Source organism: Ictidomys tridecemlineatus, chromosome 2 (assembly GCF_052094955.1).
Source record: "Ictidomys tridecemlineatus isolate mIctTri1 chromosome 2, mIctTri1.hap1, whole genome shotgun sequence".
NCBI lineage: Eukaryota > Metazoa > Chordata > Mammalia > Rodentia > Sciuridae > Ictidomys > Ictidomys tridecemlineatus.
In genome coordinates, this window is record NC_135478.1 from 217,608,673 (window position 1) to 218,064,968 (window position 456,296).

The window sequence follows — 456,296 nt, forward strand, 5'->3', positions numbered from 1 at the left end:
CTACAGGCATAGATGCCTGATAAAAACTGTCACTAAGCACTGCCGGAACCACAACCTTGCACCTGAAAAAGGTATTTCTGCAAGGATGCCTGTCCCAACAACTACTTGGTTCAGCCTTGGACTGTTGCCTGCCTTATTATTGAACGTGTAACCAAAGATTATTTCAAGAAAATTGTGTGATCCTTATTTTGTCTTTGAGTTTTCCGCTCGCATTAACCTCCTTGTATACACAAATAGTTTACAATGGCACATGCATTCCCATTGTAATGTCTATTCCAGAAAAAACATGCTAATCTTTGGAGAGTCTGTTATTTAGGTTGATAGATTACACTGTGTTATTGCTTAGTTCGTAGTAAACACAAATGCTATCTCCTGTTTCTCCTGTCAGCAGTGTAAAACTTAAGCCAGGTTTCCCCCACCTTGTCCTTTAAAGGAAAATTAATTGAATCACAGTGTGATCAGAATTGGGAAGGCAGCTAATTTCTTGGCCAAGTATTTCACCCTCTTTTTTTATGGTCATTATTTATAAAGATTTTTATAATATTATACTTTCAAGTAATCATTTTTTGGTGTTCTTTTTAGACATGACAGTTGACACATTATAAAGTCCCATTCTTGAGGTTGTACATGATATGCAGTTTTTTTTGTTTGTTTGTTTTTTAAGAGAGAGAGAATTTTTAATATTTAGACACAACATCTTTGTTGGCATGTGGTGCTGAGGATCGAACCGGGTGGCACGCATGCCAGGCGAGTGCACTACCGCTTGAGCCACATCCCCAGCCCCATGATATGCAGTTTCACTGGTCATTATTTCAACCTCTTTGGACCCGAGAGAATATTGTAATGGCTAAACAAAGCCTCTGCAGTTAGCTTATCTCCATCATCTCTAGGCTTCTCCCCTTCCTAGCTCTGTCTTTGGCAAATTATCTGATCTCTTGATCCTTCTTCTATCTCCTTCTGGAAAAGGAGTAGAAAAAGAAGAAAGAGGGCCTATCCAGAGGTGGTTGTGAAAATTAATGAGAATTCATGTAAAAATAACAACAACAAACAACAACAAAAAAAATACTGAACATAGTGTTCCACCCTACTGTTAATACTTCATAGATAATGAAAAGCTAAAGGTGTCAGGATATTCCAGCTTCCTTCCTTCTTTCCTTCTTTCTTTTTCTAAGTATATCTTAAAAAAAAAAAAAAAAAAGAGTATGCCCTTGCTGGGCCTATCCCATGCTAAGCAGGCCTCTAGCCCTGAGCTATACCACCAGTTTGTACCTGTCCCCCACTTTTTTTTTCCAGTGCTAGGATAAACCCAGGCCAAAACTGTATTTAAGGCTATGTCCCCATTAATGCCCCCTTATCCATTCAGATGCAGAACTGTGTCCCCATTAATGCCCACTATCCATTCAGATGCAGCATAGTAATCCTGAGCTTATCCACACATTTCTTCATAAAAGCTTAAAGTGTACTTTTTTACAGTCTGTGTACTTTGAAAAAAGAAAAATCAGCCTGTTGACAATGGGACCATGATGTACCTTGCAAGAAGAGTGGCAAAGCCAATGGAAAACAGTGTCTCTCCCCAAGGCCACACCAGAGCAGCAAAATGAATAGTTCTCTACTTTCGAATAACTACTGCCTTTTTTTTTTAATATTTATTTTTTAGTTATTGGTGGACAACATCTTTGTATGTGGTGCTGAGGATGGAATCCAGGCCACATGCATGTCAGGAAGCGCTCTGCCGTTCTGCTGCTTGAGCCACATCCCCAGCCCTTAAATCTTTAAATCTTTTTTTTTTTTTCTTTAATGTGGTGATGGGGGTTGAACCCAGGGCCACATGCATGCTAAGCAAGTGCTTTCCCACTGAGCTATCTCCCTAGTATTACTGCCTTTTTAATGAATGAATTCCCTCTGACATAGAGTACTGGTTGGGTAGTGTCTTTGTCTTGTGAATTCAAAGAAGGAACTCCATAGACAAGAAGGGTGAGAGCAAGGTAACAGGATTTATTAAAGTAATGGAAGGAAACAGAGAAAGGGGAAGGAAGGGGGGAGAGGAAAGGGAAAGGGGGAGGGAGGAAGAGAGAGTGAGCTACCCCAGGTCCCCAGGAAGAGTTGCCAATGGACTTCTGTTGCCTAGAGGTTTATGTGATAAAGTTATAGGGCAGTGGCAGTGGCCTAGAAGACCTAAAGCTGGAGTTTTTGAAAACAGTTTGTTCTCAACTGGGCATGTGGGGTTCACGTCCCCACCCCAACCCCTGCCCAAGCCCAATCAGGTTACCAAGCTGCAGTTTGTCCTTTTTTGGAGAGGGTCTAGACACTGAGTCACAGATGTTTCTATCAGTTGGGTTTTTAAGCTCTTGCTTGTATCTGTGGTCTCTTGGACCACAGGACTCTGACCTTGGTGGGGCCCAACTTTCCAATTCATCTAGTCTAGCTTTTTTTCCTACCACACCACTTCATTTGTCCTTCCAATATCCTGATGGAGATTTCCATACTGAGAACTGAACTCAGGGCCATTGTACATATTAGGCAAGCAATCTACCACTGAACTACAGCCCCAGCCCTTTCATTTCTCTTATTTTGCTCTTGGGTTTTATCATTCAAGTAGTAAATTGTTTTCTGAAAGGAAGAGGAGAAATACTGAAGCTTTGTATTAAAAAAGACATTCATCTGGCTGGGGATGTGGCTCAAGCGGTAGCACGCTCGCCTGGCATGCGTGCGGCCCGGGTTGGGTTCGATCCTCAGCACCACATACCAACAAAGATGTTGTGTCTGCCGAGAACTAAAAAAAAGTAAATAAATATTAAAAATTCTCTCTCTCTCTCTCCTCTCTCACTCTCTCTTTAAAAAAAAAAAAGAAGAAAAAATTTAAAAAAAAAAAGACATTCATAACCAGCAGCAGTGGTATTCCCAACATGCCTATAATCCCAACAATTTGGGGGGCTGAGGCAGGAGGACTGCAAGTTCAAAGCCAGCTTCAGCTACTTAGTGAGGCCCTGGTCAACATAGTGGGACCCTGTTTCTAAATTAAACATAAAAAGGTGGTAAAGTACCCCTGGATTCAATCCCAGTACAAAACAAAAAGGAAAGGATTCACTTAAACTTAAAAACATTTATTCAATTTGAGGCTAATGCTTTTGTAAATGATGGATTCTTGTCTGTTCAAGCTGGCCATAACTTAGACAATATTGAAACTGGAGTTTTGAGATAAAAGTAGATTCCCTACTTCTGTGGAAACTGGGTTTTTGTCTCACAAATTTTGTACCATTTGTCCACTTTATGCTTTGAATGTAGCCTTTCCTGCTCTGCCACAGTGACTTGGTTCCTCTCTCTGGCTCTTCCCTTATCTCTCCCACTCCCTAATCTCAGGGGAAACAGGTTCTTTCTTCCGCATCCCAAACCGAGTTATCTGTCCTTGAGTACACACCCAGCAAGGGAACCAAGTAATTGCTGATGAGCATCCAGAGACCTCAGGAATGACTACCTCCTAAATTAACAAGTGAATTACAACTCCAAGAAAGGGGGGGCGGAGGAATGTGGTATTTGAATCACCTCTTTAACCTCCCTGTTCCTGTGGGTGAACAAAATCACAGCCTCTGAGATAGGAATCCCCTGTGTTTCTCCTTTGCTAACAAAGCAATAAACCTTTTTCCTTTTTCTCAAAACCGTGTCCTAGTTATTGTATTGGCATTGGGGACAAGGACTGAGCTTTTGGTAACAAATTGAATAAAATCCATGGACAATGCCAGAAGGGAAGAGTAAATGGAGCAGAACTTATATAAGTGGAAAGAGAAAGTGAGGGGAACTGTTAGCAAGTTTTTCCTCTTAAATGTACCAGTCTAGGGACCTAGATAGCTTCTGGGAGGGGCATTGATCAAAATCTTTATGTTAAAAAGATATTGAAAAAGTATCAATGCTTTGAGTTTTTGCCTTTGAGTTTTAACCCTCCCTTCCTGTAACTCCTGAAGGGAAATCGAGGAATGAAAGACAGGTAAGCGAGAAATGAAAGCCAGAGACCAGGCAGAGATACTCGTCAGAGCTGACAGATAAAGGCCATCTCTCTATAGGAGAGAAGAAGTAAAACAGGCTTGCGTTCCGGGACTCTCAGGAATCAGAGCTGGGCGGGTCCTAATGGTGGTTAGGGGTTGGGTTGGTATGAGGGAGTGGTGAGTCTTTCTCAGAAAGGCCCTCGGGAGGAAAGCAAAACTTTTTCCTTAAAATGCCTGCTATCCCTCAAGATGGCTGTCCAGATGCTAAGTAAGGACCTTATAACTCCCACTGGGATTCATCTCCACATTCCATTCTCCCCACTGCTCAGGGACAAAGGAGTTGGCTGGAAGGTCTTCCACAGCTTAGCTAGGTGGAGTGAGTGGTCTTTACATTTGAAAAAGGCCTTGAAGGGCCCATCTGCATTTCTACTGGGTTGGTCTGAACAAGACCTGAACTGGGGCCCATTACCCTGATTGCCTGACCATTATCTATTCTTATTCAATGTCAGTGTGATCTTCTGAGATTATAAATATTTGAATCTCAATAACACATCCTGGAAGGCCCTGGGTCTGATCTTCAGAAATAATCCCAAACCCTCTAAAGGTAGAAGGGTGATAGAAGCCAAGAAACAGAGTTCCAAATTTCAGATGTTCCCCCTAAACCCAGCATCAGAGGAATTTCACAACTCACAGGTAATAGAACAGAGCTGGAGCTTGAGGAATTCTAGTTTCTGGTCTGGTGCTTGTGACTGAGTAGGTGCTGGGAGTCCGTCCCCTCCCTGAAAGAACTTTTAATTTGAAAGAAAAGACTACAGAGGAAATAGGCTTGCTCACCAAACTGTTCCAAAGTTAAAGTCTAAGACAAATGTCCAGCATCCTGCCCAATCACTGTGAAGTCCGTCATTACCAGCAGCCCTAGTTTATAGTGTTTGCCCAAGCTTTGAAAACTTTAACCTGTTTTCAGGTTAGACACATTGTTAATCTATGTGTTACAGTATTTTCTTAATTAAAGATGATTTAACTAATCACTTGGTCCCATTGACACTGTCAGTTACCAGTGCTGAGTTCTGCCTCCTCAAATGTTGAAGTTTGAAGCAGCCAAGGCAAGTTTGTAGAAAGTAAGTTTTATTTAAAAAATAGTTACACAGACTTCTCCCTGAAGGGAGAAAGGGGCCATAGCTGATGTCCTGGTATCCCCAGGAGTGGGAGGTCCTGCCCATTTTATACATTTTAGATTTTCTTTATTCTTCTGCCCTCTCCCCATCCTGCCTACAGGACTAGGCCTACGTGACTTGGAATCAAAAAGTGGGCCAAGGGCGGGAATGAAGCGGCCCGGGGGTCCAGGCAGGAAGGGAGCGGCCCTGCAGGCATTCACAATAACCCCTGGTTGGGAGGAAAAATTCCCTGGGATCAGGCCACCTAGACAACAGTTTGTAGCTGGGGGAAGGGCTCTGGAGGTTTTATCATTTCAATACCCCAGAGGCAGGAGACTTTGGCCTGGAGTGAGGGGGATGTGTCCTGAAGACATTAACATTCCATTCCCTTGGAATCAGCTGCCATCTTCCCAACCTGATCACCAGTCTATACTAACTGCCTGTCTTGAATTCTTGCTTCACTACCACAGAAGAGGTACCCTGGAGAGGCGTCCAAGGAATCCCTGGAAAAGAGGAGGAACTGGATTCAGTACCAGCGGAGTTATTTTCTTGGCTTACCTGATGGAAAAGAATTTGACCTTGCACTGGTCAGAGGCATAGACAAGTTTAGGAAAGTAGATATTCATGGGAGAGCCAAGGGCACATCAAGAGAGCCCTATGAGCTGAGCTTGGTGATACATGCATGTAACCCCAGCAGCTCCGGAGGCTCAGGCTGGAGGATGGTGGGTTCAGAGCCAGGCTCAGCAACTCAGCGAGACCCTGTCTCTTAATGGAATAGAAAAAAAAAGGGCTGGAGGTGTGGCTTGGTTAACGCCCTGGGGTTCAATCCTCAGTATCAAAAAAAAAAAAAAAAAAAAGAGGCCTATGAGGATAAAGCAAGGAATATGAATATGCATTCAAGGGAGAATGTGGGCCATCTCAGGAGTGCAAGATGCTGTGGGGGTTTCCAGCTCTTCTTTTAAATAAAACTTGTGGAGGTGTGGGTATGGAAAGGTACATAGGAATGACATCAGTCTGGTGATCTCTAGACAGGCTCTGGAAGATTCCATCCATTTCTAGATTTTAGACTAACATGGAAAGTCCCCTAAATTATAGGTTCCCCAAGATATTGTATCTCTATTTGCTTAATGTAATTACTGAAAGTTAAACAGTGCCCAGGTAGACCTGATACAGTCTTAGAGATCAGGAACAGGTCTTCCACCCCCGACTCTGTTCCCATGTTGAAGATTAAACACTGAGAAATGTGGAGGCAACCGGAGAAAGCGAGTTTTAAGCACAGAGGAAGGGAGATTTCTCCAGAGAGAAGGGGGCCCTGCAGGAGCAGATGGGTCTTGCTCTTTTACAGACCCTAGACCCCCCTACCTTGTCTTTCTTTTTTGTGTGCCTTTGAGAACACATGCGATGTAGCTTGGATCCACTTCCTTAAAAGTTCCCTGTTCCCCCTGATGCCCAGCCAATGTGGGTTAATGTAAAAAAGCTTTCCTAAAATTTCATTATTTAAAAAAAAAAATCAGTGGCACAGGCCTGTGATCCCTGCTATTCAGCAGACTGACAGGACGATCTTAAGTTCAAAGTCAGATTGGGTCATTCAGCAATAACCTGTCTAAAAATAAAAAGGGTTAGGGATGTAGGTCAGTTTTAAAGCACCCTGGGTTCAACCCACCAGTACCGTCGGAGGAAAATAAATTTGCCAGTTTTGAGAAAAAGGGAAAAGAATTTTGATTGCTAGCAAAGGAAAAACCCGAGGAACTCCAGTCCCAAGGTAACTGCGTTTTTTGAGGAGGTGACTCAAAGGCTCCATTCCATTGTTCTCTGTAGGAGTTGCAATTCACTTGTTAATTGGGAAGAAGCTCTTTTCTAAAATCTTCTGGTGCCATCCCCCAAATCTGGATTACTTCCTTCCTGTGCTGGGTGTGTGCTCCAGGACTCATAACTCTGCCTTGGATGGGGAAGAAAGGTGTCCCCTGAGGTTAGGGAAGGGGAGAGAGAGGAAGGACCCCGGAGAGGAAGAGAAAGAAACATGTCATTTTAATAATCAGTTGCAGTGGCAGAGCAGCAAGGGCTACATTCAAAGCATACAGTGGATCGTTGCTACAGTGCAGCAGCCTTGGGTTCACTTCCAGTGGGGTGAGAAGCAGAAGGAACTGGCTGGGGAGCCATGAATGGAAGGCAGGGAAAGGACAATAAAGGAGGCTTGATAAGCCCCTGGAGATGGGGTTTGATATGTTAAACCTCCCCCATCTTGATTCCATCCCTTTAAGAAAATCTATTGTTTCAAGATCTTGTCACACTATACCAGGTGGCCCGGACCTTCCCTTATCACTGAAACTATCACACCCAGCATCACTCTGGCCCCTAAAACATCTAGACCTTCACAAAGGAATCTTTCCGAGGGCTTTTCAAAGTTAATGAACCCATTAAAGGGGCAGGAAATTAAGGCCCAAACTGGAAGACTCACTTTCTTAAAAAACCTCTAAGCTTGTGAGCACCACACCATCTCTTTGAAACTCATATTTCTATGCTGTCAGTCAAAAGTCAAAAGAGGATGGGGGGATGGGGGTGGGGAGGTGGAATTCTGGAAATTTCCCTGAGAACCTCAATTAAAGTGGAGGGCAGGAGAGATGTGCTACCCTTTTCCTGAGGGGACCCACTCTGTCCCTTAGTGTCCCCTTCCCTTTTCCTATCTCATTAACTCATGCTTGCTTCTCTGAGCAACATGTCTGAAAACTTTCTGGTATAATTGCAAGAATTGGGGTGAAGGGGAGCCTTTGTGGTTGCCTCAGTTTTGTGACAGGTCTCATCCCTGGGGATTGAACCCAGAGGCACTTTGCCACTGAGCCACATCCCCAGCACCACCCCCCCTTTTTTTTTTTTAAAGAGAGAGTGAGAGAGGACAGAGAGATAGAGAATTTTTTTTTAATATTTATTTTTTAGTTCAGCCCCCATTTTTAAAAAATTTATTTATTTTTATGTGGTGCTGAGGATCGAACGCAGTGCCTCACCTATGCAAGGCAAGTGCTCCACCACTGAGCCACAGCCACAACCCTCCCCAGCCCTTTTTATATTGTAAAGGTAAAATTTCCAAGCTGATTCTAAGCCGCAGAGCCTGAGTTAAAGTGTAAAAGACCAGGCATCCTAAAGTTTCCAAAGTGCAGGGATTGGGTTAAAAAGTAAAAGACTAGTATTGTTAGAGTCCCTCTGCTACCCCCAAAACCTGTAATCCCTGTAGCTGTTAGGACAATACTGGAACTGCCCAGTAAATATTTCCACTGACTTTCTGGTTGTTTAATAGCTAAGGGTTCCGAGCTGCTTGGCACGTAGGCATTGCAGGACCTAAACCAATCAGTTTGAATGTGTACCCCACCTAGGAGCACCAATCACTCCTGCCCTGATTGTTCCCGCCAATGTATGCACTAATCCTGACTCAGGGTTGTTGTTCAATTTTCCCGCGCCTCATGATGATTTGTTCTGATGTATGCAAAGCCCCCCACCCTCTCCAAAAAGTGTACTTAAGCTCCGCTTGAACTCTGCTCTGGGCTCTGAGCCGCTCTCCCTTCTTGAGTGGGCACAGAGTCCCAGCGCGCTGGAACAGGATCCTCAATAAACTTCCCCCCTGCGATTGCATGAAGTGAGTCTCTTGTGTGGTTTCTCCCCTCCGACGCTCCGCTGCACCCCAACAATATTTTCTTAATTAATTATTTTATTCATATGTGATAGCAGAATGCATTACAATTCTTTTTTTAATATTTATTTTTTATTTCACTTATTTATTTTGATATGGTGCTGAGGATTGAACCCAGGGTCCCACACGTGTGAGGTGTCAGACAGGTGCTCTACCACTGAGCCACAACCCCAGCCCAACAATTTTTTTTTTTTGAAGAGAGAGAGAATTTTTAATATTTATTTATTTATTTTAGTTCTCGGCGGACACAACATCTTTGTTGGTATGTGGTACTGAGGATCGAACCCGGGCCGCACGCATGCCAGGCGAGCGCGCTACCGCTTGAGCCACATCCCCAGCCCAACAATTCTTATTACATATATAGAGCACAATTTTTCAAATCTCTGGTTGTATACACAGTACATTCAAACCAATTCGTGTCTTCATACATATAGTTTGGCTAATAATGATCATCACATTCCACCATCATTTACAACCCCATGCCCCTTCCCTTCCCCTCCAACCCCTCTGCCCTGTCTAGAGTTCATCTATTCCTCCCTTGCTCCCTCTCCCAATCCCACTGTGAATCAGCCTCCTTATATCAGAGAAAACATTCAGCATTTGGTTTGGGGGATTGACTAACTTCAGTTAGCATTATCTTCTCTAACTCCATCCATTTACCTGCAAATGCCATGATTTTATTCTCTTTTATTGCTGAATAATATTCCATTGTGTATATATGCCACATTTTTTTTTATCCATTTATCTATTGAAGGGCATCTTAATTGGTTCCACAGTTTAGCTATTATGACTACACTGCCATAAACATTGATAATGTAAGGGTTCGACGGAGCATGGGAGGGAGAGACCACACAAGAGACCAGCCTCATGCAATTGCAGGGGGAAGTTTTATTGAACCAGCATGCTGGGGCTCAAGGCTCACTCAGGAAGGGAGAGCAGCCCAGAGCCCAGAGCAGAGGTCAAGCAGAGCTTAAGTACACTTTTTGGAGAGGGTGGGGGGCTTTGCATACATCAGAACAAATCATCTTGAGGCATGGGAAAATTGAACAACAACCCTGAGCCATGATTAGTACATCTATTGGCGGGAACAGTCTGGGCAGGGGTGATTGTGTTACCGCTGTTGACCGGTGACGAGTTCTTGCTCCCCGATGTTGAAGAATAACACCAAAGAAGCACGCCGAGGCAAGGTCAGAGTAGAAATTAGAAATTTATTAAAGGACAGAAGAAAAGACTTCTCCCGGAGGAAGAAGGGGACCCAGAAGGTGGAATCCGTGGAAGTGCAGTTGTTTCCCCTTTTTATAGTTTTGGTGATGGAATGTAGGTTGGAAGGCCCAAGGGGTGGTACACAGGTGGGCCTAATTATCACCTTTTGGGATGGGATTATCACTTCTCTGGGATGGGCTATTTCCAAATCTGTTGGGGCTGTTGGTTAACACTTCTTTGAGGTGGACTTTGGCCTAGGGCCTTTTCAGGACTTCATAAACATTCCATGAGTTGTCCTGTTTTCCCTGAGTCATTCTCAGCATGGCCTCCATTTTAGATTTCACTCGGTATTAGACCTGATTTACCTAACTACACTGACTACCTAACTTTAAATCTGGCTTCAATTGGTCACCCCTGAGCGGGGTACACATTTAAACTGATTGGTTTTGTGGCCTGGATGCTTATGTCTGAGCTATTTGGAGCCCTTAGTTAATAAACAACCAGGGAATCAATAGAAATATTTACTGGGCAGTTCAGGTATTGTTCTAACAGCTACAGAGATTATAGGTTCTGCGGGTAGCAGAGGAATTTTAACAATACCTGGCCTATTATTATTATTTTTAGCCCAAGCCTTTCAATTTAGAAACCTTACAATCCCCAGTCTTTTACACTTTAACTCAGACTCTTGCAGCTTAGAGTCAGCTTAGAAATTTTACCTTTACAATAAGGCTGTGGCCCTGTAGTATGCTGTTTTTAGGTCCTTTGAGTATAGCCAAGGAGAGGGATAGCTGGATCAAACGGTGGTTCCATCCCCAATTTTCTAAGAAATCTCCATACTGCTTTCCATATTGGCTGCACCAATTTGCAGTCCCACCAGCAGTGGGACTTCCCCCCCCCCCACATCCTAATCAACACTTATTGTTGTTTGTATGCATAATAGCTGCCATTCTGACTGAAGTGAGATAAAATCTTAGAGTAGGGCTGGGGATGTGACTGGAAAACGCTGCACAACTTTTTTTTCCTCTTTGGTAATCTGTGACATGTAGTGCGGCGTTTTCCAGTCTTACACCATATACCAACAAAGATGATGTGTCCGCCGAGACACTAACTAACTAAATATAAATAAATATTAAAATTCTCTCTCTCTCTCTCTCTCTCTAAAATAAATAAATAAATAAATAAAATAACCTCAGGGTGGAGAACACTCTTGTGTCTGTACCATGAACTCAGACTCTTTTGCATGCAAATGTCCAGTGGGTGACTGAGAGCAGGCTACAGACTGGGCACCTCTGCCTTCACTGGCATCGTCTCCTTTGCCATGAGTCCTCTGGGATTCCAGGAACAACAAGTCTGACCTGATGAACACCTAGAGATGAATCAAAGCTATCCCACCTCCTCCAACAGCAGCAGCAGCTTTCTTATCACCTGCAAGGCCCCTGCAGGCCAATCCTGAGATCAGGATGGACAGACCACACCTGACCAAGGTCACCTGCTTGGCTCCTGGGCAATCCCTCCAGCTATGCAGATCTTCTACCCTTTCTAGAAAACCTAGAAGTTGCTGGGCACGGTGGAGCATGCCTGTAACCTCAGTGACTCCAAAGGGGAAACTGAGGCAAGAGGATGGCAAGTATGAAGTCAGCCTCCGCAAGTCAACAAAATAAAAATAAAAACGGGTAGGGATGTAGAGCATACCTGAGCTCAATCCCCAGTTGTAACAAAGTTTAAATGATGTCATTTGGGTTGGCCCTAATCCAACATGTCTGGTGTCCTTATAAAAAGGAGGTTAAGTCACAGACACACGAGGGTAGACCATGTGAGGACACAGGGGAATGACAACAAGCCAAGGAGGATTCATCCTCAGGAGAATCATTCCTGCTGACACATTGATCTTGGACTTCCAACCTGCAGAATCACCACAAAATTAATTTCTGGCTGGGTTTGGTAGTGCACACCTGTAATCCCAGCAACTCGGGGCTGTGACAGAAGAATCACAAATTTGAGGCCAGCCTCAGCAATTTAGCAAGACCTTAAGCAACTTACTGAGACCCTGTCTCAAAATAAAAAATAAAAAGGGTTCAGATTAGCTCAGTACAATTCCCAGTACCAAAAAAAAAAAGAAAAGAAAAGAAAGAAAAAGAAAATTTATGTCATCTAAGTTACCCAGTCTGTGGTATTACAGCAGCCATGGCAAATTAGCACAGCCCCCCTATTGGCCCCTCCAACTCCCTGTCTATACAAATCTCCCTTCTAGATATTTCTTCCTTTCATCCTTCCAGCCATGTGGCCACTCCAAGCCAGCAGAAGTCAAACGCTAGCTTTCCTTGCAGCAGGAAATGGCCATATGACCTGTTCTGGCCCAAGAAAGCTTCTGGGAAGAGGCTCCTACCTGGTCCCTACTTCTTGATTTTGAAAACCATCCTGATGTATGGAGCCGGGCTGAGAGAGGACAGATCTCTGGAAGGGAGGCAATGCTCACGATTGTATTCTCAACTTCTATGAGATAGGATTCTTTTGTGCCCAGGGTCTCACCAAGTTGCCAAGGCCTTGAACTTGGGATTGAAAAACCAGCATCTACCTCAGAGCAAAGCCTGTCCAAGGAAGGGACATCCCTTTGTCCTTGGAAAAACCCACAGAGCACTCCTAGGCACATTTCCACCCTGCTAAGTTGTTTATCTACAGGAGAGATCTGCTTCGCCAGGTGTCCCTGACTCAGTCAGGCTAGGTGGGGATCCATAGCAGCCCCCTAGCAGCCACCAATCAGCATGAGACAGGGAAATACTTGGGATGCCAGATGACCCTCCCAGTGGTTTATGGTGGTTGATAACAAGTTGGGAAAACATGTAGTTCAGCACGTACACCCCTCTTGGCTCAAACCAATCAGTTCAAATGAAGACTCCTTTTGTACTGACCAATCACCCCTACCCAACTTGTTCCCGCCAGTGAATGTGCTAATCATGTTTCAGAGTTGTTATTTGATTTTCCCTTGGTGTGTGATGATTTGCTATGATGTATGTGAAGTCCCTGCCTTCTCCAAAGAATGTATAAAACTGCTGCAAACCCTGGGCTCGGGGCCTCTCAGTGTCACCAGTTGCTGTGTGTGCGCGCGGAGGACCGAGCTAGCTCGCAATAAACACCTCTTTGCTGCTTACATAGATCTTGGGTCTCTGGTGGTCTTTGGGGGTCCCGAATTCGAGCATAACAGGATCATCTTGCCTCCATCTCCTGAGTCACTGGGATTGTAGACACCTGTCACCACACCTGGGGGTTTTGTTTGTTTGTTTTGTAGTTCTGAGGATTGGACTCAGGGACTCCACACTATCTCCAGAGGGCAACTTGTTTAGATTCCTTTAGATTCCACTTCTATTTATTTATTTATTTATTTTGGAGGGTACTGGGGATTGAACTCAGGGGGACTTGGCCACTGAGCTACATCCCCAGCCTTATTTAGTATTTTATTTAGAGACAGGGTCTCGTGAGTTGCTTAGCACCTCGCTTTTGCTGAAGCTGGATTCGAGTTCCAGATCTTCCTGCCTCAGCCTCCTGAGCCACTGCACTGGACTTAGATTGCACTTCTGAAATAATATGGGGTTTGTCTTCCTGTGTCCTGCTTTTTGCACTTAACATAATGTTCTCCAGTTTCAGCTATGCTGCTGAAAATTATACAATTTCATGGGTTTTTTTATGGCTGAATAGTATTCTATTAATACTTTTTTATTTTATTGATCTTGCTGTACTGGGAATTGAATTCAGGGCTTTGAACACACTAGACAAGCATGCTATCCTGGGCTACATGCCCAGTCCTTTTTATTTTATTTTGAGACAGGATCTCTCTAAATTGCGGAGGGAGGCTGGCCTTGAATTTATCACCCTTTCATCTTGGCCACTCAAATTGCTGAGATTATACCATGCCTTTCCTTATTTCTTCTTTTGTCTTCGGTACTGGGGATTGAACTCAGGGGCACTTAACCACTGAGCCACATCCCCAGCCCTTTTTTTTGTATTTTATTTAGAGACAGTGTCTCACTGAGTTACTTAGTGCCTCTCTAAGTTGCTGAGGCTGGCTTTGAACTCTCCATCCATCTTCCTCAGCCTCCAGAGCCTCTGGAATTACAGGTGTGCACCACCACGCCCAGCACTTCCTTACTTCTTGTCACATGAAAAAAATTAACCCCAATTTGTTTAAATCAATAACAGTCAGATTTTTACCTCCTTGGAGTCAAAAGCATCTCTAACCAATAAATGAGGCTATAAACAGGCTGTTCCCTTTTTCTGGAATGCGGTTCCTTCTCTTTTCATCAACCTTCAAGTTCACCAAGTGTCACTTTCCCCGGAAGCATTTGAGGTTGACATTTGGTCTCTTGTATTTCAGTCCCCACCCTTCCTAACACCTGTCAGCATCCCTACATGACACTGGCTTGTGTGTAATGAGTGTTTTTCTTTTTCTCCTAAATTATCTTTGTTTTTTGATGGTTTTATAGTACTGGGGATCTAACCCAGGACCTCACACATGTTAGGCAAAGGCATAATCAACTGCTAAGTGACATCCCCAGCCCCTCCCACAAACTATTGGAGATGGTGGGGACTTGGAAAGTAGCTCAGTGGTAGAGCACATGTTTAGCATGTGTGGGCCCTGGGTGTGTTCCCTGGTTCTAAAAAGAAAAGAGAAGAACTTCAGGTGCAGTGGAGCAGCTCGTAATCCCAGCGACTTGGGAGGCTGAGGCTGAATTGCAAGTTCAAAGCCAGCCTCAGCAACTTAGTGAGACCCTGTCTCAAAAGAAAAAAAAAAAAAATGTAAAGGGCTGGGGATGCGACTAAATGGTTAAGCACCCCTGGGTACAGTCCCCAGTACCAAAAAAGAAAATGAAAAAGGAAAAAAAACACACTAATTGGGCATCTAGTCCAGTAGTTTAGTGGTAGAGCTCTTGCCTAAGAAGTGGGAGGCCCTGGGTTCAATTCCCCAGCACCCAAAAATCCACACAACAAAAAACAGAGCTGGGGAGCAGCTGTCAGCCTTAGGGCACTTGCCCAGCCAGCCCTGTTGACTGAGAAGCTTAGAACCTAATAAGGGAACCTACCCTAAAAGCAGTGCCTTTTTATCAGGGAGTGTGTGGCACAGGGCTGTAACTGCAGCTACTCTAGAGGCTGAAGCAGGAAGATTGCAAGTTCAAGGCTAGCCTCAGCAACTTAGTGAAATGCTGTCTTGAAATAAAGAGGACTGGTGATGTAGCTCCATGTAATAGCACCCCTGGGTTCAATCTGAAGGAGGAGGAGGGGAGGGGGAGGAGGAGGAGGGGGGAGGAGGGGAGGGGGAGGGGGAGGAGAAAGAAGGGAGGAGGAGCAGCAGCAACATTAACCTGGTTGGGAGAGAGGGTGGCGGTGAAGGCACCATGGGGGTCAGTTTTAAGTGAGTTGGAGCTGGCGGTGTGCGCCCCTGCCACTGGCTGTAGGACAGGCAGAGCTGTTCGGCCGGATGGTGCGGGAGGGAAGCTAGAGACAGGTCTGCACATATCCCTGGAGCAGGAAGTCCTGGGCTAGAAGGAAAAGGTACAGCCAGCTGGGGACGGGACTGGGTTCTGCAGGCCTGGGGACCGGCTGGAGGGCTAGGGGCAGGGGATGGCTTGGTCAGAGTACAGTCCAGCTGTGCAAGAGGGAGCTGGAGCTGCTGCTCTGCCTGCGTACTCACCTCGCTCCTGGGATGTGCCCAAAGCTATGTAAAGTTCCTACCCACAAATGGCTCTGAAAACAAATTGAAGGGGCACCCCTTTCTCCACAGAGAAGCCCTCTTCACCATGGCTGATTTTAGGACTGTCAGCAAGAGTCCAATGTAGATAAACTTCCTATTTTCGTGTCACCCTGTTTACTTGGCCACTGGCCGGGAAGATACCAGCACTCCAGGTGCTGGACACCCCTTACTAGTTTTCACAAACCTACCCAGTATAGTACTTTGAAGAAATGTGCAAACAAGGCCTCTGGCCTTGAGCTGGGCTTCACAGAGACGTCTACATAATTAGACAAGATAAGTTACAATTGGGCCCATGGTAACAGCTGGCAGGGGGAGGAAAGAGAGGGGAGAAGAAGCTCTCCCCTTCTCAGGTGTTGTCCTTGAAGAGTTAACTTGCCCAGAACAGTGAAAGGAAAAGCTGCTTTTATGTGAACTTCTGAGCCCCTCCCCTTACACACTGGGTATAAAACTCTGAAACTCCCTGAACTCGGGTTCAGGGGATTGATTGATTACAGCAAAGCTGTGCCCTCTGAACCTGGCTGCAGCCAAATAAAACTATTTCCTGCTGTCTTCAGTGCCTTGCCTTGTTCATCCCTACAACAAAATCAGCCCTGTTGACTGAGTCTAGTAAATAGGCTCTGGCCATTATCAGCACCTTTGGCAATGGCCACCGTCTCCACACCAATCCATATCAGACATAGAGCTGGGTATCTTTAAAATCCACAGGTAGGGCCAGGCACAGTGGCACTCACCTGTAATCCCAGCCACTCAGGAGGCTGAGGCAGGAGAATCACAAGTTGGAGACCAGCTTCAGCAACTATCGAGGTCCTAAGCAACTTAATGAGCCTCTGTCTCAAAAATAAATAAATAAAAATAAATAAAATAAAAAAGACTGGGGATGTGGCCCAGGGGTTAAGCACCCTGTGGTTCAATCCCCAGTGCCAAAAAATAAAAAATAAAAATAAAAATAAAATGAAATGAACCCCTTGCCGCAGTCTAGCTGGGCACAAAATAACTGAGCCACCACAAAGCCTTGTAGATTCAAACAGCAGCTCTTTATTCCCGAACTCTCACGGACACTCTACACACACTACCTGGGAATACACTCCCTCCACCGGCTCTGCACACCAATTCTCTCAGACCCCCGCGAGAACTGAACGGGAACTCCAAAGGAGCGGGCGCCTGAGGCAGCAGCATATACCCTAATCCCAGCAGGATCCACCCTAATCCTGGAGCTGCCCTATTCCCAGCAGGATCCACCCTAAACCGGGAGGTTTAGGGTGCTAATCCCTAAGCAGGGTCACCTTTCAACCCAAAATGCCACGTCATTCCTACTTGGTGTGGCTCACATGGCCTCCAGTTTTTCCACGCCTCTTCTCAGTGATCTCTTCCTAGTTTTTGCCCTAGATGCCCTCTCTCATGTCTATCCCTAGGCCTTCACTTCCATCTACTGCTTTGTTTACCACTGAGCCACGTCCCCAGCCCTCTTTTGTATTTTATTTAGAGACTGGGTCTCACTGAGTTGCTTAGGGCCTCGCCTTGCTAAAGTTGGCTTTGAACTCCTGCCTCAGCCTCCCAGGCCACTGGGATTACAGGCATGTGCCACTGCTCCTGGCCCTAGCCCTTTTTGATATTTGATTTTGAGACAGTCTTGTTGAGCTGCTGAGGCTGGCTTTGAACCTAAGATCCTCTTGCCTCAGCCTCCTGAGTTGTTGGGATCACAGGTATGCACCACCTTGCCGGTTCTCAAGTTGTTCTTGTTGGGTATTTGATCACAGCAACCCCGGAAGGTGGAGCCTAGCCTGGGCAACAGGGTAACACCCATCTCAAAACAAATAAAAAAAGGCTGGGGATGTAACTTAGAGGTGGACCTCCCCTGGGTTCAAGACCCAGTCTCACACACACACACACACACACACACACACACACACACTGCCGTGTGTAGTAAAATGGTCCATTCACTGAGAGGCCTTGCTCTGGGTTTCAGGCTCCCTGTGGGCTCCAGCGCACTGTGGGTTATGACCACCTTCAAACACATCATATGGTGTTGACATCCTCTTCCCCACAGGACAGGACATTCTGTGAGGCCAGGAGGGACTCGTTTGTCATGTTGAGTGGAATTTCAGTGACTATTTGCCTTAGGAGTTGGGTGGTGGGATTCAGGTGTGTGAACTACATCCCCAGTCCTTTTCATTTTTTATTTTGAGACAGGGTCTAGCTAACTTGCCAAGCTGACCTCCAATTTGTTGTTGTTTGTTTGTTTTTTGTTTTATTTTGTGATGCTGGGGATTGAACCCAGGACCTTGTGCATGTGAGGCAAGCACTCTACCAACTGAGCTATACCCCAGCCCCTGACCTCCAATTTGTGATCTTCCTGCCTCAGCCTCCTGAGCCACTGGGATGACAGGTGTGTGCTGCCATGCTTGGCTAGCGCTGTGCCTTGATGGAGGGTGACTATTAGGCTAATTGCCTGATATGAATGCATGACTATCGTCCTGGACCTTTAATCATAGTTGACATGGTAAATGTAGTCATGCATATTTCAGTACCTTAAACATATACACATGTATGTACATACACATACGAAAATGGCTTTACAGAGTGTTTGCCACAGATAAGGTGCGCGTGGCGCAGGGCCTGGTCTGTGTTGAAGCCTGAATAAGCCAGAGTTGCAGGAGAAGCGCCGCTACGTATCAGCAAGACAGATCCAGCAGCTCACCACACTGTAGTCCGCTTCCAAATCAGGGGCCCAGAGGCTATAAACAGCCATTGAGGGCTGGGGATGTGGCTCCCTAGTAGAGTTACTTGCATGAGCCCCTGGTTTCAATCCCCCAAATTGAACACACCAAAAAAGACATTAAGCTGAGGTGCCCCTGACTTTAAGGTCTGCTGCTTTGGGATAAGGGGCAATAGCTACTTTGTTGTCCCCTCCCTCTTCTTACACCGCTCTTTTTTTTTTTTTTTTTTTTATACTTGGGATTGAACTTCGGGGAGAGTTACCCCTGAGCCACATCCCCAGCTCTTTTTATTTTTTATTTTGAGACAGGGTCTCAATAAATTGCAAAGTTGCTGAGGCTGGCTTTGACCTTGTGATTCTACTGTCTCAGTCTTCCGAGCTGCTGGGATTACAGGCATGTTTCTCCACGCCAGGCTCTTTATCCATTAAAGCAGGGCATGAATTTTTCCTTGTGAATGGTCCCCGACTCTCCTGCCAGAAAGAAGAGAGAACTCTTATCACCAGAGACAGAGTGGGCCTCAGGATGAGTCTGCATAAACAAAACTTATGAAAATAACTCAAATCTCCACTAGTTTTCCTCATGTTCTTAATCACTTCCTCACAATTAATCAAGTCTTTAAGTCCCAACTTCCTTTCTTTGGTTAAACTAGTGTATAAGACCCTAGGTCAACGGGCTGGGGTTGTGGCTCAGTGGTAGAGCACTTTCCTAGCATGTGTGAAGCACTGGGTTTGATTCTCAGCACCACATACAAATAAATAAAAATAAAGGTCCATTGACACCTAAGAAAAAAAAAATTTAAAAAAGACCCTATGTCAAAATGCTTTCTTGAATTTCACTTCTTTTCTGAGAAGTCTTATGTATATTGATAAAACTCTTACATTTTTTTTTTCTGGTTAATCTGTCTTTTTTTTTATTTTGGTACCAGGGATTGAACACAGAGGCACTTGATCATGAGCTACATCCCCAGCCCTCTTTTTTATTTTATTTAGAGACAGGGTCTCACTGAACTGAGTTGCTTAGCGCCCTGCCATTGCTGAGGCTGGCTTTGAACTTGCAATCCTCCTGTCTCAGGAGCCACTGGGACTACAGGTATGTGCCACTGAGCCGGCTTAATTTGTCTTTTGTTAAACTAATTTGGAGGCTCTCAGTCACTGAACTGAAGGCAGTAGAGGGAAAGGTTTTCCTTCCTGCAAAAACACACATCGGATAACTCCCACTAACATCAAGAGGAGAACATTACCACATCCCTGAAGCCTTGGCCTGTGTACCTTGAAAATACTCCTTCCCCTAAACCAGGTGCAGTGGCACATGACTGTAATCCCAGCAACTCAAGAGACTGAGGCAGGAGAATCACAAATTGGAGGCCAGCCTCAGGAATTTAGCAAGGCCCTAAGCAATTTAGCAAGATGGCACCAAAATAGACCTGAAGAGCAATGGAACAGAATAGAAGTCACAGAGACAAACTCACAGCCCTATAGCCAGCTGTCTGATATTTGACAAAGGTTCTAAAAATATATCTTAGAGGAAGGACAGCTTTTTAACAAATAGTGCTGGGATAATTGGATAGCTATATATAGAAAAATTAAATTAGACTCTTTTCACCCAGCACAAAACTCAAATTGAAATGGATCAAAAACTAAGGAATTAGACTAGAAACCTTATAATTGATGGAAGAAAACATAAGGTCAACACTCTATCATATAGGTGTTGGCACAGACTTCCTTAATAAGACCCCCAAAGTACAAGAAATGAAAGTATCAATCAATAAGTGGGACCCGGAGCTGGGGCTGTGGCTCAGTGATGGAGCACTTGCCTAGCAGGTGTGAGGCACTGGGTTCGATTCTCAGCACCACATAAAAATAAAACAAAGATATTGTGTCCACCTAGAACTAAAAGTAAATAAATAAATAAAATAAAATAAATGAATAAAATAAAGGCAGCTGGCCCATCCACAAGTACAAAAAACAATTTGGGAAAAAAAAAGTGGGATGGCATGAAACTAAAAAGCTTCTGAACAACTAGGGACACAAGAGCATGAAGAGAGAGCATACAGAATAGGAGAAAATTGGCCAGCTACTCTGCCAATAGGGGATTATTATCCAGCATATACAAAGGACTCAAAAAACTTAGTAACAAAAAATAAAAATTAAAAAAAAAAATCAATGAATGGGCAAAAGAACTAGACAGATGCCGAGTGCGGTGGCGCACGCCTGTAATCCCGGTGGCTCTGGAGGCTGAGACAGGAGGATTGCGTCTTCAAAGCCAGCCTCAGCAAAAGTGAGGTGCCAAACAACTCAGTAAGATCCTGTTTCTAAATTAAACACAAAATAGGGCTGGGGGTGTGTCTCAGTGGTCAAGTGCCCCTGAATTCAATCCTTGGTACGAAATAAATAAATAAATAAATAAATAAATAAATAAACAAACAAACAAACGACAATAAATGCTGGTGAGGTTGTGGGGAGAAAGGAACACTTAGACATTGTTGGTGGCACTGCAGGCTAGTTCAACTGCTCTGGGAAGCAGTATGAAGATTCCTCAAAAAACTAGGGATGGAACCTTCATATGACCCTGCTGTCCCCCTCCTGGGTATTTTCCAAAAAAAAAGCTAAAATCAGCATACTACAGCAACACAGCCATATCATTGTTTATAACAGCAAAATTCACAACAGCTAAATTATGGAACCAACCCAGATGCCTGTAAATTGATGAATGGATTAATAAATTGTGATATATATATATATCACATATATATCTCACATTTGTGATACACACATGCACAATGGAGTTCTACTCAGCCATTAGAAATAATGAAGTTATGGGTTGGGGTTGGGGCTCAGAGGTTGGCTAGCATGAAATCATACTTATATCTAGCCTCTGTTTCTAGCTTCTTTGACATAATATCCTGTTTCTAGATGAATCTGCATTGGTATGCGCAGCTAGTTTATTCTCGTGTTGGACAGCTTTCCGTTGTGGTCACACCACTTCTGTTTATAATTCTTTTACTTATATATTTCACTGTTGTTTATTCCATTACTCTTGGTTTGGGGCTATTGCAAATAATGCTGCTGTGACTATGCTTGTGAGAAATTTTTCAATTTTGAGCACATAAGTATGCACTTGCGTATATTCTTAGGAGTGGAATTTCTGGGTCACGGGGTGTGTGCTTGGTGACTGTCACTTGGATATGTCAGTTTTTCCCGATGGCTATTCTATTTCACTCCCATCATCTCCTGTGGCTCCCCATTCTCACATTTCAAACTGAGTGCCCATCCAGAAAGCACCCCATGTCCCCAAGCTCCTCTTCCTCCCTGCTATCAGCCATGCTATGGGTCACATCAGTGAAATCTTTTGGGAGTAATGAAATGGCCTGGAATTAAATAATGTCGACAGTTGTACAACTTTGTGATTGTAATAAAGCCCACCAAATTGTATATCTTTTTTTAAAAAATTGTTTGTAGTTATAGATGGACAGAATGCCTTTATTTTATTTATTTTTATGTGGTGCTGAGGATCGAACCCAGTGCCTCATGCATGCTAGGCCGGCACTCTGCCACTGAGCCCCAGGCCCAGCCCCAAATTGTATATCTTAAAAGAGTAAATTTGGGGGCTGGGCCTGGGGCTCAGCGGTAGTGCACTTGCTTGGTATGTGTGAGGCACTGGGTTCGATTCTCAGCATCACCTATAAATAAAGGTCTATCAACAACTAAAAAACTAAAAACTAAAAAAAAAGAGTAAATTTTATAGTATGTGAGGTAAATTATATCTCAATTAAAAATTGACCAATTTTTGATCATCTGATAGGTTTGAAATGGTGATACATTGTGTGTGCATGTGTGTGTGTGTGTGTGTTGTGGTACTCAGATTAAACCCAAGTCTCTGTACATGCTGCTAGGCAGGTGCCCTGCCACTGAGCCACATCCCCAATCCATTAAGGCTTTTAAATTTTTTCCTTATTTTTTAAAATTTTATTTTTAGACAGGTCTCACTAAATTGCTGAGGCTGGCCTTGAACCTGCAAATCCTCCTGCCTTGGCCCCTGAGTGGTTGGGACTGTAGGAATGCACCACTGTGAATGCTCTTTTCACTCTTATAACTTTTATTTATTTATTTTTTTGAGATGAGCGCTCACAAAACTGCCTTGACTAGCTTCTGACTTGCAATCCTCCTGCTCAGTCTCCCTAGTCACTGGGATTACAGTTGTGCATGATCATGCCCAGCTAATGCTGTGTGTGTGTGTGTGTGTGTGTGTGTGTGTGTCATCATGGTACTAGAGATTGAACCACACCAAGCCCAAGTGACATTTGCATCAGGGAAAATTTGAAAAATCTTCAGAACAAACCAGTTTTTTTAATATTTGAAAAGGAGTTGGTCATAGTGGTGCACACTTATAATCTCAGCAACTCTAGAGGCTGAGAAGGGAGGATCACAAGTTTGAGGCCAGCCTGGGCAATTTAGGGGAATCCTATCTCAAAATTAAAAAAAAAAAAAATTAAAGAGGGCTGGGGCTCTGACTCAGTGGGAGTGTGCTTGCCTAGCGTGTGTGTGAGGCACTGGGTTTGATTCTAAGTATCACATATGAATAAAGGTCCATTAACAACTAAAAAAAAAATTCTTTTTTTTTTTTTTTTTAATGTAATGGAGAAGCAGCCAGCTCTGTATATCTGGACAAAGAGGATTAATCAGGGAGATGCTGCTGGGATTTGAGTACAAAGCATGAAGAAACCCGGGGGAGGGAGTGCAGGGTCTTTTGGAAGGATGCAGCCAGTTGTCCTAGTAAAAATACACTTACATTGTCGCAATTCAGTTGCTAGCTGAGGCATGGGCCGTCCCCACCAGTTTCAGTGTGTTGGGGTGTGGGCACCACCCAAGTCTCCTGCAAAGGGTTTGATCCTGCAACTGGGCAGTTACCAGCCTAGCTTATCTCATACACCGAGGTTTATTTACTTCTCCTTGTTTATCCGTCCAAAGCTGCTGTCATTTTTTGCTTATTTATTTTGTGAAGGGGTGTTGCTATGTTGTCCAGGCTGGCCTCAAATTCCTAGACTCAAGAGGTCCTCAGCCTCCTGAGTAGCTGGGACTACAGGTGTGTGCCACCTGGACAATATGTGTATTTTATTTATTATTATTTTATTATTATTATTTTTTGTAGTTGTAGATGGAGAGCATGCTTTTATTTATTTTTGTATGCAGTGCTAAGCATCGAACACAGTGCCTCACCTAGGCTAGGGAAGTGCTCTGCTACTGACCCCAGCCCCAGTCCTGTCTTTTATTTTTAACCAAGATATAATTCACATGCCATAAAGCTCACTCATTTATATATTTTTGCAGTGCTGGGGATCAAATCCAGGGCTTCGTGCATGCCAATGAGGACTTTAGTGTTGAACTACATCACTAGCTGCGAAGTTCAAGTGTGTGTGTTTTGGTGGGAAAGGTGCTGGGGATGGAAACCAGGGCCTCATGCATCTAGGCAAATGCTCTATCACTGAGCTATACACCCCAGCGCATGACCCTTTTAAAGTGTAAAATTGGTTGATTTTTTTAAAATTTTATTGTTTAGTTTTTGGCAGACACAACATCTTTGTATGTGGTACTGAGGATCGAACCCGGGCCGTATACATGCCAGGCAAGCGCCCTACCGCTTGAGCCACATCCCCAGCCCAGTAAAATTGGTTGATTTTTAGCAGGGCCACAAAGTTGTTTTGCATCCATTACTGCTATCGAATTCTAAAACTTCTCATCACTCTAAAATGATTGCTTTCTCATCTCATCTGGGTGTGGCTCAGTGGTAGAGCATTTGCCTAGAATGTGTGAGGCTCTGGGTTTAATCCCCAGCACCAGGGGAAAAAAAAAAAAAAAAAAAAGGATCTCTTTGACTGGTATGAGTTCAAGCTGGGCAATGCCCTGGAGGTCAAGAGCAGGGACTTAATTAGGAATAATCAGTATTTTTCATATGCAGTATAAATTGAAAAGGGAGGTTCTAGTGTTTGGGGACCTACTTGGGGTTAGGAGGAGTCAGGAGAGGATGATAAATCAGAGGATAATATTCAGGATATACTCTATTATTGGGGAAAAACCTAAATACAATTTCACTTGATCAGCATGCACTCTGCCACTGGGCTAGAGCCCCAAACCCATTTCCTCTTAGTTGACTTAAAAGTCACAAAGCCCACTAGCTTTGTTGTAGATTACATCTCTGACCTGGGCGGTGTGACATTTATAGTTGCCTAGGTACTCTTCAGGGACATGAAGGCTGTTTTTGCCAAAACAGTGACTCTTCACTTGGGCCTGTGGATGTCCCCGTGGGTAACTGAAATGGGATGAAAATGCTTGGCATCTCTGCCTTCCTATTTATTGTGTCTGTGTCCTTTGATACCTTAACCCTGGGTCAGATCCTACTCTTTTGCATGTGGACCTGCTGGTCAGCTGAGACATGTCTTGTCCAGAACTGCAGTACAGGGTTAACTTGACCTAGACTTGCCCCACCTTCAAGGCTAAAGAGACCTACCAGCCACATGTCAGAACACCAGACCCCAAAATAGTGAAAACGGGTGGCCCTTGTGTTCTCCACCTATTCTGAGAAAAGATATGAACATTCCTCCCCTCTGTCAGCGCCCCTCCCTCCCTGATCGCACCTATGTACTCTATATCTGCAACCCCTTCATTTGTGAACAACGCTCCCTCTTCTCCATTCTCTGGCCGCTGAAGAAAGCCTTTCCGTCTCCCCAACACTCATCTCTCGGCTGTTGGTTGTTCCGTGAGATGAACTTCTTCAGGTCCTGGGTTTGGTAAGAGCTTCAACTCAGGGACCTCCCCATTACCACCGGTCTCAGCCTGCTTTGGGGGTTGCAGCTCAAGAGCAGGTGACAGGACCATGAATTGTTATCACCACAGCCAGTTTCTCTGCGGCAGCTTATCTGAGAGGCCTTGTGGGAAGGGAAGATGGAGTTCTGGGTCTGGGCAAGGGAGGGGCTGACCTGACCAGCTGACAGCAGGGAAAGGAGGGGACAGAGGCCAAGTTTTAGCAAAATTCAATGGAGCAGATGGCCTGGTAGGAAGCACATTGTCTTGAGGTTCTACTTATCATTCCCAAACCTCAGGGGAGGGGTTAAAGAATTCCTTCAGTTCCCTAGACCAGTCCTGGAATAGGAAGAAAATTAAAGTTTTTATTTTATTATTATTATTTTTTTTTGCATTGCTGGGGACTGAGCCCAGGGCCTCACACATGTAGAGAGGCAGGCACTCTACTACTGAGCTACATTCCCAGCCCCACAGAGCTAAGTTTTAAGAGAGAAACGTTTAAGTTTAGCATGTAGATTTATTAGGAGGTACTCTTATACTCTTAGGACAGATAGCGTGGAATGGAAGGAAAAGCCTGCACAGAGGAAGCAGCTGGCCTTTGTCCTATAGCACTGCGCAGGTGGGGTAACACATGCCCAAGGTTCACATAACTGCATTCATGGTAAGTTCATGCAACTCATTGCAATAGAAGGGCCTTTGCACTATTATTGTGGAGCGTGTGTGTGGGTGTGTGGTAACATATCCATGACATAAGGTTTAATGTTTTCACCTTTCTTTTTCTTTTGTACTGAGGATTGAACTCAGGGGTGCTCTACCACTGAAGTATATCCCCAGTCCTTTTTATTTTTTTAATTGTTGTTGGACCTCTATTTTGTTTATTTATTTATATATTTGTGATGCTGAGGATCAAACCCAGTGCCTCACACATGCCAGGCAAGTGCTCTACCACTAAGCCATGATCCTAGCCCCCTTTTAAAAATTTTTTGAGAAAGGGTCTTGCCAAGTTGCTTAGAGCCTCACTAAATTGCTGAGGGTGGCCTTAAACTTGCAATCCTCCTGTCTCAGTCTCCTGAGTGGCTATGTTTATAGGCATGCTCCATCATGCCTGGCTTAGTCTTATTTTTTTTTTAAATATTTTTGTAATACATGGACACAATATCTTTATTTATTTTTATGTGTTGCTAAGGATGGAACCCAGTACCTCACATATGCGAGGCAAGCGCGCTATCACTGAGCCACAGCCCCATCACTGAGCCACAGCCCCAGGCCTGTTTTAATTTTGCTGTGGCTTGCAAGAGCAGGATAGCCGGCTCTTACTTGGTGTGGCAGACCCTTCCTTCACTTTCTCCCTCAGAGGTAGCTAGAGATATGGGCCATCTTGAGGCTTCACCCCTAGAGCACAGTCTTTACCAGCCATAAGGGGTATGTGGCTGGCCAGAACCCAGGACATGGGCCAAGGGACTACATGCTGAAGGGAAGAGTAATCACCTCTCACAGTGTCACCCTGACACAGCTGATCCCAACTTGAGTACAGGGTGCTGGGCCTAGGGGTAGGGGTACTTCCACCCAGAGCTTTCCCTTAAGCCAAAGTGCAGCAGGGAGGGGAGAGCAGCCTTGCCCCAGAGGTCCAAGGGAAGCTTCAGGAGCCGGATGGGAAGCAGCTCCAGCCTGCTGCTCTGCTGGAGTCCTGAAGGGTGGCTTGTCCTGTCCTGCTCTCTAAAGCCCCATTACATAAGCCTTTTCCTATCTGTCCATAGGCTGGCCAGGGAGTGCGGGTGGGTCTCAGTGGCTCCAGAAAAACAACTCAGTCCACATTCCGCCCACAATGGAGGTGGGACACAGGGATTAGCTGAGCAGGGGAGGCTCAGCCCACTGAGAGGTTGGTTGCAGGGTTTAACTGTCAGCTCTCCTGGGATTATGCTGGGTGAAGGAAGAGGAGAGTAACACCCGGGCAGGCAGGGAGCCTGGGGCTGTCAAAGCTGAGACTGCCCTTTGGTCTGTTGCTGAGGAAGCTGGCACCAGGTCTTTGTTAATTGTAGCCAGAAAGAAGTTAGAAGTTGGCAGCTGAACCCCACTCAGCGGCTGGGTGAGGCCAAGGTGTGGTCACCAGGCAAGCCGCAGAGTATAGCTAATTGGCTTTGACAGGTGCCTGCAGTAATGGCCCTGCTCACCTGCCTTTTGCCTTTCTAATCTTTGCTCAGGCCAGAGTTCCTCCTCTGTGGATCAGCCCCTCCCGTCTACTCAAGTCTGCTGAGCTCTGAGCTCTGAGTAGGGTGAGTTCCATTTGGGGTAAAGAAAACATTCTGGGGGCTGGGGATGTGGCTCAAGCAGTAGCGCGCTCACCTGGCATGCGTGCGGCCCGGGTTCGATCCTCAGCACCACATACCAACAAAGATGTTGTGTCCGCCAAGAACTAAAAAATAAATATTAAAAAAATTCTCTCTCTCTCCCCTCTCTCACTCTCTGTTAAAAAAAAAAAAAGAAAAAAAAGAAAACATTCTGGAACATGAGAGAGGTTGTGACGGCCCACTGAGAATGCAGTAAATGCCACTGAACTGCTCACCTTAAAATGGTTAATTTTTATGTTATGTTACTTTCACCCCAATAAAATTTAAGGGATGGGGTGGAGAATGCTAAAGCTCAAGGACTTAGCAGGATTGTCCAGCACTGCCAGGGGGAACAGACAGAGACCTGGTGGACAGGAGAATGCACTGTCCAGTCACACAGGAAGGTTGGTCAGGCTTCCTGGAGGAGTGTCCCTCAGCTCTCCAACCCTCTTTGTTTTGACTTCATCCTCTCCAAGCAACCTTAGGTTTATTAGTGTGGTCTCCTAGGCAGCACTTGACATTAAAAAACAAGGTATCTGAGGTGGGGATGGGAATAGGAGACAGTAGAATGAGTCAGACATAACTTTCCACTGTTCATATATGAATTCAAGACCAGTGAAACTCCACGTCATGTACAACCTAATTAGAACGATTATCTCTGTGTATGTCAAAATACACTCTATTGTCATATATATCATATATATTAGATATACTGTCATATATCTAAAAAGAACAACAAAAATGCTCACCTGTAATGCCAGCAACTTGGGAGGCTGAGGCAGGAAGATGGAAAGTTTGAGGCCAGCCTGCACAACTTAGGTTTTTTTTTGTTTTTTAACTGAGGATTGAACTCAGTGGTGCTTTATCACCCAAGCTACATTCCCAGCCCTTTTTATTTTTTATTTTGATTCAGGGTTAAGTTGCTGATGCTGGCCTTAAACTTGACATCCTTCTGCCTCAGGCTCCAGAGTCCTTGGGATTACAGGCCTGTGCCACTGCTCCTGGCTAAGCCTGGGTAATTTAGTGAACGTTATCTCAGAATAAAAATTAAAAGGGCTCAAGATGTAGCTCTCTGGCTCAGTGGTAGAGTGCCCCTGCTTTCAATCCCCGGTATTGAAATAAAATAAAATTAATAAAATAAATAAAAAAGAGCTGGGGAAGTAGCTTAGTGGTAGAGCATTTGCCTAGCATATGCAAGGCCCTAGAATAATCCTCAGCACTGAAAAACAGAAGAAACAAACAAACAGCAACAACAACAACAACAAAACAGTAAAGGATTGGAGAGACTGCTTTTAGTATATCCATAAAATAGAGTATTACAAATCATTAGGAATGTTGATAAAGATGTATGTTTATTCACTGAAGGTCTTAGGTAAACAAATAATAGAAAATAAGTTAGAGAAGAAAGTATATTCCAAAATGTTAAGAGATAATTTCTGAGCAATATAAAAATACACAGAATTTTGCTATTAATAGTTAACAAATCTGAGGAGCTTGCTAGATACAAATTCCTACACTCAGATCTCATTCCAGCTTCCCCACCTACTTGGGTTAATTTTTATGTAGAGCCTGGTCCCTACCATTTTGGGGAAGTCTTTGGGAATCTGATGTAACCACAGGTCCTCTCCCTTGAAAACACAAATAGTGGCACCACCTGGGCTTCAAGTGTAGAGTGGTATGGCCCTGACTCCAGCTGAAGTAAGAACATCTAATGCAGAATGGGTGTCAACAACTCTTCCTCATTTTCCTGGCATCCAGAGGGGACCCAGCAATAGGGTATGCAGGGGTGGTGGCTGGCCCTGAGGACCACTCTGAGAATCTGTGTGTGCTGCACACGGGGCTACTTCCCTACTGCCCCCCCACAGGACAGCTCTCAGACTGTGGCTCCTCCTGGACCTTGCCTCTTCTGGTCCACAGGACACAAAAATCTCTGGCTGTGTAAGTCTAAGGAAGCCATCCCCACCACCTTGCTCCTGGCTCTTGTTTACAACATCAATGACAAAAGCCCCTCCCATTTGTCCTGCATGGTACTGTCATTTAGGCTGAGATGGGTCCTTGAAATGAGATGGGAGCTCTTCACACAGCTTAGTGGCCTGGGATTCACACAGAATCATAAACTTTACTTGGGGTCTTTTCTTCTTTTTTGGGACTGGGGATTGAATCCAGGGCTTCACATATGTGAGGCAAACACTATGCCACTGAGCTACCTCCCAACCCTATAGCATAAATTTTAGGACCCCAACAACATTTTATTAACAGTTTACAAGATTTCTTCTTTTTGTGTATCACTAAAAGTCACGGGCTAAATGAGTGTGGGTGGTTCTATGGCTTCTAAGAGAAAAAAGGCAGTTAAGAGTCAAGTCTCTTTGGGAAGACAGAGGTCTGTGGCCTCAGCCACCAGGTGGCATCACTGACCAGCTGGGAAGAGCCACTCCTTCTGCTTGGACTCCATTCCACCCAAGAAAGGGCCGATTCTGCACGGGGGCTTCTGTCTGCAGGGGTCACCAGTCCTCACTCTGTCCTCCCCTCGAAGCCCCCACCTGTTCCCAGGCACACCGGATCCTATTGATCCTATTCCTCAGTAGCTGCTCCTTCCCATCTCCTCCCCTCCTCTGGACCCAGGGGGAGATAAAGTAGGGCATAGTTTTCTTAGCCCTGGCATAATAAAAAGGAAACCTGAACACTTTTCTTTCTTTCTTTCGTTCTTTCTTTTTTTTTTTTTTTTTTTAATATTGAGATTAAAAAGCCCAAATCCAAAAACCAACCACCAAGTATGTTTGCATGTGGGTGGCTCCCTTGCAGGGCAGTTCTGAAGAAGTGCCTCGGACAGCTGGTGGCTGCACTTGCCCTGGATTCTGTGCTGGGACAACCTGGGGCCACCTTTCAGAAAGGCCACCAGGAACTGTGTTTAAAACTGGTGGTCATACTGGGAGGAAATTTCCCTTGAGGTTGAGTTGATTATTTCTTGTGGAGAAACTTCATTTTATTGCCTAAAAAAGAAAATGAGAACATTCATCATCAGGTGGACAAAGAAAGGTGAGTTACACGTTGCTCCCTCTTCACCCCAGGTATGGGCTAGGCGGCACACGGCTGAAATCCTAGAGACCTGGGAAGCTGAGACAGCAAAATCACAGGTTCAAGGCCAGCCAGGCAATTTAGTGAGATGGTTAGTAATTAAGTAAGACCTTGTCTCAAAAAATGAAAAGGAGTGGGGCGCTGAAGTTGTGGCTTTCCTAGCACGGGAGAGGCACTGAGTTGGATTCTCAGCACTACATAAAATAAATAAATAAAATAAAGATATTGTGTCCATCTCCAACTAAAAAGCAAAAACAAAAACAAACAAACAAAAAGGGTGGGCAGGTAAGTGATAAAGCACCAGGTTCAATTCCCTGTGCAGCAAAAAAGGAGGAAAATGATATCACCCCAGATATGGTGCTATCTGGAGCCCCCCCTTGCTCTGGAGAGGTGGGGGTTCCCCCTTTTCAGAGTTGCCCCTCTGGCTTCTCAGGTACCTGTTGCTGCTCTGATGGCAGGAGTCTAACACTTGGGAGTCTGAAAGGAAGACCCCCTGAGCTGTAGAGGGTGCTGGTGTCTGGTGTGGTTATGACGAAGCCGGGAGTGGCACACTTCCCAGGAGCCACCCAGGGACACTCCAGCAGCTGGAGGTACTGGGCCCCTCTTGGGGGCTGCCTCCTGGGACCTCCCTCTTCAACGCCTTTGCTCTCTTCCTCCTCATTCTCCGTTTCCCAGCAAGGGCCTCTGAGCCAGGGGAACTGCAGTCCTGCCGCTGCCTACCTGTCCACTTCAGGGGCATCTGGAGGCTACTCTGCTGCCTCCTACAGTGCTCTGTCCCCAGAAGACTAGGAGTGAAGGTGACAATAGTGAAAGAAGAGCAAGACGGGGGTGGGGGGGTGGGGTGGCAATAAAGGAGGGATTTTCTTCCTTGGTCTCCATTTTGGGGGCAGATTAGGATAGGAGGATAAAATGACCATTTTGCCCTCCAGGCGGGGGTGGTGGAGCTCTGGATTATTCAGGGACAGGCTCTGGCTCCAGGGATGAGACCCAGGCTTACCCAGTCCTTTCAGGAACTTATTGACACCGCTGTGCTCTCCGCTGGGGAGTGTCTCTAGATATTCTTGGGCTCGGACCTCAAACAGACCTGGCAACAAGAGATGGCCAGCCACTTTAGTTCCTCCACATTGCACTTCCACACCAGCCCATTTCTTCCCCACCATAGGAAAGAGCAATCTTGCTTCTGAGATGAAGCTGATCCTATAAACATGCTCTGAATCATGAGTTTTATAAGGGTTTTTTTTCCCCCCCTTACAATTGCCCAACCTTGCACAATAGCCGTTTTTTGGAAAGCTATAAAGCAAGCTCATAGGTGAAATCCCATTTTTACTCAACAGACACCTTCCAAGCATCTACCCTGTGCCAGGGTCTCGGGTTCAAAGAAGAACCAGGGATGGAGGAGCCCCTAAATTCTCCCATTTCTGCATACTTTCCCAATGGGGACCCTGGCCAAGTGGTGCAGTTCCCTGGAAATCGGGCCTGCCTGGGGCCTCAGGGAGGCTAGACATGCCTCTCTGGGCCCCCTGCGCTCTGACCCCACATGCTGTGCCTTTTTGAGGACTCTTTAGGGACAGGGCTTCCTACCACATTCCTGTTAAGCCTTTGTCTCTTACCACACAGTGAACTGTAAACACATTTCCATGTTCCCAGTAGTCTTCTATTTAAAAGAACTCTTTCTTGGGGTGTGTCCTGTGACTTCTACTTTCTGACCCATTTTCTTCTCCCTTCAGGTACCCCTTATCAGAACCACCTGAAGCCTGCCTGCTCTGCCTTTCCTGTTAAAGGGCTGTGGGGATGCAGGCCTTGGGTGCTTTACTCAGTTTCTGAGTTCACAGACCAGAGTACACCCTGCCTGGCTCCAGGTGCTTAGGTGAACCTTCCCTGCTGGCTGCACAGCGTCCCTCGGGAAGGCAACACCTTTCCCTGCCCAGGTTTAACTCCCATCTACCACTGCTCTGCAAGCATTTCTAGATTTTAGATTCCCCAGAGGGCTTAAGACAAGGTGCAAAACAGACTGGGATGGTTTCCCCTCCTCTCTCCCTGGAAGTCGAGTGGAACCCAGGCAGACAAAGGCAGGGACAAGCTGCCCAAGCCTGTGGGGCCCGTCTCCCTTTCCACTGTCCCCTTCCCATCTGTGGAGAGTAGGCAAAAAGAAGAGTGGAGGGGAGTGGAGGCCTGAAAATAGGGGAGGAGAGGGTGTTCCTGGGTTTCATCAGGAAGGACAAATAAAAAGGAAGGGGACCTTGCCAGATGCTGGAATGTGGCTCTGCAAGAGGCTGTGAGGGGCCAGGCATGGTGGCTCAAGCCTGTAATCCTAGCAACTGGGAAGGCTGAGGCAGGAGGATCTAGAGTTCAAAGCCAGCCTCAGCAAAAGTGAGGTGCTAAGCAACTCGGTGAGACCCATCTCTAAATAAAATACAGAATAGGGCTGGGGATGTGGTTCAGTGGTCGAGTGCCCCCAGTTCAATCCGGTTCCCAAAACAAAAACAAAAACAAACAAACAAAAAAGGCCAGGAGGGAGGCAAGAGAAGCGAGGGAGGGGCAGGGAGGGGCAGAGGGGTGATTTCACAAGCTCAGAGGCAGGTGAAGGAGCTCCCCTAGGAGGCCAGAGGGAGCCAGAAAACTGTTGGCCTCTGGGCCCAGGCCCGTGACCCTCCTCCCTGCTCTTCTGGAATCTCCAGCTCACTGGCCCCAACGCGGAAGAATCCCTAACCCTTGGCATCCTGCCGGCGCAGCTCCCGCTCCTGGATGAAGCCCCGAAACATCTGGGTCTCCATGAAGACCTCCAGGAAGCGGCGGAGGCTCTTGGAGGAGACAGCTTTACGGAAGGCCTCTCGCTGCAAGGTCCTCTCCTCGCGCTCCCCGGGCGTCAGGAACAAGGAGTAGTGGCCCACGATCTCCACGAAGAAGCGCACAAAGGCTTCGGACACCACCTGGTTCAGGGGGCTGGCATCAGGGCCTGGTAGGGAGGGGAAAGGCCAGAGGCAATGAAGGCAGACGGCCATGCTAGTGCCTGAGTGAAGCCAATTAGTGACCAAGTGATTGCTAGCTGTGGCAAACTGTCATCTAGGAAAAGTTACCTAACGTTAAGTCATTTCTTTCCCCCTTTACACAGATATTTTAGTGCCCAAATGGGGGAGATGGAAAAATTTCCCCAGGGGAATGCGGGCCATTGTGCAGCTGCTCTGAGGCCCTTGTGTCGTGGAGGGAGCTGCCTTTACCAGCTGTGCTGTCCAGGGGCCCTCCGTCCTGGTCACAGGCCAGCTCATTCCGCTGCTCCAGAAGGTGTTCCAGGGCCACCTGAAGCTTCCGGGGTAGGATGGAATCCTCGTCCTCCATCTGTAAAGCAGAAGCAGCTGGGCCACTGTGCTAGTGTTCCTGGGAGCCACCACACAATGGCCATAGGTCGGCAGGCTGGCTCACTTCCCAGGTTAGTGGAAGGAACAGGATTTGGAACCAGCACCTGAGGTCTGAGTTCCAATCCTACTTTTTATAAGCTGTGTGAGCCTCAATTTCTCCTCCATTTGTAAAATGGGCTACCAATCAATATGTGCCTCATCTCCAAGATTAAAAGCATACAATTCTCTTGTGCAAGCGCTTGGCACTTCGCGGACACTCAATAGGTATTTTCCACTGTCCACACCCTGTAGGGCAGCTTGTGTTCATGGGGGAATTCTGTCCAGTTCAAAAGACCAGTGTGATCCAAAGCTGGCCTTGTGATCTGGGCTCAGACAGGAGAGCCTCAGTGAGGGCCAACTCTGGGGCCTCTGGGAGTGAAAGCAGATGAACTAACGATGAAAGGCATTGACGCTACTCAGTTCTTCCTCAGGATGCTTACTCCAAGCTCACAGCAACCCATCAGAATGCCTAGGAAGACTTTCTGTCATCATTTTTTTTTTTTTTTTGCGGGCGGGTACTGGGGATTGAACTCACGGGCACTAGACCACTGAGCCACATCTCCAGCCCTATTTTATATTTTATTTAGAGACAGGGTCTCACTGAGTTGCTTAGCACCTTGCTTTTGGTGAGGCTGGCTTTGAACTCTTGATCCTACTACTTCAACCTCCTGAGCCACTGGGATTACAGGCATGAGGCATGGTGCCTGGCTCTGTCATTATTATTTATTATTGCTTTGCCATTTTAAATGGCACTGGGTATTGAACTTGGGGGTACTTACCACTGACCCACATCCCTAGCCCTTTAAATTTTTTTTTTTTAAATTTTGAGACAAGGCCTTATTAAATTACTGAAGCCCACCTCAAACTGGTGATCCTCTTGCCTCAGCCTCCTCACCATTCCCAGCCTTTCTTTGTTATTCTTTGCAAGATCTAATGGGAGTTAGACTTCTTGAGTAAATGATAAAAATAAAATAAATGTGCACTGCTTTCCTCTGATAATGAAAGTAATTTAAAATCGCTACAGAAAATATGTGAAGCTGGGTGTGGTGGTGCATGCCTGTAATCTCAGTGACTCAGAAAGCAGAGGAAGGAGGCCAGTCTGGTCAACTCAGGGAGACCCTGTCTCAAAAAAAAAAAAAAAAAAAAAAAAAAAAATGAGAAAGAAAAAGACCTGGGAGTGTAGCTCAGTGATAAATCAGTGGTAAAGTACCCCTGGAATCAATCCTTAGTACACACAAACAATAACAAAAAGAAAAATAAAGAAATATATGAAAGTTTATTAAAACAATTTAAAATCACTCATAACTTGTCTCTCGGTCTCTCTTCCTAATAAATCAGCATTAATGTGTCAGTAAGTTTTTCTTGAAATCATCTTTCTTTTTGCAGTGTTTGGAACTGAACCCAAGGCCTCGCACAGCAGTCTACCATTGAGCTTCACCCCAGACCCTCCTTTCAATTTTCAAAAAAAATTTTTATTTGTATTTTAATGTTTATAGGTTTCCTTTTAATCTTTTAAAAACACATATATAGGGCTGGGGATGTGGCTCAAGCGGTAGTGCGCTCGCCTGGCATGCGTGCGGCCCGGGGTTCGATCCTCAGCACCACATACCAACAACGATATTGTGTCCGCCGAGAACTAAAAAATAAATATTAAAAAAATTCTCTCTCTCTCTCTCTCTCTCTCTCTCTCTCTCTCTCAAAAAAACAAACAAAAAAAACCCCACATATATATCTTCCTTCTATAAAAATAATGCTTACAATTTGTGTCCTGATTTTTTTTTTTTTTTTGTACCAGGAATTGAACCCAGGGGCATTCATCTATTGAGCCACATGCCCGGCCCCTTTTTTATTTTTTTATTTTGACACAGGGTCTCATTAAATTGCTGAGGCTGGCTTTGAACTTGTGATGCTCCTGTCTCAGCCTCCTGAGTCACTGTAGACTAGACATATGCCACTGCACCTGATTCTGAATGTTGGAAAATCTTTTCGTGTCAGAGCACACAGAATCACCCTCCTTTTCGCCTCCTGGCCTGAGGCTGTCTAGTTGTCCAGCTCCACCAGCAACCCCAGGCCCACCACAGAGCCTGCCCAGAGCTAGGGAGCTGAACCCCAGGAAGAGACAGGTAAGAAAAAGGGAGCAGCAGGCGGGGCTGGCCCTCGCACTCACCTGTCTGAGGAACCGACTGTTGATGAGGTCGACCACCAGGACCTACGGGACAGAGGAAAAGGGACAAGTATTGTCACCGGGGCCTCTGGGATAAAGGTGGACTCAGCCTTCTTCCTCCTTGGCTAAGAGGCATCTGGGGTGAAGGGTGGGCCATGCTGGCCTCCTGGTGTTGCGACTGCCACCACAGATGGCGGACAGGGAGAAAGCAGCCACCAGGTCCCTCTGCTGCCTGACGGCTCCCGCCTGGTTCTGATGGGCCAAGACAGAAGTTCCTGGGTTCTTTTTTAAAGTGTGCTGGTTATTGAGGTGGGTAAAAGATGCTGAAGGTCCCCACTTGTTCCCGTCCCTCTCAGTTTTGCCACTCCCCACCTGGGGCTTCTCCCTCTTTCTTCCCAGTTGTCCACTGAATCTTGTCACTTCGCTCAAAGGAACAGGAGAGACAAGCAGAGGGATTCAACCAAGCTGCAGGCAGCAGCCTTTCATTAGCTAAGGCTTTCAGGACAAAGCACCTTCTCCCCCTCTCCTCAGGGTCAGGGTGGGGTGCAAGGGCCAGGGTGCGGGGAGTGAGGCCTAGTAGGCAAGTGCTGCCCCTGTGAGTAGGACCTTCGCTTGAGCCTAGTAGAGGCCCTGGCTATGATGGAAGAAGACAAGGGGTCTGGATGGTCTCCCAACCACAGCCAGATACAGGTGGGCTCAGAGAACTGCTGCAGATCAGAGGGCGGTCCCACACACCCCTCTTCTGGGGCCCAAATGAACCATGTGCTCACACTGCACCTGCACAAACCCTTTACCTTTAGGACCCTGGGCAATTAGAGGACCAGTATCTCGAGCCCTGGGGAAAAATAGAGAGACAGATGCTACTAGGTTTAGGACTGAATGGCACTGTTCAGTCCCCTAAAGTTTGGTCTCTGACTGCTGGAAGTCCCCAGGACACAAGGGTAGCCACTTTAGAGAAAGGGGTTGGGATTAAATAACTCCAGAAGTGCCAAGCAGCACTTTCCTCCTAAGACACTAATCTAAGAACCCAGAGTTTGACCATTAGCAATGTTCTGGAGGTTGTTTTTTTAACTGAAATGACAAAGGACCTTTCATAGGTGCAGTCATTGTCTGTTTTGTCATAAGATCAAAAATGCATTTGAAGTTGGGTATGGTGGCACATACCTGTAATCTCAGGGCCTTGGAGGCTGGGGCAGGAGGATCAGAAGTTTGAGGCCAGCTTTGGCAATTTAGTGAGGCCCTAAGCAAACTTTATTTGCCTCAAAATAAAAAATAAAAAGTGCTGGGAGTGTAGTGCAGTGGTGGAGTGCCACAGGTTCAATTCCTTGTACCACACAAAATAAAAAATACATTCCAGTTACTGCTAGTTCTTTGTGTTTGTTCCTCCCTTTGCACTGGGGGTGGGAGGGAAGAGGGGGACAGGACAAACGGCTGTGTCTGAAGGCAGAGCTGATGGCTTGCTAGGTTGTTCCCCGTTGTCCTTCTCAATGGCTGCTCCACCCTTCATTTTATTTATTTGTATTTTACTTTATTTTTTGCAGTTCTGGGGACTGAACCCAGGGCCTGCCTGGCAACACGCTAGGCAAGTGCTCTCCCACTGAACTACCCCCCCAACCTCAGTCATTTAATTTAGAAAGAAAAACACAGTGTTTGCAGCCACCCGAGGGTGCACTAAACCGGACCTGAGCCAGGACCTGTCACGGGCGGAGCAGTGGCTGGACAGCTTTCTGCCTGCTCCCGACACTCCTGGCTCTGAAGAGCCTTCACTTGCTGGCACAGCCCTCCCAGTACTGCCCCCCTCCCCCGGCTCTGTGCACCCCACTGGGGATGGGCTGGGGCTCACCTCTTCCAGTGGCAGCTCCCTGAGCAGTGGCAGCGAGCTGGACAGCAGCCCAATGAGGAAGGGGGTGGGTGAGCACGCTATGTCGATCATGGCAGGTGGCAGCACGGGGATGTAGGTGTGCTGCCAGCTGAAGGGGTAGATGAGCGCCACCATGGCATGACAGCACTTGGATAAGGTGCTGCAGAGGGAGAGATGGGAAGGAAAGCCCGGTTCAGCTAGGGTGAGGACAGGCAGCCTCATGGAAGACTGGAGAGGAGCGTCTGGACTTCTCCCCAAGGCATGCTGGTTAGAAGCATCACACAGGGATTACACATACCCAGTCACTCAGTCCCAGCACCGGGATCGGAGATGCTCTGAGCCTATGCACAAGGCCTTAGGATACAGCTGCAGGGGCTGATGCTCTGCCCAGATAACCAACCCAAGAGTGTCCTTCCCTGTGAAAGCCACATCCACCCTTGTACAATTTTGATGAAAATCATACAAACAAAACAAAACAATCCCCCCACCCAAACAAAATCCCAAATCACTGCTGTTTGGATGTGATCTGTCCCCCAAGGGTTCATGAGCTGGCAGCCTGGCCCCCGTGTGGCAGTGGTGAGGTGGTGGAAACTTTCAGAGGGGGGCCTGGGGCAAGGTCATCAGTGATGGGGTTCACCACCTCACGGAGTCAAGCTGTGCCCAGGAAGGGTTTTGGTGTGAGCTGTTATAAAAAGACAGAGGCCGGCCACTCCCTCCTCTCTTGCTTCTTGCCAACTCATTGCCCCTCATGTATTGGGCCAGTTTCCAATTTTCCATCACATTGATGGGGCCATGGAGACCCTTGCCGGGGAGCTGACACCATGTTGTCTGGACCTTTCAGCCACTGGAATTGTGAGTTGGATAAACCGCTGTATTTTATAAAGTACTAAGCCTCAAGAAAGCCTGGATGCAATCAGGGAAAATGAGGATTTATCCTTTGGTACTTACAGGACAACAATCACAATTGTTCCATTTTGTTTTCCTTTTTGAAGTTTTTAAAAAAATACCTTTATTTTTATTTATTTATTTTTATGTGATGCTGAGGATCAAACCCAGGGCAAGTGCTCAACCACTGAGCTACAACCCCAGCCCACAATTGATCCATTTTGTAAAAGTGAAACTCATATACAGTTACCCCTTACCTAGAATCCTGACCAAAGGACAATATGCTAAATAACTTAGAGGTAACCCTTTAAAGTACTAAAACAAAACATGGAGAAATATTGGGAATCTCTCTTTGATTCTCTTGCTTTTTTTTTGTTGCAATGCTAGGGATCAAACCCAGGGCCCCAAACATGTCATCTAAGTGCTCTACCACAAAGCCACATCCCCAGCCCTGGAAATCCCTCTTCCAAACAAATGATCATGGCTGGGCATAGTGGCACATGCCTGTAATCCCAGCGGCTTGGGAGACTGAGGCAGGAGGATGATGAGTTCAAAGCTAGCCTCAGCAAAAGTGAGGTGCTAAGCAACTCAGTGAGACCCTGTCTTTAAATAAAACACAGTGCCCTTGAGTTCAATCCCAGGTACCTTTAAAAAAAAAAAAAAAGTCAAAGCAGAACAAAATAAAACAACTCAAACTACTTAGTTTTCAATGTGTTCCTCTTGAATTCAGCACCCTCGTGAAACATGTTTAAAATATACATTAGCACATGGATAGGAGAAATTGTAGATCTATTGTACAATATGCAATATGATCACTATAGTTAATAACAATGTACCACATTCTCCCCACACCCCAGTACTGGGGATGGAACCCAGGGGCACCCACTGTACCACTGACTTATAAACCCTAGCCCTATCTGTCTATCTATTAGTACTGGGGATTGAACCCAGGGATGCTCTACTACCGAGTGACAATCCCAACCCTTTTTATTTCTTATTTTGAGACAGCCTCTTGTTAAGTTGCCCATGTTAGCCTTGAATTTGCCATCCTCCTGTCTCAGCCTCCTGAGTAGCTAGGATTACAAGTGTGCATCACCTCAGTGAGTGAGTGTGAACCAGGTGGAAGAGAAGATGGTTGGATTGAGGTTAGGAAACATGCTAAGCAATGCTGGCGCTAGATACATAGGATGTGTAAATAAAAGTCACAGATGAAATTCATTCAGTGAACTGGAAGGCATTGAGCTAAGGAGTAACTGCACTCCGTTCTGACAGGGACAACAGGTATACTGCTGGCTGTGTAGCTTAGGGGCTGTCAAATCTGCCCCTGCAGCTGGAGCCAAGTTTCCACACCTGGTTATCAGCACCACCTCAGTAGGTAGCTGGAGCACAAAGGGAGCACTGGGTGCACAGAACAGAGAAGCAGGCAGGCATCTATTCGAGGAGTGTCTCTTTCCTCTGGCTCTCTAGCCCATGTCATTATTCTAAAAAAAAAAATTGCCTTGTGCAATACAAGAAAGGAAAGGTCAAATCCTGCAAATAATACAGTTGGTGGTGGCAGCAGTTCCCGGAGAGGTAGAGAAGAGAAAACTGTAGTGAGGGTAGGGTATGTCTTCCTCAATCGGTGCTGCAAGTTCTAATGAAATTTTCCTCCCTGACTTGAAGCAGGAGGGTGAGCACTGCTGGGACCAGGGGTCTCTTAGGAATATGCAAAGGGAATGGTTCTGGGAGGCTGAGGGTGACTTTTCAAGCCAGCTGGGAGCAGTCTCACTGGGCATCAGCTGGTTGGAGGAGGGGCTGTCTTTGAAGGAAGGGTGAGGAAGAGCATCCTGGCAGCTGGCTTGCATTACAGTGTGGGTGGAGGAAAGAAACACCAGCTCCCACAGCTGTGACCAATTGTACAGAAGAGGGAGAGGGAAGTGAAGGCCCCAGTGGGAGGGTAGCAGGCCACGGGGCTCAATGGTGGGCATAGCAAGAAGGGTCAGGCCTCTGAGCGTTTTGCTATTGGGTGGTAGTTCCTGAGGGCTGAAGGCTGAAAAATATTATTCCAGAATATCAGGATGCACTTGTGAAACGCTAAAGTTTCCCTGGAGCAGATACTTCCATTCTGGTCCCTATTAAGCCTCCGTGCCATATTTAGGGATCCTGTACCCTGCAGGCTTCCAATTCATCTATGAACCAGTGACAGTCTAGCACAGAGCTTCCTTAAGACACTGTCAAAGAATCAGGAAGTTTTCCTAATTAACTAGTTAGGAACTGAGGGCTGATCTAGTCAGTGCCCTCTAGCCCCCCAGCTCCTGTGGGCATCACTCCCAGGAAGAGCAGTGAAAGGTAAACTGGGGTCTGACCTTGGGCCTGGTGAAGCCTTGCAGAAAGTGGGTGTCACCACGAATTGGCTGCCATGTTTCCATGACTGTACTTCGAAACCCTGAAGTAATGTGTCACTGAACTTAAAAGGACACAGGCTGGGCCTCAGGAAAGCCAATTCTGTCACCTCCTGTGTAATCTCAGGAGGAGCTCTTCATGTCTCCAGAGTCTCCTGTAAAAGGTAATCTCCAATGTCCTTCCAGCTTAACATCTATCTACAAACTCTCCTCATAAGACAGAAAACAAGCCAGGGACTTGAAGTGGGAGTTTTGTTTGAGACCACAAAAAGAACTAGGGTGTCACAGGAAGGTCACTGTAGAGTTTGTTAGCAGAGTTGGACAGAACGATGGTGACATCTCACTCTAAGAAACTGATAACTGAGTCTGAGTGGTTTTGAGGCACTGAAGTTAAGTCCCAAAGGGGAAGGGCTGACACAAAGCCAGTGTGGCTGGGTGGGAGCTGAATCCAACAGAAGAACCGGAAGATGCTTTCGGCCAAGGACATGTGAGTGATGGCTTTGGATTAGAAGATTATAGTATCTGTGGCTATTTATCCTTTAGGTCTTGCTTCAAATGGTATCTTCTTGGTGTTCGAGTATAAAAATAGATGGCTAATACTAAGTGTTAAGTCAGAGCTTGCCATTATGATATTAAAATTGGTTTCTTCATAGAAGTTTGCTGAATTAAATATATTTGTCTGCAAGACTTTATCAACTACTGAGGACCAACCTGACCTGTGAAGTAGTATTCTGGCTATCAAGCACCAACGTGGCAGCAAACTCATCTGCCTAGGGGACATATTCTCAAACCTTGTGTTCTGAGATGGCAAACATTGCCAAGGGCAGCTGATTCTAGAAGATCATTTAAGTTTATGAAAACTGATGCAGTTAACCATATGTCAAAACCAAGGCTTAAACGCCAATAGTTGCCAAGATCTGATCACCTAATCCTATTTGTCATTAGCCAGTAGGCTTTCACTCGGCTTATGGTTTACTGCACTACGAAAAGAAAATAACCTTGAACATTATAAGCTTTGTGCCATCTAAAATTCTTTATGTGAACTTGTTTAAGTTCTGATTTTATTCAGCCTGGTCTATAGGTTTAGTTTCTGGAACTAAAATTAGTAAACTAAAAAACAAAATGTTTATCATAGGGAAGATGAAGATAGGAGTAATATTTATCTGGGTTGTTATGGCAACAGAACAAGCCATCACAACAACATTCTTTCTTTTCCATCTGTCAAACTTTGGCTTGACAGACCTTTAAAAACACTCAATATCCACCCTAAAGATGAAACAGAGCAAAAATGTTATTCTAAATTTGATAGATTTTTGGCTTGACTTGAAACCCTTTTACAACTCATACAGTATTTGCCACAGCTCCCTGCAATTTCCTCTTGCAGTGGGCTGACTCCCCAGCAGTGACAAGGAAATACATTGTGTTTGTGTTTGTGGGGGACAGTGCTGGGGGCAGGCTAAGGCCCACTCTGGGATGTCACGGGGCCACTTACTGAGTTTGTGAGATGTCCTGTTCTCATGCTCTGTTCTGTGTCCTCAGTAAGACTGGGGCCACAGAAAGAAAAGAGAAAAATAAGGAGGCTTCCTCCCACTTTTAGCTGAATGGGGCTAAGGATCAGCATGTGTGCAGTGCACAGAGTCCTAAGGATAAGGGGAGCAGCTGTAACTTACCACTTTTTTCACAGAATTTGCCAGATCAGGAAACCTGCAGCCAGTCACTGTTCCCCTATAACCCTTGTTTGTCGAGGCCTGGCCAAGAACCTTTTAATTCCCTACAGCTACTCTTCCATAAATCCAACAGAATAGGGTGGATACAGATTTCTCTACATGGTCCTCAGAGTCAGAGACTTTTGGAAAATTTCATGGAGCATGGTGCCAGAAGGCCTGGAGCAGTCTGGCTCATGGAGTCTAAGAATTTCAGAGCTGAGTCTGTGGGGGCCACTCAGTCACACCTACCTTACTGTAGCCCCTGCTGGAAGGCCAAAGGCCACTGAGGGAAGGAAGCCTCTGAGGAAGAAAGCTTGGTCTTCCTAGTGTCAGCTTCAAAGTGACTGCTGAGTTTCTAATGGCTCCCAGTGGCCTGCTTTACAAAGCTTTTTCTTCTACATTTCTGTGGACAGATAGAGTTCCATACCCTGCAGGTCACCCACCCTCAGATCTTGGTGGCCTGGCCAGCTCCCTGGTCTTTTCTGGAGTCAGACACCTCTCTCACTACTGGCTTCCTTGTGCAAAGTGATTGAACCTCTGCGCCTTTCAGGGTTCTGACCAGAACATCCACCTGACAGGGCTGCGGGGAGCACTGAAGAAAGCGGCCGGCCCAGAGGCAGCACCCCAGGATGTGGCAGCTGTACCTGCTGTTCTTACTGTGATCAGGTTCACTCATGCTTGGTTTTCTTCTCTTCCTATCTTGGAACTCTTTGGGTCTTTTAATATCTATTTTCCTACCCCTTCAAATCTGCATGAGGCAGTATAAGATGGAAACGTAGTTTATTGGATAAGAAAGAGAACACATAGGGAAAGAGCAGCTGCCTGCAGGGAAAACAAGACACCAGAGTACCCAGAAAGAACCACTAGGGGCCTGGGCTCGGTAAACCCCTGTGTCACAAATGAGGAGACCCAGGGCTCAGAGCTAAGGAAGTTCAGGGTCTTTCCTCTGTGAGTGTGGTAAGAGAGGGACATGCATGCCTGGGAGCTGTAAAAGATATAAAAAATGCAATTCAGGGGGCTGAGGTTGTACCTCAATGGTAGAGTGCTTGCCTAGCATCTATTAAGCACTGGGTTAGATCCTCAGCAGCACATAAAAAAATATAAATAAAATAAAGATAAAAGCTGGGCATGGTGGTGCATGCCTGTAATCCCAGTGGCTCGGGAGGCTGAGGCAGGAGGATCGCAAGTTCAAAGCCAGCTTCAGAAAAAGTGAGACACTAAGCAACTCAGTGAGATCCTGTCTCTAAATAAAATACAGAATAGGGCTGGGATGTGGCTCAGTGGTTGAGTGCCCCTGGGTTCAATTCAAATGAAGATATTTAAAAATGAATTTAAAAAATGCAATTTTAAAGCATTTTACACACACGTGCACACACACTGTACCATGGCCTAGCTCTGCCCAGAGGAAGCACTGAAATTATCCATGTTCCAGCTGCTTCTTCCTCCCTTACAAAAATCCACTCCACAGCACCTAGGATTTGACAGTTGCTTCAAAAGAAGCACATGACGCGTGGCGTGTGGCATAGTGAGAACTGCCGGCAGCACAGCTGACAGCTTACCTGCCCCTCTCCTGGGCACGTGCTGTTTGAAAAGACTACATCTCTAAGGGTACAATCCCAGGCAAGGAGAACAGGTGGCAGGGCAAGGAGACAAACTCAAAGTCCCTTCTATGAAGCCCTGTGGGTGACCTGTCTCCTCCATAAGGCTGCCCCAGACAGGGTAGGGAGTGGGGCCAGGGAAGAGACTCTGGGCAGGGTCCATTCCTTGTTCCTCTGTCCTTCCTCACAGCAGCTTTGTGGAGGGGTTGGACCAGCATCCAGGTTGTCCACCCAGAAAATTTGTCCAAGGGTAAGGTAGAGGTGGTTGTGTCCTTCCCCAGACACCTTGTAGAAAGCACTGAGCCTTCTGAGATTACCTCCCATACTGCCCCTCAAGGAGATATGCATCTTTACATTTCTACCCCTTTCTGTTCCTATCTCTCCTTTCACTGCACTAGATGGTTTCCTGCTCTCATGAGGGTGGGGTACCCCCTGGTTGTTCCACTCCAGCAACACTCATCAACTCAGGCATTTTCTCAGTCTGGGCTCTCCCCAAGTCTAACATCTTCATCCCAGATACAAGCTCTCCGGGGACTGTGTCCCCAGCTCTATTCCGAGCAGACACCAGGTTTACTCAGCTGGACTTCCACTTCCTGCCTAGGTCTTTCTGAAATCTATCACTTTTCTCTCCCCCAAATCCAAGCCTGAGAATCCAACAGTTTGGGGAGAATGAGAGGCTGAGTGAGCTTTCCAGAGAATCAAGACGGTTACTATAGTGCTAATGAAACCCCATCCTGGTCACTGAAGGGTTACTCCTCATCCTTAGTATCCAGGGCCCAACCTTGAGAACTCTTTGGCTGAATTCCCCAGTGCCCAGGGAGCCTGGAGAGCTGCCAAGCACCCAGCACCAGCTGCAGGCTAAAGACAGGGCCTGTTTCCTGACACAAGTGCACAGGGAGTACAGTAACTGTGACATTTAAAAGTGAATTCAAACACAGGGTGGGGGCCATCAGGGAATAGCCAAATGGCTGCTGTCCAAAGAGGAGCATCATGAAGGTGACCAGATGGCTGCAATGGAGGGGAGGGCTGGATGCCATTTCCTCCCACACCCCCTGATGAATTCCATGTTGATACATTTTGTCCTTTCCATTCTTTCTTTTCTTCTTCTCTTTTGTTTTCTGCAGTTCAGTCCTATTTCCTCTTTAAGCCACTGTTACTTGGTTTCTCTTCTTCTGCCATATCTTCTTTCCAGATGCACCTCTCAGTGGCCCCCTCTGCCTGGCTGGCTGGAGGACTCCACATCTTGGCCCTTCCTGGAGCTGTAGCTCCCACCTGCATGCACACTTCTGGCTTCTGTGCCCTCATTCCAAAGCGAAGAAGGTAAGAAGGTTAAGAGCCCGTGTTTTGAAATGACGAAAAAGCAAGACCTTCTTTTGCTGGAAGTTCAGAGATCACCCAAACACCTCTCTGCATTTCTTCCAGATCTTCTTTGATCTACAAATCATGGATTATGACCACGGGGATTGGGTGGCATCCTGAGGGGCAGTGAGTGCTGTGTATGTTGTGTGATCTCCTTTAATATTTATTTTTTTTTTAGTTTTTGATGGACAGAACATCTTTGTGTTTGTATGTGGTGCTGAGGATCGAACCCAGGCCGCACGCATGCCAGGCAAGCGCGATACCGCTTGAGCCACATCCCCAGCCCCGTGTGATCTCCTTTAGTAATGAGGAGAGGGAAGCCTTTTGGGTGAGTCTGCACTCTTTCCTCTGCCCTGCAATCCTTCCACCTCTGCCTGCTTCACCTTCTCTGTTCTAGCCACAGAGTGCTCCTCTGCAGTCCTGAATGTGATGTGTGAGGCTTCCTGCCTCCTTGCCTTTGTACAGAGAGTTCCCCTGGGAACAAGGGCCCTCCATCCACTTCCACAACTAACCGCATCTAACGAGCCTTCCCAACATGGTGTGTCCAGTTACTTTCCTGTTCCCCTCATTGGACTGAGAACTATGGTCAGGTCTGTGCCTTTTACCCCACTGTTTTTTTCACACATAACAGAGTGCCTAGTGCACAACAGGACCCGTGGCAAGTAGGCAGGGAGCCTGCCTTGGCTTAGGTCACTAGTGTCTTCTAGGCCTTCAATATCAGCAGCCACTGCCTCCTACTCTTACCCACAGGAGCTCTCCCCTGAACCTTGCCTGTTCTACACACTTCAAATCTAAGGCCATTCACACACTCCAGCAGAAGGATCCAAAGTGGTACCTGAGCTTGTCTGCAAGGAATATGACCCTCCTTTCCAGAAGCAGGGAGGCAAAAACACAGACCAGGTGGCGGACACTGAGGCAGGAGAAGAGAGACTCAAAATCCACGTGTTCAAGCCGGGAGTCCAGTGGGCGGCACAGCTCGATCACCTGCCAGGGAACAGAGCAGCTATGAAGGCAGGCCACCTGTCAGCCAGACCTTTCCCAGGTGTACACAGTCCCTGGGGCTCTGAGGTCCCCAGCAGGGATGACCCACTGGCAGGGGAACAGGAAGAAAAGAGAGGAAAACAAAAGGGACTGGGGAAGGAGAAGGAGGTAGTTGGGGAGCGAAGCACATGCCTCACATTCAACTGAGGACAGTTTGGATGGAGGCCAGAAAAGTGGATGTCAGAATCAGTAGCCCTTTTCCCAAAATATCAGGAGGCTCCCCCTTGCTAAGAACACATCTAGACTCCCCATGGAGAATTCTCACTATTAGAAAATGGCCTAGACTTTAGTGTCCCCACTGAAAATGCCATTGTCTCACGGGGATTATTACCTGCTGAAACAGAATCACAGGCACAGGCCTGAGCAGCACTACTAAGATGCACTTCTTGAGAAGGCATTTCTTTCTTTTTTTCTGGCTCCAACTTGTGATCCTCCAGCCTCAGCCTCCCAAGTAGCTGGAATTACAGGTGTGGACCACCATACCCAGCCAGATATTTCTTAATTCTTCCTAGTCCCATTACAATCATGTTCTGATACATTTTCATCTATACTCAGTGTGTACATCATTCCATAGTTGCTGTTCCTGAATCTATCAAGTTGCTACTCATGTGTTTCTCTTTTTTGAAGAACTGCGGTTTGAACCCAGGGACTAATGCATGCTAGGCAAGCGCTCTGCCACTGAGTGACATTCTCACCCCATATTTTTCCCCTTTAAGGAGCTGACTCCTCCACGGTGAGCTGAACAGAGACTAGAATTTACTCTTAGCATTGTACATGCCCAGTGTTCTATCTACACGGGTCTCACTCACGGCAAACCTCCTGCTACACCTCATGGCTGAACCACCTGTAACTGGTATGGGACGGTTTCAGGCTCGCTAGCAACAGCTCTCTGTGCTGGGAAACTGGGTTGTTTAGAATGTCTCAGTCTCAACCTCATCCTTCCTTTGTCTCCAGAAGTGACCTACTTTTGCCAGGGCCTTTGGAAGTAGAGACTCCAGGCTAAATGGGATCAGTTTTCTGATGTCCATGGAGCCACATGAAGAAGATGGGAAGGGTAAAAATAAGCTCCTTCAGGGCTGGGGTTGTGGCTCAGGGGTAGAGCGCTCACCTGGTGCATGCGAGGCCCTGGGTTCAATCCTCAGTACCTCATAAAAATAAATAAATAAAATAAAGGTATTGGGGCTGGGGATGTGGCTCAAGTGGTAATGCGCTCGCCTGGCATGAATGGGGCGCTGGGTTCGATCCTCAGCACCACATAAAATAAAATAAAGATGTTGTGTCCGCAGAAAACTGAAAAATAAATATATATAAAAAAATAAAGGTATTGTGTCCAATTACAACTAAAAAATAAATATTAAAAAAACAAAAAATAAAACAACAACAACAACAAGAAACAAGCTCCTTCATCAAATCCCAGTCTGGTCAAGGAATGGACATGCTTCAAAGTCTAAGCTGAATAAACAATAGTCCCTGAGCTTAAAAAGAATCTGTTTTACATGAAAAGTTATAGAGGGGATGTAGATACAAAATGTAAATAGGTTCAAATAAGATTTATGAATGACTACGGGCAATTAAGAGAAAGTAAAGATGCTCAGTGACCAGTAAGGCCAATATCATGCAAAGTAATGCATGTGCCCCCCACAGCATGGTTCTTAGAGGTTGCCCTGGGGTGGAAGCCTGGGCTGAATGGATTGGACCGAGTGTGGAACTTCTGGGGAGTAATCTGGACCCATCCGAGGAGCAAGGTCGATAACTGAATTTGATTGTTTGCTGAAACCCAGCCCTTCTGACCACTGGACTTGGTTGACTGGACCATTTTCCTAGAGAGGAAAGGAACCCAACTACTCACCTCAGTCCCTGAACCAGGCAAGAAGTTCTTAACAATAATGGTTTTGCCCAGGGCTGGGAAAGGGGCCTCCATGACACTCCTCATGAGGGGCTGGACCAGGGCAGGAGAGATGCCACGTCGTTTTTCCACCTCATCCAAGATCTGCAAGGATCAGGAAAGCAGCTCAGCGATTCTGAAGTCAGAGCACCAAGGTGTAGCTCAATCCTAGAGGGAGTGGGCCTGCCATGGTGACTCGAGAATTATGGAGAGGACTTGCAGACCTCATCAGGCCACATTTAGATTACAAGTGCTCTGACTCAAGGCATTATCGGTGTCAATTCTTCTCCCTTCTGTATCTGCTGCTTTTGCAGTGTGACTTTGTAGTTCCTAGTACTAAAGGGTGAAGTATAGTTCCTTGCCTCTTCACTCTGGGTTTGGCATGTGACTTATTGGGCTGCTGTGTTCATTCTTAGTGGGACTGATACTGTCCCCAGTGGTGTAAAAACTGGTTCTTGGGAAGGTGGTAAAGAAACTTAGATGTTATAAAGGATTGTAGCCCTCTAAGGGGCCATAACACATAAACAGATACATGATTTATTTGTGGAACTAAAAATTCACTTGAAGTAGTCATCAGGGAAATATAAATCAAAATCACAATTAGTTATCACTTCACATTCATTAGAATGGCTTTAATCAAACAATAATAACAAGTGTCGAAAAGGAAATTGAGAAATTAGAATCCTCATATGCTTCTGGTAGGAATGTAAACTAGTCAAGCCAGTTTTAAAAACTGTGGCAGTTTCTCAAAAGGTTAAACAAAGTCACCATACAACCTAGCACATAGCCACTCCAAGGTTCCTACCCAAGAGAGATGAAAACATGTTCATATAAACATGTGTATGTGAGTACTGATCACAGCATTATTGCTGGTGGCCAAAGCTGGACTTGCTCATAGGAGCTGTTTCACCTCCAGCTCCACAGGCCTTCTCAGCACAAACACTATGACCTGCAGCCCAATTCCACACTTGAGCACACCCCTGTGAAAGGCTGACCTGGGCAGCAATACGCAACTGTGCAAGAGCTATAAGTGACCAACCTGAGTGGGAAGCAACTGCCCCCTGGTGCAGCAGAGATACTACATCTCAGATCACACTGATGGCATGAAGTCTAGCAGATCAAGTTCTACTATGGCAAGAGGTCCCTCTATATCCCTATAACTCAGGCTTCTACTGAACTCAGAAGGAGAGTGAGCAGGAAGTAGACTTTTGTTCAGAAATGCTTCTAGGAAGCATATATCCACCCACACAGATTTAGGGACTGAAAAAGAAGCTCAGACTGAAATAAATAAATAAATAAATAAATATACACATACATATATATACAGGCAGGATTTAAAATAAATTAATGGATTAGATATTCATGTCTGATTAATACAGGAAATGAAGGTTGGATTATATATAGTAAAAAAAATTTTATAGTGCTAGGGATTAAATGCAGGGTCTTGAGCATGCTAGGCAAGCATTCCCCCATTGAACTATATCCCCAGTCCCCTTTACCCAACTTTTGATATCAGCATCACATAGGATAAAAATTCTGTTCTACATCAATATAGAATATTGGGTGGATGAGCTAAATTAATATAGCATTTCTCATGTCATGATATAGTGGTTCATTTTCCAGAATAAACCAAATTATTAATATTTTGATAAACATAGAACACTTAAAAAATAATAAATCTCACACATATGCATACAACACTCAGATTCAGAAAGCTATACATACATACATGAATCTCTGTGATTATTTTTTTTTCCCCAGCAAAAACCAATATGACAAATAATGCTTAAAAGAAGGAAAGTAAAACACCTGGCAGGTTCTGGGCAGCTCCTCTGCCTGGCCCTCCCTGTACTCCATTACCTTACCCTCTCCCCTCTTCTACTTTCTGAGCCCATCCTCCAGAACCAAAGATGAGAGGACAGAGGTGACAATGAGGTGAGGCCGGGAATAAAGAAACAGGAAGGCAAACAGAGAAGACAGTCATGAGGAGCTGGGGAGGTCTGTCCCCAGGTCCTCTGGGCCCTGCCTCTCCTTCCCACTGCTTCCTCTCAGGGCCAAGTTCTCACCTTTGAAAAGAGACTGAAGCATCCCAGGCGGCTCACAATGCAGTACACTTCAGGAAGACGCTTCCCTTTGCCTCCAGGCTTTGAGTAGAGAAACAGAAGGACAAGAGGAGCATTAGCAACCTCCGGGAGGAAAGTCCCTGGAGCTGTCCATCATGTGCCAGAAGATCATGAGGTATCTTCTGAACAACAGTGAGGTGAGCAGTTATCAGCACCCCACATCAGTCAGGAAGCACTTCTAGCTACACATTATATATATTTTCATTCTCCTGAAGGGCCCAAATTAACGGTGCTATGCACACAGCAGGTACTCAATATGGCCTATAGAACTACAAAGGAAAGAAGCTTATTACCTTGTTTACCCATATCACTGTAGTTACTACTGAGGATTATTTTGAGAATATCTGTTATGATAATGATAATTCCAAGTGAAAAATAATTTCTGAAGATGTTTTTGGAAATAGACTTTTAAGCTAATTTTCAAAGCAAAAGAAAAATCAGTCTCAATACTTTAAAAGTAATTTGAACAATAGAAATTATTATCCCACTTAACTTTTTAAATTTTTTAAAAAACTTCTATTTTTGTTTTTATTTATTTTTTTATGGTGCTGAGGATTGAACCCGGGCCTCACACGTGCTAGAAGAGCATTCTACCGCTGAGACACAATCCCAGCCCCCAATGTTTTCAGTTGTTAGCCACATTTTTTACCCATTAATTAATTGAACAAATATGTATTGAATACCTACTATGTGCCATGCATTACTTGACTCAACGATTTTTAGCCAATTTCAAAGACTCAAATACGCTTGCAGTGGAAAAAGATTCATCACTTCTAATGATTTTAAAAGAATGGGCCTCAAAAAGACAAATTATAAAATGTTTTAGCATGATCACTTCCTTGGAACAAGTTTCTGACTTTTAAAGGTGATTGTTCCGTAGGGGCCACTCTTGAATTATTTGAGTTTTCTCTCCTTAGCAACCATTCTGAACGTTCTCACTAAGCACTCAGGTCTGTTTAGCACATTACATTAAAATGACATATGGCTAAAGGAGAGGAGGAGAGTCTTTAATTTGGTGGGAAAATAAAGTATTTTCCTTTTGATAGAAATGGAGATATTACTTCCACCTACGAAAAATACTCAGATGAGTCCTCAAATCTGTCTGTAACTGCCCTGGGGAACCTGCCACACCTCCTATTCCTTCTCCTGCAGCATATGCACATCTCAGACCTGGCTATCCACACAGGGCAGCTGATTGAGAGCAAACTACTAACCAGTAGTCTCCGGCAATAACCAAACCTTCTGCTCCCGTCTTCTCCAGTCAATACGAACGAGAAGGTTTCACTGTGGGGGGAAGCACACAAGCATCATGAAGCAGAACAAAGCAAGAGGCGCCACATGGAGGGCACCAGGGGATATGCTGGAGGGCTGTCAAGAAGAGTTGCTTTCTAACCTGCTGTCCTTCTCTGCTGAGACTGTGGTCACAGTTTTGGAGTAAATGTCAGGCAAGCAAAGATCTATAATGCCACATGTTGTGAGAGAAAATGAGTTTTTTTTTTTTCATGCTTAATTCTCATGTCACTCTATCACCTGAGCCATCCCATTGAATAAAATACAACTGTCATTTACTATTATGGCTGAGTAGAGGGAGAAGGGATAGGCACTGTCCTCTGCGAGCCTCAGGGTGAGGGATGTGACGCCGTGAGGGAGTAGCTGAGGATAGGACAGTTCTGGGCCTCTCAGCACTGGCCCTTGTGTAGCTCTCTCAGGGCACTGTTTGTATCAACTATCCTAAGGCTTGGACTGTTCTTGAAGACTGCTAGGCCACCTTCAAGGATACACAGGATAGGTGGCCTACTGAGCTTGGTAAACTGTGGAAGCAGCAGATAAGGGAAATACTGACATCTTAAAATGTGGGCTAAAGTAGAAATGTAAACTGATCGCAATCCAAGCAACAGGTAGAAGAAATGTTTCAGGAGCACTGGGTAAGGGTGGTGACAGGCAATGCCTGCTTCCTTCTTTGCCCAGACTAAGAATTCCCTTCATAAGGCACATGAAAAAACACATACACCCAGACTGCCTTTGAGGCCCTATAACTGCACATGTAGCAATGTGATCTCATTTCAGGGAAGTGTTAAAAATAGCACAGGGGAAATCTTAGGCCAGAGCCCATCAGGTTTGCTTAATGATATGACTGACCTAGGGGGTCTGCCATCCATGATCCCATCTCTCTCTCTCTCTCTTTTTTTTAGTATTTATTTTTTAGTTGTAGTTGGACACAATATCTTTATTTTATTTTTATGTGATGCTGAGGATTGAACCCAGGGCCTCGCATGTGCCAGACAAGCGCTCTACTGCTGAGCCACAATCTCAGCCCCATAATCCCATCTCTTAATTCCTGCCTAAAAGTCTTTGGGGGTGAGAAGAGGAGAGGCCAGCATGTACCTGGTAAACTGCTGGACAGGAGTCCAGTCCTTGGCATCAGGGAAACAGAACTGGGGAATAGCCTTCAGCTGGTCTTCAGCCTCTCTCATGAACTTGAAAGACCTTTCCAACTGTAGAGAGAAAGGTGCAAGAAGGTTCAAGAATAAACTCTGGCATTGGACAGTGACGAGGCTCCTGTCTCCCACCTTTCTGCAGCTGTGACTGCCCCTTACTTAACCTCCTCCCTTAGGAAGGGTTGTGCTCAGTCTGTGGGGCCTTTCCCCAGGGGCAGTTCCAACTGAAGTCCATTATGAAATGTGTTCCAATAAGTAAGGGAAAGCTCCATGGCAAGCCTTCCAGATGGTAGGTTCCAGGATCCAGAGCTTCGAGCTGGTTTCCCAATCTCTGGGCCCACCAAAGAATGGTACACTATTTACAGTCAATATAGACACTAAAATTATATTACACTGTAAAATTCGACTGGTTTCAAAGAGTGTCCAGCCCACCATTCTCACTTCAGAGATCAGAAAATACATCCTGAGAAGGTAAATGATCTGTTCAGATTGCACAGCTAGTGTTAGAGTAAGTAAGAAAAATGATTGTAATCTCTGGCCTTTCTTTATTCCTTTTTTTTTTTTTTTTTAAATCTCTCTCTGATAACCCAGCACTCAGGACAGTATCTGACACACCACAGACTGGGTGGATATCTTGTTAAGGAACAAGATGAATTAAAGTCTGATCTATAGACAAAGTCCGAGTTTGCTTCTTTTGTGTATGAACAGGAATCTGTTTGGGAGATAAAAAGGAATAATTTATAATTCTCTAATTATCATTTCTATCATTTATCTAATTATTACTCAAGCTTCATGTCAATTTATCAATTGGTACTTTCTTTTTTGGTGCTGGGGATCGAATACAGGGCTTTGAGCATGCTAAGCCTGAACTGTACCATTGAGCTAAGCCCTGAACCCCTCAATTTGTAATTTCTTGGGGAGGGGTACCAGAGATTGAACTCAGGGACACTCGATTACTGGGCCATCCCCAGCCCTATTTTGTATTTTATTTAGAGACAGGGGCTCACCAAGTTGCTCAGTGCCTCACTTTTGCTGAAGCTGGCTTTGAACTAGACTCCTCCTGAGCTGCTGGGGTTAAATGCATGTGTCACTGCATCTGGCCTTTTAATTTGTAATTTTAAGTGTTGAGAAATGTAAGGTTTTTTGTTTGTTTGTTTTTTATAGGTTTACACTTGTTAGACTTCCTTTATAAAAAGTAAAGGAAAACATTGTGCTAAAGTTACCTTCATTCATTTGCAATACCATATATCTGAATTTCTGAGGTTACGAATTTATAATGTCTAACAAATTCCTCCTGTAATAATTTCCTTCAATTTCTTATTTTGTTTCAATTGCTTGCCACAGTCTTGTAGGGGCTGGGGATATAGCTTAGTTGGTAGACTATTTGCCTCATGTGCACAAGGTCCTGGGTTCAATCCCCAGCACCACTAAAAAAATAACAAAACAAAACCCCCAAAACCAGCCTTGCAGCTAACTACAGCAGTGCATGTCTATAATCCCAGTGACTCAGAAGGCTGAGGCAGGAGGACTGCAAGTTTGAGGCTAACCTGGGCAATTTAGCAAGACCCTGTCTCGAAATAAAAATAAATATAAAAAGGCTGAGGTGGTGGGGAGCTCAGTGGTAGAGTGCCCCTAGATTCAATCCCTAATCCAAAAAAAAAAAAAAATCACACAATGTATGATCCCAAAAGAAAATTATACTATGGGAAAAGACTAGAAGAAAACATAACAAAAGCTAGCAAGCATGATCTCAGTGTAGTGGGATTATAGATGTTTTTTTTTTTTTTTTTCCTTTACACATTTCTGAATTAGTCTCTTTTCAACAGTGATTTTATAACTTTCTACTAAAAAAAGGTTTTCATGGGAATGTCTGGGAGTCTGGAGACTCCAGGATAGAAATGGTAAACAGTCAGCAGTTCTGGTGATTCACTAATTAATTCATGACTTCATGCTTTGTTCCTGGAACACTGATGTGTTGGGTCCCAAGGATGACAGGACAGTCCTTCATGCCTTGGTGTCAGTCCACCTGAGCTTCTCCATGGGGCAGCGCCCCAGCGGGCTAATGCATGGCAGTGGGGTTTCAGGGCTCATTCCTTAGAGGTGTGGCAGCTGCAGGAAGAGGAATAGATGACAGTCTAGAGGGCCTGTGCCTGTGTCCGTGGTTTGCTTCCATTTTCATCACTTCTCTCAAGGCCAAGGAGGGGTCTTGACTGATGTGCTGTCCGCAGTAGGCAGGAAGAAAGAAAGGCTGGCTTGTGGAAGGAGAGGCAAAAGGCTGGGACCCAGGCTCACAGGAGCTGGGATTAGGCTGGGGTAGTGAGACTCCGAAACAGCGGGATGCTCCCCGCCTGAGTGCGCATGATGTGATGACCATCACATTCTACCTTATGAAGTCCTGTCTGCCTTTTTTATTTATGCTTTTGGTATGCTTATCTTATGCCCTCTGTCAGAATGTAAACTCCTTGAGGACAGAAAACCCATTTCATTCATCTTTGTAATCTCTCAGGTGCAAGTAGAAAACAGCTTTTCTGTTTGTTTTCCTTGTGTTAGGGACTAAACCCAGGGCCTTGAGAATGCTAGGCGAGTATCCACAACTAAGCTACATTCCCAGCCCCTCAATGTCAGATGTTCTTCATAAATTCTGCTTGAACTGGATTAAAATATGGTAGAATCACTTTAATACTAATGTCAAAGTCAAGAATAATTTATATTTTATTTGCCATATCACTGTAGGTTTTATTAAGTAGCATCATTATTTTAGGTACCGTGATTTAATAGACGGTAAATCCAAACCCACATCCCCATGAATCATGAGATAATGGGAATTCTCCTGCATACACAAACAGGGAATTCTCCTGCATGCACATGCACATGTTCAGCACAAACACAAATGTCACACTACCTGTGGAGAGCTGTGTAGCTTGAGGGGAGAAGGCAGGATAGGTGGGAAAGAGTTGTACCTGGCTGGATAAGACTGGGGGAGGACAAAGAGAATGGGAGCCAGGCACTGTGGCACACACCTGTAATCCCAGAGACTTGGGAGGTTGAGGCAGGAGGGATCACTAGTTCAAAGCCAGTGTCAGCAATGCGGCAAGGCCCTAAGAGATCTTGTCTCTATATAAAAAATAAAAATGGCTGGGATGTGACCCAGTGTTTAATGCCCCTGAGTTCAATCCTTGATACCACAAAAAAAAAAAAAAAAAAAAAGGAGAACAGAGTGGTGGGATGGTCAGGGAGTGAGAAAGTATTTTTGCCTGTACTTGAGTCCTTGAATCTGTCCTCCAAGGAACTTTGGTCATTCTCTAGGAGCAGTTTGTTTTTTTTTTTTTTAAACTTGCTAGACTTAAGTAGGGTACATTTTTAAGGTTCTAGACCCAAGTTTTTCCTCAGACTTTCCCACTTCCCTGAATCTATGAGAATATGGCAGCCCTGGGCAGCCCACAGAGTCTCCCCATACCTTCAGAGGGAACTGCTGGGTCAGTTCCGGCACATATGCAGCCCCGGCCTGCTTCTTGTGCAAAGACACCACTACAAAGTACTCGAAGAGCTGCCTCTGCTGGTACTCAATGAGCTCCCGGTCAAGCAGTGGGTACCGAGGGGCCTGCTTCAGGCGAGACTTCACGTTGACCAGGCGCTGGCTGTGAGCTGGGGAGACAGAAACCAGGGCCCCGCAGTGACTCACTTGCTAATGTGGCCGCACAGTACACAGGTCATGTAACCCCCAACTCCGGTCCTTCTTCTAATCCCTAGAATGCTTCTACAACTAACAAATTAGTAGAAAACTCTTTTTTTGGACCCTTGCCAATCTCTGGGAGGCGCAGCTCTCATTTGATGGGCAGCACCAATCAGGGTGGGGAGTCTGAGACTGCGGGACTCGGCCGGGGATTTGCTGTCTGGCCTCAAGGTAGAGGCTGATGAAGACCTTGCCTCCATCTGTCTTTGGGATGGGGACCTAACTTCTCCCGTACCCCATCCCCCTCATCTTTCAGTTTATGTGATGTGATAAAAGCCAGGCCATCGTGCTCTTGGGGCTGTGAGCTTTGTAAACATCCTGTGTGGCTCAACTGGCAGAGGCTTGACTGATTTGGGACCTCACATCTCCCTCTTCTCCTGCCAATGGAAACACACTGCTCATTCCAGAGGTGGCCAGGGAGCAGCTATGGCAGAGGTGAATGAGGCAAGGCTGCCCAGTGGACAGGTCCAGGTCACTTTACTCAGCATCCCTGACTTGCTTTCTTTGGCTTCTCCCTGGAGCCTGAGAAATCTTGGAAAACTCAGTAGAGCCTGGACGTGGATCACCAAATGTCAGGCCCGCAGGGATGAGTTATTTCAACAACTTCACAAGCCGCATGAGGAGCAAGATGCCCCGAGCTGCAGGCTGGGTAACAGCACCGTCCCTGTGGTCCGGTGCATGGCTGGCTTGCCTCTGCACAACCTATGGGTCCCACTGTCCTCTCAGACACTCACACCTTGTACAGCAACCTGGGCAGCACACATCTTTCCCTTACACAAGGGAGGAGGGCCATCTTTGTGGCTTCCAAGTCACCTGTGTGTGCCCCGCATAGCAGCTGCTCTTCTTACCTTTCAGCTTCTCCTCGGTGTCACTGTCAGACTCACTGTTCTCGTCTGTCACTAGACCAAAAGGGCAAGGAAGGAAGATGCAAATGTGAATTCTTTTATTTTTTATTTTATTTTATTTTTATTTTATTTTTTAAATGCAGCTCCTGAAGAAATCTCAGGTAGCTTCCCTATTCTTTTTTTTTTTTTTTTAAAGAGAGAGTGAGAGAGAGGGAGAGAGAGAATTTTTAATATTTATTTATTTTTAGTATTTGGTGGACACAACATCTTTGTTTGTATGTGGTGTGAGGATCGAACCCGGGCCGCACGCATGACAGGCGAGCGCGCTACCGCTTGAGCCACATCCCCAGCCCGATGTGAATTCTTTTAATGCAGGAAATAGACCCCAAATTTCTAGTTTAGAGGAAATGTTTTGTCATCTGTTTAAATGTGACACAAACTCTGTCTAATTCAATATATCCCCAAATTAATACTAAGTAATTTCCAAATTAATATTCGGGTTAAGATGGCTCTTATATCAAATATTACAGCAAGCGACACTGGCCCTTCAGGCTTGCTGAGCCAGAAGACAGCTACCGTGGCAGGCCAGGGCATCCAGGCCTCTGATGACTGGAAGGAGGCCGCGGAGGAAGCCAGAGCATGTACCACCTTGCTGTTTGCCATCCTAAGGACAATGGCAGAAAGTTACCAAGCACCAACTTGTTCCCCTCCCTGGCGAGCAAACCAGAAACAAGAGGACACAACTTCTAGGAGAATGATTCCAGGGGCTTGCTGGGGGCCCACCTTTTCCTGAGTTGCTCTCCGTGGACTGGGACAACCTCTTCACCCGTTTCTTTCCTCTCCGGGCCTCGTAAGTGGCGTTGATTCGCAACACCAGCTGCCAGACACAGAAGAGGGAAAGCCACTGTTAGCAGCTCCTGGCCCCCTCCCAGGTGCGGTTGGCCTTCCTCTGCTGCCCATTCTCTCCTAGGATGATGGAGGGCCAGGGAGGGGGAGGGCACACTTCCCACTGCCTGACAGCTCTTCTAGGCATTCTTTTCTGCCACATGGGAATGTGACTGCCAAGAAAACCAGAGGAGGCTGCCCCTCACTGCCACATGGGCTGCTATTGTCTCACAAGCTAACTCATCCAGCTGGGACCATGAAGAGACAATTTCATTGGCTCATGGTGTGACTGCCTCACCCTGAGATGTCACTGTAGCTGGGGAAGGAATGTTTGCTCCCTAAATAAAATAAAAAAGGAAGAGACAGAAAAAAACATTTCCCAGGGAGGGTGCCTATGGTGGGAACCATTTCAAAAAATGTCTGTATAGCTCCGAGCAGGATGGGAACAGGGATTAGAGCGGCTCCTGGGTCCCCGCTTGGGCATGCATGGAGCTGTGTACTGGAATACACCATCCCGCCACATGGGAGCACTCCTCCTGACTCACAGGTCCTTCATGTACTCCCAGAGTAGCACATGTGTGGTGCAAAAGTACACTTGGAACATATGCCTATAGTCCCACTGACTCGGGCAGGAGGATTCCAAGTTCAAGGCCATCCTCAGCATCTTAGCAAGACCCTGTCTCAAAAAAAAAAAAAGGGTTGGGAGTTTGGAGTTGTGGTTCAGTGGTAGAGCACTTGCCTAGCATGTGTGAGGCACTGGGTTTGATTCTCAGCCCTACATATAAAGAAAGGAATAAAATAAAGGTCCACCAACATCTAAAAAAAAAAAAAAAAGGGTTAAGGATGTAGGTCAATCCTCAGTACTGGGGGAGAAGAAAGTGCACCTGTGACATATCCCAGGCCTCCTAGAAGGCTACCTGGCCCAGATGGCTTCCACCCTTTACTACCACCAGAGCCCCTGCTCTCTGGCCCCACCATTTTCCAGAGCAGATGAGCTGTCTGCTGCCTATGACAGCTGCCTGGGTGAATGCAGACCTGCTTCAAAGGCAAGTGCTCTTCTTGCTGGTGACCAAATAAGAGTTTGGTGTTACCTGTGCTTGCTCCCCTCCTCTCCTGAAAATCTGGAGAGTGTGGAAATCTGGTGAGTGTGGACTGACATATTTTGCTTTGCTGGGTCCCTAGGTTTTGCTGTTACACAGAACATGTTCATGACACAGGTGGTTCAGAACCTTGCACACAGAGGAACTCCAAAATCAGTTGTTTTGTGTGGTTTAGAAATTTTTTCTTTTTTTAAAAAAATTTATTTTTTAGTTATAGGTGAACACAATGTCTTAATTTTATTTTATTTGGTGCTGAGGTTTGAACCCAGTGCCTCACACATGCTAGGCTCTACCTCTGAGCCACAACCAGAAAATTATTCTTATTTCTTTTTTTTTTTTTTTTTTGTGGTGCTAGGTATTGAACCCAGGGCCTTGTACATGTAAAGCAAGCACTCTACCAACTGAGCTATATCCCTAGCTCCCTTATTACTTCTTACACAGAAAGCTATATAGCTTTATGTTCAACATTACATAGCCTTTTTTTTAAGTTATCAATAGGCCTTTATTTATTTTGTAAAATTTTTTATTTACTTGTATATGGTGCTGAGACTCGAACCCAGAGCCTCACACATGTGAGGCAAGTGCTCTACCAAGGAGCCCCAGCCCCAGCCCTCAATGTCATATAACTTTTTGTTGTTATTTTTAGAGATAGTGTCTCACTTTGTTGCTCAGGCTGGCCCTGAACCCCCTGAGCTCAAGCAATCCTCCTGCCTCAGCCTCCTAAGTAGATGGGACTACAGGTACATGCCATTATGTTTGGCTTAACATTTTTTTTTTTTGTCTGTATAAGTTAGTGAACAAAAATGTATAGTAGTAACTATTTTCTGTGTTCTATGATTATTTTAAATCTTATTTTTTAATCTGCTTTAAGTGTTCCGGACTCTGCTGCCTCTAGCTGGGTGTGTCTGTGGCCATCACTTGGCCTCCATTATTTAGTGTTCTCAGCTAAAAAATTGAGGAGGCTGAAGCATTTCAAAAGTCTCTTCTGGTACTAACTTCCTGGGCTTCTATGATAAAGGTTCTTAATTGTCCTTGGACTTGTGAAGTACTCTCTAAACCTCTCCCAGTGCTGCAAGGTGAGGCCCTCCACACACATCACTAAAGGCACATTCTCCAGGTTGCCTGCAGCAGAACCTCTCCTGATGGAACCCCTGGGGTGCCTTACCCCAGACTTTTCAGCATCACCTGCTCCTTTCAGCAAGTGGAAGCCTGTAGATAACCTAGCTGGGAGAGAAAGAGGTCTACCTATGCACAGTTGAAGCAAACCAACCAGCAATTTTAAAGGGAGCTGCATTATATGCTGACACATAAGTGTGGGGAATTCTTTGGTGTGCTGAGAAGAACAGGAGTGGGATGCGTAACTGGGGACAGGTCCCAAGAGAGAGCAGTGATCAGCTGTTGCCAGTCCCTATCTCTATTCTTCCCACCTTGGATCAGCTCCCCAGAATGGCTCACCAGCATCTCTCCATAGGTGGAGCACTGAGTCCCATTCCTGTTGTCTGCTGAACCCAATGCCTTGTCACATGCTTAGACACCTGAGCATTCTGACTTCTGATGGCCATTTAGACTTCACTTCCAACCAGTGCTTCCCTTGCCTATTGCCTTGAACCTGATTCAAATGAGCCTCCTCTATAACCTTCAAATTCTTGCCTGTGTGACAGTTACTTTGTATTTACCCTGACTATCCAGCCATCCCCTGGCATGCTCACATTCCTGAACTGGCCCTTTTTCTTCCTTTCCTTGTGTTCCAACTACATTTCCCACAAAAGCAGACATTGTATAAATGAACTGTTAGCATTACTCATGATAGCCAGAGTACGCACGACCCAAGTGTCCAGTGAGAGATGAATGGATAAACAAAATGTAGAATATGCCTTCAAAGGAATATCATTCAGCCTCAGAAAGGAAGGAGAGTCTGACATATGCTACCATATGGAATGACCCTAAGGACATCATGATAAGTGAAATGAGCCAGGCACAGAGGGCAAATGATTCCACTTATGTGAGGTACCTACAATAGTAAAATCAATAGAGACAGAGAGTAGGAAAGTGGATACCAGGGGCTGAGCAGGGGGACATGGAGACTTATTGTACAATGGGTAGTTTCTGTCTAGGAGACAAATAAGTTCTGGAGAAGGATGGGGGTTCTGGTTGCTGAACAATATGAGTGCAATGAATGTAATGAATGTTACACTTAAAAATGGTTAAAATGAGCTGGGCAGAGTGGTACTCACTTGCAACTTCTGTCAGAAGGCTGAGGCAGGAGGATTGCAAGTTCAAGGCTAGCCTCAGCAAATTAAGAAGACCCTGTCTCAAGATAAAAATAAAAGGGACTGGGGATGTAGCTTAGTGGTAGAGTACCTCTGGGTTCAATCCCCAGTGCCAAAAAAAAAAAAAAGATTAAAATGATAAATTTTATGTTATATATATTTTACCACAATCTAAAAAATAGAACCAAATGTCACTGGGTCAAATTTTGAGGGGTAGGGTTTTTAAACCCATTCAGAATCTCCCCCCAAAATATCCAAAACCAGTAAGAAAGAAGACAATTATAGTAAACATCCTTCCACTTATTTAATGAGAATGAACAGCCAGGAGTGTTGGCACATTCTTGTAAGCCTGGTGATTTGAGGACTAAGGCAAGAAGATGAAAAGTTCAAGGCCAGCCTCAGCAACTTAGTGATGTAATATATAGAAAAGGTCCTGTCCCCTCAGACCTCCAAACTTATCTGCACAAAGTTTTATGATGTTCATGACTTCCTAAAGCTCATGGCTCTGAGTTCGATGGACTTCCCACTCTAACAGTTGCCAAAGCAAGTTGGTACAGAAGGGGTCCTGAACACCCTGCCTACTCCAGAACAGGCTGCTTTGGTATACTGATTATTTTGGGTTCTGGGTGAGAGTGCCCATCTTAAAAATCACAGGTGTAAGGTGGGCACTCTTACCCTCCCTCTTCTTCCTGGAAGCTGGACACAAAGTTCCCATGTGAAAGATGCCCTCCCTATACTGGGAGAGACAAAACATTCTTATCACTAGAGACAGAAAGGTGAGGCCAAGATAAATCTGTACAAACCAGCTTTGCTAAACTAACCCTTACCTTTTAGTTACTTTCCCACAATTGCCACAATTTTTTCAACTCGGAATGTAAGTATTTTAGCCCAGTAACTTCTTTGGGTTTTCATTTTCTTGTGAAGGCTCCCCACATACATGTAATTAAAATTCACACGCAGGGGCTGGGGCTGTAGCTCAGTGGCAGAGCACTTGCCTAGCACATGTGATGCATTGGGTTCAATCCTCAGCCCAGCATAAAAAAAACAAATAAAACAAAGGCATTCTTTCCATCTACAACTACAAAAAAATTTTTTAAAAATTAACATGCATTGTTCTTGTTAACCTGCCTTAAGTTAGTTTAATTTTTAGGCAAATCTTCCCTGAGAAGATAGAGGAAATGCCTCCCCTACAGTACCAAACTGGTCAATGAAAAGACCAGCACTACAGGGCTTAAACTGAGTAAAAGACAACATAACCAACAGAACATAAGATGTACAACCAAGCCATGGGCATGTTTTACTTTTGGAAGGCAGGGACCAGAAGACATTTTGATTTTGTTTTCTTTGTGGTACTGCTAATTGAACTCAGGGACACTACTACTGAGCTAAGTCCCTAGTCCTTTTCAAATATTTATTTATTTTTTAAATATTTATTTTTTTAGTTGTAGCTGGACACAATATCTTTATTTATTTATTTTTATGTGGTGTTGGGGATCGAACCCAGGGCCTTGCCTGTGCTAGGTGAGTACTCTACTGCTGAGCCACAACCCAGCCCCCAAATATTTATTTTGAGATAAGATCTTGTTAAGTTGCCTAGGCTGGCTTTAATCTTGTGATCCTCCTGCCTCAGCCTCCCAAGTTACTGGGATTATAGTGTGAGCCACTATGCCTGGTCAGAACATGTATTTTGGCAAATGTTGCCTCAGGGCACATATTGGCACCAGCTCCTGACAAAGTCTCAGGTCTAGGCATGATGGATGGAGGTCTACTTTTTCAGGATAAGAAGGAGAAGGCTATGGCCTTTTGAGTACAGGCACTGAGAACACTGGGTCTGAAGAACAGTTAAGGCAGGGAGAGACATGGCTAAGAGGGAGTGTATATATAAGACCACAATAATTATTAGGACAGAGGCTGAGATATCCTAGCCTTCTGGTTTTACCATGTCACCTCCTGTGGGTGACAGAATGAACAGAGGGCCCAGTGACTGGGTCTCTGCCCAGCCTGCCCTGCAGCTTTCCTTTGCAGAGAAGGAGGACTGCATATTGGAACATGAAGTTGGTTGTGAGCATTACCTTGGGGATCTTTTTCTTCTTCCTGCCATTCTGTAGGTCTCCAAGGTTAAAGAAAGTGTCATCAGGACTGCTGGGTGTGGAGGGGGGGCTAATTCTGGAAGGGGACCCAGTTCCATCCCGACTCAACTTCCTAGCGTCCAGCAGTTTGAAGTTCCACCTCTCTGAATTTTGCCGGAAAAAAGCAGGTTTGGAGAATGATTGCTGTGTGAGGAAAGGAGAACAGATGAGTAAACCAATACACAGGGATTAACCAGGAGATAACTGGTGGTGCCAGTGACAGGGACCATGCAACTGAGAAGGGGAGCTTCCTTCCCAGAGTATGTGGGGTTTATGTAGGCTAACAAATGTCAGTTTAACTTATCCAATCGTGGAAAATTTGTGTGACAAAGGAGTAAATCTAAACTTTTCAGACAAGTGGATGTCACCTGGCTCAGTCCCCCGACTTTACAGATGAGGTTCTCTGACAATTCAAGACACGGGGACTAGAGGTCTGGCTGTGACCCTGTCGCTGGCAGCCCAAGAACCCACTGTGCAAGGAATTTCACTTCTTTGGATTTCAATATTTTTCCCTCTCTCTCTTTCTGTGCTGAAGATTAAGCTCAAGGCATCGTGCATTTAAGCAGATGCACTCCTACTGAGCCGCATTCTCAGCTCCAATTAGACTAAGACAAGTTTTTTTTTAAAGTCAAAAGACAAAAAAATTTGCTAAAAAATTTAGGGGCTGGCTGGGTGCAGTGGCACACACCTGTAATCCTGGCAGCTAGTGAGGCTGAGGCAGGAGGATTGTGAATTCAAAGCCAGCCTCAGCAACTTAGTGAGGCACTAAGCAACTCATTGAGAACTTGTCTCTAAATAAAATATTTTAAAAAGGGCTGGGGGTGCTGGGGTTGTGGCTCAGTGGTAGAGCGCTTGCTGGCAACTATGAGGCATTGGGTTTGATCCTCAGCACCACATAAAAATAAATAAATAAAACAAAGGTGTTCTGTCCAACTCCAACAACAACAAAAAAATATTTTAAAAAAAAGGGTTGGGGATGTGACCTAATGGTTAATCATCCCTTGGTTCAACCCCCTATACCCCCCCCAAAAGGGAGGGGAGGCTAGGTGTGTAGTTTAGTGGTGGATTGTTTGCCTAGCATGCATGAGGAAGGCCCTGGGTTTGAATCTCAGCTCTGCAAACAAACAAAAACATAACTCATCACACAGAAAAAACCCTCATTTTCCTGATAAATAATACAAATTAATGAGAAAAAGACCAATAATTTAAAAGAAAAACATGCAAAAGAAAGCTTATAGAAAAGAAAGTGCAACAATTTATTTAGTTATATAAAAAGATTCTTATTTTCACTCATAAAAGAAAATTATACTCCATTGAAGGAACATTTTTCATTTAAAGATTAGCAAAGGTAAAAAAAAAAAAAGGTCTGATATTCATTTTGTTGAAGGTGAAAGGAAAAAAAATCATTTCCATACACTGTTGATGGGAATATAAATTGGTACAATTCTCATCGAACAAAATGACATGTGACCTTTAATCAAGAAATTCTCCCTCTAGGAATTCCCCCTACTGACATACTTGTACTTATTCAAGGAAAGCTATGTTGTGCAAAGTATATTGTATACGGTGATGTGGTTTATAATCATAGAATGTTAGAAACAACCTAAATGCCCTCAATAGAAATTGCCAAATAATGGGCTCAGGTTGTGGCTCAGTAACAGAGCGCTTGCCTTGCATATGTGAGGCACTGGGTTCAATTCTCAGTACCACATAGAAATAAATAAACAAAATAAAGATATTGTGCCTATGTATAACTGAAAAGAAAAGAAAAGAAACAAACTGCTAAATAAATTATGGCATATCCATACAATAAAATACTATGCAATTGTAAAAAAAATTCTTGGGCTGGAGGTATGACATAGTGGTAGAGCACTTGCCTAGCATGCACAAGGGCCTGGGTTCTATCCTTAGCACTGCCCAACAAACAAAACAAAACAAAACTTGTGTCGTGTTCTTTATGCATAGAATAGTTCTGGAAGAATAGTTCTCCATGGATCAAGAAATTGATTCACAGTGGTTTTGGTGGAGGAGAGAAAAGGGGGATAAAGGTAAGCAGATTTTCATTGTATACTTTCATATTTCTTGAATTCAGAACCATATAAATGTACTAAAATAACACTTTAAAAATTTTTTATTGTTTTGGGTACTGAGGATTGAACCCCAAGATATAACCACTAAGTTATATCTCCAGTACTTATTCTATTTCAAATTTTTTGTTGTTATTTTTAGTTTTTTGTTTTTTTTTTAGTTCTGGGAATTGAACCCAGGGCCTTGTGCATGTAAGGCAAGCACTTTACCAACTGAGCTATATCCCCAGCCCCTATCCTTTTAAATTTTGAGACAAGGTCTCACTAAATTTCTAAGGCTGGCCTTAAACTTGGGATCCTCTTGTTTCAGCCTTCCAAGTCCTAGGATTATGGGTGTGCCCCATTAGTTGCCAGCTAAAATAATAAATACTAGTTAGACAAAACAAAAGAAACACTTTAAGTCTTTTCTTTTTTTTTTTTTTTTAAAGAGAGAGAGAGACAGAAAGAGAATTTTATTTATTTTTTTTTTAGTTTTTTCGGTGGATACAACATCTTTGTTTGTATGTGGTGCTGAGGATCGAACCCGGGGTGCACGCATGCCAGGCGAGCGCGCTACCGCTTGAGTCACATCTCCAGCCCCAACTTTAAGTCTTTTCGAACAGTACTTTCAGGTCTTACATTTTACAATACTGCATAGTTACTAAGTCTCATTTTAAAATTGATGGATGAGATAAAGGTATATAAGGCAGCTGGCAGAGTGCCTGATATAATTCAATAGATGTACAATATTATTTTGCTTCCTTTCCCTATGACACTAATATTTGTTCATACTTCAATGGGCTAACTACATTCTTCTTCTTTTTCTTTTTTTTTTTCCTGGTGTTGGGGATGGAACCCAGGACCCTCAGGCACACTAGGCAAGTGGCTATACCTCCAGCCCTAACTGCATTTTTCTTTCTTTCTTCTTTTTTATAATTTTTTTTTTTAGTTGTAGATGGACACAATATCTTTATTTTATTTATTTATTTTCATGTGGTGCTGAGGATAGAATCCAGTGCCTTATACCTGCAAGGCAAGTGCTCTGCCACTGAGCTACAATCCTAGCTCCTAATTGCATTTTTTCTTTAGTGTTAATTTGCCTATTTATCTTTTGGGATCCTAGGGTTTTTCTTATTATTGTGGATGAGCTCATATCAAACAGATATTAACTGTTTTTAAGTTTTGCTACAACTGTGCTTTTCCCATGTGGCTTATTTATATTTTGATTACATGCAATTCTCAGTTTTTTTTTTAATTGTTGTCGTTTTTTTTTTTTTGATGCCCAGGATCAAGTTCAGGGCTTCACAAATACTAAGCAAGTGCTCTACCACTGAGCTAAACCTCAAGTGCCCAGTGTCCACATAACTTTTTTCTTATATGAAAATCTGTTAATTTTTACCTTTGTAATTCACTTAATCTCTTCATTTATTCCATTTTTTTTCAGGATTTTCTTGGTTTGTTTTGAACATATTTTACTCATTAATCCATCAGTAATTTGTTTTATGGTATGTTAATCTAAATATTTTCCTGCAATCTAACTTATTCTATTTAATGAATGAGCTTTCCCACTCAAATTTTAAGGTCATATATATCATAGCTTTTTTTTGGTACCAGGAATTGAATCCAGGGGAACCTTACCACTGAGCCACATCCCCCAGCCCTTTTTATTTTATTTTTTTATTTTGAGACAGGGTCTCTCTAAGTTGCTAAGGGCCTCGCTAAGTTGGTAAGGCTGACCTCGAACTTGAGATCCTCTTGCTTCAGACTCTGGAGTTGCTAGGACTACGTGTCCACTACCATGCCTGGCTACATTGATCACATTTTAAACCCTCAAAGAATAGGTTTATTTTGTTCCACTAACTTCTCATTCTAAGCTAGAACAGTAGTGATAATGACTTCAGAACATTTTCAAGATTTCCAAGAATAAAGACCCCTAGTCTTCCCAATGGCTGGTTCTATTGTTTTATCATTGGTCTCCAAGTATCAATAAATTGCTCAGTACAGGAAGTATTGATCTTCTTAGGTCATTGTGGGTATCTTAATCATACTGGCACAAAAACAAATAGCTGGGAATGGTGGTGCTTTCCTGTGACCCAGCAACCCATGAGGCAGAAGGATCTCAATTCAAAGTCACCCTACCTTTAAAAAGAGAGAGGGGGGAAATTCTTTTTAATATTTATTTTTTAGTTTTCGGCGGACACGACATCTTTCTTTGTATGTGGTGCTGAGGATCGAACCCAGGCCGCAAGCATGCCAGGCGAGCACGCTACCACTTGAGCCACATCCCCAGGCCAAAATAATTTTTTTTAAAGGGTTAGAGATGTAGTTCAGTGGTAGAGCACTTGCCTACCATGCACAGTATTAAAGAAAAATGAAGGGCTGGGGATATACCTCAGTTGGTAGAGTGCTTGCCTTGCAGGCACAAGACCCTGGGTTCAATCCCCAGCACCAAAAAAAAAAAAAAAAAAAAGTAACAAGGACCTTAAAGGCCAAACTTCATTTGCAATGATATCCAAAGAAATAACCTAATTCTTTAACTAGATTGAAAACTCCTATCAAATTGTTGGCAGTATTTGTTTTCATTAGAGATTTAGATTGTGATATTGTTTAAAGGAGATTTGACCTATGGAAAGATTTAAGAAGAAATCAAAACAATCAAAACAATGCACACAACTTTCTAAAGAATGTCAAGAGGGGCTGAGTCGGTGGCACATGCCTGTAATCCCAGTGGCTCGGGAGGCTGAGGCAGGAGGATCAAAGTCAGCCTCAGCAAAAAAGTGAGGTGCTAAGCAACTCAATGAGACTCTGTCTCTAAAAGTAAAATACTAAATAGGACTGGGGATGTGGCTCAGTGGTTGAGTGCCCCTGAGTTTAATCCCTGGTACCATAAAGAGGCCTGGCAGAGGCTGTGTGTGGAGTGCATCACCAAGCAGTCACAATGCTGGAGAAAGGGTCTGGGTTGTCACACAGAATCCAAATAAGCACCGAAAGTCCAGGAGCTGCCATGAGGAGGTGGGATTCCAGTAGTTTCTTAGATAATACAAAGGGGAGACTCAGGGACTATTTGGGGGAGCATTATGAAGCATATAAAAGTCTGAGACCAGGCTTAGGGGTGAGGAGAACAAATTAGACCAAAGAGAGTCTTCATGGCTCCAAGTGCAGGCCACAAACAGAAGGGAGAGATAACACAAGGAAGATGTCTGTTTATTGAAGGCCTCTGAAAACAAAGTTATGAATCCTGGATTTAGCAGGGGTCAGCAAACTGGGGCCAGAGAATATTTAAGATTGTGGCCACATTCTTACCATTTCAACTCTCAACTATGCCACAGTACTTAACTGCTAATGCAGCCACAGTCAATGTGACACGGATGAGTATGGCTGTGTCCTAATAAAACTTCATTCATAAAAATCAGGCAGCCAGCAATGGTGTGCCAAATCCTAACTGTAGTATAAAGGGAAGTCACTACAGGATCCTAAGGGTGATTTTTTTAGACTTTGGTCCAGAGAAGATTCCAGTTTTTGATAAAAGCACCTCACACCAACATATACAGTGCCCAACTCTGTCATGCCTCTATTTAGTAGCTCTGTCACAGATGTACACCAAGTGTCTTTTAGAGATTGGGCACCACAAAAGATTTGTAGTGTCCAAAAGGAAAAGGCAGACAGGACCCTCTTGGCCTGATGTCTGACTTCATGTGAAGCCTCTTGCATTATTTCAGGAAGCTGTGTGGGGAAGATCAGGTGGTAAGGAAGCCCTGCACCTTCTCGAGGGAGCTGACCTGGACACAAGTGCTGGCTCATTAACCCATTTTTGGGGGGTGAGTACTGGGGATTGAACACTGGTTTACCACTGAGCTATATCCCCAGCCTTTTATTTTATTTTAAGACAGGGTTTTGCTAAGTTGCTTAATGCCTAAATTGCTTAGGGCCTTTGCTGAGGCTGGCCCCCAATTTGCAATCCTCCTGCCTTAACCTCTTGAGTTGCTGAGATTATAGGTGTGTGCTACTGCCCCCGGCTAGCTCAGTCTTATCTGTGAATGGTATCATATGTAGAAGAGAGTATCTCCAGCCAAGCACAGTGGGGTATGCCTGCAGTTCTAGCTACTCAGGAGACTGAGGTTGGACAACTGTTTGTGCCCAGGATTTGAAGGCAATGCAGTAAGACCCCACCTCAAGACAAAAGCAACAAAAAGAGTGTCTCATATTAGCCCAGGTTTCCTCTATTGTAAAAATTTGTTCCTGCTGTATTCTCTGTGCTTTACTAGGCATGGGAATGGTGGGTAACACCCAGCAAGAAAAGAAGGCACAGTAGAAGGCTGTCTTCTAAAAAGAGCTTGCATTCTGTGTTCATTAGGCCTCAGCATCTGCCCCAGCTGCACATCTGTTCTTTTCTGAGGACAGTTTGTCTGACAGACCCTCCCACTCTGCTGGGACCAAGCAGGAGCTAATGAAAGAAACATCCCAAAGATGGCTTACGACCTTTCTGTGGCTGGCAGAGGAGGTCAACATAGAAGGACTACTTCAGCTGAGACTGCTTCTAAGGTCCTAGATGCAGCCCAGATGCCACAGATGCTCAATGAATATTTGATGAACTCAATGGAGGAAGTGGCGAAGCCTGAAGCTTTCCCCCAGAATGGGGGCATAAACCAGACACCAGATGTGGGAGTGTAGAGTATCGAGTGTGGACATGGGGCCCTGCTGATGACTTGCAGAGGCCCAAACAGCCTGCAAGTATCAGTGGCAATCAGACACATGCACCAGTCAACCAGATTCTCTTTCCTTAGGACAGATGTATCTGGACTGCAAGCTCTGGCTGCCACCGCCACCAACCTAGTCTAGCTGTTTAGGTGACAAAAGCTCTGGGCTTTCTCTGTCTGGCAGGAGCAGGAAGAAAGGGCTGCTCAGCCTTTAGTTTCTGGTACCAGGGAGGTGTACCCTGCTCTGAATGCGTCTGCTCTGGGCAGATGTTCCTCACTGTTCTTAAGAGGAGGTACAGTGCACTCCCCTGTGGAGTGATGAGCCAGGAGGGTGGGATGGAGCTTTCTTCTCCCAAGCAAGCCTTGTCCACTATGGGGAAAGGATTTCCTAGATGTTGGATATGTCCATATTCCAATGAAAACACAAACACATTTCCAAGGGAAGTAGAAACCACTAGTTATTGGTTGTCATGAATTATTCACAACTACCCTCTTTTCCACATGATGGGGAAAATGGCAGTTGATTGATTTGGACAAGTATTATAGTAACTGACGTGGGTCCGTAAGCCATACCCTTCATGATGGCTTCTACCTCAACTTCTGGAAGATGGTGGCAGGAGCTTCCCGTTAGGACCACCAAGTGCAGAAGGCAAGCCTCATGTGGAACAGCCCCCAGCTAACAGCGAACACTGACCCTGTGGGGCTCAATAGGAAGATGGCTGCTTTTCTCAGGCTGAAAACAGATCCTTGCAATGGGGTATAATTGGGCACTTACAGCCTGAATTTGGTATTTCTTTATTTCTAAAAAACTGAATATTTGTAACAACTACTGGGGCCTTAGGAAAGACACAAAGAAACAGAATATAAACTGTGACCTTGAGTAGTTTGTCGTTACTTAGGGAGATGTTTTTAAGACACATTACATGATTTATTTATTTATTTATTTATTTTAATATTTATTTATTTATTAGTTATTGGCGGACACAACATCTTTTTTTTGTATGTGGTGCTGGAGGATCGAACCCGGGCCGCACGCATGCCAGGCGAGCGCGCTACCGCTTGAGCCACATCCCCAGCCCCACATTACATGATTTAAATCTAAACTCCAATCATAATGTAAGAAATGTCACAAGGCAATAGACAATTCATGTGAAATGAATGATATGGCTTCTGGGTGTACAGGCCGTCAGAGGTGAAAAACTCCTAGGTGCTGCAATGGCCTAACCAACTCCCCAAAGGAGGCACCAATGAGCTGCTCCTCAAAGGACAGGATGGAGGGAGCGGAGGGAGTGGTCAAAGACATAGACAGAAAGAGCTTAGCCGGGGATTAGCAAATTACAGCCCAGGGGCCACATCTGACCTGCCACAAGTAGAGAACAGGTTTTATATTGTTTATTTATTTATTTTTTTAAAGAGAGAGAGATTGGGGCATTTTTTTTGTTGTTGTTGAGAGAGAGAGACAGAGAATTAATTTTAATATTTTTTTTTTTTTTTAGTTTTTGGCGGACACAACATCTTTGTTTGTATGTGGTGCTGAGGACCGAACCCGGGCCGCACACATGCCAGGCAAGCACGCTACCGCTTGAGCCACATCCCCAGCCCAGGTTTTACATTTTTAAAAAAATTATTTATTTTTTAGTTAAAGGTGGACACAATGTTTTTTATTTTATTTTTAAGTGATACTGAAGATCGAACCCAGTGCCTCATGCATGCTAGGCAAGCACTCTACCACCGAGCCACAACCCCAGCCCCAGATTTTACATTTTTATATGGTTGAAAAATAAAATTCAAATTTCAGTGCTCCCAAATAGTTTCACTGAAACAGACACTCTCACTTGTTACATATCATTTTATGGCTGCTTCACACTATAATGCAGGTAGCTACAACAGAGACCACCTATCCCACAAACCCTAAAATATTTACTCTCTGGCTGCTTAGAAAAAGTTTGCTGATCCTTGGCTGATAATATCAAAGGGTAGCTGGTAAGCTCTGCTGGCAGGGAGTGTTTGCACATAAGAACTGTGGGAGATCATGCAATGAGGGGTGCCTGGGGATTAATTATGAAAGATACTTAAGGACACACTAAAGAATATCAACTCCAACTATTAGGCAAGAGGTTGAAATTATTAGCATGTACATGAATAGTTACATTATCTACGTGCACATGGTACAAAACTACAAAAGGTTCAAAAGTATACTCTGAAGTATACTCATACATTGTTGATGGGACTGCAAAATGGTGCAACCACTATGGAAAGCAATATGGAGATATCTCAGAAAACTTGGAATGGATCCACCATTTGTCCCAGCTATCCCACTCCTTCGTTTATACCCAAAGATCTTAAAATCAGCACACTACAATAACTCAGCCACATCAATGTTTATAGCAGCTCAATTCACAATAGCTCAACTATGAAACCAACCTAGATGCCCTTCAACAGATAAACGGATAAAGAAAATGTGGTACATATACACAAGAAGAATGAAACTGGCATTTGCAGGGAAATGGATGGAACTAGAGAATATCATGCTAAGTGAAATGAGCCAATCCCCCAAAACCAAAACCCGAATGTTTCCTCTGATAAGCAGATGCTGATCCATAGTGGGGTGGGGGGATAGGGAAGAATGAAGGAACTTTGGTTTATGTAGAGGGGAGTAAGGGGAGGGGTTGGGTTGTAGGGATGGGAAGGATGGTAGAAAGAGACAGACATTATTATCCTATATACATGTATGATTATACTACTGGAGTGACTCTGAACCAGTACAGCCAGAGGAATGAGAAGGTGTGCTCCATTTGTATACAATGTGTCAAAATACATTCTACTATAAAATGAATAAATTAATTAAAAAAAAAAAGCATACTCTGTAAAAAGAAAGCCAGTCTTGTGGCCTATAGGAAGTCAGGCACTGACAGTTCCACCAAGGTACCTGCTTAAGGTCTATCCATGCTAAGATCCTTCACAGAGAAATTCTTCTACATCCATGAACACAGGTGAGCTCCCATGCTTGTATATACTTTCATTTCAAAACCCCCACAAATGGTAGAATACTAAAAATATACTGTTCTTCACCCTGCATTTCAGTCTTGTGTGTCAGAGTTTGTTCAGTGCCTTCTTCTGAACAGCTGTAACACACGGATGGACCATTTTTTTTTTTAATATTTATTTTTTAGTTTTTGGCGGACACAACATCTTTGTTTGTATGTGGTGCTGAGGATCGAACCCGGGCCACACGCATGCCAGGCGAGCACGCTGCTGCTTGAGCCACATCCCCAGCCCAAATGGACGATTTTTTATGTAAAAAGTTTGAGGAGAGTTCTGAGCTAGAAGCTCAGCGGTATTTTCAGAGATTCTGTCAAGCAGTGGGGGTCCAGGAAAATGAGAGGCAGGAAGGCCAGTCAGACAGTGGATAGACAGATCCAGGTTGTGACAGACAGAACCAGATGCCTGGTTGTGAGGATGGCCTGAACTCCAGAGTGTTCAGGGACATGGTACCTGGGACCCCTCTCCTGCCACCACTCCCCCAGGGCTCATACCTTGGTGGGAGTATCAGGTATGGAAGAGGTGGGAGAACCAGGAAAGGTCAAGACACATTTCTTGCCCAGGCAGCGGCCATGTAATTCGATGTCTTCATAAGGGTTTTCCTTCATTGGTGGATCTGTGGTCAAAGGCAATGGGTCAGGAACCTGGGAAGTTTTCCTCCTCAGAACACTGAGGCTAACATCTTGGCCTCTCCTGCGCTAGCCCTGGTGGGATGTCTGTTGTTTTGCTGCCCATCACCCTTTCTCTCAGTGACAGACCCTGATTATCACTAGGGTAACAACCTGTCCCCTCCCTTATAGCCATGTAAGATTAATTCAACTCCCAGTTTCAGGACTTCAGCACTCTAGGGGCCTCAGACTGCTGCCTCAGTGATGAGTTCAGGTCAGGGTTCGCATCCCAGCCCAAGGCAAACACCACATGGCATTCCCAGACTCCAAAGTGAACAAGGGAGCAAAGCTGGTCTGGCCAGAGTGAACCTTGGGATTTTTGCAAAGACTTGCAAGACATAGGTACTCCTTCCCAGGGGAAGGTATGAACTCCAAGGAGCTGTTAGCCCTAATCCTGAGGATGATGGGAAGTCCGCTGAGAATGGAGCTTCTCTGGGAGGTAAGAAATGGAGGAGGAAAAACGCCAATTCTGGTCATGGGAGTCCATGACCTCCCTTTGTTGTTCAGTTGGTGTCCTTGTTCCCTATAACTGAAAGCAACCTCTCAGGCATCCGCTGCAGAAGTCCAGAGTTCATACCCTCCTTCGATTTGGGAAGCTTGCTGCTTTAGAAAACCCCGCCTACACAGCTCAGCTGACTGAGTGCATGCCCCGCCTCTCCTCACATGGTATTTTCTGATACTGGAGACTCCATGCATGCAAGTCTGTGGGCATCTGCCCCACCTGCCTCTCACATACACTCACCTATGGGTTTCTCCCTCTTCCCAGCTCGCTTCCTCTCCCACGGTAAGCAGATACCAGTCTGAGCTCACACCACACTGAAACTGTGATCTTATAGAAGATTACTGAACTCCCCAAACAAACTTTGAATATGAGCCTCACTTTGGAATCTAAGAGAAGTCTTTGGGGCTAGGCCAAAGTTACTCTCCAACAACACATTCATTTAGTCTGTACTCTGATGCCCTGTTAGTGCCATACTCCTGAGTGTCTGAAAAAGCATGCTGGTCTTCAGTGTTTTCTTTCATTCAGTCATCCTTACAATTTAGGGAGCATCTGTAAGGAGCCAGGTCTTTTACATTCTCTCCAGTCCTTAAATAACCTGCAAGGGAGCCATTATCACCCTCACTATTGAGACAAGGGAGCTCAAGTTCAGAGAAATTACGGTATGACCAGTTCAATATCACACAGCTAACAAGGGGCAGAGCCAAGATTTCATTCCAGACGGTGACTCCAGGCCTTCTGTTTTTTGGTCCACACCCTGCCTCCTGTGCGGTTCATGACCAGCCCTTCTTCTCCCTTCAAGCCTCCTGTTCTCACTTATCTCACTGAGGCCCACTCACCCCTCCTGTCTACCTGCTCTCTCATTCATTTGACTACAACTCTGTCTTTGTGTGTGCACGTGTGTGTTTCAAGCAGCATCCCCATTTCCTCTCCCTCTTTTTTACATTCAGACTCACAGACATTTGGTCTCTTACCTAGAATGTCTTCATAGACGTTCTCCTCTGATAAAGTGCGTGTGAGCCCCAACTTAGTCTGTGCATACCAGTCCACCCTGTTGTTCTCGCAGGAAGACTGCAGTAAGTCTTCGAACTCATAGGACTTTCTGAATTGTGCAAATGGGAGGGAAAAACCAAGAACTTGAATCAATATAGGCTTCTTCAGAGAATATACACCCCCTTTCTAAATTTGTTCTTAGAAAGCTTTCTATTATTGAAATCAACTGTTTTTACAAAAGTGAATATCCACAAATAAGAAAGGTGGCTTTTGCTTGCAAGAATATTTATGCTATTATGCTAAGTGAAAACAGAAAAAAATATATATACATGTATGCGTATATATACATATACATACACATATTATACACACATATATTTTCCCCAGGTTGCAAATAAACATATCCACATACAATAAAAAGAAAAGACAGAAGTGAAATACAGAGGTGCCACCTTAGGACTGAGGGATGGCTAGTGACCTCTCTGCTCTTTTACTTTCCCGGACTTGAATTTTCTAGTGTTTACGGACCATACATTACTTCAATTAACAGAGAAGCAGTGAGGGTGAGTTCAGAGTAGACCAGAGGCCTAGGCACTGGCTCTTTCTTCTAACCTAAGTGGCAATAGTCAGTATGAAACCCAAGGGCCCACTGAGGCATCCTGTCTTGCCCCTCAGAGAGCTGATCAAAGGGACTGGCTCTCATTTGTGACCTGGCACATACATAGCTTTCTACCATAAAGCACTGATGATTTTTATAACTTTGAATATTTAGGAAAGGTCATATTATGTAGCATGAAAAACTTCAGGCATCTTAGGATCCACAATACCTCCCACCTTTTTCTTCTCTCTCCCACTAGTCTCCAAAGTAACCATAATGTCCCCTCCCTGACAGAACCACCCCCAAGCGGAAATACTGAGAATTTCATTCAGGAAGGACCAGAACACACCTGGTCCTTTCTGCATGAAATTTTAGGTGAACATGCTGTCCACCCACTTTGAGCAGGGCACATCCCCCAAGCTAGCCTTGACTTGGTGGCTTTTGCTTGCAAGAATATTTATGCTATTATGCTAAGTGAAAAATAGTAAAAAAAAAAAATATATATATATATATATATATATTTATACACACACACACATATATATATACATAATACAAATATTTTTCCCATGTTGCAAATAAACATATCCACATAAAATAAAAAGATAGAAGTGAAATACAGAGGTGCCACCTCAGGACTGAGAGATAGCTAGTGACCTCTCTGCTCTTTTACTTTTCCAGACTTGAATTTTCCTCTTCTTCTTACATAGTCCATTTTGTCACAACCCTTCTGTGGCTCAGAAACCCAGCTCTTTTTATTTTATTCACAGTGTCCAGCAGAGTTCTGCACATGTTTCATGATAAATACTTGTAGCTGACTACCTAAATATTCATAGTGGCTTTGCTTGTTCATCTGCACTCTCAATTTTCTTCTAGCCCCTAGGGAAGATGTTTTTCTGGTGGCTTGGATTTATTTATTTATTTATTTATTTATTTATTTATTTATTTTAGTTTTTGGCGGACACAACATCTTTGTATGTGGTGTTGAGGATTGAACCCGGGCCGCACGCATGCCAGGCGAGCGCGCTACCGCTTAAGCCACATCCCCAGCCCCTGGCTTGGATTTTAAAATAAACCTGAACATGGCTTCCTCACAGGCCCTTTAATCCTAGGTGAACTACTTAAGTCAGATAAATTCAGTGTCCTCATTTGATAGTAATTATCTCATAGAACTATTGAGAGACAGAGAGAGAGAGATGTTTATAAAGTGTTCATCACTGTCCTTGGCACTTAATGAGCACTCAACAAACGTTAGCTATTAATTATGTAGCAACCGTTCTACCCTGACATGTACTGTGTGGAGGCACTGTGCTCAGGAGTCAATAAATAAGGGGTGAATAAAACAGTCACTGTCCCTGCCTCATACAGCTTACCTTCTAGGGAGAAAAACATTGAATCAGTGCATGCACAAATAAATACAGTGTAAACTGTGTTAAGTTCAATGACGGGAAAGCAAAGTCTGCTATAAATGAGAGCATTAGGAGGACTGGATTTAGGGATACATCAGAGAAGGCCTTGGGATAATGTCACTGAGACCTCAAGGATGATAGGCCTCAGTGGGGGAAGGCTGCAGGACTATGGTGGGTGGGAAGGCTCTGAGGCTACAGGAAGTTTGGTGCTTTCAAGGAAATAGTTGTCATAGAGCTGAACTGTGGGCAACAGGTGTGGCGAGTGATGTGCAACAAGACGACAGATCTGGGTGGAGATCATCAGCCTCCTTCCAACCTCTGGGGAGTGTGTGCATAATTAAAATTTTCCTTATCCACTACCCTTACCCTATACTGAGAATCTGTCATTTGATGCAGTAACCATTGCAGTTCTATAATTTCTAACCTTTCTCAACAAAATTTTTCAACTGGGCAGGTGAGGGTGGAGCTAAGTAGAGGGAAGAGTTGCTAAGACTTTGCATTCTAAATGACCCTTAGTTGCCTTCTTTCCTTTACCCTCCATCCATCCCTGTAGATATCCCATTTATGAAACTGCTCCCCAAGATAACCAGCAAGCTTCTAATAGAACCCAACTACTTTCTCAGTCTCTCTTTACATGACACTGCTTGCTGCCATATTCCCCTTGGGCCTCACACCTTTTCTAGAATGTGGGGTAGTGCTGCTCAAAGTGGCCATCATGGATGCGACTGTGTGTCACTGTTACTAAAGACATATATATGGAAACTGAGCAACCATTTAGAAACTGTGCGTGTATGTGCGTATGTATATGTGTATATGTGTATGTGTGTGTGTGTGTGTGTGTGTGGTACTAGGGATTGAACCTAGAGGCATGTACTTCTGAGGTACATTCTCAGTCTTTTCAATTTTTTTTTTAATTTTATTTTGAAACAGGGTCTCACTAAGTTGAGTAGGTTGGCCTTGAACTTGTGCTCCTTCTGTCTCAGTCCCTTAATAGCAGGATCATAGGTGTGTACCACTGTGCCTGGCTTACTTTAATGTTTTCTATGATCTTTCCACATTTCTAAGAACAAGATGCTAATATAAGAGTTCAGGCATATTTTGCATTTGATTCCTGACATATAAAAGACAAGAACAATCCAAATAGCATTAGAAAATCCACCTCGAACTGGGCATGGTGGCTCATGCCTGTAATCCTGTTATCATGATGTGTTGGTAACAACGTGTGCAAGCAAAGGCTTTGGGAAGTTAGTTCTTCTAAAGCATTATTTCTATAATCTACACAAATGCCTTCAAGGAATTCTATCTTCACCTTTTGAGGTCCAGGTAGGTGAGTAGCTCCCTGAAGAGGAGAAACATGTTTAAGCCAATCAATCATTCAACCACTTAGCTAATTCTCTAAAAATATTTTTAAATTAGAAAAAAGTTTTAGCATCTTTATTAACTTTGAGAGAAAGGAAATTTCCAAAGGCTAATGAATGATAACCACATTCAAATTGGCTTCTTTTTAGTTTGAACATTTTCGACATTCATTCCCCATGCCACCCACATTTTTAATAAGTTCCTTCTGCGGGTCACAGCATGCTCAAAGCTTATAAGGCAAAGGCAAGAAATCCCCGAGTGGGGATGCCTGCAGCCTGGGAGGGTGTAACTTCTCAGCCTGTTGGCCTCCCAGGCCCTCCTATGATCATTTGGTAGTTGATACTCCAGTTTTAGAGGAGCTAGAATGACCTATTTTTTTTTTTTTCTGTTTTCTTTTTTGAGATAGGAATTGCTTCATTGCCCAAGCCAGTCTCTAACTTATGATCTTCTTGCTTCAGCCTCCCAGGCAGTTGGGATTACAGGTGTGTACTACCACACCCACCTCCAATGAACTCTGCTAAAGGCAGTTATAACCTATGTAATATCCAAATTTTAACAATCAATGACAAATACTGTGATTTTGAGTAGTATTTTCAATGTTACTGATGACTTTTCCATAGTTTTGAAAATGAAATGCTGACTGAAGAATGGGCAAGAACCACAAAATTAAAAGTTCAAAATGGAACTCAGATGGGAATCTGCTTTTGCAGATGAGAACCTCCTCCTCTTCCAGAGCTGCATCTCAGGAAGGCCACCAAAATATTTAGGCCTCAACCTGGAAGGCATAGTCTAAACCTCCCTCTCTCTCACCACCCACATCTCACGCATTAACCAGAGTTCTACCTCCAAAGCATCCCTGGAACCCACCCACTTCTCTCAATCCTACTGCAGTGACATTACAAGGTGACCACAAGCTCTTCCCCTACCTCTGACTTGGCAGCCCCTCGAGTCTCCAAGCTGTAGCCAGGAAGATGTCTTAAAGATGTAAATCTAATTCTTTCTAATTCTCTTAAAACCCTTCAGTGATTCCCACTGCCCTTAGGTAACAGGTCCCAATCCTTCCCCTGTCTACAAGGCTCTTCCAAAGCTGGCTCCAGGAGATCTCCAGGCCTCATCTCACACCCTTTAGTTCCTCTAACACACCCAAGGCTTTGTGCTGCAGGGCTTCCAACTATTTGTTCACTCAAACTGCACATCCATCTGTCATAATTCCCGTGGCACCTCACCAGAGGCCTGAGGATGGTTATACATAACTAGTTGTATACTTCTAATTATTACTAGTCTATAAGTTCCACGAGAACAGGGTCTTTATCTATCTTGTTCATTACCATGTTTCCATGTCTAACACTAAACAGGTTCACAGAAAATATCTGTTAGCTGAATAAGTGAATGAATATTTTAAAAGCTGGCTTTAAGGGCACATTTATCACTTTTAATTTATCTCTACTTTGGGTTTAAAAAAAAAAAAAGCAGCTATGGTCTTGAGTTAGTCAAATTTTTGGAGCAAACTTCCCTCAGAATTCTTTTTAGTAATGGCTCAAGTAAGCTTGGATAGCCTACGGCCTAGCCACCACTTCAAACCATTCTGCTAGGGCAGAGCCCACTTAAGCTGCCAGAATCTCAAGCTCTTCCCCAGGGCCCAACTGACCTCCCAGAAGGCCATTCATCCCACCAGGTGGTTCCCAGTAGGAGGCTCTTAGTTTACATTCTGTTTCCAGTGTTTCCCTCTACTTATTCCCATGATCATTAAAGTTGAGTTTCTGCTTTTCTCTACCTTGGATCCAAAGTAGAAATGTTATAAGAAAAAACCATTTCTGTCCACCATTGTGTCCACCCTCCAACGAGAAGTACACATGACAACTATTCTTATAATACATAATGGCAATCATGGTCTGTGTTTTCCAATGCAACTACTATTTAAATAAATGATTTTACTAAATCAAGTTTCTCAGCTTTCAGAGTAACTTTTTATTTGAACCTCAAATAAACAATTTGCTCCTTTGAAGATTTTAAACGTTTGGATTTCAGCCATGGTAATTCAGTTATCTCATGGACTGACATCCATGTTGATAGAGACAGGCTCATAATGACAGAGAGAGACTGCAGTGAGGCTGGTAAGTTACCTTTAACTGTTAAACCAATGATAGCCGAGCACTGCTGCCCAGCCAGGGAGCTATGGGGAAAACTCGGTCCTACGGAAGGTGAATGATGGGATCAATACTGCAAAATATGACTTGCAGAACACATGACCCAAAAAACCCATATCCTCAAAAAGTTCTGAAGTCTTACATTAAAGCTCCAAGAAAAGGCTGAATCCATAGCCAAAGCAATCAGTTGATAAGTTGAAATCTTGGCCAACGTAGTTATTTGGTTTCATAAAAATCCAAACATTGTCATATGATCAAATTAAACTAAAATGCAACATTTTAAAATTTAATTTTGTGTGTGTGTTGCTGGGGATTGAACTCACAGCCTTGCGCATACTAGGTGGGTATTCTTCACTGAGCCACATCCTCAGATCTTAAGTTGAAATATTTTGAGTATGTAGATGCATGTGAATTCTGGATGTTGCTTATACTTAGAAATCTTTAAATAACTTTTCTTGTTAAATATTGGCCTAAGGCTTTTCTGCCAAAGTTATTAAAGGTATGCCATAAAGCATACATAACTAAGTTAATGTTGCTGTAGGAACCTTATCTTTGGAATTTCCTGACATTTGAGGATTTCTCATTTTCCATTTTAAGACTGAAAGCATGAATCCTTGCATTTAATTTCCTGAGGCTTTAGAGAAATGAAGAAAGAAGAGCAAAGAAAGGGAGAAAGAGGGAGGGAGAAAGGAAGAAGAGAGAAGAGTAGAAAGAAGAGGAAGAGAAAGAAAAGGCAAAGAAAAACACATTTTCTCAAACTGAGGATCTGAACCCACTAGTCTGGCTCTTGATGAGGTGTACTAATTGGCCAGTGAAAATAAGCTGGATACAATCTCTAAAGCTCACAGTTTAGCTGTGTAACTCTAAACCCTCAGAACCTCAAAATCCTTAATCATTTCTTTCTCCAGCCTTGGCTTGGCTTTCCTGCCACAGAGAAGGCAGCAAGTCTGCCAAGTGCATGGTCGAGGCTTTTTTTTTTTTTTTTTTTAAGAGATAGGACCACAAAAAAGAGCATTCTTTACCCTCCTTTTTTAAAGAATAGAAAATGAACATCTTGCCCTAACTACCTCCATTATACTATGTTAAACAAAATGAAAAACCTACAGCCAAAATTCTTAAAACACAGCTGATGCAACCATATTCAAACTGGCCAAGAAAAATTTCATCTTTGGACTGAAACTAAGTAACTTTAGCTGGTTATAAAGAAAATGCTGAAAGACTGAAAACAGCAGATGGTAGCTGAGGGAGAAAAGATAGTGGGAATAACTATTTACCAGGATGATTTGTCTGCCCAAATGAAAGTTTCCAATTTACCAGAACCAACCTGCCCCTGGGGAGTGAGGCCCCTTGGAGAAACAGCCCCAAAATGCCACAGAAGCACTACATGGGAAGTCACAGACCAGGAGCAAGAAAAGTCAGGACACTATCAAGGAAGCTGGGCTTTGGTGCTGGTTTGGGAAAGGATGTAGAACTGGGAGTTGGAGGGCTGGGGTGTAGCTCAGTCAAGCTTAACACACAGGAGTCCCTGGGTTCAATTTCTATCATCAAACCTAGTTCCCTTCCCGAAAAAAAGAACTGTAGAAGGATTCCAAACATAAAGAAGGAAGCCTCTAAATTCTACATGTCATCAGGGATAAACCTAAATAGACCCTCTAACTTTAGTTGCTCTTAGTTGATTTAAAAATCACCAATTTCAGAGGTCACAAGGTTGGGCAATAAATTATTAGTCTCCCAATAGCTTCCCCCCCCCCACTCTGACTGGGGTTATGATGATAATGGTTGCCAAGGTTACCCTTTAGGAATGAATGTGAAGGCCATTTGCTGAAAACAGTGACTCTTCACTTGGGTCCTCAGAGGTTTCACGGTGACTGGAACAGGATGAAAATGCTCGGCATCTGTCTTCATGTTGCACGCGTCTCCTTTGCTGCCCTAACCTTTGGGTCAGATTCTATTCAGTTCTGCATATGGACATGTGACCATCTGAGACATGTTTTATCCAGAGCTATAATGTAGGGTTAACTTGACCTAGACTTGTCCAGTCTCTCTCTTAACCTACTTCAAGGCTGACGACTCTTACCAGTCACCATGACTGGAAATGCCAGACCATGAAATGAGTAAAGAGATGACACCTGAGTTCCTGAAGATCTCCAGCTATTCTGAGAAAAGAAAAGAATTTTCCTCACCTTTATTAGCCTGTCCCTCTCCCTTATTTTTCCTATACTATAACCGCTCACCCCTTGAAGAGAAGAAACTGATTTGTGAGCAAAGTTCCCTCTTCATTCTTTGGCCACTGAATCAACCTTTCTTTTTCCCCAACACTCATCTCTTGGACATTGGATATTTCATGGGATGAGTTTCTAAGTACAGACCTAACATATACTGGTACCAAAGCCTGACAAAGGTAGTACAATAAAGGCCTTTATTGACCAGTCTCCAATATGGAATACTAGTATAAAAACCTTAGAATATCAGCAAATGGGCAGGGTGCAGTGGCACATTTCAAGGCCAACCTGGGAAACTTAGCAAGACTGTCTCAAAATCACTGGGATGTAGCTCAGAGACAGAGCAATTCCCTAGAATATGCAGGGCCTGGATTCCAACCTGGTACCAAAAAATAAAAAATAAAAACAAAAATAAATAAAAGGTATTTCTTAAAAGTGTCTTTTAAAAATATTAAAATATACATTATAAATAGGTCCCAGGCCCTCTAATGAGAAAAAAATTTCATTAATAATTGCAAGAAAAAGATAAAACATTTATGAATAAACTCAGCAAATGCACAGAACTGCAATTAAATACAAGCATATTTTTTGTGTGAAATTTGATATGATATAGGGAATATTTTGATAAATACATGCAAGAATTGTCAAGACATTTTTGAAAAATAATAAGGAAATAAATAGGAGATTTATAATATAATTATTAAAAAACCCTATGAAGTGGATACTATAATTATCACCATTTTACAGATGAGCAAAATGAGACCAATGCAAATTTAGTGGTTTGTACAATGCCACCCAGCTAATAAGTAGCACAACTAGTAAGTACTCTGGTTTTAGAGTCCTCTCTAATACTATATGCTGAATAATACAGTATTATATGCCACCTGGGAACAACCTAAGTGTCCATCATTAGGGGAATGGATAAATAAAATAAGTTTATCAACATGCTAGAAAGAATGTGGTAGTTAAAAAAGGAAGGTAGTGCTGGATGTGGTGGCACATGCCTGTAATCCCAGTAACTTAGGAGGCTAAGAAAGGGTCACAAGTTTGAGGCCAGCTTCAGCAAGACCCTGTCTCAAAATTATAAATAAAAAAGTCTGGGGATGTAGCTCAGTGGTAAAGCACCTCTGGGTTCAATCCCTGGTACACCTCCCACCCCCCAAAACAGAAAGGTGGTAACACTGAAAGAGCTCAATGATACACTAAATAAAAAAATGATATATAGGGGCTCTGGTTATGGCTCAGTGGTAGAGCGCTCGTCTAGCATGTGTGAGGCCCTGGGTTCGATCCTCAGCACCAATACCTTTAAAAAATAAAGGTATTGTTCCAACTACAACTAAAAAATAAATATAAATATTTTAAAAAATGGTATATGCAGCATGATTTCATTTTTAAAAGGAAATAATTTATGTAAATATATAAAATTTTAGAATATGAAACTTATTTTTCCTTGGAAGAGAACATAAGAAGTTATATTATTTGAAGGTAAGAGACTCCTACCTGACAGAGCACATTGAGTGGGGGAGTGACATGATCTATATATATTTTTTGGAAGACTTCTCTGACTACCGAGGGAGGAATATCCTGGGGGTGGGCAATGGATCCAAAGTTATTAAAGGGGTAGCAATGGAGGAGATGTAGTCAGATGCAAGTTAAAGTTCTAAAACCAGAACTGAAGGACTGTGTGAAAGAAAAGATCAAAGAAGACTCCTGGCTCTTTGGTCTAAGAATTAAATGAAAGGCAATGCCATTTAACAAGATGATGATTAGTTTGGGAGGTGGTCTGAATTCGAATATAGGATGGGACATGTTAAATCCCAACTATCACACAACCAAATGTAGACCCAAGCATAAGATGACTACACAAACCTGAAGCTGAGAGGAGTCAGGGCTTGAGATCTAAATTTGGGAATCTTAAGCATGTAATTGACATTAAAGTGATGGAATTGGATGAGATCACTTAAAGGGTGGAGGGAGATGAAGGAGAGAAGTCTGATCCTAGTGTGCTCCTGGTTTGGAGTGAGGGGGCTTAAGAGAAGGAGTGCTATCCTGACTTGTAGAAGGAGAGAAGCCAGAGAAGAGGACTTCCCGGTCAGCAGGGAAGTGGCTGACTCAGAAGCCAAGTGAAGACAGTGATTCAAGATGGCGCAAGTCCTCAAATACCAAGAGGGGTCAATTAAGAAAAGATCAGAGAATTCGCAAATTGGACTTACCAAGATGGAAGTTGCCAGTGGCCTTGGGCAAGAACAGCTTCAGGATGAAGGGCCAAAGCCCAAGAGGAGTGGGTGAGGAAAAGGCAGAAGGCAAAGAAGTAAGGACAGTAAGTACAGATAACTGTTTTGAGAAGTTCTGCTCTAAACCTGATTTCTAGGTTAGTGGGTATCAAATCAATTAGAAATGGACCCCAGATTATGTTTCAAAGCAGGAAAGAAATTGTTTCCAAAGAACAGATTTTACTTTTAAGCATTAACATACTTTATTATTTAATGTCATTTTCATATTATCATATGATGCATCTGTATATATAAATGAGGAAAATAAGGCTTCAAGAAGTAACTTGTTCAAGGTTACAAAGGTAAACAAGAGGCCAAAGTAGCCCCAGACAATGTGCTTCCCAAGCCCACTCCAAGAAAAAACATGAAAGAGAGTTGGAAGATCCAAGTAGATACCAGGTACTACCAGTTAGAAGACTGCAAATTTCAAACAAATTCTTCTCTTAACTCTTAGTCACTGACCAATTATAAGACTTTATCACATTTGAAAGGTAATTTTTAAAAGTAAATACTCTTTTTTAAAAAAGAGAGAAGAGAAGAAACAGAACATGCATGGTAACCACATTTCCAGGTAAATCACCAAACTACCTTATGCTATGAACAGTTTCCAATAACTCCAAGTGAGATCCCTCAACTTAATGTGACATAATTAGGCTGAGAACAGGCAGCTGGGATGGGATCTAAGCTACAGCACAGTCACAAAAAGGGGCACCAGCCAGACAGCACCTACCTGTGGTCAGCACTGGGTCTCTGCCTTCCGGTCCAGAGCCTTCTGTTCACAGAGGCAGGAGGCGGGGACGAGGGCAGCGGTGGGGGAGGCAGGGAAGGCAGGGGAGGCAGGTTTCTTTTCTCTTTCCTGAAGCCAGTGCCTGGATTCCCATCCTTGTCTTCCTCTCCGGCATGTTTGAACGTTCTCCGGGGTTTGGGCAGGGGGTTGATGAAGGGCTTTGTAGGGGACCCCTCTGTAGCCTCAGAGGTGGGCTCCCTGTCCTCTAGATCCAAGTGGTGGCCCCTGCGGTCAGCTTCTACGCCACCCCGGTGGTTCTCAGGAGGCTGGGGCTCCTCCTCTGCCTTGTGAGGCAGGCAGTGTGGGGAATAGCATGTTCCCGGCAACTGGGGATCCAAGCCCGCTGACCCGTCCTTCAATGCCTGCTCCAGTTTCTTGACCTGCTTCAGCACCGAGAGGTGGTCATTCTGGAAGTGTGGCTTCCAGAGCCTCGGCTCCCGGCCTCTGTTCCCACAGGCCTCTGGTTCCCCTTCGAGATGGCCAAGGTCTGGCCTCCTCTCTATGTCCGGACCCCCAACGTTCACTGCCCCTCTCCACCTCTCACTTTCCAGGCTCTCTGTTTCGGGCCTCATTCCATTCTTACCCTCTGCGACCCGAGTTCTCACGACCTCGCTGCTACCTCTCTCCAACATGCAGGACGGCCCGTAATCCTCTTGCTCATCCACTAGCCTGCTGGGTGCTGCAGTGGGCAACTCCTTTTTGCCTTCCCACTCAGATATCTTGTCCTTTATGCTAAAAGCCTTGTGCCGGGCTCCAGCTCGGGTGCAAGGGCGCAGGTTCTGGACACCACCTAGCTGCTTCCTCCCAGCCCTGCTGGCTTCGTTGGGGCCAAGGTCTACAGCTGGGCCACTGATGATCATGTTTGAGCTGAACATGTCCATTCTTGCCTCCAGCATGAGGTTATTTAGGCTTTCCAGGGGGTTCCTTCTGAAGGGCGACTCTCGATCAGTCTTGGGGGAAGGAATGTAGGATTGAAAGAGTTGCCTTAGAGGGGCTTCCCCAATCGTTGGACCTTCCACCTTGACCCTGAGTCAGAAAGACAAACACGGGGTGAGGGATTCTTAATTGTGCCTGGCTGATCATGGAGACTGACTAGAACTTAGTTACATGCTAGTTGTAAACCATAAACGTTGAGGTCATCATTTAAAAACAATTACTTTCATGTTCTCTTGGACAGACAGCATGGTGGAATAAAAGGCAGCAATTGGGTTCTGGAGTCGGACAGACTTGGATTTGAATCTTAATTCAACCACTAACCATGGGCAACTTAAATTTAAGTCGGCTAAACTTCAGTTTCCTCACCTGTAAAATGGAGACTATAATAACATGCACCTAATGAGGTGGCTATAAACATTTAATGAGCCAGTCCACATAAAATATCTAGTGTGTTATGAGTATACAATAAATGGTGGGGCTGTTATTTTTTTTCCCTGACAAATAACAAGTAACTCTTTCTTTCTCTTTCTCTCTCCCTCCTCAATTCCCTTCCTCCCTCCTTTTCTTCCTTCCTTCTTTCCTTTCTCTTTCATTTACTTATTTTGTGATGTTGACCACTGAATCCAGGGTCTCACACAAACCAGGCAAGTGCTCTACCATTGAGCCACTCCTAGCCCCTAGAACAATTTCATGAGGAAAAGATTATATAGTCCAAGTTTTCCTTGCTTTTTTTAAAATGTTTTTTTTAGTTGTTGATAGACATTTTTAAAATTTATTTATTTTTAATGTGGTGCTGAGGATCAAACCCAGTGCCTTGCACATGCTAGGCAAGCGCTCTACCACTGAGCCCCAGCCCATCCTCGCTTTCTTTCTTTACATTTTTTAAAAATATTTATTTATTTATTTATTTTTTAGTTTTCGGCGGACACAACATCTTTTTTTGTATGTGATACTGAGAATCGAACCCAGGCCGCACACATGCCAGGCAAGTCACATCCCCAGCCCCATCCTTGCTTTCTTATTCTTTACAATTACTATTTAAAAACTGAAAGAGGCCAGGTATAGTGGTGCACACCTTGTGATCACAGCACCACAGGAGTGTAAGGCAGGAGGATCACAAGTTCAAGGCCAGCCATAGCAACTTAGTAAGACCCTCAGTAACTTAGGGACCCACCTCTCCACCCTCCCATCTCAAAATAAAAAATAAAAGGACTGCCAGGCACGGTGGCACATGCCTGTAATACCAGTGGCTCGGGAGGCTGAGGCAGGAGGACAGCAAGTTGAAAGCCAGCCTCAGTAAAAGGCAAGGTACTAAGAAACTCAGTGACCCTGTCTCTAAATAAAATATAAAACAAGGCTAGGGATGTGGCTCATGAGCGCCCCTGAGTTCAATCGATACCCAAAAAAATAGAAATAAAAATAAAATGACTGGGGATATGGCTCAGTGGTTAAGTGCCCCTGTTCCATTCCCAAGTACCCAAAAATTGAATAATAAGTCACAAAGCTTTGCTAATTCCGGGCTTGATAACTATCCTGAGTTGAGTGGGTAAAGCCATGATGAGTTGGGTGTACTTGGAATGAGCCCCCTATAGACTGTGAGCACTACTGGGGTGAACTTTCACCAAGGGCAGTGAAAATGCTTTGTTGTTTAGGCCTGTTTTTGCTACTGCTGCTCCCCTGGTACCTAAAACAACACTGGTACAGCAGGTAGCCAATAAATATCTGCTACTTAAACGAATGTCTGCATAAATAGGCAGATCTGAATTTTACACATGGCCTAGAAATGCACTGTCCAGTATACTCGCCACTAGCCACATGTGGATATTTAAACTTAAAGCCAATTAAATTAAATTCTGTCCCTTAGTTGCATCAGCCACAAGTCAAGTACTCTCAGTAGCCCCGTGCAGCTAATGGCTCTGTAGTGGGCAGAGCAGAAGAATGAACATCTCCACAATGGCAGACATTGACTATCCCCTAGTCATACACATGGGGATATAAACCTCCAAGTGTGATTTGAGGAGATTAGATAGTGCCATGAAGATGCTAGAAAATATTTTGAAAGAAAAACATTTTTAAACTCATCTCAGAATATATGTGTTTTGAAATACAAAACATTCTTCCACCAGCAAAGGTTACAAAACCAAACACAGTGATCTTAGAAATGCTGAAATTAGTGAACATTCATGGACCAGCCTCATGGCACATTTTCTAAATATACATAAATCTGACTGTATAGGGATCCTGAGACTCCATGAAGTTTCACAGTAAGGGATGAATAGTCAGCAGTTTCATACAGGCTGTTACTATAACTGTTCATTCCAAAGACTAACAGTTGTTTATGTAAAAACTTGTCCCTCAATGGAGATACTGGCATATAAATTATGCTGGTGTTCTTGGTTACACAGCATAAATTAGAAACTTGTGAAAATGCAAACACATTTTCCATGGATATGAAAGCAGAATTCCTTATTTAAATAAACAATTAGTATTCATAACAGAGTGCTTACAAAAGAGAAAAACATTTTAAATTGTCCTGTCAACACTAATGACATTAACATGAATTCAGATTTTAGAATCACAATCAGACCATTGCTATTTTACTGAGAGCTCAAAAGGCAGAATCCCTGCTCTAATGATGCCAGAAGCAAGATGTAATGAGAGGACAGACACACAAAAACACAATTAGGGTTAGTGCATGCTTGGCGACAAGTGATGATAGAATATATAACCATCATGTGCTACTGAGCAATATTGAACAGTAGATAAATACATGGGTTTTATAGTCAGTAGAATTTAGGTTTCAGTTTTGCTCCATTTTTTTTTATTCTTAAAATAGAGTTCTGCAGGGCATAGTGGTACAAGCCTGTAATCCTAGCACCTTGGGAGGCAGGAGGTTTAAAAGTTCCAAGCCTTGGGCTGGGGTTGTAGCTCAGGGGTAATATGCTTGCCTAGCACATGTGAGCACTGGGTTCAATCCTCAGCACCACATAAAAATAAATAAATAAAGGAAAGGTAATGTGTACGTCTACAACTAGAAAACATTTTTTAAAAATATATTACAAAAAAAAGAAAAAGAAAGAAAGAAAAGTTCAAAGACTGCCCCAGCAACCTAACGAGACCCTAAGCAACTTAGTAAAACCCTGTCTCAAAATAAAATATAAAAAGGACCAGGAATGTGGCTCAGTGGTTAAGTGCCCCTGGGTTCAACCCCCAGAGTACCAAAAAAAAAAAAAAAAAAAAAAAAAAGAATCCTATCTCCTTTCTCTAGATTGGAACTTTCTGACTTCAGAGGCCAAACTGATCTTGTTTACTGTTCCTGGTACATAGCAGGCAATCAGTAAATATGTATTCAGTCAATGAATGAATAAATGAATGGCTAAGTTAATATACAATGTCCCCAGAGTACAGTAGACATTATAAATCTTGATATCAATAGTGGCAACTGTATCATTATAATCATTCTATTTGTTATATAAGATCCCAAACACCTGGAGTGACTTGTCAGTCACTGAGGCCCTTGCTGGACTCTGAGAAGGAACACAGCATGGTTTGTCAGAAGCGCTCTTTGAATTTATTAAGCTCAAGCAAAGCAGGCAAAGGTGATGAAACCATTTCAAGTGTCCCTAAAGACAGTGCCTTTTTCATGTGGTTGTTACACTCAAAAGAGTTTCTAGAGGGCTGGGTATGTGGCTCAAGCGGTAGCGCGCTCACCTGGCATGCATGCGGCCCGGGTTCGATCCTCAGCACCACATACAAAGAAAGATGTTGTGTCCGCCAAGAACTAAAAAATAAATATTAAAAAAAAATTCTCTTTCTCTCTCCTCTCTCACTCTATCTTAAAAAAAAAAAAAAAAAAAAAAAAAAAAGAGTTTCTAGAGTTCCTGTTTTCAGGATTCTGCTATCCCCAAATGGGCTTGGGTCTGTGGTGCAAGCTGTGACCAGCTCAGTGATTGCCAAATGCTTTGCAGAATGTGCCAGAGTATCAGAGAAAAAGCTCTGGGAGTAGGAAACCAATATGCTGATATAAGATGGGGAAGACACAGCTGCAAAGATTTAGGGTTCAAAGATAAGTGAAATACTTCCACATCCTAGTACTCAGAAAAATAACCCCTGGCCTGAAGTGTCATGTTCTGAAGTCACCACAACATACCGGGCACCAGTCAGACTTCTCTTGACCACTTGGCTTGGGTCTGAGTCTTATTTATTTATTTGTATGTGGTGCTGAGAATCGAACCCAGTGCCTCATGCATGCTAGGCAAGCGCTCTACCCTTGAGCCAGAATCCCAGCCCCTGGTCTGAGTCTTGAGTGCAGTGCAGGGAGATGATTTATGGGAGGCTCACCTGGAGTGACTTGTCAGTCACTGAGGCCCTAGCTGGACTCTGAGAAGGAACACAGCATGGTTTGTCAGAAGCGCTCTTTGGATTTAACTGAACCTACTCAGCTCAAGGAAGCGGGGTCAGTGAGGAGGAAAGGTGGTGGAAAAAGGAAGGAGACCAAGAGCAAGCTCTCAGTTGGGGGGGTGTGAGATGGTGGTTCTTACTTGTCAGCCAATCTGTAGCTCAGGTTTGCAGTCTGGCTCTGGCTGCCCTTGGCTGGCCTGCACACTGTCATCATGTCAGCAATGAGAGGAGCTCCAGGTGGCCTGGGGGAACAGGGATGCACACTCAGTGAGCCCTGCCAGCCAGGCCACCCTCCCAGGGAAGCAGATCTCTGGCCCACACTCCACACTATTTATCCCTGACAGATTCCACCCAGGAGTGGGGACAAGAGGCATGTGCCGTTCAAAATTCCCACCCCAGGAGAAACAATGTTGAGACTACCCAGTCTCAGATCCCCTACCAACCTCCTTATATGCATCTTTTAGCCAATGTCATCAACAAATTTAGGAAAACATAGTAGCCTCCCCATATCCAAGGGGGATATGTTCTAAAACCCCCAGTTGATGCCTAAAACTACAGTTACTAGAGAACTCTATGTAAACAGTTTTTTCTTTTACCTACATAAAGTTTAATTTAAAATTAGGCACAGTGAGATATTACAAACAATAACTAATAATAAAAGAGAACAATATGTTATAATAAAATTTATATGAATACCGTCTCTCTCTCAAAATATCTCACTGCACTTACTAGATTTTGGGACCATGGTTGACCGGGTGGGTGACTAAAACCATGGAAAGTGAAACCTGTGGGATGACTGGAACCTTAGAAAGCCAAATTTAAATATAACACAACTAGGTGCTAAGAACCACTGTGATGAGCTAACAGTCCCCAAAGAAGAGTATAAATAAAGCCCACACCAAAATGGAAATCTCTCCACTGGGCTACTCTACTCTTCTGGCCTGATGGTTCATGTAAACCCACACCCGCCTTGTCCATGGAGTCCCACCAGGAGAGTGTCTCCCAGCAGCTCTCAACCAAGAAGGAGAAACCCCTGGTCACTAGTCATCTGTCTTGTCCAAGGAAAACTAGGAGGTCATCTTAGCAATCCTAAAAATAAAAAAAAGACCAAGTGGAAGCCAAAGAAGAGGTGTCTTACACTAAATAAACTCAAGTAACTGACTTGCTGATTTCTACAGCAAGTCTCTTGACTCCAACACAGGTAGACATTACTCCGATAGAGGTGGCGAGAAAGATGACATCCACCAGAGAAAGGCAGTAAGATGAGTTATGAGTTTCTGGAAAGCACAAATACCTCAGAGCCAGTCTCTCCTGATGGACAGGAGCTACCTTCTTGACTACAGTCCAAGGAGCACTGAGAGACTGGGGACTCATGTTCCTTTTCCAGGAAACTTCCAGGGAATCCCTCTCCCAATTCCTTTTTCAAGTTTCCAAGACTTCTACCCTCTCCCATGCTGGCATACATATCAGGTGACAAAGTAGCTGCCCAATGTTCTGGCCTGGCCACCTCTGCCTCCAAGAAATCAAAGGGTGGAGCTTTAAGACCTGCACATAACTCTTGGGAAGGTCAGAGAGGAAAAGACAAAGAAATAAGTGAACATGGGCTGTACACTAGAAAACAGGAGGCAGGGAGCCCTGAGCTGAACAACTAGGACTGGGACAGTCAGCTTTACCAAATTGGATGGGTTTGGAGAGGGGATGAAGCTATGGCCTGCCCATGAGTTCAGATGTCCCCTTACTCAGAAACTCTGGAGCATCGTACATTCTGGAATAGATCTGTGTTGTAACTAAGCCCAGTTCTTGGAAGAAGCCAGGCTCTAGGGCTCACCCATCCTATGATGCAGGAGAGCCCTGAAAGGCCTTTCAGGGACAGGAAGGAACTCTCTGTCCCTCTCATAATGCTTGGCATAGATGAGACTTCTGGAGCCTCCCAATGTAGTGGGCCCACAGACAGTGCCCTTTTGTCCTCTTCTGGCAGAGGGCCACATGGGACAGCAAGGGAGCAGCCACTCTACACCCCTGCTCCTTGCTCTCCATGGGCTGCACTCTGGCTCCACACAGACCAAGCTCTGTTCCATGTGAGTGAGGACTTTCCACCTACCCTCTTCCTTCAAGCTGACACCCTCATCACCAGCATCATGACTAGGGCCAGGCTATGTGTACACAGTGCTCTGGGAACTCAAAGATGAGTAAGGCTGAGCCTCTGTTCTCTGGGAGAGTACCAGGACTGTGCTTGGGTCACCATCAGGCTATAACCAGGTTCTCATCTCCCTCCAAGGGAACAGTTTCTCTACTCATCTCAGGAAGCAGAGCTTTTCCAAAAGAAAGCTCACTGTCTAAATGCACAGAGAACCACATATGAACTTCAAGATTAAGACCACAAGAAGCACTTAACCTCCAAACACATGGTGCTGAATGAACTAGCTTCCCATCGGGTAGTAATAACTTCTAGTACTAAAACCACAGGCTCCTGACAAACAACTGATGCTATTTTCTGAGAGCAAGTTCAAGTGGATTTCAGAGGCTGGAAGTCAGGAGGGCACAGAAGCCCTTGCACACTCAGCAATCAGTATACCAACACCTGTGAATCCAGAGCTATGGAAGAAGCTGCTTCCATTAAAATTTGACTTTTCCTTTTTTGCCTCTGATGATTGACAACCATTAATTAGGTGACAAACCTAGCCTAATTTGCTCTGTGACTTAAACTACTGCTACAAACATTACGATCATTTATAGTCTAGATGATGGAGCCATTTCTCAAAGTAGAGTCCACTAGGGATCTGTTCCATTAACCTGGAAACCCTGGCAGACATGAAAATTCTTAGGCACTTCTTTTATGTACCAAAACAAACTGTCTGGAGGCTGGTCTGGAATATTAAATATGGTAAATCAAAAGTCTTAGCCAGGAGCAGTGACACAGGCCTGTAATCCCAGAGATTCAGAAGGCAGGAGGGTTACAAATTCAAGACCAGCCTCAGCAATTTAGGAAGACCCTGCCTCAAAATAGAAAAAGAAAAATAGTCGGGCATGGTGGCGCCCACCTGTAATTCCAGTGGCTCAGGAGGCTGAGGCAGGAAGATCGAGAGTTCAAAGCCAGCCTCAGCAATAGCAAGGCGCTAAGTAACTTGGTAAGACCCTGTCTCTAAATTAAAAAAAATACAAGGGGCTGGGGTTGTGGCTCAGTGGTAGAGCGCTTGCCTTGAATGTGTGAGACACTGGATTCGATTCTCAGTACCACAAATAAATAAAAAATAAAGGTCCATCAACAACTAAAATGAATAAAATAAGTAATTTTTTTAAAAATAATAGGGCTGGGGATGTGGCTTAGTGGCCCAGTGCCCTGAATTCAATCTCTGGCACCGCCCCCACCCAAAAATAAATAAATAAATAAAATTAAAAAGGGCTGGGGATATGTCTCAGTGGTAAAGCACCTTTGGGTTCAATCCCCAGTTCAAAAAAAAAAAATGTTTTAGAAGATGTTTGCACTACCCAGCATTCTTTATTTATTCCTAGACAATCTGGCTTTGTGATTCAGAATGCTTACCAAGGGGGAGAATGAATGAATGAATGAATGCTAATCACATATTTTCCCACTCAATCGATTTCCATAAAAACAGAACTTCCTATTAGCCAGATGGGCTTAATTATTACTAATAATTTTAATTAGACTTAAAATGTTACAAAAAACTTTGAAGTTAGAGGATGGGTATATAAGAGCTCATATATTTTTGTATGTTTGAACATTTCTTTAAAACTGTCTTAAAAACTGGAGAAAAATGTTAAATATCTTAAAAATTCTAACATTTATAGCCTATTTATTAGTCAAGTCCTAATCTAATCCTATATCTTCTTGCTAAAGTGAACCCTGTAAAATCTTTTCTTGACTCAAAGGTTCTTTTTGAGCCTTGACATCACATTTATTAGAGGGCTTAGGTGAGGTTAAGAAGGGGGAGAGCCTTCCCCTAATTACCTTTAACACTGATGGAGAAAAAGAGGGAGATGGAAATCTCATATGAAATGCTTCTGTCCCCGTTTCAAAAGCTCATGGAAAACTTAATTGCTACAGACTGCCACTGTTAGATTTAAAGAGGAAAAAAATTATTATTTTACAGTTCCTTAAAGTGTTACCCACTTGGCTTAAAGTTCCAGTCTGATCTCTCAATATGCAATTTTCTTTCTTTCCTTATTTATTTATTTTAGTATTTGGCGGACACAACATCTTTGTTTGTACGTGGTGCTGAGGATCGAACCCGGGCCACACGCATGCCAGGTGAGCGCGCTACCGCTTGAGCCACATCCCCAGCCCCTCTTTCCTTTTTTTTTTTAATATTTATTTTTTAGTTGTAGTTGGACACAATACCTTTATTTTTATAATGTGGTGCTGAGAGGATCGAACCCAGGGCCTCGCATATGCTAAGCGAGCATTCTACCTCTGAGCCATAACCCTAGCCCCTGCTATTTTTCTTTCTAAAAGTGACTTCAAGTCATAAAATGTCAAATACTTCTCTGAAATAGATGAAGTTTTGTTTTGAATTTTTATACCAGGGATTGAACTCAGGGCACTTAATCACTGGGCCACATCCCCAGACCTTTTTAAATTTTGAGACAGGGTCTCACTAAGTAGATTCAGGGCCTCACTAAATTGTTGAGGCTGGCCTCAAATTTGCAACTCTCCTGCCTCAGTCTCCTGAGTCGCCGGGATTACAGGTGTCCAATGATGAAGATTTTTGAACAGATATAAAGAGCTTCCCCACATATAGCAAGTGACTGATACCAGATCTTTTCCTGAGAGCAGTATTCACCAAGGGGCTGCAGACCCGCAGGTATCTGAAGGAAAGAAAATCAAGTAGCATCTGGGGAAGGGTGCTGCCCCAGCCAGTTTGCCTGCCTGCCACTTTCCTCCACTGCCATTGGGGGAATCCAGCATAGACACTGTGGAAACAGCAGGTTGTTGAAGCCAACGTGGCCTTCAGTGCAAGCAGACCAGAGAGGTGGCTACTCTAGGTCCAAAGCTCAGCCTCGCCCAGTGAGTCTACTTACAATACAGCATTGTTCATATTTATTCTGGCTTTAATTATTCATTATGAATTAAATAGGATGCCTCTAAGATCACACCAACAGTAAGAACATTCTCTGTTGGGGTTTAATGGTGACTACAATAAAGGAGTTCATGTATGCTGTACACGGTTTACAGAAGTTTTGCTGTTCAAGTCACCTACAAAAAGAAATTTGGACATCACTGGGCTAGAGACTAGAAAAAGTAAATCTGGACATGTTTAAGCCACAGGGGAAGAAAATAACGAGAAAAATTTTCCAAATCCTAAAACAAAAAGTGATTTAAATAAACAATGAAATGAGGAAATGTTGACCTATTGACCAATGGATAAACAATAGTGATCTATCCACACAATGGAATCAGCCCTGAAAACAGATAAAAGTACTATTTCACACAACAACACAGAGGAACCATACAAGCCAAGGTAGCAGACACAAAAGACCATGCTATGGTTCCACTCCTATGAAATGTCCAGAGGCAAACTCAGAGACAGAAGGTAGTGAGGTTTCCAGGGGAAAGGGAGGCAGAGAGACCTTGAATGCTAACAGGTAAGGGTTGCTTTGGAGGATACTCAAGTTAGATATTGACAGTTGCACAATACAGTAAATACACTACAAACTACTGGATTTCTACACTTTAAAATGGAGAATTTTAGCTGTAATCCCAGCGGCTCAGGAGGCTAAGGCAGGAGGATGGCGAGTTCAAAGCCAGCCTCAGCAAAAGTAAGGCGCTAAGCAACTCAGTGAGACCCTGTCTCTAAAAAAAAAATACAAAATATGGCTGGGGATATGGCTCAGTGATCCAGTCCCCCTGAATTCAATCCCTGGTACCAAAAAAAAAAAAAAAAGAAGAAGAAGAATTTTATGTGCATTATATCTCAATTAAAATTTTAACTTTATTCAATTAAAAAAAAAAGAAATCTGGGCAGGGGAGAGGTGGAGTGAGGAGTAAAATACATACAATTAAAAATTTCTAGTGCCCTTTCCTGCTGGAATCTTGATTTATTAGATCTGAAGCATAATGTATATTAAGGGTAATCTGATTAAAAAATATAGTTGCTGGGGATGTAGCTCAGTGGTAGAGCAACTGCCTAGCATGTGTGAAATCCCCAATACTCCCAAGACACACACACACACACACACACACACACACACACACTTATTTATTTTTTAGATCATAAAAGATTATACACCAATAAAATAAGTTTTAAATAGTTTTGGCATTACAAATAAAGCCACAGGGTGTTCAGCTTTAAACAGTCTAATATCTCTGTTTTCCCAGCTTATGAAAATAAGGCAAAAAATAGAGAAGACACTATAACAATTACAAAACACAATTGTCTTCTGAATTGAGCAGTTTTCTTAGCAAACATACCCAAAAGCTATTTGTATCCCCCAAAATAAATTGGGGCTGGGGTTGTGGCTCAGTGGTAGAGCATTCACCTAGCATGTGCGAGGCCCTGGGTTCAATCCTCAGCACCATATATAAATAGAGGTATTGTGTGCAACCACAACTAAAAAATAAATATTTAAAAAAAAATAAGTTGAGCCAGGTGCAGTGGTGCACACCTGTAATCCCAGTAGCTCAGGAGGCTGAGGCAGGAGGATGTCAAGTACAAAGCCAGGCAACTTGTTGAGGCCCTAAGCAACTTGATGAGACCCTGTCTCAAAAAAGGGCTGAGAATGTGGCTCAGTGGTGAAGTGCTGCTGGGTTCAATTCCCAGCACACACACACAAAATAAATAAATAAATAATCGAGAAAAGGAAGCCCAAAAACTTGTAGCCACATAGTAAGATTGCTTAGGGGCTGGAGATGTGGCTCAAGTGGTAGCGCTCTCGCCTGGTATGCATGCGACCCGGGTTCGATCCTCAGCACCACATACCAACAAAGATGTTGTGTCTGCCAAGAACTGAAAAATAAATATTAAAAAATTCTCTCTCTCTCCTCGCTCACTCTCTCTTTAAAAAAAAAAAAAAGATTGCTGCTACATCTAATTGCACAGTGAAGTTCACTGCTGAACCTATTGATGCTTTATTTTCTTTCCTTCCTCCCCCCTCCTTTTTTTCATACTAGGGATTAAATCCAGGAGTGCTTAATCATCAAGTCACATCCTCAGCCCTTTTTTATATTTCATTTAGAGACAGGGCCTCGCTGAGTTATTTAGAGCCTAGCTAAATTGCTGAGGCTGGGTTTGAACTCTTCATCCTCCTGCCTCACACCCCTGAGTAGCTAGGATTACAGGTATGCACCTCTGTGCCTGGTTTTTTTCATAATCCTCCTTCAACAAAAAGATTTGAAAAAAAAATTAGCATGGGTTGCAGTTTATTTATTTATTCATTCGTTTATTTGTATTTTCAAGAACAAACCAATATTTTCACATCTGGAATAAGACAGAGAACTCTAAAACAGGTGAGGAATCTGTGGTTGTGGGACGCCACATGACACCTGGTGGACATGCAGGCAGCTCTCTGTATCTGAAGTAAACACATCTCAGTTCTAACCAACCATAAATCAAAATATTTGGGGGAAAATTGCATTTGTACTGAACATGTACAGAATTTTTTCTTATTACTATTCTCTAAAAAATACAGCATAACACCTATTTACATGTTCCTTGTATTGTATTAGTTATTATGAGTAATCTAGAGATGACTTAAAGCTTATGGGTGTACATAGGTTATATCATGCACTATGCCATTTAGTAAGAGGATTTCAGCATCTTTGGTTTTGGTATCCCAGTAGGGTCCTGGAATCAATCCCCTTGGATACTAAGGATTGTATTTTAAGAAGGAAAAAAAAGAAAGACAGAAAAAGAAAAGTCCTAGGAGTGCATGCCTGTAATCCCAGCTACTCAGTGGTCTGAGTCAGGAGGATGGATAGTTCCAGGGCAGTCTGGAAACATACCAAGACTCTATCTCAAAAATAAAGTAAAATGGATTGTAACTCAGTGATAGAGCACTTGCCTAGTGTGCACCAGGCCCTGGGATCAATCACCAATTAAAAAAAAAATACGCAAACCAAACCAAAAACAAAATAACAACAACAAAAACTCAGCAGAGAGGGGCTGAGATTATAACTCAGCAGTAGAGTGCTTGTCTTGCACATGTGAGGCACTGGGTTTGATCCTCAGCACCACATAAAAATAAATAAATAAAGATATTGTGTCCATCTTATTTTATTTATTTATTTATTTTTTATTTTTCGGCAGACACAACATCTTTTGTTTGTATGTGGTGCTGAGGATTGAACCCGGGCCGCATGCATGCTAGGCGAGCGCGCTACTGCTTGAGCCACATCCCCAGCCCCTTGTGTCCATCTTAAACAAACAAACAAACAAACAAAAAACAAACTCAGCAGAGACAACTTCTGAAAGTGAGGAATCATGGCCCCATCCTAGACAAAATGAATCAAGTCACCAAAGTAGGACCCAGGAATCTGCATTCAGAAGTTCCCCAGGGAATTCAAAGGCATAGGAGTTGTTGGTATACAGCGGAACCACGAGGTTTATTTTCATGTCATTTAAAATATCAACCAGCATAGAAATACTGATTTTGCCCGCTCTTTTGTAAAGTTGTATTTCACTCTAGCATCAAATTCTTCCTATTTCAGAGTATCCCAGGAAGCTGATGCAGGTGTTATCAGAACAAAGCAAGTTGGTCTTCTTCCTTGAACCAGGATATAGATACTCCTAGATGCTATTCCACTGATTCTTTCTGCTATAGTTTGGATCTTCAGTGTCCCCAAAAGGCCAATGTGTTAAAAGTTTGATTCCCAGCTTGGTATTATCAAGAGGTGGTAGAACCTAGGGCTGGGATTGTAGCTCAATGGTAGAGCACTTGCCTAGCATGTGTGAGGCACTGGGTTTGATCCTCAGCACCAAATAAAAATAAATAAAGTCATTCATTGTGTCCATCTACAACTAAAGAAAAATATTTTTTAAAGGAGGTGGGGCCTAGTGGGAGGTCTTTAGGTCATTGGGGTTGTGCTTTTGAAGGGGATAATGGGACCCTGGCCCACTCCTTGCTCTCTTTGACTTCCAATGACCATGAGGTGAGTGATTTTCCTATACTATATGTTCCTATCATGATGTGCTACCTGACCAAAAACAACAGAACCAATCAATCATGGACTATAACCACTAAATTCTATTCTTGCTCCAAAGTAAACCTTTTTTCTTTATAAGATGATTATCACTTCCCTACACTGGCTTTAATATCAAGGCTCCTTTGCACTCTAAAAGAGGCCTCAAGATCAAGAACACAATCTGAGTAATGTCAAGACTTCCTTTGGTAGTGAATATTTGGTGACTGACAAAAAATATTTTCTTTTAACCACCTGGTCAGTATTTTCCTGACCTGCACCTGTCAGTCTGACAAATGAAGCCCCTGGGATCTGTAGCCAGAGCAGTATACAAACTGGACCACACTTGGTGATGTCCTGAGGCCAGAGGCAGCTCAAGAGGTCTTGTTCTCACTTTTGTAAACCCAGAAAGGATTTTCTCACATCTGTAGAACATCCTTATATATAGATGAATTTGGCCACCTTGGTAGCTAGAAACACATTTTCTACTTGACAACATTTGCAAATCATGTCTTCCCCCTTGATCATTGGCAATGTGGAAATACTTCCATATGTTGCCTTTGGGTTCACTATTCTATAGAGGGTAAAGACAGAGAATGTATAATATATGGTTTTCTTGCAAGTGTACACTACTACAGTGTGGAAGGCTTAGGGAGTTGGTCAGTCCTCCCCAGTTAATGCTGGTGTTATATCTCTGATAGAGGTTACAAAAGGCCAGGTGTGTGGTAGCCCACACCCGTAATCCCAGCAATTGGAGAGGCTAAGGCAGGAGGATCACAAATTTGAGGCCAGCTTCGGCCATTTTGTAAGAAACCTGTCTCAAAATAAAAAATAAAAAGGACTGTGGCTATAGCTCAGTAGTTAAGTGCCCTGGGTTCAATCCCCTGTACCAGAAAAAAAAAAAAAAAAAGGTTACAAAGTTATGAAATATGCTAATGCTGCTAAAATATGGCTAAACAGTCTGAATTCAGATAAATCATTTCTTTTTCTTTTTTTACACTGTGGATTGAACCCAGGGCCTCATGCACGCGAAGCATATGCTCTATCATTGAGCTAAACTCCCAGCCCCTACATATTTTATTTATTTATTTGTTTGTTTATTTATTTATTTATTTTTGGTACCAGGGATTGAATTTAGGTACACTTAATCACCAAGCCACATTCCTGTAATCCCAGTGAATTGAGAGATTGAGACATGAGGATTGCAAGTTCAAAGCCAACATCAGTAACTTAACAAGACCCTGAGCAATTTAGTGAGACTGTCTCAAAATAAAAAATAAAAAAGGGCTGAGGCACTGGGCACGATGGTGCATGCCTATAATCTCAGCAATTTGGGAAGCTAAGACTGGAGGATCACAAGTTCAAAGCCAACCTCAGCAACTTAGCGAGGTCCTCTCTCAAAATAAAAAATAATAATAAAAAAAGGGCTGGGGATGAAGCTCATTGGTTAAATGCTTCTTCAATTCCCAGTAACTTCGCCCCCCCCCCCAAAAAAAACAAAGTAGATTGGTGACTGCTGAGTTCAGGAATGGGGGTGGAAGAATGGGGAGTGCTTGCTCATGGGTATGGAGTTTCTTCCTGAGGTGATGAAAATGCCCTAAAATCTGTTGTGAGGGCTAGAGATACAGCACAATGGTAGGGCTCTTATCTAGCACATACAAGGACCTGGGTTCAGTCTCCAGCACTACCTAAAAAGAAAGAATTTTTAAAAATACAGTGGATTGAGGTGGTGGTTACACAACTCCATGAATATTATAAACCATTAAACTATACTTTGTGTGTGTGTATACGCGTGTGTGCATGTGGTGCTGAAGATTGAACCCAGAGCTTCATACATGCTCAGCAAGCCCTCTAACCTGTGGCACCCTCAGCAAGGCCCCCAGTTGCCACCACAGCTGCAAGGCACTCAGCTCTCTGAGTTCTTTGCTCCACAACTATTTTGCTTTGCCATAGTACTTCCTGAACAGAGGAACAGGTAAAGTTTATTCTCATGACCTCTTCTCCATTAGTGACCACCAACACTTAGATCCTGGTCCACAGTAATCATTTCCCAGTATTGATATATCAATGGGTCCAAAATTGAGATTATACAGGGATCGACAGCTAACAGGGAAAGAGTTATCTAATTCATACCTCCAACTAATAGTTGTGTCTACTTTGCACAGGGAAAGGAGCAAAGCCTAGGAGAAATGCAAAATAGATTTATTTATCTTTCCAAGAGTTTTCATTCTCAAACACAAGATGCACATGAATGTCTATAATACAAAACACAATATGATAAGTAGAACAGGTGAAGGTGAGGGCCCTTTGTGGAAGAGCAGCCCCTGAGCTGGGCTGGAGGATGGACCAAATCTCCTTTGGGCTGTATGGGTAAATAGCACAAATGTCTGCATAATCTCAAGATGGTCAGCACTTAAGGAAGCATGAAAAGCAACAATGATCCTGCCTAACCGCAGATTCTGTCTTCCTGATTTGTGGGCTTTCTTTATAGGGTCAATCAACATGTGAACCAAGGCAGGATCTATGAACATAACTTGTGTAGACTTTCTGAAAGCTTTTGTCAAGAATATCAGAAGCGGGGCTGGGGATGTGGCTCAAGCGGTAGCACGCTTGCCTGGCATGCGTGCGGCCTGGGTTCGATCCTCAGCACCACATACAAACAAAGATGTTGTGTCCGCCGATAACTAAAAAATAAATATTAAAATTCTCTCTCTCTCTCTTAAAAAAAAACATCAGAAGCATAATGACCTTAACCATTTTTATTCCGAAATAATTTCAAGCTTACAGAACAGTTGCAAGAAGAGTACAGAAAACTTTCATATGCCCTTTATCCAAATCTATTAAAGACTGTTTTGCTGGGTAGAGGTGCTCCCCTGTAATCCTAGCTTCTTAGGAGGCTGAGGCAAGAGGATTGCAAGTTTGATGAGCTGTCTCAAAATAAAAAATTAAAACAGGGTGTAGTTCAGTGGTAAGCACTGATTTTTATGTCTAGTACTGCCCAAACAAAAACAGTCTTACATGATTTTTTGGAGGCTCAGGAAAAATGAGAGCTATCCAGTCCCTAGAAGCTTCCAGTGAGCATGAATAAAAAAGAAAACAGAATGTAATGGGGGTGGAGACATGGGGAAAATGGAGGAACTGAGATTAGGCAAAGGGAGGGGAGCATGGGGGCAGGAAAGGTGGTGGCATGAGATAGACATCATTACCCTAGGTGCATGTATGACTGCACATAGGTGTGACACTACAATGTGAACAACCAGAGAAATGAAAAGTTGTGCTGCAATTGTGTACAATGAATCAAAATGCATTCTGCTGTCATATATACCTAATTAGAAATAATTAACTAACTAAAAATTTTAAAAAGAAAACAGAATGTAACAAAATCAGTTTACCAAACTCAAGCCCATCCAGGTGCAAGAGACAATTCAACCCTTATTCTACCCCTGCCATCCATCAGGCCCCTCCAGGTGGACACTGAATACCTTAGGACAAGATTACCAAACATGCAAAAAGAGCTAGAAAAACATTAAAACAAACAGAGATGGGAGGAAGTTATGGGGAAGACTTTCCAACCACATATGAAACACACTATAAAGCTTCTATAATTAAAACAGTGTGGGATAGCCACAAGAATAAACAGAGCAGTGGTATAGAACAAAAAGTCAAGACATACAGAACTTATTATGTATGACAAAGGTAACATCTTAAATCACTAGGGCAAAGATGGACCTTCCTTCTTCTTTTTTTTTTTTTTTTGGCAGTATGGGGGACTGAACCCAGGATCTCACACATGCTAGGAAAGCACTCTACCACTGAGTTCCACCTTCAGATATGGACTTTTTAATAAATGGTGCTGAAATTAACTGAAGAGCCCAAATGAATAGCACCCATTTACGATCACCCTTGAAAATCTGGAAGTGCCTGAAGACCTTGTGATCTTCTGAGATGGGCCTAGCTCTTCCTCAGAAGAAAAGAAAGAGCAAGAAAGCCAGCTGCAGGCAAGAACTAGATTCACAAATGGGCTATACAGTCTGAGGAGTTTACAGCCACCACTTCAATTTTCCCAATTTTCCCATTATCCTCACTTTGAAAATGAAAAGATCAAAGGTCAGACTTGCCTATTATCATAGTACTTAAATAGGAGAATTGGGAATCTAATCCTTATCTTTCTATTCCAAATTCTGTTTCACCCCTCAAAACTTGGTATTTGCTCTTTCAATACCTTTGATTAAACTCATCTGGGATCATCACCCTCTCATGTCTGATGCAAGAATCTTCTATTCAGTGATGCTGGGGACAGTAACCTCAGAATGTGACCCTAAGGGGTCAGGCTTTTGGGGGCAGCCTGACTTTCTTCTAAGGGCAGCAAGCAGGAAATAACTTTCATTCATAACCTTCTGGAAAGGTCAGGGTAAAGAAATTAACACTGTTAAAATCTGTCAGGCACTGTATTAAGCACATAGTTACTCATAGAAATAATGCAGCTCCCAAGAGAAAAACATGTGTTCACATATGTTCTATAGGAATGTTCACAGTAGCATTATACATAATGACCAGAAAGCAGAAATAACCCAGAAGGCTAAATAAATAAAGGGTGGTATATCCATACAAGGGATGTTATTCAGTCATAAAGAAATAAAGTATATATACATGCCACAACATGGATGAACCTTAAAAACATCATGCTAAACAAATAGAAACCAGTTTAAAAAATCCACATCACACATGCCTGTAATCCTAGTTCTCCTGAGATTAAAGAAGGAGGATCGCAAATTTCAAGCCAGCTTGGATAATTTGGCAAGATCCTTTCTCAAAATAAAAATAAAAAAGGGCTGGGTGTGTAGTACCGTAGTAGAATGCTCCTATGTATTCAATCGCCAGTACTGGAGTGGGGAAAAAATTATATCTATTATGTAATTCCATTATATGAAATGTTCCAAATAGGCCGATTCATAGATAAAATAGCTTGGTGGTTGCTTGGGATTTAAAGAAACTGGGGGGTGGGGTAGCTAAGGGGTATAAAGTGTTCCACAATTGTGATGATGATTGCTCAAACTTTATACATACAAAAAAATTAAATTGCACACCTGATGAATATTTTTATTTTATGTGAATTATAGCTCAAAATAAAATGGTCAGAAAGAGGAAGGAAGAAAAAGAAGGCACGTGGGCAAGCGGAGACTGAAGCACACAGCTGACAAATACCATCACTGAGCTTTAAAAGCTGGGTCTAGGGGCTGGGGTCGTGGCTCAGTGGCAGAGCGCTGCCCTGGCACTTATGAGGCTCTGGGTCCATTCTCAGCACCGCATATAAATAAATGAATAAAATAAAGGTCCATCAACAACTAAAATATTACTTAGAAAAATAAAAAAGCTGGGTCCAGGCCTGAAGCCCTTCCTGTACTGCACCATTATGTCCTTCGAGAGCAACTTCCAGTTTTGTTAAAGTACTTAGCGCGAACTTTAGGACTAGAGTTCCTGTGAAAACAGACATTAAGACACGAGAGCAAAATGGTCGAGGAAACAAAGCACAGGCAGTGAATACGGCAGGCATGAGGCCCAGCCGCCTACCGCACAAGGAGTCCTCCTTTCCGTCAAGCTTCCATTCCCTCCACCTCAGGACACAAGGCCGAGGGCAGCCATATTTGAGCAATGGACCCACCCCCTGGTCACAGATGATTGGCTGCAAAGGAGGCCTGAGTCGAATCCAGCCAATCAGAGTCCGCTTCTGGAGAGCCGCATCCATCTCTGCGTTCCTGGAACCGGAAGCGCTCTGCACCCTTGGCCCCGGTGGGAGCCGTGAGTGGGGCAGTGGAAACGGACCCACGCTGGTGGGAAGATGGCTTTGTACCGCCTCGATCCAGCCCACTCCTGACCGGGCCACCGCGGTTCCCACGGTTCCACAAGGTACCCTGTGCCCTCCTTTTTCTTAAACAACCCAAGGATGCTACACTAACCCATAGCATCAAATTCAATCTGCGTTCAGTTACTTTACCCAAGTGAGGAAAAAAGGAAAGAAAAAGCGACCGCTGTGTGTGTGTCCCTGTTTTAAAGATGAATCTGCTTCCAGATGGCTGAAGCTGAGCAAACTTCAGCTAAAGAAACTGAAGCCCCAGTTTTCCTCCAGCCTGCACAGAGGGTTGGGTGTAGGCCACCATTTTCTACACTACAGAGGTCACTAGAGCAGCCCTCAAGAGACTGACTCTTCATGACACTGGCGATGCTAGGGACATATCTGAAGTCAGTATGGCCCATGTCAAGAGACCTAACCTTTTGAGGACCTGGGATGTTATTACAAAACTTAGATGTACCGAACGTTCAAACCCTCGGATGAAATTAACTAGGCCACAGGATCAGAAGGTGTACACTTTCCTTCCTTTCTTCCCAATAAAACCCCACTGCTTAAACTCTGGTGTATTTGAAATGGCCTGATGAGAAGTTACTGTGGATAACAAATGCATGTATGCCTTCTTGCTTTGGATCTACAATGTTTGCTAAAGCAGATCTCACATCCCCATCCCCCACTGGCAGGGAACACATGTGAATGAAAAACATTTACAAGAGGCGGCCTAGTCTGGCGACCAGAAGGAAGAGCTGAGTTGACAGGAGGAAAAGGGATGACTGAATCCTTTTCCCATCCCTCTATTTATGGTAGTCATTTGGCTCCAGGAAATGCTGAGCCCCTTCTCCCAGGACCCTGTTGGGAGTGACGCCTGCACTGGCTGACCCAGCCTGCCACATCCTCCTCCTGGCCTCAACAGCTCTCTCCTCATGACCCAGTAGGTCACTGGGAATCCAGCCTGTAAATGACAGTGCTTCTTAGAGGTCCCAGTCCAGTAAGGAAATTCAAAAAGGGAATGCAAAAAGCGATATATAATGAAGCTAGAAAAGCCCTTGTCATGAAGATGCTCCCGAACAGGCACATAGGATGGTGACAGGCAAGAAATCAGGGCTGGAATGAACACACTGGCCCAGGGGGTTGTGGCTTGCCTAGCTTAGGCTGTATAGCCAACAAAGGCAGAAGCAGAATCCAAGGTTCTGTTGCCCTATCCAGGGCTCATTCACCTCTTCCACACTCCAACCCAGTAACTCACATTTCTGTAGAGAAGTTTCCTTAGGAGGACTGGGGTCCCTTGGTTCCATATTCTTGTTGTAGATATTTGCTATCGTTTCCATGTGAGATATCCCCCCAAAGCTCATGTGTGAGACAATGTATGCTTAGAAGTGAGATGATTGGGTTATGAGAGCTTTAACCTAATAAGTGCATTTATCCAGATAGGAATTATCTGGATGGTAACTGTAAACAGGTAGGGTATGGCTGGGAGAGGTGGGTCATTGGAAGTGTGCCTTTGGGGTATATATTTTGTCTCAATAGCAGAAGTGTCTCTGCTTCTTGGTGGCCATGTCCAGACCTGCTTTCCTCCACCAACTCTTCTGCCATGATGTTCTGCCTCATGTTGGGCCCAGAGCAATGGATTTGGCCATCTATAAACTTTTCCTCCTCTAAAATTGTTCTTGTCAGATCTTTTCATCACTGCAGTAAAAAATCTGGTCAAATCTATGTTTCTTTTTTATTTTCCTTTTCCTTTGTTCTTCCCACCCCCAAAGCTTCTCTTTGTCAGCTGAGAAGCCAGGCTCTTCACAACCCAGACAGATTTCTGGAGTTAGTGTGTTTTTGTTTTTTAACTGAGAAATGTTCTTTGTTACTAGGATGCTGAGGGGTTTTTTTTTGTTGTTGTTGTTGTTGTTTGTTTTGTTTTAAGCAAGAAAAACCCAAGGGCTGGTGAGTATAATTCAGTGGTAGAGTGCTTATTGTCTAAAATGTATTAGTCTCTAGGTTTGAGTCCCAGAAACATTTTAAAAAAAAAAAAAAAAAAGCCCAGTTATCGAGTTATCAGGTAATACTAACTATGAGCTCCTATTAAATGTTTTTCCACAAAGAAACAGAGAATAGACCAAAGCAGTCATAACAGAAATCCACCTATGCCAGACTGAGTAGAGGCCATATTATTTCACACTCAAAAAGTCCTCTCCATTTGACACAGCGACACAGCACCTGGTGATCAACGCTTTTGCAGCTGACATGTATATACAAAATACCATGACCAAATTCATTTCACGCAAAAGAGAATAGATAGAGTGTCCTATTGGCAAAGTTACTCCTGGGCTTTGGGGAGTTAAAATTTCCTCATTCCCACACTGTTTGTAATCTTGCTTGGGTACTTCCCCACCTTCTGTGTTATTACATTCCCCACCAAGTCTAGCTGAAATCCCAACTTTTTTCCATAAAAGCTATCCTGACTACCCCAAGCTAAAGTTCTTCCTCCCTCATCTGAATTTCTATTAACGTATCTACACTTGATTAAATATATGTGCCTTGTGTTCTCTTGTTGTTGGCTTCAAATAGTATTTAAATATTTTTTTAATATTTATTTTTTAGTTTTAGGTGGACACGATATCTTTATTTTATTTTTTTGTGGTGCTGAAAATCTAACCCAGTGCCTCACATATGCTAGGCAAGCGCTCTACTGCTCGAGCCACATCTCCAGCCCCCAAATATTATTTAAATATTTTTATTTAAGGTTTCACATGTTTATGTTTTGACATCTCAGATGAGACTGCAATCATGAATGAATGTCTAACATTATTGGTTGGACATAAGTTGTTTCATTTTTATTTTTTGCACCAGGGATTGAACCCTGAGGCGCTTAACCACTAAGCCACATTCCCAGCCCTTTTTTATTTTGAGACAGGGTCTCACTAAACTCCTTAGAATTTGCTAAGCTTCTGAGGCCGACTTTGAATTTGTGATCCTTCTGCCTCAGCCTCCTGAGCCAATGGGATTACAGGCTTGTGCCACCGCACCTAGCTCACTGCATCTTTATGCTAGCCCCACTATTTCCCCCTTTATAGAAACCAATGTCTGGAGGGATGAACTTTTCCTATGGCTACATGATTTGAATGAATACTATTGGATTGGAGTTCAGATGCCTAACTAAGAGGCAGGGTACAGTCTTCCATTCCTGGATCCAGAGGAGGGACTCTGTGAATTGTTAAGAGCTGATTTTATTCCAAGCAGCCAGCGGGCAGTCCCTCTCTAGCCCTCCTCTACCTCCCTGCCCACCGTGCATGCCCTGGCACCAAGACACAGCCTGGCCGGCTTGCTGCACTCCCAGAGGCAGCCTTCTCAGTTATCATCTTGTGACTTCTTTTCCCCCTGCAGGCTTTCCTGATGTTCATTTTAATTCCACCTCACCAAACAGTACTACTGAGAAGGGAAGAAGGGCCACTCTGCTTGACTGTCCTGGCCTCCGGGCACCCAGACAGCCCTAGGGCCTACTCCAGCCAGGGCTGAAGGCTCACATTGCATCACCAAACAGCCCCTTGAATGGAATGCACCTGAAGGTCACGTTCACTTGCTTCCTGGCAGCCACCTCTCTCCAGCTGTGCTGCCTGAACACTCCTTGCTTCCCTACCCCCTCTCTCCCTCTCTCCTTCCTGTCCTCCTCTTCCTTTCCTCCCCCTCAGACTCCTTCCCACCCTCTTTTGCTGGCTTCTGTTCTTTCTTTCCATGAGCAGAGAGTTTCCAGGCCTGGCCCTCGGCCAGCACATTTGGACAAAAGGCAGCAATCTTAGAGGGAGACGTCATCTCCCATCCCCATCCACGGGGCCAGCACAAGAGAGCTGAGCAGAGGCTGCTCCCCTAGCTGCTCCCAGGTTCTGGGAAAGGAGCAGGAGAGATGGAATGTCATAGGGACTAAAGCAAAGGATTTGGAACCAGACAGATCCAGGTTCCAACTCCAGTGAACTCTTTTTTTTTTTTTTTTTTTTTTTAAAGAGAGAGTGAGGGGGGGGAGAGAGAGAGAGAGAGAGAGAGAGAATTTTTAACATTTATTGTTTAGTTCTCGGCGGACACAACATCTTTGTTGGTATGTGGTGCTGAGGATCGAACCCGGGCCGCACGCACACCAGGCGAGCGCGTTACCGCTTGAGCCACATCCCCAGCCCTCCAGTGAACTCTGAGAGCTGCAGGACCTTGGGCAAGTTACTTTCCTAAGCCTCAGTCCTCTCAGTGCTGAGAGCAGGACCTGCTTTGAAAGGCTGGAAAAGATGAAGTGAGAGAGCTCCCACAAAGCCCCAGCACAGGGCATGTCCTGTGAAAAGCAACCACAAATGTACTCCTGGTTACAAAGTACACCGAACCCTGCAGAATAATACCAACATGAATGATGACACAGAACCATGTGTTAAAAAATAACAATAATACCATCTCTTCAACTCACTCAGAGGGCTGCTTACCCAGCCTTGTTTATCTGCAAGTGTGGCAAAACTCTAAAACACTCTTCAACAGGGCTGGGAATGTAGCTCCATGAATGTAGCTCAATGATGGAGCACTTGCCTAGCATATACAAGGCTATATGGGTTCGATCCCTGGCACTGCAAACAACTCTCAAATGTATGACACTGTAACAATGTAATCATGCAAAAACTGGTTTTGAAATTTTTAGAGGAATTCAGGAATGGTGGCACACGCCTGTAATCCCAGAGCTTCAGGAGGCTGAGCAGGAGATTCATGAATTCAAAACCAGCCAACCTCAGCAAATTAGTGAGGCCCTCAGCCAACTAAGGAGACCCTGTCTCTAAATAAAATATAAAAAAGGAGTTGGGGGCTGGGGATGTGGCTCAAGCGGTGGCGCGCTCACCTGGCACGTGTGCGGCCCAGGTTCGATCCTCAGCACCACCTACAAAGATGTTGTGTCTGCCGAAAACTAAAAAATAAATATTAAAAAAATTCTCTCTCTCTCTCTTTAAAAAAAAAAAAAAGAAAAGAAAAAAGAAAGCACTGTAACCTAGATCTTTGGGGAAAAAAATAGGAGTTGGGGGTGTTGCTCAGTGGTTAAGGCCCCTGGGTTCAGTCCTCCGTACCAAAAAACAATTATTAGGGGACCTGACCCCATTTCCTTTACATTTCCTTTATAGGAGAAGCATGCACCCAAAGCAGTGGCCAGCATTCAGCCTCACAGGTTACAAGGCCAGCCTGAGAGTGAGGAGGAGGCCACCCTGAAAACACAGCAGCCTGCTGTCCTCACCACCTCCTTCCCATGCTCTTTTCCAGCTCTCTAAGAGCTGAGGCCCCTATTTCTGTTTGTTTACTCTCTGTGCCTGGCATTTTATATTCAGAAGATGTGCAGTGCCTGGAAATGTGCTCATTTTGATTTAGCTGAATTTCAATATATGGAAAATTATCTTTTGCCTGTGATTTCATTTAGGTAATCTGAGCCAGCATGAATGGATCTGAAACTAATCAATAAGATTAATCAACATGCTGCCCACAGTATCTATAGGAGGTGCTGAAGGAATGGTCCTATCTCAATCAAGATAACACATAAACCCAGTCAACCAAATGGCAATAAGAGATTGTAATCATTCAAGACAAAAAGACAAGATGAGTCAAGGGAATGCCTAATAGCATATTTAATAAAAATCACAATGTGACATTGGTTAAAGATTAAATTTAAACTACAGTGGCTAGAGTTACGAAACAAATATAAACTGGAGGAATTTAGAGGACAATGAAAGAAGAGTCACAGACTGCTTCAAAAAAGGAGGTAGAATTTGGCCCTTCAATACTTAGGTGGGTGATACGGTTTGAGTGTGTTCTGTCCCCTCTGAAACTCATCTGGAAATTTAATCCCCCTAATGAGATATTAAGAAGTGAGATCAGGTAGGACCCTTAAAGGTGATTAGGGCTCTGTCCTCCTGAGTGGGGCAATCTATGTATACAGTTAGTGGGGTATCTAGAGAATGGGTCTGCTAGAAAAGCCAGTTTGGTTTGGTCTCAATTTCCCGTTTCTCATTATATAATGCCAAGCACCATCTCAGGACTTTGCCAACAAGAAGGGTCTCACCAGATGCAGCTCCTGGACCTTGGACCAGAACCATGAGCCAAAATAAACATCTTTTCATTATAACATACCCAGTCTCTAGTACTGTGCAACAGAAAACAGACCACAACAGCTGTGTTCCAATAGCTGGAAAAGGAAAAGAATTCAAGGCAAGGTGAGAGCATAAAGAAAAGGAGAAGGTGTACTCTGGCCACTGTGATGACTGACCTAGTTGTGCTGGAGCATAGGACGTGGGTGGGGGATGGGAGAAGATGGAACACTCAGGTAGGCAAGACGTCAAGACGCTCTGAAAGTAAGAAGGAAGGTAAGGCGTCCTCCCCTAGAAAATGAAAAGGGCCTGATGGAGATGTGTTCTCTTTTGCCCATGTTAGGGGGAGAGTGCCACACTCAGGAGACACGTGTAGAGCAGGCCGTTGGAGGGGATGAACTGGATATATGGTGGAAGAACAGTTCCGCAGGGGTGAAGCTGGGAGGGTTCTTGTGAGCATGAATGAGCTGTCTGGGGAAGGAAGTGCAGAAAAGGCAGAGTGAAGGACCGAGGCATGGGTGCTCCTTCCTATCACTTCACTCTTGACTGGCTTTTTCACCTGGACCTTCCAGCTAGAAGGTGCAATCTGATGGCATGTCCCATCCAACACATGCATTAGACTTTTTTTTCCTTTTCTTTTTTTTTAAAGACAGAACTTGCTGTGTTTTCCAGACTGGCCTGGTACTCTTGGGCTCAAGCAATCCTTCTGCCTCAGCCTCCAGACTACAGGCACATGCCACCACGCCCGGCTTCTGGACTTCTCTACTAATGCCTAGTCCAGATCATGGGCTACAGGGAGTGATGCATAAATGTTTGTTGAATGCAAAACAACTGGTGAAGATCTCTGTTTTGAAAGACAATTAGGACAACCAAAACATATGGTGTCTAAGGTGAGGAAGATTTAAAATATGCAATTAAAATCTGACATGGGCTGGGCAGAGGGGCACACACCTGTACTCCCAATTACTCAGGAGGCTGAGGCAGGAGGATTGCAAGTTTGAGTCTAGCCTCGGCAATTTAGCAAGGCCCTGTCTCAAAATAAAAAATGTAAAAAAAAGGCTGGGAGGGTGGTGGTGGTGCTGGGAATAAGGCTCAGTGGTAGAGCACTTGCCTAGCATTCACCAGGCCCTGGGTTCAATTCCCAGTGTTGGGAGGCAGAATATTTACCAACTAGTACAGCAGCATCTCAATATTTTGACAACTGGCCCAAATATATCAGGGCATAGCAGTTTTTTTATATTTATTTTTTAGTTTTTATTTTTACACAATATCTTTATTTTACATTTATATGGTGCTAAGGATCAAACTCAGTGCCTCAAGCATGCTAGGCGAGCATTCTACCACTGAGCCACAACCCCAGCCCCAGCATAGCAGTTTTATACTAATCTTATTGGGTTTCAAGAAAGGAAGATCAGGAACATACAGTACATTAGCAAAATCAAGAACCAAGAGAACAGTGAACTGGCCGTTGATTTCTCTATTAGTAACCTGGAATAAAATTTCAGCAGATGGTTAGGAACCGAAGCCAGATTTCAGGGGTGTGGGGAGGACTTGAAGACCTGCCCCAGGGGACTCCTCCAGTTCTTTGCTTCTCTCACTACCCTGCAAATAACATCCTCCTTCTTTCTTCCTCCAATAAATAAGCAGCCTGAATCCCAAGTTGCATGTATACCTAGAAGCAACCACTTTACCCGCTTTCCCCACTCTTTGCCCCTGTCCCAGGCATGGAATCTTGGCTGTCCTGAGTTCAGGGAGGAAAGCTGGGATAAGAGGCTCCCTTGGCCCTGACTCCACGGAGCTGGACTCTCCAAGTGTGGTTGTTTTGAGAGGCATTAAGCAGTGCTCTCCTCTGACATTTTGTTTTCCCACCCCATTAGTCACTGTAGTTCACTGGGGGGTAAACAGAGTTCATTGGTCTCCCTTTGATGTCCTGGGAGCTTGTGGATGTTTGCTGATTGACACAAATACAAATGATGAAATGGACCAGATACAAAGGATGTCAGTTGTCACAGATGCCCGGAAGTTATCTTTGGGGTTAGATGACCACTGCTTCATTCCAAGTTGGAATGAATCTCACCTGCAGCTCAGAGTGTCGGGTGGAGGACTCCTGAGTACCAGAGAGCCAGAGACAACGCCCTGGCAGGGAAGCCCAGAGCACAAGCCAGTGCTTCAAGAAGCTCCTTTCTGTCTTCCTACCAGCTACCTTGACCGAGTCTGTGGCTGAGAGACTAGCCTTACTACAACCACAGCGGGTGCAAGTCCTGTGTCTCAGCTGCCCTCTCACTCCTGTGCAGGAAACCAAACCAGGGCATCCAGCATCTTCTCCAGCTGACTTCTCTAAGTGCGTGCAGCTTTTGCATTGATTTGGGGCATAATCCCATAAAACACTTTTGCTGGATCTTCTGGGGAGGTCTAGCCTAAATTGCCCAGGACTTGAGAACCAGAAATAAAAAGGCTGTTATGTCCTGCTCTGGTGCTTCCAGTTTGCTGGGGCAAGGCAGTCAGTTATGACTTTTCCAAGGGAGAGGTAGGGCAGTAGTACCCATCTCCTCTAACTCATTCAAAAGGAACAAGAAAGTCACATGTAGCCTCAGCTGGGGCAGCCATCCACCTGTCCCCTCCCCTTCCCTGGACTTAGGCTCCAACTCTAGGGGGATAAGAAAGACCAGAGGACAGAGGGATGAGATCAAGTCATCTCTACCTGGGGACAGTACACCTACCCCAGCAAGGACCGTCCAACCCTCAGCCTTTGCCACGAGATGCAGTTATAGGACGGTCCAGGTTCAGCCTGTTGTACATCAATTGACAACTCATTTTTTATGCTAGGCACAGGGGCACGTGCCTATAGTCCCAGTTACTCAGGAGGCAGAGACAGGAAGATCATTTAGAAATTTGGGGCCACCCTGGGCAATGTAAACCCATCCCTTCTGTTAAAACTTTTTGTTTTTAGTGCACGTTTCTGTTTTTATTGTTTGTTATTATTTATTTGAACTCTGGGTTTTCATTTCCCAGAAGAAAAGAGTAGAAGAGAGGAGGAGAGAGAGAGAGAACTCCCTTTTTGCTTTAGAAACTGACCCAGTTTGTGATTTTTTTAAAATATTTTTTTTCTAATTGTCGATGGACCTTTATTTTATTTATTTATATGTTGTGCTGAGAATCAAACCCAGTGCCTCACACATGTTAGGCAAGTGCTCTACCACTGAGCACTTAGTTTTTCATTTTTTTCTTCTTTTTGGTAGACCAGGAATGGAACCCCAGGCTTTGGATAAGCTAGGCAAATGTGGTACCACTGAGCTATACCCCAGCCCTGAAACCTATTTTAATGTAGCAATTCCACTTCTAGGGTTGGATTGTTTTCAGATTTTTTTTTTTTTTTTTTTGTGTGTGTGTGTGTGTGTGTATGTGTTACTAGGGATTGAACCCAGGGCCTTGTGCATGCAAGGCAAGCACTCTACCAACTAGCTATATCCCCAGCCTAGGATTGTATCTTATGGAATACTGGGACAAGGGCTGGAGAGGGTTTGTGACAACATCACTTATAATAGCTAAAATTGAAAACAGCCAATTGCCCATAAACCAGTTTTGTTAAACAAATTAAATCAATCCATATAAAGGAAACCTGGGAAGCTGTTATAAAGAAGGCTGTGTAAGCACTACACAAAAATTGCCCTCACAAAATGTTTTTACATTATGATAACATGTTGCAGACCAGTAAGTAACACTTGCCTCTATTTCTGTAAATAAACAAACATATCATATGCCAAGAAAAAATGTCTAGGAGGATTCATGATATATACCAAACAGTGCCGGCCTTTCAGGCAGGGGATAGTATAGAATAAACTTTCATTTCTCATCTTATTCTTTTCATGTATTGCTTAAGTTTCACAGCAAATATGATTTTCAGATTTTACATATGTATACATAGAAAATTTATATATATAAGGAAAATTAAAACTGTAAAGTACACTTTTTTAAAGACCAAAATAACAGAAGGAAACACATTTAACACTCTACTTGAACTGCTCTGACAAGCTCTTGGGGTGAGACCTGCAGCCTATGGAAGGCCTAGTCATGATAGAGTACAGCTGTGGTCACGGTCAAGGTCACGTCCACAGCTCCCCATCCCAGCCCCTTCCCAGCTCAATCCGTACCACTGAGGGACTCAGTGTTTTCCCTAAACTTGCTACAGATTGATTCACCCCTGCCTTCCCTGAGGCCAGGAGAAAAACCCATAACTTGGATTTCCACAGTTCAGCCAGTTAGAAAGGGGTCTCAGGCTTACCTCTCTTTTAGCCCCACTGAACTACAGCCAAGGACCAAGCAACAGCTCTAGGCCCCAGCTGGTAAAGAGCCTAATATTTAGGCAAATATTAGGAGAGAGAGCTGACAGGATAGATTTTTGCCCAAATCAGGCACTGATTTTTAACACCGGCCATAAAAGACAATCTGACCATCGTTTTCCATGTGAAGAATTGAGTTAATCACTCACCTTCTGTTTTTAAAGGGGTCCAGTGGCCTGGCAGCTTTTCTGCTGGGTGAAGTACAGAGAGTTTTAAGAGAGCTGGGGTAACCTTGAATTATGAGGAGGTCAGCTGGTTCTAGTGAAGGAAAAGGGGTTCAGGCCCAGATACACAGGATGACAGGTGGGCCCAGGGCTGGGTCCCCAGAGCCACAGAAGACCAGGGGTGCATGCTAAGAAGTGCAGCTGAGGACAGCAAGCTGCCATAGCTTACAAGGGTCTACACAACCAACCCATGAGAAAGCAGTTTCAGTAGACTCTCTCCAAGAAACACCACTCAGGCACAGCACCAGGGAAGGAACTGCTGAACCCTAGCTTCAGCAAGAACACAGGAGGACCTGGCAAGACCTCAGGGTAAGGCAGAGAGACCAGCAGGACACAGGCCCAAGCAGGGTGGGCCTTGGCCACTTACTACCCATGCATCCCCCCAATCCCAGCCCACCCTGCTTCTTTTGCAATCTGAGGTTTCTATCACTCCCGTGATGTTAAAGCAACTGGCTGTACCTTAAAATCATCTGGAGACTTTAACAAATGCTCATACCCAAAGCCCACTCTCAGAGACTTTGCTTTAATTGATCTAGGATGGGGCCCAGGCATCAATTATTTTGAAAATCCTCCTTCCTGGGATTGGGAGTATAGCTCAGTGATAGAGCCCTTGCCCAGCCTGGGAGGCCCTGGGTTCAATTCCCAGTACCACAGAACAGAACAGAACAATCCCCCTCTCTTGCATTTCAATGTATAACCTCATGGTACTCCAAGTTAAAAGAAAAAATTAAGAAACTTGATGTGGGGACAGAATTCTAGACCTATTCACTGTTAATTTAAGACAACCAAAGTTGACTAGAAGAAATGGTGTAAAATTTAGAAGGCACCTGAGCAAGGCATGAATCTAGATTCTGCAGGTTTCCTGCCTTCTGTGGACACCAAAGGGAAGGGCTGGCCAGGAGATCTCCTCACTTTCCTCCTTTCTCCATAACTTCCTGGTGTTGCAGCCAACAAGATTCTCACACTCCCGTCCTCCCCTGGGAGGGGATCTTTGGTCTTCAGAATCCCGCTCCCTTAAATGCAGGCTAAATGTCAGGTCTGGGTGCAGAAAGACCTGGACCACCCTGGGAAGTGGATTTGCCAATCGAAATGGAGCCCTAAATGCTGCTCCCACCCCACTTGCCTGTTGCCCTGTTGGTCAGGATTCCTAGGGGTTAGTTTTGCCAACGCCAGAGGCCCTGCCTGGCCCCTTCTCCAGGAGACTCAGCCCACCCACCTACGGCCACGCAGGATGTGTCTTCTTCCCTTGTGGCTGGGCATCCTGGGGGGTTTTGCTTTCTATATTCACGGAAATAGATGTCACTTCTTCCCTTGAGTGACCACTGTCTGCTCTCTACTGGGTTCCCTGGCTCTAGCAGTTCTGTGTCATGACTGTCCACACCCAAAGCTGACAGCCCTAAGTACGCTCCCCTAAGTCCTAAGAGGCAGATGGCATCGGAAGCAAGTCATGTGCAGTTCCATCTTCCTATCTTTTGTAACACCAATAATGATTTTTTTCCTTTTTATTGTATTATCCATATTTTTGTTTTGTTTATATAATGAAGACTTTTTTTTCTATGTCACTCTCTTAATCTTTACATAAAGTTCCCTTGATAAACTCCCAGCTGAGTTCAATTCCAGGAAAAAAATCTTGTTCTGAAAATTAATTTGTATGCTTTCTGTTGTCCCAAATCCAAAACTATGCAATCCAGTTTATTTTTGTTTGTTCCTAAGTTGCCAGAAAACTTAGAGCCAAGTTCATTGTCCAAGTATTGTGATCTGCTCAATTTGGGCCATTCAAAATGTCCACTCCTTTTGCTTTGCTTCTTCTCCTGGGCATTTTTGTACTTGATTTTAGTCTAAGTTACCTCACTCTGTGCCCAAAACAGTCCACAGCAGTGCCTACCTCTTGACCTTGGGAATCCTTTTGTCCTTTCCTGCCCCACCACTGCTGTCACCCTGCTCAGTAAGAATCCGGGTCTGGATGTTGCAAAGATTTGGTCTCATCCTCCTCCAGGTCTCCACCCAACATGAGTGAGCTTTCTAAGACACAAATCTGACCCCTGGGAACTCCTCCTCCTGAAGAGCCTTCCTTGCCCCGCCTTCCCCTAAGCCCTCCCAACACACACACACACACACACACACACACACACACACACACACACTCCTCCACTCTGCAGGCTTGCCGAGTCTCAGTGACTTTACATACACTGTTCAACAGAGCTGAAACAACCTTGACTGCTTTGTTTTCTCTGTAGAGAAGTTTCCAGGGTTTGGCCCAAGCATCAGCTCTCTGTGGGCCTTCCCTGAGCTGGGGGTCCCTCCTCCGGTCTTTCTCACTCTGTGGCTGGATTACTCACAGCCAGGTCAGACCAAGTTTTAATTTTGCTTCACTACTCAGTCAGGATGATGAGTTCCTGGAAAGAAGAAAGAGGTATTCTTCATCCCTGTGTTGAAGACATGGCTCAGACAGGGTTCAATTATCCCAGAATAAAGGACAGGATACCAGCCCCTCTGCCAGCCTTTTCGTTGTCCTGCCTCAAAAAAAAACGGTCTCTAGCCAGCACACCTGAATCCCAGCGGCTCAGGAGGCTGAGGCAGGAGGATGGAGAAAGTTCAAGGCCACCATCAGCAACTTAGGGAGGCCCTGTCTCAAAATAAAAAATAAAAGGGGCTGTTTGCCCTGGACTTCCTCTCAGAATTCCATTCTATGCCTCCCACCCCAAAAACTTTCTACTCCACTCTGGATGTTTCATATTGCAAGGAGAAATGATTATTACCCAACCTCATCTGGGGTGTTTAAGTCATCCCTTGAAGCCCTCTAAGCACAAGCCAGAAGTCTGCCTGCACCTTCCCCAGCACCAGCGGGTGAAAGCTGGATCTCTGCTCTTCCCCTGCTCCAATCCACGGCCCTACTGTGCACTGCTCAGCTTCCTGTCCTGGCTGCTCACAACACAGGTCTTGGTTCTGCTTGGCGGTCAGAATCCAGATCCTGTGACCCTCGTAAACCTGATCATATCCTGTGTTGTTAAGAGACTTCCCCTAGACTTCATCTGTTCCCAACTCCATCCTTAGGGAAAAAGAGGGAGAAGTAAGATTCAATCATCTTTACCTTCCTGCTTCCCCAAGACTGCAAATTCCGACCACAGCGAGGGGGTGGGGGCTGGCTGCTCAGGCGCCCCGATCTTCCCCCCGCGAGCGCACCCGCGCGCACTCACACTCACGCGCACTCACACTCACGTCCTCTGTGGCCCAGCACCACGTAGTGCGGTGACCCCGCCCAGTTTCTGCAGGTCTCTGGGCGAGGGACCGCGGCTTCCCGACCCAGGAGGAGGTCTGGATCGCACTTTGCTAAAGTCCGCGGACGGGCTGAAGCGCCCCGCAGGACCGCGCCTCGGCGTCCCCACGGTCGGCCGCCAGAGCCCAGCGTCCGCGGTCTGCAGAGAGCCACTTCCCAACTCCGGGTTCGGGCAACTCGAGCCGTTTCCTGCCTCCAGCCTCCAGTGCCCGGCTAGGTCCCCCAGCTCACCCCGCTCCCCGGGCCCCGCCCTACCTCCCCGCGGGCGGCGGCTCCGCGGGCTTCGGGGTGCATCTCGGGGACGTCCGGGCGCGCCGAGGCTGCGGGTGGCTCGGCGCGGGGCCGGGCAGTGGCGGGAGCCCAGGGCGCCATGGCCCGCAGCCCTCCGCGCCTTTGTCCGCGCGGCCTCCCACGGCCGCCGGCGAGCCCCTGGGGTCCCTGCTGCGCGCTCTCGTCGGGTCCCCACCGCCCCAGGCCTCGGCGGCGCGCTCCTCTGGGCCGCCCGGCGCCCCTCCCGCCAGCCGAGAACTGACTCGTCGGGCTGCCCCTTCCTCTTCCTCTCGCGGCGCGGCGACGATCTGCCGTGACGCGCGCCCCCTCCTCCCGACCCATCCCGCCCCGGCTCCAGTGAGCTAATCCGCAGCTGGCGGGCGCCCGGCCGGTTGCCACGGCAACCCCTCTCCCAGGGCCCGCCGCCGAGGGGAGCCACGGTAAACAGGACCTTCTGCCGGACTCGCCCCCTCGCCTTTCGGGGGTGGGAGAGAGATGGTGGCTTAACCCCTTCTATGCTGAAGACCACCGCGTGGCAATCTCCATTCCACCTGGGCCAGAGAGCCATTGGCACGATGCGCCCAGCTGGGAACCAGACCTGGACTTAGATGCCACCGAAGGGTCACTCCCTGGTCCTCGCATTGCTCCGACCGGTTAACACAATTATGGGACTGGACTGGGCCTGGGACACCCCAGGCAGAGTCGGGCACCACACTTGCCCCAAGCTGCTTGCAATCAGGCGGAAGTAATGACTGTCTGTCATAAGACAGGCAAAGAGGGTTTGGATAGAAGGAGCAGGGCTTTTGTCTGGAAATGCTCCCAGAGGAGAAATGACTTTTAAGTGTCCACTGCCTTAACATAGGACACACATTCGAGGCACAGGGTTGCAGGCTTTGGGATCGCCAAATAAACGTGAACACACACGTGAAAATGCTGTGGGCTTCCAGAAGGGAGACCCGAATACAAACTGGGACATTTGAGGAAGTTCCCTGGGGCTTTGATTGGCAGAGGATCTTGAATGATGAATTGGGGTAAGTGGAGGGGAGATGGAGGAAAAGAAAGACAGTCTAGATGGAGAGAAGAGCATGAGCAGAGGCAAAGGGGAGGTTGGACACACGGAATTTATGTACAGATGAACGGTGTGAACCGTGTGAACGGTGAATAAGGTCAGATAGGTGGGCCTGGCCAGATTTCAAAAGGCCTGGATAGAATTTAGATTTTATGCTGCAAGCAATGGGGAGCCATGGGAAGTTTTTGAGCAGAGGAGCGCCCAGATGAAAGGGAGATTTTGAGCCTGGCAGTGGCTCTATACTGAAGGAAAACCATTCTTGCCTTTAGCTCAGGTACCTTCAGAAGGGTTTAGCTGCCAGAGGCCTAAAGTTTAGGCAAGGGGAAAAAAGAAGAGAGACTTAGCCTTACACATCCACAAAAGAGGTGCTCAGGAAAGAGAAAATAAAGGGCTTCGAATGACAAGCAATGTCTGGGAACCTGAGATTTGAGGTACTTGTTCAAAGTCACAGGAGAGTCTGGATGTGGTGGCACATGTCTGTAATCCCAGAGACTCCAAAGGCTAAAGGAGGAGGATACAAGTTAGAGGCCATCATGGGCAACTTAGGGAGACCATATCTCAAAAAAAAAAAAAAAAAAAAAAAGGCTGGTGCTGAGGATGTAGCTCAGTGGCAAAGCACCACTGGTTCAGTTCCTAACAACTCCCCCGCCCCAAGCCAAAAGTCATAGTCACAGCTAAAGGTTTTGATCATATTACGAGCTCTCTGAAACTTTTCTAGTCCTTCACACAATACTCATTTCAACTAAGCACAGTGAACTTTCAGAATACAAATTTGCAAAGTGGAAGCATTAGGAAAAAAAAAAGGAAGCATTTAAATTATTATTTTGTTTTCAGAAGCATCATTCCATATGTTTTCACTTTCTAAATAAAGATCAGAAGTGTGACTTTTTGACTGGTTAAAAAGCCCTCAGTGTATGGCAACAAGCTGCAAAGTCCAAGAACTACTGAGTGGAGAGTGCAGCTGGTCCCTCCCCTGCAAAAAGAACCCAGGGGCCTTTGAGTGTGTGGCTCCCCCAATTGCTATTTCAATGCATCTTAGGTGTGCATGACAAAGAGTAGACCAGAAGGCTAGGGAGCTTCTTAGTGACAGCTCCTAAGCCCTACTGTTACTCCTTCATCTTTGAGTTCTGGGCACTAATTTGTTTTTGAAAAATGTCTCTGCCTCTGTTCTCTGCGCATATTCTTTACTGCCCAGTTGTGCTATGACAGTGGGACAGTGCAAAGAGACCAAGGAAGACCCTGGAGATGGGATATGAGATGTAGTTTATTGAGAAATGCTCACGAGGAGAACACAGTTATGTTGGGCTGGACAGATGTACCTCTGCTCCAAGCAGTGCCTTTGGCACCTCACCAAAATCTCCAGTGGTGATGGGCTGGACAGGAATAGCTCTGCTGCATGCGGTACCCCGGGGTATCTCACTAGAAAGTAGCATCTCTTCCTGATCACAGTGCTTTGCCCAGGGGCAGCAGCCTGGATGAGCACTTCCCTCTCCACAGTGCCCTGGTCACCTGAGTTTCTGCAAGGAGGGAGGTTTATAGGTAGGTTACAAAGGAAGCATCAGTTTAGATTGTTTTGTCCCATTGTATGATCGGCACCTTAAGGGGCACTTGTCCTGGCATGCATACAAGAAAGCCGTTTTCTACAGATAACATTAACTTGCCCTAATTCTCAGAATACGTGAGAGAAAATCAGTGTCCTTCAAGATAATATGTATCCAGATATTCTAGCCCAGACCTGCTTTCATTGTTCCCTTTATTTGACTAGGTTTTAGGGAACAGAAGGGGGTATTCAGGGACATGGTATTTTATTTTCTCTGTTTTCTTTAAGGATAACACATTGGACCAGAGTCTGATGAGGGATGACAGGTGGAGTCTCTGCTTTTCTAGTTTCTATCTCTGACTGTATCTCTTAGTCTCAGACTCCCAGCTACTTCCATTGCACAGTCATCACATGACTCTGTCACCATGAAAGGGGTCCCACACCAGGTGCCATGGTGCAGGAGGAATACAAGTTCAAGGCCAACCTGGGCAGTTTTAGCAAGGTCCTCAGCAATTTCATAAGATGCTGTCTCAAAAATTAAATAAGGCTGGGGGTCCAGCTTGGTGATAAAGTATCCCTGGATTCAATCCATAGTACCAAAAGATAGATAAATAAATAAAAGGGATCTCACACATTGCTCACTGCTCTCATTTCCTATGTGGCCCTGCCCCTCATGGCTTCCAGGAGATATATATATATGCATGTGAACACTATACCTTTAATTTGTTTATTTTTATGTGGTGCTGAGGATGGAACCAGTGCCTGACATGTGCTAGGTGAGTGCTGTACCACTGAGCTAGAACCCTAGCCCCTTCAGGAATTTTTCCAGCTAATAATACCCTGGTCTCTCCCAAGCCCTGGTTTTCCAGCTCTGGAAGGCAGGGTAGCCTTTCAAGTTGGGTGCTGTGTGCCAGAGTCTATAAGACCTTGCAGGAGTCCCCTCTTCTCCCAACTCATGACCCCCATGACTCCCACAGTACATTCATGGTCCACCCTGCCTCTCCTTGGCTTCTCTTCACGTTGGAAAATGAGGCCTGGTGTGGGAGGTATGGTTATCCCTCTCTATTTACAGGGGATTGGTTCCAGGACCCCCTGAGGATACCTAAATCTTTGGATGTTCAAGCCCCTCCTATAAAATGGCACAGTGTTTGCATATAATCTACATACATCCTCCCATATACTACAAATCATCTCTAGATTACTCTGGATTACTTATATTAATTAAGTCAATTTAATTACTGTTTTGGGGGGAGTATTGGCGATTGAACTCAGGGGCACTCGACCACTGAGCTACATCCCCAGCCCTATTTTGTACTTTATTTAGAGACAGGATCTCACTAAGTTGCTTAGTGCCTTGCCTTTTGCTGAGACTGGCTTTGAACTCGTGATCCTCCTGCCTCCTGGGGTTACAGGTATAAATATTATTTTCAGTAGTTGTTAGGTTGTATTGTTTAGGGAATCATGACAAGGATGACAAATCATGATAAAAAGGCTGTCCATGTTCAATTGTATATGTATGTTCAACTATTTTCCACGTGTAACTGGTTGACTCTGTTGATGTGGAACCCACAGATATGGAGGGCTGAGGTGAGATGAAGAAGGCAGAATTGGTTTTTTTTTTTTTCTGAGCCTTTAATCCTACTTCCTGCATGCAGTGAGGCCTGGACACTGCAGAACATCTGTTACTTCCTCTCCTTCTTCTTCCTTCCAATGTCCCATTGAAGAGCACAGGCTTGGGACTGGATGGCCAAATCCATCTCTTGAGCAGGTTGCCTGGGCCTCTGAGTCCCAGCGTCATCACATACAAGATGGAAATAGCACAGTTGCATTCTGAGGCCCAAGTCAGATCATCAAGAAGAGATCTTCTGTCAGGTTTGTGACAAGTGTCAGGCAGCAGGGGCCTTACTTCATCTCAGGCATCAGGGAAGTGAAAGGGCCTGCAGGGGTCCATGAAGACCAGCCCAATCAAAATGGGACAGAGTTTCAGAAAGGGCCTATGGACATCTCCCTCAATTTGTTATGTTTCTGCTGGGCACGGTGGCGCACGCCTCCAATCTAAGGCTGGTGGATCTCGACTTCAAAGCCAGCCTCAGCAACGGCAAGGTGCTAAGCAACTCAGTGAGACTCTGTCTCTAAGTAATAGACGAAGTAAGGCCAGGCACAGTGGCACATGCCTGTAATCCCAGAGGTTCGGAGGCTGAGACAGGTGGATCACGAGATCAAAGCCAGCCTCAGCACTGAGGCGCTAAATAACTCAGTGTAGACTCTGTCTCTAAATAAAATACAAAAAATAGGGCTGGGGGTGTAGCTCAGTGGTCGAGTGCCCCTGAGTTCAATCCCGAGTACACCCTCCCACCCCTGCCGGAAAAAAAAAAAAAATGTCACATTTCCACTGAGATTCCTTCTGGAAGCTAAAGATTTTCTGAGCCTCTTTTTTGTCTCAGGCACTTTTACGTGTCATGTCACTAAGTCCTCCCCACAACCCTGAGCAATTAAAAATCAATCCCCACCATTTTGTGGATGGAAAAGCCAACTCCATAAGGTTATTTGAGGTCACACAACCCAGGCCCCATGTGGCTCAACCCATGTCCTTTGAGTTTTACCACTCGATGCCAGGGCACAGCTCTCCCCAGCACCACCCACTTTATTTGCGGGGGTACTGTGGATTGAACTCAGGGACATTCAACTTCTGAGCCACATCCCCGGCCCTATTTTGTATTTTATGTAAAGAGAGGGTCTCACTGAGTTACTTGTGCCTCACTGTTGCTGAGGCTGGCTTTGAACTCACGATCCTCCTGCTTCAGCCTCCTGAGCTGGTGGGATTACAGGCATGGGCTGTTGCACTTAGCAGCACCACTCACTTTGAAAGGAGATTGCTGGGACAGTGTCCAATTCATATCCTGCTATGTTTCTCAGGACATCCCTTGCTGGACTCATCCTTTTGAGACCTGGTTCTCCAGCTTGGGTCACTGGGACCCTCTGGTGCTCACATCTCTTGGGTGGCAGAATCCCTCTTCTATCTCATTACCTGCCTACCAGGCACAGTGGAAGGCACACACAAGGTAGTTGATTGGCAAGAGGTTTGGTTACTTATTTATTAGCTGGCACAGGAGGAAGAGCTCCTATCTATTCTTAGGTCCACAGCATTTGGATGAAGTGGAGCCAAACGGGAACTTACCTGGGAGCAGGGAAAAGCGTAGACTCACCTCCACACACCCTTGTGGAGCTCCAGAGGAGCCAGCTGGAGAGCAGCTGGACAGCAGTGCCAGCTCCCTTCAAGTCTTCCACAGGCAGCTACTACTTTCCTCCTCATCCCACCTCAGCCACCAGCCTGCCTCCCCCCTCCCCCAGGAATCAAAACCAAGTCAAGCATCCACCCAAACCTCCTCCCCAGGCTGGTGTGTTCTTGGTCCCTATCAGATGCAATCCAGGAGGGTGGGAGGGTGGGAAGGAGAGGCACAACAGAGGCCAAAGTGTGAAGAGCCCCAAGGCTCCTTTGTCCTCCTCTGGTGCTAGGGGCCCAGTCTTTGGTAGAGACAGCTTTGTCTTCTCTTCCAGGATGCACCTCTGTGAAGACTGGAAGACTGGCAGCTGTGGGGGGCTGAGGAGGGGGTGCTGTAGAGCAAATGGCCTTTGTTTATTACCCCAGGTCACCGACACTTGTCAGGAAATCTCAGAGAATTTCTGAATTGGCCAATGACACAGTAATACATAACTCTTGGCCAAGAACCATTACTATTTCATGTCCACCCCTGCCCCCTCCCAGCTTACTTTGGAGGATTTTTTAAGAAGAATTAAAGTGTTTGTTCAGGGGTGGGTAGCAGGGCTTTGCTCAGTGTCAGAGTGTGTGACCAGCACACATTAAGCCTGGGTTCTATCCCCAATGCCAAGGGGGAAAAAAAAGCGGGATGGCACACACCTGTAATCCCAGCAGCTGAGAAGGCTGAGGCAGGAGGATCACAAGTCTGAGGCCAGCCTCATCAACTTAGGGAGACCCTAAGCAATTTAGGGAGACCCTGTCTCAAAAAAATTGAAAGGGCTGGGGATGTAGCTCAGTGACAAAGTGCTTCTGGGTTCAATTTCCAGTACCTCTCCCGCCAAAAAAGAATTAAAGTATTCATAACATCAAAAGGATTAGCGTGTTGGGGTTGTGGCTCAGCGGTACAGCGCTCGCTAAGTGCCTGCAAGGCGCTGGGTTCGATCCTCAGCACCCCATAAAAATAATAATAATAAAAAATAAAGGTATTGTGGCCATCTACAACTAAAAAAAAATTTAAAAAAAGGATTAGTGTTTTTAGGATGAAAAAGAACTAAGTCATGCACTAGATTTGCCATGTCATTTACCATTAAGCAAAGTCTCAAATATCAAGCCTGCAATGCTTAAAAACTTTTATACTTACCTTTTTTTTTTGGCTTCCTTTGGGGATCCAGTTGAACATTGAGGAAAGGAACAAGAATGAGAACACCCGGATGCCCTTTTAAAGGCATGCACTTCTTTGGGGAAGCGGTTGTCATTCTTTGTGTCCACTGTGATTCTAGAAGACAATAGGTTGTCAGGACAGCCAAGTCCCGCTCTTCTGCATGCTGTCCATACTCAGGGCACAGAGATTCTACATCCTGCTTCTAGACATCTTCCTCATCTGGTCCAACCAGCCAATCTCCCCAGATTCAGGAGCAGGGAAGAATCCCCACAGAAGTGTTTAATCACACAAGGTCATGAGCTGGCACTGTACCGGCTGGCTCGAGCCCTGTCAGCTAACTTTTCCCCTATTAAAACCCTCCTGAGGCTGTGATCTCAGTCTTTAGACTACCAAATGGCTGTATATTACCACACTGCCCCTCAGAGGCCACACACCTTGCTTGGAGAACGTTTTTCCAGAAAGCCCTAATATCTGACCACTTCCTACAATTCAGATCAAATCAAATTAAATCAAAATAAAAAAATTTGCCAGTCAAATGTGGTATCCCATGCCTGTAATCCCAGCTACTCAGGAAGCTAAGGCAGGAGGATCACAAGTTTGAGGCCATCCTGGGCAATTTAGTGTGACCCTTAGAAACTTAGCAAGACCCTGTCTCAAAAAAAAAAAAAAAAAAAAAAAAGAAAAAGAAAGAAAGAAAGAAAGAAAAATAAAAAAGGGTTGGGGCTGGGGCTCAGGGCTTGCCTTTGGCCAATTTTTTTCCCCCTAGTCCTGGGGGGAAAAAAAAAATTGGCCAAAGGCAAGACAGGTGATGTCTGACTGCCCAAGCTGGCACGTGACCTCAGGAAAGTCATTTCCTTTCTCTATGGTGGCAGTTGCTAGGGAGATGAGGCTAGGCCGGCTTTCAGATCCCCCCAACTCCAGCTCTTCAGATAGGCAGAGGGCAAAAGCTGCTGCCTGTTCACATCTTTACTCTATTTTTTCTTTCTGAGTAGGCACCTGGTAGTATTAATGCTTCTCAGAGACTGCCTAAGAATAAATCCCAATACTAGCTTCTTTAATAGAGGAAGAAACAACCCACCCATGCTGGTACCTTGATCTTGGACTTGCCAGCTTCCAGACCTGTGAGAAGTATATGTTTCCTTTTTATAAACCAGCCAGTTGTTTGTGGTGTTTTGGTATAGCAACCTGAACAGAACAAGACAGGGGATGTTGCTGGTGTCAAGTGAGGAGAGGTCACAGATGCTGCTAAGCATCCTCCCCAGGAAAGCCCCCTTCCACACACAACAAAGAACAATCCTGCACGGAATGTCGGAAGTACAGAGGCTGAGAACTGGACCAGCCAATTCCCTGCTTTGCCAGGACTCAGTACTTGCTGCGTGTCACATCTGCCATATAACAACGTTATATGGGACATGCTGAAATCACAATCATTAGGTTTATATGAAAGGAGAATCAGGACAGACTGGCTTTTGCATGGCTTTCCTGGTCTTTTCCTTTCCCAGCCGGGTCTGGAAGCGGAGGAGCACGGCTGCACTTCATAGAGGAAGAGTGCCACCTAGTGGGACTAGACTGAACCGAGGCAGGGACCTTTCCAAGAACTAGAGACTAGTAATAATTGCCTGGCTTTCTACGGTTGAGAAGAGTCTGTAAAGCCAATGATTGTGATTTCAGCATGTTCCATATACCCAAATGAGGAAAAATAGGCCACTTACTGAGCGCTTCCTATGGCAAGGAAGTCAGCTGCCATCACATTTGACAAGAGACTCAAATACAAGTGGAGACTCAAATGCTAGTGGGAAAGGGTCCCAGAGACAAAAAGAGGTTCTAGTGCACTGGTGTGAGAAATTGTTGGCGTGGGAAAGCTGCAAGTGAGGGTATCTTACGATTGATTTGAAGAGGACATTTGGCTCTCCAGGGTTGGTTCTGAATTGGAAGTGGAGTTAAAATTATGGCAGGTGGCTGTCATTGACCAAGTAAGTCCTAATGTTCTGGGCATATGGTGGCAGAAGTCATGGGTCAGAGTTCTACTATCAGAGATGGTTTGGCTCTTGTCTCTTTGTATGGTCAATCTCTTAATTCATTAATCACTTTATTTATTTATTTTCATCTTTTTTAGTTTAGATGGAGAGCATGCCTTTATTTTATTTATTTATTTTTAGGTGGTGCTGAGATTGAACCCAGTGCCTCACACATGCTAGGCAAGTGCTCTACAACTGAGTGACAACTCCAGCCTCTCATGAATCACTTTAATATGTACACTCCTGCTGTTGCTAATCCTGAAACAGATCACATAAAGTTATCCACATGAGAAGTGGCTTCACTTCAAGCCAAAGCCTGTGATTTTTAAAGGCTGCCCTTACACATTTTGACTGAGGTTCATATTTGGTTTTTCTGGGCTGGGGTGTGGCTCAGTGCTCAGTGTGGCATGTTGTGAGGACCTGGGTTCCATCCACAGCATTGAATAACAACAACCACTCAACCAACCAACCAACCACCCAAAAAAAAACACCCTACATATTTGATATAACTGGTTGCTTTTGCTGTCCATGATGTCTTAAAATGTATGACATCATTCTCTGATGTAACATAGACCCCAGTAATCCTTCAATAATCCTCTTTATGGCACTACTCCTTCACCATCACGACCACCACCATCGCTACCACCACCATCTCACTCTTTAGAGATGGAGCCCAGGGGCCCTTAACCACTATCAAATTCACCACCATGACAAGATCAGAGATTTTCAAACTGTGTTCCCAGGACCAACAGCATCCGCCTTACATGGAAACTTGCTGGAGATGCAAATTCTCAGGTCTCATTCCGAACCTACAGAACCAGAAACTAGGGGTGGGGTCAGCCCTCCAGGTTGTTATGATAGATGTTAAAGTTTAAAAGCCTCTGTTCTAGGTGAATTTGTAGGATGCCACAAAGGCTTTATTTTAATGAGATCTTCCACAATGCATCCTCCAAATTTGTGAGAACATGTGTGTCATATGAAGAAGGAGAACAACTTTTACTTATCTAGATAACAAAAATGACCATATTTGATAGCATTAAGTGAAACATGGTGCTAAGCACACCATAGACATCTTCTGGTTTGCTCCTTGTGGGGCAGGTACTATTCTTAACCTGCACTTTGTAAATGAGGAGTGGAGACTCAGAGAGTTAAGTAATTTGCCCAAGGGACAAGGTAACCCAGACTCGGGACTGAAACCAGGTTTACTGAGCTCCAGAATTTTTATTTGTAACTACTGATAAAAATACCAACTTCTAGAATCATAAATGTATGTATAGAGGACTTGTAGAATTTTTAGTTGAGCTAATTGAACTTCCCCATTTTGCTTCATAAAAGCAAGGGTCCAGAGAGAATTGCTTGGAGTCACATTGTTAGAGGCCAGTGGTTTCAAATGAAGTCTTCAAGTAGGTATGGTGGCCCATGTGTATAATTCCAATGACTCAGGAGGCTAAGGCAGGAGGATCACAAGTTCAAGGCAGTCTTGGCAACTTAATGAGAGCCTATCTTTAAATAAAAAAAGGCTGGGAGTGTAGTTCAGTGGTAGAGCACTCTGGATTCAATTCTCAGTACCATAAAAATAACAAAAGTGAAGTTCTTTATAAACATTTTGGCAAATAAGACATACACGAGACTTCTGTGCACCTTTTTTTTGCTGGGTTTCTCGCAACTAAAACACTCAGGGGTAACTCCAGGGGAACTGGGCTAATTGGGCTGCATAGAATAACCACACAAGAGACAGATACCTTTTTCTTTGGGGTGGTGGCTCCACGTTTGAGAGAGCTGACCCCTTTTATTGAGGAGAAGCTATTCAAATAAGGCAAGGGGTCAAGTTTCAGGGGGCTGAGTCTTGATGTCCACTGTCAGCAGGTTGACTGACATCTACGTAGGCCACACCCAAAGGCACAGTAAGATAAGGGGACACACAAAAGGTGTTTCCATGGAACATTCTATCCCAAACAGGGCAAGGGGTAATATTACAAAGGAACAGGTGAGCATAGCTCCACCCATGGGGCTCTAGGAAGACACGCCCATGCACAAAATGGAGAAGGGCAGGGCAGTCTGGCATGGCTGCTGCAGGATGCCTCAATCACCCAGCTGGGGAGTCTCCCACATTTCTTCTTATTTTTTTGTGGTATTGTGGATTAAAGTCAAGGCCTTGCATATGCTAGGCAAGCACTCTACCACTGAACTACATTCCCAGCCCTCTGTGCACAGCGTTGGGATAAAGTAGGTAAATGATTCAGGAGAAAGAAGATATTAATGGCGAACTGTATTTCCTTTCTTCTTCTTTTTTTATTTCTAATTTTTCTGGTACTAGGGATTGAACCCAGGGGTACTTAACCACTGAGCAACATCCCCAGCACTTTTTTATATTTTATTTTGAGACAAAGTCTCACTAAGATGCTCAGGGCCTCAGTAAGTTGTTGAGGCTGGCTTTGAACTTGTGATTCTCCTGTCTCAGCCTCCCAAACCACTGGGATTAAGACAAGTGCCATGGTGCCTGGCTTGACTGGCCATATTTCAAACAGTGTTAGGTATGATGTCTGCCCTGGGAACAGCAAAGGGTGTGCAGCATCTTTCTGCCATAGGAAATAGATTGTTAGTTAACAACATAGGAGCCATTGGCCACTGCCCATTCCTGACTGTATCAGCTTCCCAGGTACACATTTATGGATACTCCTAAGGCTACTGAGTGGCCATATTACACTGCCAGCAGTGGACATGGGACATGGGTCATTTCCTGGAGGCCCTTCCACTTGTGATGCTCTCAACCCTTGACCACCCTTGACTAGACTTTTGAAAGTCTCTTACCATGTAGAGATAAAGGGTATTGATTAGAGACAGCTATGGTAGCACAAGGCAGGCAGACTCTTGAATGCCAAATGGCAGAGAAGATGGCTGTAGGCTTGAATTACCAGCCCCATCAGTGACCGACCGTAGGGCTGATTCCCAAGCTCCATTGCCCTCTCCCTTGGTCAACAGGGTCATCTGACCTCCCTTTGGTTCTTCAAGGTCACACACACACACACATACATACACACTTCAAAATCTTACAACAGAGATTGGGCATGCAGCTCAGTGGCAGAGTACCTGCTTAGTATTCAAAGGGCTCTAGGTTCAATTCCTACCACCTCAACAAAATAAAACCAAACCCATTCTAAATTCCTTTCTATTCTAGGGTGTTTTGTTTTTGTAGTACTGGAGATTGAACCTAGGCCCTTGCACACATTAGGTAAGCTCTCTATCATTGAGCTATGCCCCAGACCTTTGTATTTTTTAAATTTTATTTTGAGACCGGGAATTGCTAAATTGTCCAGGTGATCTCCAACTTGCTGGGATTGCAGCCCAAGCCACCTTGTCCTGCTAGGACTTTATTCTTCTGGCTCCTTCCAGGAAGCACCCCCAGCCAAAGCTGCTCCTTCCAATGTGTGTCTCCTAGTCTTCATTGCTCTGGTGGATCTTGTCACACTTTGAAATTGCACATTTAGGACCTTTCCTTAAATGATTAGCCTCTGAATGCTGGACCTAAGTATCCACTACCTCAAGCGGAGAGCAAGACCTAGCTCAATACATATTATTGAGATTCAACATGAATGTCCAAGAGGATTTGTTGAGCTCACAAAGTATTATTAGTTGCATGAATGAACATGGCCTTCTTGGAGCCACCTCTCCATATCCAAATGCCATCGCCAAATCACTGCAGTCTGGCATTCCCAACCATCCAAGACACCTCCCACCTTCCTACCCCGGACCCCACTCCCCATCCCCGGGGGTCTAGCAAGTTTGAAAAGCAGACCTGTGCTCAGAACCTGCCTTCAATTCGTGATGAAAGAGAAGAAGCTGTCAGAGGAGAGAGTCACAGGAGAAGTTGGGGAAGGTGCTTCTGTTTTGCATTAAATTTCTTTCTGGAAGCTGGGTGTGGTGGCGCAGTCCTGTAATCCCAGAGACTGGGGAAGCTGGTGTGGGAGGATCCCAAGTTCCTGGTCATTGGGTTTAATCCCCAGTACCGCAAAAATAAATAAATAAAATTTCATTAATAATAACAAGAGTTGCAGCAAAAGTAATAATTCTGTTTCTGAGACTCAGGAAACCTCCGCCCGTGTTCGCGCTGCGTCCACTTTAAGGGGCGGCTCCGGGGCGGGGCGGCAGGGCTGCGGGAGCTCCCGGAAGCCCAGGGCCGCGGCACCCTTCCCGCCCGGGGGCCCAGGCCCTGGTCCCCCTTCAGCTCGCTCCCCTGCTAGCCGGCTCCCCTGCCCACCGCCCTGCGCCGTTCCTCGCTCTCCTGAGCCGTCCTCTCCGCACACCCTCCCGGCCCGGCTCCCGGCGCCCGGCGCTCTGCACCCCGCCTGGCCCTCGGCGCCCTGCGGTCCCCCGCCTCCCGCGTCCTCGGCGCCCCGCCCCTGCTCCCCGCCCCTGCCCGGCCCTCGCGGGCCTCGCACCTCTGCGATCTCGCGGCCGGCCCCAGCCTGTGGTGACCCTGCGTCCGCCCCGCCCTGTCCGCGCCCGCGGTCCCCTCTGCAGGTCCCTTGCGGCCCCGGGCCTGACCGTCCGTCTGTCTGTCCCGGCTCCCGCCGCTCTACAGTCGTTTCATCTCGGGCATCCCCCACTGGGCGCCGGGGGTCGGACGTCGGCCGGTCTCGGGCCTTAGGCCTAGGCGAGGAGCCCGGTGTGGAGCGTGGCCGCTTGGGCAGCCCCTCGGGCGGCCTGGGGGTGGCGTGGGTGGCCCTGCGGAGGCAGGACGAGGAGCAGGGCTGAGCTTGGGCTGCTCCCCGGAGGCGGGGTCGCAGCATCGCCGCACCCAGGACTCCTCTCTGCCTTGCTCACAGCGTCCCCATAGATGCCTGCCCCTTGACCGACTAGGCTGTGGGCCTCGGGGAAGATGGTGACCCCCTGGCGCATCTCTGTTAGGTTCTGTTGGTCGCATCTAAGGTGTTTTGAGCTCCGAAAGGAATTTGGTCTTCTCCGACCCTTGGGGTGTTATCGCAATACCAAATTCTGTTGGCTTCTCCTGGGCACTTTGCCCAAACTCATCTCAGCCTATGGGGACGTTGGTGAGGGGCCCGCTGACAGCTTGTGTCAGCGAAGGGCTCACTGGAGTGACTTGGCTGAAAATGGGCCAGTGGAGAGGGTCTCCCAAGCTGGCCCGCTCAGCTCTGTCTTCCTGCATCTCCGTATCTGGCTTCGGGCTGGTGCTCTCTTGGCAAAATTCTTTCCCCTCCTCCTCCTCTACCCTCTCACTTACCTGGCTCCCAGCCTTTCCTCACTCTGGCTCCACCTACTTCTGAAAGCCACAGAGACCTCGGGCCCAACGTATATTAAACTGGGTCAGTGGGCCAGCACTCGGCGCGATCTCTTTTCCGAGGCTTTCTGTGCCCTGTTCTCCAAGCTGCATGTGCGAGTGACTCCTCACCCTTGGACCTATACGGAACAGTTCCTCCGGCAGGCGTTTGGGGAGGACTGGGGGAATGTCTTGTCTTTTGAGACCCAGGAACCTGTGGGTTCAGGCTGCGTGGCCCAGGTGTACAAGGCATTCGCCAGCACTGCCTTCCTGGAGAAGGATCAGAGACTTGGTCAGGCCGCCTGCCTGCAACTTTCCTCAGGAGCTAGGGCAGTTGGTGGCCTCAGGGAGCTCTTAGGACACTTTGAGAAGGAGCAGAAGTCTCCAGGAAATCTTGCTGACCAGTCATTTCTAGAAAGGCTGCTTCTGCCTAAAGCTGAACTGGTTGGATCAAATGCAGTCGTGTCTCAGGCCTCTGGCCACCAGGATCACCTCATCCCAGTGGCAGTGAAAGTAAGTGCTCTGAAAGTAAGTGCTTCAGCCAGGCCCTTTCCATCTCTGATAAACAGTTCATATCTTGCCTACCCACTGAGCTCTCCCAAATTAGAAACATGCCTTCATGCAAGTGCCCCCACATTTTATCCATTCACAGGTTAAGTATCCCTTACCCTAAATGCTTGGGACCAGAATTGCTTTGGATGTTTTTTTTAAATTTTTAAATATTTGCATATTCAAAATGTTTATAGCAGCAAAATTCACAATAGCCAAACTACGGAACTAGCCTAGGTATCCATCAGTGGATGAATGGATAGAGAAAATGTGCGCTATATACACAATGGAGTTTTATTTAGCCATAAGGAAAAATGAAATTATATAATTTGCAGGAAAATGGATGAAACTAAAGACAGATGTGTTAAGCAAAATAGTCAAACTCAGAAGGTCAAAGATGGTATGTTTTCTCTCATATGCAGAAGCTAGAGAGGAAAAAGGAAAAAGAAAAGTGTGGCAGGGGAAGCTCATGAAAATCAAAGGGGGATCAGTAGAGGAAAGAGAACAGAAGGTGGGAGACACAGAGGGAGGGGGGTGTGCTAGGGAGTGATTTGGCCAAATTATATAATATTGTGTACATGAATGAATATGTAACTACAAATCTCATTTTATTATGTATAACTATAATGTACCAATAAAAATGTGGGAAAAAACCCAAATCAGATATCTTGGGAATGGGACCTAAGTCTAAACATGAAATTCATTTATGTTTCATATTGTCTTATACATAGAGCCTGGAGGTAATTTTACATAGTATTTTTAGTGTACCAGGGTTATGATTTCCACTCATTACATGAGGTCAAGTGTGTAGTTTTCCACTTGTGGCATCATATCGCTGCTTAAAAAGTTTTGGATCTTAGAGCATTTTGGGTTTTGGGTTTTTGGATTGGGGATGCTCAACCTTTGTTTCTTTTAGCTTAACCAATATTTGAATACCTGTAATGTGCAAGCTATTTTATTTCTGGGCTTCAGAAGCAATGGTACAAATAGTCTGATGGAGGAAAATTAGGAGGATTTGGAGTTTGCTACCTTTGGGATGAAGGAACCAACATCCTGGGGCATAGTGGGGATTGGGGCCACTTCTTTGCTCTGTGAAGAAGCCATTTGGCTCTTTTTAAGGTGGGACCCTGCACTGGCTAGGTAAATGTGTCCTCCTGATTCCTCCTCCTGTCTCACTATTCCTCTTTCTGGCAGGTATTGCACCCTGGCCTGCTCGCTCAGGTGCATATGGACCTGCTGCTGATGAAGATTGGGAGCCGAGTCCTTGGACTTCTGCCAGGAATCAAGTGGCTTAGCTTGCCTGAGATTGTGGAGGAATTTGAGAAGCTTATGGTTCAACAGGTGAATTCTTCCCTCAATTGTAAATAACAGCTAACATTGTTCTTGCCATCAGCAGCTGCTTAGGGAATGCTGAATGAATAATTTCCCAGTATGTGGTGAGCATGATGTATTTAGTCAGTGTGGGTAACACTAGCTGACAAAACAAAGAACACCCAAATCTCAGAGGCTTCATGCAACAAGGCTATTTCTTGCTTTTATATAATTAAACTGAGGGAAGATAGGGTGCTGTTCCATAGTTATTCAGGGATCAAATTTCCTCCCAAGCTTTGCACTACCATCTTCAGCATGTTTCAGGGGAAATGGGAGGCCTTGCAGATCATGGAAGAGATTTTGTAACTAAGTCTGGAAGTGGGGAACATCACTTCTTCCCAGTATAGATCAGGGCTTTGATCTCATGGGCCTGATGGAATTGTGGGGAGCTTAGGAAATAATGTTCCTTTGTGACTGGGAGAAAATTGAAATGAATTTGAAGGAATATATAGCATTAGCTCTGTTACCATCAGAGACTGAACTCCAGAGTGAGAAGAGTAATTAGCCAAGTTGCACTTTTTTTTTTTTTTGACTTTGTTTCCAGGGATTGGTGAGAAGATAAGGATTTCTTCCCTGTTAAGGACTCTTGGGACATTTTTATAAACCAGACTTCATAAACACACCATGGGGCTAGTCTGAGTCCAGTAGACATCTGCACCCAATCTGATGGTGCAGGACTTGGTAGGTTTTCAGAAGAGTAATTAGCCAAGTTGCACTTTTGTCTTTTTTGACTCTGTTTCCAGGGATTGGTGAGAAGATAAGGATTTCTATAAGTATATATAGTATAATAAATATATACTAAGTCTTCCTTTGTATCGTCTGATTTAAGATTTTAAGTCCCAGGGATTCATGTTAGTCCATTTGGGCTGTTATGATATGGAGAGCTTAAAAGCAACAACAGTTTATTTCTCACAGTTCTGGAGGTCAAGTTCAAAATCAAGGTGCTGGCAGATTCAGTGTCTGGTGTCTTTTAGCTTTCTGGCTCATAGGTGGTACCTTTCTACTGTGTTTTTGCATGGTGGAAGGGGGTGAGGGTTTCTCTCAGGCCTCTTTTATAAGTAGACTAAACCATTCAGAAAGGCTTCATCTGCAAGACCTACTCACCTCTCAAAACCCCCTGATACCATCACCTTGGGGGTTGATGGCACTGGATCACCTTAGGTATGGAGGGAGGGGAGATGGTATGGTCTAGTGATTGATAGGTGACTGAGAACAAGAGGACTGGACAAAGTAAATTCAGTTTAGCCATAGTGTTCAAAGGTCTCTGGGCCTCCACAGAATGACGTCCAGATGTAGTTGAATTTGACAGTCTGGAGGCTGGTATTCTTGTCTGGCCCAGAGAACAGGATGCTGTCATCAGGGGAGCTGCTTGGGGCATGTCCAGGCAGCATGGTAGCCAGATGTCAGGAGACATGGGCACTGATCTGGCCAAGATGGACAGTTAGAAAGGCAAAGGGGGCCCACAGAGAGGGAAGAGCAGTGACTGGAAGAAGAGAAGTTTGGAAGGAATGGGCCTCAGTAGCACCACAGTGGAGCCCAGAGAGGATTATTAAGATAAAAATGGGAGCCAGCTGGGCATGGTGGCCCATATCTGTAATCCCAGCAGCTCTGGAGGCTGAGGCAGGAGAATTGCAAGTTTGAAGCCAGGCTCAGCAACTTAGTGAAAGCAACACAGTGAAATCCTATCTCAAAATAAAACATAATAAGTGTTGGGTGGGGCTGGGGATGTGGCTCAAGCGGTAGCGTGCTCGTCTGGCATGCGTGCGACCCGGGTTCCATCCTCAGCACCACATACAAACAAAGATGTTGTGTCCGCTGAAAAACTAAAAAATAAATATTAAAATTAAAAAAAAAAGTGTTGGGGAGCTGGGTGCCATGGTGCTCACCTGTAGTCTCAGTAGCTTGGGAGACAGAGGCAGGAGGATCGCAAGTTCAAAGCCAGTCTTGACAACTTAGCAAGGCACTCAGCAACTCAGCAAGACCCCGTCTCTAAAATATAAAAAAGGGCTGGGGATGTGGCTCAGTGGTTCAGCACCCCTGGGTGGTTCAATCCCTGATGCAAAAAACAGGGGGTGGGTGGGTATGGTTTGTGCATGCCTGTAATCCCAGCTACTTGGGAGGTTGAGGCCGAAGGATGGCAAATTTGAGGACAACCCCAGCAAATTAGTGAGGCCCTAAACAATATGGAAACCCTGTCTCAAAATTAAAAAGGGCTGAGATAAATAGCACCCTTGGGTTCAATCCCTAGTATCCTCCCCAAAAGAGATAAAAATGGGAGGCTGGTAATTCCAGTGACTCAGGAGGCTGAGACAGGAAGAGCCTAAGTTTAAGGCCAGCTTTGGCAACTTAGTGAAACCATGTCTCCACCTAAAAATTAAAAAGAACTGGGGGTATAGCTTAAAGGCAAAGCACCACTGGGTTCAGTCCCCAGTACTGTTAAAAAAAAAGTGGGGCTAGTCCTTTGAGTCTGGCAAACACAAGCCATTGGAGTTTAGTGGTGGCAGTGTTATTGCAGTGGGTAGGGGGCAGGGCTGACCTTCAGATGGAAGACTTGGGCTGCGTGGAGGTAGCCCCAGTAGAAGAAGAGGGCTGTAGGACTGGCCAGTTGAATGTCACTGGACTGCCCGAGAGGACAGTGAAGCCAAACTCTTGGGAGATGGGGCAGGGGATCCACTGGCTGGTGTAAAGGGGGTGGGTGGGCAGGAAGGTGATAGCACAGAAGCAGAGTGGCTCAAATCCTTCTAGGGTATCTGCTGTCTGCAGCAGCTTAGAGTTCATGTGGAGATTTGGGACTTCTGGGCAGCTGGGGAAAATTATTTTTTGAAGTGAAGCTAGGATCAAACCCAGGCCAGGGCCTTGTGAATGCCAGCCAAGCACTCTACCAACTGAGCTATATCTCCAGCTCTTCCTGGGGAGTTCTGCAAGAAAAGCTGGTAGAAAAGGCAGGGTGAGTCTAATGGCTTGCCCCTCTCTGGCATTTCACATGTGACTAGCCCTCATCTTTTCTCTTTATTTCTCTAGATTGACCTACGTTATGAAGCTAGGAATCTAGAACATTTCCAGCGTAACTTCCGGGATGTGACATCTGTCAAATTTCCCACCCCTCTGCGCCCCTTCGTCACCAGGGATGTGTTGGTGGAAACATATGAAGTGAGACTCTGTGGTGCCTTTCACTCCAGCAGCTGGCTGCCCCTGTGAAGGCTTTAGTTGGGAGAGAGGGTGTGATCCTTGCCTGTAAAATCAGGAGGAGCTGGGAGATTGACAGGAGGGGAGGCAGTGGCGAGTTGGCTAAGAACTTGCCCCCAGCCTCAGACTCCTTAGATTTAAAAACCTACCATATTATTTGCTGGTGACCTAGAAAGTAGAGCAAGAGTTCCTGCCCCACAAGGTCGTCTCTGGAGAGAGTGACACGTTGAGTGCAAACCATTCACCACGGAGAAGGTGCTCTGTGTCACCATTGCCTTAACTCTCCTCTGGTCCTGCTTCCTCTGTAGAGATGGTAATATGAGATCCAGGGTCTGAGAGGAACCATCCACTGTTCCTAGCTGTGTGACCTGAGCAAGGCACATGAACTCTGGACTTTTATTCTTTTATTTAATTAGGGATAACAAGATCTATCTCAATAGTTGCTTTGACCATGAATTAAACAAAGACATCTAAAATGCTTATTTATCAGTTCCCCATTCTTCTGGTTTCCCTTTCTTTCCCCTTTTCCCAGTTGAGGTCCCAGAGCTCCTTTGTGGCTCTATTGGCCGATCCTTGACTGGAAGCTAGCTTTCTCCACACTTGGTTCCGTCTTTTTCCAGGGCACCAAACATCTCTTCCCTAACAGTGGCACAGCTGATGGGTTTTCTTTCCAATAAACCTGAAACTTGTCCTTTGAAAAGTGTCAGAAGAGAAATGTAAGCAGGTTAAAATTAACGTGTGGATGACTGATTCCTAAGGGCTCTGAGAAAGATCAGACTGTTTGGGTCCATCCCTGTCAGTGGGAGGCAGCACTAATGTGGCATGGGGGTGTGGAGCAGCAGGAATGGGGTGAGCTGGCTAGGGTAAAAAACTATTTTCTCTCGGGGCTTTCTCCAAGGAGAGCGTGCCTGTGTCCAGTTACCAGCAGGCAGGAATTCCCATTGATTTGAAGAGGAAGATTGCGCAGCTGGGGATCAACATGCTCCTGAAGATGGTGAGCTCTTGGACTGGCTTGGGTGCTCAGGCCCAGCGCAGTGGTCAAATTGGTATCAGAGATGCTGGGTCTCTGCTCAGCATCTGGGAAGGAGGGTGGGTCAAGCAGGAAGCCACATGTTGAGGAAGTGTACTCTAGAAGTTAGCTGAGCCCACCAAATGCTCATAGGAACCACAGCTTCTGCTGAGCACTTTCTCTCTAGTGTGCATCTAGTGTGCAGATGTGGAAACTGTGGTGAGCAAGACCTGCCTAGGTTGCCTAGAGTTCAGACAAAGAGCCACGATAGTAAATTTTTTGGGAGGGTTCTGGAAACTGAACCCAGGGTTTCTTGCATGCTAGATAAGCTCTCCACCACTATTCTAAACCCCCAGTCCTTTTATCTTATTTTGAGACAGGACCAAGTTGTCTGGGCTGACCTTAAATTTGCAATTCTGCCTCAGCCTCATGAGTAGCTTGGATTATGGGTGTATTCCACCACATCTGGCTGTATAAAAAAAATTTTTTCCCCGTAATATTGGGGAGTGAACTTTGCTCTACCACTGAGCTACATCCTCACTCATTTTTCTTTTTTATTTTAAGAAAGAGTGTCCCTGAATTGCTGAGGCTGTCCTCAAATTTGTGATCCTCTTGCTTCAGCCTCCTAAATTGCTGGGATTACAAGTGTTTGCCACCCTGCCTGGCTTGTATGAACTTTTTTTTTTTGGTGGTGCTGGGGACTGAAGAACCCAGGGTCTCATTCATGATAGGCAAGCATGCTACCAGTGACTATATACCTAATTCCTCAGCCCCTTATTTATTTATCTATCTACCCATTTATTTATTTTTGGTACTGGGGATTAAACCCAGAGATGCTTTACCACTGAGCAACATCCCTAGCCCTTTTTATTTTTTTATTTTAGGGCAGGATCTCATTAAGTTGTTAGGACCTCATTTAGTTGTTAATACTGGCCTTGAACTTGCAATCCTCCTGCCTCAGTCTCCTGAGTTGCTGGGATTATAGGCATGTGCAATTGTGCCTGGCCCTCAACCATATTTATTTTATTTTGTAGTTGTCGGTGGACCTTTATTTTATTTATTTATATGCAGTGCTGAGAATTGAATCCAGTGCCTTACACATGCTAGGCAAGTGCTCTACCACTGAGCCACAACCCCAGTCCTCTCAGCCCCATTTTTAAAGAAATATAGTTCTATGAATTTTAGGAACATAGAGCTTTGAGAGAAACAATGAATTATTATTATTATTATTTATTTATTTTTTTAGTTGTAGTTGGACACAATATCTTTATTTATTTATTTTTATGTGGTGCTAAGGATCAAACCCAGAGCCTTGCACATGCTAGGTAATCGCTCTATCGCTAAGCCACAATCCCAGCCCAGAATAATTATTTTTTAATTAGAACATCAATGAATCAAGTCACAATGTAAAAATAAAAATAAGTCTTTTGAAAGGTAGTCTGGTCTGCTTTACTTTGAAAATAATTTTTCTCTTGAAAACTTTTACTTAGCTTGTCCCTGCACACATTCTGAACTGATGACATCCCCAGGCTTTGTGAAACAGGACACCTCTTTACCATGTCACCCTGAAGCCTTTTCTGCATGTAGCTTGGTGGTGCTGGGTAGTAAGGGTTGACTCAGCCTTGAATGGTGTCATCTCTTTCCAGATATTTGTGGATAACTTCGTGCATGCAGACCTTCATCCTGGGAACATCCTCGTCCAGGGTGCTGATGGACCTTCCTTGAGCCATGAGGCACAGCTGCAGCAGGTGGATGTCTGTGACACCCTGGTGGTGGCCATGGTGCCAGCCTTATGCCCCCTGCGCTTGGTGCTGCTGGATGCTGGCATTGTGGCTGAGCTGCAGGCTGCAGATCTGAGAAATTTCCGGGCAGTTTTCCTGGCTGTGGCCATGGGGCAGGTGAGATCCGCTGGGGTGGGATCTGGGATCTTTCATGCTCTGGGGAGCTGTGTCTGTCTTAATGCAGGGCTCCTCAATGTACTCATTCTTCTAAGTGCCCTTGTTTGCCAGGGTGCTGCCGCTAGACATAGTGGAGTGGAAAGGAGCAGATGACACTGAGCTTTGTTGTGGGTCTTCATTCCTGGCACCCAGGTCAGGCCAGTTCTGAGCAGTTTACGGTTGGTAACCATGGTGTTATGGCGAGATTGCAATAAATCACCAAGTCAATTTTGGAGCAGGAGGTGGAATTTATTCACCAGCTGTCTGGTCTAGAGGTTGGCTGCAAGTCTGTACTCTTTGACCCCCTTTAGGGATTATTGCAAGTCTTTCATAGTTCAAAACCACAAATAAAGCATAGCTGTTGCTATGATTTAAAACAGTAAAGATATGAGCTGGGGTTGTGGCTCAGTGGTAGAGCACTTGCCTCGAAAAATAAAGATGTGAAAAAAATAAAAAATAAATAAAACCACAAAGATCATGAGATCTAGAATCATAAGCAGAAGGGGAAGTGGGTCAAAACGACCTTAGTTGAGTACAATTAAAAAATGGTTACTAATGTCTAGACAAACATTCTATGACATTTTATATGGTTAGGGTACATTGCATAAGTACAGTATATAAAAATTGCCATTTATTTGTTGCCAAATATGTTATGCTAAGCAACTATTGGCAGGATTTTCCCAAGGGAGAAGCATTTCTTACATGACATGGAGTCTCAAAGTAAAATGGATTCTGCCCATATAGCCTGGCCCATAACATTTGGAAGGAATTTCTCCTTTTCAAACACTTTGTATTCTAGTAGTTTCTCTTCCTTCCTCAGCAAATGCACAGGTGGGCAGTAGGAACACCAGCCTCTTGACCAAATAATGGCTGTCCTGGTCTGTGCCTTCTGCTTCCGGGACAGCCAGTTGGGAGAAGCCACCTTATAGAGAACATACCCTCCATGTGGGTCAAAACACACTGGGATCTTTGGTGTGGGGAATGTGAGTTGTTTGTCAGCCTTTCCCTATGACTCGGAGGGGCTCCAAGGGTTGGGAATTATTACTAGAGAAGAGGCCTTCAGGAACTTACTGTTGAATCCACGTCAAGGGTGACTGTGAAGACATTCTCTGGCTGTCTGTTGAAGAATTCTCTTTTTCCCTGGGTGAAAGAGAACTGGTTTAAAAAGAATAAAATAAAAAAAGCAATTGGGCAAAATAGCTCACACCTGGAATCCCAGTGACTTGGGAGGCTGAGGCAGGAGGACTGCAAGTTCTGGGCCAGCCTCAGTAAGTTAGGGAGATCCTTCTCAAAATAAAAAATTAAAAGGCCCAAGGATGTGGTACAGTTCTTTTGGGTTCAATCCTTGGCATCCCCCCTCCTGTCAAAAAGATGCAAAATTAAGTTGAGTTGCTGCCTAGCAGGGTTCTGAGGAGAACAACCGAGAGTGGAGGCTGAAATCACTTTGAAAGTGTGACCTGAGGTGCAGTAAAGGTGGGGCCAGGGTAGTCCTCTGTACAGATTTGGGTGAAGGACAAATGTCTCAGCCCAAGGAGGAAGAGCAGCATTCCTGGAGCTGTGCTGTGGGACGTGATGGGCATTCTTCATGATCACTGGGGATGAGCTAAATGTCCCAAGAGACTGTGGGGGTTTTGATCAGTATGGTCCCAAGGGAGCAGGGAGAAGGCCCAGGAGCTGGGGCAGACAAGGGGAGGCAGCTCTATTTGGGCAGGAAGAACCCATTAGAGAGCCTGGCTACTCCAGTGCAGCAGGAAGGACCTTGTGGCTCAGTGCTGGGCCACATGATTGGCAGCAGAGAATAAGCAGCAATCTCAGTGGAACAAGTCTCGGATGCCCACCACTTGAAAGTCAATATTTGGCAGATGAGAGTCAATATTTGGTAGGAAGGGATCAGCTTTATTCAAGAACTGGCTCTGAAGGAGAAAGAGGGGCTATCATCCTCCAAGCTCCATCTTGGGAATGTGGTTCGGGGTGCAAAAGGTTTTTACATGGAGGAAAACAGAAGTCAGGCAGAAAGACTATGTGCTGAGCAGGGTCTTCCTCACCTAGGGTGTGCATCTCTTCTTTCTTATTCCCAGGGGAATGGATCCCAATCTCCTGGGCAAAAGGGTGGACTATAGGGATTTAGGAGAGGTAACAACCTTGCAGAAGGGCAGAGGGAGGGATTCTGCCCTCCCTTCTAAACCAGCTGCCCTATTACAGCAGGACTCAGATTCTGGCCCCATGTATGCCCTATGTGGCCCAGGAAGGCAAAGAAGAGTGTGTACACCTTTGCCTTGACTGTGCCAAGCAGGGCCCGCTGCCTAGAAGAGGCTTTGAAAGACTGTGGCCAGTTCCCAGGTCTAGGTTTGTATACTCTACCAGGTTGCTTTTCTTTTCTTTTGCATCTTTAGGGTCATAAAGTGGCTGAACTCATCCTTCATCATGCTCGGGCCAGTGAGTGCAGGGATGTGGAAGGGTTCAAGGCTGAGATGGCTGCACTGGTGACTCAGGCCAGGAAGAATACCATCACTCTGGAGAAGGTGGGCAGGTCCAGTGGGTGCTCATTGCTCTTATCTATGGACAGAACCAGTCCCAGGTCTAGGGAAGGCTTCTTTGTTGGCAGAACATATGTGAGTGTCTAGGCAGGAAAAGACAACAGAGCTTTTCCTCTCCCCATTCTTCTAGGAGGCCCACTGCAATCTCTGACTCCTTGGCTTGGGTACTCCAGGTGGCCACTGTGGCAGAGACCCCTCCTTTATGGGGTGTGGTTGATCCAGAGAATGCTGAGTTTGTAGGGAGGGAGTTTCCCAAGGATATGCCCAGTGCCTGCCCTGTATACTACACACATTCCTAAAAACCTGCCTGTGTAATCCCCAGGGTCATGACCCACAGGATTGTGCAGGAGCAGGTCAGCACAAGGAATGGCCAGTAGCACTTTGTTGATGACATTTCAGTTGTGATTTTTGTGTGTGCACTGAGGGATGGCTTGGCTGGCCTCCAAAGCTTGTCCTGAAGGCACCTGTGACGAGGTGGGGATCATGGGGTGGTGTCCTTCTTGGAGTCTGTTGGATAGTCCTATTCCTGCCCACTGGTGTGTGTGAGTGAGCATGGTGGGAAGAGGGGTGGGATGGGGTCCTGGAAGGGGGAGAAGTGGTTCTTGAGTTCTCTGTGTCTGTACTGGCTCCTTCTCTTTTTCAGCTTCACGTTTCCAGCCTTCTCTCCAGTGTCTTTAAGTTGCTGATGGCTCACAAGGTGAGGCCCAGTCTGAGGGGACATCACTGGGGAAGCCAGGGTGGGCAGGGCTCTTTGGAGAGCACTTTCACCACCATCCATTTGCATGTCTCCTCCCGTGGGCTCAGCAGGGCCTTTCCTTCAACACAGGGTTAGTCTGTATCTGTCAAGCCTGTGCCTCAGTCTAAGTATCTGTGATATTTAGATGTAGAAAAGCGAGTTTAACAATAACGGCCCAACTCAGGCATTCCTTGCTTCTCACTCCTTGTTACCATACTTCCCCCGAAGCTGGGTCATCCTCCCTCAGAATCTTGGACCTAACAGAGACCAAACTCCAATTGACCAGTGAAGGAGACTTTGTTTTTTGCCAAGAAAAGGAGAAGCTGGAGATAGACTCACAAATCAACTTCTCCACTTGTTGGGATGCTGGAGGTTACAGCTATTGGGTTAAAAAAAAAAAAAAAAAGAGAGGGAAGGATAGGCTAAAAAAGGGAAGGAATATTCACGTGTTTTCTTAGAACAGGGAGAGGTGTTTCTGGCAATTGGGGCACCATCTATTTTTCCTCCTTTCATGGTTCTCTCTGGTTGTAGTCATGGCAACTGTCCCTTAGATCCAGATAGTTTTCGCTAGTCTACCTAAAGAGGGACTCTGGCCTTCAGGCAGTCTGCCGTCAAAGGTAAACAAGATTAGAAAGGCTGGGGACATAGCCCTTTGGTAGATTGCTTTCCTCGCATGCTCAAAGTCCTGGGTTTAATCCCCAGAACTCCAAAAAACCCAAAACTAATAACAACAAACAAACACCCCCTGCCAAGATTAGGGTGGGTGACACCTTGGCTAACATTAATGAGGCTTGGAATTCATCTGAGTCACACTTAGCTCTTTCCTGAGTGGGGTAAAGCTCTACCCAGGAAGCAGGTGCTTCTTGTCCTGATGCCCTAGTGGACTGACCTGGACCCGTCCTGCTGCTCTGATTCCTGGGAGCAGGGAGGCAGGATTGAGGAGTGACGGGGTGTTGGGAAGAATGTTATATAGATGGTAAAAATCATGTGGGCCAGGTACAAGAGTGACTGAGGGGGGACAATAACATGATTATCCAGGATACCCATCTTTATCAGGCAGTTTCAGGAAGAACTGCTATTTTTCTGTTTCAGGTAAAGCTTGAGAGCAACTTTGCCTCAATTGTGTTTGCCATTATGGTGTTGGAGGGGCTTGGCCGCTCACTGGACCCCAAGCTGGACATCCTGGAGGCAGCAAAGCCCTTCCTTCTCAAAGGGCCAGCATCCTGTTCCTGACCATGGCAGTGGGCACGCAGTGAAGGCTGCTCCCAAGGGCCTCTCCTCTGGCAGCTGGAACTTTTAAAATTGGGGTGTGTGGAGGGCACACCACTGCTTTCCCTGTGACTTGGTTTTGGGGTCTATTTAGAAAGTTTTGGGTTATTTGGGGAGTCAAGGGAGGGAAGGGTCCATTCAGTTGTGGAAGTGGGGCCTTGTGCCAGGGATACTATTTTAGGAATAATGGTCACCAGAGAAGGACAAATATGTTCAATTATTTTGTTTTCCTGTTTTTTGTTTTTCCTTTTCTTTTCTTAACCTTCTATAGTCCCTGGTCAGGTGGGTCCTGCTGATATTTAGGTTAGAAAATGCCCTAAAAGCCCTGCCTGTGGTGCATGCCTATAATCCAGCAACTTAGGAGGCAAAGATAGGAGGATTCTAATTCAAGGCCAGCCTCAGCAACTTGGCAAGGCCTTAAGCAACTTAGGAGATCCTGTCTCAAAATAAAAAATAAAAAGGGCTGAGGATGTGGCTCGGTGTTAGAGCACCTCTGTGTTCAATCCTCAGTCCCCCCCCCCCAAAAAAAAAGTGATAAAAATCCTATAGCCTCAATAGTTTTTTTCTTTTTTTTGATCACATAATCTTTTTTTGTGTGTGGTTCTGGGGATTGAACCCAGTGCCTTATGCATGCAAGGCAAGCAGTCTACCAACTGAGCTATATCCCCAGCCCTGATTATATAATCTTATTGATAAAAATTTGAAAGTATGCCATGCATGCACACACACAAACACACACAAAAAATTATAAATTTTATATACACCTTAAGTTCTCTACCACTGAGCTACATCCCCAGTCTCCCAGTCCATTGCTAAACTTTTTTCTTTTTATAAGGTAAAACAAAACAGTGGGGCTGGAGACATAGCTAAGTAAGTGGTAGAGTGCTGGTCTAGCATCCAGTGCCCTGGGTTCCATCCCTAGCACCACACAAAAATTAATGTGGCTGACAACTAGGGACAGGAGCCAAAACATCTTGCCATTTTTCCTTCTCTTTTTTTGTGGTTCTGGGGATTGAACCTAGGGCTATATACATGTTCGGCTAGCATTCTACTATGGAGCACATCCCCAGCCAGTTTATTTTTAAATTTTGAGACAGGGTCTTGCTAAGTTGCTTAGAGCCTCACTAAGCTGCTGAGGCTGGCTTTGAATTTCGAATCCTCCTGCCTCAGCCTCCTAGCTGCTGGGATTACAGGCATGTGCCACGGTGCCCAGTCCTGCCATTTTCTTTCTTTCTCTAAAAAAAAAAAAAAACATTTATTTTTTTATTTGTAGTTGAACATAATACCTTTATTTTGTTTATTTATTTTTATGTGGTGCTGAGAATTGAACCCAAGGCCTCGCACATGCTAGGCAAGTGCACTACTGCTGAGCCACCACCCAGCCCTGCCATTTTCTTAATAGTTCCTGGCTTGGGCATTCTTGTTGAGTCTGAGGTTGATCTGCAGTGTTGTTTTGCCCCTCTCCATGTGTGAAAGTTACTTTTGGTTCATCTCCATATATAGTTACCATAACTAGTATGTCCTCTTCACCAAGGTTTTAAAGTCTGCAGTGGCACCCAATTTCACTCAAAGTGAACTAAGAGGTGGCAGTTACTGCATGCTCCTCTGCACTGTTTCCTCCCATGGGCTGTCCTCTCAGAGCCAGTATGACGTGGTCAGTTGACATGAATGATGAAGTCTGGGGTCAGCCTGTAGAGAGGATGTTAGTAAAGCTTATGTAATTCTTTAGGCTTTTTTCTTTTTTTTTTCTGGTACCAGGGATTGAACTCAGGGGCACTGGACCACGGAGCCACATCCCGAGCCCTATTTTGTATTTTATTTATAGACAGAGTCTAAGTTGCTTAGCACCTCATTTTTGCCAAAGCTGTCTTTTTTTTTTTTAAGAGAGAGAGAGAATTTTTTAGTATTTATTTTTTAGTTTTCTGTGGACACAACATCTTTGTTTATATGTGGTGCTGAGGATCGAATCTGGGCTGCATGCATGCCAGGCGAGTGTGCTACCGCTTGAGCCACATCCCCAGCCCCAAAAGCTGGCTTTTTAAAAATTTATTTAACTTATAGACAGGGTCTCACTGAGTTGCTTTGCACTTCGCTGTTGTTGAAGCTGGCTTTGGACTTGCAAAACTCCTGTCTCAGCCTCCTGAGCCACTGGAATTACGGCATGTGCTACTGTGCCCAGCTCTTTACACTTAAATAGCATTTAAGTGTATTTTATCCCTGTACCCCACTAGAGTATGTTGCTCACCTTGGAGACAGTGGGTAGAAAGTCTGCTTCTGCTCTAAGTTCTGCTCTGAATGCAGGACTGGATCCCTCCATGTTTTTCTTCACCAGGATACATTTCCTCATTTCTCTCTTGTAGGGAACAAATAGTTTATTAGGACAGAAATTCCCTTGGTGCCTTTTTCCCCAGAGGGGTACATGCTATTTGTTTCCCAAGTTTTGAGGTGGGCAGGCAGTGAGGAATCAGGGTGGTACCAAATGGCTGGGGAGGGGCACAGCCTGACACATGGCCCCTTGTGCCAAGTGCACATTCACTTACTCCTGTGGGTGAGAGGAGGTCACAAACAGAGCAGGCATCTCTCCGAGCCTCCTTTTCCTTAAGCCAGTGGATTTTTTTGTAGTTGTGGTCTTGGTACTAGGAACTGAACCCATGGTGCTTTACCACCTAGCTACATCCCTGGTTGTTTTCTTTTCTTTTCTTTTTTGAGACAGGATCTTATTAAAGATAAAGACAGGATCTTATTGCTAAAGGTGGCTTGAATTTGTGATCTTCCTGACTCACCCTCCTGAGTCAATAGTTATAGGTGTATGCCACCATGCCTGGCTACATCAGTGGATTTAATCAAGTCATTTGTGGGATGTTGTAGTTTCCTGTCACTGAGTATAAACCATCTTTAAACACTGTGACTAAAAACAACATTTATTGTCTCTGAATTTCTTTGGGTCAGAAATCTGGGCACAGTCTTACTGGGTCCTCTGGCTCAAGATATCCCCTGAGCAGTCTCACTGGGCCCATCTGTTACAGCAGCAAGAAAACATGGAATTGAGACTTCAAAGGGGAGAAAAATGGTAACAAATGTACCTTAACAGCAATTTTCCAATTTAAAAAATAAGAATATTAAGAGGAATATCTCCAAAGTTAGAGTAAGTATCTTAAGAACTATGTTTGATTTATAAAGTCATCTTTTAAGGAGAAAAGGCTACTTCCCTGGGTATGAGGTAGTAACACAGCAGCATGGCATCTTTTCCTGAAGAGACATCTCAACTGAATCCCACAGTGTTGCTAACACTACTGGAGGAAGGACTTCCTTTCTTCTTTCCAAGCCTCTCCTTACCCCCAGGGAGATTAGTAAGCCTTTAGAGAATTTGATAAGCATCAGTTAAAAAATTAATTTATTTGTTCTAATTTGTTATACATGACAGCAGAATGCATTTCAATTCATAGTACATAGACCTCAATTTTTCATTTCTTTGGTTGTACACATAGAGTCACACCATTAGTGTCTTCATACATGTACCAAGGGTAATGATGTCCATCTCATTCCACCATCTTTCCTACCCCCATACTGGCTCCCTTCCTCTCTCCTCCCCCTTTTTTTTTTTTTTTTAAAGAGAGAGTGAGAGAGGAGAGAGAATTTTTAATATTTATTTTTTAGTTCTCGGCGGACACAACATCTTTGTTGGTATGTGGTGCTGAGGATCGAACCCGGGCCGCACGCATGCCAGGCGAGCGCGCTACCGCTTCAGCCACATCCCCAGCCCCTCTCTCCTCCCCTTTGCCCTATCCAAAGGTCCTCCATTCCTCCCATGCTCTGCCCCTGCCCCCCCATTTTGGATCAGTATCCACTTATCAGAGAAAAGATTCTGCCTGTTTTTTGGGGATTGGCTTACTTCACTTAGCATGATATTCTTCAGCTCCATCCATTTACCTGCAAATGCCATGATTTTATTATCTTTTAATGCTGAGTAATAGTCCATTGTGTATATATGCCACAGTTTCTTTATCCATTCATATATTGAAGGACACCTAGGTTGGTCCCCAATTTAGCTATTGTGAATTGAGCTGCTATAAACATTGATGTGGCTGTGTTACTATAGTATACTGGTTTTAAGTGCTTTGTGTAGAAACTAAGGAGTGGGATAGCTGGGTCAAATGGTAGTTCCATTCTAAGTTTTCCTCCATACTGCTTTCCAGATTGGCTGCACCAATTTGCAGTCCCACCAGCTTTTCCCCCACATCCTCACCAACATTCATTGTTGTCTATATTCTTGATAGCTGCCATTCTTTTTTTTTTTTTTAAATTTAACTTTTTTAGTTGTACACAATACCTTTATTTTTATGTGGTGCTGAGGATTGAACCCAGGGCCTCAAATGTACTAGGCAAGCACTCTACCACTGAGCCACAACCCCAGCCCTGATAGCTGCCATTCTGACTGGAGTGAGATGGAATCTCAGGATAGTTTTTTGCTTTTGTTTTTATTTTTATTTTATTTATTTATTTTTATTGGTTGTTCAAAACATTACAAAGCTCATGACATATCATCTTTCATACATTTGATTCAAGTGAGTTATGAACTCCCATTTTTACCCCAAATACAAATTGCAGAATCACATCAGTTACACATTCACATTTTTACATAATGCCATATTGGTGACTGTTGTATTCTGCTGTCTTTCCTATCCCCTACTATCCCCCTTCCCCTCCCCTCCATCTTCCTCAGGATAGTTTTGACTTGCATTTCTCTAATTGCTAGAGATGTTGAACATTTTTTCATGTATTTGTTGATTGATTGTATATCATCTTCTGAGAAATGTTTGTTCAGCTCCTTAGCCCACTTATTGATTGGGTTATTTGATTTTTTTAGTGTTTTTTGAGTTCTTTATATATCCTGGAGATTAGTGCTCTGATGCGTGAGGTAAAAATTTGCTCCCATTCTGTAGGCTCTCTCTTCACCTCACCGATTGTTTCTCATGCTGAGAAGCAGTTTTTCAGTTTGAAATCATCCCATTAATTGATTCTTGATTTTATTTCTTGTGCTTTAGGGGTCTTGTTAAGGAAGTAGGGGCCTAATCCCATATGATGAAGATTGGGGCCTACTTTTTCTTCTATTAGGTGCAGGGTCTCTGCTCTAATTCCTAGGTCCTTTATTCACTTTGAGTTGAGTTTTGTACATGGTGAGACGGGTTTAATTTCATTTTGCTACATATGGATTTAACAGTTATCCCAGAACCATTTGTTGAAGGAGGTTATTTTTTCTCCAAAATGTTTTTGGCACCTTTGTCTAATGAGATAACTATACTTATGTGGGTTTGTCTCTGTGTCCTCTATTCTGTACCAGGGTTTACCAGTCTATTTTGGTGCCACTACCATGCCATTTTTGTTACTATTGCTCTGTACTATAGTTTAAGGTCTGGTATTGTGAAAGCATCAAGTTTTGTCAACATTTTTTTTCTTTCTTTTCATCCCTTCTCATCTCAGACCAAGGCTGGGGTTAGGTGCTGTATGGTTAGGTGTCTGTTCTCCTAGTGTGTTACACTGGAATTTGATCTGCATTTAGAAGGTGAAAGCTCTGTGCCGGGGTGTGACATCCCTTCTCTTAGCTGCTGAAATGTGGTTATCAAGTACTATGCTTACCTGACAACCAAAACAGGGGGTTCTCCTGTACCCTGTAAGGCAGGAAGGGATATTTGCCCTAGGAGTTTTTAAAGCATGTCTGGAAAACAAATATGCTTCACTGTTTCATGGTTAAGATAGTTTATTGACTGGGATCATAAACTTTTTCTTTTTTTTCCAGGACTAGGGATTAAACCAGGGCCTCATGTTTGCTTTACCCTTGAGCTACACCCCTAGCCCTTATTTATGATCCTTTCAACCTCAGCCTCCTGAGTTTCTGGGATTACAGTTGTTGACCACCACATCTGGCTAAGACCATAAAATCTTTATATTAAAAAAAACAGAAAGTGATGCAAAAAAGTATCCACCTATCTATAGACCATTGGTGGATCCTGAACTATATATTGCTTTAAGTACAGCAAGCATTAAAGTCTAAAGAGTTTTTTTTTTTTTTTAATTTAGTAAGAAAGATGAAGAGGGTGAATGAATTTGAGTTCTACTGAATTACTTTAGTACTCGGAAAGGAAGACATAACAAAGGAAGGAAAATTTTTGATGTGCTTGAGCCAGGTAGTAGCTTAAATAACTCACTTGCAGATGAGGGGCGTTGACACCCAGAGAGGAAAAGTGACATGTCCAAATTCATAGAATTAATTGGCAGAGCTGAGGTTTGCACTCCAGATCTTCGAGCTCTCAGTTGCTATATGTTTTAAAATTTAGCTGTGTTTGTTTTGTGGCCTTGGAAACACAGCATTGCTCTTTGCTGGGAGCCAAGCAGCCATGTAGCTTTCTCACAATTCATGGACTATTTCAGAGGTTTGCACATGTCATTAGAAAGAGTAACCGATGAATGTTGTAGCCCAGAGAAAGCCATTCTATTGCAATAAACCAGAAAACCAAGTTTCATCCAGCAAATAGTGGATGCCTTTCTCTAATTAATGCACCTGTAAAAGTAAGACGTGCAGTGTGGAGCGTGGTGGTGTGTACCTGCCATCCCAGTGATTTGGGAGGCTGAGGCAGGAGAACTGCAAGTTTAAGACTCTGTCTCAAAATAAACAAGTAAATAAAAATAAAAAAGGGGCAAAGAAGGATCAAACCAAAGTTGTTCACAAGGGCCTGAGGCAGTTCAGCAATCAGTTTTATGTGGCCTTACCTCCGGGAACACAGATTTTAAAGGCACACATGAGTCGCCTCTCTGGGCACAGAAGAAATGGTATCATATTCAATGCAGTCACATCCACAAATTCAAGTCCATACTTTGCTTCAAAGGCATCTTATTTCTCGTATTTGTGACTACATTAAGTTTTCAGTGTGAAATACTGTGGAACTTAGCAAGATCATTTCAAAATGAAATCTCTGAAGTGTGAGGTTGGCAGCTTTTTATAATTTAGGCAAGCCTGGAGGTTCCGAGAGAAATTACAACCCATCTGGGGAGACCTTAAGAATTTAGGGGTGGGGGGATCCAGAGAGGCTTGGGGTCCATCCACGATTGACTAGAAGATAATATGAAGAGACAGAAACACGCGCGGTGGGTGGGGCGGTGGGGGGTGCGGATTTTTAATCCCAGCGACTCTAGAGGCTCAAGCAGTTTGAGGCCAGAATAGATCCTGTCTCAAAAAATAAATAACAAAAAGGCCAGCTACAGCTCAGTGATAGAGCTCTCCAGGGTTCACTCCCCCCCCACCCCAATATATTAATGTCAATGGATTCATCCTAAGGACTAAGGAATTAGGAGCCTTCTTGATGTAGATTCCTTGGCCCTACTCAGACTTAATCCTGAGTATCTGGGACTGGGCGTCTCAGTGATTCTGATCCCACCAGTCTACGTACTCATACTTTGGAAGAACCACTGGATCCACAAGGATGCGGCACTAGACGTCCTATGGATAGGAGTCCGGAGAACAGTGCAGGGGGAGCAGGAGAGTGGCAAGGGCACGGAGACCTAGCTCAGAGTGAGCGTGGAGCTTCTCTGGCCAGGCAGAGCGGACCACGCTCCCCGCCCAGCGGGAGTCACAGGTCTCCAGGCTCTGCCCAGCCCACGCCCAGGCGGGCCGGAACCGCTCGCCTGCAGCCTCCCTACGCCGACGCCGATAGGAGCTCTTTGAACCGTACCTTGCTGACGCCTGGATCTGGCCTCCCCGCACTCCGTCTCCCTCGGCGGCCTAGGACGGCCCGTGACGCCACGGGGCGGGGATCCGGGGAAGTGACGCAAGCAGGGCGGGCGGCCTGGGACGGCTGTCGGGACGCTGGGAGCATGTCGGCTCTGGCCCGACTGGCGCCTTTCGCTCGCGGAGGAGGCCGCCTCTTCAGAGCTTGCTGCGCACGGACGGGTGGAGGCAGCGGAGTGCGCCAGTGAGTGTGGGGCGCTGGGCGAGCGCTCCGCCGGCACTGACGGCCTGTGCCGAGTCTGGACGCCCTCACCTTGAGGCGGGAGGTTGGGCGGTGCGCGCGCACGCGGCTCCGCGCGGGGCACGCTGGGTCTTGTGGTCCGCCCGGGTGGCCGAGTTCGTGGGCGGGGCGCGTGCGGTAAAGAACCGGGGCTGGGGTGGGACAGCCCGAGAGTCCGGCGGGAGGCGACGGAGCCCTGGAGGGAATCCTGGGCAGCCGCAGGTCTTAAGGCCGGAAAACAGTAGGGCTTGATGGATGGATGTCCCTAAATCGTGAATCTCATGACTACAGGGCGTTTTTGCTTTTTAAATTTGACGTTTAGAAATCCTAGGTTGGAACGATTCTGTTTTGCTGCTGCTTCTTTTTTTTTTTTTTTGTACTGGGGATTCAACGGAGGGGCGCTTCACACTGAGCCACATCCCCAGCCCTTTGTTTTTTAAATGTTTATTTTTTAGTTGTAGGTGAGCACAATATCTTTATTTCATTTTTATGTGGTGCCTCTGGGGTTTGAACCCAGTGCTTCACGTCTGCTAGGTGAGCTCTACTCCTGAGCCACAACAACCCCAGCTCCGGCCCTTTTTATTTTTTATTTTGAGACAGGGTCTAGCTAAGCGGATGAGGCTGGACTTGAACTTGCAGTTCTCCTGCTTCAGTCTCCGGAGTTGCTGGGATTACAGGCGTGAATCTTCAGCTCGATCTGTTATTTTTTGGGGTGGTATTTCTTCCCAATTTATTTCCTTCCTACAGGACTCACTCATAGTATCTTACTTTGATGTATTTTTTGGTTGTGAGCATGTTTTCCTTGAACATGCTCTTTTATTTGAATTCTTTGAGGTCTTGCTTCTGGTAGCCTCTTTTTTTTTTTAATATTTATTTTTCAGTTTTCAGCGGACACAACATCTTTGTTTGTATGTGGTGCTGAGGATCCAACCCGGGCCGCACGCATGCCAGGCGAGCGCACTACCGCTTGAGCCACATCCCCAGCCCCTCTGGTAGCCTCTTGAGGACACCGCCAATCCAAGATTACTTTACATTTTCAGCTTGGGTTATGGGACCACAGGCCAACCCTGGTAGTGTGAATTCGGATGCAAATCTACCTAAGGACTGGCTTCTCCATGGTTTATTTTTAATTCACCCTTTTGCCATGGGGCCTAATAATTAGACTGCTGGTCTTGGTGGTCTCACTCAGTCTGCCTCTTTTGTCCTGTAGCTGTTAGGGTGGAGGTTCTAGGACAGTTGGTAAATGACAGCTTCAGCACTTGACTAGTTTCCAGGCTTTGTTTTTACTTGGATTGCCCTTGAATTTTGTGCCTGGTCAGTGATATTGGTGGGGGGTGGGAATATATATGAATTTTATATATTATTTATACCTTATATATTTAATTTCATCTGTGATAGTTTTTTTTATTTGGAAGGTTGCTCAGAGTGTCTTATCTAGTTTGTTTCAGTGTAGTAGTTAATCTAATGTGGAACATAACAGTCATAGTGTGCTATGCACATTTAAAGCAAGCTAAATGAAAGGGATTACAAACCTTTATCATTTTGTCTGTACTTTGGTGGAGGGGATAAGAAATGTTAGCTTTAATTTCTAGGATGTAACTTAGGGTTTTGGACGGCTTACTTCTTTGAAAATATAGCCAGGTGCAGTGGTGCCCACCTGGAATCCCAGAGATTTAGGAGGCTGAGGCAGGAGAATTTGCAAGTTTGAGGCCATCCTTGCCAATTTAGCAAGACTGTCTCAAAATAAAAAGGGCTGGGATGTGGCTGAGTGGTAGAGTCCTGCTGGGGTCAATTTCCAGTAAGTATCAAGAAAACATAGCAAATCATTTCCCATTTGGTTTTGTCTGCTAGTGCTGGTGGTGGTGTGCATATTGAGCCTCGGTATAGGCAGTTTCCCCAGCTGACCAGATACCAGGTGATCCTGGGTGAGTTCTTCAGTGCGACCATGTGGTTCTGGATTCTCTGGCGCTTTTGGCATGACTCAGATGCTGTGCTGGTAAGTACAGAGACTGCAGTTTCTTGTCCTTTATTGAGTAGGGGAAGGGAAGGTAGGATAACAGTGTAGTTTGTTTTTCTGTTTCTAGACCATTATTTCCTGTGTGAATATATTCCCTTCACTACTGTGTTGTCCACATGTGTGCAGGAATCCCATTGGTAATGAAACTTGCACTGGGCTGCTGAAACACATCCACAGCCCTGTTTTGTATTTTATTTAGAGACAGGGTCTCACTGAGTTGCTTTAGCAACTTGCCATTGCTGAGGTTGGCTTTGAACTCATGGTCTTCCTGCCTCAGCCTCTTGAGCCGCTGGGATTATTGGTGTGTGACACTGTGCCCCCCTCTTTTTTAAAAATATTTTTTAGATGTCAGTGGACCTTTATTTTATTTATTTATATGTGGTGCTGAGAATTGAACCCACTGCCTGACACATGCTAGGCAAGTGCTTTTCCACTGAGCTACAGTCCCAGCCTGAAACTCATTACCTTTTGACCTCACCTGATCGTGTACATTTTGGTGGTCCACATCTTATGGTTTTTGTTAGGTTTTCATATTTGGAAGGGAGATGAGATTAATTCTCTTACCATCTAAACTGCAGATTCATTGGTAGATTAAATACTTAAATGATTATTAGTGTTCTCCAGTCTCTCCAGAGGCAAGGGCAGCCAAGTTAGAATGGCCTGGATATGAGTTAATTTTTCTGAAATCTGTGCTTGTGGATCCAGAGTACTTTGGCTTTTAGTACATTTGAGTTTGTTTTCAAGATAGGAAAAAACCTTAAATGGTATACAAATTTGGAAATATCAGGTTGCTTTATATTCCATTTCTCTTAAAAATAATTCTTTGAAAGAGCTGGTTAGGTGAACTGGCAGTACATTTCCTGTTTAAAACACCCGTTTCATTGTAGGTCAGTTGTCAGTAGTATACTTGGCTGCTATCATGAGATGATACAGACAGATTTGTTTCTGGGTGAGGATTGACGATGCTGACATCAACCTGAGGCTCCCAGATCTCATAGTAGGAATGATAGGAGTTGGAAACATTTATATTTAAGACATTGTCCAGATATGCAGTATCTTTGAAATATGTTGCCTCCACTTCCTCCTGTATTCTATCACAAATTGGTTTAGGCTGGTGCCTCCATAATGGGGAGACTTAAAAATTCAGGCCACTGTGCATGATGAACAGATTAAACAATAGTTGGGCCAACAGTTAATTAAGGGAGAATTTGTTCCTGTGGTACTTAAGGGCTGTATATATGGCAGTAAGCCTTACTCCTTTTTTTTTTTTTTCTTCCAAGATTTCTTTTGAAATTTAATTAGTTACATTTAGCTTAGATGCCTGACTTCTTTTTCTTTTGAATGGTGTCACTAGGGTCATTTTACATATCCAGATCCTTCCCAGTGGACAGATGAGGAATTAGGTATCCCTCCTGATGATGAAGACTGAAAGTGTACACTCAGCTCTTTCCAAGTAAGTATTCCCTAAGTTCCTATTTCTAAGTTATTCTTTACCTTTTTGTCATGAATATTTGTTTTTATTTTGTACCTTTGACGGTCTTGAAGGAACTGCATATTCTAGCAGCATGAAGCACAGTTAATCATGTCATGTATCTAATTTTTGCTTTAATTATTTTCACCTGTGCTCTTTCTCCTTTTGGTCTTATTTTCCTTTTTATTATATATTTTAAAAAATTAGTTTTCCTTAAGGTTACAGTTTTAGGGTCCCATTTATCTATCCATTTGATCAAAGGTATATTAATTCTGCTTGTGTGAGGCCTTGGATTCAATCCCCAACATAGAATCACAACAGAAAGACAGTTCTGTGCCAGGTCCAGGAATACAGTGGTGAGTAAACAAGACAGGGAATTTATGGTATGTAGTAACAAAAACAGTGTCCTCCCTTTTCTCACCATTTAAATGGAAAGATCCAGCATATGGGTCTGTAACTGTGGAATTTAAGTATATGGAAATTGTTTGAACTACAAAGGGTTATGGCCTTTCATTTTTTTTTGCGATGCTGGGGATTGAAGCTTGGCCCTCAATTCACAAGTGGTAGGCGAATGCTCTACCACAGAGCCACCCCCATCCTGAACCATTTTCCATTCTTTACTGAAAGAAGGGAAGTATTAGGAGAATCCCATTTCCCTTCCAAACCCTCAGGCATTGACATTCTCATTTACCTTTTTTTTTTTTGGTACTGGGGATTGAGCCCTGGGGCACTTAACCACTGAGCCACATCCCTAGCACTTTTTATTTTTAAATTTTTTAGTTGAGATGACACAATACCTTTTATTTATCTTTATGTGGTGCTGAGGATTGAATCCAGTGCCTTACACATGGTAGACAAGCGCTCTACCACTGAGCTACAACCTCAGCCCCTTTTTATTTTGAGACAGGATCTCCCTAAGTTGCTGAGGCTGGTTTTGAACTTAAGATCCTCTTGCCTCAGCCTCCAAGTCTCAGGGATTCAGTTGTGTAACCTATGTGCCTGTGCCCAGCTAACACTAATCTCCGTGTTCTCCCAAGTGTTCCAGTATTCCTCTACACACCTGCATTAACACTTTGTGTTGTTGACTGGATGTAAACCCTTTGAAAGACTGTGATTTTGCTTCTTCCTCTATAGGCTACTCACATGGTCAGAGCTTGTATAATGTGGATTTTGATTAGTAAGTATAAAAGTACTTAAAACTTTCCATTTTTGTTTTCCTGCAGGAGCAAGGTGAGAATTTCAAGAAATTATGGACTTCATAGAGTACATTAAAAGTTGTATATTAAAGTGATTTGTAAAAACAATAAACAAAAAAATAAAGTGATTTAGCCAAGAACGAAGAATTGAATTATCGTGTCTCTGGTAGTGACAACTACCTTTTATTTCCTGGGCCCCATCTGCTGTGCTAAGTGGTTCGCCTGTCCTTTCAGCTCATTCCCTTGGGTGTTCTGTGACGTAGGACATTAAGGAACAGGGAGATGAAGTTACTTGCTGAGCATCGCACCCTGGTAAAGGTGAGGTAAGGTCTGATTCTACAGCTCATGCATAACTGCAGGGCAGAACTGCCTCCTCCTTAGCTAACGTCTTCTTCACATGCATGTGGGCAGGTAATGTGACCACCATTTCTCTACTACAGGTGGATTCTTGTCCTGAGAGTAGAGGTTAGGGGTCAGTATAGACCATTTATTGCCTGTGTATCTCCTATGGGCTGGGCATTGTGTTGAGTGGCCTTTTGTAGGACTCTTAAATCTCTTCTTTTAATTCTTAGGACCAGAAGAGTGGGAGACAAGATGAAATAGGATTTGCTAAAATGTGTTTCAAAGTACTTTCCAACTTTCTATAGCATTGCAGCATTCTGAGAATAGATGGGACAGACTTTTCCTTCATCCACAGATAAAAAGTTTTCAATATAGGATAGCTTGTTGACTTGCCCAGAAGCACTACTATTCGTTTTTAAAAGTTTTTGACTATTTAGGCATTGGGTATTCAGTGCTATAAGACAACTAAGATTCCATTCTCAGAAAACTTAAATTTTAGGAAGGGAAGACAAGCAGTAAATCAGTAACTGCATGAGATTTACTAAGTGCTTTGAAGGAAATATCACTGGGTAAGCTAGAAGTGGGTGAGGTAGGTGTACTGCTCTTGTGGGTGGTCAGGGAAGATGTTTGAGCTGAACAAGTAGAGCCTGAAGGAAAGGTGTGTTAGGGTCAAGGAGCAGCAGAAGCAAGATCTAGGGTGAAATGGTGGCAGCTGTGTTTGAGACAAAGTCCAGTGTGGTTTGAGACAAGTTCTCACTGAGTTGCTTAGGGCCTTGTTAAATTGCTGAGGCTGGCTTTGAAGTCACGATCTTTCTGCCTCAGCCTCCTGAGTTGCTAGGATTACAGGCGTGTGCCACCATGCCTGGCGCTTTCTTTTTTTTTTTTTCACCTTGGGATTGAACCCAAGTTCAATTAGTCCTTTTTATTTTTTAATTTTTGTAAGCATCTGTTAAATTGCTGAGGTTGGCCTTAGATTTATAATCCTCCAGGGATTACACGCGTGCACCATCACTTTCAGCTTGATTTTATAGTACTTGGGTTTCCCCTTCTCCTTTGCTTCTCTACACTTGTTACAGAGAGGGCACATTAACAGCATGGGACAGTGACCCCTTCCCCATTGGCGGCTCCAACAGTCCTAGGCCTGTTGCAAGGGTGCTGCAGACAACTTGTGTAGGGGCGACTGTCTCAGCCCACAAAAGTGTTTAGGTCTTTACTTTTAAAAGTTCCTCTGTACTTTAAAAATCTATTTTTCAGTGGAACCCAGGGGCACTGAGCTACACCCCCAGCCCTTTATTTCTCAAGACAGGGTCTTGCTAAGTTGCCCAGTTGGCCTTGAACTTGGATCTTCCTGCCTCAGCTTTAGGAGTTGCTGAGATTACAGGTGTGCACCATCATGTCTGGACTTCGTACATTTTAGGTCTCACTATTGTCTTCCCCTTAATAAAGTTCTTTTGGAGAAAGAATATAATCTACAACAGTGAACTCAATAGATAATCTCATTAGTTCTTTTCCTTAGAAATCAGAATTGCTTGGGGCTGGGGTTGTGGCTCAGTGGTAGAGCACTCACCTAGCATGCACGAGGCACTGGGTTGGATCCTCAGCACCACATAAATGTAAAATAAAGATGTATCCACCTAAAACTTAAGAATAAATATTTTTTAAAAAATCATATTTGCTTGACTTGAACTAAAAGATAACTTTTAAAATATAATTCTTTTGTTGAAAAGAATACTGGAGATGGGCTGGGGTTGTGGCTCAGTGTTAAAGTGCTTGCCCAACATGTGTGAGGCACTAGGTTTGATTCTTAGCATATAAATATAATATATAATCTCAGCATATAAATATGCATATAAATAAATGAAGAAAATAAAGCCCACCAACAACTAAAATATACATATAAAAGAATTTTTAAAAAATGAATATTGGAGGGCTGGGGTTGTGGCTCAGTGGTAGAGCACTTGCCTAGCATGTGTGAGGCACTGGGTTTTGAGTCGCTGCGCTACATAAAAAAATAACAATATTATGTCCATCTACAGTTAAAATACTGAAAAAAAAATACTAGAAGTCTCATTTACCAGGCTTGGGCTATGAAATCAATTTGAGTTGATATTAAAAAATTGTTCCTGCCTTTTCAGAGGACTGTGCCTCTATCTTGCTGTATAGCATATGGGAAAATACTTAAATGTGTGCGGGTGCAAAAGAGATGTTAAGCACATTATTTTTTAAAAAATATTTTTATTTGTAGATGTTCATTATTTAGTTTTTTTATGTAGTGCTTGGGTTTGAACCCAGTGCCCCACACGTGCCAGGCAAGTGCTCTACCACTGAGCCCCGACCCCACCCTCAACCCTGAGTACATTATTTTGATGGCAGTATATAAAGGAAATAACTGAAGACTTACTGTGGGCCAGACACTCTTGCAAACACTTTATGTTAGTTTATTAAATCCTCACATTATTATTTCTATTTTACAAGATGAAGAAATTGAGCTATGGGGTGGATGGGTTAGGTAATTTGCCAAATCACACAGCAGTTAGAGGGAGAGCTGAGGTTCAAATCCTGGCTGGCTGGCTCTAGGTGGAGCTGGATTATCTGAGTCAGCACAACATGGTATAAAACTTTATTATATCTAACAGTTAATTTTATGTTACCTTATGTATTAATATGCTTATAATTTAAATTTCTCAAAGGTTTTATGAAACAATACTTACCTATGATGCACACTTAATTTTGCTTTATTCTCTTCTACCTACTTAAAAAGAATGGCTGGTTGAGACCTCCTAAACTGATTATACTACTCACTAGTGGGCCTCAACTTAGTTTGAAAAGCTGGCATAATGCTTTTGAGAACCCAGTCTTTGGAGTTAAACTTATTGGATCTGACTCCTAAGTCTACCATTTATTTGCTGTGAGTTTGGGCAAATTACTTACCTTGTCTGAATCTCCTTTGTAAAATGGGTTCAATGAGTATGTAAAAGCTCTTAGAACTACACCTGGCATGAAAGAAGTACTCTTAAATGGAAGTAATTATTTCTAGACCCCTGAGACTAAGCTAAATTTATGTGACAACCCAAAGAAATGTTTGATTTTTTTAGGAAACCCTCCATTATGAAAACAGACTTAAATAATAAATATTCAACAGATGTAATACCACTCCTCACTTGCCAAAAACAAACCAAAGCAAAACAAACAGAATTAAGAGTGGTTTCTGGGGGGGGGGGGAGCTGGAGATGTGGCTCAAGCGGTAGCGCGCTCGCCTGGAATGCGTGCGGCCCGGGTTCGATCCTCAGCACCACATACCAACAAAGATGTTGTGTCCGCCGAGAACTAAAAAATAAATATTAAAAAATTCTCTCTTTCTCTCTCTCTCTCTCCTCTCTCACTCTCTCTTTAAAAAAAAAAAAAAAGAGTGGTTTCTCTCTTCTTGATGAGTAGCTAAAAGTACACTGTAAGTTTCAGGGTGGACTTGGTAGATGGAGAGATGTGCATAAATTGAAAGTTTGCTGGTGAAAGCATTACTGATAGTAGCTGAGGATCAAGTGTCAAATTTTAGTAACTGTTTGCCTATGGAAACTTTATAAATAACACAGGCATCTGAGATGAGGTGCTGTATAAGGAACACCTGTCATGTGCATGTTATCAGAAGGTAACAGTGGTCATCTTGGTTCCGCTTGCCCTTAGCACTATTCTATAGAAAGGAGCAACTGTTGCCCCCACCACCTCATCAGGAGCACCATGGTCCACAGGCCAGCAGTGTCAAGGAAGCAGGAGCCACCCAAGCCACATGTGACCTGCCTCAGCATCAGTGGCTTTACCTTATTGAGGATGGCAGGGGCTAGTGAGTACATCTAGCACTTCCAGTTCATAACTTAGTTCCTGGAGTCAACACCCATTTCTATCCAAAGTTCCCATTGCCATCATGATCATAACAAAACGATATATGTTGATCTTGTGTCCTGGCTACACAAACTTGGGCAAGGCGTATCCTTCAGCACTTCATATGGTTCCTAATATGAGAGGACATGGGCCAGATTATCTTTAATAACTCTGCATTAACATTTTGAGTTGGGGAGACTACATAACCCAAATAATAGATGGAATAATCACAGCCCCTCACAAAATTTCAGAAGTGCTCATGTAGCAGTTCTTTGTAACGGCATCTAAAAAAATGTTTATTATTATTAATACATTTTTTTAAAATATGGTGCTGAGGATTGAATCCAGTGCCTCACATGTGCAAGGCAAGTGCTCTACCACTGAGCTACAGCCCTAGCTCCTGTAACAGCATTTTATAATAACTGAAGAATTTACTATTCTGGGACATTTTATGGAAATTTCTAATACATATTTATAAAAAAGGCCAAAATTACTGTCATAATCACGAATGAAGTTCTTTTAGAAAATTAGTTTCTCTAACATTTGGATTAAAGAATTGCATTTTTCATATGAGAAAACTAGTTCAGAGAAAATAATGTCTTGATAGCATTCTTAGGATTGGAGGGGCATGAAGGGTATGAAAATCTGAAACCAGATTCTTAGACCTGTGCCCCTTTGGGGAATTATCTGTCTTTCATACTGTTCTCAGGATTTCCAGGTGAAGTTTTAAAACTGTTGACTTTTCTTTTGGAAACCTTATCTGGTGATTTTATATATTTTTGTCTAAAGATATTTTAGGTGTTTTTCAAAATTCAGGTCATGAAATCAAATGCATAAAATCAACTTATTAAAATGATTTAAAAGAATGAAGTTGAAAACATGAGTGCATGTTTGTGTGCATATTCTGTTAATGTAGAAAGTGCAAGTTGTGTCAAAACATTTGGAAAAAAATATGAAGGTGAATTTCTACAGATTTATATATATTTTTTCTTTTTTTGGTTCTAGTGATTGAAAGCAGTGATGCTGTACCATTGAGCTACAGCCCCAGCCCTTGTTTTGAATTTTTTAAGTCAGGGCCTGACTTGCCAAATTGCTGAGGATGGCCTTGAACTTGCTGTTCTTCTGCCTCAGCCCTGGAATCACTGGGATTGTGTGCCATTGTGCCTGGCCACACACGCCTGGCCACACACTAATTTTTAAATTTACCAAATTAAAGCACACACTTGAACTGTGTGATTACACAGAGTGCTTATTTTAAACTAAAGAAACATAAGGTTACAAAACTGTCAAATTGAGGGTCATCACTAGCACCTGATAAAAGACTGGTTACCACTGTAAGACATGTAAGTTGGACAGCACGTAGAGTGTGGCATGCAGGAAGCTTGACAACTTTAGCTTCTATTCACGAAGCAGTATGACACTATGTATGAAACAAAGTCTGTATTTCTCAGTCTCCACTGCCTGCAAGAACTACGTGTCAAAACCATTGACTAATTTTGTTATTCAATGTAAGTGCTAGAAAAATAATCTTGAAAAAGACTTCTCCATGCAGTCAATCTTTATTATAGCAGTATTCGCATATTCACATCAAATACATAGAACTTTTTTTGCCTTTTATATAATACAGAGTTTTTTAAATAACTTTACACAGAAATAAATTTCTTCAATCTGATTTTCAGCTATCTTTTTAAAAATTCTCCATGCTTTCTATCCAAACTGAACAATATGTTCCATTATACAAATTTACATGAGAAAAACTCCAAAGTACAAATGAAGGGACCTGAGCAGGTAAGAGAACCAAAGTATCAGGAAGTGGGTATGGAAGAGAATTTAAAAAAAAAAAAGTTCAAGCAAACGTTGAGGGTTAAGGATAAGAGGGAAACATCATCCATTTGACTGAAAATAAATTTCTTTCTTATGAATTGAAAAATAAGCTTTAAAAATAGTTACTCCATTGTAATTTTTGCAAAGCAGGTATAGAGAAGTCTGAGGACAATGAAAAAGTCCCCACCTTTTTACTGGGCCACCCTAGACTCCATGAGAGCCTTTTTATAATGCTTAAGCAGAACTGAAGTGAACTAAACCGAAACCTCTGGCAATTACAGAAAGGAATGTGTGAGCCACCATAAGGTTTGGGGTGGTGAAATAGGAGTTGTTAATTCACTGCAGTTTAAACACAAAGCATTTCCCTTTCTTCTCCCTTACAGGAGACTTGTCCTCAAACCAAGAAGCACATGAAAAGGGGGGGGGGGATTTCCTTTTTCTTAGTCTAAACCAAAGAGTAATCACAACTACCAAAGAAAATGCATGATGAATGGTCAAATCAATCCCCTGATCAGCTGTATGATCCCATCTTAAGAAGCAGCAGCAACTGCTGAATGAGCAAAGGATCAGATGTATACCCAACAAATGGGGTTACCACAAATATCACTGTGATAAGTCTTTCAAATCAGGCAACATCAAGAAGGCCAAACAAGGCTATACCATATGGTATGGCCAAAGGAAACAGGACCCAATGAATTCATTTTCAAATGAAGAAAGAAAAAGGGTACAGTACACACATGCGTGCACAGGACACACAAATACATACATACATACACACACACACACACACACACACACACACACACACCCTGGCATGTAAACTAATATAAGATGAAGATAAATAAGACATAAAGGTTAGCCACTTATGTTGATAATTAACATGAATAAAAAGGCATTATATGTTTACATAGCCGGTTTTAATCAGCTATGGAACATATGCGAATGTATTAGGAATGATTTTTTTAAAAAACCGTTCACAGCTTAGAATAAAAAGCACACTTATTGCACTCTTACATTTTATTTCTGGCAATTATAGTTTATTTCTTACCCTCACATTATTTTTCCCTATTCCCCAGACTGAACTGCCACCCCACCCCATTTTGGTCCCTTTTCTCTCCATCTGTGCCTAGTCTGGTAACCCTGTTGCTTAGGCTACACTCTGCAGTTTCTTATGTAACTCACATCCCACCAAGACACATGGGATCAAAAGCTTAACATAAATGCAAGAGAGCGATTCTCAAAGCAAAACATGACGAAGCCCCTCAACTCATAACCCCATTCCAGCCTGTCAACAGACCCTTTCCTTATGCACCTCTTCATGCGTTTCTTGCCCGATTCCCCTGCATCTACACTATCAATGGGAACCAGTGGTTGTGGGTGCTGGATCATGTACTCAGCCTGCCAGGAGAAGGAAATGGTTTGCACAAAAAAATTTTTGATACTAACATGAATAAATATATTTTAGTTCTGTTTTCAAAGAGTACTTCAATCTATAGAATTCCTTACCAAAAAATGCACCACAAAAAATCATACACTGGCTTCGTCCTCATGCACAACTGGTTATATCATTACAATTAGTCAAAACGGCTAAATAAATGTTTTTTGAAAGTGATTTAGTAATTAATGAAACTAAATTAGTTGAAATTGTGGGTGCTGAAATAAAGGATCTACTTTGATCACTTTGTTGAGGTGGTGACTGAGTGTCCTCATGTATTTTTTTTTTTTTACCTGTTACCTTAAGATTTTAGGACTTCAGATGCTGTCCTTTTCTACTTCAAAAATACCCAATAGGAACTGTTAAATATCCTTCTCACAATGAACAACAATTAGGACTGAATTTTAATTTAAATATCTAAAGTTACTTTAAAAAAAAGCTTATGGTCAAGTGTACTGATATAACAAACATCTTACCAGTATTTACCTTTACCAGAGCTAGAAACATGTACCACAAATGCACTGGTCACTTTACTCTCCTCTGGTCAGTTACAAATCATTGCCTCTGCAGGCAGAGGTGCTACTGCCCTCCTTGGGCATTAGTAATTCATTTCAGTATTTCAGCCAAACAGCTAAAGGATGTGCTGGGGACAATACATTGGCTTTCTTGGGGGTGGTGAGGAATGAAACAAGATACAAGAACCACACCATGAAGTATGTCCAGTTTTACACCTACCTGCTAGGTCATTCACAATTCCAATGTCCAATGGCCCTTCACAAAGGAGGTCTCCAGAGATCGCCCTCCTTGGCCCCCCACCATGCACTACAGCAGGATTAGTAGCACAGTCCAGCTTCATTTTGCAGACAAGTCTGGGAGGTGAGTTACATTTCAAACTCTGAAAATTCAGTGTCTAAGTTGGCAGCAGTACTCTGGAAACTAATCAAATCAAATTCTTTACTCTATTTTAATTTCTCCTTTCTCATTAGGTTAATACATGATTGCTGCCCAGCATTACAGTACTTCAACACTAAACTACAGCAGTTTCTTAAAATGTCTGTCAAACATTTCTGTTGTATAAAAGTTCCATGCTTTGAAGAACTGATGGGAGTAGAAAAAAGTTTCTCTAGAAATGTCACTGAATTGTATTTTCAACCTAGTTGCTCTATGTGATAAATATATCTGACTATACTAGGGATTATGTGCTTTAAAAAAATAATTTTGTTCACTGAAAATTTACTTGTGTTTTCTCATTTTTTAAATGTGATTTTGGCTATAAACTCTTTAGTGCATTTATCTTTGCAGTCTAAATTGCACTCTAAAAAATATTAACACAGCTGAGTTAAACCAGAGTGGCTGCTCTCTTCACAAATCACTGATTTCTGCTAAAATTTTAGCTTTTTTTTTTATTGCATCATGAAGGCACAGTAAGATCATTTGGCAAATTGTCAAGGTATTTTTCTAGAGCCTCACCTACATCATTTCCCTGTATGACCTGTAAGCTACTTGCTATTCCTACTCACAGTAAACCTTCCGTCCTGGCTGTGGTTTATGGCCTAACAGTTGACATCTGATATTCTAGCATTAAAAACTCCAACTGGGACAAAAAGGAGAATCTTGCATAAAGGGCAGTCACTCTACCCTCTTGGCTGGGCAGTCTCTCATGAGTATCTGTGTAAATGACAAAGCTGTGGCTAACTCATTATGAAGATGTGCTACCTTGCTGAGCCTACTGAAAACTAAGATCATATCACTGGTAGTGAAGCGATACCCTAACTATTTAACTCCATGCAACTGACTTCAGATTAAGATTCTGAAACGTACCCCTAAACAGATTCTGGCACCACTTCCAACAACATTCAGATACTCGAACTACAATTTTTTTTTTTTTTTTTTTTTTACAGTATCACTGCTTAAATGTAGTAATGCCCTTTAGGACAAAATGAGAGTGCTCAAATAGAAGTACACACAAAAGTTAAAATCTTAAATCATCTTCATGTTCTAAAGCTCCTGACTTTTCATATTTTAAGATAAATAACTATTCATTACCTCATCCTGAGGAGGTAGTTTTTTTGAAGAGGTCACCTGAACCCTGCAATGTGTTTCAAACTACAGCTAGAAGAGATTTGCAAAAGCCTGGCGAGGTGGGTATGCAGGTGGGGACAGGTGAGTCTGAGGAGGGGTGTGCAGCAGCTCCAGCGGTGCCTGATGGATACAAGATAGCGCACTGTGATAAAGAGCTGTGACACACCACACAAGAATGAGGGTGTTTACAAAGTCTTGGGCTGACAGTGCTGAAGGCTGGAATTATTTCTTTTTAGTTCTTCCTCTCTAATACCAACATAAACATAACTTATATGAAATTTCAGCTTCTAGGATGCCTCAGTATGACCTACTAAACCTCAAATACAATCAGGGATGGGATGTTCAGGAACCAGAATTTGATAGCTTGACAAAGTCTTTTAAAGTGCATGAAAGTACAAATGATCACATTGGATTTTTTTTTATTCACAAACCCCTTCTATAAAACGTTTTTTTTTTTTTTTTTTTTGGAGGGTCAATAGTATTTCAGTGGCAATTTTCAGGGTCCTAGACCCTAGTTTAATAATAAAGGAAAAAAACCCATAAGAAATATTATATTATTTAAAAACAATCTTTTATAGTTGCTTTCAAATTTTTTAGAAGGCTTCATTCTTCCTACCAAAAATGAAACACCCGCAGAAGGCACTGCAACCACTTTATGGACAAGACTTGACAGCTACAGCCTTATAAGATGATGGGTGAAGCAGCCACACACTGTCTCCACAAATTACTCATAAAGTGCTTTGCACAAACAAGGGTTTCTTCCTTCTATTTTCTTAGGCGCTCAACAAGTCTTTCTGCAGTATAAACATAAAAAATTAAACAAAAAACCCCAAAAGAAACTCCTTTTTTCGCCATTTGTAAACTAAAGTGAAAAACTATGATTTGATGGGAATAAAGAAAAGGAAGGTTTAAACATTTTATTTATTTCTAAAGTTCTCTATAAAAAAATCTCTCAAAACCCTGAGCCTGGTTTCTGGGCACAGCTTCATTTATCAGCTTTTCAGATGAAACAGCAATCTACTTTAAAATGAAAGGAGGATAAAAAGTATTACCCTGTATTTCATTCAGAAAACTGGAATGCTAAGCTTCCTCCCTAAGTGTGCTGGAGTTGTCCCAGATGCTGAGGTGGCCCCGCTTGCAGGCCCAGCACACAGAGCAGGCTCTGCTCCTCAGCAGGACCCACATACACATCTATGATTCAAGCCCTGCTCTCTCCAGAGAGGATCTAAGCTCTGAGCCAATCTTTGTAAAGGGAACATAGCCATATTTACAACCATCTATAGAGATATATTTAAAAAGGACAAATAAACAATGCTTTTCAGAAAGAGGCAGCATCATATGCACAGAAGACACCTTTTGATTTCTAAATTTTCTCTGCTCATTTCACTGACTGGGGATGTGGCTCAGTGGTAGAGCATTTGCTTGGGTTCCATCCCCAGCACTGCAAAACAAAACAAAACAAAACAAACAAAAAAACCCAAAACCAATAAAAAAAAATAATAAATAAATAAAAACAACCAGTAAAAACACATCATTGTTAAAACTGTTAATAACTTAGGATATATTCCATTTTACTGGAACAACCTTTGTTAAATCCATGAAATTTTCAATAGGCCTTCTTCTGATTAATATATTTTAGCAAAATTTATCTAATGAAATATAGTATAGTGGGAGAGGAATTATAATCTGAAAAATTTAACTAACTTCTGGTTGGTTCCCTGATATAAGTCCTGTGGAATTTCCTTCAGGTCCTTGGCTATGACTCATCTGGGCTAAGTACATCTCATTTAATTTGGATTCCTCAATCCTGATAAGTGATTCTAAGGAGATTATTTGCTATTAATACATCTGGTCACTTTCTTTGCTACTTTGGTGATTTATAATCTGCCCTTTAATAAAGGTCAAGGGAAGCTATGACTAGGTTATATTTTCCATTTGTGAAAAGATAAGACAGATTTAGGTTCTCAATACCACAGCAGCTCTTTCTATAAAAACAACTGATGGTAGGCTTCACACACCCTACCTCAGTCTTGACATCCCTAAGATTTTCCTATTCTCTGTTTGGGGAACTCAGCTGCAAAATTATCCAACCTTTTGAAGACCAGGCTTGGGAAAAAAGGAAGGAGGAGAATGAATACAGATACCACCATTTTTATTTCAGGTTGCATATTCTAGGTAAAAGACTAGAAAGTGGATGTAGGATGTAGTGTTGGAATCAATTGGAAGAAACAATGAGATTATTAGCAAAGATGTTAGTGTGGATCCAGCAAGTACCATTAATTTAAAAATTATAAATATTTGTCATTATGCTAAGACTCCCCATATTTAGGTAGAGAAAAGGATAATGATCTTTCTTTAAAAGTTGTTTATGTAACAAAAATACAGTTTTCAGGCTATATAATTCTGGTGGGAACTATAATTTCACTCCAATTCAATTACAGCTGAAAATTATTTTCTTTTTAATAAAAATATAATAGAAGAAACTCAGAAATTAAAACCTGTACCTTACATTTAATTACATAAATTTCTCACATTCAAAACTGTTATTAAGCAGTTTTGCAGGCTTTTAATCAGATACTGTCCATGGCATTTTGGCCCTGGACAAAGTAGCCACATAAGTACTTAGTGACTGGAAGAGCTTAGAGGAAGATATAGACTGTATTTTCCTGAGAATTTGCTACATTGTGGAGGAAACAAGTCCCCAACTCTCATCTTCATTGCTGGACCCAATGAGAAAAGGCGGCGGTATGTGCCAGCACTGTCCAGCCTGCATGGTTAGGCAGAGCCCCAGGGAGCAAGGCAACCAGAGGCTAGAACCTGGGAGGTCCGGAAGAAGATGCAGCATTCCCTTTTCCTCTGCTCCCAGACTCCTCCTTACTGCTCAACCTCCAATCAAATAAACAGAGCTTCACTGTGATAGAATTTGTCAAGGACTGAACATATACCACACAGGAAGGGGATGCTGCATTTTTGTTCCATTCCTCAGAAATTAACTGATGGTAGCCAGGGGAAAGAGCTCCACAACAAAATCCCAGAACAGGAAAGAGAACGATGCTTGGTGATTGAAACTGCCCCATCAGATGATCAGCCACAAACTGATCTGGTGGTTAGAAGGGCAAAGTTGACTGGCAGACCTTCCATAGCAAATCTCCCAAGCTGTAGCAGCAGTTTCTTTCCATCATGCCTGACCATCAAAAGGTCAGAATTCAGGGTCTCTCCTCTTTCTTCCTGGGAGTGGGCAGACGTATGCACGTGGTATTTGTGGTGAAGAAGAAACACTGGCAGCAGAGAATTCTGGTTCCTAAAACATTCTTCCCTCTTTTGTTGGAAAGGAAACTCCATTCTGTTCCATACCAGCTTATGCATTGAAAATTTTATATCTTTAAAAAAAGGTTTGAGGAACAGAATTGTGTTTTGATGTTAACAAACTGTACGAACACAAGACTTAAATAAAGAGTAGATGCTGCCATGATGGTGTGACTACTTGAAGGCTGCAAATTCTCCTGTAAGGGAGGACAAGAGCTAATTTTAAAATAGTTATCTAAAAATAACTCAAGGTAGTAAAACTTCATTTAAATCTCATTGAAAGGTGACCAGTTATATACTACAAACCTAGTATCATCATCACTAGTTTAAAACCCCAAATGGCTGAAATATATGAAAGAATCCAAATATGTATATATGATAGAGAAGTATGGTTCAGCTATATCAATAAAATATCAAGTCTGCAGATAGTTTCACAGCTGGGTTTGATATGTTATGGTTCAGATCAAGCTAAAAATAGTTTCAAAACAAAATTTCAAAAGAAATTGGTTGCACAATTGCAATGTCAACTTGCATAATACTTCTCTAAATCATCAACTCATTTTCATCTATCATATTACATATATAATGAAAGTCACTATAATAAGGAAGGAGCAGAAATTATCCTTGTTTTTATAAAAATAATTTTTAGTTGTTGGGCTGAGCTGTGGCTCAGTGGCAGAGCCTAGCACATGTGAGGCACTGGGTTCAATCCTCAGCATTGCATACAAAAATAAGCAAATAAAATAAAGGTATGCTGTCCATCTACAACTACAAAAATTAAATTTTTAAAAAATTTGTTGATGGACCTTTATTTTATTTATTTATTTATATGTGGTGCTGAGAATCAAAACCAGTGCCTCACGCATGCTAGGCAAGCATGCTACCACTGAGCCACAATCCAGCCTTTATCTTCATTTTGTAAAACCAACTGAAAGGTCTAATGATCTGTCCACATCACACATTTGACAGGAGAGGAAGTCCAGACCTCCCATTTTCTAGTTAATTTTTCTTTTTCCAACTATAAAAAATTAAACCTAGGCACTTTTCACTGAACTTAATTCTCTGCAGAAAGAGTTCTTTAAATCATAAAGTCCCTTTGAGGTACTATATTTCTTCAAGCTTGACAAATTTGGAAGCTTCCTGGAATTATTAATATTTTTTGTACTGGGTATTGAATCAGGGCTCTTTACCACTAAACTAACATCACTAGTCTTTTTTTTTTTTTTTTAAAGATAGAGAGAGAGAGGAGAGAGAGAGAGAGAGAGGAGAGAGAGAGAGAGAGAGAGAGAGAGAGAGAGAGAGAGAGAGAGAGAGAATTTTTAATATTTATTTTTTAGTTCTCGGCGGACACAACATCTTTGTTGGTATGTGGTGCTGAGGATCGAACCCGGGTCGCACGCATGCCAGGCGAGCGCGCTACCGCTTGAGCCACATCCCCAGCCCCTCACTAGTCTTTTTAAAAGAAATTTCAGGTTCTTTAAAAAAAACTTTTCTTTTACTTGTAGATGGGCATGACAAATTTATTTATTTATTTATTTATATGTGATGCTTAGGATGAACCCAGAGCCTCACATATACTAGGCATGGGCTCTACCACTGAGGCACAATCACAGCCCTCCCTAGTCCTTTTTATTTTATTTTGGGTCTGAGTTGCCAAGACTGGCCTTGAGCTTGTGATCCTTCTGCTTCAGCCTCCTAAGTAGCTGGGATTACAGGTGTGTGCCACTGTGATAGTTTCATGGCATCATTTTTCATCTAACATTCTGTCTATATCTGATACTTGTAAACTCAAGGCCAGTTCTCGTTACTATGTAATACTAAAGTTAATTTCTGGGAGTTGGTTAATAATTGACAATTATTAGAATTTAGTCTGCTATAACATAATTTTTTGCACAACAGTATCTGAGGAGGATCTAAGCAATCACTTATATGAATACACTATTAATCTAGGAAGAACCTATCCATTTTTTCGTGGCTGTTAGATTCTACTTGGTTGCCAGAGAATGTCAGCATGTCCTAATGCAGAGCATATTACCTAGTACCCTGGTGACTGGTTGAACCCTGGGATTTGTATGCTGATGATATTAGCAACTGTTTTGAATGCCAGATATGCCAGATGCCTCAACTTAACATTTTATACACATTTACATCTGACACTCATAATAATCCTATGAGGTAGACCCTTATTATTGTCTTCATTTTATAGATGAGCAAGTTGAGGTTTAGAGTGGTCAAGCAACTTATCCACCAAGATCACTCTGTGGAACAAGAGCTAATTTTAAAATAGTTATCTAAAATAACCTCAAGACAGTAAAACTTCATTTAAATCTCATTGAAAGGTGACTAGTTATATACTTCAAAACTAGCAACATCATCACTAGTTTAAAACCCCAAATGGATGAAGTATATGAAAGAACCCAAATATGTATATATGATAGATAAATATGGTGGAATGCTTGTGGAATGCTAACCTAGGTGCTGCCTCCAAAGCCCAGGTTTTCAACAATTAACAAGCCCCTGAACAATTTTTAATAATTAAAATTTGTATTCCCACACTGATTTCAACTAGTTATTGAATAGCAGATAGTCCTTACTTCTATTCAGGGATTCCTTTTATTAAACAATTAACCATGGTGTTGCAAAAATGAAGATGGGGAAGGGTAAAAGAATTATTACCTTAAAGTTAAAAGGATTAAGGAATTTGGCACTGATTAAAATGAAGAGCTGAATTACTAAGACCTTGGAGAGTGAAGGATTTAGAGCACAATCACAGGAAGCTATTATATTAACAGAAACTTGAAATACACAAACATACTCACCATCATTGCTCACTTTTGGGTACATTATGGTTTTAAGGTTATTTTTAGTATTTTAATAAATTTCTTTAAAATGACTTGCAATATTCATATGAGTAGTAACCATCACGATTCAATGTGAAGATAAGATTTAGGTAATATTTTGTTGAGCACTGTCCTATTCCACAAACTTAAAATATTAGCCTTAAAAATAATGAACAAAACAACCCCCAAAGAATAACATCTTATCAACAAACTCCAAATTTCATGCGAGTAAAACAACACTAAAGATATCCTACCAAGTCTACTACTTCTAATCAAATGAAGTTTTTTCATAATCAGATTCTGGGTGAGTGGGTAGAGGGGACAAAAAGAACTTACAGTTTAGGAAGCAATAAAATAACTCTATGAATATCCATGCAATCACAAATAATTTTAAAGGAAAGATGGAAATAACAGGTGATGAAATCTGCTTTTGAAAAATAAATCTACTCTAATTCCTTTTTGCATATCTGGGAATCTCTAGATTCTATCTCCTACTCAATTACTTGAATTCAGGGGCAACTTTGCTTGTGTGAAGTAATTTGAAGTGAAACATCTGCTACTTTTTGAAAATCTTGTTATATCAACTGAACTTATCAAAAAAATTAAAGACAAACAACATTTTCTTTCTCCTTCTTTCTGGTTGAGGATAACCTAAGCTTAATTTTCTATTTGATGAAAATAGGAACAGGGCAGAGAATTACTTGGAAAGACTTTTAAGAAAACAAGACCTTGTGCTTTTAGATACCTCAAATAACATGATTTATTTGAAAGGTAAGGACTTTGTTAACTAATTTAAAAATATAAACAATTATTCTCTATTCTAGAATTGAATGTATTGCAATGGTCATTATACACACAATTTAACAAAGTTCCTTGAAGATAAAATATGCTATGAAAAATCTAAAAGGTTGTTCCTTATACAAATCAATCACTGCTTTAGATGTAGGAGACAACTGAAACCAGAGTAAACTTTTTGTGATGATCTTTCAGGCAGTTTCAAAAGGATAAGAAACATTCTGGCATAGATACCCTGCATTGCCTGAATTCATAAAGAAACTGCACAAGTGAGGTGATATACATGATATAATGAAAAGTGCTATAGAAATGCTTAATACTTCAGTAATTCTCAATCAAAAAAGGACTATAACTGGTAGTATTCATTTCATAGAATTTTAAAAAGGCAGACTATATTCTTGAGAATGACCCATTTGAGAGAAAGGACATTTAAGCTAGTATGTTAAATAGCTACATTTTAGGATGATTTTAACTGGTTTATAATTTAAATGGCTAATATTATAATACCTGAAAATAAACTAACCTGAATGAAGCATTTAATTAAATTCTGTGATTTTTTTTTTTTTTTTGGTGGTGTTGGGGGCTACTAGAGATAGAATTCAGGGGCACTTAACCACGGAGCCACATCCCCAGCCCTATTTTGTATTTTATTTAGAGACAGGGTCTCACTAAGTTGCTTAGAGCCTCACTAAGTTGCTGAGGCTGGCTTCAAACTCTTTATCCTCCTGCTTCAGCCTCCCAAACTGCCAGGATTATGAGTGTGAGCCACTGTGCCTGGCAAATTCTATGGTCTTTGAACTACTTACCTCAAAACAAATCTTATTTCTTATCACTGACTCTTAAAACTTTTAAAAGGTAAAGCAAATATTATAACAAGTTTGCCTTCTGAAGAAGGAAATCAATTTTACTGAAAAAATATCTGAGGGCAAGGCCTTAGCAAAGAAGTAATCAATCACAAGAAAACAAACATCCTGTTTCAATTACCTAATGAAAGAGTAGCTCTACATATGCTTAGAAAAAAATTATGTTTTTCCTTTTTTTAAAAAAATATTTATTATTTAGTATTAGTTGAACACAACACGTTTATTTTATATATTTACTTTTATGGGGTGCTGAGGATTGAACCCAGGGCCTCGCGTGTGTTAGGTGAGCGCTCTACTGCTGAGCCACAACCTCAACCCCTATGTTTTTCCTTTTTTGGAGACTGTATCTAAAACTCAGCATAAAACAAACAAATAACAACAAACAGAAAGAGAAGCTGATTTAATTCTAAAGATTCCTATTCTCTGATCTAAACATCTCACTTGTCATATTTCCGTGTTTTTCAGGTTCTTCTACTAATCTAGTGGGCCAAACTTGGAAGGGATATTAAATTACTATGCAACCTCTGGAGGGATGCTCCACTGTCTATGGGCATGAGTTCCGAAGCAGCTCAACAGGGCTTAGCAATGCTCACTGGCAAAAAAAAAAAAAAAAAAAAAAAAAAAGACAGAAATGAAAGAACAGAAATGCAGATGGCGGGGATTGGGGTGGTGGGAGTGTTTTCTGGGCTGGATAGTGTTGGGGAGAAAGAAAGAAATCAATTTAACTGAAAACATAAGTAAGGCAGGTATAATGGAAGATGATACAAAGAGTTCTATCAATAAAAAGATCCTTTAAATGCATAAGGGCCTGGGTCGATCTCCAGCACTGAAAAACAAAAAACAAAAACACAAAACCCTCCGATCTTTATTTCAAAATTCCCCAAACTCTTTTGAGCACTCCAAGACTAAGTCAATTTTGTGAAAATTTTGTTAGCCAGGTGCCTGCTATTCTTTTTGTGAATACATACAACTTTACTAACTACTACCCCTCCTATCTTTAGAGACACTGGAGGTTTTAGAAATCATTAACTTTGATGTTTTGCAACATGTTACATTCTTTTATCCCTTAATTTTTTTAAATATGAAAAAAAATGTTCTTTTTTACTATCTTGAAAGGCACTAATCAATATATAAAGTCATAATGTCAATGCCTTTCTTTAATTCTTTTTTCTTCTTGGTACCAGGGATTGAACCCAGGGGGTGCTTAACCACTAAGCCACATCCCTAGCCCTTATTTTTCATTTTGAGAAAGGGTCTCACTAAGTCGCTTAGGGCCTTGCTAAATTGCTGAGATTGGCTTTGAACTTATGATTCTCCTACCTGAGTCTCCTGAGCCACTGGTATTACAGGCTTGGCACAATGCCTATCTTAAGTTAAATGAGGGCCAAAAGGTATGCCACAGTTATTTTTCGTTGTTGATGGACATATATTTTATTTATTTATATGTGGTGCTGAGAATCAAACCCAGTGTCTTACACATGTGAGGCAAGCACTCTACTACTGAGCCACAACCCCAGCTGCCATAGTTATTAATGAGTGGTTTTCCTGAATGAAATCTGACTATGCAAGTAAAGTATTTCAGAAGTTTGTCTCTGGTATTTAAAAACTAAATTATAATTAAGTTACAATTTTCCTAGTTTTTTTCTTTATTGACTTTGAAGAAGGATATGCAGATGTCTGTCTGCTGAAATAACTTTCAGTTGCTGGCTGTATTTAAAAATTAGCACAAATCTAAAATGAGTAAGTAAAGATGTAGTTAAGAGTTTAGCTTTTGTTCAGAGGACTATAAGTAGAGTTGGCAGTATCTTTGATAAGAACAACACTGCCTCCCTACTTTTTGATTCCTTTTGAATCACAGTAGAAGAGTACTGTATGAATGCCACATTATAGTCATTTTCTACACAAGAATATTTAAGTATTAGAAGAATTTCATATTGTGGAATGCAAAAAAGAGAAGACCAAGCATTTATCAAGAGCAGAATCTTGCTGGACAAAGGATATAAAGGGGACAGAAATTTTATGAGACACAATGATAAGTGATTGCTATAATATATATCACAAGAGATAAGTATATTCTAAAGTAGCAACTTAAAGAAGAAATCATTACGTGATTATGTGGCAACCAGAATTACCTAAAGTTCTTAGAAAATTCTGTGAAGTTATTTTTGGGAAAAGGAGATGAGAAAAAGGGGGCAATGCATTTTTATTGTAAGGAAATTTGACTTCTATTCATGTAAGATATCCTTAATATATACAGAAAACTAATCTAAAAGGAATTCCAATTTATAACCCATTCCCACTAAAATTCCAAAATTAAACCATTTTATTCATGTCAAACATGCCACTCCTCAGTAATATTGTTGGTCATTTACACCCACAATTTATTAAAAGAAATTTAGTCATTTGCTTTAAGGAGATAAACATCCAAATTTTCTACAAAGTAGTAAAAAGAAATAGTTATATAAAAAATATTAAGTAGAATAAGAACAGGATTATTCAATTCTAGTGACTTCCTAAATTAGATCTGCTTTGGTTTGCCCTGTTTGACACAGGCTAACCTATTGTCAACTTCCCCTCTGTGAATATGCATCTCCTCTGGCATCCCTAATGATGATTGACAGTTAATAACAAAAGCTGCATAAGAAAACTGAAGTTTAATAATTAGAATGACCAACAAAATAAAACAAATTCACAACAGGAAATCAAGCCTCTGGAAGAGGCACTGCCAGTTTTTAGTAATGTTTGTGTGTTTTTTACACACAAACACATGGTTAAATCCAATATTAGGGTATGGATTTTAGATTGGGAAAAAATTTTACCTAGTGTTTAAACACTCAAGTGTTCTTTGGCTCATCTTAAAAAAGAAAAGAATATCCTGTTCAGTATAACATATAAGCAAACACATGTCCATTTATTTTCTTTTTGTTGCTACCCTCCTTTAATTTCTCACTCATTTAATCTGTTTCAGTGGACAGGAAACGCACCATATCCCCCTGCCTGGATGGGTGTTTTTGGAGAAGCACAAGCATAGAGACTAAAGTCCTCTGTTTGGAAACCAGCCCGATTCAAGGAGGGTTCTGATGCACTGCGGTGAATTTTTGGCAATGAGCGGGCCAGCAGCTCAATAGAGGCGAGAATCTATGGAAAAAGAAAACAAACAAATAAAAAGAAAACAGAATGAAAACCTGGGTGGCATAAATCTTTAAGAGTCTCATCATACAAGAAAGCACCTGAAATCTTACATTGTTTTTAGTATTATAAATGCCTAGAAAAACAGAAGCTGGTATTTTTCCCTAAAAGCAATTAACAAAAAACAAAACAAACCACCCGATACTACAACTTTTATTTCTGTAAACTGAATGGAGAAAAGTAACTCCATTAAGAGCTTTTCTTTATGTTTTAGATCATTTGCCAAACTTGGAACAGTAAATAATAAAAAAATTTAAAACCAATTATATTTGTTTGGCACAGACCACAAGTTCCTTTTGGAAAGAAGATAGAGTATAAGTAAATATAAGTAAGTACTACATGGCTAGCTCTAAACAGAACAGAGCAACTTATCCTTTAAAGAAACTCAGCAATGGGAAATGGTTCACACACATATAAATAAGACCCCACTGACCTAGACTGCTAGTGGTATGTCTCATAAATGAGAAGTGACAAATGAATGGTGAAGACAGGGAAAGTCTACAAATAAATAACAATATACAAAGCAGAGAAATTCACATATTTTAAGGTTCAAAAGAAACATGATATAAAAGTATACAGCATGATAATGCATGTTTATAATCATGAGATGTGTACAAAGGGCTTGGCACAATGCCAGGCATAAAGTAAGTACTCAAAGAAATTTTAGCAGAAATTATAATTAATACTATTATTACTGTTCTGAACTATCAATATTATTTTTTAAGTCAAACTATAATCTTTATAGTGACTAGTAAAAGGAGGAAAAGAAATAAGCAATGTTATAAAAATTTTTGAATTCTAAAGCAAGTAAATAAAATTTAAGCTGGGTACATTAGTGCACGTCTATAATTCCAGCTACTCAGGAGGATTTAAAGTTCAAGGCCAGACTCAGCAACTGTGAGACACAGTGACAAAATAAAAAAAATAAAAAAGGAGCTAGGGATATAGCTCAGTGGTAAATGTGCCTCTAGGCTCAATCACTAGTATCTAAGTGAATGAATTAATGTAAACAACCATAAAAAGTAAAAAGTATAAGGTTCTTTAAATCCCATTCTCCAGGGATAATCATACTTTCTTCTGGATCTTTCCTATACATAAATATATACATATAAAAACAGAGCCCATCTTCACCACCTTTTATACTACATTTTTTTCCCTCATTGTTTTCTTTTTACCCTCATTAATATCCATACCATCTATAAAGTTACTTTCATTTTTATGTCTTCAAATTTAATCTATTATAGTAAACTTTTTTTATATATACCCAAGTACTTATGGAAGTCGGTTTGATAGCACAGGATTTTAAGAGTATTTTAAATTTATGGATTCTACACCAAATACTTCCCACAAGCTGAACAATTTACTTTCTCACTACACAGTACCCACCCCCCCAAAAAAAATTCTTAAAAGAATAATTCCTACCTCCCAACATTGTTCTCAGTGTTGGATATTCTTTGCCCTCTTTCTACTGACTTGTGTGTGTGTGTGTGTGTGTGTGTGTGTGTGTGTGTGTGTGTTACTAGGGATGAAACTCAGGGGCACTCTACTATTTGTGATCCTCCTGCCTCAGCCTCTTGAGTTGCTGGGATTACATGTGTGTCCCACCATGGCCAGATCTTTTGACTGTCTTACTTACTGATTTTGTAAAATGTTCACCTTTGTTATATATGCTACAATTAGCCAGGTGCAGTGGCATATACCTGTAATCCCAGTGGCTTGGAGGATTGCCTCAAGGCTAGCCTCAGCAACTTAGTGAGGCCATATCTCAAAGTGAAAAACAAAAACAAAAAAGGGTTGGGCATGTAGCTCCTGGGTTAAATCTATCAAAAAATATATTTTTCTCTTTAAATTTTAATATTATTTTTTACTATTGTAGAAATTAAAAATATTTAATGCAGGCATATATACTATATTAAACTTTATAATTTCCGAACTTTGCCTCTTGTTTAGGAAATCCTTTCCTTCTTCAACACTGTAGAAATGATTTCATATTTTATAGTTGTTTTACATATAGATCTTTAGCCATTTAGGATTTATGTGGCGAAAAATTGTATGGTGTAGAAAGATAACCTCTGGGGCTGGGGATATAGCTCAGTTGGTAGAGTGCTGGCCTTGCATGCGCAAGGCCGTGGGTTCAATCCCCCGGCACCACAAAAAAAAGAAAAGAAAAGAAAAGAACCTCTAACAAGCTGTGTGTGGCAGCACATGCCTGTAATCCCAGCTACTTGGGAAGCTGAGGCAGGAGTATCACCAAGTTCATGGCCAGCCTCTGCAATCTGGGGAAACCCTGACTCAAAAAACAAACAAAAGAAATAACAGGGTTGAGGATGTTGATCAGTTATCTGTCAGCACTTATGATAACGGATTGACAGAATGCCCCGAGTTGATTCCCAGTAAAACATACACACGCACACACACATACAAACACACAGAAAAACAACAAACTAAACAAAAACAAACCTGTAATGAAAATTTAAATGTACTTAAAGGAGTAGCCTCCACTAATCTAGAAAATTCATATTCACATGCACATTTCAATTTTTGATACCACTAAATGAATGAAACGATATATTTAGAAGTATGAACAATTCTGTCCCTTTAAGTAAGAAATGTTAGCACCTGGGATGTGAAAAAAGATCATGGTACTGACCCAGCTGCTGATGTTCAAAAACACTGTCTTTCATCCAGATGTTTTCTGAGTTAAAAGCCAAGCCAAGCCAAGCCAAGCCAAGCCAAGCCATGCCAAGCCAAAGCAAAGCAAAGCAAAATATCTCAAAACTCTTTCTTAAAGTAACAGCAACGTAGGGTCATAGAACATAAAAACATTTATCTATCCATTTAACCATTTAGCCTCCCCTTTCTTTTCTGGGGCAGCCCTTGACACTTGCTATAACCATCAATTCTACCTTCTTTAATTTTTTTTCTCTTTTAAACATTTATTTTTTAGTTGTAGTTGGATACAATACCTTTATTTTTATGTGGTGCTGAGGATCGAACCCAGGGCCTCACACATGCTAAGCAAGCGCTCTACCGCTGAACCACAACCCCAGCCCCTTCTTTAATTCTTTAGAAAAGAAAAAATTTTGGGATAAAAAATGAAGGATGAGTGAATCTCATTTCTGTAATGGTGACTTATCTAAGTACTCTAGTTAGGACTGACATTCAAAGGCATAAGAACCACAAAGGAATGTCCCAGCAATTATGATAACAGATTAACTATGGAAGTCTATACTTCCCACTTTTATAAGTTGTTCAAAACATTACATAGCTCTTTACAAGTACTTCCCACTAAACAACTGATTTGTCATGGGGTATATTTAGACAGCGTTATCAGGAAATTCCCAAACATAAGAAAATGCTGCATTTATATTATAATATCTGTTATAGTTAAATGCTTTAAGCTTGTTACCTTAGTTTCAGTTCTTTGTGATGTTTATTTCTTTTTTCCTTTCTTTTTTTTTAAAAAAATATTTATTTTTTAGTTATAGTTTGACACAATACCTTTATTTCACTTATTTATTTTTATGTGGTACTGAGGATCGAACCCAGGGCCTTGTGCGTGCAAGGCAAGCGCTCTACCGCTGAGCCACAACCCCAGCCCCTGTTTTTCTTTCTTAATTTTTTGTGAGGTGGAGTCTAGACATGTTGCCCAGGCTGGCCTCAGACTCTAGGCTAAAGTGATCTCTTCTACCTCAGCCTCCCAAGTAAGCGACACCAAATTGGCTCTTTGTGTGGTTTATTAAAGATTATTAACATGAAAAGATTAAAAAAAAGCAATGAAGAGTTATAAAGAATCATGAAAAGAAGACTGCATTCATTGCCTTTTCTTTGTGCGCCTGGTGGGCATGTCCCTTAAAAAGACCTCGTATGAAAGGGAAACTTGGAACCTCTTTACCATCAAGAAGAATAAGCATCAGTTCACAAAGTATGAGGTGTAGGCCTCTAAAAGGTCCTTTGGTCAAAACTATTTTCATAACAATATTAAGATATTATTTGCCTTTTTACTGTCATTTTACAAGTCAAGTTTTCAGAGGCAACAATATAATGTAAGATACTGCAACATAATGCAAAAGCAAAAAATCCAGTTATTTTCTTTTTTTAAAGACATTTGAAAAAGAATGTAAAATGTAAATACCATTATTCTTTCAATAATGATTTTGGTTTGGAGTAATTATTACTTACATAAGCAAAAGTTCTTTGGGGTCTTTCATAATTTCTAAATGTATAAAAGAATCTGTGACCAAAAAGTTTGAGAAATGCTGGATAAATGCAAAGACCTTCTGAAAGTTTGTGTTGGGAGCCCAAACTTATGTTCAATTTTCACAAACTCATCTTTGTGTTTTTACCTGTCTGGAGGCTGCACATAATCACATGGAATCTAAACCTATGAAACAAACAGTGTGCTCCATGGAGTGCTTGAAAATCTGCCTCTGAATGTTAGGCTATTCTTTTAGTTAGCACAAAGTTTTTTCTTACTTGGGGAAAGAGTGGTCTTTCATCTCTTTTCTTTTTGAGGCACTCTGCCATTAATCTCTTCATGGCTTTTGGACAGTTACTCCGTACCTTACTGAGATCTGGGGATAGGTATCCTCGTCCCACCATGAAAATTATCTGGAGAAAAATAAAGGTAAATCACATATCTTTTATATAAGTTAAAATATATAAACAATGAAAAATCAATAAGCTCTACACTTAAGACATTTGTACTTTTCTAAATACATCTTATGCTTTGATGAAACCAACAATGCTAGTATATGGGTTCCTATATATCAGAGATTGTGGAATACCCATCCCCAAAGGGCTGCAATCTGAAATTTTCATGACCTGGGGCTGTTCAAAGGGCTCTTAACTCCTGTGCTGCTAGTTTCTCCTTATGTAGTATGTTCCCGCTGACAGTAACTATTATGAAACACACAGATCCGATAGTGTTTCTTCTTTCCTTAAAAAAAATGGTTACTGAGCCAGGTGCAGCTGTGCACGCCTGTAATCCTAGTGGCTCGGGAGGCTGAGACAGAAGGGATTGTGAGTTCAAAGCCAGCTTCAGCAACTGCAAAGTGCTAAGCAATTCAGTGAGACCCTGTCTCTAAATAAAATACAAAATAGGGCTGGGGAATGTGGCTCAGTGGTCAGGTGCCCCTGAGTTCAATCCCCAGTACTAAAACAACAATAAAAACAACAACAAAAGCAAAACAAAAAACAAAACAAAACAAAACAAAACAGGGTTATTGAGTACTTTTAATTGTTGGGTATTAGGCTAATTCCTTTGCATATGTGTAGCAAGAACCAAAAAGCTAACCTTTTTAGCAATCATTTGCCCTAGTGCTATGGAATCTCTAATGGGGCATTTGGTTATAGGACCTCAGAATCACAGCCTCTTCCATCCCAATAGAAATCTTTTAACCATGTTTATATGGCCTCAGCTCCTTCTCATGAGAAGAGAAGGTAAAGCCTTTCAGCTCTTTTGAGGGTAGATGAAAACAGATGTTAGGAGTCTTGGGAATCTGGGAAGAGAGGATCTGAAGAGAGGGAGTTTTGATCTTAGAAGGAACAGGTCCCAGAGGGCTGGAATAGATGCTAGAGTGGAGGAAACTAGTAAGAAAGCCCCCATTCTGGGCAGAGCTGATGGAATTTTAGATATATTCAAGGTTAATGTTTGGTGTCAAATGACCCTTGTTTATGAGTCTAAAGTAAAGTTCTAATTGCAATGTGATCTCTATGGTACAATTAAAAGGATGAAGCTTGGGAAGACATATTGAGGGGACACAGATTTCTTCCATCTTGCCCTCTTCTGAATCCAGGATGTATAATCACTTTAATGGAGGAAAGAGACTCAGAATCCTAGCAGGAACTTGGAATAATATCTTGAAGCAACAGGTGACTACAAGCAACAACCAGGAAAAAGTAAAGCACTTAACAAGGGGGTCTTCAAAGTTGAGAAACAGTCTGGACTGCCTACATTCACAGAGGACAGCAGTTCAGATATGCTGACTTGGCTATCAATGGAAAAGGTAGCCCTGAAAGGCCAAAAAAACTTTGGTACACTTGAATTATAGATGTCATCGAATTTAACACTCAAAATAATTCTAACAAGGTAGGTATTAACCCTATTTTACAAATTAGGAACCCAAAGCTCAAACAAATCTAAGAACTTGTCCAAGATAATGCAGTTATATAAGAATTTGGAGCTGGGCATGGCCACAAACTCAAGATCAGTCTGGGCAATTTAGCAAGACCTTGTCTCAAAAATAAAAAAGGTTGGGGATGCAGCTCAATATAAAGTGCCCTTGGGTTCAATCTCCAGCACCAAACAAACAAACAAACTGGATAAGACCATCCCAATAGAAATCTTTTAACCATGTTTTATATGGCCTCAGCTCCTTCCCAGGTTCCTGTAAAATTCCGGTGAATTGAAGGCCTAACTAAAATTGAATCTTGCTCATCATACCTTTCCTTTCACACCAAGAAATGATAATGCCCTCCTTTCTACCAATAACTGTTATGACTATTTACTGCATCAGATGGTTATTAATCTTGTGAAAATGTAAATTCCCCAATGAAACTATAGGTCCTTATAGGCAGGGATTGTGTCTCATATATATGCATATCTTCTTCTGTATTTGTATTTATTTATTTATTTATTTGGCAATGAGTATTGAACGCTGGGGTGCTTTATCACTAAGCTACATCCCTAGTCTTATTTATTTTTTATTTTTGAGACAGGTCTTGTGAAGTTGTTGAGGGTCTAGCTAAATTGCTGAGGCTGTCCTCAAGCTAGTGATCCTGCTGCCTAAGCCTGAGCTGCTCCTGAGCTGCTGGGGTTACAGGCATGTGCCACTATGCCCCACTCTCTTCTTTTTAAAAATCTATACTACCTCAGCCTCTAACATTTAACATAATCCTCTGGACACAACAGGTTTTGAATGTGTAAGTTAACAACTCCTTAAGGTGAATGACAAATTTGTGCTAACTGATTAGCCATGTCATAATTTGTAGTCTTCAAACTAGGGTAAAGATCTCTGGGGCTACATGAAGATTCTACCAGAATTAAACACACATGGTAGTTTTAAGGGAATTAATTTCTACCTCATCAACTTACTTATGTCCCTTTCAAATAACTGACTTGCCCAAGAACTATTCATTCAGGTAAAAGTGTAAATCTTATCCTCTTTCCCCTTTCTCGTCTGTCATAACTGTCCTTCTACTTTTAAAAAAGGCTTACTTTTTACCCATATGGAATCTAACTATATATATAGTATGCATTATTCCAGATTGTGAAAACTATCGAGGAATGAAAGGGATATTCCCAAAAATTATTATCTAACTTAGCTCTAATGAGTAAATAATAATCCCCTTTTGCATCAAAGTTGGTTTCCAATTCTTTGTTTCCAACAAAACTGTCAAGTGATCATTAAAATAATTTTTAAGAAGTTACTATATAATATCTGGGTGTGGTGGTGTAATCCCAGGGGCTCAGGAGACTGAGGTAGGAGGATTGCAAGTTCAAAGCCAGCCTTAGCAATTTGGCAAGGCACTAAACAATTCAGTGAGACTCTGTGTCTCTAATAAAAACATGAAAAAGGGCTGGGGATGTGGCTCAGTGGTTAAGCACCACTGGGTTCAATCCCCAGTACTCTCCCATCCCCCAAAAATTACTATATAATTTTTGGCATAATCTAGGAATGAATTCAAGTAATTGAGTGATATGGTGTACTCAGAGAGAGAGAGGACTGGTCTTTGTGCTTTGCTCTTGGGAAGTAATCACTAAGCCCAGGGGGATGTTTTGTCCTGTTTTTCTGGGGACTCTGGGCCATGTCAGATGTCTATGCTAACAATATGACTTACAGAGGGGTCTTTGGATCATTTAGTATCAGCATGACCCTTGAAGGAGCTGGAAACTGAGGTCAACTACACAAGAGTCAGCTACACACCTATAAAACCAAGTCCTAATAAAACCTCTAGACTCCAAGGCCCAGGAAGTTTCCCTGGTTGGCAATATACAATGTGTACTGTCATATACCACTACCAGGAAATTTAGTACTGTCCACAACTCCATGGGAAGAAGATAACTGGAAGTTTCACTTGAGACATGTTTTTCGACTCTGTTCCATTTATCTTTTCCCTTCTGATTTTAATCTGCATTCCTTCACTGGAATAAATTGTAACCGTGAGTACAACAGACTTCAGAGAATTTTCAGTGAGTCCTTTTGGTCTTGGGGACTATGAAACTCTGCATATGGCTATATAAAACTGCTACCTTTCCTATCTTAATAAGATTTCTCAATATTTACCTTTTTAAAAATACAATAAGGAAAAAAGATTAATATTAAGCCTTGGCTCATCTACCAAAAAATCATATTTACCTACAGATATATAAATCAACTGAAGGATAAACAAAAGCCCAGTGTTATTTATTAAGATAGACATTTCAATAAAATTTTATATTGTCTCTCTATTAATCAAAACTTACATTATTTTTATCAGTTATATATTAAAAATTGAAACAATGGCATAATTCAGAATTTTTAAGAAATCAACAACCCAAAACAGAAAAAATTTTAAACATTCTAAGTTTAAACTTATAGCCATATTTTTTATTGTAAATATGTAACTTGAATAATCACTAAAAAGCTTTAAAGCATAGAAATGTGTTACATTAGGGGCTGGGGATGTGGCTCAAGAGGTAGCGCGCTTGCCTGGCATGCGTGCGGCCCGGGTTCGATCCTCAGCACCACATACCAACAAAGATGTTGTGTCCACCAAGAACTAAAAAATAAATATTGAAAATTCTCTCTCTCTCTCTCTCTCACTCTCTCTTTAAAAAAAAAAAAAGAAATGTGTTACATTAGGACAGAATTATGTGGAGAGTGAAACAGAATACTACAAATAGTTTTGGGGAAAAAAAAGGAATCATGTCCTACCTCAAAAATTAACATAGAGCTATCATATTTTTTAAAATAAGTGATAGTATATCAAATTATTATGGTTTTTAGATTTTACTAGATATTTTTATTTTTTGGGGGTGCTGGGGATCAAATCCAGGGCCTTAGCATGCTGGGCAAGTGTTATACCACTGATACATTCTACCCTAGATACATTTTTAAAAGCATTGTAGATAGGTATGGTGGCTCATGCTTGTAATCCTAGCAACTCAGGATGTTGAGATAGAAGAATCACAAGTTTGAGGCCAGCTTCAGCAATTTGGTGAGGTCCTAAGCAACTTAGTGAGACCCTGTCAAAAATTAAAAAAGAAAAAAGGGCTGGGGATGTAGCTCAGTGGTAAAGTGTCCCTGGGTTTAATCCCCAGTACAACAACAAAACAAAAAACTTTAAAAAGAGGGAGTTAGTTATACCAGCCTTATTTTAAATGTTAACTGAATAGAAAATTATATTCTTAGCAATTACTCAAGCTTAAGGTAAAATTTCTTAGATGCTAATTTATTTATTTTTTATTTTTTTGGTGCTGAGGATTGAACCCAGGGCCTTGGGCTTGAGAGACAAGCATTCTTCCAACTGAGCTATACCCCCAGCCCTTTAGATGCTAATTTAAAAGCATTCACAGAGATGCAAAATTTTTCAAAAACCTGATTTTCAGAAAGAATGTGAGAAAGAAATCAAAGACAACTCTTACATTTTTACATGCCTCACTGTTGTAGTTTCTGTGGAGTACAGGGCAGGTGACCTTTGCTACTGGGGTTGGGGAGCTCAGTGATGATGAAACAGCAGGAAAGCGAAAGGACAAGTCTTTTCCGGGATATAATTTGAGAAAATTCGTTGGGTACATATGCACAAAATCTATACATTAGCTTGAAATCTGGGACTGGTTCTTATTTGGAATACACATTCAGTACTCTGACACCCTCCCCTTCATCCCCTCATTTTCAACATCACCCCATATATTGCCTCAATAGAACTCTACATTCCATTGGTAGCTCAGACTGTGCTTTATTCATCTTTGAATGTCTCTATATTCCACAGTGCTTTATATGTAGTAGATGTTAAAAAACCTTTTCTGTTAAAATAATTTGTGTATTAATTAAGATACTGGAACTTATCATTTCCTGTTTCTTGAGAGCCTATGCTTAGAACCTAGGCAATTTGCTGTGAGAAAGAACAAGCAGCCTGAAGAAGTCCTATGGAAAGGACTATGGAAAGTCCTATGTGAAGAATTGGGTTCCCTAGTCCATGGCCTTGACTGAGTTCCCAGCTGACAGCTACTGCCAACTTGTCAGGTATGTGAATGAGCCAATTTGGAAGCAGATCTTCTTAACATCCAGTCACATTGTTCTAGCCGATACCATGTTAAACAGATAAATCTTCCTTACTGGGAGCAGCCTGATTGTAGATTCATTTGAGACACTACATTCTGGATGGTTTGTTATACACCAATAACTGGAATATACTTAAAATAACTGACATATGTTATCTATTATTTTCTTCTAAAAATACACAATATTTCTGTTCCAAGAAAAGAAAGCCATGAGGATATAGTCAATATTCTTAGCTTAGATAAGCCCATTATTATTAATCCCCATTTAGTAGAGGATTAAAGAGGGAAAAAGAGGGAGATTAGAGAGGAAAATGAAATGATAGAATAAAACAAATGAGAGAAAAAGTGATTTCTCAGAATCAGCACTGAGAAAAGTAAAGGAGAAATGATATACTACTTTGCAAAGTAACAGAAATGGTCATCTCTCAGAGAGCTAAAAGATTTACTTTCATAAATAATCTGATTTTTAGATCTGATTTTCATAACTGGGAAAAAAAAAAAGGACACATAGAGAGGTAAGATGACCAGGTAACACAGGTCTTGAGGCCATGCCTGCCAATGTATCACACTGCTTTACCCCAGCTCTGCTCTCAGTTTAAAGAAACAACCTGCCACCTCAGACTATGGGGTGAAAGTGTAGAGGAATGGTACCTACACTGCATAGTAAAGAAACAGTTGTTCCATCTCCTATGAAAAAGAAAGAATATTATTCCTGGATTCTCAAACAGAAGTCTAATCTGAGAGCCATGGAACTCAAGAGAAAGTGAAAGAAAATTCAAATCAAGAAGATGAATGGAGCAATCTGGGGTTACTTCACTGAGAATGACCAGAATTATTCTTTCAAAATGGGGAGTTCCATGGAAAGTACCATGTGAAGAAAGTAGGCTACAGGATAATGAAGTAGAATGGGGGTAGTGGGAAGAGTATGTCATTCTTTTACCTCTACCTCCTTTAGCAAATACTTAACTTGGTTTCTGGCTGGCAAATTCCAGGGGCTCTAACTATAGTACTAGAAAGAATTAACTAGTAAAGGCCTTACCCTTCTGCTGGTCACTCACTCACTTCTCTCATGGAGAGTAAGCCCTTGCCACATCATTTATTATACTCCCATGGAGGACAAAGCACCTAAAATGCCAAGAAGTGGATGAGTGCAGAACTCTGGGATGCTTTTATCCATATTTTGGAGATAGTAATATTTGTTTCCATATTATAATTATATTAAAATAAACTGACAGATTTTAAGTTCACAAATTTTTATTAATTTGTAGTCTATATGATCAATCAGCTAAAACTAAACTAAAAATCCTTAGTAACTCCTTTGGAATAATAATACCCATAGGAAAAGTGAACATGGCACAGAGTGTTATGCTGTTGTATGCTTGAATTACATTTGTAAAAGACAGAGCACATGATGCTTTCAAATTTTGCTAATCAGACTGCCATCATCCAATCAATCATCTCAATGATCTATATCTGTCATAAGTACAGTTAAGTATAGTGTTTCAATTGTGTTCTTTAGCTAGTATTTTGCACACACCCCCAATTTAAGTTTCATGCAGGCTTGACATAAGATCATCAAAACAGAAGTTCTGTACTGTTTAACTCTCAAAACTAAGACTCAACATTCTAAAGCTAATGAAATGATTAGAAAGACAAAACAGCAATTACAAATTCAGCTTTATGATGAACTGGATAGAAATGCAATCATTTTTTTAAATGCTCAAAGCAAGAATCAAGACCCCCACTGGCTATAGAAGATACAGTGATTCAATAGGAAGCCCTAAAGTTCAGGGTAAGTTGGATTACTTCTATGTTACCACATGATAGTTAAATGAAAAAGCTACCATCAAAAAGAGAGTTGAGCTACTGACCAAAATAAATATATCACTTTCATATATAAAATCTATCATTTCATTAGGTTGGGAAGTCATGATAAAATATGTAAAAAGTTTATACTTTTTTGTTTTCATTCTCTGGTTGGGGATTCTCAACATTGGTATAAGTCAGAATCACCTGGGAAGCATAAAAACGGGTACTTGAACCATCCACCAAGCACTCAGAATCTGCTCTGGTGTCTCCACTTATAAGCAATTTCTCAGGTAATTCTGATGCAAACCATAGCAAAAAGTCTAAATATTTTCAAATTACAGTTTACATTGTCAACTCTTATTTTCTAATATATTAACAGTGAATGCTGGAATCTCTGTCTCCTTACACATACTATTTAAATGCTAAGGTATCCAAGACAGTTTCAGTAAAGACAATTCACTTTTCTTGCTTAGTTTTAAAAGCCTACATGAATTTATTGTGAAAAGACAGAAAATGCAAAGAGCTACATGAACCTGTATTGGTACTTTTCAGAAGGTAAGGGATAGAGAACAGTAACTTAGGAAGAAAAGTTAAAAAAAAAAAAATCCCCTCTTACTAGACTTCTCATTATAGAAAACTCAAAGCATGATTTAACATTGCTTCCATGATTTTAAAAATTAAAAAAAATCTTAATTAAAAAAAAATTCAATACAAAGACATTCATGGTCAAGTACCCACTCCGATGGCACAATCCTCAAAGAGTAAAAGGCTTAACACCTAAGTATTAATGCTGCAGAGCTCATTCTTCTACTTGAGCTCTGGTTAAGAAACATTCAGTATTATCTACTGTTGTGTCTCTAGTTTTCAGTTACAAAATCAGGAACTTCACTCCACTGTACCAGCATTTCAGAGAAAAAGTCTTAGTACATGCTGCTATTATGCCAAAAGTGCACAGAAGATTTCTAAAACTGGTCACCAAGATCAAGAGAGCTATCCTTCAGGCTTACCCAGAACTCAATACTTCCTTTCTATAGCTAACCTGAGCTTTTACACAAAAACTAAAATAAATCCCCAAGAGATGGTAAATATTTACCTGGTCCCTGTTGTTGATGTTTGAATAAGGTAACTGTCCAGTCATCAATTCATACAGAACAATCCCAAATGCATATACATCTGACTGAAAGCTGTACGGATTTTTATCTTGCATTCTGATTACTTCTGGTGCCTGTTAGAACATAAGAAGAAAAATATTGTAGTTTATTCTTCACTTTAAGTGAATAAAGACTGAAATAAAAACTGTAATTGCCAGAGCAGTGTTTTATCATAAAAAAAACTCATCTCTTATTAATAGTCAAACAACTGAAACCAATTAAGAAAGAGGAAAAAAAAAAAAAAACTCCTGCTCTATTGATTCTGAAAGAAGCAGTTCTAGGTAAGATTCTATAATGCATTACTAAGACTAATTTTATCAGCTAATTTTCTTTCTGAACAAAATACCATCACTGCCATTTGACTTCTTCCTAAGACTTACCCTATCAGAATCAGTTTCCACTTCTCATTTCCTGATTGAGCAAAAAAACAATAACAACAACAACAACAAACTAGATCTGTAGCTATAAGATGCTACAGTAATTGTCTCAGAACTTAAGTTTTTCCATTGGTACAAAAAAGGTTTTCCTCATCTCAGGGCACCTTAGAAAAATAATGGTAGAATTTAAGGCCGATAAACTTGAACTCCCTGTTAAGCCATGGAATAAACACGTAGTATAAACATGTCACAGAAACATTATTAACAAAAGCTATAGACAGCAGGTAGATTTAGGGAAAAAATGGTATAAAAAATCTTTTGGCTGCTGGTCCTTGGCAAAGTAATAGACCAAATTACTATCTGCCACATTTTTACATATTTCAGTCATTGTATTGCACAACTATATTTCTAATTTACATGAAATACAATGATTGACTGGTTAACAAAAATTAGCTTAAAAGATTTCTTCCTTTGCAAAGTATCTCCTGTTTTGTTTCATTTGGAAAGAATTAAGAAGTTGCAAGAATATTAATGAAAACATTAATTTGATAGTAAAAGCTGTACTAACTGCAAAAATGGCTAGAAAAGGTTCCTGATGTGGGAAGGCAGGTATCTCACAAGGAGAGGCAGTGGTTCTTAACTACAGATTTTAAACCTCACAATGGCCAGACTACACTCAATCTCAGTAATTTAACATCTGAACCTGGGGTGGGTCCCAAATGTTATTGATCATTAAAGCTCTTCAGGTGATTCTAACGTCTAACCCAAATTGAGAACACTGATGAAAGATCTGTGGAAGAACCTAAAGGGAGTCAAAAGATGGGGTTGGAAGAGAAGTTTGCTACTACTTGCTTTTGTTATACATTCTGATGATAGTTGCTTTTAAGTAATATAGTACAAAATAAACCACTTACAACTTTGATGAAATGAACAAATCAGAATACCAAGAAGCCGGTTATGATAAAAGACATAATATTCAAAGCCTAAACTAATTTTTGCGAGGGACAGAGTAAAAACCAGTTGAAGAACTATCTTTTCATACGTGTGTGTGTGTGTGTGTGTGTGTGTGTGTTGCTGGGCATTAAATCCAGGGCTTTGTGCATTCGAGGCAAGCACTCTACCAACTGAGCTATATCCTCAGCCCAGAAGACGTCTTTTCAAAAATTAGTTTTATTTCACTGTTGTTGGTGGATGGCTTGATGAAAAGTTGTATGTGAGCTATTTACAAGAAATGCAGGGCTGGGGATGTGGCTCAAGCAGTAGTGTGCTCGCCTGGCATGCGTGCAGCCCGGGTTCGATCCTCCGCACCACATACAAAGATGTTGTGTCTGCTGAAAACTAAAAAAAAAAAAAAAAAAAAAAAAAAAAAAATTAAAATTAAAAAAAAGAAGAAGAAAAAAAGAAATGCATAACTGATCTTCAATTTAGTAGTTTAACTTGTAAAATTTTTCACAAAGGTTTCTCTTTCAAGATATACATAGAAGAAAGTTAAGACAAATATAATTAATTCAGAGGACCACATAACGTTAGTTCTGATCAAACTCTGTGGTTATTCTGTATTTGCTTCTGAAGGCAGTATCAACCCAGAAAGATTTATTTAACAAAGAAGTACATTATTGGCTATTCTCTTACCTTAAAATTTAGCATAAAGGATGAATTTATCTATCCAGGTATCAACAAAAGTAATTAGAAGAAAATATAAACTTTCTGTGTAATAATACACTAACTGAAAAATCTTAAAATTTTTCTGAGTAAGAACAAACCTGGAGACTTGATTGGGCTCAATTCTCCCACACTAGTTAAAATAAACATACCTTTAAAAATTGTGCATGGTTTGTTTTTTAGGTTCTGCAATTTCAGCACTTAAAAATCCGTTTCTGCCTATCATCTTAGGATATACTGCCATTTTTGTTATAGGCATATACTTTAAAGGGTCCTGAAATCCAATTATAATCATAATCCAAATATAATTATTAATTAGCCTCATATTTCTAATTATTAATTAAAACCATTAAACATATATTAAATAATTTTTTAAAAACAGCTAACTACAATTACTGAATTTTAGAAAGGGCCTCAGAAATTCACTAGTCCAACTCAACACTGTAGATGGAGAGAGTAAGAGGAGGTTAAAAAAACCTGAAAGTTAATGGCCAGAGTACTACTAGAATACAGATCTTCTGACTCTAATATTAAAGTCCAATGTCTTCTCTTCCACCTTGCCACTTGCCCTAATTCCATGTACTGTCATAAGAAATCATAGCTCAATTTAACCCTATGCCTATCTTGATAAACTTGGAATCTTACCCTGGAATTCCCTTCTTGGGCACTGCTACATATAGTTTGAGGAATTTTGGCAAATACAGCTTCAGAAGCCCTCAAAACTTTTCTGTTTCTGGCAGAGTGTCCCGGAAGTTTTAATGCATATTAAATTATTTAAAGCTTAAAATTACACTGAGACTTCTGGGATACCTGTATTTAGCTTAGAGCTGCAGTTTTCAAACTTGCTGGTCCTAGGACTTGTTTTCATTCTTAAAAATTATTAAAGACCCTAAAGAGTTTTTGTTTATGTGGATTGTATCTGTGGCTTATTTATCATATTAAAACTTAACAAAGAAACTTAAAATATTGACTAATTCATTTAAATACTAAAAATAATAACCACTAATGACAACACAGAACACCCATTTTTAATAAAAAATATTTAAAAAAATAAAGGTTAGTGAGAATAGTACTGTGATTCTTTGATATCAGGCTTAATAGCAACCAGGTGGATTCTATTTGCTTCTTTTTTCAATCATTCTCTCCTTTTGTTCTTGCAGCTCTGGGGATCCAAACCAGCATATACTGGGTGGCACTCTACAATCAAATGACACCCCTTGCCCTTGCTTCTCATTTCAATATGTTGCTATGTGTTATTTTGATCGGAGGATAAGAAGAAAATCTGGTCTCACAAAGGGATTATTGTGGTTCCTCCCAATGAAAGGTCTTAGGGATCCTTTTGAGAACTGCTGATTTATATAGTATGATTCCTATACATTTTGGGGGGCACTGGGGATTGAACCCACTCTGGGCTACATTCACAGCCCTTTATAATTTTTCAATCTTGAGACAGTTTCCCTAAGTTGCTTGGAGCCTTGCTAAATTGCTGAGGCTTGCCTTGAACTTTCAATCCTCCTGTCTCAGTCTCCTGAGTTGCTGAGATTAACTATCTGCTGCAGTAACTGCACAGAAGTTTTGTTCCCTTCTTTTAGAACTTCTCTTTCTTCTTTTCAACAAAGCAAAAATAAGAATAAAGAAAGAGAAAATAAGTTATGCAAAGAAGCATAAGGCTAATACTTAAAAATTCCCCAATTTTTTTCTCTTGCCTTTCCTCTCCCAGCTGCCCCATAATCATACTGTTCTTTCCAGTCTGAAGGAAGTAACTTTCCAGTTTAAGCTCAAGTAAGATTGTAAAATAGCCTCTTTGTTAAAAGGAAGAGTTTTCTTAGCAAAACCACAATTATGGCTGTAGAACACACCTGCCTTAAATTGCAACCTATTTTTTTTTTGAACAGTGCACATAGGACATTTTGAACACAAAATATTTTTAAACGGACAATTCTGAATAAACTTTAAACATTGTTTATAAAATATATTTTTGTTTAAAATATAGTGAAACTGACTTTGTATATTCTTTTTAAAGATAAAATAGTTAAAATTATTTACATAAAACATTGATTTTTTTCCAAACACTGGGAACTATGAAAATACGATAGTTGAAACCTGCAATGACTTTCTAGTTACTCAGCAGCAAATCAGGTTCCAAAAATGTAATCCATGGAGAAATAGCCTCAATTCTTACCATCCACAAAATGGATCCAGACAACTGTTCAAACTGATGGGACCCACTCCATCGAGATTTCACTGTGGCTAGACCAAAATCACCTATTTTTACCGTGAGGTCTTCATGAAGAAATATATCTGAGGTGTAGTAAGTAAAGGAAAACAATAGATCTCAATTCTCCTTTTACAGCAAACATTATGAAAATTTTAGGTAAGAGATCTAGTTTCTATAATTCTGTAATATGATAGTCTTTAATAAAGTATAGTACTTCATATTTCCTAAAGTTGATTAAAAAGGTTTTAAACAATAATTAGTTGTATTTAACCTAAGTAACCTATTTTTAAAATTTTTGGGGTTTAAAATGTACAAGGATGAGGTGATGCTTTCTTAAAGCCTTCGGGAGCTCTAAAAACTTTCCCATTTGATTTTGATCATGTAGGCCCAGATAAACTTTAGCACTTCTGGTGAATCTATAAAGGCTCTTCACTGGAATAAAGATGCCAGCAGGCAGGGTGTGAGACTGGGCTTACGGAAAAAGAATTTTTTTTCTCATCTCACTGCTTTGTAATTTAGAGCCTTCCATTAGATCTCAACTACTCCTGAACAAGGGCAGAGGGGTAAAAGAAACTAGTACATAGCTATAAACTGATCTGTTTTATAGTGTGGATAGAATGTAAGCAAGCAATAAAAAAAGTCCTTCTATTATGAAGACTTTAGATAGATTTTCTTATAGTGCTCAATCATTCAGAAACCAAAAGCAGGCTATTATGTCCTTCTCTACTATACTCTCATGCAAGCTGATTTATTAATATTCTTTACAGTATACTGAATTTAGCATGAAAACTGTTTTTACATAATGTGAAGACAAAATGCAGAAGTCAGGATGTTTTCAAACTTCGCGGACAAATTTCAGGAAGGATACTATTACTCTTGAGGTCTCTGTGGATGATTGACTTGGCGTGTAAGTAACTGAAAAACAAAACATCATTTAAACCTGAGTAAGGCTAAAGGACTCTGGCCTCAGAATCTACAGAACATACTTAGGGGTATAAATATTTATTTAGAATCACGATACAATTAAAATCTGTACATTGTGATAACTTCTTTATGCATAAATTAGTTGACTATAAATGAATTTAGGATTTTTGAAACATATCACTATTATTTACAGCCCAAATCTTGTTTATATTTAAAGACTTCACTTTATCTTTTACTAGTTACAAATACAAACCTTTCAACCCTGTGAAGCCTATTTATTAATTTCCTATAAATACGCTTTGACATTCAATGCTTCCCACCTGTACCCATCTCTCCGAATCAGCTTTCATTTATCACATATTTAAACTTGTCCTTTAAGATGGAACACAAATTCTAACTCCAAAGTGAAGCTTTCCTATGATTAATCCAACTGAAAGTGATCTTTCATTGTTCAATTTATTTAGTAATTATTTTAATAGCTGGATTTATTTATTTTTTTAATGTGTCTATGTTTGCTTTCTATTTAGAATGCAAACTCCACCATAATGTAAAAGTTTGGTAAATTACAACTATTTTTAAAGGTGGTATGATATATTCTTAAAGGACCTTACTGAAACTATACGAAAGTTGGGTGTTGTGGTTCATGCCTGTATTCCAGTGAATGGACCTTACTGAAACTAGTGAGGAGCAGACTTCCTCTATAATGACCACAGTGGATCTATTTTAAAACTAACTTAAAGTTGATCATCTACGGTACCGCCACAAATTGCTTTAGTTGTGTTCATTGAGGGAAAGCGTTTTGATTAATTTATTTCCATTTATCTACACTGCCTAATATAAGACCTGGCATGTATGTTAAATATTCAATATATCTGTTGAATCAACTGTAAATAGGATATATATATAAACTCCACTCAAATTTAATTCTGGAAAAAACAGATGAGACTTCTGAAATCTAACAATGACCATTAAGAAATGAGTTCTGCTTTAAAATAAAAAATTAAAATCCAAATAATATGATCAAAATCATGTAATGGACACCTAAAAATAGAAGACTTCCAAATAATTGAGACTCTTCATGTTTTCAGGTCTTTATTTAAAACTTCCTCATTCTCCCAGTCATCAGGATTTTAAAACTAAGTTTTTGAACAAAATTTTCATTTTAAATTACTATTTATTCAAAGTAATTCTTTCTCCTCCAATTACTTCTAATCTCACACTATTTCTATCATTTACAGCATACACCACAATATAAAACTTTTCTTGTTTTGTAGGGTGAGTGTTGTTCTGCTAAACCATACTGTCACTTTTCCATTGAAAGAAAATCTGATGTCAATTATTGGTACCATCTGCTTGAAAAGTTCTGTAGTAACATGGAAAGCTAAAAACAGATGGAAATAAATGTGTTCTAATCAAAAGCTTTTTCAAGATGGGGAGAACCTGACTCCATGAGAAAGAAAGGGGGTAAATGATGATGTTGTTGTCGGTGGAGCTAGGTCAAAGAGCCCTAGGGTCTAGTGTGCTGCAAAGGTGTTCGTCTTTGAAAATGGTTCCTTCTCCTGGGAGATGAAACAAACAAAACCAATGGGAGATACACACAAAAATGGAGGCATGATGAAGTTAAAAGGAGTGCAGATAAAGATGCTTTTTATTTTGGGGGGCAGTAGAAGGAATTGAACCCAGAACCTTGTGCATGCTAGGCAGGTACTCTACCACTCTGCTACACCCCCAGCCTGATAAAGGTGTCCCTTTCAATGCAAAACAATAGAACTAGAATAAAAGAGAAATGTAAGTGAAGAGCTGAGGAGGAAAAATTTCTGTCCAGGAATTTAATAGATAATTAATAAAATATAAATGTGATTGTTGAACTAGTGGTTATTGCCAGTAGAAGCTGGACAGCATAAAGTATTAAAGACCAAAGTTGCAAATGGCTGCAATTTGAAATAGCATCACCTTATACCCCATCACCTTATACCCCCTGCTTTCCTAATTTTTATCTCATGTAATAATTTTCTTTCTATAATATTTCTGCAACTAAAGCGACAATAAAGTCCAGGTCTGTATAATGGAAGGCTGGAAGGAAAAGAAGCTATTTCCCCAACTAGAAAAAAAGGGATGCACACCATACCCCAACCCTATAAAATAAAAAGTTTCACATTAATTGTATCATAAATAATTCTATATAGGTTGACACTAAAATAATTTCCTAGGCAATGACCCATTATAATGGAAGATGCCAAAAACAAATAAATAAACAACCACATAGTCAGTTGGAGGACAGGTAGGAAAGGGAACAAGAATAAACTGACTTTGGCTACAGAAATCTATGCATTATTTAGGATAATTCCACTAGCCCTCTCTTTGAACTTTTTAAGACATTAAGGAGAACGTTACAGGTTTACAAATGTTATGGGTTTTCTAAAATACTAGGAAAGACAAACATGGTATCAACTAAATATCACATTCTCTTGACAGAATTCTCTTAGGAAATCTCTTATCTGGAAGAAAAAATGTCTACCAATAGAATCATTATTCTTAGATCTGCAAAATTATCTAGTAAAATTTGTTTTCTGTATATTCCTTTTAAGTTCTTACATAAAATTAAGTTTTTCAACATTCTTTTCAGAGCACAAGATGATGCCTCAAATTAAGTAAGCATTTCAGATTTGATCTAACACAAACTAGAGTGAGATTCCCATCTTCATCTGTCCCTTGTGGTGAGCATAAAAAATTTAAGTGAGCCATTGTCACTCAATGGACTCTCAGGTTTAATTACAACACTAGAATTATCTTTTTAAACTGCTCCTATAAAATGCTTCCTCCTTGGGCTGGGGTTGTGACTCAGTGGCAGAGCACTTACCTCACACATGTGAGGCGCTCACTGGGTTTGATCCTCAGCACCAAATAAAAATAAACAAAAACAGAGATGTTGTGTCCATGTATAACTAAAAAATATTAATAATTAAAAAATGCTTCCTCCTCCTACTTTTGCATACTTCTGTTCTTTACACCTGGATGAAATTTTATATTTTGTAGATATGGCCTAAAACCCCACATTAAAATTTTAGTTTTCACTAAAATAGGTTTTAAAAGATTGGCATTCTAATGATGTCCTCATCTAGGTACTGCTAAATATACTCATCACATTCACAAGAGAGGAATAAAGACAGAAATCTTCCAACTTGCTACTTTCAGGTATGATTGTTTATCCAGTTATGAATCTAGTTAAGTCCTGCCATTTGTGTTATATCTCTTGGTTTTATCTTTAAGTAGAAAATGAAAGTTGGGTGTGGTGGATCATGCTTGTATTCCGGTGAATGGAGGGGGCTAAGGCAGGAGGATCACAAGTCTGAGGCCAGCCTTGGCAACTTAGTGAATCTTTGTTTCAAAATAAAAAATGAAAAGGGAAGGGGATGTAGCTAGCTCAGTGGTGGAGCATTTCTGGGTTCAACACTTAGTACCAAAGGAAAATCAACAAAACCAAAGTCAAACCAAACCAAAACAACAACCAAAACCAAAACCAAAAATCAAACAACTCCCCTCCCCAGAAAAAAACCAGGAGCAATATTATTCAAATACTTTGCTGAAATTCAAATACTGCAGTACACCATCTGGCTGATTTATCAGTCTCATCTATTTGTGAAAGCTTCTAGGCTCATGTTAATTTGCTACTATTTTCTACTATTTTTAAAACTTCAGACCTGGACTAAGCAGACACTTGCATTTTGGCCTTTTTTCACCAAATTCTACAAAAACACACAAAGGTTCATCAAGCTTCAGGACAGCAAGCTGACTCCCTCTAACACCCTAGCTGCCCTTGGAAAATTTAGAAGCTGTCTCAATTGGTAGATGTGACAGTGATAACAGTGTCATATAGTCTTTCTTCTACTTTGATGTTTTTTGGTTCCCCTGAAAATCATGATGTAGAAAGCGAGCAAGATGGAAGGGAATGACATTCTGCTACTTCTCCATAGTCAGCAATCATTTATCACTTTAAAAATAATTAAAATCGGGCTGGGGATGTGGCTCAGGCAGTGGAGCGCTCGCCTGGCATGCGTGCGGCCCGGGTTCGATCCTCAGCACCACATACAAACAAAGATGTTGTGTCTGCCGATAACTAAAAAATAAAATATTAAAAATTCTCTCTTTAAAAAAAAATAATAATTAAAATCTCCAATAGGTAGTTTCCAGATTTTTCAGCTATGGTTTATAGTAGAACTTAAATTCTATCTCACTTTATTTTTACCTTCACTTAAAAAAATAAAACTTATTGAGGTATAATTATATAAGACAGTGATTCAATTTTAAATGTCTAATTAAACGAGTTCCAACTAATTTATACCATTGTGTAATGACCTGTCATAATCAATATAAAGAATATCTACCACCCCCAAAAGTTTCTTCATCTATTTTTGCAATTAATAATACCCCCAGATGTCCATTGTTAATTCTTTTTGTCACTATGGATTATTTTCATCTTTATGAATTTTGTATAAAAAGAATTATATGGTTTATTTTGCTTAGCATAATGATTTTGAGATCAACCTGATGGTTGTCTGAAGTATTAAGGGGTATGAATATACCACATTTAACTGTTGGATAGGTACCATTTGGACATTTTGTTTTTTAGTAATTATGAATAAAATACTGTAAACATACATGTATAAATCTTTGTTGTTGATGTTTTTTTATTTCTTTTTGGTTAGGTAAGATTAGAATTGCCCATTTGTTAAGTTTAAAAGAAACTTATCAATTTGTTTCCCCAAATGGTTGTCTCATTTGAAATCCTTATATGAAAGCTCCAAGTTGCTCTTCATCCTTGCCAACACCTAGTGTTCTGATTCCAGGTGTTCTGAATGGTGTAGTTCTATAGCACTGTAGTTTTAATTTGCTTTTTCCTAATGTCTAACTATGTTAAAATTTTAGGGGGGCTGGGATTGTAACTTAGTGGTAGAGTGCTTGCCTAGCATGTGTGACGCACTGGGTTCGATCCTCAGCACCACATTAAAATAATAATAAAAAAATGTATTCAGATCAACTAAAAAAAATTAAAAAAATCTTTGTGCTTATTTTCCATTTACATACATTGTATAATAAAGATTTCAAATCTTTTTTTTTTTTTTGAGACAGTCTTGAGCTGTTGGCTGGCCTCAAACTTTCTAGTAACTGGGATTATAGACACATGGCACAACCAGATTCTTACATCCATTTTTTTCAGTGAGTGATAATGTTTTATTGTAAGAATACCTTATATGCTCCAGTCTTTTATCAGATGATGTGTTTTACAGACATTCCCTCTAAGTCCATGGCTTGTTTTTTCAATTTAAGAATAGAGTCTTAAGACAGTTTTAAATTTGATGAAATTCAATTTATTAGTTTTTAAAAAAATATTTATTTTTTAGTTGTAATTGGACACAATACCTTTATTTATTTTTACGTGGTGCTGAGGATCAAACCCAGGGCCTTGCACATACTAGGAAAGTGCTCTACTGCTGAGTCATAACCCCAGCCCCAATTTATTAGTTTTTTAATTAATAAGTTTTAAATTAATAAGTTCTTGCTTTTTGTGACTCAAGAAATCTTTGCTACATGGTGAATGCCTGTAATCTTAGTGACTAGGGAGGCTGAGGCAGGAGGATTGCCAGCCCCAGCAATTTAGTGAGGACCTAAACAACTTAGTGAGACCCTGCTGATAAAAATAGGCCGGGGATGTAGCTCAGTAGTAAAGTGCCTCTAGGTTTAATTCCCTACCCCAAAGAACTCCTTGCTTAAGACTACAATAATTTTCTTCTTTGTTTCTTATAGAAGATTTAAATTTTTATATTGTAGTCTCAGGTTTTTGATTCAAGTAAATGTTTGTCATGTGTCTGGTAAGGGTTACTGGTTTATGTTTTTCAAATGGATATCTAGTTGTTCTAGCAACATTTTTTTCAGAAGATCAACCCCAAGAATTGCCTTGGCACCTTGGTAAAGAAAAGGAAAATAAAATCACTATAGATCTATGGATTTATTTCCAAACTTTTTATTTTGCTTCATTGATTTTTTGTCTGTCCTTAAGCTAGTACCACACTGTCATAAATACTGTGGTTTTACTTTAAATTTTGATATCCCACAATACAAATCCTTCAAAGAACTGTGTTCTTTTTTCAAGTGTCTTCACTATAAATTTCTAGTTACTGCATTGCCATATGAAAAGTTTGGAGGTTTTTTAATTTTTTGTAATAGGGAGTGAAGCAAAGGTGTAGTCAAGGTCTGTCTGGCTCTTTTATACTTACTAAAGTACACACTAAAAAAAATCTCAGCAGATATTTTTTGGAAATCAATGACATAATCATAAAACTTATATCGAATGGAGTGCAGTGGCACATGCCTAGAATCCCAGAGAGAGACTTGGGAAGCTGAGGCAGGATGTTCACAAGTTTGAGGTTAACCTCGGCAATCTTTTGAGACACTAAGCAACTTAGTGAGACACTGCTCAAAATAAAAAAATTTAAAAAGCTGGGGATATAGCTCAGTGGAAAGCACCCGTGTCCAATCCCCAGTATCACAAACAAAAGAAAACAAAACATCAAATAGCTGGATGTGGTGGTGCACACTTGTAATCTCAGCCATAGAAGGACAGCAAGTTTGAGGCCAGCCAGGGCAACTTAGAGATACCCTGTTTCAAAGTAAATAAAAAGGTCTGGTGATGTTGCTCAGTGGAAAAGCACCTCTGGTTTTGAACCCCAGTACCACATACACAAGAAACAAAACACCAACAAAAAAGAAAACAGAACAAAACATCCCCCACCCAAAACAAAAACAAAAACATAAAGCTGTGAAATTACAGAAAAGTGAGAGAGTAGCCTGCTGATCTTCAAAGCTTCTAATATATTGGGTATAGGATTGTCTCTTCTGTTGGGAAACTTTATTTATGTAGTATGTGACTTGACTACCTGAGATTTTCACTGCCCCTGTTTGAAGTAAGTGCTTTGCTTAGGAGATCAGAAGCTACTTGTTTGAGCCAAACCTTATCTTTACCCACAGAAAACTTTAAACCTTCTTGATTTTATTCTTTTTTTCATGGTGGTACACATACATTTTACTCACTGTCATTAAAACAAGGCATAGTTTGTATATGAAATCTTCAAATCATGACTATAAGGTAATTTCTTGACTTCAAATACTATACCATTCATCTTCTAAATGGAATTATGAGGACAAAGGCTCTGTTTTTCTGTAGAGTGACACTGCCTGCCTATCTCTATTTTTCAGCACATCCTATTTTTGTCTAGAATAGCAAAAACCATGCTATTCTTTCTTTTATATAAGTTTATTTCAAACATTCCCAAGTCCAAATATAAAATCAGAGGCATGACATTTGTTTATTTACAAAAGCAAGGTATCTCAGTGGAGGAAACAACACTCTTTATAACAAATATTGCTGCAACAACTGGATATTCATGTAGGAAAAAAAAAAAACCTTGACAGATATGTCATAACACATACAAAAATTAATTTGAAGTGAACTGATAACTTTAAAACAAAAGCAAAAACTAAAGCACTTCTGTAAGAAAACACCACCCTTTTTGTATTCATATAGCATTTTAAAGTTTTCAGAATATTTTTATGTTATTTGATTTTCTAACCCTCACTTCTTTATTTGTGAGGCATGCAAAAAGCCAATAATTCCAAATTATGAAGATGGGAATTTAAGAACCCAGAGTACTTAAGTGACATGACCAGACAGGCATGGCAGAAAGAACATGGGTTTTGAGCACAAAGATTTGAGTTTGAAATCCAACTATGTCCCTTAATAGCCATATAACCTTGGGTACATTTATAATTTACAGATTAGGGGTTTGAATTCCTAATCTATAATATGGAGGTGATAATGTTTATCTTGCTGGGTTGTTTTTCTTCTTATTTTTTTAACCACATTTAATAAAAGCCCACTATTTGCTAAGTAACAACTGTTCTCTGTCTTGGAGATAAAAGCAGAAGATCCCAATGAGAGTTGATGACTGTGTGCTGTGAAAAAAAGAACAATTCATGGATCATTGTAATATTTGATCTATGTAAACAGCTCAAAGAACAACTGCAAGTTGCTGAGAGAAATAGAATATAGGAAGAATGGACTCAAAGAAAAAGACAAGCAGCTTAGTTTTATATGTATTAAATTTGAGGGGCCCATTAGACAGTCAAATAGATAACGTTAAGCAGATATTAAGTATGAATCTTGAGTACAAACAAAATGAACTGACCGGAGAATGGCAGATAAATGTTATTTATTTATTTTATTTATTTTTAATTAATTTTTTTTTTTTTTTTTGGTTCTGGGTTATTTAACTCAGGGGTACTTAACCACTCAGCCACATCCTCAGCCCTTTTTTATATTTAGAGACAGTGTCTTACTGAGTTGCAGGTACTTCACTAAGTTGCCGAGTCTGGCTTTGAACTCGAGATCCTCCTATCTTAGCTTCCTGAGTCACTGGAATTACAGGTATGCAGGCTCAATAAATGTTATTTAGTTGATTCTTCAAACCATTAAACTAGATGAGATCTCCAGGGGGTTGAGAAACCAACTGATGAACAGATAGTAGTAGGACAACAAGGAGAATATACTTTAATGTATTGTTCTTCAAGACTTCAATATCCATGTAAATCATTTGGGGATCTTGTTAAAATGTAGACTTCAATTCAGTGGATTTGGGGTGGTAACTAAGATTTAGCATTTCGAAAAAGTTGCCAGGTGGTACAGATACTATCCAGATTTTGAATACCAAGACATTAAGAACAGGATTAATCAATCAATTAAGAACATGTTTCAAGTAGAAGGATGTGATTAACTACATTCTGTTTCTGAAAGATCAAATAAACTGAGGACTAAAAATTTAATCATTAGATCTAGTAACATGGAGGTCATCAGTAACTATACTATTATAAGTGTTTTGTGGAGTGGAGGGGGCCAAAGCCTGACTGGAGTGGGTTCCAAGATAAAAAGAGAGGAGAGAAACTAAACAATGAGTATCAACTCTTTCTTAAGAGGCTTTATTGAAGAGGAACGAGATAGCTGAAGAGGATAGCGGTATTAAGAGAGAGTCCCTCACAACTTATTTATTATGAAAATTTTAAACATATAGGAAAGTTGAAAGCATACAATAAACACCTCATATATCTTCTACCTAGATTAACAATTGTAAGCATTCTGCCAAATGTGCATTGTAAGAAAGATTTTTAGGGAGGTAATTCAGGAGCAAAGGAAAAACTGTTGATGAACAAGAGATAGGAGGATTGACTAAAAAGACCTTTCTGAGTAGCAAAGGAGAATCGGATCTGGACCGCAGTGAAGTGGTTGGCTTTGATTCTTAGTGAACAACAACTTGGCATGAAGGCAGGTAGGTGGATGGGTGGGTGGGTGTTATAGCAGGTACTTCCAATTTTCTTAAAAAAAATGGTCAGCAAGGTCACCAGGGGACTATTCCTGGAACACGGTTTTGGAGGTCTAAGGACAGAGGAGGTAATGACAGTCTCTAGGAGACAGGAAGAGTGATGAATCAGCTTGACATTACAGACCCACTGGGGTTGTTGGAAGAATTAAATAAGTTGGAAAAACAACATGGTACAAAGGTTAAGAGACTGCTCTCTGGAGCCAAACTACCTGGGGCAAGTTATGTGATCTTTCTATATTCTGGTTTCTTCATCAGTAAAATGGGGATAGTAATTGCATCTATTTCACAGGGTTGCTGAAGAGTAAATGAGGGAGTCTATATAAAGTACATTATATAAAGTCTGTATGTACATAGTCTGAATATAGTGTATATAATTGTTAAATACATAAATAAATGTCAGTGTATCTTTTTTTTTTTTTTGGTACTGGGGATTGAACTCAGGGACACTTGGCCACTGAGCCACATCCCCAGCCCTATTTTGTATTTTATTTAGAGACAGGGCTTCACTTAGTTGCTTAGCGCTTCACTTTTGCTGAAGCTGGCTTTGAACTCGAGATCCTCCTGCCTCAGCCTCTAAAGCTGCTGGGATTACAGGCATGTGCCACTGTGCCTGGCCATGTCAGTGTGTATGTTTAAAACTGGAGAACATACTTGGTATTAAAAAAAAAAAAGAAGGGAATAGTGAGTCAGTAGTATGTAGAACACTGTGATCAGAACATAATATTTACTAACCAGTAAAGAGGTTCAAAATAAGAAGGCAAACCCAGTATTATTCCATACTTAAAAACCAATAACAAAACTACAGTGTAGAGTATTATAATTCACAATTAATGAAAGGATACATAACATACATCAATGTATTAAAGATATCTCTTGATGGTAGTTTACTGGTGCTTTGTGTTTATATTCTCTGAAATTTTTGTAATGTTTTCATATTTCCTTGTAATGAAATTTGCTTTGAAATTAAAAACTGTATAATATATAAATCATTCATAGTCTCACCATATCATTTAATGATTTACTGCTAATCATTTTTCAAAGTCTATACTTCTAAAAAAGTTATAAAAGTAAAATTTAACTATAAAATCTTTTTTGTTATTAAAAGGAAGAAACAATTAGTGCTATTTCTCCGTGATAGCTGCCCCCATCCTGATCCCTTTTTGTCATTCCTGGAAGCAACCACTGCTGAACTGGTATGTGTTAATTCTTATTTCAACACTTTTATTTTATACATAGGTGTGCACCATTTTAAAAAAAAATCCAAAAATTAAAAAAAATGCTGTTTAAAAAATTTTAAGTGGTTTTGTGCAGCAGCTACTTTTCTCAATTAACTTTATATTGTATTGCTTTTAACTGTTCATTTATTTTAATTATTATTCCAGTATATATATGTGCCAATATTTTATTTACTGTTTTTCTACTTATACAAACTATTTTAACAGTATGAAATTATTACATCTCTTCCTGAACACATCTCTCAGAACAAAAACTAGTGTTTCTGGAGATATAACAAGCATTTTTCTGTTCTTACAGATATGCCCTCAGTGTGGTTTGTCCCATTCAGAATGTCCCAGTGATCAATTTCTCTAATTTTTATGAACATTTGATCTTGTCAAAATTTAGGCATTCTGCTAATTCTAGCAGGTGAAAACAATGCCTTTTTGTTTTACCTTGCATTTTCCTTATTATCAGCATCCTCTTCTCCAAAAATCATTTTTACTCTAAGTATTCTTTGACTAATTAGAATTCAATTACTCTTACAAGTTCATCATCTTTTCAATTAAAATTCACCTTTTATCTTCCTTTCATAAAGGAGGCATACTCTTCATTGTTTAAAAAAGCCGGTTGCAGTTTATCTCAAAATTCTTTTTAATCATCTTATTTTCAGAATATAATGCTTCTGTGAGCATACCACCAGGCCATGACTTTCTCTATGTGCTTCCCTGATTTAACATTTAGTACATTTTCTAGTAAAGCTAAATTAAAAACTATACCCTCTGAAATTATAAGTCCTACAAAGAAATGGCATGATGTAGTGACCATACCTGAAATTTCTTTAATGACAATATTCTCAAAATAACTTGGTCCTTAGCCTGAATCAATGACTGGCAGGTGAGAAGATGATAAAACAGACTCGATAAATTTTGACTCCTAAATATAGAGTTAATCTATAATTATCAATTGTAAGAATGGCTTTGTCCAAGTGACCCTAGGATATTCTTTCCTGTCTCTGAAGTACTTTTTCAAAAAAAAAAAAAAAAAAAAAAAAAAGACAAAATCACCCAGGAAAAATGTCACCCATTAATTGTTTGCTTGTAGTCTGTAGCCCACCAATAAAGATAATACCACTGGAATGTCATAGTGGTTCTGCTTTTCTAATTATTGAAGATTTTATTTTTTAAGTGGCCACAACCCAGCAATGTGTTAGGGTATTCCTGTTTTACTTATGCCTTGGGACTTAAGAATGAAATGTGGTGTACAGTCAAAAAAGATAATTTTAAATAGAACATAGAAAACATTCAGGGGGCAGACTATTCTGAAATGAGAGCTTTGTAAAAGTACACTGTTAAGTGGACTTAATTGTTAGTGCCACCATGCCTGGCACAAAGCCATTTTTTTTTAATATTTATTTTTTAGGTGTAATTGGACACAGTGCCTTTATTTTATTTACTTGTTTTTAATGTGGTGCTGAGGATCAAACCCAGGGCCTCACACGTGCTAGGTGAGTGCTTTAACACTGATCTACAAACCCAGTTCCCACAAAGCCAGTGTAATAGGAGAATTTTCAATCTGTCAAAGTCTTCAGGAATGTACGATGTATTGGTACATGTATCCAGAAGCATATAACCATCTTATAAAAAGGAACAAAAAATGGGGGGGGGAGAAACTGTACTTTATTTGGTTAATTTTAAGCTTGTAATAAAAAGTAAACTCTGCTAGAGGGTCTATAGTTTATAATTTGTACTTTTTCAGGTACTAAAATCTAGGATAAACCTGATGAAAATGTGTGTGTGTGTGCGCTCGCACACACATATATATATATATATATATATATATATATATATATATATACACACACACACACACACACATATATATATATGGTGGGGGGAGAGAGAGGGAGAGAGAGGGGGAGAAAGAGAGGGGGGGAGAGAGAGAGAGAGAGAGAGAGAGAGAGAGAGAGAGAGAGAGAATATGAATGTGAGTGTGAGGCACACTCATTACAGAATGAGAACAATTTTAAAATGTAAACAAAGTGTTTGGAGTAGATAGACTGCATAATTTTAAACCATAAAGTGATGGGAAAATATCACCTTTTCCCTGACAATTTTCCACACTACACAATTCCAATATGATAGTGTTCTTTTCTACAGTCACTTGTTTCTCTTGTTTTCACTGGTACTTCATTGCCCTTTCACTGTTGCTAGATTTTTCTTTTAAATTTATTTTGAGACAGGCTCTTGAAATTTTAAATTCCACATGCTGGCCTTGAACTTGAGATCCTATTGTCTCAACCTCCCAACTAACTGGGATTACAGAAGTGTGAACTGTGTCTCACTAAAAACAACTTATAATACTATATTTTGCTGCCTCTTTATATCATAAACCCTTTTCCCTTCTATTATTCACTTTTATTACTTCTTTGGCTATTATTTATTTTCTTTGACATTTCTCAGTTTTGATATGAGAAGAATTTGACTTTTCTCTCTTCTGGAAGACGAACCTATCAATAACAAAGAGTTGTGTGTAGTCATGTCACAGATACATTTTATGTACCTATTCCAGGCCAGGCCCCATTCCAGGCATAAAGAAACAAACAAAACAAAGCCCCGCCCTCATACAGTTTGCATTCTAGTGAAGGGGGCAGACAATGAGAAAAGCAAGTCATGTGGGATTGGGTGTTAAACAACAAAACAAACGAACAAAGGTAGGGGCAATTGAGAGTGACATGATGGGAGGGGGACCTGTTATTTATCTAAAGTGATCTGAGAAGGCATGTCTTAAAAAAAAAGAAGGGATATTTGAAAAGAGAATTTAAGGACATTTGTAGCATAAGTATATTAAATAGAAAAGAACAAGTACAAATGAGCTGACAGAGCATGCCTGGCCTGTTAAAGAAACAGGAAAGAGATCAGTGGGGGGAAAGAAAATAAGTTTTTTTTTTGCTGAATGTTTATTGTTTTTGCCATGGTTTACTCCTCAAACTTAGATTTGAACAGATACAGATTCCAACTTATCTGAAAGAGTGAGAGTGTTTTAAGTTTAGTAGACAAGTAGAACAATTCTAAATAAAGTAATAATATGCAGTATAGCATTTTGGCTGAAAATAGGTTTGTAATCAGTCTAAAATTACATATATACTACCTGGTTTTGAGCCAGGGAAGGTGGTGAAGAGGGAATACTTAAGAACAAGGTCCAGTTTTTAGTCCTGGCTCCAACACCTACTTTCTATAAGTGATTTTTTTTTAATATTTATTTTTTAGTTGTAGATGGACACAGTCTCTTTATTTCATTTTAATGTGGTGCTGAGGTTTGAACCTAGTGCTAGGTAAATACTCTACCAATGAGCCACAACCCAGCCCCTGCATATATCCTTTTATTCTAATTTTATAATAAAAAAAAAAGCATAGTGGCTTTTAGGGAAAAAATGCTGGTATTGGAAATCCTGAGTTAAACAACTTTTCTGCTATTTATTAAATGTGTGTCCTTATACAAGTCACTTAAAAGACCGTTTCCTTATTTGTAAAAAGAAAATAAAAATATCTACTTCATAACATTAAAGGACAACCTATGCATGTGAAAACAATTTGCATACTACAAAATATTAAATTAGGATATTTTTAAAGTATGCTTAGTTTACTTTATTGAATTTCATGTGTTTTCAAAATTTAATTTTATCTTTTGGTTTACCTATTTATTTGCACTTAAGAGTTATATGCAGAATTTATCTTTTAAGTCAGTTCTCCATTTTAAGCTATGCAAATTTTAAAATTAACTATATTTTCAATTATGCCACAAAATTTTATATATATATATACACATATATACATATACACACATACATATATACACATATACATATATTTCTCTCTAAACCTGAAGACCTCAAAAAGAATGAGAATGAGGATTTTCATTTTAACTTATTAAATGACCTATTTGCAATAAAAAATTTGGACATTTAGTGAAAATGATAATAGTGAAAATGAAAAGGATAATTAGCAATTATTACATATACATGTAAGTATATTTACATATACATATATACAATTGTTAAATAACTTTTAGTTCAGTTTATTTTTTTATCTATTTTTGTTTCCTGAGTCTCTACTGCTTACTTAAATCACTGAATGTGAAACACTCAGCTGTATATTTACTATGAAATTATTGGTATTCGTCACTGTAGGTTTTGATGACTGCACTAGAGAAAGACTGCTTTATATTTCTGTATCATATTGCTAGTCATTAGTGTCCTTATACTGCTGAACAGTAATTTAAAATGCAATTCAAAAGAAGTATCAAGTCTTTAAAACATCTTCAATTGTCTTCAAAAGGAATTTACAAGAGATTTAACAGAATGGAACTTACTCCATGCCCTGTGCAGTTTGCCGTGCAATATCTATAAGTTTGATCATTTCAAATTTGGTCTCAATGATGTGGAGATGGTGATATAAGCTGGAGCCCTCACACCACTGGGTAACAATAGCTAGTTGTGGCTTTGTGGAATAGCCCATGAAGAGTAGGATATTCACATGTCGTGTTTTCCTGTAAAAGTAAAGTGATGGTAAATAGTAAATGCCAATAAACTTTAGCAATTCTTAAAAGGGAGTCAAAGTAATCAAGCAGTAAGATGAACAGAAAATGGTATTAAAAAAAAAGCATTATAAGTATACATTTAGATGAATTATCTAATTAATTATCTATTCATCCATCCTATTCAGAAATGTCTTTTTTAAAAAAATATATCTGACAAGTAAGCAGAGGTTGCTTAATACCTTGAATTTATGGGAAGCTCACTAATTGAATAGAGCTACCCTACCCACTTTTCTGCTTAAATGGTTCTAGTATTAGAAAGTTTTCTTGTGAGACAAAATCATTTTCCTCCAACCTCCACAACTTTCTTCCCTTTTCTGCTCTTTGGAATATAAGGTAGCAACTCAGTATCCTTTTAAATCTAAGTCTTCTCTGGATTAAATATCCTCAGTTTTGTTGACTCACTGTCTTTCCAAATTACAGTTCTAGAATCTTCCCCATTTAAGTTGTCTTACTTTGAACTTACTCTCATTTGTAAATGTTCCATAAGTTCTAGGCACAGGAATAAATGCAATCTCTAAAAGAAATTCTGAAACACTTAGAATTTTGAGAGCATTATTTCCATAAGTGAAACTACTATTTCACATGGTCACATACTATATTTTCATTACTTCAGTCTAGAATTAAGTTTTCTATCAGCTATACCAAATAATATAAATACCACTTAAAAGAATAAGCTGAAAGAAAATTAGACATCCTATGGCTCTATATACTTATTCATTTTGAGTAAATTGTAAAGCTAATAGTGGCTACCACCAGAAAACAGGAGCTAATAATAATAACTTCTTTCCTCCTAGAAACAGTAATTTGCATACACTCACCTGAGTACTCCTACTTCATTTTTGAAGGCCTGTAACTGTTGAGGTGTGGGTGCTGTCACATTCAACATTTTCACTGCCACATCACCTAAAAGGTAATCATCATTTCAAATGTCATTCCAGTTTTAAAAATTTAAAACTATAAAACATTCTTGGGGATTTCCACTAATTATAATAACTGTAAATCCATAACACTGTTAAACTACAAATAAATTATGCCTCACTGTCTAAACTGCATTAATTTTTGAAGGATAAAAACGAAATTAACAGCAATACTCCTATACTAGTATTTCAAAAGACCAACCCCCCAAATAGACAACCTTGTTTTCCCTGGAAATTTAGTTTAAGTAAGTACCCAGAGTATTTTTCCAATTATTTAACAATACTCAATGAGATATATTTACTAAATGAACACTGAAACTAGAGATAAGAGTCCCAGTGGAGCTTGGCTTAAAGTTGAAAACTTCAAATTTCTTTATCAGAGCAGTTAACATTATGTACAAAGTTATGGATTATTTATGATGCTTTTCATTAGAAAAATGATTAAAATTATAGCTAATTAAAAAAAGTTTATGTAAGATAGCCATAACTCTTACACACTACCACTAAAAGTGAAAATTGGTACAACCATTTTGTAATATTGCTGGTAGTATCTATAAAACTGGACATATGCACATCATATGGTCCTACAATTTTCTCCAAGGTATGTATACACAGCAAAAATAGATTTATATGTTCTCTGAAAGATATAAAAAAAATTCATAGCAACATCATTGGAATAGCACCAAACTGGAAACCATCCAAATGCTCATTACACAGTAGATGGAAGAAGAAATCAGCTTACACATTGAAAGAGAATGAATGACTTCCAACAACAATACAAATGAATCTTGCATACAACATAAGGGGCCAGACACTGAAGGGTACATGCTGTATGATTCCTGTTGCAGTCAGGTTGGTAGCTAACCTTGGGGGAGGAGTGACTGGAAAGGGGCATCAGGGGAGCTTCTAGTATGACAATAATGTTCTGTTTGTTGATCATGGCTATCTATTCACTTTTTGAGATTTCAGCTACTTGTATACTTACATGTACTTTTTTATATGTATATTAAGCTTTTATATATATATTATTGATTTCTCTTAATTATCAATATAATACAACATTCATTTTATCAGTGGTACCATATAACTTACCTACCATTTAAAACCAATGTTTAAAAACATTTTGAAAGCACCCAGAAAAAAATTACCATCATGCCACTCACTGACATTTTATATATGAATGATAAGGCTTATATATGAATGCAGTGTGAATATTTATGAATATATAAAAAATGAGAAATATAGTAAAATTCTGATAGAAATTTTTTATATTATATATATAACATATATGGGGTATTACACATGCTGCTTTTATACAATTTAATACACCAAAGACACCTTCCATATCAATAAATGTAATTCTAGCATATCATTTGAAAAAATCCTATACAATCATGTATGGATCCAATTTATTTATCTATTTATCTAATCGTTTTTTTATTTTCATTTTGCATTCTTACTAAATCTTTGATGAATATACTTTTATACATTTATACATTCATTCCGGTCCCATTACTTCCTAAGGATGTCATCAATATACATATTGCCAAATTATATATAATAATAATGTTTATAATAATACAAATAATGGCTCAATACACATACTGCCAAATTGTCTTATAGAAAATTTGCAACAATTTATTTTCCCACCAGCAGCGCTACAATCATATCTCTAAATATGGTCAATTTAAAAAAATTTGTTCATTCACTGGGCATGATGACACACACCTATAATTCCAGCAGCTCAGGAGGCTGAGGCAGCCTCAGCAGTTTAGCAAGGCCCTAAGCAACTCAAGGAGACCCTGTCTCCAAATAAAATACATATTTGAAAAAAGGGCTAGGGATGTGGTGCAGTGGTTAAAGCTCCTGGGTTCAAACACTCGTATTAAAAAAACAAAACAAAACAAAACAAAACAAAACAACAAAAAACAGAAACCAACCCAGATTTTGGGGAACAGCTAATCTGGAGAATTTTAATTTTAAAAAATTATTACTGCAGTCAGGCAAGGTGCCATATGCCTGTACTCCCAATTACTCTGAGGCAGGAGAGCTACAAGTTCAAGGCCAGTCTGGGTAACTTAATGAGACCCTCTCAAAAAAAATAAAATAAAAAAATAAAAAGGGCTGGGCATATAGCTCAGTGGGAGAACAACTGTCTAGTTTGGGCAAGGCCCTGGGTTTGATGCCTAGCAACACAAACACAAATAAATAAATAATTAGTAATATAATGAAAGGAGTCCTGATTGCTGTGAACCTAGGTTTTATTTCCCATAATTCTTGTTATAGTTTGGGAGAACTTCTGCATCTGATGAAAATGATGTAAATAGTGAGTATTCTTCGATTTTTAAAAATAAAAATGGTTACACATATACTATTACTGTGAGACTTGTGACTATGTCAACAATGTTAACATACATACCATGCCACTTTCCCTTGTAGACTGTTCCAAATGATCCAGATCCAATTCTTTGTCCCACTGTGATCTGTCCATCAGGAATCTCCCAATCATCACTTGAATCCCGTCTACCAAGTGTTTTCTTGATAAAAATAGTGCAAAAGTCAAGTTAGGCCAACCAAACAAAAAGGGGAAACCTTATGTTCCATGTGAAGTATATTAACCTAAGCCTGAGAGGAGCAAGATGAGGAAGATAATATCGCTTCTTTCACCAAAAGCTGAAGAAATAATAGTTAAAAGTATGACTAGGAGCTGGGGTTGTGGCTCCGTGGTAGAGCACTTGCCTACCATGTGTGAGGCACTGGTTTGATCCTCAGCACCACATAAAAATAAATAAAATAACTATCTACCAACAACTAAAAAAAAATTTTTTTTAAAATATGACTAAAAATACAAAACAAAATTAAGACAAGTCAGACTTTAATAGAAACAATTTATTTAAAAATGAAAATTATTTATTGAGCATGTGTGAGAAATGCCTATTATTAAAATATATATTTTTTTAATATTTATTTTTTTTTTAGTTTTCGGCGGACACAACATCTTTGTTTGTATGTGGTGCTGAGGATCGAACCTGGGCTGCAAGCACGCTACTGCTTGAGCCACATCCCCAGCCCTATTATTAAAATTAATAAGAAAAACCAGCTTTGTATTATTTGGAGGACTATAAGGGCAAGATAAATATTATGTATTTGTGATAAGTTTTGCCTCCAAATACCTAAAAATTTAACCTAATATGTTGTAGTAACAGGAGACAATTTTTCTAGTTACTTTTTTCTAGTCAGAATTAAATTTTCTCATAGATCTGAACTGGTCTCTCTCTAAAAAAAAAAAAAAAAATCTATCTATCTATCTATCTGTCTATCTATCTATATCTCCAATTACTTTGGTAGGGTTAAAGGATCATCTTCCCAACAAGTAGCAGAAAGTTAATTTTGCAAATAGGGAAAAATGTCACTTGGTAAATTTTTGAATTGTAGTTCAGCCTTTAGAATATGTATGCTTAATCATGCTTTCTAAAACTTTATTTACTCTTTTTTCCTTATTAAAACTTGCTATCTTTGTCTCAGCTTCCTGAGTAGCTGGGATTACAGGTGTGTACCACTATGCCTGGCTCTTTTTTCTTATTAGAAACAGAATGCTACTGTTACTCTTCCAAAACTGCCTTTTACCTTAGAGATGAAAATGAAAATTGGTGTTGTGGGAATATGCTTAAGCAAAAATCAACTGTTAAATTTGATAGGGGAATTTTTTATCATATACAGATATAACATATCTAAAAGTGACATTTATGTGGCTCTGATTTCAAAAAAGAAAGGACTCCAGTGAAAAAAAGATAAATATTCTTACCATCCTATTCCTGTCTTCTGAGGAGGAAGATGACTTCCTTTCCCGCTGAGGTCCTGGAGATTTCTGTAAGGCTTTCACATTAGTGAGTGAGCCTGGTAATGAGGCAGGTGGGGTTGCAGACAAACCTGTGGTTGATCCTAAATTAGGGAAAATGTATCCATTAAGGAGGAGCAAGGGAGCGAGTTCCTTTATCAGGGGGTGCACAAAGTGCAAGGGGGGACTTAGATTTGGACTTAAACTTGCTATTAAAATGTAGTATATGTTCAAATACTGACCTTTTGAAAAAACAAGTCAAAAGAGGTCTATTGGTGATTAGTACTAATTTTTTTTTAGTTTTCTGGCCAACTTAATTACAGTTTTAAAACATCTAATGATAGATATATTATTGGTTTAACTTTTCCTAGTCCAAAGTCTAATTTAAAAAAATTTGTCTTTGAAGAAAAATTTAAAAAGTAAAGTCAATTAAAAAGCCTATATAACACATTTTTAAATAGAAACTTTTAATTGTATTACCTCAATAGCCAATCAATATTAAAAAATATGGAAACCCCCAAATGGAAATATTTTCTAATGTTACCTTAATATTGAAAATATAGGGCTTGTTCATATTAGCCACTAATATTTAAATATAACCCCAAACTATAAGCTTTACTACTTAAGAAATATTCACCAGTGTCAGTAGTTCCTGGAGGTTTTTTTTTTTTTTTTTTTTTGGACTAATATAGATTATTTGTTACCTTTATAACAAAATGACTGTAAGCAAAGCCAAGTAGGTTTCCTTAAAATTTTCTGAAAATCTCTGCATTTATAAGTGCGTATAAAGTAAATGTTATGGTCTTTTAGGCAAGTTACTACAAATGCCAATATTTTGTAGGCCAAGTAAGCCCAAGGAGTACTCTTTGGAAGTGGACTCAGTTGGTAAGATTAGAACCTTTCTGATGGGCACATTTCCAAATACTGACTCAGTGGTTAACATCCTAAGTCTATATATAGTGCATCTGGTTCAGAGGGGCTCAGGACAGTGAGTCAGGCTTGAATACAGCTGAATAGGACTAAGATTTCTAGGCAATATTTCCATATATATATATATATATATATATATATATATATATATATATATATATATATATATATATAATCTTCAGGAATATATACATATATATATATATATTTTTTTTAAAGATTACAACTCATATGGTAGAGATGAGACCACAGTCTTTCAAAGAACAAGGATGTCAAAAAAAAACCCCAAAAAACATTTCAATGTTAAATATGGGCTGGGTACAGGGGTGCACCCTGGTAATACCAGGGACTCAGGAGGCCAAGGCAGAAAGATTGCAAGTTTGAGGCCAGCCTTGGTAACTTAGTGAAACCCTGTCTCAAAATAAAAACGAAAAAGGACTAGGGATATAGCTCAATGGTAAAGCACCCTAGGATTCAATTTCCAGTACCAAAAAAGAGAAATATCTTAATCTTTCTAAGTGATTATCCCACATTGCTCCTTCCTTTCTTTAAAAAAAAAAAAATTCAATCTGGGTAGAAATTTTACCATTATTACATCATACTATAATAGCATGTGAAATTTCCATGCTCTCACAGGCAGTTTTCTAAAATAAAATGGTGTCTAACTTGTCTTTTAATTAGAGAACAATCCATTTTCTGCCTGCCATTGATATTTTCAACACTATATAGTCTTAATCGCTTACCCAGGTGACACAGTTCTGGTCTACTTAGTAACATTTTATTCCTTAGTTTAATCATATTATTCAGTACTGGATGAACTTCCATCCGATTTCATGGATTTTTCTGAGAAACAGCTGGGCTGAGAGAGCAAAACTGAAAACACCATTGCTACTTGGTGGAATGTGATGGACATTATCTAAAGTACATGTATGAAGACATGAATTGGTGTGAATATACTTTGTATACAACCAGAGATATGAAAAAATTGTGCTCTATATGTGTAATAAGAATTGAAATGCATTCTGTTGTCATATATAAATAAAAAAATTAATAAAAAAAAGTAACAGGGGGCTGGGGATGTAGCTCAGTGGTAGATCATTTGCCTACCATGTGTGAGGCACTGGGTTCGATCCTCTGCACCACATAAAAATAAATAAAATAAAGATATTGTGTCCATTTACAACTATTTTTTGAAAAAGTATCGATCAAGAGCCAGTAAATATGATTCCTTTTTTGTTTTTTTTGCAGTACTAGGGTTGAACATAGTAGGGATGCTCTACCACTGACCTAGCCAGGGCCCTTTTCATTTTTTTTATTTTGATAGGCAGGGTTTCCCTAACTTGCTGAGGCTCTCTTGCCTCAGCTCCTTAAATTGCTGGGATCACAGGTATACACCACTGCACCCAGATAATTCTTTAAAAAAAATATTTGTAGCCAGACATCTGTACCAACTTTGACTTCAAATTTTAAAAAGTCAGTTTAAGAACTAAAATATGGCAAAATAAAAGGCAGAGTAAAATTATACTGCTAACTTTTTCTTCCTATTAAGGTATAATTAGAGTATAACTACTCTGAGTTTCTGAAGTACTCTGAAATATCCAAAATATATGATAAATCTTTCTGTTTTAAAAACAATTTCCTATTTTTTCATAAAATATACACATCCCATATTGGGGCAAAGAACGAAAGAAAACAAAACCCAAAACGCATTGCTGATATTACAAAATTTAAAAAAAAGCCAAAAGCCTAACAAAAATATTTTTAATAGGGGTTTCCATTTATATTTTAATTTTCTTAAAAACCACAAAAATTGTTAACAAATAGTTAATCAAAGTTATCACCTACATTAAAATTTAAGGAATCCACATTGAAGATCCCTCCCATCTTATTTGTTCCCACCCACTGAGTTTAAGTTATCAAGACCAAGATGTAATAGTATAACAAATAACAAGATGGAAAATCTCAGCTCAGATTTTTTTTCTCTCTTAAAAATTTATGACAAGACTGCATACAGAAAACTTGTAGTAGTGAATATATGTGAGAAGCACATTCAGAGCATTCCAGCCAGGCCAAGCAGAAATTCAGTACTGAAAACTCTCACACTTACAAACACACGCTGTGAGGGTGAGGCACAAACAGCATCTGTAGTTTATATTTAGTTTGCTTTGGGTGAAAACAAGAAAGAAGAGCCCAACTACCTCTGAACACTGGGCCAGGCTCAAAATCAAACACTATTTCACTGGGGACAGAATGTAGGAGGGGACTGGGAGTCCGGGATTGGTATTTCCGAAGACAGCGCATCAGCTGGTTCAAGGGGGCTGTTAGAAGAGAAAGAGAGGGGCAGGCAAACACAGGAAGACAGACACACAGAAGAAATGAAAGAAGTCATGGGGAATAAATAAGATGAATTGAAGCCCGCTTCACAAAATAATTCTGGACTTTTTTCTTTAACCTGCTTATTTTTATAAAATCCCAATCATTTTTTAAAAAGTGACTCATAAAAAGGACAAGAAATGCCACTTGATTTTAGATTCTAAGCAGGCAGTGTTTATGACAAAGTTAACTCTGTGATGCTAACATGATGGCAACATTTAAATGCTTGATGTATTGGGCAAAATTATCAAAAGCCACAGCTATTAAGACATATGAAAGTCAAACTGGCAGCAACATTAAATTGGCAGGTTCATGGAATAACAAACAGAAGAAAAACCCTTTGTATAACTATGTGCTCTAGTCAATACCAAGTCCAGAGTACATAATGCAGGCTTATTATTTTGGTAGCTTCATAGGTGTACAGAAATATAACAAAAGATGGTATATACAATGTTTACTTAGAAAATATCTCTGAGTCTGGGCTTAGATATTTTGAAGATACAGAAGGTCACAATGAAGAGACCAGCTCTGTCGGTGATACTGCAGGTCTTCCTTATTAGAGAAGTACAGAGGACCTCCTGCAAGAAAACTTCAAGGCAGTCTTAAATACCATCTCTGAGAAAACATTAAATGGGATAAATTCTTACAAAAAGTTTTTTCTTAAGCGATGTTTCTTAAGTTAAAAATTCTGAAAGATACAGCAATTTCTTGTTTGCTTGCTTTATTTACTAGACTAATCCAAGGGTGAGCTTTTCCATTCTGGGCTAGCTATTCAATAAAAGGTACATTTCAAACACTTCCAGAAAGTTGAAGGGAAGTGTCTGACAAACTAAGGAGCTCTGGCAGGCAATCCAAGTCATGATTTAGCAAAATCAAGTTTTAAGTATGAGTGGAGGACCCCAAAGGAAATTTATCAATTTCTGTTTAAGAGAGGTAGAAGTTAACGAAGTGGTTAAAATAATTAAGGATCTCTTCTTGATGCAATATTTAAGTTACAGATGGTACATTTAAGACTACCTTTTGTGTTTTCTCATTTCCTATTCATGTCAAGAATTAGTTAAAATTAGCAATAAATGATAAATACTACAAAAATTTGGGTTTTCGCTACTTATTTTTCTCTGTGTCTGTGTTTCATGAAAGAAGCAAGTATAAAGGAGATAAGCAGCAAAGCAATTGCATTTTTTCCTGAGCATTTTTTTTTTTAAACTGAACTCACTACTTACCTCCATCACCACGAAATCCTTGGTCTCTAATCAAGTCCTACAAATAAATAGTAAAGTATATTTATTCAAAGCATATGGTAAGAAAATAATAGCAACACTGAATTTTCACTCTACATTAATAGAAAGGTTAATTCAAAATAACACCTGTCTTACAATTACTTCACAAAACAAAGAATATGAAATTAGCTAGTGGACATGATAAAAATCTAAATTTTGAAGTACTTGTCAACCTAACCCTATAAATGAAAGGATTTTTAGTCCTGATCAAATGCTGAAATCCATTTCAGGCCATTCAAAACCAATGGCTTCATCAATCCTTAAAGAAAATTCTACTGGCACATATTAAGAGCCATAAAAATGTTCATACCCTTTGATCCTGTAATTCCACTTCTGGGAATTTTTCCTAAGGAAATAATTCAGAAGAAAAAATGATATGCACAAAGATGTTTAGTGCAGCATTATCCATCATACTAAAAAGTCAGAAATAATTATTTCCCAATGATAGGCATTTTGACAAATTATGGTTAAGTAAGTTATGGAGTATCAATTTAATGAAGTAGTATGCAACCATGAAAACAATAATGAAGATTAAATCATGAAACATATTCACAATAAGATGAAAAATACAAAGTTAAAAGTACACTGAATACCATCATAAAATATGGATGCACAAGGACATACTACAAAAGAGGGAAAAAGATCGAAATAGCTCAAATAAGAATTTTATTAAATTTGTCATTGTTATTAAAATACAGTTACAACAGTGTTAGTAGTAGGGAAGTCACTCTGTTGTACAATTTGGACCTTGATAGGCAGAACTTGGATTAGTTTGCTTACTCAGTTTAATTTAAATTGAGGGATTGAATGGCCCCAAATGTATCTAAATAGGCCTTTGCCAACAGGCAGCTTTTTGTTTGCTAGCTAAAACAAAGAATATTATTTATAGGTATATTTCTGTCATGTTCAGTGTATCACATAAAGTCTTCAACATTTTCTACAGAATAATGAATAAATATGCATATAAAACTTCAAACAAGGTGCTAGGTATTAGGGGTGTCGCTACCAATAAATACAAAATTCTGGTAGTCTCATTAACTTTCTGTGGTTTTGAAAGTTTATACTCATTGTAAGAGAAATGTACACTATGAAAATTAAATGATATAATTACAACAACTTAAAATATTATAGAGGAGATATCAGTTTGTTGCTAAGTTACTGTCAACCAAGTGCTTTTGGCAATAAGATTTTTAGTCCTACATAAAGGATTTTATCATTGGGGAAGCATTTGAAAAAATGTCTGAGGGAGGGTTGGAAAAACAGGAGTATAGTTAAGGGCCTTCTAGACACAAGGACACATAAGAGAAAGGCCATATCCCTTTCTTTTCGCTGCATCTACCCCAAAACTTACAACAACTATGAACTGACCAAATTTGGCTTTCTCCACTCTTACAACCTACAGCTAGTACCAACATAAACTTGCATTTTTCAGTCTCAAATGTGTTCTTAAAACTCCTCGACAATCTTTTTACTTGTTCCAGGTTAAACAGGACGTTCTAGTTTCTAAATCTGATTATTTCAAACTTTCTCCCACTCTCTTGTAGTTTCTTCTCTTACATTTCTTTCCTTCAGCATGATAAACAAAAACCGTCAGAAGAACTTTTGGTCCTGCCTTTACATCCATAAATATTTGTATAATAACATAAGCTATAATTTCTGAATTCTTATGTACTGGGCATAAAAAGAAGTGTCTAGGTAGGCACTATTAGTTGGACAATGAAGTCATACAGTTTGTAGAGAGCTATATCCATCCATCTTTACTTCCTCATAGCTTGTGCAGGACATCATTATCTATTCCTCCTTTTCTTTTAATTCCCTCCTTTACTACTATACAGTATAATGGGTAAGCATAAGAAAGGAAGGCCAGGTTCAAATATACTTATCAGCTGTGTGTTGTGGTCTTAGTGTACTCTTTAATCTCTGTAAATTTATCATCCTCTCTCACTCTTACTTTATTCTAATTTTCTTAACAGTGAACTAAAGATAATAATAGTACTTAACCCATGAATTTATATGAGGCTAGAACAAGAAAATTTATTTATAGCACTATCACAGCATCTGGTACACAGTAAGCATTCATAAGTAGTAGCCATTTTACAGATTCTTAGGAATCTTATGTTGAATTCACTAATTTATAGTCTCCTTTCCTTCAACTCACTATCTTGACACCATTGCTACTACTTCAGTTTCAGCTTTTACTGGCTCTTGTTCAGAATACTGCAAAAGCCACATTATTGACAATCTTGCCTTTAGATGCAATACCTATTCATCTATCCTCCATGTGACCACTTTTTCGAAAGTCTAGAGCTGATATCTCATACTCCTAATTCCCTACCTGGTATACTTAATAAATTCCTACTCAATCATCTTTTACAATCTGGCTTCAATGTTATCCTTTCTCTGCTAAATATTCCTACATCCAATGAGGTAGAGTTTATTATTCTCTAAACTCTCATTAGATATTTTGTGATTATTTATTTGTATCTCTGATTCATCCACTAAAACTGTGACTTCTTTAAAGGCAAAGACCATGTCCCAATTCATCCTTAATTACTAATTGCCTAGCTCAGAGTCAAAAGTACATCTTTTTAGTGGGATAATAGGTGACTGAACATGAATGAAATTCTTACTTTATCTTGTAATCAATGGTAAATCACTGAAAAATTTTTTTCAATATTTTTCGTTGTTGATGGGCCTTTATTTTTTTATATGTGGTGCTCAGAATCAAACATAGTGCGCCACACAAGCTAGGCAAGCGCTCTTCCACTGAGCTACAACTCCATCCCCTGAAAGTTTTAGAATAAAGTAAGAGAGGATGATAAATATGTTATGAAAATTATCCTGAACATAGTATAGATAAATCAATGGAAGGAAATCCATTTAGGAGATAAATGTAGTAAGTACTTCAAGCGGGAAATATAAATTTAAATGGTGGTGGCAATAAGTGAGAACCAGTTTGAGACACACATGAAAAGGAAAAGCTGATTATGAGAAAGAGGAAAAAGCAAGATACAGAGTGACACTTTGAAAGTTCAATTATGAGAGATAAGGAGACTAGTAATCACAAGCAGAGAATAAGAGAAACAATTTAAAAGACGTTAGTTTTAAAAGTAAAGATAACAAAAGACTGAGGCAGGATTGTCAAGTTGGAGGCCAGCCTCAGTAACTTAGTGAGGCCCTAAACAACTTAGCGAGACCATTTCTCAAACAAAACAAAACAAAGGTTTGGGGATGTGACTCAGTGGTTAAACATCACTAGGTTCAATATCTTGCACCCCCCAAGCCCCCTCAAAAGTAGTAAAGATGAAGATTAAAATTTTGGATACAATCAGAACAAACCGAGATTAGAAATATAGTTTGATTTCTTATTTCACAATCTCCTTATTCCCATATTTTCCTCCCCTATTTACTAGTTAAGGAAAAATGGCACAAGAGGAAAGCCACTTACTTGAACCACCAATGGAGAAAAGGTTTTATAGTAAAATATGGGAAGAAAGTCTGATTTTTGGATGAAATTAAAAATTATGATAAAGTTTTATTTATTTATTTTTGGTACTGGGTTTTAAACCCAGCAGCACTTATAACCACTGAGCCACATCCCCAGTCCTTTTCATTTTGAGATAGGTTCTCACTAAGTTGCTTAGGGCCTCACTAAATTGCTGAGGCTGGCCCTTTACTTGGAATCCTCTTGCCTCAGCCTCTTGAGCTGCTGGGATTACAGCCATTATACCCAGCTTGTAATAAAGTTTTTGTTTTTAACATTTAATAAAATTTAACTTATAGTTTCAACTATAACTAATTCTTTTTTTAATATTTATTTTTTTAGTTGTAGTTGGACACAATACATTTATTTTTGTGTATTTATTTTTATGTGGTGCTGAGGATCGAACCCAGTCTTGCACTTGCTAGGTGAGTGCTCTACCGCTGAGCCACAACCTCAGCCCTAGACTAATTCTTAAACATACAAAGAATCAAGTTTTGTGGTTAGAATGCCAAGCTTATGGCAGTACCATTTGAAACTGTTAATTTCATATATAACTTTTACAGCATAATCATAATCAATTTTATAAGAATTTTAGAGAAGTTCATGCATTCCCAAGGATCTCTACCAATCCTTTTGATATTTACACTATTTTCATTTGAAGATAAAACTTTTACAGGGATAGTGTCATTAAGGAAAATGTCAGAGTAACTCTAGTTTGGCACCAGTGAAGTATTTAATATCATCAGAGAAGATGACAGGCTTTTCTGAACTGTGATTTATATAAAGCCCAGTATTTAAAATAAATGATAAATGAAAGATGGCACTTGTTTCTGATCTACCTTATAATTATAACAGGAAAATAAAGAAGTAGATCTGAAATTTCAGTTCTAGCAATGCTATATACTTACATCAATATTGACAGGTTCTATTGTGTTTATATGCACATTGGGAGCAGATGAGGATCGGTCTCGTTGCCCAAATTGATTTCGATGATCTTCATCTGCTGGTCGGAAGGGCTGTGGAATTGGAATGGATTTTGAAGGAGACGGACTGGTGAGAATTTGGGGCCTGGAAAAATCAAGTCATTGAAAGATAAGATAAAGAGCAACTGTACAGAGACAACAATATTAAATAATGAAAGATATAAAGATTTTCTGTTTATCAGAAAAATCTTTAAAATAAAGCACTGACATTCCAGCTGAAATAGCTTTATAAGAAACATTAAAGAGAACTAACAGACCTACAACTAGAACTGCCAAAGTTGCTATGTTCAAGCAGAACCTTCAGGAAATAAACAAGAACACTTGATTCTTACCCAGAAAACTTAAAGGAAATCTACAAACGGTTAGAAATTACCAATGATTAATCAGCTGAAGAAGAGGGTCTTCTTTTTAAAATTATAGAAAAATGTTCTAGTTAAGAGATTGAATAAAATCTATTTTTTCTAACTTTACATTTCTTGAGAGCTGAAATTACTTAAATGAAAAAATTTATGAACAATATTAGGAAGTTATAAATATTTTGGGAATGTAATCTGTACACTTCAGGACCTGAAAAATGTACCTGCTGCCAAACACCTAAGTTGTATGAGAATTCTAAACAATATCAAAAGATCATTTCCAAATTAAGAAGATGATCTTCACAGTGCTAGGACTTTTCTCATTTTGAAATTTTTATCATTCCCAATGATTGATATCAAAGACACAAGAGAATCATAAAGATTAAAGCATTTATTTTTTAAAAACTGGTTTTTAATCAAACCACCAAAATAGGTTACAGGGTGACCTACTTTGATACTGTAGATAAATAAGGAAGTATGATTTTTCACTGGCCCTAAAACAAACTTGACACAAAACCCCTAAAGTTCTGAGGATAGACCATAGCACCTGTAAGAAGCCTATGTTCCTCAGAAAAGATATCTACAGTAGGAGCAGGGAGGATCACTTGGTAGAAGATGCGGCTGTCTCACTGAACTCCACCATCAGGACCAATGAAGTGCTAATAAGCTCTTTACCTATATTTGTTATCATTCCACCCATCTTATGAAAGCTCTCTAAATGATCAGCATTATTTAGAAGTTATTAGGCCATAAAGGCAATGATGAGGGAATAAAGCATTTTGTGACAAGAGAGGGTTTGGAGAGGAATGGTAAGAAAATATAGAAGGAAAAGAAATGTATAAAGGTTTAAAAAGGAAAGAAAGTTCAGTAGTGACAAAATCCTCCAAATAAAATGTCAACAGAATCTGAACCATGCCAGTTTACATCCTTACTTCTCTTTTATATTTTATTTTTTTCATTTTGCTTTTTTTATTAGTTGCTCATGACAATACAATGATCTTGACATATCATACATTTGAATCAAATGGGGTATAAATTCTAATTTTTACATCCTTACTTCTCTGAGCACATAAAAAAGCACAATTATTAAGGACAGGAGAAAATTTTTGACTTTGCATGCTCATTTTAATTACATGAATTCATATATAACTGATATATAAATAATAAGACATTAGGTACTAAAAATTATTATCAGCCTAATTATAGGCAAGACTTATGGAACTAAATTTTGGGAAAATTAGCATGTTTCACTTGGGTCCTTTTTATGCTTTCTGGTTATTGAGAAACATTTGGTTTCTGACAGAGCCATCCCATTTCTTGCCTTAGGCTACAAATATTTGCCCTTTGCTAAGGAATTGTGAGAGAAGTAAAACAATGAAAAAATTACATTAGTTAAAACAAAACAAAACAAAACAAAACAATGAACATAACAAAAAACCTGGAAAGTGAACTGACAGCTAACTGCTACTTATAGACTGATGATTTAAAGTTTTAGGGCAAGCACATACTTTATTAAAAAAAATTTTTAAATTATACATAGACACAATATCTTTGTTTTTTGACTTTTAAGTGGTGCTGAGTTTTGAACCCAGTGCTTCACATGTGGGAGGCAAGGGCTCTGCCACTGAACCGTAACCCCAGCCCAGGCACATACTTTAAATCAGGTCTTAAAACTGGAAAAAGCCCAAATTAACTAGAACTGTATAGGTTAGTCTAATCAATGCTATAATTGATCTGGTATGGGCAGAAGTGGCAGTAAATATTTCTTGAAACTTAATTAGGACAATGACAGAAACATATTGGATGACAAATCAGAGATATGTACGCAAAGAATATGATCCAGAGGCAAGAAAAAAAATCCTGTACAAGTGGAAGAAATGATTTACAGTAGAGGGGGTAGAGAGAGAAAAGGGGAGGGGAGGGGAGGGGAGGGGAGGGGGGATAGTAGAGAATAGGATAGACAGCAGAATACATCAGTCACTAGAACGGCAATATGTAAATCAATGGAAGGGTAACTGATGTGATACAGCAATCTGTATACGGGGTAAAATTGGGAGTTCATAACCCACTTGAATCAAACTGTGAAATATGATATATTAAGAACTATGTAATGTTTTGAACGACTAACAATAAAAAAAAAAGAAAAAAAAATCCTGAATTTAATTTGGCAAGTTTCATTATCATATCTAAAGAAAAGAATGTATATATTAGAAAATGAGAATATCCAGGTGTGGTGGTGCATGCCTGTTAATGACTTGGGAGGCTGAGGGAAGAGGACTGAATATTTGAAGCCAGCCTCAGCAACTTAATGGGACCCTCAACAACTTAGGAGACTCTGTCTAAAAATAAAAAATAAAAATAAAATAAAATAAAACTGGGGATGTAGCTCAGTGGTAAAGTGTCCCGGGGTTCAATCCCCAGTACCAAACAGATAGAAAAAGAGAATGACTGCCAATTATATAAAATCAAAGACATTAGTATCACCTGGAAGGGAAGGTGTGTTTTGATCCACAGTTACCTAGTCTTGAGGACAGGTATACATTGTAATTTTGGACAATACCTCAAGTTATCATATCCTGGTGTATTAAATATCTTATTTTGCCTCTGGATCATATTCTTTGCATATATATCTCTGACTTGTCATCCGGTATGTTTCTGTCATTGTCCTAACTCAGTAAGTTTCAAGAATGATTTGCCACTTCTACCCATACCGGATCAATTATAGCATTGATTAGACTAACCTATACAGTTCTAGGTAATTTGGGCTTTTTCCAGTTTTAAGACCTGATTTAAAGTATGTGCTTGGGCTGGGGTTATGGCTCAGTGGCACAGCCCTTGCCTTCCACATGTGGGGCACTGGGTTCGATCCTCAGCACCACATAAAAATCAATGAACAAAATAAAGACATTGTGTCCATGTATAATTTTTTTAAAAAAAATTAAAAAGTATGTGCTTGCCCTGAAACTTCAAATCAAATCAGTCTATAAGTAGTATTAAAATTAGTACTCTGTACTAATTCCATGCTTGACAAAACCATCATAATTTGGTTTCCTATAAATATCTTCTGAAAGAATGCCAGCCCATCCAATACAAGAAGCCTGATTTATATAACAGGCACATTTCTTACAGAAAGAATTACTGGATATTCTGATGCAGTCTGTACTGACTTTGTTTAATGTAAATCAGTATATTCCTATATTAATATTCTCATTATTTCTGGGAATGGATAAAATTGAGCTTCCATATCTGGGAAATCTTTACCTGGACCAAGGTAATTCATACCCTTTGAAGTACCCTGGCAGACATCTAACTGGGTTTTACTCAATGACAATGTTACATTCCCCTGCTGCAAACTTCTTTAAAGTAGTACCAAGTTTAAAATAAAAAATTTTAGCACTGTGTAGTATATTACCAATAAGTCAGACCCAATTTTCAAGCTAGAATATTTAAATTTTGAAGCAAAGTAATTACTTTTGTTCAGTGATATGCAGATTTTAAATGTTGGCTTTTCCTAAATGTATACACTCTTAAGCATTTTTAAGAAGTAGAAAAGAGGCATCTCTAATTTTTTACCAAAATTGTGTAATATATCACTTTTCCAAAATTTCTTGATTACATCTGTTATGACACTTGCTTTATGATCATTATGACTGGTATATTAAGACTAAAAACAAAATGCAAGTGAGTTCCAATACTGAATATGACCAACTTTTATCTTTACAGAGGCAACCATCTACATCATGACATAAAAGCATCAAGAAAATGATTTAAATAAGTTTGAACATCTTATTCATTTGCTCAAGACCAGAATCTACTTCAGTTATGAATAAAATACTTGTGGCATAGGCATATGTTTTCTTAAGACAGCACTCCTTCCTGAATTGTTACCACTGCAAACCTTCAAGTGGCCAAGATAATTTCATTATGGTGTTCTGTAACTCTGCTCAAAGAACTGGGACCTCTCATTAGAAAGTCATCATGGTCTATAGACTCTGTCAGAAGAAAATGTCATAGCCAAATGATTAATTAAAAACCCAAACACACAATAAAAACATTTTTACTTTATTGTCTTAAAAAACCCACAGAGCTGCACACAACTAATGGCAGAGCAGTAGGAATAAAATGAGTTCAAAGAATTGTTATAACCTGACAAAAGAACACAGTGGTTGCATTCTCTGGTGTTCCAAATGGACAAATACACCCACTCATTAACATAAAATTCTTTGCTAAATTTTCTAATCTATGAGACCTCCAGGAAGGTTGGCTTCACAAAAATTATAGGTCTATTAGAAGTGTCAACTTATGATTATTTTTATCTATATAGAAGTCTAGAGAAATATCACATTGTGAAGAGTGGGAGGTAGTAGGGTAAAAACTGACAATATTTCTGAACTAAATTTTTCTGGGATATTCTATAGAAACTTTTTTTTTATATGCTTCCAGATATAAGCATACACAATGCCATCTCAAATCCAGTAGGAAAAGAGTAAGCAGACTTGAGTAAGAGCCAATTACTAATACCCTCTTAACTCAACAATACCAGGTCTCTCTCTCTTTTTTTTCCACTATGAATCTTTTTTTTTTAAATTTTTTTTAGTTGTAAATGGATACAATATCTTGATTTTTATTTATTTATTTTTATGTGGTGATGAGGATTGAACCCAGGGCCCCACACATGCAAGGCAAGCGCTCCACTGAGCTACTATCCCAGCCCATCTACTATGAATCTTAAATATAAGATACTTTGGCACTGTTCTTAAAGTCTTTGCTTTGTCTTCTACAACTAACGATACTATTAATTTCTTTCTTTTGCACCGTAAGACTATCCATACCTTCTCCCACTCCAGTTCAGGTCTTTGTTGCTTCTCAGTCTTTACTACCTAGTTGGCAGCCACAAACCCAGCCCTGTCCCTTTCAAGTGTCAAATAAATTCCAGTCTAAATTCCAAGACTATCTATAATCTGGTCTTATACTTGGCACTTCTCAAGATAAGTCTTTCTTTGCTAGGTCTTAATCCTGCCATTTTTATTTATTTATTTATTTTTTGGGCACTGGGGGTTAAGTCCAGGGTACTTTATCACTGAACTACATACCCAACTCTTTTAATGCCTACACTGGCCTGGAACTAGCAATCCTCCTGCTTCAGCCTCCCAAACTGCTGGGATTATGGGCATGTGCCACTGTGATCAGCTTTCATTCCTTTCATTTATATTTCTTCTCCATTCCCTATCACCACACTTTTATTTCCTAGGTTTACTCAGATTGTAGTCATTCTTTAAGGTCTAGTTCAAATCCCATCTTCTCCATTAGTTTTCCTGAGCATTCTCTCTTATACTACTCTCCCTTTTCTTAACATGAAAATACCTATCCTCATTTCACAATTTAACATACTCTTGGAAACTGTATATTACAATAATATGCTATCTTTAAATTATTTGCAAATGTTTTATTTGCTAATGCAACTTTTATAAAAGAAAGTAATATAGTTCTGTATCTAATATTATCTAAAAATTATCTGTTGTCTGATTTTTTTCAGATCTGGTTCTGAAAGTCTATAACCAGCTTTAATCCCACCTGTGTACCAAATGCATGTAAATGTCTTAATGATGAGATAAAATAAGTTATTTGAAAAGAGAATTCCTTAATTTACCAATTTGAGTGCTAGAAGGCAGTTCATATAGCATGTCACTGAACAGCAGGAGTCAAATCATACCCAATAGAGTCTGAGGGGGGTGCAGAAGGGGACGATCCAGATGTAAGGGCAGTCTCTGCTAAGGAGGCCTCCTCCTGTGGTATTGGGTGGTGTTCAAAGAACTTGGAGACAAACAGCAAACTGTGAGGCAAAAACAAAACAAAACAAAACAAACCTAACTTGTGCAAAACCCAGAAGCTTCAGTACATCAGAATACATAGTTATTGGGAAAATATGAGATCAAATTCCACTTTGAAAAATAATTGTTAAATTTTAATTAGTTGTATTTTTGTCTAAAGACTTATTAAAAATATTACATTGTGTTTTCAAAGGCAAGCTCAGAGTCTAACTAATTGTTCTTGTCAGCAAATTCCTACATATTAGAAGGGGAAAACTCGTGCTTCATAGTTAAAGAATTAGAAGAACAAGTATCTATTGCTAAATTAGATTATATTATCATAATTTACTTTAAAGTATGGAGTTAAATACTATTTGCTCAGGAAGTGATCTGGAAATATACAGGACCTTAACAGAAAAAACAACAATAATGACAGAAAAGAGATTATAATAGGTTCAGACTAATCTATTAGAAAAACTCCAGCATAAAGCGAAAAGAAATTTTAGGAAGGAATAAACTGGGTATGAAGATTTTATGCCTTACTTTTAAATAAACTGGGGAAGGAGGCACAAAGTGGGGGAGAAAGAGAGGGAGAGAGAAAAGGGGAGGGGGAGAGAAAGAGAGAATATAAAAGTAGCTCCCAAAATAAATCACACATTAGACCTCAAACTATAATGGTCAACTTAATTGAAATGACACATCAGGTCTCTTCCCACAAACTATCCAAAAATGATTTCTATGGACTAGGGGTCTTTATTAATTAAAAAAGAATACAAAATATAAATAAAATGTGTAGTTGAACCTGAACTACAATTTTGGAAAGAAGTTCTGGCATTTCCATGTTATTGTACGTTACAAGCTATTCTCTAATCATACTTTAAAAAAATTCCTTGTAAAAACTACACTGGACAGAAAATCCTTCATGGACTTTCAAGACAACTAGTTTTATAATATGAAAATTTAAATGTAAAATGGTAGACAGAAGAGAGGTTCTTTTGGATTACTTACTCAAGTTGGTCATAATTAACACACATCAGTGGAACCTCTGTACTACAACGCTGGTGAAATTTATAACCACATGTTTGACAGCGGAAACCTTGGAAAAGCAGCTTTCGACAAAAGTCACAAAATGCTAAAGTGAAAAAAGTTTTTCGTACCTACAAAGTAAAAAAAAGCAGAGAATTTCAAAAGCTTGAAAGAACCCTTTTAGAAATTAGCATATTTAACAAAGTCTTAATACATTTATATCATAAAAACTTACATTCTAAAATATAAACATGAAAACCAGAGGGTTCAAGATAGTAGATGGGTTGGGCATGGTGGCACATGCCTGTAATCCCAGAAGCTTGGGAGGCTGGGGCAGGAGGATTGTGAGTTCAAAGCCAGCCTCAGCAAAAGTGAGACACTAAGCAACTCAGTGAGACCCTGTCTCTAAATAAAATACAAAAATAGGGCTGGGGATGTGGCTTAGTGGTTGAGTGCCCAAGTTCAACCCTGGGTACTACCCCCCAGTAAAAAGATAGTAATGGGCAACATGCATTTATCTTCTATCCCAACACCCAAATTAAAAACTCAGAAGTCAAGAAGAATGAGAAACAAAAGACTAGTAAAAGATTTTAGCTTGACAACATAAATATAGAGGCAGAAAATGAGAGAATAAAGGCAAAATGATGGAGAAAGAAGGGTATAATTTAATTATTGTACAAAGAGAAGAGAGAAGGAATGCTGACTGGTGTTGATGAAACAAGAACACCAGTTACAAAGATGTCCAATGGAGGCCAGGCATGGTGGCACACGCCTGTAATCTCAGTGGCTTGGGAGGCTGAGACAGGAGAATCTTAAGTTCAAAGCCACCCTCAGCAACTGTAAGCTCCTAAGCAACTCAGTGAAAGTCTATCTCTAAATAAAATACAAAATAGGGCTGGTGATATGGCTCAGTGGTCAAGTACCTCCTGAGTTCAATCCCCAGTATCAAAAAAATAAAAATAAAAAGATGCCCAGTTGAAGAAGAAAAATTTAAAAAGTAAAGAAAGAGAAAAGGAGAAGAGTGCAATGCTAATATCTAAACTTGATAAAGCAAGAAACTGGCTAAAAAATATTTAAGTGATATGACAGCAGTTATCCAATGAGCTCAAAACAAACTATTAAAAATGAACAGTAGTCTCCTCTGGAGAGGGTTAAGGAGAGAATAAGTGGAGAGGAAGAGTGAGAGAATATAAAGATGATTTAAAAAATAAGTGAAAGAATCAGAACCTATCACCGGTGGTTCAAAAATAAAATGATTAGCTTAACTGAAATGACAGTTCTTCTAAAAATTACCAAAAAGTGATTTCTATGGGTTAGGGTCTTTTAATTAAAAGATAATATATATAATGTACAGCTAAATCGGAAATACAACTTGAGACAGAAATGCTGTACACTACAGGTAACTTTCTAACTACACTTTAAATGTCAAATAGTGCACAGAGATTTTTTTTCTTAAAGTAACTTTCTGAAGTTGATTATAATTAATATACATCAGTGAAAACAAGGCTGGTGAAATTTAGCATTAGAAGCTAGCAAGGGATGGGGCAACAGATACTTATTAATTATAAGCACCTCTGCACTTCTTTTGTTTTTGGTACTGGGGATTGAACCTAGGAGTGCTTTACTACTGAGCTCTATCCCAAGCATTTTTCATTTTTTTGAGATAGGGTCTCACTAACTTGCTGAGGCTGGCCTTGACCTTGTGATCCTCCTGCTTAGCCTTGAGTCACTGAGATTACAAACATGTGCAACTGTGCTTGGCACCTCTGTACTTTTTAAAAGCATATACATGTACCATTTGGGTACAAATATAAAATAATTATTTATAAAAGACAAAAACTAGCATACGAAAATCAGAACTAATTTGGATGAGGGATAAGAAAATCATCTAAATACAAATTTAAAAAAAATTATTTTTTGGTCACAGGGTCTTGCTGTGTGGCCCAGTTTGATCTCAAAGCTAAGATACTTCTGCCTTAATTAGCTTCCCTTGTTGGGTATTCCAGGAGTGGGCCACCACACACAGTAATAAAAAATACTTTTACAAACTATCAATTGTTGGGGGATTAGAATATTCAGGCAATTTAAACTTATTAGTGAATATTTATTTACACCAAACTTAAAAGGCAATCTATAAAAATTCCCTGTCAAAAGGCAAGTGATATATAACATGGATAACAAAAACAAAACTCTGCTAGGGAAAATCCATCTTACCAAAGATAGAATTGCTTAAAATGTACATGTTTTGAGTATACAATGAATAGAAAACATAAGATGGACACACAAATACAAAACTCTTAATAATGTCTATTTCAGAGTGTCAAGAATATGGATGACTCCTGTCTTATTCTTTGCTGTAAATTCTCAATCATCTCAGTTTTTCAAAATTTCAATCACAAAATAATAGTAATAAATATATTTTACCTTATGACCCAGTATATACCTGTAATCTTAATAATACTTACCTGGATATATAATGAATTTCTGAATCTATTCTATTAGATACAGATGCTTTTCACAATACATTACATTGATTCTAATACCAACATTATTTTCAATCAACATTAATGGAAGTAATTTAAAAAGAGTTTCATCAAAAAAATTATATTCTGACACACAATCCTTTTTGAGAACATTTATACAGTTTTAAAAGTGACATTTGTTTTCTTCAACTTTTTCCCCCTATGTGTCACTTTCTAGGGGATATGAAAAAGCCAAATTCTTGTTTCTGGCTTTGCTCCTTTTCCATTTGTCTCTGGTTAGATAAGAAATTAAAATATCTTCTTTACTATTTTTTTCTGCAGCCATTACTTATCAAACTAAGCATCTTTTACACTTCTGGCAGAACTTCAGCAAATAGCATAGAAAAGTATGTTTTCAAAGTATCAATATTTTTCAGTCATCTGATTCTTTTTGCTCACCATACATACTCACTCACCTGATAACTTACTGTTTCATGAAGCCCTCAATTTCCTCTTCCTTCATTAAACTACTCAACTGCTTTTATTCCTATCATTAAACCATATACTATGTGTGTGTGTATGTATGTATATATATATGTATTTTCTTTTAAATTTGTTCATAAATACACAACAGTAGAGAGTATTTTGACATGTTATACATACATGGAGTATAATGTCCCATTCTTGTGGTTGTATTTGATGTGGAGTTTCATTGGTGGTGTATTCACATATAAACATAGGAAAGTTATGTCCAATTCATTTTACTGTCTTTCCTATTCCTATCTCCCCTTCCTTCCCTATTAAACTATATTTTAAAACTATGTATAACTGGTTGGTTGTGCACATAAAGGAGGAAAATGAGAGAAGAAAAGTAAGAGGGAGGGATATATGGGGGAAGGAAAACATCTGAGGGGGAGAAAATATGTGAATATGCATTTGAGCATAAATTTTAAGCAACATGTTTGGATCTGTAAGGATACCTTTTGTCAATAAGATGGGCACAGGAAGATCTACCTTTCTTCTGGTTCACAGCTCATTATGCTTCATCTGGAATTTGAGCATAACTATGTATGTACAGTAAATTAGTGGAAGGCCACACACTGTAACATTTAGCTTATGTGAGGTTCGAGCAAATGCAAAAAGCAGACAGGGAAAAGACTGAGGGAGAAGCTCAGTATCCAGCTATTTCTCCTCCTACTTTCATCACCATAGTCCTCAAAAACATTTACACAAATGTGTATATAGATTCTGTTGAGCCCTGTATATAACAGGTTTTTGGAAAATATAAAAATTTAAATAAATGCTATTAATAGAAGAACGGTTAGGTACACCAAATTTCTATTCCTATGAACTATTATGCAATTGTTAAATAAAGCTAAGTGTGATGACATAATTTAGTCTATAATATCCTGTTGAATAAAAAAATAAATAAAAAAAGGTGAGGAATATCACCAGAGCATGGAAAGTAATGAAGCAGGAGAAAAAAAATGAGAAAGGAGAAAACTCTGGGTTTACAGTTACAGGCATATGCTTGTGTATTCAGTTACCCATTTAGTCTATACAAATGTTGACCTGTAGGAGGGGGATTTTCATTTTTTTACTTCATATACTTTTTTGCAGCATTCCAATTTTTTCTCTTAATAACAGACATGTATTTCTTTTTAAGTTAAAAAGAAATCAGGATGAAAATAAACCTCTTTAAACAAAAGTTTAAAGAACAAATTTTCAACTTATGTAAAATGTCAACACAAAATGAGTCAACCATTTTCATATTCCTCAATAAAAATACATTCATAAGAACTTGAACATTTTTGAAATGCCAAAAATGTAAAGGTACATACAAAGTTGTGTGTTGTAAGTGGAACATTTTCCAACACTTCTACATGCAATTCTTCCCCTGTAAGCCAGGAAATATCAGTGTCCCAGCCAATTGGTTTCTTCTCTCTGAAAAATATAGACATAAGTCTTTCTTGGTTACTGTACCTAAGAATACTCACACGCCTAATGCTGAAGATATGAAAATTGGTTATTGAGGGGCTAGTAATTGGGAGGCTTGGCTCCCTGGTCTTCAATCTTCAGAAATTTAAATGGCAATAAATTTTTAAGTTTACTCAAATAACGTATCACTCTTAGACATATAGCAGGGTAAAGAGATGTACTCTTTTCCAGAAAAGACATACGACAGTAAAAAATTGATTATTCCTGTCTTCTCCCTCAAAAAAAAAAATCAAAGGTATGGACTTATCTATTCAGAGAAAAAGAGGCACCATATGCCCTCCAAGACATGATTGAAAATTTGGATTCAAAATCTGAGAGTCTTAGAACAATCTTAGATACTTTCTGAAAGAAAAAATTTAAAATGTTAATTTTGATAAACTTTTTTTGAGAGCATGAGTTTGTATTAAAAATGAGGGAGTGGAGCTGGGCATGGTAGAGCATGATTATGCCTATAATCCCAGCAAATTGAAATTTTGGAAAATATAAAAATTTAAATAAATGCTATTAATAGAAGAACGGTTAGGTACACCAACTTTTTTTGAGAGTATGAGTTTGTATTAAAAATGAGGGAGTGGAGCTGGGCGTGGTGGAGCATGAGGCTGAAGCAGGAGGATCTCACAGTCAAAGCTAGCCTCAGCAGATTAGTGAGACACTTAGCAACTCAGCAAGACCCTGTCTCTAAATAAAATATAAAAAAGGGCTGGGTATGTGGCTCAGTGGTCAAGTATCCTGGATTTAATTCCCAGTACCAAAAGAAAAAAAAATGAGGTAGTGTATAAGGATTCATTATCCAAGTAAATCTCATTCTGTGGTTGAAAAATCCAAAAAATCTCAAACTCCAATAAAGTCATTTGATTAGAATAACAAATATCATAGTTAACACAAAATTAATTAACTCAGTACTAATTAAAAAAATTTCCCCTAAAGTTGCTTTTCAATCCCCTAGGTTTGGATACAGATCCTACAGAAAACTCCAAAGTTTAATGTCTGATTTTCTTTGTAACAAAATTTCACAACACATACAAACCATACCCATCCTGAATTCTGTAAACAGCACAGCACTCTGGGATAAGACCTCGCATCATCAGTGCTTTCTTTAGACTGTCTCGTACTGTAACTCCACACCTTGCAGGTACCTACAGTATAAATATATGTAAGAGGGAAATTTTTTTTTCATATCATTGGGGAAAAAACAAAACCCCAACAACAACAAAACCCTCAGTAATTTATCTTCCTAACACAAATCCTTTAAAATATCATGGATTACTAGGTTAAATGCGATATCATTTCTTATAGCTCACTTAATATTACAGGGAATTACAACCAAAATATCTATTATTTTTAATCTTACTGACCCAGATCACAATTTGATTTTTGGTCTTTTATTAAAGTTATGAAATATTTTAAAAAGGAACAGAAAATATAATTGTACCTATTATAATATATCCATCCATACAATATACCTACCATTGAGAAATAATAGATGTCAGCATTTAAAGTAAAATCAATTTTGGTCCAACATTGTTCAAAGTTGAAAACTGTGCAATCCTTCAATCACACTGATAGTCCTTAAGAGACATCTTACTGACCCAAAACACAATAGGAAGAAAATACTTGTCTTAATGTGCATAATTGATATTTGTTGTTTAGTTACCCAGTGCCCCTATTTCCTCTGGGAACTTGCCTCTCTCTAGAAATCCACATGTCATTAGAGAGGCTATATCAATCTAGAGGCATTACTTTTCTAGCTACAGATGAAATAAGTTGGCTAATGAGCTCCCTATATCCCTAGCAATACAACTAGCTTAAAGCTAGATATATGACATAAACAGCACCCGAGTTATTCCCTAAACCAATATGTGGACATAGGTTGAGAGAAGTTCCTATTTCTACTGCAGTTACAGTAGGCCTAGAGAATACAAATCTGGACACTTCAGGGTGGCCATCTTCCTAGTAGGCAGTACACTGAGAAAATATGGTCACAGAATAAAGCTAAAATAGAAAGAAGTACAGATGACTCTGGGAATGGGGAAGGGTAAGGCAAAGGAAAGAGACAGTTATGCTTGGCCTTTTCCCATGTTCATATCCCCAGGTGAATTTAGCATAGACTAAAGAGAGGCAGTGGGACTACAGGGAGTGCAGTTTTTACTAGGGGGTGGCATAAGAAGAAGGTGATGTGTTAGTTATTTATAATAAAAATTAATCATCCCATACATTTAAATCACTTCAAAGTACTTAGCAACCCAAATGTTTCCAAAGAATTGGGAATTTTTATCTGAGGGGGTGAAAAACGGAACAAAGATGAATATAAGACAGCTGAATTTAAGCGGTATATTAAAGAAGGAACAATACAGAAAGTTTAATTAGAAGCTGTGATTGGAAATAAAAGGAGATATTTTTAATGGTTATATTGAGCTAAAATCTATCTAGCAAGGGAAAAGCTTATCATGAGGGAGAGGGTTGTTCATGAGAAGTATTAAAGAAGTGACTGGATTGGTACAATTGATCTCATTATTTGTGGAATCCTTATTTGTGAATTTGTCTACTTGCTAAAATTTTAATTCTGAAATCAATACTTGTATTGTTTTTGAATGAGCAGAACAGTGAAAACTTTGTGCCATTTGATGCATATATCTTCCTACTAGTTACTATTTTATTTCAGAAGGTCAACCTTGTTTTTAAGCTTCCACATTTTTTGACATTACAATACTTCCATTAAATCTATCTTATTTGTACTGTTTAATCTAATTTTAGGCTTACATATCTTTAATATTTTTGGTCCCTGAAGCATTGTGTTTTATTTCTGTTCTCTTCACCTTTTCTTTCTTCTATTTTGACACAGACCCTTATAGAATATGTACATACCTTTTCCTACCTCTAAAAGCAATAATCCTGGCTACTTTCTCTTTTCTCTACTATTGCTATTATTGTTCAAAAAGTGTTATTTTTTTATTGTTTCAGACCTCTGGCATTGTGTCTGTGCAAGGCATTTAAGACAATTTATAAAAGCAGATTTATTCTTCCAAAAGGTATACAAAAGCCAATAACCACATGAAGATACTTGATATCCTTAGCTATCAGGGGAACTGAAAACAAGAACCACAATGACATACTATTCCATACCTGCTAGGATAGTTTTAATCAGAAAGACAAATATGAAATAAATGTTGGCAAAATGTGGAAAAAACTGAATCCTCAAGCTGGTGATAAAGTGTAATCATGCAGGTATTTAGGAAAACATCTTGGCAATTCCTCAAAAGGTTACTAGAAGTATATACCCAAGAAAGATAAAAATATATACCCACATAAAAACCTGTACATAAATGTTCATAGCAGAATTATTTCTAATAGCTAAAAAGTAGAAGCAACACAAATACCATCAACAGATAAATATATAGATAAAATGTTATATATACATCTAATAGAAGGGGATATTATTTTGCTATAAAGAGGGAACAAAAGAGCTGGCATGGCAAAATCCACCTGTAGTCCTAGGAGGGTAAAGCAGGAGGATCCCTTGAGTCTAGAGGTTCAATATCTCACCTTAAAAACAAACAAACAAACAAACAAATAAGAAAGAAAGAAAGAAAGAAAAGAAAGGAAGGAAGGAAGGAAGGAAGAAAGAAAAGGGGAGGACAGGGGAAAGGTAAGCAGAGAAAGAAAAGACTGGAAGGACTGACACGTTATGCCATGGATGGACCTTGGCAACATGCTAAGTAAAAGAAGCGGCATACTTCATGATTACATTACACAAACTGCCAAGAGTAAACACACAAATCTACAGAGATAGAAAAAAGATAAGTAGGGTCTGGGACTGTAGGTCAGGGTAAAGTGCTTGCCTAGCATGTGTGAGGCACTGGGTTTGATCCTTAGCACCACATAAAAACAAATAAAATAAAGGTATTGGGTCTATCTACAACATATAATTTATATATATATAAATTATATATATATGGGCAACCACTTACCTACATTATTTTATATATTATATATTATTTTATATATTATATATATAAAAAGAAAGTAGATAAATAGTTGCATATATATATATATAAAGTAGGTGATGGTTGTATTACTCTTACGTATGTGTATACAAAAACCATTGTTAAATGGGTGAAATGTATGATATTTGAAGTATCTAAATGTATCTTAAAAAAAAGGAAATTCTGTCTTTTGAATTATAAACTCAAGAAGGAAGACTTAGGAAAAGTCACTGTCTGGGGTAACTGGGCAAATCTAACACTTTTAAATTTTTTATTATTATGTTTTGCACATAAACACACAGAGAAAAAGATATGTATCTCAAGCCTAATAGTTTAAATTATATTGGATTTCCTAACTTTAATATTTCCCTTTTGGTCCCTTCCGCATTCAGTTTTATTCTTGTTTTCTTCATTTCTCTTTCTCTTACTGTGACATAGGTTCTTATAGAACTCACACCTTTTCCTTAGACTGTTGAGAAAAATTTTTCTGAGCTAGGAGTCATGCATGGCTCCTGCCTACAATCCCAGCAACCCAGGAGGCTGAGACGACAGGAGGATTGCAAGGTCGAGGCCAGGCTCAGCAAATCGAGGCTCTAACTTAGTGAGACTCTGTGTCAATATAAAATAAAAATTGGTAAAGTGTTGGGTTCAATTCCCAGTACCAAAAACAAAAGCACTCTGCTTTTCTGATTTTAAGGTATTACAAAGTTCTAAGTGTGCGTATTATATGACCAAATAATTATTTCTAGGTATTTAATCTATAAAAATATTCTCAGTTTCAGGATTTATATTTAAACATATATTGCAGCATTACCCAATTATTCATCAAGAAAGAAATAACTATCAGATATTGCAATATATATACATATATAACATATTCATACAGCTATTTAGTATATACAGTTAATATACAAAGGTATATAGTGTATCTTTATTTGTGCATTACCCTAAACTACCATAAAGTATAGTTTTGCATTATGTGAAAGAAGGGTATTAAGTATAAAGTAAAAAGTTAGTTTCTCTTGTTCCAGACAGTATTCCCAACCATGAGACAACCACAATTAACAGTTTTTTATACATGATTCAAAGATAACTCAATGTTTATTCTTATTTATTTATAACAGGAAAATACATTACAATTCTTACTACATATATAGAGTTCAATTTTTCATATCTCTGGTTGTATACATAGTATACTCACACCAATTCATGTCTTCATACTTATATTTTAGATAATAATGATAATGTTTATTCTTTTTAACCACTGTTTTTATTTATGAGATAAGACACCAGGTTTATATGCTTTTATTTTCAGAAAAAAAATGTTATTTTTAATACGATGAATAAAAATTCATAAAATCTGTGAATTACTTCTTAAAATTATACTTCTGATATTTGCCACAAATTTTGAAAATAAAGAATTTAAAACCACCACTGTGAAATAACCACTACAACTTTTAATAAAGAAATTTTAACTGTACTTGAATTTTTAAAAATATTTTTTTAGTTACACATTGACACAATATCTTTATTTTGTTTTATTTATTTTTATGTGGTGTTGAGGATCGAACCCAGGGTTTCTCACTTGCGAGGCGAGTGCTCTACCACTGAACCACAACCCCAGCCCCTGTACTTGAATTTTAACAGGATAAAAAGATAGATCAAAAAACTGAACTCCAAGCAAATACTTCTCACTAAAACAGGCCATCCCTTGAAAAAGTCTCTAGAGGGTAGTCTTTTGCTCTTCCATATAAATATTAGAGAATTGGCTTGTCAGATAAGGCAGGGAAGATGGATAAGACCATTTAGAATTTAAAAATTTTTTTTAAAAATATTTTTTAGTTGTCAACGGACCTTTATTTTATTTACTGATTGATACGTAGTGCTGAGAATAGAACCTAGTGCCTCACAGAAGCTAGGCAAGCGCTCTGCCACTGAGCTACAACCCCAGCCCCTATTTAGATTTTTAATGGATCTGCACAGAATTTATAGACTAATGGGGGAGAAATATAATAGGGAAATAATCAGAAATAAAGTAACTTTTTATTTTATTCTTTTAAAATATATTTCAATCAAATTGTACACATTTTCTTCACAAAGCTTCCCACATATTATTGTATCTGTTAAAATTGTTAAAGAAGGGTATTAAGCATGAAATAAAAAGTGTTTCTCTTGTTCTGTTAAAATTGTCTATGGTACCATTTTTAAACAGAATTACATGCATTAAGTGCTGTTTTCTTATTTAATAATTTGTTAATAAATTTTCTACATAGACACATTATTTGCAAATAATGAGTTGTTTCTGTATTATCCTTATTTTTTTATATCATTGATTTGATCTGCAGTGACCAGGAAATCCAATTTCATGTTGAACAAAAAATGGCAGAAATAGACATTTGTCTTGCCTGTTTCTGAATTTAATGAGATTATATCATTAAGTAGGATGCTTTTTAGACATTTTTTTGACATGATAATCTTATCAATAAGAAAGCTCTTTTATTCCAATTTTTTCTAATTATAAAAGGGTGTTAAATGTCTTTTGCTTATTCTATCTAGAGATGTTTTGTGCAACATTTTCCCTTTAGTCTGTTAATGTGAACCTTGAAGATTGTTAAAAAACATTATTAATTTAGAATTAATTTATTTAATTAATTTAGAAGAATTACTCTTCTAAATAATACACAATGCTGGACTATTTGGCAATATTTTATTAAAGATTTTTGCAAATACTTTCACAAGTAAGACTAACCTTTATTTTTTCTTCATCAAATAATCTTGCCTGGTTTTAGAACCAATATATGCAGGCTCCATAAACTGAATTGGGAAATGTATTTTTTTTTATTAAACATTAAAATTTGTATATGACTAGCATTCTGCATTCCTTAAATGTTTTGTAGAAGTTGCCTGTAGAGGCATAAATATAGACATTTTTTAACGTGATCATAGGCTGAACAGGGTCAGAATATGCCATTTCAAAATAAGTCACTTTAGTATAGTATTGTTTTAACTACAGACAACTGAGAAACAACAGATACTGAAAAAAGCTTTGCCAGTTTTCTTTATCTGATTTAAGAAGCAAGTTCTGAGAAAGCTAACAAATTTCTGCTCCTGGAAGAATCCAAAGTTTCGTTGTCATGAGGAACATTAAGATACAACATTGAGAGGAATGTGAAAACAAATGTTACTAAAATAACCTTTACCTCCCATTAGTTTCCACTATATATTAATCTTCCTGTACTTACAGCCCCTAGAAAGTCCTTTGCCTTTTCATAGCTCCAGATTTCATTTTTTCTTGATCAGTATATAATCAGGCATATGCACTTATTGGATCTTCATTTATTGTATATGAAGACCTTGTATACACATAAAAAATATGAATATCAAGTAAAGCTTTTCTTTTTTCTTGTTAATGTTTTTTTTTGTAAGTTTAATTTCTAAGGCTCTAGTTGCACAAACTAAGAGGGCAGAAGAGATTTTTCATCTCCTACAAGACCTAGCCAAATTTTCAATTCCTTTTTTAATTCATCTCAGAAACACATTCATGTTCAATAAATCATTATTTATTTTCCTAATTTTTCTGTTCATTGGACTCAATTTTTTAAAATCTATACTGTATGATTATTATGGTACCTTTATGATCACTTACATTATTTCTATCTTTATTCTTGTTCCTTTTTGCCAGATTTATCAGTCTTTTTAAATACTCAACCTTTATTTTGCTATTTATTCATTTAAAAAAATTTTTTTTTAGATGCTGAGACCTTTATCTTATTTGTTTACTTTTATGTGATGCTGAGGATGGAACCTAGTGCCTCATACATGCTAGGCAAGTGCTCTACCACTAAGCCACAGCCCCATCATTTTGTTTTGAATTTATTTATTTTTGCTTTTCCCCCCTAACTTAACAGTTACTTCATTGGTTTTAAATTTTATTTTGCAACAAATAAGGCTTTTTATCAATATAAATTTTCCTTTAAACGCTGCTTCAACTGTATCTTACAAGTTTCTTTTTTCCTTTTCTTTCCTTTTTTTTTTTTACATAAGCAAAAAAGTGTCTTTAGGGCTGGGGTTGTGGCTCAGTATAGGGCCTGGCATGTGTGAGGCACTGGATTCAATTCTCAGCACCATAAATAAATAAACAAATAAAAATGTCCATCAACAACCTAAAAAAAAAGGTATTTATTGGTTCACATAACTGCAAAGTCCAGGGGGTATTCTAGTTTCACACACAGGTGGATTCAGGGGCACAAATGCTGTCATCAGGACTCAAGTCTATCCATCTTCTGGCTCTGTTTTCCTCTGCACTGGTTTCATTCTCAGAGTGGCTCATGCAGCATGATAGGCCTTGTTGGTTTGAGTTTTTCATTCTACAAAGCTAAAGCCACCTCAATAAAGAAAACTTCTTCACAATTCAGTAAAACTCCTAGGGTTAACAATGAACCAACTTGAGCCACATAACTATTCCTGAACCAATAGCTGTGATCAAGGACATGGATTTTGTTAATTGATAAGGTCTGAATTACATGTATACCCTCCTGAAGCCCAAGTATGGGTCACACTATCCAAATCACATGGATAGGAAGATGTGGTTCCAAGAAATACCATGAAATTGTTACAATGAGATGGAATGAATGCTGGGCAATCAGAAATAAATGATGTTCAGGATACCACCAGATGCTGAAAAAAACTTGATCTCTGCTCATGAATTTGGGTGCTAGCATTGTTTCTTCGTTGGAATTAAATTGTTTTAAAAATGACCATAAGGGATGGTTTTCCTGTCCTCAGGAAGCCTATAATCTATTTGAATGGAAGAGTAATCATGTCAAATAGAGAAGTTAGTATGATCTACAAGTACACTGTTCAAATACAATGCTTAGAATTCTGTTTTTTTAAAAATTAATTTAAGCATGACTTTTCTCCCCTTAATGATTCTTTTCCCCTTAAAATATTTTATATATACTTAAATAACATCATCAGCTTTAAGGTTTTTAATTAAAAAAAGTATAACTGACATAGAACAAACACAATGATGTATATAGTATATGATTTTGTGTAGTTTATTGTGTATACATCCATGCAACCATCATTATTTTTAAGATAATGAATATATCCATCTTTTTCTGAGTTTTCTTGTGCTTCTATGCAATGACTCCCTCCTGTCCTAATACCATGCCCAAATAAATCTTGATGTGCTATTCTGTCACAATTTGCATTTTCTAGAATTTTATATAAATAAAATTATAGAGTTTGTACTAGTTTTTGTCTGGCTTCTTTCAATTAGCATAATTATCTTGAGAGTCATCTGTTATATATATCAATTCATATCTTTCTATTGAGCAGTATTTCATTTTATGGCTGTACCAAAATTTAACCATTCACCTGATGGTTCATCTAGATTTGGGGCTATTATAAATAAAGCAACTAAGATCATTTGTGTAAAAATCTCTGTATGAGCATATGCTTTCTTTTTTATTGGGTAAACACCTAAAAGAAAATGGCCGGGTATATTTAAGTTTCCACATAACTACCATACTGTTTTATTTTTTTAAGTTGTGATAAAATATACACATAATGTAAAGTCTATCATCTTAACTACTTTTAAGCATTCTGTTGAGTAGTATTAAGTATATTCACAATGTAGTGCCTCCAGAACTCTTGCCACATTGTAAAATGATATTTTATACCCATTTAACAATCCTCATTGCTCCTCCTTCCAGTCTTTGGTAACCACCATTCTACTTTCTGTCTCCAAGAATCTGAATGCTCTAGGTATGTCATAAAAGTAGATTATATAGGATTTATTCATTTTGGGGTTGGCTCATTTCATTTAGAACAATGTTCTAAAGGTTTATCCATGTGGTAACATTCATCAGAATATCCTTCATTTTTAAGGCCAAATAGTATTTCATTGTATATAAATCATACTTTTTAAAAAAATATATTCATCCATTAATGGACACTTGGGGTACTTTCCTCTTGTGGCTATTGTGAATATTGCTGCTGCTATAACATAGATACACAAATATCTCTTCAAGACTCTGCTTTCAATTCTTTTGGTTTTATAACTTGAAGTAGATCTGATGAATTGTGTGATAATTCTATTTTTAATTTTTTGGAGAACTTCTATAACTATAGTCAATAGCAGCTGTACCATTTTCTATTTCCACCAATAATGTACAAGGGGTCCCATTTCTCCAAATCCTTACCAAACCTGTGATTTTGTTAATTTGATAGTAGCTATCTTAATGGGTGTGGACTGGTATCTCATTATGGTTTTGATTTGCAGTTTCCTAATGATCCTAATGTTCTTAGTGATTGGCAAGATTGAGTACCTTTTCATGTTTCTTGCCATTTGCATATCTTCTTTGAATAAACATCCATTCAAGTTCTCTGCCAATTTTTAACTTTTTTTGTTATTGACATATACATTCTACATTTTTTAAATAATTTTTTTTAGTTATACACAGACACAATATCTTTATTCTGTTTATTTAATTCTTTTAATGTGGTGCTAAGGATCGAACCCAGTGCCTTACATGTGCGAGGCAAGTGCTCTGCCACTGAGCCACAACTCCAGCCCCTATATTCTAGATATTAACCCCTTACCAGACACATGATATGCAAGCATTTTGCAACTCCAGGTTGCATTTTCACTGTTAACTCAAACCTCTGATGCACTAAAATTACTGGGGATTAAATTCAGGGCCTTGCACATGATAGGTAAGAGCTCTACCACTGAGCAGCATCTCCAGCCCTGATGTTTTAAATTTTGATATAGTCCAAATTGTCCATTTTCACTAGTATTACCTGTGCTTTTGGTGCGACAGACAAAATCATTACCAAATCCAACGCCACGAAGTTTTTCTCCTATATTTTCTCCTAAAAGTTTTACAGTTTTAGCTCTTAAATGTATTCAATCCATTTAAAGTTAACTTTTGTATGTGGTTAAAGCAAGATTCCCATATCTCATTATAATTGTGCATGTAGATATTCAGTTTTCCAACATTATTTGATGAAGAGACACTCTATTTTCCCCATGGAGTGGTCCTGGTATCCTTGTTAAAGATCATCTAACCATATACGTGAGGATTTATTTCTGGGCTCTCTACGTATATATGCTATCTGCCAGTATGGCATTGTTTTGATTGCTGTAATTTTGTAAAAATTTTGAATTCAGGAAGTGCAAGGCCTCCAGCTTTGTTCTTTTTTTAAAATTTTAAATATTTATTTTTTAGTTGGAGTTGGACACATTATCTTTATTTCACTTATTTATTTTTATGTGGTGTTGAGGATCGATCCCAGGGCGAGGTGAGCGCTCTACCGCTGAGCCACAATCCCAGCCCATTGTTGTTTTTCTTTTTCAAGACTGTTTTGGAAGGTTTTTTTGTAGTATTGAGTAAAAACCAGGGCCTCACTCAAGACTGTTTTGGGGTCCCCTTGAGATCCTATATAAATTTTAAGATGGATTTGTATACTTCTGCAAAAAACACTGTTGGAATTTTGAAAGGAAATGCATTAAATAAAACCTCAAAATTCTTTCCCCAAATGATCTAACCATTATTTATTCCCACCAGCAGCATATGGAAATTCTAGTACCTCCTTATAGTTCCTCACTAATATTTGATATAGTCATTCTTCTACCATTTTAGGAGGTATTTTATCTCTTAAATGTGCATTCCTCTAATGAGCATCTTCTCATGTATTTATGTATCATTTATATAATTCTTTGGTAAATTGTCTGTTCATATATTTTTTAAAAGTTTTTCTTTTAATTTTTTTTTTAGCTGTAGATGGACACTATATCTTTACTGTACTCATTTTTATGTGGTGCTGAGGATCGAACCCAGTGCCTCACACTTGCTAGGCAAGCGCTCTACCACTGAGCCATAATCCCAGCCTTGTTCTTATGTTTTGTCTGTTATTTAAATGGCTGATTTGTTTTCTTATTTTTGAGTTTTCAGAGTTCCTTAATATTCTAGATACCTGCTCTTTATAAACACTGCAAATATTATCTATCTGTAGTTTGTCTTTTTATTCTTTTAACATTGTCTCTTGAAGACCATAAGTTTTTAATTTTTACTAAATTAAAATTTATCCATCAGTGTGTGGAAGTAAGTTCCAAAATAACTGATTGAGATAAAAGTCAGAATCTTGAGTGTGAGTATTAAATTTGAGGGTCATACAATAACCCTTTCGAGCAACAGAAATGCTTTACATATCAATTTATAAGGCAGTTACATATGTTAAAAAAATCATTGAACAGTATACTTAAGATGAGTATAAGTTACATCTCAAATAAGTAGGCAAAGGTGAAAGTCATCATGACATTTCACCCCTAAATACTTAACCATCTATTTAAGGATAAGGATATTCAAGTGTGGTGGTACACATCTGTAACCTCAGTGATTCAGGAGTCTGAGGCAGGAGGATACTAAGCATGATGCCAACCTCTACAACTAAGCAGACCCTATCTTCAAAAACAAAAACAAAGTGTTGGGAATGTAGCTCAATGGTAGAGTACCTCTGGGCTCAATCCAGTACTATCACACTATAATCAATTAATCAACCAACCAATCAATCAATACGTTCTCCTACCAAATTATATGACCATTATTACACTTAAAATTAATTCCATAATAACACTTAATATTTAATTAGTACTCAAAGTTTCTTGTTTCAAGAATGCTTTTAAAGTTTCTCCTCATCCTAATCCTCAAACAGGATAATGCACTATATTTGGTTATGTTTCCTTAGCCTTGTTTAGTGAGAAATAACCCCCAATCTTTTAATCATCCACCGTATTGTCATCAAAGAGTCCAGACCTATTGTTTTCCAAGATATCCAGAGTTGATCTATTTGTTCCTAATGGCACTTAAAGTTTTCCTCAATATGCTGTGCTTCATAATTATAAAGTGGAAGGTTCAGAAGCTTATTCATACCTAGCCAGAATACCTCAAAGAAGAAATAAACTCTGAGTTTTAAATTTCAAGACTACCTACATTCTCTATTTGTTTCTTCTTAGGAGTCTCTGTTGTTCTTAAGTCTTCTAATGTACTGATAGTAGATTGTTTCTTTGTATGTTTTATAACTTGGGATCTGAAGCTCTTCAGAAGGGTTTTATCTCTGTGATTTCCAAGGGAGGCTTTGCATTGCTTCTGCCCAGTGCCTCAGTGTTTCTATCATTCCAGGACCAGCTGTTACACTGACTTTCCTGAACAATGTAGGTAATATAATATGTAGCTCATACTATGATAAGAGCAGGTCCACAGTTAACAAGTCACAGAGAAAACTTTTCTCTTTTTTTTTTGGTACTGGGGAGTTAGTCCAGGGGCGTTCAACCACTGAGCCACATTCTCAGCCCTTTTTTGTATTGTTTAATTTAGAGATAGGGTCTCACTGAATTGCTTAGGAACTCACTAAATTGCTGAGGCTGGCTTTGAACTCATAATCCTACTGCCCCAGCCTCCCGAGCCGCTGGGATTACAGTTGTGTGCCACCACACTAGGCTGAAAACTTTCATCTTTATTTAGAATCATCAAAAAGACAGATAAGTCTCATTTATATATGCTGTTGAGAAGATTTCATCCTTTAACTGAAGGTAATGCCCTTCAAAGGCTCAAATTTACGTGAAAATTTGAGTTCCAACTATTATTGTTTATGACAACAATCCAAGGCCTGGTCTTGTGTCCCTTCACACCAACATATCCCTTTGTCTGAGAGAGTGACACTGATTTCACTCAAGACCATTAAAGCAGAGGCCAGAAGACTTCTTCCCAAAAGAACCAGTTTTGGAGGTCACATAATGGTATATACCTTCTCAACACTGCAGCTATATATAGCACAAAAGCAGCCATAAGATGATATTTAAACAAGGTAGAAATATTATATTCTAATAATACATTTAGACACTGACATTTGAATTTCATGTATTATGAAATATTATTCTTCTTTTGAATTTTTTCTCCCTAAGCATTTAAGAACATAAAGTCCATTTTTATTTATAGGCTATCCAAGAATAGGTGGTGGGTTAGATTTAGCCTGAGGGCCAGGCTTCAATCAATGATACTGTAATACATAAGTCACATATTTCTCTGGTTTTTTAGTTTCCTCTATTTTCACTCACAATAGGCTTTTTTCAAATAAGCTCAGTTATACATTTAAATACATGTATTTTCATTCAGCATCTCTAGGTGTGAGAGAGATTCCTGGACATATAAAAATTTACACACAAGGGTCACACATCAGGAATTTCCTAAAATCCAAATAGGTATGATAATTTCCTACACTTTAATTTTTTCCATTCAGTACTATTTCTCAGCAAAACCTTCAAGTACAACTATTGTTTTAGTTTACTCTTTTGGGAGGCTTTCAGTGTACTAAAGAATATGGATAAACCATAATGTATATAATCATTTCCCTATCAATGGGCATTTCTATTTTTAATTATCTGTATCCTTTTATTATTATGAACAATGACTTAATAAACATCCTTATATTGATGTCCTTATATATTGGTGCTTTTATTTCTGTGGATTAAATTTCTGATAATGAGTGTACTGGCTTGGGAGACAAAGTACTTGAGAATTTTGAGAGATTATCAAAGTGCTTTCCAATAATCTGTAATCCTGCATATTTCCACCTACAGTGTAATGAATTCTCTCTCTGCACCCCTATCAATAAAAATTTAACTTTTGCTAGAAAGATAAAATGATCTCTTGGTATCTTTAATTTTCATTTCTCACACAATTGAGAAGATCTCAACAATTTTCATATACATTATTGTTCATCTGTATTTAAATTTCTATAAATTGCCTATTTATATCTTTTGCTATCTATATCTTTTCTGCAAGGTTGTGGTCTTTTTTTTTTCTTTTCTTTTTCCCAATTTTAAAGCACTCTCTGTACAGGAAGACTATTTGCTTTTTGTTATTTGTTGTGGTCCTGGGGGATTGAATCCTGGATACACTTATCATTAGGCTATACCCTTATCTCTTTTTATTTCTTATTTTGAGACAGGGTCTCACTATGTTGTCCAGGCTGTACTTGGACCGGTTACTCTCTTGCATTGGCTTCCTGTATAGCTGAGATTACAGCATGTGCCACTGAACCCAGTTAGTACAACATTAGGATTACCCTTGCTAATAACCTTTATAGTAAACCAGTAAATGTTTCCCTGTATTCTGTACATTGCTCTAGTAAATATTCAAACCTGAAAAGGAAATTGTGGGACCCCTCAATTTATAGCCAGTAGATCAGAAATACAGGACCCAGTGGAGGTTGTGGTGGTGCCACATCCACTATGTCCACTGTGTGGTGGGAGAGGGATCAGTTGGGCCTTGGAAAGGCTCCAGGCGACCATGGTCTTTACTCTGTGTACACTACTGAAGGCAGCCCTGCTGTGCATCAACTCCATCACCATACTGCATGAGAAGAGCTTCCTTAACAACACTAGCCAGGGAACAGAACAGGGAATTGGTGAATTCGGAGAGGAGTCAGGAATTAAATCTCAGCTAATGAAATTTATTTGATGTGTAAGAACTGTGATGTGAATGCCACTGATAATAGTAAAATCAGTTGCTGTCATATTGCTTTGAGTATTTGAGTGAGATCAATGGGGGTAAAGGAGACCCTGAAGAAGAGATGCCAGTGAAAGTTATTATTTCAGTCATCACTAGAAGATTTATTTCTTAGCAGGCTGAATTTGCACTTGACAAAAATGTAAAGTTGACAATGAAGCCAGAATTTCTATTTATCTAATTTTTTAAAATGTTGTTATTGAAGTTTCATTACAGAAAGACAAGATCACCAGTGGTAGTAGCTCCAGGATTGAAATATACTTAATTACTGGGTATTAATAAGAGTTTGTGCTATGGAAAAGATTGTTAAAAGGATACAGGACTGTTGTTTCTGGGTTGTTTAAATATATTTTTTTAAATTCTCACTTCTCAGAGATGAATTTTTTTCCCAAAGTTTTGAAGTTCCTTGTGACTTAGATGATTATCCCTTGTGACTTAGATGATTATCCCTCTAGATTAAAGGATTTTTAAAAAGTATTTATTACATATAAATGGTAAATAAGTAATTTGGATAAGGGGCTGGGATTGTGGCTCAGAGGCAGAGCACTTGCCTAGCAGGTGTGAGGCTCTAGGTTTGATTCTCAGCACCACATATAAATAAATAAAATAAACATTGACAACTAAAAAAATTAAAACAAAAAAGTAATTTAGATAATTTTATTTTGAACTGTTTGATTAACTATTTGGTATATACTGTCTTAAATATTAAGCATTCAAATTTAAATATACTATAAAGGACAATATTCTTTGATTTCAGGGAAAATTCTAATTTTGTAAGTTGGTCACCTGATGATTATGGTTCTAAGTTTTTTTATGCATTTATTATTAATTGGCCCAAATAATGAGACCAAACCAATATCTGCATATATTAAAATATATTATTCTTAATTCTTTATTCTGTCAATAGAGCATTCATGCTATTAAGTTGTTTTTTATTTTTCATCTGTGTCTTGGATCATCTCAGAGAGGTTGTTTGTTTGTCCCATAATAAAGTTTTATATAGAAAGGTTAAAACTATGTAAATAGTTTTTGTGAAAATTATCAGTTATTTTGAAGGGGTAGAATGGCATCTTTGTTGATAGGAGAACTTTTGTAAATAAAGTTGAAATTTCAAATCAAAAAAAAAGAAAAAAAATACAGGTCACAAAATGGAACTTGCATTGGCATCTTTAGTGGGGGCATTTGGGGATGGGGGCTGATGACAGGGGATTGAGCCAGAGGTGTTTTATCACTGGACTACATCCTCAGCCTTTATTTTTGAGACAGGGTCTCACTACGGCGAAGAAAGTGGACTTAAGCTTGCTAACCTCCTCTGTCTCCTGTGTTGCTGGGATTACAGGTGTATGCCACTTCACTTGGCTGAAGTGGGGCATCCTTGTGGGACTGAGCCTTTAACTTGTAAGGCCTCTGATAACTCCAGGTGTCAGAAATGAGTGAATTTTAAAGGATCCCACTTGAGACAAGAAGGACCAGGGAAATGGGGGAGGATGGAAAGAAGTTCAATTAGAAGCACCTAAACAGAGAATGGAGCAATTAATTCTGGTTCTTCTTTAGCATGGTAGGGTAACTGTAAGATAAAACAACCTTATATATTTCAAAACTCTTCAGTACAAAATTCCCCACACACAAAAGTGATTAATGCTTGAAAGAGATGGAAATGCTTGTTACCCTGATTTGATTATTACACACTGAATATGTATAGAATTGCTACATAATGCATCCCACAGAAATGTACAAATTATGTTCCAATAATTTTTTTTTTCCAAAAATTGTAAGGCACCCAAGTTGACATCTACAGAGAATTTGGGAATTGCTTAGTGGGAGGAAAACACCTAACACATCTGGTCACAGAAATGTTATTATGCTCAAAGTGGAGTAGGAAAAAGCAGTTTGTTTTTTCCTATTATACACAGATACTACTGAAGGGTATATGAGTGAAGAAAAGTCTGGAAACCTGAACACTTCAGCTGGAAACAGAGTATTTTTTAATTCCTGAGTATATTAGCCTTTATTCTTTTCCTCACTGGATTTCTCTGAGATTCATGGGCATATGATATTCAGTTCCGCTCATCTTTCTCATTCTAGCACACGTGCAGAAGTCTCCAGGCAGAAATTTAATTTTGTTTAGAAAACAATTTCAGAGTTTAATCAGCAGTAATTGTTATAAACCATTTGCTGCCTATATACTGAAAAGGAACTGATGGGGCCTCCTTCCTGAATAACTCCACGAGGCAGCCTTCCCTGTTCTATGGCTATGTGCAGCCCAGGGCTATGCTAGGAACTCAACATAGGTCTCAAAATATCTGATCAGTACCTTTAAAAAAAATTATTCTTTTCAAAATTCAGAACTCCAATGTTTTCAGCTAGGTCTAGTTCACTTTCGTTTTCTACAGAGCTCATAACACACACTTTCAACATATTCATATTTAAATTACCTGCCTGATTCCAAAGACATGATTTTGTCCTACTACTAGGAAACTTTGAATTAATTACTAATCTAATAACTGCCCAACAGGAAATCCTCTTCTTGGTAATTGCTGACTAAGTTTCATGATTTATCAGAATTTGGCTTCTTCATGGATCCAGCTACTAGTATTTAGTTTGTTTTTCTATGTTGGCTTATTCATTCATCCAGTCATATATTTTCAATCTTTCAGGAATTCCTAAAACTGTCTAGCCCTCTGATAGCATTCTATCCTGTTTTGTTAATTTTATTTATTTATTTATTTTTACACATCCTTACTGTCATTTAAATGGAATTTTTGGATAGAAAAAAATAGGCAAATGCTAAGTTTGCAATCTTGGACTACAAACCTTAATCCTTTTTTAAAAAAAATAACCCTATTTTGGTACTTGATTCCATTTACTGCTAATTGGTTCTGCTGCCTTAACTGTTTCTAAGTTAAGAAAAAGAGATAGAGGTATGTATTTTAACTGAGGAGTTGTTGTTGACTACTATACACAATTTTACTTAAAATGTGAATTATCCTGATTAAGACAATAGATGAAAGACCTTAGCACAAAACTTGGAATATGGTAAATGCTCAAATAGTAATTTTTGATATTAATTAAGAATTGAGAGAAAAAAAGGAGAAGATTTAGTTGGAGTTAAGAAAAGGGCCAAGGGAGAATGATAAAATCATGTCCCTAAATGAGTGTGAAGCACAGATCCATTTACTGACTATTCAAAAACTTTCTTAAAGTTCATGACGTGTAGTTTTTCTGAGGATGGAATATGAAAGTTAAGGTCTAAGTATCATGGATAAGAACCAATAACTTATTTATTCTAAGGCTAGCTAGGATTATAAAGGTTAAGTCTAGTCAATTACCTAGCAGTTCTTCATTTATTATCATTTTACATTTTTGAAGAGTTTCAGTTGTATTTATTGCTTTTTTAAAAAAGAGGAAACCATAAGTTTTAGTGGTAGTATTTTTAAATTTAAGGATTCTCTAAGATTTTCTCATAAAATATGAAGAGGCTACCTTATCTTAATCATTTAGTCTGAGAAATTTGAAAGGCAATCTTTAACAACTCCAATTTTATATAGTTTGCATCTACAAACTCACACAATTACTAAGTTTATCAGGTTTTGATGAAGAATACTATAGTGAGGAAAAGGGGAAAGCTTGGAACTCAAGAACATATTTTCTACTTTCTGCTCATGAGTACAGAAAATAAAGAATTAATTTAAGATCTATTTGAGATAGGATGGCTTGTCATAAATTGTGTAACACAGACTGCTTCAAAGACAACAGAATTTCTATTCACAGATAGTTCACATATAATTTCATTTTATATTCTTTTTTTCAGTTTTTTTACTGATATTTAAAAAAATGATAGTGGAATGCATTACAGTTCTTATTACACATATACAGCACAATTTTTCATATCTCTGGTTGTATATAAAGTATGTTGACACCAATTCGTGTTTTCATACATGTACTTTGGATAATGATGTCTATCACATTCCACCATCCTTGCTAATCCCCTACCTCCTCTTACTTTATATTCCCCTTTTTAAAAAATATTTTTTAGTTGTCCATGGACCTTTATTTTATCTATTTATATGGAGTGCTGAGAACTGAATCCAGTACCTCACATATAATAGGCAAGTGCTCTACCACTGAGCCAAAACCCCAGCCCCATATTCCCCTTTTTAAGGGGGCATCTGTGGAAAGATACTTATAAGAAATTCTCCATCTAATTGTGTAAACAATTTCAATTTCTTTCTAAATACTAGAGTAGGAGAACTAATTTTTTTTTTTTTATAAGTTGAGTAGTAAATCTACACAATGAATAGTCTAAAGTCATTTTTTGACCACCCACTCTTTTCTGTTTGTGGAAGAAAGGAGAGAAAAAGTACACATGAATGCCTCCCTGATAATAACTCCTTTGGAAAGCTGTAATTCTTAGGTAAGCTCAAAATCTACAGGCCGGTTGCTGGAAACTCTGTTAATTTTTAGTTTGATCTCAAGTGCAGGAATTCCTAAATTATGAGGCATAATGCCTTACAACATTTTTTTTTTTTTAAGAGTGAGAGAGAAGAGTGAGAGAGGAGAGTGAGAGAGGAGAGAGAGAGAGAGAGAGAGAGAGAGAGAGAGAGAGAGAGAGAGAGAGAGAATTTTTTTTTTAATATTTATTTTTAGTTCTCGGTGGACACAACATCTTTGTTGGTATGTGGTGCTGAGGATCGAACCCGGGCCACACGCATGCCAGGCGAGCGCGCTACCGCTTGAGCCACATCCCCAGCCCCGTTACAACATTTTTTTAAATTAAAAAAAAAATGAACAACACAGGAAAATACCAGTTGTACTTTTAATTTCTGAAAAAGAAAAACTATCTTGACTTCAGCTAATTGGAAATTTTTAAAATTAGCAGTAAAAGTCAACCAAATGAATTAAAAATGTAGTGATGTTTGTACATACATTATTATTACATTTACTGACAATATTTGCTGCACTTGAGGATTACAGGTCATTCATAATAATTCTGCAGATTTCATTGCTTTAAATGTTACTTATAAGGTATATAGTTCCAATGATGATACTAATAATAAATAATACAAAGTTATACAGATAAGAGGAAAATATCAAGGACACTGAAAACTCAACATTTGATAGTATCACAAAACAGAGATATCTCAAGGAGAAACAATCTTACCTAACAGACAACGAACAAGCTCAAGTCTTAAAATTCTGATTGTTAGAATCAGAACTGGTCCTTAGACTTAAGTGTTTTTCAAGTTTGGTAGACAGGTTTAAATGTCAAATCTGACAATATCATTTGTCCCTGTTAAGGAATATAGATTTTGGCACCAAATAATTACGCTTTTTCCATTCTTGTTTGAAACAAATGTTTCCATTTGCATAATCTCTGAATATAAAGTGATAACATATTAATTTTTAACAACTATCTGTCTGAAAAAGACAAAGAAAATGATAAAGAAAATGACTCACCACTGTCCTCTGTTTATTGGGCAGGAAGACTCTAACGATAGGTTTTTGTGGTGACTTGGGGTTGCTCCGTGACACATCTGTGGGGTTTTGAAAAACTGAAAGAGATGAAGGTAGCACTGAAAGGCTAGAAGAGGAAGAAGATGTAACGGTGTCCATTGATGCAGAGCTAGAAACAGAAAAATCAGTTCCATTCCCCAGGGATTCCAATAACTGTTGTTCTCTTTGTTGGAGGGCAGCTAGCTTGCTGATGTATTCTTCATAGGCCTATAAAATAAAGTAGACTCACATTGAATCTGGACTTTGCCTAACATAAACAAAAGAAAACACGAAATTTTAGTCTTTGATTAAAACCTTATAATCTAGCTAAAAGGGTTTTAAGTTACAAGATACAAAGTAAATACTGAGAATACTGTAAATGGATACTTTCACTTTTAAATGGATAAACTTGTAGACACTACCACATTACACTGAGAAACCTGACCTATATATGTGATGTTTAGATGGTCCATGAATGTTAATTTAAAAAGTATAGAATTTTCCTATTTTCTGGTCAAATAATAATTTACCTTCCAGACCACAAGTCTAGTATAATATAAAATATTGTACTACTCAAGAACAGCTATCTCCATTTCCATTAAATTTTATTTTCTAGAAAGTTATAGGTATATAAAAATCTCATTTGCTTTCTCTCTCTCATACACACTCACACTCATTCACATACTCTCTCACTTTAAGAACAGAAAAAGATGGGCTAGGGTTGTGGCTTAGTGGCAGAGCGCTTTGTCTCACACATGTGAGCACTGGGTTTGATCCTCAGTACAACATAAAAATAAATAAACAAAAATAAAGATATTTTGTCCACGTATAAATAAAAAAATATTTAAAAAAGAACAGAAAAGGACATAGAAGGATTAAGAGGAATTGTCAAAATACAAGATGGAGGTATATAAATAGATCTCATTGTTAGCACCAAAATCTCCTTCTTCCTGAAAATACTTTACTTGTATTTTTCTATTTATGTATGTGTTTATGTATTTATTTATTTGCCATACTGGGAACTGAACACAGGTATGCTTTATCCCTGAACTACATCCCCATTCCTTTTCATTTCTTAAATTTTGAGTCAGGGTTATAGGCCTTGAACTTGTGATTGCCCTGTATCAGCCTCCTAAATAGCTTGAATTAAAAACTCCATGGATCTCTGATTATCTCTTTTCCCACCAAACACTGCTTACAGAATAAGAACTGTATTTGAAAATGTGACTTACACCCCATAATCAAGAAATTCTGGGGCTGCTGCAATTGTATATCCTCAAAGTTTTCATTTAACTAAGGCTATAAGGACAACTGTCTACATAAGGTATCAAATTCTAAAGGAAGAGATGATATTTAAAGTAAAGAGATGGAATAAATTGAATGCTGTATGTACACAGTTATTATTTAAGGTAGTGGTAATTTTACTTTTAAGTATTATATATGAGAAATAAACAGAGAACACTTCAGATAAAGGGTGAAAATTAATGGAGGAGGGGCTGCCTAGAAAGGTTGTCACTTGGAAGGAGGATATATACAGGGAGGAGAAACCTGTGTGCAAAAGATATTCTATAACAAGGTAGGGAGATGTGAAAGTTTAAGATACAGAGGAAAAACTACACACTGGTAAAGCAGAACACCACATAGTATGTGGAACAGAACAAGGGATCAATGTGTTTGTAGAATTTAAACAAATAGGAAAACAATAAGACTAGAAAAATGATAAGAGACCAGAGTGTGGAGAGTATATATATGGCATGCTATACAGTCTGAAATTTATTCTGTAAGTAAAGGAAAAGTACCAAAGGCAAAGGAGAATGAAAAAGAAATTTCGTTTCAGTAAAGATTACAGCAGCAACATGATATGTTATATCTCACCACATAATTTTGAAGGTAGGAAAAAAAAATGGGGAGAGAGGACTAGTAAAATGAACTACTAAGGTAATAAGAGACTAGACTACATCAAAATACCCTCTCCTTTTTAAAAACTTGCTAATTGCCCTACTCTGAACCTAAACTATTTCAGAGACTATCAGGGCATTATAGACATCAATTCAAATTTGTATGAGCTATAATTCTGTTTAGCTTTCAGTTCCAACAGAAGGGCACCTTTCTCATTTAATAATTTTCGAAATTCATTCATTGAGTCTCTAATCATTCAATAAATATATATTTAGTGCACATGTGCCTGGCATTGTTCAGGGTTTAGACTACAAAAATAAATAAAACAGACAAAACTTATACCCTTTGAAGATTACATACACACAAGTGAGAGACAACAGCTTCCTCCCAATATACATAAATATTCTTATTTCCTGTCATCTGGGCCAGTACATTTACTACATAAGATTGAGCTTAGGAAAGGTAATGAACTTGTGGAAACATTTTTCAAAATGTTATTTCCCTTATCAAAATGTTAACTTTAATTTTTGAAAATATATGGATTCCTCCATTATGGATTACAAATTATAATTTCACCACATTTATCAACATCCCCTCCTCTTAAGTATGAAACGTATGTACTCCACCTCTCTTCATCCTTGAAGCTGCTATTCACCAAGGCACCTGGGTCTTTTTAACTCATTATCCTGCCTTAGAGTTACCTAAACTTATCTCTAAAGGCATTTATTTCTATTCTGTCTTCAAGACCCAGAGACACTCAAACCACAGTATTTACAAAAGAAATCCAAACGATGACAAGATCTCAATTTGAAGCTGTTCATGACCTTAGATGCACACACATATACCTTCTTCAATTTACAACTTACGACCACATTGATCTGTTCAGGTCAATATTAATCCCTCAAGCCATTTTTCATATTTGGGCGACTGCTGTCTTCCTTCCCTTCCTCTGTGGCTCATCATTTTAATAATGCCATTGTAATATCTTGGTTCTCTAGCTAGAAAGTTACCAAATAACAATTTTGGGAAAATCCCACCATTTGATTATTCCATTTTTCTCTCAAGTTACTACATACTTGCTGAAGAAAAGAATTCGTTCTAGAATAGTTTCCATTATCAATTCATGGAACTTAAGACTCATATGGTCCTTCACCCTACTGCCTGAAATTTTTTACTTGTTTTTAATAACATCATATATTTATTTTAACCTTCTCTATTTTTCTCTGGATCCCAACCTCTTCCTCCAACCTTTAATACTTTCTGGTTTTTTTTTTTTTTTTTTTTTTTTTTTGGTGCTGGGGATTGAACATTCTACCAACTGAGCTATTCCCCCAGACTCCTTTAATTCATTCTGAAAACAACATTATCTTCAACTTAACCACTTGAAGATTAAAGTCATAAAATGAAAGCTTCCTCTACTTTTTGTATCCTTCCCCATCCTTCTTCTACTCTATTCAAGGGCCTCAACTAAGATGGCCTTGGACCATCATCATCTTTACCATTTTCTCTGATATTTTCTGTTTTCCACTGTTTTCTAACTACAAATATGAGCAAGTCAGTTCCACATAAATATATATTTCAGTGACTACTACCAAAAAAATTCATTAGGTTTTTAAAATGTTGCATATATCAGACACTTCTTCAGAATGCATCTTTTCTAATCAAACCCTAATTAAGATAAAAGTCAGAGAAAAGAAAAAGATAAAAGCCAGAAGAGCTATTCTTTCCTTTACCTCCTTTAGAGTATTAATCATACTCTTCTTTATATGGCTAATTTTTCTTATTGCTGAAGTAATTTTTGGATGGTTAAATGAGATGACAAATAAAATGAAGATTACTAGACTACCACAAAGCAATAAATGCTGTTGTTAGTAAAAATCAGTAGCAGTGAAAAAAGTACCAGTAGTTCTTGTGAAGAATTACTAGAGTATGTGGCCAAGTTCTTGACATTATTCTTCAAAACTATAAGTTAGTTGAGGGTACAGATGGCATCTAATTTTTTTTAATACTTATTTTTTAGTTTTAGGTAGACACAATGTCTATATTATTTTTATGTGGTGCTTAGAACCCAGTGCCTCACGCATACTAGGCAAGTGCTCTATCACTTGAGCCACAACCCTGGCCCCAGATGGCATCTAATTTATTATAATTCGAAAAAAGCATCATTAAGATGACAACAATCCCCAAGTTGATCTACGGATTCAATGCAATCTTTATCAAATCCCAATTTTCATGTTTTTAAAGAACTCAGAATACATCATAACAATCTTTAAAATGAATGAATTTGGAGAACTCATACTGTTTCTAAATCTACTAAAAGCTACAATAATCACGGCAGTGTAATATTGGAATAAGCATACTCATTTAGAACAACAAAACAACCGAGGGTCCTAAGGTCTACTGATTTTCATCAATGGTGCCAAGATAATTTGATGGAGGAAAAAAAATGGTCTTTTCAAAAAATGGTACAACTGGATAGACACTTGTAGAAGAATAAAGTTAAACTACTACCTAACATCACATTACAATTTAACTCAATTTGGGTGTGGTAGTGTACACCTGTAATTCCAGAGGCTTGGGAGACTGAGGTAGAAGGATTCCATGTTGGAGGTCAGCCTCAGCAACCTAGCAAGATACTCAGCAATTTAGTGAAATCCTGTCTCAAAGTAAAAACTGAAAAGGACTAGGGATATAGCTCAGTGGTAAAGCACCCCTGTGCTCAATCCCTAGTATCAAAAACATTAAATCAAAACAGAGCAGATACCTAAAAAGTACAAGAACTAAAACCATAAAACTCCTACAAGAAAATGTAGGAGTAAATCATCCTGACCATGAATTAGGTAGGTAATAGTTTCATATATATGACACCCCAAAAAGTACAGCAACCAAAAAAAAAAAAAAAAAAAAAGGAAGAGAAAAGAATAAACCTGACTCCAATCAAAATTAAAACTTTTATGCTTCAAAAGATTTGACAATGGGGCTGGGGATGTGGTCAAGCGGTAGCGCGCTCGCCTGGCATGCGTGCGGCCCGGGTTCGATCCTCAGCACCACATACCAACAAAGATGTTGTGTCCGCCGAGAACTAAAAAATAAATATTAAAAATTCTCTCTCTCTCTCTCTCTCTCTCTCTCTCCTCTCTCACTCTCTCTTTAAAAAAAATAATTAAAAAAAAAAGATTTGACAGTTAAAAGAAACACCTCATAGAATGGGAGAAAATATCACAAATCCTATTGGATAAGGGCCTACTATCAAGAATATATAAAGAATATATTACAACTGAAGAATAAAAATACACATACACCTGATTTGAAAATGGGTAAAGATCCAGATCTGATGGTGCATGCTTGTAATGCCAGCAACTTAAGAAGCTGAGGCAGGAGGATTTCAAGTTTGAGGGCAGCCTTAGCAATTTAATAAGGCCCTAAAAAACTTAGTGAGACCCTGTTTCAAAATAAAAAAACATTGTAAGGACTGGGATGTGGTTCAAGAGTCCCCTGGGGGGCTGGGGTTGTGGCTCAGTGGTAGAATGCTCGCCTAACACATGTGAGGTGCTGGGTTCAATCCTCAACACCACATAAAAATAAATAAATAAAATAAGGTAGTGTGTCCATCTACAACTAATTTTATATATATACAAAGAGTCCCCTGGGTTCAATCCCCATTACTAGTAAATAAATAAACAAACTAATAAATAAAAATAAAATGGGTCAAGGATTTGAATAGACATTTCTCCAAAGAAGATATACAAACGGCTAACATATGAAAAGATGTTCAACATCATTAGTCATTTGGGAACTGTAAACCAAAATCAAACTGAGATACCCATACATTCTTACTAGAATGGTTATAATGAAAACAAACAGAAAATAACAAGGGTTGGTGAGGATGTGATAAAACTAGAACTTTCATATATTGGTGTAGGAATGTAAAATAGTGCAAAGGCTTGGGAAAACTGGCAATTCCTTGAAACTTAAAGAGTTACCATAGGACCCAACAATTTTAATCCTAGGCATCAACCAAAAGAAATGAAAAACCTATGCATGCCTTCACAAAACCTGTACATGAAAGTTCTCAGTAGAATTATTAATAATAACCAAAAAGTATAAACAGCCCAAGTGTTCATCAATTGAAGAATGGATACAGAAAGTATATAGAGACAAATCCATAGGAACAAATAGTAGATCATATTAGTTTCTAAGGGCTGAAGGGAATGAATACTAATGGATTAAGAATTTTATTCTAAGGGTGACAAAGGTGTTTTGGAGTTAGTAATGATGATGTACAACTTCTTATGAGTATATGAAAAACCACCGAATCATGTATTTTAAGAAAATTAATCTTATGAGAATTATTTTTCAATTAAGATTGGAGGGAAAAAATTCAAAGATCTATTCAATTTTAATGTAATGGGAAAAACAATGAAATATTTTTTTTAATGATTTAGCTAGTTAAATTTGTTCTTACTAAACTTAATTTCATAACATATGATGAATCTTACAAACTGCCCCCAAACATATGCAATGGACTCCTCTGTATTTCAGAGGAAGCACCTAGCTTCTAGTATTCCTTTTATTGCAAAAACTGATGAAATGCCTGTGCACTGTCCTACAGACTTACGATCAGAAAAGATGTCAAGCATCAGAATGATATGGTGATTGAGAGCACAGATTCTAAAATCAGAATGTCTGGCTTCAAACACTGGCTGTTTCATTTATTAGTTGTATAACCATGGCCATATTATTATTAAACCTGTCTGCGTCTGAGTTTCTTCATCTATAAAACAAAAATAAGAATATAGTTTCTTCATCTATAAAACAAAAATAAGAACTGTCCCCTGCCAGCTGATGACAATAACAGTTCCTAATATTTATTAAGTCCTTGGTATATGCACCAGACCTATTCTAAGCATACAGTAACTTATGGGTTGAAAATTACATAAGTTACTGTATGCTTAGAATAGGTCTGGTGCATATACCAAGAACTTAATAAATATTAGGGACTGTTATTGTCATCAGCTGGCAGGGGACCCTAGATATACAATCATACATTTTGAGTTAACTGGAACTCAAGTGTTATAACTAGATATGCAGGGTGATTTCAGAAAGCACCACTAATCTGAAGAAAAAATGTCAATACTGGAAAAATTGATTCTAGTTTCTCATTTCAGGAAATGTTAATAAGTACAGTCAATAGGTCTAGGGCTGAGAATGACCTAACTCTTGTCAATGAGATATAAAGGGAAGACTTATAGGGAATTTTGGAGAAAGAGTTTCCTCTTGGCAAGAACTCAGTATACAACATAATCTCTATTTCCTGCTTTTTCTTTGAGGAGTTTTCTGAGGGAGAGAGACTCAAATCTGCTGTAGCCTTGACCAAAACAACAAAAATTAAAAAAAAGAAAAAAACCAAACCAAACCAAACCAAACAAAGAAACAAAAGGACTATAGAGATACAATCCAGTACTAACAACTTTGAATATTAATCTTATGATAATTTACCTCTATGCTTCTTGTTAAGGGAAAATAAAACCTATTTGTTTTCTCAAACTGTTTTTGGAGTTTTATATTTCTCATAATTAAAAGTACTGATAATTTGTACAGATCTGAATATATTCTTTAATTTTCTGATCTTTCATCTAATATTTCCATCTGTTTTTATTCTGTTTCTGAAATATGTATCTTCCAACATTTATTAATCTGTACACATACACACAAGTCTGTGTGTATACATATATGTTATATATATTTTTTCTGTATAGTAATTTTAGTTTCCAAGAGTTCTGCTACTTTAGTAGCTCTGATGTTAAGTATAGTTAAGTACAGTTATTTACAAATTTTCTTCTAATGTCTGAGTTCCTACCACCGTATTTGCAGTTGTCTTTCTGGCTAAAAGAATTTTTCTTAAATATATGGTTATTCTTTGCTATCCATTCATACCTTAAAAACTCTTAAAATGCCAATCTAAGCAAATAAACCTATAGATTCAATGCAATCTCTACCAAAATTCTGATGACATGTTTATAGAAATTAAAAACAAAACAAAATCCTTTCTGAAATTCATTTGAAATATCAAGGGACCCGGAATAGCCAAAACATCTTGGAAAAAGAACAATGCTAGAGGACTCACATTCTGATTTCAAAACTTTTTTTACTACAAAGTTAGAGATCAAACAATCACAGACACACCAACAGAACAGAGAGCCCAGAAACAGACTCTCCCATATATGGCCAAATTATTTTTGACAAGAGTGCCAAGACTATTCAACTGGAAAAGAATAGCATTCTTGACAAATTATGTTGGGAAACTGGGTGTCCATATAAGAAAGAATGAAGCTTGACCTTTACCTTACCCTGTATACAAAAATCAACTCAAAATCGATCAAAGATCAAAACATAAGAGCTAAAATGATAAAACTCTTAGGGGAAAACATAAATGACATTGGATTTGATATTACTTCTTAAGTATCACTGTGCCTCTAAAGGAACAGGCTACAAAAGGAGAACTAGTTAAGATGGCCTTTATCAAAAGTAAAATAGCTTCTGTGTATCAAAGGATACTATTAACAGAGTGAAAAAGAAAACCACAGAATGGGAGAAATATCTATGAATCATTTATCTGATAAAGACTGATATCCAGAATGTTAAAAAAAAAAAAAACTGTTAACACAATAACCAATACCCAAACAACACAATTAAAAATGGCAAAAGGCTTACATACACATCCTTAAAGAAGACATACAAATGGCCAATAAGAACATGAAAGGATGGGCTGGGGATATAGCTCAGTTGTTGCATTCTCTTAGATCATAATGGAATGAAATTAGAAATCAGTGAGAAAATTTAAAAAAAAGCTACTCTAACATCTGGAGACTAAATAATATGCTATTGAATGACACCAATGGATAGAAGAAGAAATCATGGATGAAATTTAAAAATACTTAGATGGATGAAAACAGCAATACAACACATCAAAATCTCTGGGACACTATGAAGGCAATGCTAAGAGAAAAGTTTACTGCATTGAGCTCATCCATTAAAAGAGTAGAAAGTCAACAAATAAATAACCTAACATTATATTTCAAAGGCTCAGAAAAAGAAGAACAAATCAACACCAAAACAGTAGAAAACAGGAATTCATTAAAATCAGAGCTGAAATCAATGAATTTGAAACAAAAGAAAGAATCCCAAAACATCAACAAAACAAAAAGTTGGTTCTTTGGGGGAAAAAAAAAAAAGTAGAATTGATAAACCCTTAGCCAAGTTAACAAAGAGACAGAAAACTCAAATAAAATTCATGATGAAAAGGAAATAAATATCACAATGGACACTACTGAAATACAGACGATAATCAGACCTATTTTGAAAATTCATACTCTAATAGATATTTTGAAGACATCAACAAATTTTTAGAGACATATGACCTTCCAAAACTGAAACGGCACACAGAAAATTTAAACAGATCAATTTCAAGCAATGAAACTGAAGATGACATCAAAAGCCTACCAAGAAAAGCCAGAGGGATTCTCAGCAGAGTTCTACCATAACATTTAAAGAAGAACCAACACCAATCTTCCTCAAATTATCCCAAGAAATAGAAAAGGAGGGAACCCTTCCAAACTCATTCTATGAAGCCAATATCACCTTGATACCAAAGCCAGACAAAGACACAACAAAGACAGAAAATCTCAGACCAATATCCCTGATGAACATAGATGCAAAAATACTGGCAAATTAACATATTAAAAAGATAGTGCATCATGATCGAGTAGGGTTCATCCCAGGAATGCAAAGCTGGTTTAACATTAGGAAGTCAATAAAAGTAATTTATCACATCAACAGACTTAAAGACAAAAATTACCTGATTATGTCAAAAGATACAGAAAAAGCATTTGACAAAATATAGCATCCATTCAAAACACTAAAAAAAACTACAAACAGTAGGAACAGACCTTAACATTATAAAAGCTATACATGCTAAATCTAAGGCCAACATCATTCTAAACAGAGAAAAATTGAAAGCATTCCCTCTAAAAACAGGAATAAGACAGAAATACTCTCTATCACCACTTCTATTCAACATAGTTCTGGAAACTTCTAGCCAGAGCAATTAGACAAAAGAGATACAAATAAAGGGATACAAATAGGAAAAGAGGAATTCAAACTACCCCTATTTGCTGACAACATGATTCTATATTTAGAAGATCCTAAAAACTCCACCAGAAAACTTAACTCATAAGTGAATTTAACAAAGTAGCAGGATATAACATTTACCCTCATAAATCAATTGTGATCTATACACTGGTTGATTATGAATCAACTGAAAGAGAAATTAGAAAAACTATCCCAGTTACAAAAGCTTCAAAAAAAAAAATATGTGGGAATCAATCTAACAAAAGACATGAAAGACCTCTATAAGGAAAACTACAGAAAGAAATTGGAAAAGATATTAGAAGATGAAAAGATCTTCCATGTTCTTGGATAAGCAGAATAAATATAGTCAAAATGGTCATACTACCAAAAGCACTATACAGATTTAATGCAATTCCTACTAAGGTTCCAATGAAGTTCTTCATAGAAATAGAAAAAGCAGTCATGAAATTCATTTGGAAAAATAAGAGGCCGGGGGACTCGGAATATAGCTCAGTGGTAGATCGCTTGCCTTGCATGCGCGACGCACTGGATTTGAATCATAGCACCACATAAAAATAAATAAAGATGTTGTATACAACAACAACCAAAAAAAAAAATTTAAAAAAAGAGGGGGCTGGGGTTGTGGTTCAGTGGTGTAGTGCTTGCCTAGCATGCACAAGGCACTGGGTTCAATTCTCAGCACCACATAAATGTAAAATGAAGATATTGTGTCCACCTAAAACTAAAAAATAATAAAAAAAGACGTCAGAATAGCCAAAGCAATCCTCAGCAAGAAAAGTAATGCAGGAGGCATCACAATACCAGACCTACAGTTATACTAAATAACTGTAGTATCAAAAACCATGTGCTATTGGCACCAAAACAGACATGAAGACCAATGGTACAGAATAGAAAACACAGAGACAAACCCACATAAATACAGTTATCCCATCCTAGACAAGACACCATTAACATACATTGGAGAAAAGACAGCCTCTTCAACAAATGGTGCTGGGAAAACTGGAAATCCATATGTAACACAATTAAATTAGGACCCTATCTCTCACCCCACCCCAAACTTATCTTTAAGTGAATCAAGAACCTAGGCATGAGACTAGAGACCCACCTACTAGAAGAAAAAGTAGGTCCAAGTCTCCATGATGTCGACCTAGGAACTGAATTCCTCAAAAAGACTCTGAAAGTGCAAGAAATAAAATCAAGGATCAATAAATGAGATTGTATCAAACTAAAAAGCTTCTTCACAGTAAAGCACACAATCAAGAACATGAAGAGAGAGCCTACAGACTGGGAGAAAATAGTTGCCTCCTGCACTTCAGATAGAATATTCATCTCTGGGATGTATAAAGAACTCAAAAAAGACAACACCAAAAAAACAAAAATAATCCAATCAATAAATGGGCAAAGAAACTGAACTGACACTTCACAGAAGACATATGAATGGCCAACAAACACATGAAAAAATGTTTAACATCACTAGTAATTAGAGAAATCCAAATTAAAACTGCATCAAGATTTCACCTCACTCCAGTCAGAATGACAATTATTGAGAATATAAGGAACAGTAAATGTTGGCGAGGATGTGGGGAAAAAGGTACATTCACACATTGCTGGTGGGACTGCAAATTGGTGCAGCCCCACCAATTTGGAAAGCAGTACTGAGATTCCTCAGAAAAACTGGAATGAAACCACCATTTGATCCGTTATCCTACTTCTCAGCAAATACTCAAAGGACTTAAAATCAGCATACTATAGTGACTCGAACATCAATGTTCATAGCAGCTCAATTCACAGTAGCTAAGCTACGGAACCAAGTGTCCTTCAACAGAAGAACAGATAAAGAAAATGTGATACATGTACACAATAGAATATTACTTAGCCATAAGGAAGAATGAAATTATGGCATTTGCTGGTAAATGGATAGAATTGGAGACTATCATGCTAAGTGAAATAAGCCCCAAAACCCAAAGGGTCAATTTTCTCTCTGATATGCAGATGGAGAAGGGATGGGAATGGGGAAAGACAGGAGAATGAATTGAACACATTACTTTCCTATGTTCACTATGAATACAAGATCAGTGTAACTCCACATCATGTACAACAAAAAGAATGGGAATTTATATTTCATGTATATATGATATCTCAAAATACATTCTACTGTCATGTATAACTAAAAAGAACAAATAAAAACATAAAAAAAGAAGGTAAGGCAGTGCAAGCACTATGTAAAAAGGTATGATAATTTCTTTAAAAAACTTAAATATAATTATCATGTAATCCTGCAATTCTATTTCTTGATATATTTCCAAAACAACTAAAAAACATTCAGTTATTTTTATACCTATGTTCACAGAAGCATTCTTCATAACAACAAAAGCAACCCAAGTGTCCACTGACAAATGAATGGCTAAACAAAATGTGGTGCACACGCGCACACACACATAATGAAATATTATTGAGACTTCAAAAGGAAGGGAATTTTTAAGCATGCATTATTCATGTTGCAGCAGGGATAAATCATGAAGACATTATGCTAAGTGAAACAAGCCAGTCGCAAAAGGACAAATATTGTATGATTCCACCATAGTATTAAAATTCATATAAACAAGAGAATGTTGGTTGCTACAGATTGGGAGGAGAGAAATAGGGAGTTAGTGGTTAATGGATAAAAAGTTTCAATTTGGGGGCTGGAGCTGGGGCTCAGTGGTACAGCACTCACTTAGCATGTGTTAGGCCCTGGGTTAGATCCTCAGCACCACATAAAAATAAACAAATGAAGTAAAGATATAAAAATAAATATTTAAAAAAGTTTCAGTTTGGTATGATAAAGATCTACAGAATTTAGTCATTATTTCTGCATGCACTCTCATCCAAAAATGCTGTATATTATTTCTTCTTTTTCACATGTATTGATGGTCCTTTTTTTTTGCATCCTATATATATATAATTCTTATTTTTTTAAAATTTTTTTAAGTTGTCGATGGACCTTTATTTTATTTATTTGTATGTGGTGGTGAGAATCACCCAGTGCCTCATGCATGCTAGGCAAGCACTCTACCACTGAGCCACAACCCCAGCCGGAAGGCTTTTTTTTTTTTTTTAGTTGTAGTTGGACACATTACCTTTATTTATTTATTTTTATGTGGTGCTGAGGATGGAACACAGGGCCCCACATGTGCTAGGCGATCGCTCTACCGCTGAGCCACAATCCCAGCCCTATAATTAAGTCTTATGAGTGGTCATTATACTTGTAATAAGGTACATTTTCTTGTTTCCAAGTCACAGGCAGATTTTCATATCAGATGGAACTAAAATGTAATTTGCTTATTTATTTAGGTCTTTAATATTCTTTTCTTTGTGGGTGGAGTACCGGGGATTGAACTCAGGGGCCATATCACCAGCCCCATTTTGTATTTTATTTAGAGACAGGGACTCACTGAGTCGCTTAGCGCCTTGCTTTTGCTGAGGCTGGCTTTGAACTCGCAATTCTCTAGTTTCAGCCTTCTGAGTTGCTGGAATTATAGGCGTGTGCTAACACACACACCAGTCTTCAATATTCTTAAGAATCTTTCTCTAATAAATCAAGTGAATGAAAATAAATTACCAATCTGTTCTGTATTAAAAAAATCTTCTGGAGATAAATAACGGTAATGTGGTAATGGTAGCACAACACTATGAATGCACTAAAATCACAGAATTCTATACCTAAAAGAGGTTAAAATGGTAAATTTTCTGGGTATTTCACCCCAATAAAAGGAAAAAAAGAAAACATATTAAGGACTGCTTAAGTGCAGGATTAGAAACCTGTAGAATGGTGGGTGTACATTTGATTTTACACTGAAGGGCCTTCAAATATCACTACTTACAAGTCTTTTCTCTTGGACTGGTCAGTTTTCCATAGGCAAGAATTCTATAATTTCTAGCCAGGGTCCTCTTCACAGTACATTAAATGTTGTTAAGTACAATGTTCTAGCTCATTTATATGTTCATTGTATGTACCTCTCTTCCCTGACTCAAGCACAACTAGTTTAAGGCAGAGATTTAGGACCTTTTAAAAAAATTTCTATATCCCCAGGGGCATTCATATGATGAGCTACCATTACCGTGCAAATGTTAGAAGGCACCCAATAAGTATCTGTTGAATGAATGAACCAACTACTTGTGCAGGACTGTATTTCAGAAACTACATAAAGCTCAGATCCTTAAATTACCACATGTGTAATCTTATTCTCATTTTATGAGGTAGGACACAGGGAGACTAGGTAAATTGTCTGCAGGAACTAAGGTCCGAATGGGATTAAAAAATGGGGTCTGTGTGACCTCACTGGCTCAAGTTAATCATTATATTTTATAGCCCTCTATGTATGCCTGCGTATATATGTATATATATGTTTATGTGTATATATACATATATATATATATATATATATACACACACATATTTTCATAAACACTAAATATAGCTAAAAATTGTGTAATATAAGAATCTGTTACTTTACCACATGATAATGTCATAACCCTTGAGTTATGATCTGACGTATAATTTGAATATATTACCCAAATTTATGTGTCTAATTCTAAAAAGAAACCAGCGAAATAAAATATACCTAGTAAAAGATCCACAAATTATGTCAAGAACAATGGTTGAAGAAATTAGAATTATATAGCCCAACTATGGGTAAGGGTGGAGGGGCACAAAGGCATGACAAAGGTAGAATAAGACCATAGACTTCTGCATTAGATAATTGCCCTCTTTATTAGCAGTGTCACTTTGGGTAAGTCACTTTAAGCTTTGTTTATTCACCTGCAAAATGGGGATAACAAAAATACCTACCACCTAGCATGTAGCCCAAAGTAATGATAAGGATTAAACTGACAAATGCGTTTAACACAATACTGGACACACATTAAGTCAAAGTTTTGTTGCTATTAATGATCAGTCTTTAAATATTAAAAAGTCTTAAAGAGTATGTGTGTGGAGGAGGAGGTGAATCACTACTATTGAAAGACATGGTTACTGCTGCAAATGTATTATATTTAAGCATGGGGGGAAGTCCCCAAGACATAGAAATGGGTGTGAGGCAAACTGCTGCTTATAGTCTAACTCTGATTAACAAAGAATTATCGGTTTCACTAGGACTATTTATATCTTCATGACTCCTTTGCTGGCATCCAAAGTCATCCAAGTAAAAGGGATAGCATGAGATATTAGAAAAAGTATCTAGTATCCAGATAAGAATTCTAGTCCTACCATTGATCCTAACTAGTAGTGTGATAGGGGATAAGCCATAGGAATAGGAGGAAAAGAATAGAACAGTTTATTATCTGATTGGTATCCAAACTTCCAACATTTATTTTACCCTGTTTAGATTGGGGTTGAGGGAGGTGGCAGGTGGTGCCGGAACACAGGACTTGCGTATGCTAGGCCAAGGCTCTATCACTGCTACAGCCCTCCATTCTAAGATTTATTTCAGAAACGCACTTTCTCATGAAATAATGAAGGTTTTTCTTTAAAAAAGCAATTATAGTACTAAATTAGAAATTTATTTGGAGTCTTTCAATCTATGCTTTAAAATCCCTGCCATTTGGAGTCAAATGGTAATCTAATCATTTATCATTTAGAGTTATCTTCCTATATGACTAGTGATTACAGCTGAATCACTAGTCATATAGTACTACTGTGAAGTAAAGGCAGTGGAGAGCAATGGTGTGCACTGGGTACTGTAGAACCTGAGTGCCTACATTCCACAACAGCTGGCTCACTATGGAGGCTTGCTGATTTCCAGAAGGAAACTAAGGTCAAGAAGGCTTATCTGTGATTACAATAGTACCTATTATTTCACAGGATTAAGACTTAACACAACGACTAACTCCATATATAAATTTACAATCATGATCAAGTCTTGACACAAACTTCAAGGAACTATTAAACAAAAAAAGGTAAAGCAATGTTGGGCTATTTCAAGATGATTCAATTTTTTTTTTCTATGAGGAAGAAAAACCAATACTAGGGGCACTTATTCTAGAAAAGATATTTTACAAAAATTCCTCATTTTCCAATATGGTCACTAGTTTTGTTGACCACAAAAACAGTGTGCTTTCTCTCTTTTAAAAATTCTTTATTCAGAGAAATATTTTAAAGAGGACTTCCTCCTTACTTTTGACATTTTCTAAATTATAAAATAGTACATGTATATTTTAACAAGTGAAACAAGACTAAGACGATAATAAAGTCAAAGCTAATTCTCTCTTCCAGTATCTATTGCTAATCCCAGACCCTACAAGAATCAAGATCAACACTACAAAACTTTTTACATAAATGTATTTTTCCTTTAAAAAATCACTACAAATATGATACTCAAAAGCTTACCTCCAGGTATATTGATGGTGGATTATGCTCCCCACCGAATTTGTCCAGTAGGGCCTCTATATGTTCCTGTGTCAACTTAATCATTTGTTTGATATTCCACACCTAAAAAAAATATATATTTTAAAAGAATAAAGATAAATAAAGATCATTTAGTATATCCCAGGCCCTCCATCAAAAAAGTAAATGTAAATGTTTAGGGTTGGTATTAACCTTTAATGTTCCCTTTTGACTCATGTGGAAAACAAATATGTATGTATATAAAACATACAAATACACATAAATATTATATAAAACATTTTTACATTTTTCCCACTAAATAACAATGCCTCAAAATTCTTCCCACATTAGTACACCTCTATTTTACTCCTCCTTAATGGCCGAATAAATGTTCATTTTATAATCTTTCTATATTACTGCTAATTTCAATGATCTCCACACTTCAATGGTAACCAGGGTTAGGTGAACACGATAATTTTAAGAAAATCAATTTCCAGATCCTCAGTTTTTCTCTGTACTGTACTCTCCTTAACTGATTTGCTTAAGGACTAATTCTGGGCTGGGGATATAATTCAGTGACACTGCTGGCCTAGTATGCATGAGGAGCTGAGTTCCATTCCCAGAACTGCAAAAATAAAACAAAACAAAACACACACACTAACCTCCTCCTAAAACAAAAAAACAAACCAATGGGCTGGGGATGTGGCTCAAGTGGCATCGCACTCGCCCGGCATGCGCAGGGCACTGGGTTCGATCCTCAGCACCACATACAAATAAAATAAAGATGTTGTGTCTGCCGAAAACTAAAAAAAAATTATATCTTAAAAAAAAACCCCACAAAAAACAAACCAAAACAAAAAAAGGAGAACTAGTTCTTCTTGCCCACCTCCCCTATTAAAATTATCATTTAAAAGAAAGGTAAAGTTATTATCCATCTCAAATACTGCTAAAATGCACTACTCTGAGATGTAAAAACTCCAAAGTATCTCATAAATAGATCATTAAAAGAGGGGAAATTGAAAAGGGGGAAAAGATAAAAATTAAGGGAAACACCTGTTTTTATCAATGAAATGGATTTTTGTAAGGTCCCAAGTTTTATTCATTATCTAGCCATTCAGCACAGAATTCAAAAGTCTAAGTAGTTATAACAAAGGCACATATTAACATATTTTGGGGGGTTGGTGGGGGGGTACTGGGGAATGAACTCAAGGGCACTCTACTATTAAGCCACATTCCAAGCCCTATTTTATATTTTATTTTGAGACAGGGTCTCACTGAGTTGCTTAGTGCCCTTTCAATCCTCCTGTCTCAGCCTCCTGAGCCGCTGGGATTACAAATGTGCGTCACTGTGCCTGGCAACACATTTGTTTTAAGATAACACAAAAAGATCAGAACTTTTTTCTTGATGAACGATGTTGTCCAATTTATCTAGTTTCACAGAGAGAACTGGCTTGCAAATTATGTGGCAGTCTTATGTATAAACCAAATATTTCAATCTGAAGTTTTTAAGGTGACCCAAAAGTGTATTTAACATTATAAATGAAATACTCAGTAGAAATTATGGCCTTTTAAACTATTAAAGTTATAATGAAAAGATGTGACGCCAGGAGTGATGGTGTGCACCTGCAGTCCCAACTACTCAGGAGGCTGAGGCAGGAGGATCACTTGAGCCCAGGAATTTGCCAACCCAGGCAATATATTGAGACCTCATTTAAAATTTAAAAAATACTATACCTAAAAAAAGAATAAATAAATAAATATTTAAAAAATTTTTAAAAAGTACAAAGGGAAATAAATGAGTAGAGGGTTTAAAAATCCTTTAATAATTAATAATTCCCATACTAGAGTACATTTATGTTATTCCATTTTTATCAACCTCAGTGCTTCAATGAATAGTTCTGAACTGCCTTTCTGGGCAAAGATTCAAGTCTTCAATATTTAGGTAAAGGATTCATGGATAGAAGGGTTCCCCCCCCCCTTCATATTTCTTTTCTACCCCCGCCCTTCCTTTCTTCCTTTTTCATTCCTGGTAATTGAACACAGGTCCTCACACAGGTTAAGCAAGTGTTCCAACGCTGAGCCACAACCCCTACCCCATATATTTAAAATTTTAATAAATATGCCAAATGTCTCTCAAAAGAAGAAATGCCAAAAGCTATATTCCTATCTACATGGTATGAGCCCTCCCCTTTTTTCCACAAACCTTACCAACATTAGGCATTAACAAACTTTCTAAAAGGGATATAAGGGGATTGGGTTGTTTTAATTTGCATTTTCTAGAAAGTTGGGTGTTGCCACCGTGTTGTTAGAAAATTCTCTATATTGTACTCCCCTTTGTTCTACAGGGTTGTTTTTTCTTGTTGGTTAATTTCTTATGTATAGATACTCTTTATTCTGGATGGTAATCCTTATGTTTTTACAAATATTATAGACTTTCAGTTGTTTTACATTTGGCCTTTTTTTTTTTGGTACCAGGGCCTGAGCTGAGAGCAGGGCTTAACCAATGAGCTATATCCCCAGCACCTGTTTATTTTGAGATACATTCTTGCTAAATTACTGAATACCCTGCTAAATTGCTGGGGTTGGTTTCGAATTTGCAATCTGCCTTGGCCTCCTGAGTTGCTGGAATAATAGCATGTGCCTGGCTTCACTTTGTTCCTTTTAACAAAATGATTCAAATGTGCATCAAAGCTTGAGAAGTGATGAAGAAACTTTAAATTTTTTCTATTGTTAGATATTATAACATTTTCTTTTATGATGACTTTGTTAATTTATTTCCCAAAAGGGCAAATTAGATGTCTTCTTTTCTCTAGCTATGCTTATTTCTTAGGCAAGGTCATCTAATCTTGTGACTTTATATGTCTACTATGAACATAACTAGTCCAAATTTTAACATCCAGCTCTGTCTTCTCTCAACTCTTTCCAACTGCCTACCGAACATTTCTACTAATAGACACCTCAAACTTAGCATGTTCAAAACCTAATTTCTGATCTTTTCACCAACCAAAACTAGGGTTTTTTTTAAGTTATTTTTTTACTCAGAAAATGACAAACTTCATTTCTTTGAGTTGCTAAAACCATCCTTGACTCTCGTTTTCAAAACTGACATCTAATCCATCTCCAAATCAAAAGATATATTCACTTTCTCTACCATTACCACCTTAGTCTAAGTCACTATAATTTCTACAGCCAATTGTCTCTGAAGGTCACTCCTATTTCATGCTTAGAATGAAAAAGTAGGTAATCTTTTTAATTTTCACTTTAAAAATATATCTTAATTTACACATAGTACAATATTTATGGGATACATATATATGGGGTATAGTGTGACATTTTAATATATGTACATAATGTTCAATGATTACATTAGAATGTCTGGTATATCTATCACCTCGGACATACATATATCACTGCTTTGTTTTGAGAACATTCAAAATTCTATTGGTTATTCTGAAATTAAGTTAATTATTGTCATAGTTAGCCTAAGTGCCATAGAACTTCATTAAGCTTAATCCTCCTATCCAATTGTACCCACATATTCACTAGCCATCCTCCCTTTATCCCTACTCCCCCATGCTCTTCCCATTACTTTATTCTTTACTCCTTTCAGAGCAATTTTTAGATCCTATCTGTGAGGATGTGTGATATTTGGTTTTCTGTGCCTGATTTATATAACATAATGTTCTCCAGTGCCATTCATGTTGCTACCAACGAAAGAATTTTGTTATTTTTATGGCTTAATAATATTCCACTGTGTATACCCAAAACTACAACTACAGATCACCTGTCAATCTTTTGCTCAAAACGCTTCAATAGTTTCCCAAGTAAAAATCACCAACGCCTTTATGGAAATCTAGAAGGTATTACATGATCTGACCCTCTGCTACTTGTTTATCCTGATCTTTTACCGTTTTCCCCTTCTTCCTTTGACTAAATCTCACTTGGTCTTTTAAACATGCCAAGTATAATTCCAATGCAGGAATATGCATATACTATTCCTTTCATCTGGAGTAACCTTTCCTTAAGATTTCTTTTTACATGGTTTGTGAGCATACCAAGTTCATTCATCTCTTTATTCCAGTGTCACCTTATCAGAAGGGCAGCGGTTTTTGTCTTGTTTTGTTTTTTGATATACTCCCAGCACCTAGAACAGTGCTTAGCATATTGTAAGCACTCAAATATATATGCTAAGAAAAATGAATATTCGGTTTAGATCTTCCCTTTATGTAAGTTCACTGACAATCTAGGCAAAAATGCTTTGTGAGTCAGGATTTTATATCTTTTAGTTGATTACATTTTTCAGGTTTATTTAGTTAATTGAAGATCAGAAATATGGTTATTCATCTTTTCGTGCCCTCGTCACTTGGTGTCTTAGTCATAACAGAGATTCAATTAAAACAAAACATCTAAGCTATTTTTAGAACAGAATATAAAGAATAAAAATTAATCCCAGTTCAGTGGTTCTTCACTTTGCCCAGTAAATTCAGGAGTATAGTATACACAGTCTTCCCCCTCCCCCAAAAGTTCTTTACCTAGAACACATTTTCACTTGGCATTAACAACTGCTTCCCTAATATATGGGAAAGAGAAAGGGAAAACAAATAATTGGGGGGGGGGAGAGGAATGAACATGAGGGAAATGAAGAGACTGAGCTAATTATGTACTTTTCTTTCTAGGAACCAGAAAATAAGACTGTTTTGGGAGGGCAAGGTAGGGCCATACCATGAGAGTTGGAAGTTTCGTTTTTTTGGTTTTTAATTTTTAATATTTAGTATTCAGTTTTAGGTGGACACAATATCTTTATTTTATTTTTATGTGGTGCTGAGAATCGAACCCAGTGCTTCATACGTGCCAGGCGAGCACTCTATCACTTGAGCCACAACCCCAGACCAGAAGTTGCATTTCTTATTTTTGCAAAAGAAAGTAATTTTATATCCAAATAATGGAGAAAAACTATAATGATCCTAGTTGAAATTAGGAATGATGAGTTTGGGAGAAAAATTATTTCAATTTCCCAGAAGAGTAAGAGAAAGAACTTTGATGATTCTTACAAAATGAGGTACATTAAAAAGTAAAGTAAGGTATTTGTAAAGCTAACAATAGATACATAGTTTGGACTTAAATGACTTCTAGGAAAAAGATGAGTATTTGTTAAAATGATCCTAAAAGTGAATGAAAAAAATTTTAAAGCTTTGAGAAAGTACCTTTATCTCTTTGGTAGGCAGCAATTAAAACCAGGCAAGTTTAATTAACAAATGATCATTTCTAATGGCTTCACAACTGGCAATATCCCTCTCTATAAAAAGACTAAGGCTAAGGAGCTAGGATCTGTAATCCCAGTGACTTGGGAGGCTAAGGCAGGCAGGAGGATCACAAGTCTGAGGCCAGCCTCAGTAATTTAGCAACACCCCTGCAACTCAGCAAGATCCTATCTTAAACAGAAAAGAAAAAGGACTGATGGACTGGGGGTATGGCTCGGGTTAAAACAAAACAAAACAAAAAAACAACCCTGGGATCCAATACTAACCTCTCCCACTGCAAAAAAAAAAAAAAAAAAAAAAAGAGAGAGAGAGAGAGAGAGAGAGAGAGAGAGAGAGAGAGAAATTTTTTTAAAAGCTTTGCTCAGAAAATGATTATTTAAAACATAAATGCAGACAAACTGATATGGAATACACTGAATGGTTGCTACAGCACAATAAAACTATAAGAAAATATAATTGTGATTGTGTGTGTGTGTGTATGAAAAATTCTTAAATTCATTTTATGAAGCTAACCAAACATAGATGTCAAAACTCTGGACAAAGACTAGTGGAAAAAAATAAAGCCACAAAATAATCCAATCTATGGAGTAAAAAAGCTCTTAAATATAATCTTTGGATTATATTTAAGATACAGAGATAAAGAGATATAGATATAAAAATATCTACATATGTAAACTGCAAGGATAGTTAACTAGTTGGGAATAACATAATACTTAATAGGTCAAAGGGGAAAATCACATGACCATTGTAATAACCAAGACACACAGAGACCTAAAATGAAAAAAAAAAATGTTGGAAGAATCATGGTACTGAAATCAAGGAGGTCAGGGCATCAATGGGGGCAATGGTGCAAGGGTGGGATCAGAATAATACTGAAAAACAGAAAAGGAATATAATCAGCTTGGCAAAGAAACTAAAGCTAATAAACTGCAGGTCAAAACATGATGAAATTTCTACTGAAATAATTCTAGAAGAACCTCTCCAAGCTTAAAGACAACAAATATGAAAGAAGGAAAAAATTACAAAGACTTGAATTTTTGAGGTGGGGTTGTAGTACATACCTGAAATCCCAGCTTTTCAGGAAGCTGAGAACAGGAGGACTGCAAATCTGAGGCCAGCCTGAACAGTTTAGGGAGACCTTGCCTCAAGATTAAAAAAATAATTTTTTTTTTTTTAAAAGACTGGGGATGTAGCTCAGTGGTAGAGTACTTGCCTACCATGTGTAAGACCCTGGGCTCAATACTGGGTACTCTCCCAGTAACCAAATGACTTGAATCTTGAATCATATAGTCATTAAAATAAAAACCTCAGGTGAGGTAAAAAGATAGAACTGAAGAATGATTTTGAAAAAATTAGCCAAAAGCCAGAGATAAATGGATTACAGATACAAATAGTACTAGTGAGCTGGGATTGTGGCTCAGAGGTAGAGTACTCTCCTAGCACATGCAAAGCCCTGAGTTCAATTCTCAGCACCACATAAAAATAAATAACATAAAGGTATTGTGTCCATGATCATAGCGGCACAATTCACAATAGCTAGACTGTGGAACCAACCTAGATGCCCTTTAATAGATGAATGGATAAAGAAAATGTGGCATCTATACACAATGGAGTATTACGCAGCACTAAAAAATGACAAAATCATAGAATTTGCAGGGAAATGGATGGCATTAGAACAGATTATGCTAAGCGAAGCTAGCCAATCCTTAAAAAACAAATGCCAAATGTCTTCTTTGATATAAAGAGAGCAACTAAGAACAGAACAAGGAGGAAGAGCATGAGGAAAAGATTAACATTAAACAAAGACGAGTGGGGGGAGAGAAAGGGAGAAAGAAGGGAAAGCATATGGAAATGGTAGGAGACCCTCAATGTTACACAAAATTACATATAAGAGGTTGTGAGGGGAAAGAGGGGGGGAAACAAGGGAGAGAACTGAACAACAGCAGATGAGGTAGAGAGGGAAGATGGGAGAGGAGGGGTGGAGGGATAGTAGGGGATAGGAAAGGTAGCAGAATACAACAGTCACTAATATGCCATTATGTAAAAATGTGAGTGTGTAACCGATGTGATTCTGCAATTTGTAATTGGGGTAAAAATGGGAGTTCATAACCCAATTGAGTCAAATGTATGAAAGATGATATATCATGAACTTGGTAATGTTTTGAACAACCAATAATAATAATAAAATAAATAAATAAAATAAAAAATTAAAAAAAGGTATTGTGTCCAACTAAAACTAAAAAATATTTTAAAAAGAATATTTTCCAAACTAGTTGATAATTAAAAATACTGAGATTATGGACTGAGGTTGTGGCTCAGTGGTAAAGTGCTCGTCTAGCACCTGCAAGGTCCTGGGTTCTATCCTCAGAACTACATAAAATTAACTTAATGAAAGAGGTGAAAGATCTATACAATGAAAACTACAGAACCCTAAAGAAAGAAATCAAAGAAGACCTTAGAAGATGGAAAGATCTCCCTTGCTCTTGTTTAGGCAGAATTAATATTATCAAAATGACCATACTATCAAAAACACTACACAGATTTAATGCAATTCTGATCAAAATCCCAATGGCATTCCTCATAGAAATAGAAAAAGCAGTCATGAAACTCATCTGGAAAAATAAGAGACCCAGAATAGCTAAAGCAATCCTTAGCAGGAAGAGTGAAGAAGGTGGCATCACTATACCAGACCTTAAACTATACTATAGAGCAAAAGTAACAAAAAACAGCATGGTATTGGCACCAAAACAGACTGGTAGACCAATGGTATGGAATAGAGGACACAGAGACTAACCTACAAAATTACAATTATCTTATATTAGACAAAGGTGCCAAAAACATGCACTGGAGAAAAGAGAGCCTCTTCAACAAATGGTGCTGGGAAAACTGGAAATCCATATGCAACAAAATGAGATTAAGCCCCTATCTCTCACCATGCACAAAACTCAACTCAAAGTGGATCAAGGACCTAGGAATTAAATCAGAGACCCTGTGTCTAATAGAAGAAAAAGTAGGCCCTAACCTCCATCACGTCAGATTAGGTCCAACTTCCTTAATAAGACTCCTATAGCACATGAATTAAAACCAAGAATCAATAAATGGGATGGACTCAAACCAAAAAGTTTCTTCTCAGCAAAAGAATCTGTGAGGTAAATAGAGAGCTTACGTCTTGGGAGCAAATCTTTACCCTTTACACATCAGATTGAGCTCTAATCTCTAGGGTATAGAAAGAACTCAAAAAGCTAAACATCAAAAAACAAATAACCCAATCAATAAATGGGCCAAGGGCCTGAATAGACACTTTTCAGAAGATGATATATTATAATCAATCAACAAATATATGAAAAAATGTTCATCATCGCTGGCAGTCAGATAAATGCAAATCAAAACTACTCTAAAATTTCATCTCACTCCAGTCAGAATGGCAGCTATTATAAAGACAAACAACAAGTGTTGGTGAGGATGTGGGGGAAAAGGTACACTCATACATTGCTGGTGGGACTGCAAATTGGTGCAAACAATCTAGAAAGCAGTATGGAGATTCCTTGGCAAACCCGGAATGGAACCACCATTTAACCCAGCTATCCCTCTCCTTGGTTTATACCCAAAGGACTTAAAAACAGCATACTACAGGGACACAGCCACATCAATGTTTATAGCAGCACAATTCATAATAGCTAACCTGTGGAACCAACCTGGATGCCCTTCAGATGAAAGGATTAAAAAAATGAGCATATATACACAATGGAATATTACTTAGCTATTAAAGAATAAAATCATGGCATTTGCAGGTAAATGGATGAAGTGGGAAAAGAAAATGCTAAGTGAAATTAGCCAATCCCAAAAAACCAAATGTGGGTTTTCTCTGATATAAGGAGGCTAATACATAGTGGGGTAGGAAGGGGAAACATAGGAGGAATAGACAAACTCTAGATAGGGAAGAGGAGTTGGAGGGTAAGGGAGTGGGCATGGGGTTAGAAATGATGGTGGAATGTGATGAACATCATTATCCAAAGTAGATGTATGAAGACACAAATTGATATGAATATATTTTGTATATAACCAGAGATATGAAAAATCATGCTCTATATGTGTAATATGAATTGTCATGCATTCTGCTGTCATATAAAAATACAAATATTTAAAAATAATAAATAAAATAAATGTATTGTGTCCAACTACAACTAAAAACAAATATTAAAATAAAAAATTACTGAGATTAAAGGAGTACACTAAAAACCTGGTCATGAGAGAGAGATAAAGCTAACTCCAAAAACAACACAAGGTTGAGATAAAAGAGCAGAAAAGTTCTCAAAGTAAACCAAAGAAAAAAGAAAAACAAGTTAGATTGATGGCTTCTCAACAACAGTAAAAGAAGCAGGAAGATAATGAAAAACAGCTTTAAGATGCAAAAATATCTGGAATTTTGCAGATGTGATTAGATCAAGGAACTTGCAATAGGGGATTATCTTGGATCATATGGGTGGGCCCTACCTACCACATAACCTTATAACCTTAGTAATCTTAACATTAAAGGAAAAGAACTATACATTCATGCTGCCTTTTTAGAAAAAATGATATAACTGATTCAAGGAAGGACCAAAGGATGCTAAAATCATTAAGTGAAAAATTGATGGGGAAAAGGATATTCACATAGTAAAAATAGTATTTCCCCAGAGATTAAAGACAAAGGGGAAAACAAACCTTACAAGGAGACTGGCTTAGAACAATTAATAGTTAAAGACAGCCAGACAAAAATTGTTTGCTGTGATGCAACATAAATGATATCACCCTAGAAGTATATTTGCAGACCATTTAAATAGAATCTAATCAAGCTTTTATAGTTAATCTCTAATTTAAAAGAAATATGGAGGATACAGAAATATGCTAAAAACACTATAACGAAATAATCAGACAAATATAGAATGTAGAACATTTACTTTCTCTTCAAAAGTCAAAAACCTTACAATCAGACAAATACAAAATGTGAGACTGCAGGACAACTGTGTTAGAATCTTTAATAAATCATGGCATGGGGAAACCAAACAGCACATGCAATGCTCTGAGCACAAGCCTCTGTATAAACCAACAAAGAATGGAAAACAGTAACTACTAAAAGACAACAAGTAACTTTTTGCATGCATAAAGAGTAGACCTTAGTATAGAAATGGAGGATGGCTTTAAAGGTCATTCTGGAAATGACAACTTCAAAAATTTGAACCTGTACTAGATGTAAAATTACTGAACTGTTAATTTTCCTAGATATGATGATATTATGGTTAGATGAAGAAATTTCCTCTTTCTTAGGGGACATGAACATGGCAAAATATTAAATATAAAAATCATTACAACGGTGTAGGTAATGTTTTTGAGTGTTCACTGCACTTTATTACAGTTTTGAGTTTTTCCCCAAACCTTTTATTTAGCCTTTAATGTTGAGTAGTGATCTTTTCTCCACAATAATGCCTTCTCTCTCTCTCTCTCTCTTTCTCTCTCTCTCTCTCTTAAGAGAGAGAGGATTTTTTTTTTAGTGTTTATTTTTTAGTTTTTGGTGGACACAACATCTTTGTTTGTATGTGGTGCTGAGGATTGAACTGGGGCCGCACGCATGCCAGGCGAGCGCGCTACAGCTTGAGCCACATCCCCAGCCCCAAGCCTTTTCTCTTAATGTTTAATTGATCTGAAACTAATCTGCATATACTTAAAAGAGTTTTTAACCCCTATTTGCCTGATATGTATTTTCTCATCCTTTTACTTTCACCTACTGTGAGTGTCTCATATATGGATCATAACTAGACTTTCTTACTAATCAAATTCGCCTACATTTTTATAGTTCATTTATTTCTACCATCTTATTATGTGCTTTTTCTTGCTTTTCTGATTTCTATTGAATTGATCAAGTTTTGGTATTCTTTCTCTTACATCTATATAGTGGCCACACATTCTAGGGCATAAAGCAAGTTTCATAAATATTTTAAAAAAACTGATATCAGGCAGATAATATTCTCATAGAATTAATTTAGAAATCAATAACAAAATTTGAATATACTTTTTAAAAATATCAACATTAATCCATAAAAAATTCTTAGAATATTAGCAGTAGGGATCTTATAAATTAAAAAAGGAAATATCTACAAGAAACAGAAAAACATCATAGTGAATAATCAGAAATAAGATAAAGGTGCCTTTGCTATTGTAGACAAGAGAGATCAGAGCTAATGGCATGGGACAAGATATAAAAATAGGTGTAAAAATAAGAATGGAAGAGACAAAAATTATATGCAATTATTATGGTTTGGATGTAAGGTGTCCCCCAAAAGCTCATGTGTGAGACAAGACAAGATGATTTGGAGGAGAAATGATTGGGTTATATAGCCTTAACCTAACCAGTGAACTGAATGGTAACTGGAGATAGGGGGGTTTGACTGGAAGGAGTGGTTTACTGGGGGCGTGGCTATGGGGTATATACTTTGTATCTGAAGACTAGAGTTGGGCTCTCAGCTTCCTAATCAACATGTGAGCTACTTCCCTCTGCCACACCCTTCCACCCTGATCTTTCTGCCTCACCTCAAGCCCTGAGGAATGGAGCTGGCCTTCTATGGACTAAGACATCTGAAACCATGAGCTCTCAAATAAACTTTTCTGGTCAGATTCTTTAGTCACAGCAGTAAAAAAGTTGACTGAAACAGAAATCTACAGAAAAACTCAAAAAATTCTATGATCGTTTGGGACTAATAACTATAAAAACTAATAGAAAAGATTAGTAAGGTTGTTGGCTATAAGATCAAGAACACAAGTGCTCTAATGCATCAGCCAAAGAAATTTTAAAAGGAGATACTTTTCATGACAGCAACAGAAACTATAAAAATCCAGGGAGGAAAACCTATCAAAAAAATTGCCAAGACTTCTGTGGTAGAAGCAACAAAATAACAATAATATGAATCAAAGACTACTCAGAAGAGACAAAGTCAGATGATTCTAGAGATTAATTTCCTCCCTCTTTTGGTATCCTATTCAAGAAGCTGGCTTAGCAAGTAAGTCTGTTTGCTTAATAGAAGAAAAAAGACTGACGATAATCACAGAACTCAGGATGGAAGCTTCCCCATTCTAATAAAGCCATCTGATAAACCTCAAAGCCCCAAATATTACATAGGAGTCCTTTACATGGAACATTCATTCTGGTTATGTTTGGCCTAAGCACATATCATTATGGGGATAGCAGATCTCAAGAGATTGTGTATGTCCTGGTACACCTTCATTTCTCTCCACTAAACAACAACAACATTATCAACAGTACCATCACCATCACTATCATTATTGGTGGTGCTAGGATTGAATGCAGGGCCTTGTATAGGCTGTGAGTGCTCTACCACTAAGCTATACTCCCAGCCTCTTACTAAATCTTACTTCACATTTACACCAAATGACAAGCAGGGGCACACATATCCCCCTTCACTTGGTGAAGACCTAAGTAATTGTTCCTTATGGAAAGATTCAATATCACACCGTTGTCAACTTTCCTCAAATGAATTTAGTGCAATACAATAAAGATAAACATATAATATGTTTTATCAGTGTCTGTAGTTTTTAAAACTTGCTTACAAAAATATAAAACAAATATATAAAATACATAATTGAAGAAAGCTGAGTAATGGGTACATGGTATATTATTCTCTATACTTTTCTCTATATACTTGAAAAAAGGAGGACAGGAGGAAGAGATAGAGGGAGGGAGTTGAGGTGGTAAGCTAATTAAGCTCCTTCCAGAAATAACACTAAATCTATCCCTTCTTTTATATTTTAGGTGGCCCTAAACATGCCTGCTACAATCCTTGCACCTAGAGGAAAGGCAATCAATGAGTATAACACTTGTAGAGAAACCATAGTCAGATCTCCCATTTAGAAAAGAAGCCCAGAAATACGTAACTACAACGTTCTCTTTTGCAATCAACTTAATTGTTTATTTGTGAATGTTAACAGGCAAGAGTCAAGACACTGAAAATCTAACAGATCAAAGATCATCATAAGTAAACAGAATAACTGGGCAAAGAGAAAAAAATTGTTATTGAAAAAATATTTTATAATAATAAGCAATAAATAATAAAATGAATATGGATGTAGATCATGACAATAATTTATTACATAAAGAAACTTCCCTGTCAACAGAGAACACAGAGAGCAAAAGAAAGGGGAGGAGAAAAGAGATGGATGATAACAAAGAAAGTTGAAGAGATGTTAAGAATACTCATGGAGGACTGAGGTTGTAGTTCAGTGTCAGAGTGCTCGCTTTGCATGTATGAGGCACTGGGTTCAATTCTTAGCACTACATAAAGATAAAAGTATTATGTCCATCTACAACTAAAAAAAATAAAAAAAGAAAAAGGAGGCTCAAAACCTATTTAGTAAGAGTTCTAAATAAAGCAAATAGAAGAAATAAAGGTGATACTAAAAGTATTTGGGGCTAAAGAAAAACACCTATATTCTGACTAAAGAGTTCAATAAGGAGTAAGTAGAGACTTATGTATCAGGAGTTAAAAAGACAGGATAAACCCTAGTTTCCATGATTAACTTTCAGAAGTTCAAAACCGAAAGAACCCCCCCCCCCCAAAGCTTCCTATAAAATCCTTAGAACTAGGGCTGGAGTTGTGGCTCAGTGGTAGAGCATTTGCCTCAAACACATGAGGCACTGGGTTCAATTCCCAGCACCGCATATAAATAATGAATAAAATAAAGGTCCATCAACTAAAAAAAAAAAATCCTTACAATTAACTTGTCATCAGACTTTCCTTCAGCAACATGGAAGACAATTTAGACAAGAGTTTACTTGTTGACTCAGGCTAGGAGGATTAGAATGGGGATTGGTAGTAAGTCCAGAGATTTCTTTTTGGAATGATAAAAAAAAATTCTACAATGGATTTTGGTGACAGTAACACAACTCTGAATATATTAAAAGGCTAAATTGCATGACATGTGAATTATATCTCAATAAATCTGTTTTAAAAAGCCAAAGGCCATCAGGAGGTGTAGCTAAGTGATAAGCACTAGTATGTGCAAGACCCTGGCACTACCAAAAAAAAAAAAAAAAAAAAGAGCCACCCCCCCAATCAATGCCTTCACTGTCTTAACCAAAAAATGATTTTGAATGTGAAAATTTTATATCCAAGCAAACTACCAATCACACAAGACAGCAAATGACAACTTTTAGACATGTAACATCTCAGGATGTAGCTTAGTGGGAATCACAGACCTGAGAACATTTCTAATTTTTATCCTAGCAATTTTACTTCTAGAAATTTTACCAATCAACCATAAGGTTGAGGGTTAGAGTAGATTGCTAGTTTCAGAACGGATAAAGATAAAGCAATAATTCACTAGGTAAAAAGAACACTAAAAAAGCACTCTCTTTACATACATACAAGCACAAAACTGATGTGAATAAATTCATCCAAAAATGAAAACAGACTACACAAAAAAGCTACGGTACAAAGTAGAAAGTTAAAGACAGTGATTAAAGCTTTAGAATGTATGGTAAGCAAAAGGAGAGGGGGGTCATAAGAGGGGGATCAGAAAATCAGATGAGAGACCAGGTAATGAATGACCTTGAAAGCAATAATAAGCAGTTTGAATTTTATTCTAAATGCAGTTTCAAAAGCAGATTTGTATAACGTAATCTGATTTGTAGTTTATTTTTATTATTAACAATTATTATCCCCATTTTATGATGGAGAATATTGTGGTACAAAGGTGTTAAGTATCTTGCTCAAGGCCACACAGCTGATAAATGGTGGCATCAGGATTTCATTCTAAACAATAAAAATCCAAGGCAGTATATTATGGTATCTCTAAATATCACTTTAGATGAGAATGGATTATAAATGGGGCAAGAGTAAATGCAGGGAAAACCAGCTGAGACTGACTCAAATATGAGATATACTTTAAAGGTAGGAAAAAAAAAAGAGTCCACCAGTACATTAGACGTGGGGTAGGGGTGAGAGAAAATAAAATAAGGAATCAAAGCTGACTCTAAAACTCTAGTGTGAGCAACAGGGGTGGACAGTGGTGCCACGAGGGAAAGAAATCAAGCATTGTGTTACCAATAGGAGAGGTTAATTAAATGACCCAGGAGGCAACTGGCTATGTGAATTCGGAACTCTGAGAAATGAGGCTAGAGACACATTTGGGTGTCACTGGCATATCAATAAGCACAGAATCAAGGGAGTATAGGTGAAGCAGACTCAGCATAAGGGCCCACCAACATTTATAAGATGTGTGGAGAACAGAGACATCAAAAACAGCTGAGAAGAAATAGTCACTGAGGCAGGTGAAAACTACTGAGTGAAGAAAATTTCTTGGCTAAGAATAGGAAAATGGGAACAAGAGATAGTGGCTAGGAGACACTAGAAAGGATGTGGTCTCATATGTACATACATTTGCAAACAGATCAGGGCTGCAAGATAACAGCACACTTGTAACTGAAGGGAAAAATCCAGTAGAGTGGGAGAAAATAATGTGGAAGAGAGACATTAACTTCAGGGAAAAAGCTTTAGAGATGGCCGCAAGAGATGAAATCTGAGTCACAAGCAGAGGAATCAGACTGTCAGCAACGGTCTTTGATAACAAGTGAAATGAAGATAGAACATGAGGACCAAGCAGATATATTTGTAGAACTGGTGGTGAAAAGATGATGGTAGCTGCATAATTTCTCAGTAGGTTTGAAATGAAGTCCACAGATGAGAGCGAGAGTTGTGGAAGGTCTGCAGGGAGTAGAAACACACTCTTCACAGGAGAAGTGAAGAAACAGCTGCACACTATGATGCCCTGTTGAGATTTTGGCATAAATTTAAAGCAGTACATTTAACTGTCTATGTGCAAGCAGAGAGGGTGGGTAGCTTGTATTTTGACAGTCCTATATAACGAAAGAGAAAAATTAAAGAGTCAAAGATATTAGTAATTTTTATAGTCTGAAATGTGGGATGTGAAGAAAAAGTTTCACTTGAGAAGGGTGAAGTATGAGGCCAGAACATTCTTAAGGGTTAGAGAAGAAGTTGAGGATTTAGGAGTTTGTTGACTATATAGTTCCACAATTCCCTTGGCCAGCTAAAGGCTGAGAAATAAATGTAAGAAAGTGGTACTCATGAATACAATAAGTAGGAGATACCCTAACTTTAAACTCTGAAATCCAACTACAATGATCTAAAACTGAATAAAAGGAACAAACTTTTTTCTAGAGTTGGGGACACTGCTCAGTGGTAGAGTGCTTGCCTTTTATGCCTATAGCCCTGGGTCAATCCCAGGTTGTAGGGGGAAAAGCTCTTTTTTTTTTTTTTTTTTTTTTTTACCCTTTTTCCTGGCTAATTAAGAGCAACTGAATTCTAAGTTTCAAGGATCCTAGAAGAATAAGAAAAGTACAAATTGGAAATGTTCATATTGTCATGAACTGTTCATATAGTCATTGATTAAATCTACCTATTTTTAAAAATTTAACAACTCACCAGTATTATTCAAAAGGGTCTTTATCTTTATTAAATGGATCAAATATATAGAATTTAATTGAATGGAACTGTATTTGGAGAGGTGTTAAATGGAAGGAAAACATAGATACTTATCAAATGAAACAATAAAAGCAGCTCAAGTTTAGGACCAACTGCAAATACTTTTACACATCTTAGCAATGCATATTTCCTGCCTTTGGTAAAACTCCCTGTTATAATCTCTCATTGTAGCCTTCTTTCCCAAGTTACTCTTTTTTCCCAAACTGAGACACCATTCTAGAATATATCTTACTATTAAAAAATTTTAGATCTGTGGGAAAACAATGTTAACAAGTAAATAACTGGGGCATAATAGTCAATTAGGACTGAGTTCTGTGAAGTTGAGATCTATCTACACTATGTTGATCACTATTTTATTCCTAATTCCAAGGGATACTGCCTAGCATGAAGCAGGTAGTTTAAAAGTGCTGGCTACATGAAAATACTCTTTTTTCTACAAAAATTCTATATTTTGATTAAGCTGAGAGGAAATTCATGAAATCACATTCAAGAAGATTCTATGTAAGTCACACATAAAAGTACTGTAATAGGCTACAGGTAAGCCAGAAAAGTAGAAGACACCTTAGTCAAGATGTAGTATTTGTTTTTTTCTCAATTAGGGTACCATGAGAAATTAAGTCTTAACATCCAAGGCAAGCAGCATAAGTAATGAATTACCTCTTCTCCATGCTTCTAGAATAGTATTTCTAGAACTCAAGAGCAACGGAGTTAAAAAAGTTATATTCAGCGGCTGAGGCTGTGGCTCAGTGGTAAAGAGCTTGCCTAGCATGTGTGAGGCACTGGGTTCGATTCTCAGCACCACGTATAAGTAAATGAATAAAATAAAGGTCTCCATCTAAAAAAATATTTTTAAAAAAGGTATATTCATTTGTTTTCCCTTTTTTTGGGTAAACACTAAAATAAAGAACAATGTTTTGTGGAGAACATTTCATAGTATTTAAATATGTTAAAGATAAAATGTTACTTTCCATTGGACAGAAAAATAGCAACTGGATCTTTGACTTGCTTAATGTATTTTTCCCCTCGCCCCCAAAAAATTCAGTTTTCAAAGATTTTACAAAGATTTTATCAATTTTTCCAAGATTCTTCCATTAATACAACCTTTCTCCAGCTTGTGCCATATACTCTGTGTCATAATCTCTCACTGTTCTAGAGTGGGTGCTAGGAATATTATGCAACTGATGATGTACCAATCTTATTGAAATGCTTACTTTGTACCATATACTTTGTCTATATTAATTCATTCAGCTCCTCCCAAGAACTCAATGAAGTTTGGGATAATTATCCTGTTTCACAAATGTGTAAACAGGGAGCTAAAAAAGACTCGAACCATATTAGACAATTTAGAATTTGTATTTATATTGCACAGCCTATGAGCATTTATGAAAAGCAGATGAATAAATCATCGTTAGGTATGCTGACCAAGAGAGCACACTAAACGTTTCACACTATGAAGGCAGGTTAGAACTTTAAGATAAAAAGCATTTAAGCAAAAGTGGATTTGTGTAGATTCAGTCCTTTACTCAAGAAATACAATGAGCAAGGTTCTAGGCAGTGAAGATATTGCAACTAAAGCAAATTGCCTGACCTCATAAAGCACACATTCTAGTTGAGGGAAGATAAGCACTAAATAAACATATGTCAGATGGTGATAAGAGAAAACAAAAACAGCTGAGGAGCAGGAGGGGGCAGTGGCTATTAATTCTGTAGCACAGTCTGATTTGAGGGTCTCACTAAAAAGATGTATGACCAAAGATGCGAAGGAAGCGGGTTGGGGTTGTGGCTCCTTGGTAGAGCGCTTACCTAGCATGTGTGAGGCACCAAGTTTGATCCTCAGCACCACAGAAAAATGAACATAATGTAAATCTACAACTAAAAAAGAGAGAGAGAGAGAGATGTGAAGGAAGGGGATCAAGTTCATCATGTAGGTAAAAAAGACGAATTAAATCCAAACAGAGGAGGAAAAAAAATGCAAAAGGCATTAGGGTAAGAGCAAAACTAGTGTATGTGTGACAAATTGAATGTGTTAATGACCTCAATCAATGGTTTCCTCATAGGTACACCTGTAACTTAGCAGTCCCTTCCACTCTGATTCTGGGCTTTTCCAAGTGACTTACTTTCATGATATCTTACAACCTGATAGTAATAAACATGACCCAAGCAGAGGCTTAAAATGCAAATATGATTTCTTTTTGCCATCTTAAACAAATGAACTTGCTTGCTCTTTTACTTCTGGTAGAAGTACATACCTGGGCTAGTCTACTAGAATCAAGCTGTGCCACTCAGGTGATCCTAGAATAGCCGGATATCTAGAACTGATACATGACTGAGTCCCCAAGGTTAGCACGGTACACAAAGACCTGTTATAGATTCAAATAGCAGTTGTTTTAAGCACTATATTTTGCAGTAGTTTGTTACACAAGAGAAAATATCACTGTGTTGGAAGAACATTAACACACAAAAGAACATCCAAATACTTGTATATGTATTTCATAACACATAATAGCCAAAATGTATAAATAGTCCAAATGCTTATCAGCTAATGAATAAATAAAATATAGGGTATCCATTTAATAGAATTTTATTTGGCAACAAGATAAACAAAATATTGATACATACTAACATGAAAAAACCTTGCTACTAAGGTGAAAGATGCTAGTCACAAAGGATCAAGTATTGTATAATCCCACTTATATAAAATGCTGAGAATAGGGAAATCTATGGAGACAGAAATAAATCAGTAGGTGCCTAGGAATGAAAGGGAAAAAAGGAATAAAAAGGGATGATAGTTAAAGCATTTGGAGTTTCTTTTTGGGAAGATGAAAATATTCTGACATTAATTTTGGTGATGGTTGCTGAATAACTCTGTGAATATACATAATAAAGGCCTTTGAACTGGACACTTTACATGGTGATTTATATGATATGTGATCTCTATAAAGTCATTTTTTTTTTTAAAGAAAATGACATGAACACTTGTGTTTTTAAAGCATTACTCTAGCTGGGAGGAAAGATAGATGCCAAGAAACCAGACAGGAAATGACTGCCCAGTGAAAGGTGGGAAGTGACTGCCAAGTGAAAACCTTTTACAAATTAGACTGATAGTGGCAGAGATGGTAAGAAGTATCAGATGCTGGGTATATTTTAAAAGTGGAGTCCACAGAATTTGCTGATGAATTGAATGTGGGGTATTATAGAAAAGAGTAATTTTTTATTTTAAAGTTCTTAACCTGCATAAATCAAAGGAAGAGCCCCAGATCAAAATAATGCAGAAGCAGTACTGGAGTTGGGGGTAGGGACACAGGATATAGAATGAGGAATTTAATCTTAAACATCTTGAGAAGTCAAACAATCAGAGTGGAAACATTAAAAAAAAAAAAGGAGGAGGGGATCTAGATATACAAATCTGGAATTAAGTAGAGGTCTGGCAGGAGAGATACAAATTTGGAAGTTTAGGAAAACTGTTTCTTACTCCTTCAAGGAGATGCTCCCCACACCAATTATAACAGCTTGGAATCCAGAATCTATCTTACAACTGATGACATGATAAAACTGCTGTTGTTCAGGAGGTGTGTATGATGTTGTTATGGTCAGCACACATACAACTCAATTAAGGATATTCATGTTGTTATTATCCAACTGTTAAATTCATTGTTGGTATTACGTGTCAAGATTAACTACCACTTTAAAATACCTTCAGAAAGATAATATAATTCTGCATTGAAACAAAATTCAAGTATCCATAATCAAGTTATTAAGTATAAATAAAATAGGGAAGTCAAAATTATAACACAAGGTAACTTTCACCAAAACTTGGTATATGCAATATACAACACCGGAACAGATTCAATCAAAAAAAAGAAAGGAAGCTGGGTTCACTGGTGAACAGCTATAATCCCAGCAGCTCAAGAGGCTGAAAACAGGAGGATCACAAGTTCAAAGCCAATCTCAGCAGCTTACAAGACCTGTCCTCCCCGCCTACCCCCCAAAAAGGGATGGGGATATAGCTTGGTGATTAAGCACCCCCAAGTTCAATCAGATATTGAAAAGAAAAAAGGAAAAAGGAAAGAGGAGGAGGAGGAGGAGGATAGGAGAATAAAATGAAATAGCAATTAATTATCACTGTAGGTAAATCTGAGGTGATAAGCATCTCAGTAGAGATTAAAAGAGATATAATCAAAAGTTTTCATCTTATCAGCATAGTAGGAGAAAATACCAAATGCCAAGTATTTGGATGACATTCTGTAATAAGGATTACAAATCTGTTACAAAGAACAGTTAAGACAGTAATGGATAATCTCAATTGTTCTCAAATCTATTGAAAGTCTGATTCTGTTTAAACCATTAAAATGACTTTCTTTCTTAACTGGGTTTGGGGGTGTAGCTCAGTGGTAAAGTGCTTGGCTAGCATGTACAAGGGCTTGCATTAACTCCCCAGCATTGTGCATGCTCGAGCGCGTACAAAAAGAATTCTTTACATGTTAAGAGGTATATTCTTACTTTAGATTAACTTTTTGTTGTTGTTATTTATCTTTTTTTTTTTTTAAAGATAAGTACATGTCTACGGTTCCAGTCATACATGTCTTTGGTCCCAGACAGGCACAGGGAAGAAAAAGGAGGATTGCTTGACTCCCCAAGTTCTGGGCCAGCCTGAGCAACAGAGAATGCCTTGTAGAAAGAAGAAAGAAGAAAGAAGAAAGGAAAGGAAAGGAAAATTGAAAAATAAATAGAAACCTTTTTAAAAAATATTTTCTTTAAAGTTGTATATGGATACAATATCTTTATTTATTTTTTAATGTTTACAAATATTTTATTTATTTTTTATTAGTTGCTCAAAACATTACAATGATCTTGACATATCATACATTTGATTCAAATGGGGTATGAATTCTTATTTTTCCACGTGTACAGATTGCAGTATTATATGTTATACAGCCACGTTTATACGTACTGCCATACTAGAGTCTGTTGTATTCTGCTGCCCTTCCTATCCCCACCCCCCCATCCCCTCCCCTCCCCTCCCATCACCTCTCTCTACCCCATCTACTGTAACACATTTCTTCCCCCCCACACACCATCGTAAATGTAATTTTGTATAACAATGAGGGTCTCCTTCCATCTTTCATGCAGTTCCCCTTCTCTCTACCACTCCCTCCCACCTCTCACCCCTGTTTAATGGTAATCTTCTCATGCTCTTCCTCCCTGCTCTGTTTTGAGTTGCCCCCCCCCCTTATATCAAAGAAGACATTCGGCATTTGTTTTTTAGGGATTGGCTAACTTCATTTAGCATAATCTGTTCTAATGCCATCCATTTCCCTGCAAATGTCATGATTTTGTTATTTTTTAGTGCTGAATAATATTCCATTGTGTATAAATGCCACATTTTTTTAATCCATCTATTGAAGGGCATCTAGGGTGGTTCCACAGTCTAGCTATTGTGAATTGTGCTGCTATGAACATTGATGTAGCTGTATCCCTGTAATATGCTCTTTTTAGGTCTTTTGGGTGTAGACCGAGAAGGGGAATAGCTGGGTCAAATGGTGGTTCCATTCCCAGCTTTCCAAGGAATCTCCATACTGCTTTCCAAATTGGCCACACCAATTTGCAGTCCCACCAGCAATGTACAAGTGTACTCTTTTCCCCACATCCTCGCCAGCACTTGTTATTGTTTGACTTCATAATGGCTGCCATTCTTACTGGGGTGAGATGGTATCTTAGAGCGGTTTTAATTTGCATTTCTCTGACTGCTAGAGATGGTGAGCATTTTTTCATGTATTTGTTGACTGATTGTATATCCTCCTCTGAGAAGTATCTGTTCAGATCCTTGGCCCATTTGTTGATTGGGTTATTTGTTTTCTTGTTGTTTAATTTTTTGAGTTCTTTGTATACTCTGGAGGTTATGGCTCTATCTGAAGTGTGAGAGGTAAAAATTTGTTCCCAGGATGTAGGCTCCCTATTTACCTCTCTTATTGTTTCTCTTGCTGAGAAAAAACTTTCTAGTTTGAATACGTCCCATTTGTTGATTCTTGATTTTAACTCTTGTGCTATATAGGTGTCCTAGTACGGAATTTGGAGCCCAACCCCACGAGATGGAAATTAGGGCCAATTTTTTCTTCTACTAGACACAAGAGTTTCTGGTTTGATTCCTAGCTCCTTGATCCATTTGAGTTAACTTTTGTGCATGGTGAGAGAAAGGGATTCAATTTCATTTTGTTGCATATGCATTTCCAGTTCTCCCAGCACCATTTGTTGAAAATGCTATCCTTTCTCCATTGCATGCTTTTAGTGCCTTTGTCTAATATAAGGTAGTTGTAATTTTGTGGATTTGTCTCTGTGTCCTCTATTCTGTACCATTGGTCTACCCGCCTGTTTTGGTACCAGTACCATGCTGTTTTTGTTATTATTGCTCTGTAGTGTAGTTTAAAATCTGGTATAGCTATATGGCCTATTTCACTCTTCCTGCTTAGAATTGCTTCTGCCATTCTGGGACTTTTATTTTTCCAGATGAATTTCTATTTATTTTTTTAATGTGGGGCGGAGGATTGAACCCAATGCCTCACACATGCCAGGCAAGTGCTCTACCACTGAGTCACAACCCCAGCCCTAGACTAATATTACTATAGACTATTTATAATAGTTCTTATCTTTTCATAAGTAATAGTAAAAGGCCCTACCTGCAGTATAACACATCACTCCCAGGTGCCAGAGAATCTTGGCATCTTAAGTCCTTCCAAACCTCTAGTAAAACTACCCTTTTGACTCAGGTAACTAGAGAAAAAAGTTTTACTCTATTATTCAAATAGTCTGCTATCAATTTGACCTTCTTGAATATAGCTAAAGCAGAAGAGAGAGGAGAAAACTACAATGCTTCACTATGAACCTAATACAAGTATCTGTCATTCACTAGTCAGATAAATTCTGGCAAAGCTTTCTTTAAAAATATTTCCCCCTTTTCCTTTCCTAATAAGATATAAGTCAAAATCACTCCCTTTTCCTTTCCTTCTATTTTTTAAAAATATTTATTTATTTATTTTGAGGTGTAGATGGACCCAACACAATGCCTTTATCTGTATGTGGTGCTGAGGATCGAAGCCGGGTCACGCCTGTGCTAGGCGAGCGCTCTACCGCTGAGCCACAATCCCAGCCTCTTCCTTTCCTTCTATTTTTAAACAAAGTCTCAAAAGTCGTCATAGATACAAATCACAATTTCAAGAATTCTTCAGTCTTTGCTCCCAAATACTTATATCTGGTCTAAATCTGGAGGAAAAAGGTAATTAGCCTTAGAAGTTCTGTCTGGACAATATAGCCAGAGAGAGAATTACACATAGTTCTGATTACCACAAGGGGCACAAGCCACAGGGTACCCATATTCCTTAAAGTGAAGACTGCCTCATTCTTCCAATAATCCAGAGATTCCTATATTCAATACCCATTTCTTGGGCTGGGGTTGTGGCTCAGTGGTAGAGAGCTCACCGAACATGCATGAGGCACTGGGTTCGATCCTCAGCACCACATAAATGTAAAATAAAGATATTGTGTCAACCTAAAACTAAAATAAATAATATATATTTTTTTTAAAAACCCACTTCTTCAGAGACATTAACAAAGTTACCATAAATGATGTACCTGTGCTCAATTTAAGTTCTTATAAGTGACCTAGTTTTAGGAGTCCAAGACATAAGTAAAGTATTGATGGAGTCCACTCTAACTTTTTAATACTGATCACATTTAACCTCCACTATAACCTCTAGACACCTAAGAAAAACCAAGGACATAAAAAAAATTGCAATCAAAAGAACAGAGGAATCTGTTAAATTAAATTAGTGATTAAATGAACTTTATATCATTAAGCCAGGCACAGTGGCACACACCTGTAGTTCCAGTGATTCAGAAAGCTGAGTCAGGAGGATCACTCAAGCCCATGAGTTAGAGATCAGCCTGGGCAACAGAGAAAGACCCCATATCAAAAACAAACAAAAAGCCCCATTTAATTTATACTCCTATTGGGGTGAAAATGATCTCAAATCCACCTGAAGAAACTTGAAAAAGACTCAAGAAAGCAAGATAGAAATAATAAAGAGTAGAAATCAGTGAAAAAGAATAATAATAAAAATAAAAGCTGTTCTTTGAAAACAAATAAAATTTATAATTATTTAGCAAGACTGATATAAATAGACAAAAATTCCCACTGTTAATAATCAAAGAAGAATAAGCCACAGCCATATGACTGACAGTTAAAGGTTCATAAAGAGAGAATGTTATGAAAAAAATTAGTAAATATAAATTCAAAACCCTGGGGAACAAATGAACCAATTTCTCAAAAATGAAAGACACATACATAAAGTCCTCAGAAGGTGTCACAAATAATATGAATGATCCTATAACTATTAAGGAAACTGAACTCATAGTTAAAAACCTTTATTAAAAATAAATCTCTTGGGCTGGGGATGTGGCTCAAGTGGTAACACACTCACCTGGCATGCGCGGGGCGCTGGGTTCAATCCTCAGCACCACATAAAAATAAAATAAAGAGGTTGTGTCCACTAAAAACTGAAAAATAAATATTAAAAAATTCTCTCTCTCTGTAATAAATAAATAAATCTCTAGGGCTGGAGGTAGCATAGTGGTAGAGTACTTGCCTAGCATGTGCAAGGCCCTGGGTTCTGCCCACAGTGAAAATGAAAATAAAGGGAAAAAGAAAAGGAGAGAAGAAAGAGGAAAGAAGGGAGGGTGGAAAGAAAACAAAAGGCAAGACAACATTAAAAATCAAAAAGGTAAAATAACTGCACATAAAGATTAAATTTAAGACAGAAGTATTAAGAACAATCTTAAATCAATAGTTTATATAACTGATGCATCCAGAATTTAAATGATTTTAAAATCTGAAAGTAAAACAACCAAACAGCTTAAATGACCAGATTCACTTTTTTGCCTCTGATTATCCAAACCTCAACTCTTCATCAGATATAGATGAAAAACAAAACATAAAAGAACAGTATCACCAAAATTTTCTCTGTACACAATTAATTTAAACTGTACCGTTATACACTTTAAAAAAATGACTCCTCTCTGTCAGTTTAAAGTCTATGAATTACAGTAGATGGGGTAGAGAGAGAAGATGGGAGTGGAGGGGAAGGGAGGGAAGGGGGGATAGTAGAAGATAGGAAAGGCAGCAGAATACAACATACACTAGTATGGCAGTATGTAAAAAAGTGGATGTGTAACCGATGTGAATCTGCAATATGTATATGGGGTAAAAATGGGAGTTCATAATCCGTTTGAATCTGTTCATAATCCGTTTGAAATATGATATGTCAAGAGCTTTGTAATGTTTTGAACAACTAATAAAAAATAAATTATCAAAAAAATAAAGTCTATGAACACTTGGCTATGTACAAAAAAATTTAGAAATGACATACAGAAACCATGACTAGTGGTTACACACAGGAAATAAGGTCAGAGGTCTATCAGGATGGAAGTCACCCTTCACTGTATATGCTTTGGTTTAACAAACAAAAAACCAATAAAAAGCTAGTTATAACTGTTTAAATTGTGTATAAAATTAAAGACACATAACTATGGGTAAGTGTAGACACTTATAGAGACAAGTTCTCACTGAGTTGCTTAGTGCCTAGCTTTTGCTGAGGCTGGCTTTGAACTTGCAATCCTGCTGCCTCAGCCTCCTAAGCCACTGAGATTACAGGGGCGGACCACCATGGGTCAGGCAAGCCTGATTCTTAGACAAAGTTTTGTGATTATTTTTGGTAGACCAATTTATGTCATACTACTTTAACGCTTATGAAGAATTTTCAATACTTTCATCCATTCGTATTACATAACTTTATACATATTTTAGAAATAACCCTATGGTTCATATACTATAGGTCTTTAATTTTCAGAAGCAAAATACTGATGCTAAACCAATTCATCCTTCCTCTTACTACACATACACACACACACACACACACACACACACACACACACACACCAATGTCCAGTTTGTTTACTATCTTTCATGGTTATCAGATTGACTGTCACAGGAAACAATTATTAGAGGCATCAAGGTATGGTGTATGTTCATGATAACTAGGTTTAAAAGTTTGGTTTGTCTATTGCATATGTAAGAGTTTAGGAGAAGATAATGAAATAAATGTTGGCTGAAAAAACCTTCAGTGGAGTTTAGATTTTTACTTTGGAGACAAGGACCAAATAAATGGTCAACACTACTTGTTTCAATTCCTTACAATACTACTATTAGATGGGCTTGTATACGTTTATCCCAAATGTTATTCTGCTCATGCTTCACAGGGTTATTGTGACGAGTTTTGATGAGTTAATCAATCACTTCTTGAGTTACCTTGTTTACTGTCACTACTCTATCCTAATTGGTTCCCTTACTTGTTTTGCACTATTTCTATTCAACTCTCCTTCATTTTCCATAGTAAAATCCCTAAAACACATACTTTACTCACTTCCATCACTTACACACTTTAAAGCCTTCCCAATCAGAATAAAACTTAAACTTTGTAGTATAGAAATCAAGACCTTACAAGATATCATCCATGCCTACCTTTTGCTTCATTACATACTATTCTTTCCACCCTGTATTCAGTAAGCACAAACACAGATTCACACATTAAATTTTTTTTTTAGTTATTTTATTTATTTTTATGTGGTGCTGAGGATGGAACCCAGTGTCTCACACATGCTAGGCAAGTGCTCTACCACTGAGTCATAACACCAGCCCCCCCCCCCATTCACACATTTTAATCCTTCTTCCAGGAACACTCTTTTCTAAACAAAGAGAGTTCCTTCAGAGTTTAAATCTCACTTTCTCAGAGGACTTTCCCTCATACTTTTCTCAATCTATATTAGATACTCATTACATTCTCATAACACTCCATATTTTTTCTTTTGGCATATATCACAATTTAGGATATATGTGTGTTTGTATGTGTATATGTATGTATTTTGATGACTAATAGACATTTCCTAATTACAGAGACCACATCTAAGCAAATCACATATAGTAAAATTGTTTAATGCAGTTTTTATTGCCACAAATGGTTTTTGATTGGATTAAGCATGATACTTTAAGATGTTTACTCTGGCAATAATGTTTAGGTTAACCAACAAGTCAGAGAAGTACTTGAGGCAGGGAGTCTCATGAAAAGCATGCTACAATTATAGCCAAGAAGTAACTAGGTCTGAGCTGCTGATAGATCCAATACTCTTACCTGTAAGGTAGCAAGGAGAAAGTCAATATTCTTAGAGTATATGACTATTCCAAAAGAGGAACTGTGAAAACTTTTTGTGTAATAATTCAGCTCTGAATTTAGTTGACCAGATAAATAGGTTGCTGAAAGAAACTATCATTCTAACTCTAAAGTAAATGATCACAATCCAACACTGATATGATACAAAAGAAATCCCTTTAATCAATGTAATTATGTCTGGTGATTATTCTTTAACTTATGACCTTTTCAGTTAACCAAAGAAATAGCAATCGTGCTGGGATTGTGACTAGCATGGGCAGGGCCTGGGTTCGATTCTCAGCACCACATAAAAATATTATGTTGTGTCCATCTACACCTAAAAAATAAATATTAAAAAAAGAAGAAATGGCAAGCCTAGACCTTAAACATTTTATGTAATCTTGAAACTATAAACCAAGCATTCATTTCAAGTATCTTCTTTTAAATATGAATAACACTTAACATGCAGCAATTTTTTTTAAATGGAGAACATCAGCTAACCTGATGAGCTGATTAGGTGGAAGTCAATTCAGAGAGCTTCAATTATTTTTCCCTTTCTTTTTTCTTCTTCTTTGTATTGGGGATTGAATCCAAAGGTGCTTATACCCTGAGCCACATTTCCAGCCCTTTTAATTTTTTGAGACAGGTTCTCACTAAATTGCTTAGGGCCTTGCTAAGCTGTGGAGGCCTTGAACTTCCTGCCTCAGCCTCATTTGCTGGGATTATAGGTGTGTGCCATCACACCTATTTCCTTTTGAATACTACTGATGAAATGACATGAACTGAACAGTAGTGGAATGGTCAAAGCTGTAGTCTATGAAAAGTATACACACTCCTGAGAGAACTCTTTATTGGGGGTGTTGGCTGGTTACTTTATTTAGTAATGTATTCATCTAGACAATTAAAGGGGAAAAAAAAACACCCAGCTTTTAACATGCACACCCCTAGAGCTAATATCAGAGGAACATGTCCCATATGGTCAAGAAGCACACTGAAGACTGGGTGTTCCAGACAGCAGAGCACTTGACAGTGTTGCTTTCCTCTTGCACACAACTCTTATTGTGAGCATACTTTGATTCCCACAGACTGAGTTAAGTAAATGTATGGATTATATTGAGTTTTACCAAAACCTTATAGAATGGCAAGTAACTTAAGATCATTCCTATAAATGAACAGTGTTGAAGATAACGATATTGCTCCAGCAAAAGTCAAAGCCAATGCTTCGCCTGGTTCCTAGTACGAGCTATTTGTTGGTCATGATGCAGGACAAAAGTCCACAATCCAATCCAATCATAGGTCTCAACCAGGGGTGATTTTGTTCCCAAGAGACACCTGAAAGTCTCTAGAGACCCAAAGGAGGGTACCTATGTAAATATTAAATATGAAAACCTGATTTTCTTTGTTTTCTAGATGAGTACATTACTAGATACAAAGCCGGCCAACACCCCACACTTACTTATACTATAGACCACAGCTCTGGCCATTGCACTATAATCCATTCTTCTTTTTTATTAATATTTATTTTTAAGTTTTAGGTGGACACCATATCTTTATTTTACATTTATGTGTTGTTGAGGATCGAACCCAGTGCCTCGTGCATGCTAGGTGAGCACTCTACCACTGAGCCACAACCCAAGCCCCTATAATCCACTGTTCTGATGTCTCTATTAGAAGAAGAGTACTACTGGCACCTAGTGGATAGAAGCCATGGCATTTGCTAAACATCTTACAATTGATGTGAATTGCATAGATCTCCACAACCAAGAATTATCTAGCTCAAAACATAATAGTGGGCTGGGGATGTGGCTCAAGCCGTAACGCGCTTTGCCTGGCATGCGCGGGGTCTGGGTTTGATCCTCAGCACCACATACAAATAAAATTAAGATGTTGTGTCCACCAAAAAACTAAAAAAATAAATATTAAAAAAATTCTCTCTCTCTTTAAATAAAACAAAAACAATCAAACAAAAAAACATCAATAGTGTCAAGATTGAGAAACCCTGATCTAATCAGATCTGATAAGAAACTGGATCATTAAAAAAAAATTACCTCTGGGGCTGGGACTGTGGCTCAGCAGTAGAGCGCTTGCCTAGCACGTTGAGGTCCTGAGTTCAATCCTCAGCACCACATAAGAATGAAATAAAGATAATGTTTCCAACTACAACTAAAAAATAATAAATATTTTTAAAAATTACCTCGATTATTTAAAATGTGAATTTGTATCAGTATTGTAATGATGACACTTGCCCTAAGGATATGTTATGACTTAGCATATAAACCCAAAGATGAACAAAGTCAATAACAATTTCAAACTTGTTTTCTTTTTAGTTTAGCTTTAAAAAATGCTAATAAATGTTCAAATTTTATAATGTATGATCATGATTTTATATAGTGTTAGATATAAAACAAATATACAGTGGAAATAATGTGTTCAAATTCTTTTTGCTAATAGGGCACAAAATTTAAGTGTGAAGACTACTGATTCAAACAACTGAAGTTTACAAAAAGACTGCATTAATACAAACAAGTTTATTAAAATTCTAATTCAAAGATAGGTTACAGTAGCCCTTGCCTGTAATCCCAGCTACTTAGGATGTTGAGGCAGGAGAATCACAAGTTTAATGCCATCTTTAGCAATTTAGCAAGAACCTGTCTTTGAAATAAAAAATATCAAAAGGTCTGGAGATGTAGCTCAGTGGTAGTATGCCACTGGGTTCAATCCCTAGGCAGAGGAAAAATCTAATTTAAAATCACTAAAAGAAAAGAGAAAATAAGAATGAAAAGAACCTAGTAATGTTTTAATTCTCCAGGAATAGCAAGCCCAAGGTACTTATCTGAACCAAGATAAAAATCCACACTGAAAACCATATGTAGAAAACCAGTGAAGATGCCCGAAGTTATAAAACCAACAGAAAAATTGTGAACAACTGTGGTTAAAAAACTCACAAAAAGAGGTGGCTGTACATTAAACATTACTAAGTGAGGAGGCTCCAACAGCACAGTGGTTACAAGCATGACCTCTGGAGTCAGAATGTCTGGATCCAAATACCAGATCTTCCACTTACGCAGTGTGCCCCTAGGCAAGTTGCATAATCTTTCTAAACAAACTTCATCTAACAAAATGGGATTATCATATCTAACTCTTAGAATTGTTGTGAAGACTTATGGTCCAACATATTAGTAAAGAACATAGGCTTTAAAATCAGAATTGCTGCTTTGACACTTAGCTACGCAACTTTGGGCAAGTTACTCAGCCCTCAAGTGTCAGTATCCCTATCATTCTTTGAAGGATACAAACTTCATTAAGTTGATCTGAGAATCACATGGGCTTCAGTGCCTGGCACAAAGTAAATAATGAGATGAACTGAATTAACAAGTGAATTAAATATTCAGTTCTAAATTTAACTAATTATAAAATTAAAGTGGCACTGTATCATTGCAAAAATATTTTTGTGTATGACTGATTTCTATAGTTCTTCAGCAACTATCTTTTAACTAACTAATGATATGCTTTTATTCAGTCAATATTTACCAAATCTCTACTTGTGCTCAGACTTGATCTGAGAGCTGAGCTGAACAAAACTGACAAGTTCCTTGCCCTCAGAAGAACTCACAAGCTCTGTTCAGTATTTTTTTTTAAGTTAGAATCCCCTACTCTTTTCATTGTTCTTCAGTAATTTAGTAGCTTCTCAGTCTTCTGTTTTCTGAATTTCCAAATGTTGTACATCAGTGGCTCATAAAATGACACCTACTACAGATTAAAAATCATTTGAGGGACTTACTCTCAAACACCAGAATCTCTGAGAATAGGACATAGATACCTGCACTTTTTAAAGTTCTTCCCCCACCTAAATTACGCCTGTGCAAAACATCTTTTGCTCTTCAGTCTCGGGCCTAAGTGGCGGTGACATGGCTAAACGCACTAAGAAAGTCTAAATCGTCGGTGCCTCCCTCAGGAAAATGGTGAAGAAAATTAAAATCAGCCAGCATGCCAAGTATACATGTTCCTTGAGGCAAAACCTAGATGAAGAGTCGGACTGTGGGGATCTGGCACTGTGGTTCCTGCATGAAAACAGTGGCTGGTGGTGCCTTGACCTACAATACCACTTCTGCCGTCACAGTCAAGTCTGCAATTAGAAGGCTGAAGGAATTGAAAGACCAGTAGAAAGTTCTACCATGGGCTGGGGATGCGGCTCAAGAGGTAGCACGCTCGCCTGGCATGCATGTGGCCCGGGTTCGATCCTCAGCACCACATACAAAGATGTTGTGTCTGCCGAAAACTAAAAAATAAATAATAAAAAATTCTCTCTTAAAAAAAAAAAAAAAAAAGAAAGTTCTACCATATAGTAAAATTGTGGTTTGTTGTTAATTATATTAACAGGATGTTCTGATGTGAATTGCATTAATATTGCCCTTTCAAAAGATTTGTAAATTGAAGCCCTTCGAATTTTAATTGGAAAATTTTGCTGAGATGGGTTATTGTAATTCAGGTCTTTTTTCCTCAGTAGTCAGACGATAATGGCATGAAACTAAGTCTTACGGTTTAGGTTTATACTTAGCTTTTTTTTTTTTTTTTTTTTAAAAACATTGTTCAACTACTCAGAGATACATTGACATATTGTACAAAATTTGTTTTAAAGGTAAAATGTGCTAAAATATACAAAGGATATACATTAAAAAATTTTAAAAAAAGTTCTTCCAGTTTTTCCAATGTGTAGTCAAGGTTAAAATCAAAACAAAACAACACTACTCTAAATTCTATCATCCATATCTGAAAAAAAAAAACATACTTTTAGTGAGATTATTATTAAACAATATTATCACTACAGTATAAGAAAGCATAGTTTTTTAAGAGTAATACCATACTTCTAATTTATATTAAAAGTACAACTCATTCATTAATGTCAAATAACATGCATTGTTTTAGAAAGATATTTATCGTGGACCAATGACACAAAAAATCTCTACCATGGGCTGGGGATGTGGCTCAAGCGGTAGCGCGCTCGCCTGGCATGCGTGCGGCCCGGGTTCGATCCTCAGCACCACATACCAACAAAGATGTTGTGTCCGCTGAGAACTAAAAAATAAATATTAAAAATTCTCTCTCTCCTCTCTCACTCTCTCTTTAAAAAAAAAAAAAAAAAAAGGCAGCTCCATGTGGTTTCCCACAGTGGCTGTGCTAATTTATAAAAAAAAAAAAAAAAAAAATCTCTACCATGAAAAACTTGTGCTCCCACAGTGAGGGTGAATTATAATTTCTAGACAACTATATTGTAAAAAACTTACTTCAGTTGTATATAAAATGTTACAAGAGTTCAAGCAGGATGAAAGAGGAGTAGGGATGGAGATAGTGTGGGGAGGAGACAAAAGAAGTTAGAGAAAGCTTTTGGAAAAGATAACCAGAACCGAGTTATAAAAGACTGAATAAAAGTTGATGAGTTCAGTGTTCCTCTAAGGGGTATATGAGTGGTACTTTGGGTGGGGCAACTGCATTCCCTGGCCTATGGCATTGAGTGACAAGCATTCTCTAGTCATTATGATCATCAGAACATTTCCAGGGGCTGGGGCTGCTCAGTAATAGAGCTCTTGCCTGGCATGCATGAGGTACTGGGTTCGATCCTCAGCACCACATAAAAATAAATAAATAAAAGTATTGTGTCCAACTACAACTAAAAATAAATAAATATTTAAAAAATAAAGTAAAGGTATTGTGTCCACCTACTATACACACACACATACATATACATATATATACAATTTCCAAATGTCTCCCATAAATCACTGGGGGTAAGGGGCCTTGGTGATGGGAAGATGAAGTTAGAGACCATTCCAGGCCAGAGGCAGAAAAAAACATGTTTGAGAAGAAGCACAAGAGTTTGGTATTAGAAAAGCATTTCCCTGAATGTTTTATAGTATGTTATCACATATGCACAAGCAATGCTCCAAGTCAACGAGGTTTAGAAAATTCTAATTTAAATAAAAGTAAGTTTCTTTAATATTTTTCTTCTAATAGGAATCAGTTCCTTAGTAAGAATGACTGTTGATGATTACATATAAATGATTAAAAAGTCAATGTCAGCTGAGCAGAATAAAAATGAATGTCAATTTGTTAAACAGCAATCTATTATCAAGCTTTACTATAATCCGCACCCATCTCCTGCCTGAGTGGATTCTTCATCCTAACTGACTGGCTTGGCTCAAAATGGCAGTAAGAGGAAGAAAGATTTTTTAAAAGGAGTGATGAGAACACAATAGATTTGTTGAGGAAGCTTTCTGAGACAAGATGTCTGTAAAAAGCTTGACCTGTCTGGGTTCACTCTGCCTGGTTTTCCCCACAGCATTCTTGAGCAGAGAGGCTCAAATAGAAGTAGTCTACTTAAAGGAGACAGATGAACAATGAAGGATCCAACATGGGGCCTATGCTTAGAAATTTTAACATCCCTGCCCCAACAAAAATGGTGGAGGAGGAGGATGGGAACATAATAGGCAAAAGGCAGATAAAACGTATAGCAGATGTCTGTGTCAGATGTCTGTCTGATACAGCCCCAACTACCACTATTAAATCCATTTTTTTTTAAAGAAAAAGGTTTAAAAAGAAATATTGAGGAACAGATGAAAAAGGAGATAAAAATAAATTAGGAGGGGCTGGGGTTGTGGCTCAGTGGTAGCTCACTTGTCTGTCATGTGTGAGGCACTGGGTTTGATCCTCAGCACCACATAAAAATAAAATAAAGGTGTTGTGTCCATCTACAACTAAAAAAAATATATATTTAAAAAAAATAAATTAGCAGGTTAGAGAAATAAATGAAGATAGGAAAGTCATACTGAAAATAACAAGAAATGGAATAAACACTTGTTAGGAACATAGAAGTGTGAGGGAGAAAAAAAAGCCACATTTAAGTTAATGAAAAGAATAAAGAATTAAAATGTGAAATAATGCTAATTACTGAAGATAAAGGACATCTAACATATAACTAAATGATGTACATAATGAACAAAAAATAATGAATGTACCAATTCCAGAAAGTTTGATGCTGGAGAAGTTAGTACATTTGGTAACTAAGAATAGAAAACAGCGTTCAGGCTGATCTTATATCTTCTCTATTCAATAATACTTAATGCTAGAAGAAAAAAAGTTTATGAAAAAGTATCTACAGAATTCAGAAAAAATACACGATTTGACAATTTTATAGTTGCCCACTTTTACATAAGTACTAAGACCATAAAAATCAATCTAAACTTTTTTTTCTTTTTTGTACAGGGAATTGAACACAGTGACGTCTACCCAGTCCCTTTTATTTTGAGACAAGATCTTGCAAAGTTGCTTAGTCCCTTGCTAAACTGCTGAGGCTGGCCTCCAACTTGCAATCCTTCTGTCTCAGCCTCCTGAGTCACTGGGCACCTCTATGCCCAGCTGATCTAAACTTATTTGACAGTATAATTCAGCTGATGAAAAGATGAATAAATAGTAAAAATCAGAAATTAAGAATCCAAGATTTTAAAGAATTAAAGGTAAACATTAATTCCATTTAAACACATCACTTTGAGACTAATTTATTATTGTCATTTGTTTTGTACCTAAGTACAAAACAAATGACAATAATAAATCATTAACAAGGTTTATCTCTTGGGCTGGGGATGTGGCTCAAGCGGTAGCTCGCTCGCCTGGCATGCGTGCGGCCTGGGTTCGATCCTCAGCACCACATACAAACAAAGATGTTGTGTCCGCTGAAAACTTGAAAAAAAAATATTAAAATTCATATTCTCTCTCTCTCTCTCTCTCTCTAAAAAAAACAAACAAAGTTTATCTCCTTTATGAAGAGGTAAAAGAGGGTAGATGGAGGTAGGGAAAGTATAAGTGCTTTAATTTTCCTATCTTTAATAACAAAGGTTTAAGAGAATCCTGATTATCTTGGCAAATCAAGAAATAGAGGTTTAAAGATATTGCATCTATAAAGATAGTCAGCAGAATTAGTAAGACTTATAAACCACCAAAAATTACTAGATGGGAAACAAGTGCACATATACACATGCACGTATATAAATTCATAGGAGATAAAACAAAGGCCTCAACGAAAAAATATGTGAAAACTGCCCTACCAACAAAATATAAATGGGATAAACTAATTCATTAAAAAAAAAAAAAGGCAGTGGGCTCAAAATCAAACCCCAAACAAATGTGGTACACAACATCCACATCTAAAGTTCACTCAAAAAGGTTTAAAGTAGCTGGGCGCAGGCGCAGTAGCTCATGCCTGTAATCCCAGTAGCTCAGGAGGCTGGCAAAGGAGAATCATGAGTTCAAAGCCCTAATCCAATCAATTAGAACAAGAACAAGACATATAAGAATGGAAAATAACAAATAAAACAACTATTTGCAGATATAAGTAACTTAAAAATCTAGATCCATCTAATGGTGAACTTGAGGTAATAAGCATTCTTTAAGAACCAAACACAAAATCCATGCACAAAATAACCAATAATTTTCCTATACCGCCACCAAATGGTAAGATCATTTAACATATTGACCTTTTGGGGGGTGGGGAGATGGGGAAACTCAGGGCCTAGTGCATGCAAGGCAAGCACCCTACCAACTGAGCTATATCCCCAGCCCAAGAAAAGATCATTTAAAAAAACAGAGTCATTCATAATAGCACAAAGATTCCCAGGAATAAAATCAACTCCCACTCCTCCAAGTATGAGAGCATTACTTAGAAAACTACAAATCTTTATTTAAGGAAAACTTTAAAAGGCTAAATAAATGAAGATAAAGACCATGTTCATAAGTTGAAGAACTCTGCATTATAATTGTAAACATCTCATATATATGTCCCTATGTTAATATACAAATTTAAAACAATCACAATCAAAATTCCAAAAGGACATTTTATGGAACTTGACAATCTGATTCTAATGGTCACAAGAGTAAATAAGCACAGGTTTGTGCAAAATGAAAGAAAAAGACTGGCATTACCACAAACCAAGATATTATATATAAAGTAGTAGTGTGGACCTGATGGTATTACAGACAAACAGGAATCTGGAATATATCAGAGATTGGTTCATGAATCAGTGAGAAAAAAATCATGCACATACATATATACAGTGTTGGGATAATTTTGTCTACCCAAATATCTTCATAACCAAACTGTGTAAATAACTGAACATAAATTTTTCAAGTTTTAAATTTATTAGAAGACAACATACAGAATATCCTTTGTTATCCCAGAGAGAAAAATTTCCAAATAAGAAACAAAAGTGGTAAATGAAAAGATGAATAAATTTGGCCACATAAACAATAACAACAAACTTGCTTATAACTAAGGACTAGAAGAAAAGATTTCAAACATAATGGATAACAAACAACGTTCATAATAGAGGACACCTAAAAATAAAATGTAAAAACAAACTTAAGATGTCCATAAATAATTAGGAAGGAAAAAATTCAAAGACTAAGAAACGTATAAAACAAATTCAACATCATTAATAATCAGAGATGGAAATCAAAATGATATAATTTTTCTCCTTTTTATTATAAAATTATGTAAATGATTTGCAAAACATGTAGTTTAAAGAATAACTGAAGCTGGGTATGGTGGCGCATGTGTGTAATTCCAGCAGCTCAGGAGGGTGAGACAATAGGATCACCAGTTCAAAGCCATCCTCAGCAATTTAGCAAGGCCCTAAGCAACTCAGTGAGACCCTGTCTCTATATTTTAAAAAGTTCAAAAAAGGACTGGGGATATGGCTCAGTGACTGAGTGTCTCTGAGTTTAATCCCTGATACCCACCCTCACCAGGAAAAAAATAATAATGATTGTAAAGTAAACCTTCAGTAACTCAGTCCAAATTAAGAATATAGCAGTGCCAATCTTAAGTCTCTCTGTGCCATTCCTCAATCACATCCACATTTTGTCATTCCTAAGGTAATTATTATCATTCATCACCACCTTGGTAATGATTCCCTTGATTTCCTTATAATTCTAGTACCTATATTTGCATTCCTGAATACTACAGTATCATCTGCTTTTGAACTTTTTATGAATAGAATCATGTTGCACATTGCTTCTTATGTTTGACTAATATTGTATTTATGTGATTCATGCATATTAATGCAGGAGATGTTTATTGTTTGATTTTTTCCTCTATCTGAACCAGGTTTTTATTTTATAATTAAATACAAAATGATTTATATATTCCGCTACCGAGGGACATTTGAATTTTTTAATATTTTTGTGCTAATTTAAATAATGATATTATAAACATACCTATAGATATGCTTCCTAGTTTCCTTTTCACACATTTCTTTAGGGCTATGGCTGACTCTCAAAGTATGATTCCTGGACCAGCAGCATCAGCATCACCTTGTAACTTAGAAAGGCAAATTATCAGCCCCCACTCCATCCTATCTAATCAGAAACGATGGGGGGATAGATCCAGTTCAGAAATTTTAACAATCCCTCCAGGTAGTTCTGATGCACCTCAAGTTTGAGAATCACAGGAGAGGGGTGAATGTCTGTGAGTAGTATTGCTGGTAGCACATCCTGTTATTTTCCAAAATAGCTCTTCCCATTTACACTTCCATCAGCACTGACACCAGCAGTGGAAGAAAGTTCCTGCCACTCCATATCATCACCAATGCTTGATACTGTCAAGTGTTTTCATTTCTATCAGTATGATTTATACAAAACTATCTTGCTGTGGTTTTAGTTTTTATTCCCCTAATTGTTAATGAAGTTAAAGACCATTCCATGTTGTGGTGGGAACCTTACCTCTTGGTATTCATACATCGTACTATCTCTTCCCCTTGAGTATATAGATTTGACTTATTAATTTACTTCTAATTCAACAAGGCAGAAGTGATGGGATATCACTTCTAAAATTAGGTTACAAAAAGGCTGTGGTTTCCATCTTGGGCCGTCTCTTTCTCTCTTTTGGAAAGCCATGTTGTCAAGAGGCCAATGTGAGAAAATTTGGCAATAGATGTTCTGAAGCCAGCTAAACCACCTGAAGAAGCCCAGAAGCAGACCCTCCCTCAATAAAGGCTTGAGATGACTGTAGCCCTTGACTTATTATATCCTCATGAGACCCCTGAATCAGAACCAGCAAACTAAGTTGCACTGATTCCTAACCCACAAAAACTGAGATAAATGTTATTTTTGGCTGCTAAATTTTGGAGTAATTTATTATATACCAATAGATAATACGTGTGTTGCAAATATCTTTACTAATTTTGTACTTTGTCTTTAAAGATTCTTAATAAGGTCGCAATGAGCAAAAGTTTCTATTTTTTATTTTATTTGTTCTAATTTATTATATATTGACAGCAGAATGCAATTTATTTCATATTATATCTAGAGCACAATTTTTTTTATGTCTCTGGTTGTACACAAAGTAGAGTTACATCATCTGTGTCTTCATACATGTACTTAGGGTAATTATGTCCATCTCATTCCACTATCTTTCCTACCCCCATGTCCCCTCCTTTCCTTTCCCCTCCCCTCCCCTTTGCCCTATCTAAAGTTTATGTATTTCTTCCATGCTCCCTTCCATCCCCATTATGAATCAGCATCCTTATATCAGAGAAAACACTTGGCATTTGGTTTTTGGGGAATGGCTTAAGAAGTGTCTATTTTTAATAGTCAAATTTATCAATTTTTTTGTGGTTAAATGTTTGAGTCTTATTTTAAAAATCTGTTCCTGCTGGGGGAGTAGTTCGGTTGTTGGAATGCTTAAGGATCTGGGTTCAACTGCTAGCATCAAAAAGAGCCAGGTGGGAACAAATACTGCAATCCCAGCTACTCAGGAACCTGAGGCAGGAGGATCACAAGTTTGAGGATAGCTTAGGCAACTTGGTGAGAGCATCTCAAAATGAAATAAACAAAAACCAAAAAGGGCTGGGGATGTAGCTCCTCAATGGTAGAGCACCCCTAGTGCTGCAAAAAAGAAAAAATAAATTTTTTCCCTGCCTTGAGCTTATAAAATTATCTCTTTTTATTTGTGTAAAAGCTTTTTGGATTTATCTTTTTATATATTTAATCTATTGGAAATTAATTTTTAAAAAATTTTTTGTTTTAGTTGTAATTGGACACAATACCTTTATTTTATTTTTTTGTGGTGTTGAGGATCAAACTCAGCACCCCTCATGTGCTAGGCGAGTGCTCTACTGCTGAGCCACAACTCCAGGCAAGGAATTGATTTTTATTTATAGTAACAGGTATGTGCCGGGGGTGTCCTGACTTCATTTATTCAATATAATAAACAATTGTTTCTGCAAGGGTCATATATGTCCACCCACCTACTCCCCCCACAAAGCATATAAAAAACTCATCAGCAACATAGCACCTATTTTGTATTACGTTTAATTTGTTATTTATCTGCCCTCCCCTTTTAAAAATAGTTTTTAGTTGTAGAAGAACACAATACCTTTATTTATTTATCGTTATGTGGTGCTGAAGATCAAACCCAGGTCCTCACACATGCTAGGACAGCACTCTCCCACCGAGCCACAACCCCAGCCCTCATCTTTTTATTGGTGGCTCAGATACTCTTCAGACTGCAACTCAAAGTCCATGCCTGTGAAAGCTTCAAGATCATCCTCCTCTTTCTCTCCTAAGGTGGGGCACCTCTTCAGATATCACTCAGTCACACATTCTTCTCTGACCCCACTCCCTTCTCACAAAGCTGTGATCCAACTAATATTATTTTAAAGGTTTATTTAAAGCAAAACATCTAGTACTAGGCTTCCTCCTATAAAGAGAAATTAGGAAAAACTAATTACAGAAAATGTAAAGAAAAAAAAACCAACATATATATCCAGGAAAACATAAAATTCAAATAATAAAATTGGAGTAGTAAGTTTGTTGTAGTCCTGGCACCCATCTGATATTTTAGGGAGTGGTTTATTAAACATTGTAGGTGTCACTACAAGTAGATTTGAATGTGAACCTTAGATGGGAGACATGTCTATCTATATTCACCAGGTAATAACCAGGTCCCAGTAGTGCTTAGCTACAGCAGTCAAAATTTGTTGACTGAGAAGATGAATTAAAAATTCTTTCCACCTTAAGAATATTCTGACTATTCTTGTTCCTTTCCACTTCCACAGAAACTGTTCTACTAGGTTGTCAAGTTCCACAGAAAAGCCTGTAGGGATGTGTATTTAGATTTCAATATATCTACTATCATTTTAAGAAAAATATTTTTACCACTCGGGTCTTTCAATCTATCCTAATATGTGGTATGCAACTCCATTTATTTAGGTGATCTGTATGTCTCTTGATAAGATTTAACTATTCTTCTTTACAAAAATCTTGCACACCTTAAATATTTAAAATTTGCTGTGGCCCATGCCTATAATCCCAGTGACTTGAGAGGATCATAAGTTTGAGGTCTCCCTCCACAATTTAGCAAGGCCCTAAGCAACCAGCAAGAACCTGTCTCAAAATAAAAATAAAAAGGGCTGGAGATAGTTAAAAAATAATAATAAAATAAAATAAAAAGGGCTGGGAATAGTAAATAAATAAGTAAATTCTCAGTAGATTAAATATAAAAAGGTAAATCCAAAAAGCTTTTACACAAATAAAAAGAGATAATTTTATAAGTTCAAGGCAGAGAAAGGATTTATTTTTTCTTTTTTGAAGCACTGGGGGGTGCTCTACCATTAAGCTACATCCCCAGCCCTTTTTGTTTTTTGTTTATTTCATTTTGAGATGCTCTCACTAAGTTGCCTGAGCTGTCCTCAAACTTGTGATCCTTCTGCCTCAGCCTCCTGAGTAGGGCTGCGGAAGACTGTTAAACAGTCTCCAAAGCAAGGTATTCATAGTAACACCCCTGTTACTATGAATAAAAATCAATTCCTGGGCTGGGTTGTGGCTCACAGTAGTGTTCGCCTAGCACGTGCAGGGTGCCGAGTTCGATCCTCAGCACCACATAAAAATAAAATAAAGGTATTGTGTGCACCTACAACTAAAACAAAATACATTACAAAATCAATTCCTAGTAAATTTAAAAAAATGTTTAATTTAAGCATCTCCTTTCCTAGGAAAAATCTCAATATTTGACTTCTATACTATAGGGGAATAAACATATGTAACCAATAACTGCATAGTATAAACCATCCTATAAAGAAAAGAACTACCAGGAAGGTGTAGAAGTGCATGCTTATAATCCCAGCGTCTAAGGGGGCTGAGGCAGAAGGATCACGAAGAATTCAAAGCTAGCCTCAGCAAAAGCGAAGTACTAAGCAATTCGAAGAGACCCTGTCTCTAAATAAAATACAAAATAGGGCTGGGTATGTGGCTCAGTGGTCGAGTGCCCCTGAGGTTCAATCCCTGGTAAACAAAAACAAACAAACAAAAAAATTAAGATCTTGGAGAGACACAATTAGGACCTAAATAAGAGTAATGAGAGGAAGAAAAAATAGATGCATTATTGCAGAGGGGAAATCAAAAGGATTTGGGAGCTTGCCACACAGCAAAAACAAGAGGACAAAACAGAGATGCTCTGGGGTTTCAAGTACAAATTAAAATAGGTGGAGAGGATTATAAGGAAAAGGGAAGATGTAATTTAAAAGGAAAGATAACTCATTCAGTATAGGGTTTGCTGACTTTGTGGTGTCAGTGAGACATCCACATAAAAATGCCCAAGAGACAACTGGAAACAGGACTGACAGTATAGCTCAGAAAGTAGTTCGACTGTTCAAAGAACAGATTCTGTGGAGTAATAAGAAGTGGAAGATTGTCAAACAGTTAGAATATGAATAAGCACTGAGAGTAGTCAGTAAGTATGAGGCAAAAGCAAAAGCTCAAAGCAGTAGCAATCAGGGGAAGGTTTTTAGATGGGGGGGGGGGATGACCTTGACATGGTCAAAGCGATGTCCTGAAGAGTGTGTGTGTGTTAAAAAATGAGGAGTGGAAATACATGACAGAAAGAAGAGATAGACTGTTCTATAATGTTCCAGAAAACTGAACTGGGAGGATGATAGAAATTAAAGGAAGCTGTATCAGAGCTCCATATTGGGAGATATTCTTACTAAGAGTAAAAATATTTAACAAATGAATGAGTTGCCTTACTATTAAGGACACTCAATTGAATGCTTAAGCATTTATGAGTTCTAGAGAAGAAATTTTGTACTATTTGAGAGTTGAGATTGTTCTACTTGATTTTAAATTCTGATCATCCTCATATTAAGCAGTAACTCCCATTTCTCCCTCTCTCCTAGCTTCTGGCAATTTCTATTCAACTTTGTGTTTTTTGTTTTTGTTTTTTTAACTATGCTAGGGATTGAACCAGGGCTTCACACATGCTAGATAAGTAAACTTCTACCACAGAACTACACCCCAAACATTCTACTTTTTGCAACTAGAATTTCCCTATTCTGGATAACTGATTACATGGAAATCATTCTTTTATGTCTGACTTATTTCCCTTACCATGTTTTCAAAGTTTATCCACGTCATAACACATATCAGAACTTCATTCCTTTTTATGGCTGAATAATATTCCATTATACATATACACTACATTTTATTATCTATTGATGGATAAGGGTTGTTTTCTACTTTTGGCAACTATAAATAATGTTTCAATGAATATTAGTTTATAACTATCAGCTCAAGTCTGTTTCCAATTCTTTGGGGGCAACTAATATAAAATTGTTGGATTGTAGGGTAATTCTATGTTTAGCGTTTTGAGAAACCACCAAACTGTTTTTCACAGAAGTAGCATGGGGGTTCCAATTTTTCCAGATCTTCAGCCAACACTTATTTTCCTTTTTCTATTTTTATCATAGTCATCCTTGTGTGAAGTGCCAGCTCACCATGGTCTTGAATTGCATCTCCCCAATGACTACAAAACAGAGTTTTTGTTGGAGAAAATGAAAAAGTTTGTGGTATAAATATTGGTGATGATTATACATCATTTGAAATGTATTAAAGGCCACTGAATTATACACATATGAATGGTTAAAATGATAAAAAATCATGTTATAAACATTTTACCACAATTTTTAAAATCAAGAAAAAATTATGGCTAGGGATAAAGCTCAGTGGTAGAACACTTGCCAAGCATGAACAAAGGCCTATGCTTAATCCCTAGCACCACAAAAACAAACAAGTAAATAACAACCCATTAAAAGCCAAGTGTGGTGCACACAACTATAATCCCAGAGACTTGGCAGGCTGAAGCAAGAGGATCAAAAGTTTAAGGCCAGCCTCAGCAACTTAGCAAGACCCTCAGCCATTTAGTGACAGCTTGTCTCAAAATAAAAAATAAAATCTGGCTGGGGATATGGCTCAGTAGTAAAATGCTCCTAGGTTCAGCCCCAGCACAAGAAAAAAAATTAAATGATTCCCTAAGCCAATAAAATTTTATTATTCAGATTTCAGTATAGAAAAGGAAATAAAAATATCAGTTTAGATATTTCAACTAGAAAAACATTTAATATAAGAACTAAGATACTTATAAGTTGTTCAAAATAATGGAACAACTGAAAATCAAAAGTCAGTCACTAAACTGAGATAAAGGATACTCTGAGAGCCAGAGGTCCAAAAGCTGAGGCCGGTGTTAATACTATTGGCTTTTTATCCCCATGAAGCTGGAAGTGGACACTGGAATGATTACTCTAGCTACCTCTACTGTATCAAACAGATCTTACAACCATACCAACCAGTCAAAACAGCAGTAAAAGAAAGCTGCCTTCTGTAACTTCCCAATTGTAAGAATGCATCTGACTTATAAAACACCCTAAGTTGTGCCCCCCTAGATGTAAGAAAATTTAGGAAATGCAGTACATTTTGTTGTTTTTAAGATGTTAGAGGATGAAAAATGTGAAAATTGAGGTACACTTTGTACAATAGCATTCATAGAGCATTTTATTTTAGAGATACAGAAACAAATAGTGGTGTATTTCAGAATAAATGACATCTTAAATTTAGCTTTCTTATCTCTCTATATAAAAACAGAATTTTCTCATATAATCTTCAAAAAGCTTTATTATTTGCATTTAATCTATCCAGAATTTGTAAACCTTATGAAGTAAGAGTCTATTCTTTCTCAGGTTTCCAGGATCATTCAAATAAAAAGGCATTCTCTAATTATCAGCATATATTCATCAATTATCAAAGTAATCCATGCACATAGATTATCTTCTATTCCACTGTCCAACTATAACCAGACTATACTCATGACAATGTCTTGTTTACTATACTTTGAAATGTTTAATAATTGATTAAGTTCTCCTACCTTATTCTTCTTTGAGTGTACTGGATGTTTCAGGCCCTTTATCTTCCACAGAATTTTAGAATTAGATTTTCTACAAAATAAAAAAACCAACCCTGTGCCCAACATTACCCTATTAAAAATCTGACTAGGGTTGAGGTTGTGGCTCAGTGATAAGAGCACTTATCACAGTTACTTAGTGTGAGGCACTGGGTTCAATCCTTAGCACCACATAAATAAATAAACAAATAGATAGATAGATAAATAAATAAAATAAAGGTATTATGTCACTACAACTAAAAATTAAATATTAAAAAATATTTGACTGTGGGCTGGAGCTGGAACTCAGCGGCACAGCGCATGTCTAGTATGTATGAGGCACTGGATTTGATCCTCAGCACCAGAAAAAAGATAAACAAATAAAATAAAGGCATTCTGTCCATCTACAACTACCAAAAACAAACAAACAAAACAAAACAACAAAAAAAACCCATTTGACTGGGATTATATAAATCCATTGGGAAGAGAACTAATATCTATACATTACAGAATCTATCAATGACATGGCATATGGCACCAATCATTAACTCTTTAATAATTTATTTCAATAGGCTTTAAGAAGTCTTCAGCTATATTAGAGATTTCTGGGCACATCTTTTTTTATGCTATTGTCAGTGATTGTGATTTTTCCTTTCTATTTATTGCCAGTATACAGTAATAAATTTATCTTTGAATTTATTAACATTTGTATATTTTCTAAATACATGGTCTGTAGTCCATGAATGGTTTCATTTCTTCTTTTCCAATTCTTATTTTAATTTTTCTTGGCTTAGCAGTTACATTGGACAACACATCTCTCTCTCCTAGACAACATGAAAGTTCTCAATACTTCAAGTGTCATAGTCTAATTAAGGCCTGACCAATATTTTACAGTTAATGTTTATTTCAGAACATCCTCATATTTGTCACTCTCTGCTCTTTATACTCTTTTGCATTTCAGACTTTTATTTTAAATCTTTAAAAAGAACTAAAGTATACTTCAGAATTTTCTTTCAATTGACAATTATTTTCTTTGAGAATGTATGATTTCTTTATTTTTATTTGTTTTAATTAGCTATACATGATAGTAGAATGCATCTATGCATTTGATATATCATACATAGATGGAATATAATTCTCATTTTTCTGAGTGACATGTTGTAGAATCATATTGGTCATGCAGTCACATATATACATAAAGTAATGTCTGATTCATTCTACTATCCTTCCTGTCCCCACATTCCCTTCCCTCCCCCTCTTCCATCAATTCCCTCTTCCTAATCTAAGGTAATGCTATTCTTCTCTAGTGCCCCCTGCCTCATTGTGAATTAGCATCCGCATATTAGAGAAAACATTCAGCCTTTGGTTTTCTGGGGAGAATGTATAATTTTTTGATTAAAATGTTGGCTGTCAGTCTATAGCTGCTCCTTTGAAGGGAATCTTTGTTTCTGGCAGCTTTTAAGATTTTTCTCCTTCTATTAGTATCTGTGTATTTTACTATGATTTGTCTGGGTGCAGATGCCTTTATATTTATGTTAGAAATTCAATGCACTTTTTAAATTTTTTATTTGTTCCTTTTAGTTATATATGTCATAGAATGTATTTTTACATATTATACATATATGGAGTATAGCTTCCCATTTTTGTGACTGTACATGATGTGGAGTTATACTGGTCATGTATTCATATAAGAACACAGGAAAGGTATGTCCGATTTATTCTACGGTTTTTCCCATTTCCATTCCCCTTCCTTCCCCCTACTCCCCTGTCCAATTCCTCCAATTCAATGAACCTCTAACTGGCCCCTATTGTGAGTCAGCATCCCTATATCAGAGAGAACATTTTAGCCTTTGGTGTTTGGGGATTGGCTTATTTCGCTTAGCATGATGGTCTCCAGTTCCGTCCATTTACTGGCAAATGCCATAATTTCATTCTTCTTTATGGCTGAGTAATATTCCATTGTGTATATACACTACATTTTCTTTATCCATTCATCTGTTGAAGGACACCTCGGTTGGTTCCATAGCTTAGCTTCTGTTAATTGAGCTGTATAAACATTGGTGTGGCCATGTCATTATAGTATTCTGATTTTAAGTCTTTTGGGTATAAACTGTGGAGTAGATTAACTGGGTCAAATAGTGGTTCTGTTCCATGTTTTCTAAGGAAACTCCATACTGCTTTCCAGAGTGGTTGTATCAATTTGCAGTCCCATCAATGTACTTCTTAAATCTATCAGTTGGTCTTTTATTAGATCAAGACAATTTTCAGTGTGATATCTCTTTTCAAATATTATCCCTGTACTATTCTCTTTCTCCCCTCCCATCTTTCCCAAGCTCTGCTTAAACTCCGTCTTCCATATCTCTTAAACTCTCTTCAATATTTTATAGTTTTCTGACTCTCAGGGTTGTATTCTGGTAAGCTTCTTCTGCCTTGTCTTCTAGGCAACCAATTCTTCCTTCAGCTAAGTATTATCTGTTAATTCTTTCTTTTAGGTATATTTGGTATGCAGTAGTTTCATTTCTGGGATTTACATTTTTTCCCTAAATCTAAGAAGTCACTCTTTATAATCTCTTTTTCCCTGCTCATCTTCAATTCTTTAAACGTAACAGTAATTGTTTTAAACTCATCTGATGTTTATAATATCTGAGGATTTTGTGGATCTATTTCAGCTCTGCTGTTTCTTATTCAGACTGCCATCTGAATGCATGCTTGGTTACTTTCTATTTTTAAAAAGCTTACTTTTAAATACATAAAGAAAACTGCATGAATTATACTGCTCTAATAATTCTACAGATATATAACATGTATTCTAATTACACATAATTTTGCTTGTTATTTCTTTTCACTATGCTTGCTTATTTGTGACAACATACTATTCACTGTTAACCACTATTCATAGTAACTCCTTGAGAATAAAATGCCTTTCTCCACAAATGATTTGCCTTTCCTTCTGCCAGGCCTTGGGAATACCATTAGTCTGAAACCAGGAATTACAACAAATGACTTGAGGGTTGATGGACCGCTCACATAGCAAACCTGGGCTGCAAATCAGTGTGAGGGCTAAAACTGTCCTCGAAATTTGAAAGATATGTTTTTCTTATTTTGTTTTCTTTCCCTGCTCCATTCAACCTTCCCTTTGATCCCTGAGGTACAAGAGTGAACAGATAGTTTAGTTCTGCTTTGCTGATAACTTAATGATAATCCTTGGGGTTCCATCTAACAATGAGATTGTTCTTTCCGACTCTGACTGTAGATAAATGTTAGGCCTTGACTTCTGTCCTCTCCACTTTGTAAAATCTACTGAACCCAGGTCCAAACATGTATACACTAGCAACTACCCTTAGGGCAAAAGCTATTTCATCCTTCACTTATTTCTTTGGTTCCTGTTTATTCCTAGAATTTGGCCTTGCAGCTCCCCATTATTTTTTCAGCTCTTCAAGCTGTTTTTAAAAAAATATTTGTCAGTTAGTTGTATTAATCAAAAAGGTTAATCATAATAATCCAGTCTACCATTTCAGAGAACAAAAACTGATTTCCCTTTTTATAACTATTTTGCAATAATTCCTTTAACTGTCCTAAATGAAATTAGGAGATCATCTTTCTAAGTGCAATTTTAAAAGCTTATACCTATTAATACCAATGTGATTAATAATTATATGAAAGAAATAATTTATAGTAAATATTTCAAAATATATAAATAATCTCAATAAACAGTATAATGAGTTGTTTGCTCAATATTATATATAGGATCACTATGAGTTACAACTTCAGACTCACGTGAAGAATATTTGAGTCACAAACACTGTACAAGCAGTGCTGCCATAAATTACATTTTTTTTTTTTTTTAATTTTTAGGCTGGGGTTGTAGCTTGGTGGTAGAGTGCTGCCTCGAACATGTGAGGCACTGGGTTTGATCCTCAGCACCACATAAAAAAGAAAGAAGGAAGGAAGGAAGGAAGGAAGGAAAGATTTTTATTTGTTCTTTTTTAGTTATACACAACAGTCTAATGTATTTTGATATATTATGCATACATGAAGTGTTAACTTCCCATTCTGTGGTTGTACATGATGTGGAGCTACACTGGGGGGTATATTCATATATGAACATAATGTAATATCCAATTCATTCTACTATCTTTCCCATTCCCACCCCCCTCTCTTCATTACCTTCTGTCTAATCCAAAGTACTTCTATATTGCATCACTCCACCCACTGTGTGTTAGCATCTAACAGAACATTCAACTTTTGGTTTTGGGGGATTGGTTTATTTCACTTAGCGTGATAGTCTCCAGGCCAACTGCCAGGGTCCTGCCCTAGCAGGGTCCAGGGACTCCAGTTCCATCTATTTACAGGGAAAAGCAATAATTTCATTCTTCTTTATGGCTAAGTACTATTCCATTGCATATATACACCACATTTTCTTTATCCATTCATCTATTGAAGGATACCTAGGTTGGTTCCATATTTTAGCTATTGTGAATTGAGCCATATGAACATTGTTGTGGCGGTGTCACTATAATATGCTGATTTTAAGTCCTTTAGGCATATATCGAGGAGCGGGATAATTGGGTCAAATGGTGGTTCCATTCCAGGTTTTCTGAGAAATCGCCACATTGCTTTCCAGAGTGGTTGCACCAGCAATGAATGAGGGTACCTTTTTCCCCACATCCTCTAAAGTGATGAAGAACTCTGATAAAGTTCTGAAAGAAAAAAACTTTAATCTTTCTCCAACATATGTACCAACCAAATTCCTGAAACTTTTAGTGTGTTCTAACAAAGCCTTATACATAAAAGTTAAATTTTTAAGCTCAGATCATTATAATTACTTTTTTCACTTACATTACTGAAATCCAGCAAGTTATGTAGTTAGTTGGAATAATTCTTTTTTAAAGGGTGATTTATTGGTTTTCCCTGTGTGCAACTTAACTGTCAGCTCCATCAGTTCCATGCACCCTTTAGTAGAACCCACACCATGCATTTTTGCTTTGGGAGTGGGAACTGTGCTCTGAAGAGTTCAATATGTGTAAGCCAGGTCCCAAGGTAGTTGAAATAATTTTTAAATCTGCAGAATGTACTGAATATTGTGGGATGGCTGACTTCCCCTTCTCCAATCTTGGTAACAAAAACCTCAAAGGATTTTATCCAATTGCATACAATAGAAAGTGCATATTTTTTTCAGCTTATCAGTCTGCTCTATCATCCAGTCCCATCTAATTCAGTCAAATTTTACATCATAGAATTTGCTACTATAATCAGATTGTTATGTTCCTTAACCAAAATTACTATATGTATTTGTAACTCTAATTCTTTGTAAATATGATTCCCACTGCCTATTCCATTCTTTTTCCTGTCTTCTACCTGCTTAGGTTAAACACTATTTTTTATCATGACCCCATTAGCTCAAAATAGCCTTTTACTTATGAACTTCTATAGCATTTAGTAATTCTCCATCTTAATCATAAGCTACCATATTGCATGCCTTGTCACATCAATTAAGAGTGTTATCTGCTATGGGTGCAGTGGTGCATGCCTGTAATCCCAGCAGTTCAGGAAGAATACCAGTTCAACGTCAGCCTCAGTAACTTAGTGAGGCCCTAAGCAACTCAGCAAGACCCTGTCTTAAATAAAATATAAAAAAGGACTGGGGATGTGGCTTAGTGGTTAAGTGCCCCAGGTTCAATTCCTGGCACCAAAAAAAAAAAAAAAAAAAAAAAGTGTTATCTTTGGGGTTTGAGGTGCTCTCAATGTAGAGCACATACCTAGTATGTATGAAGCCCTGGGTTTGATCTCTAGCATCACACACACACATTCTCTCTATTTCTCTCTCTCTCTCTCTCTCTCTCTCTCTCTCTCTCTCTCTCTGTCTCTCACACACACACACACACACACACACACAGAGTTATCTTTTAAAAGCCCTTTTCCACTCTCCAAATGAAATCAAGTGTAATTCCAGTATATAAGTTTATGAAGTAGAACGTTTGCCTGAAGCAGAAACCTCACAAACTAGGCCTGGCACATGAGCTGCTTCTTCAGCACTCCCCAGCCCTCAGATAATCTTTGAAATAACCTTATAGTATGCGATTTTTCAATCCTTCTTCTTTAAGGGAAGAAAACTCCTTAACCTTACAAGAATGAAGAACTTAGTGCTGCATAAGTCAATGTAATTCTGAAAACAAACTGAAAAATATTTAAGTGGCACTAAGTCCTGCGTTAAGCAATAACAAATTAAATATGAATCTCATATAACTCTCAACTTTAAAAGGGTAGAGAAACTGGTTATTGTGTATCTATAGTCTCAGCTACTTGGGAGGTTGAGACAGAACTGCTCAAGTCCAGGAGCTCTAGACCGGCCTGGGCTACAAAGATCCTTTTATCTTTTAAAATAAATAATAAAGTAAATAAAATAAAAGTCTAGAGCTGCACAGATCAAGGTGATCACTAGCTACATGTGACCATTTAATTAAAATTTAAAAATAATTAAAACTGATTTCTCAGTCCTACTGGGCAAATTCTGAGTGCAAAATAATCACAAACATATATGGCTACTGCCTTTTCCCACTGGACAGCAAAGAACATTTCCATCAAAGTATGACTGAACAGTACTTACTGGTAAAGAGGAAACTAATACCAACAAAAAACTTTAATACAAAATGGTGAATAAAATGATATATGTAAACTCTGGGATACTATAAAGGCAGAGGACAAACTAGGTCTTAGAGGTTATGAAGGCATTCTACAATAAATGGTAGGTGAGGTTAAATTTGAAAGGTTTGGAGGACTAAGACAGGGGAATCTATATTTCAGGCAGTAGAAAAAGCATGGGCTAAGACAAGTTAAATTTGGAGATTAAAAAAAGTAACAGCAATTACTGTACTGTACAGAGTAAAAGTCAGACTGCAGTGAAGATGCTTTTCTACAAAGACAAAATAATAAATACCCGATTTCAGAGAAAATGAAGGAAAATTTTTAAAAAGAAAAATAAGTTATCGGATCTCTCCAAATTTGGCTTAAATTCATGGCAGGACAATGGCAGATGCTTCATGGAGAAGTAATAATTCATGTTCTATTTCCCAATGATGTTTGAGTCAAAATGAGAATGACTCATACCAAGTGTTAAACTGCCTTGACAAGTTACATTTAACTCTGATCTGAGGACCTACATCAAAAAGTCAGGAGATCCACAATGCTGTTCAGACATTTCATAACTTAATATTGGCTATCAGTTTTACTGCTTGTTCCTACTCCATTCACTCTCTCATGCTGCTAAAAAAAACTTTAACACATTCATTTCTCTTTTTAAAACATAGTATTTCCAAACTCTTCTTCCAGGCTGACAACTTCCTACTTCATTAAGGACAAAAAGAAAAGAAAAAACACCAAAGCAACTGCAAGAGACCACATCAGACTAGGACCATCACATCTACTGACCTGGCAGAACTTGCTATCACATACTTTGCCTTATCTCCTATGATCATAAAGTCACTCTTCTACTTGTACACTAAACTGTTTTTTCTCTTACCTCTTCAGAGGCACTGACTGCTTCAGCAATTCTCTCCTTCTCAAAATCACTGATGTTTCACTCTCTTATGGTTCATTTCTACTATGATATGCCTTTATTTTCTCATCATTAAAAAAATTTCTTGACCCTACTTCCCTGTCTTAGTACATTTTGTGTTGCTATAACAAATATCTGATGCTGGATAACTAATAAAGTAAAAAGGATTATCTAACTCACAATTCTGGTGGCTGGGGGAGGTTCAAACAACATGGTACTCAAGTATCAGCGAGAGAACCTAGTTGTGTTACAACATGGCACAAAAGCAAAAAAGGGAACTGGCAGCATGTAGAAGTGGCCAAGGCAATGAAGGAAAGGTAGGTAGCCTTGCTTTTTTTGAGACAGCATCAACCCATTCCTGGTGCTGGAGACTGAACCTAGGGCTAGACAAGCATTCACTATTCAGCTACATCCCCAGTCCAAGTTCCTACCTCTTAAAGGTTCTATCACCTTAACACCACCACTCTGGGGATCAAGCACATGAATCTGTGGGGGACAAACCATACCCAAACCATAGCACTATCTTCATTTCCTGCTTTCTTAAAGTCACTCCAATTAAAAAAAAATTTCCTTTAGCTTTACTTTTGTGTAGATCACCATAAGAATACTGCCCCTTTGTTAACTCCTTGAACTTGTAATCCTCCTATCTTAGCCTCTCTGCGCCAAATGCCCAATTACTTCAGAAATTCATCTCCTACTACTTACCTTTCAGTTTTTGAGTTACTCCAGCAACCTTGGTCTCCTGGTTTCTTGAATTGGGAAGGCCTGCTCCTGTCGCAGAACCTGTGAATTATTTGGCTTTTCTGCCTGAAATGCTTTGTCCTGGCCTCCTGAAGATTTTTGTCAGATGTTAACTCTCAATTGAGGTCTACCTTGACATCCCTGTTATAAACTGCAATCTATATCCTCCAACTCTACCTTCTTTTACGTTCATTTTTCCATAGTTCTTATTAACTTCAAACATACTACATAATTTGTTTTTTGTGTGTCTATGGTTTGTTTGTCTGTCCTCCTATCCTCTGCCCCCTCCCGCCACACACAGCTATACCAGAATGTGGCTAGATAAGGGCAAAGACTTTTGTCTTCAAACATACTTCCAAATACTCTGATTACTATCTATGATATAGCAGGGACTCAGATATTTATGGAATTCACAAATACATGTTGTCCTATAAAATGATTCAATGTAAAAGTCACCAATGTAGTTTTGGATGATTGACCAGTAAATAGTGACCATAGTTTTAAAAAATGCTAAAACATAAGTCACAATGTTCATTACTTATCCCTATAGAGCCATAACACAGAATCTTTCTACTAACCTATTAAAAGGTTTTACCTCTTGGACTGGGGCTGTAGCTCAGTGGCAGAGCGCTTGTCTAGCATGCATGAGGCACTGGGTTGGATCCGCAGCACCACATAAAAATAAACAAATAAAATAAAGGCATTCTGTCCATCTACAACTACAAAAACATTTTTTTAAAAGGTTTACCTCTTTTCCGTGAATTGCTTAACCAATATATCAATATGTTGCCATTCATGTTTAATTCAAAAGTACTTTAAAGATAACATAATTGGAATGAAGTCAACATTCAAACAGTTCTACTAAATCAGTCATAAGGACTGGCAAAAGTTCTACTAGGCACCTGTGCTAAGTATGTAAATAAATTTTCTTTTAAAAAAATGAAAAGAAAGAAAGAAAAAAGAAACAAAGATTTCTGAAGGAAAATCTCAAATAGGTTTATCTCCTGTTTTGAAAATCAGGAAAAAAATTAATAGTATTTTAATTTTGTGAAGGCTTTTACATATTCATCATCTCACCCTATTCTCATATCACTCTTAGGACACAACATATTTGGGCTACCAAGTTCAGTGCCTAACTTAAGGGGCAGTGGCAATCAAGAGATGCCCCATGTATGTGGAGCCTAAGGTTGGAATAACTGAACTGTATTAGGGTCGTGTGACAAATGAAAAGGTAGAAATTATCTAGCCCTTTGTTCATGTTGTAAGAACGGTTCTAATTTTGTTTGGCCACCTTGTAGATTTTGAAACAGCACTTCCAGGGAAGGAGAAACATTTTGACAGATGGTTTTTCAACTGTTGCATACAGAAAAGTGTAAGTTCTAATAACTTTACAATATTGCTGCTGGTACTTGTAACTAACTAACTGTTATACTAACAATGTTGCTGCTGGTACTTGTAACTAACTGTTATACTTGTAACTAACTGTTATACTTGTAACTAACTGTTATTCTGTTGTTAAGTTAGTGTGTTTAAAAAAAAATCTCATTGTAAAAAATACTTTTTGTGTTTAAGTCAAGAAATACTCATTTTTGTTTTTTCTTGTACTGAATATATAAAACTTGTAAATAACACCATTTTTTACTCTATTTTTAGAATAGCTTAATTAAAATAAAATTTTGTTGCTTTAAATTAGTCACTTTGAGTATTTTAAGCAGTGTAGCATACTGATTGGGATTATTCCTCCACTGACCTGATATTTCCTGCCTTTGCAGCAATTATTTTGCAAAATAAATTTTTGGTTGGGCTTACAGATGTATTTTTAATAATAAAGGAGATTACAAGTACCAGCAGCAACATTGTAAAGTTATTAGAACTTATACTTTTCTGTATGCAATATCTGACTCTTATTCCTTTTCCTGTTTCATAGTTCATACTCTCTGTAACTTAGAGAGGGAAAAAAGCATACAATTATTAATTTAACAGTCTTAAGTAGATGTGATTATTTTTAAATATTCTTGTTAGCCTAGTTTCTGGTAATGTTATATGAAGGGAATTTAATTCCATTTAAAATATTCTGTATTTTTTATGACTATCAAGCAATTACTGCCTTTATAACTTTTTTAAACTGTAAAAGGGTGAAATACAATAGTTAATTACTCCTAAATAACTAAAAATTGGTTTTTGGTTTTGGTGCTAGGGATTGAACCTAGGGCTTTGTACACTACAAGCATGCACTCTACCATTGAGCTATACCTCAAGTCTTATTTTTTATTTTTAAAAATTTTTTTAGTTGTAGGTAAACACAATACTTTTACTTTATTTATTTTTATGAGGTGCTGAGGTTCAAACTCAGTGCCTCACATGTGCTAGGCAAGCACTCCACCACTGAGCCACAACACCAGCCCCTTACTATTTTTAATTATAATTATATCACTATGCTTTCAGAGAACTTCAGATAGGGAACAAAATAAAATTCAGAGTAGTCCTTACATTCCTATTCTAGAGCCAATGAATGTGTTTATTTCCTCTTAGATTGTACATGATCACCTCTAGCACTCAACATCTGTACAGTCTTTGAAATTGTAGTGAATCTAAACTTTGGGGGGTAGAAGATACTTTTTTTTTTTTTAAAGAGAGAGAGAGAAGAGAATTTTTTTAATATTTATTTTTTAGTTTTCGGCAGACATAACATCTTTGTTTGTATGTGGTGCTGAGGATCGAACCCGGGCTGCCGCATGCCAGGTGAGCGCACTACCGCTGAGCCACATCCCCAGCCCAGAAGATACTTTTGAGAATCTAAAGAAAGTCATCGATTCTCTTCTTCCCAACATTCAGTAACACATGAAATTTAAAAATCAAATTTCAAATCTCTAAAAATCCTCTGAGCTAGATTTACCTTATTTGAAGACTTAAAGCTACAGTAATCAAGATAATGTGGTATCAGCCTTAGACAGAAAGATCAGTAAAACAGAAGAATCTAAAGTACACAAACATAAGCAATTGACTTCAATAAAGGTACAAAGATAATTACATAGAAAAGGTGAGTGTTTTCAAAAAATGTGAAACATCTGTACATCCTTACATGAAAGAATGAATTCCAGGACCCCATGGATACCAAAATTGGAGGATGCTCAAGTACTTTACATACAATGTTGTGGTAAATATGTACAAAACTTGTGCACATCCTCCTACTCCTATAAATCATCTATAGATTACTTATAATACATAGAACAAAGTAAATGTTATAGAAATAGTTGTTATACTATATTGTTTAGGGAACAATGACAAGAAAAAAATCTATACTAATTAGGTATAGACCCAATTCATTAAAAAAAAAAAAAAAAAATCCCCCAGTGCTAGGGCCTGAACCCAGGGCTTCACACATGCTAGGCAAGAGCTCTACCACTGAAGAACTACACCTCTGGCCCTTTTCGAATATTTCTGATTCTTGTTCAACTGAATTTACAGATGCAACAGAGCCAGCTACATACAAAAATTAACTCCAAGTGGTTCATAGACATAAGTGTAAAAGGTACAAATTCTATAAGAAAATACAGAAGACTTTCATGACTTATGAACTATAAAAGAGAGAATTCATTAATTGATCTCATCAAAAAAATAAAACTATGTCTTAGAATGTGATTCAGTGACACAGCTTATCTAGCAAGCATAAAGCTCTGGCTTTAATCCTCAATACTTTAAGGAAAAATAAAGAGCTGGGCATGGTGGCGCATGCCTATAATCCCGGCAGCTCAGGAGGTTGAGACAGGAGGATTATGAGTTCAAAGCCAGCCTCAACAACAGTGAGGCACTAAGCAACTCAGTGAGACCCTTACTCTAAATAAAACACAAAAAATTGAGATGGGGATGGGTTCGGTGGTTGAGTGCCCCTAAATTCAATCCCTGGTACAAAAAAAAAAAAAAAAAAGAAAGAAAGAAAGAAAAAGAAAAAAAGGAAAGAAAAGAAAAATAAATAAAACTTCTGGTCGTAAAGAGACACTTAGGAAAACGAAACAGATCAGAATGGAGGAGATATGTGTGAAACATATCAAGACTTACGACTTGATATAAATATAGTGCTTTACAGCTCTCCAAAGTAAGAAAATGAATATCAAATAAAAAGATTTAAACAGATACTTCACCAATGAAAACACAGATTGTAAATAAGTACATAAACAGATGTCTAATTCACTTAGGAAAATACAAATTAAAATCACAATGAGCCACTACTACATTCCTAATAAAATGGCTAAAAGACTGACTATTCCAAGTGTTGCCAAGGATAAGAGAATAACAAACTCTTGTTCATTGTGGGTGGCAATTTCTTATGAAGTTAAACACATGACCCATCAATCCCACTTCTAACAGAAATGAAAACCTGAATCCAAATGTTTAGAGGAAGAGGGATGGGAGGAAAACGAACGGGGCAGGGGATTTTCGAGGACGGTGGAATATGATAGACATCATTATCCAAAGTACATGTATGAAGACATGAATTGGTGTGAAAATACTTTATATACAAACAGGTATGAAAAATTGTTCAATATGTGTAATAAGAATTGTGATGCATTCCGCTGTCACATATTTAAAAAATAAAACCAATTAAAAAAATACTTTATTCCCCCCCCAAAAAAAAGAAAAAAGAAACTAATTACTGATACTGTAACATAGATTAGTCTCAAAAGTATCATACCAAGTGAAAAAATCCAAAATACACAAAATTATATAGTATATTATTCCATTTATGACTTTCTGGAAAAGGCAAAACTAGAGATCACATCCACATAGGTGTTTGCCAGGGACAGAAAGTGGGAAATGAGATGAGTGGAAAGAAGAAATAGAAAACATTCTGGGATGATAAAAATATTCTGTATTTTTGATTGTGCGAAAGTTACATGGTTATACATAACTTTATCAAAATACAAGCCTGTACATTTAAAATGGTAAATTATGTGTAAACTATATCCCCAAAATCTAATTTTTAAAAAAGGAGTTATGAACTTTCTATAGGCCTCTAAATCATCTCTTAATTTCAGAATCTCAAATATGATAGTTTCTCTGGCTGAGACCTCCGGTATCAGAAAACTTCAGTTCTTGAAGTTTTGAACTAAATCCGGCCCATGATCCGTTTTTATTTAGTCCACAAATTAAGAATGGTTTTTACAATTTCAAGTGGTTGAAATAAAATTAAGACTATTTCGTGAGACTTTGTTCTTGGTGGCATATGCCTCTAATCAGGAGGCTGACGCAGGAGGGTTGCAAGTTTGAAGCCAGCCCCTACAATTTATCGAGAACCTATTATCAAAATTTTAAAAAGTTAAAAAAGTTAAAAAGCTGGGGATGTGACTCAGTGGCAAAGTGCCTCTGGGTTCAACCTGCCAAAGGGGGTGGGGGGAAGACTTTCATATTTCAGTGTCCTTAAATAAATTTTACTGGAACACAGTCAAGCTCATTCATTTTTATACTGATTATTAGCTGTTTTTGAGCTACAATAACACTGTTGAAAGGTTGTGACAGAAACCTTATGGCCCACAATGCTCTTCAGAAAGTGTGTTGACCCCTGGGTTAGACACAAGTTGATTATGACACTTGAGAAGATTCATACCAATCCAAACCCTCTCCTTTATACACAGTCTATCATTTTTATAGCCATAAAACCTTTCTTCAAGGAAACCAACTCATAAAGTAGATAAATGAAGAACTTCAATAATTAAAGTACAGAGACATTAAACACAGCACTGGGGTAAGCTCTAAAGAAGGTTTCTGAATCCTCACAACAGGGTTTTGCAAATTGCCTGTTGCATTTTTTTTTTGTCAATCTAATAACTGATTTTATGACTAGCATTTTCAAAAAGAGAAAAAAAGATGAATAGTATAGAAAATCAATGTCTCATATCTAAAAGAGTTTCATTAACTCTTTCACTAAGTATCTGAATACCTATGTGCCAGGTACTGTTACAGAAGGTGAGGATAAAAAAAGGTAAAAACATACAAATCTATGTCACTTGTGTATATACTGGGGCAATTTAAAATGCTTTTCTCTTACAGGAGTAGAGTGTCTTTTTAAAAATTATCCTCTGGATAATCTGAAAACCACCTCCTATGATACATTTGTCCCCAAAGTGCTGTCAATAACTAGCTACATATTAAGAATGAAAATAATCTTTCATTTGATGTTACAGAGCTTCCAGAAGATACAAAGTTCAAAGCAATTTTTATATTCTGTATCAAAGGCATTCCCAAGGCTCAGAAAGGAATGTAAAGTTACAAGGCATCAATTTCCCTCTTTTGCACAGTCTTGATATAGGAAGGAAAAATAATAATAGTTTGTTGGTGTTTTTTTAAAGCCCAAGAGAAAATGAAACCAGAATAATCTCAGAGGGTAGAGGGGTGAAAAAAAAAATAATTGCTTAATGTTAGTCTAGAGGCAGTATTAAGAGTTGCTTCTGACTATCACACTAATTACGTACGAAAGTAAATTAGGTTAGTAGCCCAAAGAGACTGAAAACCAAAAACTACCTCCAAAAACACAGCATTGCCTTCATAAAATATTTAAGAAAGGAATGGAACAAATGAAGCTTTTGTTTTTACTAACAAAGTTATTTCTAACACTACAATTAAGAAAGCCCTACTTAACTTTAAAAGACAGTAAAGCTCCAAGCAGGCCCACCTACTTTGAAATCAAAAGTTCTACATTTCTAATTATGACTTTACAGAATAACCAATATAGGTGAAATAAAGAGAATTAGAAAACTACAAAATAATTTAACTCCTGAGAAAGAAAACCTAGTAAGATACCAAAAAGGGGGGGGGGAGTGTCTTATCTTAATGACAATTTAAGGCAAAAATATTGGAAAATTAGGATATTATGACAATAAATTCTCAGTTAAATTAAATATTCAAGGTGTCAAAATAAAATACATTTTATCAGTTCTGAAGGAAAAGTTTATGATTAGATAAAAAAGGAAAAGAATGAACACCAAGTAGTTGTCTCATTTTACAAGGTAGGCACAGGTCTTAGAAAATGCAAAAAAAAAAAAAAAATGGCCAGGCACAGTGGGGAGTGCCTATAATCCCAGCACTTGGAAGGCTGAGGCAGGAGGATCACAAGTTCAAAGCCAGCCTCAGCAATTTAGTGAGGCTCTAAGCAACTCAGTGAGACCCTGTCTCTAAATAAATGGGCTGGGAATGTGGCTCTGTGGTTGATGCCCCTGGGTTCAATCTCTGATACCAAGGGGGCAGAGGAGAAAGGAAAGAAGGAAGGAAGGAAGGAAGGAAGGAAGGAAGGAACAAACGAACGGAGGGAGGGAAGGAGGGAAGATGCAGCTTCCTCATCACTCATAGACAAAGGTTCTATTAGTTAGATCTGCTTCCTATTCATCCTAATCAGGAAAGTAGTGATCAGAAAAACATGAAAAGTCAGATTGTTCTAGCTTGTTATCCTAATATAATTTTTCTAGCTATTGTCCAAATACAATCAAATCAAATTTGTGTTCAGGTTTACTACATTCAAGTATTCAAGTATCCAGTCCAACACTCTTTTCTCATCTCTTTACTGACAATAAATATTAGTGACCAATATCAGATAATTTCCTAAATAAAAAGGGGTGAGTAGATGCATAAAGGAGTTCATTAAGGTGAGGAGAAAGAAAAGTGTACCGAAAGGGAATACAGAAATACCAAAGACAGCTGTTGCATAGTTTTCTGCCTAAAGGAAACCTTTGACTTTATCTAGACAAATATTAACATTAATAGCCAGAACTGCACATGCATCTACCTTAGTGGGAATACCACTCCTACCTTAGTGGGAATACTACTTTTCAGGGATATGATGCAATCTAACCCCTGGTTCACAAACACTACATTCAATTTGGACCTCATTATAAGGAAGATCCCCTCCCAGAATATTCCCTAGTTACTGCATTATCATAATTACATAGCTTAATCAAAATTGTCCATAAGGGATCTTGAAAACAAGAAAAAACAACTGCAATTGTAATCCAAATATAAGAAACTGCCTTCTACTGAAACACAGCATAAGAGGTGCAGGGTAATATCCTAGTATCACATATTTTTTATATTCAATGTATTTATTCTGCCTTATTTTCATATTATACCATATACCACATAATCATCGAAAGCAACATCAAATTGGGGATGTAGTTCAGTCATAAAGTGATTGCCTAGCATGCATGAGGCCCCAGGTTCAACCCTCAGTCCCACCAAAATAATTAATAATAATAATAAATTATTCATGAGACAGGTACAAGGGCTCTGTAATTTATTAAGACAGTCAAATTCAACAGGAAAAAAATAGAGGCTTCAAAAACAGCCTGAAAGACATATCAAAGAAATATGAATGATCAAAAGTAAACATTTAATGCCCCAAGTATAAACACGTTCATTTAACAAACATTAAATAAGTTCCTTTCTAATATTCTAATTTAAGCCCCTACAAAGTTATAAAAATACAAGACATGAAATTTGTTAATTCCTCAAAGTAATTTTAAATACTAAAATCCACATTCTATATCTAAGATGTTTGAATACAAAAAATTTAAAATAAACTACTATCCAAAAAAGCTGATTAGCTAAATCATACCCTAATGATACATAAAAAGTTTTGCTATATTTTTAAGTTAAAAAGAATTACAAAATGGGTATGGCACACAGTGGTAACTTTAGATACTTAGGAGGTTGAGGCATAAGGATCCAAAATACAAGGCCAACCTGGGCAACTTAGAGACACCCTGGCCAAATAAATAGGGACACTGTTCTGAGGTAGAGAGCTTTCCTAACATGCGTGAGGCCCTGAGTTCAATCTCAGTACCAGGGGGGAAAAAATTACAAAACCACGTACAGTGTACTACAATAGCACAGAAAGAGGAGACAGAAACCAAAATGTTTATAGTAATTTTATCGTGGTGGTAAGATTATAGATGACTTTTTTTTCCCTTTTTCCTTTTTGTATTTACACTTCTGATTTTTCAATATGAATGTGCTTTCCCTCTGTAATTAGAATTTATTTACCACAGGTGAAATTTCCCTCTTGACAAACTTCTTTTTAAAAGCTTATATTTTAATGTCAGGTAAGATAAATTTTCAGAATGTAATATGCTGTTACACAGAAGCACAATTTTTCATGTCTTTCCATGTCCTTGACAATTATATGATATTCTTTTTAGTACAATATAAGAAAGACAGTTTAATTAAAAGATCATTGTAAATGTCAATTTCTATTGAATATCAACTTCAAATTAAAATTATATCTTGAAAGAATTTTGTTTTCTGTAATATTGATATCTACACTCAAAAGAGGTAGACTTTTTATCATTTATTACCCCCCCCAAGATAAATACCTTTATTATTAGTTCTTAAAAAAACATTGAGGATAAACTATTCATCACTAAACACTGAAATCCAGGTGGAGGGAGTCAGTGGAAAACATTTGTATTTTACTAAATAAAATTAAAGAATGCACTTACAGTTTCAGAAGATGCAAACATGTTTTCCAACTGCTGGCAATTTAAACTTAATTTCATCTAGCCTAGAGGTTCTCAAGCACTGATATGTGGGAGTTGCTCAGGAAATAAGCCAAATACAGAAAACCATAGCCCTAGTGCTCACCTAAGGCACTATCCAGCAGGTAGAATTCTGAACAGCCTGGTCCTTTCAAGTGAAATAGTGGGGCAGAAATTTGACTTAATAAAAGCCTTCTCTATAGAATTGCAAAGTGTCCCAATAATTCTGAAAGGAACTTCTCAATGTAAACAGTGGTATATCAGAGAATTACAATTTCATAACTCCTATCCATTAATTATCTGTTCTTCTCTGTAGTAGCCTTCAAACATCTATACAATTCAACAAAACCACACATGCACTGCAGAGTAAGTAAACCCCAAAGGCACCTGTGCCTGATAAGACAAAGGCATATCCGATTCCAGGAGAAAATAGACAGCAGATGTGACCCCTGTATTTATCCATTAAAAACAATGTATCCTAAAAATAAATTTCCATGTCAACCGAACAAAGATGTTTATAAATAAGAAGGAATGTGGAGGTGTGGGGAAGACAAGAGGAAGCTTCAGTAAGTTAAGTACCCAAAGCCAGGAAACAAGACAGAATGAATGGTAAGAGGGCAAGGGAAACAGAATAAACTAGGAACTGGATGAAGGGAAGAGCTTTATCCTTGGAATCCAAGCAGTTGAGAGAAATGAATAGATATTAGTAGGAACTGATGTGCACAGAAAACTGGAAAGTGAAATGATTTTAAGTTAAGAAATAAGAAAAAAGGGGAAATTTAGACTAGACCAAGTGATGTACAGACCACATTTTGGGCACAGATGGAGATGGTATATAAAAGGATGGAAAACATTAAAATTTCCAAACTAAAGAGGATGAGGCAGAAGAAAGAAAATTGCAAAGAACGAGATGTTATAAGAATTGATGTAAGTAGCAGGAAAGAAAAAAACTCTAAGGAAAGTCTACAAAATGAGTCACAGTAATCAATAATAATATAAGTAGGACATATATTACATTATTAGTTGTAAAGTATAATAGCGTATTGTTCTGTGTAGTAAGGTACCAAATTCTGAATATAGTGAAGTTTATGCAATGAAAACGTAAATTAAGTACCTTGACAAGGTGACAAAAGGCTTAATCGTGCAAAGACAGGAAAGAGGCAAAAACTGAAGAGAGGAAAAAGTGAGAGAGAAAAATAGAGGACGAAAAGGAGGACAACACAGAGAAATTTACTTTAAAAAAAAGAATAAAGAGGTGTGGATGCACAGTGAGAGACTAGTCAAAAGGTGTCAGTAGGGTAAGGGTGCAAAAGAGCCAAGCGAAACCGGAGGGAATCTTGACAGCTTCAGGGTTCAGAAAGTGAGTAGCTTTAAAGTGTCCAGAAGGGTTCCTGAAGATAACAATAGATAGGGACGACGGAAAGGAGCGGCGGAGCGAAGCAGAGGGCCTCAGGAGGACCAGGGTTAAGAGAAGTGCAAAAATGCTCTTCAGTGGAAGCAGAGGTTAGGAGGCTGGCAGGTGCGACAAATGGAAAATGTGCGGGGCGAGAGGCGAGGACGGGACGGGGGTTACCAGTCAGAGACAGAGCACTTGACAAATATCAGGGACGAGGGACCCGAGACCGGGACGGACACGGCAGCAGAAACTGTGCGATCCGGGGGCGGGAAAGCGAAGACAAAATCCCAACTATCCGCCTGGGAGAACAGGTGAAAAGAAATCCCCCCAACAAGTACCGAAGTGGAAGGAGGGACAGCGGCCTGACGAGGGTGGGAGGGTGGTCAGGGAGAGGAGAGAGAGGTGCGCCCCGTCACCCCGGACCCGGGAATAATCCCACACGGCGGTAACCCGGGCCGGCTCCTGGCGGGTCGCACACCTACAGCCTCCACTTGGACGAAGCGGCCCCCTCCCCCCCATAATGAAAACCCGAAGAGATGCCGACTGACACCTCCGCCAGGCGTGACCTTCCCCGGCCGGCCGAGCTTCGCCCCCTACTGACAGCCTCCTGCCGGTCCGCCGCGGCCCGAGCCCACAGCAGGGGTGGGGGCCAGGGGACCCCCCCGTGCCATTGTGTGTTTATGTAGCGAGGAGCCGCGTGACGGAGAGGGGCCGCGGGACGATGCCCACTCACCACCCAGCAGAGCCGACGGCAGAGGGTGGCCCAGGGCTCCAGAGCCCCCGCCGCCGCCTCTCTCCCCCAAATAAACACCCGTCCGCCAGCGCGGAGACGCCGGGGGCTGCGGGGTGGCGCCGGCACTCACCTCCTCGGGAATGGCAGGATCCGCCGCCGAAGAGGCCGCAGCGCCGGCCTCCGGCTCCATGTCCCCGTTGAACAGAGACTGGCCCTGCTCCGCGCCGCCGCCGCCGCTCAGCGCCGCCATCTTATAACCGAGAGCCGGGCCCGGGCGGCCGCCGCTGGGCGGGGAGGGGGAGGGAGGAGGAGGGCGGGAAGAGGCGGGGGCGGAGGCACGGGGGGCGCGGGGAGGGGCGGCCGGGGCGGCGCCGCCGGCGGGAGGGCGCCTGCACGGCCTCAGGTACCGGCCCGCGGCCCCCGGCGCAGCGGTGCCTGAGGGGATTGGGGGAAGGACGCGGGGTGGGGGGGCGGGCGAAGGGGGCGGAGACGACGAGAAGTCGCCGCGGCAACGGCGTCACCTGCGTGTCACGGTCGTGACGTCACCGAGAGTGCGTGACGTCACCGAGGAGCGCCCTCGGGCCGTCGTCAGGAGGAGGGTTCCTTTCCCTCCAACCACCCAGGAGCTCACGCGTTTCCTCCGTTCCGCGGTTGCCATGACGCCGGTTTCCTACTTTCCTCCCCTCTCGGCGGTCCTCGGCCTGTTGTGTTCCGTGGGATTTACTAGAAGAGCAGGGGTGGTGTTGGAGAAGTCGAAATCCTGGAGGGAGGGAGGGAGGGAGGCGGGGAAGCCCGTACTACTAGTTATTTCCATTACAATGAAAGTCTTGTAAAAGTCTTGCCCTAAAAATAAGACCTCAAACCCCAAGGTTGAAACATTTAAGCGGAATTTCAGAAATTATATTGAGAAACTGCAAAATTGTCAGTATGGTATTCAAACCCTTTCCTTAAAGGACTTGACCTGTTAAAGGGAATCCAAGTGGAACTCTAAAAGCTTTTTTATTTTTCATCGTTGAGAAAAGAATGTTTTCTTTTAGTGTATTATTCTTTTTCTGAAGCCATTCGTTTTAACAAATATCAGACGCTTTCCACATGCCCTGGGGCCCCTGCAAAGCACATAACATTCTAGACATCTGAAGCATCATAACTAATCACTTTGGGGTTGAAGAAAATCGTCCCAAATATTTTACATACTTCATGAACGGGATATTCCAAGGCATACTCTGTGCAAAATATTTGTGAAAATAGTTGAGAGAGGAAAGATAAATTTTCTTTGACAAGCACAATTACAGAATGGAATTAAAGAAACCCCCTTCATTGTTAACAATCCATTTAATCTAAAAGAACGGGGGTGGGGGGTGGGGGGAATAATCAGAGAAGAAATTTTTTAAGGAAGGGAGATAAAAAGTGAGAAGTTACTGTAGGTGTGTGATTGCTAAAATAACATAATCATGAAGTCATGAAAGCTGGAGTGAATTCTGTCTTTTTGTGTTTTCCTTGAGGGGATGGGAGGGGGGTCACCAGTGACCTCCTATTTGTATTTAGGATGATTCAAGAGTTAGCTGTTTTACTGACTTCTGAAACAGGATCTCAGCCTATTTCATTGGGTCAACATGAGCCTGGGAACTGATGCTTACTCTTAAGGAGTGTGTGTGTGTGTGTGTGTGTGTGTGTGTGTGTGTGTGTGTGAGAGAGAGAGAGAGAGAGAGAGAGAGAGAGAGAGAATACTAACATTCCTCTACCTTGAAAATACTACCCATCAAATGAGCATGGTATGCTTTGTCAGCTTCATTGTACATTCTCTTCCAAGCATTTTTAAATTTAAATCTGAATGTGCTCTGGCAAATATAGAGTAAATGATGATGATCACAGGAATGTGTCATCAAGCTATGCTAGTGTGAAGGACCCTTCTTCTTTACCATAAGGACATACTTAAGAGCAGACTGAAAGAGTACATTAGACAGTCAGGACACCCTTTCCCCTTGACTTTATCAAAAACAAATGGCAAGATTGTTTTTTGTTTTAATTTTTCTTATTTTTTAAAAAAGCTCTTAAAATATTATATCATTATTACACTTCCTTATAATGTTAAAATTTCTAGGATGTCTCTATTGATTCCATTTTAAATGATAACCTTATGTATCAACCTATAGATCAATTATCTTTCATGATTTCTTCTCCAGGAGATAAGTGCTCACATCCATTTAATAATAATTCTTGTTAGTTTTGCCAGACACAGTGGTGCATGCCTGTAGTCCCAGCAGGTAGGGAAGCTGAAACAAGAGGATTGCAAGTTCAAAGCCAGCCTCAGCAACAGCAAGGTGCTAAGGAACTCAGTGAGACCCTGTCTCAGAATAAAATACAAAATAGGGCTGGGGATGTGGCTCAATCCCCAGACCAGAGTTCAATCTCCAGGACCCAAATAATAATAATTCTTGTCAGTTTCATTTCATTCAATATTCTCTGACCTTGCCTTCAAATTCTGGATTTATCTTATTTTCTTAGGCCATTTCTACAGTATCCAGATGAGAAACAAAAGAGAAGGCATAAACTCTAAAATTCAAAGATCAAGATTTTAATGTTAGCATGTTGGAACTTGACTATATAATCTCAAAATAGGTAGGCTTAAATTCCTGTTGTTTTGTTTTTAATCTCTAAAATGAGGATGATAATGCCAATCCAGCCTAACTAACTTTATCATTGTGAGCATCAAACATTATAGTTCTGTCCTTTGCAAAGTGCAAAATTATCCTCTGAATGAGAGTTTAGACAAGGCATAGCAAAGATGGCTTATCTGTGCTCCATGATGTCTCAACTGAGAAAGATTCAATGCCTGGGGTGGCTTAGTGGCTGGAGACTACTTTGAGACACATTTATTAACATGGCTGGTAGTTGGAAACTGGGACTTAAGCTGGGGCTGTCAGTCATAATACCTAAACATACCCTCTTCATGATAGCTTCTTCCTAGCATGTCTGCCTCAGGGTTGTCAGACTTCTAAAAGGCAGCTAAAAACTTCAAATGCTAGTATTCCAGAAAACAGTGTGAAAGTTGTATTCATTTTCTGACCCAGCCTCCATCACTTTTGTTGCATTTTATTGGATACAAGTAAGTCACTAAGTTGGTTCAAATTCAAGGAGAGGGGATATAGATCCAATTTTTTTTAGTCATTGATGGACCTTTATTTTATTTATATGTGGTGCTGAGAATCAAACCCAATGCCTCTCACATGCTTGGCAAGTGCCTCACTCTACCACAGAGACACAACCCCAGCCTTAGATCCCACTTTTTTTTGGGGGGGGGGTACTGAGGATTGAAATCAGGGACACTTGACCATTGAGTATTGAGTCATGTCCCCAGCCCCATTTCGTGTTTTATTTAGAGATGGGGTCTCACTGAGTTGCTTTGCACCTCGCTTTTGCTGAGGCTAACTTTGAACTCATGGTCCTCCTGTCTCAGCCTCCCAAGCACTATAATTACAGATGTGTGCCACCACACCTGGCTAGATCCCACCTTTGGATGGAAGAAGTGCCAAAGAATTTTCAGACATGTTTTAAAATCACCACAGGTCTTTTTAGAATAAGAGACTGGCTGCTCTGCAGAACAAACTACTCAACCTCCTCTCCCCACAAGGAGATTCTATACCAAATCAAATTCTCTACTCTTTATTACCTGGAATTACTAAGATATATCTCAGTATGCATATGAACAAGGCTTTACCTTCTTTTTTCAGTTTCTGGACACTCCACTGCATGCCAAAATAAACATAGGCCCTTTTCATTGGACACAGCCTGTCTACTCCTGGATACTTTGCCATAAATCCCAGTGCTGCCATGGGCCATGTTGACATGCTAAAACCTTCTATCCCAAACAGTGTTCCTGGAACCTGTAATAAGCCAAGCCAGATTGTAGTCTGATCAGAAACAGAGAACACTTCCCTTTTGTGGTATTGTGGGCCATATGGGCATCAAGTTAGTATCATCTTGCATTCTAAGTTCTTACATACATTTTAGTCAGCATGATGCTTTTAGGTTTTGCTCACAATCCCACTTTCCCCTAAAGTAGTTATATTTACAGAAAACTGGAGAAGAAATCTAGATAAGAAGAACAAGTCAGAAAGTCAGAACTGTTGCTCTAGTTAATGACTTAAATGCTGTTAAGAACATTGCTACTATGTCTGACTCTCTCTACCTTGGAGATGAGTTCATTTCCAACCAGCATTTCTATCTTGAATTCTACATTCTAATAGACAATAGTGAGTTCATTTCCAACCAGCATTTCTATCTTGAATTCTACATTCTAATAGACAATAGTGAGTTCATTTCCAACCAGCATTTCTATCTTGAATTCTACATTCTAATAGTCAATAGTGAGTTCATTTCCAACCAGCATTTCTATCTTGAATTCTACATTCTAATAGACAATAGATAGGCCCACCAGTTGGCCAGACCTGCTCGACCAGGTCTGATCCATGTTGATATGGTCAGTTACTGGGAAACAAATATCCTCCCAAAGGCTTCTAGAGCTACAACCAGGTTCATTGATGTGAAACTGATCACAACTTAATATTTTCTTTGTGAGTCAAGGTTACCATTATGAATAACATCCCATGTTGTTTAATAGTAGAGTTATTCTCCAAAGCTATTTAGATGTGAATAGAAAACAATCAAAATTTATTCAGAACGACTTTCTTATTGAGAAACTCTTGTAATTGCTTCTGTGGAATTCCAAATTCTGCTTAAATACTTTAACAATGGATATTGCAATAATATAGTACAGAGATGGATATTGTAATAATATAGTACATTCAACTGTCATCTCACATTTTCCAGGTTTTCTAACTTTTTTCCCTTGGAAGACTTTTCTTCTAGATTCATGAAATTTATTAGGATATTTATTCCTAACTTTTAATAAAGAATTTATATTTCAGAATGTTTCTTTTTCTTACAACATATTGCTCATACTACTCTTGAGTATGTTAAGATAGAGTTTTATGAAATATCTTTTATGTACTTATTTTTTATTATTAGTGTCTTCAAAGTTTTCTTTTTTTTGGAAGGTGCAATAGACTGTATACCATATGTTACCTTTAGGCAAAAATAGGGGGGAAACTATATGTAGTTTTAGAGAAGTACACCCCTCCCCCATCTGCAGCTTTTCCCCCTCTGGTTTTAGTTACCTGTGGTCACCCATGGTCTGAAAACTGTTAATGGAAAATTACAGAAATAAACAATTTATAAGTTTTAAATTACATGCCATTGGTTAAAGTGATGAAATCCTGCACCATCTGACTCCATCCCACTGGTATGTGAATCATCCCTTTGCCCAGCCTATCCATGCCATATATGCTACCCGCCTTTTAGTCACTATTGCAGTTATCAGATTAGCTGTCATAGTATTGCAGTGCTAGTGCTCTAGTAACCCTTATTTTACTTAATAATGCCCCCAAAGCACAAGAGCAGTAAGTCTGGAAAATTAGTTACACTGTATTATTATAGTCATTCTATTTTATTATTAGTTTTTATTGTTCATCTGCTCTGCCTAATTTGTAAATTAAACTTTATCACAGGTATCTATATTAAGAAAAAAATAGAATATATGAAGTTTGGTAGTATCCACAATTTCAAATATTCACTGGGAGTCTTGAAACATGTCCCTGTGGATAATGGGAAAATGTGTGTGTGTGTGTGTGTGTGTGTGTGTGTGTGTGTGTGTTTAATAGAATGAAAATGGAATGAAAGGGATGGGTAAGAACAGAGTGGAGGGGACAGAATGGAAGTGAAACCTCTGAGTCTATCTTTTAATATGTTTCTGTTTTAGTCAGCCTTTTCACTGCTCTGACTAAAAGACCTGACAAGAACAATTTTAGAGGAGGGAAAGTTTACTTGAGGGATTACCATTTCAGAGGTCTCAGTCCACAGACAGCTGGCTCCATTCCTTGGAGTGAGGTAGAATATCATGGATAGTATGGTGGAGGGAGGAGGTGCACATGATGATCAGAGAGCAGAAAGAGACTCCATTCACCAGATTAAAAATATATACTCCAAAGGCACACCCCCAATGCCTCCTGTCTTCAGTTACCACTCAGTTATTCCCCATCAGAGGATTAATTCACTGATTGGGTGAAGGCTCTCATAACCCAATCATTTCACCTTTGAATGTTTTTGCATTGTCACACACATGAACTTTTGGGGGATACCTAATATCTAAACCATAATAATTTATGAGAGAAGTATATTAAGAATTTTAAATTTATGAGACAAGTAAATAAGTTTGGAAGGTGCAATAGACTATATACCATTTGTTATCTTTTGGCAAAAATAGGGGGAAAACTATATATAGTTTTAGAGAAGTACCCCCCCCATCTGCAGCTTCTAAACATGCAGTTAGTTTCATTTGGAATATAAGAAATAATAACAGTAACACAGTGCAATATATTGTTTAACAATTTGGTAACATAATTGCACAGATGAATGATTAACTCAAGTTTTTTTTTTTTTTTTGTAACGTGTGACACTGGGGATTGAACTCAGAGCATCGCACATGCCAGGCATGCTCCTCCACTGAGCTCTATCGCCAGGCCCTCAAGTTTCTTTTGAATGTAGTTTTCTGAGTGTAGATTTTTACTGTGTAGGATTAGCTAGACTGCAACTATCTCCCAGAATTCTCCTTTTTCATGGAAGACCTGCTCAGCCAGTCTTTAAATATATTCCCTGGGATGATCCAGAGAAAACTCCCTTCACCAAAGCTGATAAGAAATGCAGTTTAGGTGTTTGTTGGTTCTCCCCTGGAAACCAGAACTGAGGAGGGAAAGTGCAACTATTTCATTGGGATCACATGTTTAACTCTGTGGTGAAGGGCGCCAGATTCTCCTGCAGGACCCTCCAGTGTGGAAGCTGAGGCTAGAGTCCAGGGCAGTGAGTCTGACTTGTTGCAGTCCCTCCCTTTAGGGGTTCCAGCTCAGCACCACAGATTTCATTTTATGCTTGCTTTTTCCATTTCACCTCCATGTTTCTTTCCTTTTTATCTACTCTGAGGATTTTAGAATCTAACAGCAGATACTAAAATACCAGCTGCACATAATCTGCTTGATCAGTTCCACAGTGTCCTAATGTCAAGTCCTTCTAATAAATCCCTTATTATTTATATTTCCTAAGTCCTTCCACATCTGAGTACTGACTGAAACATATTCTAAGTACAAAACAAACTACAAATAAATCATTAACATTATCTAGAAGGTTTGTTATTGATAGTGTTATTGGGTTTTGACAATATTTTGATTATTTCAAATAATTGAATGCCTTTGGCATATTTTGATTCCCACAGTTTAACAAAAATTAAGACAAAAAATGTCTTATAGTTTCTTACCCAGAATTAAGATATAAAGTTCACTCGTTGTTTTTGGTTCTTACATTTCTTTTATCTCTTCTAATCTGTAATAGTTTCCTATTCTTGACTTTTTTGTTCATGAGATTTTTTTTCCTTTTATACAGAATAGGGTTTCAAAATTGTCATCCTGAACAATTTTATAGTTATTGAGGGGTAGAGCAAATGAGTACATTATTGATGTTGAAAATCAGGTTAAGAAGCAGGGTCCTTATTGTATGATAAGTGAGAAACAAATGTAGAACAAGGGAAGTTGAAGAATCCCCTGTGGTGTTGTATTTGAGTTTGAAATAGCAGAATGAACACAAACATATGAGTGTGCTCACATCATGTGTGTATTCTTAACTTTCCTCACTGAAAGACATGCTTACAAGTAGAAATAAATATACCTGGTGCCTAGAACTTAATTTTGAAATGCCTTTCTCCACTAAAAGTAACCATATCTCCTTTGAGAAATGGCTGATTACAGATCTGGGGCAGGAAATATATAAATTGAGCTTACATAAGATGATCCTTGGTAAACTCAATGGCAAGAACATTATTAAAGACTAGTAGATCATGTAAAAAGGAACCAAGTGCGAGATTCCCACTAGTCTGATATATAACACTTGGAATATAAGAAATACTAACAGTAACAGTGCAATATATTTATTTTTAAAAAATTTCTAAGTGCCTAGTGATGAGGGGGTGGGAAAAGAGAGAGCGAGAGGGAGGGAGAAAGATTGAAAGAAAGAGATGAGATAGGGAATTAAAGCTTCTCTTTAAAGAAATTGCTAGTTGATATATAGAGTAAGAATGATAGATTTATTTTTAAATCACCATTTTGCAGCCACCAATGTAATAATTACTCCAGGTTAGAGCCATCAATAGTTGCTAAAATTTATATTGGGTGTAAAACACTTGGGGAACAAGACAGTTTTATAATTTCATAATGGCATCACATAGACCTCTTATTGCTTATAAAAAGTACAATTTTACATAAGAATTGTGGCACTCACCTTATTAACCAGGTTATCAAATTTAGCATCACCAATAGGAGTACAATTCCGCAATTATGTAGATCCTCATGTGATGTATCTCTCTATAGTATTTAGGCCAAAAATTACTTAACCTGAGTATAAACACAGGATGTGGGATATTCTGCAAAATTCGTAACTCTAACTCTTCAAAATTTAATCTCACTGGGATAGGTGGCACATGCTTGTAATTGCAGCTACTTGGGAGGCTGAGGCAAGAGGATTGCAAATTTAAGGCCAGTCTTGGAGACTTAGAGAGACCCTATCTTAAAATTAAAAAACAGTCCTGAGGGTGTGGCTCAAAGGGTAGCGCGCTCGCCTGGCATGCGTGCGGCCCGGGTTCGATCCTCAGCACCACATACAGACAAAGATGTTGTGTCCCCAGAAAACTAAAAAATAAATATTAAAAAAATTCTCTCTCTCAAAAAAATATTTAATATTAGAAAAAAAGAAGACTAGGGATGTAGTTTAGTAGTAAGTTCCCCTTGGTTCATACCCGAGTTCTGTATAAAAGAAAAAAAAATCTCATGAACAAAAAAGTCAAGAATAGGAAACTATTACAGATTAGAAGAGATTAAAGAAATGTAAGAACCAAAAACAACGAGCGAACTTTATATCTTAATTCTGGGTAAGAAACTATAAGACATTTTTTGTCTTAATTTTTGTTAAACTGTGGGAATCAAAATATGCCAAAGGCATTCAATTATTTGAAATAATCAAAATATAGTCAACATATCAAATAATAATTAATTTAATTAATGTTTAATATTCTCATTTTACAAGACAAATGATAAATTATTTAGGAATGAAATATCATTATGTCTTCAAATTAAAATGGCCCAGAAAAAGAGCTACAAAGGTAAAGCTGACTACAGTTCACTGTTAAAGAGCATATTTCTTTTTTTAAAAAATAGAGAGAGAATAGTGAGAGAATTTTTTAATATTATTTTTCAGTTTTCAGTGGACACAACATATTTTATTTTTATGTGTGCTGAGGATCGAACCCAGCACCCCGCACATGCCAGGCGAGCGAGTTACCACTTGAGCCACATCCCCAGACCAAGCATATTTCTTTTTAAAACTTTTTATCTGTTTCTTTTTTAGATATACATGACAATAGAGTGCATTTTTGACACATTATACATACATTCTTGTGATTGTACATGATGTGGAGTTACACTGATTGTGTATTCATATATGAACTTAGAAGAGTCCAATTCATTCCACTGTTTTTCCTCTTTCCATGTCCCCTCCCTTCCCTTCATTCCCCCTTCATCTAATCCACCCCCCTATTGTGTGTTAGCATCCTCATATCAGAGAGAACATTCTGCCTTTGGTTTTTTGGGATTGGTTTATTTCACTTAATATGATAGTCTCCAGATCCAGCCATTTACTGGTAAAAGTCATAAAGTCAACAAATACATGAAAAAATGTCCAACTTCTTTAGCAATTAGAGAAGTGCAAATTAAAACTACACTGTGATTCTATCTCATTCCAGTCAGAATGGCAATTATCAAGAATATGAGTAATGAAAAATGTTGGTGAGGATGTGGGGCAAAAGGTACACTCATACATTGCTGAGGTAGGACTGCAAATTGGTGCAACCACTCTGGAAAGTAGTGTGGACATTCCTCAGAAACTTGGAATCGAACCAATGTTTGACCCAGTTTTCTTACTCCTTGGTGTATCCCCCAAAGGACTTACAATCAGCACACTACAATGATGTATCCACATCAATGTTTACAGCAGCTCAATTCACAATAGCTAAGCTATGATACCAACCTAGGTGCCCTTTCACAGATGAATGGATAAAGAAAATACAGTAAATATACACAATGAAATATTAGCCATAAAAAAGAATGACTGTATGATTAAAGAGCATATTTCTAATATACTCCACTTTAACAGACATCAGAAATTCTGTTACAACTTTTTGTGTTTAATGTCTCTGCTACTGATTTTCAAATGTTTTGCTTTTATCTTTGACTCTTCAGTATTACACATTTCTTATTTTTTGAGAATTTTTTAATATTTATTTTTTAGTTTTCGGCAGGCACATCTTTGTATTCGGTGCTGAGGATCGAACCCCGGCCGCACCAATGCCAGGCTAGCGCGCTACTACATGTACACATCCCCAGCCCAGTATTACACATTTCTATGAGATCTTATTTCCTACTTCACAGAGAAAATATAAGCTTTAAGATATGAATGCTTTAGCTTCCAGATCCCCCAAGTATAAATTTATATGCTTGTTGTTCATTCTTTTCTCCTTTCCTACCTTGCAGTGTGAAGTGTTGCTTTTCTTTTTGCATTTGATACTTGCTGTTGACTGTTTTCTTATTCTTAAGGATCTCTCTTGCTTTAGATTTAATGACTCTCCATACTCCTGGTTCTTCTCTAAAAGGTCACGTGTTTGTTTTGTTTTTTAGATCTGTTCTTGGGGTCAATTTTCACCATTTTAATTGGCAGTATTAACACTGGACCCCATCTTTTGCTTATTTCTTTTCCCCCAGAACTGGGCTTAGTTCAGGCTTAATTCAGGCTGCTGCAGCATAGAATCATAGGCTGGGTGGCTTATGAAAAAACATAAATTTTTACAGTTTTAGAGGCTAGAAGTCTGAGATCATAATACCCCCATGGTCAGGTTCTGATGTGGGCCCTCATCTAGGTTATAGACTGTGTCATCCTATTATAGTCTCATGTGTCAAAAAGAGAATGTAATAGCTCTTGGGGTCCTTCACTGCCACTGACCTGTACTGGGGATTCAACCAGGTCCTGACACACACTTGGCAAGTGTTCCATTCCTGAAAGTCTTACCCAACCCTTTTTATTTTATTTTGAGACAGTGTCTTGCTAAATTGCCTAGGCTGACCTCAAACTTGCAGTCTTTTCCCCTTAACTTCCCAAGTCTGGATTTATAGACACGTGCCGTTGTACCTGACACAAGGTTTCTTTAAAAAAAAAATTTTTTTTTTTTAGTTGTCAATGGACTTTTATTTATTTATATATATGCAGTGCTGAGAATCAAACCAAGGGCCTCACATGCTCGAGAGCACTCTACCACTGAGCCACAACCCAGCCCACAGGGTTCCTTTTTATAAGGCCACTAGTCCCACCCATGAGGGCCCTAGCCCCAGGACCTTCCCAAAGGCCAAACCTCTTAATACTTATCACTTTGGGGGTAATTATTTCAACATATGAATGGTGGGGACACAAACAGTACTTTGCATAACTTTCTATCCTCTTACCCAAATATTGGTTTTATTTACAGTGATGGCTTCTAAATCTGTATCAATAGACATCTCTAACTGTCCTTAATTTCTTTGTCTAGCTACTTAGTAGATGTCTGTACCTGAATATCTTAGAAACAATGCAAAGTCAGCAAATTCCAAACTAAGTTCTATTAATTCCCTTTCTGCTTCCGCAGCTGCTTAAACTGAATTTTTTAAAAACTCAATTTGTGCACCACCTTTTGACTTTCTTATTTAAAGATAAACACTAATTTCATGTTTGAATGTGTTGCAAATATAACAAAAATTAGAGTTAATCCCCATAGTCATTTTTAGTAACAATCCAGCTACTTCCAATTTTTGACAGTAGATTATAAATGTCCATCTCTTTACCTTCACATCTTTTCTGCGTTGGAGGTCTTCTACTGAAGGAAAGTATTTTCCCCTTATAAAATTTTTTCACTTATTACTTTGACACTTCCTTATCCATCTCTTTCTCTGGGCTTAAAGTCCTGGTTTCAGCATCTGCCATGATCATTTCCCTTCACTTTTATTTTAATAACTCAATATTAGGTAATTTAAGCCAAATATAATTTAATATTTTTATTAGCCTATGTATTTTAGATTGCCAATATATTTGTCAACCACACTTTATATATTTTTATATTAAAGTAATATAATGGCTTTGGAGAGGAAATTTTGTGATTATTAAGACCCTTTGTTTTATGTGTGTGTATGTATTTTATATATATATATATATATATATATATATATACACTCTCTCTTCTCACTTACACATTGCTCTACTACTATTAGAATTAGTGAGGTTCTGTAGGTTGCACTATTCCTATATTAACTTCTCTTGTATGAATATAAATATATCCTGCCTGATTTTGTACAGGACAATCATTCACTCTCTACAAAAGGTTATTAGTTGCTAAGATAGTGAAACAAGTTAGAAGTTAAGAAGTTCAGGAGCCAGAAACACTATTATTTTAATCAAAATATTGAATATTCTACAATTTTGCATTTCATGTTATTTAATACATCTCAAGCTTATTATAAGTACATATAATCTCATCTGGATTATTACAGATAAGACTAGATCCAGTGATTTTTGAAATGCTGAAGAGAAGATGTGGCGAAACTGCCATTTAAAATTTATGAGCAGGAGATCCTTGGCAGGAGCAGGACTGTAGTGGTGGCAGAGAGCCAGATAGGACCCAACCAGAAGCTGAATTTTACTTCTACTGGTTTATAGGATATTGATACAGCAAGCATAAGTTTTATTGCTTTATCTTTAGAAGTTTTTAAATGTATGGATCAAGGTTGAAACTCCCAGCTCTAAACCAAGTAATACTTATAGGGATCTTTAGCTAAAAATAAACAAGTTAACCCTTCAACAGATGAATGGATAAAGAAAATGTGGTATATATGTACAATGAAATATTATTCATATATAAAGAAGAATGAATTACAGCATTTGCTGATAAATGGATGGAGCTGGAAAATATCCTAAGTGAAATAAACCAATCCCCCAAAATATTCTCTCTAATATACAAATGCTAATTTACAATAAGGGGACAGTAGGGAAGAATAGAAGTACTTTGGATTAAACAAAGCAGAATGAAGGGAAGGGAGGGGGAATGGAAATAGGAAAAGATAGTAGAATGAATCAGACATTACTTTCCTATGTTCACATATGAATACACAACCAATGTAATTCCTCATCATATACAACCAGAAGAATGAGAAGTTATACTCCATATATTATACACTCTACTATCATGTATAACTTACAAGAAAAAATTTTAAAAAATAAACAAGTTAAAGGCAAAATGCATACAGTAAAGAAATGTAGAAGCCTTTTGCTTCCAGAACTGACATGGCTAAGTATTGAAATAGCCAAAGTGCAGATCATCCATCTTCTTAACTAGCTTATTTTTACTAAGTCTGTAGATATCTATTTGTTCCTTTCTTGGAATTAACACGTCTGTTACAAACTATTTGTGAGCAATGCACAATATTAAATGCAAACCATGAACAGTATTAAAATTTTCTTGATAATGTGAAACTGAGATAATTATATCAAGGCCATTGTAATTTTCCTTAAGATACTTGTCCTTGTAGCTTGACCTTGCTGTAGGTTTGAAATGAAGTTATAGGAGGTGTAAAGCTGATTTTCCTTTTTCTGTTCTTGAAGAATTACTTCATTGTCACGTTTTGAGCATCCAGGTAATTGCACATCTTTAGATGTTATTTACTTAATTACTCTCCGTTGAAGAATTGGTCCTAGGAAAATTGTTTTGGAAATATGAAATGTGCTTAGCAAACTAAAGATCTTTAGAAATTAAAAGTTATTAAGTTATCTTTCTAGAGTATAGATATTCTAGAGTACTCTAAATAATAAGCAAACATGCAATGCCTTTTTCCCCCAAAAATAAAGTTGCCATTAAAATAACCACAGATCTTAAGTGTTCTGATAGAGATATTTCTTTTTGTCTTTTTAAGTGGAAATTAAAGGATGCATGTGAAGGTGAATTTGTCTTAGATATTGACATGGGATATATCAAAGCAGCTGGTTGGTGGAGAAAGATTATTGAGAGATGCTGGCAGAAGATAAAGAAGGAATGGAAAGGAGATGTTAACAAGACACTTTGGTGAGAGACATTGAGACGTGTGGGCTTGAAATGTGGAAAGAACATGTTATGGATATAGGAATTTCTCTCCATATCTGCACAGAACCAGACCCATTCTGGCAATGTACAAACAATGACTCTGGGAATATCAGATGCTACAACCTTGGTATAATTAATGGGGAGCCTGTGAAGTGTCCCCTCAACATTATCATCAGTGATTCTCTTTCAGGCAGTGTCAAGGGCAGTGGACAATGGCCAGGGTCAATTGAAGAAGATAAGGAACATGGTGGATCCTAAGCAGGAACTAGTTTTTAAACATGTGCAAGCCATAGTGTCAGTGTTACACCATTCCAGCGTCACCCACTATCTACATTTCTCTTGGTGTGACACTCAGTTTTGCTGGAGGAGTGACATTCACTCAGAACATAATGTCAGTCCTGCTCCCTGGAATTGGGCAATGTGGCTTCCTGGTCTTGGGAATCATCCCTTTTGGAAACTCCCACAAATAATTACAGACTGCTTTTTATGAGCTGCTGAGGTTCAAACCATTAAACTGGTAGAAACTCAAACCATTATGATTTTGAGTTTTCAGTTACTATACCCTCACTTTATTCCTGTGATCGGATAACATCCGATCTGTAACACTGTAATCAGAGATTGAGTTAGATAGAACAGGGTCCCAGGTGGAGCCCAAGCAGTGTTCCAGATTCAAGTGTATTTGTAGGACTGGTGGAACTTGCGTGACAAGCCCCATTTGCATGAGGGCTTGTGGTAATCTTATAAGTGGGTCCTTACCACAAACCAATGTTAAATGGAGAGATTTTCAGAACTGTATAATATCATTCAGACTGTTCTCCATTCCTACTCATATCTGAGTTTTGGTAAAAACTGTTGCATTTAATTTAAATCTGTTCGAGTTCACAGCAATCTCCTATGGGAAAAACATAAACGTAAACTATCCTGAAGTAGAGCCATATCATCAGAAGAAAAAAATTACATACTTTTTTCATTTTTTATTTCTGGAGATTGAAACCAGCAGTGCTTGTTCACTGGGCTACAGCCCCAGCCTTTTTTATTTTTTATTTTGAGACAGGTCTTGCTATGTTGCTGGCCTTGAACTTGTGATCCTCTTCCCTTAGCTCCTGAATTGCTGGGATTACTGGTGTGCACCACTGTGCCTGGATACTTTTGAGAAACATTACTTGGCAGAGTCTAGGCCCAGAGAGATAGGACATGTGGCCACGGATCCAGAAATGCCTTGTTAGGGGTTTTGTCAGAACTGCCAAGTCATAAAGACAAATGGGCCCAGATGTAGTCCATAGAAAATTTGAAATGTTAAATTCAAGATAAAACTTGACCAAGCCCAGAGGGTACAAGTAAATTGTAGGGGCAGGTAAGGTAGATCCCCATGTTGTCTGCTGCTGCAGTTGCACAGGTACCCCTCCATTAGGTCAAATCTATGGCTGTGTTGTAGGAGGAGGTCCTATAAAACTAGCCAAGGCCCAAACTTGATTTCCAGAAGTGTCAACAAGGTACATGGATTCAAACTAAATATGAATGTGACTGCATTACACATACACCTTTAGGGATGGTGTATATATAATGCGAACAATAGTGGGCAGGGAGATTTTTCCCATAGATAAACTATTAGTGGTTCGACTGATCATCTACTTTGTGTAGAAGAAGTAGCCATAGATGAGATTATATGAGTATACCTGAACAGTAGCCAGTGAATAGGGGCCTAGACATAAAGGACTGACAGGTCAAAGACAAGGAAATCTAGGGAAGAGCATGTGAATAGATAGATGAAATATGGCACAAAATGTGTAGATCTTCAAGTCAAATTTTAACCCAACAGAAAGCATCCAATATAGTTAAGGCATTTGATGGTTAATTTTATGAGCCAACTTGATTGGGTCACAGGCTCCAGAGACATTTGGTCAAATATTCTTCTGGGTGTGTCTGAGGATGTTTCTGGATTTAATTAACATATGAATTGGTAGAGTGAGAAAAGCAGGTTGTCCTCACTAATGAGGGTAGGCCTTATCTAGTCAGTTGGAGGCCTAAGAAGAACAAAAAGGCTGACCTTCCTGCAACTAAGGCAGAATTTCTTTCTGCTTGACTTCCTTGACATCTCTGCCCTTGAACGGAAACATTGGCTCTTTCTGGGTGTTAAGCCTGCTGGGTTTTGCAGTAGAACTACACCACGGGCTCTCCCGAGAGTCTCCAGCTTGCCAACCACACATCCTGGGACTTGTCAGCATCCATCATTCTCCTTAGGTAGGTAGACAGATCTATAGATATGTCTGGTTGACCAATGCTTCTGTATGATATACAGATACTACCCCAAAGTACACAGCTGAATGTTAGCCCCTTTCTGGGGAGTCTCTGGACCCTCCATTGGTAGAAATTTGAGCAGTGCACCTGGTTGTTCCCTTTCCTTAGAAGGAGAAATGGCCATATGTGTGGTTATTTATTAGTTCATGTGCAGTGACCATTGGTTTGGTTAGATGGTCAAGCACTTGGAAAGAAAATATTTTAAAATTGGCAGTAAAGAAAGAAAAAGATTTTAAAATTGGGGGAAAATCATGTGGCTAGACCTCCCTGAATGGGCGGCGGGGTGGAGGAGAAGAAGATATTTCCATTCTATGTGACCTCAGCAGAGAATTTTGATAACCAAGTAGGCTGGATAACCCAGTCTATGAATACCAATCAGCCTCCTTCCCCAGCCAGCCCTGTCATCACCAATGGGCTCATGAACAGTGTGGCTGTAGTGGCAGTGCTGGAGGTTATACATTGGACTCAGCTTTCACTGAGTTCTTAGGAAGCTTTCCACTCCCTAAGAACAACCTGGCAATAGCCACTACTCAGCGCCCTGTCTGACAGTGGCACACACCAACATTGAGTCCCCTTACAACCTCTCTCTCCCTAGGATGATCAGAGCTACTGGTGGCAGTTTAATTACATAGGATCACTACCACTATGGAAGAGGCAGCTTCTAGATATAGATTTGCCTTCTCTCATGTAATGATTTTGCGAGAACTTCTTTGGATTTGCAGAATGCCTTATATACCATCATCATATTCTGCTTAGCATTGCTTCTGATCAAGGAAATCACATCACAAGAAAAAAGAAGTGGGGAAATGGGTCCATGTTCATAAGACTCACTGATCTTACCATGTTCTCTAACGTCCTCAGGTTGCTGGCCTATTAGAATGATGAAGTGTTCTTTAAAGACTTAGTCACAGCTCCAGGTAGGTGGTAATTCCTTGAAACAAGGAGAGAGGCATCTCTAGAAGACTGCATATGCTCGGAATCAGTTTTCAAAATGTGGTGCTTCTTCTCTTATAACCAGAATTTATGGGCCCAAAAGTCAAGGGGAAAGAGTGGAAGTGGCATCGCTTATTATTACCCCTAGTAGTCCACTAGCAAAATTTTCCTTTCTTTTCCTGTGACATTATATTTGACTTGCCCAGAAATCTTAGTTTGAAAAGGAGAAATACTTCGACCAGAAGATGTTTATAACTCCAGTGAAATGTAACTTAACACTACAGTTCAGCCACATTGGGCTCTTCAAGAATCTGAATCAACAAGCAAAGAAGGGGATTATAGTGTTGGCTAGGAAAATTGTTCCTGACTGCCAGTGGGGGAAATGGACTGCTTATTCCATAATGGTAGAAAGGAAGAATGTGTTTGGAATAAAGGAGAGTTTAGTGTACCATGCTTTGTGACTAGGTTCAATGGTAAATTTTAGTAACCCAGTCCAGACAAGATTGCTGATAGCCCAGATCTCAGGAATAAATGTTTGGGTCACCCACTGGAAAAGAATCACAACCAGCCTGGGCACTTGCTGAAGGCAAAGGGAATAATGAATGAGTAGTAGAAGGCAGCGATAAATACCAACTATGACCATCAGACTAGCTATAAAAAAAAAAGAGGGACTGTAATTGTCATGAATATTTCTGTCATATTTTGTTATGAATATGTATGCAAATATCTGTTTCTTCTCTTAATCTTTCATAGTGTAACATAAGATATATTGGCTTTATATCATAGTATTTAAGTATTGTTTATGAATGCATTAGTTAATTTAGTTTTGTGGTACTAGAAATTGAACCTAGGGGTGTTCTACCTCTTATTTTTAAAAATTTGATACAGAGTCTTGCTTAGTTACCCAGTCTGGCCTCAAACTTGCAACCCCCCTGTCCTGACCTCCTAAATAGCTGGGTTTATAGGCATACACCACAGTGCCTGGGTAAACATTGTTAATTTTATATGATAGTATTTAAGTTATGAGATATCAAGGAAAAAAGTAAAGATCACTCAAGGACTTTGCCTTCTCTTCTGGGAAATGGTTAATTTGTTTCTACTTGTATGCAGGATCATTGTATCATGTTACAAGATTATGTCAGGCAAAATTATGACATTATTTTCTTTATATGGAAGTTGTATATGGATTAAGAAGATGTGTATGAGTGCCACCTTGACAAGGGATGGGCCCAGGATGGTTCATTTCATGCTTCAAACCGACTGGGCTACAGGTTATTCAGACATTGTCCAGAGGTTACACATGGCTTCAGTGGTCTGTCCTCCCACTCACCATGGCCGCTGGAACTGCTGCTGCCACTGAATGTCCAGTCTGCCAGCCACAGAGACAAATGCTGAGCTCCCCTTTATGGAGGAGACCAATGGCCATGTGATGACAAGTTGACCACATTAGGCATCTTGCTTTTTCTCATTCCATAATACCAAAAGTACCTGGTAACTCTCAAAATCAACTGGAAGAGCTCTAATTTATGTATTTATTTTTTCTACTATTGTTTTAAATCCTTTTGATGCCTTTATTCATAAGAAATGTAGAACAGTTTTGTCAATACTTGAAAAAAATGCAAGTAAACGTAATTTTAATTGATATTATTGGATTGTTTTCCAGGAAGGCTCTAATACTTCCTGTTTCCACTACAATAGGAGAATCTCTTTTTTTCCATATTCATGACAACTATAAGCATTATCACTTTTTATTTTTTGACAAATAGATTTGAAGTGACACCTCATTTGTTGGTTTAATTTATGTTTGTTTCACTGACTACCAGCAAATTTGCTGTTTTTTCAAATATTTATTGAGTACTAGATTATTTTTCCTAATGAATTGTCTGTTCATATCTTCTACTTTTCTACTAGACTTTTATTCTCTTTCTGCTTCAATTTGTAAGACCTCAGTATTATAGTTTTGAATATTTTTCTTCCTTCTATCTTATAAATATTTTCTCTGAATCTATTATATATATTTATTGATTTTGATTATCTCTTTCATATTTATTCATACAAAACTTTAAAATTTGAATTGAGTAATATATTTCTATTTTTTTCTTTTATAACTTCTGCACATCTGTGATCCAAGCTACTTTGGAAGCTGAGACAGCAGGATCACAAATGCCAGGCTAGCCTGGGTAACTTACCAAGACCCTGTCTCAAAATAAGAAACAAAAAGGGCAGGGCTGTAGCTTAACATTTGTGAGCCCCATGGGTTCAATCCCTAATATCTAAAAGTGTGCGTGTGTGTGTGTGTGTGTGTGTGTGTGTGTGTATTTTAAACTTTTGCCTTTTCAAGCTTTCCTGCCTACAGATTAAGTATATATATTCCTATATTTTTCCTTTCAAGAATTTTGTTTGTTTTATTGATTTTTGTTTGTTTTTGTTTTTGTGGTGCTAGGGATTGAACCCAGTGCCTTGTGCTTACAAGGCAAGCACTCTACCAGCTGATCTATATTCATAGCCCCTGTTTTATTGATTTTTAAGTTTGTAAAAAGTTCATTTGCAATGTATGTTTGTATTTGGCATAAAATATAGCTCTCAGGTTATTTTCTATTAAATAGATAGCTGTGCCAACATCATTTATTAAATAATGCATCTTTTCCACAATGATCTGGACCACACACCTTTATCTCATATTACTTTTCATATGTATACTGAGATCTCTTTCTGGATTCTTATTCTATTCAATTGAAGTTTGTTTACCTCCTTAAGTTCTGTAATGATTTGGTAACAGTGACGTTTTAGTATGTTCTAATTTCTGTGTTTTCCTAACTTTATTTTGGTTTTCTTAGTCAATTTTTTTCATATAAACTTTAAATATACTTTATCACTTCTAACCCATACTTATATCCTATTAGATGATTTATTAGAATTTAACTAAATTATATACTTCATTTTGAGAAATTGTACTTTTTAATATTAATCTCATCAAAACACATGAATGTGTTTCCTTTTGTTCAGAATTTGCTTTATGTTCTGATATAATATGTTATTATTTTCTTCATTTAAATTCTTTGTCCTTATTGTCAAGTTTATCACTTAAGATTCTCTGGAGATGTTTTCTACCTATTGTAAATGCAATATTTTGTCTCATTTCCTTTTTAAAATTAATTAATTAATTAATTCTGATTTGTTATATAGGACAGCAGGATGCATTTCAATTCATAGTATACATATAGAGCACAATTTTTCATGTCTGGTTGTACACAAAAGTAGAGTCACACTATTTGTGTCTTCATACATGTTCTTAGGGTAATGATGCCCATCTCATTCCACTGTCTTTCCTACCCCCCCTGCCCCCTCCCTTCCCCTCCTTCCCCTTTGCCCTATGGAAAGTTTCCTCCCATGCTGCCTCCCATCCCATCCCTGTTATGGATCAGCATCCTCATATCAGAGAAAACATTTGATATTTGTTTTTTGGGGGGATTGGCTTACTTCACTTAGCATAATATTCTCCAACCTCATCTATTTACCTGCAAATGCCATGATTTTATTCTCTTTTAATGCTCATTTCCTTTTTTGGAAGCTTATTAGAAGAATAGAGAAGGCTGGGGCTGGAGCTCAGTGGTACAGCACTTGCCTAGTATGGGTGAGGCACCACATTAAAATAAATAAATAAATAAATAAAATAACTGTGGGGCTGGGGATATAGCTTAGTTGATAGAGTTCCAATGGACTAGTGATTTCATTTACATTCAAAATGTAAAATTTTTCCCCAAAGACTACCTTAATTATACAATGCAGCAGTGGGATTTTCTATAATTTGTAATGCACAATTAAGAACGAACATAACCCTTTCTACATATAGATACATACCCCATATCTTTTCTACCTTCAATACATCCTCCTTGCCTCGTCTTTCCTTCCCACCTCTTCCTCTTCCTCTCCCATCCCAAATAACCTTTCTCACATGCTTGAATTCATCTTTTATGTACCTTCTCAGTGTGAGAGTCATATAGGTTGTTTATCTACATATAAGACACATATGAGCACATTCAATTTAATTACACCTGTGATGACCTGTGGATTTCAGGGTCTATAGGCTTGTCCTCTACACAAATTCCTAGCTCACCTAATACCCTATACTGGTTTTTTTCCTCTCCTAGTTTTAAACATTTCAGCAAATGTAGGTAATTTAGCAATCGTCCACCCAGTATTTCAATCCATAAACTTAGAAATCACCCTTGAGTTACCTCAAAATTATTACCCCCAAAATATGTCCCAAATCTTTCTCCTTTTCCCCCATATCACTACTACCATACTTGTTTAAATGATTATCCTTTTTTTCTAGAAATAATAACAATTTAATAGACTCACAAAACATTATATCAGTGAATAAAATATTAAAGCATTGCCCTTTTCTCATTCAAAAACATGAAGAGGTTGTTGTTGTTACACATTTAAAGCACCAACTTATTGGAAACTAAGGACCAAGACTGGCCTGATATACAGAGACATAAATTTAGCATGGCAGAGATTACCCAAATGAGCAAAATGCATGATACCCATGTCCAGAGCTTTGAGAAAATCTCATCATATAACTCACTAATTTATTCAATGTTACATTTTCAATATAATGAGCATTTTATTAAAAAAAAATCTTCTATATTATAAATCCAAACCACAAAACATCTCTTAAAAATTATTTTACTCAAAAGTACAAGTGGATTCCTGGAAATCATATTCACAATGCTTCCTAACTAGATTTTATGGAATCATAAATGTGTTTAGCTGTATCTTAGGGCTTAAACTCATTGGAATCATCCCACGATACTTTCTCATCATATTTACCTTGGGCATACATGTCCTCAAAACTAATAGTTATACAATGAAAATCAAACTAGTGTTCTAGGTAGGTATCAGTTTTTCTTCAATAAAGAGATTAGAAATGACCCACTGTAAATAGTTTGTGCAACCAATATTTTGCCACACACAAATTAAGGCAGCCTTAATCATGCCATTTTCTATGGGTTACAAAATCATCGATAATGTGTTTTAAGACTAAAAAGCTCTTCTTTTTTTTTTTTGCCTAGATTCTGTAAACATTCTATTCCCCCAACCTGCAGCCGGCTGGACAATTTCTTTTAATAAATATATATACCCAGCTTCCCCTACATTGTGAAAAGAAGTTCACTAACTCCAGTCACATAGCTTTTGCTTCTATTTGAAACAAATCTGAGAACTTGAATCTATTTCAAAACTGACTTAATGACAAGGAGGATAACAACATTATAGGTTGCTCTGTGACACCTCTGCTTTATTCCTCGAAGGGTCTTTTCAAGCAGGACATCAGTTTTCTATGTCTCTGCCCTATGCTTGGCCTGGACCTATAGAGGTCCAGTGTTGCACATAAACCTACACATTATCTTTTGGTACAGTACAGCAAAAAACTTGTTTTTAGCACCTCACAATGAGCTAGAGCATCTCACTAACTGCTTCTGGTTTTCACTGCCACAATTCACCCTAAATTGTTACAGGATTGAGTTGAATTTAAGTCCTAATTGAATTTTTAAAACAATAGGAAGAAAAGAAAATCTTCATAAACTTAAAAAGACTAATTGAAATGGAAACTTGTTAGGGGGGAAGGGGCGGAGCTATTTGATTAATGTGGGTAAAACCAAAACAAAACCAAGATGTTTTAGGGAAAGAAGGTTTCCATGAATAGGAACTGCTCTGTGAGAAGTTTGCTCTCCTTGCTCAGAAAAGCCTGAAGAGAGAGGAAAATAAATGTGGAGGAAAGAGTGCATGTCAAAAGCAAATGGCCAGTAAACTTAGAGGTACATAAACATTTCAAATGATTGCATTGTTTTCTATTGATGTATTATAATTTTCTTCACAAAATTCATATTATTACAAATATTTTGGGATTTCTTGCCTGTTTATCTACTAGGTTTATGATACATTTAGTAATTTTAAAAATGTCCCATTGGGTTTTAATAAAACTTGCATTAAGTTTGCAGATTAATTTGGAAGAAAGCTTAAAAAAAAAAAAAGCAAATGGCCATATTCTGCCACTTCTTCAGTGTTTCCATTCTCTTTAAAAATGTGGTCAAACAGGCAGGCATTCAATTGAAACCACCCAAGGAAAAAGACCAAATGTCTTCTTGACAGGAGAGGATACACAGAGGCAATGGGCATCTCAGTGGAAACATTACCTCAAGAGAAAAAGCACTTCAAATTGATTTGGGGTTCCAACAGTAGGAGTATTGGGCAAGGGGACACACAGTTTGCTAACACAAGTATCTTGAAGCCACTCCCCTCTGGTGCCCATGTTCCACTGTAGAATATCCGTGACTGTGACAGGAGGAATCAGTTCCACAAAGACCTCACGGCAGCACACACACCTCACTCCTGGTGTGTGTCTGGGAAGTCTGAAATCTGCTAGGTGAAATCTGGGAAGTCTCAGAGCTAGCAGTCTGATCTCCATGACGGTTGAGCTTACATAGATTCCCCGCTAACCCTTAAGTAGAAATGAACATTTTTTACCTCCACCATACAGGAAAACCCATCAAGTCAAAATTTGAATGGAAAACAGACTGCAAACATATGACCAAGAGATCTGATATGAACCAGACCTCCCTTCTTGCTATTCTCATCTTCTTTCACCCCATTCTCTGCAGAATTTTCTCGCTAGGTTTTTTTTTCACTAGCTTTCTTGTGATAATGTGTGAGCTTTATGATTTGCATGCCATTTAACCAGACCTGTACCTATATTTCATAGAGCTGGAAATCAGGAGTTCTTCTCTGGACACCTGACATGATAAAAGCCTACGGGCAACCTGTGCATCAGTGATCAGTGGTCTATGTGTTGGAACAAAGATGTCAAGATCATTCAGTGGGGGAAAGAATAGTCTTTTCAACAAATGGTGGTAGGAAAACTGGTTAACCATATGTAAATCAATACATTTTATCCCTACTTCATAGTATTTTTAAAAATTAACTCAAAATATATCAAAGATCTAGGTGTAAGAGCTAAAACTATAAAGTTCTTAGAAAATATAGGTATAATCCTCACAACTTTGGATGAAGCAGTGTTTTTTAAATATGATGCCCAAAATTTAACCAATCAAAGAAAATATAGATGACTAGGACTTGCCAAAATTAAAAACTTTTGTTTGTCAAAGGCCACTATCAACAGTGCAAAGGGACAACTAACTCACCAAGTAGGAGAAAATAGTTCCTTATCTGTCATATAGCTCTTAAGAGTTTAGTATATAGAATATATAACTAACTCTTACAACTTGACAGTAAAAAAAAAAAACCCAATTTAAAAATGGGCAAAGAATTTGAATAGAAATTTCTCCAGAGAAGATAAATCAATGACCACTCAACACCTGAAAAGATGTTTAACATGCCAAATTAAAACAGCAATGATATACCAACTCATACTCTTAAGGATGGAAATAATTAAAAACAACTAGAAAATAATAAATGTTGACAAGGATGTGGAGAAAAGGAGCCTTCATACTTCACTAGTAGTAATGTAAAATGGTGTGGCCATGATGAAAATTGATTTAACCATTTATAAGAAAGTTAAATTGAATTCACCATGTGAATTCAGTAGGTCCACTTCTAGGTATGAATCAAAGAGAACTGAAAACATGTTCACACAAAATTTGCACATGAATATTCTTCTTAGCATTACTAATAATAGAAAGAAATACAACACAAATGATCAGCTGCTGAATGTAATGTATCCATATAATGGAATACTATCCAGCCATAAAAAGAATGAAATACTGATGCATTCTACAACATGACTTAACTAGGTAACTTTTTTTTTTTTATTTGCAGTGTTGGGAATTGAACCCAGGGACTCACACATTCTAGGCAAGAGCTCTGCCACTGAGTTATACCCACAGCCCTAGAAAACATTTTGCCAAATGAAAGAAGTCAAATGCGTAAAGCTATATGTTATATGATTCTTTTTATATAAAATGTTCATAATATCATAATACATAAATAAATAAGAACAGAAAATAGATTAGTGGTTGCTAGTGATTGAGAGGAGGAAAAAACAGGAAACAATTGCTAAAGGGTACAGGATCTCTTTTTGGTATGATAAAAATGTTCTGGAGTTAGATTGTGGTGATGGTTGCATAACTTTACGAATATGTGAAAACCCACTGAATTGTGGAAATGTTATAATGGCGTATGGTATGTAAATTTTATGTTAAATGTCCAAAATAAAAAAATGCCTAGGGAGCTGGATGCGGTGGCACATGCCTATAATCTCAGTGGCTTGGGAGACTGAGGCACGAGGATTGCAAGTTCAAAGATAGCCTCAGTAAAAGTGAGGTACTAAGCAATTCCTTGAGACCCTGTCTCTAAATAAAATACAAATAGGACTTGAGACGTGGCTCAGTGGTCAAGTGCCCCTGAGTTCAATCCCTGATACGAAAAAAGAAAAAAAAAGGCTGGGGAAAATATCAAGAATTCAATATTCCTAATGGATATACAAGTCAGCAAGCTGGGTAAGGAGGCCATAGTAGAGATGTAACTTTAGGATTAGATACTGATGGTTTATAAAGTGTTGATACTGTATCTATATTTAAAGATAATATGATTGAATGTAAAGACTGTCCTGTGGACCCCATAAAGCAACCATTAGAACTAATGAACATTTTTTCATATATTTGTTGATTGATTGTATATCATCTTCTGAGAAGTGTCTGTTCAGGTCCTTGGCCCATTTATTGACTGGGTTATTTGATTTTTTTGGTGTTTAGCTTTTTGAGTTCTTTATATAGCCTAGAGATTAGTGCTCTATCTGATGTGTGAGGGGTAAAAATTTGCTCCCAAGATGTAGGCTCTCTATTCACCTCACAGATTGTTTCTTTTGCTGAGAAGAAATTTTTTTAGTTTGAATCCATCCCATTTATTGATTCTTTATTTTAATTCTTGCACCACAGAAGTATTATTAAGGAAGTTGGGGCCTAATCCAACATTATGGAGATTTGGGCCTACTTTTTCTTGTATTAGATGCAGGGTCTCTGGTTTAATTCCTAGATCTTTGATCTACTTTGAGTTGAGTTTTGTGCATGGTGAGAGACGAGTGTTTAATTTCATTTCGTTGCATATGGATTTCCAGTTTTCCCAGCACCATTTGTTGAAGAGGCTCGCTTTTCTCCAATGAATGTTTTTGGCACCTTTGTCTAATATAAGATAATTGTAATTTTGTAGGTTAGTCTCTGTGTCCTCTATTCTGTACCATTGGTCTACCAGTCTGTTTTGGTGCCAATACTATGCTGTTTTTGTTACTATTGCTCTATAGAATAGTTTAAGGTGTGGTATAATGATGCCACCTGCTTTACTCTTCTTACTAAGGATTGCTTTAGCTATTCTGGGTCTCTTATTTTTCCAGATGAATTTCATGATTGCTTTTTCTATTTCTATGAGGAATTTCATTGGGATTTGGATTGGAATTGCCACCTCACTCCAGTCAGAATGGCAGCTATTAAGAATATAAATAACAACAGGTGTTGGCGAAGGATGTGAGGGAAAAGGCACATTTATACATTATTGATAGGACTGTAAATTAGTACAGCCAATATGGAAAGCAGTATGGAGATTCCTTAGAAAACTGTGCATGGAACCACCATTTGACCCAGATATCCCACTCCTCGGTCTACACCTAAAGGACTTAAAAACAGCATACTACAGGGACACAGACACATCAATGTTTATAGCAGCACAATTCACAGTAGCTAAACTGTGGAACCAAACTAGATGCCCTTCAGTAGATGAATGGATAAATAAAATGTGGTATATATGCACAATGGAATATTATTCAGCAATAAAAGAGAATGAAATCAAGGCATTTGTAGGTAAATGAATGGACTTGGAGGATATAATGCTAAGTGAAGTTAGCCAATCCAAAAAACCAAATGCTGAATATTTTCTTTGATATAAGGAGGTTGATTCATAGTGGAGTTGGGAGGAGGGGCATGGGAAGATTAGATGAGCTCTAGATAGGGTAAAGGGGTGGGAGGGGAAGGGAGGGGGCACTAGAGTAGAAAAGGGTGGAATGAAGTGGACATCATTACCCTAAGAACATGTATAAAGACACAAATGGTGTGAATATACTTTGTATACAGAGATATGAAAAATTGTGCTTTATATGTGTATTATGAATTGTAATGCATTCTGCTGTCATATATAATAAATTATAATAAAAAATTAAAAACAAAAGAATTTTGTCCAAAGCAACAAACTTTGTCAAAATTTTAGTACACTTAATTACTTTTACCAGACTGAACTTTGCAGTAATTTTAAGTGAGACTCATAAGATTTATTTTCTAGAAAACTTTTGCAACTTTATATGTGTATGTATATATATATATATATATAGATAGATATATATAGATATATATTAATTTTTAATTTTTTATACATTCAGGTTTTGCTTTCACTATCCTTTGCCATATTCTGGAAAAATCAGATAATTTAGTTTAGGACTAGTCTCCTCATTTCTTTGATAATCAAAAGCACATTCCATAAACAAATCTATAAAATAAAACTTTCTCTATATACACATGTCCTACTTGGTTCTGTTTCTCTGGAGAACTCTAATGTGTACAAAGCTGTTATTCAAATTCATAGTAAAAAATCTAAATAAAGAGTTTATTTTGAAAAAACAACAACAACTAATGAGTGAATTTAGAGAATTCCTAGATATAGGGTCATAAACAAAAATCAATTGTATATTTAAATACTATAGCAAACAACTGGAAAATGAAATTTTTAAAATTACATTTATAATAATATTCAAACCTAAAATACTTAGAAATAAACAAAAGATATATAAAATCTCTATTGTAAAAATTGAAAAACATTGCTGAGACAAAGTTTTAAAAACCTAGATAAATCAGGAAACATACTATATTCATGGGTTGACTGATTCAGTATTGTTAAAGTATCAGTTCTCCTCCAAATACATCTATAGATTCAATGAAATCACAATTTTATAATTCCACTAGCTTTCTTTTTCAATTGATAGACCTATTCTAAAATTTATATGAAAGCAAAAAAAAAAAAAAAAAAAAAAGGTGTGGAGGGATGTCTAGAATATCCAAAGGAAATTTGCAAAAGCACAACGAAGTTGGAGAATTAACATTAGTTGACTTCAGTTTTTAAAATAAATCTAAAGTAATGAAGGCACTGAACTGCTGGGAAAAGGTTCAACAAATAGAAGAGTAGAACTGAAGAGAAATCCCAGAAACAGACTCACACTTACTTATTTGATTTTTTACAAAGATGGCAGATCAAAGGAAAATCTTTTCAACAAATTGTGCTAGAACGATTGAACCTCAATATGGAAAAAAGTGACTCTTAACGCCTACCTCAAATCATACACAAAAAAGAATTCTAGATTGATTATAAACCCAAACACAAAAATTAAAACTATAAAGCATCAGAAGAAGACATACGAGAATATCTTCATGACTTGTAGGTAAGCAAAAGTTCTTAGAAAAACACAGACTTACCTGGCCATAAAAGAACAGACTGATAAATTTAGACAATAAAAATTTAAGGTGGCAGCCACAGAGAGGAGGCCCTGGCTCCCACACCAAGGAGAAGCATGAGCTGATCCAGAAGGTCAAACTAGCCAAGCAGCCCAGGCACTATGACGACATGGCCACCTGCACGAAGTCCACCACCCAGCAGAGCTCTCCACTGGGGAGCACAACCAGTTCTCAAGTGGCCTACAGGAACGTGGTCAGGGGCCACAGGCAGGTATGAGGTATGCATGTACCTGAGCAGAAAACTCACACCTTTAACAAGAATTTGCAGCTGATTAGGACTACTGGGAGAAAGTGGAGTCGGAACTGAGATTTATGTGCACCTTGGTCCCAGAATTGTTGGGTAAGTATTAATAACCAATGTAAATCCAGAGACTAATGTCTTCTATCTGAAAATGAAGGGAAATCACTTCTGTACCTTGTTCAAGTGATGATCAGAAACAGACGGTAGATAATTCCTAAGGAGCTTACCAAGAGGCATTTGACATAAACAAAAAAGAGGTACAAGCACACACCCAGTCTGCCTCAGGCTGGCTCTTAACTTTACTGGGTTTTACTGTGAGATCCCTAAAAACCCAGAGCTTTCCTGAACAGTAGATAAAATTGACTTTTTTTTTTTTTTTTTTTTTGTACCAGGGATTGAACTCAGAGGCACTCAACCACTGAGCTACATCCCCAGCCCTATTTTTTTTTTTTTTTTTTTAGAGACAGGGTCTCACAGAGTTGCTTAACACCTCGCCTTTGCTGAGGCTGGCTCACAATCCTCCTGCCTTAGCCTCCAGAGCCGCTGGGATTACAGGTGTGCACCACCATACCTGGCTACATCAATTTTTGATGAGTCCTTTGCAGAACTTGATAAACTGAAGACTCATACAAGGAGAGCATCCTTGTTATGCAGTTGCTTAAAGACAACTTAACATTTTGGATATCGGACAGAGAAGGAGAAGATTGTGACAGAAGGGGCCAAAAACTACATACAGGCTGTCATCCTTCCCTTTAGGAAATCTTTTTACACATCTCCATTCCTTATTCTACTTGGTTTCCTCAAGCAAAGAAACACATTCATGTATGGAATCAATTGTTCATAGCCTTTTCACACTGCAGCTTTGAGTAAAAGCCATTCCTTGATTTGTTTTTTTAGCTTTCCTGGTATGCAGTTACTGCAGTAGGTAAGTATTAATAGCTTCATTTCATATAAACATAAGTAACTTCTAAAAACTTAGTCAAGAATTAAAAATCTGTCTGGTATTTAAGTAATCTGAACCAGTTCTTCAATGACTGTGCTTTTTATTACTGTGAAGATAAGAAAATGTATCTAATTATAATTTAAAGAGTGTTCTAGCCAGGTATGGTGGTGCACGCTTGTAATCCCAGCAATTCAGGGAGGCTGAGGCAGGAGAATTGCAAGTTGGAGAGCAACCTTAGCAACTTAGTGAGACCCTAAGCAACTTATCAAGACCTTATCTCAAAAAATAAAAAGGGCTGGGGTTGTAGTTAAGCACCCCTGGGTTTAATCCCCATTACCAAAAATAAATTAAATAATATTGTTGTATATAACTTCTTAATTTCTACATTCCCTTTCTTATTTAGTTTGAATGGGAAAGCACTTGACATTTCTAGGCCAGGGGTCACAAAGTGAAATGCCTCCTGTATAGCACATATTATGGGAGGGTGCATTTGTCCGTGAAAACTGGAAGTTTCCTTTTTCATTGTTCATTTGTTTAAATTGACAACTTCCCTTCCCATTAAAAATTCACTTATGGGCTGGGGATGTGGATCAAGTGGTAGTGTGCTCATCTGGCATACGTGAGGCACTGGGTTCGATCCTCAGCACCACATAAAAATAAAATAAAGATATCGTGTCTACCTAAAGCTAAAAAATAAGTATTAAAAAAAATTCACTTATCAGTTGGGTGCTGGGGTGCATGCCTGCAATCCCAGGGGCTCGGGAGGCTAAGGCAGGAGAATTGTAAGTTCAAAACCAGCCTCAGCAAAAGTGCAGCACTAAGCAACTCAGTGAGAACCTGTCTCTAAATAAAATGCAAAACAGGGCTGGGGATGTGGCTCAGTGGTCAAGGGCCCCTGAGTTCAGTTCCTGGTACCCCCTACAAAAATTCAATTATGCCTCCTGCCTTTGTAGTTCTGGTATTCACTTTATTATGTAATTGAAGTAGTACATTGCTGCCAGAATACAAGCATTGTTTTTGGCAAGTTAAAGTGCATGTCAATTCTTAATATACTGGAAAGGGAAAATAAAAGTACACAAGTCCAAATTTAAAACTTTAGTAATTTTCCACACAGATTTGTACACATGTGAGAGGGTGTCCAGTTTGTCTAATCATTACTCTTTATAGAGTTGGACCACTATTGTGCATTGCTAACTATTGGCTGTAGTCCCAAAAAAGCCTTGTGAAAAAGTTATGCCCCGTGTAACAGCAGAGTAACATAAAATAAAATTACATTTTATAAACCATTTTTATAATAGTTTTTATAAACCAAAACTATTGCTTTGTAACAATTGCATTCCCAGCCAGATGAATTTACTACTTTGTGAAGTATATTGATACTCTCTTCTTCTATTATATAAAATGTAGTAGTGGTACATATATTTCTGCTTTGTGGTACACTTGTCTGGGAATTCCTGAAAATGTGTAAAATTGGACTACAACTTCTTAGTATTTTACTATAGATCAGTCTCATGGTCCTTCACTTCCTCAAATGTAATGGTACCTGGCTAAATGTTATGGAATAAAGTGGACATTTTAAAATAAAAAATTAAAACTTCTGTTCATCAAAAATGAATAATCAGGCCGTAGACTTAGAGAATATGGTCACAAATATATTAACTCACAAATATTATAGCTTTTATAACAATATTAAAAAGATAAACAGTATAATTTTTAAAATCGCAAGAGTCTTGGATACTTTATAAGAATGTGATTAAAAAGCACACAAAAAGCATCCTCCACATCAGTAGTCATGAAGTAAAGTAAATTGAAGCTACAACGAAATACCATGATACTCCTATCTACACGGCTAATTCTTAACAAGAAGATCAAAGGTTGGCAAGGATGTGAGCAACCATAACTTGAATTCTTATATGTTGAAACGTGTAAAATGGAATAAACCTTTGAAAAAGGGTATGGCAGCTTATAATTTCCTGTATCTGGATGTAAGTATGTATATCCAGCAGCTATACCAAGGGCCATGGACTGAAACAATGAGCCAGAATAAATATTTCCTCCTTTTAAGTTATTTATCTTAGATATTTTGTCACAGTGACAGAAATCTAACTAACATACCTACTACTCTTCTGGACAATACCAGGATCTTAGAATGTTTTTAACTTTAATTATGAGTAACATTAGTAACTATGTAAGTATGTACATTCAGATACAGAAAATTGGGGGGGTAAAATGAGAGGGTAAAGGAGATTAAAAGAGAGTGCTGAGTCTCAACTTTAGTATTTAGAGGTCACAGAAAAAAAAAGTGCCGAGATAGCTCAGTTGGTAGTTTCTTGCCTTGCAGTCACAAGGCCCTGGGTTCAGTCCCCAGAAACACCAAAAAAAAAAAAAAAAAAAAAAAAAGTGAGAAAGGAAACAATACATCAGTAAAATAAATAAATAAATAAATAAATAAATAAGAGTATAGACGCTGGGTTGTGACTCAGCAATAGAATGCACTGAGTTCAATCCTCAGCATCACATAAAAATAAATAAAATATAGGTATTGTATCCAACTACAACTAAAAAAATATTTTAAAAAAATTAAAAAATAAAACTATAATGTCATGATGCCAAGAGAATAAAGTATACTGAGCTTTCTGTTCCTAAGATTGTCTTTGTATCTTTTTTGGCTTAATATCTGTTTTGTTTAATGTTATCCTTAAGTTCCTTCTGGTCAGTAATAGGCTAGAAAATTTGTTTTCCATCATTTTATTTTCAATTGTTTGTATACCTATAACTTATGTATGTCTCCAAAGTGACATGAAGCTTTTTTAAAAAGCAAACTGAGAATATCTGCTTTTATCTAATTATTTGAATATATTTTATTTATTGTCATACGAATTAATTGGATATGATATTATTTTGGGTTTATTTTTACTTCCTTTTAAGCAATGGCTTATTTTTTCTTATATTCTGTTGAAATAATTAATTTTTATCCTAGTTATTGTTCTTAGTAGTTTCCTATAAATTTTTAACATATGCACTTGGTTAGCATGCACAGGGCCCTGGATTCCACCCCCAGCACCACACACATGCACAAAATTTAACATATATAGTTAATGAAGTATAAAGTTAATCATACCTCTACTATTATGGTTTGGATCTTAAATGTCCCCCCAAAATTGGTGTGTCAAAGGCTTGGTTCCCAGCCTATGGCACTATTGGGAAGTTGTGGAAACTTTAGTAGGAGATAGGACCTAGAGGAAGGAAGTGAGATCACTAGGGGCATGCCCATGGAGGGGACTGGGACTCTGGCACCTCCTTTCTCTCTTTGCTTTCCTCTACCATGTACTTCTACCATCATGTACTGCCTCGCCACAGGCCGAAAAGCAACCATGGATTGAAACAATGAGCCGGAATAAGTATTTCCTCCTTTTAAGTTATTTATCTTAGATATTTTGTCACAGTGACAGAAAGCTAACTAACATACCTACTACACTTCTGGACAATACCAGGATCTTAGAATGTTTTTATCTTTAATTATAAGTAACATCGTAACAAAATGGTGCAGTAAGTTCCTGTAAAAATCCTATCCTCCATAAAAGCAATTAGAACTTCAGCAAAAAAGAAATGTCAAAATAAACTTTTTCAGAATTCTGGAAATTAGCCAAGACCTTGCTGCAATCAAGGAAATTTATAAGAATAGTGAGTTTTGTGACATTTTAATTTTCTCTATTCTCATTCTTTTTCCCAGTTCTACGGTAGCCCTGAAAACAGCTTGTAACCATGAAATAAGCTTCCTAGTAGCTGCTTGAGAGAAAAGAACTAGGTTGGGATTTCTTCAAAACCTTATTCCCTTATTGTTGTTTGACTTCATAATGGCTGCCAATCTTACTGGAGTGAGATGGTATCTTAGGGTGTTTTTGATTTGCATTTCTCTGACTGCTAGAGGTGGTGAGCATTTTTTCATGTACTTGTTGATTGATTGTATGTCCTCCTCTGAGAAGTGTCTGTTCAAGTCCTTGGCCCATTTGTTGATTGGGTTATTTGTTATCTTATTGTCTAATTTTCTGAGTTCTTTATATACTCTGGATATTAGGGCTCTATCTGAAGTGTGAGGAGTAAAGATTTGTTCCCAGGATGTAGGCTCCCTATTTACCTCTCTTATTGTTTCTTTTGCTGAGAAAAAAATTTTTAGTTTGAGTAAGTCCCATTTGTTGATTCTAGATGTTAACTCTTGTGCTTTATGAAGTCAAACAACAATAAGTGCTGGCGAGGATGTGGGGAAAAGGGTACACTTGTACATTGTTGGTGGGACTGCAAATTGGTGCAGCCAATTTGGAAAGCAGTATGGAGATTTCTTGGAAAGCTGGGAATGGAACCACCATTTGACACAGCTATTCCCCTTCTCGGTCTATTCCCTAAAGACCTAAAAAAGAGCATGCTACAGGGACACTGCTACATCGATGTTCATAGCAGCACAATTCACAATAGCAAGACTGTGGAACCAACCTAGATGCCCTTCAATAGACGAATGGATAAAAAAAATGTGGCATTTATACACAATGGAGTATTACTCTGCATTAAAAAAATGACAAAATCATAGAATTTGGTGGGAAATGGATGGCATTAGAGCAGATTATGCTAAGCGAAGCTAGCCAAGCCCTAAAAAACAAATGCCAAATGTCCTCTTTGATATAAGGAGAGTAACTAAGAACAGACTAGGGAAGAAGAGCACGAGAAGAAGACCAACATTAAACAAGGATGAGAGGTGGGAGGAAAAGGGAGAGAGAAGGGAAATTGCATGGAAATGGAAGGAGACCCTCAGGGTTATACAAAATTACATATAAGAGGAAGTGAGGGAAAGGGAAAAATAATACAAGGGGGAGGAATGAATTACAGTAGATGGGGTAGAGAGAGAAGAGGGGAGGGGAGGGGAGGGGAGGAGGGATAGTAGAGGATAGGAAAGGCAGCAGAATACAACAGACATGAGTATATCAATATGTAAATCAATGGAAGTGTAACTGATGTGATTCTGCAAGCTGTATACGGGGTAAAATGGGAGTTCATAACCCACTTGAATCAAAATGTGAAATATGATATATCAAGAACTATGTAATGTTTTGAACAACCAACAATAAAAAAAATAAATTAATTAATTAAAAAAAAATTTAAAAAAACCTTATTCCCTGATAATGACCTTTGACATATCTCATGGTTCCCTGTGGAACACTACTCAAAAACTAGTCTTTATTTAACCTGACTCAATATTCACCCCGTGTATATAGCCTTTTCCCTGTGTGTATTGGTTCAGAACAATCAGAAGCTATTATTTAACGCTGAGCTGCCTATGGCAGTGAAGAATGTTGGAGCTCACAATAGGCTAACTAAAAAACTTTGAAAAGCTCTAATGCATTTCTTGTAGTCTGGAAGGATGTACTCCTGCCTAGGGCTGTGCGCGTATCCCTATGTGTACATGCTCAGGAAAGACTTGAGATTCTCCTAAATTCTCATCTTTGGCTAACCTTAAAGCATTGTGCAAGAATGAATTGAAGGTTTAGGAAGAGTTGAAAACTGCCCAGCTGAGAGTTAAAATCATGTCTTCATGTCTTTATATTTGAACAGAGCAGCTAAGCAAAGAATATTCAATAGAAACCCTCTCCAAGGAGGCTCAGATGTTGGACATACTAAGTAAAGACTTTAAGTCAGTTAATTTAAATATATTCAAAGAAATCATGTCTAAAGGCCTTTAGAGAAAGTATGAGAATTACCAAATATAGAATGTCAATAAGATGATAGAAATTACAAAAAAGAAACAAATAGAAATGCTGGAGTTGCAAAGCGCAGTAACTGAGATGAAATTTTTTTAAAAAAAATATTTTTTTAGGGGCTGGGGATGTGGCTCAAGCGCTAGCGCGCTCGCCTGGCATGCGTGTGGCCCGGGTTTGATCCTCAGCACCACATACCAACGAAGATGTTGTGTCCGCCGAGAACTAAAAAATAAATATTAAAAAAATTCTCTCTCTCTCTCTTTAAAAAAATATTTTTTTAGTTGTTAATCGACCTTTATTTTATTTATTTATAAGTGGTGCTGAAAATTGAACCCAGAGAGTCACCCATGCTAGGCAAGTACTCTGCCACTGAGCCACAACCCCAACCCCTTCACCTCTTTTGTTAGATTGATTCCCCAAATATTTTATTTTCTTTGAGGCTGTTGTGAATGGGATAGTTTTCCTAATTTCTCTTTCAGTTGATTCATGACTTACATGTAGAATAAGAATTGACTTATAGGTGTTAATTTTATATCCTGCTACATTGCTGAATTCATTTATGAGTTTAAGAAGCTTTCTGGTGGAGTTTTTTTGGGGGGGAGGACTTCTAAATACAGAATTATGTCATCAGCAAATAGGGATAGTTTGAGTTCCTCTTTTCCTATTTGTATCCCTTTAATTTCTTTTGTCTAAACTCTGGCTAGAGTTTCTAGGACTATGTTGAATAGAAGTGGTGATAGAGGGCATCCTTGTTCCTGTTTTTAAGAGGGAATGCTTTCAGTTTTTCTCTGTCTAAAATGATGTTGGCCTTAGATTTAGCATGTATACCTTTTATAATGTTGAGGTATATTCCTACTGACTCTTGTTTCTCTAGTGTTTTGAGCACAAATGGATGCTGTATTTTGTTAAATGCTTTTTCTGCATCTATGAGATAATCATGTGATTTTTGTCTTTAAGTCTTTTGATGTGATGAATTACATTTATTGATTTCTGTATGTTGAACCAGCCTTGCATCCCTGGGATGAACCCCACTTGATCATGATGCATTATCTTTTAAATATGTTTTTGTATGCGATTTGCCAGTATTTTATTGAGAATTTTTACATCTATGGTCACCTGAAATTTTCTTTCCTTAATGTGTCTTTGTCTGGATTTGGTATCAGGGTGATACTAACTTCATAGAATGAGTTTGGAAGTGTTCTCTCCTTTTCATGGAATAATTTGAGGAGGATTGGTGTAGTTCTTCTTTGAATGTCTGTTAGAACTCGGCTGAGAATATGTCTGATCCTGGGCTTTTCTTTCTTGGTAAGCATTTGATGGCATGTTCAATTTCATTGATTGAAATTGATCTGTTTAAATTTTCTATGTCCTTGTCCTTCTAGGTCATATGTCTCTAGAAATTTGTTGATGTCTTCAAGATTTTCTATTAGTGTATAAATTTTCAAAATAAGTTCTGATTATCTTCTGTATTTGAGTAGTGTCAATTGTGATATTTTCCTTTTCATCGTCAATTTTAGTAATTTCAGTTCTCTCTCTTTCTCTTTGTTAGTTTGCTTAAGTGTTTATCAATTTTATTGATTTTTTTCAAAGAACCAGCTTTTTGTTTTGTCAATGTTTTTGGATTGTTTCTTTTGTTTCAATTTCATTGACTTCAGCTCCGATTTTAATTATTTTCAGTGTTCTGCTGCTTTTGGTGTTTCTAAGGCTTTGAGATGTAATGTTAGGTTATTTATTTGTTGACTTTATACTCTTTTAATAAATAAGCTCAATGCAATAAATTTTCCTCTTAGCAGTGCCTTCATAATGTCCCAAAGAGTTTGATATGTTTTATCACTATTCTCATTTATCTCTAAGTAATCTTTTATTTCATCCCTGATTTCTTCTGCTACCCATTATTGGTCATTCTCCGGGGTTTCACACGTGTGGTGGAGGAGCCAATTCTTAGTCCACTATGTCACCTATGGACCTCAAGTTTTCTGATTTTGGATTCAGCCTCCAAACTCAGTCTCTCCTGCCCCTGTCCTTTTGAATTCCCAGCTGGGTGCATCTCTCCTAGCCTGTCCTGCCAGCTGCCTGATTGGAGTGTGCAGGGGTATAGCCAGGTAGGTTTCATGTGCAGTCATCCCTTGTGTAAACCTCTCTTCATGTTTGATTTTCTCCTGGTCACTTAGGCCCACTCTATGTCATGCAGTGGGGGTTTGCCTGTCCTGTATTTTGGGCCAGCCTTGGGATTGCCAGGACTCGGCTCCCTCAGCTGCTGGCCCCCACGTCTTGGCTGCAAAACATTTCCTTTCTCTGTCCCACACATGCCGCTGGGAGAGATGCAGTTTCTTCCCTGTATACAGCTGTTGGACAGCGTGCCTTTCAGTTCCGTGGGGCAGTGTCTTAGATCTCTAAACTCTCTGTACCCAGAAACTCCTCAGTTCTCCTAAAAATGTGGGTTCCTTTAATTCCCTCATCCCTCCACTGCGCTCATGGAGGAGCTGGTGCCTCTGCCACAGCAGTGACTGTGGCCCTGGAGATTTCTTCTTTATTTTATTATATCCAACCTCCTGAGTCCCCGATCTGCTTTGAGTGTCCAGTATTACATTCTAGTAAAGTCCTCCCACCTTTTTTTTTTTTCTGTTTACCTACCTTGCTGAGAAGCTGCCTGAATGCATTGTTGGTTTCACATAATGGAGCAGCCAGGAAACCACCTGCGCTAGTCCACTAGCTTGAGACTCTGTGTCTTCTAGGGAACCCAGGGGCTCATGTGTGCCAGGCCAGCACTCTACCACTGAGCCATAGCCCCAGCCCCAGTTTTCTACTTTTATTTGGAGGTTTTCTTCTTCTTTATTAGCCTTTTTGTTTAAAGAGCCAGTACTTGACTTTATATATACATATTTACTTATTTATTTTAACTAATTTCTACATTTCATTTACTCTTTTCTACCATTTCTTTCTTGATTTCTTATTTTACTCTGTTATTTGTGTCTAGAAATACCATTTAAAAGAGTTTCAATCTTTTCCTTTCTTCATATTTTAAGTAAAGGCTAAAATATATCTTTAAATACTGTTTTAGCTCTAGCCCACAGTTTGGGTGTATTTTATTTTCATTCAGCTCTAAATACTTTATATTGTGACTTCTTCTTTAACTCATGAGTAACTTAGGAAAACATTTTAAAGTTTTCAAATCATGACACGGTGTTGCACATCTGTAATCCCAGCAACTTGGGAGGCTGAGGCAGGAGGATTACAAGTTCTATTAGGCTAGCCTGGGCAACTTGGCAAGATCCTGTTGCAAAATAAAATTTTAAAGGGGCTGGGGATGTAGCTCAGTGGTAGAGTGACACTTGGTGTTTAAAAAAAAAAAAGGTTTCAAAGCAGAGGTTATTAAGAAATATCTTTTTGGTTGATTTCTTATTCATTTGCATTCTGTTGTCAAAAATAAAATCATATCATGTTTTTTTAAAATTTTCTTTTAGTTGTCAATGGGCCTTTGTTTTATTTATACATGGTGCTGAGAATCGAACCTAGTGCCTCACACATGCTAGGCAAGTGCTCTACCACTGAGCCATAACCCCAGCCTAGATCAAGTTTTGTTTTAGAGTTTAGATTTATTATGCACAAAAAGGAATAACTTGCAAATTGAGAGACCTCTAACCAAGTGATAAGAAGTCCCACTATAGCAGTTATCCCAGTTTATGAAGCATTAAGGAGGAAGTATTTTGACCTTTTAAAAAATTATTTTCTATTAAACATCACAATTCTTCAGGGGCACTCTACCACTGAGCCACTTCCCCAGTCTTTTTAATGTTATTTTGATACAGGGTCTTGCTGAGTTGCTGAAACTGGCCTGGAATTCGTGATCCTCCTGCCTCAGCCTCCCGAGTTGCTGGGATTATAGGTGTGTAGAACTGTAACTGGTTTACATGTTAAAATTCTCGGTAAGGCAAGCAGAGCTGTTTAAGCTGATTACTCTATAGCTAGTTGGTTTAATTTCATTGAATTATACTGGACATAAAGGTTATGTTTTGTATTATGTTTATAATTGGAGTCAGTGTTTCAGGGAAATCAAGATGCCAGGTTTTGGCTGTGTGGTTGGTTGTGGCCTTGGGCATATATAAATTGGGGCCTCTATATTTATTTTTCTTTCACAATCCTCCCTGCCCCATTTTGGTCATTCCCTCAGTTGAACTGCATGACTAACAATTTAGTGCTACTGTTAATCATCACCACACATTGTTTTCTTTTCCACAGACATTCGTATGTCCCAAACTAGGGTCTCAGTAGGTTCATTCAGTGGTTCTCTTCTTGAAGTTCCTGTTCAGTCCTCACAGAGGTCCTGTATCAAGTTAGTGGCTGCTGATAAGCATCAAGATTCTGGAGAGTATACCATGTTCAGGGAGGTTACCAATATGACTAATAAGAAGATAATATCACCAGGCCTGGTGGTGCACGCCTGTAATTCCAGAAACTCAGGAGGCCGAGACAGTAGGATCTTGAGTTCAGATCCAGCCTCAGCAACTTAATGAGGCCCTGAGCAACTCATTGAGACCCTGTCTCTAATAAAATATTTTTTTAAAAAAAGGGCTGGAGATGTGACTCAGTGGTTAAGCACTTCTGGGTTCAATCCCTGGTACCAAAAAAAAAAAAAAAAAAGATAATATCAAGGTCCCCAAGAGCCAAGATTTGATCAACTAAATAAATCAATTGATTATACTTCCCTAATCTGGTAGAATACCAAGACTTTTTGTTTTTTATATTTCTAAGATTTGAGGTTACAATTCCTGACTGAATGACACTGAAACAATTTTTTATTTCAATATGACAGTTTTAGTCCAGTAAATTTTCCTGGTTTGCAGTTTGAGTGTCTCTGGTGATGTCATTGTGCATTCGAGTAAACTTTTTCTGTGGCCCATACAGCAATAGTCATGAAAGTTGTTCATATGTGAACTGCTTTGGTGATTTCTCTGAAGTTTATGTCAAATCATTCGGCTAATTTAACTACATTGTAGAGCTATAAGGCCAGGAACAGCCCCAGTTTAAGGTTATCAGAGACCTGTACTTGTCAAGTCTTTTTCATGATTTCTTGTAATTTGGGGTCATAGATGCTTGCAAAAGTTTTTAGGAAAGCATCAAAGTGAAATAATCATTGTCCATGGATGAAAAATGACTTAAAATGTCCATGAGAATTTAATTTAATGCAGCTGATAAAGGATCTTTGATTATTTATACAGCATAGGACAATTTAAGATAATAACATGAAATGATATAATGTGTCATTAAGAACACAAACAAATTTTAGGAATTTTATATAGTTTCTTTAATATATATTGTTAACATATAACCATATAAATATAACCTAAAGAAGGATTGTTAGCATTACTTTTTACTTGACAGTGTTTCCTCGGTAATTTAACATATCAAATAAATTTAATTAATCTTTCTCTTAAAGCAAGAATAAAGTTTTGAGACTTTTTTGGGACTCTTTGAAAAATTCCAAAGTTAGTTTGACGTCAAGCTTTATTTAAAATTGGATTTTGGGGAAATTGTTCAAAATGAAAAGGTTGAAACATTTGGTTAAGTAGGACCACAGTCACTGTAAAACAATACTTAAAACAATACTCACCATTTAACCAAAGTGACAATTAAAAGACTTCAAAAGTGCCAGGGGTCGTAGTGCACACCTGTAATCCCAGCAACTTTAGAGGCAGAAGCAAGCTCGAGGCCAGCCTCAGCAACTTCTTGAGTTGCTCTCTCAAAATAAAAATAAAAAGGACTGGGACTGTGATTCAGTGGTTAAGTGTCCCTGGGTTTCATTCCTGGTATCAGGAGATTAAAAAAAAAAGAAAAAGAAGACAAGAAAAAAAGACTTAAAAGCAACTAAAGAAAATTTTTGATTTGTAAAAAGGAAAAAGGAAAACAAACAACTTTAGCTCTTTTAGTATAGAAGACCTGATAAAACACTCAATCCTTTTTTATTATGTGAATTAATTTAAAGGAAAAAAAATAACAAAACAAAAAACTTTTTATAATCTCTAATGAGTAGCATACTAATAACCTAAGAAAAATTTGTCATTTTAACAGAGAGAAGATAAAATTTTAGTTTGATTTATATCACTGTACTTTTGCTAATAAGTCTGTCTCTTTTGTATATAACCAGAGATATGAAAAATTGTGCTCTATATGTGTAATATGAACTGTAATGCATTCTTCTGTCATATATAACAAATTAGAATAAAAAATAAAATAAAAAGTCTGTCTCTTTCTATAATAATTAGCTACCTTGTTTTATAAACAAAAACTATTTTCTTTATTATTTTAACAAAAATTATTCTTCTAAAATACTTGTATATTTATAATTATTAATAGCCAGGCATGGTTGTGCATGCTACTAGTTCCAGCTACTCAGAATCAGGAAGGTCACAAGTTCAAGGCTAGCCTGGGCAACTTAGAACCTGTCTTAAAATAAAAAATAAATTTTTTAAAAAGACTAGGGATTTAGCTCAATAGTAGAAGTCTCTGGATTTAATTCCCAGTATGGTAGGAGTGGAGACATACCCATAATCCCAGCTACTAGGGAGGGTAAGCAAGGAGGATCATTAGTTCAAGTCCAGCCTGGTAACTTAGTGAGATCTTGTCTTAAAAAATAAACAACAACAATAGCAACAAAAACAAAACAAAACAACAAGAACAACAACAACAAAAAAAAACCCACAAAGGATAATCACATACAAATAAACAAAAAAACCCACAAACATATCTTAGTTTCTTTGAATACTTTTATATAGAGTTGTTCTCTTTACCTTTGTAAATTTTAGTAGTTAGAAAATGAAGACCCAATTATAATATTTTAACTATCAGTAGCATTTATTTTACAAAGAAAATTAGGAAATGTACAATTACAGACTGTCACATTAGCATTTTGAGCAGACTAGTAAATTTTATAAATATATTATGTCATACTTTTACAATTATAGCCTCCTCTTGGTATTAATTCTCACTCTGGCAGAAAGAATATGTTAATAAAACCAAATATCTTTACTAACTTAAGAAGAATCTGAAGGGGAGGAAATATTTTTTTTTATGTTTCCAGAGGTATTTATTTTTATTTATGTGAAAATAATTCGTGTGACAATGCATAGAGAATGTCTACATATTGATATTGAAACTCAGACATATTTCCATCTCTACTAATGTATATTCTTTTTTGTTTTATTAGACCTTTGCAGTGTTGGGCTCATCCCGACAAACTCATACATGTATGGAATTTGATTTCAGTTCATAAACTCCTCCCTTTCCCCTTCCCCCTTTCCTCCCATCCTCCCTCCCCTCTCCCATTCTCCTTCCTCTACTCTACTAGACTTCTTTTTGCTTGTCTATTTATTAATATTTGATTGGTTCTTTTTACTTATGAATAAAGGTGAAATTACCTGTGGAATATTTATGTATTCATATATCATTATTTTTAAGTAATTTATTCTACACCGATGGAGGAAAATTTTCATCTCTGTTTTCTTCTGGGTCTGAGAATTAAGTTGACATAAAATAGATTCATGTGAGAAAAACATACACATTTATATAATGTAGATGTTATGTGACATGGAGCCCTTGTAAGGAATTGAAGGCCTGAAGATTCAGTTAGGGTTGAATTAGTCAAAGAGTAATAAATTATGAAAATGTGATGAGGCAAAGAGGCTTGGACTAGGACAGTTAGTTGGTTACAGAAAGTACTAGGAAAATAAGGGTTTGCTTAACCAGGTTGGTTTGTACAGATTTTCCTCAACCTCAACTTTAAATCCATGGTGGTAAGAAGGTTACTTCTCTCGGGGTATAAGGAGATTGTCTTTCACATAGGAATTTTATCTCCTGCTTTTAATTTAAAAAAAAGGAGTGGGGGGCATTCAGGATGGCTTTTTATTGTTATATCCTTTTCTTTTTTTCTTTTTCTTTTGCATCTGCTATTTTAAGTGCCTTTAATTCAAAACAGTCAATATGGTTAAAGTGGTACATTTTGGGGTGGAATGTTCTGAGCTCATTCAATGCCAAAGTTAAATAAACTTATGTTTAGCAATTAATATTTCAGGATTTTATCCTATTTGGAAATTGTCTAGATATTCAATGACTATCCATCATTTAATTAAACAGTATAACTTCATGGGTAGAAGTTATCAGATTCTGAAAGATTCTGAAACTATTTTAAAGGTTATTTAAGCTTTTATTTTACTTATATCCATTTAATTTGCTTATTTTTTAAAAGTTATGCTTGGCACTCATGAAAATTTTGTGCAATATTAAACAGCTATTCATCATCTTATATTTTATAGTTATGTTTCTTTCTGACAAGTTTTATCACATAGAGATAACATGAGTTTATTTTACTAGTAAACCTAGGTGGAAGTGTAATATGTGTATTATATCTAATGCAGACAACTGTGAAGGCATCTTTTCCCCTTAGACCAATAATATTTTAATTATTAAAAGCATTATTTTTAAAGCCAATTCAGTAAAATTATTTTATAAATTAATTTTAACATTATTATCCTGAGAGAGGAAAACATCATATATACATAACATAGATGTATGTAGGCAGATATAAACATATAGACAGATGAAAATAGAGATCTGGACTTTTATTCAAAAATCTTACCATACTACTAGTTTATGAAAGAATAGCTAGATTCAAACTCTGTTTCTGGCAGTTGATGTTCCTTGCAGAGATAGTCAAAGCTTTTTATTTATGGGAAAGATTTAAATTTCTTTTTCATTTGTTAGTTGGTTTCTAAATAACACCATCCCCTCAATCCCCTAAATGTGTGTGTGTGTGTATATATATGCATATATATATATATATATATATGCATATGCATATATACATACATCACACAAAGGCTAAGAGTTAAGGTCACTGCAGGATTATAGGACCCTGTGCCAAGAGAACAGGCAGGGAGAGAGATGAATGCAAAGAGTCAAAGATTCAATCTAGGGGCTAGGGTCGTGGATCAGTGGCAGAGTGCTTGCCTAGCATGTGTGAGGCACTGGATTTGATTCTCAGCACCACATATAAATAAATGAATAAGACAAAGGTCCATAAATATCTAAAAATAGTTTTTTATAAAGATTCCATGTAGGTGGTCAGATAAGAGTTTTATGAACCAGTTTCATGGAGTTGTCAAGGCAAAGGGTTAAGATGGTGGGTAGTTTCAGAGCATCAGCTTGGAGGGTCAGCTTGAGGTGTCATCTTGGAGTGGGCTGTGTTTTGTTGTCACAGACAAGAGAAACTGCACTAAGCCAAAGCCATAGAACAGAAACAGTTAATTGTTTTGATGATTTTCCTGGGCAAAGCTCATGACAGGAGACCAGATAAAGGGGTCAGGATGCTGCTATGTCCAGTCTTAGGGATCTCCTCCTTTAATGGGTCTTAGATGAGGGGGTTATGTCTAGTTAGATTGATAAGCTCCTGCGATAAGCTCCTCTTGCCATGATTTGGGAATTCCTGATTTAGTTTGATAAGTTGGCATCAGTTATTTGTCAATTTGTACCTTATGGTTGTGCCAGGCATATGGTGGTGGTTTGCTTAAACAAAGAAGGTATAGCATCATTTTACCTTGACACTTGCACTCCAAATGGAGTAATTCATGGCAAACTACTACTTTATAGAGTAGAGTAACTAAATTTTAGTTTTAGGCACAATGTGAAAACTACTATTCTATATATTGTGGAGTAACTTAGAGCAGGGCACAATGTCCTCTCCACAATCTCCTTATACATACTTGAGAATCTGAGTCTTAGCCTATGAGATTGAGACACACACGCACACACGCACACACGCGCGCACACACACACACACACACAATGAGGATTAAACATAGGGTTTTGCACCTGCTAGGCAAGTGTTCTATTACTGAGGTCCACCCCTAGCCAGTCTATAAGCTTTTATCAATGTGCTAGAGAGGTTTTTTGTTTGTTTATTATTTTTTTAAAGAGAGACTTTTTTGGAGTCACTCTGTCTTTTGGAAGCTTTTGTATACCAATCAAAGAATGGGTTCCACTGTTTTTGAGGCATCTCCAAGGGCTCTTCTAAGATGAATTATTTTGTCCAAGTGGAAAATTCTTCAGAGTGACCACTATAATTCCAAATTGTTGCTATAAAGTTTATTCCGTTTTCTAGAAAGACATAAGACCCTGTTCTATTAGACTAAGTGTAACCCATCTTTGCATTTGGTTTCTCTCAGATGCCAAGTAAGCAATGGAGAGTCTAGCGAATAGAACTACTATGCTGGGACTCAAGGAAATATGTGCTCCTTGTCCTCCTTGTTTAAAAGGAAATTGTAGTTTACCAAGAAGCTTGACAAGCACAGGTACATATAATAAAGTTGGAGAGCTCAAAACATAAAGGCCAGTTCTTGGATCTGAGAGAGACTTATCCTAGAGCTCGTTCATGGTCTGAAAGAACGGAGGGAGTGCAGTGGGCTCTGTGGCTGCCAGCACCTTGATTACTCACTGACTGGCCTCAGGGCTTAGAGCCCATGGTGGGTCCCACTTCTGACACCAAAAACTGCTAAAAAAAAAAATCATAAAATTAGATTTTTTTTAAAAAATTTACAATACATTGGGGCTGGGGATATATTTCAAGCATGAGGCCTTGGGTTCTTTCCCCAGGACTGGGGAAGTGGGGGGCAATTGTGCATCGAAAAGGTCAGTTGGCAAAGTTAGGAGAATTCAAATGGAAACTTGTAAAAAGCCTTGCTCATAGCCCTTACAGCACAGTTTATAGAGCTTAGAGGAGGGAGTGTTTTGCCCTTTTCATGATTTTTCTATTATACATTAACATTCTTTTAAAAGCAAGCAGAGTTGTTAAACTGGCTTGTCTATGACTGGTTTAATGTCATTGAATTTTGCTGATGAGTACACAAATCTCTCGTTATTTATGATTACAACTAGCATTTCAGGGAAATCAAGATGACTTTTTTTTTTTTTAGTCTATAACACTTTTTTAAAAGTTTTCCTATGTGATCTCATATATGATTAATTGATGCTATTTTCTTTATTTTGTACCATTGATACTATTTTCTATATTGGGGGGGGGATTTATCTCCGTGATCATGCCTGTTATTATTCAGCATTCTTTATTCTGAACTAATTTTTCTTGCCTAATCTATTTGTTTGATTGAAGTTAAAATTTCACATTTAGATTATTAAATATTAAGATTGTTAGCTTTTTAAAAATTCTGTAAATTTTTTGTTTTATGTGTCTTGAGGCTAGATTTTTAGTGAAGACACATTTATAATGATTGACTATTCATAGTGTTTTGTTTGTTTCAGGAAAGCTGTACTATTGAGTTACATCTCCTCTCTTGTCTTTCTTTCATTCTTTCTAGCTTTTTTTGTTTGTTTGTTTGTTTTGGTTTGGTTTTGGACACAACCTTGTTAAATTGCTGAGACTGGCCTCAAACTTAAAATCTTCCTGCCTCAGTCTCCAAATCAATGGGATTATATGTATGTGCCACTATGTCCAGCTTCTTTGTGAGGTTTTCCTATTATCAAGTATCCCTTTTAATCTCCATTAAGACTTTTAACTTAAATTCCATTATGTGTGCTTCTAAGATGAATCCAGTATATACTTTTATTCACTCATTTAGTCCTTCTTGTGGTTTACTTTAAGTGCTATCTCTTGTACAATGTATAAATTTGGATTTTGGTTTTGAATCCATTCTCAAAATTTATATATTTTTTAATAGGTACACTTAATCTATTACTTTTATTTTACTATTAGAGTGGACATTTTTCTCCCAGTTATTTGTAGTTAAAGATTATAAGAATCTTTAAAAAATTTTTTTCTCATTTTTCAGGTGTTAAAATTTTTTATATCCTTTTGTTTTCCTCTTTTGCTTTGGAAATTACAAACTCTATTTTAATTCTTTTAGAGAACATACTTTTTTTTGTACATAGTTTGTCTTCCTTGTTTTTAAATTGTGGTAAGATACACCATTTAAAATTTTCCCATCTTAATCATTTTAAAGTATACAGTTCATTCATATTATGTGTTAAGTATATTCATATTGTTGTGCAATCAATCTCCAGAACTCTTCATTTTTGAAAAACTGAAACTCTACACTCATTAAAAATCAATTATTGGGGCGAGGGTTGTGGCTCAGTGGTAGAGCACTCGCCTAGCATGTGTGGGGTGCTGGGTTTGATCTTCAGCACCACATAAAAATAAAAAATAAAATAAAGGTATTGTGCCCAACTACAACTAAATATATATATATAAATTATCCATACTTCCCCCACCAGTCTTTGACAATCACCATTCTACATTTTATTTCTATGAATTTGAGCATATTAAGAACCTCATATAAATGAAATCACTATACAGTATCTGTCTTTTGTAACTGGCTCATTCTACTGCTGGGCACAGTGGACTATTTAGCTAGTCCCAATTACTTGGGAGGCTGAAGCAGGAGAATTGCTCACATCCAGAGTTCTAGCCCAAGCCTGGGCAATATAGTGAGACCCTGGCTTAAAACAAACAAGACAATGACTAAATCATAAAAAACAAATATTCTATTGTATGTAACTAATATATTTTGTTTATCCTTTCATCCATCAGTGAACATTTGCATGTTGTGAAGAATGCTGCTATGAATATTAGTATAAATACCTCATTAAGACCCTGCTTTCAGGTCTTTGGGGTATATAGTCAGAAGTGAAATTGCTAGACCATATGGTAGTTCTGTATTTAATTTTTTGAACAACCACCTCACTGTTTTCCATTGCAGCTGCATCAATTTTACATTCCTACCAACAGTACACAAAGGTTGCAATTTCTCCACGACCTTTTCAATACTTGTTATTATCTGACTACTATTTCTAATAGTAGTTACCTTACTGGCTGTGAGGTGGTAATCTTAATTTTCCTAAGGATTACTAAAGTTGAACCTCTTGTCATGGGCTTTTTGGCTATTTGTGTATCTTCTTTGGAGAAATGGCTGTTTAAGACCATTGCTCGTTTTTAATCATGCTGTTTTGTAGTTGTTGAATTATAGGAATTCTTTTTATATTCTAGGTGTCAATCTTTTGTCAGATATATAACTTGCAAATAATTTCTCCCATTTAATAGGTTGACTGTTCACTCTGCTGATTGTGTCCTTTGATATACAGAAATGATCAATCTTGATGTAGTCCAGTTTATCTGTTCTTTTCTTGTTCTTTACTTTTGGCATCATATTCAAGAAATCACTGCCTCATCCAATGTAAGGAACCTTATTTTCTTTTTTTCCATATTTTTATTGGTGCATTATAGTTACATATAGTGCTAGGATTTGTTGTTACGTCCTTCTGTTGTGTGGGCCTACTCTATGCTATGTTTTGAATGTGGTTTGTCCCCATCAAAATGCATGTTGATCCTCAATGTAACAGTGTTCAGAGGTCAGGGGACCTTTAAAAGGTGTTCATGTCACGAGGGCTGCACTTTCATAAAGGAATCACTGCTGTCTTTCAGGAGCATGTGACTTCTTGCTCTTGCAGGACTGGATTATTACCTCGAGAGCTGTTTTTTATAAAGCATTCTTCCTCTTCTTCATGTGCCTACTTGCCCTTTTGCTTTCTGTCATCAGTTGAAATAGCAGAAGGCCCTCACAAGAAGCAGAGAAGATGCCAGCACTATGCTTTTGGACTTTTCAGCCTCTAGAACCATGAGCCAAGATAACCCTCCATTCTAACCATGTCAGGCATTCTGTTATAACGACAGAAAACAGACTCAGACCCTGTGATTAACTGAGAAAATGTGGCTGTTTCCACCTGGGGCAGGGTTCCATGGTGTTGGCCTACTAAAGAGTGTACTGAAGTGTTTTGCTGGGCCCATCTTTCATGTCTAGACAATTGAATTGGAGGGTAAGAGAACAGCCTTCTTGGACAATGCCAAATATCCCAGACCTCTGGGTATGTCCTCTGGGTTGCAGTCACCCTTGGGCAGGTCATAGTCACATATTGTGACAGCCAGTTTCACAGGTGCTGTGTGACACTGTGTGATTAAGGTTGTCATCAGCATAGTTAGGTTTTACAAAGGCTAAAGTATGTTTACAAGAGAAAGCCATACCTAGATGCTTCATGTTAATTACTGTTTCTTACCTGCCGGGTATTACCTCTCTTTTTATTAACCTACTCCCTCCACCCCAGTGGCAGCTTGGACCCTAAGGTCCCTGAGGCTTTGTTTGTCTTTGTTATGGTTTAGATATGAGGTATTCCCCAAAGCTTCCTGTGTTAATGAAGGAGTACTCAGAGGTGAAATGATTAGATTAAGAGCTGCAACTAATCAGCCCCTCCTAGACTGAATGGACTAACTGGGTGTTAACGGTAGACAGGTGGGTCATGGTTGGAGGAAATCTCTGGGGGCTTGTGCTGAAACGATTCCTCTTTCTTGAGGCTTCTTCCCCTATCTCTCTACTTCCTGGCCTCCACTGGCAGGGCAGCTTTCCTCGGCCTCACCCTTCCACCGCCATGTCTGCCTCACCTTGGACCCAGAGCAATGGAGTCCTGGTCCATGGACTAAGACCTCGAAAACCATGTGCCCAAATAAATTTTTCCTCCTCTAAGTTGTTCTTTTCAGGTATTTTGGTCACAGCAACACAAAATCGACTGGTACCATCTTTTCCTGGAAAGATAAGAATCAAAGTGGTCTCTAAATTTATTTCCCTAAGAGATATAAGCCTGTATGTTTTACCAGTACCACCAGCCAGCACCGGTGTCCTTGACAGCCCTGAGTCTTGGTTAGTAAAGACAGTGCAACACCGTGATCCTTGTTAACTCCTTAATGCATCTTGCTGCTTATAGAGCATTTAATTATAGTGTCTCATTGAATCTGCACATCAGACCAATGAAGTTACTATGGCTGTTCTCCATGCTTCCTCTCTCCCCAACCTTTATCAAGGTCAAATTGATAAACAAAAATTGTATATATTTAAGGTATAAAACAATGTGTGTTTTTCGGTTCTATTTTGATTTTGCGGTTTTTACTTTGTTTTGCTTTTTGAGATTGGGTCATGCTATGTTGCTCAAACTGGCTTCACACTTTTGCCTCAGCCTGTGAGGTGGGATTACAGGCTAGCAACACAACATGTGCTACAGCTTGATGTTTTGATATGCATATAGTGAAATAATCACCACACTAAAGTTAATTAACATATCTATCATCTCACATAGTTACTATTTTCTTTTTTGTGTGTGGTAAGAGCCACTTAAGATCTACCTTCCTAGCAAATTCCAAGTATCTAATACAGTATTGTTATCTACAGTCACATTGCTGTGCCTTAGGTCTCCACAGGTATTCATTCTATATAATTGAAGCTTTGTGCCCCTTGACCAACGTCTCATTATCCCTTCCTTCTGACCCCTGGTAACCACCATTCTGCTCACTGCTTCTATGAGTTGGGTTATTTCAGATTCTTCTCTGCACCTGCTTTTACATACTCAGCTCTCTCCAGCTGATGCGTCCTTCTGCAGCTTCACATAACCTGTCTTACTATTTCTACCCAGCTTAGCTCAGCCCACACCTCCCTAAGATTCCTAGCTGAGGAAGCTGCTCTCTCTCTTTGTCAATTGCCATAGAATCCTACACATATCCCTATGGCTTATTATATATAGGGCCATTGGCTGTTTTCATGTGTCTCCTTAAAAATATTTAATTTTGTCCTTTGAGCATACTGGGAATATACAGTAATATTCCCTGAATTTATAGATGAAGTACTGAGGCTGCCAGAATATTTTTCCAACGTATGGATAGAGGAGTCAGGAGTAGATCCTTGGTCTTTGACCTTGAATCCCAAATTCCTACCCTACATCATTTTGTTAGCTTTATGTTGCTATGACAAAATAGCTGAGAAAATCAACTTAAAGGAGTATAGATTTGTTTTGATTCACAGTTGCAGAGGTTTCAGTCTCTGATCACTTGGACTTGTTGCTTTGGGGCCTTTGGAGAGGTAGGACATTACATCACGGAGCATACGGTAGAGCACAGCTGCTCACTTCATGGTGGCTGGGAAGCAGAAAGAGACAGCAAGTAAGGGACTGGTTCAAAGACATGCCCTAGTGACCTGCTTGCTCCAATTCGGCCCGTCTTCCTATAGTTTCCACCACCTCCCAATAGTACTATCAGCTGGGAACCCAGCCTTCAATACACGAGCCTCAGGGACATAGTCCAGGTTCAAGCTTACAATCATGCAGGGTGTTTCTCTATCTACAATGAAGTCCCAACTTGAGGCATTTGTGTGATATGTATGTAATCGATACATCGAGCAAGCAGATCTTGTGGGATGGAATCAGAGAACGCGTCTTTATTTCTGCCTCCCACTCTTCTCGACCAGCAAAGACTGTCAAGGGTAGAAGAAAGCCTTCTTCACCTCTGTTCTCCACACCTCCATCCTCCACCTTTCAGACCAAGGTCTCTGGTTTCTCTGATGGCAAAGCTGGTAAAGAAAGAAAGAAAGCAGAGCAGGAAAGTAGGGCTGGAGAGCAAGGCACTCACCTCAGATGCAAAATGTAATGGGACTTGAGAGTCAAAATAATAATGTATATTTTAAAAGTCTAAATTTATGCAGAAATTTGTATGAACAGAATAACAAAAATGTAAATAAAGAATGACCATTGTTTTTTTTTTTTTTCATGACCTTGAGTTTCATGCAGTGGGTACAGTGTTTCTGATCAGCCCAAGGTTCACCAGGCATTATGTCCCTTGATGTGTGGGTTTATGAGGGTTTTCAGTGGTTTGTAAATAGACAGGGCTACCCAGGACTGCATATGGCAATGAATACTTTTGACTGTGGGGCCTTCATTAACTTTTCAACTTGTTTTGAAATATGGAAGGATATTTTGCTGAGTGTATTTATGTCAGCACCCACTTTTTCCTGACAGATTCAATGTGGCATGGCATGGTAGCACAAGAAAGTTCTGATTTTGTTAGTAGACTTGGAAGATGACTTTCTAACTTTGGGCCTGGCAGGTGTTTCAAGCCAATATTCCTCCCACAGGACTCTTCTTGGTGGGATCTTCAGAGGCTTCCCCTGGGGACATTTTGCTGCATGCAGTGGGAGAAATGTTTTCTTCTTCAGTTTGGCTAGCTTTTTCTGTTAGTTGGTTTGTTTGTTTTCCTCCCCAAGGTTTGTTTCAGTGTAGACTCTTGCTTTCTGATGTCCCTTCATTTCTTGGAGGGAAGGATTCCAGGTTGGCCCACTGAGGGTCACAGTGAGTCTTCAACACACTGCGGCATTCTTTGCTCTGAATCGCTCTGTGCGCACAGGCCGCCTCCTCTCCACTCCTTGCATCTTTTGGATGTAAATAACAAGCCTCCTCTGCCTTCGGATATTCCAAGAGGGAGGCAGGTACAAATCCACACTGTGTCTTCTTTCCTCATTTCATGTAAAGGGAGGAGGACCCTCGGCTACTCCCCTGAGATAGGAGAGTGACAACACTGCCATGGTTTTATGCAAATAAATTTTTCTGAAAATCCTTTCAACAGTTTGTTCTTTATGCTCTTCATGTGGGTAAAGGAGTTTTAAGAGACATCATGCTACCAGTTTCAAATATCTACCTTTAGGATGATCTGTCTCAATATTTATTTTTGGCATCAGGTATTTTCTCAGACTTGGGTCTGGTAAGAGAAAATAAGTAGTAAATTAAGATTCCTGTATATTTTTTTCTTAGTTGTCAATGGACCTTTATTTTATTTATTTATATGCATTGCTGAGAATCAAACCCAGTGCCTCACACATGCCAGGCAAGTGCTCTACCACTGAGCCACTACTCCAGCCACAAGATTCCTGTATTCTTAAAGGTAAGGAATCTGCATTTTTTAAAAAAAAACAACATAATATTTCAAACTGGAACTCTTGGGATGCTTGCAAATGATGTAAGGATGGAGTCAATACCTGAATCGTCACTTGAAATGAATACTCCTACCTGAGTGATAACCAGGTCACTCAATTTGGGTAGGACTGTGTTATTCTTTGTTCTTTAACTACAATAAAATACCTGAGATAAAGAGAAAAGGTTTATTTTGGTTCACAGTTTTGGAGGTTTTAGTTCATGATCAATTGATTCTTTTGTTCTGGGCCTGTGACTAAGCAGAACAAAACTACTGACCTCATGGCCAGAAAGCAAAAGAGAAAACAAGGAAGGAGCTAGGGGTCCCACCATCCCCTTTGGGAGCATGGTCCCAATGACCTAAAGACCTCCTTATAAGCCCTACCTCTTTATAGGTTCCACCACTCCCAATAGTGCCTCTCTGGAGACCAAGTTTTTAACCTATGGGCCTTTGTGGAACATTCAGCATCCAAACTGTAAGAAGGACATGACTTATCACACTTGACCTTCTTTAATACATCCTACTCAGAATAGCTAGAACTCACAAGATCTCAGAGGTGGCAGTAGTTACAGTCTTAATATTAAATGAAATAATGTATATCAAAGACTTGGGATGGGGGTATAGCTCAGTAGTAAACCTCATGCTTAGTATGTGAAAGGCTGTGGGTTCAATTCTCAGCACCCCCCCCCAAATATTTTTATTGAAAACTTATAATCTCTGAAGAGCTACTTGAGGGTTCATTGTTATTATTGATTATCTCTGGAGACTGGATTCTCTAAATGCAATGTCAAAATATACAGCAATGTCAGCCAAGTTTCTAAGGGAGTAATTCACCAATTTAAAATTAGTAGAATTCAGGGCTGGGGATATGGCTCAGTGGTAGAGTACTTGCCTAGCAAGCAGGAGGTTCTGGGTTCAATCCCCAGCACTGTGGGGGGAGAGGGGGAGCAGAATTCAATGAAATGAGGTTTGACAGTGTGACTGTCTTTCTTCTATTATATGAATATGATGCCAGTCTTTGGGGTGTTGCTATGGAACACCAGCCTCAGGCCTATTTATCTGTGTTATCTTTCTGTCAGCACTCCTTATAAAATTTATCTTATTCAAAAAAACCCTAATCATAGTAAGGGTTTCTTCTTATATCTATTGAATCGAAGTAAAAATGCTGTGGAATAGGAATTTATTTATATATTCTATGTCAGACTGATCTGACATCTGTCCATCATATTAACTATAATTTCTTCAGAGAAACTTTTGGACTATTAAGGTCCCTTAACAGAATACATGATTGGTGAGGACAAGGACCTCCTCCTTCTGCCCTCACTGGGTCCTCAGAGCCTAGCACAGGGTACGTGCTCAGTGGTCATGTGTTGAATGAATGGATTCATTTACTCAATGATCTGTGATAGACCCAGTGTTCCAATCTGGGACATAAAGTGGAAAGACAAGGTCCTTGCCTCTCTGTCAGCTTATGGTTCCTTTAGTGGGGACCAACCAATGAATGGACAATTGCCATGCAGTCTGAAAAACCCTTTTGTAGGACACATCTATGTTGTTTTGAGAGCCAGAGGAATATATAATCCAGCCTGGGTAAGGGCAGAGGGAATGGGAGAGCTCAGATAAAGTTTTCTTAAAGAAGTGTCGAATTAAGGGTTGCGAGTCAAGTAAAAGTCATTCAGATCAGAGCAGTAAAGAAAACTTGCATGTTGAAAAGAAAGAGGCAGAGGGTGTGTTTGCCTATCAGCACTGCTATGAGGCAGAGATGCCTTGTTGTGTATGTGTGCGTTACAAGTGCTGAAAAGGCTCATTAGTGCTCATTCACTTGCCTCCTGTGGTTCTTCTAAAGACCCACAACCCTATTTCCAAATAATGCACTGGGCTGAAACAATGCTTGATATCTGTGTGCTCCATTCTTTGCACCTACTCTCATCCTTCCCCTCCACCCCCCAATCATTTGAGTCTCCTTGATCCTCATTCACCTGGTCATGGTTCCTTTTCTTTCCTGACCTAGCAAGGGTGTGACCTCCTCATTTGTATGGACTGTGATCACTGGTGCAAGAATCACTTGTGTTTTTGTTTGTTTGTTTTTACCCAGAAGTGCTTGAAATTGAACCCAGGACTTCACACATGCTAGACAAGTACTCTGCTACTGAGCTGTACCCCCAGCAAGAAGTCATCTCTAAATCAGCCACAAGACGATTACCCCGGAACAATGAGATGCTTTCATATCACAAATGGTGATTCTCCCCTGCCCCCCACATACAGAATTACTTGGTTGTCTTAATTATCTATTTTTCTTTTTACTCAAAGTCACATCTAAATATCGTGTCTTTACGCAGCTAATTGTGGTAGGGGTGAAACCATCCAAAGATACCTACTATATAGCTAAGGCAATGGAACAATGGAATATACCTGGGTTCCCATAAACTCATCACCACTAGTTAGCTGTGTAACTTTGGAAGCAGTGATTTTCTTGTATTTAAAACAAATGCTGGACTAGTACTGTATGTTCCATAAAATGTATTGAATTCTCATCAGAGAGAAAATATTTGGCTTTACAAGCAGGGTGGGAGAGGCACCTTGTTATTGTTGATAATGAGCAGAAATAGTAGTAATCGCAACTTGTTTTTGTCTCTCTCTCTCTCTCTCTCTCTCTCTCTCACACACACACACACACACACACACACACACACACTCACACTCTCACACACTGGATGGAAACAATTCACTTAAAGGAAATCAGCTTAACAGAAACCTAGCAGTGGGTGTAAGATTAGCATTCTCCATAAATGTTTTGATAATTGTACACTTGTAATTAAGTTTGGCTTGAGAGAACTGGTTCTCACGGTGCAGCTTAAGAACTTCCTTCACTGCTTATTCAACTCCAAAGTTGAGTGGGTCTCTATGTCCTACTAGTCATCAATTTTGTTTGTCCCAAGGTCCAAAGCATTAAGATATTGCAGAGAGATGGTATCATGGCTAACATGTGGTGAAAATCGGTAATCTGTATTTTTCTGAAGGAAAAGAAAATACCAAAGCTGTTTATGTTTAGTTGTTGAATATCTTCTTATCTAAAGGAGAACTAATTATACTGTTTTTCTTCAAGGGGGTAGTTGGTTCTGCATTTCTGCTATTGTGTTTGTGTGCATATGTGTGTGTGTACCTGTCTCAAATAAAGTCACAATTCCAGTTTGGCAACCCCTTAATTGCAGGGATTGCTAAAAAGATTATTATGCATGTTATTGCAGAGAGCTCAGCACCCTATAAAGTCATGGGGCAGGAACTAGGGCATTTCTCAATTTACCACATTAATATTGCAATAAACCAACTCCTCTCTGTAAACATCAGGCCAATGAGCACTACCTGCAGGGTGGCTTTATAGAGTCTTCAGAAGAACTTTTTTTTTTCCCCCAGGAAGATGGGAAAATCAAAATACTTTTGTTAATCCTTATCTTGTCTTTAACTTTTCTCCTTTTATATCTTCTTTTTCTCATTGAAAAAAATAATATATGCTGGATATAAAAAGTTTGTAAAGTGCAGAAAAGCATAAAGAAGCAGAAATAAAATTGCAATCCCACTCCCAGTCATGACCACTACTAACCTTTGAAAATTGTGCTCCCTTCTAGTCTTTTTTTCCATGAATGTAAAAAAATAGTTATGGTTTTTATACTTAGTAGTATAGGGTAGGCATTTTTATTTAAAAATTATTTGTAACCACCATTTAAAATGGGCAACTGATGTTTTATTTATGGAATTTGCCTAAACAGACCCCTATTATTACATGTTAAGTTGATAATTTTTCACTTAAATGAAAAATGCTGCACTGATTATCTTAATGTAAAAATATTTGTGCATATTTTGGGTCACTTTGTTAGTATAGATTATTAAAATCTGGAATGACAGGATCAGAAAATGGAATATTTTAAAGTCTCTCTCTCTCTCTCTTCCCACCCATTTTTTTTTTTTTTTAGAACCCAGAGGCACTTAACTACCAAGCCACATCCTCAGTTCTTTTAATTTTTTTCTTCTTTCTTTTAAATTTTGAGGCAAGATCTCACTAAATTGCTTAGGGCCTTGCTAAGTTGCTGAGGCTGGCTTTGATCTTGAGATCCTCCTGCTTCAGCTTCCCATGCCACTGGGATTCCAGGTGTGCCACCACACTGGTCATTTTAAAGCCTCTTTAAACACACTGAGAAATTAGTATTTCAAAAGATTATATTAATATTTTTTAAATTTTTAAATAGTCGTAGATGGATACTATACCTTTATTTGTTCTGTTTTTTATGTGGTGCTGAGGATCAAACCCAGTGCCTCACACATGCTAGGCAAATGCTCTGCCACTGAGCTATAGCCCCAGCCCCAAGATTATATTAATTTTTATTTCCACCACTAGCAGTATATGAAAGAATGTCAGTTTGGGACATTTTCATTTTAATGCATCTTTGCTAAAATTGGCAGATAGGCAAAATATCATATATTTGCAGTTTTAATTCTCAGTTATTTGGTTATACTAGTGAAGCTGATCATTTTACCAAATGCTTATTTTTCAGGTGCATGTTCACTGTCTATTCATACCTTTGTCCATTATCTAATGAGAATTTAGAGTTGTTTTTTATCTGACTTATTTGTATAAACTCACTTAATCCTTAATCTGAGCTATTAGTTTTAGTATTTCCCCTCAAATGACTACTTGTATTTCATACATATATCTTTTTGGTGCATAGAAGTTTGAACATTTTATATAGTTAAATTTTTCAATCTTTCATTTGTTTCTTTCTTTTTTTGTAGTGCTGAGGTTCCAACCCAGGGCTTTGAGCATGCTAGGCAAGTGTTCTATCACTGAGCTACACTCCCAGCTCTTTTGTTTAATTTTATTACTATTATTATTTTTTCCAGTGCTGGGGATCAACCCCAGGGCCTTATACATACTAAGCACATGCTTTACCACTGATTCATACCCTCATACCCCTTTGTTATTTTTAGCTTTAGAAAGTTGTGGTGGCACATGCCTTTAATCCCAGTGGCTTGGGAGGCTGAGGCAAGAGATAATGAGTTCAAAGCCAGCCTCAGCAAAAGCGAGGCTCTAAGCAACTAAGTGACACCCTGTCTCTAAATAAAATGCAAAATAGGGGATGTGCTCAGTGGTCAAGTGCCCTGAGTTCAATCCCTGGTACCTCCCCTACAAAAAATAAAGTTATGAGATTTAATGAAATTTTCTTTTTCCTTCTATTTCTTTCTTTATTTTGGTACTGGGGATCAAACTTAGAGGGCTTTACCACTGAGCGACATCCCCAGCCCTTTGAAAGAGACTTGCAAAGTTGTTCAGGGCTTGTTAAGTTGCTAAGGCTGGACTTAGACTTGCTTTCCTCCTGCCTTGGCCTCCTGGCCATAGGAACTACAGCATGCTCACTGCACCTGGATTCTTTTTATTTTCTTTTGTTGTGTATATATAAACTATTTTAAATGTAAAACCCATGAAGATACCCACCCCCAAAATCTGAGTATATCACCATCAACTTGAAGAAAGCAAAGGTAATGATTCATTAAGAAGTTCAAGCTGTCCTTTGCTAAGAACCAGTTGGACTGCATATTCCAATAGAAGCAAAACACTCATTACTGGGATTGAATTGCTGATCATGAAGAGTTGGGGGTGACAGGAAGGAAGTTGCTGGAGACTTCTTTTCCCAAAATTAAGTTCATCCTGGAGAGACAAACTTTCACACTCATGTTTTCCATTCTCTCTCTCTCTCTCTCTCTCTCTCTCTCTCTCTCTCTCTCGCTCTCGCTCTCGCTCTCTTCTTTTTTTTTGTATCTAGAAGAAATTTGTAGTAACCATGGAATGATGATGTAAGATAGCTGTGGTTTGCAGAATACAAGGGTTGCTTATTTTCAAAAGGAACTTAAAAAACTGGAGGAGGGCTGATAGAGTACTAGTGTAGCAAGAGTGAAGACCCGAGCTCCAATCCCCAGTGGCAGAGAGAGCAAAGAAAAGAAAGAACAGGAGGAAAGCTGCCTCAGAAGTTCATCCCAGCAGCTCACTAAATGGAAAATCCAAGTCTTGGGACGGACGGAGAAAGTGAGCTGTGTAGTTGTGAAGCCTACAAAGCTGACCTGCTTACTTTTATTTTGACATTGTTGATCATTTAAATATTTGCATTGGTTATGCATTCAGCAAGCACATTTGTTTTTTAGTTGAAAATATAACATATTTATCCCTGTAATCATGCTCCTTTGGAAAAACCCTAATTGACTGGTCTCACGGCTACTCAGTAGGCTTTGTTCTTTAACCTGTCTGAACTGCAAGCCTCGTGACTAAGAGGAACCACTTGTAAAGAGCTGGCTTTGTGAGCCTGGTCTGATGAAGTGACCACGAATTTCACAAGTTGACATGTGTGCCTGTTTGAGCATGTTTGTCAAGAGTCCTACATAACTTGGGTCTAGTTCTGCTTCTTCAAGGAATTTTGGGCAAAACATCTAGCTCTTGATATGCCAGTTTTGTCAGTTGTAACATGGGGGCTTTAGCTAAATAGCTAAGCTCTGGGGCTTTAAAACTTGGATTTTTAAAAAATCCTGCAAGTAGGAGGAGACTAATAAGCATAGCATTTCTTCCTTTCTGTAATCATATGAAAATGGCAAATCAAGAGGGCCATGAGAAGAAGCCCAGAACCTCTTAGCTGTAGAATACTAGGAAGACAAAGAAGTGCTATGCCTTTAAGAAGCTTTAATGGCCCAACTGGCATCACTAAGACTTTACGAAGTTATTTCTTTTTGTGGCCTTTATATTTTTTTTTCTGTTTTCTTTTTTTTAAAAAAAAGAAGACATAACTACCATATTCAATTAAATTCAAACATTTTAATAAAAATAATTTATTGTGAAGAATAAAAACATGTGTAACCACTCCCCAACCCTCCAATGCTGTGGATCAAATCCAGTACCTCACACATGCTAGGGAAGTGCTCTACCACTGATCTATGCCTCCAGAACCGCAGTGTTTTTTAAAAAGAAATAATTTCAACTTTTCTGGAACCACACTCCCTGCCCCTAGAACACCCTCTTGCAGTAAAATTCTTATTAGGCAGATAAACCAGCTGTGATTGAGGCACTACTGCCACCTGGTGGTACATAGCCTAATTACAGGAAAAACATAAAATTTGAGCTGAGGTTGTGGCTAAGCGGCAGAGATGTTGCCTCCTAGCATGTGTGAGGTACTGGGTTCACTTCTCAGCACCATATATAAGTAAATAAAATAGATATTTTAAAAAGTAAATACTGTTTAAAACACATAAAATTTCAGTTGGAAAGTGACAATAAATGTTATAGTCCCAAATAGGCCTCTGAAATTTATATTTAATCAAGGCAGTAACTAAATATGTAAAGTAATTATAATCTATTAATTTAATCGATTAATTATAATCTATTAATCACCAAGTCATTGCCATTGAATCTGGGTCCGGAGTCACTGACAATTTGATTTTTGCCTCTATGTCCTGGAAAAGAAAAAATCCACTTTTTCAGTTGATTCATAGCCCTTATTTATTAGTCTTTAAAACAATTTTAGTTAAGTAATGCATGATGATTACAGAAAAATTAGAAAACACAAAGAAGCATGAAGAATATTAAAATTACTTATGATGGTATCATCAGGGACAAAGTAGACACTATTAACATTTTGTAATATTTCTAAGATCATACTTTTTCTACCTCTTTTTGACTAGAATTCAACCCAGGGGCAATTTTCACTGAGCTATAGCTCCAGCCTTTTTAAAAATTTTTATTTTGAGACAGGGTCTCACTGAGTTGCTTAGGGCCTCACTAAGTTTCTGAGGCTGGCCTTGAACTTGTGATTCAACTGTCTCAGCTTCCCAAGCTGCTGGGATTACGGGCATTAACCATTGTGCCTAGCTCCTTTCTACTTCATTGTTAATGGTAGGGAAATAATATTAGTAATGAGAGCAAATATTACACTTACTGTATGCCACGCACAGTTCCAAGTGCTTTACATATATACAAAATGAGATGCATCTCCTGTTCAGAAGCAGTAAGAACGAATCATCACTTCACAGATATTGCTGCCCAAACTGATAATATGACTGACAAACCCAATTTTTAGAATAACTCAGCTGTTTTGATCAGAAATGCCAAGGTCCCCCAAAATAATGAAAAACTGAGAAATTTTTTTCTAACATAAGGAGACTGAAGAGATATGACACCTGAATCCAGTTCATTATCTGAGATTTTCTTTATTTTTTTTTATACTTTTATTTTTAGTTATAGTTGGACACAACACTTTTTAAATTTTATTTATTTTTATGTGGTGCTGAGGATCAAACATAGGGCCTCGCATGTCTTAGGCAAGTGCTCTACGCGGAGCCATAACCTCAACCCCTGGGATTTTCTTTTCTTATAAAAGTCATTATTGGGGCAGTTGGTACAATTTAATTTGTCTTGTGGTGCTGGGGATTGAACTCCCAGGGCTACTCTACCACTGAGCTACCCCTGCAGCCCTTTTAATTAATTAATTAATTTTTGAGATAGGGTCTTGCTAAGTAGTTGAGGCTGGCTTTGAACTTGGGGTCCTCCTACCTCAGCCTTTCAAGTAGCTGGGATTATAGGTATGCTGCATCTTGTCTGGGTTAAATGTGGTTTTTAGCTAATAGTATTTTATCAATGTAAATTTCATGCATATCCTAATTTTGGTAAACATGTCATGGTTATGTAAAAGAGTGTCTTTTTATTTAGAGAATGCATGCTGAAGTACCCAAAGGTAATGGGGAGTCACATCTGCAGCTCACTCTCAGTTTTTAAAATTTACACACATATCCTCCCAACACACACAAGGAGAGAGATATTCAAGAGAAAGGAGGTGGGGGAGAAATTTTAATATCTGGGAGTCTGGCTGGGGTGGGGAATATAAAAAAATTATACTATTTTTGCAACGTAGTGTAAATCTGACATTTTGTCACAATAAAAATTTACAAAACTTAATATAAAAGTGTACCTTTTGTAAAATGGAAAATGATTTCTAATTCTTTTGCTCTCTTTCCTTAAATATCACATTGAACAGTTTAGCGAGTAGCCTTCTAAATTTTTACTATGCATATACAATTATATGCATATGTTTGTATCTCTCTGTGTATTTCTACATGTAATTTTTAGTAGGTTCATACTTAACTACTGCAATAAAATATCCTGCTACCTAACTTTTTAAATTCTGTATTATTGATATTTTCTTACATCAGTACATATATACATGTACTTAATTTTTAAGCTTTGCATATTATATCCAGAGTGTAGATGTAGTACAATCTATTTAGTAATTTTCCTTTTGATGAACATGTAAATTTTTATTTCCTTTTTCTATTAAAAATCTCCCAGTGATTGACATTTTTGTGTTTTTGCAAGTATTTCTGTGGTTTAGACATGGAATTCCTGAGTCAGAGGATATTCACAGTTAATCTACTGATTAATATGGCAAGGACCACTTAAGAAGGCAAAAGTTTACCTAAATAGCTTCTTCATTATCAGTGCCAGAACTATATGTACAGAGTATGTGAATGATGGCTAAGACCAATCTGTGGGCCATTCGAATGATTCATGTGGCCCACGATCTGCTTACAGCTGTGCACTGCTGACCAGCACAGAGCCGTGGTTGCCACCCTTGTGTATTAATGAGAGCATTGCTGGAGGTGTTCTCTCATGCAAGCTGATACATGACTCCAGTCTCTCAAGAGTTCATTGTTAACCTGGGGGTTTATGACAACCCTGTTAAGTGCCCTTAATTACTTGCATGCTTTCTGATGTGTTTAAGAATACAGCTATTAATTATTGTGACTCTTGGATCACTACTTATCTTCTCTTTTACTTGCTTCTCTTTGCTGTTTTCTTGTCTTTTATTCACAACTGATTCAATAAAATCAACTTATATATCTGCAAGAAAATATTGAAGCTATGAAGAAAGGCTTAACATAAATGAATAAATGTAATGATAATTTTTCTTATTATGCCACCCCATCGTCTTCCCTAAAAATATCGGCTCTGTCAGCCAGCTTTTCATCTGCAGGGAATTTGTTGTGCTTTGGGAGAGGGGAGTGTGTTCAAGGGCAGGGGCAGAAGTGGTTTCCCCAATGAAAAGGCTTAGGGATTGTTTCCAGGCCAACGGAAAAAAACAATAGGGATTGTTTCCAGGCACGCTGAAACTGGGTGCAGTGGTGCACACCTGTAGTCCCAGCACTTGGGAAATTGAGGCAGGAGGATTACTTGAGCTCAGGAGTTTAATACTAGCCTGGACAACACAGCAAATCCCATCTCAAAATATAAAAATAAATAAATGACCTGACTTTGATTTGAACATTAAATAATGTATAACATGTATCAATCAAGACATCATGTGATACTCCATAATATATAAAATTTTATGTGTCAATTAAAAATGTATAAAATATAATGGTTTTTAAAGGATGGAAGATTAAAGTGTGAAAATCTTCAGGTGGCAAAATGTTTGTTCTTTGACTCTAAATTATTGGGATATGGATGTAAAATGTTAAGAGAGAGAAGAGAGAATAATTAATTTTGATGCAGGGTACCAGCAATGTTTTGATGGGGATATGATCTTTGGGCTGGGCATGGAAGGATGAGTAGATGTTGGCTAGGTTGATAAGACATAACGGAAGACCTTTACAGGTAGAGAGAATCCTGAATTGCACGAGTGAAGCCAGAAAGACAGCATTTGGATCCCTGGTACACTTGTGACCTCTGAGAACTCTGAAGGTTGGTAAAAATCCTAGGCCATTAGGTCTCACATTTTTATATGCATATAAACCATCTTAGAGTCTTCTTACCATGTGGATTCTGATTCTGAAGGCCTGTCTTTCCAACAAGCTCCCAAGGGCTTCACAGACCACACTTGGAGTAGAAAGGCTGTAAGCACAGTTAGTTATTATTAAACTGTTATTTCAGCGGGGCCTGCTAGCTGGCAGGATTAAGAGAAAGATGGAGAGCACACCTTTGCCTTTTGCTGTGAGCAAATTAATTAAAAGTATTTGAAGGCTTTTTGAGACTATAGCATTTCAGATTCTTTGTACCTGAACCAGCCAGGGATGTAAATAGAGAGTGACTCATCCTGTAGGTCACCTGCCCAGGTAACACAGGGGCTGGCACTGTAAGGAAGGTAAGGGAAAGGTTTAGACTGGCTAGATCAGTTCCTGGATCCAGATAGCTGGGCAGTGCTGAAATCCTTAGTCTGGGGGCAGTGGTGGGAAGTGGAAGGAAAGAAGGACACATTGGATTGTCATATGTTTTTAAACTGGTAGGAGGTCTTTGTGAATAATAATACTTAAGAAAACAGAACCCAGGGCTGGGGTTGTGGCTCAGAGGTAGAGCACTTGCCTACCATGCATGAGACACTGGGTTCAATCCTCAATATCACGTTAAAAAAAATAAAGATATTGTGTTCACCTATATAACTAAAAAATTTAAAAAATTAAATTAAAAAAAAAGAAAATGAAACATAACCCAGATCACCATTTTGAGTTATTTTGATGATACTTTCTCAGGTATTTAAATTTTATTGAGAAAATAGCTACACAACCTGGGATGGCCTGATTTGAATTAATGACGTTGTTCTTTCTAAAAATAACTTATTCTTATCATAGGAGTTATATTTGTTCTTTGCAGAACATTTGACAATAAATGACATTTCGAGGTGGTCACAGTTGATAATTAGTCTGGACTAATTTCCACTTATTCTAGTTTTCCATGCCTCTCCTTGTTACCCTGCCCTCCTTTCTTGGGGCTCTGGCGCCAGTGGGTTTGTGGATGTGGCAATCAGAACCTGCGGTCAGGGAAAAGCTGGAAGGCTCTTGCTATGCTAGAGGCAAATTGTGATCTCCAAATGAGATCGATAAGCTCTCCTTCACTTTCATCTTCCCTGCTGTTTGTGAAATGTAGTGGAGAGACTTCATAAGACTAATGAAGGAGAAAGAAAGATCAAGTGATTATTTTCACAAGAAAGGTAGTTTTGCTCATGCCTTCCTTTCCCTAATGAAGTTTACGCCTTCCACAGATGATCTGGAGCAGACCACATGGCTGGAATTTAGCACCAGGGGTTGGATGCTAAACATGACCCACACAGAGACCATTGCAGAGGTGAGATCATTCTAGAATGATAAGCAATTGTTAACATCAAGGACTCACCAAGAATAAAATCAGACAGATGTTTGAGCTTGTTGGAGAGAATGATAAAATCAGAGGCTGAAGGAGACAAGGTAATGAGGACATCCCAATGCAAAGTGAATTCAAGACACTTTTGATATGTTCCCAGCACAAGGTCAGAACCCAGGGCATCTATCTGGACACCTATGTCTTGTGGCTCACTAAGGAAGCTCCTTGGAACTGAGGTTTCTTTCTTAGTTGTGGTTCCACTAGAATTTCAAAAACAGGGATTCTTATGCTTTGGAGTACGCACTCATCATCTGGAAGAACTCATTGGGAATGTAGACTCCTGGGCTGCATCTTAGCTGGCTGACTCAGAGAAGACCCTGGCAGTGATGCTGATGGAGGTGGTTGAGCCCATCCTCAGGGTGTTCTGCTCTTTTTTGGATACACACTGATTGGGTACTTTGAAAAAAGAATCAGTGTAGGTCTTTTGCCAGAAGGAAGTCATGCTTTTATTCCCACCAAGAACTAAGCACAATGAAGAGAAGAAGTCCAGAGAAAGGAAAACACAGAATAGATAGCCTCAACTTTGACAAAATAGGTTTATGTCATTAGTGGGCTATGTTATTGACATGGAAAAACACGTTTGTGTCTTTCCGTAGTGTCAGAATTCATTGAATAACAATAAATTCCCAAACTACACCACTGTAACACCCGATAGCCATAAGCTAGGAAATCACAAATTCTTTTATTCCATTCCAATCTTGATTTATAATATTTATAATATTCAAGTCACATGTGTTTCACACAATATATCATATATATTAGAAGCATATGTGAATTTCTGATATATATATATATATATTAAAAAAGACTAAAAAAGAGTTAAAGATGGCTGAAGAATTACAGGCTCCTGTGCCCAGAGCACAGACAGAGAGCAGATATGATGCAGAGTCATAGTCACAGTAGGTGATCAAATAAGGGTTTTAAAGAACCAATTTCACAGAATCATCAAGGCAAAGAGTCCAGACAGTGAGTGGCTTCAGAATATTAACTTGGAGTGTCAACTTGAGGTGTCCTCTTGGAATAGGTTGTGCAGGAGAAGCTGCACTGAGCTGCTTAGGTGGTGGGGTCAGAGTGCTATGTTGTCCATTCTTGGGGAACTCCTTCTTTTATGAGTCTTAGGCTCCTGTGTCTGGTGTCTCTGATATGATTTGGGATGCCAAGTGTCTGGGTGCTCCTGATTTAGTTTTATAAGTTGGCATGAACAAATGATTCATCTATTTGTGCTTTATGGTTGTCCTGGGCATATTGTTTACTTATACAAAGAAGGTATAGTCATTCTACTTAGGTACTTGCATTCAAAAAAGCATTGAAGTTGTAGCTCAGTGATGAGCACTTGCCTGGCATATGTGAGGAACTGGGTTGAATCCTCAGCACTATGTAAAAATAATAAATAAAATAAAGGTATTGTGTCCATCTACAACTAAAAAACATTTTTTTTAAAAAAAGCATTTTATAAAGTTGTATTTTGCTTTACAAAATGCAGTAACTCAGCCTGCTCTCCACAGTGGACTGCTTCTTATTTTTTTAAATACATTTTAGTTGTAGTTGTTCACGGGCCTTCATTTTATTTATTTATTTTTATATGGTGCTTAGGATTGAACCCAGCGCCTTGCACGTGCTAGGTAGGCGCTCCACCACTGAGCTATATACCCCCTTTTTTTTCTGGTGGTGGTGATGGGAATTGAACCCAGGGCCTTGTGCATGCAAGGCAAGCACTCTACCAACTGAGCTAAATCCCCAGCCCCCATCTTCCCTTTTTCCACTCCATCTCGCCTCTCCACCCAGAATGTAACTGCCTGTGATTGACAGCAAGTGCACTGCCCTTTGCTCTGCAGTAGCAGAGCCCTGGTTCATTTGGGGGCTCCCTTCCACATAGTGACTTCTGGGGGACACTCTGATGCCTGAGGGCCTCACTCTCCCTGAGTCTGTCCCACTGAATTTTCCCTGGCTGACCTGTCAAGTTGGGCTGGAGACCCGGACTGACCTAGCCCCTGTTTACTCATTTAGGGTGCACTACTTGTCAGACCAGTTCCCTGTGTCGGGTGGCCACCCACCTACCTGGCTGGGTTCTGCTGTCGCTGTGCAGAATCTATATGACTTCCTTAGTTGGAACCTGTGCTCCACAGCCAGCAATCTGACCTGTATTTACTACCAGAGCAGGTAAGATGTACAGTCACACCACCAGACAGGACGTCCACAAGCTTCTGTTCCCTGACAGCCATCTGTCCTGAGACACACAGTCCTCTCACCTCGATCCCAGTCCTCCCACATGTCCATTTTCTCCATAAAAAGTCCACTGGATCCTATTGTCTTATTTATATTTTATTTTTTTTTGTGGTTGTATATGGACAGAATGCCTTTATTTATTTATTTTTGTGTGGTGCTGAGGATGGAACCCAGTGTCTCACACATGCTAGGCAAGTGCTCTACCACTGAGCTACAGCCCCAGCCCCTATTGTCATATTTTTTACCTCACTGTCACAAAATGCTGGAGAACAAAGAAGAGGAAATGAGATGTCTAACTGCTTAGAGAAGAAGAGCTCAGGACAGAGCAGAAAACATCCAGATCTGCTGTCCCTTCTCAGGACACATTTTCCTATCTTTTCTCAGTTTCTGACATTAGGGATTGTGGGAACTGAAACTTGGATGTATTGAGGGCTTCACAGTAGCATCCCTCATGAGCCTGCTCCTTTGACAACAAGTAGATCAGGGACAGACACCTGTCACCTCAGGCCTGGACTGTCACCTGGTCATGTTTCAGTGGAGTCCTGAGATAAGGCTAAAGACTAGAAAGTCTACAGGAAAGCCTAGAAGTTGACAGAAATGAGAGAAGTAGACAGGGAAAGAGCCCAATCAAAAACAGAGGTGGCCACTGGTTTCTCTGTCCTGGAAGAACTGGACAGCTCGAATTCCCTCCAGAGGGCAGCTGTGTAGACTCAGGGTTCCCATGACTTCTGTTTCTTCTTTTTAAAATAGAAGCTAGGTAGCTGGATTTTATGTAAGATTCCTTGATTTTAAATATTGTTATCAAACCTATAGTTTCTAAAAATATCTCGTGGATCAGACAAATCATGCTCATGGTGACCCAGTCAGGTATCTCCATGAAAAACGGTATTTCTTAGGACGAAGGGACACCTTACAAGAAAATAAGAGCCAAGCCAGCTCTTAGTCTTATGGGTTGAAGAGCCATACTAGAAAGTCAGGAGTTAAAAAGGGCCCCAGCCATCAGGGCTATGGGAGTGAGATAACACACCAGGAGGTGGGAGTCCGGGAAAGTTAGCTCAGCCTTTTGAGATGTGTGGTCTGCGGAAATGGCAGTGAAAACCAGGCAAGGCAGGGTCTGCACTATCCTGAAAATAATAATCCAAAAAAAATTTTCTCTCAAGATTCAGGGAATTTCTAGGAGGTGAGGGGCAAATGCATGAGTAGAATAATCACCAAAGTAACCCACATTTATCTTTACCTTATTAGCACCTCTTGAATTGTTGCTTAAGGTGATGTCTGCTTGGTTTTTCCACTATGAAGTTGTAACTTTTTTTTTCTTTGCTAATAATGTTTATTTGGGGAAGATATTCTGAGAGCCTACAAATATTCTGGCTTTCTTATACTTTTGTCCACCAATGTTAGCCTCCAGTAGCAATTATTACTGTGATGTTCTGATGGTTATTTTCTATTTCTCTCAATCTTTACATTATAAGTTAGAATTCTTCTGTAACGTTTTCCCTTCTCCCCAATTTATTTATTTATACACTAGAGTCCCAATACTATTTATTTTAATCACTGGACTTTAATCTAGTACTATTTTAATACAGTACCATGCTTAATAAAATATTATCTTTTTAAAATGTTGTTGCTCAAGTTAGGAACTCTTTCAGGTTGGCCCTTGTGCCCTTTCAATAAGTCCTCCATCCTCTTCTGAGGGGAGGGGGTCTTCCTTGTTTTCTGGCATAACTTGTTGTCTTTCCTGTTTCAGCCTTGGAACCCACTGGTTGTTCAAGGAGACATGATTGCTTTTGTTGGAGAATTGTTTTTAGAAATCAAGATCTTGAGCTAAGTTGTATTTTGGGATCAAGGGGTATGGATGTTATTAAATGGCTTAGTATATATACAAGTTGCCAGGTTCTTTTAGATTAATTAATTAATTGGTACCAGGCATTGAACCCAGAGCCTCACACGTGCCAGGCAAGTATTCTACCACTGAGCTGTATCCCTATTTCTTTTAAATTTTATTTTGAGACAGGCTATTGTGAAGTTGCCCAGGCTGGCCTTGAACTTGCCTTCATCCTCCTGCCTTAGCCTTTCGGGTCGCTAGGATGATAGACATGTGCCACTGCACCCAGCACTAGATTAATTTTGAGTAAGATGACACCAAATGCACTGCTGCAAACAATTTTTCAGTTTTACTAATCCTATTGTCAACTCAGGTAAATTTTCATTCATATTTCTTTATCATTCCCTCGACTCCCCTCTTTTTATTCTTGCTTTCTTCTTTCTAATATACGAGACAAAATGCACATCATTCATTCTCTGATTCAAGTCATTTGGATATTACACTCATTCAACAGAACTTCAGTGATATCCACTCAGTCCAGTTCTAGGCAGCAGGGTCACATTCTTTTAGTTACTCTTTGTATGGAATTTCTTATTCCGTCTTTTTATTTTCAACCTATTGGTACTTTGGGATCCAAGTGCACCCAGCACTAAGTTGCTGAGGCTGGCTTTGAACTTGGATCCTCCTGTCTCAGCCTCCTGAGCTGTGGATTACAGATGAATGCCACAGAGCCCTGCTACCATTCTACATTTTGTCTATGAATTTGAGGACTTTAGGTACTTCATATAAATGAAATCATAAAGTATTTTCCTTTTTGTGATGGACTTATTTCTCTTTTTATAATGTCTTCAAGGTTCATCCATATTGGAGAGTATGTCAGAATTTCTTTCTTTTTAAAGATTGAATAATATTCCATTGTATATTTGTACCACATTTTACCTATTTATTTATCCATCATCGAGCACTTGGGTTGCTTCAACCTTTTATTTATTTGTGAATAACACTACTATGAACATGAGTATACAAATCTCTCTTCAAGACCACTGATTGTCAGTATTTTGAAAATCAATTTTAATTTTATTATATTTTCAGGTCTGATATGGGCCCCACACTATTCTTGGATTCTAGAATTTCTCTTGTGTTCTTTCATATTTATTCTTCCAAATGGATTTTGAAAATTTAAATGATTTTATCACACTCTAAGAATGTCTATTGAAATATTGATAGAATTATCAAATAAATGATATAAATTAAATTTAAACATTATCTTTAAAATATTTTTATTAATACATTGAATTAATCATGGAAATAAAATTTCAAGCAAATGGTACCTAAAAAACTACACTTTAAGGGCCGGGCGTGGTGACACATACCTGTAATCCCAGTGGCTCTGGAGGCTGAAACAGGAGGATAGTGAGTTCAAAGCCAGCCTCAGCAAAAAAACAAGGCGCTAAGCAACTAGCTTAGCGATTTTTGTCTCTAAATAAAATATAAAATAGGGCTGGCGATGTGGCTTAGTAGTCGAGTGCCCATGAGTTCAATCCCCAGTACTCCCATGCCCCCCCCCAAAAAAAAAACTACACTCAGGAATTGTAGAGGAAACAACCTTCCAAACAAGGAATCTTATTCTGCTTCAATCACACCATTAGATTGCATAATAGTGCTGGCCAGCAAGTATTATCCAGATTATCAAGTGGTTACTACACCATCAGTTTTCAGAATGTTCCAGGTTCATTTGCTAGGGCCAAAGCACTGAGGGCTGGGGGTATAGCTCAGTGTTGGAGTGCTTGCTCCCCTGACTGACATCAACAAAAGCCAGTTTCTCTAAAATGTTGGAAATACTACCTTTTAGATATTAATGCAGTAGTTTCCTCCCGGTTGGGTGTGCTGATTTTTTAGTTTTGTTACCGTGGTAATGGGAGGCAGGCCAGCAATTTCAGCTAGTGTAGATGGAATGACCTGCATAGCATCTAAAAGACAGGAACACAGTAGGATCCCAAACCAGTCAGTGCCCACAGATATTCAGTTAAGCAAAGGGTCACCTTTTTTTTTTCTGGAGCATTACCTCCTGCAATAAGGTGTCTCTTCACCAAATGGCACATAACACATAGGACACCATGAATGGAGGGCTCAGTTCTTCAATAAAAATGTGTTAGAACGTGAATAATTATGACTTTTTCCAGGGCTGGCACAGCCTGTAATCTGGATCAGTCTGCTAGAACCATTTAAATTGACCTCTTCCGCCGTGCAGCAGAACACAGCATGCCAGCATGAATTGGTCAATATAAGTGACAGGCTTGGTTCCAGTTATTTTACAAGTGCATTCCATGTCTTCTTTCTCAGTATCCTTAAATTACCATCATCTCCCTTTGTTCAGCAAGGGTAATGTAAGATCACTAAGAGCATCTCTTAGAGTCCTTCTGTATGAGAAGGACATTAGTTCCCATCTTTTAAACTTGCCACACCAATTTTAGGCTCTCTTCTCTCGCAGCTCTTGAGCCATCCAGAAGCAGTGAGAAACTGTTAGTTGATTATCCACATCTGTTTTGAGAGCTGATAAAATGGAATATGCCCAATATGAGCCTTTTCAACTCCTGTTATGGCAGAAGTTGCCACGTTTTGTGTGTCAACCACCCATTTCACCAACTTAAGTCATTAATTGTCCCACCAACTTTATTGCTTTTTTTTTAGTACTTCTCATATCCATACTAGTAGCAATTGCTGGTTAGTCACTTTCATCGCTGCGTTTATACTCACTAGAAGAACTTGACTTGAGTTCTGAATGCCAGCCTTTGAGTTTTATGAAGTTGCACTACTTCACTCAGTTCCACAGGTCAAGATGTGTTAGCCAAGATTTCTTTACTCTTTTCCAAAGCCTCCTGGGATGACTTGGAAATAATGCTTAGATGAATCCCTTCCTTCCTTTTTGTTTTCTTTCTTTCTTTTTTAATGCTAGAGATTGAACCGAGGGCCTTAGGCACGCTAACCATGTGCTCTACTGCTGAGCTATATACCCAGCTCCAGAAAAATGCCTTTCTCCCTTTCAGAAGCAGCTAAGTAGGGAATCTTTAGAGAGAGCCAGAAGTAATGACCACTCATATGGTACTATCTCCTGCTGCTGCTGCTGCTGCTTCTTTTTGGCACTAGGGATTGAACATGGGGCTGTACGTGTGCCAGGTAGGTTGTTCCACTGAGCTACATCCTTAGCCCCCATCTCCAGCTTCTGTATATCACACCTTCTGCAGCTCACCAGCATACTGTCTGCTAGATGTGATGCTTGCATTTGTTTCAGAATTGTGGCACCATCATTTATAATGATCACAATCACCTTTGCATCTTGAATAATTTTATCAATTCCTTGTAGTCCAAGGCTTATTCTAATAGCATCAGCAACAGCTTTGGCTATGGGGATGTTGCAGGAGCAGATGGGTGCCTTCCTCACAGCAGCAAGCAGCTTGAATGGGCACCCTGCTCGGGGATACAGTTATTTTTATAATATTTAATCTTCCTTTTCCTGTATATGTTATGTCTGTTCAAATTTCCTAACACTCACTAGTTTCATAAACTTTTTCATATTAATCCTAAGCATGACATCTTGTAATTTGCTGTCAGGTTTTAAAGACTTGCTCCTTCCTGGTTAGGAAGAGGCTACAGGGTGGCTAGAAATTTTACAGTAATTTATTTGCTGGGGATTTTGGTCAAGTTACTTTAAACCAGTTCTCAAAGTATGGTCCCCAGATCTACAGCATCAACAACCCTTGAGAACCCATTCCTATGCAAATTATTGAGCCCCACCAAAAATAAAACAAAATAAAATTTAAAAAAACACCCTGGGCGGCCCAGTCATCTGTGTTTAACAAGCCATCAAGATGATACTGAGGAATACTTATGTTTGAGAAATACTGCTTTACAGCCATGTTTCCTAACCTTGGCTGCACATCAGAGCCTCTTAAGGAGCTTTTTAAAAATACCAGTGCCTGTGATATTTCTCCCTCCCTGCCCAACTGTGATTGGCTTGTAAAGGGACCAGGAACAGGGATCTTCCAACTTCTCCCATGTGGTTCTGATGCATAACCAGAGTTTTGAACATGATTTCAAAACTCAAGTTCAGATATAAAATGGGGGAACGATACTTAATCTCACTGGGCTGCTGTAGGGATTATGTGCTAACTCTTAACTTGTAGGAAAAGTTTAGTAGAATGTCTAGCAAATGGTAAACCACTCAACAAATGGTAATTATTATTATAATAATTCTGAGACTTAAGAGATCAGAGCTACATTATCAGGTCATGAAAGGACACTGGGAACTTGAAGACCAAGTATTGGTAAGGTTGCCACGTCGGGCCCATTATCATCAACATGAGGTTTTATGGTTGTTTGTGGATCTTTGTGAATGCTATTTGCTATAAACTTTTCTCTATGCTTGTGAAAAATCCTACATATGAGTATGGTGATCAAAGATATGGGCTTTGGAGCTGGCAGATTGAATTTAAAAGCTCAGTCTAGACACTTGAAGCTGTGTGATCTTGGACACAAGACCTAAGCCTCAGATTCCTCACCTGTATAATGGGGACACTTATCACTGGCAGGCACAAAATAAAATGGCCTATGAAGCACAATGCATAAATGTGATAAGTGCTCCAAAAATCTTGACATACTTGCATTCATTACTTTCCCTGCATGGGAATCACATGAACCTCTTTATTCAATAATTATATTAACTTGTTTATTACTAGTTTGGTGCTTAATGCACTAGCTAGTCTTGCGGATACTCTTAGACTGGAGTTCTTTCTTTCTTTCTTTTTTTTTTTGTACTGGGGATTGAACTTAGGGGCACTCAACCACGGAACCACTGCCGTATTTTGTATTTTTCTTTAGAGATAGGATCTCATTGAGTTGCTTAGAGCCACTTTTTAAAATATATATATATATATATATATATATATATATATATATTTATATATATTTATTTATTTATTTTTATGTGGTGCTGAGGATCAAACCCAGTACCTCACACACTCAGTACCTCACATGTGTGAGGAAAGTGCTCTACCATTGAGCTATAACCCCAGCCCCTAGAGGCTCGCTTTTTGCTGAGGCTGGCTTTGAACTTGCAATCCTCCTGTCTCAGCCTCCCAAGTCACTGGGATTACAGGTGTGCACCACTGTGCCCACCTGGAGTTCTTTTTAGATTAAGCTGTGCTCTCTCCAAGACTTTCAGTATCTGTTTAGCATAAAAGTAATGCTACTTGTATTCTAACCGCAGTGGCCCAATGGATAGTTTTGTGACTTTTTTGAGAAGATTATTCTGCACTGAGCATCAATTTAAATTCTCTTATTGAGACAATTTTAGGAGGAGATTAGGTCTTCCGTACTAGGGATAAAGAAAGCTCCCCATAAACGAATCTTTTCTTCTTCAGAAAACACATTAAATTGAATGAAAAAGGATCTTAGAATCTACTTTGGCTTAACTCTAATTTCTACTTCAACCCATCAAGTCCCGACTTCTCAGTTCTGTAACTATTTTAATAAAATTTACAAAGGTACATTAAAATAGGCTGGATAATAATCTAGAATTTATGTATATTAATTAATATTACTACATTATAATTATCTTCTTAATATTACATTATGCATTATATAATTATATTACATACTATACTTAAGTTTTTATAGATGTTCCACTTCCAGGACGGTGGGACAAAATGGGTTAACATGAATCTGTATTATTGCCACATCTCCAGGTGATTTAGAAAATTATGTCTGGATAGTTTCTTTGGCCAGTCCTCACATCAGTTTTATGACCTCTCTCTTCATTTTGCTGCCTGTAACATTTAAAAAACTTCTTATTGTTTTAAGTTTAGCATAAATATTTTACTGTTTTTCCAGTTATCTCAATATCTAGGGTTTTATTGTTTCTGTTTTATCTAAGTTTTCTTGAATGTATCACTGTTTATTTGTCTGATTTTATGTTTTTCTTTTTAGATAGGGTTTTGCTAAGTTGCTTAGGCTGGTGCATGCCACCTTTCCAGCTTCATTGTTTTTGGGAGGGTACTGGAGGATTGAACCCAGGGCCTCACACATGCTACACAAGTGTTCTACCCACTGAGCGACACCTCCAGTGCATATATATATTTGGTACCAGGGATTAAACTCAGGGGCACTCAACCACTGAGCTGCGTCCCCAGTCCTTTTTCATATTTTATTTAGAGACAGGGTCTCACTGAGTTGCTTTGCACCTTGCTTTTGCTGAGACTAGCTTTGAACTCACAATCTTCCTGCCTCAGCCTCCCAAACCTCTGGGATTACAGTGTGTGCCACTGTCCAGCTTCAATATTTTTGTAAATAAATAATTTTAATTTGTCTTGAGAAATTACGAAAAAGAGCCATTAACAGGGTTGGCAGGTTAAAAGATATTGTTGAGGGCCACAACCAAGTCAAGATGGCGCCTGGCAGTTCGCCAGGAGTGGTTTGTGAGGCAACGCCATGGAGCCATTAAGATGATGGAGATTCCTTATTGGCTGACTACTGTATCTAGATGATGTCAATTAAGTCAAGCTGTGTATAATCAGTTAGGTATATATACCTCTGCTGTCCTGCAATAAAGCGGCTCCCTCTGTTTCAATCTTCACAAGTTGCTTGTCACCCCCACCCCTCCAGTTATTTTGCCCAGCCAGACTGCGGCATGTTTTATCCTATCTGTTGCTCTTGAAGTTTGTTACCAGCAATAAATCTCTAACATTAGGCACTTACAAGAAAGTAGAATTTAAAATTTTGCTGTATTTTTTCTTTGAAAATGTATTATAAATTAAAGCATTATTATTATGCTTTTACTTATGTATGTTGTGTTTTTTAAAAATGAGTTTCTATAAACAATTATATAAATATTTCTAACCTACATTCTCTTCTAGAACCTACCACGCTGCATTTAAATGTAGAGGAAAAAAGGATAATTTAAAATTATTTTTATGTGTGTGTGGTGTTGGAGATGAAGCTCAGGCAAGTGTTCTACCACTGAGTTGAACCCCCAGTACTAAGAACTATATATTTTTAGCAGATATCTGTCAATACTACCTTGGAAAAATCTGCAAGAAGAGCAGTTCTTACTAGTCACACAAAATACATAAAAACGTGTGAGTAAATTTTTACTACATAGTCCTTTTCACAAATACCTGAACATTTTGATAATCCAGTGAAGTATTATTGTGATTTTACAGAGAAATTCAGAGAAGGTAATGTAGGATCATACAGCAAGTACACTGTCATAGGCCCATGATTTTCGAATAAAAAAACCCAGCCTCTTTTTACTATGCCATACTGAAATCAAGAGCAAAATCTTCCACGCACACTAAGCACCAAACATTGAAGAAAAATCATAGTTTAAGTTTTGACTAAAACTCCCGCTAAATAATCTGGCTAGTCTAAACCTGAGGTTAGAGATTTTTTTTTCTTCCTGATTGTACTTATTCCCATCTGAACCCTCGGGCACTGTTGTCCTGAAATGTCCTTCTCATCTTACTTCCCAGCTGGTCCCTTGCAGTTCACTGTAGGCTGAATTGTGTGGTATTCTCACAGTTGGTTTGAGGGTACAACTTATGTGCAAATAACTTTTAGCTTTAGTTTCTGATATTTAGCATGGAGCAGTGGCCACACTCATCTTCTGCTCAGTTACTTACAAACTTTCCCATCAAACACTGCTAAGGCTTCTTGCAGTTTTAGGGTATGAGAGTCTCACTGAAGGCTCTTCTTTCCATCAGCTAAACCAGTACACTGATTCTTTAATTTTTTCCTGACTCAGGTCTGCTGTTGGCATCTAGTACAGTTACTCTACAACAATCATGCTAATTCTCCTAACTTCTCGCACTTATGCCTTCTTCAAAAGATGACATAATTCAGAATAATCACTTAGTTATACTGGGTTCAGGCTAAGGTCCTGTTCCTCAGCCCAATTCATCCACACCTGATTCAGCTGCATTGGCCAATAATAATGTATCTGCACTTTTCTAAGCAACTTCCCAAGTATTCTTGCTAATACTTTATAAAACACAGACACCACACACTCATTCATTCACACCGTCTTATGGACGACATCTATTAGTTTCTATATCTTCTACAACTGTTGTGTCAGGCATACATGGCATATGCTCAGAGAGGAGCTTTAAACCAATGGATTCTCAGTCTTCTGTTTGAATTCACTTCTATCAGGCACAAATCACCTAGTTTTAGGTAGGTTTTTTTTTTTTTTTTGTACCAGGGATTGAACCCAGAGGTGCTTAATCACTGAGCCACATCCTCAGCCCTTTTAAAAAATTTTATTTAGAGACAGGATTTCGCCGAGTTACTTAAGGCCTCACTGTGTTGCTGAGGTTGGCTTTAACTTGCGATCCTCCTGCTTCAGCCTCCCAAGCTGCTGGGATTATGGGTGTGTGTGCATCATTTGCCTGGCAGTTACTTATTTATTTATTTAAATAAATAGGCTATAATATAAGCCATAGCCATACAATCTAGATTATGCATTTTTAAAAGTAATATTTGTGTAAACATATGTACTGGGATCAGGAGTCATTCAGTGTTGCAGGGAAAGACAACTGTAGGTAGAGTAGCTGCTCTATGGACTCTAGCCTGTGCATTTTGCTTTCTTTGCCTTAGTGGTGGAAATGGGTTAAAAAGTACTTTAGCACAATGTGTTGTACAGGTTGACACTACTGCACTGCTCACTTAAAAATGGTTAAGATGGTTTGTTGGCTTTGCAGTCTGTTGCAGCCTGAGCCATTGGTTCTGCTGAGATGCTTCAAACCATTATTAAAAACTACTGACTGGATACACTTGAAGCCCTACTATACCCAGGTTTACCAAGAGATCTGGGTAGGAATGGGGTTGATGAGCTTCATTGTTTATAAAGTCAAGAGTGCTGATAAAAGTAAAGCTTTGAAAGGTTCAAGTCCTGCACCTGCTCATGGTCATCAATAGCCAGCTTGCAGAATTGTCTGCCTGTAAATTTAAGCAGGCTCTGTTAATGGGAACATAGAACACTGTTATACCCTTAGATAAGTATCGCTTACTACATGACATGAATAAATGATCTGAGATGCACCACTACCCATGCCAATACTGCTTTGTATGTTTCCCCCAGTAGAGCCTTTGCAATGCAGCAGCCCATACTCCTGAGGAAACCTGGGGATGAGGAGCAATCTCAAGGTTGGTGGGTTGGTGGTAAGGTTCTAGGCATTCACTTGAATTCTAATACTTTTAAGATGCTAAATTTTGTTACATATTTATATCTGTCTATCTCAACTGAGAAAAAAAAACTTTAAAAACTTACTGGACAATGCTAAAGATCCAGGACAACTTTTGGAGGAATAAAACCAGAGGCCCTTCTAATCTTTTTGGATACTCAGTAATACAATAAAATCAAAACTAGCTACCCAGATATGTGCAATAGTCATCTCCAATAGGAATAATGTCTTATACAAATTGATCTTCACATCTGAGATTTCCCACAGACTTGCAAAGTCCTTTATTGTCTGGCCTCTGTTCCTTATGACCAATCATGAACCAGTTCCTGGTCTGTTTTCAATTTTTAACAAGACAGTTTCTAACCTTAGGGCTTTACAGTGTTCTTTCTGCCTCAAAAATTTTTCTCATAATTTTTCGTCTGAATCTTATTTATCCTTCAGGGCTCAGCTTAAAAATAATTTCTTTAGGAAGGCCCTCTTTAAGTTCCCTAATAAGGTAGGGCCTGTGGCAGTCTCTCTGGATCCACATTCATTCCCACTCAGGAGTCCAGACTTTTCCTTTGTATCACTTAATACAACTGTACATAATTATATTAATCTTACCCCCAAAGGCTGCAAGTTTCCTGAGTTAGGGATTATCTCTCTTGTTAACCATGGGGTTACCCAGGTTCCAGTACCTTGTGTACAGTAGGGACTCAATATTCCCTTTCCTATAAAGGCCTTTTATCCCACTTAGCAGGTGGAGATGTATATAAAGTTTGTGAGCTTGGTGGTGGAGACAGTGGCTGAGTGGCCAGAAAGATGAAAGAAGTTTAGGGGAGGATAAGAGGGAGGGATGAGGGTACTGCAGTACACTCACTTAATGAGGTTCCCTTCCACTCCCTCAACATCCCATCCCCACCCAAACAAGTCATTAAATAATAGTTTATGTATTCATTCCATTAGAGAATCAAGAAAACCTCAGATTACAAAACCAAGGACATTTGCAGCATTTGAATGTGTTCAAGAAACCAGTCACAATTTTATTTGATACCTGGGACTGAACCAAGAGGTATACTTTACCACTGAATTACATCCCTTTATTTTTGTTCATATTTTAAAATTTTGAAAAAAGTCTTATTCAGTGGCTGAGGCTGGCCTGGAACTTGCAATCCTTTTGCCTCAGCCTCCCAAATTACGGGGGTGTATGCTACACCACACCTGGCTACCAGTCACCATTTAATTGAATTAGACTTCAATACAGGGAGGATTGTGTCTCTCCAAGTAACCTTCACTGAGGCAGAGTACATTCCTCTAATACATGGAAAGATGGTACTTTCTTCTCATAATCACTGAGGAAGAAATTCTCTTGATAGGCCAACACTACTTCTTTTTTGTTGCTCTTTTCCCTTCTCCTTTCTTTGGCTTCCCCTTTCCACGAAGCTTCTTTAGACGCTTTTGCTCATCTTTAAAATCCTGATGCTCATCTCTGCATGAAGGAAAAATAATCAACTTGTTATTTTTTATTATATTGAAAAACTATACCAATCTTTCACTGTTTTCTCAGATTGTTCTGGTTATTGATTCTTGACTTTTCAGGGTACATGTTCAATTTGTTGAACAAAGTACAAGGGTTCCCCTTGTTTCTAAAAATTCATTTATAAGTGAGTTTTCCCTCATAGAAACAATGCCACAAACTGCAGTTGATCTTCCAGGCCAGCCCAGGTAACCCTAGGTAATTATGATATTCACAAGTAACTACTTCAAATTTCCCTACATTAATACTAAACAATCAGAGGAACAGAAATCAGGTATAGAGTTCAGTAGCTACACAGAGACCCTGACTGCCCCAGGAATCAGTATCTACTAACAAGGGGCAGAGGTATGGTGGAAGTGGCTTTAATGGCAGTAGATACTTCACATAAAGAGGCTGCAGAGAAAGGCTCAGGGAGAAGGAAGCCAGATCAAAAAACATACTATAGAAATCAAGGCTGCTACAACTATTTATGCATATGGACTAAACTGTTTAAAATGCCTATATTTTAAGACCAAACACCAAAAGAGTATAGTGCTTACACATGTAAGCTGTGGAACCCACTGGAACCTGGGTTCAAATCACAGCGTCACTATTTGGTCACTCTGTGACTTTGGATAAGTGACCTTATCTCTCTACACCTTAGTTTCCTCATCCATAAACTATGAATAATAATGGTATATGAATTAAATGTTAGAAGGGTTTGCTGGGCCTGAATTTCGACTCTCTAGACTATTTTAAAATAGATTGGTTTTACAGAATTCAGTGTCTTATTCTGTGAACATGAACAGCATACAACAGACTTCTTCAGGATTAGCTAAAAATGCCAAATAATTTTCAGCACAGCAGCCAGGGCAATTCTGAAATATGTCAGATTATGCAACTCCTGCAATATGGCTCCCCCTTTCATCCAGAGCAAAACCCACAGACTCCTGTCACCTGCCTCCTGTGCACCCACAGGAGCTGAGACCACCCCCCACCCCGTTACCTGTCTCCTGCCTCCCCACTATTTCCTTAGCCTGCAATATTCTTGGATCATTCTAGATATGCTCCTACATCCGGGCCTTTGCTCTGCTCTTGCCTCTGCCTTGCAAACTCTTCTCAGGTCTCACCATCCTTGAGCCTTTGCCTAAATCTCATCTCCTTGATGTAGCTGACTCTGATTGTCCTGATGAATGCTGTAACATGGCCTCTCCCCACCCACTAGGGCCCTCTCAGCCCTCTGGATCCTGCTCAGCCAGCTCTGTCTTTTTAACTTTGTACTATATCACATAATTTACTTACTTGTTATTTTTCCTCCTTCCTTTCCTCCCCCATCCCTGTCAACCCCTGGAGACAAAGACAGCTCCACAAAGGCAGGGAGGTTTGTCTCTGTTTATGATACAACCCAGCACCTATTAACTGAACCAATTATTTCTGGGAACCTGTGCTTCCCTCCCTGTTCTGCAGGCCTTTGAATCAGATTTTCTTTACTAAAGGGACTGTGTAGTTTAATCCTGCCTGATGTCACAGGAGGCCTACATTAGAGGTGCAGTTTACTATAACTAGTGACTAAATACATGAAAATAATGTTGCTTTTCCTTGGAAAACTAAGTGCTAAGTATTTTTTCCTGTCTCTAAACATAACCAGGTGTTTGCTCTTCAAACAAATGAGAACAGCTGCAAACAGATACATTAAAATGTGATTTTGTTATGGATTATAATCTTGTATTCAGAAGATCTGGCTCCCAATATTTTATTTTATATACTAATAAGATTTTCTGAGCTCAGACTAATGGCGAGGGAGATAGTCCCAAGCAATTCCAGACATTAAAAACAGATCATGAACTCTAATCTCTAATATATTAACTAAGAAAACCAATTCCATTTTGAATACTGCTGTTCCCTTAGTTCTCATCTTAAGTACCTGAACATGTAACTTAAGATATACCTATTGGATTAATGAGTATACCAACCTTTAGCTCTCTGGAATGAACATCATGCTGAACTAAAAATTTTAATCACAATTGAAAGAATGGTCTCAAATTAATTTCTGTATTGTTGCCCAAAGATAAGTTCAATTAAAATAGGTTAAATCTTTAAAAAGATGCTATGTATTTTAATGCTATATAATTATGTAATGTTTTAATTCTTTGGAACAAGAACATGTATTTTTTTGGTAAAGAAAAAATTTTAAAGAAAAACGATACATAGGGGCTGGAGTTGTAGCTCAGTGGTACAGCACTTACCTAGCACATGTGGGGCACTGCGTTCAAACCTCAGTACCATATAAAAAAGGAAATAAATAAAGTACCGTGTCCATTTACAATTAAAAATATTTAACAAAAAAAGGAAAAATGATTACAAAGGTATTTTATCTTTTCTCTTTCTAGAGGTCTAATCCTAAGCACTCACTTCCTGAATTTACCCAAACGTACAAATGCATAGTGTTAACAGCCCGTGTGATTGATACGTTATCCTTAAAGGTGAACTACAGCTTAATTAGATCAAATTAATATATCAGAAAGGTATAAAATGTCAGAAGTGAGTAGGAGGAAAAGAAAATGCCAACAAAACTGCCACCATCAGAGAAAGGAGGCTCCCACACACCCTCCAAGAGGCAGATCAGGTGTGGGGCAGGGACTCTGTTCGTCAAGAACCTGCTGCCTGGGCAACCGTGGCATTCCTGGGGTTTTCTTCCTCAGAATTTGGACCAGTTTTTCTCTGCATCCTTTTTAGTGTTCTTAGGTTAATGAATATTTAAAAATCTCTCTACAGCTCATTATAAATTCTATATCAGTCATGTTTTAGTCCTAATTGTTTGCCAACAAGCATGTATTTCCTCTTTTTGGTTTGCTCATAGATATTTTGACAGCAACCTGTTCCCATAAAGTACACCTTTTGAACTATCTGGCTCTCTTGTAAGAACCACAGAAATATAAGGATAGGAAGGCCACCTTATTAGCTGAAAGGCTGACTTTTTTCTTTTGATAATACGCTAAGAGTATCTCTCACAGGGTCCTCTTTGTATTTTTTTTTTTGTCATCACCTGTAGAGGCCAAGAAAACGCAGTGTGCTCATGAGACCAAAATATGTGTTGTGATTTGGATACCAGTCGTAAGTCTCCTTCCTCTTGGCCAGTGGCTGCTCACTGAATAGTTTCACTACTTTCATGGATTTGGTATCAGTTGGCCTGGCAACTTCACCAAAGAGCCGAGCACTCAGACGAGTCATGCGCAAAGCATATTCTGAAAGCGAAGACATTTCTTGAGCAGCTAGGAGACTCCCTACAGAAAATGAGAAGAAAAACAGGTTAGTGTAAGAAATTCTGAGCTTATCTAATGAACGCTTTAGACAATGAAGATATAGCAAGCCACTCATGAATCACCTATTGGCAAGACATGCTTTGGAGTTGAGAAATATCCACAGCCCAAACAGCTGTTTCCTTTGCATGCTTTTCATTTTGAATTTTCACATTTTGTATTCACAAAATATCATTTCTTTGATGTACTGCCCTTTTTACAAATGAGAACTACTTTGTGATTCAGCAGGTGTTTGTTTATAGTTTATCTATTTTGCAGGATGGATGAAGAGGATAGGGAAACAAGTCATTCTACCACAGCTTTGTTATTACACCTTTAAAAACCACCACCTAAGCAATCTGCAAATAAATATGCTGACTGCTTGCCATCTAAGGTGCAATCATGGCAGAGAAATAATTATGCTGTTGTCGTCTTTATTATCAGGCCTTTGAACACTATTCTCCTCAAGGGCACCAGATGGCTCTGAGAACTGTTAATGAGTTATGAGGTCATTTGGCCTCTAGGTTACTGGATTGAATTCTGCCTAGAGACTGAGAGCCACTTGGGGAAAAGATAGTAGTCCTACAGAAATAAAAGTTCAACAGCTCAAATAAGGATCAACATTTCAAAAGATTCATTTTATTCCTAAACAGAAAGCACTTGGGAACAGTGATATTACTTAGAAAACTAACTAAAGTTATTACTAGCTAAAAAACTTTTTCCTCAGAGGCAGAGTGTTGAAATGGGTATAAGAATGATAACCAGGAGGATAGGGACATAGCTCAGTAAAGCTTCCCTAGCAAATATGAGGCCCTGCCTTCAATCCTTAGCAAAACACGCTCATGCACACACACCTGATATGCAAAAATTACAGCTAACAGACAAAGCTGGCTGCAATGACACATGCCTGTAATCCCAGTGACTAGAGAGGCTGAGATAGACCTGTCTCAAAATAAAAATAAAAATAAAAAGGGTTGGGAATGTGGCTTAGTGGTAGAGTGCCACAGGGGTCAATTCTCACAAGACAAAGAAAAAGGACATCAAAAGGTACATAGGAGATACATAAAAATTAAAAATACTGCTGGTGGAATAATAAGGTCATTGTATTCTAGATCAGATGTGGGTTACTGCTTACAGAATATTACAATTTATGTGAAATTCTAATAATGAGATGAGAATCTTTGCTGACTAAAAGGCTATTTAGGGGACAGTTCAGCTGGGAAAAAAAGGAGCTGATTTCCAAAGGAAAAAAAGGCATATTTATCCTGAAGAACTAACAACTCTAAAACAGCAATGTGCTAAAAGAGCTATTCAAATTTTTACACATGATCTTTAAAGGTGAATTACACATTATTTAGATGAGATTATCAAAAAGGGTACAAAAATGAAAATGCCAAGAGAGTGGGAGGAAATAAGAATGCCAAAGAACTGCCACCAGCAGAGAAAAGAAGCTCCTACACACAAGCAAAGAGGCACATCAGGTGAGGGGCAGGGGCTCTGTTCATCTGATAAAATTTCAAAATCACGCTTGCAAGAAAATAAACAAACTCACGTGTTTTAAGGCCCATTTCAAGATCCATGAAAAGAACACAGGCTGATCTTAAACCAATTGCAGAATGTCAACCTCAAACCATTTACCATTTTGAACACCAGCCAAGCAATCTTGGGTCAATAGTGCCACCTGAAGGCCAGCAAGGAGAGAACTGCTGGATCCAAGGTTTCCCTAGCCCCCAGTCTGAACATCTCCTACAAGCCTTGCTCTTCCTTTTTCCTTTTCCATTCACTTCTCTCCCAACTCTTGCTGCATTATGTGGATGCAGACTGGTTGGGATTGGACCTCTTAGGACTAAGGTTATGTTTTTATCAATGAGAAAAAAGGGCCATTAACAATTTAATGTTAAAAGAAAAATAGTTAACAAGTCAGTGCCATAAACCTCTCAAGGCCTTGCAAATATCCAAAAGTCACTTTTGGAAGCTGCAAAAAATTCCTTTTCTCCTCTTTCCATCTTTAATCTTTTTCCAAACACCAGTTTAATAAACAACAGTTTCTTCATTAACTTTACCTTGTTTTGCATAATTACCCTTAGAGCATCAGAATAGATTCCTACTCTTAATTACGCAGTATTTCTATAGATAACTTGGAAGCTAGTCTGGGAACTATTGTTCTGCTACAATGTTTTCAGGAAAACAAGGTCTGAATGCCAAATCACTTTACTTTTAAATAAGGCAGCATGGAGTCTCAAGGTCTAGGTTTGAGGATTGACTGTTTTGTCATTTATTACTTGGGTTATTCTCAACAGGTACTATCTTTTCTAGATTTGAGTTCCCTTTTTCTGAAAACAAAGTTTACAAGATTGAGAAATGAGTAAGATAGTGGCACTCAATAAATAGTAACTAAAAAGAAAAAAAAAAGGAAAAACTCTAAATGTCTTCATAAGTTTGGTGTTATTACACACACACACACACACACACACACACACACACACACACATTTTGTTGATTACTTGTCCTCACTTAATCATGGGGGGAAAATCTCCATCCTGTTATACTTGTACCTCCCTGGAATGATCTCCTCACTTACAAAGCCAGAAAGCCAGAGAAACAAGGGGAGGGACCAGCACTTTGGTAAACTGACAGGTAGCAAAGAGAAGGCAGAGACTTACTGAGGCTAAGTTATCACAGAAGGCTGTTATCTCCATGCCCACTTTACAACGAAGCAGGTTACTGGGAAGCATAACTCATAGGTTATAATGTCAGATTATAATCCATTGGAACATAGTTATATAACAAAACTAAATCCTAAAAAAATTACGACAGAAAAAGGGAATAAGCCTCTTCAAATCTAGGTCCTTTACTGGAAGCAAAGAATCACCTGCAAAACAGGGAGAAAATGACCACTGCCTTATAGTTTTCCTCCACAAAGCCCAACATATACATCTTTGATGGAGAATGACAGAAGAGCTTGGTATACTTCTTAAACAAAACAAACAGGATAAAAGGTTTTGCTGTGCATAAGTACAGGTCCTAAGACAAACTGCCGCTTTTTACTAGCTTCAAATATTAAAAAATTCAAAAGCCTTGGTCCTTTCTAGGACCCTCATGATTCCTTATAGAATCTTTCAAAATTCTCTTAAAAGATAAAGAATATGATGACCCTGTTTTGATATTAAAATAAAAGGCAAATAATTTACATGTCAATTATATTTTGATTCACATAAAACCATTCTTTGGGGATACAAAATAGTCACTTTGAAATGGTACTTTTCTTTAAATGAGATCTAAAGAAAATTACAATATGGAGAAAAAAAATAACTGGAATTGAAAAGGCTGAGAAAAAAACACTCAAATATGCTAAGCAAAACAATTTAGGTCCACACAAGAAAATTTCCATATTTTTAACACAAAAAGGCCAGATTCTCTGATCTTTCAATAAGTCTGATGCATTTAAAACATCAGTTTTATTTTAATAACTGGTTTTGAATTAGACTTTTCTTTTTCAAAGGTGAAAATGAAGTGCAGGAGTTTTTAATCTGGATATGCCTGTTTTTGAATATTTAAAGTTGTATGCTGAAATGTGCACGTGTGTTTATTGCTGGGAAGAAAGTCTTCTCCAGTTTCTCAAAAACTATTGCTTAGCATAAAGCACCAGCTAGTTGGACTCTTGCCTGGCCATGTCTTTTTGTAGTAGTCCTTATTCCTAGTCTCTCGGTTCTCTCACCTACTAAATGGCGACCCTCAGGCACCTCTCTGAATTGTGAGACTGACAATGCAAAATGTATGGCACAATGCTCACTCATCGGGATCCCAGGTACGTGCACACACTGTGCTCACGTGTTATCACAGAAAAACAACCCAATGGGAATGCTTTATTATTCTTAATGCCTAGTACCGATTATTATATTTTTAGGTTCGGGGGGTTGAATCCAGGGGCGCTTAATAAGTGAACCAAATCTCCCGCCTTTTTATTTTTGGAGACAGGGTCTAGCTAAGTTGCAGAGGCTGGCTTTGAACTTGCGATCCTCCTGCCCAAGACTCCCGAGCCGCTGGGATTACTGGCCTGTGCCACCGCGCAGTGCCGGGTACCTATTATTTTACTAGATCGTAGGGGCATGGACGGCAGTGAATATGTTGGCTTTATTCAAGTCAGTAAGAATAACTCTGAGTCCCCTCTGTCTGACTGGATCGCCCCTCCCTGGGATGGAAACTATAGTAGTATCAGGTCAACCGACATCTGGATCAGTGGAGTGGTGCACAAAAATTTTCCTAAAAGGGTAATAAAAATAATCAGCACCCACCCGCCAAGCTGCGATGCAGTCGGCGATCTGGAGAGCACAGAAAGCGAACCAAGCACCTGCTAACTAATCTGCAGAGTTAACTGCGCCGGAGAGGAAATTACGGCAGCAAAAACGCTGGCGTCCTTCATTTGGTAAATTCCCCAACAGGAGCCGGAAAAGGCCGAGGTGTTTGTGAGATACACGAGAAACCTAGAGAAATGGTCACTAGAGAGATGGACTGGTCCTCTTCCTGGGACTGGAGACCCCGCAGGACCTCCCGAGTCATCACCGCTATATCCGCAGAGCCCCACCAGTCACCGACAGCCTTACCTGGTCCTGACCTGCCTCCCCCACGCGCCCCTGTCCCGGAAGGCCCGCCCCCAGCCGCTTCCCAGTTCCGGGCATCTACAACGGGGAGCAGTAGAGAAACGGAAGCTTGGAGGCTAGAGCGGAACTCTGGTAACAACCCGGAATTATTAGCTTTCGCTCTCCGGGAGGGGCCTTCTAGGTCACGCAGAGCGCCTGCGCACTGACGCTAGCGCCTTTATAGGGAGTACTGTGGTGAGGTGGGAAGGGTCCGGGTAGTTGGTTTTCCTGGAAGGTCTTGCTGGATCTGCCAGTTTCGTTTTTGCGGGGAATGTCTAAAAAGCGGCTTCCATAAGCTATGAAGCAATGGCGATGCGTGTGCTTTGTGAGGGGAGAATGAAATGCAGTTTCTTTTGTCACCCACTTCCTCTACTTTGTCCCCCCCATGCAACGTAGATCTTAGGTGTTCCAAGGCATCACTTGACACTAGAGGCTTTCACACTCCCCTGAGGGGCCACTCCCCTCCTCCGACCCGCTACTCTTCCTCTAAGCTACTGCAGGAGACCTTCCTTTGCTCCCCGCTTGGCTAGGTTTTTTGTTGTTTCTTTGGTGGTGCTGGGGGTTGAACCCAGGGCCTTGTGCATGCTAGGCAAGCCTCTGCCAACTGAGCTCTATCCCCAGAGGCGCCCCTCTCCCGCCCCCCCCCCCCCCCCCCCCCCGCCTACCTGTCGTTGGCTAGGTTAGGGGCTCAGTTCTCTGCATCTGTCCTTCTTTGGCTCAGAAGCTTCTTCAAGGGGTGGGGATGGAGCATTTATCTGCTCCTCAGTAGTGAGCTAGACCTCTCTTGGCAGATGGTATTAAGTATTTCATTCCTTGCTAAATTTGCTTCCAAGCAAGCTACATTTTATAGACATTGTCTGCAGCACTTACTCAATGTTTGATCAGTTGAGAAAACAGTATTTTCTGAGCATTATTCAAGCATTTCATAAATACTCTAAAATTTACCCTGTGATTTAAGGCAAATCAGTAAGTAGAATACTAAGAAGGTATTCATTTGACACTGTCTTCCTTTCTATAGAATTTGTGTTTATGAAGTTATGTTTTGATATGTTATCAATTCACGGTATCAGTCTTATCACTTTGGATCTAGGGATTATAGTAATATTTACACTGAGGGTAATGAGAATCCTGTGTATAACAACAGTTCAAAAAAGATATCCTTTATTACAGAAGTTCTGGGAGAAAATTTTACCTTGTCTTTTATGTTTCTGTGTTATCTGAAATTCACTGTGCTATATAAACAAGACCTCCTTTATGTGTTGACTTTTAGAAAGTTTAAAGCTAAATTTGTAGTTGACTTGTGGCAAGAAATATATATATATATATATATATATATATATATATATATATATACACACACACATACATATACACATACACAGTCAGGTATGTGTGTGTGTTTTATATATATATATATACATATATACATATATATATATACATATACACATACACAGTCAGGTATGTGTGTGTGATATATATATACATACATGTCTGTAGTCATCCCTCAGTGGGGCTTTGTTCCAGAACTTCTCATGGATATCAAAATACCATATCAAGTCATGAGGTGCTCAAGTCCCTTAAATAAAATATAGTATTTGCATATACCTACACATAGCTTCTTACATACTTTTAAAAAATTTATGTATTATAGTGGAATGCATTACAATTCTTATTACACATATAGAGCACACTTTTTCATATCTCTGGTTGTATACAAAGTATTCACACCAATTCGTGTCTTCATACATGTACTTTGGATAATAATGATCTTTACATTCCACCATCATTTATAACCCCATGCCCCCTCCCTTCCCTTCCAACCCCTCTGCCCTATCTAGAGTGTATTCCTCCTATGCTCTTTCTCCCTATTACACTATGAATCAGCCTCCCTATATCAAAGAAAACATTAGGCATTTGTTTTTTTGGGATTGGCTAACTTCACTTAGCGTTATCTTCTCTAGATCCATTCATTTACCTGTAAATGCCATGATTTTATTTTTATTGCTGAGTAATATTCCATTGTGTATATATGCCACATTTTTTAAATCCATCTACTGAAGGGCATCTAGGTTGGTTTTACAGTTTAGCTATTGTGAATTGTGCTGCTATAAACATTGATGTGGCTGTGTCCCTGTATTATGCTGTTTTTAAGTCCTTTGGGGATAGACCAAGGAGAGGGATAGCTGGGTCAAATGGTGGTTCTATTCCTAATTTTCCAAGAAATCTCCATACTACTTTCCATATTGGCTGCACCAATTTGCAGTCCTACCAGCAGTGTATGAGTGTACCTTTTCCCCACATCCTCTCCAACACTTATTGTTGTTTGTCTTCATAATAGCTGCCATTCTGACTGGAGTGAGTTATGAAATATAGAGTGGTTTTGATTTGCATTTCTCTAATTGCTAGTGATGACAAACATTTTTTCATATATTTATTGATTGATTGTATATCATCTTCTGAGAAGTGTCTGCTCAGGTCCTTGGCCCATTTATTGATTGGGTTATTATTTTTTTTTTTTGGTGCTTAGCTTTTTGAATTCTTTATATACCCTAGAGATTAGTGCTTTATCTGATATGTGACATGTAAAGATTTGCTCCCAAGATATAGGTTATCTATTCACCTCACTGATTGTTTCTTTTGCTGAGAAGAAACTTTTTGTCTGAGTCTATCCCATTTACTGATTCTTGATTTTAATTCTTGTGCCATAGGAGTCTTATTAAGGAAGTTGGGGCCTAATCCAACATTATGGAGATTAAGGCCTACTTTTTCTTCTATTAGATGCAGGGTCTCTGGTTGTATTCCTAAGTCCTTGATCCATTTTGAGTTGAGTTTTGTGTATAGTGAGAGATAGGGGTTTAATTTCATTTTGTTGCATATGGATTTCCAGTTTTCCCAGCACCAGTTGAAGAGGCTATCTTTTCCCCAGTGCGTGTTTTTGGCACCTTTGTCTAATATAAGATAATTGTAATTTTGTGGGTTAGTCTCTGTGTCCTCTATTCTGTACCATTGGTCTACCAGTCTGTTTTGGTGCCAATACCATGCTGTTTTTGTTACTGTCGCTCTGAAGTGTAGTGTAAGATCTGGTATAGTGATGCCACTTGCTTCACTCTTCCTGCTAAGGATTGCTTTAGCTATTCTGGGTCTCTTATTTTGCCAGATGAATTTCATGATTGCTTTTTCTATTTCTATTAGGAATTTCATTGGCATTTTGATTGGAATTGCATTAAATCTGTATAGTCCTTTTAGAAGTATGGCCATTTTGATAATATTAATTCTGCCTATCCAAGAGCAAGGTAGATCTTTTCATCTTCTAAGGTCTTCTTTGACTTCTTTCTTTAGGGTTCTGTAATTTTCATTATATAGATTTTTAACTTGTTTAGTTAAGTTGATTCCCAAGTATTTTGTGTGTGTGTGTGTGTGTGTGTGTGTGTGTGTGTGTGTGTGTGTGTGTTTTGAGGCTATTGTAAATGGGGTAGTTTTTCTCATTTCCCTTTTTGATGATTTGTCACTGATATACAGAAATGCCTTTGATATATGGGTGTTGATTTTAAATCATGCTACTTTGCTGAATTAATTTACTAGTTACAGAAGTTTTCTTGTGGAACTTTTAAGGTCTTCTAGGTATAGAATCATACATCAGCAAATAGTGCCAATTTTAGTTCATCTTTTCCTATGTGTATCCCTTTAATTTCTTTCATCTGTCTAGTTGCTCTGGCCAGTGTTTCAAGATCTATGTTAAATAGAAGTGGCGAAAGAGAGTATCCCTGTCTTGTTCCAGTTTTTACAGGGAATGCTTTCAATTTTTCTCCATTTAGAATGATGTTGGCCTGGGGCTTAGCATAGATAGCTTTTATGATGTTGAGATATGTTTCTGTTATCCCTAGTTTTTCTAGTGTTTGGACCATAAAGGGGTGCTGTATTTTGTCAAATGCTTTTTCTGCATCTAATGAGATGATCATATTATTCTTATCTTTAAGTCTATTGATGTGATGAATTACATTTATTGATTTCTGGATGTTAAACCAACATTGCATCCCTGGGATGAACCCCACTTGATCATGGTGCACAATCTTTTTGATATTTTTTTTTTTGAGAGAGAGAGAAAGAGAGAGAGAGAGAGAGAGAGAGAGAGAGAGAGAGAGAGAGAGAGAGAGAGAGAGAAGAGAAACAATGTTTAAAAAAATATTCATTTTTTAGTTTTCAGCGAACACAACATCTTTATTTGTATGTGGTGTTGTGGATCGAACCCAGGCAGCACGCAGGCCAGGCGAGCGCGCTACTGCTTGAGCCACATCTTAAGCCCTTTTGATATGTTTTTGTATGTGATTTGCCAGACTTTTATTGAGAATTTTTTACATCCATGTTCATTAGATATATTTATCTGAAGATTTTTTTTTGATGTTTCTTTGCCTGGTTTTGGAATTAGGATGATATTGGCCTTATAGAAATGAATTTGGAAGTGCTCCCTCTCTATTTCCTGAAATAAATTGAAGAGTATTGTTATTAATTCTTCTTTAAAGGTCTTGTAGAACTTGGCTGTGTATCCATCCAGTTCTGGGCTTTTCTTGGCTGGTAGACCTTTGATGACATCTTCTATTCATCACTTGAAATTGATCCGTTTAAATTGTGTATATCATCCTGATTCAATTTGGGCAGATTATGTGACTCTAGAAATTTGTCGATACCTTTGATATTTTCTGTTTTATTGGAGTATAAGTTTTCAAAATAATTTCTAATTTTATTTTGTATTACTGTAGTGTCTTGTGATATTTCCTTTTTCATCATGTCTGTTAGTGATCTGAGTTTTCTCTCTCCTCTTTGTTAGCATGGCTAAGGGTCTGTCAATTTTATTTATTTATTCAAAGAACCAAGTTTCTGTTCTGTCAATTTTTAAAAATATTTATTTTTTAGATGTATTTGGGCACAATACCTTTATTTTATTTCACTTATTTATTTTTATGTGGTGCTGAGCATTGAACCCAGTGCCTCGCACATGAGAGGCTAGCGCGCTATCACTTGAGCCACATCCTGAGCCCTCTGTCAATTTTTTCAATTGTTTCTTTTGTCTCAATTTCATCTTTAATTTTAATTATTTCCTGTATTCTGATGCTTTGGGTGTTGATTTGTTATTCTTTTTCTAGGGCTTTGAGATGTAATTTAAGTAATTTATTTGTTGACTTTTTCTTCTTTTAAGGCATGATCTCCATGCAACGAACTTTCCTCTTAGAACTGCTTTCATAAGTGTCCCAGAGATTTCGATATGTTGTATCTGTGTTCTCATTCACCTCTAAATTTTTTTAACCTCCTCCTTGATGTCTTCTGCAACCAATTGTTCATTCAGTAACACATTATTTAGTCTCCAAGTGTTGGAGTGGATTTTATTTTTTATTTTATCATTGATTTCTAATTTCATTCCATTTTGATCTGATAGAATGCAGGGTAGTATCTCTACTTTTTTATATTTGCCAACTATTGCTTTGTAGCATAGTATATGGTCTATTTTAGAGAAGGATCCATGTGCTGCTGAGAAGAAAATGTATTCTCTTGTTGAAGGATGAAATAGTCTATATATGTCAGTTAAGTCTAAGTTATTGATTGAATTATTATTTTCTATAGTTTCTTTGTTCAGCTTTTGTATGGAAGATCTATTTAGTGATGAAAGAGGTGTGTTAAAGTCACCCAAAATTATTTTGCTATGGTCAATTTGACTCTTGAACTTGAGAAGAGTTTGTTTGATGAACGTAGATGCTCCATTGTTTGGGGCATATATATTTATAATCGTTAAGTCTTGTTGGTGTATAGTTCCCTTAAGCAGTATGTAGTGTCCTTCTTTATCCTTTTTGATTGACTTTAGTTTGAAGTCTAGTTTATTTGATATGAGGATGGAAACCCCTGCTTGTTTCTGCAGTCCATGTGAGTGGTATGATTTTTCCCAACCCTTCACCTTCAGTCTATGGATGTCTTTTCCTATGAGATGAGTCTCTTGGAGGCAGCATCTTGTTGGGTCTTTTTCTCTCTTTTTTTCTTTTTTACCCAATCTGCTAGTCTCTGTCTTTTGATTGGTGAGTTTAGGTCATTAATATTGATGGTTATTATTGAGACATGATTTGTATTCTCAGCCATTTTTGTTATTTAACGTGACTTGGTTTCTCCTATGATTAGACTTTCCTTTAGTGTAATACCTCCTTCTATTGATTTTCATCATTGTTTTTCATTTCCTCTTCTTAGAATATTTTTCTGAGGATGTTCTGTAGTGCAGGCTTTCTAGTTGTAAATACATTTAACTTTTGTTTTTCATGGAAGGTTTTAATTTTGTCGTTAAATCTAAAGCTTAGTTTTGCTATATATAAGATTCTTGGTTGGCACCCATTTTCTTCCAGAGCTTGGTGTATGTTGTTCCATGATTTCCTGGCTGTGAGGATCTGTGTTGAAAATCTGCTGAGATATGAATTGGTCTCCCCCATATATGATCTGATGCCTCTCTCTTACTACTTTGAAGATTCTCTTCTTATTCTGTATGCTAGGCATTTTTATTATAATGAGCCTTGGTGTAGATCTGTTGTAATTTTGTACATTTGGTGTCCTGTAAGCCTCTTGTATTTGGTTTTCCAATTCATTCTTCATGCTTGGGAAATTTTCTGATATTATCTCATTGATGAGATTGTACATTCCTTTAGTTTGACACTCTGTGCCTTCCTCTATCCTAATAACTCTTAGATTTGGTCTTTTGATGCTGTCCCATAGTTCTTGGATGTTCGGTTCATGGTGTCTAACTATCTTCACTGTGTGATCAGTTTTATTTTCCAGATTGTATACTTTGTCTTCATTATCTGACATTCTTTCTTCCAAGTTATCTAGTCTGTTGGTTATGCTTTCTATTGAGTTTCTTTGATTTATTGTATCTTTCAATTCAAGGATTTCTGACTGTTTTTTTTTTCAGAGTCTCTATCTCTCTTTTGAAGTAATCTTTTGCTACTGTATTTGCTCTCTTATCTCATTGTTGGAGTGATCAATTTTTGCCTGTATTTGCTCATTTAGGTCATTCTTTAATTCACAGATCATTTTAATTATGAACCTTCTGAATTCCTTCTATGACTTCTCATCAACTTCACTCTCCATGGGTTCTGTATTTATAGTGTCCTGGTTTGTTTGTGGCACTTTCCTCTCTTGTTTTTTCATGTTGTCTATGTGTCTTCCTTTCTTACAATGTGGATCCAAGATATTACAGTTTCTTCCCTATATTCTTGTAGTACCTGTGCAGATTGTCTGTACCTCACCTTGATGTTGGGCTTCCAGACCCTGCTGATGTCCCTCAATGTATGCTACTGTATCCTGGACCTGGGTCCTGTGCAAGTCAGCATGGGTAGATCTGGGCTGTCAGGCTTGACCTCCCCCTGTGGTCTGCTGGTTGGAAGGGGTGGTCCTGCACCAGAAGCTAGGCTCTGCAGGTATCTGCCCCACAGGGGGAGGGGTGGACTGGGCCTACTGTGAGCCTGGGCCTCTGGGCTTGACCTCCCACAGTAGTCTCAGCTTCCTATATCCTTTAAATCATCTCTAGTTTGCTTAAGATATCTAATTTAATGTAAAAGCTATGTAAAGAGTTGTTATACTGTATTGTTTAGGAAATGATGACAGGAAAAATGTCTACGTTCATTACAGAAACAATATTTTTTCCAAAGGTTTTTGATCCATAGTTGGTTGAATCCACAAATGTAAAACCTGTAGTTATAGAGGACCGGCTATGGTCACATAAACCTTGTTGTTCTATATCTATCCTTGTTTCTTTTCTTTTTTTTTTTTCATTTTGGCCTATTTATTATTTGTGTTAACAACATGTTTGGTGAATTTCCAAAAACTACCACAAATGTTTCCTGAAGAATATCAAGGTGTATTAGTTCATTTTCTGTTGTTAACAACCCAATGTAACATATTCCTTAAATTATAAATAAAAAAGAGGTTAATTTTGGCTTATGGTTCTGTTCCAAAGGTGAGGGCCCACCTCTGGTGTTAGAGTCTCAGGATGGTACAGGGCATCACATGGCTGGAGACAGGGTACGTGTATGTGTCTGCCTGTATTTTCTGGTTTCTCTTATTATAAAACCACCACTATTCAATTATGGGGACTCCTCTGTGATGGCCTTATCTAATCCTAAGGTTTATTTCCTAAAGGCTTCCCCTCTAAATATCTATAGTTGAATTACGTTTCTACCATCTTAATACCTCACAATGAGGATTACATTTTCATGCATGAACCCTTGGAGGACACAATCAAACCATATCCAAATCATAGCAGAAGTTATAAAGAGTTACAGATGGTTGTTTATTTGAGGTGCTTTCTATTGTGACTCTCATTGAGTCAAGTTCACATGGTTCTTATTAGTTTTCTGAGGCTACTGTAACAAAATACCATGAACTTGGTGACAATGCAACAGAAATTTATTCTTCACATTTCTGGAGGTTCTAAGTTCAAATATAACATAACTGGTCCAAAGTCAAGATGTTGACAGGACTGTGCTCCCTCCAGACTCCAGGGGAGAATTCTTTCTTTGACTCTTCCAGCTTCTAGTGGCCTCTGGAATTCATTGGCTTGTGGCTGCATCACTTCAGTATTCAAATTCATCATCTTCAAACCTTGCTCGGCCCCCTCTTCTCATTGCTTGTTCCTCTCTCTGTGTTAGATCTCCTATTGCTTTCCTTTTATAAGGTTACAGGTGATTGCATCTAGGACCCACCTGATAATCTAGGACACTCTCTCCATCTCAAGATCCTTAATTCAACTACATATTTAAAGACCCTTTTACAATATAGTATAAAGTTTGAAGATTCCAGGGATCAGGACCTGATATCTGTAGGAAACATTTTTTGGCTTGTCATGGAGTTAGAAGTAGCAAGCCTATGAAATTGTCCCGTCAAAGATTGTTACTGACTAAGAGGAAAGTTGGGCTATTACAGGTGGAAAAACTATGTAATAGAATAAAATTTAGCTTTCTGTGGACGTTGACTACATCAGACCTTGGCTCACCCACTTGTACCTCCAAGTCAATACTTCTTTAAGAATACTTATTATAGTCAGAAATTGCTTTATACTTAGATATTGCCTTATTTATTTCTGTTTTCAGTCATCTATGGTTTTCATTGGTGGGCTAGGAATCATGAGTTGGTACTATAGTTTGGATCTGGAATGTCTGCCAAGGGGATAATGTGACTCCAGTTCCTTCCACTTCCTTTTCCCCATCTAAGCTATGAGGTGAATTGGCTCTTTGTGTTAAAGGCTTAGTCCCCAGCTAGATGCTGTTGGGAAGTAGTGGGACCTTTATGAGGTGAGGCCCAGTGGGAGCTCTTAGGTCATTGAGAGTGAGCCTGTTAGGGTTTGTATAGGAGGTATCTCCATTTGGTGGATTAACACTTTGGAAGAACTACTGTACTGGGCAGTAGGGTGTGGGAGGAGAAAGCAGGTCACCAGGGGCATGCCTTTGGGGTTTACATTTTGTCCCTGGTGAGCAGAGCTCTCTCTCTCCCCCTGATTCCTAGCTGTCATGAGCTGAATAGCTTTCCTCTGCCATGATGTTCTCTCTCACCTCAAGCCCAGAGCAATGGAGCTGACTGACTTTGGACTGAACCTTTGGAATGTGAGCCCTAAATAAACTTTTTCCTTCTCTCAGTTGTTCTTGTTAGGTATTTTGGTCATAGTGATGAAAAGTTGATTAACACAATTCTCTTGAAGGGAATAATGTGACCCCAGTTCCTTCCACTTCCTTTTCCCCATCCAAGCTATGAGGCAAATTGGCTCTTTGTGCCTCCACATGCTCCCTGCATGATGTGCTGCCTTGCCATAGGCCTAAAGCAATGGGGCCAAGCAGTCATGGGCTGAAACCTCTAAAACTGTGAATGAAAATAAAACTTTCTCTTTATAAGTTGATAATGAAATCAATTCAATAGGCCAAGATCAGAATTAAAAGACAGTATAGTAGGGAATATCAGAGTGTGTTGCATGTAGTGTGGATAATTATTGTTTCACAAAACAATATGCATGCGTGCATTGAATCATGGAGTAAATATACTTCTTACTCTTGGTTGTGGTGAAGGGAAAGCATCTGCTATACGTGATTTCATTATTCATCATTCTCTGTGGAAAATGTTCCTCTGTGAAGCAATGCACAGTTATTGAAGAAGAATCTGGTGAGAACAAAGGAAAGACAGCATGGAATAAAGTATTGAACTGCCATGGTTTTTTTCCAGAAATTTAAATATAAACAGTTCTTTCCATCTATCCTCAGTATTTATCCACAGGATGTGTCATTATCTGGAAATAAAAGCAGAGCTTTGGACAGCTGAAGTAGAGGAGGTTAGTGACACTGTTAATTATAGATGTAATATGGATTATTTTTAGGAACCTTCCTAGAATTACACTAGAATTACCTGCAAAACCAATCATACATAATTTTATTTAAATTTGGTGTGTTGTCCAATAAAGATCAAAATGTATAGTGATAATCACTGAAACAGTGAAGTATTTCCTGTTTCCTTCCCTGATGGTGGGATTGGGCAAGGCCATGTGACTCTTTCTGGCTGACAGTTATGAGCAGAAGCAAAGTGTCACCTTCTGGCTAGTGCAGTTAATTGCCCTTAGAAAACTCCAGTGTTCTCTTTCCTCTCTGAAGATGAGAGTTACTGCTCTGTCAGCATGAGCTCCGGAGAGATTATGAGAGTCTTCTCCTTTTCTTCCAGCCATGATGAAAATATAGCTTAGGTTAAAAATGAGCCTTTGCTCTTTTTTAAAAAAATATTTACTTTTTAGTTTTAGTTGGACACAATACCTTTATTTTAAGGTGGTGCTGAGGATCGAACCCAGGGCCTCACATGTGCTAGTTGAGCTTCTACCACTGAGCCACAACCCCAGCCCCAAGCCTTTGCTCTTTTAAGTCATGCACCTTTGTTGTTGGTCACTGCCTCATGACCTAGCCTATCTGGGATGGCACACTTAGACTAGATTCTGTTTTGAAATACATAAATTTTTCAATTCTGACCTATTTCATCTTTTAATAAGCATAATATTGTCTCTTATAAACAAAAATAAAATTATGCTTTAGTTGCTGAATTGATTATTTTTTTAATGACACATTATTTTTCTTTTCCTTTAAATATATAGTGCATATATATATATATATATATATATATATATATATATATTTATATAAATATTTGGTACTGGGGATTGAACTCAGGGGCACTCAACCACTGAGCCACAACCCCAGTCCTATTTTATATTTAATTTAGAGACAGGGTCTTTCTGGGTTGTTTAGGTCTTCACCAAGTTGCTGAGGCTGGCTTTGAACTTGAGATCCATCTGCCTCAGCCTCCTGAGCCACTGAGATTACAGGTGTGTGACACTGCACCTGGCTTATAGGAAATAGTTTGAATGATGATTTTCAAACAATTGATTAGAGTTACTCTGGAATTTTTATATATAATTCTTCTTTACCTGTTCCTAAAAGCTGAAAACCAAAGTTTTCACATAGACACACTTACTGAAGAAATACTGTCTAATTTATAGACTAATTCATAAATAATGTTTGTTTTAATGATACGTTATATTTTATTATTATGGTTTAAGTAATGAGAAAGCCAATAAGCTTATTCTTGCTTTTAGGACAAAAAACCAAACATTTTATTAGTTTTTGTTGTTGTTGTTGTTGTTGTGCTGGGCATTTAACCCAGGCCTCTGGCATGCTAAGTAAGCACTCTACCACTGATCTATATCCCCACCCTTATTCTATTTGTTTTGATATCATTTTAAATGTTACTGCTTTTTAAATAATTATGTTTATAAGATGCATTTGATAATTTGTTTCCCAGTTTAAAAAAATCTCAAAATACATATTCTAATACATTATTTGAATTGAAAATGAAGTTAGTCTTTGAGATGTGAATCTGACCTAGATGATTGGTTTGACCATCAGGATTGACTTTAGATCATGTGATCAGTAGGATATTTTCTGTAAACTGCATAGCCATATCTATAGCAACTCCACAGCTTGGTGTGTATGTATGTACATATGTAATATGTAAATATATTCCATGATAACTTAAAAGGATTTTATAAAAAGTATTTTGTAGTAGGCTCTCATTGTAGAGCAGTGGTAGAGTGCTTGCCTAGCATGTGTGGGGCCCTGGGTTTGAGCCCAAGTACTACAAAAAATTTTTTTTGTATCAAAATTAGCAATATTTCCATTTGCTAACTCTTCAAGAGTTATTTCAGCTAAAACAAGATGCTTCTACATGAAAACAAAACAAATATAGATCTGGCGAATCTTGGCATTGCTTTGACTTTCCCAGACATTATGAAAGTAAATGACTATGATGACTGGACTCTTTTAAAAATCAGGTGAAAAACAATTTTTCATTTTCAGAAAAATTGAAGAAAACACCAGTTAACCTGTCAACTGACAGATACATATTTTTGTAATAGATTTCTATATATATTTTTTGCATATAACTCAGAGGAAATTCAAGAATTGGGTGATATTATCATATTCTACAGCATGGGTAACCTGATGTTCAGAAGTTTGGTTTTGATACGTTTGGCCATGGTTTTGTTTGCATGGTTCTTTTTGGGATTCTCTGGATTTATTTAATCTGTAAATTTATATAGTTCATCAAATTAGTGACATTCTGGCTATTATTTCTCCAGTGTTCTTTTTGCACCAATACTTCTGTCCTAGGACTATAATGAAATGAACACTAGATCATTTGATAGTATTCTATTCTTTCTTCTTTTTTTTCTCTGTTCTGATTGGAACAGAGACATCTGATTGGATGTTGATTAATCTGTCTTTAAATTCTTATTGACTCATTTGTCATTATCTCCATTTTGGTACTGAGCCCACCCAGTGACTTTTTTTCAGATATAATTTTTAGTTCTAAAATTTATATTTGAGGGGCTGGGGTTGTGGCTCAGAGGTAGAGCGCTTGCCTACCATGCATGAGACACTGGTTTGATCCTCAGTACCACATAAAAATAAAAAATAAAGATATTGTGTCGACCTTTAACTGAAACATAGATATTAAAAAAGAAAAAATTACATTTGATTTTTGTTATTATTCTGCTGATAATGACTGTATTTCTACCCATTTGGGAAGTGTTTACCTTCCTCATGAAACATGAACATAATAGCTGCTTTAAAGTCTTTGTCTTTTCCAACATCTGGGTCATCTTGAGGTTGTGCTGTCTTTATTTCCTTTTTCCTTGAGAATTGTTTGGTTTCTTGGTTCTTTGTGTGTTGAGTAATTGTGGATGGTATTCTGGACAATTTTGATATTAAAAGCTGTCTCAAGGCTGTTAGACTTCTCTGGAGAATGATGATTTTTATTAGTGTATTTTAGCAGGCAATCAGCTTGGCTAGATTCAGATAGTTCTTGTTGTACATAAATCTAAATACAAGTTCTAAGACTAAAAAATTCTATTAGAAAACATAAGAACGTTGGAAAAGGCAAAATTTTCTTGGATGGGACATGAAAAACATCAAACATAAGGAAAAATTGGTAATTTATACTTTATCAAAATTTCAAAATTTTTAATCTTTGAAATACACTTGAAAAAATGAAAAGATTGGCCACAACTGGGAGAAAATATTCGCAACACATATGTTTAATAAAGGACTTAGAGCCAGAATATACAAAGAACTCTTACAACTCAGGAAGACAAGCAACTCAATTAGAATGGAGGCAAGAAATGTGAAGAGACTCTTGACTAAAGAAAATAGACAGTAAATCAGCACATGACAAGATGTTTACTGTCATAGACTATCAAGGAAATGCAAGTTAAAGCCAATGTACTGAGTAGACTGGCTAAAATTAAAACAGTAAAAATGCTAGAGTGGATGTCCATGGAGCTAATGGGATTAGAAAATTATACAACCACTTTGGAAAACAATTTGCAGGTTATGATAAAGTTAAACATACTTACCAAGAGGCCCAATAATTTCACTACCCTTAAGAGAGATGAAAAAAATGTTTACAGAAAGATGTATTATTCAAATGTTTATAGCATTTTTACTTATAGTACTAGTCTAAACTGAGAAACATCTGAAATGCCTATCAATTAGGCATTTAAAAACATAAGCAAATTGTGGCACCTATACACAATGAAATACTACTAAGTAATAAAAGGTAATAAAATACTGGTCCATACAACTACATTGGAAAGCTTCAAAAGTATTTGGGAATGTTTACCTTAAGTGAAAGAAGCCAGGCACAAATGGTTACGTGCTGTATGAGTCAATTTATATGACATTCTGGAAAAGGTATACCACAGTGACTGAAAGCTATGGGTACAGATCAGTATTTGCCAATGGCTGGTGATAGGGTGGGGGTTGACCACAGAGGGCCATGAGAGAACTTTTTTAGGTAATTGAAATGTTTTTCAATTTTATTAGTGTTCACACAACTGTACATATTTGTCAAAACTCATCAAACTGCATACCTAAAAAGACTGTATTTTATGGTATGTAAATTACACCTAAATAAACCAGAATTTTAAAATAAGAGGTGTTCTTTTATAGCTTTTTGAATGAATGCTTCCTTATTTCTTTTTAAAATTTAGATTGTGCTCTGTAAAAAATGGTACAGATATAGCTAAAGCTTTATCCCTCCTACTGTCCCTCTCATTTTCCCCTTCCCAGAGATAACAGTTGTTTTGTAGCTGGTGTGTATAACTCACATGTGTCTATTTTCACTTTTAGGACATATCTACACATCCATAAATAGTACACAAACAACTATTTTTTATTTAAAAATTACATAGATGGTTTTATTCTATGTCTTTTGCAGCTTGTTTTAATCACTTGAAATTGTATTTTTAAGATTCATCCATGTTAATATATACAGATACAATTCATCCATTTTAATTTATGTAGAGTATTCCTCTATATGAATAAATTATGGTTATTCAACCATTTTTACACTAAGGGGACTGTTGTTTCCTTCTTTTTTGGCCTTTCGTTTTCAGAAACAATGATTTAATGAACAAATCTTTGCAAATTGCCTGTCAGAGTCTCTTTAGGTGAGGCACCTAACCATGTTACTGCTAGTTTAAAGGGGATGACTTTCAATTAGGCATCTCTAACCACCTCAAAACTGGACCAATTTATATCCCATGAGCAATGTATAAATATTCCTGTTTCTCCACACCTAATATTTCATATGTTCATATTTATCAAGCTTGGGGAGAAATAACACCTAAAATGCCTATTCTGGGTGACTCTTGAAATTGTGCATCACTTACCTCATTATCATCCTCTCCCTTTTTCTAATCCCTGGCTTCTGCTGCTTCTCTGTTATCCATCCCAGTAAGTGACACCACTATTATTCTAGATGCTTAAGTCAGAAATCTGGGTACCACCCCTGAATTCTCTTCCCCTTTCCCCCACATCCATCCTCCAAATCTTTGTCATCCTTATTTCTCACCCATAATATTATAGGATCTCCGCCCTAGTCTCCTCCCTAAGTGTACCCCCTTCCAATTGATTCTCCTCAGTGTAGCAATGATTATCTCCCTGAAATACAAATCTGATTTTCTCACCCCTACTCTAATATTCCCCAGGGGTTTCCCACCACCCACACTGTTTACAAGTCTCTCACAAGCTGACCTCTATGTTGACAGCCTCATATTTCTTCACTCCTTCATCAAAATCCTCACTCCAGTTTTAGTGAGCCACTTTCAGTTTTAGGATGTATCTGTGCCTAGAACACTTGTTTTCTTTTCTCCTTTGGCTAATCCCTTTGTTCTCAAACTATTTTCTTCCTTTGAGAGGCCTTGTCTTTTTTTACTTGTTCTTTTTAGTTATATATGATCACAGAATGGAGTATAACTTCCCATTTATGTGGTTGTACCTGATTATGGAGTTACACTGGTCATGTATTCATATAAGAATGCAGGAAAGTTATACCCAATTCATTCTACTGTCTTTCCCATTCCTATCCCCACCTGCCTTCCACCCACTCCATTCTGTCCAATCTGGTGAACCTCCCCTCACTCCTTCCATTGTGAGTCAGCATCTGTATATAGAAGAGAATATCTGGCCTTTGATTTTTTGTGGATTGGCTTATTTCACCTAGCATGATAGTTCCCAGTTCTATTCATTTACAGGCAAATGCCATAATTTTATTCTTCTTTATGGCTGAATAATATTCCATTGTGTATGTATTACATTTTCTTTATCTGTTCATCTGTTGTAGCGCACCTAGGTTGTTTCCATAGCTTAGCTATTGTGAATTAAGCTGCTATGAAAAATTGATGTGGCTGCATCACTATAGTATGCTGATTTTTAAGTTCTTGAAGAGTGAAGTAACTGGGTCAAATGGTAGTTCTGTTCCTGGTTTTCTGAGAAATCTCTTACTGCTTTCCAGAGTTGTTGTTCCAATTTGCAGTCCCATCAGCAATGTATCAGTGTACCTTTTTCCCCACATCTTTGCCAACATTTATATTATATACTTATATTCTTGATAAATGCCTTTCTGACTAGGGCAAAATGAAATCTCAGTGCAGTTTTAATTTGCACTTCTCTAATTGCTAAGGATGCTGAACAATTTTTCATATATTTGTCAATTGATTGTATTTCTTCTGTGAAATGTCTGTTCAGTTTCTTTCCCCATTAATTAATTGGGTTATTTGTTTCTTTGGTGTCAAATTTTTTGAATTCTTTACATATTCTGAATATTGATGCTCTAACTGAGGTGCAGGTGGCAAAAATTTTCTCCCATTCTATAGGCTCTCTTTTCATATTCTTGATTGTTTTCTTTGCTGTGAAGCAGCTTTTTAGTCTGATATCATCCCATCTATTGATTCTTGATTTTACTTCTTGATTTCACTGCTTGATTTTAGGAGTCTTGTTGAGGAATTCAGCTCCTAAGCTGACATGATGGAGAGTTGGGCCTACTTTTTCTTCTAGTAGATGCAGGGTCTCTGGTCTAATGCTTAGATTCTTGATTTGAGTGGAATTTTGTTCAGAATGAAAAATAGGGCTCTAATTTTATTTTGTTACATTTGGATTTCCAGTTTGGGGAGGCCTTTTCTGATGCTCTTAACATGTTTGGTAACTTTGTGTGTGTGTGTGTATGTGTGTGTGTGTGTGTAGTAGTGAGGGTATGTAACAGAATAACCAAGATGGGTAATTTGTAAGGGAAAGAGGTTTATTTAGTTCTGGAGGCTAGAAGTCCAAGATTGGCATTGGCATCTGGTGAGGCCATGGAGTTGCATCAATAACAGAGGAAAATGGAAAGACCAGTGAGTGCCTGGGAACAGGGCACAACCCTGGGGCTCCCTCACTTTATGACAGCCTGTTGTCATGGTAACTAATCAGGTCTTGTAAGCACTGCATTAACCCTTCTTAATAACCCAATCCACTCTTAAAGTTCCCACCACTTTGTAATACTGTTACAAAGGACCAGATTTCAGCATGAGTTTTAGAAGGAACAGACCATTTTCAGGCTATAGCAGAGGGCCAGCACAGCATGAAGGTACAAACTGTGGTCAGTGCTTGTGTGCTGGTGACAGGCGTGGCCCTGCCATTTCCCAACTGTGTCACTCAGGCAAACTCGCTTTTTCATAATTCAGTTTTCTTACCTGTAAAATGGAAATAACAACAGAACCTCCCTAAAAGAAGTTGTGAGAATCCAAAGGAGTTAATATAAATATAAAGGCTTAGGACAGTGTCAGAAAATGAGAGCTCATGAAATGTTAGCTTTATCCTGTTATTATTTCTGGTTTAAATTCTGCAGTTTAGGCTCCTTTAGGCTATAAATTATGTGCATTTTGTTTGTAATTATATGCTTTAAGACTAGTATATGGCCTGATCCATGATAAAATTTTGAATTGAAGGAGTGAATAAATGAGATGATATTCTTGAAGCTAGTCTGACTGAAAAAAATATTTTTCTCTAACTTTTTTTTCCATCAACACAATTCTTTTTACTTCTGGGTTCTGAGCCAGTTTCTGTTAATCAGGCACCATATGATCATAGATTCTTCCCATGCACACACTGGTTCCAGATTTTCAAGTCTTTTTTTTTTTTTTTCCTTAATGCATCACTAATTGGATAATGACCACAGCCCTTCTATGTAAATCCTGGCTCCTTTATGCTCACAGGACTTCTAGAAGCACAACATTATCATTAACCCATCAATATCATTATCATCAATCTGTGTTGAAATCTATTAAATATTTTTATTTGTCGGCTGAGGTGATCATATGACTTTTTCTGTTAATGTGATGAATTACAATGAATGATTTACCTTTTATTCCCAGAATAAACACAATTCAGTTGTGATATACAGTTATTTTTGTATATTTCTGCATTTAGTTTGCAAATATTTTGTTTAGGAATTTTGCATCTACATTGGGAATGTAATTAATATGTAATTTTACTTTCTCAAAATGTACTCACCAGATTTTAGTGTAAAAGTAAGCTAACGTATAAAATAATGCAGGGCATGTTTCCCTTTTTCTGTGTCCTGGAATAGTTTTGAGATTATTTAGCATTATTTCTTCTACATTTAGTAGAATTCACTGGTTATTTGAAATGATCTGTTCTTACATTTTTTTTGTAGGAAAGTTTTAAATTATAGATTCACTTAAAATCATTATTATTCTAATTTTTTATTTTTGTAATTCCACTCATTGCCCTTCTAAAACTAACTATAGATTTTTCTTTATTCTTATATCAATTTTGGAAGTTGTATATTTTCTAGAAATTTTTTGGCACAATATACCATAGGTTATCAGTTTTCAAACAGTCAACTTTCGATCTACATGATCTTTTCTACAGTATGTTTGCTTTCTATTTTATTTTTTCATCTGTCTTTATTATCTTCTTTCTATTCTGTGTTGAATTTGTTGGCTTTTTCCCTAACTTCTTAACATAGAGGCTTAGCATATTGATTTTCAACTTTTCTTCTTTCCTAATATGTGCATTCAAAGAAATGATGACTTTTAGGGGGGGGGCTGCAGGCTGGGACAGCAGGGAAGGAGTCACAGAGAAGATGACATCTGAGTTTTTAGGGAGAGGAACAGAAGTGTGTAGCAGGCTGTGAGAATGTTATAAACCAAAACTTAGTGGCAGGGATGCATTTAAAATGTTTTTATTATAGAAAATTTCAAACATATGTATAAGTAGAGAAGATCATTTAATAAGGAATCCCTGGGCTTGGGTTGTGGCTCAATGGTAGAGTGCTCTCCCAGCATGTGCAGGGCCCTGGGTTCAATCCTCAGCACCACATAAAAATAAATAAATAAAATGAAGGTGTTGTGTCCAACTACAACTAAAAAGGAAATATAAAAAAAAAAATGAATCCCTAAATACTTCTCACCAGCTCAGGTTTCCTCAGAGGCTCCCTCTTCTAATGTCATTAATATTATCACATATGATTTATGTGCACATGTCTAAAATATCTGGACTTTTTCTTATTTAAAAAAAAACTGGAAAGCAACCAAGGTGTCTATCAGTAGATAAATAAAGAAATAACTGTGGGTACATTCAGACAATGAAATAATTATTTAGCACTGAAAGGAAGTGAGTTATAAAGCTGTGAAAAGAACACTGAGGAAACTACAAACATGGAGTGAAAAAGCCAATCTGAAAAGGCTGAATACTGTATTATTCCAACTATGAGACATTCTTAAAAAGGCAAAACTATGGGTTGGGGTTATCGCTCAGTGGTAGAGCGCTCGCCTAGAATGCATGAGGCACTGGGTTTGATCTTCAGCACCACATAAATATAAAGTAAAGATACTGTATCCACCTAAAAACTAAAAAAAAAAAAAAAAAGGCAAAACTATGAAGACAGTAAAAAGATGAGTACCTTCCAATGACTGGGGGGAGGGAAAGATGAATAGATGGAGTCCAGAGGATTTTCAGGGCAGTGGAACTATTTTGTATGATTCCACAGTGGCGGACACAGGTCATTGCACATTTGACCAGACTCACAGAATGCCCAACACTAAGAGTGAACTGCAATGTGAACTATGGATCCTGCGTGATAATGATTTGCCAGTTAGGTTTATCAGTTGTGACAAATTCGCCACTCTGGTGTGGAGATTTTGAATGTGTGGGGAGGGGTTATATGGTGTTGTGCTTCACAAATTTGCTGTGAATATGAAACTGCTCTTAAAAATAAAGTTTATCTATAATTTACGAGTATTATTTTTAAAAAGCAAAACCAAAAAATCCCTGGTTAGTTGGGACCTTGTAATTAGTGCTAATTAGAGTAATGTTATCCTGGTACTTTTGTCTGAGGGTTCATGAATTTGGATATCTGACATGTTGTGGCCTTTTTACTTCCAAACCCAAACTCAAATCTTAGAACTTCAGATTCTGACAGAACAAAGTCACCTACCAATACCACAGGAAAAGGATCCAGACAAAGATGTTGATGTCATTGAAAAATGTGTCCCCATCAATGTGAGGAATCTTATCGTTCAGATTTCTTGGGTAGGAGGCAGTGTCCCAGAGATTAGCACAGTTTAGCAGAGCCAGCAGGTCACTTGGAAGGGCTCTCATTTAAGAGGCATGATGCTAAATGTAAATTATAGGCATACTTTTTTGTTAGACTGGTTCCTCTCACCTTGACCTTTGGTAGTGTACCTTTGTGTCCCATGATCAGGGTGGATTTTGCAATCCTGAGAAACGGAAGTCTTCTTTTTCTTCTCCAGAGGGGCATCATAGTGAAAGGGGGAAAAAAGAAAAAGAAAAAGCTCTTTGGAATCAGAAGTAGGTATGAATTCTATTTCTTCTACCCAAGACACTTAGATACTTTTAGCCTTTTCCTCATCAATAAAAAAGGTTGATCATGGCTACTTTGTAAATCTTCTATGAGAATTAATGAGCACGATGTGTAAATTACGTGAAGTGTTTACCATTAGACGTTCCTTTCAATTTTAGGTTGAATCTCCTAGGAGTTACCTGAACCATAACGTCTCTGGATTTGGCCAATAGAAATTCCATTATATAATTCCTCTCTCTCTCTCTCTCTTTCTTTCTCTCTCTCTCTCTCTCTCTCTCTCTCTCTATATATATATATATATATAAAATATTATTTAATTAATTAATTAATTAATTAATTAATATTTTACTCACCATGTTGCTCAGGCAAACCCCTGGGCTCAAGCAATCATCCTGTCTGAGCCTACCTTTAGGCTCAGACAGGATGATACCTGGGACTACAGGTGCATACCTCCACACTTAACTAGAATTCCATAAATTAAACTATCTGTGGCATTCATTAGATCAGACCCTGAGTTATCTGCTTTTAAACTGTTCTTCATATTTCTTAATATAGGAATCCAAAGTCTCTCAAAGTTTCCATAGTTCTACCCCAGATGACATAGAGTTCTTGTCCTTGGGTATACATTAAGAATGTTAGAAATTCTTATTTTATTGAAACATCTTGCTTTGAACTTTCTATGGACAGCATTAGCATTCTGAGAACTTCACATTTGTATTTCTATATAAGCCCATTTTGAGTTCTTAATTGAGTCATAATAATTTAGAGGGAATATAGTATTTTACAGTAGCACCACGGGGAATCATAGTTAACAGGATGAGAGAAAGAGGTTTGAAAGAGAGTCTGAAAACCCCAAAGGAGAAACATTCATTTGCTTCACAAATTTTCCGGCAGTTAGCTTTTCTAGTGACTAGACTGATGCTTCACTGAAGCTTTCTAGGATCCCTTGTCTCTGTGGCTTCATACTCAAAGTGATAGATATAGTGTCAGTGGTCAGTGTCTTCCGAATGGAGTCTGCCTAAAGATTCATGTGATTTGTTAATAACAATAGCATCATACACATGCTGTGGGGTCAGAGAGTCAGGAGAGTATGTGGTTAAACACTGGAGTTCTACAGCCAGACAGCCTGGCTTGACCTTGGGCAAGTCATTTAATCTTTTTAAGCTTTACTTTCTTTATCTGTAAAATGGCAATAACAATAGCATCTACTTCATAGGGCTATTATATGATTAAATGAAATAATCTCTGGCTTCTAAGTGCTCTCTAAAAATCTTTTAATGATTGTCCTTAAAAGTATTAATGGAGATTAGGTGTGAAAGCCAAAGGATGGTAGATGTTGAATAAGTGACATCTCTGTCAACTGAACAGCAGAGATGAAAAGCAAAAGGCACCTGGGAGTGGCGGTGCCAGCCTGGAGTTCCAGGAGGCTGAAGTAGGAGGCCCACTTGAGACCCGAATTCAGTGTTCCTGGGCGACATGGTTAGACCCCACTTAAAAAAAAAAATGCCAAGAGTCTGGAGTCTGGAAGCAGACTGGAAAACTGAGTTCAAATTCTTACTTAATTAATGTTACCAGTTTTGTATCCTTAGTCAAGTTATCTGATTTCTCTGTGGCTCAACGTCCTTATCTGTAAGTGAAAGGTAATGAAAGAACCTACCGGACAGGATTATTATTAGGATTGAAAGTAAAGTGTTTAGTTATAGTCTCAAAACACAAGTAGTGCTCTCCATGATAGTTTAAGGAGAAATGTCCTCAATATGTAATTATAAATGGTAGGTGATTGACCTCTTCAGGTTGGAGGAACTATAGATTAATTTTATTATTATTTTTATTTATATTTTTAAAATATATATATATATATATATATATATATATATATATATATATTTAGTTGTTGATGGACTTTATTGTCTTTATTTTTATGTGGTGCTGAGGATTGAACCCAGTGCCTCACGCATGCTAGGTGAGTACACTACCACTGAGCCACAACCCAGCCCATGGATTAATTTTATTATAGCAGAGTTTGAAAATTCAGGGAAAAGGAACATGAAGACCAAATATATGTAGTTATTATATTAACAATCAGCATTTATTCAATACTTACTACAGATTGGCTATTGATATAAATGCTTAACACAAATTATCTCATTTAATTCTACCATACTCCTTTGAGGTAGGAGTGATTATTACCTTTTCTTTACCAATGAGGAAAATGAGACAGAGACCAACTTGCCAAGGTCACAGAATAGAGCCAGGGTTATGAGGGAGACTTACCTCATAGCCCTTGCATATCACCATCATTCTTATGTCTTGTTTGAGATGGATGCCGTGGTGCTCTGTGAGTTATGGGCTTAAGCTGGTGGTTCTGAATGCTTTTTTAGTCACTGATCTCTTTGAGATAAAGGTGGACTCTCTTTAAAGTGTACATGCCCTGGTTGTTTTTCTAGTTGAGACAGAGACACTGAATGCATAGTGTCAATCTTCTTCCTAGTTTAATTCTAGTTCAAGAGTTTAAATAGCACAAAATAAGTCTTTTTCCTGAAATCTGTTGAACTGTTTATTCCAAGATATAGTTAAGAACTAAAAAATGGATATCTAACAAATGTAGGCACTCTTGGGTTTTGCTAGTCACAAAAAAAAATAAACACATTAGAAATACCAAAGGCTAGCTCAATGAAAACTGAGGTTATTAATTCAGGCATAGAATACTGAGTTGATGGCAGGGTTTCCCTGACAAGTACATTAATTGTTAAATTTCTGAACATAAAGAGGAAACAGTTACTAACGAAGGGTATTTTTCTGGAGAGCCACAAAGCAACCACGCTTTGCCACAGTTCTCAGAATGCTTTTCTTTCTTGAGGCCCTGGGCTCTTACCGTCCCTTCCACACAGGGAGGGTCTGAAACTGAAATTGCACTTGCTTAGAATCC

General features: G+C 38.9%; 7 protein-coding genes, 1 non-coding gene and 5 pseudogenes across 30 annotated transcripts; 6 read left to right on the plus strand and 7 right to left on the minus strand.

Moving 5' to 3' along the window:
• Positions 1–18,015: 18,015 nt before the first annotated feature.
• Positions 18,016–18,088, minus strand: Trnav-cac (transfer RNA valine (anticodon CAC)). Its single transcript has one exon. It is a non-coding gene; the product is annotated as a tRNA-Val (tRNA).
• Positions 18,089–28,936: 10,848 nt separating this feature from the next.
• On the minus strand, positions 28,937–122,089 carry Dennd2a (DENN domain containing 2A). Of its 12 annotated transcripts, none has more exons than XM_078040647.1 (21): positions 121,740–122,088; positions 92,714–92,815; positions 87,180–88,262; positions 79,758–79,787; positions 76,423–76,550; positions 74,776–74,897; positions 64,420–64,620; positions 58,876–58,969; positions 58,096–58,146; positions 56,972–57,159; positions 53,462–53,571; positions 52,291–52,360; positions 51,020–51,097; positions 48,918–49,058; positions 46,863–47,011; positions 38,081–38,258; positions 36,241–36,282; positions 33,897–34,014; positions 33,389–33,634; positions 31,676–31,762; positions 28,937–30,593 (listed from the first exon to the last, which is right to left on the minus strand). In XM_078040647.1, exons 2-21 carry the CDS (start codon positions 92,785–92,787, stop codon positions 30,562–30,564), a joined length of 3,222 nt encoding a protein of 1,073 aa, XP_077896773.1. In that variant the 5' UTR covers positions 92,788–92,815; positions 121,740–122,088; the 3' UTR covers positions 28,937–30,561. The 12 variants fall into 12 exon arrangements, 11 of the variants coding, with proteins under 11 accessions (XP_077896773.1, XP_077896774.1, XP_077896775.1 ...); XM_078040648.1 differs by lacking the exon at positions 121,740–122,088 and adding an exon at positions 121,299–121,625; XM_078040649.1 differs by lacking the exon at positions 121,740–122,088 and adding an exon at positions 96,544–96,637.
• A 1,980-nt stretch (positions 122,090–124,069) lies between these two features.
• On the minus strand, positions 124,070–135,592 carry LOC120891816 (uncharacterized). Of its 4 annotated transcripts, none has more exons than XM_078040668.1 (4): positions 134,616–135,592; positions 129,875–129,969; positions 128,764–128,898; positions 124,070–124,340 (listed from the first exon to the last, which is right to left on the minus strand). In XM_078040668.1, exon 1 carries the CDS (start codon positions 135,590–135,592, stop codon positions 134,885–134,887), a length of 708 nt encoding a protein of 235 aa, XP_077896794.1. In that variant the 3' UTR covers positions 124,070–124,340; positions 128,764–128,898; positions 129,875–129,969; positions 134,616–134,884. The 4 variants fall into 4 exon arrangements, with proteins under 4 accessions (XP_077896794.1, XP_077896791.1, XP_077896793.1 ...); XM_078040665.1 differs by having other exon boundaries at positions 124,070–127,978; XM_078040667.1 differs by having other exon boundaries at positions 124,070–127,978; positions 129,863–129,969.
• Positions 135,593–135,652: 60 nt separating this feature from the next.
• Adck2 (aarF domain containing kinase 2) lies at positions 135,653–151,592 on the plus strand. 2 transcript variants are annotated; one of them, XM_040291351.2, is made up of 8 exons: positions 135,653–136,608; positions 137,824–137,970; positions 141,022–141,150; positions 142,085–142,180; positions 143,842–144,093; positions 146,526–146,654; positions 147,313–147,366; positions 148,498–151,592. In XM_040291351.2, the coding sequence occupies exons 1-8, from the start codon at positions 135,682–135,684 to the stop codon at positions 148,636–148,638; spliced, it is 1,875 nt and encodes a 624-aa protein (XP_040147285.1). In that variant the 5' UTR covers positions 135,653–135,681; the 3' UTR covers positions 148,639–151,592. The 2 variants fall into 2 exon arrangements, with proteins under 2 accessions (XP_040147285.1, XP_005332490.1); XM_005332433.5 differs by having other exon boundaries at positions 135,653–136,593.
• Positions 143,410–151,021, minus strand: LOC110598844 (uncharacterized). The gene is made up of 3 exons (XM_078040669.1): positions 150,920–151,021; positions 145,204–145,272; positions 143,410–145,054 (listed from the first exon to the last, which is right to left on the minus strand). Exons 1-3 carry the CDS (start codon positions 151,019–151,021, stop codon positions 144,848–144,850), a joined length of 378 nt encoding a protein of 125 aa, XP_077896795.1. The 3' UTR covers positions 143,410–144,847.
• Positions 151,593–156,463: 4,871 nt separating the features above from the next.
• Positions 156,464–161,513, plus strand: Ndufb2 (NADH:ubiquinone oxidoreductase subunit B2). Its single transcript, XM_005332434.5, has 4 exons — positions 156,464–156,641; positions 158,529–158,673; positions 160,049–160,147; positions 161,389–161,513. The coding sequence occupies exons 1-3, from the start codon at positions 156,544–156,546 to the stop codon at positions 160,121–160,123; spliced, it is 318 nt and encodes a 105-aa protein (XP_005332491.1). The 5' UTR covers positions 156,464–156,543; the 3' UTR covers positions 160,124–160,147; positions 161,389–161,513.
• Positions 161,514–167,119: 5,606 nt separating this feature from the next.
• Braf (B-Raf proto-oncogene, serine/threonine kinase) lies at positions 167,120–344,195 on the minus strand. 8 transcript variants are annotated; one of them, XM_078040664.1, is made up of 21 exons: positions 343,891–344,192; positions 278,493–278,594; positions 262,040–262,303; positions 242,056–242,159; positions 240,867–240,969; positions 236,546–236,694; positions 235,441–235,560; positions 229,297–229,456; positions 225,215–225,250; positions 224,848–224,884; positions 223,450–223,569; positions 220,289–220,425; positions 218,903–219,020; positions 216,385–216,469; positions 215,339–215,515; positions 200,266–200,312; positions 199,362–199,480; positions 195,083–195,214; positions 186,390–186,524; positions 181,709–181,862; positions 167,120–174,423 (listed from the first exon to the last, which is right to left on the minus strand). In XM_078040664.1, the coding sequence occupies exons 1-21, from the start codon at positions 344,008–344,010 to the stop codon at positions 174,401–174,403; spliced, it is 2,442 nt and encodes an 813-aa protein (XP_077896790.1). In that variant the 5' UTR covers positions 344,011–344,192; the 3' UTR covers positions 167,120–174,400. The 8 variants fall into 8 exon arrangements, 7 of the variants coding, with proteins under 7 accessions (XP_077896790.1, XP_077896785.1, XP_077896786.1 ...); XM_078040659.1 differs by lacking the exon at positions 181,709–181,862 and having other exon boundaries at positions 343,891–344,195; XM_078040660.1 differs by lacking the exon at positions 278,493–278,594 and having other exon boundaries at positions 343,891–344,194.
• On the plus strand, positions 256,364–256,612 carry LOC101973839 (immediate early response 3-interacting protein 1 pseudogene; annotated as a pseudogene).
• Positions 310,214–310,725, plus strand: LOC106145110 (large ribosomal subunit protein eL43 pseudogene; annotated as a pseudogene).
• Positions 344,196–369,491: 25,296 nt separating the features above from the next.
• On the plus strand, positions 369,492–373,866 carry LOC101954754 (14-3-3 protein theta-like; annotated as a pseudogene).
• A 41,788-nt stretch (positions 373,867–415,654) lies between these two features.
• On the minus strand, positions 415,655–416,906 carry LOC101955017 (T-complex protein 1 subunit delta pseudogene; annotated as a pseudogene).
• A 5,791-nt stretch (positions 416,907–422,697) lies between these two features.
• Positions 422,698–422,889, plus strand: LOC101955312 (ATP synthase F(0) complex subunit j, mitochondrial pseudogene; annotated as a pseudogene).
• A 1,260-nt stretch (positions 422,890–424,149) lies between these two features.
• Positions 424,150–432,666, minus strand: Mrps33 (mitochondrial ribosomal protein S33). The gene is made up of 3 exons (XM_005332436.5): positions 432,551–432,666; positions 427,694–427,931; positions 424,150–424,620 (listed from the first exon to the last, which is right to left on the minus strand). Exons 2-3 carry the CDS (start codon positions 427,906–427,908, stop codon positions 424,515–424,517), a joined length of 321 nt encoding a protein of 106 aa, XP_005332493.1. The 5' UTR covers positions 427,909–427,931; positions 432,551–432,666; the 3' UTR covers positions 424,150–424,514.
• Positions 432,667–456,296: the final 23,630 nt, after the last annotated feature.

Excerpts from the sequence above, each read along its gene's own strand:
- Dennd2a (XM_078040647.1), bottom strand. The coding sequence starts at position 92,787 with ATGATGACAGTGTGCAGGCCAGCCAAGGGCAGCCAGAGCCAGACTGCA. Across the intron at positions 58,970-64,419 it reads AGAAGAAAAAGATCCCCAAG|CTGGTGTTGCGAATCAACGC; the intron begins GTAATGCTCACA and ends TGTGTCTGGCAG. Across the intron at positions 57,160-58,095 it reads CACCGAGGAGAAGCTGAAAG|CTCACAGCCAGCGCCTGGTC; the intron begins GTAAGAAGAGCA and ends CTGTCTCCCCAG.
- LOC120891816 (XM_078040668.1), bottom strand. The coding sequence starts at position 135,592 with ATGCTGCGACCCCGCCTCCGGGGAGCAGCCCAAGCTCAGCCCTGCTCC.
- Adck2 (XM_040291351.2), top strand. The coding sequence starts at position 135,682 with ATGGTGACCCCCTGGCGCATCTCTGTTAGGTTCTGTTGGTCGCATCTA. Across the intron at positions 141,151-142,084 it reads TGTTGGTGGAAACATATGAA|GAGAGCGTGCCTGTGTCCAG; the intron begins GTGAGACTCTGT and ends GCTTTCTCCAAG. Across the intron at positions 144,094-146,525 it reads TGGCTGTGGCCATGGGGCAG|GGTCATAAAGTGGCTGAACT; the intron begins GTGAGATCCGCT and ends TTGCATCTTTAG.
- LOC110598844 (XM_078040669.1), bottom strand. The coding sequence starts at position 151,021 with ATGAGGAAATGTATCCTGGTGAAGAAAAACATGGAGGGATCCAGTCCT. Across the intron at positions 145,273-150,919 it reads TTCTACCCACTGTCTCCAAG|GGAAAAAGAGAATTCTTCAA; the intron begins GTGAGCAACATA and ends TCTTTCACCCAG. Across the intron at positions 145,055-145,203 it reads CCCTTGACGTGGATTCAACA|GTGGCTTCTCCCAACTGGCT; the intron begins GTAAGTTCCTGA and ends GTTCTCTATAAG.
- Ndufb2 (XM_005332434.5), top strand. The coding sequence starts at position 156,544 with ATGTCGGCTCTGGCCCGACTGGCGCCTTTCGCTCGCGGAGGAGGCCGC. Across the intron at positions 156,642-158,528 it reads GGAGGCAGCGGAGTGCGCCA|TGCTGGTGGTGGTGTGCATA; the intron begins GTGAGTGTGGGG and ends TTTGTCTGCTAG. Across the intron at positions 158,674-160,048 it reads ATGACTCAGATGCTGTGCTG|GGTCATTTTACATATCCAGA; the intron begins GTAAGTACAGAG and ends TGGTGTCACTAG.
- Braf (XM_078040664.1), bottom strand. The coding sequence starts at position 344,010 with ATGGCGGCGCTGAGCGGCGGCGGCGGCGCGGAGCAGGGCCAGTCTCTG. Across the intron at positions 229,457-235,440 it reads CCCCCCTCAGACTCTATTGG|GCCCCAAATTCTCACCAGTC; the intron begins GTATGATTTGAC and ends TGATTTTTCCAG. Across the intron at positions 225,251-229,296 it reads TAGAACCTGTCAATATTGAT|GAAAAATTCCCAGAAGTGGA; the intron begins GTAAGTATATAG and ends TTATTTCCTTAG.
- Mrps33 (XM_005332436.5), bottom strand. The coding sequence starts at position 427,908 with ATGTCTTCGCTTTCAGAATATGCTTTGCGCATGACTCGTCTGAGTGCT. Across the intron at positions 424,621-427,693 it reads CGTTTTCTTGGCCTCTACAG|AGATGAGCATCAGGATTTTA; the intron begins GTGATGACAAAA and ends TCCTTCATGCAG.